This window comes from Labeo rohita, chromosome 20, assembly GCF_022985175.1.
Source record: "Labeo rohita strain BAU-BD-2019 chromosome 20, IGBB_LRoh.1.0, whole genome shotgun sequence".
Taxonomy (NCBI): Eukaryota; Metazoa; Chordata; class Actinopteri; order Cypriniformes; family Cyprinidae; genus Labeo; species Labeo rohita.
This window is the reverse complement of record NC_066888.1, coordinates 24,745,213-25,301,471: the sequence shown is the minus strand read 5'-3', so window position 1 is coordinate 25,301,471 and position 556,259 is coordinate 24,745,213. Positions and strand designations below refer to the sequence as shown.

Below are 556,259 nucleotides of genomic sequence, written 5' to 3'. Positions count from 1 at the left end.
TAGTGATAGTGCGCACTATGGCTCCATTCTATAGTGCCTTGTTGATATAGATTCATGGCACTGCTTTTTTGTTCTACTGAGCATTCTTGGGCCTAATGTCCCAGCCCTTTGGGCCCCTACTGATGACATCATGAAGGCCCTGGGGAGTGTCCGGCCAGGGTCAGTATGACGTTAATAGAGCTGTATAAAGACTGGGAGAACTTTCCCAGCTGCACAGAAAGATCAAAAGCATAGGCACAGACCAGTGACCTTTCCAAACCCACCAGAACAGATGCATCTACGTTTATCATTCTGGGAATATATGAGAGAGAGAGAGAGAGACAGAGAGAGAGAGAGAGAGAGAGAGAGAGAAAGAGATGGAGTAACAGAGAAAAGGAGAGATGAAGGTTCTATTTTTAATCCTCTTGTGCTGTTTGTTTATTTTTAACTGAACAATTTTGTTTTTGTTTTTTAAAAAAGGTTTACTTTATCGCAAGGATATGGAACTTGGTTTTGGCACTTATGTGAACACACATAATAAAATAAAATATCAAGGACATGATTCAAAAAGGTTAAATTGTCACAATTGCACTGCTCACGGTCAAAAATGATCACACTGAAAACGAATGGAAAACGAATCTCTTCTAGGGGAAATGTTTGGAATTGCACCCAAATAAAATCTTACTAAAAGCTCTTTTTTTGAGTTATCAACTTTAATTTGGAACACAGCTTGTTTAGATTTATGGCTTGGATTTTCACACAGTTTCAGAGTAAAACATGTTATGAAAAACATTTATTTCATATCAAATTTTAAAATAGTATTTGTGTGCATTTTTCATAACAATGAACTATTTTTATACCTTTTTTGTCTTTGTTTTTTAAGCCTATGCTCAAAAAGTGGTAAAAAGGTAATAAATGAATCACAATTATTTCATAAATATAATTTAGTACCATAAAATCACCTCAAAATCCAAAATATTAAATTATCAAACTAAAATATAGTACATTAATTTCATAAAAAAATGAAATCATAACTTTTCCATAGATATAATTTAGTACCATAAAATCCTCTAAAAATCTAAAATATTAAATTAATTAAAATAAAAATATTCCATCATTTTTGACCACAGCAGGAGCAGCATAATAGTACTTTTTTATTATTTTATTAAGTTAATAATAATAAAACAAAGAAGGAAAAGAAAAATAATAAAATAAATAATGAATAAATTAATTAAAGCCAAATGAAGTATTTAAACAAATATAAAAATACATATAAAATTCATTCTCCAATATGCATATAAACTTGTGGGTGTGGATTTTTTATTTAATTTTTTATAAAGTGGTTAAAAAGTAATAAATGGTTATAAATGGATCATAACTCTACCATAAATATAATTTAGTACCATAAAATCCCCTAAAAATCCAAAATATTAATTATCGAATCAAAATATAGTACATTAATTTCATTAAAATAAAAAAAATCCATAATCCATAAATCCATAAAGTCTATGCTTAAAAGTGGTTAAAAAGTAATAAATTGATCATAACTCTACCATAAATATAATTTACTACCTTAAAATCCGCTAAAAATCCAAAATATTAAATTATCGAATTAAAATATAGTACATTAATTTCATTGAAATAAAAAAAAACTCCCAAGTGAGCAGCACCAGAGGATTTATAATCATTTTTATCATAAGAATGATAAAACATATAAAATAAATAAATTAAAGAAAAAAAAAGGATTATTTGAACAAATATAAAAATGCATATGCATATAAACAAACATATTTTTTAGTGTGGATTTTTCTTTTTTAGTTTTTTTTTTTAAGTCTATGCTTAAAAGTGGTTAAAAAGTAATAAATGGATCATAACTATTCCAAAAATATATAATGTGCTACCATAAAACTCTCTAAAAAAATTTTTGACCGCTATGTGAGCAGCACTAGGTTGTTAATAAATTTTATAATAAAAGATAAACATTTATGTAAATAAATAATAATAAATTAATTAAAACTAAAATTATTTGAAGATATACTTTAATAAATATATATAAATATATGAATAATTTCAAATGGCATTGAAATATTCAATCCATGCCTACAAACTTCCTGCATTAAATGTTACGTTGTCATGAGGCGGCTTTGTAATGATTACTCAGTCTCGTATAGATCTCTTAGCTGGACGCTGCTATAAATTAGTACACAGAGTGTGGCAAACCCACGTATTTCATTTTGCCTCACTCAGTCTGATTTGCTTTTGATCATTTTAGGAGATTGGCTACTTGCGTCACCAACACAGTGCCCCTGAATGAGTCATGGCCCTCAAGGTTATTTGGGCTGATTATTTCAAGAAACATGACTTGCATCTCTCGCCCTCCCTTTATTGCCTCCCATTATTCCTTTCTACGTTTCACCCAGGAACCGTCTTGTTCTTCATGCCTTAATTCTTTCAGTTCGATTCACCTGATATTCCTCCTCCTCCCCCATCCGCCTCCAAACAAGGCCACTGTGGCTATGAATGCACCTGGAATTTGAACGCAAAACAAAGCCGTTCATTCACATTTTGCTTTTCCACCTGCAATTTCAATCAGAGTTTCCCAGTGTTCGGCAGCACTCGAGGGAGGGTGCAATGACAGCTAGACAGCATGCAATATTCCATCAGAATACTAATACACGGTGCTATTCAAGCCGTCTTGTGAAGTGATAAGCACTTCAGTATGATGACTTTGAACATTTTCTTAATGAGAAAGAGGACACGACAAAGAAAGTGACAGTAAGAAGCACTTGTTGTTTATTGCGTCAACAGGTGGTACGCCGTTATGGAATTGCATATGTTTGTGGCCCTCATCCTCTACAAGTTTGACTTCACCCCGCTGGACCCAGTACCCAAACCGGTAAGTGGCCTGAGAAAGAGTAACGTTCAATGGAGAATAGTAAATAAGCCTTGAAAGAGATGGCTTCAAAGTAGGCATTAGGTTAATCATTTCCAGATGTGTTCCTATGGCAGTATTTACCCAACAACGGCCAAATCTAATGCTTAAGCAGCGTCCTGCTCTTTACCCTTGCAATTCTCAGGCCTGACCAAAAATAGCTTCGTAAGTTTCGCCCACCAACGACTAAGCTCAAACGAGGAACGTGGATCTAGATATGAATCATGCGTTCATGTGTTTTATGGGTCATAAATGTATACTTTTGGAAGGGAACAAGATTTCTGTTTTTATGATATGCAATATGATAAATGCTTTAAAAATTGATAAATAATTTGATACCTTTTATTATTATTATTATTAAACCAAAATAAAAAACAAAACCAACCCAAAAATAAAGAAATAGGAAAAGAAACAGTACTGTTTAAAATTTAGAGTCAGTAAGTTTTTTTTTTCTTTTTTTTCCTTTTTAAAGAAATTAATGTTTATTTAGTAAGTAACTTGATAAATGCTTAACAAATTGATAATTTTATACTGTAAAAATTTTATACTGTATTTATTATCATAAATAAATAAATACGAATAGATTTTTATTAATTAAGTAACTTGATAAATGCTTAATAAACTGATAAATACTTTATACTAATGATATTTATACTAATGACCGATAATAATACTTTTTTCTTTTTATTTTCAAACCAAGGCAAAACAAAACCAACCCATAAATAAATAAATAAATAATTACACCACTGTTTAAAAGTTTGAAGTCAGTTAGGGTTTTTTTTTTTTAAAGAAATTAATACTTTTATTATGCATTGCATTGATCAAAAAAACTTTAATATAAATGCTGTTCTTTTGAACATTATATTCATCACAGAATCCTGAAAAAGAGTATTATGGTTTCAATAGTGATAATAATAATAATAATAAATGTTTCTTGATTAGCAAATCATCATATTAAAATAATTTCTGAAGGATCATGTGACTGAGACTGGAGTAATGATGCTGAAAGTTCAGCTTTGCATCACAGGAATAAATTAAAATATATTAAAATAAACACCAGCTATTTTAATTAGCAATAATATTTCACAATCTTACTGTTTTAGTGTATTTTTGATCAAATAAATGCAAGAGATGTCTTTCCAAAACATTTAAAATATCTCACAACCCCATACTTTTGAACAGTATTGAATTAGATGTATAGATACTTGGATGAAACCAAAAATGAATTAAAAAGTTGAATCATATGTTTTTGCAGATGGAATCTAATTTTATATTTTGCATGCAATGCAAATAAATGTGTACATATACAGAGTGTCTGAACACTGCGTTGTATATTTTATTTACGTGGTCACTGCACTTGATAAATATATGTATCTGGTTCTTGCAGAGCCCTCTGCATTTGTTGGGAACCCAGCAGCCAGACGGCCCCTGTACAGTGAGATACAAGCACAGATAGAGCGCTCATGTTTAGACGGCTGTGCTACTGCTTTAGAGCTTTGTTGACAGCCTTGACATAAGAGTTGCAGAGATCAACCGCATATCCTGGGCTGAGCTTCAGAGGTTTGAAGCATCATGGTGAATATTAAACAGTGACTTGGACGTAGGAAAATACTATATCCCTCTAAAGGAAACCAGAAAATCACACAGAGCTAAAAGTAATTTAAGATATTAGCTTTTAAATATTTTTGTTTTGTTGGGGCCATCCTCTATATAACTGATGGCATAATAGAGATAATATATATCAGAAAGCATGACGTTGTGGAAATTCCTCAAGAGAGACTTTGTCATTTTGAGGATGTATGAAATAAACAAAATGTATTGCCGCATGTGACCGCAGTCATATATTACAGCTGTGCATGAAATGGACGGAGTAAAGACGACGTTTTTAGACAATATAACTAAGTAAAGATTCTCTTTTGTGAAGCAGAAATATGTAAACACATTATTACGTGTATAAACACCATGCTTCTTTTTCTGCAGTGGTGAAAAGGGTTGTTTCTATAAACACATCTGTCTTGTAGTATGTCATTTCTTTACTACATCTGTGTACACTCATTTTTGGATAATATTAAATAATTTCACTTGGCATAAGTCACATGGAGTAATTTAATGTGCTTGGATGCGAGCATCTTTAATTTGTAAGTCAAATAGAATGTTTACATGAATTTAATATGAAGATGTACTTGATTGAATCAATCACTGGTACTGTATACGTTTGGAAGATTAAAACTCTACAGTGTGTATTTCAATAAATAACAAGTTTAATTGTGTTTTAATAAAGAACATGTTTTGCTGCAGACGTTTCTTCTTTATATTTCATTTGACTTAACAACCATGTGATTTTGCTCAGCAGACATAATCTTTTGTTGGTCTTAGAACAACATTCCTGTCAAACAAACATAGCTTAAACTTAAAATCTGATTGGATAGGAATGTTTTTGGAGGACCATCCAGGATGTTTGATCCACGAGTATGGCCTACTTTGCGGAATCAAAGACTCCTCAAGCACAACATTCCAGACATGTTTAGCAGAATGCCAATGTTAAACATGGATACTCGACTTAAAAGTGGTGTGACGTAACAGAGTGAAACATTAGTGCAATTTACATAAATAATAATACGCAAAAATCTCAGAAATTTCTGTTGTCCTGTGAATCCTTATATTTTTACACAGAGAGGGCCATACATACAAAGTTGGGTAGGAACAGATTACATGTAATGTGGATTATGTAATCAGGTTCCAAAAATTAAGTACTTGTAATTAGAATAAATTACATTTTAAAAGGGGTCATCGGATGCCCATTTTCCACAAGTTGATATGATTCTTTAGGGGTTTAATGAAAAGTCTATAATATACTTTGGTTAAACATTCTCAATGGTTGTATAAAACAACACCCTTTTACCTTGTCAAAATGAGCTCTGCAAAAATCATCCTGTTCTGGTCAAGGCTGCTTTAAATGTTAATGAGCTCTGCTTGCCCCGCCCCTCTCTTCTCTCTGTGGAGTGACGAGCCTGTTTACTTTAGCCGCGTTTAGCTGCTAAACTTGCTAACTAGCACATTATTAGGAAAGGTGATTGCAGAGATTCATAAAAAAAAAAAAAAACCTTATACTCATTTCTGCTGTAGGTGAAGCTGAATCACGAATGATTCGCGCGAACATAGATTATTTATTATTATTTTTACAGATTAATTAAAAAACACTGCATGGATTTTTATCCTTATAGGGTAGATGTGTACATACACTGCCAACACACATTAATGTTCAAACAACATTAAAAAGTGAACTTTGCATCCTATGACCCCTTTAAAATACTTGTAATCAGACTACAGTTACTTTTGTAATGATTACATGATTGTTCACACAACAGCAATAAATTATTCATAATTTATTGATTCTTTCTAATTCCTCTTTTTCATCTTTAAATTTTCCTTTCTAAAATAGCCTACTGCTTATATACACTCAGAAAGTCCAGTTTTTGGACATTTACACATTATTATTACATTATTATTACATCATTAGTCATTACACAGCATTTGGCCACTGGATTTTCAAAAATCATTTCAGGTTTAAGAAGTGTTTCAACATTGCATCAACTACTGATGAACACAATTTTTATTTGAGTTATCACTTATATGTTAATATGTATTACTGAAAGGCTTTTGTCTTTCAAACTCAACAGCAAAATGTTATTTCTTATTTACATGTATTGCAAACATTCCCAAATGTTTTGTCATCTGAATCTCTTTGACCTAATGTATTTACTTTAAGTATCCCTGAGATTTTAAAATAAATAAAACTTTTTGAATGCATAAAAATAAAAACTATCACATTTGCACGTGCACGATTCTCTGACATTGATTAATGGTCATATGGCATGCATGGAAACATAAAATATTTTATCTTTTTTAGTGTTTTATTTAGATTGTTATTTTAAAATGATTTATTTCAATTTTACATTTTCATGATTTAATTGTTAGCTTTTAATTAACTCAAACCCCTTGCAGTTCCTTTACGAATGCACGTCATATTTTTACATGATTATGGTACAAGATTATCATATTTAAATCAATGTGATAAGTGATTTATGTCAAAAGTAATCTAAAAGTAATCAAAAAGTTGTCTATATTACCTAAAATGTGTAATGTAATGGATTATGTTTCTGACCAGTGTTGTGAGTAACGCATTACAAGTAACATGAGTTACATAATCAGATTACGTTTTTCAGGTAACTAGTAAAGTAACACATTACTTTTGAATTTATAAGAAAATATCTGAGCTACTTTTTCAAATAAGTAATGCCAGTTACTTTCTTTCCCATTTATTGGCTGACAAATCTGGAGTAAGTGCAGAGGCTTTGTGTGTGCTGTGTAAACATGATTTATCTATTTAATCCCATTTTATTAACCAATGTCTTTGCTGCTGACCTTCAATGATCCATTTCAACCATACGAAAAAGATAAACTAAGATTTGTGCTTTATTATTATTATTATTTTTTATTGCTGAAGAGTGTTCTTTTCCTGCGCGAATTTACTTTTCTTTCAGCCTGAGGTGTATTCATTTCACTTTTGGTGTTAAAGGGATTTAGCCTGACTGACTGACGCAAATCGTAACATTACTTTCACATTACTTTCCACAAAAAGTAACTAAGTAATGTAATTAGTTACTTTTTTAGGGAGTAGCGCAAAATTGTAATGCATTACTTTTAAAAGTAACTTTCCCCAACACTGATACTGACTACAAATTTTGTCATGTAATTTGGAATCGGTAACAGATTACAATTTGTAAGTATTCTACCTAGCTCTGCATATGAAGAGTTTATTTGCAAAAACAGATAACTCTGTTTTTTTAATGTTCAAAAATCATGTATTTATTGGGTCTGGTTAGCTGTATTTTTTAAATTATTTTCACTTAATCAAAAATAACCCAACTGCAGTTTGATTGAGATTAAATGGAATGCACAGTGAAAAAACATGATTTTTGAAAATTGTTACAAATGGAGTTTTCTGTTTTTGCAAATGAACTCTTCATATGTATTAAGTAACACAGGTATATTTGTAGCAATAGCCAACAATAAGTTGTATGGGTCGAAATTATCGATTTTTCTTTTATTCCAAAAATCATTAGGATATTAAGTAACGATCATCAATATATCTGCAAATTTTTCTACCGTAAATATATCAAAACTTAATTTTTGATTAGTAATATGCATTGCTAAAAACTTCACTTGGACAACTTTAAAGGCGATTTTCTCAAAATTTAGATTTTTTTGCACCCTCATTTTTCAGATTTTCAAACAGTTGTATCTCAGGCAGATATTGTAATAATTTAAAACAAATGACCCTTATGACTGGTTTTGTTCTTCAGGGTCACATATGTGATTTATCTCTTTACGTAGATTATAATGAGGTAAACTCACCTTGTTTAAATGCCCAGAGCATACGATATATAAAATAACATAATATACATAATACATTTAGTCACATAATTGAGCTTTCACAGATTTTAAGAATTATGTAACGATTTGACTGCTAAATAATGTTACTATATTTAATACAATGTTTGCAAAAAAAGCTGGTTTCCTAGCCTGACCAAGACCTGTCTTCAGCTTAAAAGTACCCAGAGCAGCCTGATTAGACTGTGAGACCGGCGTAGACCAGCAAACCAGTTTAGACTCGTTTCTTCCAGAATTTCCTTTTATTCTACGCTTTAATATCCATGAACACTACCTCACCCAAGGTGATTTATCGCATTCATGTGCTTTAAATCAACTCACCGCACTATTGAACTCGTACTGCAAGTGCTTTCGAGTCTGACAGACATCACTTCGAGAAATCTCTGCTTTGCCCTGCACCACATTTACTAAAAACAACCTGCTGAACGTGTCACAGCACCGCAACATCCAACTGCTCGCGAAACCTCTGACGTAACTCCGCGGATTTGCATAGTCGCTCTTAGGAGAACGTGATTGGACACTGAATCCCCCCCGCGCTTGGCGCGCTGCATTTCATTAGTGGGCTGAGCAAACATCATTTGAATGCCGGGAGGCGGTCATTGGTGAATCAAGCTGTCTGCAGTAACGTCAGGAGATTAGTGAATCGCAGCTGGAATGCGAGCTTGATTCACAAAGGCAAGAGAGGGAGACAAAGCCACCGCGCAGAAGATACGCACACCGGACTGCCACATCCCGCACAGGTACCGAAAACCGCGTCGACTTACTCTATTAGATCATCCTGCATTTGTACAGCACTGCTTTGACAGGTGTTGCTGCTTTGTTAGTGCATAGAGATAAGGAGAGCGAGAGAGTCAAATGAAGGCAGAAGTGATGAATATTCTATACTGCATACTATTCTATATATAGTAGGTGAAGTAGCATTAGTACTGAATATATTCAGCATTGCTTTGATCCTTTTAAACAAACCACTTTTGCACAAGTTTAAGCAGACGTAGAACTTGGAAAGCGTGTAGCCTACTGGTTGACAGATGTGCTATAATAACCATTCGCACTAGACTAAAAAAAGTAAGCAAGCCTTTTGATGACGCTATTGGATTTGTAATAGTAGCCTAGTTTTTGAAGTGCACTCCTTGACCTTGACAGACGCTGCCAGTAGTGCGCTGTATTGACAGTTGCTCAAACAGGTTGATGTGGGATGTTTACCAGGAGGGTTTATCATGTTAGTCATCAGACTGAGAGAACTGACGAATATAAACCTTTATAGCAAAGCGAAGGAAAGTGAATGTCAGGTGATGACGACAGAGGGACCGCTCCTCCGGTGATGACTCAAAGGAGGATGCAGCAAACAGGTTGCAGTAGACTGTGATTGACATTTACCCTTTTCATTTTGCCCTTTATGCACTGAAAGAGAGTAAAATACAATGTGTTATGCAATACAGAATAATTTAGCTTTAAATAGCCCTTATTTGTACCCAATGGCATTTGAAATCTCTTGCTTGCAACAAATAAGGTCATGTACACTAATATAAACTGTAAGAGCATTTCCTTTATAAATCATTTTTAAAAGCAATAAATATAATAACTGGAGTGGTTTGTAACCCTCGTGATCTGTTCGAGTCCTCAGGGCCATTTTAATACAAATAAAAAGTTAAAAATAAAAGTTTAATAAACAGTGTTTTCTGATTAATGTGCACACTAGCAGCCAATTGTGTGTTTATATTTGTTTATTGCATTTTTCTAGAATGTAATTTTTGCTGGGGCTCAGGGGCTTTGCTCTGACCCCATACAGAAGCAACAGTCAAATTTCTAAAAACAACAGTCGTTAGGCGTTTTCCCTATTATATATATCGCTATGATATAATATATATGTATATGTATGTATATATATATATATATATGTATATATATATATGTATGTATGAAGAGTTTATTTGCAAAAACAAATAACTCAATTTTTTACATTTTAAAAAAATCACGTTTTTATTGTTTTATATATACATACACATTTTTATAACTACATGTGGTGACTGATACTGATTATTCTTCTAGTGAATTAAGATCCATTTATTTGCCTTGTTTAGTGACCTTGTTAATGCCAGCAAGCAAACATGTCAATGACCTCTCTGTAGCTTTACATAAACTGTATGCTTTTTGGCTTTTCCGACCATTTCCAAAATGAAAGGCACTGTAAATCACTGTAAATAAAGCTGAGCACTTATAGCATGTCTATGCTCATGTATAGTTTATGCACATCCTTATCTCATAACAGGGTCATTGTGATACTGTAAATGAAATAGATCCTTGTCTGGAAGTCTTCATTTGAATCAAGTGCCTCACAATCTCTGCATTTCATTAGTCCTCATTCTATTTTTAGCCACGTTTACACAGGGCAAGACTGAACCAGACAGTTCCAGCCTCTATCTATAGCCTTGAGTGAAAGTGAGAGCATGCGTGTGTGTTGGAGAGCGTGTATGTGTGGCTGGTGATGGGCTATTGATCCCAAAATAGCTGCGGGAGATTTAACAGTGCGTGTGACACCGACAGTGCTGGCTTTGCCCGCGGACCGAGCTTGTCAGGGTGGATCACTGGAAGAAAGGGCATGTGGAAAAGCTCTATGGAAATGGGTGCAAGCTGTTCCCCACTTGGCATCGTTGTTTGTGTGGGCTGACAAGAGACCGGCTCTGCTATAAGCCCATAACCTAATCTTTTGGCGGAGCATTAGTTACCAGGGCCAGGGCTAACATCTGCTCGCTGGGGTTCTGGAAGGTAACTGTTCCAGTTCGGTGTCACCTGTCGTGAGGACGAGCCTTCGCTGTGTTTTCTATGCTATCTGGGTGTACAGTGAAAATACCCCAAACAGCTCTGGCCTCTCATAAGGTCATAAATGTCTTGTTTGTGATACAACGTGTATAATATACACACATACACAAACACACACATGTATACTAAGAGTATACTACTTACATGCTTATATACTATTATATATTGACTGTATTTGTCTGTGTTTAATGTTACTGCATTCATCCTTTGGTTTGTATAACTACAAAGAAGATCTGGTGAATGACATTCATTATTCGTTTTGTGAATTAGAATCATTTTCTGTGTTCCAGTTTCCAATGCTGTCTGGGTGTACAACAGGGAATGACTAAATTGGATCTGTTCATCATATAAAACAATGTATCTCTCCACCAGACTTGAACTAAAGCACTTGATTCACATGGATTTGTTTGATGATGTCTTTATGGCTTTTAAGTTTTGGATACCTGATAATTTATTCACCCCCCCACGTCATCCAAGATGTTCATGTCTGTCTTTCTTCAGTCAAAAAGAAACGAAGGTTTTTGAGGAAAAATTTCCAGGATTTTTCTCCATATAGTGGACTTCAATGGGAGCCAGTGGGTTGAAGGTCCAAATTGTAAATTTCAGTGCAGCTTGAAAGGTCTCTACATGATCCCAGCTGAGAAATAAGCGTCTTACGTAGTGAAACGTTTGGTTATTTTCTAGAAAAAAAAACTATACATTTCAACCACAAATGCTTATCTAGTCACGTTGGTAAGGTCATGTGTGACATAAGCAGAAGTACCATCCAAAGAAAGTCAAACACACTTTACAATAAGGGTGTAAAAACGATGTTGGACGATTTTGAATTTGGAAGAGACAATGAAATGAAAAAATATGAATGGAAATATGTTTTTCCCACAGACAAAGAACTAACCACATGTTTCCAGCGTGATTACGTAATGCGTGAAGTCGTGGACACGCATCACAGAGCTAGTGCAAGATGAGCATTTGTGGTTAAGAAGCATATCAATTTTTATTTTTTTAGAAAATGACCAATCGACCCTTATTCCTCGGCTAAGATCGTGTAGAGGCCTTTAAAGCTGCAGTAAAACTGCAATTTGGACCTTTAACCTGTTAACTCCCATTGAAGTCCACTATATGGAGAAAAATCCTGGAATGTATTCCTCAAAAACCTTAATTTCACCTCAACTGAAGAAAGAAAGATATGAACATCTTGGAAGTGCAAGTGAACTAATCCTTTAATTTCTGTGGCAAAGATTAACCAAAGTCTTATGGGTTTGGAACAACATAAATGATGACAATTTTTATTTGTGGGTGAGCTATCCCTTTAAATGCTGTTAAAAGAATTGTTTACCCAAGAATGAAAATTCTGCCATTTTTCACCCTGGTATGTTTGATTATCAGTCAGCAAGGGCTTACAGTATCCACCTTATTTTTCCCATAAGAGCGGGTGCTGGCATTTGTAAATTTTTTGTGTCTGGCTTTCGGTCTCATCCACTTCCAGCTATTTTTAGCTGCACAAAAAGGTTGTTTTGCTGCTTGATATTGCAAACTGGTGTGTCTTACCATATTATTTTTATGTATTATCTTAGTTATGAACACACTGGTTTTGTAGTGCAAACTGTTTTACCGTTTACTGCACTTCGATATTCTTCTCGTTATTTCCCTACGGTGGATTATGAACCGGACGTCTGACACATTACCAGTAAACAGCTTACTTCTGCATTGAAAAATAAGGTGGATACTTTGGTCTAAAGAGGTCTTGTGGCTTCATAATACTTAAAATACAATGCACAAAGTCATATGGAAATACATTTTTGATACTTAACAGTGCTCTTTCATGGCATTTTTGGAGCTTGACAAACAGTTATGATTGTGAACTGCAAATGTGTTGAATGAAGCCTGAAAGCAATTGCTGATATTAGAAAACATCTCCTCTTTTGATGTTGTGTACCTTTATAGCCATGAAGGGAGAGCATTTATTTGCCAACATGAGAAGCGCTCCATTCCTCCAGCGGGTTTACCTCCTAGGAGGGGAAGAGCTGGTAGTCCTGCAGTCCACCATGGGAGAGTCCTCACTGGGAGACAGTTTTCAACAAATCACCGACTTTAATGATCTCCCCACATCCCTCTTCGCCTGCAACGTGGACCAATCAGTATTTGAAGACCATGAGGGCAAGGTAAGGTTAACTGAAATTACTCGCATATTGTTCAATCTCACCAACATTTAGTTTGAAAATCACTTTTTAAAATAGTGTGTTGGAACTTTAGCACCACTAGTGGCACCAAATGGAATCGCAAAATGATTCTAAAAATATTTCAACCATTATTTCCGCCATTATTCAGCTTACAAATTCACATCATTGGTTGAGTTTAAGAATCAAAAAGCCAGAAAAGAAAGGAGAAAAAAAATGAAAAGTATTTACACCTTATAAACATTTTAAATGATTTCAGCACAGTACAAGTGTCAAGAACACATAGAAACAAAAGCAGTTTGACTGGTAGGTATGCTAGACTGCTTTAGTGGAAAAGCAATTCCCTAGACCTGCTTTACATGATTGTGAATTAGGCCTCTCCAACCCAATTATCCATGTAGGCCACTTCAGGTGTGAAATTTGGCTTGTGGGCTCTCGTCAACTGCTTTCTCCTCATTTGAAAACACTCTAAGGAGCGAGTTTACACCTAGAGGCAAGGGAGTATCTTTCACTTCCTTGATGTGAAAGTCTATTTGTGGTTTTGTTATGGCAACATATTGACAAAATGTAGATGAAACTATTCAAAATATTTTATTTATTCCCATAGTTTCAGTTCAGCATCTTAATTTCTCAAAGAACCACAGGGCTGCGTGAATGATAATGATGTAATGTGAAGCTGTTAAAGAAGTTATTATGAGTTGCTTTCGGATTTAGCACCTTAAGTGATAAAACATTGGAAAAAATGTAAAAAATTTAAATTCTGTCATTATTTCATCTTTCCAAATCCACATGATTTTCTTCTGTGAAACACAAAATGAAATGTTAGGCTGAATGCTACACTTTTCCATGGAATAAAAGTAAATGAGAATGGTCCAAAAATATTACCATTTCCAAAGTAGTCTATACAATATTTTGAGAGCACTTAAGGTTATTTTATGAAAAAGTGTTCGCATTCTGACTAACATCTCATTTTGCGTTTCACGGCGGACAGAAAGATAAATGTTTTGAAATGACACGGTGACAGAATTTTCTTTTTTTTGGTGAAGATTTATCCATCAAGCATTTAGCTAGTCTTTACAGTGGCAATGTAACGGAAGTAGTGACAGATACTGTCTCTAATGTTATGATGTACATTCAAGAAACAGATTGTTGAAAAAAAAATATTGGGTTAGGACTTGGTTCTATTGATTGTTTAATTTTTTAAAATAAAAAAATTCAAGGTCAATGCATGAGTTAATTGTTCAACAACATCAATATCCATTTACAAAACAGATTAATTTCCATTGCATGCTGACTTTAAGCTTATGTCTCCTGAATGTTACATCACTAGGAGCAAGGAATGCAGCAGTTACTGAATATTTGACCTCCAGTTGAAAATTTAGCCCAGGCCTTTTTGAACAGTTTTAAGAACACCGATCATGTGATATTCTGAGCTCTGCCAGGTCTGTCTGCCCCTGTGACCTGCACTGGACTGCATCACACACACATAGAAAAAGAAATCTGAACACACAGGCACACACACACAGTTCTTACACTGATCTGTCCTGACAGCTACTCTCAGACAAACTAGATCATCTGATAGAAGGTCTGTGTAAAAGGTGGTCCATGACTCGCTCCATTGAGTCACAGGCTCCAGAAGGGTTCCTCGTGAAACAGAACAAGTGCTCAGTCTTTTACTCATGAATGACTCCACTAATGCGAACACGTACGCAGTAATTCTTGAAAGGTATCCTCTTGCTTCCCATTAACTTCAACCTGACTTGGCATGACTCATGTGGTTAATTTCCTTACATAACAAGTAACAGTGTTGAAAGTTATTATCTAAGGTGAATTCAGTGATCCATAATGAGGGACTTTGTTGTACCACACTGTTAGTTTGGTTTGGGGCAAGGTTGTGTGGCGTCAGTGTTTTGCTAAAACTTAGATTACACTGTTGCCCGAATAGAGTTTTAGTAACACTATGACACTCTGGGTGTCATGCAGCTATTTATTTTGATTATGTACCAGAAATTCAAATTCAAAATTAAATTTAAGTATCAAAACAGTTCAACAAGCAAGGAGTTAATACTGAGTAAGTGAACTTCCGGCAAAGAAAATAATTTCAAACAAAGCCACTGCAACGATGCTTGAATGATTCACTCAGAAGACTAGTCATCTGTAACCTTCCTGAATGTATTAATGCTTTAAATAATTGTTTGAGTAAATGACTCTCCTATATAAACTCATCTACTGGCATATTGATGTAACCTGAAAAAAAAAATCACTGAAAAGAAAAAAAACATGAACTGTTATATGAATTAAACAGGGTTCGTACAAGGTGCTTAATGTACTTGAATTTAACTTTTTGACATTTAGGGCCTGGAAAACCCTTGAAAATAGCAATATTTCTGAAGAGGTACTTGTAAAGTGCTTGAATTATTGAAAGACAGTGTATCTATGAAATAAGTATAATAATTTTGTCAATAAGCATCTGTCTTTTCACACAAAATTCACTCAATTAAAAAAACATTTACAAAAAAAACAACTTTTTTTGCTTATTTCAGTTAATGTCAGAAAACAATCAAGCAGTAGTAGTACAGACAGCGTTGTGTAAACATAACTGAAGACGCGAAAAGAGGAACAGATGAACCAAATCAATTCAGTCATTTACACTGGAACCACTCCGATTGGTTCAAACTTCATTTCAAGTGACTCACTAGCAAAAATCAGATCAAATTAAAAGAGCCATTCACTTTCGAACTTCAACACAGCTTGTAACGATTTTAAAAAGCATGTAGTGATGGGTGAAATGGAGCATTTCGAAACTCTGAATCAGTTAAACCATTGTGTTGCAAAAATTCACTGTTTCAAATCATTATTCACTTTAATTCAATTCATGTATCGTGAATCATTTGTTTTAGATCGGAATGGGTTTGTGAATCATTTCACGAATTGAATGATAGTCTGAAATGATGGTTCGCGAATTCAGGACTTCAGAGCGTGGATGGAGAATCATTTGATTTAAGTCGGAACTTTGGAGCGCGTTCGCAAATCTTTTGCTTTAGATCGGATCTCCGTAGCGCGGATCGCGAATCATTTGATTTAGATCGGGACTTCTGTGCGGGTTCGTGAATCATTTGTTTCATATCTGGATTTCGGAGTGATTTTGCAAATCTTTTTTTTTTCTTCTTTTTTCTTAAACAGTAGAATCATAGATCATTAAGGCAGTAGAATTATAAAAACAAAAAGAAGAAAGAAAGACAAATACAAATTCCCTAAAAAAAATTAACCATGGTTTTACTATAGTAAAGGCGTAGTATACTTTGTAATGATTTAGTAGTAATACTTCACATTTGCGTGGTTCACTTTAATTTTGCCATTTTTATTAGTATATTTTTATTCATCTGTTTCTCTTTTTTTTTTAGAATTTGAAATAGAAGACATAAGTGAGATCTCTGATTTAAGTACTTGAAAATTAAAAACGTAGTGCTTGAAAAGCCCTTGAAAGTCCTATAATTTGATTTTACAGTATCTGTACGAACCCTGATTAAATTATATTAAATATTGTGTATAATACGCATGTCACATGGTCCAGCATAGTTTCTTTTTTATTTAAAATGTAAAAAAATGTATAATATATATTTATTAATAAAATTGATCAAATAATATCATAGCAGTCCACAAATGTAGGACAACAATTTTGCTGCAAGTCAAATACATGTTTGAGCAAAGCTGTGAGCCAAACAGTTATTTAGCCACATAGCAAGAATTCAAAGAATAATTACTTTGTGAACATCAACTAAAAGCTGAATCCCAGTGTCTATTACAGAACTAAACCCCTATCATAAAAGAGGGAACATATGCTTAATTAGGCAGCTAATTGTGCTGATAATACTGCTCTGAATGTTTGACTATTTCCCCTACAAATGCCATGAAATATTAACCGATTAACAGAGCATGATTGCATCTCCTGTACTGGCCAACTTGCATTAATGGCTTTTTGCTGAACTGTTTACTCTTGATAAAGATCTTCTCTCCTTCCTCTTGAATTGATTACAGAGCACATGTTCGTGGGATGCAGAAGCTGTCTGATACTTACTCAACTGATTGCTGTTTAATGAATCTGTCTCTGATTGGAAGGGGACAGTTTTACACTAATGGGTGTAATGGGACCCGCTGGCCCATTTATGTATAAGTTATGTTGACAGAGCCACGAAAGCTGGCAATGCTACAATACAGTCAGTTGCTATAAGCTAACTTTAATCATATTTTTTTTCTTAACCAGACTATTGTAGGCATGCTTCCCGGTTCATGTAGAATCGGATATAACCAAGAAATCACTTGCGGTTTAGTGAGGGAGTCTTTTCAACTCTAAATGATTCACTAACTGAGAGAGTGTGATTCAAACGGCTTCCTCAGCAGTGAATCTTTTTTACTGTGTCATTATAAACTCATATAAACATAGACAAATCTCAAGCTTTCTCGACCGTTGCCAATTTCAAATTATTGAGGTGCTTTTTTGTCATGTTTGTGACCATTTTAGTGCAAGTTTGGAGACAGAAATGTAAGGAGAATCTTGGTTTGATAAACAAACATGTTCTGTATTGAGTTAAAAGGATCCTTCTGGATAAATACATGAATCAGCACATTAAATACAACAAGTATGCCTTGTTTATCAAGCATTAACAGCGTGATATCACACATTGCATATATATAAACCTTCTGTGAAAGCTACATTCTGTGTGTGTCCATCTTAAAAAATGGCAAGCTACTGCTTTAAACGTACAAAGAATCAGAGAGAGGTTGGAAAATTATGAAAACTAAGCTCCTGAAACCACAAGGACTTGCTGAAAAAGCACGGATGCTATTATAGTGGGATGCCATAATGTCATCTGCATCATCTTAGCAGGAATTATTATATTTCTAACCTTATATTTCACTCATGTGTATGAGATGATTGCGTTTTAAACATTCTCCCCCATAGCCTGCTGTTGCTTGGCCGTAGCCCCCTGTGACCCTGCAATCCCTTCAGCGCAAAGTATTCAGCATCTCTGATTGGATTTGGCAAACATCCGGAGAGCAATGGAATGCTCCAGATTCATGAAGCTTAATGACAGATGACAGCGAGACAGAATAGACTGTTGCTATTCTCGTTTCTCCCCTCTCGCCCGGATGCGGACCGCTGTCGACTGCCCCCACTTTGCCGATTGATCAAGGGAGGTCAAATTGTTCCAAAGGAGCATCAGCACCGTGCCGCTGCCTTCAGGCGTGATTCGCAGCGCTGTCAAAATGTTTGATTGTGTTTGGCACCTCTGGAAGAGGCGCTGCTTGTGCATCTGAGCCGCTGAATCAATTTAGAAGGCTGTGATTATATTAACCCCATGAAAGGCCCAGGTGATGCATAGGGTCTATTTAAAGACATATGGCGTTATTAGCTCCCTAAGAATAGGAAAGCAATCTTACAGATTTTACAAAATTAGGCAGTCTGGAGCCCACGCGGAGAGCTGATGAAATGTGAATCTTGTGGCATAACTCTTATGTCAAGACTAGAACCGACTGTCTTCCTTTCTAATTATGTTGTTTTGACAGCCACATTTTCAGACTTTAAGCTATTTCCTTGTCTAGTTTACCCAAAAATGAAAATTCTGTCATCATTTACTCCCCCTCATCCCGTTCTTAACCTGTATGACTTTCTCTCCTCTGCAGAATACAAAGGAAGTTATTTTAAAGATTGTTGCCAACCAAAATGTTTCAGTTCTTACTGACCTCAATGTACAATGAAACCAAACGAACGGAAGTCAAAAGGAAATGAAAATGTTTGGTTACCAACATTTTTTAAAGGGGTCATCTTTTTTATGTTGTTTGAACATTAATTTGTGTTGGTAGTGTATGTACAAATCTACCCTATAATGATAAAAATCTATGCAGTGGTTTTTAATTAATCTGTAAAAATAATATCCCCTTTTTCAAATCGAGCCGAGGCGTCATACCAACAGAGGCTGCTCCCACGATAGTTGATTGACATGAGCTCTTACCTCAGACCAGCTGTCACAGTCCAGTAACTTTCCTTTGTTTCGATGCCGAAGCAGGGATGTAAGTTAGACAAGAATATCTCAGATTGAGATGTTTTGTTGCTGGATGTAATAATGAACGTAGTTGTCATCATTTATTCCCGACATCTGAGCCGCTAAAGATGCAGTACATTACATTTGTTTGTAAATGGAATTGTAAATTCCATTTTTGGGTGAACTCTCCATTTTGGGAAGTCAATGGGAACCAAAACTGTTTGTTTACCATAACTTTTACAATATATTCTTTTGTCATTTTGTCACAACATGAGAGTGAGTAAATGACTACAATGTTCACTTTTGGGTGGGCGAAAACCTGTTTCGCTTCTCATTGACTTCCTCTGTAGAACTGTATGTAGAACATACAGTTGAGGTCAAACGTTTACATACACCTTGCAGAATCTGCAAAATGTTAATTATTTTACCAAAATAAGAGGGATCATACAAAATGCATGTTATTTTTTATTTAGTACTGACCTGAATGGGATATTTCACATAAAAGATGTTTAAATATAGTCCACAGGAAAATTACCGTGTTCAAAAGTTTACATACACTTGATTCTTAATACTGTGTTGTTACCTGAATAATCCACAGCTGTGTTTTTTGCCCTTGTTTAGTGATAGTTGTTCATATTTATCCTGAACAGTTAAACTGCCTGCTGTTCTTCAGACAAATCCTGCAGGTCCCACAAATTCTTTGGTTTTTCAGCATTTTTGTATTTGAACTCTTTCCAAAAATGACTGTATAATTTTGAGATCCTTCTTTTCACACTGAGTACAACTGAAGGACTATCACAGAAGGTCCAAATGCTCACTGATGCTCCAGAAGGAAACACAATGCATTAAGACGGGGGTGAAAACTTTTTGAATCTGAAGAAAATGGTAAATCTAACTTATTTTGTCTTCTGGGAAACATGTAAGTCACTTCTGGAGCTTCTGAAGGGCAGCGCTAAATGACAAAAAATATTATATTTAGGCAAAATAAGAAAAATGTACACATCTTCATTCTGTTCAAAAGTCTTAATGCATCGTGTTTCCTTCTGAAGCATCAGTGAGCATTTGAACCTTCTGAAATATTTGCATATGAGTCCCTCAGTTGACCTCAGTGTGAAAAGATGGATCTCAAAATCATGCAGACATTGCTGGAAAGGGTTCAAATACACAAAAATGCTGAAAAAACAACTATCTTGTAATTTTTCATGACAAGGATGAGTAAATGTTTTTGGGTGAACTATCCCTTTAACTACCCCTTTTATTTTATCTGGCATTTGTCTTCTCATGTACTACATACTAAGAGCTCTTGTTCGGTTTTCATATTGCTACTGCGGTGGCATTTACTGACAGAATTACCCACGTCAGTCGGCGGTACGTCATGACTATCCGTCACAGACGTTTTTTGCGTCTCTCCCTTGAGCTCACCCTGCATCAATACAATTGATCTCCACTTTGGAAATGTCACACACGCAAACCTAGACATGATTCACATAGTGTCTCACTTATGAGCTGCCACTTGAGTTGTTAGCATGGCAAACATGAAGAAATGTTCTCTGCGACAGGGGAGTGATACCCAGCCTGAAGAGAGAAAGACAGATTTATCCTTCAGATGTGGTGTTTGCAGTGCCTTCAGTGTTTGAATTGCAAGAGGTGGGTAAAAAGGCCCCCACTAAAGCCACATTTGATTTTATTTAATAATTTATTTTTCAAGGATTAGTTCACTTCCAGAATAAAAATTTCCTGATAATTTACTCATCCACATGTCATCCAAGATGTTCATGTCTTTCTTCCGTCAGTCGAAAAGAAATGAAGGCTTTTGAGGAAAACATTTCAGGATTTTTTTTCTATATAGTGGACTTCAATGGCAGCCAATGGGTTGAAGGTCCAAATTGCAGTTTCAATGCAGCTTCAAAGGGCTCTACATGATCCCAGCCAAGGAATAAGGGTCTTATCTACTGAAACAATCTGTCATTTTCCAAAAAATAAAAAATAAAAATAATAAAAACAAACAAACAAACAAACAACATTATATACTTTTTAACCACAGATTCTCGTCTTGCACTAGCTTGACTTTTTATGCACTATGTAATCATGTTGGAAAGGTCATTCGTGACGCAGGCAGATGTACCAACGTAGTGTTTACAAAGTGAATGTGCAAAGAAAGTCAAATGCGCTTTACAAAAAAAAAGAGTTTTTTTTACCCTACCCTACCTTTTTGAACCGAAGTACACAGACGAAAGACTAACCACGTGTTACTTTTCCAGCGTGATTAGTGAAAGATGAGCATTTGTGGTTAAAAATTATATACACATTTTTTTTTTTATATAGAAAATGACTAGACACTTAAAAAGTATATAAATTGCTTTATGAAAATAACCAATCGCTGTGCTAGATAAGACCCTTCTTTCTTGGCTGGGATCATTTACAACCACATTTGGGATCGGTTGAAGCCGCATTTAAACTGCATTTTGGAAGTTCAAAATCGGGGCACCATAGAAGTCCATTATATGAAGAAAGATGCTGAAATGTTTTCCTCAAAAAACATAATTTCTTTACGACTGAAGAAAGAAAGACATGAACATCTTGGATGACAAGGGGGTGAGTACATTATACATGAATCTTTGTTTTGGAAGTGGACTTCTCCTTTAAGTACATTCAACAATACTAACTACAGTTAAAACAGTGCTCAGTAAACACAATTTATATTTAGTTGACTCTACCATATATAAACTCATCATATACTGAAGGTGAAAAAAAATCTTGACTCTGAATTTATGTTTATTTAAATTTAATATTAAAATGAAATGATAAATTATTATAAAATGTTTTAAATTAAGTTCTTTAAGCAGAAAAGATACATTATATAATTATTATAAAATGTATTAAACTTAAATGCGTTAAACAATGGTAAACCGAATGGAATTTTAAATGATTTTATATGTCTATGCACTAACTAACTACAAGGCTATGGGTGGCAACATTTTAAATTATTTTTAGAATGTCTGTCTGTTACCTTAATTCAAATTCAGGAATTCAAGTGGAACCGCATCCTTGAATAAACCGAAACGACCCAACTTCATGGAGGCACCAGCACAAAATCCTACTCTCGACCAGAGACAATATACTGAACCGAAATACAGAGTTTGAATGTACAGTATCACCTGTGGAATATGCACAAAAACTCCTCACTGTACAGTTTCCTGTATGATGTCACTAAGGACCCTTGACAAAAGACAGAGGAATCTAGAAGAGTTTAGAGGAGCTCTGGTTTCACGGGGTTATGTAATCAAGCTCACTGGTCATGAGTTCTGCTTTATATGGTCATATCAGTTTTAAGTGGAGTTACAAGTATGGCCTTTTGTTCTGCGTGAATTCCTTTCCCCAGGCCCAAGTACTATAGCTGTTCCAGCGCGTGTGTGCGCTTGACTACTAACCCCAACCTCCCGCTCGCGTGGCTAAAGTTCACCGAACGGTTGAAACTGTAGCCCAGTAATGTAACACTGCAGAAATATCAGACGTCTGCCCTCTTGAATGACGTTTATAGAGTGCATGGACAGCGAGAAAAAAAAACAGGCTAATGCTATCCTCAAGTGAGCCATTAACATTCCAGTGTCACTCTTTTATTGTGCTGGCTAGCGCTGATACGTGATGCTGTGGCTCTTGTTTTGCAGACTGTCAAGGTTAAATACTTGAATGGGGATCTATTAGCATTAATGTCGCTCACCCATGCGGAACTGTGCGTGACGTGTGCATGACCTCTCCGCTGTACCTGTTCCCAGTGCTGCGCTCAATGTTTTTGCCACAGGGGCTTAAAACCTAACACTCACTACACATGCTTATGTCATCGTAGCGTTCCTCTCTCCCCGCATTCTCCCAATCAGTCGCATTACATAACGCTCATACCTCCCATCCATCGTCTCTAAGCATTTCTAAGTGTAAACGGCAGTCCATAACAATCCTGTGGCCATGGAATACGTAAACTCTTCCAAAACCTAGTGGCTTGTTTGCCTAGACAACACATTAATACATCATACACTAAGGCTGTTCCAAAAGGTAGACTGTGTAATCATAATACGTAATTTTGGCCAGCATCACATATGCAGGTAATCCCAGAATGCATTGCATTCAGCTAAGTGAAAAAGTAAACTGAGGATGACAAACGAGGCTTGCTTAATGTAACTTATTTACACATGATTAATCATATTTTAATATTAACAATATTTAATATTATTAATTATAACATTTCATCTAACACCAAAAATAATTATTTACTGTTTTATCCAGTATTTATGTTATCCAGTATTTTTAGTCTTACATTTTTGTTTAATGTTGTAAAAAGATGCTTTGTATGCTTTTATTTGAATAAAAATACAGCAAAAACAGTAATATTATGAGATATTATTGGAATTTAAAATATCTATGTTCAATGTTAATACATTTTAAAATGAAATATATTCTTTCTATGGCACGTCTGAATTTTCAGCATCATTACTTCAGTCTTCAGTGTCACATGATCAGTCAGATATCATTTGAATATGCTAATTTGGTGCTCAAGATACATATTATTATAAATGTTTAAAAAATTGTTCTGCCTTATATTTTTGTAGAAACTCATTTTTGTAGATGCATTTTTAAAGATTATTTGACGAATGGACAGTTCAAAAGAACAGCATTTATTTCAAATCAAAATGTTTTTGCAATGTTATAAATGTCTTTACTGTTCATTCTGACCAATTTAATGCATCTTTGCTGAACAAAGTATTTCTGTTAAAAATGAAATTAAAATGTATAATATAAAATAATATAAAAATGTATATATTAAAACTCTGATGCATTTTTTAAGATTATTTGATGAATAGAAAGTTCAAAACAACAGCATTTATTTCAAATGTTTTTGCAATGTTATAAATGTCTTTACTGTTCATTTTGATCAATTGAATGCATCATTGCTAAAAGTATTAATTTCTGTTAAAAATAAAATAAAAATTTGTATATATATATATATATATAAAGCATATACTAAGTATACCTTTCTTAACATAAGTCACTTTGCATAACAGTGTTTGCCAAGTTTATGTAAACGTATATGCATTTGCTTATGTTGCATTCACTGACATGCCACAGCTGCCTACTATTGAACTTTTGTAAGCAAGGCCAATGACGTCGCTCTCTGTTCAAAACCGCAAATCAAACCCTGTTGGAAAGACAGCCAAAAAGCTCTGGGCTCTGATTTATTGTAATCAAAGGCTAGAGAGTGTTTATTAGGATGCAGCTGCTACATGGATTAGCACCACAATGAATATAAAAGTGCTCTAATAGACTATGGTACATTGGTGCCATCATAGTCTCATCCTTAGAGATGAGTAACACCTAATATTTACATAGATAAGAGCACAATACCCGCACTATAAAACTTTAAAGCTGACATATGGACTTTTTTTCCGGTGTACTTCAATACTGCATGTAGAAAGGTTTTTGAAAATGAACACTGCATAAACAGCAGTGGTTTTCCTACAAAATACATTTTTTATAGTTTAAAAAATTAAGACAATATTATAATTCTTCAGTAGTAAAGTAAATAAAATGATTTACAATAAGTATTACAATAACAGCACAACAGTAGTAACAGCAATAATAGTAATAATAATAATTATTGTAGTTGTTGTTTTAATACTTTTTTTTTTCATTTTACAATGAAATATTACAAAAAATATTTTTTGTTTTTAATATTTTGAATATTTAGATTAGTAGTAGTAATATTAATATTAATAGTAATAATGAGTAAATATTATGTCACAAGTGCATTAAAATAAGCAAATATAAAAATATCATCAATATTTGCATAATATAATATTCCCACCCTACACTACCAGTAAGATTTGTAATGTTTTAAAAAAAGTCTCTTCTGCTCACCAACCTGCATTTATTTGATAACAAAGCAAAAACAATACAATTTTGAAATATTTTTACTATTTAAAATAACTGCTTTCTATTTGAATATTTTTAAAAATATAATTATTCCTGTGATTTCAATATAAAAATATAAATATTCCTGTGATTTCAAAACTGAATTTTTAGCATCATTACTCATGTCACATGGTCCTTCAGAAATTATTCTAATATTTTTCTTTTGAAAACAACAGAGTATATATTTTTTTTAGGTTTCTTTGATGAATAGAAAGTTCATAAGAACAGCATTTATCTGAAATAGATAACATTATAACATTGTAACATTATAAATGTCTTTATCAACACTTTTGATCATTTTAAAGCATCCTTGCTAATAAAAGTATTCATTTCTATAATTTCTTTGCCAAAAAAAAAAGTACTCAGCATATTAGAAGGAAATTCTGAAGGATCATGTGACAATGAAGACTGGAGTAATGATGCTGAAAATGTAGCTTTGATTACAGGAATAATTTATTTTAAAATATATTCAAATAAATTCAGGCTTGGTGAGCAGAAAATCTCCTTTAAAAAAACATTAAAAATCTTATTGTCCAAAAACTTTTGACTGGTAGTGTATTTGGAAATGTCGTTTTTCCTGCAACTCTGCCTGCTGCGTTTAAGTACGCAGAGGTCAGCCAGAGGATACTGATACAGTAAAGGTCTAAAAGCTAAAACAGAAAAAAACAGCCTGTTTAATACTAAATGTTGTGAAAATGATGTCTATTTACTTTACACTAATTATTTTATTTATTTTAGCCTACAAAAATGTTTTTAAATCAGTAGCTTTGGTTTTCGTTATATATAGAGTAACCTTGCAAGTAACCTTGACAAATATTTTAAGTGAAGCAAGAGACCCACTGAAAATGTGAACTGTTGCTTGGATGTTTCCTCATCGTTGTGAAGTGTTAAAGTGTATTACTGTGAGACCGCTATAGAGGGAATATCTGAGGACATTTTTTGTGAGCTATAATGCTGGTAAAATATTAATGTCCTCCTAAAGTATGCACGGTGAGTCAGGGTGAGGTTTTACTGCACCGAGCGCTGGAAATAGCTCACTCAATCCACATTACTCACAGCAAGGCTCTTTTTAAGAATCCTGCGCAGAGATTAGTGCCATTGTGACTTCCAACCCTGACGATTTCCACACACATTATCAAAGTGTGTGCTGTGAGTAATGACTGTAGAACTGGGACAGGACCCATTCGTTCCAAGAATCCTCTTTTAAGATATAGGCTAAATTTATGCACAGCTAATGTTAACAGATATATTTATAGCAAATTAATGGAACATATATTTGCTCACAATGGACCCAAGGACTTGCTGTTCTTCCCTGGCTATACTGTTTTAAGAATGAAGGATATTATTTTTCATGTTAAAATGAAAATTCTGTCATTATTTGCCCACTCTCATGTTATTTTGGAATCCTCGACTTGCTCAAATCCTTCCGAAGAAAAGATTTAAATGACATTTAAATGAGAATGAGAAAAATAACAACAGAATTTTGGGTGAACAATTAAAATCGTAGCAAAGAATCCATGAGGACATGATCTTCTGATCATTGAGCCGCTACTCTGTAAGCAGAAACTGGCTCTAAAAGCAGTCCACCCCCGCCACTGTCACATGACCACTTGCAAAACAGGGGTTTTACTCCAGTTTGTCAAATTGATTTCAAGAAAAGCCACAGTAAAGCTTACAGAATCATATTTTTGTTTATTTTCTGACGTATAAAAGCCACAGATTTAACACTGCCGTAACATTAGTTGGAGTGATGTTACTTAAACATAATATTCTGGTCATAATGATGGAAAAAACTAAGAAAACAAAAATGTTCTCTCTTGCTATTTTTAACCACAACGCAACTTGGAATACACAACTCCCAAAATAAAATGCTGATACAATGCCACATTGTGTGGCTTTTGGTTGTAATTTTCAGTCAAAGGGCTACATGGGAAGCGATGTAAGTCTGCTTCCCTAGTGATAAGAAGTAGGGATGGGCGATATCTTATCGTTTGCGATATACCGGTAACAAATTTCCCCACGATAATAATTAGTCTTCCCGTGATAATAACGATAAAGTTTAGTTGTTGACGTATTTCTGTGTGCAACAGTGCGAACTGACATGCTGAAAGGCGCACGTGAAACTAGTATGTGGCTAAATTAGGAGTTCCATCTGGAACTGGTTTGGTCAAAACTGTGCAGTGCGACAAAAATCGGTCTGAGCCTTGCATAACGTTACCTGTACTAGTAGCAAGTGTGCAATGCAGTTTTGCATGTGTATGACCCTGTTTACAAACCTGTTGTCCAACAAAGATATCATTTATTGGCATGCTTTTTCTCCAAATTTACGTCATAACATGGTCAAGTGTTCATGACCAGCTGTGGTTTCATATCACAGAATGCCGCTAAAATCATACTATTTTATAGTATTATAAAGGCTATGTCGATTAGCATTGCATTATAAATATGCATTGCATTATAAATATACTTAATCCTTATAAAAATACCCAAGATTGCTTGAAGAACACAGACAAACCATATATTGTAGCAACTGTATGTTTATTGTCTTCAAGTTTCCTCAGTTAATATTTTTCTATCTGCAATTTATTCAGCTACAGCGATAACTGGATTAGAGATTCCTGAAGCGTCGTCAGTACTATTACTTCTGCTATGAAGCATATGTGAAGTTTCTGTGCAAGGGCGCCTTCCGGCTTCCAGATCAGAAATTGCTTTATTGCCAAGTGTGTTTCACACACAAGGAATTTGTTTTAATGTTAGGAGCTTCCAGTAAAGAAAGTACAAACAATTTAATTCACATGCCAGTGAATTAAACAGTCATTACATTACATGTGTACTCAGTAATGCTCACAACACCCTATTTTGGGTAAAAATCGGAAAGAAAATACTTTTCTCTAAAGAAACAGGATTTCCCTGAATTATCGCCATTGATATCGTTATCGCAATAAATATCAGAAATTATCGTGATAATTTTTTAAGCCCATATTGCCCATCCCTAATAATAAGAGGAGAAAAGAATGGGAAGATGCCTGTGGACGGATAAAACTTTTTAAAGACCCGAGTCTTTGTTCTCTCCACCTTAGCCCTGGTGCCTTCGAGGCTTTTAGTAGACCACAGCTACTGAAAGAGCTTACAAACAGCAGAGAGAAGAAATGATAGATGCCATCTTGGAAGGATGTAAACATGCTAACGCTTGTCATGACTTCGTGGCCACTGAAGGAGTTTCTCAGCATGGATTTTACTCAATATCCAGGGGCGTTTAGACTCTTTGTGGGGAAAAAAATTGATGGTATGGCATTTGGTTTAAGCCTACACTTATATCCATCACCACCTTTAAGCTCTTTCAGTAGCAGTGGTCATCATATCATTAATTTAGTTGATATGTTGTGTTGCGGTAAAAATAACAATAGGTAGTGGCAGTAGCTCACATTTTACATCACCGAAATAATGGCACCCCTCATAGTCCAAAATATGTATAAAACAGTGTGGATTATTTTAATGTAAATCTTTCATTGGTTTTCTACTACATGTTTCAGTAAGAGACATAATTTATGTATATAAAGCCATACAAGTCTTAACACTCAGGGTTCCCTTTAATCAAAAACACAGATTCATTCAGGAACTAAACAAGTTGCTGCATTTATGAGTGAGTCATTGAATCAAAAAGTCATCCCATTTGTTCAAAAACGCTTATTCTTTCAGGAACGATACAGTTGACACTCATTATGAAAAGTGACTGAATAATTACCACCACCTACTCTGTGATGCTTAATGATTTTTTTCAATTGTATATTTGTTTGGATTTTTTTTTTTGCAATTAGCATGTCAATATTGTGTCTAAAACATACAGCTGTCAAAAGCTTAAAAACACCTTGCAGAATCTGCAAAAAGTTAATTATTTTACCAAAATAAGAGGGATCATACAAAATGCATGTTATTTTTTATTTAGCACTGACCTAAATAATATATTTCACATAAAAGATGTTTACATATAGTTCACAAGAGAAAATATTAGTTGAAATTATAAAATGATTTACACACACTTGATTCTTAATACTGTGTTCTTACCTGAATGATCCACAGTGTTTTTTGTTGTTTAGTGATAGTTGTTCATGAGTCCCTTGTTTGTCCTAAACAGTAAAACTGCCCATTGTTTTTCAGAAAAATCCTTCAGGTCGCATACATTCTTTGTTTTTTCAGCATTTTGTGTATTTGAACTGATGCTCCAGAAGGAAACACAATGCATCAAGAGAAAACTTTGAAAACTTTCTGAATTTGAAGATTAGGGTAAATTTAACTTATTTTGTCTTCTGGAAAACAAGTATCTTCTATAGCTTTTGAAGAGCAGTACTAAATGAAAAAATACTATATTTAGGCAAAATAAGAAGAATGTCCACATCTTTACTCTGTTCAAAAGTTTTCATCCCCGGCTCTTAATGCATCATTTTCCATACACAGCTGTGGATCATTCAGGTAACAACACAGTATTAAGAATCAAGCATATGTAAACTTTTGAACAGGGTTATTTTTATAAATGATTAATATTTTGTCTTGTGGACTATATGTAAACATCTTTTATGTGAAATATCTTATTAAGGTCAGTACTAAATACAAAAAACATGCATTTTGTATGATCCCTCTTAATTTGGTAAAATGATGAACATTTTGTAGATTATGTAAGGTATAGGTAAACTTTTGATCTCAACTGTAAGTTAATGTACATTAACTTCTTGTTTACTGAATTGATAAATGCAATATCACAATTGCAGAATTGTATTCTGAACAACAGAGATCTTCCGATACTGATGCTTCAATATATAATATCAAAACCCAAGTTCCTTTGGCTGTTTGGAACACCTTTTATTAATAATTGAATAAAATCCAGAGCTCATGCCATTCTTTTGGGAACTGCATATTTCCCAGAGCTGCTATCGACTGTTGTTTACACAACTGTCCCGGCGAGCCAGAGGTGAAAATGAATTCGTTTTTCTCTTGTCTGGGACCTGCGCCACATTGTTCATGACTTTGTCATTTTTCGAAATAACATTCTGATTTCTCTAAAGACTTTTGTAATCTAAGCTCTTAGTCAGAAATAAGAATAAACAAATGTCGCGAGTGTTTTTTAATCAGCGGTTTCTCTCTAGCCTTGCGTTAAGATCAACATTTCCAATATGACGCTTAATTACACATCGCCTAATGACTTATTTGCTTTAATGGTGTTCCTCTGTTGCTTTTGTCATTGCGTAATGAGAAAAAGGCCACTGTGAGGAATGTAATATTAGGTGTAATCTTGCCATGTTGAAGTAGCTTACCCCTTCTTTATTCACCTGTCAGAGAGATGTGGAATTTATTTATCAGCTGCTCTCAGCAGACGCTTTTGAACAAACTTCTTACCCCTATCAGATAAATAAAGAGTAAAACAGCACGGAAATGCCATCAAACAAAGCCTATTAATGCTAGCAGATTAGAAGCATGTCTTTAGTTAAGACATGGTATTTAGCGCTCGTGGGAAGGAGATTAAATGAGATCCAGCCCGTTTCTTTGCCGAGTGATAAATGAATCACATTAAGAAATAATATTTCAATTCCCCTGATGTATCTGCAAAGTGAATTGTTTGTGAAGATATTTATCATCCCAAAACAATGTTTTAATTTTTTTTCTTTTAAGTGTCAGACCGGCAGCTTTATCTCCAGCGGTTGTTTATGTTCAGTTGTTATCTATGTTGTAGTGTTGCTGCTGCTGGCCAATATTGTCTGGTTTGCTTGTCAGATCTCTGGATCTCAGCTTTGCTGTTGTCAGTTGTTATAAGTATTTAAATGCCCAGGGAGGATCTCTGCAGAATAAGACTGTATCATTTCCATCACTTCTTCTGGCAAATCACCAGTGAATTTTAGCTAACGCGTCGTTCTTATTCCACCTTGTAAATTTGATGCAAATAGCCAGCTCAAGCCTCATTGAGATATTTTTCTAGTGCCAAGGGCATATGTGAATATCATTATTCAGCTTCCAGCACCAGGATACAGCATTGCAGCAACCTTTTCTTGCAACCATCCACACCTTGGTAAATAAAATAAAGAAGAAATAACATTACATTTTAGATAAAAAAATTAAATGCTAATTAGAAATGTTGCCTTTGCAACTAATTGTAATAAGTATGCTTAAGTTGAAGTACTAAAATTACTAAAAATAAAACTTAAATAAATGTATATTAAAGAGACAGTCCACCCAAAATTTAAATTCTATCATCAAACCTGTATAATTTTCTTTTGTCTGTGGAACCTAAAGAAGATATGTAGTCAAACAAACAGTTTTGGTTTCCACTGACTTCTAATGTGTGGACAAACAATATAACGGAAGTCAATGGGAACCGAAACTGTTTGGTCACCAACATGTTTCTTAAAGGGACAGTTCACCCAAAAGTGAAAATTTATGATTTACTCACCCTCAGGCCATCCTAGGTGTATATGACTTTCTTCTTTCAGACGAATACAGTCAGAGTTAAATAAAAAAATGTTCTGACTCTTCTAGGCTTTATAATGGCAGTGAATGGGTGTTGAAACATTGAAGTCCAATAAAGTGCATCCATCCATCATAAAAAAGTACTCCACATGGCTTCGGGGGTTTACGCTATGCCTACATCATGTGTACATGCATACGACAGTTAGCAGAAGCTATAAAGCTTTATAAAGTTTTAAATATACTGTATATAATTTTCTTACACAAACGCATTGATTCACTTCAGGTGGCCTTTTTTTAACCCCCTGGGAGCTGTGTAGAGCACTTTTTATGATGGATGGATGCACTTTATTGGACTTTGAAATCTCAACACCCATTCACTGCCATTGTAAGGCTTGAAAGAGCCAGGAAATGTTAAAATATAACTCAGATTGTATTTGTCTGAAAGAACAAATTCATATACACCTAGGATGACATGAGGGTGAGTAAATCACAGGATAATTTTCATTTTTGGGTGAACTTTCCCTTTACCGTTGGCAAAACAAAAGTAATATTAAAAAAAAAAAAAAGACAAAAATCACATGAAATCAGTAAAGTTTTATTTAATTTAATTTATTATTAAAAATAATAATAAATAACATAACATAACCACGGCTCTAACACAGCATTAAACCTTTGCACTTGTTCAGTAGCAGCCTGGTTGTACACAAATAAATTTGCTTTTGCTCGTAGTACGATGTATTATGTTGATAATGTACTTCTGTGGCCAGTCAGTGGTGCAGATTGCCATGTGGTAACAGTTGGGAGATTCCTGGATAAAATCTCTTCTTCCGGCGATCAGAGAAAGCTTAAGGCTTGAAATGTGAAACAAAACTCTCAAGTGCCCTGTTGCAGTCTGACATGTAGCTTATATGACAACTAGTCGTTCTATTTCTCCAAATCTGTGTTGTAATTGAGGTGTTTAACTCGACTGCTCTGATGATAAATTGATATTTAGGTTGTTTACCAGTAGTAAGTGAGTTTACATGTATATATGTGGGAGATAAGGACAGGTCAGTCAGGGGGAGTAGTTATCTGGAAGTGAATTTGTGTGTATGTTTGTGCATGTGTGTGCGTGTATATATTGGCAGGGGAAAATGTGGGCTGGTTTTTTCCTGCCTTGTTGCTTTGGAGTGGAAAGTTGATGGAAATATCCAGAGTGTGTCCCGGTTGCCCAGGGCTGCTGTGTGTGCCATAATCACCTCAACTCAGGAGGTATATGTGTGTGTGTGTGGGCCGGGGGGAGTCAGTGGTCACACCTGCCTCAGGGAGCTCTCCGAGGTCCTGAACGTCTGCAAGTTTGACAGACACACACACACACAGGTTTGTTTTTGTGAATTGTGGGGACATTCTATAGGAGTAATGTTTTTTATATTGTACAAACTGTAATTTCTATTGCCATACACCAGTGGTTTTCAAACTGGTCCTGCGAGTACCCCCAACACTTCATATTTTCTGTGTCTCCCTCATCTATCACACCTGATTCAACTCATGAGCTCATTAGTAGCGACAGCATGACCTGAAATGGGTGTGTCAAATATTAGAACAATTTCGATATTAAGAATTATACATTCATATACTGTATCTTGCATTGAAGTGAATTATTTATCAAGAGTAGTTTTTTTTTTTTTAACTTGTTTATATATGTGACCTGGACCACAAAACCAGTCATAAGTAGCATGTGTGTATTTGTAGCAAGAAGTTACTGATTTTTCTTTTATACCAAAAATCATTAGGATATTGAGTAAAGATCATGTTCCATGAAGATATTTTGTACATTTTCTACCGTATATATATCAAAACTTAATTTTTGATTAGTAATATGCATTACTAAGAACTTCATTTGGACAACTTTAAAGGCGATTTTCTCATTATTTTGATTTCTTTTCACCCTCAGATTGCAGATTTTCAAATAGTTGTGTCTCGGCTAAATATTGTCCTATCCTAACAAGACAAAATGCACTATTTAAAGATACATCAGTACGTAATATGTAGTAGTAACAATGGATAGCATTTTATCCCACAAGTTCACAGTATTATCTTTGCTTTAAATTCAGAATAAAAGGTCATTATATTTCTACAATGACTTTTACTGACAGTTGCTTCAGTTTCCTGGTTTGTGTTTCCTTTATAAATGAAAAGCAGTTCTGAGGTTTGAATAGGGCACTATTCAAGATGTGACAGCTCCTTTTTAAAGCTCATGGATGTTCACTGAAAAAAATGCTGAACAATTTTATTCTTCTGTTGTCATCTCTTGCGTATATAATTACCAGTCTTTTGTGGCTTAGATAAAAGCTATTTTTCCGTGGCTGCATTGCTTTTAAATTTTCACATTATATTCTTTAAATGTTAATATTTTGAAGCTTTTAGAGCTGCATGATGAATTATCAATTTAGTCCACCTGACATCACTCATATATATGTATAAGCCAGGGTTGGGGCCATTCATGAATTGAATTGAGAATAAATGGTAAATTCCAATTCACTTCCTGGAATGGAATTGGAATTGGAATTGCATGCAGCTGACAGGAAATGGAATTGGAATTGAATTGGAATGTCAGGAAACAGAATTGAAATCAAATAAATTCCACTAAATTCCACTTGAGATATTTAGGCCTTAGAGATGCAATCTTAGCGATGCCAAATTTCAGGAAATGATGATAATTCGATGCAATAAAAAGTGAATGAAATACATGAATGAACATGACTCATTTTTTTTGTGAGTTGAGACATATATTATGTGGTAATCATATATTGAATGTATAGTACATCCAGAAACTTATCACCACTGTCATTCAATTATTAATTCATAATGTACAGTTTTCATTTTTATTTACTTGTGTTTGATCAACTCTATTTCATACATTACTTGGTATTTGTAAAGCATCATAAATAAAGTTCAAATGTATGTCTCTAAATGCAATCACAAATAAATGCTCAGAAACAGCAATAAACAGAATTCAGTGGAATTTCCCTGAATTGAATTCCACTTCCTGTAATTCCAATTCAATTCCAACTCTGTTTCCTGTAATTGTTGTTGAATTCCAATTCCATTTTCTTCTTTGAATTGGAATTGTTGAGTTCATTCCTGAATTGACCCCAACCCTGGTATAAGCCTGTATCCGCCATGCATGTATACATCAGTGTGTGTGTGTGTGTATATATATATATATATATATATATATATATGCTATTGTTATTCATTTTTTAATACATGTAAACCTTTAAAAAATATTTTTTATAAATGCATTATTTAAAACAACTCACTGACAACTAGTCCCAACCTGACATTATTTAACCTGAATTTTTAAATACATTTTGAACTAGAAACCAGCTTAACCACTTATAGAGAAAACAAGGACAACTGCACTATTTCCTTCCAAGCTGCATTTCGTGTGACCTACACCCTGGCGCTCTCATCGAAACACAGCTGCTTCTTGGGTTGCCCAAAGCGCTAACTGATCTCAGATCTGCTGCAGGTGTTGCTCTTTCAGCTAGCAGTCACTAATGTCCACCAGCGTGCTGATCCCTGACATTCACACTCACATTCGGAAGCCATGCAGAGAAAGAGATGGGCTCAGGGAGCAGGAGAGCCTCAGGGAGGCTTCAGACGCTGTGCCATATGCTGGCAGTGAGAGCGCTGTGCTGGTGGCCATGCAGCGGGTGAGCAGAGCACAGGGTTGCCAGACAGCGGGAATCAGGCACAGGGGTTTCTGAAGCAACATGATATTATTACACATTACACTCTGTGTCTGTAGTAAACAGTATTCACTGTTTCAGTTTTGTTCACTTTTGCCTAAAAACAATCGAAGGCTGCATGTATAGTATTGTATTTTAGATGTCTGAAAGGAAAATGCAGTCTGAGTGCCATTTAGAAGCGTGTCGTTTTTCCTTGCTAAAATAATTTCGAATTACTCAACATGTATGATAATTCCCCTGATTTTTATTATTATTATTATTTTATTATATGTTTTATTAATGAATTAATATTTTATTCAGCATGGAGGAAATAAATTGAACAAAAGCGACATTAAAGATATTAATAATGTTCCAAAAAAAATCATGAAAAAATGTATCATGTTTTTCACAAATATATTAAGATACACAACGTTTCCAACATTAATAATAAGAAATGTTTCTTAAGCACCAAATCAGCATATAAAATTGATTTCTAAAAATTCATGTGACACTGAAGACTGGAGTAATGATGCTGAAAATTACAATTTTATATGACACACTCTCAGAAAAAAAGGTACAGCAGCTGTCACTGGAGTGGTATCTTTTCAAAAGGCACACTTTTGTACCTAATTTACCCTAAAGAGTGCATATAAGTACCTTAAAAGTACATACTAGTACTGAAGGTGTACATGACAGCTTTTGTACCCTTTTTTCTAAATGCAGGAACAAATTACATTTTAAAATATGTTAAAAAAAAAAAAAAAAAAAGTTACACTGTTATAATATTTCACATTATAACTGTTCTACAGGGTTCTACAAGGTGCTTGAAATGCTTCAAGTACTTGAATTTGACTTCTTGAAATTTAAGGCCTGGAAAACCCTTGAAAACAGCAATATTTCTGAAGAGATACTTGAAAAGTGCTTGAATTATTGAAAGATTATGTATCTATGAAATAAGCATTTAATTTTGTCATTAAGCATCTTTTCATGCAAAATTTACTCAGTTCAAAAAAACATTACTTTTTTGCTTATTTTAGTTAATGTCAGAAAACAATCGAGCAGTAGTAGTACAGACAGTGTTGAGTAAACAGATAAACCAAATCAGTTGAGTCATTTACGCTGGAACTGCTCCAGTTGAGTCAAACTCGTGACTTCGATCATTCACTTCAAGCGATTCACTAGCAAAAAAAGATCAAATTAAAAGAGCCATTCATTTTTGAATTTCAGCATCGCTTTCATGGGTGAAATGGACCTTTTTGAAACTCCGAATCAGTTAAACCATTGCGTCACAAAATGATTCACTGTTTTGAAGCACTCAAATCGGACTGCGTACCGCGAATCATTTGATTTAGATTGGAATGGGTTCATGAATCATTTTGCAAATTGAATGATTCAAATCGTATGATTCACAATATGCGATTCGAAGTCCTGATCTGAAATGATGGTTCGTGAATCATTATTCAGATCGAGACTTCCGAGCATGGATGGAGAATCATTTGATTTAGATCGGAACTTCGGAGCGGATTCGCAAATCTTTTGCTTTAGATCTAATCTTCATAGTGAGGATCGCGAATCACTGAATTTAGATCGGAACTTCGAGCAAATTATTTGTTTCATATCAGGATTTTGGAGCAATTTCGCAAATCTTTTTTCCTAAACAGCAGAAAACATCAAACCATTAAGGCAGTACAGTTATAAAAACAAGACAGTATACACAAATACAAATCCATTAAAAAATGAACCGTGGTTTTACTATAGTAAAAGTGTAGTATATTTTGTAATAACTTAGTAGTAATACTTATAGTAGTAATATAGTAATACACATGTGCATGCTTCACTTTAATTTTGCTATGTTTTATTAGTATATTTTGATCTATTTCTCTTTTTTTAGAATTTGAAATAGAAGACATAAGTGTGATCTCTGATTGAAGTCCTTGAAAATCAAAAAAGTAGTGCTTGAAAAGTCCTGGAATAATGGACAATATCTGTACGAACCCTGGTTCTATTTTTATATATGCATAAAATAAATGCAGCTTTGGTGAACACTAGAGATTTCTTTAAAAACATAAACAATTTACTAATTTTGAATGTTGCTTTTTTTTTTTTTTTTCAACCAGCCCAACACAGCAGCATTAAAACTGCCAATGGCATGAGTTTGGGGCAGAGCTATGTGCAGCCAACCAATCACAGATAGAGGGAGTGTTTGGAGGGAAACCTGCTTGAAAACAGTCATTTTTTTCCAGTTCTTTTTTTATGTGGCCTAGAAATTACACACTTGCCATTTGTGTTCATTTATTTTAAATGTTAGTTAGTGGTGTCAAATTGCTACTTTCTGCTGAAAAAGTAAGCAACTGAAAGTTTTTTTTGCACTAAAATGTTACACAACAACATTAGATGCTTTCTTTGAAGCAGCACTAGATGGCAGACTTGTTTGAAATGACATTGACATTTTTTTTTCCAGATAATTCTCTGTTGTGCATTCTTTCTGAAGGAATTCTTCCTCAACATTATTATACATTCTTCACTTGCATGGATTTCTAAACAATGTCTGCAAGCAAAGATATGAAGCTATGTCCCTCAGGTAGCATGACTTATCAGACAGATTACAGGATGAAACAAGTAATATTTGGTGGATAAAAAGCTCGCCCTTCTAAACTTTCCTTATATGCAGTAAGGCTCAGACAGGAAGAAATATCACACTCCTGTAAAGTGAACATGGAACTCTTGTGTTCAGTGCTAGTACAGAATAGTCTCTTACTCCCTTGGGAAAATATGCTAGCAGTGTTCTGTAATGTTGAACATTTGGACATGTGTGTAATGTTTTACTGAACTACTCTGGCAAGACCTTCCTCCTGGTTAAACAAAATTTCTCAGTCTTGATTGAGTTCTTAAAGGAACAGTTATTCCAAAAATAGGGTTGGAATTGAGAACTGGTTCTCATTTAGATCTGGTTCTATGAACGTCTGATTTATGCTTATTAAGACACTCTTGCAATGCCTTAGAGAATAAAAATGATGCTTTAGACTTGCAAGCAGTCTGCATATAAAAAAATGACGAGAGAGAAAGACTGTAGATGAAATAAACTACAGTCAACATTATTTTGATGGACTGTTGTCTAAATTGTAGCAAAATATAGACTCTGATATGATTTTGACCCTTTTGAATTATGTTTGAATTAGCCTGACAGCTCACTAGCTCACATACTAACTGAAACACAGTCTTATTTGCAGATTTGTTTTTTTTTTTTAAAGCCTTGTTGAACAAAAGTAATAAGTTGGCTTCATCTCAGTTGAATTTGCCAGCCTTATATGGTGATTTTAATGGTAAAACAGACAGCTACATCTTTCTCATACTCTTCTCTGATGTCCAAGAGTTCATTTTTAGCTTGTTTTCCCAGTTCCCGGGTGTTGTTTCTCTCTACTTCAGTTGCATATTTACAATATATCGCAATAACCCATTAAAGTGCACTTTTAACAGGATGGAGAGAGGACAGCATTATGTAACCCCTCTTCTCGCTCATTGTACAAGGCTCTTTCCTCTCTGTAATTGGCAAATTCATGGCAAACAGCCCCAGACAGCAGAGGTTAATTGTGTTTTAAGAACGGACACGATGACAAATTATAAATCAGAGTCTTTGTGACCCTTGTGTATTGGAGCCCGTCTCTCTTTAGTAATCTCTTCTCGCACGCGCTCGTCTGAAAGCTCTCAAGACGAGCAAACAATCGTACATGCAAACACGCGTTTCAACATATTTGTTCTGAGCCATCACGTGTTTCCTCTATGGTTTATATAGAGTTCTGAGCAGGTGTGTTTGTTGTTCTCAGGTGGTTTATGCATTCATTCCTTAGGTTAAGCAGCTCGAACAGCCCTGGAGCCAAAGACATCAGACTGTCAGCTTCAAATGCAATTGAACAAGTCAAATGGAACTGAAAATGTCTTTTGCTAAATTGCCAGTAGTGGAATATGTGCACCGCATATAAAGTGGAGAAAACTTTCAGGAGCTTAGTTGACTCTAGAAATAACTGTATATGCTACATACTATTTCTTCTTCTTCTTCTTCTTCTTCTTCTGACACTAAATTTTAAAGTGTATCCTAGAGCTTTTAAGCTACAACCACCAAACTCGGCCCAGGACCTTCAGACTGGTTTGAACTGGGTTACTTTTCTAATTGATCTGGCTTATGGTTTTCATAAACCAGACTATGAAAACCACCAAAAATCCCATAGACTTCCATTGAGGGGGTGAAAACTTTTGTACAATGATTCTTACGGTGTACTTAAACTGTTCATTGCTATAGCCAAGTTTAACAACTCCCTACCTAAAAAAACACAAAACCACCCTAAGCTGACTGGCTGCTTTGGCTGATCTTCCAGGCTTAAACCAGCTATTTTCATCTTAAACCAGCTAAGACCAGACAGCTGGTTTTTAGCTGAATCAACTGGTTTTAGCTAGTTTAAACATGCTAATCATGCTAATAACATGCTGATAACATGTTATTCATGCTAGCAACAGACTAGCAATCATGTTAGAAACATGCTAATCATGTTAGTAACTAGCTAATCATGTTAGCAACATGCTAGTAACATGCTAATTATGCTAGAAACAAGCTAGTAACTTGTTAATTATGATAGAAACATGCTAGTAAATACCTAATCATGCTAGAAACATGCTAGCAACATTCTAGTAACTTGTTAATCATGCTAGAAACATGTTAGCAACATGTTAGTAACTAGCTAATCATGTTAGCAACATGCTAGTAACATGCTAATTATGCTAGAAACAAGCTAGTAACTTGTTAATTAAGATAGAAACATGCTAGTAAATAGCTAATCATGCTAGAAACATGCTAGCAACATTCTAGTAACTAACTAATCATGCTAATTATATGCTAGTAACATGCTTATCATGCTAATAACATGTTAATCGTACTAGAAACAGGGTAGCATCATGCTAGTAACTTGCTAATCATGTTAGAAACAGGTTAACAACATGCTTGTAACTTGCTAATTATGCTTGCAACATGCTAGTAACATTCTAATTGTGCTAGAAACAGGCTAGTAACTTGCTCATTATACTAACAACATGCTAGTAACTTGTTGATCATGCTAAAAACATGCTATTGAATAGCTAACCATGTTAGAAACATGCTAGCAACATGCTAGTAACTTGTTAATCATGTTAGAAAAATGCTAGCAACATGTTAGTAACTAGCTAATCATGCTAACAACATGCTAGTAACATGCTTATGCTAAAAACATGCCAATAACATGCTAATCGTGCTAGAATCATGCTAACAACATGCTTCTAATTTGCTAATAATGCTAGCAACATGGTAGTAACATGCTAATTGTGTTAGAAACATGCTAATCATTCTAGAAACATGATAACAACATCCTAGTAACCAGCTAATCATGCTAGCAACATGTTAGTAACTTGTTAATGATGCTACCATGTTAGTAACACCTTAGCAACCAGCCTGAGTACCACCAAGAGTACCCTAACAACTTAAACTATTTATTTATCTTTTAAACTTAAAGCTTTTACAACTGCCCTGGTGAAAAAAACAGCATATGCTGGTAGGTATGTTTTGATGTTGGTTTGTGCTGGTCCTTTGCTGGTTTATCCTGGTCCTTGACCAGCAACATGACCAGCATAAACCAGCAAAGAACCAGCTTAAACCAGCTAAGGACCAGCTTAAACCAGCATCAAAACATACCTACCAGCATATTTTGTTTTTTTTTTTTACCAGGGTGGCTTTCTTAAGCCAACCTTAAAGTTTGTCTACAAACTTTATGGTTGGTTGTTTGTTAATTATTTTACCAAAATAAGAGGGATCATACAGAAAGCAAGTTATTTTTATTTAGTACTGACCTGAATGAGATATTTCACATAAAAGACGTTTACGTATAGTCCACAAGAGAAAATGTTCAAAACCCTGTTCAAAAGTTTACATACACTTGATTCTTAATACTGTGTTGTTACCTGAATGATCCACAGCTGTGTTTTCAATTAAATAAAATGTATATTTTGATTTCTTCTACAGAATTTGACAATCACTTTTACCTACAATAACTGTTCAACTTTTCAACTTGATGCTTAAATCTAAATCCAGTTTAAATGGGCAAGACTTTTCTGCTGTCATTATTACATAAATATATTTCTATCGCAAACAAGATTTTGATATCAAGCCCCCTGCAGTTCAGAAACAAGAATGCAATCAAAATCGAATCAATAATGCCCAGACAAATGTGACTGTATTATATTTCCTGGCATCCAAAGTTATTTTGTTAAATTGACCAATATAAACTATGTTGTCTGCAAGCTAGACTCGAAGTCACCACAAAACATTTGATATTGACAGCACTGTGGCGTACAGCTTTGTCCTTCCTGGGTTTTTCTTTAGCAGTCAAACAAATCAAATGTGCAGATGAAGTCATATAAAACAGCAAACTTCACAAAAGTGGCACGGAAACACTCAAAATTGCATCATTTGCATCTTTTTAACTAACCACTCGCAATTCAGTTTAACAAAGCACCATCTACACGGACTAAGTTATATTGCCTTTCTTTGTCAGTGCGAACGCACCACCTTTTTTCTCAAACAGGTAAATTATTAGGCTTTACATTCTTAGTCAATCCAAGTTTATCCCAGAACATCTCACCTTTCACAGAAAGTCTAAATATACTCCTCTAATCCACTGATAACACAATCAATCAGATTTGTTAATACCAGTCCTGTCGGCCCAAGTCCTCTGGTATTACAGGTATCTAAATATAACTCAGTCGACTGGAATGAAATGGAAGAACTTTTTCAAACAATAACACGGCAGAGAGCCTGGGCTCAGGGGTGGAGGATTATCTTCTGATAATGACGTATGGGCTTTGCTAATCTCTATCTGTGTACGGAGCATGTTCGGATCCCAGATCGCAGCTGTGACTTTATAATGATGTAGCATGCATGTCTTGAGCAACTGCCAGTAATGGGCCACACCAACCTCTGAACCCTTTTGAGATGAGGTGTTTTTGTCTTGGCACTAAATCCTAATTATAAGGTGAAGCTTGCATCTACTTTTTGAAAGCCTTTGATTAGACGCATAAAAAAAGACTGACCTGTCCAGCTCTTTTTCCGTATATCGCAATCTTCCAAACGTTCCATATTTAACTTTTGAGATAGACATGGAGACCACTCTGTTTTCCCAGGGAGTCTGGGACTCAGAACTGGAACTGGTTTATTTGACAGTGCTCAATGCTCATTTTCTCTTCAAATAAGCAGAAGTGATGAGTTGTCTCCATGCAGTTAAAATAGCTCTGATGAGATTGAATTCTCGGTCACGGGCCCAGACAAATAAACACGCGGCAGCGCAGGACTGCCAGATCTTCCTTCTCATTTCAATGCAAATGCAACAAGTGCATTCGGTTTCCACTGGTGTGAATGGGGACCAAATATACTGTAGCTGACAGGAACTTGGCTGAACGGGAAGTTTAGTGATGTGATGACAGAAGTCAAATCTATTTTCAGACTATTGTTGATAATAAATTGCTTTTATTCTGTTCTTGCTGACATCCAATTATATATTTACTCTTTCAACATTTAGTAACTATGGATTTGTTCTTTAAAACATGGGCAGAACAAATTTTTGTAGTATGTGTTGTATTGTAAAAATAATTTACGTATATTGTTGCACTCAGTTCAGTTTGAAAAAATATGTAAGGATGGATTTATGAATGATTTACACTGAAATTCATTCTGCTCATATTTCATCAATGAAGCAAAACAAACTTTTAAGTTGGCTCGAGAAAGCCTAGACTGAAAGTTTGAAGCAGTTGTAAAAAGCTTGAGGTTTGAAAGTTTAGATGTTGATAGCATGTTGCTAGCATGATTAAGCACATTCGTAACATGATTTCCCTGTTGAAAAAAACAGCATATTCTGGTTAGGTATGTTTTGATGCTGGTTTAAGATGGTCCTTTGCTGGTTTATGCTGGTCTTTTGCTGGTTTATGCTGGTCATGTTACTGGTCAAGGACCAGCATAAACCAGCTAAGGACCACCATAAACCAGCAAAGGACCATCTTAAACCAGCATCAAAACATACCTACCAGCATATGCTGTTTTTTTCACCAGGGTTAACATGTTGTTAGCATGTTTTAGCATAATTAGGATGTTGGTAGCATGTTTCTAACATACAGTATTAGCATGTTGTCAGCATGTTGTTAACAAGCTTCTAACAAGATTAGCAAATTACTAACATGTTGCTAGCACGTTTTTAGTGTGATTAGGATGTTGTTAGCATGTTTCTGACATATTGCTAACGTTTCTAGCAAGATTAGCATGTTATTAACATGTTGCTAGCACGTTTTTAGTGTGATTATCATATTGTTAGCAAGTTTCTAACATGATTGACATGTTCCTACCATGTTAATATAATTAACATGTTTATAGCATGATTGACATTTTTAACATGTTGCTAACAAGTTTCTAACATGACTAATATGTTGCTAGCATGTTTTAGCATGATTAGCATGTTTTTAACATGATACACGTTTTTAGCAAGACTAGCATATTAACATGTTTCTAGCATGATTAACATGTTTTAGCATGATTAGCATGCTGTTAACCTGCTAACGTTTCTAGCATTATTACCAGCATGTGGTTAGCATGACTGATGTCGCTACCGTGTTTAACATGATTAGCATGTTGATAGCTTGTTTCATCATGAATAAAATGTTTTTAACATGATTTACATGTTTTTAGCATTTTTTCTATTTGATTAACATGTTTCTATTATGTTTTTAACATGATTGGCATGTTACTACCATGTTTTTAACATGATTACCATGTTGATAGCATGGTTTTAACATGATTCACATGTTTTTAGCAAGATTAGCATATTGGTAGCACATTTCTAGCATGAGTAGCATGGTATCATGTTTCTAACATGATTAACATGTTTGTTAGCCTGTTGTTAACATGTTTCACGATTATTAGCATGTTGTTAACATGATTACCATGTTGCTAGCATGTTTATAGCATGATTACCATGTTTTTAACATTATTAGCATGTTGATGCCATGATTATTATGTTGTTTAACATCTTGCTAACATGTTTCTAACATGACTAACATGTTGCTAGCATGTTTTAGCAAGCTTTTAACATGATTTGCGTTTTTAGCAAGATTACCATATTACTAACATGTTGCTAGCATGTTTTTAGTGCGATTAGGAAGTTGTTAGCATGTTTCTAACATTACTGGCATGTTAGCATGTTTTTAACATGATAAGCATATTTTAGCATGTTGTTAACCTGTTGCTAACATGTTTCTAACATTATTACCATGTTGCTAGCATGTTTCTAACATGATTGACGTGTGGCTACCATGTTTAACATGATTAGCATATTTTTAACATGTTTCTAGCATGATAAGCATGTTTTTAACACGCTGTTACCATGTTTCTAGCAAGATTAGCATGTTTTAACATGATTAACATGTTGCTAACATGTTTTAGTATGTTGCTGAAATGATTTAGCATGTTGTTCTAACATAGTCATTAAGCTTTTGCTTGTGATTGTCCAAAGTTCTAACCCCCTTAATGAAGGGCAAAGTGATTTATGGTGAGTTTGATAGTCTGGTTTACGAAAACTGTAAGCCAGATCAGTTAGAAAAGAAAAAGAAAAAAAAAAAAAAAAAAATATATATATATATATATATATATGGATGGTGGATGTAGCTTGAAAGCTGTAGAAGAAGATACATTTTAAAATTTCATCTAAGAAGAAGCCAACTTAATAATAACAAAAAAAGGTACAATACTGCATTTTATAGCTATAACAAACAAGAAGGTCATATTGAGTAACTTAGATTTCACACATAAAGCTGCCAGTTACTGTCACTGTGCTTTTAACTGTTGTAAAGATTATATTAATTATTAAACAGATATAATTTTAGCTGTAAAGCAGCTCTCATAGTGTCATTATTCAGCTGTATTTAGTTCAGTGTTGATTCAGTTTAGCTGAATAACAGTAAACTGTACAGAAGGGATTTTATGATGTTTAAATCTAGTGTAATATAAAAACACTGATCACTATTATCCAGTGATAAATAAAAAGTGAACTAGCCTCAGTAGTATTTGAAATGGAATAAATCTCATAAACGCTGACATTCAGACAAAATGTCACAATTAAGATTTAAAAATCAAAACATCTTGTTAATTCCTTAAGCATTCAAAGCATGTTATTATTTCCACATTTCCAAATCATGTCACTGCTCATTTGCATTAAGATTAACTTTTTTCAGCTTTGTTGCATTGCTGTACATGTCCAAATGTTGGCAGAAACAGGCAACTCTCATTGCACCTACATTTACATTTATGCATTTGGCATTTGAATCTGTTTCCAGAAATAGCTGAGAGCGCAACATCACTGTGAAAGGCTCAGTAGCTTTCCTATGATTGAGATGCTTCTGGAACTGTGCTGTACAGGAGAGCTTTAAGCCCCACATCAGGCCTGCAAGGCTGTGATGCTCCTGATTGGCAGCAGCACACTGGCTGTCTCATGCTTGACTGGTGTTGTATGGCCCGGCTGCCATGTTCAGCGCTCACGCCGCAGAGCTCGGATCAGAGCCAGCGTGACTCATGCGCAAGCAGGCGTCACTGCACCACGTTAGTCCTTCAGTGTCACCGCTCGGCCGCCAAGTGGTTAATGCAGTTCTACTGCCTGTCACCGCTTCAGAGACACTGAGAGAGTGCATTTGAGAGCATGCATGAGTGTGTTTATGGAAGTCAGCTGTTGGTTGTGCAGCTGTTGTGTTTTACTTAGAGATAGGAATCGTTTGTGTAAATAGGCCTTTTCCTGGCTTTATCAGAAGTGTGTGTGCACGACTGTGTGCTGTTGTACGTGCCAAGCAATGTGTAACACTACTGCGGATGGCCTTTGGGGGGAAACAGCACTTTAGAGCACAGATCCACTCCCTCCTGTTAAACTACAGGCACCTGCATGAATTTAAACCTCCTGTGCATCAGCAAACTGCACTGACCACATCAGCTCCAGATTTGTTTATGGGCGTTTCTTCAACTATGGGCACATTTGGCCACATGAATTTTTAGAAAATAAACGCTCGTAAAACACATTTGTAACACGCTCAGTTGTTTATTGCATTTGTCCACTAACAAAGTCCAACTGTGTTTATACATATATCACAGGAGAATTTTTGACATTTTCTGAAAGGTCATGAACGTTTCACCATTTCAAAATAGTGATAAAATGATATTTCTAACAAAGTTAGGATTAAAAAAAAAAAACACACTGTCTTGCCAAGGCTAATATATATGAACAAAAATAATATTTTAAAACTTTTGGAATATTTAAAACAATTACAGTTTGAATAAAAATTGCATAAATATACACTATAGGCCTAACATTCAAATATTTTGGCTTGGTTTTAATGTGTTTAAAATACAGTACATTTTTAAAAAATACCTGTACCTATCATGTTTTTTTAGGATTCTCACAGTTTCGCAGTTAATCACGGTTCTTCCCCTTTGATTGTGTTTATATGAATCAGAATGCATGAAACAGTTGCAGAGCAGTTTTTGATGTAAATTAGATCATATAATTTCAGAATTTAAAGCAAAAACAAAATGGTCTTACCATAACTTTGTAAAATTATGCTGTATAAACCATATCTGCACAAAACAGAAACAGCAGACAGGCTGAATGAAAATGCATATTCACTCTCTGACAGCAGGTGGCACTTATGGAACAGCTGCAATTTAGCATTTCCTCGGTACTGCTGTAAACAAAGCAACGCTATGCTTTTAAATGCTATTAACATTAATTATATGAAGGTAAGATGATGACAAAATGACATGTAAACTTTTCTATAGACAGTCAGTTCCCCTCAGAGATAAACTCAAATAACCTCCCAATTCAGTGTTTAGGATTTTCTTCAAAAAATGTGCTCATCATGTACAGTGATCTTGCTCTGACCGCTACAGTATTTTCTCCTCTTTGCGTTCATCTTCAGCCTCTCGAGCTTCTGTTAACGGCAGTTTACAGTAGACTTTTTTTTCCCAGTTGAATAGTTAGTTGTTATTAATAGTTCTCTAACCACTAGTCAGAAGTGTAGTTAACAGGGATTTCATGACGCTGTCTATATTGCTTAACCACTTTTTGTTTTTTAAAAATTCACACTGTGTGCAGAATTCAAACTGGTTTATCATTTGAATCAGGATATGGCAACGCACTAACGTTAATGTATTTTTAATATGTAATTTATTCCTATAAGATGCATTTTTAGCATCATTACTCCAGTCTTCAGTGTCACATGATCCTTCAGAAATCATTCTAATATGCTGATTTGGTGCTCAAGAAACATTTCTTATTGTTATCAATGTTAAAAACAGTTGTGCTGTGCTGCCTAATATTTTTGTGTAAACAATGAAACATTTTTTCAGGATTTCTGATGAATAGAAAGTTCAAAGGAATTTAATTTATTTGTAAATAAACATTTTAACTGTAATATTGTAAATGCCTATATTGTCATTTTTCTTAGATCAATTTCAATGTATAGAAATTAAAAAAGTCTTAAAAGGTCTTAAATCAGAGCAGCAAGTCTTAAATTCATATGATCGTGGCATAAATTTTCATAAGGGCTTGTTTCCTCATGTGTTTCATTTTAAAGTGAAGTGAAAGCATAATTTCTGTGCTACATGGCTTAGGTTGCTCAATATTCATTAAACAATACACGGTAGATAGCAGTATTGCTGCTTTATCTGTTAGTCTCCCGAAAAAGAACTTGTCGTTTTGATTTTTTTATAGTAATAAAAGTAATTTTAATACTATTACTAAAAGTAATACTTTTTTATAGTAATAAAAATCATGTTTCTTATTTATTTGGTTATATAGTGTTAACTTATTTTCATGGCGGAGTAAGCATTAGGACAAGATCACTAAGATAGTGCCCTGCTCTTTCTCTATTCAGCATTTGTTTAAAGAAGATCCAAGTTAAAGGCTTGCAATGCTTTCCCTGCCTCTGGGGTCTTCTGATTGGTCCACTGAACAGTATTAATGGTATCTGATGATCAGCACTACATGTAAAATGTAAATTCTTTTAATGCGCCATTCATGTGCAAGACGCTGCAAAGGACGCAAGTGCAACTGTCACGTCCGTATAGTGCCTACTACGTTAGTATGTTTTTAGGGGGAAAGTATTAATAGGATTAAAACAACGAAATAACCGACATGGCAAAATTAGGTCAGTTAGAGGTTCTGAATTTCCTTTTCGATTAATCGACCAGCCCTACTTTTGATCTTTAAAATCTGGGTTGGCCTGCATTAAAATTTCTATTTTTGGCAAACGTAAAGCCCTTTCACAGCAAAAGTAAAATGAATAAGCCTCATGCTGAAGGAAATGTGAATTCACATCTGTACAGTAGAACGCAGGAGAAGTACAGAGAAGCACAAATGTTAATTTAAAATGTTAGTGTAAAATGTTAGTTTAATGTTAGTCATTTTTGCTTACTGGTGTGGTTGAATTGGAAGGTCAGCAACAAAAACATTAGCTACTACAATGGGATTATATACATGAAGGATATGTGTTATTTAACAAATTTAATTATTGCAGGTTTGTGGCATATGAGTCCCCTGCACTTATTTCCGATTTCCCTCAACATGGGAACAGGAGAGCTGTCAATCAGTCAGTGGTAAAAACAAAGTAACTGTATTACTTAATTGAAAAAGTAACTCAGATATTTTTTTGCAATTAAAAAAATAATGCAATACTTTACTAGTTCCTTGAAAAAAAGTAATCTGATTACGTAATTTGCGTTACTTGTAATGCGTTACCCCCAACACTGTTCATTTCTAAAAAAAACAATAAAATAAATTTTAAAAAACTCACTGACCCCAAACTTTTCAATGGTAGTGTCTACATATATTTTAATTTGTTTGATATTTTAATGTATTACATACAGCTTTCTAATAAAAATAAAAAAGATAATTGGTTTACAAAATAGAAACTCACAATTATGAAAAAAAAGTCAGAATTGTGAGAAAAAAATGTAGGAATTGTGAGATATAAACTCACCACTGTGAGAAAAGGTCAAAGCGCAAAGTTTACAATCACGCAATTCAGAGAAAAAAAGTAAAAATTATGACTTTATATCTCTCAATTCTGACTACATACCTCGCAATTCTGACTTTATAACACGCAAATGAAAGTTTATATCTCACAATTTTGAGAAAAAAGTCAGAATTGCAAAATGTAAACTTGCGATTGCAAGAAAAGTCAGAATTGTGAGATAAAGAGTTGCAATTACCTTTTTTTAATTTTTATAAACGGTTTCCATAGCTTTCACCTATCATTCTAAAATTCAGACTGTCATGCTCAAGTATCTCATAGCTAGGCTTTCTCAATCTCTCCAGGTTTTCTTAAGTTGAACACATCTGGCTGCTTTTTTGGAGTCTGCTCTCAACCTAATTTTATCTCTGTTTAATCCCCGTCATAAATTGTTCTTTGGGTCAACTAAAATCCAATATGAAATGTACTAAATCCCATCGAAATTGTCCCTAATCTCTTTGAAATTGGCCCTGATCCCATAGAGACAGATCTATCAGACATGACATTCTTTAAGCAGGCAGTATCCGCAGCATCCCTGCCCCCCTCCTTCTCTGCTGGTACTCTGATGTCACCAAGGTAACCGGCTGGCTCTGCTGCCCACGACAGGCCACATGAGACAGCGCTTTGACCTTGAGCATGTGTTTGGAGCAAAGATTAAGGTCATGTCAGGAGAATGAGAATATTACTAGCAGAAATGATGACCAAGGTTAAACACCGCACCACAGCTCTAGATGACAAGACTGAGGTTATGACTCTCGAATAGGTCATTTTGCAGAAAATATATTGTATTTATATCCTAATCCTAAGAAAAATGCATCATGGCTTCCACAAAAATGCTAAAAAGCACAACTGTTTTCAACACTTATAATAACAAGCAGCAAATCAGCATATTAGAATGATTTCTGAAGGATCATGTGACACTGAAGACTGAAGTAATGATGCTGAAAATTCAGCTTTGCATCACAGAAATAAATTACATTTTAAAATGTATTCAAATAGAAAACAGTTATTTTAAACTGTAACAATATTACTGTATTTTTAATCAATGCATGCATCCTTGTTGAACAGAAGAGACTTGAGAAGGAATCTGAGATATAAATGGTCAGTCTGTTATCATTGTGCTCATAAGCAAGATACAAGGCTTATATTTGGCACCATCACTTTTAAATAGTGTAGTTAGTGATATATTAGCTGTACTAGCATCGTAGCTCAGTGTGTTGGAGCTGCTAGGCTACGGCTCTGAGCGAAGTAGCAATTTATAAAGTTCTATTATTCACAATTCAGTCTTATAAAGCTAATTCAGGATGAAAAGGATCTTGTAGAGTGCTCATCAAAGGGAAATTCATTCTGCTTTAAAACTGTCCTGAGTGTGAGAGAATGTAACATTGTCTACTTGAATGAAATTATGTGTCCATATATTCCACGAATATGGTGTGTGTGCGAGCTACAGAGTGAAAGGCTTTCTCCCTCGCTCTCTCTCACTTTCTTCTCCGTCTATTGTGTGTCTGACGTCAATACTAGCCTTTCATCAGCAGTGCCATTAATCAGCTCGCTGCTGTCCTCTCTTCTTCCTTTCCTCATCCCCCTCTCATTCTCATTGTGTGTTTGTCTCCTTGTTTCACTGCTCTTTCATTTCAAACACTCTTGTCTTTTTGTTCCCCATTTTTCTTTTCTGTGGCTATATTTGGAATGGAATACTAGCATGCTGTACAGTATATAATGTATTGTACACCAATCATTTTGTATTGTTTGAATTTACATGTCTGTAGTTTTAGCCTGTTTGGTGAAAAATACAATAAAAAAAAACAGTACTACTGTGAATTATTGTTACAATTTAAAGTAAAGTAGCTTTTTTAATAATAGTTTTATATTTTAATAGATTTTAAAGTGTAATTTATTCTTGTGATGGCAAATCTGAATTTTCAGCATCTGATACTCCAGTTTTCAGTGTCAAATGGTCGATTAGAAATCATTTAAATATGCTTATTTTTAAAAAATTTATTTGAAACAGTTTTTTGTAACATTATAAATGTCTTCATTATCACTTTTTAAAAAAAATATGATGCATCCTTGCTGAATAAAAGTATTAATTTATTAGAAAAGATACATTATATTATATTATATTATATTATATTACATTATATTATATTAATTTGACATGCAAAACATATTTTATATGTTTAGAAATCTCATTTTTAAATTTTATGTAAAATAGTATGTAGCGATTAATATATATATGTGGTACCCAGAAATTATGAAGAACCAAACCTGCAGAAATTAAAAATAAATGCATAAATAAATTATAGATAAACAAATACACTACCAGTGAAAAGTTTTTGAACAGTAAGATTTTTAAATGGTTTTTAAAGATTTATTTTCCGCTCATCAAGCCTGTATTTATTTGATCCAAAATACAGCAAAATCAATAATATTGTGAAATATTTTTACTGTATTTTAAATAACTGCTTTCTATTTACACATTTTAAAATGTAGTTTAATTCTGTGATCAAAGCTAAATTTTCAGCATCATTTAAAAAAATCAGCTTTAAAATCACAGGAATAAATTACATTTTAAAATATATTTAAATAGAAAAGCTATTTTAAGTAGTAAAAATATTGTAAAATTTTACAGATTTTGCTTTGGATCAAATAAATGCAGGCTTGGTTAGCAAAAGACACTTATTTAAAAACAATAAAATTCTTACTGTTCAAAAACTTTTCACTGGTAGTGTGAATGAATGTGATAATAGGAAAAAAAAAAAAGTATAAATGATTTGATAAAACAAATATAATTCATTTGTATTTATATTTAATCCTGAATACATTTTTTATTTTGTTTTTCTTTATTAATTATTTTCTGTATTTATTTTTACATTTGACTAATTTATTCATATAAATTATCTAAATTATTATTTTTTTTTTTCGGCAGGATTGGTCTTCCATAAGAAAGTAATACCACGTGTGCTTTGGTTGTACCCTACAGAAAATTTCCAAAAAATTCAAGCATATGGAAAGTAAATAATGCATACTGCAGAAAAAGTGATAGCATACTAGTACGCAATTGCAAACATATCCTTAGTCTTTACGTATCCCTGACACACATGCTCAGTTTCTCCTATCTTGTTCTCAACCCCCTTTTTTTCACCTCAACATTACCCCGGAAGGTCAGTGTAAGTCGGATCATCATTCCAGACAGGCCCTTCACACGCACTCTTCATCTCCCTTCATCTTCATCTATTGCTGCAGATCACTGGTGGTTCAACATTTGAACACACACAGGAGTCTGCTGTGCAGTATATTCAGGTGGTTTCAGTTTGAGCTAATAATCTCCTCTCTCCGGCCGCTCCCTGCAGACGCAGGAACACTATCTGCTTCATCAAATTAAACATGTCCAGAGAGGAAATAAAGGACATCTGGCCACCTGAATCTCCTTTAGGTATATCTAATGATAACAGTGCTCAAGAGAGTGTGAATGTGTGAGTGCATGTGATTTTGTCTGTTAGCACATAAAAATAATCATTTATGTGTCTAAAACCTAGTGATCATTTTATCTAGTATTACTAATACTGAGAATGTTCCAAAGCGCATCTCGTGCTTCACTTTTACAAAAAAATTCACATGCTTAAGTCTCATAAATTTGCTGATAACATTAAACATAAATTTGATTATAACATTATTGTATATTGGCCTGTAGATGTGTTCAGGCAAGAGCTCTTATCGAATGAGTGAGGTTTGGGGCAGACCAGACATTGTATGGCTGAGTTATAACAACTTCCTCTAACATGGTGAAACATCAAAATTTGTCAGGCCGCCACGGACACGCCCTTCATCGAAAACTCAAGATCTTTGTAATTTAACATCACAAAGGGCGTTAGATTACACTGACCAAATTTGGTGTTGATCTGTTTAAATCTGTAGGAATCTGTATAAATCCCTGATATAAATGAATAAATGCCTGAAAATGGGAAAAACACCACAAAACTTGCAGAGAAAATTCAAAATAACAGACTTCCTGTTGGGTTTCGGACTTCGTACCAAGGGACTTTTTGGTAGGTATAGGTGTGTTACATGTGTCTACCGAATTTCATACATGTATGTGAAACACAGCTCGAGAGGCACTTCATTAAAATTTATAGATGGCGCTATCGACCCATATTGACACACCCACTTCTGAAACCCATATAAGATGTAAATCTGCACCACTTTTGGTGCGTGTGCCAAGTTTCAGGAGTTTTTGAGCATGTTTAGGCCCTCAAAAATGTGATTCATTTTATAGAAACTGAGCAATTCCAACAGGGCCTTGTACCATCAGTCCTCAGGCTTCAATCAGCTAATCAACATAACATGTAATGAATACAGTAACATGTTATGAATTTGCTGATCTTCTGTGTAACTATTTGCAGTGTTTCGCTCATATAGGTGATACTTCAGACCTTTTATTTTGCAAAAACAGAGGCATCTGTTTTGTTTATGTCTGTGGAAAGCGATGAACGCGATCAGCGCTTGTTTTTTTGTTCCTGCATAATGCATGTATTCAGATGCCATTCCTTACCAGATGACTCTTACGACCCTCCTCATGTATGTGACCTGTGCTAATGTACCCACTTGCACTAGCACTTACCTACACTGAGGTATAAATACTATGAAGCTGAACCCTGTATTACTTGCATGTATTTTTTCCACTAAATCTGCTGTCATTTGCTATGCACAGCAATATTTTATATCTTTTCATACATGCATTTATTCATTAAGCATATATATATATACACAGACACACACACAAGCACACACACAGCTATTGAAATTTTCTGCACTCCATCCATCCATCATCATCTTCTTTAAGTCAACTTTTACCACTGCATAGCTTTTCTCTGCCAATCTGACTTTTTTTTGCATAATGTTTACGTGTCTGAGCGCTGAGTCTGTGTATGTGAATTTATTGCAGACTGTGTTCAGCGCTGTGCTGGAGGAACCTGGGGATTACAACATTTCCATAACAAAGCCCAGATAGATTGGTTTAGAGTCTCCGGAATACTGCCACTGCTATTGCTATTCCGCACCTGTAGAGTGTGACCAACCCCTGAGACACATACAGGGAGAGAGAGAAAGAGAGCGAGAGAGAGAGAATGAAAGTAATGAATGACTAAGGGAGGACTGCATCATTGTCAGTCAGACTGCTTATTTATTATGTCACATGGTTTCCTGCCCTGTCTGACATTACCTGATGCTCGAGCATGAGCTAAATTGAATGTGAAGATAGAGCAGGAATAACATGATTTCTATAATGATTTATTGTAGAATGAGTGGAAAAGTGCCTGCTGGTCAGTATGAGAACCTGTTTACTCAGCAAATGATTAGTTCATGTGTAAGTGAGCAAAGTAGTGATGTTCTGAACAAAAAAAAACCCACTGTTGATTTAGTGTGTGCTTAACACAGTGTCTTTGCCAGGTACAGCACAACAAAGCCCCAAATGATAAATCCCATCTTGTAGTGTTAATCATCTAAAGCTGCCAACATCGTGGCACAGCAGCACAGTTAGCTATTTAGGTTGTGTCACATCACGCCGTTTAGTCCTGTTCACAATATGCCATTGGTCTAAAATCTATGCTTTTAATCAGTGTTCCATATACTTTTTTTAAAATATATATAAAAAAACATCTTTGTTAACTGAAATAAAGCTGAAATACAATAAAAATTGACATATTAGGTGAAAAACATTAAAAATGTTAAATATTAAAAAAAAAAAAAAAAATGTTGACTAACTAAACTGAAATAAGGTAAAATTACCAAAACTAAAACTGAAATAAATTAAAGCTAAATAGAAATTTTAAGAAAAACAAAAACTATGAAAAATGACAAAAGCACATAACAAAATTACTAAAATTAAATACTGAAAACAAAAAAGCTAGCTGAAAATATTGCTAAACACTAAAATAGTACATAAATAATGGTAAAATAACAAAACTTTTAATGCAAGCAGGTATAACACCAGATTTACCAGCCCAGTTTAACCCGATATTTGCATATTAAACACACACAAAAAAAATCTAATTTGGATGGGACTGGGTGCAAGTGCCAACTGCTCTGTCGTGCTTTCCCACACTATCTGCTACTTCCTTTTGAACTCCTACATCCTCCTTGGCATGAAATGAATTTCACAATGTGTTTACAACTCTTGTAAAGTGCAAAGACTTTGCAAAGTTTTTAACCTTTTAAATTGAATTTCCTCCAATTCAGAACATGTAGTTCAGCCAAATATTATTTTTGGTTTACACATTGAACTTCGTCCAACAAAGTCACAACCCCATTCTTTTGTTCATTTTATAATGACTTTCATTAATAATGTTAACAAATATTATTGCACTTTAGTCAGTTATCATTAATAATTGTAGATTTAAAAGTCATGAATCTATGTACAGATGCAGGTGTGATAACATGCTTTACGTATGCAAAATTCATCACATTTTTCTAATAAGGAATCAAAGTGCAAATTACATGATCCTTTTAGTGTGTACAGACAGCAAATTGTTACACTACAATAATTGAATAGACCAACAACCCCTGAACTGTCCAGAAACAATGGCCTGACCTAGTTCAAGAAAGCATTGAAAAGCATTTAAAAAAATTGCAAACTGAGACTGGAAGAAACATATCACAACTGACTAGGCTCACAGACTAGCCATAGCGGCATTTCCATGACATGCATGGAGAAAAACAGTGGGGAAAGATTAGCATTCAGAATAGTTACACAAGTCACAATCTCCTTGTCTGGAATGAATGCTCTTGCCATATAATATAAAAATATTGAAAGAAGCCATAGTGACAAATTCAATTCAATTCAATCCAATTCAATTCATTTCAGTAAAGCTCAACCGTGACAACTCACATTTTCAGAAGTATTTTTCCCCGTTCATTTTCTCCACAGATGCTCCATATTCCATATGGACATTCCAGGAAAATTATTTATTTAATAAAGTATTTTTCCCAATATGAATCACAAAATTTCACCCTTTAATTTGAAGCGAAAAAACATTTAGAAGTCAAAAAAGGTACTGTTGTAATATATGCTTAAGGCTTGCTGTTTACACTTAGGATAGAAACTATAAAGATACAATTGAGGTCAAAAGTTTACATACACATTGCAGAATCTGCAAAATGTTAATTATTTCACCTAAATAAGTGGGATCATACAAAATGTACTGACCTAAATAGGATATTTAGAAGACATTTACATAATAGTCCACAAGAGAAAATAATAGTTAAATTTATAAAAATGACCCTGTTCAAAAGCTAGCATACACTTGATTCTTAATACTGCTGTTGTGTTGTTACCTAAATGATCTACAGCTCTGTTTTTTTTTTTTTTTTTGTTTAGTGATAGTTGTTCATGAGTCCCTTGTTTGTCCTGAACAATTAAACTGCCTGCTGTTCTTCAGAAAAATCCTTCAGGTCGCACAAATTCTTAGCATTTTTGTAACCCTTTCCAACAATGACAATATAATTTTAACATCCAGCTTTTCCCACTGAGGACAACTAAGGGACTCATATGCAACTACTACAGAAGGTTCTTCAGAAGAAACTATCTTCTGTAGCTTCTGAAGGACAGTAGTAAATGAAAAAAAAAAGTGATATATAGGCAAAATAGGAAAAATGTACACATCTTCATTCTGTTCAAAAGATTTCACCCCTGGCTCTTAATGCATCGTTTTTCCTTCTGGAGCATCAGTGAGCATTTGAACCTTCTGTAATAGTTGCATACGAGTCCCTCAGCTGTCCTCAGTGTTAAAAGATGCATCTCAAAGTCATACAGTCATTGTTGGAAAGGGTTTACATACACAAAAATGCAGAAAAACCAAAGAATTCATGGAACCTGAATTGTTCTGAAGAACAGCAGGCAGTTTAACTGTTCAGGACAAACAAGGGAACTATCACAACAGCTATCACTAATCAAAAAAGACAGTTGTTGAACATTCAGGTAACAACACAATATTAAGAATCATGTATGAAAACTTTTGAATGGGGTCATTTTAATAAATTTAACCATTATATTTTTCTTGTGGACTATATGTAAATATTTTATTCAGGTCAGTACTAAATAAAAAAAATAACATGCATTTTGTTTGATCCCTCTTATTTTGGTAAAATAATTAACATTTTGCAGATTCTGCAAGGTGTGTGTAAACTTTTCACCCCAACGGTAACTATAACCATATTAGTGTTCACACCATCAGGCGATAGCATTAATTTCCATCCAAATAGTCAAAGAGAACAAAATTCTCATTTCCTGATAAACTGGCATTAAATATCATAAAGTAAAGTGGGGGAAGCCACTGCATATAATAATTTTTTATATATAATGGTTCTAGAATTAGAACCATTATCACTGGTAAATTTTGGAATCTTTCATGAATTTTTGGAAAGTTTCTAGAAATTTACAGGAAATTATCCACCCCTTTGCAACCCTAAAACGTAATAGTTATTTTTAGTGCGTCTTATGCAAATTATGTAACTGAATTATCAGTACAATGATTGACCTTACGTAAAACTGACTATAAGCCATTGATTACAAGTATAAAATACCTTTTATTTGAGGTTTATTGCTAAGTATTCAAACACAAACATAAAAAAAATAAATTAGTACATGACATAGCATCCAATTTATCTAACAGTGTTTTTGTGTGTACGTGTTACTGATGGTGTTGTCATGGCTATCCTCTCCTCCTAATTAAAAAAGTCTCATGGCATCTCAGGAAGTATTACTCTGTTCTAGCCTTGTCATCCTCAAGGACCCTCATGCCATTTGCACAGTCACTATCATCTCGCCCAATTGGCGTGTATACCAGGAGCCTCATATCCATCCATTATTGTCAAGCCTGCTTAGATTAGCAGCTTCCATCTGGGCTTTTCTGCACCAGGTGTTATGTAGTGAGGCCATTTCCCCTCTCAAGGTTGCCTTGGTGCCAGAGTCATTTAAGCTGTTCATTTATTGACTCGCTCCGATAAAACCAGTGCTTCCATCGAGAAGGGACAACGTAACATACTCGCACAGGTCCATTCTATCAGTGCCGTCGGAGTGCTGGAAAAGTAAACATGATCTTCTGGGGACGCAGTGCAGACAATGTGATGACTCAACTGTCTGGAGTCTTTTAGCATGCTTCATTTAGGACAGCTACTGACCTTTCCGATTGTATCTCACATGCTCTATATCTGTTTTTGTCCCCATTCTATTGCTGTTTTTCCATTCTGACCCTGATTTATATTCCTCTGTTACCTGGATTCTAATTCTCATTGGACAGTTGTGACATTTAGCGGTCAGATTTGTTTGTATAATCTATAAATGTTCCAGGCAACCGATTTCCTACATAGGCTGTGAGAGTTTCATGTAGATTGTATCAATAATCTAAAATCTTATTTGATGTCACATCCATGCATTTGTTTATATAATAACTAATACTGCTAACTAGAGGTGGGCGATAAACCGGTACACAAGATTAACCACTAGAAATCTGTCAACTGGTAGAGATTTTGGATTATTGTCTTTATCAAGATTACACGCTCATCTGACGCTGTGCTACTTGGTCATGAAAACGTATCGTTTGCATGCGTTTTTAAGCATTGTTGTTTAAAAGCAAGAGATTTAAAGCCATCGAAAAGCAATCAGCAGTGAAAGACCACTAATTTCGCTATACACACGCACTGTCTGAGTTCTGAGTGCTGTCAGAGGCATGCGCACGTGAAGACGGTGTTCATACAGTGTGGGAGTTTTGAACAAAGTTGCTGCTTTATAGGCCTTGAACAGCTAAATGCACACACTTGTATGTGTCAAAATGCTGTAAACAGAGTAATTTAGGTCATCTGAGAAAGAAAACACACTTTTAACAGTATATTGGATCCGGGTAGCTCTTAAAGTGACAGCAGTCTAATATTTCTGCTCTCTGTCATTCATGTTACTCAAACAACAAAGAAGAAAATCTCTTACTGCTTTTGACTAAATTACTTTTGCAACTTTAATAAGACGAAATATATACCAGTCAAAAGTCTTTTCTGCTCAGCAAGCCCGCATTTATTTGATCCACCTGATTTGCTGCTCAAAAAACATTTATTATTATTATTATTATTATTATCGTGTTGAAAAGAGCTGAGTAGAATTTTTTCCTTTCTGTTCCTTTGATGAATAGTAAGTTCAGAAGAACACCATTTTTTTGAAAAAGAAATGCTGTGTAACATTATGTCTTTATCATCACTTTTAATCAATTTAAAGCATCCTTGCTAAATAAAAGTATTTATTTCTATAATTAAAAAAATGTTGATCTTTGGTCTTTCTATTCATCAAAGAATTCAGGTAAAAAATGACACAACTGTTTTAAAAAGTTACTTAAAATGTTTTTTTCTTTAACATTTTAATATAAAATATACAGTATATGTATATGTTATTGAAACATTTCTATCTTAGCACTTTCATATACACATATTCATATCAATACTAATATTGTAGGGCTGTCAACGATTAATCGCGATTAATCGCATACAAAATAAAAGTTTAAGTTTGCCTAATATATGTGTGTGTACTGTGTGCAATTATTATGTATATATAAATACACACAAATTAATGTGTATATATATGAGAAATATGTTATTAATATACAAAATGATTTTATTTATATATAATATAAATTATATAAAAATCATAATAAATAAATATCCTTGTAAATATTTATTAAATATATACATGAATGTGTTTGTATTTATATATACACAAAAATTATACACAGTACACACACATATATTAGGCAAACTTAAACTTTTATTTTGTATGCGATTAATCGCGATTAATCGTTGACAGCCCTATAATATTGTTTATCATAGTATTTAGAAAACCTAATGGCTGAATAAAAAGCACTTTAAATTAATCACTATATTACTTTATTGTCAATAAAATGATTACAGAATTACTGTAAATATTCAAAATAAAAATAATGTCCCCTTTTTCAAATCGAGTCATTTTTAGATGCCTGTGATGTCACACCACGACACCACTATGTTCACGCGAATCATTCATGATCCAGCTTCACTTACAGCAGAAGTGAGTTATAAGGGTTTTTTTTAATGAATCTTTGCGATAACCTTTCCTAATAACATGCTAATTAGTAAGTTTAGTGGCTAAACGCAACTAAAGTAAACAGGCTCATCACTCCACAGAGAGAAGAGAGGGGCGAGCAGAGCTCATTAACATTTAAAGCAACCTCGACCAGAACAGGATGAATTTTTCAGAGCTGATTTTGACAAGGTAAAAAGGGTGTTGTTTTACACTACCATTGAGAATTTGTAACCAAAGTATATTATAGACTTTTCATTAAGACCCTAAAGAATCATATCCAAAAACTGAATAAGTCCATTTCAGCCTACTGTAGGTGGCAACTAAACATAAGTGTTTTGTACTACTTTTTTTTTTTTTTTTTTTTTTTTTTTTTTTTTTAGATTTTATATAATCATCAATACAGTGTGACGTCAAGCTGCAGAAACAAAAATAGCTACCTATACTTAGAAACCTCCCCCTTGAATGCCTTTTTGTTGCATGCTGAATGATGTCACGTAAATGACTGAGATATTAATAATATATCCGTCTTGCCGGGATCCACAGACCTCATCTTTCTCTCTCTCTCTTGCCATCCTTCTTGTTCTAGAGCTCTTTTTTCCACCGGCTTACTAGTGTTTCTGTGATGCGACTCTATATTAATCTGCAGTGCTGAGTCACTCTCCTGTCTTCCTTTGCCCTATCAGAGTGATAATGGAATAAACTGACAAAAATAAAAAGTGGAAGGGTGTTGAAATACAAAATATCTTATTGTATTTCACACTCAAGCCACATAAAATAGTTTTTGGACCCAGCTACAGGAGGCAAAATAGGAGGGAAAAGACTTAGCGTATGAATAATAAAACAGCTCAGCTGTGTACAAGTGCAAGCGAGCATTCATAAAGAGAGGCAGTGATGTCACTGCACGGAGTGAGAGAGAGAGAGAGAGGAGGGTGGGGGCTTTTGCGTACACACACACACACGTCTGAGAGTTACAGGAGGCTCTTCAGAGCAGGAAAGCAGCACATCCAAACACTCACACACAGCCTCGCGTGCATTCAGACGCGCTCCTCACACATACTCTGTCAGGGGCCAGTCATCCCTTCAATCTGAGTGAGCCCAGCATGCCCTCCAGGAGCGTGGACTGTAATATCTCCACCCTCATCGCCTGCGCGGTGGACGTGGAGGTGTTCACCAGTCGGGAGGTCAAGGTAGGGCAGGAACTTCCAACTTGTTTAGGGTACGTACGGCATAGCTGATTTTGAGAGATATTAAGCCTGTCACATTGACATCCTTCATTCTGAGGTACAAATAAACAGGGTTATTATGTTTAGAAAATGTTAGTATGTCAATATAGTAACAGACTAAAGTGCCTCATTATGGATATCTACAGAAAAAGACAGATTACAGTAGTTTCACAAACCACTTTTGTCCTGAATTGCTCATTGATTCAAATTTGACCACTTTATCTTGTCTTTCAGGTGATTGTGTTTATAAATGCACCTATTTAAATGATTTTCTGTCTAATGATTTTACCTGGTGGTTAGTTTGATTGTCTGCGAAGAGGTTTGCCTCATAGACTTGTTTTGACAGCTCTCTCCATTCACACCGCACACCATTCATTACCAAAAAATACACTTAATCTCAGTGCATCATGCCTTTGCTTGACTGACCATCATTCTTTGAAGTCTGACACGCTCATTTTTTACATCACACATTCTGTCAGACCTACAAGGTCATCATTGATTCCACATCCTTCATTTGGATGGGTGTTTGTAATGCTTCATCGCACCCTTTGGAATCAGTGGAATCTGTTCTAATTGAACTACATTATAGTGCATTTGGTAATTTAGTAAATGTTAGAGTTTGGCAACCAGGACCACAAGGATCTTTGGCATATATCTCTCTGTCCTGACAGCACTTGCTGACAATTTTTATGTTTTGTGTCCTTGTCATGCATGAATGTCAGTAGCTAAGGAGTTTATTTTGTTAAATGGCTAGAAGCCCTGTGTATCCAAAAATAGATTGGAATTTTTATTGTCTAACATCATGGAAGCATCTACAAAGGCAAGTTACATTGTACAGTTGGCTTTTTTGAGTGAAACCTACACTATAATAAAGCAGGAAATAATGTTTGATGTGGATTTAGTTTATTTGAGTGGATTCTGACAAGTAAAATGTGACCCTGGACCACAAAACCAGTCATATTGTAGCATGGGTATATTCGTAGCAATAGCCAACAATACATTATATGGGTCAAAATGATCAATTTTTCTTTTATACCAAAAATCATTAGGTTATTAAATAAAGATCATGTTCCATGAAGATATTTTGTAAATTTCCCATCGTAAGTATATAAAAAAACGTAATTTGTTAAGAATTTCATTTGGACAACTTTAAAGGCGATTTTCCCATTATTTTGATTTTTTTGCACCCTCAGATTCCAGATTTTCAAATAGTTGTATTTCAGCCAAATATTGTCCTATCCTAACAAACCATAGATCAATGGATAGCTTATTTATTTGCTTTCAGATGATGTGTAATTCTCAATTTCAAAAAATGGACCCTTATGACTGGTTTTGTGGTCCTGGGTCACAAATCAAATCAAATCAAATCAAATCAAATCACCTTTATTTATATACCGCCTTTAACAATACCGAATTGTGACAAGGCGGCTGTACAGTATTAAATAGGAAATAGTACATCAACAATGCAAAGGGCAACAGTAAACACTCAATTTTCAGGTAAAGGTAGTTAATCAAATACAACAAAATTAAATACAATATTGTGTGAAGATAAAGTGTCCCCAACTAAGCAAGGCAGAGGCGACAGCGACAAGGAACCAAAACTCCATCGGTGACAAATGGAGAAAAAAACCTTGGGAGAAACCAGGCTCAGTCGGGGGGGCCAGTTCTCCTCTGGCCAGACACAAATGCTTAAGGTGTGTTCACACAGATGAATGTTCAGTTGTGAGATGTTTTTTCCGATTTTAATTTGAACAAACAGCTTTTCAAACCTACACCAACATTCATATGCCATCAATGTAACAGATTATTTACTTATTATTATTAATTAATTAATTTATTTATTTATTTATTTTTTAAGAGAAATGCAAAGAAAACTGCCTGACCAATGATATATTTATACTTTAGTTTAAGCACACAAAGTGCTTGTTGTTATGTAAGAACTTATGAGCAGAGCTTCGAAACAATCTGCTTTGAAACTGTCTATATTGTATGAAACGCTATAGAAATTAAGGTGACTTGAAAGATATTTTCAGTGAGTATTTTGCTAAATGACAGTGCTCTGTTCTCTTGTATTTGGTGTTGTCTCATAAAAAATTTGAATAGCTGTTTAAAAACTTGAGTACTGTTTGACTTTCTTTATTCTCTGTGACAAATTGGTGTCAGAAATGGAAAATTATGCATAATCTTGTGTACTGGAGTAACTGAGGTATTTCTGCTTTTCCATAAGAACCACATACTGTCAGAGAGTGAGACCTATTGTTTCATATCATCATGTGGCCAGAATAATATTGACACAATTTTGCTATGGTGATATCAAGATAATGATAATATCATTACATCCCTAATTTTCATGTTCACCTGCCTTTTTTTTTGTTTGTTTTTTTTTTCGGTCTGATATCCAAATTATTTAATTTTGTAAATACAGTACTGCAAGAGAACAGGCTGTACTCTCGTTGGTAAATTCAAAGTTCTGTCATTAAACTCTAGATGGCGCAGGCTGATGTGTTGTCAACGCAAACTGATGTTAGCGTTAGACTACTTGGCACAAGCTGATTGGTTCATGTTGCATTTGCAAGCAAAGAGCTTGCTGCTTTACATTTAAATGGCTGGTTAGCATTCACTAGAGCATTTTGTAGCGTGCTTTCAGAGTGAGTCCCTCCACATCCTCAGCTCCACCTGTATAGATCTGCTATGGGTTATTTTATATGCTACTTGGGCTGCAGCAGTATGTCTTAAACACTCAGAGCACCATATATGACCCTGGACTACAAAACCAGTCATAAGGCGTCAATTTTTTGAAACTGAGATTTGTACATAGTCTGAAAGATGAACTGATTGTATGGTTTTCTAGGACAGGACAATATTTGGCCAAGATACAACTATTTGAATATCTGGAATCTGAGGGTGAAAAAAAAAAAATCAAAATATTGAGAAAATCGCCTTTAAAGTTGTCCAAATGAAGTTCTTAGCAATGCATATTACTAATCAAAAATAAAGTTTTAATTTATTTAGGGTAGGAAATTTACAAAATATTTCCATGGAACATGATCTTTACTTAATATCCTAATGATTTTTGGCATAAAAGAAAATTGATCATTTTGATCCATACAATGTATTGTTGGCTATTGCTACAAATATACCCGTGCTACTTATGAATGGTTTTGTTGTCCAGGGTCATATCCGCATATGTATTACAGTAGCAAGTTCCTGTAAGTACTTTGCAGCAGCAGCAATAATCTACAACAACAGCAATAACCAACAGCAGCAACATAGCAAATCTAATTCACCAAGACCAAATACATTAACATTGTTATGTCAATTTCCATGCTAAAATCTTCAGAGAGTTAGAAATATTATGTTTGTATTTTGAATAAATTATACACTGCACTTGCCATACAACAACTACTCATAGTAGTCTATAAAACTCATAGTACTCCACAAAAAAGTCCATATGCACTATATACTGCAAGTCTTCTGAATCCATATGTTGGCTTTGTTTAAGAAACAAACAAAAATATCCACTTCCAGATTAAATGATAAAATTGCTTTGAATACTGTGCATCACACAAGCTACCATATGGCTTTGGAAAACTTACTGAACAAGTTTCCATGTTGTCAGGAATATAGACTGATACGTTAACATTTTCCAGTCTCATATAATACCTCTTTATCTTTCCCATATGCATCCCTTCTATTCACCATTATAAGATCATGCAGTGTTTCAGAACCCCTGTGTCGGTCTCTTCCTGCCTCATGAGTTTCTTGTGACATCTTTCACATTGCCTGTGCTGTGAGTGGGCTGAGTTTCATCTGGGCCATAATGCTGAGTAATAGCAGGAAGAGCAGCGGGTCTTCTGGGCTTTCCACATTTATTTGCTCCTTGCTGGGAACACTGCAAGTCAAGAGGTCACATTTATTTTCTCTGGGTACCATGGAGGTGACCTGCTTCCTCTAATAACAGTAAGAATATCTCAGGCACTGCAGCACGACTCCATTTCCTGTCATATCAGTTCACCAAATAGACATCCAAATATTAGATCTGCTCCTTCCCTGTTCTCAGGTTTTGTACGCTATTTGATAGTCCTTTACCTGATTGTGCTATAAGACTCTTAAGATAGATTGCATTTTCAACTTGGGGCCTCTTTATACGACATCATTATTATAAGAACTCTACCTTATGTTTGAAAACAAAGTCAATCTCTTTTTCCATCTACATATGCACAAATCTTTTTAGATTCCTAGATTTCGCAAAGCTAGATCTTTAACATCACGTGGTTTGAAGTGTCTAACCACATTTTATTTTATTTTATTTTTTATGCCATTTAGGATGGGTTCATCTGAAATACATGAAAAATACAAAGCAGACTAGTGCCAAACAGTGTTATTTTAAGTATTTTTTCAAAAAAAATATTATAGTACTTATTAGTATTTTAAATTAGCTTATATATATATATTTATTTATTTATTTATTTATTTATTTTTGCTTTTAATATTTCTATGTGTTTCATCTTATATTTATTTTATATCAGCATTATTTCAGTTACAAAGAACTATTTTTGTAGTGCTGTCAAATGATTAATCACGATTAATCGCATCAAAAATAAAAGTTGTTTTGTTTACTAATATGTGTGTATACTGTTTATTTATGTATATATAAACACACACATACAGTATATATTTTGAAAATATTTACATGTATATATTTAAAGTCATATAATTGATATTATATATAAATATTAATAAACAACATTTTTCTTAAATATATACATGCATGTGTGTTTTTATTTGTATACATAATGAATATACACACATATATTTAGCAAAGAAAAAATCTTTTATTTTAGATGCAATTAATTGACAGTAGTATGACAAAAATGAATTCAAATCATGGTGTTACAGTCTATGTAAACAAGTGGAGAAGAAAGGGAAGATTGTAGAAAAGGTGATCAGAATTTCCACCTGGTTCAAAAGCAATAAATACAAAACTATTTACTACTTGGAAAACAAAGCAGAAAATACAGTGCGCATCTAAATCTAGTTTCTTCCTCGAAAGCACTTTCAAGGTTTTTCAAGTGGATCGATAAAAAACCTGTGAGCCCTCACTTTAGGAAGTTACATAAAGCCAGCCAATCAGATTAGAGATTTCCAGATCAAACATAAAATTGTGCAAAATTTACAGCAGAAGGCCACTGAACAGGTCTGAGGCCTCTGTTTACTTTAGCGTATTATACGCAGTATTCATGTAAAATTTACACCTGAATTCCAAGAAAAGCATGTAACCAAGGTCAAAGTTGAGCCCAAAAAAATTAGAGCTTGAGAGATCTGGCCTGGATCCGTTTAAGATGAATTGTGTCTCTCCATGCAAAGAAAAGCTCACCTTTTTCTCCTCCCCATCTGACGCTAATTCATCTCCCAGCAAGGAGAGGATCTGGTCTTGATTAAAAGCAGGGGACTGTTAAATTTGACATTCATTTCAGGATTAATGTTAAGGTTAGGCTCAGTTTGCGTTTTCCCCTTCTTCCACCCCCTATTAAGAACGTGTTTAAGCCACAACGCGAACAGTAAACACACAGCTTGGCTGAAAAACAGCTGTAATTGCTTAAATGCCTGCATACCTACCACACCATCCTCAAAGAAGAGTGGAAAAGCATAGCACCTCCGCTTTTTCTGTTTTGCCCGGATGGGAAGGCCAATCATTCCATTCGAATGGCGTCTCCAGCCATATCTACTGTTTACATTTTAGTATTGTCATCTGACGCAGTTTGTACTCGCTTCGGTTTGTCTTGGCAGGAAAGCAACTATCTATGTGAAGTTAAGTGAGGTGTCACTAGGCTAATGCGTGTTATTTTTAGCGTCTCTCTTATCCTTGATGGACTTTTTATCTGTCAAGCAAAAAGCTGGTAACGGAGTGTGTCATGGTGCAGTAATTTCATGCTTTAGTGGGTTGAGATCATACAGCAGCCCAGACGTCACCAAAGGCTGTTTATAAACTAACATGGCTGCTTGGCTGCTTCCAAAACAAATGAGTTTTCCCTCTCTTTCTAATATAATTCACCCTGATTGGTCCTTTAACGCTCCACTCGCACCTAAAATGGACATGTTCTTGAGAAGGTCAGGTAAAATTGTGTTTCACTGACGTACTTTGTGATTTTTATCCCATCTGAATCAAGCATGTCTGTTTTTCTTGCACAGCTTCTGTTAAAACCTACAGTACACAGCAATTTACCTACTGTTTTTTGGCTACCTTATGAATTGCGAATAAAAAATATATTAAAACACACGATTAATGTAACCATTTTAAAGAAAAAAGGATGTTTTATTATAGCAAGGACACAACCATCTTGCAGTAGCACAGCGTGTGGCGTCACCAGGGTGGATTGCTTCATTTGCCTGTGAAGTAATATAAGCATTTCTTCACTTTTTGAACACAAACTTGTTTTGAAATGGAGGAAGGTGAATTTAAAAGGACTGCTGAGTCCATAGTAAGTCCAGCTGCTTATGCATTTGAGCTGATACGGCGGACTAGCAGTACTACTGTTACGGGTGATAGAATTCACGAACCTGCTAGTTTGAGGTGAAGAATGGGTTGGATAAAACATGTTTACGTGGATACTCATCAAAACAGCCGTTCCGACACAATTTTGTACGCATCTGCTCAAGAAAATGCAATAGAGAACTAAATTTGGTACTCACGTACATTTGCACAGCAAGTATGATATTGAATCTCTTTCACGTTGTATTGCACTTGAATGGCTTAAAACACTTTAATGTTAAACTGACCAGGCTTAAAACACATAAGAATGATAAACGTTCTTGAGGAAGCAGCATTAGACTGACTGTTCAGATGTAAGGTGATTAGTTTTAGCGTCCTGTTAACAGCAGGCAAACTAATTGTATTCGCAGGTGAACATTAAATGTTACATACCTCTACTGGGGAACAAGCCTGTGTAATGCAAATATGTCTGAAAAGTCTGAGATGCAACATGAACAATATTATATGAAGCATTGTTTGTTTACATCACATTGCATCTCGAATTATGAAAGTGTCTGGGATACCATTAAAATTTCATGATGTAGACTGTTTGATGTTGGATATTCATCCAAAACATTTGTGTGCTAAAATATCATGTGTGTGTTCAAAAAGCAAAGAAATGCTTATATTACTTCACTGGCTAATGGAGAAAACCTATCCATTTTTTTATTGCAAGATAGCCCTGGCCTTGGTTCAAAGGCTGTTCCAAAACATTTTTTTTTTCTTAAAAATCGTTACATTCATCAAGTTTTTAATTAAAGAGGAAATCAGTTTAGTAAATAACGTAAACTTGACTGACAGGTTTACTTCAATTAAAAAAAAAAAAAAAAACATCTCAAAATGGCACTTTATTCAGAGCAGACACCATCTAAAACTAGACTGGATAGAAGTACAGTCATTCAATATATGTGACCACAAAACCAGTCAAAACCCTGGACCACAAAACCAGTCATAAGGGTCCATTTTTGAGATTTATACATCAAATAAATAAGCTTTCCATTGATATATGGTTTGTTAGGATTGGACAATATTTGGTTGAGATATAACTATTTGAAAATCTGGAATTGTGCAGAAAAAATAAAAATATTGAGAAAATCGCCTTTAAAGTTGTTCAAATAAAGTTCTTAGCAATGCATATTACTAATCAAAAATTAAGCTTTGATACATTTACGGTAGGAAATTTACAAAATATCTCCATGGAACATGATCTTTATATCCTAATGATTTTTAGCATAATGAAAAATCACTAATTTGCTACAAATATACCCGTGCTACTTATGACTGGTTTTGTGGTCTAGAGTCACATACATTTATATATATAAATATAGTTTCTATTTTGACTAAATATGGTGTCTGTTCTGACCATTTTGTTCATTTTGATCCAAAAATCCACAAAACTTTACAAAACAGATTTACTAAACGGCAAATTAGCGTTAAAGCAAAATTCCAAGCACCAATGGGAGGGGAAAATTCTCCGTGTGAGTTACAAACAATGTGCACGTTAACGAACACAGATGCAGCCAGATCATTTCCACAATGACCAGCACAATCTACCGAAAGCAGTGCAAATTACAGCCTGAGACATGCTTTTTTGGGCGTTAATTAATGGCGCTAATACCAGTAATTTGACGAGTACAAACATTAGTAAATCACATTGCGTGATAGATTTTAATACTTTGTGAATAAAAGGGAAACTCCTACAAATGCATATTCAGTAAAAGTCAAGCACAAAATGTAACTGTCTACGCCTTTTCAGCGCTAATTCTTTACTGCATGTCTTTAGTAAATCCTGACAGTACTATTTTAACGCCAAAACACGGTTTGCACTGGCACAAGCTGTTGGAAAATCTAGCCCTAAGTTGGAAAAAAACACTATTCATTGATTTCTCACTGTCGTTAGATGTTAAATAGGATATGTACTGTAGTCTGAGTTTCATAGCGATCATGACTTTCTCTTACAACATTATTCTCATGACATTTATACCAGCAAGTACCAGATGGTATCAATGTTCATTTCCACCACTTTAAATGAGGGCACTTAAAACCAACTGCTGTTGCTGTTTTTAAATGATGTGTTTCAAGGTGGTGGTAAATGAAGAGCAGACCTGTCGATTTGCTAATGTCTCAATTTTATAGGCTCCATATATGTGTATGCGTGTGTGATTAATCTACTGTGGCTGGAGAAACTACTATGCATTAAAGTTCTCATGTTAATAGTTTTTTAGGAAAAAATTGTAAATACATCATTCCACAGATCCTTTTATGATTAGATAAAGTAATATTTTTAGAAAGCCAGTGGTAAAATATTCCACTGCACATAACCCTTCATCCTCCTCCCTTCATCTTAGTATCCATATTTGTAAAGGAATGTGATTTATTTCCACTACAAATACTTAGCTTTGAAATATCAGCTGAAGGCTCTCAAAAAAGAACATAACACCACGTAACCCATAGCAATAAAATACAATAATATTAATAATAATAAAATCTAGTTCACATTAGGACTATTTGAATGTTTTATTAAAAGATACTTGGAGAAATAAACCTAGTCTGAATTGTGAAAGAACTGAATGCCCTTTACACTGCACCACTGAAAATTCAGCTCATATATGCAAAGCCATTTCTCACAATAGAAATTGGGAAATGTCTGACTGCCTTGCTAAAAAGGCCAGCATGATGCTGGATGACCGAGGGAGGCTAATTAAGCTAGTTAAGATGCCTGATAGGGACACCGGCATCCAAAACTCGACATATGCTGGTGACCAGCAGTGCTGTGACGGTAGTAAATGATCTCATTTCAAGGTGCAGTGGATCAGACGAATGTGCTTTGATCTGCATTTCACACGCCATCAAGTTCTTGTTCTATAATTAGCTCTGTACGCACTTGACATCTTGTAAAACTTCAGGGAAGTGCTGAGTCAGAAACCTGGAGTATAAAAAAGGTGCACATATGCACTGCAAGTCTCTCATGGACTCATCTGGTGTCACCTGTCAATGCCGAGCCATTCAGAATGAGCCCAGCTGTCGGTGCCGATACACCTCACGTCCTGACGCGCGGTGGACACGACATATCCACAGCTGTCATCTCTAGGGACGCTCACTCTTGGCTTTGAGATGAAGGAATATGCTGGAGGTTTCTCACAGATTGTGACAGGATACAAGGTGTTTGGCGAATTGACGCCGTGGAAGAAAACTGGCTCGGCTATCCATCTGTCTCTGCTGGAGAGTACCAGCGAGCGCCTCTAATCTTTCATCTTTCCTCATCTCTGGACATTTTTATTGAGCACATTCACTATTTCCTGATGCTGAAAGTGACAACTTTAGATTCTGTGTGTTGTGAAGCATTGAGCAAAATCTCTGGTGACTGACAGTAACGAGTAATTTATAGAAGATGTCTTTATCAAAAGCAACAAATTGTACACTTACCAGAAGATGCTTCCCCTAAAGCGGCAGTCTTGAACTCAAGTAAACTGGGACTAGTTGCAAAGCTTTTTGTGGTACTTTATCAGGTATTGTCATGAACGTGCGTCAAAGACATTGAATAAAGTCGTTATTTTTGTATTCTTTGCACACAAAACGTATTTTCATGGACATCTTATCATAAACTATTTTAACAATGTTCTTACTACAATGTTCTGATACAAACAAAGCATGTCTCTTAGACCCCATAATTTTAATATCTACCATCCTGTGTTAGGTTTTTCACATTTTAAATTTTTTAACATCACACTGAAGTGTTTCACCAGCAGTTGGCTAGAATTTAAGGGCATATTTGAGGGTTTCATGTTGAATACCTATTTTTGGTGTACACATTGGCCTCACTTCCAAGTGCTTATGTGCTATGCCTTTAAAAGGCAAAGCAAACCCACCACTGAGACGTTAGCCTTTTTAACAGGTCTCTAAAAAATAAAGCAATTAAATACCTCACTAAGTCGAACAATCAAATCTGGAATGTGATAGCCTACGCACATTTGATGACGTTTTTTTTTGGAAAATACTAATCAGTCTAAGGTGTTTCTATTCCAGCAATCCTGTTTTAGATGCTACTCTGGAGTTTTTCATAACAGTGTGTTTTTACTTAATAAGCTATTTAACAGTTTTAAAGCTTTTGTTAAAGCACTGTTTCCAGTCCCAGTTCAAGTCATTCATTAAGATGGAAGGGGTTTGCGAAACCTGCTTTAAACCACAAGCACAACCACTCTTTTGTGTTCTATAAAGCAAAAAAGAAATGCAGATTTGAATAAACATGAGGGAGAGTAAATTTACATTTATGCATTTAGCAGACATGTTTATCCAAAGCAAAATATATTGCATTCAAGGTATGTATTTAATTAGTTCTTACTTTTCTTAAGAGTCAAGACCATACTCTACAGTTTGAGCTACAAGAAATCCATAATTATTAATTAAATTATGACTAAATTTTAATTTGGGGGTGAACTATTCCTTGAAATTGTCATGGTGAAGGTTAGAATGCAGGTAAAAACATATGATTTGGGAAAATCCTCTCTTTAACAGATAAGGCTGAAAGTGTTAAGGGTTCCCCAGGTCCAGCAGGACTGACTACTGAATTGAGAGACATGAGAGACATGAGAGACAAACTGCAGATATAATTGCTTTCATCAGGTCCTCTCCTGCACAGGAAATGAACATTAAGTGTCATAACAGACTCAGCCTATCTGTCTCTCCAAAAGGATCCAGTCCTGGCTGAGCTGATTGGATGTTCTGTGAGGCATGCCTAGTTCAAAGACTGCTTTGTCCCATAAAGAATACAATGACGTTCATCCTGTCAACGATATGCTGACAATAATGTCATTCTCTCATGGCCCTGATAAGACTGATATTGGTGGAACAGGTCTTGCTTGTAAAGTAAAAAAAAAGCATGCTTGACTTTCTTTGTCCTCTATGAGGGCATATGAATTATTCATGCTTTGACATTTGCCAGTGGACAGAATTAAAACATTTATCCCTTGTTAATCTACCTTGTTTATTTTTTGTCTTTCAGGAAATGTTCGAGGCGCTCTTCCTCGCATACGATGAGGGTGTGACGTTCCAGCAGTTTAAGAGCTTCCGACGTGTACGAATCAATTTCAGTAACCCCAAAGCAGCGGCCAGCGCTAGAATAGAGCTGCACGAGACACCTTTCAGAGGAAAGAAACTTAAACTCTACTTTGCCCAGGTGAGTTTGTGTAATTTCTTTGCCACCAAATGGAATCGCAAATTACTAGAAAAGATATATATATATTATATATATATAAAAAAAAACAACTTATAGTACCATGCCTGAACATAGATAGACAGATAGATAGATAGATAGATAGATAGATAGACAGACAGATAGACAGACAGATAGCCACTATCAATATACAAGGTACTGAAATGACTTTTGAATGAGCGCTGACTGCTCACTTTCGATTTCAATTTCGCAATCACGCATACTCTGTGTAAGGAAGCAAATTTCAATATTTGAAATATTTGTCAATAAGTTCAGGATCTGGTGAACAGAAAATCCTCCACCATGGTCCTGTCAGTCATCTCTCCTAACTCTTGACCAATGATTAGTGAAATCTGACTCCTGCACCTCAGGTATCAAGCAAAGCAGATGCTACAGTTTAAAAATTGTAGCATATGTTTTCCAACTGAACAAAATGGGTTTTATTTCAATAAAAAAGCAAAAATGACAGTGGGGTGGTGCTGTGGTGGGCAAGTAATGTAATCATGTACAACCAAACACCATGTAACATCAACTACCCAGGGGAGTGTAACCCCTCCAGTTCTGCTCACCTCACTCACTCTGAGCTGGATTCTAACTAGCATATGGAAGGCATGTGTGCCAAGAAGAACGTTAAAGGCCGCAGCCCCTAGCGTTAGTTGCTAGTGTGTCTCTTGTTAAGTGAGGTTCACCTGCACACTTACAAGCTGGCCTCCGTTACACTCACCCCTCTAAACCTCACTCCCATCCGGGTCACAGCACCAATGTAACCCCTCCGGTTCTACCTGCTCCAAACAGGATTCAAACAAGCATTTCTGACATGGGAGGCAGACGCACTAACAACAGTCTTTAGTGTCAGTTGCTAGTGCGCCTGTTGTGATCAGGGGAGCGAGGTTTACCACACAGCACTTACAAGCTGGCATCCTTTACACTCATCCTCGGAAACTTCACTCCAATCTGGGTCACGGCACCAATGTAAACCCTCCGGTACTACTCACCTTGCCTGCTCCAAGTGGGATTCGAACTGGCATTTCCAGTATTGGAGGCATGCGCGCCAACAAGGATGCTAAAGACCGCAGCCTTTAGTGTCAGTTGCTAGTGCGCCTGTTGAGATCAGGGGAGTGGGGTTTACCATACAGCACTTACCAGCTGGCCTTCATTACCTCACTCCCACCAGGGTCATGGCACCAATAGAGGCTTTCGCACTGCGTAGTTCTAAAACAAGCCAGCATGATGGTTCCTAGACAACCAACTTCTCCCTCGAGCCCGTTTCCTTTTTGCATTCAAGCCGGTAGCAGGAACTCTCAAGCAGCCAACAGCGGCGTCTTTATTCCTGGCATTTACAAACGTCAACTGGCGAATGGAGGACGCTGTGATCAGAGCTGTTTTTGTTGTGTCTCATAGGTGTCATGATATCAGAGACAGAATGTAAAAGCACATTTTACACAATTAACATCTGACTAAATCTCCTATTACAACTTGGTGTGTTTTACATATCATCAAGGCTGAGGAAAGAAAACAACGCTGCAGACAACAGGTAGCTAAATGCTGTTATCGCTGTTTTCTATGTACGTGGAGTAAATATTTTTACACAGTTTTTTAAAAATGCCAGGTAGCCGGCGTTTTGTATGAGTTTCGCCAATCAGTGTACACTTACGTCACTGTTAGGCTGTCGATACACAAGGCAACTTTTTGATCAAATTTGCCAATTTTGAGCAATGTTGCTTGGTACCAATTTTCTATCTGGATAATTTAGATCAGTCTTGGGCTCTGTGTCTCCAAAGATACCCGCCAACATTGCTCATTGTGCCCCGTGTATCATTAACCTTAGTTCCTATAGAACTGTTTTAGACCCTACTCTGAAGTGGAAGCTAATTTAGTTCCCCCAAACGGAGTTCCTAGAACCAAATATGCTCCCAGTTCCTGCAGTGCGAACACACCAAAATAACTAATAGTTCTTGGAACTATGAAAAGTTTCCTGCTATGCGAAAGCCCCTAATGAAACCCCTCCAGTTGTACTCACCTGAGCGGGTTCAAACCAGGATTTCCAGCATGGGACGCAGGTCCGCGAACAAGGATGCTAAAAAAATGCAGACTCTAGCATCAGTCTCTTGTGCGTCTCTTGAGATCAGAGGATTGAGGTTTACCCACACAGCAATGGCCTCCGTTACACATGCCTAGTGTTTATGTAACTCCATCTTTCCTATTATGTGCCACATCAAGGGATGTGGCAGGACCACTCCCACCTGCAGCAAAGGTAAAACCGCCTGCTCCCGCAAGATTTGCGCAGGATCCCAATCCCAAGGCAATTTATCCAGAGAATGACAGACAGAATGACAGAACGATAATAGATAGATAGAAGGTTAATGTAGAATGTTCAAAAACAAAGTCCTCAGATTTTGAACATGTAGCACACATTTGCTGTGACTACTTGTGAAACATCTGGATTAATCCCAGCATCAAGTGTTTCAGTCAGGCCTTTTTTTGACTGTATCCTGAACTAAAACACTCTTTGGCTCTTAGGTGCAGAACCCAGCATCCGAAGGAGACAATTTGCACCTGGCTCCTCCCCAGCCTTCCAAACAGTTCCTCATCTCTCCTCCTGGCTCACCTCCAGTTGGCTGGCAACAGATTGACGAGGCCACACCAGTCATTAACTACGACCTGCTTTATGCAGTTGCCAAGCTTGGCCCAGGTCAGTTACAACTCACCAGTCTTTTCTCTAAACCTTTGTCTTTTGGCATCATCATCCTGGTCCATCATGAACGGTCTTACCTAAAGTTCAGGCTTGCTAGGATGTCACGTAGCGTACTACAAATCCTTATCCTCTCAAATCAAGCACAGCCATTACTTACTCGGTTAGCCATTGTCTTGAATTGTCCTCTTCACTGCAGTGTAGGTGATTACGTCCACCATCCTGCTCCTAATCAATGCACACTCTTCTTTGGCTGACCTTCAGGGGTGTGTATGTGTGTGTGTGTGTGTGTGTGTGTGTGACTCCCACTGTGTCCTGATGAGCGGTTACTGTAGTCAGTGCTTGCGGAGCTGTAATGTGTTTTGATTAAAGCTGCCGTGTAGATGCTTATCTTGGTGTTTGACAGTGCAGATGGGGGGCTATGTTTGGTATGGACCACACACACTTTCATACAGTGGGCCTGTGAGTGCCCTGGCCCTTACAGGACCAGCTCAGCCATCTTGGAGTAAATAAGCACATTACAAAGCACCGCTGGGTGACCTTTTCAGTGATTCTGGGCATCTCTAGTTCCTAATTAACGGGCTACCGTGAATTTTCTGTACAGGTTTTTTATAGCATCATGTATTAAATTACAGATGATGACAGTTCTTCCATAAGGTTATGTAACTCTGCAGTTAGGTTAGCCATAAATCATCTTTGATCTTGTCTTTCCATTGTCCACCGCTACTGTAGATGATAATTTTATGACCATCATGGAATCCAATAAGCCAGGTTATACTGGAAACACTTTGCAATGCGCTTCTGTATTTTAACATTATGCAACAGTTAACATGAACTAAAAGCAAATATTTTTAAATAATTTATTAATCTTAGAAAATGTTAATTTTCACATATACATTTTAATATTTCAGGCTGTATAAATTAATCTATCCACTGATTGTTGATTGGATGAGCGTAGATCTGAATGAAAGGTTTGTAGTCGATTGTAAGCAGACTAAGTAATCGGAAACATCTGCCATATGTCACCAGAGCAGTGTTTTTGTTTGACTGGATGATTATGGTATTTTAATAAAAAAAAAAAAAAAAAAACAAGGTTTAAATAAATAAATAAATACAAAATATGCATGGATGAGTCATTCACCAAACGTGACCCCAGAACACAAAACCAGTCATAAGGGTCAATTTTTTTAACAATATTTGGCTGAGATACAACTGTTTGAAAAACAGGAATATGAGGGTGCCAATAAATTAAAATCCGGAGAAAATCGCCTTCAAAGTTGTCCAAATGAAGGTCTTAGCAATGCATATTGATAATCAAAAATTAAGTTTTGATATATTTACGGTAGGAAATCTACAAAATATCTTCATGGAACATGATCTTTATTTAATATCCTAATGATTTTTGGCGTAAAAGAAAAATAAATAATTTTGACCCAAACAATGTATTGTTGGCTATTGCTACAAATATACCCATGCTACTTAAGACTCGTTTTGTGGTCCAGAGTCACATATAATGAATAACATGCATTCAAAAAAACTGGTGAATTTTCATTTCATGCTCACACAAGACAGTTTTTCATATCTTGAATATAAGACCAATTTGTCTTACTGGACTGGCATATTTTTCCATGATTTAAACTGCTTTATACCTGCCAGTGCAATAAGACAAAATCATCTACACTCATATTACAAAATATAAAATCTTAATAATATCTTGTGTTGCTTCTCAAGTAAATGTATCTAATTTCTAGGACATTTTATAACTAGAAAATAAGACAAAATTAGTTCCGAATAGGATTTCTCTGTGTAGAAAAAGCAAAAAGATGCTAGAGAGCTCTGCAGACTTGCTCTTACCATATCAGTCATGTATAATGCATCAGCACAGCCAGATCTGCCATCATTGACTCATGCCTCATGAATATCATTCTTCTCCATCAAAGCTGTATCAACAGGCCCATGCCAATGACCTTGTATAAACGACACAGACTGAATATCTACCCTCTGACAATTTCCAATAATGCTAGACAATCCCAGCCATCAGCTCAGAACTGCTCTGAATCCATCAGCCTTTATCTGCAGACTCTATTTTTCCAAATTCAAGTCAAACACATTGTTATTGTCAGTTACTTTCCCAGCTGGTTTAGACTAAACAATCTATCCGAGAGACTTTTTTACCCATAAGAGTGCCATGCGGTTTCTCGTAATGCGTCTAAATTTGTCAGCATTATATCACTCAGCCTGATCCATCTGCTGCCCTGGCAAACGCATCATCGTCTTGTGTTCCCATCTAAACAGCTGCTCGGCACATTCAGTCCTTCTCGCCTCATTTTGCAATCGAGCAGCTTTAAAACATGTTGAGCACGTGAGTATATGACAGTACTCAGCCACAGGGAAACCAGGCCTAAAAGCTCCAGTTGGCAGTGCATCACTTATGGAACCAGGTCAATATTGAATGTCACCCTCTGTTTGTTTGGTCTATTTTTAGCTGACAGTGTAAAAGGCGTTCGGGGATTATGGAGTAGGAACATTTGAATTATGCAACAGGGCTTGGCATTATGGACTCTCAGCCATCAAACCCCCAGGGGATCAATTTCAAAAATCCTGTGAAAACATCCTGCTGAATTCTAAATCGCCCTCTGTCTGGCTCTCGCTAACTAAGTACGAAGAATGTTTAAGCATAACTATGATGGTTTAACCTATATTACTTATGTAATGGAGTTAAGTGACATACAAATAAATGAGTCATAGCTCATCAGAGTGTTACATCGCTTACTTTGTTGTTCAGACTAATACTTAACATAGTTAAAAGCCTTTACAGCTGTGATAATATGAGTCATTGTGAGACGCAAGGCTAACATGCAGATGGTACAACCAGATCTAGGATAATGAGAATCACATCTAAGATACTCATTGTAGTAGGATCAAGTCACATATGGACCAATGCAGCTCATAAAAATTCCCTTATTAACATATTAACAGCATCAGCAAAATAATTTTCACTTGTCCCTTAGTAAAAAAAATGTGCACCCAAAATACAATTATGGATTTTTATGAAGCATATGAATGAATTTAAATAATTAATTAAATAATTTAGAATGTACATTTTATTTAAAATAATTACAATTTCGTAATTTAATTTTTTAGTAATTTAATTCATTTTTTAATAATTTAATGATTAATTTTTTAAATGAATTCAATCACCAATCAAAAAGTAACTTCATTTAATTATTATTTAATTATTGTTTATATCAATTCATATGTCTGACAACACTGATAGCGCCATAAAAACATGCAGAGCTTCAAGCCGTTCACCAACAACCTTCCTGAACTTTGACATGAAAGCAACTAACAAGAAAATGAAAAACATAAGTGTTGAAATAATTTCTCTTTTACATAATTATATCTGTCAATAAAGATAGATGGCTTTTGCAGGAACTGACTGTTCATGCAAACCAGCAAAGCCTTAAAGGAAAATTCTGTCATTAACTATTCACCCTCAAGTAAGACTTTTGTTCAAATTAAGATTAAACCACAGCTGTCACATGGACTATTTCAATGATGTTCCTACTAACTTTCTAGGCCTTGAACGAGTTGCATCGCTGTCTATGCAGGGTCAGAAAGCTGTGAGATTTCATAAAAAATATCTTAATTTGTGTTCTGAAGATGAATGAAGGTCTTACAGGTTTGAAACGACATGCAGGTGAGTAATTAATGACAGAATTTAAATTTTTGGGTGAACTGTCCCTTTAAAAGCTAGATTTAGCTCACTTCAACATGCTTGATGGAAAAATGCAGCCTAGCTTGCATATCACGCTGTTTTACATCACAGTGACACATACAACACTTACTACTACACACAGATATATAAACATACACAGCAGTGCTAGATTTGTATCAAGTGGCCATATCCCCTCAATGGCTGCTGGGAGGTTGTGTAAGAGAGCCATTCAGAGTTGCATAATCCCAGAGCGGGACATTGAAACCACTTCACTTCTGGTGGTTTCACAGCCTGCTCTGAGGTCAGCCAACCAGGAGTATTTACACATGTTTAGGGTGAGATGAGAAGCCACAGGCTGGCAATAGATAGAATGGTTTTCAATTTGTTTATTTGTTATTTTCTGCTTATTGCATAATGCTGATAAAATGGTTGTGTTTGTGACTAATTCTGTGCTAATGGAAACCACCTCTTTCATTTGATGAGTAGGAATGGGTTTTTAGAACAGAGTACCAAAAAATTATAAGAAATTCGAATTTGTTGACTTTTTGACTAATAACAACACTTAATTTGTTACATTAGATTGAGTCACATTTGTAAAATTAAATCAGTGCCACACATAAATTGTCTGAGGATAAAAAGTCACATTGAGTGTATGTATGATTGCATAAAATCAATTTGAACTGAATTACAGGATGGGAGATCACACTTCAGAGATCAAGCTGGCATCTTGAGACACATTTAACAATTAATCCTCTGCTTTAAGTCTTTAAGCTACTAAATTTAATGTCAATTAAGCATGAATTTAGAGAACAGTACATTATTGTTATTGATTACCACTTAATTGTCTGACAGAGGAATTTAAATGAAGAAAGAGCAGCACTGAACCAAGTTAAACAAGGCCTTATTTCACTACAGGACACACAGTGGGAAAGGACAGATATATGTTATAATGTTTTGTTATAAAATAGAGAGGAAACTATTCAACTTAATGAAAAAGTTTAATGAAAAGTATTTTTTAAAGGTTCATAATAGTCAACAATATAAAAACACTTGAGACATGAAAAACATTGTTGCTACATTTAGGGCTCTATGAAACTATTTTATTCACTTATTTTTTTCTCTTTTTTCTATTTTATTTCTCTTTTTTCTTTTCATTTTTCTGGATTCTATTTTTTTTCCCCCAATTTACATTTTTCTGTTTAATTGTTCAATTAAAAAATTATAATCAAAAAGCATATCTAATTAATTGAAATCATGAAATATACACAATTTAATAGCAATTTATTAAAAGTAAAAATAAATAAATAAATAAATTTTTAAGGCCTTATGAAATACCTTTTTTTTTTCAAATTTAGTTTTATTTTTATCAAATTCTGTGTTTTTTATACATTTTCTGGATTAAATTTTAATGGCTTCATGAAATTGTAATAATCAAAACATCTAATTAATTGTTTTTATTTGAAAAAAAAAATATATATATATATTATATTTATTTATATTTATATATTTACATATATATATATATATTTTTTTTTTTTTTTTTTTTTTTTTTTTTTTTTTTTTTCCCAGAAATACCATGTTGAGTATTTACACTTTTCAGGTAAATAATTTTCCTGGTAAATATTCCTTAAAAAATAATGTTTTAATAATGGTCATATTATTAATAGTAGTGCTATCATTACAATAAGTAATATTTCTGTTACATTTTCTGCAAGCTAAACCAGACTTTCTGATGGGTTGCTATGAAGACCTTCATAATGATAGTGTTTCTCAAAAGAAACAGTAAAATGCTTATGAAGTAACTTCAAGAGCAGAATGTGTTCATGTTCTTTGTATATTGAGACGGCGGAGGCAGAAAACACACTACTTTAAATGAGTGCCGTCATACACGGCCCTCCAAAAGTTTGGAAACACCCCTGGCAAAGTGTGGTTTTGGACGATATTAGCATAAATCCTTATCATTTTTTGGTGCAAACACATTAAAGTAACTTGACATTATCATTGAAGCCCAGCAATTATAATTTTCATTTTGATTACATAATAATGGCAATATAAACATGTCAAAGTCAGACATGCCCCTTTGCCAGCTGTGATGCCTGGTTACTGGTTTAAACTTGGCCCAGGTTTCTAAAAGATTTTTGGGTCAGTACACCTTAATAGCCTCAACAACTGATTGCCAATTAAGTTTAGAACACAATGAATTTAGGCCCAGATTATGCAGAGCTGTAATAGCTGCTAATGGTGGATATTTTGATAAATCGAAATGGGTTTTTTCTATGTATAAACTGTTTATGTAATAAAATATGTTTTCGTAGTTTGTGTTGTCCCTTATCAGTGCAAAATTATCACAAATTAAAAAGGATTCATGCCAATATTGTCCAAAACCCCACTTTTCTAGGGCGTTTCCAAACTTTTGGAGGGCAGTGTATATTGCCAAACTGAATTGTGGCTCCATTGCGTCACGCCACTGGCACTGATCGCAGCAGAAGTTAAAAAACTTTAAACTTTTTAAACGCCAATGCAGGTGTCAGCCAATCAGATCGCCTTATGCAAATACCCTAGGACAGACATTCATGCATCACCAAAAAAGTAATGTTATTGGCTGTTGACGGTCGCGTTGACCTTGTCTGCCCATGACGGCCTTCAGTCACAAAGCCGGCGCATGTTAATCACAATTGAAGGCAATTAGGGAACAGAGGAGACGGTACAAACTAGTGAGCAATCAACAGCACTCAAGTGGAACCATGTGGCAAACTAAACAAACAGCCCATTCAGCCCAGGCACCTCAACTGCGTTAGACTGCTGTCGGATGGCAATAATGATTGTGGTGGTTGTGGAAGGAAGCTTTTTTTTTTTCCATTGTTAGGCATGTGTTTCCATACACACGTTTGTGTCGGAGAGGCTGCGTTTCCACACGGCTCACACTGAAATTGTACAGTACGACAATACACGTATACACTCCAGCTCATTAAAGCAAAGCGCTTTTGTTGTTCCCTGCTCTGTTTACAAGGCGCATACCCAGCCGCTTCACCCTGAGAAAGCAAAAGCACTTAATGAAATATTCCTGCTGCATCTGTGGACGCTTAGATAACAGACCTGGAGCCAAGCATGTGTGCTGTGCAGGGCCCAGAGAGGGTTCTTATAGATACACAAAGCACAACAGCTATGGGAAGGAACACCTGTGAACCTGATCTGGGACATAAAAAGAGCTTACGCTTTATACTTGTGCTTATTTCAGAGCTCAAACCATGTGCTATAGCCATTTTTTTGCATAAATGTGAGAACTATGTCAAGCACAATAGATTCTACAATCACCTAAAAATACTTAAACCCAAAAATACACAAATTAAAATATGTGCGTTTCAGTTCTGATGTACATTTTTGAGACAATCACCTGTGCTAAATGCCATGTGACTGATGACTCTGGAAGTGCACGAAAATTATGTCAGCACACTGACTGCACATAATAAATGGCTCTTTGGGAACACAAACTGTTTCAAACCCTTCACTACAGACTATCCTGAGCTAACAAGCAGCAGAAATTAATTCACAAATATTAATTTTATGCTTTCAAGAATACTCCAGATATAATAATAATAATAATAATAATAATAGTAATAATTTAATGAATATATAAAAATGCAGTAAGTATGATTAACTTTTTTGACAGTATTTAATTAATTTTGGTTAATTTTACTACACTACTGTTTGCAAGTTTGAGTTTTTGGGGGTTTTTTAAAGAAAGAAAGTATTACTTTCATTCAGTAAGGATGCAATAATTTGATCAAAATTGACAGTAAAGATATATACAATGTTATGAGATGTGAGAAATAAATGCTTATCTTTTGATCTTTCTATTTATCAACAAATCTTGAGGGGAAAAAAAAAATTAACAAGAATTCATTCATTACCATTTTAAATATTTTATCTAAAAATCTAACTGTTTTGAAGTATTTTCAAAAGTTTGGGGTCAGCTGGGTTTTTTATTTTTGAAAGTTTGATCAAATAAATTTTCTTTTAAACTTTCTATTTATAAAAAAAATCCTGAAAAAAAATAATTCACAGGAATGTATTCATTTTTAAATATTTACAAATGTGAAAAAAAAAGTTATTTTAAATCAATAATTTACAATGTAATATATAGTATTTTTCATTAAATAAATGCATAAGAGACATCTTTTAAAAACATAAAAATCTTACCGACCTCAAACTTTTAAATGGTACTGCATGTTTATTGTTAAATTATGTTTGTTCATAATCATTAAATGGTGCAAATATATAACTTAAAAATGTTAAAGGGTTAGTTCACCCAAAAATGAAAATTCTGTAATTAATTCCTTTGTCAGCTGCACTGCACATGGAAGTGAAGAAATTGTTGAATAAAGTCGTTATTTTTGTTTTCTTTGCAGACAAAAAATATTCCCGTAGCTTCATAACGTTACAGTTGAACCACTGATGTCACATGTCCTTACTACCTTTCTTGAACATGTCAGTTGTGTTGCTGTCTATGCAGGGTCAGAAAGCTCTCGGATTTGATCAAAAATCTTAATTTGTGTTCTGAAGATGATCGAAAGAACGGTTTTAGAACAACATGAGGGTAATTAATGACATAATTTTTGGGTGAACTATCCCTTTAAAAGTGATTATATGTAGAAAGTAACATTAAACAGCATTAATAAATGCTGTAAAACTACCGTTCATGTTAGCAAGTGCAACTAGTATTCATGCTTCATGGATAAATATGGTACAAATTTTTCTCACTCATCACTGTGCTCATCAACGTGTGGAAACCCAGACTCTATGAAAGATTATAGTACCACTGTAGCGATTTCAAACTTGTATAATATCAATGGATCAAAGTACTGTACAGCATAGCTCCTTACTTTTTACTATTTATTTGGGAGTATTTTCAATCACGGTGGCAGATGGCTGACACCAAATACACGGCAATTTGCGTGAGTCATTATCCATTCACTGGCTGTTATTCAGTCTGCAGCTGTGCTTGGATCTGTTCCCTCGTACGCTCCTGCTTATATGGCGTTCTTGCCATAAAGGGTTAAATTTTTTTCAATCAGAAGAGGGGGGTTATTTTTGGGACGGTTGCTATGGAATGCAGAAATTGTCATTTGTGTTTTTGGAGAGGAGGACTTTAAAAGGATGAAGGGAAGTGAAGTGTTTTGCCCCTTTTTCAAAGGAATGCTCTAAAAATACCCCACACCGTTTCCCTGCGCCGGCCCACTGAACCTACACTAACCGGACGAAATCCATCTGGCCTTTCGGTGGCCGCACACGCTCGCTACCTCTCCCCTTCTCAGCTAGTGGGTCTTCAGTGATGCACAGCTGTCATGCAAACACGCACTGCTCTGGATGAGCGGCGCCCATGAATTGGAGGATAGAGATGGAAAGCTGTGCTCTGCATGCCAATGAGATCACTGCCGTTTTAATAATGACACGCTTTTGCTGCTTTATTAAGGATAGCCTTCCAACATTACCACAAACACCACACAACTGTATATTTTTATCCTTTTGTTACGGTCTAGGAAGACTTTAAGGTTTCATCTCTGCGTTAATGAGCTTGATTGCTCGCTCTTTCTCTCCTCGGCTGTCTGACCCTTGACGTCAGTATGCAGCATTGACGTCATGCCCAGGTTTCGGCATGGAGAGGCTGAGCCCTCAGGAGGCTATGCAGGAGAAGAGGAATGCGAGGGATTGTAAATTTGTAGGAACAAAGCTGAGGAATTGTTTGAACGTGTGCGTTTTGCATGAATAAAACATAAGATGCGTAACCGATAGAGGAATTAGGTCAAAACACTGAGAAGATAAAAAGTTTGGATGTGCGTTTTTGCTTGTGTGCGAGAAAATATGAGCACACAGGATAAAAACATAAGGAAAAAGAAAGACTGTGAAAGCCAAAGACTTCCAGAAAAAAACAAGATAAGAGGGTCTTTAGAGTGTGCTGGATCCTCTGGGTGACCACAATGCACTGCACACTCATGCCACCCAAAGGCACAGTGGTAAACTTTGATTCAGCTTCCTGTTCTGTTATATCCTCCACACATACACACAGTGTATTCGTCCAGCACATTTCAAATATTTACTCATCCAGCCCTCGTGCATCAGGGATGGAGAAATGTAGAAAAGCAGCTTATCTCTTGTGATTGTGTGCAGTTCTAGTTTTAATTACCTGAAATGTGGAAACCCCTCCAGACTGCTCTGACTGACATTTTTATGTTTCCATTCTGCTAGTGTTACAAGGATTTTTAGCACTGGATATAGAGCAGCATTCCCTAAAGGATTCTGTATATAAGTTTAATGCTGGTAATGCTATGGATCACTGCAGGTTTTCTCTGGCAAAACCGCAATTATAGCCAGCCTAAAATAGCCTTACTCTTCTCCCTCTGGAGAGAGAGCGCCCTCTAGGCCTGATTGTTAGTATTGCAGTAGAAATTATTGTAAAAGTGTTTTCTCCTGCAATACTAACAATCAGACAGTTATATAGTGATTCAAAGTCTCAAGTTGGAAAATCCATGCTTAATATCGCAGAGTGAAAGTTAGATATCTAAACAAAATGACACTGCTAACATTTAGTTTTCAGATGACCAATTAAAAATGCAAAAAAATTATACATATATTGTTTTTAATAATGCAGTGGAAAGTTGATGATCTTATTTTATTCAACGTTGGACGTTGAATACAGTGCAGTACAAAACAACAGTACAAGCCAATTAGAATAAAAGAAATTTTAATGCAAAAATACTGCAAAAATGCACTTTTTCTAGCTATATTCAAAACTTTAAGATTTATATTATAATATAATTTAAAAAAAAAACAGTAGTTTTTAAATTGGATGATAATAAGAAAGATAATAATTAGAGTAATAGCTGCTAAAAAAATTCAGCTTTGCTATCACAGCAATAAATTACATTTAAAGATATATTAAAATAGAAAGCATTAATTTTACATTCTAATAATATTTCACAATATTACTATTCTTACTGTATTTCCAAAAAAAGAAAAAGAAAAAAAAAACCCTGATGAACATAAGAGTCTTCTTTTAAAAATCGTACCAACTTACTAAAAATTTAATTTATAAAATTTTAATTTTAATAATATTAAATATTATATATTTACACTACCAGTCAAAAGATTTGGAACAGTAAGATTGGTAATGTTTTTTTGATCTTCTGCTCACCAATCCAGCATTTATTTGATCCAAAGTACAGCAAAATCTGTAAAAATTTTGAAATATTTTTACTATTTAAAATAACTGTTTTCTATTTAAATATATTTTAAAATGTAATTTACTCCTGTGATTTCAAAGCTGATTTTTTTTTGCATTATTACTCCAGTCACATGATCAATTAATTATAGAAATAAATACTTTTATTTAGCAAGGATGCTTCAAATTGATCAAAAGTGATGATAAAGACATTTCTAATATTACAAAAGATTTCTATTTCAGATAAATGCTGTTCTTCTGAATTTTCCATTCATCAAAGAAGCCTGAAAAAAATCTACTCAGCTGTTTTCCACATAATAAAAATAATAATAATAACAATAATAATAATAATAAATGGTTGAGCAACCAATCAGAATATTAGAATGATTTCTGAAAGATTATGTGACTGGAGTAATGATGCTAAAATTTCAGCTTTGAAATCACAGGAATAAATTACATTTTAAAATATATTAATAGAAAACAGTTATTTTAAATAGTAAAAATATTTCCAAATTTGCTGTACTTTGAATCAAATAAAATGCAGGCTTGGTGGTAGTCTATATTAAGTATTTGTGAACAAATATTATCAGTATTCGATATACTAGCCAGAAACTCCAAAGAGCTGACAGATTCTTCTCTTCTGCACATACAGGTGAGAAGTTTGAGCTACATGCAGGCACAGAGTCTACACCCAGCGTGGTGGTCCACGTGTGCGACAGCGACACGGATGAAGAGGAGGAACCAAAGAACAACCCTAAACCAAAAATCATCCAGACCCGACGCCCAGACCTGCCAGTCTCACACTGAACTCTACAGCTCCACAGAGTCAGGAGGATTTATTCCCTCCACCATCTCGCTCACAGGACCTCTGCCACCCTCCTTCAGAACCTTATCAAACACACAACCAGGGTCTGAGGGACTCTGATCTGTGTTTCTCATTCAGCACACACATGTATACAATACTCAATGTGCTGTCACACAATTTTTTTTTTTATGTTGCAATACTCTGTGTTAAATATGGCCGCTCTGTGTAACTCTTTCCCAATCTGACTCTGTTGTAATGTCATCTGATCACCAGTTAGAGGCAGCATGTACCCGTCCCAGCTCTCACCTACATTTCTGATTGGCTCCTGGGCCGCGGCACATGATAGTGTCAGATGTGCCTACTGGCTGATTGCTCTTGCACCACAACTATGTACTATTTGTACCCAGCAAGCCATTAATAATATTACGTTTCTCATAAGGGCATGCTAGCCACTAAATGTGGCTAAACACCAGCGCTGCATGTGGCACCCTTACAAATATACCTTGCCTAACAAATTTCTGTCAGATAACCCTAGTATGGCAAACGGTTCAGCAAAAAGTGCAGACCACAAGAATCGTTCCTTTCAGGCCAGTGCATGTTTTGATAGCAAACTGTACGTTCCCGCTGTGTATAATTGTCTACGTGTCTCGCCGACAGTGTTCTTACAGAAAAACGATGCTTTTCCCGAACGATAAGCTGATTTTGATCGCACCTTTTGATGGAACCTATGAGTTGCTTCCTCAATGTGAATATTTTTTTGTCGTGCTTGTGCCCTTTTCAAGAACTTTTTTTTCTGTAAGCTCCCATTACAGATTAGATGACATCAATGGGTAATCAGATGTCATTTAAAGAAGTCTGTATTATGCATGGTTACTCGTTTCTAGAATTTAATGTAGTTGTCCAAATCCATAGCTCTCCTTGTAGTCTGTGAGACTTCATTCAGTTCATTTCTAATCATGTCAAAGTAAACACCTGAGACAGATCTTCCAAGTGCTATTACACAGTGGGTAACAAAAAGCAAATGTTACGAAGGTGATGTCGACCTTTCTTAATCAGGCAGTATCTTTTTGGTGTGCCTAAAAAATATCAATGCATAACATCCAGGCATGCACAAACCATATCCGTACATTTGAGTCGCAAAGGCACTATACAACCCGAGTAGTCGGCAAACACACCACGTGGAAGCATTAGTTATGGTATAAAGGTTATATTATTTCTTCCAAGATATATATATATATATATATATATATGGCACCCATCCCGGACAGTTGCATCAACACTGTGATGTGTCATTACTGTGATACTTGACTAACGCCCTATGTTGAAGTATTATTGTACGAGTATGTTGTAAAAATAAGGAGGTTATCAGGCTTAAACGTCTTTTCTTCAGTGTTCACGACTTACCACAGATTTTATAATCTATATATACCATGTTTCCTCAAATCCCTGTTGAATTGGATTGTTCCTTGGTCCAAATGCTGTCGGTTTGCCAGTCGTCCGCCTGTGTCCATTAGCCTGAAAGAATGTAGAAATAATACACCCCATCCCACTGAACCAGTGACTCTTGCACTGTTCTGGAAACAGGGTACTTACTGCTCTCGTTTGACATCACCGTCTGCATTGTGACACACAGATGTTTCCTTATGCTACCGCAGCCTCAAGCCTTATTTGATTTAGCGCTCGCAAGGTTAGCAGTGCACACTCTGGTCCGCTTTTCTGAAACAAAAAAGAGACATAGGATCAGTACACATCAATAGGATAAATGAGGAAACGAATGGGACGAGAGCAATATAAAACAACCGATACCAACCGACCGTCCACTGCCTTGGACTTTCCCTTCCAATTCATTATTGCCTGCTAGGCCAATCAGCTCTTCCCATATTCTCTCGTCACGACGACAAAAATCTATCGCAGTCTCACACGCTGCCAGCCTTCCTTATCGTCATGTAATTTAAGATTTTTGTATTGTTCTGTATTGCACTTTCTTATTCACATGGCTGTACACAGTATCATTCAGTAACTGTATTTCCTTTTATTTTTCATGTATTCCTGAAGACATGATATTATCTCTGTTCTTAAAAGTCTTTGATCTGGAGTTAGTGTCACTGATGTTGGGAAACAATATCTGTATTGTGTATACTCGTGCAAGACCATTGGTGTTCTTGTCATCTACATGTGCGTCCTGCCTGCCGACACTAAGGAGACATATCTGTATATATTAATCAATAATATTTTTACTGCATTTTTGTACAAATATTCATGGTAGCCATGTACAAGTAGTTGAGATGATTCTTTGTTAGTATTAAAAAAAAAGTTTGGTTTTAAACGTCTGGTGTGGTCTGATGACTCGTGAACAGTGTTGGGGGTAACGCATTACAAGTAACGCGAGTTACGTAATATTATTACTTTTTTCAAGTAACTAGTAAAGTAATGCATTACTTTTGAATTTCTAAGAAAACATCTGAGTTACTTTTTTCCCCCCATTTATTGATTGACAAAACCCCTGTCAGGAAATTGGGAGTAAACGTGATGTTACTGTATTCTAGACTAAATGTGAACATACATTAATTCATCTCACTCACAAAAAACAGATTCAGTATTCCTCAAAATGAATAAAAACTGTGAAATGCAAACTCAGAATATGACGCAACCCTGCAATAATTAAATATGGTAAATAAAACAAATATCCTTTATGTATTTAATCCCATTTTATTAACCAGTGTCTTTGCTGCTGACCTTTGATGATGCAATTGAACCATACTAATAAGCAAAAATTACTTTAGATAAACTAACATTTGTGCTTAATTTTTTTTTTTTTTTTAACTGAAGAGTGATATCCTGCATAAATGCACTTTTCTTTTAGCCTGAGATGAATTCATTTTACTTTTGGTGTAAAAGGGCTTTTACATTAGAATTGTTTTATATTAAAAACAAAGAAGCAAGCCCTGCCCAGATTTAAAAAGTAACGCAAAAGTAATGTAACGCATTACCTTCCATAAAAAGTAACTTAGCAACGTAATTAGTTACTTTTTCATGGAGTAACGCAAAATTGTAATGCATTACTTTTTTAAAAGTATCTCTCCCCAACACTGCTTGTTTAGATTATAGAGGGTTTGAAGCCATATTGGAGGTACTCGGATGTAAACCACAGCATGTATTGCACGGTTAATATACTACTGAATATGTCATCCTGCTAATTTATGCTGTGTAAACCATGTAAAAAACATGTGGAAGCTGCTAAATCATATAAAGAAGGTTACAAACTAAAGTTAATAGGTGGTAAATATACATACAAACAGTACTGATTAAGATATTAGCCTAAAATTTTACCTACCTGAACAGAAATGATAAGAACAAATGCTTTTTGTTCTCTTCTCCTTGATTTGTTATAACTTTTGGCAGTCTATAGTACTCCAAATGTTTTTGTCCCAGTCCAACAGATTAGTACAGCCCAAAACATGACAATAATTGATCATTTTCATCAGCAATAATCAGCAAAATATGCGAGTTTAGTTCGGTTCAGTGGTATTGTTTACATTCAGTGCCGCCAATATGGCCGATTGATGACGAGTAGTGAAAAAAGTCTCTCTCTATATATATTATACACGATGAATTGCAAACAATTTCAAGTACAGTAGGTTGTACAGTGTAGTCTATATTTTAAAAACGGACTCATTGGTCCAATGTAGATGTTTATTGAGGAAACAAAGAACAGAATTTTCACCATTAATTGCCACAAACTACCTATTTTGCCGTGGTCTCGGCTTGTTTCTGGGGCGATGCTGGGGTAACGGTACTGTTACCTCAGCGGCTTTGTGGACAATATCGTTTATCGCTGGGTAACAATATAAAGATTTAAGATAATCCAGAGAAATGAAAACTTGACAATATGTCACGATAAATAGCGATATCCGATTCATTAATGAATCGTTCATTCGAGTCGAGTCTTTCCTGTGAATCGCGTGGACCATTCCAGGTGATTCTCGAGTCAACAACTCACTCACTCAACCAACGACAACACTTATTAAACAGCTTAATACGAAATACATATGAAATACCTGTCAAGGTGGATTTCACTGGAACGTTCAAACTATTAAATACGCCATGCTGTGAAATTTGGAACCACATGATGCTAAAATTACACCGTACAGTTTTTAAATCGGTTCTTTGAAACAAAAGATTCCATTGGCATCACTAGTTATACGTTTTAATAGTCTGCCCTCTGATGGTGTGGCAGCGAAGGTACAGGCTAAACAGCAATTTCATAAGCATTATTTTTAAAGTACATTAATTTGAACAATTTCTCATTTCCTGACACTGCAGGTCACAGGGATCAGTATAAGCAGACACTTAAGAGGATAACATGACAATGATAATGACATTATAATGTATTTTAATTAAGTAACAGTCACTACCAATGATCAAATATGCCTTTACAGTTGACATTCACTATCTTAAAACAAATAACCAACATATGTAGATTTGTTTCATGTACAAACATGCATAAAGCACAACACATACTTATGTCCTAATTTATTTTTAAGGATATCCAGTGGTGTTTATTGTCTCACTTATGGTGAAACAATTATTATTTTTGAAGAGCAAGAAGTGAACCTTTAACATCAGCTCAATAATATAATCTCCACTACTAACCATTTCATGCAATTTGACCCATTTTGTAAAAGCTGTCAGCAAATGCAGTTTTTACTAATTACCAGAAGATGGCAGTCTTACCATCTGTTACTGCCAACCACTTAAACCTAAGAGGAAAGATACTGCTAAATGAACATTTTAAAACGTCCCAGGTTACGTATGTAACCATGGTTCCCCGAGGGAACGAGACGCTGCGTCAAACGCTTGGGGAACGCCTCCAGCGTGAGCACGCTCTGAATCACATGTGTAATCAGTCCAATAGAGAAGCGAGACGTCATAGGCGGGTGACGTCACGGACCAGGAAGCTTAAAAGCACGTGCGCCGGAGCCGGCATTCAGCTTAAATAAGAAGCGAAGTGCTAGCAGGGATGCAGGAAGTAGGGCCTGAGACGCAGCGTCTCGTTCCCTCGGGGAACCATGGTTACATACGTAACCTGGGACGTTCCCCTTCAGGAACTCGAGCTGCGTCAAACGCTTGGGGAACGCTATACCCACGCCGCCCTAGTTACAAGTCCCTGCCTAGTGTGTGTGCTAGGACAGGAGAACAGAGGAGCCAGGAGTGACTCGCAGGTCTAGATCATAAAATCTGACAAAGGTAAGGGGCGAGGACCATCCCGCAGCGTTGCAGATGTCCTGCATAGGGACACCAGAAATAAAGGCTTTAGAGGCAGAAATGCCTCGAGTAGAGTGGGCCTTAACCCCCAATGGAGAGGGAAGGCCCGAAGACTCATAAGAAAGAGTGATGGCATCCACGATCCAGCGGCTAAGGGTTTGCTTAGAAGCAGGGAGGCCCCTTTTAGGGGGGGCCGAAACAGACGAACAATTGTTCTGAATTTCTCCACAGGGCAGATCTGTGAACGTATGTGTCCAGTGCTCGAACTGGACACATACAGTTAAGCTTTTGCTGGTCCGAATCCCGAAAAGGGGGAGGACAAAAGGCCTGAAGCACAACGGGCCGTGGTGGTACAGAGGGAACCTTCGGTACGTACCCTGGTCTAGGGTACAGAAAAACTTTGGCCATGCCAGGGGCAAAGTCCAAATGTGAAGGGGCCACAGAAAGGGCCTGAAGATCTCCTACTCTCTTTAGCGAAGATAAAGCTAAAAGAAGAACTGTCTTAATTGACAATAAATGGTCAGAGGACTCTTCGATAGGCTCAAAGGGGGGGCCCACAAAGAGCCTCTAGCACCACGGCGAGGTCCCAAGTAGGGACCCGAGGTTGTACAGGAGGCCTCAGCCTCAGCGCACCGCGGAGGAAACGTACGACAAGGGGATCCTTGCCCACTGAAGTGCCACCGAGAGGGGCGTGGTAGGCCGCAATAGCCGCCACGTAAACCTTTAGGGTGGAGTGGGCTAATCCTGTGGAGAACCGATCCTGCAAAAATTCCAGCACTGTACCGACTGGGCAGTTAACTGGGTCTTGCTGGTGGTCTCCACACCATGAAGTGAAAAGTTTCCACTTCAGGGCGTACAATTTCCTCGTGGAGGGAGCTCTGGATTGGAGGATGGTCTCAACAACCTCAGTTGAGAGACCGGAAGCTATGAGGCGTGCCCCCTCAGGGGCCACACCCATAACTTCCACAACTCCGGGCGAGGGTGGAAGATGGTGCCTCCCGCTTGCGAGAGGAGATCCCTCCTGACGGGAATCTCCCATGGAGAGCCGTCGAGGAGGGAAATTAGGTCCGAGAACCATGCTCGGGCCGGCCAGTACGGGGCTACTAATAGAAGACGGACCCCGTCCCCGGCGCACCCTCTCCAGAACTCCTGGGAGCAGAGCGATCGGGGAAAAGCGTACAGACGAAGCCTCGGCCACGTCTGTACCATGGCATCCAGCCCCAGTGGAGCTGGATGAGACAGAGAGAACCAGTGGGGACATTGCGCATTCTGCTGAGTCGCGAAGAGGTCCACCTGAGCCTGGCCAAAAACTCTCCAAATCTGCTTCACCACCTCGGGGTGAAGCATCCATTCCCGGGCCTCGGCCCCTGCCTCGACAGGATGTCTGCTCCCGTATTGAGATGCCCAGGAATGTAAACTGCTTTCAGTGAGAGGAGTTTGTCCTGGGACCACACAAGGATCTGGTGCGCCAGCTTGTACAAGGGGCGCGAACGCAGACCTCCCTGGTGGTTGATATAATAGACCACCGCTATGTTGTCGGTGCGCACCAACACATGGCGGCCTATTAGGTCTGGGAGAAAGTGTTTCAGAGCTCGAAACACGGCCAGCATCTCCAGGCAGTTGATGTGCCAGGAGAGATGCCGACCGCTCCACAGACCGCGGGCTGGGTGGCCACTCATGACCGCACCCCAACCGGTGAGAGATGCATCCGTCGCTAGCGTTACGCGGCGACCAGGAGCTCCTAACACCGGGCCCTGAGACAGGAACCAAGGTTTCTTCCACATATCTAAAGCACGTAGGGCTCGCCGCGTGACTTTGATCATGCGGAACGGGTTTCCCCTCGGGAGAACCCCTTGGTCCTGAGCCACCACTGTAGGGGTCTCATGTACAGCAGGCCAAAAGGTATCACGTTGGACGCAGCTGCCATCAGACCCAGCAGTCGCTGGAACTGCTTTACAGTGAGTGACCGGCCTTCTTTCACTCTCTTGACTGTCGTGAGGATCGACTCGATCCGAGCAGGTGACAAACGTGCCTGCATCGTGGTCGAATCCCACACCACGCCCAGATAAGTGGTCCTCTGTAATGGAGACAGCACACTTTTCTTGGCGTTCAGTCTCAACCCCAGCTCTTTCATATGGGCGAGAACAACATCTCGATGTTGAACCGCCATGTGCTCTGATTGAGCCATAATCAACCAATCGTCGATGTAATTGAGTATGCGGATGCCCCGGAGTCGCAGCGGAGCCAGAGCAGCATCCACACACTTCGTAAAAGTGCGGGGGGAGAGTGCTAGGCCGAACGGAAGAACCCGATATTGGTATGCTTCGCCCCTGAAAGCAAACCTTAGGAACTTCCTGTGTTGAGGAAGGATGGAGACATGAAAATAAGCGTCTTTCAGATCTATTGTCACAAACCAGTCCTCGGACCTGATTTGTGACACAACTTGACTGACTGTCAACATTTTGAACTTCAGCCGCATGACTGAGCGGTTCAAATGTCTTAGATCTAAAATAGGACGCAGACCCCCATCCTTCTTCGGAACGATGAAGTATCGGCTGTAGAACCCGGATTCTCTGTCCTGAGGAGGAACCACCTCGATGGCCTCCTTCCTGAGGAGAGATACTACTTCTTGTTCCATTACCAGACCCTGCTCGGGGCCCACCACAGTAGGGAAGACCCCGTTGAAAGGAGGAGGCGGAGCACCGAACTGAATGCGATAACCCCGCTCTACAGTATGCAGGACCCATGCAGATACATTTGGCAGTAGTTTCCACGCTGCCAGATAATCTACTAAGGGAACCAGCCTCTCGAGACTGGTCTCTGGATGTTTCTGAACTGCTAGATCGGTGCCCTGTAGCGGCGCACCGGCAGGAACTAACCGAACTAACTGTTCTAGAGACCCCCGCAGGGGTGGCGAGCCCCCCAGCTCCGCTACGTTGCCGGGCGGAAGAGACTGGGGGAGCTCGTCGGAGACATTGGTCTCCTGAGGGCACTGAGGAGAGACGGACACCGTGGAATGCGGTGCTACCCGCCTCTCCCCAGCAGGGGCTGCCCTCAGCGGTCCTGCACGAATGTCAGGACCGCTTCGCCGAGGACCTCTTCGCCTGAAGCACAACCCTCAGGTCGGGCTTCGGCTTAGAAGTCCCCGGCTTAGAGCGTCGCTGATCTCGGTCCCGCTGCGGAGGAGCACGAGAGGCGACGCTCTGCTTCTGACTCGCCCTGTGCGAGGAGCTGGCACTCGGCTGGGGCTGCTCCCGCCCAGCAACCCCAAGAGCTAGAACGCGACGAGGGAGGAACCGCTGAAACGCCTCCGCTTGTTTACGGGCCTCCTGGTATCTGTCGACGACGGAATTGACGGCGTCGCCGAACAGGCCAGAAGGCGCAAGCGGGGCGTCTAGAAGGAAGACCCTGTCCTTCTCCTTCATGTCAGACAGGGTCAACCATAGATGTCTCTCCGCCGCCACCATAGCTGCCATGGACCTGCCGATGGCACGGGCGGTCTCTTTGGTGGCGCGGAGAGACAAGTCAGCGGCTCTCCTTAGCTCAGAGATGTTATCCTTGCTAATTTCGTCGCACTCATCTAGCTCTTTTAGCAGATCAGCCTGGTATGCCTGCAACACCGCCATGGTGTGCAGACAAGAACCAGCCTGACCTGCTGCCGAGTACCCCTTACCCACTAGCACTGATGTTGTACGCAGCGGCTTAGTGGGTAAGACCGGAGCCTTTAGAGACGAAGACGCCTCGGGAGACAGATAGCTTGCAAGCGTCTGTTCTACCCGAGGGATCGCTCTATAAACCGCGCTCTGTTGTCCCCGCCACACTCCCATAGTAATCAGAGGCGGGGACAAAGAGACGGGCCGAGAATGGTTTAACCCACGATCTCGACACCTCGGTGTGGAGATCGGGGAAAAACGGCAGGCTCCGGTGTGAAGGAGGCGGCCGATTACGCAGGAAGCGTTCATCTAACTTACTTCGCTGCGGTTCGGCTTGTTTCTCGGCGGGCCAATCGATATTTAATTTAGCTACCGCACGAGTAACCACCTCCAAAAGCTCCTCGTATTGGGGCGAGTGTGGGGCCACCGCAACGCTTTCATGTTCAACCTCCTCAGAGGAAGAAATGAGAAGCGTTGAGGCTGTTCCCTGGGTGGAAGGAACCGCAGAACGGGCTTCCGATCCCTGAGAACGGGCCCCGGATCTACTAGGTGAGGAGGGAGATATAGGGGTTCACCCGTCTCCATTCCCTCTAGTAGATCCAGCTGCGAACCCCACGAGTGCAGCTGCCGCTCCGCCTCGGCGGAAAGCGGGGCCAGACCCGCGAGGAACGCTGGTGAAGGCTCCCTCCGCAAAGAGAGCCTTCCGGGAGCGGAGAGCACGCAGGGGAAGCCGCTCGCAATGCGGGCAGTCGGCCCCCTCGAGAGCCGACTCTGCGTGATCCGCTCCCAAGCAAACCACGCACAAGCTGTGTGTATCCCCGCTCGGAATAAAACGCGAGCAGGGAGGAACACACGGCTTGTAACTTGGATTGCTCTTATGTTTTATTTTCCTACACACTTTGGACATCGTGTCTCAAATAAAAGTGGTACACTGGCACCAAAAACAGACACGTGAAAACACACACCATACACAGAGCGCTTCGCTGAATAAATTAAGCTGAATGCCGGCTCCGGCGCACGTGCTTTTAAGCTTCCTGGTCCGTGACGTCACCCGCCTATGACGTCTCGCTTCTCTATTGGACTGATTACACATGTGATTCAGAGCGTGCTCACGCTGGAGGCGTTCCCCAAGCGTTTGACGCAGCTCGAGTTCCTGAAGGGGAACTACATTTTTGAAACATTTTCACATTTATTTCTGTAGCATTGAGACTAGGCTGCAATACAGGGGAGATCTCATTGAAATATTATGTCATTTGTATGTGCATTATGCATTATGTAAGTAAGACTCCAAATGCTTGCCTTTTAAACTTTTCAAGTCCAATGCTACTCCTGATAAAGCAGGTGCATATGAATAATAGAAGCTATATATATATATATATATATATACATTTTTGGCCATGTGACCTTCATTAAAGTTGAGGGAAAAAAATTATTTGTGACCCAAGCCACTAACTGGGCTAGTCCAAGTAAACAGAGTACGTGTGTTCCAGTCCCAAGATCCAGGGCCAAAGTGCGTGCGTCACCGAGTGTCCTTGTTTCACAGCATTGCAGAAAGCAGCCTGTTAGAAGCTATGCCAGGCCAGGTTCCTGAGCACCAGTGCCAGCCTTGCCCAGAGAGGCCCTCTCCAAGTGTGGCACAGGAATAGGTGCATGGAGCGGTAGCCACCTGCTCAGAGGATTAGCCAAAACCACACATGCCCGCAGCCCCACCAGAGACCCTCCATAAGCACCAATTGCTTTCCCAAATACCTATTTTTGCTGTGAACACTGAAGCATTTGTGTCTTTGACTTACTCTTTGGAAGATATCACACTGACTGTGAATTTTGAGTTTTGGTTTCTTTCATTTTTATATGTAATCTGCATCACGCTTTTATATTTTCATGAAACCTATTATTGGTTCTGTGTCTCAAAACTAATATTATTTGAGTTTTTTAAGTATATATTGCACTAAGATATCAAAATATTTTCTTAATAGTTTTGCTTGGAAATACAGGTGACAAGAATACTAATTTCTGGGTTTGGGCCTCCAAAAATATCATCCCTTCAGCACTCTATGCAATGCATAAATTAAAAAGCAGATAAAAACCTGCAAAACATCAGTTCAGAAAATTCCTTCATATGAACATATAACGTATTTCTACAGAATTTTCTTAGTGTGACTAAATAAATGTTGCACAGACTGATTGTTTCACTTCTAAAGACCTGAATGTATCCTTAGCCACCATGACTATTAATTTTGTTTCCTGTTTTGCTTTTTTGACTCTCAAAGTGACGGCACCCATTGACTTGCATTTTATGAATCACCATGTACCACGGATCCAGCTATGAATCATCTTTAATGTGCTACTGAAGCAAAAAGTCATCTACATGGCCTGAGGGTGAGTAAATTAATAGCAAATGTTCATTTTTGGGTGAACTATTTCTTTAACAATACTACAGATTTTTTCATTAGGAATGCTAATTGGTTTTTTAATGCGCAATTGTTTGTGCATCGACAAAGGGCGTTGTTTTTCGCAGCGTTCCTTGTATAGCATACACAGATTCTGCTGTGTGAATGCAAAAGGCTGTGTTTGTTTGTGTGGGACTGCAGTCAAGTCTTTAATTGAGGAGATGAAATATGCGCTGACACTTTTAGAAAGGGACGAGAGCGCTTGTTTGCGCGGCTGGGATGGAAGGAAACACATAGGTAGCGGACAGATGGAGGGATGAATAGATATGTATGCGAATTGAATAGACAGATGGATGTACAGCAAGTACACAAATGTGAACCCAAAATCATGCCTGCCATAGACAAGAATGTGTCTACTTTTATTTAAATTTTAAATGCACAGTGCACCAAAATGTATATAGACACTTAAGATGTGTTCTTAAAGGAGAAGTCCACTTCCAGAACAACAGTTTACAAATAATGTACTCACCCCCTTGTCATCCAAGATGTTAATGTCTTTCTGTCTTCAGTCGTGAAGAAATTATGGTTTTTGAGGAAAGCATTTCAGGATTTTTCTCCATATAATGGACTATATTTGTGCCCCGATTTTGAACTTCCCAAATGTAGTTTAAATGCAGCTTCACAGGGCTCTAAACCCAGCCAAGGAAGAAGGGTCTTATCTAGCGAAACGATCGGTCATTTTTTTCGGAAAAAAAAAATTGTATACTTTTTAAGCACAAAAGCTTGTGTAGCACAGGCTCTGGGATGTGCATTCACAATGCTACTTACTATTGAATCACGTCGAAAGCTAACACCAAACGTAGGCGAAACTACAGACCCAGTGTTTAGAAAGCGAATGCGCAAAGACTAAGAAAGCATAAGTAAGTCAAACGCTGTTTACAAACAAAAGGTACAACGATGTCTGAAGGAGAAAATAAGATGAAGTTTTTTGCCATATTCTGCCTTTTTGAGCCAAAGTACACAGACGATGAACTTACACGTGATTCGTAGTAGTGACAGGAAGTTTGGATCATTTTACCGACTCGGTCCTTTGAATCTCGTTCAGCAAAATAAACAAATCTTTTCATTCATTTCAGCAAAATATAATTAAAATGTTACATCTACTGCTTACACAAACATTGATCACACTGCAAACAAGACAAAACTATAATGCTATAAGAAAGAGAAAAGATTAATTCATTGTTTACCTGGGTCTTTAGTCTATGATTTGCTCACCTCACCTCTTATCTGACAAGTTTTCGGGTTTGAGCCGTTTGTTCATCTTATGGGACTGTCACGTGATGAGGTGAGCTAATCATAGACCAAAAACCCAGGTAAACAATGAAAAACCCAAAAACTCAAAACAGGTGAACTAATTCCAGTACAGAACCTAATAGGATGTTGCGTGACTAAACAAATCACTCCCCAAGACGACTTGTTCTTCCCGAGTCACATTAAAGATTCGTTCAAAATGAATTAATCGTTCAAGAACGACTCATTACTAATTCGTAGCATAGTGAATGTGCAACCTAGAGCCTGAGCTACACCAGCTTTTGTGCTTAAAAAGTATACTAATTTTTATTTTTCGAAAAAAATGACAGATCGTTTCGCTAGATAAGACCCTTCTTCCTTGGCTGGGATCGTTTAGAGCCCTTTGAAGCCGCATTTAAACTACATTTTGAAAGTTCTAAATCGGGGCACCAATGTAGTCCATTATATGGAGAAAAATACTGAAATGCTTTTCTCAAAAACCATAATTTCTTTACGACTGAAGACTGAAAGACATGAACATCTTGGATGACAAGGGGGTGAGTAAACTATTTGTATTTGTAATTCTGGAAGTGGAGTTCTTTTCTGTGTAAATCATTGCATTACACAGAAAATGTTGAATTTGTCATCAAATGCAATGATAACCAAAACACACATACAAAAAGCGTTATAAAGCAGTTATACAATTTTTATTTATATCCAACCATTTGGGTATTGCAGTGGTGATTCCTTCAGTTAAGATAATATATATTTGTTCAATCACAGAATAGTACAGGCATGTTAATTTTTATTCTTCAGCCCTATTGGGCAGGAGACCCCGGTGCCGCCTAGTCCACAGTAGCCGTTGGGGTTCTTGCTAAGGTACTGCTGGTGATAGTCTTCTGCATAGTAGAACTCCTTATTCATTGCTATTTCTGTGGTGATGGCTCCAAAACCCTCTTTAGTCAGCACCTGACGAAAGAAGGCCATTTATGATCAATATACAGTGACATTTAGTGTATTTGAGCACATTTAACCTGCTGAGATCAGTGTACTTTTGTTGTAGCCTTAAATGAAGTTCCTATATTAGAACAAAATGGTAGAATGAAATTTAAACAAATCAAGCTCTCTTTTACAAAAAAAAAAAATGTTTTATTATATATATTACATTACTGTTCAAAAGTATTTTTTTTTATTCAAAAGTTTAATTCAGCGTAGATGCATTAAACTGATAACTGATCAAAAGTCACGGTAAATATATTTATAATAATACAAAAAAAAATCTATTTCAAATAAATGCTGTTCTTTTGAACTTTTTATTCATCAACAAAACGTAAAAAAATCAAACCATGGTTTCTTCAAAAATACACGTGACACTGAAGGCTGGAGTAATGATGCTGAAAATTCAGCTTTGCCATCACAGGAATAAATTACAATTTAAAATTAGCGCTGTCAAAACCATTCATCACGATTAATCGCATCCAAAATAGAAATTTGTGTTTGCATAATGTGTGTGTGTGTACTGTGTATTTTTAAAAAGCGTCTATTAAATATTAAAAATTATATTAAAAGTCTGTATGTTAAAAGTGTTTGCTAAATGCGACTAAATGTAATATACACATGTAAATATTTCCTAAATATATACATGTATGTGTGTATTTTTATATATTCATATAAATATACACAGTACACACACATTATGTAAACAAAAACTTTAATTTTCGATGCGATTAATCACAATTAAAAATCGATTAATCGCGATTAATCAGATTCAAAGTCTGTTTACATAATATATGTGTGCACTGTGTATATTTATATGTATTTATTAATATACACACATAGATGGATTTAAGAAATATATGTAATATATATTTATGTATATAAATATAAATCACATAAATATGAAAAACATGTATATACATGCACAATGTATATACATGTAAACATTTCTTTAATACATAAGAGTATGTTTATATATACATATAAACAGTACAGACACATATTGTGTTAAAAATATATATTTTCGATGCGATTAATCACAATTATAAAAATCCAAAATAAAAGTTTGTTTACACAATATACTGTGTATATAATATAATGTGTGTACTTTGTGTTTTTATATATAATTTTATATATATAAAAATCACATAAATATAAAAATATATACATATATACATGTAAATATGTACACACATTATATAAACAAAACATTTATTTTTGACGCGATAAATTGCAATTAATCGATTTGACTGCACTTTTATAAAATAGAAAACAATTGTTTTAAGTTGTAAAAAATATTTTGCAATATTGTTTTTTTTTTTTATTTTTGATCAAATAAAAGCAGCCTTAGTGAAGAAAAGAAACCTTACAGGAATGAACCTTTTTAACTTTAGTGTATGTAAATTAATAACTCTTAGGATTCATGATATTCCTTTTTGATATTTAACATCCAGACTCATGGTAGATTCTTTGTAAGGCAGTACAGCATTCATTTAGTGAGAGACAGAAAAATGGAGTAATGGGGATTTCTAAATTGAGAGGGAAGGGCAGATGTTCACTTCTCGTTCCAGATGTTCAAAGTAGTCCGTTAGGAGGATTATGGGAAGGATGAGTACCCTGCACTCCTAATGCCCGAGGCCAAGCACACACTCCCAATGATCCCTGCAGCATCCACGGCATCCTCATAGCCGTGGTGTGGAGTCTATATTGATCTGCCCTATTTGTCTTTCTCTCTCAGTCAGAGTTTGATCGTTTAGGGTCGATGAGAGACGGCAGTGGGACTGTGGCTTTCGTGAAACTAAGAGATCACTGCACCTGTTTATCTATCCACAATCCACCTTCACCTGTGGACAGTTTGACCCGAAGACATTGGAACTTAATAAAACATATTGTTCTTATCCTGAAATCAGATTACAAATCTGAAATCAGCCACATTAAATGTTGAAGATCTAAGTGTAGCTGTGTATCAATTCTACATTAACACTTTAAAAAAAGTCTGTAAAAATGGGCACAAAAAAAAGGGGCACAATGTATTGTGGTATTATAAAGGAATCTTCACACATTTTACACACAGTGTTTTGAATTACACATATTTTGAATTACACATTGCCTAGTGCAGATCATACCTTTTCATTTTTTGTTATTTTAGTATACCATACGATTTTTTTTATATACTGTGATCACTATAACTGTTAAAGGTCATTATTTAATAAAAGTATTAATAATTAACTGTATAAAAATAATATAGAATATGCATTTGTAATTACAGACATGCATATACATATACATACATATATATGCATGTATATATGTATTATATTCTGATTACATGAACAAAAATAATAATTATAATTAGCAATATTATTAATGTATATATATATATATATATATATATATATATATATTATACACACACATATTCACATACTGATAGTGACAATATATATTAAATATTATACAAATATTAACATTAATGTATTAACATTTATGTATTAATTGCATTAATTTATTTATTTTAAAAATAAATTGTTTACTTTTAATTGAATGAAAATAATATAATTTTAATATAATTAGCAATGTTATTAATATAATTATAATAGACACAATATATTTTTTATATATTTTATATTATAAAATATATAATATATATTATATTACAAATATATTATAAATATGATATAAATAAATATTAATTTTAATGTATTGAAATTAGTGCTGTCAAACGATTAATTATGATTAACTGCATCCAAAATAAACGTTTTTGTTTACGTCATATATGTGTATACTGTGTATATTTATGTAAAGATAAACACATAAATACAATATATATTTTGAAAATATTTCCATGTATTTATATGTAAATATTTATATTAATTTAATATATAAATATTTTTTTCCTAAATATATACATGCATGTGTGTGTATTTATATATGCATAATAAATATACACAGTATACATACCTATACAATACTATGTAAACAATAACTTATTTTGGATGTGATTAATCACAATTAATCGATTTGATAGCACTAATCAAAACGTATGTATTAATTGTATTAATGTATTTCTATTAATTAATTATATATTATTTATTTAGATGAATAAAAATAATATAATTATAATATAATTAGCAATGATAATTAGCTATCTTTTTTACACAACTGCCATACAGGACATTTTTATTTACATACAATATACAGTATAATATTATATTAATTCGATATATAAGTAATTCAAAACACTGGCAATTTGGGTATTTTGTTATTTTTTCTCATATATTAATAAAATACAAACATTTTATTGGCATCGTTTATAAGAACTCCACTTTGTATTGTGCCCAACAACATCCTTTAACCTTGGTAAATGACTGTAACACACTGCCACAGTTGGCTTATTGTCTGAGACCTCTGCTTTTCCCATCTTTGTTGGAAAAGAGTGTGCACAACAGCTTTCTCAGTTTTTGACAGTGTGACATCTGACATGCTTTAGTGCAGAATTACACAGTAAAAAAAAGCACCATTTCTGCACCTAGTTTTAAAACAAGTAAAAGGTTTTGAAAAATGAGTTTTGCTTGCAGCAGCGCTTAGCAACTTTTTCTGTCACCAACCTTTCCCATTCTCTAACCCTTTCTCTCCATCGCTGCGTCTCAGTGCCTGTGTGAGAGGGAGGGTTGATTCTGTGAAGGAACCTGCCAACTACCACATTTTGCTGACCATCTGGCAAGAAGCAGTTATGCACCTGTTAGGAGCAGCTGCAGGAGACAGGAGCTAGGTACAGACATATCATCTCTCTCTCTGTCTCGCTGTCTTTTTAAAGTTCTAGCAAACCCTGTACATCCATCCATCCATCAGGTGCCCTAAGGGGCCACAGGGAGCTCCGCCAGTGAAGACAAATTAATACAGGTTCAACTGCAAGGCATGTGGGCAAAATGTGCCTGCTTTCACCAGATGAAAAATTTCATCCTGTGCAGAAAATTGAGGTTGCCACAATGTCATGGAATTTGAAGAAAGTGCTTAAACCACAATGTCACAGGAATTTGAAGGAAATGCTTAAAATTGAAAAAATTGAGACCTGCTGACAAGACCAGCATGCATTTCCATGCTGGCCCAGACTGACTTGTTAGAGTCAGAAAAAATGATTTGGTTATGGTCTATCTGGTGGCTAACTAACTTACAGTAGCGGTCTTTTCTGAAGTGTGGACACTTCTGAAAATAATACAAGAAATGTTTCTTTTATAGATGCACAGGTTGTTGTAACTAAAATAAGACAAAAAAAATTGTGAGAATATAAAAATATAAATCTATTCAAGAAAATAACTATCTATACAGTTGAGGTCAAAAGTTTACATACACCTTGTAGGATCTGCAAAATGTTAATTATTTGACCAAAATAAGAGAAATCATACAAAGTGTGTGTTATTTTTTATTCAGTACTGGCCTGAATATGATATTTCACATAAAAGATGTTTTTTTATATAGTCCACAAGAGAAAATAATAAATGAATTTATAAAAATGACACAAATTCTTTGGTTTTTCATCATTTTTGTGTATTTGAACCCTTCCCAGCAATGATTGTATGATTTTGAGACCAACCTTTTCACACCAAGGACAACTGAGGGACTAACATGCAGCTACTACAGAAGGTTCAAACACTCAATGATGCTTCAGAAGGAAAAACGATGCATTAAAAACTGGGGTGAAAACTTTTGAAGAGAATGAAGATGTTTACATTTTTCTTATTTTGCCTAAATATCATATATCATTTTTCATTTAGTACTGCCCTTCAGAAGCTTCAGAAGATACTTACATGTTTCCCAGAAGGCAAAATAAGTTAAATTTACCCTGATCTTCAAAGTCAAAAGTTTTCACCCCCCAGCTCTTAATGCATTGTGTTTCCTTTTGAAGCATCAGTGAGCGTTTGAACCTACTGTAATAGTTGCTCAGTTGTGAAAAGATGGATCTCAAAATCATACAGTCAATGTTGGAAAGGGTTCAAATACACAATACTGCTGAAAAACCAAATTTGTGGGACCTGAAGGATTTTTCTAAAGAACAGTAGGTAGTTTAACTTTAGTTATTAATCAGTCAGCTCAATCAATCAGCTGTTTGCTTTTACTTAATACCTAAATTACTGTGTTTACGAGGATACTTGCAATGACGGGCAAGTATTTAACCGTATTTAACCGTTCAAGGTCTATAAAGTGGCAAAAATAACTTCCAATACTTCCCTGCTCTATGACCAATCATCATGTGGCAAATGAGTTCTCTTTGGCTGCTGAGTATGTATCAATGCCTGAAAATCATGTTTTTAAACCGCAAAGCTTAAAAATGGTATATCGCCCACCCCTATTAGTATCTTTTGAAAGGTTTTTGCCCCAGCGTAGATTTTGCTAGGGAAATAGTTCTCTCCTGTTCTTTAATCTTTCTGTTTTGAGTCAGTAAACCCATCTGACGTGGCCTAGCAATGCCTTCACACTGGCTAAATAACATAGCACGAGTACTCCAGGTCTGTACCATCAACCGCCGCTCTCAGCGGGCGAGTGCCAACCGGCAGCTGGCCAAGCTGGCATGGGCCGAATGCAGCAAATCCCAGCATTCTGATGCCGGTCTGGCTCCACCCATCAACATACCATCACCAGCTCCCACTCCAACACATGTGCAGCTATTAGCAGGAACAGTCACCAAGGAGACGTGCTGTTGGCCAGCGTGGCACGGTTTTGCGCTATCAGAGAGAAGGGGGATATGACCAATTTACTGATAATGGCATATCAAGTTGTCAATTTCCATTTCTACCTTTTGGATCAGAGATAGGAACAGCTGAACCAAGAACCTTCCTGAAAACAGACCAGAGCTGTGAGCCAAGAGCCTGTAATTATGGAGAACGTTAGGATGAGTTTAATTTATCAGGTTCATTTTGGAAACAGGAAGTGTTCGTACACTTGCTCTGGAATGCTTGATTTTGATTGGTCTATTGGGGAAGTGAGCAGTCAAACATTGTATGATGACTGCTATATTGTATATTCAGAGCTGGGTAGATTACTTGAAAATTGTAGCCCGCTACTGATTCCAAATTACATGGCAAAAATTGTAGTTAGTAACGTAATCCATCACATTTTAGCTAATATAACCAAATTACTGTTTGATTACTTTTAGATTACTTTTGTCCTGTTTATCACATTTATTTTAAATAGGATAATCTTGTACCATAATGGCATAAAGTGCAAAGAAAAAGAAAATATATATGGTAATAAATTATAATTTTATGGTTTAAAACGTTAAAAGAATCTGACAATAAATTTCTAAATGCATAACATAATTTCACACGCACGGTATTGTACAGATAGAAAGTGAATTAGAATGCAGCTACTGTAAGATCTCAGGTTTATTTGTACTATTGTTTACCTCTTTCCTTTCTCTGTGGAGAATTTATTGAGCTTTATGTGGCTTTGATGTGGAGAACAACATTCAAATTAGCTCACAGAATGCAATTATTTAATTCCTTGAAGAGGATTCATTTTTATAGCTGCTGAGCACAAGGAATGTAAACAATGTCCGGTTCTTTGATTTGAAACTGCTGGGATGGCGAATGAAAAAACAGTGAAGAGGTGTTGGCAGTTTATTCTCTTCATCCTTTTGTTTTAGCCTGACTCTTGCATACAACTGAACTCCAGTCCTCAGTCTGGCTCAGGGTCTCTGGTCTGTCATTATTGTTCACCTCATCCTTTTGTCCTTGAGCTCCTTGAGTGGCCTTGATGTCAAGATGGCCATTCAAAACCAGCAAATTGTTTCATTCTCTGAGGAAGAGTTGCTTTTATTTGAATCAAACACGGAAGAAGTTGTAGGTAGAAAACACTGAATGCTTTGACATGAAATCAGTGGGAATCATATAGTGAGGTGAAGAGTTATTTAACCATGTCAATTTAGTTTAATTCCTGTTTTTGTGTATTAATAAAACGCAGTACTAAATCGGTCTCATTTAATGCAGCTGTCTAGACTGGAAGCATTCATTGAAGCAGTTTTAATTGACAGTCATCTTCTTTACTTCCCCCATCTGTCTGAAAAATCATACATTTTATATATTAAATAGAATGATATATATAATTATGGAACAATGATAAATAGAACAATAGAATGATAGATCAATAGAACAGAAAAAACAATGTATCGTCAGATAGAATGATAAATAGACAAAGACAGACAGATAGAAAGAAAGAATTTTGATTTTGAAGAATTTTGTAGAATTTTGAAGAATTTAAAATTTTCAAGCATCTTTATTTATCAAAAAAAAAAATACAAAGGAGTGCAAAATTAGGTTCATTACACCATATTTTCTCAAAAATATTTAAAGAATCCATAGCTTTGTAAAAACAGAAATCAATTAAAAGCCTTGATTTGATCAGGAAGTAAGAAAGACTGGATGGATAGAAAAGAAAGAAAGAAAGAAAGAAAGATAGATAGATAGATAGATAGATAGATAGATAGATAGATAGATAGATAGATAGACAGAAACAAAGACCAATGGATGGCTGGATAGACGCCAGTACATGCATGGATGCATGGATGGAAAGAAAGAAAGAAAAAAGAAAGACAGACTGATGGATGGACAGAAAAGAAAGAAAGAAAGACTGATGGATGGATGGACGGACGGACGGACAGACGGATTGATAGAAAAACAATAGAATGAACGAAAGAAAGAAAGAAAGAAAGAAAAGAAAGAAAAAGAAAGACAGACTGATGGATGGACAGAAAAGAAAGAAAGATTGATGGATGGATGGATGGATGGATGGATGGACTGACAGAAAAACAATAGATGGCTGGAAAAACGGATGGATGATAGAAAAACGATGAATAGAAAGAAAGAAAGACCAATGGATGGATGGATGGAAAAGAAAGAAAGAAACAAACAAACAAACAAACATGTATGGCTGGACGGACAGACGGATGATAGAAAAACAATAAATAGAAAGAAAGAAAGAAAGACCAATACATGCATGGATGGAAAAGAAAGAAAGAAAGATGTAAGGCTGGATGGACGGATGGATAAAAAACGATGAATAGAAGGAAAAAAGAAAGAAAGACGGACAGATGGATGGATGGATGGATGGATGGATAGAAAAGAAAGAAAGACTGATGAATGGATAGAAAAGAAAAAAAAAGATTAATGGATGGATAGACGGACAAACGGATTGAAAGAAAGAAAGAAAGAAATATGGATGGATGGATGGATGGATGGATGGATGGATGGTCTCCAAGCCACTAATGCATAATTTTTTTTAAGTTTATAACTGATTGGTCTTTTTTATGAATATTTGCAGACGACATGCAGCTTTGATGCCTCCATTGTAGACAGACTGAAAACCGTTGTGATGCGTCGTGTCTGGTGTGGACAATATACGCTTATGTTTTTTAGTGGGGCCCGTCTGTATCTAGATCTACTTCAATCAGCAGACACAAAGAGAGAAAGCCACACTGGCTGGATGAGAGTTTCTCTCCGCATGTCAGTTCTATCTTTTATTCATTTGTCCACTTATTCAATCAGATCTTCATTATGCCACATGCCTCCCGTGGTCAGGGGTCACTCTGCCTCCAGGGAGCATGCGGTTCACCCCACCCATGAGTGATGCTCGAGTCATGCGGCGTCAGAAAGGGGGTCGTCAGCCTACAGGGACCTAGAGTCCTCCAGAACAAAGAGGCTAGACAAACACGATCCGCAGACAAACGCACAGGGCCTGATTCCACTGACCTCACGCACAGGCTGTTTAGTTCAAAGAATGAAGACAAAGACCTTTAGCATCACTCTGAGGGACACCGTGATGGATGATGTCAACGCTGACCACATGCGACACGTCAGTTCGTTTGACTGGAAAGACAATCGGAGATAAAATGCAAATGAGCGTTATTTGGGTTCTGCATGAACTCAACTGATGTTTTATCTTAGAATTCATATAGGATTTAGAAAAGAATAGATTTACATTGTAATTAACCAAAAAATTAGGAAGGTGCTATTAAAAAAAGACATGAGGCCTTGGATTCGGATGCCGAAATATCTCAGAATCCCTCCAAATGTCAGGAGTGAAATGATTTCGGAGTCATCTCTGAAACATGCGGTGGAGTAGGTGGCGTGGTGCTGAGCTGTTTGGTGACATGTTCCTGTGTTTTGTTTGCACGCTGCTAAATGCATAAAATTCAGACTAATTAATTTGCGTGTCAGACAGAGCAGTCATTTGGTATGCAAATACCTGCATGTCCTGGTTAAGCAAAAAAAGAAAAAATGTGAGAGTCAGAGATAAGGAGCCTTATTTTTTGGCGAAGCAATTTCAGAAGAAGAGTAACTGTAAAATTAGAGGGCAGGAAAAAGCTAGGTGTCATAAAGCTAGCATGAAAGGAATATTAGAGGCAAAGACTAAACATTTAAAATGTAATATATAGGCCTAAATAAAATTCTAAATAAATTGTATGTATGCAAATTGTATAACATTCAAGGTACACATTTCTAATAATTGTGCAGTTAATTCTCATATTGTATTTTCATAAAGTTTTGGAATATTTGTCACGACTCACTACCGAAACACAGTGATAATAAATTTAATAAGAAGGGTTATACTGAACTATTAAGATTTTGCTTACATCTACATTGTAAATAGATTTTTTGATATTTTATTCATTTATTTTCAGAGGTAAATCAATAACAATTACATCACTTAACTAGACAAAGAGGTGTGTTAAGAAACAACACAGGTGTGTATTTTGCAAAAAACTGATCATACTGATTTCAAAGTTACCAAAAAATATCATAGCATCTTAGTTGAAAATTCAGTATACTTTATCTTTGACAAAACATCCCATGTTTCAGTAGTGACTGCACATTTTCGGGAGTGACAGTAGCAACCACATCACATTACAGACTTTAACTTGCAAACACTACTAAAACATACTAAAATACAAAAAACTGTACTGAAAACTGTATTTTCCCCAAATATGAAGACTATGTGTTCCCTTTTGCCACTAATGAAACAATGATGACATGTTTCAGACGTGACTGTTTCGTGACAAGTTTAAGTATTTTTGAACCTAGTTCAAAAATGCTAATCAGCACATGGTTAGCTAGCACACTTCTGAACAGTGGTAAACATATAAAAATTAAATGTAATGAAATAAATCCCAAAAAAGTGTTTAATTATAGAAAAATGGTGTTTAGTAGTGACATTCTTTAAAGTTACACACAGATGTAATGTTCATACTTTTGAACACATTTACCTCAAAATGATGGGACCTATCTACTCACACCTTGTAGCTATGAGAGAGAGTGACATAAATATTTCCTGATCATAAATGTAGGTGTGTAGTTAAAAACGAAAAACGCTGGACGTTTTTTTACATTCATTTTCCTAAAAAATAAAACATAAAAAATATATAATTGTTGAACTTCACTTTTTAAAAGAATCAAAAAGATATTTTTAAAAAACAACAATGGAATAAAATGCAAAAATGATTTAAATATCATTTTCAGAAGTTGAAATTTAGGGGTTAGGGTTTGGGACAACCACCTCCCAATTGAAAGTACCCAATAAATAATTACTTTGAAAATATTTTACGCTTGCTAATATTTAAAATATTACTGTGGGTTTCAACAGATATAAAAAAAGGATTTTAGTAAACATCTAAGATAGGAGTGCTTAAATGCTTTTTAATGGTTTTATGGTTGTGGGACAGCAGTTTGCACCAATTCTGTGGAATGGTTCACATACTCCAAATTATGTCTTTAAAGGAAAAGTTCACTTAAATCTTTTGGCCATTATCTACTCAAACAAAGCTGATATGGTTCTTTGGGGTCTTCATTTAATGTCTGCAACATACTTTCTTAAAAGTTCTCAATGGACGTGTAAAACAACAACTTTTTTACCTTTTTAAAAACAGCTCTGTTCACACCGAGGGTGCACGAAACGGTCTCAGTTCCGGTGCATGTTTCTTTAAAAGTTAATGAGTGCTCACTGCTACTGCTCACCCTGCCCCTCTCTTCCATTTCTGGTGTATTCAGTGGCACGTTACAACCAAAAACAAAACAAATCCACTGTGTCCTTAATGCCTCTGATTACATCCAACTACAAAACACCTGCATTGCTTACGAGACATTGTCGCTACAGCTACTCGAGCGTGGAGAAAATGGCAGAAATATGTAAATACGGGACTGTCCCTCAGCAGTTGTGGGCAGGACCTAAGCAGTATGACTTCATACTGCTCAGAAAATTAAAACGGCTTGATAATTGAGGTTTTTGGGGATTAAAAAGAAAGGAGTGAATGGATTTTTATAGGGTGGTTGTGCCAATACACTGCTAAGACACATTTATATCCAAACACCATGTAGAAGTGAATTTTGCAATTGCAATCCAATGTCCCCTTTAACCAGGGTTGCCAGGTTTTTACAACAAAACCCACCCAATTGCTACTCAAAACTAACCCAAATGTGTTTTGAGGGGGGTCCCGTGGTAAAAAAAATCATGTTCCGGGGGGTAAAATACAATTTTTTTGGAAGGTTTTTCCTGGTAAAATTTGCATTCCAGGGGCTAAATATCACATATTGGGGTCATTTAAACCCGCGAGCATGAAAAGCAACCCACAGGAAAACGAACTAATTTTTAACTAATTCTTTAACAATGGAACAACATAAGGTTGAAGCAAAATGTATCAAATAAACCATTTCTTGTTTTGTTTAGCATTGTTATAGACTACACGCCTGAATTCTTAGAGTGGAAGTACCTATGGGTTAATCGCAGTTTGCTTGAGAGTACACGCACGTGTTTTGGTGTGATTTTGTTGGGTTTGCCCTTGAGATCAGGGTCTGTGTCTTTGAGAACGCATCCGCTGGCACTGAGACTGGCATAGCTGCTGAGGAAGGTGGCACTGTTCATTTTCTGGCAGTGCTGTGCTTCTGTCCATAATGATGTTTAGGGCTATGTGCTCGCCTGTGCCAAAAATCTGTTCTATAGCATTTGTTGAGGTCTCTTGAGGGTATCTTCATGAAGGAAAATGAAACCTGGATTGTCTGCAGCCGCTCGAAGTACAAAGAGGGGAGGGAATGGGATGGGAGGATCAGTGGTCAGATGGTAAACAGGGAAGACAAACCCATAAAGACTGCCAGCCATCTGATCTGGAAACAGTAGTTCTGTTCATGCTCGACTGTGGGTATAAATGTTCTCTGAAGCTTTGGGTTTGTGGGGGTTTAATTATCCTTCAGATGAAACAGGCGTAAATAATCATACCGTTTCTCTGGACGTGTTAGAGAATTTCTTTATAAGATGCAATATGTCAAACTATGAGGTGTAAATATTTTGTCATGCCAGTTTAACTGCAAATTGACTACACTGACAACTAATTTTAGTGATGAAAATAATATATAATTGATGAGAAAAACATTAAACCAACTATATTTTATATTGTATTATTAATATAAACATTTTCTTTCTATTTCTATTTCTTTCTATTGTTTCTATGTATTTTTTATATTTCTTTTTTCTTTTTTATCTATATATTTCTTTTTTAAATGTTACAAGTTTAATTCAAGACTGATATTAACACTGGATTAGACGAGAAAACAGATAACAATGGTATTTTTAAAATATATATATATATATATATATATATATTTTTTTTTTAACAGAAATATCCTTCAAATTTGATCAATAATTTGTCATTTGTTTTAGCTATTTTTTACTACAGTTAAAATAGCATCTAATTTTAAACATCGAAAATTAAAAATCTAAAAAGATAAAGAGTTTTTGTCTTATTTATTATTCTTCAAATGTGTATCCTCCAAAATTGATGCATTTTATAATTATATTAATTCAAACACAGTTTCAGACTTTGGACATGTTAAAAATTTAAATAGAGAAGAGTTTTCGTATTTTGACAAAAATTTCCTCAAAATGTAGTATTCTTCAAATTTATATGCTCGAAAAATGCATGCATTTTTAAAAAATATATTAATTTAAACATTTTTAGAGATTTTGTTTAAACGTTATAAATTTAAAAAGAGAAGAGTTTTTGTCTTTTGACGAAAATTTCCTCTAAATGTATTATTTTTCAAACTTATAGCCTCAAAAAAATCATGCATTTTATATCTAATATAAATGTAAACACATTTTTAGATTTTGTTTGGACATGTTAAAAAATTTAAAAAGAGAAGAAATTTTGTCTGTCCTCTAAATATATTCAATTTTTTATGCTCGAAAAATGCAGGCATTTTATAAATAACATATTAATTTAAACACATTTTCAGATGTTAAAAATTTATAAAGAGAAGAATTTTTGTATTTTGACAAATTTCCTTGAAATGTATTATTCTTCAAATGTATATGCTTTAAAAAATTAATGCATTTTATATTTCATATATAAATGTAAACACATTTTCAGATTTTGTTTGGATATATATAAAACTTTAAAAAGAGAAGAATTTTTGTCTTTCGACAAAAAATTCCTTGATGTATTATTCTTCAATTTTTTATGCTCGAAAAATGCAGGCATTTTATAAATAACATATTAATTTAAACACATTTTCAGATGTTAAAAATTTATAAAGAGAAGAGTTTTTGTATTGTGACGAAAATTTCCTTGAAACGTATTATTCTTCAAATGTATATGCTTAAAAAAATTAATGCATTTTATATTTCATATATAAATTTAAACACATTTTCAGATTTTGTTTGCATATGTAAAAAATTTAAAAAGAGAATAATTTTATTTTGATTTTGAAAATTTCCTCAAAATGTATTATTCTTCAAATTTATATGCTTGAAAAATTCATGCATAAACAATTTATATATTAATTTGAACACATTTTTAGATTTTGTTTGGATATATATAAAAATTAAAAAAGAGAAGAGTTTTTGTCTTGACAAAAATTTCCTGCGTTTAGTCAATTTTACAATTTGATAAAAATGGCATTTTAAATGGCATAAAAAATATACCAGGTGATACCAGACAGAATAAAAGAGATTCAAGGATACACACTGAGAAGCCAATAAATGGCAATTGTTAGAGACAAGAAAATGTGAGATAAGACAAGAGGAGAAAATGACAACGGTTATCCGCGAGGAGCAGGAGAGAGGGCCGGGTTGAGGAGCAGAGAGCGGCACACTGAGGAAGGCAGGATGCAGGAAGCGAGAGCAGCACTGAGCAAAGAAAGTTCAGTTTGTTACTAAAGCAATTTGAAGACAGATTTGGCCGGCAGATGGTTGGCAGTGCTGTGTTTGTTAAACCAACTGGTCGGGTACATTAGGATGTCGGGGAGCAGCATGCATTGAGTCTCCATTTAGAACAGCCACACATGGGGGAGGGGAAGAGGGGGTGCCGGCCTGGCAAGCTGGTCAGGAAATAACGGGAGCGGTCGCAGAGCGGCCGGGGGAAAAGCTAATTAGCCCACGCATGGCCCGCAGTCACACACACACAGACACACGCTCTATAATGAGACTCAGGTATGTTTGACACATCACACGGATGGAGAGACCTACAAAATACTCCTTCCTCATTCGATTTACTCTTATCAGTCTACTGCAGTCTGATCCGGCCTGTCATTTCTCTCGCTCGATGTGTTTCTTTCGCTTTCTCAGTCTGTCTGTTCTTGTAGTTGTCAAAAACATTGGCATGGGCCCCGGATGGCGAAATATACTGCCACTGGCAAACCAGGGTTTTTATCATTAACTACAACTAAAACTAGTAAACACAGTTTTGTTAATTGAAATAAAGCTGAAATTAAATCAAATATAAACTAAATGAAATACATTTACATCATTTATACATTTATAATTTAAAAATGTTTTAGTCTGATTTGTGAATGAATCATTCAGACTGGTTTCATTGATTCAGATAATGGTATTTTATAACAACATTTTGTTAACAAAAATATCCTTTGAATTTGCTCAATAGATTGATATTCATTAATTTTAGCTATTTTACTACAGTTTGACTAAAATAGCATCTAATTTTAAACAGGAAATAAATGAAAAAAAAAATCAATTTATGAAAAAGTGCAAAATTCAACCAAATATTCAAACATAATTATTATATTAATTTAAATACATTTTCAGATTTTGTTTGAACATGCTAAAAATTTTGAAAGAGAAGAGATTTTGTCTTTTGCCGAAAATGTGTTACTCTTCAAATTTCTATTCTCAAAAGTCAAAATCATGCATTTAATCAGTTTTACAATTTGACAAAAATGGCATCTAAAATGGCATCAAATTGGCAAAAAGACAAAATTAATGTAGAAATGTAAAAAAATAATAATAAATCACTAGATTAACGTTGTAAGGGAAAATGAGAAAAGAAGAGACCAACACAATAAAAAAGATAAAAAACTAAAACAAAAAAAGGCTGAAAAAAACTAACCTAACCTAAAAAAATATAATATTTGACACAAGCAACAAAAATAATGCTACCATAAACAAACAATGATTCATGTCAAAAACATTTTTGAAAATACTTTTACCATTTTTCAAAGGATTATTTGACTCAAATATAAAAATTCTCCCATCATTTCACCAGAAATATAATGTATTATTTATAAACTTATAATTTTACAAATTTAGTCTGATTTGTGAAATAATAATTTCATTTATTCATTTCATTTATAGTTTCATTTATTCAGATACGGTATGGTATTTTATAACAATTTTTTAAACAAAAATATCCTTCAAATTTGCTCAATTTTTACTCATATTCATTCATTTTAGCTATTTTTAGTTTGACTAAAATAGCATCTTATTTGAAACATCGAAGAAAATTTAAGAATCAGTTCATGAAAAAGTGTAAAATTAAACCAAATATTCAATATATGAATTTAAACACATTTTCAGATTTTGTTTGGACATGTTAAAATTTTGGAAGAGAAGAGTTTTTGTCTTTTGACAAAATATGTATTATTCTTCAAATTTATATCCTCAAAAGTCAAATGTATGCATTTCAGACAGTTTTACAATTTCACAAAAATCTAAAAATCTAAAAAAAAAAAATAATTGGCAAAAAAAAAAAAAAAGAGAGATAAAAAAGTGGCTAAAAAAATAACCTAAATGAAAATTACACTGTAAATAATACTAAAATAAACTGCAGCAAACTAATGAATTGTGTCAAATTCTACAGCACAGTTGTATGTGTATGCCTTAAATATTTTTCACATTTGACACAAGCAATAAAATAATGCTACCATAAACAACAATTGTTCATGTCATGAACATTTTTGAAAATACTTTTACCAGTTTTTAAAGGATTATTTGACTCAAATATAAAAATTCACCCATCATTTAACAAGAAAAATAATATAATGTTTATAAATTTATAATTTTACATTTATCTGATTTGTGAATGAATCATTCAGACTGGTTTCATTGATTCATTAAAAAATCTGACTCAAAAGAATGATTCATTGATTCATTTATGAATCAGACTGACATTTTCTGAAAGCAAATCATGGATTTTAGTCTTTTCCTCACACAAAACTATCATATTAGTCATATTGGGATCACTTTTTAATGATTCCTTTGTCGTGGGTTTTTTTGACATTTAATCTTAATTTGCTAACATGATATTGATCGTGTGGTTGGGATATTCTTCAAAAATTCACATTTTTTTGTTCCCTGTAATAAATAAAGCCACACAAGTACTGACATGAGGGTGAGTAGATAATAGCAGAATTTTCATTTTTTGGTGAACTGTTTCTTTAAAAGTCAATTAGCCGTCATCGGAAGACCACACAGTGAAAGTAAAAAAGCCACAAACACCCACTTCCGATACACCTCCTCCCTCGTAATTACAGCCCACGTTATCCATGGGAGACTGGTGGCGAAGGTGCGACTGGGCTTTTACTGCGCTAGCGTGTAATAGAGTGAGGCTGCAGTCGCTAATTAAGGCCATTGTGATTTCTTGCAGACATTGATGGGGAGGTGTAATTGGTGGAGTGCAGTCAATCTCCTGGATTTCGCTCAGGGCGCACGGAGACTAGGTAAACCGCACACGTGGAGGCCTCGGAGGGGAAAAACCTGTCTTTTGTTAGCCCTTAATTGAGATGCTAATAGATGGGAACATGCCACACCAAGTTCTTGAGACGTGAGGACAGAGAGAAGGAGAGAAAGTGAGAGAGAGTAAATGAGCACAAAGGCAGGGGGGCGGACGGATGGAGCGCTGCCCCCCCTGTGGATAGGACAGACTGCCCCCTTGTGGTTACTTTTACCACCAATATGATGCTAAGCAGAACGATGCTACCATCTCCGCCAATTAACGGCCCATAAACGAAACAGAAAGAGTATGAACAGGATATTGAATATCGAACAGTCTCGCAGAGGTCGATAAGAGCAAATCTCCTTCATTTAAACCCTGAGTGATCGGCACTCTCTGCACTAATATGGTCTGCTCTGGAGCACAGCGCTACTAGCTTATGACATGCACGCTTTGCTTTGAAAATAAGCCGGAAGGTGATCTGAACGAGGACGTTAGGGCAGGTCATTGGTGTAAATGTGTGCAGATATCGGCTAAAATGCACTGTAAAAAAAATGCACATTTTGAGTCTCAAATACTAAAAAATGCTATTTTCTTCAAACGACATTAAAACCTTTGTCAGACCAACAAAATTACCCCAAATGTTGTCCCAACTAGTCAAACACAGTTGTCTGAAAAAAGAATTTCACAATGTTGAAATGTTAAGGCTTTGTGAGTTCCCAGCATGCATTGCAGCATGAATAAATTATGCAGTTACTGTTATAGGATTATTGTTTTGCTGTTTGCTGACCACATTGAAACTTTTTGTTGTTGTTGTGTCATTATTGTTAGTTATTTGTTTCACTGTGATGTATAGAGCTTATTTTTTTAACACTTGTTGATTGCAACCGTTCTTGAGGTTTGTGTGTTTAGAGTATGTTCAACCATTTTGTTTGCTGGATATCTTAGTTTTTTAAGACATTTTACAAACAAAGACAATGTTGTCTACATATTAGATTATCCATTATGGTTTCTATAACAATTCACTGTGTGCCCTTTGCAAATAAAAAAAAAAATGTACACACAAAAAAAAAAAATTACTTCAACGACAGCAATTGTTGTTTCAGTTGTTGCTACATGACTTTTTCTATTAGCAAAATAAGACAATCCGCAAACAACCAAGTATCTTTACTGAGGAAAAACTAAAAAAAACTATTGTTGAAAGAACTCAAAGTCTTACTGCGTCAAGTTGCCTTATTTTATATTGATTTTTTACAGTGTGAGGGCAGAATTTGGTGGTGCGCTGCAACTATGTTAATCATGGTTATTATCGGTAATTAAAATGATTAAACATTTTTGTAAATTGAATGAAGCTGAAACAAAAAAATATAACTATCAGATGGAAAACTGTAAAATAAGTCACTTTAAAATGACTGGAAATAAAAACTGAAGGAATAAAAATTAAAGCTAAATTAAAAATGTTAATAAAACTATCAGTATGCAAATAAGTAACACTAGTGTCTATATGCATGTGTGAGAAATATGACAGAAGAAGCCAGATTTTTAGATCTGCTAAGAGTAGGAAAAAAAAAACTCTTGCTCTCATTTTAGCACTGGTCTATTATTAATATTCTTCGCTTTGAACTTTTTATCCCTATGGTGAAACTCAATGAACTTTGCATGCGTGAAGGGTCTGTGGCTAATTGCATTTTGCGTAATTATGGGATGGATGGAATGGATGGTTGCCAAGCAACTAGCTGGTTAAATTCACAATATTCTAAAACATCAGCCCCATTCCTCCGTTCGAGCTAAAGACTTTAAATATCACACAGCAGTCACACTCTTTTCATGGGGAACAAATCTGCCCCAAGGAGCCATACATTTTTGCATGAAATTTGCTGTTAGTGCTGTATATTTTAAAATCTTATAAAGCACTCATTATTTTTGGAACATGTGATATATGTAAAACTGTGAATGCAACTCAAAAGCCTTCCAGAAAACAAGGCTTGTCTACTCAGCTTAAAGGGACAGTTCACCCAAAAATGAAAATTCTGTCATTAATTACTCACCCTCAAGTCGTTCTGAACCCGTAGGACCTTCGTTCATCTTCAGAAAACGAATGAAGATATATGGGTTCAGAACGACATGAGCGTGAGTAATTAATGACAGAATTTTCATTTTTGGGTGCACTAACCCTTTAAGCTAACTTAGCTTAGAATTTTCAGTGTTATTTAGCATTACATACATTTTTTTCCACAATTCTTTTGTCAGTAAGATTTCATACAGCCTACTTCTATAGCAGTTTCTTACACCTGCACGATTCTTGCAACTGTACTTGATTGTTTTTGGTGGAATCCAAAATGGTTGTTGATTCAAGACTAAAAATACCAACTTAATGTGTAAAATTGTACACTGTGCCAAGTCTATTTCTGCACACTAGGACATTCGTATTGGAGTGATGGAAAAGATTCACTGAAGAATGGCAATTTTACTCCTCAGGGTAATGGGTCACTTTATGAAATGACTGCCTTTTCCAGTTAGTACGGATATTTTTACATTTTTGCAAGATTTTAAACATTCTCTCAGTGTTCAAGTGAAATTAACACATTTTAAGATATGCTGAGATGTAATTATGCCTACAGAAAGGTAACAGGGTTAACACTTTTACAGTTTAATTTCACATTACAACCCTTGTGCAACAACATGCTTCTTAGAAATAGAATTCTAATTATTATTATATAATATCCACTTTTCACATATAAAATGTAAGATAATGTGCATGCACTGCTGTTAAAAAGCTTTAATTTTTATTTTTTTTTAAAGAATTCTGTTCTTCAAGGCCCATCAAGGCTGCATTTACTTGATCAAAAATACAGAAATAATACAGTTTAAAATAATGGTTTTCTATTTTTAAATATTTTAAAATATAATTTATTCCCGTGATGCAAAGCTAATTTTTCATCAGCCATTACGCCAGTCTTCAGTGTCACATGATCCTTCAGAAATCATTCAAATATGCTAATTTATTATCAGTGTTGAAAACAAACAAAAAAAAAATGCTGGCTGCTTAATATTTTGTTGTAACCTGTGATATATTTTTTCAGGATTTTTAAATAAATAAAAAAAATTAAAAAGAACAGCATTTATTTAAAATATAAATCTTTTTTAAAAATAAAAACTACCATTTAAAAGTTTGTGCTCAGTAAATTTGTATTCTTTCTTTGTTTGAAAGAAATGAACGCTTTTATTCAGCAAGGATGTGTTTAAATGATAAAAAGTGATTAGAAAAGATTTCTATTTTGAATAAATGCTGTTCTTTTTAAGTTTTTATTCAAAGAATCCTAAAAAAAATAATTACAACATTGATAATAAAAGTAATAAATCAGTAATAAATCAGCATATTAGACTGGAGTAATCACAGGAATAAATGTTAAAATATATTAACAGAAAACAGTTATTTTACACGGAAATAATATTACTGTGCATAAGAAATGAGCATAAGAAATGTCCTTAAAAAAACGTGTGTGTGTATATATATATATATATATAACTTTAAAACTTTTAACGGTAGTACTAACGCACAGTAAAAGCTGGCGTTATATATACCTTGTTAAAGTCATTTAATTTTACACCAAGTTTAATCATATCCAGTGCTGTTGCTCCACCACAGCTACAGTAGCCCTCCAAATTCCCAACAACCCCCACACTAACACCAGGCCCTATAATCCTAAAAACGCCACCCACAGCTTTCATTCCACCCTTGTAGACAAGAATTATGGTGACATCAAATCTTCCCTTATGCAACACAGACGGGCCCCCAACCCAAGATCGGAGTCCCTCATCTCCAGCATCCTCCAACCCCCCCTGCTCAGCGGTCTCCCTCTCCTGTCCCTCACTCATAATGGACCCAGCTGCCAGTCAGACCAGGCTTTATTAACCCCTTGCCTTCTGACACTCATTTCATTGTGGCTAGGGGTCAACAGCTGATTAGAACACCGGTGAGGCGGCACTCTACAGACGACCTTCGACCCCCGGCAGCCTCTTCGTATGGGCAGCGGGCCAATAGGAGGCAGCGCGGCCTCCCTTGTTGCCATGGAGACAGGGCCTGCCGAAGCGCAGATGGCTCGGCAGGGGGTGGAGTGGGTGGAGAGAGAGAGAGAGACAGCAGACAATGGAGGATGGAGCGACTAAGTGAGAAAGAGGAAGGGGAAACTGTTAAAAAGATGGCCAGTAGAGGGAGTATGTCTGCAGGCGTTTCGGAATAGACACAATGAGAAATGCAGAGCCTTGTGCAGCTAAAAGCTTCTTTGACAGCATGCAGCATTCATAAACTCCTGTCTTATTCATCTGAGCAGCTAGAAGATAGTGCTGCAAGACATATTTTAAAATAAATAAGCTTTCAATTGATGTATGGTTTGTTAGGATAGGACAATATTTGGCTGAGATACAACTATTTGAAAATTTGGAATCTGAGAGTGCAAAAAAATCAAAACACAGAAAAAAGCCTTTAAAGCTGTAAATAAAGTTCTTAGCAATGCATATTACTAATCAAAATTGAGTTTTGATATATTTATGGTAGGAAATTTACAAAAAAACTTTCATGGAACATGGTCTTTACTTAATATCCTAATGATTTTAGGCATAAAAGAAAAACTGTTACTGTATTGTTGGCTATTGCTACAAATATACCCATGCTACTTATGACTGGTTTTGTGGTCCAGGGTCACATTGGATTTAACCCTCATGCATGTCCTTTTGAAATTTTCATCTGATGGCTACATGATTGGACTCCCGGATACCCCACATCTAAAAAAAGGCCTAATAGTATTTGAAATTAACCTCTTCAACCCAAATTCTTTTAAAAATTTCCTCTGACCTAATCAAGCCAAGCTGTATCACCAAATAATGTGATCCATTGACTATATTGACTACAAAATGTCACTGTTGTCCAATATAGTCAATGTTGTTTCTGTCTGACCAAAGGAAAACTACTTTCCAAGAAACTACAATAAAACATGCCCACACTGCTGCAAAATCCCACTGTACTATGAGCACGAATTCAATCGTGCAACATGCCAAACTGAAAATTATCCATTTTCCAAGGGGAAAAAAACCCATCCCTTCATGGCCTATTTTTATGAAACAGAACTATTTTAGAAAGCCATAGAGTGGCTCTCAATTCCAGTCATTAACAGAACTTTTGTCCATGAAATTTTAGGGCAAGAAAACAAAGCAATTAACATTAGAAGATTATCTGAGCCAAAAGCTGCTCTGCCAAAACAATAAGAAACAAAAGGCTTTTACAAAACAGATTAAAAATATTAAGGGCATCATTATTTTATTATTCAAATTCATAAAGCAGAATCCATCTGCTAGATAGTCCATATCAGCATTCACTTCTAAATATAATCTTAAAAAGCGTCTGATTTTGGAAGTAGGAAACTGATCAGAAAGTCAGAGGCCGATGGTGCAGACCACTGGGAGTCATCATCAGCTGGAGCCAGTGCTGCATGAAAAAACAAATCGCACCCATATGCTTTTCCCCTTTTGAGGCCTGTGTCCCCTTTTCTTATCCCCAGAGTCTCAACAGTCCAGCGTGTGCCTGTAAGAATGAGTCAGGGGCATTTCCTCCAAGGAAGCAAGGGAGGCAGTGTCTCCTCAAATTATTAAATGAGAAAAAAAAATTAAAACAACGCCAATATTACAAAATTACAACATTACAAAGTGTATAAATCACTTGATTTTCTAAAGAAACATGGTCCAACAGCGACACGGGCAGGTAAAGTTACAGCAGGAGTTCACGTCTCTCTCACCTTCCCTGAGCCCATTGAGTTTTAACAGACCCCCTAAAGCTGTGAGTTTGGTGGGGAGTAACTGAGAATGAATGGGGGAAAGTCATGTGAGAGGAGGCAATGCCTCCATCCCGATATGATTGGATATGACTGGTTATGATGGGCTGTGATTGGTTCATGCATTAAATCCCGCCTCTCGTGTTCATGCACGTTCACGAATCAGTCTGAATAAACAATATAATGGCATTAATGGGAAGACTAATTTTAAAAAAGTAAACAACTCACACACTTAGATATAACCACTTTGTTGTGCCAAAATAAGACATAAATGGCATGAAAACATGATCTGTGGAAGTTTTTAGTGAGTAATCAGCAATATTTGTGTCTGTGACCAATATTTACCGAGCTTTGATGACTGATGATCTGAAAAAATTAAAAAATAGCGTAGGGCCGCCCCCTAATAGTTGACTAACCGTTAGTCGACGAGAAGAGGCTTTGTCGACCTAAATTTTATTAGTCACTTAGTCACAGAAAAAAAATTCCACAGGAAGTGGCAAAGTCACACAGTCCGTGACTGACAGATCATTAACAGCTGGTCTATGTGGTAATACAATACTTTGGGCAGGACATCCAAACGCTCACCTATCATTTATCGAAATCAAAAATGCTTTTCAACGGAAATATGTAAGTATTAGCAACTAGAAAATGTTATTGAAGTGTCTGTGTGGAGTGTGGAAGCTGAACAGTAGCGCACTTACAGCATGACAGATGGAGGTGCTGGTGCGGTCACTAGTTCTTAAAATACTTCGTCATTTTTGGTCATACAGATAAAAGTAACACAACTTTCAAATCTGCAAATCGTGTGCACTTAGAATAAGAACAAAACGTTGCGCTTTTGTAAAATAATGAAAGCAAACAGTGCTTTCTGGCGTCTCTGTCTCTGTGAACTTGAGCGCGAAACTTCAAAACTCCATGTATACTTGTCTTACAGACATGAAAAATATATCTACAGAGAGTGAAATGTCTACTTTTAAATGAACCAATATAAAAATAAAACAAGAATATATAATCCGTATGAAACATGCATACAGGCACTTCATACTTGGCTTTAATAAATGGAATATTGATTACATTGTTAATGTAAAAATATAAAATATATTATTAAGTAATGTTTATTTAATCAAGAAAATGTGAGTGGGATATGAATTTAGATTTGATTAAAAAAAATAAAATTCAGCATTTTGCGTCATTTCAGAACACCACCGCACACCACTGAAATAAGTGTGTGTTAGAAAAGTGTTTGAGTTTTGAGCCACATTTATAGAAAAACAGAATGAATAATATATGTTTATTAGCCTTAAGTTTCTAAAAAAATGTTTCCTGTATTTTCCTATCTCAGCAAGTGATTCTGACAACAATAACCACTAAAATAATAAAAAATATTTAGTGATACCACTAAAATAATTATTAATTATTATAATAATTAAATTTATATAAAATTATATAATAATTACACAGTGTGTGTGTGTATATATATATATATTATTTTTTTTTATAATTACATTTATAATATATTTTTTTCTAAATTTACATAGTGTCCAGTGAACGTAAACTGGACACGTAAAATTATTCTGCAAGAAAACTTAATATGCTAACTTAAAGATAACAAATGATAATAAAAAAGATAACTTAATATGCCTCTAAAATGAGCATTTGGATTGTGAAGAGTGAGGACTTCATTTGTGAGCATGTGTGAGTGCGTCTGTAAACATCGGTGTCCAGTGAGATCCATCCCTTCTTCAAGAATCAGTTGCTGAGATACCAAATGCACCATATCACAGGAAAAGATATTGGATATTGTGTTCAGCATTTGTTCAAAATGGAGGGCTCAGGCGAGAGCGAAGAGTGACTGCGCCGTTCATTTGGGCTCTTTTGATGCAGAAAGAGAGGCTTCAGAAACCCTTGGTATCAGCACAAAAGCAGCCCGAGATCTGATGTGAGGTGCAAAGAAAGCAAGAGAGGACATCGGGACGATGAGACAGTCAAGGTTATCTCACCAATAGTCAAATGTGTCTGATGCGACACCGTCCATAATACTGTCTGCTAGCGCAACAGCGAGGTACGAAACACATAGCTGCTAATTTCATCTCAGATTGTGGACTGATCTGAGGGAATGAGAAAAGAAACGGCCCAAAAAACCAAGTATGATCATACACAAGGGGAAGAGGGAGGGAGAAGGGTTTTGAAGGAAGAAAATGAGACTACAGGGGTACGGTAGGGAAGATTAGTGCCTGTAAGAACCACAGTCAGTTCCTCTGCTTCTATTGTTCTAACAGGCTTCGCTTCGACGGAAAGGGTGGGGTTGTTAGCGTGAACCGCATGCAGGTTTGTAATGCATTGCACCAGAGAGACCAAGAAACCTCAATTTTCGACTCGACAACAGAGCCGTTCAGCAATTAGAGAAAAATATATGCATAATGCAGATGGCAGCATTCGCACTCTACGCCGAAAGGCTTTGAACCTCCTCGTGCACGGATTTGAAGTCTCCCTTCTCCAAGCTGTCTACGAGACAAACAGAATTACTATTTCATGTGTAAGATTATATTTCCCTGCTTTGCAGAAAACCTGTTTCATCTGGCATGGATTCGCAGGTTATCAAACAGAGCAAGAACCGTTGAGGGCTGTAATCCTCAACACCTGTCCCTTCTTACTGTCCGCTTGGGGACCAAAGGTGTGAGCATACCATTATACGAGGATAGCGTCGATACAAGCAGCTTTTTGTTTTCTAAAGCTGTGGTTGTCAACTGGTGGATTGCAGGTCTGTTTTGATAAGGACAGGAGGGAAAACACAATGCTAAGCCTGCTGCCTTAAAACGCCTTGTGGAAGTGAAGAAAACTAAAAAGATAATTCACCCAAAAATGAACATTTTGTCATTAATTACTCACCCTCATGTCATTTCAAACCTGTAAGTTCTTCGTTCCTCTTTGAAACACAAATTACAATATTTTTTATTAAATCCGAGAGCTTTCTGATTCTGCAAAGACAGCAACTGACACGTTCAAGGCCCAGAAAGGTAGTAAGGACATTGTTAAAATAGTCCATGTGATTCAACCAATATGTTATGAAGAATACTTTTTAAGAATACAAGAATATTTTTTTTTTATTGATGTCCTTCCTACCTTTCTGGGCCTTAAACATTAAGGTAGCTGCATTGCTGTTTATGCATTGTCAGAAAGCTCTCGGATTGAATAAAAAATATCTTAATGTGTTTTCTGAAGATGGCCGAAGGTCTTACGGGTTTGGAACAACACGAGGGTGAGTAATTAATGACAGCATTTTCATTTTTGAGTGAACTATCCCTTTAACACTATCACATTAATATTCCAATACTCGACGACAATAACTCAGTAGTAAAAATACCACTAAAATAATATCAAAATATTATTAAAATAATGACAATTATATAAAATTATATAATAATTACACAGTATATATATATATTGGCGTGTGTGTGCGTGTATGTGTGTACATACACATAATAAATGAATACATAAATAAATTATCATAAATATCACAAATATTCCAATTATTCTCATTAAAAATGGCTTTAATAAAAATTATTTTTAATATTATAATTATTATTTTATTTTTATATTTTGTAGTCCATTTTATTATTAGTTTTCATACATTATATTTTTGTATAATTCATACAATTATTAAATAATATCTGAAAATGAACGAAGGTCTTGCGGGTTCATTTTTCATTTTTGGGTGAACTGTCCCACATTAATACTATCACATTAATATTCCAATACTCAACAACAATAACTCAACAAAATAAAATAATATAAAATAATATTAAAATAACTGAAATTATATACAATTATTTATATAATTTTATACATGTTTATTTTATCATTTTGGAGCTTGATGTCTAATGTAAAATCTGAATCCTGGAGCCAAAATAGTTTTGAACCACTGATCCACAAACTGATCACCTGAGGTTGCTTATATATGGAGGGGAGAGATATGAAATGGCAGTAGAGGGATACCTTCTGATATTCGTCCTTGGAGTGCTTTGCCTGGTCAAGCTGTTCCTGCGTGTACACGTAGATGGTTGATCGATAGGTCGTTCCAACATCATTGCCCTGGCGCATTCCTATCAAAGAAAATGCAGTGATATGTCAATGCTATAAAATGGGGTGTTTGAGGATAAATTTTCACTTTTGGGTGAACTAGTCTTTTATATTCTAAACAGACATCTGAGAAGTAAAGTAAGTCATGTAACCCTGACGTAATGCACTCAGTGCATCTTCTGTGGGTCCAAAATTAGCATCTATTAGTACTTTAGTCTCTTGGGAAACAAACTCCCAATCAACCAGATATGAAATCTTGGGAAGAGTGCAATTTTAATTAAAGCTCTGTTCTTGATCCAGATATGACTTCATAGATTCTGCATAGATATTTTTGTTGGATGGGAAGAGGGCATTAACTATGCCTAAGAAGCCGTACTGTGCTGGATAGGACTGGAGTCTTTACCTCATGCGAATTTACATTATTTTATACATTTCTGAGCTTTAAAACTTTTCTTTAAATTACCTAAGCCAAACCATAATGATTTCATGTGAACATATAAGAATGAGGCGAGTGTTAGTCATCACCACAGACACAATCAGGGCACTGTACAGGCCATCTCCATCAGTCTGAATGTGATTGGATGGTCGAGACACTTTAATCTCCGATCTGAATCCTCTGGTCATGATTGCAGCCACTCAAACTGTTGCCTCTCCTCTTTGTGAATTCATGATGGGCCTCTTAAACCTCTCAAACTACTGGAACTTAAGACTGTATTAAGTTTAAGAGCTGCTCTTTTTTTTACAGGCTTTTAATGACTTTTTTCTTTAATTGACACTGCGCTAAACAAAACTTACTGTGTACTGTATTGGGTTTCAACTAATAATGAACTATACATTTTTGTCATTTACTCAGAATCTGTATGACTTACTTTCTTCTGTGAAACATAAAAGAAGACACTGAAAATAATTTCTTGGCTGTTCAATCCCATGCAATAAAAGTGAATAGAGACTGCTGAGCTCCAAAACACCTAAATAAATAATGTATTGAAAAATGTACGATGCTATAAAACTGCGAAATTGTGAGGAACAAACTACAGTTTGTTTATTTAAAGGGATAGTTCACCCAAAAATGCTAATTCTGTCATTAATTACTCACATTTGTGTTGTGTCAGTCTTTGACGCACATTCAAGAAATTGTTGAATAAAGTATTTGTTTACAACAAGTATTCTCGTAGCTTCATAAATTAAGGTTAAACCACTGATGTCATGGACTATTTTAACAATGTCCTTATCACCTTTCTGGACCATGAGCATGTCAGTTGTGTTGCTGTCTATGCAGGGTCAGAAAGCTCTTGAATTTCATCAAAAATATCTGCATTTGTGTTGCGAAGATGAACAAAGGTCTTATGGGTTTGGAACGACATAAGAGTGAGTAATTAAAGACAGAATTTTCATTTTTAGGTGAACACATACTCATGCACCATCCTATATAGCAAAATAAAAATATTTTCAGAAATATAAATATTTTTAAAAATATTTTTAAATATATTATTATAAATAAATATTTTTAGGTTTAATAGTTTAATTTATATTCCCTCATATTTTTGGCCATCATATGCAAATTTATTTTTTCCAAAATACATTAAAAAAACATCTCTGAATTTTTTTGTAAGTTTTGAAATTTCCTATAGTGTTTTCTTGACCCTTGAAGTACATTTTGTAACCGATTCTGACATTTCAAGTTTTAATATAAATATATTTTTTAATTTAATTTTTTATATATATATATATATATATATCATGCTGTTTCTAAATATTAAAAATACTTTTTGGGAATTTATACTTTCTTATGTATCAGATATTTGGATGAATGAACACTAATGGGATTTCACATCTAATACTTTGGTATGTTCCTCATCATAAGACTTGAAATATACCAGGGCTGCAAATTAACAAGGGCTTGTGGCCAAAATGGCATCAAAATGAACAAAAATGCCCCATAAATTCAAGAAAAATTAAACAATATATTACGGCTGTCGCGATTAAAATGAAATGTGAACATGAATGAAAAGTGTCAATTTGTAGAATTACATTCAGATCCACTCACACTGCATCAGATTGCTGGGATGCGCGCCACGGGTTTTTCGAGTCGTTCGTTCATCTTATTGGGCTGTCACGTGACGAATGTCACATAGCATTATAGTTTTGTCTTGTTTGTAGTGTGATCAACATTTGTGTAAGCTGTAGATGTGTTAGGGAAGTAACATATAACATTTTAATTATATTTTGCTAAAATGAACGAAATGACTCGAAAAAAGATTAGTTCATTTTGCTACACGAGACTCAAAGGTCCGATTCAGTAAAATGATCCGATCTTCCCATCACTACTATGAATCACTTGTAAGTTCATCGTCTGTGTACTGAGTATGGTGAAAAACTCCATCTTATTTTCTCCTACAACTTGAGAGGAGGACATCGTTGTACCTTTTTGGTTACTTACTTGCACTTTCTTAGTCTTTGCGTGTTCACTTTGTAAACACTGGGTCTGTAGTTCTGCCTACGTTCCCCGTGACCTTTCGATGTGACTCAATAGTACATTTAGAGCCCTTTGAAGCTGCATTTAAACTACATTTTGGAAGTTCAAAATCGGGGCACCAATGAAGCCCATTATATGGAGAAAACTCCTGAAATGCTTTTCTCAAAAACCAATTTCTTCACGACTGAAGACAGAAAGACATGAACATCTTGGATGAAAAGGGGGTGAGTAAATTATTTGTGAATTGCTGTTCTGGAAGTGGAGTTCACCTTTAAAGTAATTTGGTAAATTTAAATATTTGACATTAAAGACAACATAGTATGGTGATTATAAACAATGCCCTCACAAACGTAAAAAATGCCTCTGGAAATCAATTCCATGGGGCAAATATTTGCCCCTTAATGGAAAAATGTATTTCTGACCCTGAAATACACCTCACAAAGTCATGGCCTACTTTTATGATGCTTTTCAGAGCTCGACATTTCCTTATTTACATTCAATGCATAGGAAAAAAAACATTCTTTGTGTTCTACAGAGGAAAGAATGTTATACAGGTTTGGAAAGACAAAAGAATGAGTAAATGATGACAGAATTTTCATTTTTTAAAAACCCTTTAAAATTCTGTATGTGTGATAGAATGAAATGTTACCTTGTGTAGGATCGTGGCTTTCCCAAAATACTTTGAGCAACCGCGCAAAGTTGATTTTCTCAGGCTCATAGACCACGCGAACCACCTCTGCATGTCCTGTTTTACCTGTGTGAGGAAGAGGAGCAAAGGTGACTGTGTAAACATCATCGGCAAAAGAGTCACAATGCACGCACACACCCTCGGGTTAAACACAGGTGGCCTGCGGTCCCAATTGAGTGAGGTCATCAAGGGGCACTGATTTTGGCTTGACTGGCCACGTCTCCAGCGATAGGGTCAGTCCTCCATATTGATTACCTTTATGTGTCTTTTGACCCTGTCATAAAAGCACAAGGGCAGTCGATATACCTGTGTGTCACAGCATCGGCTGGGTGCTTTTCTATAAGCTGAAAAGAACTGCAACCTGAAGAAGGAAACTGTGCTTCTCTTAGACGGACTCATAAAAACAAGAAATTACTTTGAAATGACTCATTGCGGGTTAGCGAGCATGGAGGAAGAAGCATAGAGGAGTATCAAATAAATACAAGCACAATACATAACGTACTCAGCCTGATGATTATGCTCTCTTTAAGGCTGGATTCAAACAACAACGCAGCCATTAGTAGCAATCAAAAATGAAGACATGAAGCGGGTCAGACAGAGATTAAAGTGAGAATTGCTGATGCCTTTTCTTTAGTCTTTAAAACAAGCACTGAACAAAACTGCAAGGTTTTTTTGGTCTTGTCCTACAGAAACCATTGAAGTTTCATCAAAGTATTAAGACAATTACTTTCACTTGCAATGAGGCCTGTTGAAGAAGTTAAAAACACAATTCACTACACAAGTTGATAGTGTTGTTGATTTCCACTCACTGTCTGCATTGTTTTAGGACCCAGTTCACTAATAATGCTGTAAAAGTATGTGCAAAACACAATAGCACGGTCTTGCAGACTGATTCGTAATGTTAGGTTGTGTTTACACTTTAAAAATGATATTGTAAAGGCTATTTTAGAACATTTCGCATGTTTGAGGGTTTGCAATTATATCAATAACATCAATTTTTAAAGAAACAGATTTTTATTCACAATAAATTGATAAAAAGCAACAGTAAAAACTTCTTCATTGTTACAAAAAAATATATATTTCAAATAAATGTTGTTCTTTTAAACTTTCTATTCATCAAAGAATCCTGAAAAAGTAACATTGATTTCGATTAAAATATTAAGCCACTCAAGTGTTTTCAACATTAATAATAATAATGAGAGGAAATAAATAGAAATAATATTGTAATAATATAATAATACTTTTGATGCAAACTTCACTTTTACATGTTGTTCGAACATTAATGTGTGTTGGCAGTGTATGTACACATCTACTCTGTAATGATGAAAATCCATGCAGTGGTTTTTAATTAATCTGTAAAAATAATATCCTCTTTTTCAAATCGAGCCATTCTCAGATGCCTGTTGGTGTGGTGTCACACCGACAAAGGCCGCTCACACGACAGTTGATTGACATGAGTGTTTTACCTCAGATCAGCTGTAACAGTCCGACCTCCATTGTTTTAATGCCGGAGCAGGGATGTAAGTTAGACAAGAATATCTCCGATTGAGCAATTGAGGTGTTGTGTTGCTGGATGCAATAATGAACGTAGTGGTCTTCATTTACTCCTGACATCTGAGCCAGTGAAGATGCAGTGAATCACATTTGTTTGTGAAGGGAATGCGCCTCCTGATCTACATAAATGTTCGCGCAAATCATTCATGATTAACCTTCACTTACAGCAAAAGTGAGTATTAGTTTTTTTCTTTTATGAATCTCTGCAATCACCTTTCTTAGTAACATGCTAGTTAGCAAGTTTTGCGGCTAAACGCGCTAAATACGGCTAAGTAAACAATCTCTCAGAGCAGCTTGTCACTCCACAGAGAGAAGAAAGGGGCGGGGCGAGCAGAGCTCATTTGCATTTAAAGAAACAACCCCTCAAAATGGGATGATTTTTGCAGAGCTCATTTTAACAAGGCAAAAAGGTGTTGTTTTACACAACCATTGAGAATTTTTAACCAAAGTATATTATAGACTTTTCATTAAGACCCTAAAGAATCATATCAACTTGTGGAAAATGGGCATCCGATGACCCCTTTAAAATCATTCTAATATTTCACAATATCTCTATTAATACACAACATATATATGTTTTTTTTATCAAATAAATGTAGTCTTGGTGAACATACGAGATTTTGGTAACACTTTACAATAAGGTGTCATTTGTTAACATTAGTTAATGCATTAACTAACATGAATGAACAATGAACAATACATTTATTACACTAATCTTTGTTAATGTTAGTTAATAAAAAATACAGTCGTTCATTGTTTTGTTCATGTTAGTTAACAGTGCATTAAGCAATGTTAACAAACAACTTTATTATTCACAATTTTATTGCATTAGTAAATGCTGAAATTAACATTAAGATTAATAAATGCAGTAGAAGTATTTTTATTCTTAGTTCATCTTAACTAATGTAGTTAACTAATGTTAATTAATGAACCTTATTGTAAAATGTTACCAACATTACAAAGGCTAACAGGCTCCAAATTTGTAAATGGTGCAATATATTTTTTAAATCACACATTTTTGTGAAAATTACTCAAATTAAATTCAGCAGTTTTGTGTGTGTGTGTGTGTGTGAGAGAGAGAGAGAGAGTGATTGTGTGTGTTTCTGTGTGTTTACATTGATGTGAATCCAGAAAACTGGATTCACAGTATTGTCTAGCGTTTTGTAACTTTATCTGTAGTCTATATTTGGGCTGTGTGCAGCGTGTTGCAAATGAATCACAGAACAGGAACCAGCTGTGACTAGAACCCCAAAACTGAAAAACAGAGGTCCTAATTCCATATCTCCCATCATTAATTTATTACCAAAGAAGTCTGCCTAATAATCTCTGCTTCAGTCTTATGGGGGGCCGTCCTCTACGTTATCTCCAGTAAATCTATATTGCTTTGATATTAAAAAAGTAATAAAGGACTAACCTGTGGGGTTATTTTCATTACTAGGCAAGACGGCAGAGGGGTAGTAACATTATCAGAGCTCAGATATGGAAAACCAAAGCCGTGCCATTGCCCGTACACCCAGGGCTGTCGCTTCAATTCACACCTATACACTCAGCACTGTAAAAATGCATTTAGTGGCCCACTTGTCACAATGTTCCCAAGAGTCCCTGACTGATGACAGCCCTGCATACACCCGAAATTAAACATAGGACCAAGTTGAAAGGTATTATAAGACTTTTGTTGTCTGTGAACTACATAAACGTAAAGAAAAAGAATGGCATGGATTAGTTTACAAACACAACATAAAACCAAATATAACCTATCTATAACCTAACCAATTAACTAAAGACAATAAAAATATATATATAATACAATTAAAAGTTAAAATAAACAAATTAAATAATATTGTTTTTTATATCATTTTTTAAAAATTATATATGTTGTCCCTATCACAATATGATTACATTGTAGATGGCAGTGTTATTATAGTTCCTAAAGCTAAAACGAAAACCATACAAAACATTTGTTACTTAATATAAAATAAACATTAACTGAAATTAAATGTGGATTCTTGTTTATTTATCCTTACTTTACCTATAGTTTAACTTGATGTACAAAAATAATTAAAATTAAGAATGAAATAAAAATGTATAAACAAGTACATAAACATAAAAATCAACTACTAAAAAAGACAAAAAAACACAACAAATGTACTAACATTTTAACTAAAATTAAAATGAAAATGGAAAATACTAAAATATAAAATTATACGCACACACACGTACTTACATATTTATATAAATACACACACACATATATATATATACTTTTTGAACAGTAAAATCTTTATTGTTTTTTTAAAAAGACTCTTCTGCTCACCAAGCTTGCATTTATTTGATCCTATTTTAAATATTGATAAGAAGAAGAAGAAGAAGAAGAAGAAAAATGTTTCCTAAATAGCAAATCAGCATATTAGAATAATTTCTGAAGGATCATGACTCAGGACTGAAGTAATGATGGAATAAATTGCATTTTAAAATATATTTAAATAGAAAACAGTTATTTTAAATAGTAAAAATATTTCTAAATTTTACTGTTTTTGCTGTATTTTGGATCAAATAAATTCAGGCTTGGTGAACAAAAGAGACTTCTTTAAAAAAAAAAAAACATTAAAAATCTTACTGTTCAAAAACTTTTGACTGGTAGTGTATATACTGAAACAACACTGACAGATGGTGAGTTTGGAGGAAAATTTTGTTAAAGGATGTGTGTGAGTTTCTTTAGCATGTATGTCTTTGAATTACATAAGTCGAAGTCAAATGCTAAATGTAAGAATTTGATCTAAACCATGCAATTCTGTATAAAATTTAATTTTTTTTTTATTTACTCACCAAAATTGGAATTGGTACTTGGATATTGCATATTCCATGTGCATCTATCACTAATAATTTGTTAGAGAACAGATTCAGAAACTCACATGCGCAGTATAAAATGACTGCCACAGCAAAAGAAAGCAAAAACGTACATTTTCTGCACTTGTTGTAACCTTTTGTAAGTATTTTATGCAAATGTTCATACATGCAGCGATAAGACAATGGTGTTCTAATGGAGGCATAAGAGCCCACAGCATTATCCTCCAACTGCGTTATGCATGTTGGCTTATGGAAGAGTAATGAACCCATTGAACCTGTTCCTACACTTCCCACTCCTCTCTTTACATTCATCCATTTCTCCCTCCCTCTCGATTTCTCTTCCTCTCGCTCTGCTTGTATTTCTTCCCTTCTTCATTTCCTCTTTGAAGCATCTCGCCTCTTTTTCTCCCCATCTCCCAGCTCAAATGCTTTTCCTCAACCCCCCATTTTTTTGGTGTAATCCCCTCACCCACCCCCTCGCCAGGCTGTGCCGTTCTAGACGAGTTGAAGGTCGACCACGGGCGGCCATATTTGCTGCAGCTTGAGACCGGCGTGCTATCTAAGCGAAGGTACAGATGTGATGCAAGTAGGTGTCAAGGGAAGTGCCTTTTACAGACCATCAATACAAGTGGGAGCAGTGAAAACTACAATCCACTGAAATTCAGAGATAATGGTTATGTGAGACACTGCAAAGGCACAAGCGCGCCATCCTCTCATGCTCTCTCTTTGTGCAGCTCTGATTCTGCATTGCAAAATGGGTAAAAAGATGCCTTTTCTAGCCTATAAGGTGAATTTTAAAGTATTTTTGTAAGATTTTAAAATGCAGTGTTCTCAAGCTGAATTAATATATTTGAATATATATTAGGATATAATTATGCCTTCAAATGGGTTGACAAGTCTTTTGAAAAAAGAAAATAGGTACTATATACATAAGCGGACATCACTGTTCAAAAGGGGTCAGTACGTTTTTTTTTTTTTAAGTAATTAATGCTTAATCTTAAGCAAGGATGCATTAAATTAATCAAAAGTCGCAGCAAAGACATTTGTGACCCTGAACTACAAAACCAGTCATAAGTAGCATGGGTATATTTGTAGCAATAGCCAAAAATACACTTTATGGGTCAAATATTAGGATATTATCATTTTTGATTAGTAATATGCATTGCTAAGAACTTCATCTGATTTTTTTGCACCCTCAGATTCCAGATTTTCAAATAGTTGTATCTCGAACAAATATTGTCCTTCCTAACAAACCATACATCAATGAAAAAACATTTATTTAGCTTTCAATTTATGTATAAATCTCAATTTCAAAAAATCGACCCAGGATGGTTTTGTGGTCCAGGGTCACATTTATTAATTAATATATACATTTCAAGAAATGCTGTTCTTTTGAACTTTCTATTCATCAAAGAATCCTGAAAAAAACACAATAAGAAGAATATTAATAAGAGATGTTTCTTAAGCATCAAATCAGCATATTAGTATGTTTTGTGAAGGATCATGTGCCACTGAGGACTGGAGTAATGATGCTGAAAATTCAGTATCGCCATCACATGAATAAAATACATTTTAAAATAGAGCTGTCAAACGATTAATTGCGAATAATCGCATACAAAATAAAAGTTTTGCCTAATATATGTGTGTGTACTGTGTGTAATTATTATGTATATTTATAAATACAAACACATTCATGTATATATTTAAGAAATATTTACAAGTATATGTATTTATTAGAATTTTTATATAATTACATATTTTATACATAACATATTTCTCTTAAATATATACATTAATTTGTGTGTGTGTGTGTGTATATCACGATTAATCGCATACAAAGTAAAAGTGTGTGTGTGTGATGTGTGTAATTATTTATATATATATAAATAATTACACACATCACACACACACACTTTTACTTTGTATGCTTGACAGCCCTAATTTTAAAATATAGTAAAACAGACAACAATACTTACTTTATTTACTTTTATTGTATTTCTGATTAAATAAATGCAGTTGTCTCTCAAAAACATTAAAAAAGAATATAATACTAAATATTAAGAAAAATTACTTTGACACACTAATCTCTGGTTGATCACAGAATCCTTCCTAATCAAAACAAGCACTTTCTGTATAGTTGCTTTGAAGCGAAATGTACTGTGAAAAGCGCTTTAAAAAATGACGCACATACCGCCGTTTTGGAGAATGACCCATAAGATGCTATTTTCTATGATTATTTGCACTGGTGGCTTTATTTTTAGTGCACATTTCTGCTTGGCGGACATGTCTGTACCCTTTAATCCCCTTGTTGACACAAGCTCTTGTGCAGACAGGACTGAGATTAACACAGAAAGAGAGAGAGAGAGAGTGAATGAGTGCATAGACAAAGCGAGAGAGCATTTAAGGATCATAGCGCATCCCCTCCCCCTCACACACATGAGTAAAACCCTGCGTATGATTCTATCGCTCTCTTCCCAAACCTAGTATGCAGCCTAGATTTTAAGACATCATTGACCTGAACGCACTGCAAAAATAATTACAAAAATCCTATTATGCACTATGAAAACACTAAAGTTGGCACATAAAGTAAAAAGACTGGAGACATAAATATCTCATTCAGCATAAAGAAGTGTAGATAAAATGTTTAAAATTACTAAATGAGAAAAGCTTTTTGTATCATATTTGTATGAGGCTCAGTGTTTCTGCCTATTTAGTGTGTTTAGTCACTAAAACTACATAGGTAGCTGCCTATGTAGAAAGCAATGCAGCTCAAAATGAAGCACATTTGCAGATCATATCTAGGAGCACGCCACTCCTATCTTCCATTTCTTTTAAAATCCTGTTACTTGTTTCAGAAGGATGTCAGCATTTAAATCCTATATGGAGCACAGAGTGTTGCCAACCATTTCAGCACCAGCATTCATTTCAGCACCAACCAATGGACAGCTCCCTCTGAGTTTTCAGCACCCCACGCCGTATATATATACCAGTTCTGCTCAAGCGACGGACCACCTGCTGAATCATCACACCCGGCTATACAACAGCTTTGATTCTGAAAACGTACGATTTCTAAGAAAAAGAAGGAATTTAAATAAGAATGCCCTGCAGTGAGATGTATGTTTGCGTGTCTTCCAAACTTTGTAGTAAGGAATGGCTAAGTATACTCTGCGAGAGGCCATTAACGCAAATTTATTTGATGGGAAACCGTTGTGACTGAACTTGCACTAAAGTAGCATGCAGGGAAAGCTTGGGAGATCAAAGCCCAGGCCTGTCATGCTCTTCTAGGCTGAGGAAAACTTGAGAGCAAGTTTGAGCTGAGAAAAAACTTCTTTTGCTAGACTAAACACATCAGGATGTAGAATTATTTTACCGATTTTACTTTCTTCAAAAACAATGATTTGTGCATTTTTAGGAAACTAATTGCAAAAAAACTGTTTGATCAAAAACACAATAATACTTGGAAATATAATTAATATTTAAAATAACTGTTTTCTATTTACATATAATTTACATGTTTTATTCCTGTAATGCAAAGCTGAATTTAAATTTAAATATGCTATTTATAATATCTATTTGTGACCCTGGACCACAAAACCAGTCATAAGTAGCACGGGTATATTTGTAGCAATAGCCAAAAATACACTGTAAGGGGCAAAATTATTGATTTTTCTTTTATGCCAAAATCGATTAGGATATTAAGTAAAGATCATGTTCCATAAAGATTTTTTGTAAATTTTCTACCTTAAATAAAGTAAAACTTAATTTTTGATTAGTAATATGAATCGCTAAAAACTTCATTTGGTCAACTGTAAAGGCAATTTTCTTAATATTTTGATTTTTTTGTTGTATCTCGTCCAAATATTGTCTTGTCCTAACAAACCATACATTAATGGAAGACTTATTTATTCAGCTTTCAGATAATGTATAAATCTCAATTTTGAAAAAATGACCCTTATGACTGGTTTTGTGGTCCAGGGTCATGTTTGGTGTTCAAGAAATATTTAATATTATTATTATTATTATCATCAATGTTGAAAATAGTTGTTCTGCTTAATATTTTTGTGGAAACCATCATTCATATTTTTTAGGATTCTTTGATGAATAGAACAAATGAAAATGAATAAAAATAGAATTTTTTTATTTTTTTTATTTTTAGGTATTTTTGTAACAATGTAAAAGTCTTTTTTTACTGTCTTTTTACTTTGATCAATTTAATGCAACCTTGCTGAATAAAATCTTAAAAAAAAAAAAAAAAAAGTTCTGAACAGCAGCTTATATGTTCTGGCCACCATTTTGTATTACTGCACTCATGTTCTGTTTTCCTCCCTTGTTTTTTTGAAGGAAAAGCCTAATATTTTAAATCCCAAATCCAGGATAAGGAAGAAGAGACTCGGATCTAAAAAAAAAAAACAGGCCAACATCTGACACAGCTAAGGCAAATCCACATCATGTCAAAAACGCCCATCTCGATTATTTCATTTGGGTAGAAGCCTCATGGTGATTTTTGGATGGGCAAACCTCGACAGTATGAGCATGTGTTATTTTGTATTGCTATATTAGCCAGTTACCAGATTATTGCTGTATGAGCAAGATGTGTTAGCGTTTTAGATATAAGCATGTATGAATGCCATCTGGATGCCTGCAGATGTTACAAAAAGAACAAGACTGTAATTACCATATGAATTCTGTACAGAATTAAATGAAAGCATTAATTAAAGCATTTCTATTACACAGATAGATAGACAGACAGACATTGTTCTCTCTGCCAGTGGTCTCAAAGCATGAGAATTCAGCTCAGTATCTTCTTACGATGCTTGTAATTACTCTCTTCTGGATAGAGATCTCTGCCGCTTTTCCTGTTAAGTCTCACTTTCTTCCAGCTTAAGTGTCAATGTCCCAAGAGCCTCCTATCACCACTGGGTTTACCCTGGCTTTAACATGCCTCCTTCTTTCTTATTCCTTCTTCACTTCTTGATATTTCTCAAGCATCCCAGTTTTCTTTCTATCTAGCATTGTTTCAGACTGCCACATCAGCCACCATTTTTGTGTCTGTCCTACTAAATCTATTATGAGGCCTTCTGATAGTTGTACCGCACCGCTTGTTAATTTGCTGCTATGCATTTATATTTTACATTTCAACTTGATCAACACCAGTACAGTCGTCAGTATGTGCATAATTTATGATGCTCAAATTATGTACATATTCTTTATGTGCCTCGAGCTCCACAGACACAGACAATAAGTTACTGAAAGCTTGGAAATGGTATTCAGTCAGTCAGTTTCACCGCAACACATACAGTTGCAATTTTGGTGAAGGTGCATCACATACCTGTGCACACCTCTTCATAGGTGGGGTTTGGGGTGTAACCACCAGAGTAGCCTACTTGGGTGGAATAGACCCCTTTTTCCTTCCAAAACTTCCTCTCCGCTCCCCAGAAACAGCCCATACCTGTTTTAAAAAAATGAAAATAATAAAGAAATGCTTCTTATATATAGCCACAGATCAAAACTGATCCATAGTTGAGACAGAAAAACATCTTATTTCTAGTATTGGCAGAAATGACAAAGACAGCATTGATTCTGAGAACATTTACAGTACATGTACGCTTTTGATGGGCACTTTTACACTGCAAATGTATACTTTGAATGCAAAGTGCATATACATTTCTTTCAGTTGCTAGCACTATGTTCTGCTTTTTGAACACAAACAGCATCTTATTCAGCTGCTGTTAATCAGATGAGATATGTTAAAGGAAAATTCATTTCTGTCACTACTTATCCACATATGTGACCATGGACCACAAAACCAGTCATAAGGGTCAATTTTTTAAATTGCTTTCCATTGATGTATGGCTGTGATACAGCTATTAGAGAATCTGGAATCTGAGGTTGCAAAAAAAATCTAAATGAGAAAATCACATTTAAAGTTCTCCAAATGAAGCTCTTAGCAATGCATATTACTAATTATAATAACAAACATTAAGTTTTTATATATTTACAGTAGAAAATGTACAAAATATCTTCATTGAACATGATCTTTACTTAACATCCTAATGATTTTTGCCATAAAAGAAAAATCTTTGAGCCATAAAATAGATTTTTGGCTATTGCTACAAATATACCCATGCTACTTAAGAAGGTTTTGTGGTCTACGGTTACATAAATGCTGTTTTTTGTTGTTTTCCAAGAACTGTTTTGCAGTGCCATAGCACAGGCTGTCAAGCTCCAAATGACAAAAGTACCACCATGAAGGAACACAGAAGTGGTCCATATGACTTCCCGTTCCTCAAAAAAGCTATTGTATGGCTTTAGAAGCCTTGGAATTTAGTGCATGAGTCATAGTTTAGGCTGGTTTTTGATAGTTTTATGCTTTGGAGTTTCACAGAAAAAACAGACACATTCTAAACATGAAAAAAATAACAGTATATACAGTCAAACCAAAAAATATTCAGACACCAGATATAATTTTTGATATATTTTTTTTACTAGTGGGTGCAGGACACTACAGTTCATTTATGTAAGTGAGGATAGCAAAATTGACATATTACACCCAAAAATTCTTTATACAGTGGACTACCAGTAAAACTGATAAAATTTCGGGACCAAAAATTATTCAGACACTTTACCCTGACCATGTTTTGCTTTAAGTGTTTTTTTCTTGAATTGCTAATGCAACTTTTTTACACCACAGACTGAACAAAATTGAGCACTGCTTGATAATTGGTCAACAAAGTATTGTGCCCTTGCAGCCTTGGTGAGGATAAGAGAAAACATTAAAAATCTTACCAACCCCAAACTTTTGAATCCTAGTGTTTAAATGTTTATCCTCACTAAAGTCTCTTTGCCTTGTGTTTTTGTGTGTTCTGCTGGGACCGAGTCTCCTCTAGCACCTTCCCACTGGTGTTAAATCAACCCTTAAAATTCGAAGCTCCGTATTTTAGCTATGAATTTACAATCCCATAAAAATAAAGACTACTCCATCACGCATTTACTCAGGGCCAATAAAAACATACCAACCACCATAAAACTAACACCCGCTGTAAGCATTTATTACCAAATAATACTTTACCCTCTATAACAGTAAAAATAAATTAGAGGGTAACTAGTATATCGTTATCTACCACAATGTCCCATGGGCGGAAAGTAATTCAATTGTTAAAAAAAAATACATACACGACTGTCGGCTTGACCAGATTTTTCTGATTTACAAGCTGCTGTGGAAAAGTGAGCATAAGGCGCATAATGGAGAATGTAGAATCTGGAGCTCAATTACGGCGGCCCACTGGGACGCTCAAACGCCAAGACTATAAGATGACGCTTTCGCACAGGGGACGTCAATGTTCAGTAAATGAGGGTGAGCGCTGTGCGTACCGACTAGCAGGCACATTTTCAGAGTCAAAGGTACGAGTTACCTTTCATCACTCTCAGCAGGGTGGTTGTGATTTGCAAGGCAGCATACATATTTAGATATTATTTTATTGGTATACAAGGCCCTCTGATAAAACAGCTATTTAATTCCAATATGCCATGATGAATTACACAGTTTCAGGCCTAAATAAAGCAAAAAGGAAGCTGAACAAATGCATTTATTAAAGAGATCCTAATCAGCAATCTGCAATTAATCGCACACCCCTCCTCTTTATTTCCCTCGTCCTTTTGCAGTTTTGGTTTTGCACTACTTCGAGGGGAAGAAGGGGTGCATGAGGGGGGACTAATTACCTTCCACCGTCGGTCGTCTTAGCTGGATCTACCCCCACGCCGATGACACACACAGACACACACACACACACATCTTTCGGCTCGGATCACTTACCGAATAAGACCATCTGCAATCCCTCTGGGAATGGTGGCACTGTCCTGTTACCATTCACGTCATGCTTAGCTGCAGGACACAGGGGAAACAATGGAGAGAATGCCCTTATAAATCAACACAATGTCAACAGGATTTCATAATGTGCTCTTCTCAACACAACTCACTGTAGGGAAGAAACTCCCAGGAGGACAGTGGCTCTATTCCTACGCAGCTCATTAAGTTCAACCCTTAAGTTTTGGGCTGATTCCTTTATCTTTCACTTTAGGAGCGGCAGGAAGACAGGAAAGGGTCATTTTAACAAGGAAGGTCGAATGATGGTCATTCGTTCCAATGCGTTGTGGATTTTTTTCGGAGGGGAGGGGAACGACACCTGGCCGGATTAATGTATGTCAATGCGACGTTTTAACATGTGACAGCGATACAGATGGGCTGAGGCATGGAAGAACGTTGCGTGGATTAGAATAAATGGAGGTCACCGAGTTCAACATCTGGGCGCAGCCATGCCGGAGCTTCTGCATGCACGTACTGTATGAGTATGTTGCCATGGCAGCAGGGCATGCCAATACAGCCAGACGGATGGCAGACCTATATGCCATGCAGCAGTTCACTGTATCGCTCGTGGCCATGCTCTCTTTGCAAACGGGTGGTTTGAATTATAGGAAAAGCTTCAAATGCAGTTAATTATGTTCCACAGGATTCAAGTTCTCAATATAAATGGCGATACTGTTAAGTAAATAAATAAATATTCAACCAATTATTGACTATTTTCTTGTTAAATTAACAAACACTCAGTCCATTATTGACTCTTTTTCCAGTTAAATTAATAAATGTTCAGTCCATTACTGACTTTTTTCTGTTAATTAAATAAAAAATGCATACATAAATTGTTAAATGAATAAACAAATAAATAAATAAATGTTCCATCCATTGACCTTTTTTGTTAAATTAATGCATACACAAATAAATAAATAAATGTTTGGTTCAATGCCAACACTATTTTCTTTCATGTCATAGTCATAGTGTAGTGTATCTATAAAACGTGTTTAAATTCAGTGTCTGTGGTGTTTCACTAAAGGCTTATTGAAACGTGGCTGTGATAAATAAAAATTAAAAATAAAAACTAAAATCCTGGGTGAAACGAAATGGAAATCTTCCTTTGGCACAGTAAACCTTTCCATTTTAGAATTAAAATGGCACTTGAACAATACAGTGAAAGAGAGGCTTTCTGCCGAGGCCACAGCTCTAATCTAATCTATGTAAGTGGACTGAAGAAAAGCATTAGAACAGACTTCATTAAATCACTTTAACATTCAGACTGTCGGTGCTGATCTGTTTCAACCGCTCAACACTCTCTTACACTGTACAGTACATTGGGCAAAAATTCCATGTAGTATTCAATATCAATCAACATAAAGAGACAAAATATTGAGTTATAGTAATAATTCTAAATGAATTGGAATGATGTTTTCAAAAGATATTTTATCCAAACAAAAAGTCTATAATCATTTACTTACCCTCATGACATATAAAACCTGTATAACTACAGGGTTTGCATTTACGTCACGATTTGGTCAGTTACCCAGATACACGGCCATACTGGCAATACTCAGATGTAAACAACAGCATGAACTGCACTGTTAATGTACTACTGAGACCCTGTTTATACTAGTGCATTTTCGTTTTAAAACAGCGTTTTAAAATGAAAACGATCCTCGTCTACACTAGCGTTTCAGAAACGATCTCCGTTTACACTACACAACCGAAAACGCATGTCACATGACCATTCACACAGATACAACCATAGATTTCTATAGGTAGATTCCCAATGGCGGACATGTATACGTTCTTGGAGCGGTCGAATGATGCATCTACCTGCACAAATCTGTGGGTACAACAATAAGCATGATGTTATTATTTACACGGTCATCAAGGATACGCAGAGAGAATGTGGGCAGCCACACCATCATTTTAAAGGGGTCATCGGATGCCCATTTTCCACAAGTTGATATGATTCTTCAGGGTCTTAATGAAAAGTCTATAATATACTTTGGTTAAAAATTCTCTATGGTTGTGTAAAACAACACCCTTTTTACCTTGCCAAAATAACCTCTGCAAAAATCATCTTATTCTGGTCGAGGTTGCTTTAAACGCAAATGAGCTCTGCTTGCCCCGCCCCTCTCTTCTCTCTGTGGAGTGACGAGCCTGTTTACTTTAGCTGCATTTAGCCACTAAACTTGCTAACTAGCACATTATTAGGAAAGGCGATCACAAAGATTCATAAAAACAAACCCTTATACTCACTTCTGCTGTAAGTGAAGCTGAATCATGAATGATTCGTGCGAACATAGACTGATATATGTAGATCGGGAGGTGCATTCCCTTCACAAACAAACGTAATCTACTTCATCTTCAGCTGCTCAGATGTTGGGAGTAAATGACGACCACTACGTTTATTATTACATCCACCAACACAACACCTCAATCGCTCGGTTGGAGATATTCTTGTCTAACTTACATCCCTGCTCCGGCATGGAAACAAAGAGGACAGACTGATCTGAGGTAAAACGCTCATGTCAATCAACTATCGAGGGAGTGGCCTCTGTCGGTGTGATGTCAGAGAATGGCTCGATTTGAAAAAGGGAATATTATTTTTACAGCTTAATTAAAAACCACTGCATGGATTTTATCACTATAGGGTAAATTTGTACATACACTGCCAACACACATTAATGTTCAAACAACTTGTAAAAGTGAACTTAGCATCCGATGACCCCTTTAAAAAGTCTCCGTTTGGTATGTTTACACTGAAACGCAGCCCTGGAGTTTTCCAACTAAAACGGGGTCTGCAGTGTTTTCAAAAGTCTCCGTTTTCGAGGGTTAAAAACGCGGGAGTAGTGTAAACGACAGCCGTAACCGTAGCAAAAGTTATGCGTTTTAAAACGAAAACCCACTAGTGTAAACGCAGCCTGAATATGTTGTTCTGCTAATTTATGCTGTCTAAACCACAAAAAACATGTGGAAGCTGCTAAATCATATAGAGAAGGACTTAGTAAGCAGGAAAGTGCCCAAACTAAGTTTAATAGGTGGTGAAGATATGTATGAGCAGTATTAGTTAAGACATTAGCCTAATATTTCACCTACCTGACCGGAAATGATAAGAACAAACGTGAATGTTGTCCAGATTCTTGCCCTGGAAATCTTGGTTCAGTTTGGCCAATCACAAACCACAGTTTTTTTGCACTCTTCTTGATTTGTTATAACTTTTGGCAGTCTATAGTACTTCAAATGTTTTTCCCACTCTGACCGATTAGTACAGCCCAAAACATGACAATAATTGACCATTTTCAGCAGCAATAATCAGCAAAATATTTGAGTTTCTTTCGTTTTAGTGGCATTGTTCACACTCAGTGTCGCCAATATGGCCGATTGATTACGGTTGTGAAAACTCTTGTTCAGTGCTCTTTTTTTGTTAATTTTGAGCTTGAAAACATAGGATATTCTTTAAAAATTCATTTTGTCTTCCACTGAAAAAAAACTTTTGTTATCGATATCAGACCAGTAACTGAAACAACCCATGTTTCCATTGACTATATGCTAAAAATAGACTGTAAAAAATACCTTGCAGTACAATAAATGCTCTAAACACCATTCTTTTTACATAATTATTACTTTTGTTAATTCAAGCAATTGTATGTACGTTTTCCCCTTTGAAATATCAGTTTCAAACATCATACTGTTGGTACTGTATCCACCTTATTTTTTTAACGTGGAAGTAAGCCGTTTTCTGTGAATGTGCAAAACTTCTGGTTCATTAGCCTCTGCAGGGAAATAACCAGACGATAACAGTGCAGTAAACGATAAAACTCTTTGCACTACAAACCAGTGTGTTCATAATTAAGAAAATACATTAAAATAATGTGGTAAGACACACCAGTTGAAGGTGTGAAGATGATGAATGAGCTGTTTTGTACAGCTAAAAATACCTAGAAGCCAATGACACCGGAAACCAGACAAATTAAATTTACAAATGGCCGCGCCACTCTTTTAGCGAAAATAAGGCGAATACTCACTTCTAATAACGCGAATGGCTTCTGTTTCTTTCTCACGCTTCCCTCAAAATGTATGAGCATGTAGGAAATTCTGCTAAAAGGGAGTACTGCTTTGCGGCAGCAACAAATTCACGTATACAGCTCTCCACTGTAATTACGACAATGAATTCCACTCCCTCAACTGGTAGGGGGTGCCAAAACCATAAAAATACACAAAACTACAAACTAGTGACTAACTAGTCCAATCAAATTATAAGTGAAAAAGTTTTAAAAGAGAACCAGTTTATTTGTCACACTTTAAAATGGACAGGTCACGCACATTGCATTATGGGATACAGTATGTCTGCATACTGCATAAGGTCATCCAGGTGTTCTGTATGCATTTGGAAAATCTGCAAACTATTCACAGCACACACTCTACAGTCTATTAAAAACAGTTAAAAGCAAGCTGTTTAGAACAGCCACCTTATGTTTCTCAGGTCCGGTCTGCAGTGCGTACGCATAGAGTGGAATAGTGTTATTGATCTGCAGTGCGTCATTCTGGAAAAAAAGTAGCTTGCTTTACAATAAGGACTGGCAAGAGTTGAGGGTTGGGTCGGTGGCTGCACTTTTGCCTTTCAGTGTGAGAGGAGTGACCAGACCACTGCCCACGCTGAGCTACAGAGCTTTCTATTACCCTCTCACCACGCTCCTGCTCTCTAATGGCCAGCACTCACCTTAGCAGTATTTCAATGCCTTAGTGTATGGTTACACCTCAATCCATTCCATCATGTCGAATCCAAAGCACTCAGCTCTCTCAGTGTGACCTCAGAACACAGACCCTGAGATTGACAGGCGCTTGTAGGCAGTCATATTGTGAAAAAAAAAAATCACGAAAATGAACTTACATGGCCTTTCCAGTTGTATGTAATTACTTGATAAGGATTTAAAAAAGGAATTCAAATTCAGACTGATTCACTAATGAATCACTCAGACGTATTTGATTTAAATGATTCACTGACAAGAGTGAAAAAAATCTTGTATACTTTTGGCATGTGAACAAGAACTGTAGAGGCTTCACAATATGGTCTATTAGCAATTTTTACTGTACAAAAGAACAGCATTTATATATAAGCATATATATATATATATATATTATATTTATTTTACTTATTATATATATGTGTGTATGTGTGTGTGTGTATATATATATTTACATTATTTAACAATATAATATTTATTAAAGTACATATTTTAAGTTATTTATTCATACTATACGCACACACATATACATACATATATATGCATACAATTATATATATATATATATATATATATATATATATATATGTATATACACACATACATACATACATATATATATCCAAAGCACTCAGCTCTCTCAGTTTGACCTCAGAACACAGGCAGTCATATATATATATATATATATATATATATATATTAATCGTGATTAATCGCATACAAAATAAAAGTTTAAGTTTGCCTAATATATGTGTGTGTACTGTGTGCAATTATTATGTATATATAAATACACACAAATTAATGTGTATATATATGAGAAATATGTTATTAATATACAAAATGATTTTATTTATATATAATATAAATTATATAAAAATTATAATAAATACATATGCTTGTAAATCTTTCTTAAATATATACATGAATGTGTTTGTATTTATATATACATAATAATTATACACAGTACACACATATATATTAGGCAAACTTAAACTTTTATTTTGTATGCGATTAATCGCGATTAATCGTTGACAGCCCTAATATATATATATATATATATATATATATATATATGTATGTATGTGTGTGTGTGCGTATAGTATGAATAAATAACTTAAAATATGTGTATATATATATACACACACACACACACACACACACACATATATATATATATATATATATATATACACACATTAAAAATAATATATTTAACAATATTATATTTAATAAAGTACATATTTTAAGTTATTTATTCTTAATACACACACACACGTATATACACATACATAAATATAAATAAACAAACAAAAAAAGAAATAAAAATGAAAATACTGAGAATTTGTGATTAAATAATTAAAATAAATTATTTACTATTTAATTTTTTTCCCAGCAAGAGTTTTTTTCCTAATGCTGACAGAAAAGTGTTGACAGTGAGGCCTTAAACCTGCATTACAGAGAGGCGCATCCGAGGAAAGCGGCAAGCCAGCATGCGTGTTTATGCCTGAACCCCTCATTATATCTAACCAAGAGACCGGGAGAGATCTGCCTGCAGAATGACAGGGAAACCGGCACAGAGTCCTCCGTGTTCCTCCAGTTCATCCCTCGCTGCAGCGTGTAAAAAAGCACAGCCGCACCAAGGCCTTTTCTCCGCCGTGGCTAATGCCCACCTACCACATCTCTCTACTTTCATTATCTTAACGCAGAGCCGGTAATTGCCGCCTTTCTGGAACAACAGAAGCATATTCATTAATGGTCGGACACCCCCCACAGTCAGATAAACAATCTAAATGTAAATGTCAGCAGGCAAAGACAATGAGTCGAGACAGAATATTAATGGCTCAAATCTAAGCGTGGCACGCTTTCCTCTCAGCCGAAGAGGTTGGGGGGAGAAAGACACAAACGGAGGGGGAGGGGGAGGGGGGTATTGTGAAGCATTCTCTCCATCCATCCATCCCTCCCTCTCCGCATCTTCCCTAAAACCCCCCTTGTTAATCCAGTGCCATGTGCCAGAGTATTCCCTGCCACCCCGGTCCTTTGAATCGCCCCTCCCACAACACTGAGATTCATTTATATGTATAGCGCTTTACATTTTATTAATCATTACTGATCACAAGCTCTTTGGGCTTTTCTAAAAGAATCAGGCCTTCATTAATGGATCAAGCAAGAAAAATAACATCTATTGGCTCTCGAAATTAATTTTTCAAGTTCAAGTATGAATACAGAGTCGCGCTTGGATAATTTATTCATCAAAACCGAGAAAATTATTAGCACAAAAACATCTTTTTGGCGCTGCCTAATTATCTTGTTCTTGACAAACAGAGAAAAGAAATTATTCTCGCTCAAGCTTTTTGGTGAGGTGGATTTCATCTAATAATTAACACCTGCAGAAGAAACACTAGCATGAATTTGTTAATTAAATTTTCTTTGCATATGCACACCTCAAGCGTTCCACCGGCCAAAAGTTTGTGCGGAGAAAACTTGGTACGAACGTCTCGTTTCTGCTCGGTAGGTTTTTTGACAATCATTTCTCCACAAAACCGTTTTCATGAATAACCAAACTTCACTGACACGTAAATCTAACATTTATAAGGATGGAGAACGGTAGAGCGCATGGGGTCTAATAAGCAAGACAGCGCCATGACAGTCCCACCCCTGAAGCAAACATTTCCGCTCTCTTAGACTGTTCTGTCCGGGTTTTGGATGAATAACTAGGCTGCCTAGGAGCCCTTTTCGTAAAGCCGAAAAATCTGTCGGAATAATGAGGCTAATCACAGGAAAGTCTTTATCCGTGCTGGCATTTGCACTCTCTGCCAGCCAATGCCATTCCTCCGCAGCGCTCTTCGAGTTAGTGCTGCTCTATTTCAGCTCCGTACACCATAGCTATAAATATTCTATTAAATATGTAGAGCTCCTTAAAGAAAAGCCAACTTGGACTGTCAGACAAATATTAAGCGGTATTTAAGTCACCATAATTTATGATCACCAGTATCATTTGGTACTGTGACTTTAAGCTCATTTCGCCACACGGTTGGGATAAACAAAGGAAAGGAAAATCCTCATAGTTACAAATTAACATATTTTATATAACATATTATATATATTCTTTAAGATGCAGATTTGGCTAATTTTTTTATAAAATGTAAATTATTTAAACTACATTAAAAAAAATGTATGCATAAAAAGTATCGTATGTGTATGTGTATGTGTATATTATACACACATACATATATACATATATATATATAAATTTATACACATTTATTATTTTACTTTGTGTATTTTATATTAAATTGTCCTTTTTATTAATAGAATTTATATAATTTGTACTAAAATTAACACATTTTTTATTTTTATCAATAAAAAGTAAAGTCAAACTAAAACACACACACACACATATATACATTTATAGATATGTGTATATATATATATGTGTGTGTGTGTGTGTGTGTGTGTGTGTGTTATTTTACATAATTATTATTTTACAGTGTGTGTGTGCAGAATTAATAAAATATAAAATGTCCTTTTAATATTTTGTTTTATGAATAAAAAGTAAAGTATTTAAACTAAAACACACACACACACATACATACGTATATATGTGTATGTATATATGTGTGTATATATATATATATATATATACACACACACACATGTATATACATACACACAAACACACATTTATAGATATATGTAGATACATAGTATTTATATTTAGTGTGTATATATTGTATTTATTATTTTACAGAATTATTATTTTACAGTGTGTGTGTAGTAATAATGAAATGTCCCTTTTATTAATAAAATGTATATAAAATGATATATAATATTAATAAAATGTAATATCAATAAAATGTATATAATATTACCAATTTTTTTTATTTAGTAATTAAACTAAAACACACACACACACATACATATATGTATATATGTATGTATATAAATATATGTATATAATTTATGAAGCTTTTTATTAAGCTCCCAATGCCCTTTTTAAGATGCAAATACTTTTTCAAACTTCAAATAAATAAATTCTAAGCGTAATCCAACAGGGGCTCAATTATTTTAAATATCATCTTTCAAAACCCCCATGATCTAAGACACGGCACAAAATCCATCAGTGTGCAGGGATCAATCCGGGGTCTGATTCTGTGATATAATGAATGATCTTTTTAGGCCAGTGTTGACTGAATCTGCTCTCATCTGGACAGATTGTTAGATACGGCGGTGCGATGCCGTATTAATCTATAATAGATAGAGTATTGAGTGATCCACTGGCTGAAAATTCAAACTAGCAGCATAATATTCCCTCCCTCTTGCTTTGATGATCCTGCAGGCATGGCTACACTCATTTACAACCATGTTCATAGCTCTCGGTTTCCTTCTTCAGGTCTCCATTGATCTATCCCAGCCCTACCCCCAACAGCATATACGGCTGAAGACTACGCCAGTCGCATTAGTACTCTCTATCAAGTGGCGCAGCTGACTAGAAGTGCTAACTTACCAACATTTCTTATAACGTAACAATAGTTCAGTTGAATCATTTGAATCAGTTCCTTCTGATTCATTCTAACAAATCTGTTCATTTGATTCAAGTGTCCAGATTATTAAGCGATTCAAATGCATGCCAAGTTGTCAGCGTGATGCTCTTCTGAGAGGCAAGAGCTAGTGACAAGAAACTGCCAGGACAAATGTTTCCGGGCTGAGACTCATTGATTACTCTGCGGTGACTTTAATGAAGGAGGAAGATGTGGTCAAACACCCAATAACATTTTGGGCAGTGTCCCAGCAGTGGAACTAGCCTGCCAGAAAGGACTGCCAGTAATATGTCAATAGTATTCCCCTATGAATAGCAAACAAACAAAAACACTCTTCTTTGATCGCTATTGCGATCAGATGCTTGACATGTGAGAGTTAAACCCTAAGCCTCAAGCTAAGCGTACACTACATGACAGAAGCTCACTGGTCTTTCGTGTTTTAAAATCTGTGACAAGAAGTTCTTGATCATAACCAGGTCACTGATGCTCTTCTACTGTGAACAAAAAAATTCCCACTCTTTAGTCAGAATACACAACTAATATGAATCATTAATGGAAAAGAATGTTTTTTAGAACAACACGGCGTAGTTAAACATAGTTGTCTTCTTATGTTGGTTCTTCATAATATGTCAGAAATTATCATGTAAATGACTGGCCTCAGATTGTAAATATTATGTGCATATCTACTGTATATACACACACTCTACCAATCAAACGTTTGGGGTTTCATGAAAGAATTTAACATATTTGTAATTAGAAAGGATGCATTAAACTGATCAAAAGTGACAGTAAAGACATTTACAATGTTACAAAAGATTTATGCCGTTCTTTTAAACTTTCTGTTTTTCAAAGAAAAGTGAAAAAATATATGATGCGTTCAACAAAGGTATTAAGCAGCACAAATGTTTTCAACACTGATAATAATTTTTCTTGAGCATCATATCATCAGCATATCAGAATGATTTCTGAAGGATCATGTGACACTAAAGACTGGTGTAATGATGGTGAAAATTCAGTTTTGCATTACAGAAATAAATTACATTTTAAAATATATTCAAATATATATATATATATATATATATATTTTAAAATGTTACTTAAAATTGTAATATTTCACTATGCTGCTGTTTTATATAGAAACCCATTTCTGCCACTGAATAAAAAATAAAAAAGTAATTGTGACTTTTTATCCTACAATTCACACTTTTTCCTCAGAATTTTGAGATATGACTTGTAATTGCAAGTCTGCATTTCACAATTTTGAGAAAAAAGTCAGAATTGCATAGTTTTTAGTTTATATCTCAGAATTCAGACTATTTTTCTCAGAATTGAGAGATATAAACTCGCAATTACGAGTTATGAAAATATAAACTCGCAATTCTGACTTTTTTCTCACAATTGGGGGATATAAATTCACAAATCCAAGAAATAAGGTCAGAAAAGTCACAATTGCGAGCAGAAAAAGACTGAGTTAAATCCTAAGTTTATATCTCACAATTCTGACTTAAAAACTTGCAATTGTGTGTTATAAAGTAAGAATTGCGAGGTATAAACTTACAATTTTGAGAAAAAGTCAAAATTGTCAGTTTATATCTTTTTACATTTTTTTTGTTCTGTGGCAGAAAACAGGCTTCCATAGTTTTATTACATTTCTGATTAAATGACTTCTTATGAAAGACTTTTTTCAAAAACATTTTTAAAAATCCCATCTTTTGTTTATATTTTTCATGAATATTTGATTTAGCACTGTCCATGTCTGGACACACATTTACATCAACTAAATTCGTAATTACGAGTTATAAAAATATAAACTCGCAATTCTGACTAATTTTCTCAGAATCGTGAGATATAAATTTGCATTTACGAGTTACAAAAATATAAACTCGCAATTCCGACTTTTTTTCTCAGAATTGCGGGATATAAACTCGCAATTGCGAGTTATAGTGTCCAATTCTGATGGGGACAAAAAGACTGATATTTTCAAAAAGACTGACTTAATAACTCGCAATTGTGTGCTATAAAGTAAGAATTGTGAGGTATAAACTTCTAATTTTAAGAAAAAAGTCTGAATTATCAGTTTATATCTCGCAATTCAATTTTTTTTCTTTTTTTTCTTGCCAATTGCTAATTTTTTTCACAATTCTAAAAAAAAAAATTCAAAATTGCAAGATAAATAGTCACAATTAACTTTTTTTTTTAAAAAATCTTATTCCGTGGTGGAATCAGGCTTTCATAGTTTAATTGCATTTCTGATTAACTCAAGACTTTTTTTAAAAACATGTTTTTGAATCCTATCTTTTGTTTATATTTTTCATGAGTATTTGATTTTAGGACTGGCAAAGTCTGGACACAAATTTTCATCAACTAAAATTCTATTTCACCATAAAATACACTAAAAGTATTTAATATGACATGACTTCACAAGACAAAAACTTTGGCAAAATAAGAAAAACGGTACAATTAACACAGGGATGAAGGATGGATTTGAAATACTGAATAATGCTTGCTCAAGCAACTTCAAAGATCACTCCAGCAGAGACGTGTGTGTGGAATGGAGAATGTAAAAACGGACCAGCCACAGTGCAGCTCTCAGCGCTTTTGTTTTCCCCCATTCTGTGGTGAAGAGAGCCTGTGAAAAGCGATTGGAAATGGTTTTGCAGAGGGGATCAGGCTATAGCGAGTGCTGTGTGTGCAAGGCGATATGCTATCTCAGCCGCGCACCTCTCCTCCCCCTTCCAATGGCTTCCTCGGTGCCCGCAGATTAGCAGGCCCATGAGGCCTGGGAGTCAGAGTGCACACGCAGCCAGACGACAGCCCCGCGACTTGGGCAGCGCGTGCCTGGCCTCGCCCCTCCCCCGCCTCCAGAGACTCTCTCCATCCCCTTCCACCCCCATCCTGACTGCCTCTATTCAGAGTGACAGTGATGAATGGGCATGCTAGGCTAATGGCGGTCTGCGGCTGATTGGAGCAGCCTCCTTTCTTTTTAATAACAGACCCAGTGGCCGTCATCAGCTGCATCATTTCTTCACAACGACCGTTAGCACCATTACGGCTATTGTGAGCCATAATAGCAATTATCTTAGCCGAGTGAGAGCGCCTTGATGCAGGGAACAGCCATTACGATCTGAGAGTGCTACGCCGGAGACTTGTGAGTGGCAAACACAAACAGCAGGTAAACGCTAAGAGAAATTAGGTGAAATTAGCTTGGCTACCACTCTTCTTCAGCCAGGCTTCTGTAAACAGTTTAGCGAAGAAGCCGGGAGGATCTCAAGAAGACACTAAATGAGTTGTGAGCAGACAAACAAGATAAAACTTTAACACATTCCTGCGGTGCTTCAGAAAGCATTGAAGATGTTCCTTGTAATAGCACGAGAGCCTTGATTTCATTCACTCGTGTTGAAATAAGGCAGTCACTCGATCCTCTTCCAACTCAATTCTGTGTGGGTTTGATAGCTTTTAGATGCAATTCACACTTATACACACACATCTTTTAAACTATCATCTAGACTCTTGATATACAGTTTTTATTAGCAACAGGTTTTGAATAAAATAGTTCCTTATCACTTGTTTCCTTCTGCAGTTTTGTATCTTATCTTATATCTTCTGGTTTCATCCTATGAAAAGAGCTTCAAAGTGGCTTGCTGCAGGAGGTTAATTACTTGATTTTGATTAAAAAAAGAGACTCTGCTGGAAAGCCAGTCACCTTCAGTCCTTGCACTTGTGCCCTTGCACACATGCTCTGATATATGCACACGCATGTTCCACTGTTTTAACCCCCATATGGTTTGAATTATGTTCTAACTAATTTCTATTTTTGACATACCATAAGTCCAATAAAAATGCAATTGGGAAAAAAAGGAAAAATGTTGGAAACATTGCTCTGTAACTGTACTACAACATAATAAAAAAAAATTTAATAAATAAATAAAAACACTAAAAAGTTGAATAATTGCAGTAATATGTGACCCTGGACCACAAAATCAGCCACAAGTGTCACCTTTTTTAAACTGAGATTTATACATCCTCTGAAAGGGTTAAGTTTATTAGAATAGGACAATATTTGGCTGAGATACAACTATCTGAAAATCTGGAATCTGAGGGTGCAAAAAAAGCTAAATATTGAGAAAATCACCTTTAAAGTTGTCCAAATGAAGTCCAAATATGACCCCTTTAATATAAAAAGCTGATCTGTGAACAAAAACATCTGTTTAACCTATCAATGATTCAACACAAAATGTAGAGAAAGTAGAAATGTGTTTAAATGCATAATTCTAGTATAAATTTCTTGTGAGTCTTTTCTATATGGACTATCCCAGTCAAAATTAAATGCCATGTGGCTTAAAAACAGCATATTATTGGTTTCCTTAAAGGCTGATGTTTTAATTCAAACAATACAATTTGTTGTAATAAAGCAGGAAAGTGAATTAAAATGATATGTTGCCATACGGCAACACTACACCATAGAAGGAAAAACTAATGAACTGCTAATGGAGATGACAAACTATGTGTCGAGCCACAATTATCCTTTCTCATGCAAAGTGACATCAATTAATAAACAAAACATGCACACTTACTCTATACATAAATGTATTCGGCCCAACAGCTAATTACAAATTTCAAAATACGTCATCAAGATGGCCAACTTGTCGGCATCAAGCATCTAAACAGATGAGGCTCTGTGGGAATGTTCTGCATTGATTCCTCAGCAGGGGCCATGATAGGAAATGAGAATGCGGTCAAACACCACAAAACATTCGGGCAGGGACCGAGCACTCAGGAGAGTCATCAGGGCTTGTCTTAATTCAAAATAGACAAATGCTAGATTGATCTCCACTGATGGGCCTCAGAGTATTAGAACCGATATGGAGCTTTTGCAAGGACGCTTACATTAAAATGACTACTTTCTCATTTATTCACATATCCATGGTTCTGAAACTGATTGATGAATGCCATGGCTGACCAATCAGAATTCAGTATTCCTAAGAGCCATGTGATTGAAATAAACAAAAGTTAAATATAAAAAATAATGTTACAAGAATATCACTACACCATATTAACTCCCTATGCTTGCACAGATGGATTTCTAATGATTAGAAAGATAAAGTTAATTCTAAAGGCATCAATGGTGGTAAATAAAAAAAGACCCCATAAGAAATAATATCAAACAACTTCAAGTCAACACTATAGCACTGCCATTTCTGGCGGAATTATTGGTCTGTGCTTGATTTATTGCTCTCTATATGTCTCTAAACTATACACAATTTCCAAGCAGTGGCAATATCTTATACACAGGAGGGTTCAAAAACATATTACAGAAGTCAAGTTCTCTCAGAAAATATAGAGTTTTAAAACTCACGGAATAGATGATGTGCTTATTGAATGCGATGAGAAGTCACACAACCTTGAACCTGCAAGACCACCCAATCTTTGTATTTTTCCTTAAAAGTGTCATTTTAAACTTCAACAAGAGCTTAACAGCCTCCTCACAAACAATCTTTCTATCAAGGTCATGAGTCTCCAGGAACAGGCACTGTGGGTTTGTTTGCTTTAACAGGACCATAAATGCAGTCCACTCATTAAAGCGCTGCTTCAGCTGCACAGGTGGTTAAACTCAATTGTTCAATTATAACAAATGAATACTGCGTTCTGGTTGAGATAGAAGAGAGCTTGCTCAAATTAATCTGACCCTGAACATGCCTGGTAATTTTGAAAGCAAACCAAGATTGGTATTTTGGGTGACTTTCTTTTCTTGGGTAGAATTCAACATTCTATATATATATATATATATATATATATATGCACACAAATGTTGACTACTGTATATTATGTTATTAAATAATATGTGTAAATGTGATATTTATGATTGGACATTTAAAATGATACATTTTAATTAATTAATTAATTAATTAATAAATGTCTTATATTGGCTCAGATATCTATAATTACAATAACATATTTTTAAAAAATATTTAAAGAAACATCTGTGAAAACATGAAAAATATAAAATATATTATTTATTATTATTATTATTGGGCTCAAATATCTATAATGTATAATAACTGTATAAATGTATAATTAAAAAAAATAATTGTAAATATTATAGTAAAATAAATATCTGTGATAACACGAAACATATAAACGTATATGATTATTATTATTATTATTATTATTATTATTATTATTATTAATGATGATGATTATTACTGCTACTACTACTACTACTACTACTACTACTACTATTTAATAACAATAAATAAATAAATAAATAAATAAATAAAGGCCCAAATATCTATAATGTATAATAATAATAACATATTTTAAACAAATTTTTAAATAAATATCTGTGAAAACATGAAAAATATAAATTATTATTATTATTATTATTATTATTATTATTATTATTGATAAGGAGGAGGATTATTCATACTACTACTAATATTTAATAACAAACAATCAAACAATAATTAATTAAACAAATGTCTTAAAATTAGGGCTCAAATATCTATAATGTATAATAACACTAAAAAAATATTTAAAGAAATGTCTGTGAAGACATGAAAAATATAAAATATTAATTATTATAATTATTATTATTAAGGATGATAATAATTATTACTACTTCTACTAATAATAATATTTAATAACAATAATAGTAACAAACAAATACAAAAATACATAAAGGCTTAAATATATGTATAATAACATATTTTAAACAAATATTTAAATAAATATCCTGAAAACATGAGAAATATAAATTATTATTATTATTGATGAAGATGATTATTACTACTACTAATATTTAATAACAAACAATCAAACAAAAAATAAATAAATGTCTTAAAATTAGAGCTCAAATATCTATAATGAATAATAACATTTAAAAATATTTAAAGAAATATCTGTGAAGACATGAAAAATATAAAATAATATATTATTATTATTAATGATGGTTATTACTACTACTGCTACTACTAATAATAATTAATAATAACAATAATAGTAACAAACACATAAATAAAGTCTTCAAATTAAGGCTCAAATGTCTATAATGTGTAATAACATAATATTTAAAGAAATATCTGTGAGAACATTACAATATAAAATAATATAGTATTACTATTATTATTATTATTATTATTATTATTATTATTATTAATATTATTATTAAACAAACAAACAAACAATAAATAAATAAATAACTTTGTTAAAAGGGCAGTCAGAACTGTTCTGGTCTGAACTTCTGGCCTAAACAAGCAAGCAGGAAAACAGTATTCACTATTATATTGACCATGAGTAACGTATATTTAAGATGCATCTCTGTCAGACTCTGTCCTTCCTATTGTCATTTAAATCGAGCACAATTTCTGTGGTTGGGTCTGGAGTGATTTGATTTTTCATGCAGTCATGACAAATTATTTATCAAATGGCGCTTGGTCTGACTGATGTCCGGTCAGCGGCTATTATTCTGGATGTTTTTGATTGACAAGCCCTTGAGATAGGCGAGATGCAGCACTGATGATGCCACATGAGTTCAGACTGTTACTGCTGTGCATCTTGTTAAGGGTCCCTCCGGCTCCCTCAGGCCTTGCCCTTTGGTCCCTCTGTGGTCTAGCAGCCTCCCTGTGGACTTGACTCCGATCAATGCATGGGGAAACCCATTAAGAGCCACGACACCAAGAGTGGACGGGGGCCAAATGCACCCTTAACAAAAGCGATAGTGGCCAACATGAGTTGAGTTAAGGGTTTGTGAAAAATGAGGTGTGTGTGTGTGTGTGTGTGTGCTGTGAGGGAAAAGGGACTGGGGGGTCTTGCTCTCTTGTTTAGAAGGAACCTCACAATAATGTGGCCCCGCGGAGCTCGTTTTGTCAATGGCTGCAAAGAAAAGGCTTTGAAAGGACTCAGTGCACTGGTGCAATTAGCCATCTATGGAGCCAAATATATCTCTCAGATTTTATCAAGACAACTTGCATCCTATTCAGTTTGTGCTACCTACAAACAAGCTTTTGTGCCGCCTTGAGGTAGATGGTTTGTGAATAGGTGGTTTATCGCATTTGTCCAAGGTCTTAACTTGACCTCTTCAAAAAGGTACATAAAGTAAAAGCTGATTGGTTTGTAGCCAAATAAACTACTATTCAAAAGCCTGGGGTTGTGGGATTTTCTTTAAACATCCTATGCTCATCAAAGCTGCATTTATTAGATAAAAAAAATACAATAAAAACAGCAAAACTATAAAATATTATTACATTTTAAAATAACAGTTTTCTATTTGAATAGATTTTAAAATGTAATTTATTTTTGTGATGCAAAGCTGAATTTTCAGAAGCCATTTCTCCAGTCTTCACTGTTACATGATCCTTCAGAAATCATTGTAATATGCTGATTCGCTGCCCAAAAACATTCATTATATTATATTATATTATATAAGTTATTAACTCTTTTTTTTAATTTATTAAAGAAATGTTTTTGAGCGCAACCACAAAATAAAGATTTTTTTCATAAGGAAGGCATAATTTAATTGGCTGCTCTGAATCACTACTGCTTTCCATACCTGTATCCTAAACCACAGGAAGAACAAGTACTGAATGTTTACAGCTCTTGTCATTGGTTAAAACACCAGCCAAGCAGTATGTGGGAATGCTAACAGCTAGCTAAAACTTAATTTATCGCGCATCAGTATGTACTTTAAACCACGTTTTATGTTAAAGGCCATATTTGCATACAAATATCTCACAAAAAGTAGATTCACAGTACAGTCAATGTAATACATGCCTCAGAAACATGCTAAATGTTATGTAGCCAAGCGAGAAGGCTAATGCTAGCTGGTTAGGCTGTTGATTCTTTGCTTGCTTTGGGTTAAGTTTTCTCCAATTATTATAAACCTTTGGTTTGTATATAGTACACAATTGATCAAGTGTATATATGGTTTTACAACACAGGTCAATTTTTTTAGCAATTAGCAAAGCAACAGTCTATGTAATATATGCCTCAGAAATGCTAAATGTTATGTAGCATGCTTAAAAAAAAAAAATACATAAATAATAGTAATAAAAAATGTAGCATGCTAGATGGCTAATGCTAGCTGGCTATAGGCTGTTGATTCTTTGCATGGGTTGCGAAATTCCTCATAAATAGACATTACTAGATAGAAAAATCATCATGTCATTCATGTTTTACTAAAAATACTAGGGATGGGACAATAAATCGATTCGTGGATCGATTCTGAGATCTTCCGAATGCATCGTCATTTTCTTTGGAATCGAGTCTGAGCTTATATTTTAACAGCAGATGGACCTCTAATCTAGTTTTTATCCGTACACTCAAATGCTCATAAAGAAGAGTGCTGAAGAGAATTTGTGCGTTCAGCTGAGTCATGTAATTTCACCTCAGCTCAGAATGCTTTTATGATACGAGATCATTGTAAACACAGCACACTGTGAACACCCTTGTAATTCGCTTCAAACTTTTCAAATTGTATAAATGATTATTTTAGGTTCAAGTGCGTGTAAGGATTTGGAAACAAGCAGAGCACGGATGTTTCTAAAGCAAGCAGTGCCATGCTGTTCAAAACTAAGCTCAGAATCGATTTGAGAAAGAACCGCGATGTGTTCGGAAAATCTCGAATTGATGCTGAATTACTTCTCGATTTGCGTTGCAATTTATTGATTTATCGTCCCATCCCTAACAAAAACCATGGTTAAACTATGGTTAGTGTTGCAATACCATGATTAATTTGTACTAAGCATGGTTTTACTACAAAAACCAAGGTTTTATGGTTTGTACTAAAACCATGGTTAATTAAAAGCGCAGTCCTTTCAGGTTTAAACATTTTAACTTGTTAGTAGCACCACAAGCCTGTTTAGCAAGTGGCAAGATGACAAAGAAAGAAAATGTTCCATAACGTCTGTTGCCACAGTTTCACGGCTAACATTAAACACATTCCAACAACAGATAAGGAGAAAGTCGGTTTACTTTGGGCCCGTGCTGTTCAAGTGCTAATAAATGGGTGCTAGTCTCTGCCCAGCAATCAGGAGCTCAATAAGTAATAACCATTCACCTTGGCTAGTTCCACACCATTACACCAGCACTGCTGATGACTCAGGAGACACTGCAGACGCGGCAATCACTGACAGATTGCGGGAGGGGGAGGGAGGGATGGAAGAGGGGTTGAAAGGAAAGGAGGATGAGGAGGAAAGGAGGAGAGTAGGCACAGCATGAGAAAGAAGAACGACGACCTGGGAAAGAATACAAAAACGAAGGAAACCGAGAATGTTAGGCTAATGGAGGACTGACAGTAAAATGATGAGACTCCATTACGACACTTCGGGTTGAAGCTTTTCAAAGAGGAAAACTGCTGCGTCTTCTCACAGCTGCAGTGCAATTGCATTGCTAGTCAACTTGAAAAAGGCCTTATATTATGGTTTCTTCATCCTGCATATGCATTTAGATACAGTCCTATGCCTATGTGCATCCATCCATCTCCTCCTCTATCACTGTATCCGCCAGTAGAGTCTAGTAAACATACAAAGCATTTTAAAGCAGATCAGTCCAACTGGCGAACATCTTGCTCTCCCTTGGGCATCTTTTGCAGTTATTTGAGCACAGCCCCAGTCTGCTTGAATGGGGAAGGACTGAAATCTCCAAAACAGTTAATAATAATTTTGCTTCTCAGACCATGTTTTTTCAGGCTGGTCCAGCTAATACTTGACAGCTAACACAGACAAATCGTCCCTTTGCACATACCTAAATATCTCATAAAAAGGTTTGACTAGCACAGCTTTATTTCCTGTTTTGACATATTTTTGATGTTTCAGTGGAAAAATACTGTAGGAAAAAAAATAGACGATATGCTTAAAGGGATAGTTCACCCAAAAATAAAAATTAACCTATTATTTACTCACCCTCCATGCATCCTAGGTGTATATGACTTTTTTCTTTCAGACTAATCCAATCGGAGTTATATTAAAAATTATCCTGGCACTTCCAAGCTTTAGAATGGAATGGGCGGGTGTTTCTTTTCATCAGTCCAAAACAAATCCAATACAAGTGCATCCATCCATAAAAAAGTGGCTCACACAGCTTCAGGGGGTGAATAAAGGCCTCCTTTAGCAAATCAATGCATCGTTGTAAAAAATAAAATCCATATTTAAAAAGTAATAATCTCTTTAATCTAGCTTGTGCCAACTTTGTACACAAAAGCCCTTCTGGGCAGATGACGTAGGATGTCGGCATTGTACATGCGCCAGTCTCGCACAAACCAACGTTTGTTTACAGGAGCAAAGGAAGCAAAGTTTCCTTACTTTAGCAAAAGAAAACCAGTCTGCTCTTAGCTTATATCGAAATCCTCTGACATTTCTCTTTATAAATACTCGTTTTGTACTTCTAATTCATGACCGATGCCGTGTTTACCTCTGTCCACGGCACATTCACGTTCGTCACTTCGGAGCGGCGCATGCACACCGCCGTCATCCTACGTCATCTGCCTGGAATGGCTTCCGTGTACAACCAGTTGCCGCAAACTTGATTAAAGCTATTATTACGTTTTAAATATGAATATTTTTCTTACAAAAATACATCGATTTACTACAGGAGGCCCTTATTCACCCCCCGAAGTAATGTAAGGCACAATTATGGATGGATGCACTTTATTGGACTTGTTTTGGACTGATGAAGAGAAACACCCACCCCTGCCATTCTAAAGCTTGGATGTGCCAGGATAATTTGTTATATATCTCAGATTGGATTCGTCTGAAAGAAGGAAGTCAACTAGAATGTCTGTAGGGTGAGTAAATAATGGGCTAATTTTTATTTTTGGGTGAACTAACCCTTTAAGTTACTAAATTTCACAGCCAGGAAACATGATTTCCATTCCGTTTTGCGAGGAAGGGGAAATCATGTAAATGAAAAATGACTACAAAAATCTGGGGTTGTTACAGAGTGACTGAGAGAGACAAGCTTTATTCAGAGACATGGTCATAAAACAGGCATAGGTCAACAACAACAACAGGTATCGTTCAGGCAAGACAAAAGACGGTGAACGTAATCCAGAGGGCAAGGGTAATCCACGAGACAGGCGATAAATCCAGGGCAGGCAGAGAAACAGACAGGATGAGATAAACCAGGCTGGGATCAAGACACCGATGAAACAGACTTGACTAGCAAACTAGGACAGGAATAAACAGAACTAGACTTAGAACTCAAGAAACACAGAAAAGCTCCGTAATGTTGTTATCGTTAGAGGAGCAATAACTGCAAACAATACTCTGCGATCTGAGAAGATCTGAGTGGGTGTTAAATAGTGTGTGTGATTGGTTGCAGCTTTGTGTGTAATCAGTGCAATGGATGATGGGAAATGTAGTCCGGGGTGACATGAAAGTCTGTGTAGTGAGAGAGTCAATTTAATGAAAGAGCAACCTCTGATGGCAACTAAACCGGAATCATGACAGGGGTCATGAAGATTTTTATTTCAAAGAAATTTAATTTTTAAATAGTACATACGTGTTAAAAGTGAATTTTGGCAATAATTAGGAGTGCACTAGCATATAAACTACCTTAAAGCTAGGAAATATGAACTTAATGCCACAAATTATTAATTTTATTTTCTTAAACATGCATTCTTGCCATACCTGTAGTTACAACTTACCTCAACGCTCGTGGGCAACAGAATTGCCTTTAAATATGTGTGGTTGCTAGCTATAAAAATGTAATTTAATAGATAGTTCAAATTGTTCAGCAACATTCTCTTCAAACTTTTGCTTTGCCATGATGACAGTTGACCTGAAAGCAAAACGGGCAGTAGAAAACCATTTACATATGCCTGCCTACTTGCATGTGCATTTCGGAGCACAGTAATGTGTGAAGTCAAGCTTGAGCAGCTAGAAGCATTTGCTTGTATAAATGGTGAACAACATTTATGACCATACATTAGCCTTTATCAAAGTACCAAAATGTATGCCTCTTATGTATGGTCCGGTCATATAGGGGATAGAGAATACATCACCGGTCAACCAGACACTCTCGTCATTGACCATCAAAACAGACCACAAGTGCTGCTGATAGCCTCCATACATCTACACCTCAATAAACTTTCCGAGCACGACGTCCTCATTTACCGCAAAAACACAGCCTGTTCGATAGCTCTCTGCGATCAGGCATGCACTTTGATCCACGCCTGTGTCGTCTAGCGTTAGCGACACAGCGTCTGTGTTTATAATGAGAGCTGATGAGAGGAGCGGCTACGCTCTCAGCTATTACGGCCCATTGTTTTAGCTGATTATACCGGCTGCGTGTCTGCAGTGCTGCCAACACATCATAATCAGACAAAAAAGGCAAGACAAAACGGGCAAACCTACGCATGAGAAGAAATCAGCGACAACTCGCACTGTATTCTAACACCGTCTGGCCCTTAACTATCTGCTGTCATGCAGAAATAGATGGGATGGGTAGAATTCCTCCCGTGCTAGATTGCATCACCGTGATGCACGGAGAAGGCCTATATGGACCTTAAGAGCACTTTGTCTGGAGGTGAGTCTAGTCTCTTTGTGCAAGGAGGAAATAGTAGGCAATCATATTGCTGACATGAGACTCTGGCCAAGCTCTTATCCATTACAGGGCTTAAAGGGGAGACAAGGCACTTGTGTGTTGGAGAGGCCATGTCATCCAGGATGCTTTTAATGTGCTGCCATTAAGCTGGTCAATAGGTTCCCAGATGTCCACCTCCACAAGAATGAGATCCGTTGCTCTTTTGAAAAGTCCAGCAGTTGATTGCAGCCGAACATATAGCTGGTGATGATGACGGGGTGAACGATTGAGATTGCGTGAACTCAACACTGAGGTAATGTGCTTGTTAGCATAATCAGATGAGAAAAACACGCTTGGACTTGTGGAACATCTTCGTATGCAGCTCTGTCTGAGAAAACAGCATTCGTAAGGGAGAAAAATCGATCCATAACACTTTCAGAACACTTTAGCTTCTTATGTTACGCTGTGAATTGCATCCATTTAATAAAGTAGGGGCATCCGACGCCTGATACAGACACTCAGTCACATACAGACTCACATGGTTTGGCTTTACCATACAAACATGTCAGTGGGATTGCAACGGCAGCTCAATACTACCTAGCAAAAACATGCTACATCTGGGAATGACGTGTTAATTACTGTAAATATTACATTACGTGATGCCTGTAAGTGATAGCTAATAAAATCATAGGTGTTGGTAGACGCTATTAAGCGGCTCCAGTAGGGCTGCACGATTAATCGAAATAAAACTGAACGGTGTGGTTTAAATGGGTTATGGCTTTAAATAAATATACGTGCTGCATTTGTCAGAGGGAGGCACGGCACTGTGTTCATTTACACGCAAGCAGCTCATGATTTAGTGTCTTCAGTGTCTCAGGACGTAATGACAAACAAAGCTTTAAACGTGCAGTTCCTCACTAAAATAAAGCTTGATGAAAATGAAGAAATTAAGGCATACAGTTGAGGTCAAAAGTTTACATACACCTTGCAGAATCTGCAAAATGTAAAATAAGAGGGAGCACGTTATTTTTCACATAAAAGACATTTACATATAGTCCAGAAGAAAAAATAATAGTTGAATTTATAAAAATTACCTGTTCAAAAGTTTACATACACGTGATTCTTAATACTGTGTTGCTACCTGAAAGATCCACTTGAATGAATTTTTGTTTAGAGATCTGAAGGATTTTTCTGCAGAACAGTGGGCAGTTTAACTGTTCTGGACAAACAAGGGACTCAAGAACAACTACCACTAAACTCATGAACAACTATCACTTTTGAACTGGGTCATTTTTATAAATTCAACAGTCTTTTGTGGACTATTATGTAAATGTCTTTTATGTGAAATATCTTATTCAGGTCAGTACTAAATAAAAAATAACATGCATTTTGTATGATCCCTTTTATTTTGGTAAAATAATTAACATTCTGCAAGGTGTATGTAAACTTTTGACCTCAACTGTAAATGTTACTACCATATTTTTTTGTTGTACTGTGAAATAATAAAACATAACTGTTATTTTGCTTAAAACCTTTTTTTTTCTTTTTCATTTTTTTACAGTGAAATATTACAATAGTAATATTTCATTTTTTTTATTTAGAAATAATTATTGTAATTTAATTATTACTATATTGATATATTATCAATAAAGATGTTTTACCAGATTTTCTAGTCCTAGAAACAAGCACAGCTTGGAGCTTAAATAAATAAATAAATAAATAAATAAATAAATAAATAAATAAATAAATAAATAAATATCACAATCACAATTATTTTTTCCCCTCTCTCCTACTGAAAATAAACTGATGGTAAACAGCCTTGTATCATCACTGCACCTGCATTAAAAAGCATCCATAAACTAACTATACAAATCAAACTAACAATGAGCAACGTTATGCATTCAGAGGAAGAGAGCGAAAGCATGAGAAAATAAAAATGTGCCAAAATGCATGTTTACTTATTTAAGCTTAGTTTAATACAAGGAATTCTTTTCATGGCGCGTGTTTGCGCAGGAACGCTTTCCACTAAATTGTGCACGAGTGTGTTTGTCGGCGGCATGCGGGAATGCTTGCTATTCAGGACCCTCTCTCGTGACACTGTAAAAGCTTTGGACTGCCTCAAAGAGAGAGAAAAGCCTTATTCACTAGCAGAGAAAAGGACAAAGCATTTCAGCATGTCCCACAGGGACGGGCCGAAGCGACAGTTTGTTAATAACACAGCTTAGTAGTGCAATAAAACCCACTCAGCTAAAGAATCATTAGAAAATAGCCCAAGTCCCTTTAATTGTAAATCACCTTTAAGAAGTGCCAAGAGAGTCATCGCTCAGCACGTCCAATGAATAAAGGAAAAATCCATTAGCTGGCAACTATTTTATAGGAAATAGAAAATTCCTCAACAAAAGGCTGCGCAGAGGAGGAGGCCGGTCAGGCCGAGCAGGCGAGCGGATGATGAGGGCGTGAGAGCTGTGTGTGGGGAGGGATGGTATTCCCAGCAGGCAGCCTGGCATGTGCCAACCACTCATGTGTCAGCCCTGCGTGCATCCTTCTCCCGGTCAGGGGGCCTGATTTGGGACAGGACCTCCAGGGACAGCCCGGCCTGTGTGGAATGGCCACAGAAAGCTTATTAGAAGTAAACAGACTGTTCTCTAACATGCCAGCCTGGGGATGTAAACAAACACATATAAATACCCTCACTAAGGCTGTGGTGGACTGAATGCTTATTATTTAATGACTACGCAAAGCGTGGGATCTAAATATTGAGCTTTTACTGACGTAAAGCTATCTAACTATTGTCATATGACAAGTCAACAACTACACTGATTTAAGTCTCACAGTTAGAATTACTGGTTGTGTCTAATTCACTTAGTAGAAACAGTTAATAAGACTCATTGTTAAAGAGACAAACTATACTGGTTATGCTGACTCACTATAAAGAACCGACTCACAAGAGTTATTTGTTTGGTACTAAAAGTTACTATAAAGAATTGACTCATAGAGTCATGTTTGTTTGGCAGCCGTTGGTTGCGCTGTTATGTTTTTGACTCACTAAGAAGAAACACCTCATAAGAGTCTACACTGTTTGGACTACACTGGCTGTGCTCTATGTTTCTGACTCATGAAAAATAACTAATTCTTTAGAATCATAAGAATCAGTTTGGCAGTCAGACAACACTGGTTGCACTGTATGTTTTTGACTCACTAAAAATAACTGACTCATATTTGCTTGGCATATAAAAAAAAAAAAATTACCAAAACGAATCATGTTTTTGACTCATTAAAAAGAGACGATTCCTAAGAATAATTTCTATTTGTTATGTTTGTTAGACAGTTGGACTACACTAGTTGTGCTGCCTGATTTTGACTCACTAAAAAGAAATGATTCTAAAGAATGAGTTTTTCTTAAGAATCTTAAGGATCAGTTCGGCAGTTGGACAAAATAACCAACTCACAAGAGTCAATTATTTGGCACTAAAGTCACTAAAAAAGAATCATGTTTTTGAGTCACTAAAAAGAGACAATTCTTAAGAATAATTTCCATTTGTCATGTTTGTTTGGCTGTTTGACTCACTAAAAGAACTAATTCTTAACAATGATTTTTTTTCCCTTAAGAATCTTAAGAATTAGTTCGGCAGTTGGACAACACTGGTTGCGCTGTATGTTTCTGACTCACTAAAAAGAACTGATTCACAAGAGTCATTCGTTTAGCACTAAAAAGTCACTAAAAGGAATCAACTCAGAGTCACGTTTGTTCGGCAGTTGGGCTACACTAGTTGTGCTGCATGTTTTTGACTCACTAAAAATAACTGATTCTAAAGAGTTATTTTTTCTAAAGAATCTTAAGAATCAGTTCGGCAGTTGGACAACACTGGTATGTTTTTGACTCACTAAAAAGAACTGATTCTAAAGAATTATTTTTTCTAAAGAATCTTAAGGATCAGTTTAGCAGTTGGACAAAATAACCGATTCACAAGTGTCATTCGTTTGGCACTAAAAAAGAATCATGTTTTTGAGTCACTAAAAGGAGCCAATTCTTAAGAATAATTTCCATATGGCATGTTTGTTTGGCTGTTTGACTCACTAAAAGAACTAATTCTTAACAATGATTTTTTTTTTCTTTACGAATCTTAAAAATTAGTTCAGCAGTTGGACAACACTGGTTGCGCTGTATGTTTTTGACTCACTTAAAAAGAACTGATTCACAAGAGTCATTCGTTTGGCACTAAAAAGTCACTAAAAGGAATCAACTCAGAGTCACGTTTGTTCGGCAGTTGGACTACGCTAGTTGTGCTGCATGCTTTTGACTCACTAAAAAGAACTGATTCTAAAGAATTATTTTTTCTAAAGAATCTTAAGAATCTTTCGGCAGCTGGACAGCACTGGTTGCGCTGTATGTTTTTGCCTCACTAAAAAGAACCAACTCACAAGAGTCATTTGTTTGGCACTTAAAAGAATCATGTTTTTGACTCACTAAAAAAAGCAGATTCTCAAGAATAATTTCCATTTGGCAGACTCATAGATTCATGTTTGTTTGGCAGTTGGACTACACTGGTTGCACTCTGTGTTCTTGACTCACTAAAAAGAATCAATTCTTAAGAATAATTTACATTGGGCAGTCTGACTACACTGGTTGCACGCTATGTTTTTGACTAAAAAGAACAGATTCTTAGAAATAATTCACAGTAGGCAACTGGATGTTTTTCACTATGTTTTTGACTCACTAAAAAGAACCAACTTATATGAGTCATTAGTTTGACAGAACAATGCGCATGCAAACATCATTAGGTCTTTGGAAATAAATAAATAAAAAGACCTCATTTAGCCTCCATAATAAAAGATCAAATTACATGAAATCCTCAGAAGTTAACAAGGATAAAAATCAGAAGCCACAAATACATAATCTAAAAACAACTGGTAAAGAAAGCCACCACTTTTCTGTGATCTGTTTGGTGCAAATGTTAGTGCAGCAAGACAAATGCGCATTTGAAGTCAAGAGGAAGATTGTTTCAGTTTGTGGCTATGTCATTACTGTAAGCTAAAGATGAAAGAATCAGATTTGATTTTTTGTTCTTGCCTTCTCTCATCCTCCTACTTGCCATTGTGTGGCGCAGCTGAAACCGTGAATAAAAGATGTGTGCACGTAGCAGTCAGCTGCTTTCCTCTGCCAAAATAATGGGCAGCTCAGCGCCGGCTGTTTTACCTGCAATTAAGGGAGCTAAAAAGATAATTGTCTTAAAAGCATAAGTCAGTTACATAAGGTGGTGCTGCTCCTTCGTTGTGGTGAGCTGAAGACGCCACATTCCATTATCTCCTTGATATATGACTCTCTCATCTGCCAAAAGGATACCCAGCAAACTGAGCTGTCAGAGATGTAGTAAATATCATAAAACCTGTGGTATAATATTACATTTACTGTACTGGACCACAGTATTACACCAAATACCTCATAAGCAATGTCATACCTGCTGATCCAAATACACTTGTCTGTTTATTTTCCTTAATATGTGTAAAAGTGCTATTAGGGTTTTTTTAAAGGGCGGAAATGGGTCATATCATATAATATAAGGGAGCCAGAATCTGTGGGGTCTGTATCTATCACTGTATCTATCAACAAAAGTTGATCTGAAAAAACCTAAAATTTGAATACAATTTTTACCATAAAAAATGGTCAGCAACAGCATCACCATCCACTACATCAGCCCATAAAAATAAAAACTCACACAATAAATTATGCTTATGCACAAATACATTTTAGCTGCAGGTGTATAGAAGAATAATACATTACCAGTTTGGAATAATTCCTTTTTTCTTTCTTTTTTTTGTAAGAAGTCTCGATTTTAAAAAATGGCTCTTATTATCAACGTTGAAAACAGATTTTGCTGCTCAATATTTTTGTGGAAGATTTTCCAAGATTCTTTGATGAATATAAAGTGCAAAAGAAAAGTATTTATTTGAAATAGAATTCTTTTGTAACATGTCTTTATTGTCACTTTTGATCAATTTAATGCATTCTTGTTGAATAAAAGTATGATTCATTTGTTTGTTTTTTTAACTTATTTACCTCAAACGTATTTCCACAAAAATATTACAAAGCAAAAACTATTTTCAAGATTTATAATAATAAATGTTTCTTGAACAAATCAGCATATTAGAATGATTTCTAAAGCATCATTTGACACTGAAGACAGTAATGGCGCAATGCCTGCTGAAAAATCAGTTTGCATCACAAGAATAAATTACACTTTAAAATATATTAAAATGGAAAATGGTTGTTTTAAATTGTAATAATATTTCATATTTTTTTCTGTATTTTTGATGAAGTAAATGCATACTAGGTAAGCATAAGAGACTTCTTAATCTTAATTATTCCAAACTTTTGACCAGTAGTGCATAAATTCTAATAAATTATAATTTATAAATAATAATACATCAATTATATAACCCACTACTAGCTAATGCAACAATAACTAAATAAAGAACTTAAATGCATATTAACAATTCTAAAGTTTTTTCACTGCCCATCATTGCCCCCAAAAAGTGTCAATTAAAAAAAAAAACAAGAGTTTGCTTGAAGTGAAAAGAACATGCACTGGTGTGAGAACATGCACGTACTGTTCCAAAGGTGCTGGCATTCTCCACCCCCTCCCTCAGCCAGCTAAGCACTTTCTCACACAGTAATATCCTGCAAGAAGGTCCAGCTGTGCTTTCATCTGCTGATTTCATTAGGCAGAGTAGGTAGATATCAAGGATTGCATTATGCTTTCCTGTAATTCAATTCCCAGTGTTCCCAGCCGACACGTTCTTTGCATTTGCAAAGACACTTCAGCCTCCCCCTCCTACGTAACTTACCTATACGCCAGCACATTTAAAGCAATTTCCATCTAGGGGGGGGGCTCAAGTCTGATTGGAAAGCTATTTATAGCGCTCATGAACAACGATGCAGTTTGACACCAATGCTCCAGGTGGGCAACTTCCACAAGGTTTGATTGCCAGCATGGGAGCATCATCCCACATTTAAACGCCTCGGCCACAGGGCCGTGATGACGCTGACGATCTGCAGGGCTGGGCCTTTGAAATAGCCGATATTCAAAAGGAGGGAGAACATCTAAAGGCAAGGCCCATGAAAAATTAATGCGAAGGTGCCAAGTCATTTCCATGCGGCCACGCTGTAGAAGCCCACTCGTGTGACTAGAACATTTTTGACAGGTCAGCCAGGCGGAACAGAGCAGTGCAGGCATGTGGTCCACTAAGGACGTGGAGGGAGCGCAGGACACGCCGATTCCTCTGCCTGTCAGACTGTCCAGAGGTGGCCTGCCACTTTCAGAAGACGTCCAGGAGTGAAGAACAGAGATCAACGCAAGAGCAAGAGCAAGAGCAGACAAAATATCACTATTACCCTCATTTAAATGGTTAACTCACCCAGAAATGAAATTCTGTCATCATTTACTAAGCCTTATGTCATTCCAGTACGGGTTATATGACTTACTTTCTTCCCTGGAACACAAAAGGAGATGTTAGGCAGAATATTCCTGCTGTTTTTCCCACCCTTACAAATGAAAGCTCCAAAAAATGACAAGAAAGGATAATGAAAGTGCTATAAAAGCGGTCTATATGACTTGCTAAGCCATTTAGCGTTATATGAGATACAGACCGAAATTTAAAGGAATAGCTCACTTAAAAATGAAAATTCTGTCATTAATTATTCAGAAGTAAGACCTTCGTTCATCTTCGGAACACAAATTAAGATATTTTTGATGAAATGCGAGAGCTTTCTGACCCTTCATAGACAGCAAGACAACTATCATGTTTAAGGCTCAGAAAGGTAGTAAAGACATTGTTAAAATAGTCAATATGACATCAGTGGTTCAACCTTAATTTTATGAAGCTATGAGAATACTTTCTGTTCGCAAAGAAAACAAAAATAATGACTTTATTCAGCAATTTCTTCTTTGATGTCAGTCACAAGTATGCATTGTGGTAATCTCATGAGTGCACGTCAAAATTGTTAAATAAAGTTGCACACAAAAAACCACTGATGTCGCATCATCGCATGGACTATTTTAACATTGTCCTTACTATCTTTCTGGGCCTTGAACACCTTGAACGTTGCTGTCTATGCAGGGTCAGAAAGCTCTCGGATTTCATTAAAAATATCTTAATTTGTGTTCCGAAGATGAATGAAGACCTTACATGTTTGGAACAACATGACGGTGAGTAATTCATGACAGAATTTTCATTTTTGGATGAACTATCCCTTTAAATGGTTCTAATTTGCTACACTTGGATGTATATCACAATAGGACACAACTTTTGACACCACTTTAAGTCCTTAGTAGTGGTGGGACATCATCTGGCACATTTAACTACACTAGAAACGTTATGAGCTAGAGCAATCTGTGCTATTAGAATGCTATCATATGTGACCCTGGACCACAAAACCAGTCATAAGGGTTTTGAAAGTTTCCATTGATGTATGGTTTGTTAGGACAGGACAACATTTGTTTGAGATACAACTATTTGAAAATCTGGAAAAAATATTGAGAAAATTGCCTTTAAAGTTGTCCAAATGAAGTTCTTAGCAATGCATATTACTAATTAATAATAAAGCTTTGATATACTTATTTTAGGAAATGTACAAAATATCTTCATGGAACATGATCTGTACTTAATATCCTAATGATTTTTGGCATAAAAGAAAAATCAATCATTTTGACCCATACAATATATTGCTGGCTATTGCTACAAATATACCCGTGTTACTTACAACTAGTTTTGTGGTCCAGGGTCACAACATTGTGTTACACAGCAGAAAGAAACTTAAACAGGTTTGAAAAAACGTGATACTTGAGACAGGATTTTTGCATTGAATTATCACTTTAACAACCGTAGTAGAGCGGTGGTCATTATGCAGTGACCACTATACAGTGCAGTCTATCATCTGCCAGTCTATCATGTTTACATGTGGGTTTGTGATATAGGAACGTGACAGCCAGGGTAAAAAAATTTTAAAAGGGAAATTTGAAAACACTGAGGATGGAGGATGGAGAGAGAAAGAGAGAGAGAGAGAGAGAGATCCGCATTGGATCAAAAGTAATTATTCACAACAGGAGGCTGCAGAGTTAATTCGACCAATCAGAAGGAGGGTGGGGGGAAGGCTGGAGAGAACGAGAACGACAGAGATTGTTGAGAATGGAAGAGGCAAAATCAGAAAGAGAAACCACATCAAATACAAAGATATATTTACATGGATAATGTGCTCCTCATACTTTATGTTCAGCTGTGGAATGAAAGTGTTCAGTTCATTCCAGTTCATTTGATATTGTCACCATTGGCAACAGCATGTAGTCAACCACAAACACAAGGACTGCCAAGAGACTATCATTTTGTAAAATGCCCAACACTTAATCACTTCCTTTGTCATGGTGATTAAACAAGGCTGTTCGCTTGTGGCATACTGCGCAGTATATACTATATACCGCCCACTATTTTGAAATGAATGTGAAATGGTACAGTATGCCATGACAAACACTGCATATAGTAGTATGTCATATGGCTTAACTATACACTGCATGTTTAGCAGAGTGAATTAGGTGCACTTTGAATCTTTGAATCATAATGTGCAGTGAGCATACCTTTGCATACTGCAAAAACAGTGTGAGTTGTATGATAGTACGCCATTTTAAACACATCCAGAGACTTCATGGCTTGTTATCAGCAGCACATATTTATGTTGCATACTGTGCCAAGTGCACATTGTTTTACATACTGCAAAAAAAAAACAGTATTAGCAGTGTAGTACTATGCAATTTTGAATGCCTCCAAAGCCTTATGAATCAGCTCAAGACTGTGGCGATTCTTATTGAATCTTCGAGACTTCTCAATAATACTAATTAATGTTGCATACTGTACGCAGTAAACATACCTTTGTATACTGCAAAAACATTGTGAGTTGTATGGTAGTAAGCCATTTCAAACACATCCAGAGACTTATCAATCAGCTGCAATTTTAATCTTTAACCCTTTATGCCATACATATCTCCACAACACAAATTAATGTTGACAGTGCATATTGTTTTACACACTGCAAAAAAAAAAACAAACAAACAAAAAAACAGTATTAGTAGTGTTGTAATTTGCAATATTGAATGCCTCCAGAGCCTTATGAATGAGCTCAAGAGTGTGTGGAAACTTTTTATTGAATCTTCAAGACTTTATTATTACATATCTCATTAACACTAATTAATGTTGCATACTGTGTACATACATTTACATACTGCAAAAGCAGTAGTGAGTCAGTTCAGTTTGAATCTTCAAGTCTTTATGCTATTTTTCAAACACATCCAGAGACTTAGTCTTTAACTTTTTATGCCATGTTAAATATCTCAACAACACAAAATAATGTTGCCACAGTGCACACTGTTTTACATACTGCAAAAAACAGTATTACTATGTACTATGCAATTTTGAATGCCTCCAGAGCCTCATGAATCAGCTTAAGATGATTCTTGTGTGGTGATACTTATTGAATCTTCAAAACTTCTCATTAACACTAATGCTGCATACGGTCCACAAACATTTACATACTGCAAAAGCAGTAGCATGGTAGTATGCCATTTCAAACACATCCAGAGATTTATTTATTAATCAGCTGCATTCTGAATCTTTAACACTTTGTGCCATGTTGTACATTTCATCAGCACTAATCAATGCTGCAGTGCATACTGCACATTGTGCATACTTTTAAATACCATAAAAATAGTGTTAGAAATAGTGTAGTACTATGCAATTTTGAACACATCCAGAGCCTTATGAATCCGCTCAATAATGTTGATGACTTAAATTGAATCTTCAAGACTTTATGCCAATTTTCGCATCTCATCAACACATAGATTCACATACTGCAAAAAAGTATTGATAGTGTAGTACTATGCCATTTTAAAATGCATCTAGAGCCTAATGAATCAGCTTATTAACATGTGACAATTCATATTGAATCTTCAAGACCCTTTTTTATGCATCTCATCAACACTAATGATGCATACTGTGCGCAGTGAACATACCTTTGCATGCTGCAAAAACAATATTGTAGTAACCCATTTTGAACACATCCAGATACTTATTATCAATCAGCTGCAATATGTATCTCTAACCCTTTATGCCACATTACATATTTCATTAACATGTATTAACGTTGCATACTGTGCCCAGCACATACTGCAAACAATAACATAAAAAACAGTATTAGTAGTGTAGTACTATGCAATTTTGAATGCTTCCAGAGCCTTATGAACCAGCTTAAGAGTGTGAGGTGATTATTACTGAATCTTTAAGACTTTATTTTCACATATCTCATTAACACTAATTAATGTTGCATACTGTGCACATATGTTTACATACTGCAAAAGGTGCAGTATGTACACCATTTCAAAAACATCCAGAGCCAGTTCGATTTGTATCTTCAAGTCTTTTTTATATTTTTCAAACACATCCAGAGACTTATCAATCAGCTGCATTCTGAATCTTTAACCTTTTATGGCATGTTGAATATCTCAACAACTCAAATTAATGTTGATACAGTGCACATTGTTTTACATACTGCAAAAAAAACAGTATTAGTAGTGTACTACAGTGCAACTTTGAATGCCTCCAGAGCCTTATAAATTAGCTCAGAAGTGTGTGGTGATTATTATAGAATCTTCAAGACTTCTCATTAACATTAATTATTGCTGCATACTGTGCACACAAATGTATATACTGCAAAAGCATTAATATGTTAGTACGCCATTTCAAACACATCCAGGGCGAGTTCAATTTAAATCTTCAAGTCTTTATGCTCTTTTTCAAACATGTCCAGAGACTTATCAATCAGCTGCAATTTGAATCTTTATCCTTTTATGCCCTGTTACATATCTCAACAACACAAATTAATACTGCATACTGTGCCCAGTGCATTACATATGGCAAAAAACAGCATTAGTAGTGTAGTACTACACAATTTTGAATGCCTCGAGAGCTTTATGAATGAAATCAAGACTGTGTGGAGATTCTTACTGAATCTTCAGGACCTCATTTTTACATATCTCATATATTTACATACTACAAAAAAGTAGTAGTATGGTAGTACACCATTTCAAACACATCCAACCCTAACCCTAACCCAGCTGCAATCTGAATCTTTATCCTAGAGCCTTATAAATAAGCTCAAGACTGTGTAGCGATTCTTATTGAATCTTGAAGACTTTATTTTCACATACTGCTAAAGCAGTAGTATCCAAGTACGCCATTTGAACACAGTTCATTTTGAATCTTCAAGTCTTCATGCTATTTTTACACATCTCCTCAACACTAATTAACAAGAAAGCACTTAAATCATAGCGGGTCAGTATGTTTCCGACATTATTAGCTGATTTGCTTCAACTGCAGAACATTTTATACTGGAAGTCCTCCTAAAATAGCAGCCTAGACGCGACTGTGATCAATGGAACTGACGAGTCTCGTACTGCAACACAGGGCATGTGCGACAGACAAGGTTTTACCCTCTTGCTCCTATTCTATCATTATAAAGGAAGACAGGATCACTAATGAGCCGGTAACGGGTAGACGCGTGGCCACAGAGGTGAAGGAGTGAGAGAGTTCTCTTTGTGAGTGAAAAGGCTTCCTTCTCCCTTCATCTCGCGATTATGTGTCAACATCAAACATGGCGACTAGCGCTCCACACCTGCCCGTCAGTGCAGTCCTTTGGAGCTAAGATTAAAGGGGGTTTTGCTCACCAGAGGTAAAAACAGCGAAATGAAACGCACTGTAGGACCCAGAACACATCATATCTTTAATTCCTTCAGTTCTTTGTTCAGACAAACAGGTGGACTGTTGCGTCCTCAGAGCAAAGCGAGCGAGTCTTTTTACAACCTGCATTAGGAATCCAAACACATTTTCAGAAAGAATTATTTTGATCTCTTGAAACAACCCTTCAAGCTGTGAGATCTGGAATTTATCATACGCACAGCCACGATGCCAAATCCACCAACTCAATGCGGTGATATTCATTTGCCGTCTTCTTGGACTCAACTGTTCTAAGTCATTCCAACTTCCACCATGTTGCATACAGAGAAATAATTCACAGCTTTAACAAGAAGAAGATGTTACTGGGCCTATAAAATACAAATACTAATTTTGGAACAATCCCAATCAGTTGGCGAGACAGAAATTTCAAAGGCTATTTCATGTGCCCATCAGCACCACCAAAAGTTGGCATCCCAGATCTATTTTCTAAATCCATGTAATTGATCTTAAATTAATTAATAATAATAATATGTTGAGCATCTGCCTTCCTCCAATCAACAGGCAATAGATAGAACCAAGTCCTGTTCTAATTTTCTTTTTTTGATAATTTGTCACACTTCGATATATAATCACATTATGAAAAGAAAAGCATTTATATTAATTATATACTAAAATCAGTATTATCTGAGTTGCAGGGAATGTGTTCCCTGCAACTGCATGTGTTCTTGCATGTATATATATATATATATATATATTTTTTTTTTTTTGCCAGGGACAAGAGCTAAAAATTCAATTTGCAGACAAAGTAATTCTCATATTAATGTTCTTAAAGAAATAAAATAAAAATTCTGTCATCATTTACAAACTATGGCTGGGTTTTGACACAAATTTCACTATTCGCTTTGATTCTGATTTACAAGCTTATGCTTCAATTCAATCCGATTCAGTGTTGATTATTTTGGATAAGGTACAGTTGTTGCCAAATTTTCTCAAGAAAAAAAAAAAAAAATCTCTCAACTAATGCTGTAAAATATACACGACAGTCAGTATAATACTGAACGTTAAAATTTACGACTTACACACTCAGTGAAGTTTTTAGAATAATAAAGTACATAATTAAAAAAAAAAAAACTACTCCAATTCGTTATTTGAAATATAAAAATGTAAATAATGGCTGTCATAAAAACTGGACAGATTTATTTAAACATAAATTAAACATTGAGGAACAGTAAAAAAAAAAAAAAAATGATAATAAATATGTTATATGGTATATACATTTAGCAAAATGCTCCTCTCTAGTTAATCTGACTAACGCGTTTATGGTCAAAGAATGATTTTTTTATTTTATTTATTTTTTCGGGTAAATGTGACATTATGTGACACAGTTTACAATCTGTAATACTGACGTTTTTGCTCGGTTTCATTTGTTGACTGAACGATTACATAAGACAGAATACGGATTTCAGTAAGTTGTACTCTTTCTTTTATCATACCTTTAGATGTTTATTCATGTTTATTTTGTGCTAGAACTGGTATTAAAGCGAGGGGAGATGATCAGTTCATGTGCGCCTCGTGGTGCCGCTTTTCTTGAACTGAGGCGCTACCAATGATCTGTCACTTCACATTATACAGCACCAAAACGGTACTTATTGTTTGAACATTATAATAAAATGGACAGAATTTGAAATCTGAGACTTTGTTTCATATCAAAAGTAACAAAGCACAAAGCTTATTACGATTTATTGGATGGGATGTACGCTACAATGTTTCATTTATTAACTGAAAATAGGCTAGACTAATCAATTCTTGGGATTTAAGATTCGATATCGTTTGGTAAAAATGAGAATCGATTAAAATCGAGAAATCAGTTTTTTTTTACCCAGCTCTATTACAAACCTGTGCCTCTTTTGGAGTCCACAGAATACAGAAAGTCATACAGTTTTGTAACAACATAAAGGTGAATCAATGATATCTAAATTTTGATTTTTGGGTGGACTATTTCTAGTGGTTACAGTGTATTTAACGTTTCTCTATTTGACTTGCCTATAGACTTCCATTGTAAATGCAAATTTGAATGCACAGTTTTTACTGATGGAAAAGTCTAAATAATTTTCTACTCATAGAGCTTTTGAACCCAAGACGTTCTTTAATGCTTTCTCATGCTGATAAAGTATGAGCCCATTCAAGACCCTGAAATGATTCATATTCCTTATTTAAGTCCATATCTGTCAAAAATATATTACACAATCATTAAGCCAGTACATAAGCCAACCACTATCTTTTGTAAACCAGTAACAAGACAGACAGGTTAGATGAGTCCTGAAAGCAATACAAGTCCTGTGTGTTGACAGAGGCGTTCTTGAGTAGGGCAAAGAGCACTGTGGGAGACGGAGAGAGTGTGTAACAGGCTTTTTAAACGATCTACCTAATCACATCACACTTGCAGGTCTTCCTTTTCTCTACACATTAGAGTTCGAAGGTCAGACTACATTTACATTCATGCATTTGGCAGACACTTTTATCCAAAGTGACTTACAAGGTGTACATTTATCAGTATGTGCCTTCGCTGGGAGTCGAAACTACTATCTTAGCCTTGAGTTAAACTAAAAAACATTTGTTACAGCAGATCAGCAAAGAGAAAAAAATTCTAAATAATGCTTACAGAAATATAAAGGAGGCTAGATTCTCAAGCTATTAACTGAGTTAAAGTGGGTCAACGTGCACAACGAGTCACCAAAAACTCCACACTGCTTTTCTGAACCATTAAAAGGTTTTGAAAAAACTGTATTGCTGAGAAAAGCCATGCAAACATATCAGGTTTTCTATTATCTGCAAAGGAAGTTATGAATAATTTACTGCCACTGTCTGTTACACATGCATGGTTGGAATCTTCTGCTTGTTCACTTAACCAGGAAAAAAGCTTAAGAGCTAAAAAAAAACAAAAAAAAAACAAAACAAGGAACTTGGTTTTTATCAACTGATAAAATGCTGATGTAAAAAAAAAAAAAAGTATGCAAGTTTGAATCCTGAATACATACTTTTAAAGAGATTTCTTATGCTTACCAAGACTATGTTTGTTTAATTAAAAAGACAGTAAAAAAGTAATATTGTGAAATATTATTACAACTGTTGTCTATTTTAATGTTTTAAAATGCAGTTTATTTCTGATATACTGCTCAAAATATAAAATCTTACCAAAACACTTGAAAGATTTTTCAATTTTTCAGTGTTAAGGAATTGAAGGCTCTTTGGTCTCATCAACGTTGTGGGCTCTAAATAAACATCTAAATGTTGTGTAGAGCAATTTTACAACCAATCTTTGTGAATTCTTTCCATTTGCACTTCTTCTACTTCAACTGGTTTATCTGAGGTACCTATAAATCACTCTAAATCATAAAAAATGCCTAATCTACTCTACAGATAAGCTTAAAATGAACATATTCCAAAGCTAAAACAATTAGGGTTGTTAATTTTGATTTATCCAGGTGGTATATGAATAATTGTGTTGATAATTAATAATTATTTTTTAGCGAATGGAAAGCAATGGAGAGTTTCCAACTGGCATTTTGCAGTTGCCCAAGCAGCTGTTCTGAGACGCTGGTGGCAAAAACAAAAAAATATGTTTCTACTTCATAAAACAAAATTGAGAAATGGCACACAGAACAGTGAAGATACATTCAATTAGGATCCATCTTCAAAGGTCACAAATGCTGGTGATTAAAAATTTCACCAAAGAGGGTTTAGGCCTTTGCATGTTTTTAGTATTAATGGAAAACTGAAAGGCCTTTCAGAAAAACATAATATTAAACTATAACACCAAACATCATAATGCACCTGCTCTATCAGCCATGGACACCTGTCTTGTGATGAAACACATGTGGCAAATTCATCCTGGCACAGAATCAACAAAATCTCTCTCTGTCTCTTCTCTGTTCTTGCCCTTTTCACAGTTATTAACTGGAAGCCTGCCGATGCAGCCAGAATCCTAGTGCAATACCATTAAGCAATGCCAATGTGTAGCTGTGTGAGACAGAAAACCAGTATTTTAGTATAATAGATGAAGAATCAGTAGAAAACTGTCTCTCTAGAGAAAATCATGTTCACTTCATGTACATCACGTCCTGATAAATATAATAAACCAATAACAACAACAGTGACTCATTAGCATCAAAGAAGCCACCTGAGAAAAAACTCTAAACTTAATGACTATATAAGATTATACTGCATTATTAGACGCCACTTACAGATGTTAGGAAATCAACATCCAGGCCTTCTTTGTACTCCAGACTTTTGCTGTTGACCGCAAGCTTTCGAGCACCAAAATGGCTGACCAACAATTCATCCTCTTCTCGTAGAGCATTGAATTCCCTAATAGTTAGAAGCCTGCAATATCACCTCAAAACTTCACTGATCTAAGCATGTCCAAATGCAAACAGTCTTGTTTTTTGGAGACACACCTCAGAGAAAGAACACTGTTGTTGAGGACACTTGGAAAGTCACCTAACTCGAGGACAAAAACATCCATTTCCCACTTAGGAGCGTGGCATCTTGGTTCTGGCCCTTAGTTTTAGAAGTTGTGAAAGTAAAAACAAAACTTTGTAGTCCACAGGCACAAACTTTTCTTTGGCACTTGGTGATTGTAGTTCCAGACATTCTCTTCAGTAGTGAAGAACATAAGTCAGAAGCATCTTCATTTGCGGATAAGATAACAAAGACCCCTGAAGACGCATGGTCATCTCTTGGCGCAAACAACTTCAAAAGTCGAGTCCAAAAAACGGGGAAGGCACAATTCGTCCAGAATTTTCCAAAAACGTCTCATTGATTACAATGTGCGCCCCCTTTGCCCTGGCTTCCTGCGAAATATAATGCAGTTTTCTTTTTAGATTTAGTTTTTTAGCACTGAAGCTGAGCTTCTGCACTCGGGGTATTTTTGATTTCCTTTGCGCAAAAGCTGAGCAAACAGACAAAGGGAGCTGCGATAGAACCCTGCCAAGTCTCGCCTGGGTTTTTTCTCTTCCATTCCTCTCCCTCTCCGTGCTCCCGCACTCCCGGCGTGGCAACTTTCCCGAGAAACCCTGGCGGAGCTCCAGCCTGTGTCTGCTCGTCTGGGCCCCCCTCCTCCCCCCGAAAAAAAGCGCCAATTTAGGCAAATTGATCAAAACGAATCTCAAATTAATTTCTCTTCTCTGCCATTCCCTGCCACCTTCATCCAGATTCGGTCCCCCCTCCTCCCTCGCCAGATGCACAGACGCGAGGACATTGGAATGTCTGTCATCCCAATCTCCCCAGCGTCCCCACACCTCCAACGTCCCTCCTTTAACCGCTCCATCCGTTGTTAGCCACCGGCACTCGAGAGTTGCTCTGTGTTTCACCTACTCACTTTCAAATCTGTCTTAGCAGGGAAAAATCCTGCTGCTGTTTTTCTTTTCAGCGCCGCGATCATTCTCCGCGTGCCAAAACAGCACCTCCTGTGCTGCTACTGCCATTTTTGGGGACATGGCAGCAATGCTGTGCCAAAGCGGGACGGCCCCAAGGACGCCCTCCCTAAACAAACTTCCTCACTGATACAGAAACCAAACCGTGCACTGCCACAAACTTCTTGTGATATTTAGCATGGCAAATCAACAACTAGTACCCACCTTATTTTTCCAGTAAAAGCGAGCATTTGTAAATTTAATGTGTCTGGCTTCTGGTCTCATCCGCTTCCAGCTGTTTTTAGATGTACAAACGACTTGATATTGCAAACTGGTGTGTCTTACCATATTATTTTAATGTATTATCTTATTTATGAACACAGTGGTTTGTAGTGCAAACAGTTTTACCATTTACTGCACTTTGTTTTTCTTCTCGTTATTTCTCTATGGCGGCTTATGAACCGGAAGTCTTAGGCTACGTTCACACTGCAGGCAAATGTGGCCCAAATCCGATTTTTTTTCTGTTTTTGTCCTGACAATGTGAACAGAACAAACCACATGGAATCTGATCTTTTTATTTCTAATTTGTGCCACTTCCATATGTGGTACTAAATTCGATACAAGTCAGATGTTTTGCAATGCGACGGCAGTGTGAACAGTCATGCAACTTTTATGTCACTCTAGATCGACATTCGTCCTAATTCCGCTTAATTTATGTCGTCCGTGTTTACTTCCGTATGACAGTGCGCTGCGGAAGAGTTGCCAAATCCACCGTTTCCCCGCGGAATTGGGTTACTTTTTCCACTATTGCCGCAGGTTGTTTTCCAACTTCGTGGTTTGATAAGCGACCCTATTAACGTGATATTTACTACCCTGAAGATGGTTGGGCTAGTTTTGGAATAGTTTTGAGAAGCAATCGGGCGGATTTTGTTGTAAAAACCTGAAACCCCGTTCGTATTGTTCTTTTGCCCATGCAAGCCAGTTCAGAACCATGATCTGTTCACACTGGAAATCTAATATTGGCTACATTTGAAGCAACAGTGTGAACAGCTATACAAAAAATTCGGATCTGACAAAAAACGAAAAGGCTCGTAGTGTGAACATAGCCTAACATATAACCAGAAAACAGCTTACTTCCGCATTAAAAAATAAGGTGGATAGAGACTCTGACAATCTATATTTCATGGTAAATATCATTTTAATATATAGCATATGTAATATATGCTGTTTTAGTTATAATTTATATTTAAGCAAAGACCTAATTTGGAACACCATTATTAGATATGTGCATGAGCAATCAACTAGTCAAGTTAAGTATTTATTCTGTACACTGCAAAAATATTTTTGTCTTTTTTCCAGCCAAGATATCTAAAAATTCTTAAATCAAGAAGGATTTAATAAGTCAAAACTAAGTGAGTTTTTGCTTAGAACAACCAAAATAATCTGCGAATGGGGTAAGCAAAATAATCTTATTTCAAACTGAAAAAATAAGGTTATTTTGCTTGTTTCAAGCAAAAACTCACATAATTTTGATGTATTTTTTTCTGAAAGCAAAACAATAATTTTTACTTGTCTAGAAAATCCTTCTTGAATTAATAATTTATAGATATGTGCTGGAAACAAAACTAAACAAAAAAGTAATAGCATTGTTTTGCTGTGTACTACCTAATCAACTAGTCAAAGTACGATTTGAATTTCACAAATTAATTTTACTTTGCATTTTTGCCTGGCAACATCCTACCAGATGAAAAATGTGGATTTTTTTAAAGCACATTAGTTTTTGATTGTTTGTTTGTTTTAAATGAAAATGTCTTATTTAAAGTTAAAAAGTCTATTTTATTTAAAACGTTTAAAGTACAAAGCACATAAAAGCTTTTTGCAAATGCAATAAAAGTCAATGGGGACCAAAGTTGTATCGGCCACCAGTGTTCTTGAAAAGTCATACAGGTTTGGAGCGGCATGACAATATATAAAGTCACACCTTAGTAAGCCAAAATCAAAGTAATAGCATTATTACTAAGTACAATTTTTTTAATTACTCAGTGTATTCCTATGATGGTGAAGCTATATTTTCAGCAGCCATTACTCCAATCTTCAGTGTCATATGATTCTTCAGAAATCATTTATATATGCTAAAATGGCTACTAAAAATTCAGCTTTGCCCACACAGGAATAAATTACATTTTAAAATATATTCAAATAGAAATCAGTTATTTTAAATTGTAATAATATTTCACATCATTACTGTTTTTGATCAAATAAATGGAGCCTTGGTGAGCAAAAGAGACTTCTTTCAAAATACTTAAAAAAAAAAAAAAAAATCCTAATTATTCAAGCAGTTTCAACTGGGGGACCTATTTTTTTGCATATTATAAAAAAGAAGTACAATCCCACTCCACAAGTCCACAGCAACTCCAGAACTTGAAAGAGCTGAACCAGTTCCCTCAGCACGCGAGCTAAGCGCCCACAAAAGTTTTTTTGTAAGAGCTGCTTGTGTTCAAAGAGACATCGCACTGCCCTAAGCTCTGATCTCATTCTTCCATCTGTTCTGTGGTCCGTAACCTTCAACCAGGTTCATTACATCTTCAAAGCGAGACACGTGTGTGTCAGTGTTGCAGAGTGTTACCTGGCAACCTTCCAGCTCCGCGGTGGAGTCCCGTTGCCAAGGGGAAGCCTTGAGAGGCGAGCGCTGATAATCAGTTCACTGCAGTCTGAAGGGGTGGATCCCTGCACGGGCACGCTTCATGCCATTGCACTGAACGCCAATGTGAGTTGCATGTCAAGCAGCCTGCGGATGCTCCGGAGAGCGAGCCGTTGCAAACACGTTATTTTTATACTTATTAACTTCTAAGCCCGGTTACAACAATATCTAATCTAAAGGTTCCTTTACAACTTAAGTCCACAGCTGTTCGTTTTAAAATCAATGCAAAGGCAATATCTCCAAAACTCAAAGGGACATGTCCGCTCGGACATGCTGCTGGGAGGACGGGACAATGTATATGGCTATAGCCCAAGGCTGAAAAGACAGAAAATTGCTAGTTCGACCTCCGAAAGAAACAAGCCTTGTGTTATCGCTATTGTGCCCTTGAGCAAGACAAGCGATTCGCTCCAAAAGGGATAGTTTTCTCAAAAAATGAAAATTCTGTCATTATTATGCTAACCACATGCTGGTATTTTTTTTCAGTATAACACAAAAGGATAATTGTAAAACAATGTACATGCTCATTTTTGTCCATATGAATAAAATAGCCCATACATTGCTCATGCAATTTCTCATTTTGTGTTCCAAGAAAAAAAAATAGGTTTGAAATGACATGATGTGAAAATAACAGGGGAAAAAATAATAAACTATTCTTTTTGTACCCACTTTAAATAAAAGTGTCATTGACAAAATGTTTTTACAAACTATTTTTGTTCTACAGGAGAAAAAGAAAAAACTTCTTATTATCAGTACACTTAAGAAACACAAAAGCATTTAAAATATGATTTATAATTGCTACTTATGGTTTTGTTTGTGAAAAAAAATGTAATTAATATATAACAAGATAAGTAGATAAGAAGTAACTTGTCTAGTCACATATCTAGATTTTTTTAAAAAACAATAATGTATTTTACTTTTTTACTTTTCATATATCTTTAACTCTTCAGTTAATGAAATAGTCATATGTTTATTTTTTGTTACAAGTAAACTTAGTAGAGACATAAACATAACTATACTGATAAGTATGACATTAAAACGTTTGGAATAACATATGATTGGAAGAATTATGAAAAAAAAAAAATTCTATTTGTGACCCTGGACCACAAAACCAGTCAGCAAGTAGCACGGGTATATTCGTAGTGGGTCAAAATTATCGATTTTTCTTTTATGCCAAAAGTCATTAGGATATGAATTAAAGATCATGTTTCATGAAAATATTTAGTAAATTTCCTACTGTAAATATATCAAAACTTAATTTATGATTAGTAATATGCATTCCTAAGAATTCATTTCGACAACGTTAAAGGTGATTTTCTCAGTATTTAGATTTTTTTGCACCCTTAGATTACAGATTTTCAAATAGTTGTACCATACATCAATGGAAAGCTTATTTATTCAGCTTTCATATATCTCAATTTAAAAAAAAATTGACGCTTATGACTGGTTTTGTAGTCCATGGTCACATTTATCGATAGTATAAACTATTCTTTTAATCCCAGGATGGCTGTCCCTTTAATAACTGCACCCACTTTGTTCATGTCTTTGGATAAAAGTGCTTGCTAAATAACTACTTACTATTCTAACTAGATGTTTTATTTTTTCAGTTTAAATGATGTCACTTAAACAGTGTGATTTAGAATTCGTAGCAGGCCTCCTGTTCCCATCAGAGCTCTTCACCCTACTTGAAGCAGCATTTCCATTTTTATGTAAGAGCCTGAGTCAGCTGTTCTGTTCCACTGCAAGTGTGCCTTTTATTGCCCTTTACTACCCTGTGCTCTTGCCTCTGAGGAGATAGATATTGAATATTTAATGCCAAGAGTGTTGGAGATATTACTCAGTAAAAAAAGACTTACTTTGAAAACATTTACCTTCACCTAAATGGTGCTTTAATGTAAAAAATGATGAAAATGTAAAGGGGAAAAGGGTTGAATAAGATGTAATGGTGTTACTATAAGGTGCCATGTCAAAACATATATGAGCTGATTATTGAGTAGGCAAATACGAGTAAATATCATCTGCAAATTCGCTATCTGTGCGTCTACAATCAACAAAATGATTTAGATGTATCTGCACCACTGCGCATGCGCGTCTCACACATCCAGGAAAAGCAAAACAAAGCCCCCAGTTCCTCGACCGCAGAAGACGCGAGATAGCTTTCTTTTGCACACGTAAGCTTCGGTTGCAATTCTGTAACCCATAACATTGTATCCATCTCATCGCGACTTCAAACTTTAAGCCACTGCCTTGTTTTGACAGCTCATAGCCGCGTTAGCGCTTCAGCCGAGAAAGACAAATTCACAACGTCTTACCTGACACTTTAATGCTCTGCTCCCTTCCAGGTAGCGCTTCCTCTGGATACGGCATTCGCACTTTGGAGGACATATCTCCCATTCTGTTTTGGACAAAATAACGCCAAACCAAACGCACGGAAGTCCGCGCGACCATGAACGCAAACACGCCGCACGTTGCACTTGTGTAACGATTACACAAGCGCGTGCTCGTTATCTATTTGGTTATATATTGTAAATAAGTAAGAGTGCTCTGATCAAATAGTTACGCAGCTAAAACTACTCCATAACCAGTGCTGTGTTGGAGGACATTCCTTCATCAGTGATTCAAAAAGTTTAGGTGCTTGGAATATGTTCTTAATAAAAAAAAAAGTGGTAAAGCTACTCATTTGTGTTGGCACTTTTTAAAAACATAGTTTTAAAATATTTTAATGGCTGCGTGGTGTGATAATTATTTTTTAATACCACTACTCCTAATTTGAGTTTATAAAATTCTATTTTAGATTAAATGTGCATCACATGGCACAATTTCACAACGTATTTTATGCACCACATTGTGTGTAATTTACAAAATGCTAATATTTTTGTGTTTGTGTCATTTGGAAGGTCATGATTTTTGATTATGTGGAGCATATTCTTAAAACGCAAAATGGGTGAGACTTCCGGTTGATTATCAGCTATATGGAAATAAGGAGAAGAATAATAACGTTAACAGTAAAACTGTTTGCACTACAAACCAGTGTGTTTATAATTAAGTTAGCACATTAAAATAGCACGGTAAAACACACCAATTTGTAATATCAAGCAAAACAAACATTTTGCACAGCTATAAACAGCTGTACACGGATGAGACCGGAAGCCTGACCCATAATATTTACAAATGGCCCCACCCGTTCTTACGGGAAAAAAGGTGGATGGTTTTAAGTGTGCTCATAAATATCTTGTCAGTGCATGTATTGTAAGAAATATTTGGTACACTCTTTATAAAAAGGTATGTCACTGGAGCAGTACGTACATATTGGTAATTTAAAGGTACATAGTCTATTATTACCTAAAGTATACATATAAGTACCTAAAAGATACAAAAGTGTACCTTTTGAAAAAGTACTGCCCCACAGCTTTTGTACCTTTTTCTGAGAGTATAAGTGTACAAAATTAGTTCAGGAAAATTATGTCAGTCCTTAAATCCAATTACATCACATTACACCTAATGTGAATTTGGGTTATCCACTTTATTTTTCCCGTAAGAGTGGGCGGTGCCATTTGTAAATTTTATGGGTCAGGCTTCAGGTCTCATGCCCGTCCAGCTATTATTAGCGGTATAAAACAGTTTTGCTGATTGATATTGCAAATTGGTGAATCTAACCATATTATTTTAATGTAATATCTTAATTAAAGTATACTGGTTTGTAGTGCAAACAGTTTTATCGTTTGCTGCACGTTGCTATTTTTCTCCTTATCACCCAGATAATGAACGTAAGTCCGCGTTCCACTTCCACGTTTTAGAAAAAGGTGAAAAGTGTTTAATTTTCTAATAATACCAACTGTAGCCTACAGATTCATAATAGTTTATAAGGGATATCTGCAATACATTATAAACAGACAGAAACAACACTGAGAAGCCACATCTTTGTTTAATGAGATGATATTCCCGGGCCCTTGAAGGTGTTGGCTGTCTGCGAGCACTCAGAGACAGTGTCTTTATCCATGTGTCGTCAGCATAAGGGTGGATTGAAAAGCTTTACCATCTGGAGTTCACCGCGTGTCGAATGTGTTTGTTCGAGACACGCGTGCGGCAGACGACAGTCCTCAAACTGCAACACAAGAGAGGATCAGGAGACCTCTGCTGACCTCAAAGCAAGTGCATGGACGGGTGTTAACCCACAGAATACTAAATCTATGGATAATTCATAGATAGATAGATTGCAACAGCGTCATTAAAGAGCTTTATGTTAGTATCGGTGCATAGCTACGTACAAAACATACGTATTGTAATTAATTTCAAGTTTGTCTTGTATATACAAACGTCTTCACGCTATTTTGATGTAGTTGATGTTAATCAGATATAAAGGTAATTCGGATTGCGCGAGTAAAATGATAAAATTCCCTTTAAAACAGATGAATAATTTGTACGCCAATCCAATACTCAGGCCTGCGTATTTTTAAAATCAGCCTGACGGGCTGTTGTGGGTTTACATCCCTAAACGAATGCAAACTATCAGTGATTTCGAGTCGGTGGAAACGTTTTTGTGTTCTAATAAAATGAGAAAAGGATAAAGATAAATCAGTGTTCGACAATAAATCAATGCGGCATGAGGGATGAGCGTGTGTGGGGGATGGGACTCAACGCGCAGATGACAGGCCATATGGAGTCGGCCTTCTTTTTTGGACACAATTTGATGAACTAATACTTTCTAAGGGTTTACTGCGGTGTTAACAAAATATTTATTTCACTTGAAAACGTTTACGTCGAATATTTAACAGTGAGTGGAATCATGGCGCACGATGACCTTATTTCTGTAAGGTGTTTGCGGTTTATTTGGCAATACGCATTCCATAAGAGCGTTAGATTTTTGTGTTGGGGTGTGTGAATGTAAAAATGTCCAGTTTGAAATAAAGACGTATTTTTGTTGTTCTTCAAATTTTAAAACAGTCTGAGTAGTAAATCTTGCGCACTAATTGCACATTCGTGCAAGAAATGAATAAAAAGAAAAAAAGTGCTTTATGAAATAAATCAAACGTGCGTCATGAAAAGTGCAGGAACTATTTTCCAAACGGCTAATGTTTAGTAACCCGACAGATGCCACCTCTTTCCACCAGAGTATAATCCTCTCTGAAGGGAAGGGAACAGAGGAGCAGGACGGAGAGCTTCAGTGTGTGTGATAAACTGGGCTGCTCTCCTCCTCTCTGTCAGATCGCGCTCTGCATCACACCATTTCACATGATGACCGACTCTGCTTACGAGCACCGAAACCTTCAGCTCTGGCTATTTGCTTCCAACGTGCTTTTTTTTCTGCTTTCTCTTTTTCGTTTATCTTGAAGAAATTTGAGTGATGCAACACTGTAAGCGGAAATGATTTATGTCGCATCCTACAGCATCAAGGTGCGCAAAAGCGTGCGGAACATTTGATGGTTTTGGAAGGACGCTCTTCTGCAGCGACTGCCTTGTGGACATTTCCCCACACTGGATATACGGACAGTTATTATCTCGGGGGATAAAAACCTATTGTTTATATCCTGCTTCGCAAGGTGTATTTGTGTAAGTTTTGATGAAATCGATGTGCATTGTTTTTGCAAATTGTTCATGTCAACCAACTGCGTCTGTTTTACTAAAGCATGTTTCTTTTTTCCTTCTTATAGCGCGTATAACGGCTGACTGTAAATGCACTGAGGTGCCACTGTATCAAATGATGCCAGGCTATATTAATAGGTTCTTTGATTTTCAGACTGAATGGACGTCACTGAAAGGATCGCCTAATTAAAATCCTATTTGCGGGGAATTTTCCTTTCTGTGTATGGTGCAAGGTTGGCTTTGACAAATGGTCTCCTCCACTTTTTTCCCAATATTTAGTTTGCCCCCTCCTGATGCAGGTGCTTTCAACTGCCCCCACCTTCTAACATATACCCCGCCCGACCCCCCACAAGAGGCGGCGGTGTCTCTGGTTTAGCCCCACAGTTTTCCCCCTTCTTTCTTACCTCTGCTGCATTTTGCATGAGCTATCTAGGTCATTAGCATTTTAGCGTATGCAAGACTTGACAAAGCTGGTGAGGAGCCAGATGGGCCCTCTACTATTTTTTTTATATCTCATGGGAGTTGAGCAAGGGACCAACTGCAGCAAGCCACTGAGAGAGCTTTCTTTTTATTGCCATCATTCGGGCCTTATGTTGCACCAACACATGATGGAGAGATGCGCACCGTCCTGTGGAAATAACGCATTCGAAAAAATAGGTAATGTAATAAATGGGAACGCTTGTTTGAATGATGATGTGATGCACAGATGCTTTAAGGATGCATGATGCTCTGTGCAGTGTTGGATGCTCATGCTACGCCAGTCGGAGGAGGACGTAGACATTTTGGTGCAACATCTTTGCTCTAGCTATAGTTGTGCGATTCGGAACATTGTGGTTGCAAACAGGCCTGCTTTTCTTCGTGTTCACAGCGGACCTTGATTTAAATGTCCATACAATTAAGGCACGCGGTGAATGCCAAGAGAGATGGCAAATATCATCGATGATTGATTTTAGAACTGCACAGCGCATATAGTCCGTGCTTTGCGATGCATGACAGTTCTTATTTTTCTTTCGTTCCGTTTTTGCGAGAACGCGTGTGTGTGGAGGCGAGCCGACGCATCAATGCGGCCAAACTGGTCTTTAATATTTCATTGCGTTCTTCCAAAATTTTGTGTTGCGCAAAAGAGCGTATCATGGAACATTGTGAAGTGTCATTACGCATATACGAGTTTAAAACTGATGAAACGTCTTTTTGTCATTTACTGTCTATTTAGAGGACGCTTAAAATCTAGAAATGCCATATAGTCTCATTTGCAGACTATGTGGGGACACGATGTCTTCAGGAGAAGATGAAGAATAATAAGGATAGAAAAGTTGTGAGGCCTACTTTGACTGCCAAATTAAACAGAACGCACTGATTTCTTAAATGCCTGAACATTCAAGACATTCAGGACGACAGCACTTGTCTTATGTCCTAATAAGGGCACTGAAAATATTGAGCTTGTACGTTTGTATTGTATTTATGAGTGTGTAAATAATTTTAGCCTGTCAATAAAATCACATATTCACTAAGCAGACATTACTTTCTTTTTATTTTTTCACGCAATCTCATATTTCGATTCATCAGAACATTTTTATCTATAGGACAAAATATGTTCTAAAACCTGTTTTCACACACAAAAATCGCAATCTTACATCTGTATACACTTCATTTTTACAATAGAATATGATGTTAATGATTCTCAGTGATTAAGACGCAGGCCGCGAACTTTTTAAACGTAGTTTAAGCAATATTTCATATAAAATTCGAAATGAAAATGACCTTCGCAATTCACAAAATCTACATTTTGCGTCGAAAAGATGCAAGCAAAAATGCACCACGGCCTGATTCTGTAGAATCATTTTAAGTTCTACTAAAAACTTTTTTTTATCTTCTAGTTCTAGAAAATCTTCTGTATGTATATTTTAATGAACTCAACTATAAAAAAAGAGAAGCAAAAAATAACTCAAGAACCGTGTACAGCAAACATTGTTATTTCCTTTATTTTAAAGAGTGTATAAATGAGAAATGCACGCTTTTATTCCGGTGTGAGATTAAGGAAACTGAAGCGGATTGACATTACAGGCGCCTTAAACATAGCATGAATTCCAGCTGTTGTCATAATATTTCATCTTCACTTCATTCATGTTCATTTTTAGAGATCTGTACATCCAAATCAGTGTTTCATCTTTGTATTCCTAGTTCCTACCCTATTCAGTAACCGTGAACTTATTTTTCAAGGTCATTTAATGGTTGCTTTTGGAAATGTAGGCCTGTAGGCTTTTACCAAATCGTTTTTCTAATTAAATAGGCAAATTAAACTAAATTATATTAGGTAAACGCGTAAACAGATTATATTCGCCAACCATTTAATAATTTCTGTACCTTATCAGCGTTTGTACCAAACGAATTGTAATGGTTTCCGTCCAGAAGACTACTAGGGTAACGTTATGTACTATTTGGGTTTGAGATTTATGTTATTAAAACATTATTCTGTATAGAATTTACAGGCCTTCTTCCTGTTCCAAAACTAAATGCAACGCGTAGTGCTTTTACAGATTAAGCGTTCAGGCAATTCAAGCCAATAAATGGGAACAATCAAGATGTAATTTTACAAACCAAGCTTGCATTGCTTTACTGGCTGGAGTTTTCGTTTCAAACGTTTAAGACAGAAACGCAACGGCGCAGATTGCCTGACATAAAGGGCCTCATACTACTGGAAGTGAACGATGTAACCTCGAACCAGTACACTAAAATGCCCAAAGACAAAGCAGTACAGGAAAATAATACATTATGCAGAACACAGAATTTTCCGCCTTTTAGCAACATGCCCTTTCTGAGACTCAAACCGCGTGCGGCCTTGTCGAAAATGCTATATCCTTTAAAGGGTATTTAAGGACACTGCATAATGTCAGATCAACCTCATTAGGCAGAGGTGTAGCCTACATTAGCATATTTCATCAAAGGAATATTTAGGTCGCAGATTAAATTCAGCTGCCCCTGTATTTCAATCAGCGAGTTGGTAATTTTTTGTAAATGTTGATTTTTGAAGGACGCGGGGACACGGTGGCAGTGGGAAACAAAGTAAGTAAGATTTACATGGGTGGATTTAAATGAAAAGTTACTGGATTAGAATAAAATAACAGTTAAAATTACAAATTAAAAAATAGAGTTGGAAAACATGGACTATTATGACCACATACAGAGTTAGCCTATGTTAATTGGTAATGGTCACAGAAGACTAAGCTTGTGACAAAGGTCAACATAACTTTGGTGTCTCTTCAGGGTGCAAATTACACAGTTATTTTAAATTAACTCAAGTTTTAAACAATTTTAAACATCGGCTAAAAGATTTAAATGTAAACGTACCCTGTCAGTTGAGGTACTTCAAAATGTCATTTCGCGCCACTATCAGTAAGATCAACGTCGGTCATCTAAAACACTAACGTGACATGAATAAAACATTACAGTGTGTTTGTGATATATTTGTTATGTAAATTTACAATAAATTAATGAATAGTTACATTATACGTGTAAAGCTTTATCGCCATAAAGCGTTTGAAAGCTCGAAAACGGCGTACTGTTGCTATGGTTACCTTCAGTTCGTTAGGTAAATGTTTGGCTACAGTTGAAAATACGTTAAATATGACGTTAAAAACGCGCGTATATAGAAAATAAGCATGTGTACTTTAACTGACTCCCAAACCTTTTGACTTTGATGGCTCAGGCCTCCTTTAGTAGGTCTGACCTCCATAAATCATTCCTTGTGTTAGTTCTTTATTTACTATCTTCTTATGCAACCAAAGCAACTAGGAACCATCAGTGTAATGATCCGTCTAGTTATATAATAACTAGAAATTAAAATCAAAACCACCCACAAGTCTACTAATTTCTTTGATGCTTATTTTTACATATTAAAATATTCACAGTATAACGATGCCTCATAGTTTAATGCGTTTTTATGGAACAAAACCCTGGCTTGAAATAAAAAGGAGTACTCCACATTATTATTGCATCATCATGAGAACTTAAAAATGTACCAGGCCATGAGTGTGTGTGTGTCCTCTTTAACCCCCAACACGTTATGGTCTCCACAAGGTGGCGTTGTTTGACAGGTGACTATTAATTATCATAAACCAGTTAATCATTATACATAAAAAAAATAAACTACACTAGTGAATGGCACTGAGAAATTATAGCACATAAGTTTAGAAATGTTATCCAACTTAACAGTTCAACAATAATTCTGATTTATAAAATAAGGACATGATATTTGGTTTTTATTTAACATATCCTCAAACAAATATCCATGAGAACACTGAAAATCTTTATGAAATGTTCATTTTATTTAGTGTTTAAATATCAAAATATCCAACTCATATTAACTAGAGAAATACGTATTATAGTTACAGATGCTTTCTGCATTTAAGCATATTTAACACACATTCAGGCACTGACCTTATGATACTACAGCTATAAAAAAATGGTCAGGGAATGATGACCAAGAAGTGAACATTGCCTTTAAAAGAGAATGAAAAAGGCTGATTAAATGTTTAAGCAGAACAGCTGGGAGGCAAACGTGAGGAAGTGAAGAACAGGATGACGACAGATAGAGAAATAGATATTGTGCACCTTCCCCGGTCTTAGTGGAAGGAATATCCAGCTGAAGGGAGTCCTCCGCACCACTGTGTGATAAATTTCAGCACATCCTGACATTCTGGACTGTGAGTGGTCTAATGGGTGAAACAAAAACAAGCAATCATGATCAAAGCACCGCAGGCGACCCCAGGCAGGATGGATGGGACAAACTGTGAAGTAATGTGAAAATTGCAAATGCACCCACAAGGATAAAAAAACGATGATGAAATATGTCGAAAGAGAACATTTACATTTACTTCAACAAAACACATGCTAATAAATTCAGTCCTGTGTGTTAACTTTTGATCAAGAGAACAAATTAATTATAAATCAAACGATTGCGCTGTGATTGAAGACTAACTGTGAAAGCGCAGAGGTAACAATGACTAACTTGTACCTTTGTAGCCATCAAGAATTTGTTCCAGTCATCTTTATTTGCTGCCATCCCTGGTCTTTTGAACTCGATTTTATTTCGCAGGACAGGGTAACCTGTGTTCCAAATGAAAAGAAGATAAAGAAATACTTGTGTTTTGTAATTGCACACCTAAAGAGATAGTTCAGCCAAAATGAAAATTCTGTCATTAATTACTCACCCTCATGTCGCTCCAAACCCGTAAGACCTTCGTTCAACTTCAGTGCACAAATTAAGATATTTTTGATGAAATCTGAGAGCTGTCTGACCATGAATAGACAGCAACGGAACTATTATGTTTAAGGGCCCGAAAGGTAGTAAGGACATTGTTAAAAAAGCTGATGTGACATCAGTGGTTCAACCTTAATTTTATGATGTCCCTTGCAATCTGTCTGGGCCTTGAATGTGTCAGCTGCGTAGCTGTCTATGCAGGTTCAGAAAGCTCTTGGATTTAATTAAAAATATCTTAATTTGTGTCCCGAAAATGATCAAAGGTCTCATGGTTTTGGAATGACATGAGGGTGAGTAATTAATGACAGAATTTTCATTTTTGGGTGAAATATCCCTTTAAAGGGACAGTTCACCAAAAAAAAAAAAAAAAAAAAAAAAATCACTTAAAGGAGAAAATTTGAAGAATGTACAATGAAAGTCAATGGAGTCCAAAACAACACTAGATTCCACTGACAGTCACTGCGTGGACAAAATGCAGACACACACACACACAAAAAAATCTTTTTTGTTTCACAGAAGAAATAAAGTTATACAGGTTTGAAAAAAAATCATGAGAGTGTGTAAATGACTGAATTTTCATTTTTGGGTGAACTGTCCCTTTAAAAGAGCCAGTTCACAAGCAATTTAAAGGATAGGTTTAACTTCAAGAATAAAAAATTCCTCATAATTGACTCACCCTATGTCATCAAAGATGTTAATGTCTTTATTTCTTCAGTCAAAAAGAAACTAAGGTTTTTGAGGAAAACATTTCAGGATTTTTCTCCATATAGTGGACTTCAATGGGGATCAGCAGGATGACGGTCCAAACTGCAGTTTTAATGCGGCTTCAAAGGGCTCTACATGATCCCAGCTAAGGAATAAGGGTCTTATCTACCAAAACGATCTGTCATTTTCTAAAAAATATTAAAATGCATATACTTTTTAAGCACAAATGCTCGTCTCCCACCCGTCACGTAGGCGGAAGTACCAACTAGTGTTGTCACGATACCAAAATTTTGACTTCAATACGATACCTGACTAAAATATTTCGATACTACTACTGAATGGATACTACCACAAAAAATAAGAATAACAAGAAAAGTTTTATCTTTGTTATTAATAATAAGAACAAAGATGCAAGTGACAACCTGAAGGACAAATACAATAAAACAAAGACACAAATTAAATAAATGGGCCCTATGAAGTCAGTTTTATTCCTTCCCAAATTCCGTTTTTTTCCATTTTAATTTTTCTGGATTCCATTTTTTTTCCTGTTCTGTGAAGACCTTTGCATTTTTGTTTGTATATATGACGATGGTTTTTCTAAAAAGTAACGGTATAATGCTTATGAAGTGACTCTCAGAGCAGTTCTAAAGATTATGTTTATGTATTTATGTACTCACATATTGAGGTAGCACAGTCATGAGCCACAAGCTTCATGAGCGCTTCAGTATGTGGGTAGTAAACAAAACCATGCGTCCGCGCCATTCATTCATACAGAGATGCACTGAACACACAGAATTCATGAATAGACAAATTCTGTGATATTTCTCGTTATACAGTAAATTCCGTTTTAATGACTGGATCCCACAATTCTGTCTGCTTCGCAGTAATCATAGGGCCCTAAGCAAACCGCTTTACTCAGGATTATGGCTCTTATCAAAATGCATTCTTTTTTAGAAAATGACCAAGCATTTCACTAGGTAAGACCCTTATTCCTCGGCTGGGATTGTGCAGAGCCCTTTGAAGCTGCACTGAAACTGCAATTTGGATCTTCAACCCGCTGGCTCCCACTGAAGTCCACTATATGGAGAAAAATCCTCAAAAACCTTATTTCTTTTTGACTGAGAAAAGAAGCACATGAACATTTTGGATGGTAAGGGGTTGAGCAAATTATCAGGAAATTTGTATTCTGGAAGTGAACTAATCCTTTAAAGGAAACATTGAATCAACTGTGACTATCACACCGGACAGTCTTTTGTGCATATTGCCTCACCTGTGATGACGCAAGGTAGGGACCGGATGCCTGTGCCGGCAGCCACTAGGGAAGCTTCGTACGTGCCTCTCTCATCCTTCGGAAGCACCTGCTCCACTCGCTGGTCCATGGACACAGTCAGAACCCATTCCCTAATCTCCTCCCTCTTCTCCACCTGAAACACAGCCAACGGGAAGAGTTTACTCAAGGAGTAAAAAAAAGAAAATAAATAAATAAATACACAAGCACAGGTGCAGCGTTTGTGGCAAAGGCTTACGGTGACATGTAGCTTCGAAGGCACGGGGACCTCAAATGGGATATCTGTATCCTGGAAGTCTGTGTGATCTAAAGCATCCAACGTGCCCTCATCAATGCCCTGAAAATGGAAAACAAACACTGAAATTTGTTGTTTAAAGAATGTTATTAAAAAGGTACAATAAAAATAGCATTTGAAGCATTTTAATTTCCACTCAGCAATAATTTGCAATCAGCACTAGTGTTATAAATTTCTACTTGGTTATGTTTAAAGCTCACTTAAATTTGTTTTAGATCATTAGACATGACATTTACGGTGTCTTGGAGGTTTGTCTGAAACCAGTTTCTTCGGGAGGTACAATATTGTTCAAATGTTTAATGTTTTGGAAAGAACTCTTATGCTTACCAAGGCTGCAATTATTTGATCAAAAATGCAATAAAACAGCAATATTGTGAAATATTATTATAATTTAAAACAACTGTTTTCTTTTTCAATATATTATATATTAAATCAAATTTATTCCTGTGATGCAAAGCTGAATTTCTGCAGCCATTAATATATTAGAATGATTTCTGAAGGATCATGTGACACTGAAGACTGGAATAATGATGCTGAAAATTCAGCTTTGCATCAGAGGAATAAATCATATTTTAAAATATATTTGCATTGAAAACAGTTATTTTACATTAAAATAATATTTCACAATATTATTTTTTTTCTGGATTTTTAATCAAATAAATCCAGCCTTGATAAGCAGAAACCTCTTTAAAAAAACATTAAAAATCGTACTAATCTCAAACTTTTGAACGGCAGTGTGTATATATATACAGATGCATTTATTTGAATTTTTTATTTTTTTACGATATGTTTTTAATTTCACTTTTGATCAATTTAATCCATCTTTACTAAATAAATTATTATATAACAAAAAAATCTTCCTGACTTCAAACCTTTGACTCTGTAAAGTCTGTACAGTCAATGAATAACTTGGCAGTGAGGCAGCAAGACAGCTGTCTCTGTGAGTGATCTGTAATGTTTAAGTTTGTTTCATATGAAAGATACTCATCAGACTGCGCACACACAAGCAGACATCTTTACTTACATCAGCCAAATCCAAAAAGCGGTTGAGGAAGATAAAAGCCATGTTCTCCCATTCCACCGCCTGCATGAGAAATATTCATCAGTGACACGCCGAACTGAAGAAGCACAAATTAAAAATGAAAAGTTTAAGGAATATTTAAAAAGAACTCCAGAAAGAGGACACGTCGCCGCTTCACAACGCGAGGCAACACGAACTGCTTTGCGAATCAAATTATTCACACTTGCTGTGAGCTCTTACTGAAGCAAACAGAGGAGAATTAAGCCAATTTCCCAGGGCTCTTAGCTGCCATCCTGTTCTCTGTCTCACATGAATGCTTGAAGCAGCTATGTGAGTGTGTGTGTGTTTGGAGCTGGGCTCACTGTGAGTTCACCTTGGCTGCCAGGCCGGCCTCATAAAAGGCCTTGTCAGCTGGAATGAGCTCGGTGTGCCTCAGGAGAGAGATGGAGAGCTTGGCCACCACAGAACTCTGTAGACAAGTAAACACATATGTAAAATTTCAGTGATGCAGATAACAAAGGTGAAGTAAAGTACACTCTCCTATGCTAGTTTATTATGTTAAGTCAACATTGGGTTTACCTGATGACATTGGGGCTGGACTACACTACCAGTCAAAAGTTTTTGAACAGTAAGATTTTTAATGTTTTTTAAAGAAGTACTCTACTGCTCATCAAGCCTGCACTTATTTGATCCAAAGTACAGCAAAAACAGTACAATTTTGAAATATTTTTACTATTTGAAATAACTACTTTCTGTTTGAATATATTTTAAAATGTAATTTATTCCTGTAATTTCAAAGTAAAATTTTCAGCATCATTACTCCAGTCTTCAGTATCATATGATCTTTCAGAATTAATACTTTTATTTAGGAAGGATGCTTTAAATTGATCAAAAATTATGATAAAGAAATTTATAATGTTACATAAGATTTCTATTTAAATAAATAAATGCTGTTCTTCTGAACTTTCTATTCATCAAAGAAACCTGGAAAAATTCTACTCAGCTGTTTTCAACATAATAATAATAATAATAATAATACAATTTTGAGCAGCAAATTAGAATATTAGAATGATTTCTGAAGGATCACATGACTTGAGTACTGATGCTTAAATTCAGCTTTGAAGTCACAGGAATAAATTACATTTTAAAATATATTCAAATAGAAAGCAGTTATTTTAAATAGTAAAAATATAAAAAAAAAATTGTACTGTTTTTGCTGTACTTCAGATCAAATAAATGCAGGTTTGGTGAGCAAATGAGACTTCTTTAAAAAAAAAAAAAAAAAAAAAAAAAAAATTACTGTTCAAAATAATGTAGGACAGGACTTTATTTTAACCATCTGAAAAATACCCATTGATATTTTATATTATTGGTTAATATTTTCCTTCAACTTACAGCCATTTTTACATTAGCAGAGAATTTTTAGATGCTATATTGATGAAATATTATGAAAACAAAGATTTTTTTTCTGCAGCATGTAATTTCAAACTTGTTGGATGTCATTAGGGTTTTTTTATTATTTGATCAAACATAGAGTAAAAATAGTAATACTGTGAAATAATATTACAATTATAATACAAAAAAATATAATATTTTATCATATTTTTGTAATGTAATATTTTAATATATTTTACTGTATTTTTTTTTCCTGTGATGTAAAAGCTGATGTTTTCAGCAGCAGTTCCAGCCCTCAGTGTCACATGATCCTTTAGAAATCATTGTAATATGCTTATTTGATGCTCAAGAAATTTGGTGCTGCTTAATATTCTTGTGGAAACCATGACATTTTTTCAGTTATTTTATTTATTTTATTTTATTTTGTTTTATTGATGAATAGAATGTTTTAAAAAACACCATTTATTTGAAATATAAATATTTTGTAACATTATAAATGCCACTTTTTAACTAATTAAGGCACCTTGCTGAAGAGAAATTTTCAATATATTAAAAAAAAAATCTTACTGAATCTTACTGAAGGGTTTATGTGATATCAAAATGCATATGCAATACAAATATCTGCTGTGAAGTATATACACACCAGCTGGTCAATGCCTTTGGCTGCAGAGCGGGTGGCGTAATAGTGAGCAACCAGCAGCATCTGCTCGAACTCCTCATGGGCTGGAGAATTAGCTTCTGAAGACTTGGTCAGGTTTTCACACTGCACAACACAGAGATACTGTCAGATTCACTATTTCCCACTTGAATATAAAATCAATACTGACTAAATAATGCCCCAAGTGTGAGCCGCCATAGTAACCCAGAGCTCACCAGCAGTAGAAGGACGTCCCTCAGATCGGCCCACATCCGATAAGCTTCCGCACAATCCCGGTCCCTTAAGCTCACCAGCTCCAGGAACATGCGCTTGTAGATGTTGAAGTTCTGCAATAGTGGAGGGAAGAAGAAACATGTTTCTGATTAAATTTAAAACTCCTTATGATTGAAAGAGATCATGCATCATTTGCTTTCTTACGTAAAAATAAAGAGTTTGGTTTATTATGCACACATGACTGCATGTACCTGTGAATATGCTGGCACACCATGCTGGGTGTAAAGGTTGAGTACTTTCTCTGCATCACCCTCTTTGATCAAGTGAGTGGCGTACAGAGCGATGTACTTGTGCAGGACCTTAAAATTCTGTTGGAGAAGGGAAAGGCAGATACTCTGTGAAAATGCTGCCATGTTTCCACACTGACATGTGTGGAGGGGAAGAACAGATGAATTGGCACCTGTTTTGAGGCTGTGTCAATACATTTCTCCCACTGTCCTCTCTCAGCGTACATGTCAAGGGCAGCCACCACATCTACTCCAACCAACTGAAAATAAAGGAAAACTATTAGGACAAACTGACATTTAAAACTGTTAAAACAATTACTAATAACGTTACAAATATTAATAATAGTATTTTTTTAATGTTTTTAATGCCACATCAGCACCAATGGCTATATTCAATGCAACATTAACAGTATCATTTCAAAGCATCATTTACAATAATATAACTTTTTTCTTAAGAAACAATCACTACATAAACACCTAAAAATCATGTAGAATTTTTCAGTTTAATCAATGATAAAAATTCAAAATTCCTTTCAAGAGAGACCTTTTTAAAAATGTCTTTTAATATATTTTCTAAACAAAAACGTTGTCTAATATAATTTAAAATTGGACATTCAATTAAATATGTTTTACAAACAAAAAATTCTGACATAAGTCACAAACTGGTTTCAATAAACATGAATGAGTGAGTCTTGAATGTCCAAATTAATATAATTCAGTTGTATATACAACCTGATCATGTTTATTTTAAAAACAGTATAATATTAATACTAATAATATAAAAGCAAACAACTATGCTAATAATAATAATTAATATTAATTAATATTATTATTATTATAATTAACATGATTGTTTATTTTATATTATCATTAATAATATCTTTTATCATTTAATAACAATTAATTTGATATTTTATATTATTATTATTCATTTATTTTATATTAAATGAATACTGACCAAAAATAAAAGAAAACTAACATGACAAATTAGGATTTAAATGAATTCAAACTATTCCCCAAAATATCAAAAATATAGATTATATATTATTATATAATTACAATTAAATGTATAAAATATATTAATATTAATAATATCAAAATAAACCATGTTAATTATATTTATAAATATAATAAATAACCATGACAATAATAAGATGATGAAGAATGATTGAATACTGAAAAAGGATAAAAATAAACCTGGCCATATCCATTATTATTATTATTATTATTATTATTATTACTACAACAACAACAATAATAAACATACTATAAAAACAAACAATTATGCTTATTATTATTAATATAATTGTTTATTTGATATTATCATTAATAATATATTTTTATCATTTTATAGTAATTAATTTTATATTTTATATTATTATTATTATATTCTATAATGAATGAATACTGAATGAAAAATAAAGGAAATCTAACATGACAAATTAGGATTTAAAATAATTCAAACTATTCCTAAAAATATAAATTAACTAAATATATAAAATATATTATATGAAATATAAATGATCATATAATTATAATTAAAAGTATAAAATATATTAATATTAATAATATAAAAATAAAACATGTTATTTATTTTAATAAATATAATAACCATGACAATTAATAATAAGAAAAAGATGAATGATTGAATATTGAAAAACAAAAAAAATAAAATAAAATAAAGGAAAACTATTAGGACAAATTAGGTTTTAAAATTAAAACTACTAATAACTTAAATTATTCAAATTAAATGAGTTAAGAAAAAAATAATAATTTAATAATAAAAATATAAAAAATAATAAATAATTACATTAATCATAACAATTACAATCATTTTTAGTATTAGCATCAGTATTTTTAGTAATATTAAGCCTTTAAAACAGCTTCTCATGGCTTTAACGTACAGTCAAAAAGGTTTAAAAAAAAAACTTTTCATTCACATACAATATATAGCACATTCTTGACTGGCTATATTTGATTATGTAAGTGTACATTGAACCACTTTCCTTGTTAACATTCTGTCTTTCTTTGCAATAAAAAGCCCTGACCTGCATCATTCCTTGACTGTAACCAAACAGCCAGTGAAGCACTGCAATGAGAGGCGAGCGTTCACATCAATTTGGTGACTCATATCTGTTATTCTAAATTGAATCAAGCCAATTGTCTCCATTTTTCTCTCCTCTCAACAATAACTGAAAACAATGAAGTTCCAGAGCGGAGGAGCTGCTGTCTGCGGTGTTATGTTACGCTCATTTAATGCATTCTTTAACCTCAACCTCCATTGCTAGGAAATAGATTTTATTTGTTCGAACTTAAACAGGATTCTGACAGCTAGCAGTTCCCTGACATTTTGAGCCATACTACTCAAGTGGGCGGCACGAGTTCGATTAACAATCCTGTCCCCTTTCACTCTCCCAAGGAGGTCTACAATACCTGGAGAAAGCTATCTGCTAGTATTCTCATTTATGTCAATGGCAACTATCCTGAGTTGTGATGTCAGAAGCAGCAGGCGGGGAAAAATAAGTCAATTTCATGCTTTTAGGAGTCCTCCAAAAAAAAATCAGCCATTGATAAAACATTACTACAATATAGCTATATATTCAGACTTATATGCTGCTTGCATATAAGTCATTATTTTTTGGTTTAATTAAAAAAATGTTTTTTTTTTTGTTTGTTTGTTTAATTAAAAATAAATATACAAAAATATATATTAATGCTAAAAATATAAAAATAAACCATGATAATTATATTTTTAAATATAAAAAATATCCATGACAATTAATGATAATAACAAGAAGAAGAATGATTGAATACTGAACGAAAAATGAAACAATAAAAGGAAAACTATTAGGCCAACATTAGGATTAAAAAAAAATAAAAATTACTGATAATTAAATTGATTCAAATTAAATTAAAAGTTAATTAAAATTGAATAATTTTCTAATAAACATAAAAATAATTATGTGATAAATAATTATGTTAATCATAACAATGACTGTAATTGTTATTAGTATTATCATTATTTTTATTAATAATAATAATAATAATAATAATAATATGCCTTTAAAACAGGCCTATTGCTTTAACATACAAACATTTCTACAATATAATGATATTTATATTTATATTCTGCTTGCAATACGCTAATAAATGCAAGTTACTTAAATAAAATTGTGATTCATAAAATTGTGTCTCTATTTTAGTCATTATTTTTTGGTTTAATTTAAAAAAGGTTTTTATTAAAAATAAATAAACAAAATATATATTAATATTAAAATAACATAAACCATGTTAATTATATTTATAAATATAATAAATAAGCATGACAATTAAAAATACTAATAATAATAAGAATGATTGAATACTAAAAAACAAAAAAATAAAAGAAAAACTATTAGGACAAATTAGGATAAAAAAATAAAACTACTAATAATTAAATTAAATCAATTTAAATTAACTAACTAAAATGTATGAATAATTTACTAATAAACATTAAAAATACTATAAATAATAAATATTCATGTTAATCATAACAATGACAATGGTGACAATGACAATGTAATTATTATTAGTATTATCATTATTAATAATAATAATAAGCCTTTGAAAGCTTCTCAATGATACATTTTATATGCTGATTGTAATACACAATACAGTTACTAAAATAAAATTGTGATTTAAAAAAAAGCTCTAGTTCAGTCAATAATAAAACAAGTTTTTTTTTGTTTCATTAAAAATAAATAAAATTTTAAATTTAAATTAAAAGTAAAATAATTTAAAAATAAACAAAAAATAAAAAGTTCAGTTGTGTATTATCGCTAGTGTAGCACTGTTAAAATATGATTTATTTTATTTTATTATATATCTACATTTAATGCTAAGCTTTTAATTCCATTATGGTGTAGTTCCAGCATCTACCACCAGGCTAACTGGCCACAGCTAAGCAGTCCTCTTGGTAATATCTCTATTAATAAAAGTGGAAAAAAGAGAAATTAATTTGATAAGGTGAACTTACAGAGTCAACTTTGCCTTGATTTTTCAGGTGCTCTTTGTAGCGTCTGTCCACATATTCCTCCAGCCTGTGAAGGAAGGAAATATCACAAAACCTCAATATCGGCAAACTCTTAAAGTGAATGACGTCACGGTTTTCGCAACAAGACATAAATATTTATTCTACACCAGTCAATCTTTTAAAAATACACTTCATGCACAACCGGAAAGCATTTAGACTTGATTCCTAAACCTATTTTTCCATCCGTAAATAAAAGACAGTCATAGATAAACTGCGAAGGCCATCTGCACCTCTTTGGCCTTGTGCTGTCGTGCACTTCATTTGTTGCACTGAGTGATTTTTCTGACAGCGAGAGAGTGATTTCACTGCCTGCCTCTCGCATTGTTGGCTGTAGCGTTGTTAGGGGCGACCAGTCTGCTAAGGGCTCACCTTGGATCGAGCTCCTTGGCCACTCTTTTAGCTTTGTTCCATTCTTCTCCCTCAATGAATGCATCTATGGCGTTCTTAATGAGGTCCAGGTTGAGGTAGAGCTCAGCAGCCTGAAAAAAAAACAAAAAAACATTTTGTATCTCAATAGGTCCATGGCTCGAGGACGCAGAAGAATAGATGGAAGTCTGTGAGCTTTTTGTGCGGTCACATTGCTTTTGTGTCATATACTAAATATACACTCGCACACATGGGCACAGTGAAAGCACCATTTCCTCTCGGTGTGCCGCTCTCAAAGCACAATACTTTGAAAGAATAAAAAGCTAGTATTTTGGGGGGATTTTTCAGTATTTGTGCACAAAATTGCACCTGTGAGGAAAATAAAAAACAAATGTCAATGTCAAATGGAGAGTTTTATATACTAAATGTGATTCCGCACATGAAAAAAAATTTAAGAAACATACCTCGTTGTACTTTCCGAGCTGAATCAGGCGTGGCCCGACGACCTGACTGACGTCCACAGCCTTGTCGTGAGATAAAAATTTAATGGCCAATTCTGCTGCCTGAAGGACATGAAAAGATGAGAAACCCTTTGTGAAAACTAAATGCAACAAAAATAATTACCTAGGAGCATAAAAACATTTTTCATGTTCAGATATTTCATGTCAACAGAGGACCTTTTTTCTTAAATTAATCATTCTTTAGTCTAATATAATGCTTTGCCGACTGGGCAAAAAAAGATTTTTGCAAGACCTTCAAGCTAAATAATAAACTTAAACACTCACACACACAGAAAATATTAATCAGTAAAAATTTATAAGGGATGCAGATGAAAATGCAATGTCTAGTCTTAAATTCACATGTGAACCTCTGTCAAAGAGGCGTCTTTGTTAAATAAAAACTTTAGTAAAATGCAAATAAGTATAACTTAACATATGCATTTACATTTAGTCATTTAGCAGACGCTTTTATCCAAAGCGACTTTTTTAATTATATAATAAATGAAACAAAAAAATTAGATAGAACAGAAAAACAATAGAGAAAGCTAGTGTGTTTAAAGAAATCAAGCAGTTAGAAAACTAACAGAGTTGCAGTCTAGAATCAAGTGTTTTTTAAAACAAACAAACAAAAGAAAACAAATGTATAAAATAGAATTATAATATATAGTGCTAGGGTCAAACAAAGATGGAAGAGATGTGTTTTTAGTCATTTCTTGAAGAAGGAAATCATTTAATCTATAATTTATAATTTCAAATATAATTGTTTATATAAGTCAAGCTCTCTTGGTGTAATTTTTTTAAATATATATATATATTATTACCTTTATTAATATTATTATTTTGCCTTAATAATAATAATAACTAACGTCTTAAGATATGGGCAAAAATATTTTTTTAATTATCGCGAACAAAATTTTTCAGTCAATAACAATAATTATCACAATAAATTTTAAATCTTTATATTTTCAAGGGATTTTTGGTCCTAAGTGAAAGCTGTACAAATTAAACTGTTAATTGTTTTTTAACTACTCTTTACGGTCAGAACATGACAAACACTTTACGCTTTTGAATTCTTTAAACTTTTCCAGTCATTTTTCCTTAAAGGAGTAGTTCACTTCCAGATCAAAAATTTACAGATAATTAACTCACCCCCTTGTCATCCAAGATGTTGATGTCTTTCTTTCTTCAGGATTTCTCTCGATATAGTGGACTTCTATAGTGCCAGTGAGTTTGATCTTCCAAAATGCAGTTTAAGTGCAGCTTCCAAATGATTCCAACAGAGGAATACGGGTCTTATCTAGCGAAACGATTGGTTATTTTTTTTGAAAATGTCCAATTTATATACTTTTTAACCTCAAATGCTCATCTTGTCTAGCTTTGCGTGGACTCTGTGTATTCTGGTTCATGACAGTTAGGGTATGTTGAAAAACTCCCATCTCATTTTCTTCTCCAACTTCAAAATCATCCTACATCGCTGTTTTATACTTTTTTTTGTAAAGAGCGTTTGATCTTCTTTGCATGTTCACTTTGTAAACACTGGGTCGGTACTTCTGCAGCGATACAGGATGATTTTGAAGTTGGAGGACCCATTGAGATGGGAGTTTTTCGACCTACCCTAACTGTCTTGAACCGGAATACACAGAGTTCACGCAGAGCTAGACAAGACGAGCATTTGAGGTTAAAAAATAATTCAATTGTCTTTTTTCTTTAGAAAATAACTGATCGTTTCACCAGATAAGGCCCTCCTTCCTCGACTGGGATCGTTTAGAGCCCTTTGAAGCTGCACTGAATCTGCATTTTGGACGTTCAAAATCAGGGGCACCATTAAAGTCCAGTATATGGAGAAAAATCCTGAAAAGTTTTCCTCAAAAAACATAATTTCTTTACAACTGAAGAAAGAAAGACAAGGACATCTTGGATAACAAGGGGGTGAGTACATGATCTGTAAATATTTGTTCCAGAAGTGAATTTCTCCTTTACAAACGTCCAGAAAAACTCACACACAAGCAAGACAAATATAATAGAAAAGTCGCAATGTCTCGACTTAAAAAAAAAATTCCAAGAGTCTGAGCCATTCTTATGTGTACAGGTAAGCTATTCCACAAATTAGGTGCCACCATTGAAAAAAACTCGGTCACCTTTATTTTCTTAACCTGGCTCTTGGAACATCAAGGAGCACCTGATTGGACGACCTCAGTGCTTTAACAGGAGTGTGGACATGTAAAAGCTCTGATAAATAAGCAGGCGCCAATCATTTAAAATCTTCAAAACAAACAATAAAAATTAAATCAATCCTGAAGCAGACAGGAAGCCAGTGAAGTGAAGCTAAGACTGGTTTTATCACCCGGCCCTAAGGTGCAGTAACATTAACAAAATTTTGCAGACAAAAAAAGACCAATTGTCTACTGTCAATAGTGTGGCAATGTATGAAGCACCGCTCACACAGAAGTTTTTTTCAAACCAAGTGGCTTTCTATTCATAAAGTAAAATTGCATGACCAACGGAACCCGATGCAAACTTCCCGGTGGATTTCTACTGAAATTTATTGGATTTTGGACTTGAAAATTCACTGAACTTGCTAAAACATTCCTAAAATAATAACGGATCGAAAAATTTAATAAAAAAAAATTTACTAAACAACAATATTCTTTATAAAGAGGACATTGTGACTGGTGAGTCTGGACCTTACCTTCATCCAACACTTCATCAGCAAGTCCATGTTAGACGAGTCCTTCACTTTCAGATAGCAGTCGACAGCTCTGGCATACTCGCCTGTCTGTTCCCACTCCTGAGCCTGCTCAACCATACCTTCCACACCCCTGTAAACACACACACAAATACATTTATTTCTTATGGACTTGTACAACAAAATTTACCATTTCCTGCTTTCCTTCCACCACTAGTGACGTCATACCACTCATGAGAGGAAAAAAAGGAAAAAGCAGTAAGTATTACCATTTATTAGTGCTGGCTAAATAGTTTGCAGTTCATTTTACTGTGAGAGTTTTGAATAAAGACTTAAAACCCCTATTTATTAAAGGTGTTCAGACTTGCCTACTTCAAATCTTGAGATGACCTGGTGGTTAATGACCGTGAAAGCTACATGAAAAACCTTCAGCTTTAAAAAAAAAATTAGTACCATGTTTTGTGTGCTTTAATGTTTAAAAATGAAGGTTTTAAAACTGCACAAAGTGAACTGAATTCCACAGCTGTGAATGCAAGCACTCAACCACTTCCTGCTTCATACTACTGTAAAAAGATTCAGTGCAATGGACAGGCAAAACAAAGCCACATGGCTGAAGAAATTCACATCATACACCTCTGCCTTTGGAAAGAGATAAACACCTTTGAGATCCTAAAGTGACCAGCAGAGTCAGTTATGAAGCCTACATGGCAAGAAAGTTCAGACTCTTGATTGAAAATAGGTTAATGATACAAGAAGCCTATATTACTGCTGAGTGGGCCTTGAACTGACTATGCAAAATGTTTCTCCTTTTCTTCCCAAGGAAGACAGTGAAGACGGCTTTGATGTTTTCCCACAAGTCATTAAAAATAGGAAAATTATCAGTGGAGACGGATTTGCTGCGTGTCTGCGCGTTAATGAGCTGCTCATTATGGATTTAATTTAGGATAAAAAGCTGCCATGTTCTAATAAAGGAGGGAAGCCAAGCAACGAAAAGAGGATCCGAATGTAGTTCAGAGCTGCTAGTTTTTCCGCACAACTGCAGAGCCCTAGTTTCTGAAGAACAATAAACAAGGGAGGATTTTCTGAAATAGCAAATGAGACACATATGAAAGTAAGGCGGGAAAAAAGACACAGATAGTAGAGGAGTTAAAAGAGAGTTCTTTTACCAGTTGCCCTCGCTTTCATATTCCTTTTGAAGGACGCTCAGCTTGCTGGGCAAATAGTCTTTACAGATCCGCATTGCATCAGTCCACATCCCAGCGTCCTGGATAAGAAAAATATGGTTCTTCAAAGCCTGCATAACCTTATATTCATATTTAGCTAATGAGAAGAAATCTTACAGTTGTTCATACAAAAAGTTTTATATGCAAATTAACAATTTATTAAAATATAATGGTGATCAATTTTACAGTCTTTAGCTGTTGGCTTTATTCTTGTCATGATTTAAAGTTGTAATCATTTTAAATTTTTTATTTACAATTTAACATGCTAATTCAGTTCAATTACACTAGCAGTCAAAAGTTTTTTTATGTTTTTTAAAGAAGTCTCTTTAGCTCATCAAGCCTACATTTATTTCATCCAAAGTACAGCAAAAACAGTAAAATTTTGAAATATTTTTACTATTTAAAACAACTTTTTTTATTTGAATATATTTTAAAATGTAATTTATTTCTGTGATGTCAAAGCTACATTTTTAGCATCATTACTCCAGTCACATGATCCTTCAGAAATCATTCTAATACTCTGATTTGCAGCTCAAATATGTTTATTATTATTATTATTTTGTTGAAAACAGCTTAGTAGAATTTTTTCAGGTTCCTTGGATGAATAGAAAGTTTAGAAGAACAGCATTTATCTGAAACAGAAATCTTTTGTAACGTTATAAATGTCTTTATCATCACTTGGTAAACAAAAGTATTAATTTCTATAATTTCTTCTTCTATAATTATACATACTCCAATCTTTTGAATGGTATAGTGTACAGTGTTTAAAAAGCTTTTTTATTTTAGATAAATGCTGATCTTTGGATCTTTCTATTCATCAAAGAATCCTGAAAAAATGTACTCAGCTAAATATTTATTATTTAAATATTTAAATACTGCTAATAATAGCAATAAAAAATGTTTCTTGAACAACAAATCAGCATATTAGAATGATTTCTGAAGGATCATGTGACACTGAAGGGTGGAGTAATGATGCTGAAAATTTAGCTTTGATCACATGAATAAATTATATTTTAATATTTTAATATAATAATTAAAATAGAAAACTGTTATCTTAAAAAGTAAAAATTTGCTAAAAATATTTACTTTTTTGCTGCACTTTGGATCAAATAAATGTAGGCTTGGTGAGCAGAGGAGACTTCTTTAAAAAAAAGTAAACTTTTGACTGGTAATGTATGTAAAAGTTAAAATTAATTATGCAAAAAAAATCTGGAAGGGATTTTTCTAAAAAGAAAAACAATGAAAATTGAATAATAAGAAAAAAAAAAATCAGTGATTGTGAACAGTGAGTTTGGAAGGGTTTTAAGTTTTAAGTTTAAAGTCAGATAAAATGCCATTAAAAACCTCACAAATTATTTAAAAACATCTCCTTTTGTGTTTGACCCAAATCACATGGATTTAGAACAACATGAAGCTAAAGCAAATAGGATTTTTGGGTGAACTATCCATTAAACATTTGGTAAAACTTTCATTGTCTATGTACAGATTGTGCTTTAAGGACTCTTACTTTGTAGTATTTAATAGCTAGCTCTGGCCTTTGGGCCCTGAGCAGGAAGGCCTCAGCTTTTTGGAATTCCTTCTGGTCAAAACAGAACTTGGCCTGGCTCACTAGAATATCTGCCACACTTTCCGGATCATGAGCCTCTGCCACTCTCTGGGCATTACTCCAGTCCTTGTTATGGACGTGCCTGCAATAGAAATAGTGTCACGATCACGCACATGTTAAAAATCATTTTTATAAATTCTATGATAAAATGTATATACAATGACCACATAATAAATCCTCAAATCCTCAAAACAAGATTAATTAACTTGCATGGGACAAAATTATAATAGTAGAATAGGCAAAAATTTCCGTAGGGCAATGTTTTTTAGTTCCTTTTTCTGATTTCATTGTTTTTTTTAAGCATAAGCTTTAGTAATGTTTGTTTATACTACCAAATGAAAAATAAGATCATTAACAATATGATTTCTTGGTGTCATCACATCATCTTTAGCTCACTGCCACTGTAGCAGCAAAGCGGTAGCGTACCATACCATCATGAGATCTGCAAATCAAACACGCTCAATCCCAGTGCCACCTGCTTCCAGATACTCATTGCTTTTAATGTGAGAAACTGCATGAAATCTACCAGTAATCTATGGACACAAAAAGTTCTGAAGTGCTGCAATCCCCCCTATAGAGTGGTCTCTGTATTCTGGGGTAGGAAAGTGTGATATAAAAGCTCACTCACATTAACACAGCCTCCTTGGGTTTTCCGGCTTTGATGAACTCAGTCTCAGCCTCATTGAATTTGCCCTTAAAAGTTTAAAATTACAATTATGCTGTGCACAATGCAATCATTAACAACGAGAATAATAAACTTTTAATAAGAATACGATTAAAAATCATGTAGGTCTGTCTTAGAGTAAGTGTAGTATGAGTGTAGAGTAATATGTCATAATAACAACATTTTCAAAATGTCATAGCTTTAGACTGCTTTAATTACATATTTGTGCAGTCAGAATTTTTTTTTTTGGCCCACTAGCTACATTGGCTAGAGATTGACAAATATTTTTACCAGCAAGTTTTTGCCAATATTTTTAAAATATTTTTTATTTCATAAAATTATATTGTTATATAAAATATTACATTTATTTATAATTATTATTTGTATTTATATTGATTATATTCATTCAAATAAGCCTGAAGAAAAAATACAAAAGCAGTAAATATTCACACTGGAGTCTGCATTATAAAGACCAAATCAGACATGAAGAGTGAAAAAACTCCAGTATAATTTGTATGCACAGCCCCGACCTTGAAAGTGGACCATTTTAGTTTTCTTTGTCTATTTCACATTCATACTCGCTTTTGGCTGGAGCCACAGACATTAAAAGTGTAGAAAAAAAGGAATAATTTCTCCCCAGTCAGTAATACCTGGTCCTCGAGGAACATGGCATTTTTGAGATGAATATCAGGAATCTTCTGTTTCATGGCGAGTCGGGCCAACTCAAAGGCAAAGTCGAATGCACTAAAGAAGACAAAAAAGTTTTGTTGTGAAGTAAATAAAGGCAGATTTTACTATTGCATTGGTTAATTGTTGTTTGCATGCACCAATTATACATGAAAAGAGAAGGACACTATTAAAGAGATAGCTCACCCAAAAATGTAAATTCTGTCATTAATGACTCACCTTGATGTTGCACCAAACCCGTAACACCCTCGTTCATCTTCAGAACACAAAGATATTTTTGATGAAATCTGAGAGCTTTCTGACCCTGCATAAACAGCAACGCAACTACCATGTTCAAGGCCCAGAAAAGTAGTAAAGACACCATTAAAACTGTCCATATGACATCAGTGGTTATGAACGTTATGAAGCTATGAGAATACTTTCTAGGAGCAAAAAAAACAAAAATAACGACTTTATTCAACAATCTCTTCTCTTCCATGAAAGTCTTTGACGTGTATTCATGAGAGAACCACAAGGTATACATGTATTTTATTTTAACGACATCCTTACTACCTTTTTGGGCCTTAAACGTGTCAGTTGCGTTGCTGTCTATGCAGGAAAGAAAGCTCTCGGATTTCATCAAAAATATCTTAATTTGTATTCTGAAGATGAATGAAGGTCTTGTTTGTAACAACATAAAGGTGAGTAATTAATGACAGAATTTTCATTTTTGGGTGAACTATCCCTTTAAATCCTAACACTGACTTGGCAGAAACTTACTAGTTATCAGCTGCAAAGTCAATGGCATTCTCCAGAAAGCCAAACTTGTTGAGCAGCTTAACTGCTGCCTCTCCTCCAAGACTTTTTGCCCACAGATAGGCCACTTGCTTATGGGCACTGGCTCCTCCATGAGTTTTCGCTATCTGTTGCAAAGACACGAAGAGGAACACTGAATCTTTAAAACTCTATGTTCTACATGTGACCCCAGGCCACAAAACCAGTTATAAGAGTCTATTTTTGGAAATTGAGATGTATACATTATCTGGAAGCTGAATAAATAAGCTTTTCATGGATGTATGGTTTGTTAGGATAGGACAATATTTGGTCGAGATACATTTGAAAAAAACTGGAATCTGAGGGTGCAAAAAATCTAAATATTGAGAAAATCACCTTTAGAGTTGTCCAAATGAAGTTCTTAGCAATGCATATTAATAATCAAAAATTACATTTTGATATATATATATGGTAGGAAATTTACAAAATATCTTCATAGAACTTGGTCTTTACTTAATGATTTTTAGCATAATTTTGACCCATATAATGTATTTTTGGCTATTGCTAAATATACCCGTGTGACTTAAGACTGGTTTTGTGATCCAGGGTCACAAATCATATCAATTCAAGTGTCTTATAAGACCATGTAGTGTGCACACACACCCGATAAGCTTCTTCCCACATATCACTGACTCTGTACATGTTTACGGCAGCTTTCCAGTCCTGACCCTCTAGGTAGTGATACTCCGCTTCCTGAAACCTGGATTCAGCCTCTAGCTCCTGTGATAAACACAGCACACAGCACTCAGACCATGTGAAGGATCTACTGTGCAATAACAAGACAAAACTGCACCACAGGAGATTTGGGTCAAATGTGTTTTAGAACAAAATGTGAATAGGAAGAATAAAAGAATGATACAAATGTTCTCTTGAACCTTGGCCAGGTGAATGTGCGTTTCCTGCAGCAGGTCTTTGTGATGAACAGCAACTAAACGGATCATGTCGTCGTACATTTTGTTCTTTTTGTACATGGTGATGGCCAAGTCCGGTTCATCTACTGTGGTAAAAAGCCTAAAGAGAGAGGTTGCAGAAGTTCACTTGCAGAATAAAAATTTCCTGATTATTTACTCACCCCCATGTCATCCAAGACGTTCATGTCTTTTTTTCTTCAGTCGAAAAAAATTAAGGTTTTTCAGGAAATATTCCAGGATCTTTTCTCCATATAGTGGATTTCAATGGAAGCCAATGGGTTGAAGGTCCAAATTGCAGTTCCAATGCAGCCTCAAAGGTGAGGAATAAGGGTTTTATCTAGCAAAACAATCTGTCATTTTCTAAAAAAAAAAATAAAAATGTATATACTTTTTAACCACAAATGGTCATCTTGCACTAGCTCGACTTCACGCGCTACATAGTCACATTGGAAAGGCGGAAGTACTGACCCAATGTTTACAAAAAAAAAACGTGCAAAGAAAATCAACCGGCCTTTACAAAGAAAAAAGCAAAAATAATGATGTTGGACAATTTTGAAGTTGGAAGAGAAAAGGAGATTGAGTTTGTCACACTACCCTACCTTTTTGAACCAAAGTACGTTAACTTGATTACATAATGCGTGAAGTTGCGGAAGCGCATCACAAAGGTAGTGCAAGATGAGCATTTGTGGTTAAAAAGTATAGATTTTTTTTTTTTTTGAAAATTACCAATCGTTTCACCAGGTAAAATCCTCGGCTGGGATCGTGTGGAACCCTTTGAAGCTGCACTGAAACTGCAATTTGGACCTTTAACCCGTTGGCTCCCATTGAAGTCCATTATATGAAGAAAAATACTGGAATGTTTTCCTCAAAAACCTTCATTTCTTTTTGACTGAAGGAAAAAAAGAAAGACACAAACATCTTGGATGACATGGGAGATTATCAGGATTTTTTTCTTTAGCAATTTATGGGAACTAATCCTTAAATTTTAAATGTGCTTCAAATGTGACTGAAACCTCAAACATGTTCATAACCCAGTCAAAAACAAAGGTCAGATTAGAAAAACAACAGTGTGTGTATGCGTATGTTTTCACCTTTCGGCTTCTTTGTACTTCCCCTCTTTCTCTAACTCTTGTGCTCTGCTGATGTAGAGGGCAGACACATCCTCTTGTGACATGCACTTCACAGCAAGCTGTGTAGAAGACGGACAAAGAGAACAAGAGATGGGAATGGAATGATACATAATAATTAAAATGTAAATTGTTGATGATTAGTAATAATTAAAATGTAAATTGTTCATGATTTGAATGAAGAAAAAAACAACTGCAGTTGTGTTCTCAGCTTCCATCCATCCAATTTATAATTACTACTACACACTGATTTATTAGCATGTTGCTATGCAATTGCTAGAGTGTTTTTTTGTGGTTGCTAGGCGGTTGCATATTGGCCAAATCCAAAAGTAAATCCAAAAGTAAATCTGAGAGACATACGGCATTTAATCATACACCAAAAAACTGGCACTAAACATACAGCTATTATTAATGAATGTATAATTTATCAATATCTTATGCACAATGTGACACTGACCTTATGAGCTTGCTCCCATCGCCCAGCCTGAGTGTACATATCTATAGCGTCTTTGGTATGATCACCCTTCACAAATAGGCGTTCTGCCACCTGCAGTTAAGAGAAATTACATTAGCCAACAAAGATTTAAACCCAGATCATATTTTTAGAAATGTGAGACCATTTGTTAATATTTGACAGCTGAAATGTTTTTTTTTTGTTTTTTTTCTACCTCAAACTCCTGTACAGAAGCATAGTGCTGAGCTATTTTCAGGTAATATTTGGCAGAAGTTTTGTCCTCCTGTAGCTCCAATATGTGCAATGCTTTCTTCCACTGGCGTGCTGCGATCGCTGCCTCTATGGCCTTGGTGGAACGTCTTTAACGGAGGAAATGACAAAGTCAGGTAAGGACAAATAAAACGACAAAATAAAATTAAAACATGGCATTAAAAGTATAAAAGTTTGGGGTCAGTAATATACTTTAATGCCTTTGAAAGAAGTCTCTGCATTTATTTGATCAAAAATATAGAAGCAGTAATACTGGTAAATATTACAATTTAAGATATTTTATAGACAATTTAATATACTTTATTTCTATTTGCAATTTATTTCTGCGATGGTAAAGCTGAATTTTCAGCATCATTACTCCAGTATTCAGCGTCACGTGATCATTCAGAAACCATTATAATATGCTCATTTGGTACTCAAGAAACATTTATTATAATTATCACAGTTGAAATCAGTTGTGCTGCTGCTGATTGTTTTGTGAAAAATGTGATTTTTTTGGACTCCGTTGAATAAGTTCAAAAAAATTTATATGAGATAGAAATCTTTTGTAACATTCCAAATGTTCAAAAGAACATTCAAAAGAACAGCAATCATTCTGCAACATCTTTTGTAGCATAATGAATGTTTTTACTGTCACTTTCGATCAATATAATGCATCCTCGCTGAATAAAATGAAACTTACGATCAGTGGTGTATAGGCAATGAAGTAAAAACAAAATTGAAAATGTTTTTTTTTCTATTTTCTAACTATAATAGTCCTGATCTATAGAGATTTGTTACTTTAGAAACTCACCCGGCTTCTATGTAATGGTTGATAGCAGCATCCATTTGTTTCTGCTGCACTAGGTAGTCACCCCACACTTCCTCCAGCCTTACAACTTCTGCAGGAAAGGCAACGCGAGCCAGATCCACCGCTGTGGAAGCACAATGCAATCAGCAGAGGTCAATGAAGGCAATGCATCTATAACTCTGATGCTTTGCATTACAACCACTGACTTATTGTTCCAACTGTAATGTAACACCCTATTCTGATTGATCTTGCCAGGTAGGCTCACCTTTCTTAAAAGCATTTCCTTTGCGGTAGCACTCCAAGGCTCTCTGATTATTTCTTGTCCTTTCAAACAGGTCGCCTGCCTGTTGAGTTTAATAATAGTTAAAATAATGAACAATTAGAAGTAAAACAACTTCTCTTTCAAATCTGTGAAACGATACCAGTGCGAATGGTTCTGCCAATCATTTGAAAGTTATGAATGTATGGAAGTTAACAGTTGTCATCTTGTCAAGCCACATACCGCCGTCGCAGGTCAAACTCACCCTCTCATAAAACTCTCCTTTGATGAGTGCAGCAGTAATGCGGCTGATGATGTCATGGCTTGCTAAGAGCTCGTCTCTGCTCATGGCTAGCCAGGCCGCTTTGGCAGGAAGTCCTGCTTTCAGATAGAGGTTAACAGCACCAGTGAAGTCTCCTTCGTTCTCCTTCACCTCACCGGCTTTCTCATTCTGATTGGTCTCCATTAGGTAAGAATAGTAACTGCGTCTCAAGTTGTCTAACTCTGGGTGGCCCTTCAAGGGGTAAACACATTTAATATTAGCAAAAAGCTGATTTTGCAGCCTCACAGACAGCTGCTATATGCAAATAATATAAAATGCATAACCATATCATTGTGCATATTTAAGGTAGCAACATAAAAAGGCTTATCAGCTTTTATAAGGGATGAGAAAATAGTGTGGGAACATGGTTAACATAAGTTATGTGATATGCCTTCATCCTCAAAAAAACATGAATAACACTTCACAAGTTTAATGAAAATATGACCAAGACGATGGAATCACTCAAACATGTTTTATGCAGTGAATTTTTGACTGCTGACAACATGAAACCATCAAAATTCAAGAGTCATTCAGAATCCAGATAATCGATTTTGTATACTGTTGCAGTTTATGGTATTATTGCAATGGTAGGAATGGATAATAGTAAATTGCAATATTCGATTTTTAAAGACATTTTGTTTACTTGTGTACAATAAATAGTTCTATAGTTCTGGTTCAATGTTGGATCACTACTTGAGTTCCAATGTATCTAGGCAAGACCTGTTGAGAACCCCTGTTTTAGGCTAAATAAGACAACAAAATTTGGACTGGAGGTTATGAATATTTATGATATTGTATGTAAAAACAGATATTACCTTCGCCTCTGCCACTGCAATACATTCATCCCACATGTGAATCTCCTGGTACATTTCCATCACTTCATCCACCGCATTCTGCAGAGTTATAGTAATATTTCTCACAGCAATCGAGATATAACCATGTCAGCTCTTTTGCTCCCACGTATGAACTGTCCAAATGTGATTTTTTTAAACTCAATTGCCAAATAGATTAAAAAAAAAAAAAAAAAAAAAAAAAAAAACTGTGGAAAATACTTTTTTAGAGATCAATTAATAATGATTATTTTATTAATTATTTTTTAATTTAAATTTGTAGTTTTTACTTATTTTATTGTTAAATGTAACATTTATTTAATTTTTAAACATGAATTAAATAAACAGTTTTAAAACATGTCTGTTTATTTTTTGTTCATTTATTTGAATTTGAATTTAATACACTGGTAATTGTACTTTTAAAGAGATAGTTCAGCCAAAAATAAAATTTCTGTCATTAATTGCTCACCCTCGTGTCATTCCAAACCAATAAGACACAAATTAAGATATTTTTAATGAAATACAAGAGCTTCCTGACCCTGCATAGACAGTACTACCACATACAAGGCTCAGAAATGTAGTAAGGACATAATCATGAGGGTGAGTAATTAATGACAGAATTTTCATTTTTGGGTAAACTATCCCTTTAAGTGGCACTCCTACTTGCTACCATCAGAAACTATTCTTTACCTGTTCCATGTAATACATCTCTGCAAGCTTAAAGTTCTTATCCAGCATGGCCAGTCGTGCTTTCACCTGGTAGTGGTCTGTACCATCACCACCCTACAGGACAGAATATCACATTTAAGTACAAGTACAACAATAAAAAATGTCCATTCTACAAGTGTAGACATGATATTAGAGTTGCTACAGGTTGAAGACCTGCACTACATACATATTCCTTTGAGACTGCATCTGCAATTTTGTTGGTCTCATTTAGGAATCGAGCTTTGGACACATCCCCAAGGGCTGCAAAACACCTGCAGGAAAACCCAACAGCATTTCAGAGGAGAAACAGCCAATAACATTACATGCAGTATCATTTCAAATTCAACCACAAATGCTGCAATAAGTCAGAGCATTTCGGCTGGATAGCACTGAACGGCCATGATCAGTTGTCAGAAAGAGTACCAGTCAATTCTTTCATTTGAATTCTCCTTCACGGTCAGACCACTTTTTGCTTTATGCAGATAAGCCTATATGTAACAAACCTATTCTGCATTATTAAAGCCCCTCAAATTTAAATTCCAGCTTCAACCCCTCTTAAAAATGCTTATACAGTGAAAGGAAAAATCTAAACATGCTTACTGCCTCCTACAGTGACTGGATGTCTTTTTAAGAGGACCTTTGGTGCTTAGTGCTAAAGCTTTTATCCTCCCGCACAAGCTCAGGTGAAGGGTTTTTTGCTCTTTTGCACCAGATTACACACATTTTTCTTTAGGCAGAATATTATCCGAGACACATTTCAGCATTTAAAGTGTAACACGCAGAGCAGCTGTCCAGAATAGCAGCTTTCTTTAAGGTTCATTTGACTAATGCTTTTACCATGCATTAAACGTTCACTGCTATATGCAAAACAGTGTTTCTTTCCTTAAATGGAAAAATTGCAGTTTTAAAGATAGTTTTGGGGTCTTTTCCTTTAGTACAATTCAGAATATATTAAAGAAGATTCATCATATATTTTTATTTTCATCTCCTGAGGTCAATTTTTAACTGACGGCATCCTTTTTTTTTGGGGGGGGATGAACTATTCCTTTAAGAATTCTATGAAAATGGCATTTTCACCAGTGAAATGAGTCAAATATGTTAAATATGGTTTTTAATTGTCCCAATAACAACCTTAATTTCCTTTTGACACACTGATGACATTTACATATGGGTGGTCGTGTGTTAATATATCAATTCACAGTCACTAAAGGTAGTTCTAGAAGAGGTATTTTTACAGATTAGTTTGAATAATTATTTTTGGGCAAGATATTTTGAGTACAGTGTGTCTACAGTAAACACTTTCATTTCAAATGATCAAGGATTATTACATATCCATGATATGACCCCTTTAAGAATGCATTTTTACTTTGCTGATTCAATGTGTTTATATTTAATCATGTAGTTCTTTTGTAGTGCCAATTAGATGCATATTAAGAACAAATAAAAATAAAAAGTGCAAAAAATAAATACAGCAATACTATTAATAGAATGAAAGAATCATTAAGAAAGAAATAGGATTGTGTTTATGTAATCATGTGAAAGGTGTTTTTTTCTATTGTCAGTATAAGGGCTTTAATAATATGTTTATTTGCCTGTGTCTGCACAGTCTTTGGATAGGTGTGTGTTGGTAAACAATAAAATAAAATATTCTTGAATGGGTTTCTTAAAGGAGCGGACCACTTCCACAACAAAGATTCACATATGATGTACTCACCACCTTGTCATCCAAGATGTTCATGTCTTTCTTGCTTCAGTCGTAAAGAAATTATGTTTTCTGAGGAAAACATTTCAGGATTTTTCTCCATATAATGGACTGCTATGGTGCCCCAATTTTGAACCTTCAAAATGCAATTTAAATGCGGCTTCAAACGATCCCAATGCGGTTGTAAATGATCCCAGACGAAAAAAATGGTCTTATCTAGATCGGTTATTTTCATAAAATAATGCAATTTATATCATTTTTAATGTCAAAGAAATGTTTTAATTAAAGTTTAACTGATTAGTTTTTAGCCCTTCAAATATCATAATATCAAAAAAACAAATTTAAGAATGTAAGAAATGTAAGTCATGTAAGAAATTTGTCACCTGTAATTGTAAGTATCCAAGCATTGAATGATATGACCCTATGTCAACTTTAAAACTGTCCTACTTGTATCTAAGGATGACGGCCTTTTGTAAAGTTTACAGGAGCGCTCCGCTTTTTTTGAAAATAGGCTAATTTTCCAACTCCCCTAGAGTTAAACAGTTGAGTTTTACCATTTTCAAATCCATTCTGCCGATCTCTGGGTCTGGTGGTAACATTTTTAGCATAGCTTAGCATAGATCATTGAATCAGATTAGACCGTTAGCATCTCGCTCAAAAATGTTTCAATATGTTTCCTATTTAAAACTTGACTCTTCTGTAGTTACATTGTGTACCAAGACTGATGGAAAATAAAAAGTCGCTATTTTCTAGACCAATATGTCTAGGAACTATACTCTCATTCCAGCGTAATAATCAAGGAAATTTGCTGCCGTATCATGGGTGCAACAGGTGCAATGATATTACGCAGCGCCTGAAAATAGTCTCCCTGTGCAAGTAGGTGGTCACATTGGTTATATGTTGATGGAAGTTTGCCTATTTTCAAGTGCTGTGTAATATCATTGCACCTGGAGAGACATATCGGTCTAGAAAATCGCAACTTTTCATTTTCCGTCAGTTTTAGTACACAATGTAATTACAGAAGAGTCAAGTTTTAAATAGGGAAAAGTTTAAAACTCTTTGGTCATTTTTGAGCGAGATGCTAACGGTCTAAGCATGATCTATGCTAAGCTATGCTAAAAGTGCTACCGCCAGACCCGGCGATCAGCTGAATGGTTTCAAAAACTGTAAAACTCAACTTAACTCTGGGGGAGTTGGAAAATGAGCCTATTTACAAAAAAAGTGGAGTGTTCCTTTAGTAGAGGAAGTTAAATAAAAAATGATGCTGAGATGATCTGTAAAGAAATTCAAAGAAACTACAAGACTTTTTAATTCCGTCATACTAGTTCCTAGTTGTCAAGGTTAGACACATGATTCGGTCGGCTATGCTGAAGTCATCGCAGCAGTAGCTGAGTCATAGAGGTGGGTGGACTGTCTTGCTTGTCTAACCTCTCAGCGATGTGGAGCTGCTGTGCCTCTAGGGAGAGTTTACTCAGAGTCTTCCACATGGCCTCTGTCTCTGCTGACATCTCCAGGGTCTCTAAGAATGCTGTAGCTCTGCGCACACACACATACATGTCACATACAAGTCCATCTATGAATAAGGATACTTACATAACTTAAAGGCATAGTTCACCCAAAAATTTAAATTCTGTCATCAGTTACTCACCCTCCTGTATGACTGTTTTACAGAACATAAAAGAAGATTTTTCGAAGAATGTATGTTCTATTGTATTAACAAAAACTTCTCTCTCATTTCTCAAATTATGTACTTCTTATGTTCCATGTAAATGACAGGAATTTTCATTTTTGGGTGAATTATCCTTTTAAGCAGCACAAGTATAAATGTGTGCTAATCCATGTTTATTGCAGGTGGCTGTGGTGTTTATTTTATTGTTTTATACCTGTAGTAGTCGCCATCATCAATGGCTGTGCCAAATTCAATCAGCCCTTCATCCAGAGTGTAGGAGACCGAATTAACCCCTTCAGTCACAATGACTTCAGTTTTGCCACTGGATCTCTCCAGGTCCACAATATCACCCTGTCACAACACAAACTCACAATTAAATTCACATTCGACTCAAACAAGAAACTGAAACAATAAGGAGCAAATTCATTAAAAGTATTTTAGCGAAACTTCTGCATCTTATTCACCTTCAGTCCATCATACCACATTATACCATAAGTTTTTCTATTGATGGCTGCAATAATTTGTTGAAATATGATTAAAATATGATTTCTCTCCATATAGTGGACTTCTATAGTGCCTGCGATTTTGAACTTCCAAAATGCAGTTTTAATGCAACTTCAAAGGGCTATAAATGATCCCAGCCAAGGAAGAAGGGTCTTATCTAGCGAAATGATTAGTCATTTTTGAAAAAAACTTATAATTTACATATCTTTTAACCTGAAAAATGCTTGCTTCGTCTAGCTCTGCATGAACTTTGTGTATTCCATTCAAGACAGCAAGGGTAGGTCGAAAAACTCCCATCTCATTTTCTTTTTCAACTTTACCTTTTTTGTAAAGGGCATTTGATCTTCTTTGCATGCTCACTTTGTAAACACTGGGTTGGTACTTCTGCAGCAATGTAGGATGATTTTTGAAGTTGGAGGAGAAAACGAGATGGAAGTTTTTTGACCTACACTAACTGTATTGAACCTGAATACACAGAGTCTACGCAGAGCTAAACGAGAGCTTTTGCGGTTAAAAAGGATATAAATTGTATTTTAGAAAGTAGTTTAGAACCAGTAGTTTTGCTAGATAAGACTGCTAGATAAGTTAAGAGCCCTTTAAACTGCATTTTGAAAGTTCAAACTCGGGGTCACCATAGAAGTCCACTATATGGAGAGAAATCCTGAAATGCTTTCCTTAAAAAAAAACTGAATCTCTTTTCAACTGAAGAAAGAAAGACATGAATATCTTGGATGACAAGGGGGTGAGTACATTATCTGTAAATTTTTGTTCTGGAAGTGAACTCCTGTAATTGATCAAAAGTAAAAGTAAAGACATTTGTTATGTTTCAAAGATGTTACAAGATTAAGCTTTGCTTTCACTGGAGTAAATTACATTTTAAAATACATTCAACAGAAAACAGTTATTTTAATTGTAATAGTATTTCACAATATTATCATTTTTATTACATATATGTATAAATGTAAATGTATAAATGTATTTTTAATCAAATTAATGCAGCCTGGGTGAAAATGGGTGAGACGTTCAAAAACTGTTTAAAAAAAAATCTTACCAACCTCATATTTTTGAATGGAAGTGTATATATATTAAGACATTTCCTGCATTTCAGACACTTAATTTAGATGTCTGAATCACAGTGATCCATTCTCTGCATTTCTTTTAGTGAATCAGGTGCTTAAAGGGATAATTCACCCATAAATGAAAATTCTGTCAATTACTCATCCTCATATCCTTTCAAACCCATAAGACCTTCATTTATCTTCAGAACACAAATTAAGATATTTTTGATGAAATCTGAGAGCTTTCTGACCCTGCATAGACAGCAACACTACAACTATTCAACAATTTCTTCAACAGATTTGCATTAGCAGCACCACACCCATGCAAAGAAATTGTTGAATAAAGTTGTTATTTTTGTTTTCTTTGAGCACAAAAAGTATTCTCGTAGCTTCGTAACATTACGGTTGAACCACTGATGTCATATGGACTATTTTAACAATGTCCTTACTACCTTTTTGGGCCTTGAACTTGTCAGTTGCGTTGCTGTCTATACAGGGTCAGAAAGCTCTTGGATTTCATCAAAAATATCTTAATTTGTGTTCAGAAGATGAACAAAGGGTTTGGAATGACAAATGAGTAATTAATGACAGAAATATTCATTTTTGGGTAAACTATCCCTTTAAATAGCATAGACAAGGCGCGCAAATAAAATCACTATTAATTTCAGCTCACCTTGAGGGGAAACATTGTGACCCTCTCCGGGCTGTCGATCGTGTACCAAACACACAGGTTTCCTCTATTCTGCGCCACAACTACATCACTACCCGGTACCCACTGAACATAAGGACAGAAACTCAGCATGGTGCTCTTCACACTACTCTCGATGTCATACAGGTGAAGCTGAATGTGGAGAAAGAGACAGAAGTGACAAATCATTCTCATTTTATCTGTGATTTTAGAGTTTAAATAATAACGTTCGCCCTTACCCGGAGTTTCTTGTCCCTAAAAAGCAGTTTACGGCCCGTTTCATTCAGCTCCAGCCAATCTATCTTGGAGTCATGGCTTATAGTGCCCAGATTATACCCACCCACCAGGTCCACTGAGAAAAACAGGAAGAGAAAGGGATTATGGGAGATGCATGCAGCAAATACCAGATGCAGATTCTTTTCTGTTGATCCAAGACCAGAATTAAAGCATTATGGTTAAAACTTTTAAACCGTAAGAGGCTTTTGGACAACGTTTTTTTTTAAAGAACGGATGAAGTATTTTCCATCCAAAAAATATTCTAGAACAACCAGAATGATAAAAATTTGGAGATGGTTGCCACGAACGTCACCGTACACACACTCGTACACAAAGACATGCAGCAAAAACGGAGGCACTGCCTTTCATACAGACCACGAACATCCGTGCCCTAACAAAAACAAATCAATGAGTCTTTCATGAATCACGTTCTGTGACGCTTCCCTGCATTTCTGGCTCTTTGTTCACAAATAACCATTCTGATGGGAAGCATCACTTATGGAGGAGGGCGAGGGGGGGAGAAGGAAAGGAAAAACACTTTCCAATTTGCACTTTCTGAACAGGTTTTAAGCACATGGATCAGTGAGGGGGAAAAGCACTCTGCTGTCTGTCAGAGGAAAATAAATTGGATGAAAGTTGTTTCTCATTTTCACCACCTGAAGAAGAAACAAGGCAAGCAGGACAGAGGGAGCATGCCAGGACTTAATTAGCACAGGAAGTGGTCAGAACCGTGGCAGATGGCTGGCGGTAGCTGGTGAAGGAGAGGGCCGTGACGACGACGCAGCAGGGCCGCCGTCTAATTGAAAGGTAATGTCCGAACCGGCTCAACGTCAACACACCTTCCGTATGTCCCTCAAATGATCCTCTCTCCATGGAATCATATAACAGGTCATATGGAGAAGGTGTTCCATTTAGAGCGGAAACAGATGATTATGCAATCAATACCACAGATGACGTTGTTCCATTAAGCTGTTGATCACAACAGTCTGAGACTCCTTTGTGAGCTAGTGTGATTATAATTCCATATAATTTAGTGCATTATTGCATTCAATCAATTGGCTAAATGTCTAAAACAATCTTTAAATCACCCAGGATGTGCAAAACTCAGCTATAAGAGCAGGAAGACGTGATGAATCTAAACTTTCAAAATTTTGTAAATAATAAAGAGAGAGTATCCTAGGCAATAACTCACCAATAGCAATGGTTTTTATGTCAATCAGGTAAGCCAACTTTTTGTTGTCCTCCACTCCCCTCTGCTTTCTCTCATTCAGACGCACACTGCAAACACAAACACACAAACCGAGGAATAAACACTTCCTGTGGGTGCTGAGGGACCTGTCAGTGCTCCATCAAGAGGAACCAAGCACCACGTTCTGACAGCACCTGACAGGCTTTATACATAAATGCTGATTTGTGATGACTAGGTCTGCTCACTAAGAGTCAGCCAGAATGACAGTACCAGGATAACTGGGAAATCAAAGGTAAATTACACCATCTAGTGGTCAGTGTTAGACATGACTTTTTTTAATGGGCCTTTAATGTATCCATATTTTTAATGTTTTATTAAATAGAAATTATTTATTGGAAAAGGAATATATATACACTACCAGTAAAAAGTTTTTGAACAGCAAGATTTTTAATGTTTTTTGAAGAATTCTTTTCTACTCATCAAGCCTGCATTTTTTGATCCAAAATACAGCAAAAGTAGTAATATTGTGAAATATTTTTACTATTTAAAATAACTGATTTCTATTTAAATATATTATATAACTATATTATATTATAATTTTTTCTTGTGATCAAAGCTCAATTTTCAGCATCATTACTCCAGTCTTCAGTGTCACGTGAACATTCAGAAATCATTCTAATTTACTGATTGACTGTTCAAGAAACATTTTATTATTATTATTATTATTATTATTATTATTATCAATTTTTAAGAATTTTTGGATGAATAGAAAAATCCAAAAATATTTTGTAACATTATACGCTACACCATTCAATAGCTTGCAGTCAGTATAATTTTGGGGGGTAGGGGGGATTATAGAAATATTTTATTTATTTTTTATTTTATTTTATTTTATTTAGTTTCTAAGCTTATTTAGCTTATTTAGCTTTTTTATTTCAGATAAATGCTGCTCTTCTGAACTTTCTATTCATCCAAGAAACCTGACCGAATTTTACTCAGCTGTTTTTAACAGAAAAATAATAATAAATGTTTTTCTGAGCAGCTAATCAATATACTAGAATGATTTCTGAAGGATCATGTGACTTGAGTATAATGCTAAAAATTCAGATTTGAAATCACAGGAAGAAATTATATTTGAAAATATATTCAAATAGAAAACAGTTATTTTAAATAGTAAAAATATTTCAAAATTGTAGAGCTTTTGCTGTATTTTGGATCAAATTAATGCTGGCTTGGTAAGCAATAGAGACTTCTTTAAGAAGATATTCATTTCATTTATAATAACATTTTTAATAGGAAAAGTCATTACAAAGGCAAAGAAGATTTTTTTTTTTTTTTTTTTTTTTTTTGATGAATAATTGTAAAAACAAATGTAGCTATAAAAAAAAAGTAAATCATTTTGAAGTTACTTTGCCATGGCTTTTAAAATGGCTTTTGCATTCCAAAGTAATTTCAAAATAGCAGACCTGATGAGGTGTGGGTTCATAAACTCTGTCCGAACAGATCCCAGGATTTCATTGCTTCCGTATTCCACCAGCGCCAACTCTCCAGCATTGAAAATCATGCACACCTACCCAGAAATATAGCAATTTACAATTAGACAGCAATGACTTTAATTATATCAGCCAGGTTTCATGAATCATTAAACCCAGTTGTTTTCCCTTTGCACCATTCTCATAAATGACTGAGGCATTTTAATAACACGCAATAACACAATAAAAAACACTGTACCGTTTCATTTTCAAAGAAAAACTTTTCATTTCCCCCGGACCCCTGCCACGCCACCTGTAATGGGAGAGTGATGTTGTTTACTAAAGTACAACATGGTCATCAACTTTTGCTTTCCACTACATTACACAGAAAGAAGCAGAGGCAGAGAGACACCACAGCCAAGGCCCTTCACTATTATCCTGTTTGTCACACTGAACTTTCTTCCAACTCCCATAAGAGCACTTTGGAAACTCAATTAAACATGGATTAACACAGTGAACCATGACAGCCCTTGAACTTTTAATTAGACATTTTAAACCTTGGTCCACCCGATGGAGGCACTGAATCTGTTGCAATATGAGAAAACTTGTCCAGAGACATTAAATACAGACTGTTTTATCTAAACAGAGACTTTATTATAGACTGAACGATCAAGAATTGCACAAAGAAGAAATAAAGCAACTGTAAATAATCAAACAAGTCCAAACTAGACATCCTACCTCACTTAATTTGTTGGATACAAGGTCTCCCAGCAGCAGTGTGTCAGAGGTGTGAGCCACAAGATATCGATCCTTCCCCATGACTTTCACCTCATCTATCTCATAACCATACTGAGATTTCAGCACCACTCGTGTGCCAGTGGACAGATTCTTCACAATCACCTAGGAGGATTTTAAGAAACAAAGTTTTAGAACATCCAGTTTGTAGAATGCAAACAAAATTCAGAATAAGAATCACTTCAGAAATGAATGCAAATGTGCACTGTAAATATCTATTGCTCACTTGACTGAGTCCAACGTATGTCATCTCAAATTTGTTCTTGTAAATACTCCTCCGAAGACAGCAGTCAAACAACTCGACTCCTCCACATAGTGTGCCCTGCATTTTAGAGATGCAATTAGGCATCATCTTCAGTTGCACAAAGTGGCAATGCTGCACCTCAACATCACTGACCCACTGTTTCTTTTGTTTTTGTGGTCCCACTTATATCTTTGTAATTGAAAACATCTTGCGGACAAACTTACGAGCAGAAGTGTATATGTGGGATTTTGTATATTTTCAGGATTAGTGTGCCAACAGAAAACTTTGCTTTAGTGTGCACAGGTTTCTATACATAAACAGAATAAAGACCATCTGAAAAACATTTTGAAATCTTTATGAAATTGGTCATCCAGACTGACCACAGAAAGTCGAGAGCCATCTTTCTTCCAGGACAGAGCTGTGATGGTGTACAGGTTTGGAATCTCTTTGGGAGAAGCTTCATCCCATGTGCCTTTTCGAGGACTCCAACTGAAAACTCGCAACCTGAAGAAAAACAATTTTGCATAAGAGATGCATCATGACATTGGCAAAATATTTTTGTTTTCTGTTTAATGTGTTCAGCTTTCTCACCTGTCGTAGCTTCCCACGACTATGGACTGGCCACTGGGACTAGATGCTGCAACTGTGAATTCCTTTTCGGAGCGATCTCGGCTGTAGTCGAATGTCTGAAGTATGTGGCCCTCTCTTCCATATGCCACAATCTTCTTATCGCATCCAGCCACAATAATACTGTTGGTGCCCCATGCCAGGGCATACGGTGGGCATGCATGAGTCAACAGTTTGCCCTTTAAACAATCAGAGCAAATGCACATTAAATAATCAGTCATTTAAGCACATGCAGAAAAAAAAAAAAAAAAAAATTATTTAATTATGGATGTTATGTTTTAAATACATTACCTGAGATTCTCCAGATCCTTCATCATCAAAGAAGTAGCGAACAACTGTTCCATCTGCATGACCCGAGAGGATTCCCTTCCCTGAGACACTGGGGAAATGGATCAAGGAAGATAAACAGTGTTATACCGAAATTACTAAAACTGAAATAAATTATACACTACCAGTCAAAAGTTTTTGAACAGTAATATTTTTAATGTTTTTTAAAGAATTCTCTTCTGTTTACCAAGTCTGCATTTATTTGACCTAAAATACAGCAAAAGCATATTGTGAAATAATTTTAATAGTTAAAATAACTGCCTTCTATTTAAATATATTTTAAAATGTAATTTATTTCTGTGATCAAAACTAAATTTTCAGCATCATTACTCCAGTCTTTAGTGTCACATGATCCTATTGTAATATGCTGATTTGCTGTTCAAGAAACATTTTATTATTATTATCATAGTTAAGTCATTTTTTTCAGGATTCTTTGATAAATAGAAAGATCCAAAGATCACCAATTATCTGAAATAAAAAAAACTTTTGTAACATTATATAATATAACCTTAAAAAACTTTGGAGTATAATTTATTTTATTTTTTATTTTTTTGGCAAGGATGCTTCAAATTGATCAAAAGTAATGATAAAGACATTTATAATGTTACAAAAGATTCCCATTTCACATAAATGCTGTTCTTCTCAACTTTCTATTCATCAGAGAAACTTGAAAAAATTACTGTTATTATTATGTTTTCAACATAATAATAATAGTAATAGTAATAATAAATTATATTTGAGCAACAAATCAGAACATTGGAATTATTTCAGAAGGATCATGTGACTGGAATAATGATGCTAAAAATTTAGCTTTGAAATCACAGGAATAAATTACCATTTAAAATATATTCAAATAGAAAACAGTTAGTTAAAATATTAAAAATATTTCAAAATTTTACTGTTTTTGCTGTACTTTGGATCAAATAAATGAATGCTTGGTAAGCAGAAGAGATGTTTTTAAAAACATAAAATATCTGGTCCCACTTTATATCTGGCCTTAACTACTGTGTAGTTACATTTAAATTAATTGTTTGGTACAATGGACTTATTGTGTACATACATGTTTTACATTGTACTTATATTTTTAAAAATACCTTTATGTAATTACACCTGTAATTAATTTCTGTAATTACATTTATAATCACACTGTTGACCCATCCCTTAAACCTACCCATACCACCAAACTTGTCCCTAACCTTACCCATATCCCACCTTAATAGAAGCAAAAGTGTTTTGCAATACAATATGACCACAATATGTACATTGTACATATTTTTTATGTAAGTACATAGTGGTAAAGGCCACAAAATATAAAGTGTGACCAAAAATCTTACTGTTTAAAAACTTTTGACTGGTAGTGTAGCTAATAGCTATATAAAAATACAACAATAAACCAAATACAACAAAAACAAACCAAAAAAGGGTGTTTGGACAAAGACACATGCATTATAGGGTCAAGATTTGAAATACATACTTTGTCGTTAGTGAGACAACATACGAGTCTGTTCCATAGATCGTGGAGGATTTGCTTGTTTTTGTATTGGCTTGTCGAACCTGCATTTGACATGCAACAGTCACAAAATTAGTATTTACAAAACAGGAAATTCATCTTAAAGGTGCAAAGCAGAGAAAATATGCCACACTTACTTTTCCCTCCGCTAGTCCAAATATTATTGCATGCTCTGTCAGCCAAACCAGACATGTTACAGCACTCTATAGAACAAAAATTAAGTTAATGCACAAAATATATGGAACTTCTACCTAATAACGTATCATATTTATCATCAAAATACTTACTGTTTGAACAAATTTGTTGCAGATCACCTTTTTATCTCCCCTGGGATATAAAACATTGTATTATAAATAAAAAATGATTCAGTAATACAAATTATGGTTGTATGTAAGAATTCTGAGATACTTACCACTCCTCCCCAATTTTGTAAACAAATATGATGTTGTCTGTTTGAGCAACTGCTATCTTGGTTGAATCGGGGGAAAATGCCATGGACTTGACCACATAGGTTTTCTTTCCATACTGCAACAAGTTACAAAGTCATAAGTTCATACTTAAATAGCTTTTCCTGACGTACTACGAAATCACATATAGCATTGGCAGAATACAACATTTATTTTGAATATTCAATAATTTACTGATAACTTACTTTGGGGTCTGCAGGCTTTGTAGTAAATCTGTCTCTTTTTTCTCCCTGCTCATCATACAGTATAACCACTCTGTCAATGGTGCACACTGCAAACTTTGCATTGTTAGGAGCCCAAGCCATACAGGTGACTTTAGCAGCTCCATCCTGAACAAAAGACATTACAGACAGATTAGACATGTTACATTATAAATATGTTCAATGCATATCTGAGTCGCTTGCTGAGATTTAAATAACATTCGGAATGTGATTTCTACTGTTTCTTTGCACAGCGTAAATGCATGAAATATACTCTGAAATCTGGCAAGGTAAATAAGCATCCTAGTGTCGCTAAGCGCTAAGAAGCGTTATCATGCCTACAGATAGCGGACTGCCAAGAGCTAGTTAGTGCTAGTTAGCTAGCGTCGCCAAATAACATGGAAAAAAGATTTACCTGAGGAGTTAGAAGAGTCTTCAGATACTTTAGCTGCATGCTTCACGTTTATAAAAGATTCGGCGGAGTTACACGGACGTATTTGTTGATAATGCCATGTTATGGGTTAATAGTTGTCAGGCTGCAGACATTTTGGTAAACATAGCCTTCTCCCTGGTTACCGTCACCAAGGAAAGAACGTATGACGTCGTTACGTAGAATGACACAAGGCGTGTTTGTATTGTTCAGTGCAGTTCTTTTTTCGAATATGTTTTTTTATCAAAAATACTTTATGATGACAGCGTTTAAGAAGGATATATTACGATTAAAAAAAAAATTAAAACGTTCCTGGAGATGCCGGGGATTGAACCCGGGGCCTCATACATGCAAAGCATGCGCTCTACCACTGAGCTACATCCCCTTCCTGTTTCACTATGTGTTTGGAGGAGTATTTAAACACACAGTACATGATCTAGTATCAATTTCTTCTTTTTGTATGCGTATGTGCACACACATCCCTTAAAATTAACCATGGTATTACAACTACTACAAAAAAGGTTACTGTAGTTAAAAAATGATAACAACCACAAATTAATCATGGTTTTGCTACACTTACCATGGGTTAACCGTGGAATTTGTAGTAAAACTGATGGTAAGTTAATCATCAGTCCGCCAAAAAACATGGTTCCTACACTTTTACTATAAAAAACCATGGTTGATTTTCTTAAGGGATATTAATAAAGTATCATGCAAATAACGCCATTAGTTTTAATACAGACATTTAATAGTCACATAAATGAGACCCTGGACCACAATTTTCAAAAATGTGAATATAATTTGAATTTTGAAAAGTTGAATACAAAAGCTTTCCATTGATGTATGGTTTGTTAGGACAGGACAATATTTAGATACAACTATTTGAAAATCTGGAATCTGAGGGTGCAAAATTTCAAAATATTGAGAAAATCACCTTTAAAGATGAAAAATGAAGTCCTTAGCAATGCATATTACTAATAAAAAAGTTTTGATATTTTTACGGTAGTAAATTCACAAAATATCCTCATGGAACATGATCTTATGATCCTAATGATTTTTGGCATAAAAGAAAAAAATCATTTTGGACCCACACAATGTATTTTTGGTTATTGCTAGAAATATACCCGTGCTACTTATGACTGGTTTTGTGGTCCAGGGTCACAAATAATTCCTTATAACATCATCATGACATCAAACTGTGGCCACATGCTGCAATAGCAACATCTAAAATTAACTACACTAACATAGCCTACTCTAGGTGACAGGTCAAACAAACACCATTGTGACTGGAAACTAACAGATGGGGGACTCTGACACATACAGAACCGCAAGAACAAGCTGTACCTGAGGAGACGAACCACCAAAACAGCTATGTGAAAACACACATGAAGAAGGAATAATTAGCTGCTGTGCCCTCCAGACCAGAGACATGCATAACCAAGTTACTAAAAGTTTTGATAGGGTATTGCACAGCCTCTGGTTCATAAAAGAAATTTTTGAGCTCATTCTTGGAGCCGTCTTTTACTTTTTTGAAGCCTTTGTTCGACTCTTTATTCCGCATTGCAAGAAAGATGTTGAGGGAGAGATAGTCTTAGTGACTGGAGCTGCAAATGGGATTGGAAAACTGATTGCCAAAGAACTTGGCCACCATGGAGCAACATTAGTCCTATGGGATATCAACTCGGAGGCACTGGACAAGACCGCCAAAGAATTCAAACAAATACTGGATGTGCGTGTGTATGCCTACACCTGTGACTGCAGCAGAAGAAGTGATGTCTACAAAGTTGCTGAACTGGTAAATAATTCATAATTAATAAATAAATAATTGCCAGCACTATATACAGCTCAAAATAATAAGTCGAAAGTTTACATACACCTTGCAGAATCTGCAAAATGTTAATTATTTTACCAAAATAAGAGGATCATACATGTTATTTTTTATACGCTTGATTCTTAATACTGCGTTATTACCCAAATGATCCACAGCTGTGTTTTTTCTGCAGTTTTTCAGAAAAAGTTTTTCAGCATTTTTGTGTACCTGAACCCTTTTCATCAATGACTGTATAATTTTGAGATCCATCTTTTCACACTGAGGACAATGGATGCTCCACACTGATGCTCCAGAAGGAAACATGATGCATTAAGAGCCAGGGGTGAAAACTTTTGTCATTTGAAGATCAGCGTAAATTTAACTTATTTTGTCGTCTGGTATACATTTAAGTATCTTCTGTAGCTTCTGAAGGGCAGTACTAAATGAAAAAAAATATATTTAGGCAAAAAAAGGAAAATATACACATCTTCATTCTGTCAAAAGTTTACACCCCTGGCTTTTAATGCGTCACGTTTCCTTCTGAAGCATCAGTGAGTGTTTGAACCTTCTGTATTAGCTGCATGTGAGTCCTTCAGTTGTCCTCAGTGTGAAAAGATGGATCTCAAAATCATACAGTCATTGTTGGAAAGGGTTCAAATACACTAAAATGCTGAAAATGAGTCATTTTTATAAACTCTTGTGGACTATATGTAAAAATCTTTCATGTGATATACCTTATTTAGGTCATTACTAAATAAAAAAAAATAACATGGATTTTGTATGATCCCTCTTATTTTGGTAAAGTAATTAACATTTTGCAGATTCTGCAAGGTGTATGTAAACTTTTGACTTCAACTGCATTTCATATTATATATGAAGGGGTGAATATGAAAGTGGATTTCCAGACATTTTCATGTAGCTAAAACATTTCAACAGGTAAAAAGGGAGGTTGGAGATGTGTCAGTCTTGGTGAATAATGCAGGCATGGTAACAGGCAAATACAGTTTCATTGAAGCCCCTGACAGTCTGGTGGATAGAACACTAAGGGTCAATGTTGCTGCTCATTTCTGGGTAAGGAAAAACAACACAGTGTTTTCTTCATAGCGTACATTCCTTATACCTCTGTTTTTATGTTATGGGAACAGTGAGCTTACTATTATCTCAAAAGCTTCCTGATATCTGAATTCACAGACTTACAAGGCATTCCTCCCGGCTATGTTGCAACGAAACCATGGGCATCTGGTCTGTGTGGCAAGCCATGGAGGATTGTTTGCAATGAATGGCCTTGCAGGTACAGTCATAGAGGGATTTCAGACACACTGTGTGAAACTAAATCATGAATATATAAGGATTGCTAACACGTTTTATCCACAGACTACTGTGCGAGCAAGTCTGCAGCAGTGAGCTTTGCAGAATCTATTGCGCTGGAGCTGCTTGTCCTTAAAAAGGAAGGAATCAAAACAACAATAGTGTGTCCCTATCTAATAAATACAGAAATGTTTCGGGGATGTCAAACAAAGTAAGTCAGTATGGTTTCCATATGAAACCTGAGTAGAGATTTGTGCTCTTGGTCATGCATTAACATTGAGATTCTACTTCTGCTAAGGAGACCGTCCTTTCTTCCAATCTTGGATCAGAGATATGCAGCAAAACAGATTGTGGATGCAATACTACAGGAAAAGATGTATTTGCTGTTACCCTCAAGTCTACATTTCTTGATGGCACTTAAGAGGTATTTTGGGCCTCTAAATGCTTGTGATTGTAGATTTAAATTCTGCTTTTTGATCTCAATGCCTTTGGTCAACAATTAATGATAAAATAATTGATTGTACTGAATTTAAAACTAAAATATTCCACTAAACTGATGGACAAGATCTAATTTAGCCACATCATTAACTTGACTTGTTCTTGTAGTCTTATGCCTGCCAAACTAGGCATCATCTTTATGAACTTCATTGGTGGGATGGATCTGATGGATCACTTCAGAGGGGTTCCTGTACCCATCATCAGCTACAAAAAGCCTCAGCGCCAACGAAATGACAGTGTCAGTGATCCACAAAGCACTCTTATCTATTACAACTAGCAAAAACAGTGTAAATCACCAGTGAGCTCAAACATATGAGTAATATCAGACTGTTTAAGTGTGAAATACAGAACTGTGAATAAATAATTTTTTTTTTTTTTTCTGTGGGGTTCATTTGTCTTCTCAAATTCAATAGCAAATTAAAAAAATCCATATATATGTTTCATATGTACACTACCAGTCAAAAGTTTTTGAACAGTGAGGTTAAGAAGATTAAGAAGTTTTGAACAGCAAGAAGTCTCTTCTGCTTACCAAGCCTGCATTTATTTGATCTGAAGTACAGAAAAAACAGTACAATTTTGAAATATTTTTACTATTTAAAATAACTGTTTTCTGTTTGAATTCTTTCTATTCCATTTGAATTTTAAAATTTAGAATTTTTAGCATTATTACTCCAGTCACATGATCCTTCAGAAATCATTCTAATATTCTGATTTGCTGTTCCAAAAAAACATTTATTATTATTATGTTGAAAACAGCTGAGTAGAATATTTTTCAGGTTTCTTTGATGCAGCGAAAGTTCAGAAGAAAACAGCATTTATCTGAAATAGAAATATTTGTAACATTACAAATGTCTTTATCATCACTTTTGATCAATCAAGAGCAAAATAAAAAAAATCCTTGCTAAACAAAAGTAAAAAAGAAAGAAAAAAAATATTAGAATGATTTGTGAAAGATCATGTGACACTGAAGACTGGAGTAATGATGCTGAAAATGTAGGAATAAATTATATTTTAAAATATATTCAAATATAAGCAGTTACTTTAAATAGAAAAATATTTTGCAATATTGCTGCTTTTGGTTATAAATATACAATATAATTTCTATATTTTTGGAGCATCCTATGTGAGACTTATATACAGGTAAAAATACACCAGGATATTATTTTTGTAATTTATTATTCATTTGTTAATCAAAAATGTCAAGAAAATTTAAAAAAAACACTTCATTGCGATTTTTATGAATGAAACCAAGAGCAGGCCTTCCCCCTTCCTCTCCGACGTAGTGACGCGCAGCGGTTTTGCACGCCGGTATAAAACCAGCTGAAGTTCACGCACACGGCTCCACGCTGCTGTGACTGGAGCAGAGCGTGGACTTATCTCCACTAACTAGAAGTCGTCTGGCTTTAACCCACTTAAAATATCGCAATCGGCCGATGAGCATCTTCTACAACAGGACAGGATGATATTTGGCCTAGATACCGATATCTGATATCGCACATATTTAATCCGCATCCGGGTAAACATCACCTTGAGCAGCGTGGTTTTCACGTGGGAACTTCGGCGAAAGGGAAAACATACGCGCAACGGGCCACCACTTTGGTTTATATACTTTTAAAAGCTAGATATTAGCTGAGATTCTTTCTGCGTTTAGAAACACTAACAATAATGTTGCTGAAAATGGCATCTTTAGTACTGGAGGACGGGACATCATTTAAAGGCCGTCTGTTCGGTGCTGTATCCTCAGTATCTGGTGAAGTTGGTAAGTGAAATCATAGCAAATGTCCTAGAACTCTGTGTCCATCGCAGCTCTGTTTTCTGCCACTGCTCCTTATCACACACTTGTTCTCTCTTCTAACCGGAAAGCGTGACTGTAAATGTATAACTGATGAGCAGGAAGTTACACGTGTATGATTTCCCGCTAAACGTTTAAAATGGAACACTCGCCTGACATTACAGATGTAGATGTAGGTTCATGTTAGGCTCAGTGATGCAACATATAAAAAAAAGAAAAAGTGTTAATATTGTGGTTTAACGTGGTAAACCGTCAAAAGATAATGAACTTTTGTCTTGCCATATAATTAAAAACGTGTCTCCGGTAAACATTTCTGTGGTCGATATTAATTAAAAAAAATATATAAAAAAAACAGTCAGCAAGTATTCAGAAAGTTGTTTTTTTCCCCTCTGTGGGGTTCATTTGTCTTCTCAAATTCAATGGCAAATTCCAAAAATTCATATATATATATATATGTATGACGTTTAAAAGGGAACACTCGCCAGTTGCAACTTCCCAAAGCATTTGTGACACATGCCTGACATTACAGATGTAGATGTAGGTTCATGTTAGGCTCAGTGATGCAACAAATAAAAAAAAAAAAAAGGAAAATTGTTAATATTGTGGTTTAACGTGGTAAACCGTCAAAAGATAATGAACTTTTGTCTTGCCATATAATTAAAAACGTGTCTCCGGTAAACATTTCTGTGGTCAACATTAATTAAAATTTTTTTTTAAGAAACCGCAACTATTCAGGATTTTTTTTTTTTCCCTGTGGGGTTCATTTGTCTTCTCAAATTCAATAGCAAATTCCAAAAATTCATATATATGTATGACATTTAAATGGGAACACTGGCCAGTTGCAACTTCCCAAAGCATTTGTGACACATGCCTAACATTACAGATGTAGATGTAGGTTCATGTTAGGCTCAGTGATGCAACAAATAAAAAAAAAAAAAAAAAAAAAAAAAAAAAAAAGTGATAATATTGTGGTTTAACGTGGTAAACCGTCAAAAGATAATGAACTTTTGTCTTGCCATATAATTAAAAACGTGTCTCTGGTAAACATTTCTGTGGTCAACATTAATTAAAAAAAATATTTAAAAAACAGTCAGCAAGTATTCAGAAAGTGTTTTTTTTTTTTTTTTTATGTACTGTTTTAAAAACATCCCAGTTCAGATAACTCATAAAGTTGATGCTTTTATTCTCAGAAACAGTTTTTGAATGTGTCAAAAGATTTTTTCCTCAAAAATATGACCCTGGACCACAAAACCAGTCATAAGTTGCATGAGTATATTTGTAGCAATAGCCAACAATACATTGTAATGGTCAAAATGATTGATTTTTCTTTTATGCCTAAAATTATTAGGGTATTAATTAAAGATCATGTTCCATGAATATATTTTGTAAATGTCCTACTGTAAATATACCAAAACCCGAACTTTTTTTTTTTTTGCACCCTCAGATTATAAAACTCAATTTAAAAAAAATTGACCCTTATGACTGGTTTTTCTTATGATTTCCTAGGGGAATGTACATCCATAATGTAACACTCTAGTCACTAAAAACAAAATTAGTTCTTGCCATTCTGCTGCTAAAATATGCATTAAAATAATTATGGCCCGGTTTCAGAGACAGGGCTTAACTTAAGCCAGACCTAGGCCTTTGTTAAATCAAGATATTAAAGCAGCTTTCCTAAAAATGCTTTAGAGGAAAACATTACAAGTGTGCATCTTGAGACAGAACAATGGCACTGACATGTTTAAAGATATGCCAGAGCAAGATATTTTTAGTTGAGACGGCTCAAACATGCATTTTAGTCTGGGAATAGCCTTAAGCCTTGTCTGTGAAACCAGGGGTATGTGTCCCTCATAGTCCTTCGTGTTCCCTAGATAAAATAAATATGGAAAATGTTAAAAATAAGAACAAGTAGGTGTGCCCAAAAGTTTGACGGGTATAAATGTGTTTTTTATTTATTTATTTATTTGTTTTGGAAGGCAGAGAGACATTCTATCAAATGTCAACATATATGAAGGGCCTCCCTTTCAATTTCATGCTTATTATTCATTTAGACATGGATATTTGCAGGCAATTGCATTAGGAATGACAACCTCTCTTACATCATATTGACACCAACCAGAATAGTTATGAGATATTAAATTCAGTAATGAAACCAGTAAAATTTCACTGTTCTTAATACCGACTTCTTTATTCAAAAATTAAAACAATGACATGTAGCTTTTAAATAGGTTTTCCATGTAAACATTTGAGTTGACAATCAGTAATAAAAAAAAAAAGTAACACAGTGATGTACATATATCAGTAGTTTTGACATTGCTAAGTGTATATATTGTGTGTCCTCAGTTTTCCAGACAGGAATGGTGGGTTATCCAGAGGCTCTCACAGATCCCTCTTACAAGTCTCAAATACTAACTCTGACATATCCGCTGATTGGCAATTATGGTGTTCCTGAAGATGAAGATGGAGAGTTTGGACTCAGCAAGGTGTTTTTCCTTTCTTTTATCCACACACTGTTGTCCTTTTAGTACGTCATAATTCTTCTAAAACTGATTGTTCAAATACTGCTGATATGATTTGTTCTAAATCTTTCTTTTTGTGGTCTAGTGGTTTGAATCTTCCAAAATCCATGCTGCAGCTCTCATTGTTGGGGAGCTCTCTGAGAATCCCAGTCACTGGAGCTCTGCCAAGTCTCTGGATCAGTGGCTCCGAGAACAAGGCATCCCTGGACTTGAAGGTCAGTCAGTGCAAGTTGTTCTTTATAAAAAAAAAAAAAAATAGTTTTGATTTATCCAAGGTGAAGCAAGTGATTTAGTCTAGGTTTTTCAAAAAATTGTTGTTCATGTGAAATCAGGCGTTGACACGCGGAGCTTGACCAAAAAGATCAGAGAAAAGGGAACCATGTTGGGGAAAATTGTGGTAGAAGGAACTTCAGCCAATGACATTCCGTTTGATAATCCAGACACCCGGAATCTTGTTAAAGAAGTTTCCATGAAAGTAAGTATTTTGATGTTCTCAGATTAGTTTTAATGTGATTTAAGGTTGTATAATGACAGCTTATTTCTTATGTGTGCCTGATTCAAAAGGAACCAAAAGTTTTTAATCCAGAGGGCAAGGTGAGAATCACTGCTATAGACTGTGGCATCAAGTACAACCAGATCCGTTGCCTGTGCCAGAGAGGTGCCCGGGTCACTGTTGTCCCCTGGGATCATCCTCTAGACAGCAACGGTGAGCACTATTTTTCACATATTTCTGAATGTAATATGTTGGGGTAATCTGTTGTTTTAGGGTTATAACATGTTTTACATGGCTTGAAAACCAGACTTAAAAAAGCTAATAGTAATTCTAATAATCAATAGAAAATGATATCTCTGTGTTTGTATTTTTCTAGATTTTGATGGGTTGTTCATTAGCAATGGCCCTGGCAATCCTGAGTACTGTAAGGAAACAGTAGAGAATATACAGAAGGTGGCAAGTGTAGAGAATCCCAAACCAGTCTTTGGGATTTGTCTGGGCCATCAGCTGCTTTCTTTGGTCATTGGCGCAAAGACATACAAAATGAAGTAAGCAATTTGTTCATCTTTTCCACATTCTGCTGACTTCTAAAGCACACTTCTTTAGGGTAGCTCACCTAAAAATTAGATTCTGTCCTGAACTCACCATATAGCTGAATAAAAGTAAAAATTTAATGCAGTTGCAACTACAGAAAGTTTAGTAAAATGGCTTTTAGAAAATTATTAATTTAGTGAGGTTAATATAATAGTCTTATATTCAAGATACATTCTTAATATTTTGTACCTCAAGGAAAATTTTCACTTGTTTTGTAGTTTTAAAATGTCTTCACACTAAGTGCAAATAGCCTGCCTTGTTGACAGAGGCTATGTACACTAACTCCGCCCACCAACATGTGATTGGGCTAGTCAACACACTACAAAAGACGCAAACATGACAGCTCTAGTGGCACTGTTGGTAAAGCGCATGCTGTGGTCTTTTCGACGTGATCGATCTGCTATTTCAACAGTATAAATAGACTCCAGATTTGCACTTAGTGTATATAGAACCGATTGCTATTTGCACAAAGAGTAAATAGCGTCTAAGAAAATATGCTATTTTCACTTAGTGAAAATAGCTGCTGCCTTAAAAAAATTATTTAAACAAGATGAAGATAAACAGGATTTATACTGTGTAATTGAACCAGACAGCATCACGTTATGGTTAGTGGATTAAGGGGGTTTGCAGAGGAACAAAAGGCTGGTTCCTTGGCCTTCCCATGCCATTCCAGATTTTGTGAAGGAGCAGCATGGTGTGAAATCTAATTTATGCTGAGCTCAGCAGTATCATCAGGAGCTGGGATAGTCTAGTCTGGTCCTGGGATAAGCAGTAGTGTTTTTGTAAGAGTCCTGAGATAGTTGCTTTGTTTGCTTGGGCTCAAGGCCGGGTGAGATACCAGTCTACAGGAAGCGGACAGTCAGTGGGTTCATTCAGATGTGATTTATGTGTGTGAAGGATTCTATCTTATTGTGGTTCTTAAGGGATTAGTTTCCTTCAAGAATAAAAGTCTGGTAATTTACTCACCCCCCCCATGTCATCAGAGATGTTCATGTCTTTTAGTCAGAATGAAATTTGAGGAAAATGGGTTCCAGGATTTTCCTCTTATAGTGGACTTCAGTGGTGGCCAACAGGTTGAAGGTCCAAATTGCAGTTGGCCACCACTGAATTCCACTATATGTAGAAAAATCCCCAAATGTTTTCCTCAAGCTCAATTTATTTTCGACTGAAGAAAGATATCATGGATGACATGGGGTGAGTAAATTATCAGGAAATTTTTCTTCTTTAATTAATTGTAATCCTTTAAAAGCCACAACTTCATTCATGATCCTTATGTATTTCAGATATGGTAATCGTGGCCATAACCAACCCTGCATCCATAAAGGAACAAATCGCTGTTTCATCACCTCTCAAAATCATGGGTTTGCTGTGGATCCCAAAACTCTCCCAGAAGACTGGGATGTGCTCTTCACCAACGCCAATGACCAAACCAGTGAAGGCATTGTTCATAACCACAAACCACTTTTCAGGTTGGCCTTTATTTCTCATAGATGTAGTAACAGTGGGTATAAGGTTATTATTAAATGTTGTATTAAGTTGTTGATCATTTATATCTGTGTTCTTCTCATTTTCAGTGTCCAGTTCCATCCTGAACACATGGCAGGCCCCACAGACCTTGTCGGTCTCTTTGATGTGTTTCTGGATACTGTCAAAGATGCTAAAGAGGGCAAAGCTGGAAAGTCAGGTGATCTGTTACGACATACGCCTGTTAAACAAACAGTTATTGTAGGATTGTGTATATATATATATATATATATATATATATATATATATATATATATATATATATATATATATATATAAAATAAATTATTATTATTATTTTTTTTTTTGTTCTACCTGTGTACTGTAATTACATTTATTGTGTTGTACTACTGTTGATGTGACTAATTACTCATAAACCCTTATCATTTTGCAGTTAAGCAAAGGCTAACAGAGCACCTCACTTTCCCTGGATCTCCAGACCCGGAAGCGTTTGTTCGACCTCGTAAAGTTCTAGTTCTAGGTTCAGGAGGACTATCCATTGGACAGGCTGGAGAATTTGACTATTCTGGATCTCAGGTGAGTGTCAAAGAACCTCAAGACTGTTTTGAATGCAAATTAAGGGAGGCATCTCAACTGTTTGGCTGATTATAATAGTAGTAGTGGTAGCAATAGTGATAGTTGTAGTATTTTATGGTAGTTTCCTGTATTAATTGAAACTTGCTTGTTCTTAGAGTAAATAAAGCTTATGATTGAATCTGAATTCAAACAACTGACTGGTGGAAAGACAATGTTTTGAGACAAATCTAATCATCAGTGTAAAAAGTTAACCTAGTTTAAATGTATGCAGTTTATTCCCAATGTCATTTATTTTACTTTTTGTTTTTTTTTTCCAGGCTATAAAAGCTCTGAAAGAAGAGAACATCCAAACTGTTCTCATCAACCCGAACATTGCCACAGTACAGACCTCAAAGGGCTTGGCAGACAAAGTCTACTTCCTCCCAATCACACCAGAGTATGTCACACAGGTAGGAGAAAGCTGTCCATCCAAAAGTAATTTACATGGTCTGGTTTTCTTGACAGATTTTGAACTGAAATGTGCTTTATAACAAGGGCTTTAGAGTTTAAAATGTTTTCGAGATCAAATGTTCCTCCTGCTGTCCAAATAGGTGATAAAGAACGAGCGTCCAGATGGAGTGTTGCTCACATTTGGCGGTCAGACGGCTCTGAATTGTGGTGTGGAGCTCACTAAGCAAGGAGTGCTGGAAAAATACAAAGTACGTGTGCTTGGAACCCCAGTGGCCTCCATAGAGATGACTGAAGACAGGAAGATCTTTGTGGAGAAGATGGAGGAAATCAATGAGCATGTTGCTCCAAGTGAAGCGGCCATGTCTGTTGAACAGGTCAGCTCATTACTCTATTGTACATGAGGGCATCTCAAACATTTTAGTACCAAATTAGCTTTCTGGAAAATGCCAGGTTTATATATCTGATTATTTTTAACAAAACTATTTGTATTACTGTTAAAATACTTCTACTGTTTTAATTTTCTCATTGTATTCTTGGTCCAATATTGTGTGATTTCTATAGGCAGTGGCTGCTGCTGAGAGACTCGGCTATCCCGTTCTTGTCCGGTCTGCATTTGCCCTTGGTGGACTGGGTTCAGGCTTTGCCAATAATAGAGAGGAGATGATCACATTGGTCACTCAGGCCTTTGCCCACACATCACAAGTCCTGGTTGACAAATCTCTCAAAGGCTGGAAGGAAATAGAGTATGAAGTGGTGCGGGACGCCTATGACAATTGCGTTACGGTATGAAGCTCCTAGATCTGCGGTTTCCCTTTAATACTGACATTTTTATTTATACCTATATGCCTTTACGTTTTACCAGTATGTGTTTTAACATTTGTTCTTTTCTAATTTGATTTCTTTTCATTTAGGTTTGTAACATGGAGAATGTTGATCCTCTAGGAATCCACACTGGGGAGTCCATAGTGGTTGCTCCTAGTCAGACGCTGAATGACTATGAATACAATATGCTGAGAAACACAGCCATTAAAGTTATTCGGCACTTGGGCATTGTGGGAGAGTGTAACATTCAGTATGCCCTAAATCCTGAATCTGAACAGGTAATTCAGTCATTTATATCATCCAGAAATAGTAAGTCTCAGGAAGCAGTGGTCAACCCATAATCTCATTCTTTGTGTCTTGGCAGTACTACATCATTGAAGTCAACGCTCGTCTCTCACGAAGCTCTGCGTTGGCCAGTAAGGCCACAGGTTATCCCCTAGCCTACGTGGCTGCCAAGCTTGGCTTGGGAATCCCTTTGCCCAAGCTTAAGTGAGTTCTTTCTTTGAAATGAGCTGTTATATAGAATGCAATTGTACACTTCAGTATTGTTCTTTTTAAAGTTGCTTAAAAGTGACTGTTTTCCAGGAATTCGGTGACTAATTCCACAACAGCCAACTTTGAGCCCAGTCTGGATTACTGTGTGGTGAAGGTTCCTCGTTGGGATTTGAGCAAGTTCCTCAGAGTCAGCACTACAATCGGCAGTTCCATGAAGAGCGTTGGTGAGCCTCCTATGCAAAGGAAAAAAAACTGCAGTAGAAATCTGTATATTGTAATTCTTAGGCCAATGTTATTAACTAAAACTATTAAAAAAGTCTTTCAGTAAAAAAATCTTTCAAATATTAGTATATATTTAAATATTAGATAAAATTTATATTTTTTTTTATATATATTTTTTTTATTTATTTATTTTTTTTTTATGTAATTTTTTTTTTAAATGCGCATATATATATATATATATATATATATATATATATATATATATATATATATATATATATATATATATATATATATATATATATATATATATATATATATATATATATATATATATGGGACTAAATTCTAAATGCACAGTTACTAAACAGTTACTAAAACCTACTCAAAAATATAAATATGAAAATATAAAAATACAAGATCATTTAAAATGTTAGTGAATACTATATAAATAATACTATAAATGATACTAAAATAAGTTTGGATTATTGTGTGGTGAAGGTTCCTCTTTGGTATTTGAGCAAGTTCCTCAGTTAGCAATGCAATCGGCAGTTCCATGAAGAGCAAAAAAAAACAAAAAAACAAAACTGAAATTGCGGCAGAAATCTGTATATTGTAATTCTCAAACCAATATTAACTAAAACGATTAAAAATTAGTCTTTAATTTAAATCAAATTAAATTAAATGAAATAAATGTTTGATGAAGAAATATTTAGATGAAAATAAAAAACATTAAAATGAAATAAATGCACATTAGATGGAAAAACTGAACAAAAACTTGAATTACTAAAATTAATAAACCTGAAATAAATGTGAAGTGAAGTTCAAAACCTTATTTTGTTCATTTGGTAATTGTAATGTTATTAAACCAAGTTGATGGTAATTGTAAGGACGACTGTTAACAGTTTGCATTTTACAGGGTTTTTCGTGTGTTAATAATATTCAAATTTGTGAATATTTAAAAGCATAGGTTGAACGGTTTAATTGTTAAAGCACCTGCCATTGTATTTAAAATGACTTGTTTGTGAATTTTAATATGGCAAAGTTCTGTTTGTTAAAGAAAAAGCTCCATTTTAGCCTTTTTAGTTCAGAAGGTGCTGTTTTTTTTCTAAACTCACATGTCCAATATGTTGTGATCTCATTCAGCACTCTCTTCCATTTCAGGAGAAGTGATGGCCATCGGCCGCAGCTTTGAAGAGGCCTTCCAGAAAGCTTTGAGAATGGTGGATGAGAACTGTGTTGGTTTTGACCACACCATCAAACCGGTGTCTGAAGAGGTCTGTACTGAAGTTGCACATCTTCTGTCTTATTTGCATGTCCGATTCACATTTTCACAGGTTGACAAAAACCTATATGGAAACAATTTTTTTTATTTTTTATTATTATTATTATTTTATTTTTCCCTCATATCTCAGGAGCTGCAGACACCCACAGACAAGCGCATCTTTGTTCTGGCAGCTGCCCTTCGTGCTGGCTACACTGTTGAACGCCTTTATGAGCTGACCAAGATAGACCACTGGTTTCTGCACAAGATGAAGAACATTGCAGACCACGAGAAACTTCTAGAGGCATATAATCAGGACGAGAGTGCCATGCCACCAGAGGTCATGAGGAAAGCCAAGCAGCTGGGATTCTCCGACAAACAGATTGCCCAAGCTGTGCAAAGGTACTCAGGATAAACTGCTGATGCAGAAAATCACAACTGTCAATTCTAGACTATTTATACAAGGAATAATTAAAATGGGCCTCAGTAGACAACTAAATCTGCTCTTTCCCCTGCCGCAGCACTGAGCTGGCTGTGAGGAAGATGAGACGTGACTGGAAGATCCTTCCAGTGGTCAAACAGATTGACACAGTGGCCGCCGAGTGGCCTGCCCACACCAACTATCTGTACCTGACCTATCATGGCTCAGAAAGCGACGTGGTTTTCGAGCAGCCCCATGTCATGGTGATCGGTTCTGGGGTTTACCGAATTGGAAGCAGCGTGGAGTTTGATTGGTGTGCTGTTGGGTGTATTATGGAGCTGAGGAAGGTGAGGCATCCATATTAAGGGAAAAAGGACTTGTGGCTTGAAATATAGCATAAATGTATTATTTTGTCACATTTCAGTGTGTATTTGAGAACTGTTTGTTTTGCAGATGGGATACAAAACAATTATGGTCAACTACAACCCAGAAACAGTCAGCACAGATTACGATATGTGCGACAGACTGTATTTTGATGAGATCTCATTTGAGGTAAGAAATGTTATAAATAAATGTTATGTTTTAAATGCTTTATCAAAAAATAATTGAAAAAAAAGGTATAATAAATGTGTAATATACAGTTGAAGTCAAACGTGTACATACACCTTGCAGAATCTGCAAGATGTTAATTATTATACCAAAATAAGTGAAATCATACAAAATGCATGTTGTTGAATAAGATTTCACAAAACGGACTTTTATATGTTGTCTACAAGAGAAAAACAATCATTAAATTTCTAAAAATTACCCCATTCAAAAGTTTACATGCACTTAACGATGCATTAAGAGCCGGGGGTGAAAACTTTTGAAAAGAATGAAGATGTGTAAATTTTTCTTATTTTGCCTAAATATCATTTTTTTTTCATTGAGCACGGCCCTTCAGAAGCTACAGAGGATACTTGCATGTTTCCCAGAAGACAAAATATGTTAAATTTACCTTGATCTTCAAATTTAAAAGTTTTCACACACCTCGCATTGCGTTTCCTGCTGAAGCATATTTAGGTCGGTACTAAAGGAAAAAATAACATGCGTTTTGTATGTTCCCTCTTATTTTGGTAAAATAATTAACATTTTGTAAATTCTGCAAGGTGTATGTACACTTTTGACTTACGTTACATTTTTAAAAAATACGGTTTATTAAAAAATATATATACTTTATTACTTTTTTTTTTTTTTTTTTTTTTGTGATAAAGTTAAAAAACAAAAAAACGTTTAAATAAAAATTCAATAATTATTTAATCTTTATGCTTTTAATAAATTCACCTGTTATTAATGACAGGTGGTGATGGACATATACGAGATGGAGAATCCAGAGGGAATTATTTTGTCCATGGGTGGACAGCTGCCCAACAACATTGCAATGTCCTTGCATAGACAGCAGTGCAGGATCCTGGGCACCTCACCTGAGTTCATTGACTCTGCAGAGAACCGCTTCAAATTCTCCAGGATGCTGGACACCATAGGAATCAGCCAGCCCCGATGGAAAGAGCTGTCTGATACTGAGGTAAGATATAAAGAGAATTCATTCAACTCCAAGGAACACTCTGGAAGTGTAGTGTGAAATGAATAACCAAAGAATGACCTAAGTTCTTCTATAATTGCTTGTAACTTCAAATACCCTCTTGACATTTCTCTTGTAGTCTGCTGTGGGTTTCTGTGAGACGGTGGGTTATCCCTGCTTAGTGAGGCCATCGTATGTTCTCAGTGGGGCTGCTATGAATGTTGCCTACTCAGACACTGACATGGAAAAGTTCCTGAGCAGTGCTGTTGCTGTGTCAAAGGAACACCCTGTTGTTATCTCCAAATTCATTCAGGAGGCCAAGGTTAGTCAATAAAAACATTTTTAAGTTGGTACGGAGCGCTCCCATCCTCAGGCAATTCCAGTTAACTGTAATATGCACGTGTGTTTATATGGGCGAGGTGAGTTAATAACTAGGTAATGCTGTCAGTTGGCACAAAATAAAAAATCGCTTGTTTGAACAGGTTTTTCACAATAAATGCCACTTGAGGTGCGGAAGTGCTAGTGTTGCTCAAATTATTGGGAGTGGATGAGAAGTTTCATGAAAACTTCTGATATGATTGTGGTTAGGCCGCCATATAATACAGATTATCAGTTAATGTTAGATCTTTTAGTTAGACCATTAGTTAACTACTTTAGTTACCATGAACTAAGAATGAACAGTACTTCTACAGCATTAATATTAATTTCAACATTTACTAATGCATTATTAAAATCAAAAGTTGTTTTTAACATTAGATATTGCACTGTGAATTAACATAAACTAGCAATGAACAATTTAATTTTCATAACTAACAGTAACAAAGATTAATAAAGTGCAATAAATGTGTAGTTCGTTGTTCATTTGTTTAATACATTAACTGATACCTTATTTTAAAGTGTTACCAATATAATGTATTTACTTGTTCAAACATTAAATCTTTCATCTAATATTTGTTTTAGTATTTAATCTTTCAGTTTTTTTTTTTTATTTTTTTTTTTTTAATAATTTTCTGATCCTTATTAGCTTTTAAGTTCTGTAGAATTGCTGTGTTGGATGTTTAAAGCTAATGTGGCAGCAGATTTTGTACTGTTTACTTATTATTATTATTATTATTATTATTATTATTATTATTATTATTATTATTATTATTATTATTATTATTTTATTATTATTATTTTTTTATTTTATTTTTGTTGTTGTTTGGCCTTCAGGAAATAGATGTGGACGCTGTGGCCTGTGATGGAGTGGTCATTGCCATAGCGGTGTCTGAGCATGTGGAGAACGCAGGCGTGCATTCTGGAGACGCAACGCTGGTGACTCCTCCACAGGACATCAACCAGAAAACCATGGAACGCATTAGGTTGATCGTTCACGCCATCGGCCAGGAGCTTCAAGTTACTGGCCCCTTCAACCTGCAGCTCATTGCCAAGGTGAGCTGTTAATTTTTTTTTTTTTTTTTTTTTTTTTTTTTAACTAGGATGAGTGCGTTTCAAAATATTTGGTGCTGAAACTAAATCATGCATGTTTGTCAACAGGATGATCAGCTGAAGGTGATAGAATGCAATGTGCGAGTCTCGCGGTCCTTCCCTTTTGTGTCCAAAACACTTGGTGTCGATCTTGTTGCCCTAGCAACAAGAGTCATTTTGGGGGAGGAAGTCGAGGCTGTTGGGCTGATGAAGGGGAATGGCACTGTAGGAGTTAAGGTACTTTCAGTGATGATTGGTTTTTGATGTGAACATATGAACTGATCTCAGTATTTTCCAAGATCTACATAAGCTTGCGTTTGACCCTCAGGTTCCTCAGTTCTCCTTCTCACGGTTGGCCGGAGCAGATGTGGTTTTAGGTGTTGAGATGACCAGCACTGGAGAAGTAGCCTGCTTTGGAGAGAACCGATATGAGGCCTATCTAAAAGCCATGCTCAGCACTGGGTTCAAAATCCCTAAAAAGAATATTCTCCTCTCTATTGGAAGTTACAAGGTAATGGCTTATTTTACAGAAAGTTGATTCATTTGAATCTGTTCCAATTAATTTCAGTCATAATCTGATTCACATTACTGAAAGCTGTGGTATGTTAATTTCACCACCAACAACATTGCTTACACCATTACATACATAAGACTATGACATTTAATGTCTGGTTTCTTAAAGGGATAGTTCACCCAAAAATGAAAATTACCCCATGATTTACTCGCCCTCAAACCATCCTAAGTGTATATGACTTTCTTTTAGACTAATACAATCGGAGTTACCTTAATCTCAACAGCCATTCAGTGCCATTATAAAGCTTGGAAGAGTCAGGACACTTAAGTCCAATAAATTACATCCATCATAAAAATACTCCACATGGCTCTGAGGGGTTAATAAAGGACTCCTGAAGTGAATTGATGTGTTTGTGTAAGAAAAATATCTATATTTAAAACTTTATAAACCGTTACCTCTAGCTTCCGCTAGCTGTCGTATGCATGTTCATGAGAGAGTGGCGTTCCAGTGGATGATATTCCAGGTGGTTGGATATTTTTCTTACACAAATGCATCAATTCACTTCAGAAGGCCTTTATTAACCCCCTAGAGCCGTGTGGAGCACTTTAAATGATTGATGGATGCACTTTATTGGACTTCAAAATCTCAACGGCCATTCACTGCCATTTTAAAGCTTTAGTATAAGCTTTTTAGTATAAAAATGTCCTTTTCCATCCTTTTCGCCTAGGATGGTAAATCATGGGGTATTCTCATTTTTGGGTGAACTATCTATTTAAATGAGAAAATTTTAAAGAATTCAATTTAAATTCTTTCAGAATAAGAGCGAGCTCCTGCAGACAGTCCGGACTTTGGAGATTTTGGGTTACAGCTTGTATGCCAGTCTAGGCACTGCTGACTTCTACACTGAACATGGAGTCAAGGTACAGTGAATAACAATCATCTTTTACAGCTAAATAAACAGACATAATTTGCATTTAAAAAAAAAAAAAAAAAACTGTCTCTTATCAGGTGATGGCAGTGGACTGGCCTTTTGAAGAGGAGGGTGACTGCCCTAATAAGGACAAACAAAGAAACATCATGGACTATCTGGAGGAGAACCATTTTGACTTGGTCATCAATCTGTCCATGAGAAACTCCGGCGGAAGACGCTTGTCTTCCTTTGTGACCAAAGGTTACCGTACACGTCGAATGGCCATTGACTACTCCGTACCACTCATTACTGACATAAAGTGCACAAAGTTGTTTGTTCAGGTAAGCTGTGACGAACTCGCATTGCTAATGACCCCACAAAATGAAAAGTTTGTTACAGATGTGGTCATTAAAAATGCGTGAAAAAGAATGCATCTCAGTCAGTCCTGGTGGCATTCATGTCATGGCATTTTTCCCATTTTGAAACATTTGTGAAATGTTTTATTCACTTTGTTCTGCAGGTGGAAAAAACGAAACCACATTCTTTATAAAGTCAGTTTAGGCAGTGATTTCTCCAATTAACAATCTGATAAAGTTAAACAGAAAAAAAAATAGAAAAATAACACTACTTTTTTCTATTTTCACTATGGAACAAATAAAATTGTTTTGTTGTGTTTCTATATCATTCTGCAATTATTCATTTTCAGTTTTTTTTTTTTTTTTTTTTTTTTTTTTTTTTTTTTAAACAATAAAAGCAACCCTCACTTTCATTAAACATTTAAAATGCACTGTTAAAATAGAAATAAACAAATATATTTCAAAACAACAACTAAAATATTCTGGCAGGTATGGCACCATAAATAGTCTAACAGAAAATAAACATGCTGTAAAAACAGTAATTTCCCACATGGTTTAAAAAAATAAAATGCGTAATGATAAAGCAATCTGCATTACAAGTGCAAAAGATAAAGATTGTTTGGATTTCATGAGAAACTTTTTTAAAACAAGCTCTTGAACGATAAACGTCCTGTTCTAAACATTTAATTCTATTGTCCAACACACCATAACTAGGTTATGATAATATTTTGTGAGATTTTATTAAAAAAAAAAAAAAAGTGTTATGGTTGTTTACAGCTACAGGTAATTTTACATTATACATGTAATTTTAATGTAACATTCCATTTTGTATTTTCTTTTTTTCCTGTGTTTCAAATACAGGTAAAATTATTATTAGTAGTAGTATTATTATTATATGTATTTTTATTTTTAAGTGTACAGCACATTGAAGAAACGTTCCAAAAGAAGTACGTGTGTGGTGTTTTTTTTTTTTTTTTTTTTTTATATTGATTTCATGTCATTTGTGTTCTTGACTCAGACTCTATTCATTGGAGTGACATTTAATGTATATGTGTGTAAAGGGAAAGCACGCTGTGTACTTCTTTTTTTTTTTTTTTTTTTTTTTTTTTTTTTTTTTTTTCCCCAGTAGCTTTGAGAAAGTGGTGAGGACAAAATTGAATCAAAGTAAGAGAGGGCGTGGTCCTTTCAATGAGTTTGGCAGTGAGGATCAAAACAAGTCTATGCACTGTCTGGTGGATGTTCTGGGTAGTGGTGTTTTTTTTTTTTTTTTTTTTTTTTTTTTTTTTTTTTTGGTCTGACTAGTCCTGTGGCGGTCGGATTGTGATCCTGCTTGGATAAACACGCATTTTTAAGTTCACATTTTGAAGATTGTAATGTTTGTGGGGTTGACAGGCGCTGAGGCAAATTGGCCAGGCTCCTCATGTAAAGACGCATATAGACAGCATGACCTCACAGAAACTCATCCGTTTACCTGGTGAGTATGGCTCTGTTATTTTTGAGGGTTGCCAGAACAAATATCACATAGAGATTGCTTTAATTTTATTCCTGTGCCTAAAGGTTTGATTGATGTCCATGTGCATCTGCGGGAGCCTGGTGCCACCCATAAAGAGGACTTCTCCTCGGGCACAGCTGCTGCCCTGGCTGGAGGAATCACTATGGTGTGCGCCATGCCCAATACCAACCCTGCCATCATCGACCCCAGCTCCTTCGCTATGGCACAGAAGGTAACATCAACAAATTACATATTCAGTTGATTGTTTACATGAAAGCAAATGAGGAAATTTATGGACTTTTTCTCTGTCATGAATATGTCTAGCTTGCTAAGGCTGGGTGCCGCTGTGATTATGCTCTTTTTGTGGGGGCGGCATCAGACAATGCCACGCTACTTCCATCCATTGCAAGCTCTACAGCTGGTTTGAAGATGTACTTGAATGACACCTACTCCACTTTGAAAATGGACAATGTTTCTCTGTGGATGGAGGTGAGGTTTATATTGATTGGATTTGAAATTGGTTTAAAACAATTTATTTTAAGATTTTTAGTAATTAAATTTTAAATAAGAGATGTTAAATTAAAAATAAATATGCAATTGATTTAAAAATAATTGTATATAAAATATAAAATTTAACATTTATTTTAAATGCATTTTATTTTAAATATTTTATTTTTTTTATGATGTAGTTTGTCATGCTTTACTGTCCTGTCACATGCTAGATTTTGATTATTTTCTTTGCATGCAGCACTTTGAAAAGTGGCCAAAGCACTTGCCCATTGTGGCACATGCAGAAAAGCAGACAGTGGCTGCAATCTTGATGGTGGCACAACTATATCAGAGACCCGTTCATATCTGTCATGTTGCCAAGAAAGAAGAGGTAAGAATTCTTGTTGTATGTGTTGCAGAAGTTGCGTCAGACTTTAACATTGTTCGTCATTTTGACGGATGGGGTCGTAAAAATCCGTCATAATCTGTTATTACTCTGCATTTTAATATTAATATTTTAATTACAATAACACACTTAATTGCTTTTATTTTTGTTTAAATTTTCATTCATAATTATGAACCTAAAAGACCATATAGGCTTAAGCATTTATTTTGAAGGGAACAGATCATGAGACTGTGTAACTATAGTTCATTTTTTATGAACCAGTATCGATTCGTAAATCCCAATCGACCTTTTGGTTTGTGCCGTTTTCAGTTGATAACATTAGTGACAACAGTACGTGGTGTGCTGTGTGCCTTCCATCCAATAAATTGCAGTAGACTAAGCTTTGTGTTACTTTTAACATTAGTCTCACATTTCAAATTCTGACCATTTCATTAGGAAATTCAAGCAATAAATACCGTTTTGGTGCTCTTTAATGTGGTGTGAGAGATCGATGTAGCTTCCGGGTACTGGTCTGTGCGTAATCAAACGCATTGCAAAACATTTGTGAGGGTTTCATTTTTGTTCTGGATCCAGTGCTCTGATGCTACACTGGAGTGCTCTCACCACCAACTGGACAGGGTGGGAATTACAGTTAGAAGTTATAATAGATCACCCTCAGTGTAATCTGTCAAAGTGGCGGACGGAATTCCGATTTTTTTTTTTTTTTTTTTTTTTTTTTTTTTTTTTTTTTTTTTTTCAAAGTCCCTTTAAGGCAAGTCATTTCACTCAGCAGCCATCTTTGAAATGCCTTCTGGGCAGGCAAGTGCAGCTCCTATCTATTTGAATTGGGTAAACATTAAATTCTCCAAAGCTGTTCACCAAGCTTACGATTAAATTTCATATTTGAAGTCACCAATGAAATCTGGCAACAAACTACCTCATAAATATTGTTCCTTATGCTCCAGTAGTGTTACATTTTCGGTTAACGCTACCTCTGATGTGGTGGTCTAATAACTGCCATTTATTTTATGTATATTGGTAAATTTTCATCCAGTTTCCTAAAATCATACATTGTTTCTCAGATTCTGATCATTCGAGCTGCTAAACAAAAGGGCATCCAGGTGACATGTGAAGTGGCACCTCACCATCTCTTCCTGTGTGACGATAACGTGGCTGCCATTGGGGACGGCAGGGCGCAAGTGCGGCCCATGCTTGGGACACGTGAGGACATGGAGGCGTTGTGGGAAAATCTAGACATCATTGACTGCTTCGCAACAGACCACGGTAATAATGGGATCAAATATCTCATCGTTTATTTTTTGTTTGCCTGACAAATAAGTGTACAAACCTGTTTTAAAAGCCCTATTGTTATCTGATATAAAAATAAAAGTAAAAGTGTTAATTAAAGAAGAATCTGAAACCCAAACCTAAATGGCCGCACCTGAGCAGTTCTTGGATGGATTTATTTACGTATTTATTTTTTATTTTAAACTTTCAGCCCCTCATTCAGTAGAGGAGAAAAACTCTGAGAAACCTCCGCCTGGTTACCCAGGTCTGGAGACGATGCTGCCTCTGCTGCTCACGGCCGTGAGCGAAGGTCGCCTTACCGTTGATGACATCATCAAGAGGCTCTATGAAAACCCCAGTAAAATATTCTCTCTTCCTGCTCAAGAGGACACTTATGTAGAGGTATTTCAGTTTGACAAAGTTCAGATAGTGATGCCTAAAAAAAACTATAAAAGTTTTCAGATTTCAAGGTGATACTTGATTTTTCCAGGTGGACTTGGAGCAAGAGTGGACTATTCCGAAGCACATGCAATTCACCAAGTCAAAGTGGACGCCATTCGAGGGCATGAAAGTGAAGGGAAAAGTCATGAGGGTGGTGCTCAGAGGAGAGGTGGCATACATTGATGGACAGGTAAAGCTAATGTTTTAATACACTACTGTTCAGAAGTTTGGGGTTGATACGGTGTAGTGTTTTTGAAAGCAGTCTTTTATGCTCACCAAGGCTGCATTTATTTGATTAAAAATAATATAACAATAATATTACTGTATTTTAAGACATTACTCCAGTCTTTAGCCTCATGTGATCCTTCAGAAATCATTCTAATATGCTGATTTGATGCTTAAACATTTATTAGTATCATAGTATTATTTTGCGGTGCTTGTTTGAAAATGTTTATGCGATTATTCCAATTTTGAACAAAAGTTACAATTGCAACTTTGGATGGAAACCCAACTATTGATTTCTGTGTTTAATTGTTCCCCTTTCTCTCAAGGTATTGGTACCTCCAGGTTATGGTCAGGATGTGAAGTCTTGGTCAACACCCCCAGCAGGAACAACCGAGGTGATAAAGGATGCTCCTAAGGTAATGTGTGAACTGACGTTTTCAAAAACCTGAACATGCATTGTTCGTGTTTTAGCTTTTGCTTTCTAATATGCACTGGCAAACAAATAACCTGTCCATCCAATCTCCAAATTGCTTATTTTCTGTAGTGTCATGGGAAGCAAATAAATGCCAAGTTCGGTCATGAAACTCTGGATGGAGCAGGCTGATGGGTCGTTAACACAAACTGATAATATTCACAGCACAAGCTGACTGGTTCATGTTGCATACAAAACCAATGTGCTTGCTGCACTATGTTTAAATTCTGGTTAACATTCCCTAGAGCAGTTTGCAGCACACTTTCAGAGTTCCTCTGAAACCCTCTACCTCCCCAGCTCCACCTGTATAGATCTGCTAAGGGTTATTATGCTGTTTGTGTAATTTATGTAAATACTCACAGAACTGTATTGGTGTATATATTAGCCATAGCAAGTTCCTGTACTTGCTTCGCAGCAGCAGTAATCTACAACAGCAGCTGCAATTCAGCAGTGTAGAAGATCTGTTCCACCAAGACCAAATACATAAGTTGTCATATCCATCACCATGCTAAAATTTTCTGAGAGTTGTCATTTATGGAGCTATGCTTGTTAATTTACAGCGTCTGAGTGAGGCAATTACTCCTGAGCGCCCCCGTCAGGCAGCACCTGTTGATGTGGTCCGTAGCCGTGCCCCGAGCCCACGCCGTTCAACTGGGGATGGGCGCTTCATTCTCCCGCCTCGTATCCACCGTGCATCCGATCCCGGCCTGCCTCCAGGTACCGTTGGCATACAAAGTATTGCCTCAGAGCTTGTGCATGAGTTTGTGTGCCAAATGAACCACTGTACTGTAAATAATTGGTTTACAGTTACAATTTGTTAAATTCTAGCAGTGGTTCAGTTGGATGTCAGCGTTTGCTAGCATCAGTTGTTTGAGTTCGCTTGTCACATGAACTTGCAAATGGTTCAGCTGAAACATTTGCTGGTCCAATATGATCATATCTCAAGCAAGATATGTTTTTATATGCAGGTTTCAAAAGATTTACCATACAGCCCCAAAAGGCATTGGGTAAAGTCCAAGTATAGTTTCATCAAATCAATATCCAAGTCTCATGATTTTGCAACTGTAAATAAAATTAATATCAATATTTTCCATCTTCCTTATTTTCATTTGATCGATCAAGGTCATTTAAACAATCTTTCCTTTTTCCCAAGCATGCAGTGCAATTGAACAGACTTAAAACCTCTAGAATATCTGTGAGATGTTGTTCTTCATCCCTTAAAATCAACTTGGAAATAAATAACAAATTATATAAATGCATGCAAAATTGATTTAAAACCAAATTTGAAGAAAAAAAAATATATATTTTTTTTAAAAAATAAATCAACAGGTTTTTTCAGGCAGCCAACTTTCAAACCCTTTTTTGGAAAACTAAACATTTCACAAAAAGTGCATCAGCAATCATAATAAACATCTTTTTAAAAAAACTGTTAAAATCATAATTGTACAGTTACTAATCCATTGTTTTTCAAACTATGTGCCTCTATGTATGAGCAGCTGAAGAGGAGGTATCATTAAGAGCACCGTATGATGCAGGTTTGATGTTTGTAGTGATGTTTACCAGAGCTTTGCCACCCTTACCTTCTGTTCTCTATGCCAATCTTTGTTCCTGGATTCATTTCATGGGCATATTTTAGTCTTCACACAAGCATAATCAAAACAAGAAATGACGGTTTCTTTCCCTGCATTGCCCATGCTTTGCTTGCATGCTGTTCCTTGTGGTTCAGGTTGATCCAAATGAGCTCTTATGCCGTGTCCAGTTATTGGCATAAAGTGAGATTTACTGAAACATGGCAGTGATGTATTGGTTGCTGATTGTGACGTTGTACTGCTTCCATTACCAGAATTGGCTCCCCCAGTGGATGCATATGCGCACCCTCCTCCCCTGGCCAGGATCCTGTCACCTCAAGCTGGGCAGCAGCAGATCCTGCCCCACCCCCAGACCTCCCCTCTGCTGCACCCGCTGGTGGGACAGCACATCCTGTCCGTGCGCCAGTTCAGCAAGGAACAGGTGACATCATGTTATCTGTTCTGTTGTCGAGTCCAGGAATATTGTATTTGTGTATTTAGTTACTCATCAATCTTTCCTGTCTGTCTTGGGCTTTCAGATGTCGCACTTGTTCAATGTGGCACATACTCTTCGTCTGATGGTGCAGAAGGAAAGACCCTTGGATATTTTGAAGGTATACAGACTATTAGTTGTCTCTTCACTCATGCTAAAAGAATTGTTAATGAAATGAAGGATCCACAATTCTTTCTTGAAAAAGTGGAATGACCAGATTGGACCTGTAGACCACAATATCTTTGGATTGCTCAGAGCCTTTCTGTCCCATAAAAGAGTAGATGTCACTGGATGATTTATAGTTTATTACAGCCCATCTTTAGCATTTATTACATAAACCATATATAAACCAGCAGGAGTATGTAACTGCTCAAGTCAGCAGCAGTCTGGAGTCAGGATGTTGTTCAATCTGGCATTGACGTGTCAGTTTGAAGTAGATCTCTTCCTTAAGGAATGGGCATCTGTGGCCTAAGGAAACAGAAGCTCTTGCTGAAGAGATAACTCCTTATTTTATTCATTCTGCTCATCTTCTTTTAGGGTAAAGTCATGGCCTCCATGTTCTACGAGGTGAGCACTCGCACCAGCAGTTCGTTCGCAGCTGCCATGCACCGTCTGGGGGGGTCGGTGGTGCATTTCAGTGAATCCACATCCTCCACGCAGAAGGGCGAGTCTCTGGCTGATTCTGTTCACACCATGAGCTGCTACTCTGATGTCATTGTTCTGCGTCACCCCATACCTGGAGCTGTAGAGGTGAATTTTAATGGAATGTACACTAGCATCTTCTGTGCTCAGCAAGGATGCATTTATTTGATCAAAAATACAGTAAAAACTGTAACATTGTAAAATATTATTAGAATTTTAATTACTGTGATATATCTTCAAATATAATTAATTCCTGTGATGCCAAAGCAGAATTTTCAGCAGCCATTACTCCAGACTCTTCAGTGTCACATGATCCTTCAGAAATCAATCTAATATGCTAATTTGGCGCTCATAATCTTAACAGTTGCACTGCTTAATATTTGGAAACTGATACATACATTTTTTTTTTTTTTTTTTTTTTTTTTTTTTTTCAGGATTTTTTTAATAGAAAGTTCAAAAGAACAGCATTTATTTGACATTGAAAATGTTGGTAATGTTATTTTATAACGTCTTTGTCACTTTTGATCAACTGAATGCATCTTTGATGAATTAAAGTATTAACTTTTCCCCTTTTGAATGGTAGACAACATGACATCAAAATGTATTTATTTTTTTTCTTCACTTCATAAATATTCCTGGCCTGACTGTTTGAGATTCATCAATGCATGTTAGGATGCAAAATTCACTTTTACATGGTGTTTGCATATAAATCTGTTTTGGTGTCTACACGCAACAATGAAAAACAATCCATTCACTACTTTTTTTTTTTTTTAACATTAGAGACCTTAGAGCCATGGAGAATGCAATGAATTGTATGTTTTTGATGGTAACACACCACCGAATACATTATAAATTGAAGAGAGGGGTGGAGTGAGCAGTAGCTCATTATCATTTAAAGAGACATGCACTGAAACAGGTTGCTGTGAACAGAGCTGTTTTTGACCAGGTAAAAAGGGTGTTTCACATGACCATTGAGGAATTTTAGCTAAAGTATGTTGTAGACATTTCATAAAGACCCTGAAGAATCATCTTAAACCCTAAACAATACCAACTTGTGGAAATGAGCATCTGATGTTCCCTTTAAAATTTATTTTATATATGTTAGTGTTGAAAATAATTTGATCTGTGCCTCAGTCTAAACAGAAAATCCTCCTTGTTTTGTAGAGCGCAGCAAGGCATTGTCGGCGGCCGGTGATCAATGCTGGTGATGGTGTTGGAGAACATCCCACTCAGGCCCTTCTGGATATCTTTACAATCAGAGAGGAGCTGGGAACAGTCAATGGCATGACTGTGAGTTCACATGGAAAAAATATTGTCGTCTTAAGCAGTTAGCTTGTTGAGATTTCCACTTGGAGCTGAAGTGTGTAGTTTCTGTGCCACTGGCATCACCAAACAGAATGCTACTGTGTTGCTCTGGTTGCAGTGCTTGAAAAGAGCAAGGTTTTGATGTTTCATTTCTAATTTGTTACATTTTAGATTACAATGGTAGGCGATCTGAAACATGGGCGCACTGTGCATTCTCTGGCTAGACTTCTCACTCAGTACAGGATCACCTTGCGCTACGTGGCCCCCAAGAACCTCAGCATGCCTGCTGAGATCATCGACTTTGTGGCCTCCAAAGGCATTAAACAGGTGTGTCACAATCAAAAGTATGAATTCTGGAGGTGGACTGTTACTTTGGTGCACTTCATTTAATTGCATTTGGGTTTTTTTTGTTTTTTTTTCCCTCCCTCAAATGTGTCTGAACTTCTCTATGTCCACAGGAGGAGTTTAACAGCATTGAAGAGGCCCTTCCAGACACTGACGTCCTGTACATGACCAGAATACAGAAGGAGCGATTCGCCTCTGAAGAGGAGTACAAAGCCGTGAGAGATTTATCTGAGGAGATTGTTGCATCTGCTTTTATGTCTTGAATATTATAAATGATTTACTCTTTCTGACAGTGTTTCGGCCAGTTTATCCTAACCCCACATATCATGACGTGCGCCAAAAGAAAGATGGTGGTGATGCATCCTCTTCCAAGAGTCAATGAAATCAGGTTTGCTACTCTTAATTTTAAAGCATCAGGATAAAATCTAATTTTAAGTAAAGCAAAGGAGGAAGTAGGAGTGCTGAATACAGAATTTTGTTTGCAGTCTTTCCTAATGCTATTTTGTTTTCAGTGTGGAAGTGGACACAGATCCTCGGGCTGCTTACTTCCGGCAGGCGGAGAACGGGATGTATATTCGGATGGCGCTGCTGGCTACTGTGCTGGGTCGGTGAAGGGATCATCATAGTCTATTCTTGGACATTTGGCAGTAAAGGGAAATATTTTGTTGGCAGCATACTGATTCTACGACTGTTGTTTTTTCTGTGTACACTCTATATATCCAGTAGGTGAAGTTAAAGTACCCAGATTTGTTCCTTTCTGTACCAATGGCAATAAAATTCCATATATTGAGCATCTGATTTAAAACACGCACAAAGCAACCACAGTGCAGAGTGGTTAAACTAGCTTCTTCCTAAATATCTGAGATGACTACATTAATGTAGCACTTAAAAATAGGGTTGCTCTCTTTCATTCACTTCAAAATAAGCAGTTAACAGTTATATAACAGTTATAATATAACAGTTATACAATAAACAATTGTACTACTACATCTCTCACTGGTATAGTATAAATGTAATTGCTGTATGTTTGTTTTTTTGTTGTGCATTTACAACAAAATAGATACATTTACATGTAATCATGTTCATTTGGACATTCTAGTAGGGGACCAGACTTTTGTAACTCGATTTACTTGCACATAGAGTACATTAGGAAGATTGTGCTTCATTACGGAGTAGAACTTTTGTATTTTTATTTTTAGACAATTTAAAAAATGCAATCTCAGATCTTTTTCTGCTTTTCCTTGTCTCTGTTATACTGTAATGTACTGGTACAGATGAATGGAGAGAATACAAATCACCTGACACTGCTGGTAAAATGGAATAAATGTACTCATTTACTTAATGTTTTCTACACTATTACTTTTTTGGGTGAAGTAGTCCTGTGCTAATTAATGCATAAGGAAAATATGCATTAAGTGCAAGTACACACAACAAATGATGTGTGTCAAATTAGGAAGAAAATTGGTATGTGTTGCTTTATAAACTGGCAGTTTACACTTTGCCTAAAAGTAAAACTGAAACAGCTGAAAATAGAATCATTTTATTGTCATCGTTTCATTTATTTGAGTAGTATTCTTGTTTTTGGTATTTATAATGTGTGTATTACAAAAGGGAAATAACCGTAGGAACGCATGGCCTACAAATTTACGTCAATACTAAACTCCGCTCTTCAGGCTTTTATTATGAAAAACTAAAACTACATAAAGCCTGAATATTTTCCCACTTGATTTTACTCGGTGTAAATCATAAATTCAACGCTTGCTTCTTATGTGTGGTGTATTTAACGTGTCGTCTTGCTTTGACTGTTGAAAATGTTATATTAACCGTTATTCATAAAAGAATCGGCTCTGGAGTCATTTGCGTAGTTCAAAAAAGTCAAAGCATCGATTACGCCCAATGGCATTCTACGATCATAATCCACAGAACGAGAGTCGACTCTGATAAGCATTCGACTCCGATGAATCATTCGTCCCTGCGCACCCACTTTCAAAGGAGTCGAACGTGTTGGAGACTCAGTTTAAAGAGTCGACTCTAATAATCAAGCGCGTCCTCAGAGCGCTGTACACTTTCAAGGGAGGACATGCGGCGATAGCAATGAGGAGCTGTACATAGGATATCTACAGAACCACTCGGCTGAGTCCTCTATGATTCAGCCACAGTTGATTATATCATATTACCACCCAGTTCAAGGTGAGTTTAAATCGACTGTGTTTAAATTTGCGACTCAAATTCTGCAGAAATCTGCTGTCGTGGCTAAGCGTGCTAATGCTAGCTGCCTAGTCAGCCGTTTGCTTCATCGATAAAAGTAATTGCGAATTATTAACGAACCCATAAACCAGACAATATCGTGTATGGATTACATACTAGGTGTTTTGTGAATGTAAATCTGTTGAAGGTTTTATACACTAAGTGGTTTTGTTGACACTAGGTGTGAATTAGCCAGTCGAGTCTTCGTGCTTTCCTTTCAGTTCTGTCCAGATTTATCAATAATCCCACATAAAGATGAATAAACTCTATGTTTACCTGTGTTAACTGAGATTTAGAGATTGTTTGTAGTTGCTCTTGTCCAGGTTAAACCAAACAGGGCATGGTTTAGCTGTAAAATTGAAGGAAAATACAGCGTCTGAAGGGTATAGTAATCTGTACTGGATTAGGATTGGATTATAGTTTCACAAGGACATACGTCCGTTACAACAGCCAACAAGTAGTGTAAATATGATGACTGTGATAATACCTCAGATGCACATCCGCGACAAGATAAAAATAAACCTTATCAATGAACACATGACGTCACAAGACGCAACCCAGATGTGTTTAGTTGCAGCGAATGGGAGTTAACGCGTGTTTTTCTTCAGGTAGTTGACAAGTGCATGAAAACTATTGATGTAGAACTGTTGTGAAAGCGAATGAAGTTGAGCAAAGGATATCACTTTCTATTTCTAATAAACAGTATTGTCCACTTCTTTTGGAACCGCTGTTTTGAGTAGTAGCATAGTTTTTGAGATATGCCATTATGTGAGTGTATTTCAAGGTTGGATAAAACACATGCCTACCTGATCTTTGAGAGGGGAGGTAATGATTTACTACTAGTACTATTTGAGTTTGACCAATCGACCATTTTTCAGGAGCCACTTTGGAGAGAATCAAGGTGGATTGAATATTAATGTCAGGCCTGCAGTGCAAAGAAATTGTGTGCAGATGAAATTCAAATAGGTCTTTATTATGTTTTGTTGTTCATGCTTCATATAAAAAAAAAATTGAGATTAAATCACCCACTGGTCAGTTATCTGAATGCTTGGCCATATTGGAGATACTCAGATGTAAACAATAGCATGGATTGCACGGTTAATGTAAGTACTGAATATGTTGTTCTGCTTAATTATGCGGTGTAAATCATATAGAGAAGGACTTAGTAAGCAGGAAAGGGCGCAATATTTTGACAACTAAAGTTAATAGGTTATAAAGATACGTACGGGCAGTATTAATTAAGATATTAGTCTTTCACCTACCTGACTGGAAATAAGAACAAACATGGAAATCCTGATTCAATTTGACCAACCACAAACACCTTTTGTTCCTCAGATAGTTTTTTTTGTTATAACTTTTGGCAGTCTATAGTACTCCAAATGTATTTCATAATCCGACCAATTAGTACAGCCCAAAACATGACAATAACTGACCGTTTTCAGCAGCAATAAATCGAGTTTCATTCATTTCAGTGGCATTGTTTGCATTCAGTGCCATCAATATGGCCGTTTAATGACGTGTCGTGAAAACACTCTATTGTAAAATATTATTACAAATTACAATAACTAATTTCTAATTGAATATATGTTAAAGTATCATTTATTTCTGTGATTTCTGTAAAGCTGAATTTTCATCAGCCTTTACTCAAGTCTTCAGTGTCACATGATCCTTCAGAAATCATTTTAATTTGCTGATTTGGTGCTTGTGGAAACCGTGATACTTTTTTTTCCATCATTCTTTGATGAATAGCAAGTTCAAAAGAATTGCATTTATTTGAAATATTATTTTTTTGGTTACATTATAAGTGTCTTTACTGCCAAATAAAAGTTATAACCTCAAAGCCACCTGTGTTTTCAAATGCCTGGCAAAATTGTGGAAATCATATTATTATATTAGCTACTTGAGCTTGGAAAGGGCTTGTTGTTTCTAACAATTTTGTGCTGCTCAGTAAACTGAGTGTTGAATTGAACTGGCATATAAAGTTCCTTCATTTAGGAGTACTGAGCCAGTTGTCATCATCTGGAAGAAAGTGACCTGTGTGATTAGTGTCGTTCTCATTAGACGTGGCACAGCCGCTAGATTCGTGTGAAATACATTGACTGTAGAGTTAAGCCAGGGATAAGCTTACAGCTTGATGAACAGAGGTTCATCTGAAGCTCATACAGCTGCAGTCTGATACGGGTGAATGTTCGGCTTTCTAGTGTGCTGCATTCTCTAATGAAGAATCTGTCTTTTGATTGTTTTAGCAGCTTGTGATACCTCTGGCTGTGTGATCATCTGTTAACTGCCTCCAACTTTTTCTCGAATGAATGATTTGAATTATTTCAAGCTTCAAAAAAAAAAAGTCATTTTGGCTTAGAGGTTTGGAACATGGAAAGATGGAATAGTGCAGCAGTAGAGTTTTTTTAATGTAAAATCTCATTATTTCTTCAATAACCATATGTAAGAATGTATAAAGAAGGTAAAAGCTGAATTTTCAGCCATGTTTAGTGTCACATGATTCTTTAGAAATCATTCTGATATGCTGATTTGCTCAAATATATATATATTTTTTTTCACGGAAGTTAAAAAAAGAACAGCATTTATTTGAAATGGAAATCTTTTGTAACATTTTAAATGTTAAAGTTTAAAGAATGTGTGCCTGTTTAAACTTGATGATAAGCATTTCACAATAGCGGTGATGTGGTTTAGCAGGGTATGTCTCATAAAGATCCACATTCTGTTGACCCTTCAGTGTTTAAACCACTTAAAATAGGCTTTCATGATCTGAGAAGGTGTCATGTGTATACAAGTGTCTAATAGCCTTTGTCAACATGGAGTTGTAATCTGTGAGATCAGCAAAACATAATCATCTTAAGCAAAGGCATTGAGAAGGGGGGAAGCTGTTGCTTTGCCCACCATTGCATCCTGTGCTAATGAACGAAACATCCTGATGGATAAGCATCTGACAACTGCGCCTGTTTTTTTTCAACATGAACACAGGATTCACCTTGGCCACACCTTGTGTTCGCACAGTGTGTTGTTAAAATAAAGCTGAGTGCTTTCCGCTTGCTTTGGCTGTGTACATTGTTCTATATGTCAATAATGTGAAGCTGAGTTCTTTAGAAAGCAGCTTCTATTGGCCACGATTTTTTAACATGCAAATGTGTAATTCTGTCTCTTTCTTCCTGTTCTCCAGCAGTAAATCATGGCAGACGCCAAGCCGCCCTCTGACAGGCCTCAGAGGAAGATGTCTACTACAGGGGACAGTTTATACAAGGTGCTGGGACTGGAGAAAGGGGCCACAGCAGAGGATATTAAAAGAGCCTACAGGTACACTCAAATATTTTTAACCTGTTTGTAAAGATTCGAGGCTGCTATCAAACTGCCAATTATTGCACTATAATCTCTAAATTTACCATTTATTTTAGCATATTAATATTTTATTCATTTTTATTCAATATTTATTCCAGTTTTATACAAGTGATTTAAAAATAATATTTACTAGTAATAAATAGAAAATGTTTCCTTTTAATTATTTTTTATTATTTTAATTTAAAATTAAACAAAAATGAATTGTAATTACATTTGGCAAAAATTGTTTACAAATATTTATTAATAAATTATTCTAATGTTTTATGTTCAGCATTGTATCATTTATTATTTCTAAATCCAAACAAAAGATGTCTCTTTACTTTAATGCGATAACTGTTTGCCTTGATTCTGACAAAACTTCTTTCATTATATGTATATAATGAGGTGATTAATCAAATTTTGATTTAGTACACTACCAGTCAAAAGTTTTTTTTTTTTGAACAGTAAGATTTTTTAATTTCTTTTTTTTTTTTTTTTTTTTTTTTTTTAAAGAAATTCTGCTCACTAAGCCATATATTTGATCCAAAATACAAAAAAAGCATTAATATTGTGAAATATTTTTACTATTTAAAATAACTGCTTTCTATTTGAATATATTTTAAAATGTAATTTATTCTTGTAATCAAAGCTAAATTTTCACCATCATTACTCCAGTCTACAGTGTCACAAGATCCTTTAGAAATCATTTCAGTATGCATATTTTGCTGTTCAAGAAACATTTTTTATTAGTATTATCAATATTCAAAACAGTGGAGCACTTTTTTTTTCAGGATTTTTTTTTGATTAATAGAAATATCCAGAGATCAGCATTTATCTGAAATAAAAAGCTTTTGTAACATTATACACTATACCATTCAAAAGCGTGGAGTCAGTATAATTACTATTTTATTTATTTATTTATTTTGGAAAAGAAATTATAGAAATTAATACTTTTATTTAGCAAGGCTGCTTTAAATTGATCAAAAGTGATATTAAAGACATTAATGATGTTACGGAAGATTTCTATTTCAGATAAATTCTGTTCTTCTGAACTTTCCATTCATCAAATAAACCTGAAAAAATCTACTCAGCTGTTTTCAACATAATAATAATAATAATAATAATAATAATCATAATAATAATAAATGCTTTTTGAGCAGAATATTAGAATGATTTCTGATGGATCATGTGACTGGAGTAATGATGCTAAAAATTCAGCTTTGAAATCACAGGAATAAATTACATTTTATTTGACTTTATTTTACAATTTATTTTATTTTAAAACATATTCAAATAGAAAACCTTTATTTTTAATAGTAAAAATATTTCACAATTTTGCTGTTTTTGCTGTACTTTGAATGAAATAAATGCAGCCTTGGTGAGCAGAAGAGACTTTAAAAAAAAACATTAAAAAAAAAGATCTTGCTTTTCAAAAACTTTTGACTGGTAGTGTATACCATAGTTCTGCAAAATACAAAAATTAAAAACAAAAGAAAAGTGTATTGTTTTTTTCCTTCCAATTTTTATGTATTTTGCATACACATGATATACAAAATCAAAATTTGATTAATTGTTTCATTCATCATTTCAACAGTTGTATGTTCTGCAAAAATTGTTTCTGCAAGAGATTCTGGACTCACAAAGTTTTTTTTTTTTTTTTTTTTTTTTTTACAGAAAACTGGCTCTGAAATACCATCCAGACAAGAATCCAGACAACCCTGAAGCTGCCGAAAAGTTCAAAGAAATCAACAATGCCAACTCAATCCTCACTGATGAGACCAAGCGCAAGATCTACGATGAGTATGGTTCAATGGGGCTCTACGTGTCCGAGCAGTTCGGAGAAGAGAGTGTCAAATACTACTTCCTCATGTCAAAGTGGTGGTTCAAGGTGAGAGCTTGTTTACCTATAAACAGCTTTTTCATACATCAGTAAATAAAGGGTCTATGTTACCGATTGTCTTTACTGTAAACTCAGTGTGCTGGCCTAAAGTGACTTTCTGAAATTGTTTACTTACACTCAGATGCCATTTTCTTTTTTGAAAATCTGTTTTCTAAAAGAAAATTTGTGAAATATTATTGGAACGATGATGATCAAAAATAAACAACGTTTAGCACTGTCAGTACTTGGCGGAGCAGAATGATTGGAAATTGGAATCTGCTCCCATAATCTGAACAGAACGGACATTACTTAGAAAGCTTTGTTCTCTTTGAGATGCTACATTCTGAATTAACTTTATAGATGATGAGTTTTGATCCACATGTGATAATTTTCTCTAATAGTCTCAATGCGGAAAGCAAGACAGCTGAGCCTGATTAAAATGCACCAGCCTGTTTTGATCTACAAAGCTATAAATAAACGCTGATGTGCTTTGTTTTTTGCCAATCATTTCCCTTGTGTTTCTTCTTAGGAGCTTTCAAAAAGCTCCTTAAACTTCCTAGCATGACAAATATAGTGACTGACCAACTAGAACTGACTTGTAGCTGGTTGCAGCATCTTGCAAACTTCTCCCATCACTGTGGCATTAAACATGTTCCTTTCCAAGAGAGATGTCTCTGATCTGAGGTCTGTGTCTTTGTTCCAGGCTATGGTCATGTGCTGTGCCGTTTCCTCCTGTTGCTGCTGCTGTTGCTGCTGCTGTTTCTGCTGTGGAAAGTGCAAACCACCAGAGGAGGATGAGAACTACCAGTATGTGGACCCAGAAGACCTGGAGGCCCAGATCAAAGCAGAGCAGGATGGAGGAGGTGAGCCTAGAGTTGGTTGGAAGGGGACGTATGTGTTTTGGTCTGACTCTGGTAACCATCTTTTTTTGATAGTTGAATTGTTCAAATGACTTAGAATTCAGGAATTACCAGTTTAAATCACTCTGATAAATACTTTACTGAATGAACTCAATGAACCTGTCAGTACTTTGTGTTTATACAGTTGAGGTCAAAAGTTTGCAATCCTCCTTTCAGAAACATTAAACGTTAATTATTGTACCAAAATAAGAGGGATCATACAAAATGCATGTTATTTATTTGGTACTGACCTAAATAAGACATTTCCTGTAAAAGAGGTTTACATATAGTCCACAAGAGAAAATAATTGTTGAATTTATAAAATGACCCAGCTCAAAAGTTTACATCCCCTTGATTCTTAATACTGTGTTGATACCTAAATGATGCACAGCTGTGTTTTTTGTTTAGTGATAGTTGTTCATGAGTCCCTTGTTTGTCCTGAACAGTTAAACTGCCTGCTGTTCATCAGGAAAATCCTTCAGTTCCCACAAATTCTTAGATTTTTCCAGCATTTTTGTGTATTTGAACCCTTTCCAACAATCACTGTATGATTTTGAGATCCATCTTTTCAGGGGAGGGCAACTGAGGGACTCGTATGCAACTATTACAGAAGGTTCAAATGCTCTCTGATGCGCCAGAAGGGAAAAAACATGCATTAAAAGCCAGGGGTGAAAACCTTTGAACAGAATGAAGATGTGTACATTTTTTCTTATTTAGCCTAAATATCATATTTTTTCATTTAGTACTGCCCTTCAGAATCTACAGAAGATAGTTGCATGTTTCCAAGAAGACTAAATAAGTTACATTTACCTTGATCTTCAAATTCAAAAAGTTTTAACCCCCCAGCTTTTAATGCATTATGTTTCCTTCTGGAGCATCAGTGAGTGTTTGAACCTTCTGTAATAGTTGCATATGAATCCCTCAGTTGTCCTCCGTGTGAAAAGATGGATTTCCAAATCATACATTCATTGTTGGAAAGGGTTCAAATACACAAAAATGCTGAAAAATCAAAGAATTTGTGGGAACACCATGCAGTTGAACTGTTCAGGACAATCAAGGGACTCATTAACAACTATCACTAAACGAAAAAACACAGCTGTGGATCATTCCGGTAACGACACATTAAACTTCTGAACAGTCATTTTAATAAATTTAACTATTATTTTCTCTTGTGGACTACATGTAAACATCTTCTGTGTGAAATATCTTACTCAGGTCAGTACTAAATAAAAAATAACATGCATGTTGTATGATCCCTCTTATTTTGGTCAAATAATTAACATTTTTAATGATTCTGAAAGGGGGACGCAAACTCTTGACCTCAGCTGTATTTATGTACACTACCGTTCAAGTTTTTTTGTTTGTTTGTTTTTGTTTTGTTTTTTGAAAGAAAGTCCCATAATTGAAAGTAATAACTTGCATTTATGTAGTAAAATATGCACTGAATTGATTTATTGATATCTATCACTGCTGTCTATATAATGTCTCTCTACAAGGGAAGACTAGCTAGGCTTTGCTAAAAACAATGCTGAAGCCTCAGCCACGGTTGAGGAGGTGTCTGATAATCTCTGCTGTCTCAGTAGAGCCACGTGATGTTGCTCAGGTGGCATGAACAGCAGGAACAAATTTAACAGATCAAGCAAAAACACACAACATGCAGCTATTTATAACTCTGATTTTGTATATATAAATGTCAGTGCTTTTGTTGGGGTGCTCTCTGGGATTGTTTATTTATTATAATTGCTCAGACTTACGTTAGAGATTTCAGCATAAGAATTTAAAAAATCAAGTTGTGATGGTAAAAAATGTGCTCATAAATGTTCTCTTACTTTCTAGTCCTTTAAATGTGAGAGAAATATCACTGAGGATGTTGCATAGTCTAGAAGATGATGGATTGCCTTAGATCATATCAAATTGAATAGTCAGAATCACCCATCAACTTCCAATGTTGCACAGCATTTTATATTAATAGTCCAGATCTGTATTCTGGTCTAATCTAGTGTTTGAAATGACTTGAAGGTGCATGCAGTTTATCTTCACGTTTAATACTGAAATGAATGAAGTGTCAGATGAGACGGGACACATTTCACTTGTCTGTCCTTGGTCGTTTCCCTGATAGACATTTTGAGCGTTCAGGAGATGTATGTATCAGTCATCTAGGACGTTGGGTATTGAGCACCTCTTGTCTTCCTGATGCTAATATAGCTTTTATATTATTTATGGAGTGCAGGCAGAAAGTGTTTGGTCAATTACGTTGTGTCTAAATTTAGCACTGGCAAATGTATGACAGTCAAGCTGAGTAGACAAGAGATACTGGCACGTTACAGGTTTTGAGCCTGTATAATTCACAAAAGTTTTTGTGTTTAGAGTTTTATGTACATATCCTGTTGTTCTAAATAAATTAGTTTACTCCAGAATTACAATTTCCTGATAATTTACTCACCCCATGTCATCCAAGATGTTCATTTCTCTCTTTCTTTAGTCGAAAAGAAATTAAGGTTTGTGAGGTAAACATTCCAGGATTTTTCTCCGTATAGTGGACTTCAATGTGATGAAAAGGTCCAAATTGCAGTTTCAGTGCCTCTTCAAAAGGCTCTGCACAATCCCAGCTGGGAAATAAGAGTCTTATTTAATAAGAGCCAAACAATTGGTCATTTTTCTGGAAACAAAACAAACAAAAAAAAAAATTCAACCACAAATGCTCATCTTGCACTAGCTTGACTTTACACATTACGTAGTCTCATTGGAAAGGTCACATGTGATGTAGGCAAAAGTACCGACCTAGTGTTTACGAAGCGAACGTGCAAAGACAAACACTCTTTACTAGAACTAACCAAGCGTGACCTTTCCAAAGTTGTAGACGCACATTGCAACGCTAGTGAAAGACGAGCATTTGGGGTTAAAAAGTATGCAATTTTTTTTAATTTTTAATGACAAATCGTTTTGCTACATAAGACCCTTATACCTCAGCTGGGATTGTGTAGAGCCCTTTGAAACTGCGTTGAAACTGCAATTTGGACCTTCAACCCCCCTGATCCCCATTGAAGTCCACTATATGGAGAAAAATCCTGCAGTGTTTCCTCAAAAACTTAATTTCTTTTCTACTGAAGAAAGAAACACATAAATTTGGATGACATGGGGGTGACTAAAATATGAGCAATTTTTAATTCTGGAGTGAAGTAATCCTTTAAAAATGCCTACTTAAGTATTTAAAAGTGATTTCTTTTATATTTATGAATATATTACAAAAGCTCAATTTTAAGGATATAAAGATTGGGTCATCCTAACAACTGGGATGAATACATTACAATGAAACCCTTCATGTGACCTGTAATTTAAGATAATGGTTTCCTTTTTACTCGACAGGTGAAACAATAATTATTGTCCAGCCTGTACCTAGTCCTGGTCTAGAAATCTGCAGTGAAACTATACCGGATTCAAAATGACTTGTAAGACTCTGAATGTTCATTGACAGCATGAGTCACTCCATTGTGATTGTCTACATACACAACCTTGTGTTTGTCCGTGATTCACAGCACTGTCTTTCACTAACATTTGGATTAATGCACAGCATTTGCTATTTGTGTTTGCTCTAATGAAGACTTTGAGGTAGTCATTGGACCTGGTTTTCAGACCTTTAATATGACCCAGCCTCTTGGTAACCTCACTGAGGCTTAAGTCTCATTAAATTGACCAAATGTTTTCCTTATTAAGCAACTTGATGCACTGAAAGACTATGCATTGAACTGAAAACCAAAGCCAGTGACCTGCATTACAGATCTTGAGATCTCGAGTTGTGTTTGCTTTACTAGGCCCATGCATGAACCTAATGCTTTGCATGTGCGTGCTGTGGATATCCTTGTTTTGCATGTTGTCAGGCCAAGCCTTTTTCTGCCAAGTACTTTGAGCCTCCTGTAGGTTTGGAGTTTATTGACCAGGAGGTGGAAGGACACCATCTGACCCTTTAGTTTATGATAGAGCCAAAACACACAGCTGAGAAATGAATGACTGTATATGTAATATATCAGTAATAATAACAGAATAATTGTCAAAAAATATTTGTTATTAATAATATGATTATAAAAAGTGGCTTTAGAAATATAAATATTATTATCCAGCCATATTAGAGGATGTTAGAAGGCCAGTGAGGGTGAGTCAGCAGGAAAAGGGATTTCTGTTGAGAAGGTTGCATCAGGATGAAGCAAAGCTGTCAAAGCAGGTGGATCTCATCGATAGAAACGCAATCAGCATGAGCCGTCTCGTACAGATGCACTGCTGGCCTGTCACACGGCCATCTGTTCAGCAGTCAATTTCATCTCACCTCACACTTCTGTTTTACCATCCCACTACTGTTTTATGTCACAATTTTTCTTTTGCCTCTCTGTTTAAACAAGGAATATATAAAAAAAAATTTTTTTGTGTGTATAGCTAGGATATACAGTTGAGGTCAAAAGTTCACATACACCTTGCAGAATCTGCTAAATGTTAATTATTTTACCAAAATAAGAGGCATCATACAAAATGCATGCATTTTTATTTAGTACAGACCTAAATAAGATATTTCACATAAAAGATGTTTACATGTAGTCCACAGAGAAAATAATAGTTGAATTTATAAAAATTACCCCGTTCAAACGTTTACATATACTTGATTCTTAATACTGTGTTGTTACCTGAATGATGCACAGCTGTTTTTCTTTTTGTTTTGTTTTTTGTTTTTTGTTTAGTTATTAGGAAAAATTATGCATTAAGAGCCAAGGGTGTACAATTTTGAACATGAAGATGTGCATTTTTCTTATTTTGCCTAAATATCTATAAGCTACAAAGGTACTTGCATGTTTCACAGGAGAGAAAATAAGTTAAATTTACCCTGATCTTCAAATTCAAAAAGTATTCACCCCCCAGCTCTTAATGCATTGTGTTTCCTTCTGAAGCATCAGTGAGCGTTTAAACCTTCTGTAATAGTTGCATATGAATCCAAAGATGGATCTCAAATCATAGTCATTGTTGGAAAGGGTTCAAATACACAAAAATGCAGAAAAAAAAATGCTGAAGAACAGCAGGCAGTTTAACTGTTCAAAACAAACAAGGGACTTGTGAACAACTATCACTAAACAAAAAAAAAAAAATTCTGTGGATCATTAAGGTATCGATACAGTGTAGTGTATGTAAACTTTTAAATGGGGTCATTTTATAATAATTTAACTCTTATTTTCTCTTGTGGACTATATTTAAACATATTTTACACGCATATATTAAAACACGCATTTTGTATGATCCCTTTTATTGTGGTAAAATAATTAATATTCTGCAATGTTTATATAAACTTTTGAATCCAACTATATATATCAAAAGTTAATAAGAGGTAATATAATTAATAAATTAAGAAATCCTCTTTTTATTCTTTGCTACACCTGGATGCTGTCCGTTAGTGGGGCGGTGATTGGGAAGAGCTGCATCAGGGAAGGGAGGTATGTTTCTTAGAGCAGAGCTGTGACCACCTCAGGCCATATTCCCAGGAAACAACATCTGATCTGCTTCACTATAGAGAACAGTGTAGGCCTAGTGTGCATATTTCCTGCTAGGACATCCCATATATCCCTCATACCATAAAACCTACTGGTAATGTGTCTCCAGTAACCTTTGGCTATCTAATCCTCAAAAGTAATGGCTTCATGCAAACCTTAGGCAAAGACTATGCGTTTATCTGCATGAACGCATGCTGCACGTAATTTACTTTAACTTGTACCGGTAGACCGATATGTTGGCTGATATTTTGGCCATTTTAAGTTTGTTGTTCACTTGGATATTGAACAGAAGTGGAAGTTCTCTCTTGTGATTTTAAAAATGACCAACAATCATGCCAATAGATAATGCAAATTTTCTTTTCTTGTTTATAATATTCAAGTATAAAAAAATATATAAATATACAGTGGTGGCCAAAATTATTAGAACACTAGTATTTTCACTGGCTAAAAATGGTTTTAAGTCAGTTATTTCTATCTTTTTCTGTAGTGTGTCAGTAGAAGATATCAGTTTACATTTCCAAACATTCATTTTGCCTTTAATTGTAATAATCCAATGAGATTTTGGTTTGCACAAGTAATCTGACAACAACCAGTGCTTCACACAGAGATCTGATCTCATCATCATCCAGTCTGTCTGGAATGATATGGAGAACCAGAACAAACTGTGAAAACATCTCCAAGATTCTTCAAGAAACCTACCTGCAAAGCTACAGTACTGTTAAAAGTTTAAGGCACATAAAATGAGGATACTGTCAAAAATAGTTATCATAAATATATTTTCTTATCCCAATATATCACTTTGTTTACAGTATCGCAGTGTATCGCAATATATTGTATCGCAACCCCTGTATTGTGATACATATCGTATCGCCAGATTCTTGGCAATACACAGCCCTACTTGAAACCATTTTTTAGCTGGTGAAAATGCTAGTGTTCTAATCATTTTGGCCACCACTGTATATAGCTACTTACTTTTAAAAATAATATATATTACTTTTTATATATTTACTATAATTATATTTATTATAATTAAATTATATGATAATATCTATATTTTATCGACTACTCTGATCTTGATATTGTCCAAAACCCGTATTGGTCGAGCACTGCTTTGTAGTTTTGCTAAAGTATTTGAAGGGTTAGTTCACCCAAAAATACAATTCTGTCATTAATTACTCACCCTCACGTCGTTCCAAACCCGTAAGGCCTTCGTTCATCTTCGGAACACAACGAAGATATATTTGATGACATCCAAGAGCTTTCTGACCCTGTATAGACAGCAATACAACTATAACATTCAGGGTGGTTCAGTGGTTCAATCGTAATTTTATGAAGCTACGAGAATACTTTTTGACACGGAAGAGAAGAAACTGTTGAATAAAGTCATTATTTTTGTTTCCGTTGCACACAAAAATATTCTTGTAGCATTGATGTCACATGGACTATTTTAATAATGTCCTTACTACCTTTCTGGGCTTTAAACTTTTCTATGCAGGGTCAGAAAGCTCTTTGATTTCATTTAAAATATCTTGATTTGTATTCCGAAGATGAACAAAGGTCTTACAGGTTTGCAGCAACAAAACGGTGAGTAATTTAATGACAAAATTTTCATTTTTGGGTGAAATATACCTTTTAAAGGCGTGATATTCAGATCTTAATCCTGTCCCTTTATTTACTTATTTTATTTTATTTTTTTTGTAGACTCAAATGTCCCTATTTTGATCCAGCCCAGTTCCACCGTCAACACCTCAGAGTCCATGCATTTCGCAGCCAGCCAGTCCACGTACAACACCCAGAAATGAGCCACCTGCCCGGTCCTGGTCCCGGTCATTACAGAGGGGGTCCTGCTGATGGACTCTAAGTGCCCCTGATGTAGTGTGCTGACCGCAGGGCATCTCGGCACCAGGACTAAACTGTGCCACTGCGCCATACCCTGACTCTGACCCACTGGAAACGAGTGGCATTTTGCCAAAAGACAAGGAAGCCTCTGCCAATCTCACTTCATCCGTGTCTCCATTGGTGTGTATGTCTGTCTGTTTGTATACATCTACGCATTCGTTTCAAAATAATATAGCTACGAGACTGGTGCTGTTGGTGGGCAGTGCTCCAGGTGGGAAGTGGGTCTTACATTTGGGGTGTTTCTTTTTGGTTCTGGCTATTTATTTAATTTTTAAACTTTTTTTTTTTTATGTGTACGAAGCATGGACGTGAGTGGAATGATCATGTGAGTGCATGCAAAGCAATAACAGCATGCCACTAATATACAGCATAGGAACATGTGCTAAAACCCCTCCCACTTATCTTCATCCAAATATGGAGCCGCCACATGGCACTTTTAGTTTGCTTCTTTAGACAGCAGTGTTTTCCGTTCTCAAGTTTGCAGTCATCTGTTACATTTGCATTATATTGCACGATCGAATTGGTCAAGCGTACGCAAATGACATAGACTTTTTCTGACCAAAGCCAAGGCACAGACCTCAAATGACAGCTGACGTGCCGTGTGCAATGGTCGTACGTTTCCCTAAAATCAGAACACTTGAATATGCTGGTGAAAGTTGTTTTTTCTATGCACTTTTTTCCACTACCTTCATAGGAGGCTTCTAATGCAAATCTAACGGCTTCAGCCCTTACAGCTACTTCTCTCGAAGCGAGAATATCTGTAAATGTGGAGTTTTAATTTGTTTAAAGGGGCTGAAATGGGATCAACCCTATTTTTGGTGAACGCTATGCCAAATCATCAAGCAAATGCTTTCTTTGTGCTCTTAGGACATATGATGACAAAGCGCAAATATTTTTAATGATCTTATTTATTTTTAATATATCAGAATCGAGATTAATGTGTATGACATGTTCTGAGTGAAACGATGCACTGTGTAAACTTGATTTCAAAATTTGGATCTTGCAAGAGCCTCATGATTTCAGCAATAAGGAAATGCCCGTCGTGTTAAATGTGAAGGACTCGACATAGTCAGGTTACTGTTAGAAACATTACATTAGAGTCGGTCATTAGATGCCAAATGTTTTCCCTGTGAATTGTTGTTCTGAATGCAATAGTATATACTTTTGTTTCAGTGTGCAAATAGAAATGTAAAAATTTCAAGTAGTGTATGGTCATCTGTCTGTTTTGGGGGGCATTTTCTTATAGCCAAGTTGTTTTCTTTTAGTCCGTTAAAAACTGGAAAACTGCTTTCAGAGAATAAACTTGCCAAAAGAAAAAAGAAGGTGGCAGACATTCATTAGAACGCATTGGGGTATGATCTGCTTCCAAACCAACTGTTACTTTATTTCAGAATATTTTTCTGGTACGTTTCTGTGCTCACTGAATGACTTAATTTCAATGCACACAGCCCATTTCTGCAGTCAACTTTTTTGGCACCTGTTTGTGGTGCAAATGATAATTATGATTTTAAAGCATTTGAGAGGCCATTTTTGGCCTCTTCACCGGTGCACATATTGAGTTTTATGTTGCTGTGTGTAATAACCTGTTTGATGAGGGGGGAAAAGCCAAGTCTGGCCAAAAAACGAGCTATGAACCACAGCGCTACATTGCTACTTTCCTCCTGTTTTTATTCAACATGGTTCGTAATGCATCACATATTTCATTGTCTGTTTATATTATTGAATCTGAATTAAATAAATGGGGATTTGTAAAAATTTGCATTTGAGTGATTCTTATTGTTTACTTCTATTGCATGAATATTATATTTTCATTTAATTAGGACTATTTGTGTTCGAAAATGAATGGTAGCTCAGCCCTGCTATCGTTAACCTCACACTCCAGCTTCCTGTGCTATAGTTGTACCCATAAGCTTGTAATCAGCTTAGTGTACAACTCCATATGCTCATTAACAGTCTTGTCAACATAGTTAATAGGAAGTGTGCAGTCAGATTTAACCATGGTGATGGTCATGTGGAAAAGTGTGATTTCGGTGTGTGACGACATGACAGCTGCAGTCTAATTTTAATGCTTTGCCAGAAGTGGGTCAAAAATTGTTTGGCAAATATCCTGAATGTTCGAAGGAAGGTCTGCTTTTTTAAGCAACAAAGTGTAAGAGCTTGTGCTAATTTGTGAATACAGTCTGCATGCAACTCCGTTATCAAATTCTATATTCACAATATAGCATGACCTGGAGTGTGCTTTTTCTTCCCATAATAGTGGGCACGACCATTTGTAAATTTTATGGGTCTGGCTTCCGGTCTCATCCGGGTCCAGCTATTTTTATCTGTACAAAACAGCTTGTTTTGCTGCTTAATATTGCAAATTGATGTCTTACCATATTATTTTAATGTATTATCATAAGTATGAGCACACTGCTTTGTAGTGCAGTTTTACCATTTACTGCACAATGTTATTCTTCTCGTTATTTCCCTATAGCGGAAACTGTATGTCTCACCCATTTGCTTGCTTCTCCATTGAAAAAAAACGATGGGTAAGCCATAATAACAATATTTAAGGGATAGTTAACAACCCCCTAAAAAGTATTGTTTACTCATCTTCTTTTAATTCCAAACCTTCATACATTTTCTCTCTTCTGTGGAACACAAAAGAAGACAATTTTAGGTTGCAAACATTCTTCAAAAAAATTCTTTTTTTTTTTTTATGCAGATCAGCATCCAGGACATGAACTGTGATGTTTTTAATATTAAAAATTGTTAGTCTAATATATAGTTATATCAATAGTTACATGTGTGTATATATAGTCACTGTAAACAGTGATAAGGTTTTTAGTGGGAGAAGCTTATCTGGTGGCAGAAAATGAGTTTTCAAGTAGCGGTCTATGTCATGGCATAAAAGGTAAATTTGAGATTAAAAAAGTAAATGAGATTGTATTTTGAAATTTTGATTTTATTCTTGCTGATAATCATGAGTTCATATCCCACGCTTCTGGAGTTTTTTCCTCAGAACTGACAAACTTTCTATTGTTAAATTGAGTTATAAAGTCCGAACTAGGAGATGATAACTTGTTTTGTGAGGAAAAAGTCTGAATTGTGAGATAAACAAGGTAAACGTTATGTAATATGTTACAGGTTTACATAGTATTTCATGCTGGAACTGTAGGGCTAATGTAATATCTCCCCTATGAACTGCATATGTGAATATTATGTAGACAAATTGTTTAAATCAAATTTATGCTTTATAAGCAGTGTTGGGCATGTTACTTTAAAAAAGTAATTAGTTATAGTTACTTGTTACTTCTTACAAATAGTAACTGAGTTACATCATCATAAAAGTAGCTAATTACCAGGGAAAGTAACTACTGTATTACTTTTATATCATGTTATTGGGGTCACCTCAACCTGCAGACGTGGAAAAACATCACGTGGCAACAGCCCTCTAGGGTGTGGTCTGTCTTGTTTTTTCTGGATGACTAAAAACTAAAAATACTCTGTCATTTTTAATCGTACAGATAAGAATAAGGTATCGTTTGAAACTGCAAAGGGTCTGTTATAGTCTATAATAACAACAAAACAATGTACTTTTGTAAAATAAAGTAAATAAATGGGGTGCAAATGTCTACTTTTAAATGAAGTAAGTCATGTTGAAAACAAATATTCTCCGATAAAGTAATCCATATGATACCAATGCGAGCTCCAGTTTTTCCCATCTAAACACGTTATCTCTAATGTAATCAAACCCGGCTCCGCTTTTCAAATGTCAAACATCCACATGAGACGTGCGGACATGTAGATAAACGTGAACATTAATTAAGTTCATCTACTTTTTGTTTGTGGAAGAAGACACGCTGAGAGGAACAAGCCAGAATTTACATCAGAAGAAGAATGCAATGCAATGCGATGAGCAGTTTTGCAGGTCCTATGGCTAAGAGAGAGCCTGCTCGGATGAAAACCGCTTCAGTGAGCTCAATTATAGTAACGCCGCATTTTATTGTCAGTACGGGAACAGCATTTTAATGGGGGAGTAAACTTATGAACGAGACTTCCGGTTCATTAGCCGCTATAGGGAAATAATGAGAAGAAGAACAATGTGCAGTAAACAGTAAAACTGTTTGAACTACAAACCAGTGTATTCATAATTAAGATAATACATTAAAAGAATATGGTAAGACACATCAATTTGCAGTATCAAGCAGCAAAACAAGCTGTTTTTGTACAGCTAAAAATAGCTGAACCAGAAGTCAGACCCATAAAATGTTCAAATGGACGTGCAAAAATAAGGTTGATACAAGACAGTTAACCCTAGAACAATTTAGATAAACTCATTAACTACACAAAAACTTGTTTACGTAATGTGTACACACTTTGTAAACCAGGTCCTGTTTTATGGGGGTGATTACATTTAAAGTAAGAAGCTGCATTAATACTCTTTTAGAAAGATGCATTATCATAAAATGATTAAAAAAGACTTTTTGGTCAAAAAAGGTTTTTGACCCCTGATTTAGTATATGGAATATGTTAACATTTGGTTTGCAGGTATCCATGTAATTTTCACGTCATCCAGTGACAGAACTCAGGGCGTGTGTTCAGTGCACTAAGATTTTGTTTTAGGTGTCTTATGTCATCGGCGCCAGCTCAGGCTCATGGGCCGGTTGCTTTGCTAGCTTTTGAGCCACACACACCAGCTGCTCTGTCTCCTCCTGCCAGTCCATCCCACTTTCTGCTCAAGTTACCAGAGATAACACAACACAGAGGAATCTGTGCTCCTACCCTTCTCTCACTTGGCCCTGGGCCCCTGTGATAGAGCCTGGGGACATTTAGTGATACCAGGGGGTGTGCAGTTTGGACAGTAACCCAAGCCAGTACAAACACAGCCCAAATATATCCACAGCCACTCTGTGGTTGGGGATTGAGCAGGCATCTGGATGAAGACTGGCGCTAGAGTAAAGACCAAAGAATAACAGACGGAAAGAAAGTTTAGGATCTTTGTTTTATAAACTGACAGGTGTCCAAAACTCAGTTTGGGATGAACTTCAGTTTGGGCTTCAAACCAGCGATGGGAGACTCAAGTTCAGTGGAGAACTTAGAGAAGCAGCTCATTTGTCCCATCTGTCTGGAGATATTCACCAAGCCTGTGGTCATCTTACCCTGCCAGCATAATCTCTGCAGGAAGTGTGCCAATGATGTTTACCAGGTATTGCTTTATTCCTTATATAGTGTGGTAGTGTCCTGTTTTTCAGGTTGAAGTGTTATTCTCCTGTTGCATCCAGAAACTTCATTAACAGAACTTTTGGGTTTATAGTCCTAAAACCTGGAAGATATTCAACATTTTCAAGCCATCCATTCCCTCTGGAATTCCTAATGAGTTTTTGGAATAGTGGTTTTGAATTAACATAAAAGTCTGTTTTCGCAACTGAAAAAGACAAAAAACGTAAAGGTTATTGCGACTTTCTAATTCTGACAATTCTGACTGTTTTTTTTCCCTCAGAATTGCATGATACAAACTCAGTTCTGACTTTAGAATTGTGAGATATAAACTTGTAATTCTAAAAAAATAAAATCAGAATTGCATGATTAAACTTGCAATTGTGAATTATAAAGTCGGAATTGTGAGATACAAACTTTTTTCTCAATTGCATGATATAAACTTTGTATCTTGCAATTCTGACCTTTGTCTCATAATTGTGTTTGAATTTTGCAATTCAGACTTTTTTCTTAAAATGTATTTGTACCTCACAATTCTGACTTTTTGTCATGAAATTCTGACCCTTTTTTCAGAATCATGAGATAAACTTGCAACTGCAAGTTATAAAGTCAGAATTCTGAGATATAAACTCCCAGTTCTGAAAAATGAAGTCAGAATTGTGTGATTAAACTCGCAATTGTGAGTTAAGTCAGAATTGCGAGATACAAAGTCACAATTATGACTTTTTTCTCAGAACTGCGTGATATAAACTCAGTTGTGAGAAATAAACTCTGTATTTCACCAGTCAGACTTTTCTTGCAATTCTGACTCTTTTTTTCTCGCAATTGTGGGTTTGTATCTTGTAATTCTGCCTTTTTTTGTATCTTGCAATTCTATTTTCATGGAATTCTGACCTTTTTTTTCAGAATTGTGAGATATAACCTCGCAATTGCGAGTTATAAAGTCAAATTTTTGGGGGAAAAGACTGTTCTTAGAATTGCAAGTTTATATCTCACAATTCTGAAAGTAACTTACAATTGTGTTATAAATTCAGAACTGTGAGATACAAACCCCACAATTATGACTTTTTTTCTTAGTAATGCATGATATAAACTCACAATTGAGAGATATAGTTTTTATCTTGCAATTTCTACTTTTTTTTGCAAATGCGAGTTTGTATCTCGCAATTCAGACTTTTTTTCTCGCAACTGAGTTTGTATATCACAATTCTGACTTTTTTCCACAGAATTCTGACCTTTTTTTCAGAATTGTGAGATACAGTTCGCAATTGCGAGTTATAAAGTCCAATTATGTGGGGAAAAGGCTTAAAATTGTTCTTAGAAATGCAAGTTTATATCTCACAATTCTGACAAAAACTTTTATGTTATAAAGTCAGAGTTGCAAGATTTTGAGAAATTTTGAGAAACATTTTGAGAAAAAAAAAGTCTCAATTTTATATCGAGTTTATATCTTTCAATTATGAGGAAAAAAAGTCAGAATTGCCAGATGTAAACGAGGAAAAAAAGGTCAGAATTGTGAGATAGATAGTCACAATGGCCTTTTTTATTTTTTATTCAGTGGCGAAAATAGGCTTCCATAGATTTATGAGTAAAAACATTTTGTGGTTAAAATAGCTTGAAGAGAATATAACATTTTGTCCTACAATATATATGACCTTAGATCAGCCTAAATTTAAATAGGTTATAACAAATACAGCTACCATAACAAACTACAGCTTCCAAGGATGTTAGTGTAAGTTGTTATGAATTAGGCAACTGCTGTAGTCCTCATAACTTATTAGCATCTCATTCTAAAGTGATAAGACTAAAATTACAGCCGTGATGATATTGAGAACATAGGGACTGCAAGTTAATAATAATATAACCTACATTTAGACTGACCTTGTCTATTTTCGCTCCGCTGAGTAAATACTTACAAAAAAATCAACCACACATCCGAGCAAAAGCGCCGTTTCAAATAAAGGAATCAGCTCGGTGAATAATGATTCAACAATGACTCATAAAGAGTGTCGTTCCTGAATGAATCTTTGCTTCTGAGAATGAAACAAGACCTTTGAGGCCCACAGCAACTGTCAAATAGAGATTAATGATCCATTTAGCCTTTCTTATTCGTGCCAAATCTCGTTTACCTTTCTCCTCAGAGGTATTAAGTCTAGTCATCTCATTATCAAGTAGTTCAGCTTTCAGGGAGCCATTAGTGTTCCTTCTGAGCGGAGTGGGTGCCGTTGGGCCAGACTTTAACATGATTGACTGCTGCTATCCATCCATAGTAAATCTCATCTTTTACTTTGAACAATTACCCAAAGATAACTGACAGACAAATTACAGATTGCTGGGCAAAGTTGTCCATTCATTCTCCTATTAATTGACCACAAGTATGTGCTTTTAATAGCAGGTCTGCTCTTTTCTCAAGTCCTGGTTTCTTTTTTTACATAAAATGTAAGTTTATGAAACCGTTTTGAAGTTTTGTTCTATGAAAAAATGTTGATTAACTAACACAACTATTCATCTTTTATCCTTCATTGGTTCAGGCCTCCAACCCTCTTTGGCAAAACCGGGGTCCTGTTTCTACAGGGGGACGTTTCCGCTGCCCATCTTGTCGTCATGAGGTGATATTGGACCGGCACGGTGTATATGGACTTCAGAGGAACCTGCTAGTGGAAAACATCATCGATATCTACAAATCAGAGACTACCAGGTTAGTTTCAAGTTGGATGCAACTCCATAGTGCTGTTTTTCTGGATCTGTTTCACACACCAACACCAAGCATTTCTGTTCTGGAAGAACTGATATGAATGAAAGCTATTTGTTGTACATACTTCAAAGCAGTCTTCTCCATATAGAGATCCAGCAAAGCCCCAAGCGGTGTGGCAAAAATACACTGTATGCCAACAAATTTTAATTGTGTTTCAGAAGTCTTGTGACACACCAGTACCCGACACTTGTTCTGTTTCATCAATGAGGCTTAAACCCTGTGTAGTGACACAAATATGCGATTTACCCGCGTGTGGGAGACTTTCTGCCACGTCACGTAAACGCAACAGAGACATGGGACCTGAGGCTCTGGTGACTGCTCCAATCCATTGCCAAAACACTAAATATAACTAGGACGCTTTATCCCTTTGGCAATAAACAATGTGTCATGAGACCTCCTGTGAAAAATATGCATAATTGGGTATAATAAGATAAGATAGACTTTGAGGTCTTTTGTAACAAACGCTCAGGTGATTATCATGAATATGTAATGTAACATGCTATTAGTGTCTTTGAAAAAAAGCAGGTCACCTGAATGTAGAGGTTGTTTCAAAGACAAAAGATCAAGTGTCTGCGTAAAATTTAAAAATGATTTAATTAACCGTGGCTATATTTCTTAATACACCTTCTGCTGTACTTCTTTTTTTTTTAAGAAAAACAGTTTGTCTTTGCAATCTTTAATTTAAAGAAGTTAAACAACCCTTTCTTTCTTTTTTTCTTTCTTTCTTTAATTTTTGATTTGAGTCAGATTTTGTCTTGTTTTAAGTATGATTCTTATCAAATTTATGTTAATAGAGTTTTATGTTTTAAAAAAGAGTAAAAAAATACCAGTGGATATAAAAAATAAATCTTATGCTATTTTAAGTAAATGGTTTTGTTTTATAATCATGATTAATTAAAAACAAGACAAAAATGCTAATTTCACAAATATTATTGTAATCTGGCTGCATTCTAGTATCAAAATTTCCATGTTTTTTGTGTCCAGCTAATAAATTCCCTTCATTAATTCATTTCTTTATTTATTTAATATCTAATATTTAATATTTATTGTAGGATGAAGAATTCTAATTCAAATTTATATTTAGGTAACTAAGAAATATAACTGTAGTATTATGTGTAGTTTTATGTATTTACAGTATGTAATTTTATACATTTACGTTAAAATATTGTGCTGGATATTTTGTGGTGGTGTATCATTAAAACCACACTGTGATTGTTTTAAAAATTGTTTTATGGTGTTTTCATATTTTTAGGGAAATACACTACCAGTCAAAAGTTTTTCAATGTTTCAATGTTGTTTATTTTTTATAGGGTATTTCAAGGAGATTTCTCCATTTGTAGACATAATCTTATTAAAATATGACCTATAGTTTGAACATTTATGTTTTGTGGTCACTTGCAAAATGACGAATGTAAAGGCAAAACTAGATTTGTAACCTATATTTAGGATCACTAACCACCTTAATACCCTTTTATATATAACGGTCCTATCAGCAGACATCCACTGGATGGCAGTCTTTCATAAACTTTGTCTTTGTTTTGAACCGGCCTGCTGCCTGCACACTGCACATACAAACCATCTCTCTCCTTTCCACTTGACAAGACAGATCAAGACAGATGCTTGTTGAAAAGGTCTGTGTGAGTAATGTGCTCATTTTAGGACAGAATATCATATTAGTTGCATCAATCACTTTTAAAAGCAGCACCTGCTGCAAATGCCTTTAACATCAAATTTTCGCATCAGCTCCTATTATAGTAATTCACCTCAGGGGAAGTGATATTGTACCTCTTCTGTCACAAAGAAAGAATGCTTGTTGTATGTAGTTTATCACTGCATACACATTTAGACAGGTATAAGAATCAATGTCATTCGCTGTTCTGAACTGAATTTAGAATGTCTTTTAAGAATTTGAATTTATGTAGCAAACAGGATGCAGAATTCCAATTCAAATTTAGGTAACTAAAATATAACTGTAGTTTTATGTGTAGTTTTAGAAGAGACCCTTATTTATTTTTATAAAGGTATGTTAAAATACTCCGCTGGACATTTTGTGGTGGTGTAAAATTAAAACCACATTTTGGTTGCTTCAGAAAAATGTTATGGTATTGAGCTTTTCAAATGTTTAGGAAACACGACCAGTCAAAAGTTTTTTAATTAAGATTTTTAATGTTTCTTTTGCTCACCAAGTCTGCATTGTACAGCAAAAACAGGAATTTTTTTTAAATATTTTTACTATTTAAAATAACTGTTTTCTATCTGAATATATTATAAAATGTAATTTAAATCTAATCTGTAATCTAAATGTAATCTAAAATTCTAAAGATTTGCTGTTCAAGAAACATTTATTGTTATTATTATTATTATTGTTATTATTAATATTTAAAAAGGTGGGTTTTTTTTTTTTTTTGTAAAGAAATTATAGAAATTAATACTTTTATTTAGCAGGGATGCTTCAGATTGATCAAAAGTGATTGTAAAGACATTTATTATGTTACAAAAGATTTCTATTTTAGATAAATGCTGCTCTTCTGTACTTTCTATTCATCAAAGAAACCTGAAAGAATTCTTCTCTTCTTCTGAAGAATCATGTGACTGGAGTAATGATGCTAAAAATTCAGCTTTGAAATCAGGAATAAAATACATTTTAAAATATATTCAAATAGAAAACAGCTATTTTAAATAGTAAAAATATTTCACAATGTTACTGTTTTTGCTGTACTTTGGATCAAATAAATGCAGGCTTGGTAGTGTGTACTGTATCAGTAAAGAAAAGTTTTTTTTGTTTATACTGTGTATTTAAAAGTCAGTCTCAGCTGCAAAAAAGGTTTTGTTTGAAGCTGTAATTGCTCAGAAAAAAAAACAGACAATTAGGTTTTCACACATTATGTTTTTATTATTATAATTGCTATTTCCTCTGGAGAAACTTCTTGTCAGAGCCTTGCTAAAGGGCACAGTTATGATAGTTCACATTTGCAACGTTTAATTTACCAATGCATCACTCTACAGGCCACTCCTGCCCAAAACAGAGCAACAGCAGCTGATGTGTGACCAGCACGAAGAGGAGAAGATCAACATCTACTGCCTCACCTGTGAGACACCAACATGCTCCATGTGCAAAGTGTTCGGGGCTCACAAGGACTGTGATGTGGCCCCGCTGCCAGACATCTACAAGAGACAGAAGGTAGAGGATTTGTATACAGTTTCTCCATCAAACAGCTAATCTTTTTTTGTTGTTCAGCTTTGTTTGTTGTGTTGTAAATGACCTCAAAAAAATCACAGGCTGCTCTGATGCTGTGAACCAGACAGATGTGTGTACAACACGCTGCCCAGCAGGTTTCACACATTGCAAGAGGCTCGATCTCACCTTACTTCTCTAGCATCAACACCCACCCACATGTGAACACATACACAGACCACCAGCAGTCCTGGCTCCTGCCTCAGCCAACAGCTGCCTTATCTAGACTGTCAAAACTTTTTCCATTTTTCCTGCCTCTACAGCAATTTGTCTAACAAACAAGCTTTTTCCATTTTCGAAAGAGATTAATCATGTAAATTAATCAAAGTCAAGTTTAGAGAAATAGTTTATCCAGAAATGAAAATGTACTCATCCTCCAGCCATCCAGTATGTAAATGAGATTGTTTCTTCATCAGAACAGATTTAGAGCAATTTAGCATTATTATTTGCTCACCAATGCATCCTCTGCAGTGAATGGGTGCCATCAGAATGAGAGTCCAGACAGCTGATAAACGCATCACAAGTAATCCACACGACTCCAGTCCATCAATAACTTGTAAAACTGCGTGTTTGTAAGGAACAAGTCCATTATTAAGATATTTTTATCTTAAAACCATTGCTTCTGGCTAAATATGAATCTTCTCTCCGTAATATTGCTTTTTCCAGTGAAAAACGAATCGCATCTGAATCAGGCAAGAAATATACATGTCTGAGCGTCTAAAACGTTTCTAAACAAATATATCAGTGGATTTTGATTTAAGAAGATGGCAGGGGATGAATTTTTTAACTGGAGGATGCATTATTGCATTATTTTGGATTATAAACTGGTATTTGGTAAAGCAGGGATGGTTAAAAATTGAAACGCCTTGATGTATTTGTTTCATACAAAGATGCAGCTTTTTGCTTTAGAAGACTTTAACTAATAGACTGGAGTCGTGTTTTTATCAGCTGTTTAAACTCTCATTCTGACGGCACCCATTCACTATAGAGGATCCATTGGTGAGTAAGTTTTATAATGCAAAATTTTCCAAACCTGTTCTGATGAGGAAGCAAAATGATTTACATCTTGGATAGCCCAAGGTTGAGTAAATTGTTTGCAAATTTGTATTTTGGGTGAACAACACAACCAATTTTTAAATAGTAGGATTTTTAATGTTTTTTAAAGAAGTCTCTTCTGCTCACCAAGCCTGCATTTATTTAATCCAAAGTACAGCAAAAACAGTCAAATTGTAAAATATTTTAACCATTTAAAATAACTTATTTCTATTTGAATATATTTTAAAATGTTATTCATTCTTGTGATCAAATTTTAAATTTAAAATGTAATTTTTGATGCTTTAAATTGATCAAAAATGATGAAAAAGACATTTGTAATGTCACAAAAGATATCTATTTCAAATAACTGCTGTTCTTCTGAACTTTTTATTCATCAATGGAACCTAAAAAAGCTTTTAAAGAGTTAACTTAGCTTTTAACATTAACATAATAATAATAATAGTTATAATAAATGTTTTTTTGAGCAGCAAATCAGAAAATTAGAATGATTTCTAAAGGATCATGTGACTGGAGTAATGATGCTAAAAATTCCGCTTTGAAATGACAGGAATGAATTATATTTTCAAATATTTTCAAATAGAAAACAGTTATTTTAAATAGTAAACATATTTCCTATTTATGAAATCCAATGCAATCACTTTGAAAACTATAGTAATAACACACTTATCAACAAACTACACAATTTGAGGTGTCATTCATATTTGTGGCACAAATGATCCAGTGCTACAAAAAGGTTTCGTTCACATCACTAACTCTACGTGTAAGCAATTGCAGTGAGGTTTAGCAAGCACCAATAATTGCACGTCACAGAACAGACAATGTGTCTTAAAATAGATACTTACACTGAAGAATACAGACCAATTGAAATTAACAGGACAAATGTGTTTCTTGACGCACACAAACATGCAGCATCACAGCAATTTCTTTCCACTTTCCTATGCATTCTTGACCTGCATGGTATTGAGGTCTTGACCTACTGCACCTCTTGTGGTATGCCTAGTAATGAAGGTCTTCGTACCAGGGTGCAACTGGCCCTGAGAAATGAGTCACTCCTCCCTGTTGTGTTTGAGTCATAGCAGCTTCTTCTGGTCTTGACTTTTTTTGTCTCTCATTTTTGTCCTCCGTAAGTGCATGTTCTCAGCTCGATCGCTCCCTTCAGCAGCTACCAGATGAACAATGACTAAACCTACCAGCCTTTCCCAATAGAAAACCATGTGCATGGTGGACACCATATGTTGATATGTTATTTGCAATGTTCCTATGCTAAAGGTCCGTTCTCATAGGTTCTTACAGTTCTGTGGCTCTTGGTTTTAAGGTACTGTAACTGATTAATGTAACGCTTCAGGGTCGTAGGGTGTTTAATGCCCAAACCGGCTTTCGAAGTGCCATAATTTCTGCCAGGTGGCTATGATGACATTTTCTCTTTTAGTCATGGCCCACTATAAACAGTGAATCACTCATTTCAAATGCAAATTGGCAAAGTTTGATCAGTCATGACTGGTAACATTCTTACAATCTCAGCCTTTAGTTCACATGCTGTTCTCTTGTTTGTAAGTGTGGTTCTCACAAGCTGCATAGCCAAGTCTGACATGGCTTTCTTGTGAAAGATGACACGTTGAGCGCATTGGTCATGTGTTTTCTTTCTTTTCTTTTTTATGAGGTCCTGTCACAATTAGTTATATTCTGCTCTGTTTTGTCTCAGACAGAGCTAAGTGATGCCATAGCCATCTTGGTGGCCGGAAATGACAGGACACAGGCCCTGATATCACAGATGGAGGATATTTGTAGGACTGTCAAGGTGAGAAATGTTACAGTAAACCACAACAATTATGATATTGTGTGAAAGGACTGGGTGATATATTGAATATTTATAATATATACATTATGATTTACTTACAGCATTAAACATTTTGAATCTTACTGTCTGCAATAGCTGTCAGGTTACAACGATGGATCCTTTGATTCACAATTTTTAGCCATTTCAGATCAAATACATAGACTAAATCAAAATTTATATCAAATATTATGCAGAGTCAAGTCAAGACATGCTTTATTTTAATTTTTGCGCAGCTGTAGTTGATCTAGAGTGCTTTACAGTATAAAATAGAATCAGAAGAATACAAGTATCAAATCAATCAAAGTAAATATACATACAATACATTAATACATACATCTAAAACACAACTAGAGGATAAGTTTTTTCCTAAGAAATAAAACTTTTATTCAGCAAGGTTACAACTGATCAAATGTGAAAGTAAAGACATTTATAATTTTACCCAGACTCTGCCAGTGTTGAAAAACTATTATATTTAGATATTGTAAATATTTTAAATAGTTAAAAGGATAGTTCACCCAAAAATGAAAATTCTGTCATTAATTACTCACCCTCATGTTGTACGACCTTCATTCATCTTCAGGACACAAATTAAGATATTTTTGATGACATCCAAGAGCTTTTTGACCACAAAATGCACATTTATGTGACACTGAAGGGAAAAAATTGTTGAATGAAGTTGTAATTTTTCTTTTCTTTGTGCACAAAAAGTATTTTTGTAGCTTCAAAGCACTGTGGTTCAACCACTGATGTCACATAGACTATTTTAGCGTAGGTCTTACAGGTTTGCGACGACATGAGGGTAAGTAATTAATGACAGAATTTTCATCTCTTTAAAAATATTGAAATATTAAAATTTCAATATTTATATTTAATATATTTAGAAACTAGTGATGGTTTAAATGTTATTTGTAATTCAATCTTTGCTTGTAATCTTTTGTAGGAAAATAGTCACCGTCAGATGCAGTACATCTCTGATAAGTTTGATGAACTTTACGCCATCCTAGAAGAGCGTAAAAGGGACCTAATAGAGACTGTCGGCCGTGAGCAGGACCAAAAACTGGGCCATGTACGCTCCCTCATCCGTCAACACGGAGACCACTTAGAGATGTCAGTCAAACTTGTGGAGACAGCCATACAGTCCATGGAAGAACCTCAGATGGCTGTATTCCTGCAGGTACTGCAAGTACCATAGTTGATTTTTCTGATTTATTTTTTGCTAGGGTGGTTACTACACTTTTAAAAATAAAGATTCCAAAATGTTTTTTGGACCAGTGCCATAGAATAAGCTTTTTAATAATCTAAAGAAGCTTTTCCTTCTATAAAGAACATTTTGTCCAATGTACACTACCAGTCAAAAGTTTTTGAACAGTGAGATTTTTAATGTTTTATTTAAAGAATTCTCTTCTGATCACCGAGACTGCATTTATTTGACTCAAAATAGAGCAAAAGCAGTAATATGGTGAAATATTTTTGCTATTTAAAATAACTGTTTTCTATTTGAATATATTTTAAAATGTAATTTATTCCTATGATCAAAGCTAAATTTTCAGCATCATTACTCCAGTCTTCAGTGTCACATGATCTTTCAGAAATCATTATTATTATTATCAATATTTAAAACAGTTAAGCACTTTTTTTCAGGATTCTCTGTTGAGTAGAAAGATCCAAAGATTCTACTCAGCTGTTTTCAACAAAATAATAATAATAATAACAATAAATGTTTTTTGAGCAGCAAATCAGAATATTAGAAAGATTTCTGAAGGATCATGTGACTAAGGTAATGATGGTAAAAATTCAGCTTTGAAATGACAGGAATTTAAAATATATTTTAAAATTACATTTTTAAATTACATTTTAAAATATATTCAAATAGAAAACTTTTGACTTGTTACAGTAGTTTATGAAGCCTCTATAATATTCTGATCTTTAAATATGTTTTGGCACCCCATTTTTTTAAAAAAATACTGTTTTATAAAAAGCCAAGCAAAAACCCCAGTCCAATCACTAAATACCTTTCCTTAAAGGAATAGTTCACCCAAAAATGAAAATTCTGCCATTAATTAGTCACCCTCATGTTGTTCCAAACCCGTAAGACATTCTTCTTCGAAACACAAATAAAGATTTTTTTGATGAAATCTGAGAGCTTTCTGACCCTGCATAGACAGCAACACAACTGACACGTTCCAGGCCCAGAAAGGTAGTAAGGACATTGTTAAAATAGTCCATGTGACATCAGTGGTTCAAAACAAAAATGACGATTTTATTCAACAACTTCTTCACTTCCATGGTCAGAAGGCTCTCAGATTTCATCAAAAATATCTTAATTTGTGTTCCAAGGATGAATAAATGTCTTACAGGTTTGGAATGATATGAGGGTGAGTAATTGATGACAGAATTTTCATTTTTGGGTGAACTATCCCAACAGATTTGAGGTGTAGTTAATTTCTGAATAGTACACCAAAGTAGCATCGAAGTAGTTTGGAAAGCTAAAGACACTATTACCGTGTCTCAAATGGTCACTTTGTATGCCTAACTCTGGCATCAATGATCAATGGCGGTACAGGTGCTTGTGAACATCTGACGTGGTCTTATTGAGCTGTGTGGACCTAATGCTGCAACACCTCACCGGGGATGCTGGCGGCAAAGCTGGTTGCTTTTAGAGCTCCCCAGAGATGCTTGATGCAAATGATCCAGCCTTTGCATATGCTGTTTGCTGATTGACACTGTGCCTGTTGCTACATTTCAAGCATTCTTTAATGACAAGGCCCAGGGGGGGCTGACATTGATTAGCAGAACCTAACACAGCTGGAGACCCCTGTCCTTTAACTGGTGGCTCAAACGGTCAATACTTCACCACGGCTGAGATCCGTGGTTCACGGAAAGAGACTTTAAACGAAGGTGATGGAGAGGTGTAATTGTTTTTTGAAATAGCTTTCACTATAAAGTGGCAGCCTCAGGTGCAGCACTGCTCTTTTTTAACTAGCACTTCTCAGTGTCAAAGTAGACTGCATAACAAGTGCCTGTGATTTAGTATGTGCTCGTTGTGTACGCAGTGATGAAGAGGATTGCAGGTTTTATGTTTTAATCTTCTGCTGTACCCTCTAGTCCTAAAACGAGCGTTCTTTGCTGTGTTCACAGAGCGCAAAGGAAGTGTTCAAGAAGTAAGTCAGCTGTGAGTGATGTGTTCAGGAGTGTCTTAAAGGGATAGTTCACCAAAAATCATTTTCTCACCCTCATGTTATTCCAAGCCCGTGTGGTTTTCTTACTTTCTTTCTTAATGACAGAATTTTTTCTTTGTAGGTGAACTGTCCCTTTAAACTAACCATATTCAGCATGTGTGCTTCATCAATAACTGATGCCTCCTTAAGACTAACAATCATGATTAACAACCTCACAGGCAATGACTCAACCAGCCTCCCACCCCAACAACCCACTGTATAATGCATTGGTTTGTAACTTTCATCTGCCTCAATATTGTGGGAGAGATTCTGTACTGTATGTTTTGAAATCGCTTATATTTCTATTTGTGACCCTGGACCACAAAATCAGTCTTAAGTAGCATGGGTGTATTTGTAGCCAAAAAAAACATTGTATGGTTCAAAAATATCGATTTTTCTTTTATGCCAAAAATCATTAGGATATTAAATACAGATCATGTTCCATACAGATATTTTGTACATTTCCTACCATAAATATATCAAAACTTAATTTTTTATTAGTAAAATGCTTTGCTAAGAACTTAATAATTTTCTCAATATTGTACTTTTTTTGCACCCTCAGATTCCAGATTTTCAAATTGTTGTATTTTGGTCAAATATTGTTGTATCCTAACAAACCATACATCAACAGCTTTCAGATGGGTAAAAAAATTAAATTCTAGCATCACATTAATTTATTTTTTGTTGACTTTTAAATTTAATTGAGCTCCAAGTGCTTAATATGTAGATTCATTGAACATGTTTTGTGAATATTTTCATAATTTCCATTCAAAAGTTTGGGGTCGTAAGATATTTTTAAAAGACTTTTCTTCATCTAATTTGTCCTCGCTGAATAAAAGTATTAATTTCTTTAAAAAAATCTAATAAACAAAATAAAATAAAATATATAAAATAAAATAAAAAAAATATATAAAATAAAATAAAATAAAATAAAAAATATACAAGCTATATACTTAAGCAAATGCAAGTTTTCCACTGAAGTTGCTAGACAAACATGTTGCCTCCAAGAAGTTACACTTTCCTGTTTGTAGAATGAAACTTTATGCAGTGTGTGCACTAACGTATGCATCAGCATTCATCACGTTTTTCCCCAAAACCTCTAACTGTTTAGAAAAATGCTTACGCTCACAACACTGTCTAGCTGTGTCTTATGTTTCATGCTTCCCTCCACCTGCGGAGACGTCGCGTGGTTTCTCGAGCACCTGCGTCACGAGCAGCCGCGGGGAGACGGAGGAACGGGACCTAACGCTATCCGTCACTTTTATATTTGTCCGAGTTCCGCCGTGACTTCACCGCTCTGTCCTTGACAGGATCACAGACACTGCCAAGGCTTCCAACATTGAGCGGATGGAGGCAGGCTACGAGAGCATGGCCCACTTCATCATCAACACGGAGGATGTGGCCGACATGCTGAGAGGCATCGACTTCCAAACAGGTAATGGCTTCACAGCTATGACGACATCATCTTTGTCACATATACAGTGATGTCTATTTGTGTCTGCAAGTTAAAGTTGCATTGTGATATATTTAGAAAATGAAGCTTTTGTTGCAGGTGAAGATGGGGAAGACAGCGGTGATGAAGCCCCTGAAGACCTGACCACCTCACCTGGTCAGACTGGTGATTCAGAAAGACACTTATAACTTATTTTTAAACCCAAGGTTAGTTTCAAAGATGAAATCATGTGGCCTTAAAGGAACAGTTCACCCAAAAATGACTATTCATTTACTCACCCTAATGTTTCAATCTGTGTGACGTTTTTTTTCTTGTTGGGTTTCAAACAACAACCAAAAAAATGTATATCTATCTATCCATCTATCTATGTATATATATATATATATATATATGTATATATATACACACACTGTATACTCCTTCAGGTCCCAGAAATTCTAAGGTTCAAACACCAAACACTCACTGATGCTCCAGAAGGAAACTCAGTGCATTAAGAGCCAGCGGGTAAAAACTTTGAATTCGAAGATCAGGGTAAATTTACTTAATTTGCCTTCTAGGAAACTTTTGAACAATGTACATATCTTCATTCTGTTCAAAAGTTTTCACCCCCAGCTCTTAATGCATTGTTTTTCCTTCCGGAGCATCAGTGACTGTTTGAACCTTCTGTAATAGTTGCATATGAGTCCCTCAGTTGTTCTCAGTGTAAAAAGAATATTATTTTGTCTTGTGGACTATATGTAAACATCTTTTATGTGAAACATCTTATTCAGGTCAGTACTAAATAAGAAATACCATTCATTTTGTATTACACCTCTTATTTTGTTAAAATAATTAACATTTTGCAGATTCTGAAAGGTGTATGTAAACGTTTGACCTTAACTGTACGATGCATAAAAGCCTGATGTATCAAATACGATACTTAACAAAACTCAGAATGCATTAAAATACTGTTTAATTTCAAAAAGTTAGATTATTTTGTATTTTAGGCTTTAGAGGGTTAAAGTGTTTCTCTCCTCTATTGGTGTGACTCTGCCAGATCATGCAGACGCCCCATCCTGATGACAAGATGATTCTTGGCAACATTGACACTCATTGTGTTGAGTACACTCGTCATCCCCCGACAAACCCTATTAAATATTCGCTGACTAAAGCCTCTGTAAGGCCGCCATGAACACTTGGATTTAGTTTATTCTCTTTTATAGACATAAAATACTGCATGGGGACACTTAAAGGAGAAGTTCAATTCCAAAATCAAAATTTACAGATAATGTACTTTCCCCTTGCCATCCAACATGTTCATGTCTTTCTTTCTTCAGTCGTAAAGAAATTATGTCTTTTGAGGAAAACATTTCAGCATTTTTCTTCATATAATGGACTTCTATGGTGCCTCGAGTTTGAACTTTCAAAAGGCAGTTTAAATATGGCTTCAAATGATCCCAAATGCGGTTATAAACGATCCCAGCTGAGAAAGAAGGGTCTTATCTAGCAAAATGAAATCATAAAAAAATACAATTTAAATACTTTTTAAACTCAAACGCTCGTTTTGTCTTGCTCTGCCTGAACTCTGTGTATTCTGACTCAAGACAGTTAGGGTATGTTGAAAAACTCCCATCATATTTTCTCCCTCAACTTCAAAAATCATTTCAAAATCATCCTACATCACTGCAGAAGTACCGACCCAGTCTTTGCAAAGTGAACATGCAAAGAAGATCAAACACCCTTAACAAAAAAGGTAAAACAGCGATATAGGACAATTTTGAAGTTGAGGGAGAACATGAGATGGGAGTTTTTCGACATACCAGAAAAAGTTCAGGCAAAGCAAGACAAGACGAGTGTTTGACATTAAAAAGTATATAAATTGTATTTTTTAAATAAAAATAACCAATCGTTTCTCTATATACTGTAAGACCCTTCTTCCTCGGCTGGGATCATTTACAACCACATTTGGGATTGTTTGAAGCCGCATTTAAACTGCATTTTGGAAGTTCAAACTTGGGGCACCATTAAGGTCCACTATATGAAGAAAAATGCTGAAATGTTTTCCTCAAAAAACATAGTTCCTTTATGACTGAAGAAAGAAAGACATAAATATCTTTGATGACAAGGGGGTGAATACATTATCTGTAATTTGTTGTTCTGGAAGTGGACTTCTCCTAAAAGTCACACCTAAAAATGTAAATACAGTGTATGCCTTTGCTGTATATAACAAAAAATCAAGCCAGTAAGACATTATTTTAAATAAATATAGCTAAATATACTTTTCAAGTAAAAGATTTCACGAAAGTTTATTTTAAAGTATAAAACAATATGTGGTGGATAGTTCAAAACTAAATGTATTTAAGTGATAGTTCACCCAAAAGTGAAATTTTAGTTATTAATTACTCACCCTCATGTCGTTCCAAACCTGTAAGACCTTTGTTCATCTTCAGAACAAAAATTAAGATATTTTTGATGAAATCCAAGAGTTTTCTGACCCTGCATAGACAGCAGTGCAACTGACACAGAAGAAATAGTTAAATAAAGATGTTGTTTTTGTTTTCTTTGTGCACAAAAAGTATTTTCATAGCTTAATAAAATTAAAGGTTAAACCACTGATGGCACATGGACTATTTTAATGATGTCCTTACTACCTTTCTGGGCCTTGAACATGTCAGTTGCATTGATGTCAGTGCAGGGTCAGAAAGGTCTCGGATTTCATCAAAAATGAATTTTAACCTTTGAAAACAGCATTTGTTCAAAAGACATTTCCTTCTCTTTGAACAGTGGGTATCCTGTCTTGCAGGGGCATCCCCACCTATGAATGTTTTCTTTAAATAACCATTCCTTTTACTTCAGTTTAAAGGTCAGACAGCTCAGTTAATCAGGGCAGCGTGGGCCAGGACAGCATGCAGCTTTCTCTCTGGTCCTTTACTGATCTAATAGGACCTTGTGTCCGTACAGTAAGAGCAGCGTTGAGAACAGGGCTAAATCGCAGTGGCAGGCACTCGGTTTCCGACGGTCCGTCCGCCCCCACCTGCGCTCGAGCCAAGAGTCTACATCCACCCATTACTTAATAAGCGCTTGTCTCTGTGCCACCAGCTAGGATATATGGCAGTGCAGATATATGAGTGCATGCATGTGCTCACAGACGCTGACCTTGTCACTCGTGCTGTCAGCCCACTGATCAATTCATGGAGGGAAAGAGAGCGAGAGAGTCATTTGGTGAAGCAGCATTCGCTCTGGGTATGTGCTCAACAACTCCACACATGGAGTCTGTCCGCTCGCAATGAGGATGGATCTTATTTTGAGGACGCGGTGCGTCACAAGCTGACGTACCGGCCTTCGCGTAATTTAAAGCTATAATTCTTCCTAGAATAAGAGGATTTTTTTAAGGTGTCAGAAGCAGGATGGAGAGCCAATCTGCGGTTTGCGACTTGTTTAACAGTTACTTGAGTTTAATATATCATTTAGAGTTTTCTTTCTTTTTTTATGCTTAAATGCTTTAGATATGAAAAACAAACAGTTTATGTAACATGCAGTTTTACACAATGGCAGTGTTTAGTCAACATATATTCTTGCCAATGCAAAGCACACACTGTCCACTCCCACTTGCCCCATTTATGACTAAAATAGACTCCGTGTAAGATTATGGATGACTTAACTCATATATTTTATTTTTCATTTCTAGGGTATTTCCTGTGCTGACTTAAGAGGGACTATAAGGAGGAGGTTTTCTTTAATCCTTTAAACATGGCAAGCGCTTCTTTCATCTGGTGTTTTGTGGTCCTAAAACTCTGAGCTGTAGTTCAGTAAGAGGAATTACAAATTTCTTTGTAGCTTCTACATCCTGGATGTTTAAATTTATTATGCTGTTTTTGGTCTTTTTTGATCTTAAAATGAGCTGAGAATATTGGAAAGCAGAAAACATTTGTGGTTTGTCCACTCCAAATACACGCTACCAGTCAAAAGTTTTTGAACAGTAAGATTTTTAATGTTTTTAAAGACGTCTCTTCTGCTCACCAAGCCTGCATTTATTTGATCCAAGTACAGCAAAAACAGTAAAATTTTGAAATATTTTTACTATTTAAAAGAACTACTTTCTACTTGAATATATTTTAAATTATAATTTATTCCTGCGATTTCAAAGCTGAATTTTTAGCTCCAGTCACGTGATCCTTCAGAAATCATTCTAATATTCTGATTTTGTGCTCAAAAAACATTTATTATTATTATTATTGTATAGAAAACAGTTGAGTAGAATTTTTTCAAGCTTCTTTAATGAATAGAAGGTTCAAAAGAGCAGCATTTAACTGAAATAGTAATCTTTTGTAACATTATAAATGTCTTTATTATCACTTTTGATCAATTTAAATCATCCTTGTTAATTAAAAGTATTAATTTCTATAATCCCAAAAAAACAAAACAAATATATATAAATAGTATATTTTTTTATATATAGTATATAAAAAGTATAGTGTATAATGTTACAAAAACTTTTTATTTTTTATTTCAGATAAATGCTGATCTTTGGATCTTTCTATTCATCAAATATTCCTGAAAAAATGTACTCAACTGTTTTAAATATTGATAATAGTAAAAAATGTTTCTTAAACAGAAAATCAGCATATTAGAATGATTTCTGAAGGATTATGTGACACTAAAGACTGGAGTAATGATGCTAAAAATTTTGCTTTGATCACAGGAATAAATTACATTTTAAAATATATTCAAATGGAAAGCAGTTATTTCATATAGTAAAAATATTTCACAAAATTACTGCTTTTGCTGTATTTTGGATCAAATAAATGCAGGCTTGGTGAGCAGAATTTCAAATCTTACTGTTCAAAATCTCTATATGTGCAAATTACCATTCAAAGGTGTCTGTATTATTTTTAAATAGTGCAGACTGCAATTATTTGATTAAATTTGCAGTAAAATAGTAATATTCCAATTTAAAATAATTGTTTTCTATTTTAATATATTTCAAAACAATTTAAATAGCTGTATATGAGTATATAAACAGAAATAGATTCCAAAAGCTTAAACTTTGAATATATATATATATTCCCTTTGGACAACCCAAATTATTTTTTGTCATTTGTTTATTTGTAGGTTTGTACTGTTTTGTTTTTTTTTTCATTTCAAATAAAGATGCTTCGTACAATATTTTCATTAAAAGTGGTAAATGATTTATATGACACAGACTGGCTAATAATTTAAATTAATCTAAAAAAATACACTCAACCTTAAGTTGCCTTATTTAAAAATAATGATAATAATAAATCACTACCTAGTTCAGCTAGTAGTATCACATGTAAAAAAGCTTTTTTTCATTTAACATTTCAAAAGAATGTACAGCAATTTCTTGGCAATTGGCATCTCACCTGTTACTCTCGACTTGTGTTTTCATGTTCTGTGTTACGTTAACGCCTGTGTAAATGTCAGTGCTGCTGGCTTCCTTTAAACCTGTGTCTGCTGTGATTTGAATGGGTGATAATAAGGTTTACATGTTTGCAGTTACTTGTAAAAGGCATGTAGTCTCATTTATTTCTGCAGATCCATGTTCAAAATACAAAGTCATGTTTATGCATTTAGGTGCAATATAATATGTAATTTACATAATGATAAGCAATATACAATGTACAGTATATCTCAAGCACTTTGTAATATTGTCCAACATTATTGTCACAAAATGTGGGTAAGCCTCTTGGTTGAAGTGCTACAGATCATCGTTTCCCACCATGTAAGGAGAACATACTTTTGCACTTAGTATACAGTGAGCATCTGGTAAATATTGGCATTATTACCAAAGTATAGCATGGGAACACTCTCGTCGGCAAAGCAAGAGGGTGCAACCAAACCAGCAGAACAAAAATGACTCTTTACGATGGCCTTCATTGAGAACAACTCTCATTCAAGTGAGCGATACTGATGCGAACTCTATTATTATACTATTGAACTGGTTGCTCAATAATAATTAGCAGGACTTGTAATAGTTTAGTAATACTTCTTAATGTTTTAAGAAAAATAAAGAGGGTTTTCAACAGCAATTCACAGCAATTTCGGTTCCCCGAAGAACCTTTTAGTCAAACCATTTCGTTCATAGTGTGAGGAACATTTTATTAATCTATAGAACCACTATAAATGTTAGAGATTCTTTATACCATAGATGCCAATTAAGGAGTTTAATTAGGAGGCCAATAACTGTAAACACTCAAAGGGCACCAGTCAATTGTAGGTTGATTCGATTCTTGATTTGGTTACATGCGAACCACCCTGCCATGGGCAGTGATTCAAGGTCCCGGTAGGTCTGTTGTGGCTTTTGTGGTTCCTGGTTTCGAAATGGTCCAGAGGTGATGGAGACAGCAGCAGGTCACCAGAAACTCTTCTGGTGAACAGATAGATGTCACTCTTAAAAATAAAGGTTCCACATAACCCTGATGCCACAAGTGTTGTTCATGTTGGAACCCAGAAACCAATAGCCTGATCTGAAGAACTCCAAAGAACCTCAAGAAGGAGAAGGAGGTTCTTTGCAGTGGCAAGGAACCACTGAAGAACCTTTATTTCTAAGAGTGTGGGTCGAGCAGGAGGCATCGGTGAATGTCATATGCTTTAGCGAGAGTTGGGGGATGTGAAAGAGTGCATTGAGCTTGTTCTTTACTCGCCGATTGAAAGCATCATCATTGAGCTACAGCTACTTCCCAACCTCATCTAGATATTTGCGGTTCAGTTCCGCCTGTTCCCTTTGATTCTCGATCCGCGCCATTTCGATCATGTTTCTCAGCAGGTGGAAGGTGAGGTCGATGGAGATCGGAGGGTCGTCGTTCCGTTTGGAAAACTCCGTGAGCTCCTCTAAGCTGTTGTCCTCGTGTGGTGATCGCAGCTGCGCCGTGGGGAAGTGCGGGAGGTGCAGGACACCGCTTGCTTTCTGCGCTCCGAGGTTTCTTTGCAGGTATTGAAGGAGTTTTTCGCCCACGAGGTAGGACACGGCGTCGTCTCCAGCCCTGTTTAAGAGCACGTCGTCTAGCTGGTTGTTCATGAGGCTCACATCGCGGGGTCGACAGGTGCTCAGCGGGACGTGGGTGGTCAGTAAGACTGAAGTAATGAGCAGGACCAAAGGGACGGGCTTCATGCTGGACACAGCCGAGCGCTTCCTGAGGAAAACAGCCAGGTGTGTTACTACAGCGGAGCGCATTCGATTCAAAACAAAAGTTTAGTGCACAACAACACGGCAAAAGTTTAAAATATAAAAATGAGATTACGAAACGAGTTATTTGTGACCCTGAACCACAAAATCAGTCATAAGGGTCAATTTTTAAAAATTTAGATTTATACATAATATATGGTTTCTTAGGATAGGACATTTTTTGGAATCTGAGAGTGCAAAAAAAAAAAAAATTCTAAATATTGAGAAAATCGCCTTTAAAGTTGTCCAGATGAAGTTCTTAGCAATGCATATTACTTATCCGAAATTAAGTTTTGATATATTTACGTTAGAAAATTTACAGAATATCTTCACAGAACATGATCTGCATTTAATATCCTAATGTTTTGGCATAAAAGAAACATCGATACGATGTATTTTTGGCTATTGCTACAAATATACCAGGTCCAGGGTCACATTTTTGTGATTTGTAAAATCAAGATTAATCTAAAAAGTTTTAGTAAATTATTAACTATTTTAGTAAATATTCATAGTGCTTAAATAAATTACAAAATTCAAAACGAGTTATTTTTTATACTTCTTATACTTAAATATATTTAATATGTTAGAATATTTTGTATTTATTTAATAAGTATAATTATAAAAGTGCAAATAAAAATGACAAAATTATGAAATAACTTGTTTCGTATGTTTTTGTAAAATCAAGTAAATAAAGTAAAAGTGTATTGACTGTGTATTGTTTTTTTTAATCGTGTATATAAAAAGTTTATTTTTAGTAAATATTACGTAAAAGTGCTAATATAAATTACAAAATCGAGATTATGAAATTAGATGTTTTTTATTTTTATATCAAGTATATACATTTTAAAATATTTTAGTAAATATAAAAGTGCCAATATAAATTAATATTAATATATATATTTAAAATCAGTATTATAAATAATATAAAGATTTTAAAATGTTATTATTTATATGAGTAAAAAAATAAAGAGTTCGTTTTGTAGTAAAAATACTAGTATGAATTATAAAATTAACAAATACTAATAAAGTAAATAAACTAATAAAATACTATTAATATTAGTTACCAAAGCAAGAGTTGGTTATTTGTCGTTAAAGATTAGAAAAATTGACTTTGACTTTAATATATAAAAATATAAATCGTTTCTTTAGGTAATATCGGTGAAGAGTTATAAAAATCGCATCTGAACTCGTTTATAAAGCAAATAAATATCAAAACACACACAAAAAAAATACTGAATAAAAGCAAAGCACAAACATAGTCACTGTTCGGTTAAATAACTATGATGGTCATACCACTATCGTAATAAATAATTGTTTTAAAAAATGCGTAAAAACCATCAACTAAATTAAAACTTTATCTACTCTAATAGCTGCATAAACCGAATCTTGAAATCAGACGTCACATACTCACTGAATGAACAGTAACGACAGTCCTGTATAACATCAACACTAACATCTAAGCTTGAATGGCCTCAATCAAGAAGTTGAAAGCAAGTCAGATAAGGTAACTTACTCGGTCGTCTTCTGTTGCTTCAAAAGTACTTGTAAGGAAGAGTGTTTGCAGACAGACTGGAGTGGAGCTCCTGGAGCTCAATGGTTATATACATCACACACCGCTCCATTGACGTCAGTCGAGCTGCATAAACTGCTTGTAAATGAGGCAATTCTGAAGTGAAACGAAGAGTGGAGTAAAGGAGCTGTAGATCCGAAGGACGAAGTGAGACGTTTGTTTGTCTCTCCAAAGTTTTCCATCACAAACGATCATCCTAATGCTGTTGCAAAGTCATTAACTTGGTATCAAAGACAATCCGAAGTTGTAACAAACATGTGATCGGTTAATGGTTCTACTGGTCCTTTGACTTTAAAATCACTTGTTTTCAAATGCACCTGAGCAAAGTGAGCTAAGGAACTGCTGTCGTGATGGATTTCTGCATGGCTGCTCATTTGTGGTCAGGAGGAGAGCAGAAGCGCGCAACGGGGACGCGAAGCCTCCGTCTCTGTCCAAGGTGCTGAAATTCTTCAAGGCGCAGCCATACTTCATTCATTGGCTCATATAGATAGATAGATAGATAGATATGACCCATTCACAGTATTAGAAGTACATTTGAAAACCTCAAGTTATTATAATACTGACATTAATCCTATGTGTAAACATACACCATGATTTCAAATGCTTTCTGACTGTAAAATAACATGTTTTAAAGCGTGGCTGAGAACAGCCAGATGCAGAGGTTTAGTCACTGTTGACTATTGTTTCTGGCTAGCCGTCAATTCCCTTGAGTGACGAAGCATTAGCTGGACATGCTGAGATATTTATATAAGCCTGACACGCTGTCGAAGGAAAATCCTAAACATGGCTTTACCTTCCTGCAGAGACAAATATAGACAGAGCCAATATATTTCTTAATAACAGTAGGTGTGATTTGATGTTTTTGGAGGGATGACAGTTAGCAGATACATTAGTTATCCAGTGACAGCTTTGTCTTCTCAAAAAGCTGATCTGCAGGCTGAAGCTGTGAATTGCAGTCAAGCTGAGGAACAGCCGCCCTACATCCTATTGGCATGGGCAGCAAAGAAAACAGGGTCTATTGGTTCAACATTGTGCTAGATAAACTGTAAATTCAGGGCAAGTTTTCAACATCAGCTGTTTGTTTTGAAATACAGACTATGCAACAATTTGCTAAAGTACATGATGTGAAGATGAGTCTATAATGGGTTAACAAGATTCAGACACAGAAATGCAAAAATAAGACGTAATTGATAGGGCTGGGTTTTGGCAAATTTGACGATTCGATTCTGATTCAAGCTTGCGATTTGATTCGATTTCCAACTCGTTTTGATTCAACATCGATGCTTTAGGATATATAAGGTACAGTACACGTCAAATTTTATCAAGGAAAAAATATTCTCTTAACTAATGCTGCAAAATATACACGACAGTCAGTTGGTACTACATTACTATAATACTTAAGATTAAAATTACCTCATTTGTATACAAATGCTTAAATTACACTTATTTTATAATAATAAAGTTACAGTTATATATTTGTACACTGTAAAAAATAAAAAACACAATTTGTTGAGTCAGCTTAAAATAATTTGTTACCCTGCTGCCTTAAAATTTTAAGTTCAGTCAACTAAAATAAGTTTAGTCAACTTGAAATGTTAAGTTGTACTAAGTAACAACTTAGATATTTGTGTTTGCTAAACTTAACAGATGGGTAAGTAACCCAGCTGCCTTAAAATTTTAAGTTGATTCAAGTCAAATATCCAAGTTGTCACTTAGTATAATTTAACATTTCAAGTTGAATAAACTGTTTTTGAGTTGACTGAACTTAAAATTTTAAGGCAGCCAGGTTACAAATTATTTTAAGTTGACTTAGCAAATTGTTTTTTACAGTGTACTCTAGTTGTTTTTGAAATATAAACATTTAAATGGTGTCATAAAAACTTAAATATTGAAGAACAGAACGATGAATGAAGCACATTTTAACGAAATGCTCTTCTCTAGAGTTGAGTTCATTTTTCTGTCTGACTAACCATTTTATGCTCACCTAGTATGTGTTTTCTGAAGTAAATATTACATGACGTGACATTGTTTACAAGCTGTTTTATTCACGTCTTTGTGCCGTGAAACACTGATTGAGCGATTACATGAGACAGGATACGGGTTTCGGTAAGTTGTACTTTCTTTGAACATACCTTCTGATGTTTATTCATGTTTATTTCATGCTGAAATTGGTATTAAAGCGGAGGAGACGATCAGGTGTGACGCTTCACTTGAACTGAGGCGCTACAAGCGATCCGTCACTCCACATGAAACAGCGCCATAACAGTATTTATTGTTTGAATACAGTAATAAAATGCACATAATTTGAAATCTAAGACTTTGTTTCATATCAAAAGAAACAAACCACAAACTTCAAATTGTGATTTATTGGAATAGTCCAAATATAAAAACTTATTTTAGGTGTACCGTAGTGATGTCAAAAACAGGGTTTGGAAAATGGATTCATACAGTACTTGCTTATTATATACACTTTTTTGTAAATTTTGAACACACAAAAAAGTTATGGACTGCAGCTTTAAGAATTGGTACTGTTTCGTAAAAATGAGACTCGATTAAAATTGAGAAATCAATATTTTTTACCCAACCCTAATATGATTTACTGTCTTAGTCATGTGTTTTACACAGATATGTGACCCTGGACCACAAAACCAGTCATAAGGGACAATTTGTTTATAAAAAAAAATGAGATTTATACATCTGAAAGCAGAATAAATAAGCTTTCCATTGATGTACAGTTTGTTATGATAGGACAATATTTGGACAACTGTTTGAAATACAGAATCTGAGGGTGCAAAAAAATCGAAATAATGAGAAAATCACCTTTAAAATCGTCCGAATGACATTCTTAGCAATGCATATTACAAATTTAAAAAATAATTTTTTATATATTTATGATAGGAAATTTACAAAATATCTTAATGGAACATCTTTACTTAATATCCTATTATTTGGCATAAAAAAAAAAAATCTATAATTTTGTATTTTTGGCTGTTGCTACAAATATACCCGTGCTTACTTAAGGCTGGTTTTGTGGAGCCAGGGTCACATATATTTCCAGGAGATTTAGGTATGAGTGATATTTTTATGAAGAATGTAGGGTCTAGATTATGGAATGGCTTGCCTATTGAAACTAGAATCACTACTAATCAGTCTAATTTTAAAGACGTTTTGTATTCATTTGTATTCTTTGGCTTATAATTTAGGGTGATGTGTTATGTGGTGTTTAAATGTAATGCATTATTTTTATGTTCTTGAATTTTTCATGATTTTTCAGCACTTTGAGTTATAAAGTAGTTGTAAAATACATTAGAAATAAAGGAAATCATATTCTGGCTTTTGTGAAATATTTATTTTATACACAGTACTGTATTGTGATACTCAATGCAATGACCTAGTAGAAGACATAAGATCCACAACTCCACTTCTGTCAATCACATGTTCCTTAATTTAATCACTGTGACCACAGAAGACAAAAAATGACTCAAAATGGAGTCACATCCTGTAACAGGCCTGCTGTTCTTAGTTATTGACCATAATACACCATCTAAACACTGGTAAAAAATAGACATCAAAATCAAATGTACAGAATTAATATAAATTCTTTTCAGAATCTATAATCACAAATGGCATTAATTTCAGAGGTTAATAAAATGTCAGAAATCTAAATTACTTTCAGCTTTGACTTGGTTGTGCAAACTTTATCTGTTAGTTTTGTGCACGTGTGTGTGTTAATACATTTGCTAAAGATCAACTGTTAAAAAACTACAAACAAAAATGTTCCTGTGTGTGAGGTAGTGGTCAGTCTCATTAAATCTTATTGGCTTTCCATGAGAGGTAAGAGTTCCAGGCTACAGCCACAACCTGAACAACAGCCAATCTGAAAAACACAAGCAATATCACATTTATGTCTTAAAATATAAATACAAAAAAACAATACAAATCCAGATGATTTTCAGGTGTGTGTATATACACAGCATATATATAGAGAGATATAGATAGACAGTTAATCCCACTGTGAAAGTTAAGGTGCCAGAAAGCAGTAACATCAAACAACACACAAATCCCAATAGTCGAAATGAAAATGAGTGCCTAATTAAATGCCTAATTAAAAAGTATTTCAAAAATTTCTCAGCTTCCCCCTTTTTAATAAGCTTTCATAATGCTGCCGTGTCGCAGACTGTGTTGCTGAGGCACGTCCTGTACGTTCTTTACTCAGTGACGCCCTTAAATCTCCAGCACTGCTGGATTAGTGCCCTGCTGCAATGGATGCATTATCATTATCAATGATCACTTGACTTTTCAGGCTAAAAAGCGTGGTTTTTCAAATCAGAGCCTTACCTGTGGTGGAGAGGGATGAAATAAAAATTGGCGATCTGCACCGGCGGCCAAAGCTGAAGAAATAAATAGACGTTGCATTAAATAGAACATTACTGAATGAACTGAAAAAAAGAAAGAAAGAGGGGAAAAGCACAGCAGGAAAACACTTACATAGTAATTGGAGATCAAGGCATCCATGTAGTCCTATTGGGATATGAAAAATGCAAGCACATTATTTAAAAAAATATATTATTTTATCATTATTTTTATTACTCATAAATGCACAGTCTGACTGAAGGAATATACACACATTTTATTCAGAAACGGTATAAAAAAAAGCTTAGTTCTAATTAATTATTTTTAGGAAAATTTCGTAACTCTTAAGTAAAAATGTAATGAAATATTATAAGCGTTTCTGACCCTGCTGCTTGCTCCTATCTAATGTTCCTTGTAATATTTTGAGCAAATTGACATTTCTTCAAGCATAAGCTGAAGGACTATGTGAGCACCTTAATACCAAATTATGATTCATGCAATTAAAATGAATCATTCTGTTGCAAAGACCCAAATTAGGACCATGAGAGCCAACAATACCAAAAATGCCTTGTATTATTTACTTTTCTATTCATCAAAGAATCCTTTATATGTATATGGTTTTCAGAAAAGTAGCTGAAAATTCTGACTTCACAGAAATAAATTACACTTTAATTTTTTTTAAATATATAAAATATATACCCTCCATGCCCCCAGACCTGTATGTCATCTTACATTTCACAGTTGACTGTTGACAAACATGATGCAGGGCAACAATAAATGCAGTTATATGACCCTAAAATTTAGGATATCAGGCCAAAGAAATGCTGCTGTATGAGTTTTGGTCGAATATTTATTGAGAGCAATATCACACAAGTGCTGTTTTTGTCCCGAATAGCACGAGTGCAAATATAATCTTATACAACAGTTCAGTAGCCTAAATAAGAAGTTAATATTGTGTTATATTTTAAACACAATATTGCCTGTTTTTGCTGTTTTGCCAATGCAAATATTAGCTATTAAAGCCACAGCAGAAGTGTTGTGCATCTGCAAACAACACACAATTTCACAATTTACTTAATTCCTGAATGAATTAGCAGCTTGAACAAATCAAATGAATGAATGACTCAATGACTTATTTATTAAGACTTTTACTGCCATCTCCTGGCAGTTTTAGTTTTTTATTTAGAATATAATTTCATTAAAAATATTTCCTAATATTTACTAGATATTAATAAAAAAATCTATATAAATAAAATAATGGCTTTAAATTATTTTTTGTGGAAAATTTCTTGTCCAAATTTGATGTGCGATTAATATGTGAATAATTAGATTACTTAATTGCCACACTGTGTAATTAATTCGATGTTAGATTTGAATTTTAATCAAAGAACAGACCATAGATAGATAGATAGATAGATAGATAGATAAGTCTAAAATCTAAAATAACTCAAAAGTTTTGAATCAGTAAGGTTTGTAATGTTTTTTGTTTTTTTTATAGAAGTCTCTTCTGCTCATCAAGGCTGCATTTATTTGATCCAAAATACAGAAAAAAACAGTATTATTGTGAAATATTATTGGAATTTAAAATACTGGTTTCTATTTTAATATACTTTAAAATATAATTTATTTCTGTGATGCAAAGATGACTTTTTAGCATCATTACTACAGTCTTCAGTGCCATTCTAGAATTCTTTGATGAATAAAAAGTTAAAAAGAACAGCATTTATTTACATTGTAATAATATACACTACTGTTCAAAATTATTGGGGTCAGTAATTTTTTTCTTTCCTTTTTTAAAAGAAGTAAATACTTTTATTCATAAAGGGTGTGTTAAACTGATAGTGATAGTAAAGACTTATATTGTTAGAAAAGATTTCTATTTTGAATAAATGCTGTTCTTTTTAACTGTTTATTCACCAAAAAAAATCGTATAAAATTATCACAGTTTCCAAAAAATATTAAGCAGCACAACTGTTTCCAACACTGATAATAAATCAGCATATTAAAGTGATTTCTGAATGATCATATGACACTAAAAACTGGAGTAATATTGCTGAAAAAAATTCAGCTTTGAATCAGAGGAATAAATTATATTTGAAAGTATATTAAATAATATTCCACAATACTACTGTTTTTTTTCTTTATTTTTGCTCAAATAAATGCAATCTTGATGAGCAAATCTTTCAAAAACGTTAATTAAAAAAACAAAAAAAAAAAACATATATATATATATATATCTCGAGTGATTTAACTAATTGGATTGAAATATCTGAAGTAAAAACTTCCCTCTAAGTGGTTATAATTCCTTTTTATCCTCATCATTTGAAGCTTCTGTTATCCAGACACAAAAGAGCTCGTTACATGTTCATTCGTGCTTTCATCATGTCATGACTAATGTTGCTGGTACCTAAACCCAGCCTAAAGGGCTCCACTCAGGCAGCGAGAGCTCACGGTTCCCTTAAAGCGCTGTAAAAGCTCAGTCCCACCGCATCAAGCGCAAGCCAACACCTCCTTTCCCTTTGCCATATAAAAATCAAGTCATCTGGAACACGAGGGCCCTTTCCCTGCTAGTGCCATCTTTTGAAAGGTCAACTTAGTGAGATTGTGTGTGTAAAAGAAGCCAGTATTAGAAACTTGTGTTCTTTCTGTTTGTACTCTTTGCCTTAACAGTTTCTAATTAAGAACGAACAAGGCACCGGCCACCTGGGGTGAAACTACCGCGGGGCTGAGACGTCATTATATTATTTTTCCTGAGCTTGACGTCACAGGAGTTTAGCCCCTCAGGAACAGAGCGGGTTTTTTTTTCATTTTTTGGACTGTTTTGAATACACAAAGACACAGAACACAACAGGGATGCTAATATGCTATATCTTTAGAAGTGAGCAACATCAAAGAACAGCCAAATCCTGTATGCCCTGGAAACTGGCCACTGGTAGAAAAGCTGCAGGCAGTTGTTCAGAACAACCCTGGAGACACAAATGCACTGCATTCTTGTCACTTCATTATGACAGTGATCTCTCTGTTATAGTCGCAGGTTATAAAGCGTCAAATGGCTCATGATGAGAACAATAATTTGCGGATGAGGTGTTGGTTCTAATCTTAGATTTTCTGCGAGCTAATGCGCACTTAACCTTTCAATCCAATATCAACAGTTAGTTGACTCTCTAGACTAACACCTGATGATGATGTTGCTGCACTTGGTGTTATTTGTTAAAGTAGGATAAAGTAGTAAGTGGGGAGATGGCATTTAACCTCACTCCACAGACTATGCAGGCAACACAAATGGTTTTAGTGATTTCTTGGCCAGTTGCACACACTTCTATAAAGTGTGGGTAAAGTTTTGTTGAATTACTGCAGACTTCTTGTGTATTTTTATGAAATATAATGTGTTATATTAAGGTATTGTGTATGTATTATATAAATTAAAAATAATTGAACAATTATATTAAATGACTAACATTTAATTTTCTTTCCTTAAGGATGTGTGTATTTTGGTTGTTGTTGTTTTTAATTAATTTATTTTTTTATTTTAATTGGAAAACTTCTGGCTACTGGCACAGAAATTGTACACTTTAAACTGAACTGAAAAAAAATTTACATTCAATTATTTGTTTCTGATCAATTAATAAAAATACAGTATGTATGGAAAGGACACAAATCCAGTTCATAGAAAGGAAGGAAGGAAGGAAGGAAGGAAGATAAATGTGAACAAAGAAATAGAAGTAAAAACAGAAAAAGGAAAGAAAGAATCAGAAACAAAAAAAAATAAGAAAAAGAAAGAAAAGAAAAACAAAGGAAAAAAGAAAAGCAAACAAAATAAAAGGAAAAGAAAAAGAAAAAAGAAAGAAAAAGAAAGAAAGAAAGAAAGAAAGAAAGAAAACACTAAAAAAACAAAGAAAAGAAAACGAGAAAAGAAAAGAAAGAAGCAAACAAAAGAACATGAAGAAAAAGAAGAGAGATGTAAAAAGGAAAGAAAGAAACAAAAAAATCTGGAAAATTCTAAGAAAAAGAAAGAAAGAAAGAAAGAAAGAAAGAAAGAAAGAAAGAAAGAAAGAAAAGAATGTGAACAAAATGTGAACAAAGAAGTAAAAGGAAAGAAAAAGGAAAGAAAGAATCTGAAATAAAAGAATCAGAAATAAAGAAAAAAAGAATAAAAAGAAATTACAAAAAATCTGAGATTTAAAATTTAAAAAAAAGAAAGAAACAGAAATAAACAAAGAAAAAAACAAGAAAAGAAAAGAAGCAAACAAAAGAACATGAAAAAAAAGAAAAGACGTAAAAGGAAAGAAAGAATAAGAAAGATTCTAAAAAAGAAAGAAAGAAAAAGAAAGAGAAAGAAAGAAAGAAAGAAAGAAAGAAAGAAAAGTGAACAAAGGAAGGAAAGAATTGAGAAAAAGAAAAGAAAAGAGAAAAACAAAGAAGAAAATAAATAAGCAAACAGAAGAACATGAAATAAGAAAAAGAAAAGATGTAAAAAAAAATAGAACAAAAAAGTGGTACTGTAAAAAGTACAGAAAAAGGAAAGAAAGAAAGAATCAGAAGGAAAAAAATACAAAGAAAAAGAAAGGAAAAAAGAAAGAAAAAAGATTTAGAAAGAAAGAAAGAAAGAAAGAAAGAAAGAAAAAAACAGACAAGAACAGAAAGGAAGCAAACAAAAATGTGAAAGAAGAAAAGATGCAAACAGAAAAAAGAATCTAAGAAAAAGAAAAAAATGTGAACAAAAAGAAAAAGGAAAGAAAGAATTAGAGAAAAAAAGGAAAAGAGAAAAACAAAAAGAAGCAAACAAGAACAAGAAATAAGAAAAAGAAAAGATGTAAAAAGAAAAAGAAAGAAAGAAAGAAAGAAAGAAAAAAAAAAAAAAAAAGAAAAACAAAACAACAAGAACAGAAAAGAAAGAAGCAAACAAAAATGTGAATAAAGAAAAGATGCAAAAAGGAAAAAAGAACGAAAGAATCAAAAATAAAAAATAAAAATATATAAGAAAAAAATAAGAAAAAGAGAAAGAGAAAAACAAAGAAAGAAGCAAACAAGAATATGAAATAACAAAAAGAAATGTAAAAAGAAAAGAAAGACAAAGAAAGAAAGAAAGAAAGAAAGAAAACACTAAAAAAAACAAAGAAAAGAAAACGAGAAAAGAAAAGAAAGAAGCAAACAAAAGAACATGAAGAAAAAGAAGAGAGATGTAAAAAGGAAAGAAAGAAACAAAAAAATCTGGAAAATTCTAAGAAAAAGAAAAAAAGAAAGAAAGAAAAAGAAAGAAAGAAAGAAAAGAATGTGAACAAAATGTGAACAAAGAAGTAAAAGGAAAGAAAAAGGAAAGAAAGAATCTGAAATAAAAGAATCAGAAATAAAGAAAAAAAGAATAAAAAGAAATTACAAAAAATCTGAGATTTAAAATTTAAAAAAAAGAAAGAAACAGAAATAAACAAAGAAAAAAACAAGAAAAGAAAAGAAGCAAACAAAAGAACATGAAAAAAAAGAAAAGACGTAAAAGGAAAGAAAGAATAAGAAAGATTCTAAAAAAGAAAGAAAGAAAAAGAAAGAGAAAGAAAGAAAGAAAGAAAGAAAGAAAGAGAAAGAAAGAAAGAAAGAAAGAAAGAAAGAAAGAAAGAAAGAAAGAAAGAAAAGTGAACAAAGGAAGGAAAGAATCTGAGAAAAAGAAAAGAAAAGAGAAAAACAAAGAAGAAAATAAATAAGCAAACAGAAGAACATGAAATAAGAAAAAGAAAAGATGTAAAAAAAAATAGAACAAAAAAGTGGTACTGTAAAAAGTACAGAAAAAGGAAAGAAAGAAAGAATCAGAAGGAAAAAAATACAAAGAAAAAGAAAGGAAAAAAGAAAGAAAAAAGATTTAGAAAGAAAGAAAGAAAGAAAGAAAGAAAAAAACAGACAAGAACAGAAAGGAAGCAAACAAAAATGTGAAAGAAGAAAAGATGCAAACAGAAAAAAGAATCTAAGAAAAAGAAAAAAATGTGAACAAAAAGAAAAAGGAAAGAAAGAATTAGAGAAAAAAAGGAAAAGAGAAAAACAAAAAGAAGCAAACAAGAACAAGAAATAAGAAAAAGAAAAGATGTAAAAAGAAAAAGAAAGAAAGAAAGAAAGAAAGAAAAAAGAAAAAAAGAAAAACAAAACAACAAGAACAGAAAAGAAAGAAGCAAACAAAAATGTGAAAGAAGAAAAGATGCAAAAAGGAAAAAAGAACGAAAGAATCAAAAATAAAAAATAAAAATATATAAGAAAAAAATAAGAAAAAGAGAAAGAGAAAAACAAAGAAAGAAGCAAACAAGAATATGAAATAACAAAAAGAAATGTAAAAAGAAAAGAAAGACAAAGAAAGAAAGAAAGAAAGAAAAAAAGAAAGAATCAGAAATAAAAAAACAAAAAAAGAAAAACAAGGAAACAGAAAAAAAAATAAAAGGGAAGAGAAGAAAAAAAAAAAAAATCAAAAACAAATAAACAATCACCAAAAAAAAAAAAAAAAAAAAAAAAAAAAAAAAAAAACAGAAAAGAAAAAGACATTATATTGATGGTTGGATAATGGCATCATCCATTGAAAAATCCAGATGAGGTCAAGGTTTTTTTTCATTTAGCAGCAGGTGCATCTGATCTAAAGCGACATTCAGTTCACTAAGCGAAGCCCAGTTTCCCTGGAGACACCCTCTGGGTTAAGTGCCTTAGACACAATCAGAACACCGGTTCACACGTGAACTGTCCAATTCACAGGCCATTCCAACCTGAGATCAAACCCATGACCTTTCCATTACTCCAGCAGAGCCCGAACCACTAAGCTACCGCCTAATGAGCGTCAAAAAGCTGCCATTCCAGCAGCAGAGTGTCGTTTAGTTCTGTTTTAAAGGGCACTACTGCGAGGAGCATCCGAACTGTGATCTGTCACTCTTGTCTGACCTATAGTCATTATAAAGGTGGAGTTTGTTTAGAATGTTTTGATCAGTTTTAATCAGCACCACAGGACCCGTTTAAACCGAAAACAGCGCTGCTAATAACCAACAGGTACAAAACATGTTTCAATGGATCAGGTATTCTTTAAGTCGAGCCGCTGAGGAGCATCACTAAAGGTGTTTTTTAGTGATTGGCTTTCAGCTCGCATTTCTTCCGTTTGGGTTAATGAGCGCATTTATCATTAGCTTTCTGTCTTTTCTGACATTTAGGTGACTGACCTTTCAGTCTCATTTTAACTCGGACACCTTTCCTACATAAATAATTGATGGCAGGACTCAGAGACAATGCTGCGTCAACCGTTGTTCCTACAAGCCCATGAGTCACTCCTTGCAGCCCTCCGTCCCTCCGTCCCTTCATCCCTCCATCAGCGGAAATACCCTCTAATTATGGCGTGCCAATATAAGGGATGGTGTGAGAGTGGACTTTCAGGACTACTGATGAAGTTTCAATATGTACATTGGCAGCAAGGGCACTTTGGGATAAAAAACATGCCAGTCTTTTCATGCCAGTCTGTTTATGTAACTTAAATGACTTTGGGTGTTTAATAGTGATTTTACATTAACAGCAATTATTGTTATTTTATAAAACGGTAACAATAATTAATATTAAAAAATATTTAATATATTTTATCTTTAATATATTGTATTTTCTATTTTTATTAACTCATTATTAAATTGACTATTCTGTATATAATAGCGATTTTAAAAATTGTTATGATATCAATTCTGGAGGAAGAAATAAATAATAATTAATATAATAAAATTAACATGAATGTAATCCAAAAAGTATTCCAATATAAGGCTAAATTAGCATTTTCATTTTAGGTTCTTTGAAAAATTCAAGCTCTTTTTGTAACTTAAATGACTACAAAACTTAAATATTAGATTTTATATATTTAATATTTTTTAAATTATTTATTATATTGATTATTCAGAATTTACTAGGGATTTTAATTATTTTATATTAATTATTTAATAATTTATATATTGTTTTATATTTATATATTTATTATTTTGTATTTTTTCTTATATCAATGCCAAATTAAGAAAAAAAATAAAATAATTAATATAATAAAATGAATTTATATAGTAATATTACTATAATTGTAGTTATTCCAATACAAGGCTAAATTAGCATTTTCATTTTAGGTTATGTGAAAAATGCTCATTTCATGATTAAAAAAAAAAAAAAAAAAAAAAACACCTTTACGTCTGATTTTACATTAATAAGAATTTTTGTTATTTTATAAGACAATAATAATAATAATAATTAATATTACAAAATATTTAATATTTTTTATTTTTCATATATTATTTTATATATTTTATTAATTTATTTTTTTATATTATTCGGAATTTAACAACGATTTTAATTATTTTAAAATTAGTTTTGTGAAGAATGCTTACTTGATGATGAAAAACACCTTTACGCATAAAATTATAAGATTTTTTTCATTAATATAATTGTGCTGGTGTTAATACAACAATAAATAATATCACAAACTGTTTCATATATTTTATTTTTGATATATTTTATATTTTTATAAATTAATAATTATATTGATTATTCTGTATTTAATAGTGATTTTTATTATTTTAATTATTTTATATTATATTTGCATTTCTTTATAATATCAATGCCAGAGGAAGAAAAAAACAATAATTAATTTAATAAAAAAAAAATACAAGGCTAAATTAAAATTTTCATTTTAGCTTCTGTGAAAAACACTCATTTTGTTGCATTTTAATACTAGTCTTTCATATTGTCACAATACTTTAATTCAGGTTTGTGCTGAAAACTGACCCTCTTGAGTTTGGCTGCATTCTCTTCCACAGTCAGTCCATTGAGCGCTCCAGATATTCCCAGAAAAGCACCCAAGAAACACGGAGCAAAGCCCACCTGTGGATATACAAAGATCAGATTAGAACACTTATCTACTTTACAGAAACCTTCTCATTCATTTTTAGACAACATATAAATGTACAAGGCTAATCAAGATCAATGTTCATAATAAATACCATTATACATCTAATCCAGCCTAATTGTTAATTTATAGACTGCTGCGGCACATTCTCACATCTGATGAAATATGCATAGCACATGTTGAAAGCTATCAAGGACACGATGAGAGACTGATGCATCGACTAGATCATTGCAATTCCTTCCTGTGTAGTTTTCCAAAGGACATCCCAAATAGATGTATTACAGAAAGCAATCAAACAAACTAAAACCAGCCTATGTGCTTTACTTTTGACTTTTAGGTACAAAGCTCACAATGTTAAACATATAGTTTCATTTGCATGGGAAAAGATTATGGTTTAGTTTAGTTTTTTTCAGTGTCTTTGTTATATATTTATATAGTACTGTATAAGGAGTAATATTAATTAATTACATGTACTTCCTCTATAGTTAGGGTTAGGATGAGGGTGTGATTTATGGTTAGTTGCATGTAATTATGCATTATTTATTGTTATTACTATAGTAAGCACATGCAACAGTATTACTGCATTTATTTTTATTTTATGTAGACATTTTGTTTTGTAAAAAAGAAGAGACAGTGGAAGATATTAAGCAAAACCTTGAGAATGCATGCAAAAAGGTATAAAAAGTTAAATAAAACTACTTGACTGTGGGAATCTTTTTGTTAAATATTATAAATCAATCACGCCTAATAGCTAATTGAAATATCCACTGACTCAATAACATCTGAAGACCTCTTTAAGGTTTAACAGCCACTGTAAGCCTCTCAACAAAACCAAATTAAATTTCCACAGATGAAAGCAACCACACACAACTTCTCGCTGGCCGCACAGGCTTTTAGAAATTTAGAAAGTGGGTCTCTAAAAATAGCCCTTGAATCTCTTTTCTGAATAAATGTGGGAGAGCAGGCTGGCGTTGTAAGCGCTGTTGTTTGGGTGTAATCCGGTGATGGGGAGAGGGCCTGTCTTGCGTGCCTTTGTCCGCTTCATCCTGTACATTCATTCCACCAATCATGTAAACAATGACTTATGCAAACACTCATTTGTTTGACTGCCTATCAGGGGATGGATTACTTGACATGCATGAAGGGAGAGCTCAGATGGGATCCCCAAAAGGGATAAAGCACGTAGCAACAGCAATAAATAGAAGCTCCTAAGCACTTTACATGTGTCTGCATACTCCCAACAAAGACACGACAGTCAGCTTTAAGAACAACTTTCCACGCATGTATTTATAACATTTATAACTCAAGATATTTTGCAACTGAATGTTGAGGTCCGACTTTATTGTTGGTGTTTTGTGTAAGTTTTATTAATACTGTAGAACAGGTAAAACAATGGCAATATCAGAAAATATAACATTACATAGTGTATAAATCACTGGTTTTTCATTGTCCAACAGCGACACCAGCAGGTAAAGTTACAGCGGGAGTACACACCTCTCTCGCCTCTCCTGAGACCATTGAGTTTTAACAGACTCCATAAAAAGCGTGCGGTGAGTTTGGTGGGGGGTAACTGAGAATGAATGGGGGAAAGTCATGTGAGAGGAGGCAATGCCTCTATTAGGATATGATTGGATGATTGGATATGACTGGTTATGTTCTGCTGTGATTGGTTCATTTGATAAACCCCGCTTCTTGTGTTTGTGTGCTTAATGGGAAGACTAATTAAAAACGGTAAACAACTTCCACACTTAGATGTAACCAATTTGTTACATCAAAATAAGACTTAAGACTTAAAATGGCATGATCTGTGGGAGTTTCTAGTGAGCAATCAGCTTGGTGAAATTTAGAGTAAATCTCCATGTCTGTGACCAGTATTTACTGTGCTTTGATGACTGATGATCCGAAAAATCAAAAATAGTTAAAAGTTAACTATTAAAAAGAAAAGCTGAACATAGGTTCACAAATAAAATGTGTTTGTAAAAACTCTAACTTGATAAGATTCATACTTGGCTTTAATAAACAGAATATTGATTACATTGTTAATGTAAAAATATAAAACAGTTTTTTTTCCCTTTTTTGATAGTGTATGTAATGTTTATTTAACCAGGAAAATATGTCTGGAGCATGAATTTTCATGTGATTAAAAAAAAAAAAAAAAAAAAAAAACTTTGAGCACTTTGCCTCCTCATTTCAGAATATACATATATTTGGGGATTGTGTATGTATAAAATATAATAAATATAATAAATCTAAAAGTGATGGTGATCTCAATGTTTTGTCTTGTAATACACAAATACAGTTGAGGTCAAAATTTTACATACACCTTGCAGAATCTGCAAAATGTTAATTATTTTACCAAAATAAGAGGGATCATACAAAATGCATTTTATTTTTTATGTAGTACTGACCTGAACAAGATATTTCACATAAAAGATGTTTACACATAGTCCACAAGAGAAAATAATAGTTGAATTTATAAAAATGATCCGGTTCAAAAGTTTAGATACACTTGATTCTTAATACTGTGTTGTTTACCTGAATGATCTACTGTTTGTTTTTGTTTTTTTGTTTAGTGATAGTTGTTCATGAGTCCCTTGTTTGTCCTGAACAGTTAAACTGCCTTTCAGGTCCCACAATTTCTTTGGTTCTTTCAGGATTTTTGTGTATTTGAACCCTTTCCAACAATGACTGTATGATTCTGAGATCCATCTTTTCACACTGAGGACAACTGAGGGACTCATATGCAACTATTACAGAAGATTCAAATGCTCACTGATGCTCCAGAAGGAAAAACAATGCATTAAGAGCTGGGGGTGAAAACTTTTGAACAGAATGAAGATGTGTACATTTTTCCTAAAAAACATATTTGTTTCATTTCGTACTGCTCTTCAGAAGCTAAAGGAAGATACTTACTTGTTTCCCAGAAGACAAAAGTTAAATTTACCCCTATCTTCAAATTTAAAAAGTTTTCACCTTGGCTCTTAATGCATTGTGTTTCCTTCTGAAGCATCACTGCACATTTTAACCTTTTGTAATAGTTGCATACGAGTCCCTCAGTTGTCCTCAGTGTGAAAAGATGAATCTCAAAATCATACAGTCGTTGCAGGAAAGGATTCAAATACACAAAAATGCAAACAAAAACAAAAAAACAAATTGGTGTGACCTGAAGACTTTTCTGAAGAACAGTGAACAGTTTAATTGTTCAGGACAAACAAGTGACTCATGAACAACTATCACTAAAAAACACAAAAAAAACACAGGTGTGGATCATTCAGGTAAAAACACGGTATTAAGAATCAAGCGTATATGTACACTTTTGAACAGGGTCATTTTTATAAATTCAACCATTATTTTCTTGTGTGGACTGTATGTACATGTCTTTTTTGTGAAATATCTTATTAAGGTCAGTACTAAACAAAAAAATAGCTTACATTTTGTATGATCCCTCTTATTTTGGTAAAATAATTAATTTAGCAGATTCTGCAAGGTATATGTAAACTTATTTAAAAAAAAAAAAAAAATGTATACCATGCAGTTCTCACATACACCCAAAGAACAATGACTGCAGTACATTGCACATGGCTCACCTGGTCAACCAGCATTTTCTTCAGAGCTGCACTTTTAGTACCACCAGTAACAAGCTTGTCCAGCACCTTGTACCATCCGCCGACCACTGGACCCTTCAAAACACAGAAAACTTTACTAAAGTCATCTCACATACGTGCAGCATTTTAAACACTTCAGTAAACAATCATAAACACGAGCTCAGAATCTTGAGGCCGTGCCAGTTGTTTCATTTGTTCATGACGTGATTATGAAAACAGCGGGCTGTAATTAGCTCCAATCCTCTGTGAATTAATGAGCTTCTTTTTGTTTCCCAGTGTGGTTTCAGTCTGGGCCTGATTAGCAAACTGATCAATAAAAGTGTCAAACAGTGTCTCCTGGGGGTGTTTCAGTCAACAATGACAACTGAATTCGTCGCTAAATCTCTCTTTTAATGCAATTATAATTTGCGGTTTAGCAGCACCAGTGTAAAATCACCCACCAAAGGCAAATTATGCATATGGGCGTCTTAAACAAACAGCTGCGCACTTGTTTGAGAAGACACTTGTCATTTTTCTGTGTACAGTAAATATATAGCAGCTCTATATTGTCTTTCTGCATTCCCTCCCGTCCTTTTAGCAAAACAAAGCATGCCATATGACACATAAAATGATTAATACTGAGCTTCTGCTTAATTCGATTGATCGGGCAGGAAGAACAGTGTATAACACTACACCGCCAACAGAATACAGGCACGTCAGAAATGCAGTATAATTATAGCTCAATGGACAGCAAATCTTTCACAGATTTTATTTCAGGAGATGCAGGACAAATTTCACTTTAAGTTCTGACCTGTGGTTCGGTCTTTTGTTCTAACAGCAGTGAAACAGATTTTACTGCACTAATAATAATGACTAAGGTCCGATGTTTAAAAGGCTGAATCGAGTGTGCTCAGGCTTGTAAAAGCTTTGAATCATACAGGCCATTTGCAGATTAGACCTCAAGTCATTTGGACAGAACTAGTGCATTAGTGCTTTGTGTGTGTGTAAGGGAGGGAGGAAGGGAAGAGAAGGATGCTCAATATATCAATCACTGTGTGCACGTCAATCACTGTGCAACTTCATTACCTGTTCCAACAAATGACACCCTACACACATGATCTGTAATGGTCATAACACAACAGACCTGTAAACATTTGAATTCACTGGCATTTTGTAACAAATGTTTTTTTTTTTTTTTTTAAGTTATATTATTATCTAATTTAAAGCAAGAGCCAAGGGTTTGCTGGTTAACATGGGGAGTTGGTACAACTTAATCTAATTTATTAATCTGAAATAGCAAGCTCTTTGGGGAACAAAAAATAAGTCGCAGGATTTGCCAAAGTTTGCAAGGCTTTTGTGACTTTAAATTTTGAAATGTTTTTTAAAAAAGGAATTTATTCCTGTGATTTCAAAGCTTAATTTTTAGCATCATTACTCCAGTCACATGATCCTTCAGAAATCATTCTAATATTCTGATTTGCTGCTCAAAACACATTTTTCAGGTTTCTTTGATGAATAGAAAGTTCAGAAGAACAGCATTTATCTGAAATAGAAATCTTTTGTAAGATTACAAAATGTCTTTATCATCACTTTTAATCAATTTAAAGCATCCTTGCTAAATACAAGTACTAATTTCTATAATTTCTTTAAAAAAAAAAAAACTCCAAGCTTTTGAATGGTATAGTTTATAATCTAACAAAAGCTCAACTGAAAAAAAAGAACAGCAATTCAGCATATTAGAATGATCTCTGAAGGATAATGTGACACTAAAAACTGGAGTAATGATGCTGAAAATTTAGTTTGATCACAGGAATAAATTACATTTGAAAATATAATTAAATAGAAAGCAGTTATTTTAAATAGCAAAAATATTTCACAACATTACTGCAGTATTTTGGATCAAATAAATGCAAGCTTAGTGAGCAGAAGAGACTTCTTAAAAAAAACATTAAAAATCTTACTGTTAAAAAAAACGTTAAATAAAAAAATAAATAAAAAAATAAACAATTGATAAACGTACAAATTCAGGATGCAAGTGATAAAATGACAGAAAAGACACTTACAATTTAAAAAAGATTTATATTTTAAATAAATGCTGTTCTTTTGAGCTTTCTTTTCATCACTATAGAAAATGTATTCAAAATTTCATAGTAATAAGATAATGTTCTTGAGCACAAAATCAGCTTATTAGATCACAGAAAAAAAAATGTACCTTTTAAAATATATTAAAATATAAAGACGTTATTTTAAATTATAATATTGTTTTGCAATATTTACTGTATTTTGTATCAAATAAATGCAGCTTTACAAGTACAAGAGGCTTCTCTAAAAAACATACAAAAAAAGCCTTACACTTTTAAACAATTGTGTATGTCTGATCTTGCAAGAGCATTAAAAAATACAAAACATAACTACAACTTCATAACAAATAATGACATTTTTAGTCTGTCAGAATATTTAAAATCTTAATTTTACTTTCACAGAATGAAACCCATGGACAGTTTCACAGCTCTGTTTTTACTCTCTTGGTCCATCAGTACAAAGTAAAAGAGCTGGAGGATCTCAAGAGAAACTCATATGCAAATGGAACAGTATCACAGGAGACTTACGACAAAGAAGAAGCCAATGCTCATCATCTTGGCTGTGCGTCTCACGCTGTGATTGGCCAGTCCACGGCGTTCAATCAGCTGCTGAGAGATGACATCACCCACACCCACCAGAGAGCCTGGAAGAGAGGGAGTAAAAATTAAGGCGGGAGGGCGCCAGTCAGGCATCTGCTTGCCCCCACAGCCCAGCGTGAAGACCCGCACTCAGGTAACCATGCCAAGGACAAGTGACAGGAAACACTCATTCAGATTTTTGCTGCCCCATTCACTACCTACTTGATTGAGAGATGAAATGTGCCATATGAGGTCTTGAGTTGATCTACTAAGTTGTAAAAGATAACAAAAGTTGACTTTGTGACCTTTAAACTACCATTTACACTACCTTCCCAAAGTCTGGAGGTTTGAAAGATATTGGTACTACTCTTCAGCAAGAACTGCAAGTGAGCAAATTACATTTTGAAATATATTAAACATTTTAATTTTTACAATATTACTACAGCCTTACATAATCTTTAGTTCATTAAATGTTTATTTATTTATTTATTTTTAATTTACCAGTTCACGAATTACATGTATGGACCACAAATAACCACAATTATTCTTCTACAATGTTTCAAACACTTATTTATTAGTAAATGTATAAAAATAATGGCAGAGGACTCAAAACAAGATCATAATTATAGTAAAACCGCATCGCAAAAACTTTAAGAAATCCATCTAGTCACCCCACAATGACCTTTAAATGTCACATTGTAAATTTCACATTGCTTTGAGACCCCCTTTTGAACACCACAGGGGGCTGTTTCCTAATTGCAGGGACAGATGTTATCCTGTAAAACACGATTAGTCAGACAAGCCATGCAACATTTTCACACTGGAAACATTTTAAGCCATTGGAGAGGTTGAAAATAAAAGTAAACTCTTATTTATGAATCAAAACCAATTTCAAAAGTTGCACAATGTGCCCTGACAAAGACGCAAGGTACATTTTAAAATAAAATTGCATTATATAAAGCACATTTGAAGCAGAAAGGAACAGCTTAATTGTTTTATTTACACTTCTCATAAGTTCAGTTCTATTTTAAGAATTTAGTATGAGACTGCAGTGAAAAGAAAAAGTTATATATACACATGCAGTTTTGCCTCACTGAAACCAAATGCTCCCTTACGTACTTGCATATATAAATTTATCTAAAAGTGTTTAAGCATCTAAACCAAGAGAGACCTGCCAACACCCTAGAGTTTGAATGTGCGTGTGTGTTCATCCATTCATCCTTGAGGAAACACTGAATGAACAGAAACTGTTGAATATGAGTGATGGAAAGCTTTAGATAGACTGCACCTCATCACTTGTGAGCACACACACACACACACACACACACACACACACACACACTGTGTGCCAATCAAATTGACAGAGCTGTTTCCTCCCAACTGCTGGAAATGTCACAGGTCTCCTTTCTCTTCACACACATTTCGATCGTCTGCAGTCAAAGCCGTGAGGGCAGCAAATAGAGCCATGCATTATGCATGTGTGCATAAACAGAGAGCTCACTGGATATTGACATGTATCGGAAACCCAAAATGAATACAAACATCAAAAAAAGAAACCAAAACCAATGGAACCCATCACAAAGTATATTTCTTTTCCTTTTTTCCCTCCATTTACTGTCCTAGGAGGACCCTTTTTACATTTACATTTTTTTACATTTACATTTGTTTTCGCCTTTCAAGCCAAAAACCATGAAAAACAGGCATGTTAAAGATATATTCTAGGTCCCGGATTTCAATGATCAAGAAAACAGCATGTTCAGAGGAAATATTGTCAATTTATCTATATTTACAAAAAGGAGATGATAATAAAGAAACCATAAACACCAATCGTTCAAATATTATGGAATTTCAAAAACAATAACAACCTGAAATAAGAGTGAAATAATAATAAACAGTTTTAATATTTGTTAATAAAATACACATATCAAATTTTAACACAAAATACATCCCACTAGGTAGTAAAATAATAGTTTTAAAAGTTCAAACATTACTTAATCTCATTAAAAATTATTAAAATTATGGGGATGGCAAATTTAATTATACTACAATTATATACTATTGGCATATTATACTGAAATGTATGAAAGCTTATTTCCGCCACTGAATAAAAAGTGAAAGTGCTAATTGTGAGTTTTTAATCTCGCAATTCGGACTTTTTTTCTCAAAATTGTAAGTTTATATCTCGCAATTCTGACTTTGTAACTCAGAATTCCATGTTATAAAGTCAGAATGGTGAGATATAAACACAGTTGTAAGAAAATAGTCTCAGAATTGGACTTTATAACTTGCAATTGCAAGTTTATATCATGCAATTCTGAGAAAGAAAGAGATTTAAACTCAAAATTGCAAAAAAGTTAGAACTGCAAGTTTGTTTTCTTGCTATTCTAACTTTATAACTCACAATTGTGAGCTTATATCACACATTTGTGAAAAAAAACGTCAGAATTGTGAATGTAAACTCGCAGTTGTAAGAAAAAAAGTCAAATTGTGAGATGCAAACGTGCAATTGTGAGAAAAAGTCAAACTGTGAGATTTAAACTCGCAATGGTGAGAAAAAAGTCAGAACTGCAAGATGTGAGAAAAAAAAGTCAAACAGTGAGATGCAAATGTGCAATTGTGAGAAAAAAGAATAATGAGATGTAAACTTGCAATTGTGAGAAAAAATTCAGAATTGTGAGATGCAAACTCGCGATTGTGAGGAAAAAGGTCAAATTGCGAGACGTAAACTCGCAAATGTCAGAAAAAGTCAAATCGTGGGATGTAAACTCACAATGGTGAAAAAAAAGTTTGAATTGGGAGATATAAACTCACAATTGTGAGAAAAAAAAAGTCTGAATTGTGAGATGTAAACTCGCTTGTAAACTTGCGAGAATTTTTTTTATCGTATGATGTAAACTCACAATTGTGAGGAAAAAAGTCAGAAGATAAAAGTGAGATAAGTCAGAATTATCTTTTCTTATTTTTTATTTCTGTGGCGGGAACAGGCTTCCATAGGGAAATGGCATATTTTAGTACCAAAATAAATACAGTAAAGTATATAAAAGTTTATAAAATATAAAATGGAAGTTCATAAAATGGAAAAAAACAGCATGGCTGCTGGTTTGAGCTGGTCTTTAAATAGTATAAGCTGGTCATGTCAACTAGCAGGAGCTAGTTGCTTAGGACCAGCTTAGAACCAGCACATGACCAGCTTAAACCAGCTCAAACCAGCACCCATGCTTTAAAACATAACTAACCAGCATATGCTGTTAGTAACAGGGAAAAGAACAAGAAAACAAAAGAAGGGAGCAATGTAAAGACCTAACCTAAACTAAAAACACATGTATTGTGCATCAACAGGCACTCTGATAAATTACGTTAAAAAAAAAAAAAAAAAAAAAAAAAAAAGCATACATATCTTTAACTATTCTGATGCACTATAACCTCAGTCAGGTAGTTCAATTTTCTGATATGTACGGTCATTGTTCAAAACACATGGCGAGCTGGACAGAAGCCGCTATCGTACACAGCATGCCATAGCAGGAGGGCAGTGTGAGATGAAATGCCTCAGAGAAGAGGATGCTGGGAGCTCTGGTCTCTCTCCAGCAGGTTGTTAACGGGCACAGCGGGGTGATCCACCAACAGAAAGACTGTGTCATGCTCTCACTCAACCCCACACAAACAGAGTGGGTGAAGTCTTTTCTGATCTGTGAGAGAAACGCACTGCAGGACTCTCCGATCGCATTTTACAAACTACGATAACTTATGAGTGTCGTCCGTGTGCTCCACCACAAACACTGACACAGTGACTCAGTGTTATGACATGACTAAGTGTACACAGGCACTGGACTGATGGTACCAGCAGTGGGTTTGTGAGACTAACACTGCTTCTAGATTATTAGAAATACCATTGAGTTCACAGGAAGCCCTCAGTAAGCCACATGTTTGCAAACCGTTGAAGTTAAGATGAGATAATTAAGATGTTCTGCATTTCACTGAGGCACAACAGAATGAAAATTAAGGATGAACACATTGGTATCAGACAATACTTACAGGGTTTTAATTAGTGAGTGAGAGCTGTTGGAGGCTTCTGGAAGCTGCTAATATTTTATCAACATTTTCCCCAATTTAAACAGCATTTTCAAAAATAAAATAAAATAAAAAATAAATAAATAAATAAATAAATATACACACAGACACACACACACACATACATATATATGACAAATGATTATCATCATATTATCGGTATCAGTATTAGACTGCTATTGAAGGAAAACTATATGCCACTTTTTATTTAATAATAATCATAATTTATTATTATTATTATTATTATTATTATTGTCATCTTGACATATCACAATATAAATGTTAAAATAAATAAATAAATAAATAAATAAATAATAGTAATAAACAAATGCATCTGAAGTGAAATTTCAGTTGTACAATAAAATAAAATGGACTTTATATGATTTATGTTATTTTCATATATATATATATATAAATAAATATTTGTTCATTTATAATAGTAATCATCTTTTAAAATGATTATTATATTATTATAGCCATACTGACATGTAATGGCAATATAAAAATTGAAAAAAAAAAAAAAATAATAATAACAAATAATTGCATTTCAAGTAAAATTTGCAATTTTTATCAGAAAAATCTAATTTTGCTAAGGTTATGACCAATATAGGTTTTGTGTGTGTATATATTTCTCCATTTTTTATTATGAACCATCATATTAATTATCAGCTGTATCATAAATATTGTTAATTTAAGAATTACTGCCTAACAGTACACTATAAAACTAATGACAACTATATAAAGTAGAGCTGTTTATGGTGACAACAGTGTTTCTACATCAATACCCCCTGACTACTAAACACAGGAAGTGTGTGTCACTCATTACGCTTCACCTTGACTGCCTAAATTGCAGGATCCTTAAAAAAATTCTTCTGCAGCCAAATACGGAACTGGCGGGGAGAAGAAATGGAGCCACACATAAAAAAAAATGCAACTGCCTTTAAATTTAGAGGACAGCTGCTTCCTCGCACTTGCCCAAATATCATGGTTTACAAAGGACATTCTGCCTTAACGACACAGCCCGGCGAGGCAACGTAGCCCCTTTTAAGTGACCTAACCTTTTCATAAAATGTCAAGGAAAGACTAATAATCCAGTATAGCAGACTGGAAAAAGCCAGGAACCTTTGCCATGCTTTTACTGGGTCATCTCATCAAAACAGCACCAGCTTATTGATCTTGGTAGGCAGAACCAGGCAGACAGGAGGGCAAAGGCTGAGTGAGAGCTAACAGCATGTTGTGAGGTGATAATAAACACTTATGTTTTCCACTTCTTGGTTCAACTTGACGTTAACAGGTTGAGAAGCATCGAAGAGTAAACTCTTAAAACAGACCCGTCCTAAGAAGACCCTTTTACATTTGCTTTCATCTTTAGATAAAAAACTATGAAAACAGATGGTTAAAAGTTATATTTCAGGTCTCTGATTACAATAAACAAGAAAACTGCAGTTTCAGAGAAAAAAAAAAAAAAGTCAATTCATCTATATTAACAACACAGACGACCCCATCCAACCATAAACATGGTTGTTTGTCATTACGCTGTGCCAAATAAAATGCAATTTACCACACACTCAGGTGCAATCTGCCCCGTACCTCGTGCCAACTGGAGTATTAAACTCATCTATGCTAAATGCATCTTGAAATATGCTGATGTCAGCACAACGCTTCCCGTCGTCTGTCCTTGAGGGAGAGTCTCCGGGGAAGAAGAGCCCTGATTGACGCATCTTGTGCTTAGTGAAATTATCTGTGATCAATTTTGGCAGCGATCTATCTGCAGCCAGCACGTTCACCTCGGGGACCAGCGGCGGGCTCTGGCAACCCTACCCATTTAGCTGATGAGACCCGTGTGACATGGCTTACCTGCGTTACAGTAAACACATTCAAGCCTCATTCGTTCAGATTCGCCCTCTCTGGATGACATTGATTTTTTCGCTTCTACATTTAGCACAGATTATGGGGTTAATGCATCGCTAATGACTTGAAAACGGAAATGTAGCGCCTTCATCCCCTCCATTCATTCATTTATTCATTCGCTCATTAATCTCTTCCTCTTCACATCTGTACCTGTTATAAATAAATCCATTTATCACTTCAACCAAGTGCACCGCTTAAAGCGGAAGGCTGTAATTTCTGTGCCACTAGTGGCAAAAAATAGGAATTGCAAAAAGTATAGGAATTCTTATCACCCTGATTAATCAAAAATAACAGTGAAGACATTCATTATAAAATATTCTAAATATTTTAAATGCTGCTCGTTTGAACTTCCTATTCACGCTTTTCATAAAATTCATAACTCTTCAAAACTGATGATAATAGAAATGCTTCTTAAGCACCAAATCAGCATATTAAAATAATTTCTGAAGGATAATGTGACACTGAAGACTTGAGTAATGATGCTGAAAATTCATCTTTGCCATCACAAATTCATTTCAAATGTATTAAAGCAGAAAACAATTGTTTTAAAATGCAATGTTTCACAATATTAGAGTTACATTTACTGCATTTTTGATTAAATCAAAGCATAAGAGATTTATTTCCAAAACACAAAAAAAATTACCAAACTAATATAACAAAATCAGATTTATTTTCATACTAAATTTAGCACTCAATTTAGGCCTTTTGAGTTTTACAGTTTATATTAATTAAATGTTTTGTATTATTTAAATATACATTACCAGTCAAAAGTTTTTGAACAGTAAGTTTTTTTAATGTTTTGTAAAGAAGTCACTTCTGCTCACTAACCTGCATTTATTAGATCCAAAGTACAAAAGTAGCAAAAACAGTAAAATTCTGAAATATTTTTACTATTTAAAATAACTGTTTTCTATTCAAATATATATTTTAAAATCTAATTTACTCCGGTGATCAAAGCTACATTTTCAGCATGATTACTCCAGTCTTTAGTATCACATGGCCCTTCAGAAATCATTCTAATATGCTGATTTTCTGTTTATTATTATTATTATTATTATTATTATCAATATTTAAAACAGTTGAGTAAATTTTTTCAGGATTATCTGATGAATAGAAAAATTCAAAGATCAGCATTTATCTGAAATAAAAAGCTTTATACATTACTCCATTCAAAAGCTTGGAGTCAGTATATTTTATTTTGAAAAGAAATTATAGACATTAAAACTTTTATTTAGCAAGGATGCTTGAAATTCATCAAATGTAATGATAAAGACATTTATAATGTTACAAAAGATTTCTATTTCAGAAAAATGCTGTCCTTCTGAACTTTCTATTCATCAAAGAAACCTAAAAAGAATTCTACTCAGCTGTTTTCAACATAATAATAAAAGGTTTTTTGAGCAGCAAATCAACATATTAGAATGATTTCTGAAGGATCATGTGACTGGAGTAATGATGCTACAAATTCAGCTTTGAAATCACAGGAATAAATGACATTTTAAAATATATTCAAACAGAAAACAGTTTCTTTTAAACAGTAAATATATTTCACATTTTTACTATTTTTGCTGTACTTTGGATCAAATAAATGCAGACTTATTTTTTAAAAAAAACTGTTCGAAAACCTTTGACTGGTAGTGTATAATAATAAATGATTCTATAATTAAAACAGACAACTCCCCTGTCCACCATTGGTTCGACACACAGATAGCCCCACCCTAAACTCACACTATTGGTTGGTCTGATTAGGGCCTGAAACTGGCATATAAAAGAAGTAGACCCAGTTTAACATTGAAAGGAAAAAAAAATCTCACTTAACCTTGAACCTTCAATTCACTGAAGTTTTTCCACCTTGCCCGAGAATGCCAAGTTTTATTGCATTTAATTTATTTGAAGGTAAGATCACGTCCCTTGCTGTGCGAATAAGCGCTGGGCCACATCACTAAGAAAACATCCAGTTATTATTTAATTTTGAAATAACCCCGCTTCCCTCTCGTTTAAACCATCTAGCTGTCTAGTATTAAACCTATACCCATAGGGCTAAAGTTTCTATAAATATTCACGTCCTCTCCCTCATGTGGAAAACAAAGGCGATGAATCATAGCTCATGTCTGTAATCTTGATTACATAAACTTGCATTCTCAACCGTTCAGCGACACGAGGCCACTGGTGATTTTAAGCACTTTGGCCAAGTTGTCAGTGCCAGTCTAGCCAAGTACTAATTAATCCAAATGCTACAGTTTGAATGACTCACAATACATTCAGTAGCTTGTTTAAGCGGGCCCATTGATTAACAGTAAAGTGCACTCTCATTCACTCATTTTGTTAAACAAGGCGAAACGACTCCCATTAAACGGGACTGATTAGTTAACGCATAGTAATCACACATGAAATTAGGGAGAAAGTGTGTAATTTCAGGCCCACTGGCGTCACCAAACGGAATTGTAAATTTAGTGAATGTTTTCAAATAGACTTCACACTCCCTGCATCTGCGGTTGTTCAGAAAAAAACTGTTAAATCTCAGTTAGCAAAATTAGAATGTTAAATTATTTGGAACAAAACATTCTAAAAGATTCAGTATATTTCCATAGTACATTGAACTGTGACCTCAAAGGTAAAGGACATTTTGATTTCTCATAATATGAACAATTTAAGCCAGACATTATCATCTGTGTTCAGACAAAAAAGAAAGTCTTCAGCAGGACAATTTGACAAGACTTTCATTAATGTTGTTTTGTGCTTCCATCTTCTGGTAGAATGGTGTAATTGCAGTAAAAACTAATTTTATTTTCCAAATAAAAACTAAATGTCTTAAGGTGATTCATTATGTGAGCATTCCTGGTTCACTTCAAGTTGAAATTTACATTTAATAACATTTACATTTAGAACAAAACTATTAAAATAACCAAAAAAAAACAAGATCTTGAAATAGACTTTCCTCCCACCCTGTAAAACCCACAGTGACAAAGTTCAAGCAAACAGCTAAGCTGATCGTTGCTGAGAAGGGCTTTCTGATATTTATATGGCTGATCTATTATTGACGCTCAGAAACAATCTTGCTGTTTAGAAGGGATTGTGCTAACAGGAAAGATAAATATTTAATCGATAGCGTCTGAGATTGAGTTGACCTCAAGGGAATTGGGAACATCAACTACAGGGCTAAAAAAAAGTGGTGGAGTCGAGGGTGGAGAGTTTGTAGCTCTTACCAGCAGTTATAATCTGCACTGTCCATGGATGTTTGGCCATCAGCACCTGATAAGATCTCCAAAGGCCCGCCATGTGACAAAGTCTAACGCACAAAAAACACAAGATTACTGAAATGCATTGCAATAAAAACTGCTATGGAAACTGAAAAAATAGCTGACACCTTATTAAGTATGTGGCAAGAATAATATCAATGCAATATCATCATGGGACTTAGATAAATGAGCAAACAAATCTCTTTTTAATTTATGCAACGTCATTTTATCAAAAACTCAAACTTTTATCAAAAACTTAACCACATTTTAACCAAAAATTGTTTATATACACTACCAGTCAAAAGTTGTTGAACAGTAGGTTTTTAATTGTTTTTTAAAGAAGTCTTTTTTGCTCTCCAAGCCTGCATTTATTTGATCCAAATTACAGCAAAAACAGAAAATCTTTAAACCATTTTTACTATTTAAAATATCTGTTTTCTATTTTAATATATTTTAAAATGTAATTTATTTCTGTGATTTCAAAGCTAATTTTTTAGCATCATTACTCCAGTCACATGATTCTTCAGAAATCATTCTAAGTAAAAATGTATTATTATTTTTTTATTTTAAAACAGCGGAGTAGATTATTTTCAGGTTTTTTTAGATGAAAAAAAAAAGTTCAGAAGAACAGCATTTATCTGAAATAGACATTTTTTGTAACATTACAAATGTCTTTATCACTTTTGATCAATTTAAAGCATCCTTGCTAAATAAAAGTATTAATTTCTATAATTACACTGACTCCAAGCTATCAAATGGTATAGTGTATAATATTACAAAAGCTTTTTATAGCTTTTTATTTTGTACTCAACTGTTCTAAATAGAATAAAATTAAATTAAATTAAATGTGACACTGAAGACTAGAGTAATGATGCTGAAAATTTTAATTTTCATCATAGGAATAAACTGCATTTTAAAATATATTCAAACAGAAAGGAGTTATTTTAAATAGCTATTTTTTATCATAAAAATATTTCACAGTGTTACTGCTTTTGCTGTATTTTGGATTAAATAAATGCAGGCTTGGTGAGCAGAAGAGACTTCTTTAAAAAAAAAAAAATGTTAAAAATACTGTTGTTCAAAGACTTTTGACTGGTAGTGTACTTACATATGATTCACTAAATACTATTCAAAAGAACCGCTCGTTCAGGAACCGATTACACTGGCGACGGCGTATGATTCACTAAAAAGAATCGGTTCAAACGATTCATTCATTTGGGAATCAGACTACACTGATTGTGCTGTTCGTTTTCGATTCGTGTTTTAGTTTAAGGTGGTTTGGTGGCTTGACAAATATTTTTACATTCCTGTTGTCAAAGCATTCTGCATCCAGTTATAGCAGTGAAAAAAATGACAAAAAAGAAAATTAGAAAGAGCTTTATTGCCAAACATGTTTACATGCCTAATAATTTGTCTTGGCGACATGAACTTACAGTGAAAAAGTAGTAGATTGCATTAAAAATACAATACATTTCCAAGTAAAAAAGATAAAACTAATCACAAACAATAAAACACGAAATGGAAATATTCTGATTTGAAAAACAACGGGCTCATAAGAGTCATTCATTTGGAAACTCAAACTAAACTCTTCATTAGTTAAGACAAACAGGATTTAGTTAGTTATTGTTAATATCAGCATTTACTAATGCGTTATTACAATCACAAGTTGCTTTTGTTAACAGTACTTAATGCACTGTAAACTGTGAACAAACAATGAACAACTTTATTTTTATTAACTAACATTAACAAAGATGAAATAGTGTGATTAATAGTGTTCACTATTTATTCATGTTAGTTAATACATTAACTAATGTTGGCACCTTATTGTAAAGCTTTACCAACTATACTTTGGACATTTGTGATTCGCTAAAAAGAATCGGTTCATAAGATTAATTAATTTGGATACTGGACTACACTGATCGCATTGTACATTTTTGATTCATTCGAGGAATCGGTTCATAAGAGTCATTTATTCGGGAACCGGACTACACAGCAGCGTTGCACTGTATATTTTTAGTGTTGGTGGCACAGCTGAGTAGTAGAGACCTGAGTCAAATTTAAATGTTAAAAACAAGCTCAAGACCTGTCAACGGAACCGGTTTCTAAACTTAATAATGCCTACTGAGCATTCCTGATTTTATAAGGTTCAGTTGCACTCGTACAGTGATGAGAGTCTCGCGCTTTAGCTCAAAGGCGCGTGCGAGTGCGCGTGCCGTAAATCATGATTAATTTCCAAACTTAAAAACAAAACTTTTTTTTTTTAACAAAGCTGGCTAAGGGCAATTCTGTTTCTCACAACGCTGACATACAAAATTAAGAATGTGTCATCCAGTGTACATATTTATTTTCCTTTAATTAATACAGTTTGTCCTGCTGACCCCTCTCAAGTGCTTATAACAAAGCTTATGCAACGCGCATTAAAACTACTTTATTTTAAAACTCTTGCACAGTAAGTTTTAACCTGTAAGGAGACTTAAATTAGACAGAATGTAGTCCTACCTTACCTTGTCACGCAACAGAAGATACAGTGTGTGTTAAAGAGATGTCGGCGTTGCTGAAATAAAAGCGGTACGAGTGCGCTGCTTTCCAAAGTCAAAAGAGGAAGGGAAGTGACTTCCAAAGACGTGACCGAAGCTTAAACTCATTCAGTTTAGTTTGTACATATATCAGAACAACCTGAGAGATGCCGTGACATAATTCATTTTACCCCAAAGTCAATACTATAACGTGATGCTTGCGGTGGTGTGAAGCAACACGCAAACGTTTCAAAGCCAAACAGGATGTTTCAAAATAAAAGTCTCACTCGATAAATTTAACTATTGGAAAATGGTTTTAGTGCCGATTTAAAACAGCTAAAACCCCTCTTAAATTAAAATAATTTGATTAATTATAATTACCCCAATAAATCATTATGTGTACCTGGAAGTGGTTTTGAAAAATGAAGGGAAAACTCTTATGGGTAAAACCGATAAAACTTTCGTAACACTTTACAATAAGGCGTCATTTGTCAACATTAGTTAACGTATTAACTAACGTGAACAAACAACTAACAATACATTATACCGTTTATTAATCTTTGTTAACGTTAGTTAATAAAAGTACAGTCGTTTATTGTTCATGTTAGTTCACAGTGCATTAACTAATGTTAACAAACCCAACTTGTTATTTTAATAATGCATTAGTAAATGCTGAAGTTACATTGACTAAGATTAATAAATGCTGTAGAAGTATTGTTTTTTTTTTCTTAGTTCATGTTAACTAATGTCAATTAATTAACCTTATTGTAAAGCATTACTAAACTTGTTACAATTACATTTTTGCGATGTTTGAAGAAAAAAAAAAAGAAAGAAATAAGAGAGACTTAAGCACAAAATATTTTATTGCGCTATTTATACAGACAGAAAAAAAAAAATGTTCCAGCAGAAGTGGAATGGCTTACAGCACTGGAGGTCAGTTTGAAGCTCGTAAACAGATAACCCAGGGAAATTTTACATGTACAAAATCATTACAGTACACATCTCTGGAAAGAAAAAAAACTTAAATAAGAAAGAGAAACATTTTTCCTCTTTATGATAATGTAGTTTGAAGTCTTAAGTCCATTACTGAGATTTGATTTAGAATAATGTATAACCAAGTCAAAATATCACTGTACAAAAAATAAAAACAATTCAAAACGGCAGTTCCAATTAGACAAACATTCAACGAAAAACAAGACAAAGATGTCATTTTCAGTATGACATTTTGTCAAGTGGGACCAAATAGACATTTTTAATTAAATGCCACTGAAATAATGTGCAACACTCTGCTTTAGGTGAGAATATAATCAAATGTTTGCTTACATAAATTTAAGTGCATCTCGGGTTGCTGTATGTGTATTTCAGCACTATTACTTCAATCAGGTTAATTTAAAATAAATGCATTAGATAACACGTAACAGTGAAAGTTCAGGAGAAGCTCATGTTTTGATCTCTCTTCGGGTTTAATTTTTGCTAAAAGACCTCCAAAATGTTCTTCAATAATTATTACTCAACTTTTGTCACTGCAAATTATTCTGTCGTTGGCTCTCATCGCTCAGGCATGGCAAATAATCCAATGAAAATAAATATACATTATCTACACTTTAAAATTCAAGTATTTAACAGAAAACTATAAACCTGATTTTGTTCCCCTCGGTGGCACTATAGTGCTAAACACTAAAACCAATGATGAGAGCAAAATTATTCCTTTGGACTTAAAATTGAATTTTCTATTAACAAAAGTCCCTTTTCAATATTTCAAGAATTTTTACACACACACAAATACTATCAAGTAGACTGATGCATTGATTGGCACATCACATCTGTATCACCTTCAAGACACCAATCAATTGGAGAAAAATAAAAAAATAAAAAAAGGAAATGTAGATTAAACAACAGATGTAATGTTTATGAGTAGAATACAAAGCAACATTGTAGTTAAACCGTGATGTCTGACCCAAATCATATTTGTGCTTAGGCTACAAATTAAGGTAGTAACAATTATGAACATTTTCAGCAAAGCTGCAATATTAAAGGCAGGTTAAATTGAAGCAGGCATACAGAAATGTTTCTTTCAATTAGTGTAAGACGTCAGCTCTATGCTATACAAATGAAATTAAGTCAAGACCACATAAAATCAGCAAACAAATATCAAGTATGTACTGTGTTTGCAGTCAATTATATATACTGTGTTTTACACAGTACAGTTGAGGTCAAAAGTTGCAGAATCTGCAACGTGTTAATTATTATAGCAAAATAAAAGGGATCATACAAAATGCATGTTATTTTTTTTTTTTTTTTTTTATTTAGTACTGACCTAAATCAGATGTTTCACATAACATACGTTTACATATAGTCATAAATTATTTGATTTTTCAGCATTTTTATGCATTTGAAAGGGTTCCTGTGGGAATTTGTGGGACCTGAAGTATTTTTTTTGAAGAACAGCAGGCAATTTAACTTTTCAGGACAAACAAGGGACTCATGAACAACTATCCAAAAAGACATTAAGAATAAAGTGCATGTAAACTTTTGAATGGGGTCATTATTATAAATTCAACTATTATTTTCTCTTGTGGACTATATGTAAACGACTTATGTGAAATATCTTCAGGTCAGTACTAAAAATAAATAACATGCATTTTGTCTCTCTTATTTTGGTAAAATAATTAACATTTTGCAGATTCTGCAAGATGTATGTAAACTTTTGACCTCAACTGTATATACGGTATACTTATACTATTGAAAAATAGTACAAGGTCGTTTGGTACAAGTTTGGTAGTACGCCGTTTTAAACACACCTATGAAGTAACTATATTGTGCCCTTATTATTCCACTCAATCATTTCTTACTTCAAGTATTAATGAACAAATCTCAAATTGTGATGGTCATGTGGGCACTGCAAGGAAAACTAATGAGCAGTAATCTCCCATGTTTGCGGGTCTGCTTTGACCTGTATTGAGCATGGGCTCATGTGTAGCATGTAGTATTGCAAGAATTGGCAGCAAGAGACGGCTAAGGCTTATGCATATAAAGGGCAGGGCAATGAGTCCACAATCATAAGATTAAGTGCTTAAATGTTCCCTTCTGCGATGCATGCAGATAGAGTCGCTCACATACTGTACACATCTTGATGAAATTCAGTAGTCCATCCCATCATCACTTTCATACCAGTCTGAAGGAGCATCAGTCCCAAAGTAACGGTCCCCAAAATTACCTGCAAAAAAATTGCTTTTGATTATGACATATTGTGCATCCCATTTTTACTGTTTTTGTTAAAGGAACCCACATGTAGACAAGTTTATTTCTTCATCGGAACGGATTTGAAGAAATTTAGCATTACATCACTTGCTCATCATTGGATCCTCTGCAGTGAATGGGTGCCATCAGAATGAGAGCCAAACAGCTGATAAAAGCATCACAATAATCCACAAATAATCCACATGACTTCAGTCCATCTTGTGAAGTGAAAAGCAGAATGTTTGTAATTAACAAACCTATCATTTTAACTTTAAACCAGGGGTGGGGAACATTGATCCTCCAGTGAAAGGCCCATACCCTGTTGTCCCCTCATATCAAAATCCATGAACATATTTGTTCAGAACTGTTTTTACTTCTAAACAGTGCTTGATCTGTGCATTTCTGACAAATTGATGAACTGAAGTCATCTATCAGCTGTTTGAACTGTTTGGTCATTCTGATGGCACCCATTCACTGCAGATCCATTGGTGAGCAAGTGATGTAGTGCCGAATTTCTCCAAATTTGTTCAAATGAAGAAACAAACTCATCTAGGTCTTTGATGGCCTGAGGGTGAGTACATTTTCAGCAGATGTTCATTGTCATATGAATGATAGTAAAACTGTGCTTACCAATCCCTGGAATGATGTGAAACTCATCGTTGACCCTCTTGTCCACGGCAGTGGTAATGATGCGTACTTTGGGAAAGGCGTAGGCCACTGAGTGAACGCCCATTTCCGCCATGAGCAGAGAGAGCAGGAAGATCTTATCCTCCTGAACATCATGATCCTGGAACAGATGAGTTTGTGAATCGCCCTCATTTAAACCTTACTGTACCAATATAATGTATAAAATTAAATATCACTGAATGGCTTGAATAGTGTCTGTTATGCAATGATACATTTTTGGAATAATATAACATAATATAATATAATACAATATATGTGACCCTGGACCACAAAACCAGTCATAAGAGTCAATTTGATAAAACATCAGATTTATACATCATCTGAAAGCTGAATAAATAAGCTTTCCATTGATGTATGGTTTGTTAGAACAGGACAATACAGTATTTGGCCGTGATACAAGTATTTAAAAATCTGGAATCTGACTAAAAGAATAATCGATAATTTTTACCTATACAAATATACTGTTGGATATTGCTACAAATATACCCATGCTAAATTTTTAAAACACCTGAAGGAACCATGAAGTGGAACAAATCTATATTTTTCCAAGTAGCTGTGTTGTTAGATATAAATATTGAACCAAGGCTAGACAGACCTTTTAAACACCCATATTAAATATGAACTTTGCTCCCAAAAAAGGGAGCAATTTGGTTAGGATTGTTTGTTTTTTATGCAAGAGAGGTCCAAGATCATGTAGAAATGTGATTGTCCATTGAAATAGATTAGACCTAACAAGACAATCTCAGTTCTAGGGCTCATATCTCCTATCACTTGCATAACAGATTCAGCATACTGAGATGTTGACATTTATCTTACACATCTTAAAAAGAACCCAGACCTACTCCCCAATGCCCAGGAAGTGTAAAAAATATCTGTGCACATTTGGGAAATTTATTTCAAATTAAACAAATATGAACTGTCTTCTGAGGTGACTTACAAGTAAGACTCTGACAGCCATGAGAGCTGCCGCTCCTGTAGACACAGTGCTGTCCATCAGGATGACGTAGTCCTCACTGATGTCCTTGGGCAGACGAAGGTAATGGAGCTGAGGAGGAAATTAGGCCGTAATAAGACAAATTTATAAACTAAGCAATGATTTATATGGCATTACGTAAAACATTAAACTTCTAAAGCTGAAACAGACATAAGCAATAGATGGTACTGCACTGAGATTTCACCCTAAATTAAATAAGGACATTTAAGGTACTTTGAGATCAAAGAAATGCAAATGGAACACTGCAGTAGCAAGGATGAGTGATAAAAAAATATATATATATTTAGATTTAATTTCAGCCTTTGATTATGAGAAAATGTATTTTGGAATATATTTGAAAAAATAATATTTGAAAAAATTCCTTTTAAATAATTATTATATATTTGATTTAATGAAACAGACAGTCTGATCTACTTTCTGTAAATAAAACTGATCAAACTTGTGTCATTTTATATCGCCATTTAAATGGTACAAATACATATTAGGAACATTTATCATAACGGCACGTCATAAAAGTGTGTTGTTATTTTTTGCTGAAATACATGACTAAGAAACTAAAGCAAAATTGAAATATTAGAAAAACAAATCAATGATAAGCACACACAAAATCACTAAAACTTACAACTGAAAATAGAAAACTAAAAGCTAATTTAAAATATGAATATATTACAGTAGTATATAAATAATACTAAAACAACACTGTTCATAAGCAGTGCAACAGTAGACTGTACTTTCAGAACAACAATTTACAGATAATGTTGTTCATGTCTTTCTTTCTTCGGTTGTAAAGATATTTGAGTTTGAACTTCCAAAATGCCGTTTAAATGCGGCTTCAAACAATCCCAAATGCGGTTGTAAACGATCCCAGCCGAGGAAGAAGGGTCTTATCTAGGAGATTTTTGACATACCCTGTCATGAACCGGAAAAAACAGGTCGGGAAGAACAACACGACGAGCGTTTGACATTAAAAATTATATAAAATGTATTATTTTTAAGAAAATAACTGATCGTTTTGCTAGATAAGACCCTTCTTGCTCGGCTGGGATCGTTTACAACCGCATTTGGGATCCTTTGAAGCCGCATTTAAACTGCATTTTGGAAGTTCAAACTCGGGGCACCATACCAGTCCATTATATGGAGAAAAATGCTAAAAATGTTTTCCTCAAAAAACAATTTCTTTACGACTGAAGAAAGACAGACATGCAAATCTTGGATGACAAGGGGGTGAGTACATTATCAGTAAACTGTTGTTCTGGAAGTGGACTTCTCCTTTAATGCACAGTGAACATACATCTAGAGGGAGCTATATGCAATACTCTAACAAAAAAACCTGCAAACTGACATCCATCACAACAGAGCTGTCAAGTTTATCATGTACATCAAGACACATGCCATATGTCAGGTAAGCAGAGGCATAGATATCAAATCTGACAAACCACAGCAGTGAAACAGACCATGACCTGACTAGTAGGCTACGAGTAAATCATACGTGCCATCTCACCAAGGCTGAGAACACAAGGACACATGATAACACGGGCAACTTTTTGATCAGAGCTTGTTTATAGACGGGTCTGTCAGTTGGATGGGTGAAGACGTGATACCTCAGGCTCTCCTGTGTCATGATTGGTCTGAATGAGGATCTTTCCGAGTCGAATGTCCTTACAAACAGCCATCAAGGCCTGTTCCATGGTCTCTCCTGCCCGCAGAATGGACACACCAGTTATCTGCCAAACGAACAAACAAAAGGCACAGATATAAAGTCTTGCCATATAATAGCGCTATATATAATATACTAGATAATAGCAATGCCTATGGAAATGCGTTTCTGCCATTGAATTAAAAAAAAAAAAGCTAATTGTGATGTTTTCTCTCACAATTTAGACTTTTTTTCCCCTCACAATTCTCAAAATTCAAACGTTCATTCTCTGAAAAAGGGGGGAAAAAGTCAAAACTGAGAGATAAAAGTTGCAGCTACCTTTTTTATTTGTGGCGGAAACCAAAAATCTGAATTGTGAGATATAAACTCAATTGCAAGATATTTTCAAAAATGAATTCTGAGTTTATATTTTGCAATTCCTTCTTTTTCTTTTAACTGCAACAAAAGTGTGAATGATAAGATATAAACTTAGTTGTGAGAAAAAAAGTCTGAAAGTGAGCTATAAACTCAAAGTTTGAAGAAAAAAGTCTGAAATGTAAGATGCAAATGCAGAATTGTAAGAAACAAAAAGTCTAACGTGATGAAAGTTTGCAATTACTTTTTTTTACATTTTTTTTTATTCTGTGGTAAAAACAGGCTTTCATATAAACCAACTAATTTGAGAAATTAATAGCCAAGATAACTAATTTAACCCAGCAATTTTTCACAAAAGTATGTAACACATTTTAATCTTCCAATAAACAAACCCGTTTCCCGCTCAGCCTCTTCCCATCATATATAGTTCCTTGTGGAGTTTCAACAGACACCGGCTAAAAAGAGAAGATGAAATAAGGATCAGTGATCTTTTTTTTTTTTTTTTTTTTACTAAAATTATATAAAACAAGTGCTATAATCTTGAATGAAGACCTGCTTCACTTCACACCATAAAAATTTAATTTGTCTATGGGGGTGCTGCCTGACACTCGTATGTATCACTGTATTATGACCAATATCCAGAGCTCGTAATATGAAGTTTAAAAGTTCGTAGTTGGTCATTAAAGCCGGTCCACTCACCTTCAGCGGCAGGAAGGACAGAGCGTGCTCTATGAGAAGCCTCATTAATCTCTTTGAATAGAAAATAAATTCATCCCGACTGGTTTCTTTGTTCCTGGGGGCACAGGGGACACAGTCAATAATACATAACTGAGATTACGTGTGTTTTGGAAGAGCGTGATACTGTATACATGAACCGCTGGTCTGAGAGGTTAGATAAAGTGAGAAAACAAGCCCTATTTTATTTGAATTACCCAATTACTTAGTAGTGAACAAAACACACAAACATAACTCAAGCTACTGCCAGCCTACTGAAGCAAAACTCATTTTAACAGGCAATGGAATAACCCAAGGTATACATCTAAAGTGTACAATGCTAAAAAAAAAAAAAAAAATTATATATATAATAATTTTTTTGTTTCAGCTGAGGGTTAGTTTGCTAACATGCTAAGATACATACTGTGAAATAATGCCAACGTTTTTGTATTATGCTGTCTTTAAACATGAACAGCAGTTATTTTTTAGTAAATCCTGAAATTAAATTGTTTTGTCAAAACTTGAATCACTATCATTTGTGACCAGATAGTTATTAATATATTACATTACATCATTATATTACATCATATAAACAAAGAAACATACAAACAAATATATAAAGAATGATTTTCCATTTTAAAATGTACCTAATTCTTTTGTTTGCAAAACATTGCATATTACCAATGTCGAAAACAGTTTTCAGGATTCTTTGATGAATAGAAAGTTTAAAAAACAGCATTTACCTGAAAGAAATCTTTTGTAATATGAATGTTTTTACTATCACTTCTGATGATTTTAATGCATCCTTGCTAAATAACTTTTATTTATAATATATATTAATAATTTATTTAAAACGAAATTTTGAATGGCAAATAAATTAATAAAATGTTACAATAAAAATATCAATAGTGTGTATGTGTAAGTTACATAAGTATTTTTAATAGCAGTGAGGTCATACCTGATAATAGTGTGCATTCCTCTGACCTGTGGGGTGCTTTCCATGACACTCAGGGTCTTGGGTAGAGGTTGACCCTGATGGGCAGATGCCAGGGCTGATCTATATAGCACATGGATATGAGAAGTAAACATCCCACAAGTTGCACACAAGCAAACAAAAAACCATTAGCAGACTTTTTGTTAATGGAAAAGAGACAAATATAACAATATTTGACTTTTTCCCAGTGCGAATATGGTTTGAAGAGTTGATGCGAGTTTAAAGTGTTATGGTAGAAAGTCAAGGCCCATTCACTTCAAGTCAGGATTTTCATTTTGGATACATTTTAAAATAAAACAACTGCAAAATCTGCACAAATCAATCACTTTCATTTCAAAAAGAAACCTCACCGAGCAATAAAATATTGACTTTGGCTATGTGTTGACTACCTGTTAATATCATAGGTTTCAATGTACAAGTGTGTGCATCCTCAGACTTGGTGTGAACAGGCCTTTAAATTAGAAGTAGACAGAAGTGAGGGTTTCGCAACCAAAGATACGATGCACAAGCATTAAAGAAACAGTTCACCTAAAAATAACAATCGTCATCATTTACTCCATTTCATTCCAAACACATATCACTGACTTTCTTTCATAGACCATATTAAAAAGAAAATAAAAAAATGCTGCTTTTTAATATTGTAAAAACCTCTTTTGGTATACTGCAGAAGAAAGAATAAAAAGTCATACTTGAGGTAGAGTAAATGACCATTTTAGTTTTAGGGTAAACCATTTCTTTAAAAAGTGAAAATGTGATATTAAAGAAATAGTTCACTTTGAGAATCAACATTTTCATCATAATTTACTCACCCCTGGTGTGATTGAAGATGGTCATGTCTGTCTTTCTTCAGTCAAAAAGAAATTAAGGTGTTTGAGGAAAACATTCCAGGACTTTTCTCCGTATAGTGTACTTCAATGGGGACCAATGGGTTGAAGGACCAAATCCCAAATCTACACAATCCCAGCCGAGGAATAAGAGTCTTATGTAGTAATTTTCTTAAAAAAAAAAAAAAAAAAAAAGTATATACTTTTTAACCACAAATGCTCATATTTGCACTAGCTCTGCGATTCGCATTTCGTAATCACCCTAGAAAAAGATACGCATGGTTAGTTCTTCATCTGTGTACTCTGGTTCAAATAGGTAAGGTAGAGAAAAAAAATCTAATTTTCTCATCCAACTTCAAAATCGTCCGACATCGTTGTTTTACCTTTTTTGTAAAGGGCGTTTGACTTCCTTTGCACATTCGCTTTGTAAACACTGGGTCGGTGTTTCCGCCTACGCCACGCGTGACCTTTCCAACGTGATTACGTAAAGCGAAGTCGAGCTAGTGCAAGATGAGCATTTATGGTTAAAAAGTATATGCATTTTCATATTTTTAGAATAGATAAGACCATTATTCCTCATCTGGGATTGTGTAGAGCCCTTTAAATCTGTACTAAAACTGCAATTTGGACCTTCAACCCATTGGCTTTATGGAGAAAATCCAGGAATGTTTTCCTTAAAAACCTTCATTTCTTTTTGACTGAAGAAAGACAGACATTTACATCTTGGATGACATGGGATGAGTAAATTACCAGGAATTTTTTATTCTGGAAGTGAACTAATCATTTCAATAAAACCAACAAGATTGGACTGAACTGCTCATTTAAATACAATATCGTAAATCTAAGCAAGAAGAGCAGCACTGCCCTCCACAGTGTACAACAACCTACATTAATGACTAATTTGAGATATTTAATTTCCTTCATTGTGACTGCCGGTTTGACCAAACCTCAGCCCACAATGCCATACAAAAAAAAAAAAAAAAAAAAAAAAAAAAACACGTTCTAACCAGCGCGATGCGACAAGTACTTTGTCCACACTGAACGCAAACCTACTCCTTGGCATAACACTATGACAACCAGTCAGAAGATATGTACAGAGATTTTGGACCAATCAGATTTCTACCTATGCGATCCCAAAAAACAGACCAAGTGATGGACAAAATGTCTTGTCGCTTTTTCACAGTCGATGCTGGTTAGGACTCTGGATGACAGTGTGAATGTTATTAGCTCACTCTAAAAAGCTGATGCTAAGTTAAACATACACAAGCTTTAGTAAAATTCAAACATAATAGTAAAAAAAAAAATAATAATAAAAAAACACTAAAAAAGCAGAACGTGTTTTGTGAGGAAGGATCGCAGAGGATGAATCTAAGAAAAAACAAAAAACAGAACAGAACAGAACAGAAAAAAAGGAAAGGCGAGAGGATGCAAGAATTTATCCTCACATATCCCAGCGGAGTTTCCTCTGAAGAAGGGAATAAATGTTCATTGGGAGACAATGATGACGAGACAGAGAAAAGAGAGAGGGAGGGGGAGAAAAGAACACGAACTGATTAAAGTCTATACAGAACAGACAGACACATCACAGCCAAGACGAGCTCAGGTTTGGGTAGTATATCAGTGGTTTTCAGCTGAGGTGCTGCAATAAAATAGTAAAATGACAACAGATGTCTCAATACAGAGACCATGTGCATTATAGATGGATTTCACAAGGTGCACAGTATCTAAAGAAAGCAAAACCACTGAAATAGGCCCATCCCTGTGTTAGCAACAGCATCAAAATAAAACAGTGGAGGTGGAGACAAAAGGTACACAGCGCAGCTATGGCATTTTTTGGCTCGGAAAGCTTCTTTACAAATATATTCTTTGTCTTCATATCAGTTTTGTGCATCATTCAGGTCTTTTTACATATATGATTTCAGACAAATGAGATTTTAATATGGGTGAGGCTGTGTGTCCATTTATAACTCCACAGCCAGAGCTACGCTTTTCCTTTTGACTCCATTTGCAGCTCTGCAGGTTTGAGGAAAAGAAAGGAGAGATGAAGCACAGGTTTAAAGAATGAAGGACAGAGAGATGGAAGGGAATGAGGGGAAAAGCAGCCATACCTCACTGTGATTTCACGCTGGGATGGTTAGAGCAATCGGTTGAGGGTTTAGCAAGTATTTCATTACAAACACGCACAGGGAGGAGAAGAATAAAAAAAGAAAAGAAAAAAAAGACACACTCATGAAATGAGATATTCACTCAGAAAAGCCATTCCAAACAGTCAGCCCTCACCCTCTCCATGGTATACTGGGAAAATATTTTATGGCACTATCAGCTACTGTTATGCTCTATATTTAACCTGATACAATCACATTCTTGAGGGTTGCACAATATACATTTATGCTTTTAATATTTCCATCACTAAAAAGAAAATGTTTCAGGCTGATTTAACAGTCTTTATCAGTGTAACTGTATCACTGTGGTATCATGGGGTTGCTTGGATAGCACATATATAGACGCTAAATTTTCCTGCTTTAGTTACACCAGGTGTTTTTTATTTATTTTTTTTTTTTTAGGACAAGGATGATTCTTCAATGAAACAAGAATGAAAATTGAAAGTTTGAATTAGGGAAATTCTATTTTAAATACATAAATAATATATGAAACTAAGTATAAAATCAATATGTTTATCAAATTATATATTAATAATTTGTTATAATAGTAATGTGCATGTGTCTGCATAAATTATATATACACAATACATACCATTTAAAAATATTAAGTGAATAAATAAATACATAACAGCTTTATACACTGGTCAGTATCAATGTAATTAATTTAATCATTATTAATATGAAGTAGGTAGCTTAATTGGCCGCTACCTACCTCATGTTAGCAAGTCCAATGTTATTATTTTTAATGACAAAAAAAAAAGTTAAAAAAAAAAAAAAGACAGTTTTATAAACTGCTCAGTATTTATAATTTCAATTAATTTAATAAAAATCTTTAAAATTAATTAAAATTAAAACATTTCATTTTAATTATTTTAAATGAATAAATAAATAAGGTAGACAGCATTTCAATTCATTTTAATTTAATCAATTTCTTTAAAATTAATAAATTACATTTAATTTAAATGAATAAATAATAAGGAAGATAGCTTTATACACTGGTCAGTATTTTTTAATTTTAATTAATTTAATCAATTTCAAACTTAATTGGCTGCTACTTAACTTATGTTAGCAAAGTTAATATTTTGGATGAATAAATAAATGTAGACAGTTTTATACACTGGTCAGTATTTATAATTTCAATTAATTTAATATAATTCTTTAAAATTAATTAAATTAAAACATTTCATTTTAATAAATTTTAAATGAGTAATAAATAAATAAGTTAGACTGTTTTATACAATAGTCAGTTTTTATCATTTCAATTAATTTAATCAATTTCTTTACAATGAATTAATTAAATTAATAATTAATTTCTTTTAAATTAAATAATACATTTAATTTTAATTAATTAAAATAAATAAATAAATAAATAAATAAATAAAGTAGACATCATTATACACTGTTCAGTATTTATCATTTCAATTAATTTAATCAATTTCTTTCTATAATTACAAACTTAACTGGCTGTTACCTACCTCATGTTAGCAATACCAATGTTAAATTTTTTGTTCCTCTCATAAAGCAAAAAATGTCAATATCATCACACATAATATTAAAAACCCACACGTCACACATTATACAAAACAAAACGTCAAAAGTGCCCCTAAATGAGTAACCATTTAAAAAAAAAAAAAACTTTTGCAGTGTCTCTAAAAACATTACTTTTCACTCAAAGTACTCACTGGGCCTAACACAGAAAATCTTTCAAATCTGACCCCTATGCGATGAGAAACCCAATGCTGCTGTGGCTTTAGAGCATGATATCTTCTGCACAAAAGCACATGGTTCATTAGTCCTAAAGATCATTCCTCACTGTAACTGATCTAGTACAGAAGGGAAAAGCATTTTCCACCTCAGGATAATTCATGACTTTATTCAGCCTGCCAGGCACAGAAAATGATTACATTTCAAAGAGGCCCTAAACCCTTTCTGTGGAATACATCCGTCATCAATACATGCACATGAACGTCACTCAGCAAACGTTCATTAGTGTTAACATCTTTGTCTTTCTAATAATTACCTTGGTAGGCACCAGAAGTCAACATGAAATCAAAACTGACTACACGTTTGCTTGTCTCTTGGTTTTTCAGCATATTGTCTGAATTATCAATGCATGTTATTCCAAAGAAAAAAATGGATAATGTTAACCAACAGACAAAAGGCTTTCAGTCACAGTTTTAGCAAATTCACAATTGGACTGGACTATATTACGGTATGAAATGCCCACTTTTTACTTAATTTTTTAATGAATACTGTGCCAGAAATTACATTTGCAAATTAATTTTGTAATACTATAAAGGGGTGTAAAATTGAGAACAAGATTACTGGCCTTGTCTTTTCTTGTTTTAACCAATGCACATAATGATTAGAACAAAATATCTAGTGTCAGAGGTACAGTATGACCACCAGAGGGCAAACTATACTCATACCATGAGTAAACTACACTTATACCATGGCATGGGCTTTGTATGCACACGCATGCAACATCTGTGTGTGTATTAAGAGCATGTGGATCATCTAGCAGGAATAATAGCATGCACAGACCAACTAATCATTCTCACTCAGTGTCAAACAGATGAGAATGAAGAGGTATTTTTATTACATACCTTTTCCAGCTGACTGTGAACATGCTGAACAATCAGATCCAGGGCTACAAAGTTTTCCCCACCTGGAGAAACAATAGAAAGGGACTGTTATAATCTACATTATGCTTTCACAAAATTCACATAATTTGAGCTGAAAAAGGCTGAATAAACTAGGGAGGTTTAACAGTAATTATTTCTTTTCATACAAGCATCAAAGGCTATTACAAATGTATAGGTCTTTTAGTTTGATACTTATACAGAAACATTTTTAAATCATCTATTAATTAAGTTTCTTAAAGGGGTCCTATTATGCTCTTTTACAAAATCTTGATTTTGTTTTGGGGGTGCACTAAAACATGCTTTTAAGCTTCGTGGTTCGAAAAACGCATTATTTGTAACATAATTTACATTACTACAATACATTTCTCCCACCCTGGCACAAATGGCTCAATTAGTTCCGGGTTTAATGAAGGCCCGCCTTCTGAAAAAGGAAATGTGTTGTGATTGGTTAGCTGTCCCCCTGCGTTGCGACTGGCAAACAGCTTAGACGGTGTTTCAGTACTGCCATGCCCCTTGTCAAAGAAGCAAGTTCCGTGTACAACTGTTTGCGCAAGCTAGATTAAAGTGATTCTTGCACTTTAAATATGAATATTTTTCTTACAAAAACGCATCGATTCACTACAGGAGGCCTTTATTAACCCCCTGGAGCTGTGTGAGGCACTTTTTATTATGGATGGATGCATATTATTGGACTTATTTTGGACTGATGAGAAGAAACACCCATCTATGCCATTCTAAAGCTTGGGAGTGCCAAGATAAATATTAATATAACTCCGATTGCATTCGTCTGAAAGGAAGTCATATACACCTAGGATGCAGTGAGTAAATAATACGCTACAGTAGTGTTGGGTCCTGTCGTCAGCCTGCGAGATCGCCAATACATGATACTATCGTGCTAATGTATTTAATTTTACATACTTAGTTTCATTGCCCGAAACCAGCTCCAGCATAAGGCTAAAAGCAGCCTAACATTATCAAAGAACATCATCACTGATTAGAGTAGCCTATTCTAGTGCAAGTTTATGCATTTTAAAAAACACTCACGTTATAAGTGAAGCTAACATTATCTATACTGTATGATGAATAAATGTCTTACCACACACTGTGGCGCGTTACGGCTCCGACCTGGCAACCGGCAATATTACATGCCCCCCACAACAATTTGAATTTCCGTGGACGGGATTTAATTTAATGAAATTCAAATGGACCGCGTTGTGACATCATTGCATGCGTAAAAAAAACGTTGTAGTCCAAAGTAGCCGTTCGTTGTAGTTCTTGAAAAGGGATTTTTTAACAACAACATATCTCCTTTTGGAGTGGACTTTGAGATTTGTAACTTGGTAGATTTTATTTTATGCCCAAAGACACACACCACAAACTGACTAAAATTCCAAAAGTGAAAAAGCATAACCTTTAATATAAACATTGCCTAGCGACATTACAAGCGAGACAGTATATGCTTAATAGTTTACTATATCTTTCTGCAATTTTGACATTTTCTAACTTCACATACCTCTTGGGACCACAATATCAGCCACCTGCACAGTGGGTTCGATGTACTGCTCAAACGCTGGCTTGACATATTTGTTGTACTGTTTAATGACGCCTGCAATGTCACGCCCTCTATCCGTGATGTCCCTCTTTAGGCGTCTGACTAGCCGGATGTCAGAATCTGTGTCTACAAACACCTTCATGTCTAGAAGCTGAAGGACAAAAAGAAACAGAAATACAACAAAACATCAAAAAACTGACAACCTGTGATAGACATACAGAAACAGTGTACATTAGGGCTGGCAAATTCAACCAGCGATTTTTTTTTTTTAATGATTTTTAACTAACTTGAAAATGTAACTACAACATGATTCAAATAACTTTATTAACTTTAAATATCACTTTAAATATCCTCGCAGAAAAGATGCATGAACTACAACTACATCTTGTACAAACCTGTGTTTTACATATTATATGTTCAAAAATAATAAGGAAAATGCTTTAAAATAATAAAAAAAAGGCAAGGCAATTTAAATTCAAAATGACTGAAGGAATAAAACCAGTAGACTATTATTAACTACAAATGTTTTGTAAAAATAATGAACAGCAACCTTCAGCCTGTCATTATGATGCAAACATGAATATCAGACATACAGTAGTAGTAGTAGTAGCAGCTTTTCCATTTTTTTTTTTTCTATGTAAACATGGACGTGTTTGACTGTTGTGCTCATGTCTCATGCATGAAACGGCATTCTAAAAACGTGGCACCCAAGTTAAATGAAGTTCAACTCCCATCTTCTGGCCTTTTGTACTGTTCCACTGCCCACGTCGCATCTTTGTCAACACAAAAGCGTATTCGGTGTAAAAGGCACCGTAGCGATATATTCTACTTATGGTTCTTCACAAAGCGCATGCCGACATGCAGTTTGATCATTCTTTTCTCTTCACTGTTATCATGGCTTATTTAGTGTCTAATTCTAACTAGTGCTGTCAAACAATTAATTGCGATTAATCACATCCAAAATAAGTTTTTGTTTACATAATATATGTGTGTGTGTACTGTGCATATGCACACACATTCACATAAATACACACACATACAGTATATACAGTATATATTGAAAATAAATATAAAACGCACAAACATAACTCAAGCTGTTGCCAGCCTACTGAAGCAACACTCATTTTAACAGCCAATGGAATAACCCAAGGTATACATCTAAAGTGTACAATGCTTAAAAAAAAAACAAAAAAAAAAAAAACATTAAATAAATAAATAAATAAATATAAATAAATATAAATAAATAAATATAAATAAATAAATATAAATAAATAAAAATAAATAAATAAAAATAAATAAATAAATAAAATAAATAAATAAATAAATAAATAAATAAATAAATAAATAAATAAATAAATAAATAAATAAATATATATATATATATATATATATATATATATATATATATATATATATATTTAATCGTTTGACAGCACTAATTGTAACTTTTAGTAATATTTATATTTAAAATTGCAATACCTTGATTTCTGAATAATAACAGTGTGGAAAAACATTAAATCTGAATTAATCAACAAAATCAGGGAAAAAAAATACAAATAAAATAAAATAAAAATCGCCCAGCTCTAGCTGCACAAAATATTGAAACCATAGTGCTAATGTGAAATTTTTTTTTTTTTTTACCACAAAAACTCATTACTCGATTAATCATCTGAATATTCGACCGATTACTCGTTTACCAAACTAATCGTTGGTGACAGGCCTATTTAAAAGTTTGACATCACTAAGATTTCGATTAGCTAATTAAAATAATTGATACTTATATTTAGCTTAGGATGCATTAAATTGTTTAAAAGTGACAGTGAAGACATTTGTGATATTTATGTTACAAAAATATTAGTATTTAAAATAAATGCTCTTAAACTTTCTATTCATTCAAAAATGAAACCAAGAGTTTCCACAAAAATAAAGCAGCACAACTGTTTTCAACAATGATAATATTAAGAAATGTTTCTTAAGCAGCAAATGAGCATATCAGAATAATTTCTGAATGATCATGTGACACTGAAGACTGGAAAAAAAATGCAGCTTTGCCATTAAGAATAAGTTATTTTCAAATATATTTAACTTGAAAACATTTATTTTAAATTATAATAATATTCACAATTTAGTGTTTATTGTATTTTTGATCAAATGAATAGAGTCCTAATGAGTACTTAAAACAAACAAACAAAAAAACTCTTTGAGTAGTATTAGTTTCATTTACTGTTTAATGATGATTTTTCAAACAAACAACTTCAACAGTTGCATATACCATTGATTAATAACCCTCATCATTTTCCAACCCAAACTGATAAAATCTTGCAAGGCAGACACAATCTATCCATGATCTACTACCGCCTCTCTGAGAACGCGAATCAGATCTTTCAACGGAGTGAACGGATAGGAAATTTTAAAAAAGCTGCTCAGCAAGGGGGAAGTCAGGATCAATCAAAGCAATGTAGTGCAACGTGACGCCAACTAGCCAAGATGTACCGCTGGTGCTGACACTGATGCTGAAAATGGATATCATTCAGTGAGCCGACACGATATGGCAAAGGCATTAAATTTCAGGGTAACGACAAACAATCCAACACCCTTAAACAGCAGTGCCAGCAGCCCTGCCAACACGACGAGGCATAACTTATAAGACTTTGTGTGCAGGCGTGCAAGAAACAAACATGAATGGGGTGAAAGGTCAAGTGTATATCAAGTTTTAAAGGACAGGAAGTCATTGCTCATCCATTCTGAATGGAAATCTCTCAAATGGAGGTGAGCTGTCACTGTATTCACAAAGACCTGCAATGAGAAGAGTTAAACTGAAAACCCTGATCCATTTGTTAGCTGAATGACGTCTACCGTTTGTTGAGTTTCATTGGTTCTGCGGCACATCTGCTGCACGGTGCTCATAAATCACGTCAGGATGAACTGCTTTGCCAATGCGTACACAATAACTCCCATTTTAATTTGTATAGATTTCCGGACACCACGCGCAAAGGAGAATCGAAACCCGGCAATGGGAACCGCCAAAGCAGGCGTAGATAAACACCACCTATTCACTTCCTGTGGCCGCTCTTCACCTTCACCATTAGGGAGAGAAGAATCAGTCATCTTCATTGTGTGAGGAAAACAACAGGATGCAGGAGGAAGGAAAAAACACAAGGGGAGGACAGAGCTCCAGTGCAGCTTCAGTAAGACAAGGCTTTAGGAACAAGATTTTATATATCTATTCTTCATCCAGAGATGCAGCTGATACAGAAGATACAACTTGAACTTATTATCTAGCTAACCATTAACTAGTATTCATGTATATGCAGGGCTGCAGTGAGAGAAAGAGATGGTATAGTAGAGAGGGAATTTCATCTTCCCAGTCGGGTTGTGGAAATGAGATCCATTACTCAGCAGCTCAGTGAAATTTCCAGGATCATTTCACCCCAAATTCAAAAAGAAAAAATAAGAACTTACAACTTGCATAATGATAATGAAGCCTACTTTAAAAGCAAAAATTTTTTTTAGCATTACAATATTATTTTTATGACAATAAGGGGGAAAAATGGAGTTTATAAAGAAATTAATACTTCCATTCGGAAAGAATTCTTCAAAAAAGCCTTTATTAATGTTGGAAGATTTCTAGTTTCCAAAATCACCATATTAGAATTATTTCTGAAGGCTTATGTGACACGGAAGAAATGAATAAAAAAAAAATTCAGCTTTGCCATCAAAATAATAAAATATCTTGTTAAATACACTACTAGTCAAAAGTTTTTGAACAGTAAGATGTGTAATGTTTTTTTTTAAAGATTCTCTGCCTCAAAAGCAGTAATATGGTGTAATATTTTTTACAGTTATCTAAAATAACTGTTCTCTATTTGAATATATTTTAAAATGTAATTTAATCCTGTGATCAAATCTAAATTTTCAACATCATTACTCCAGTCTTCAGTGTCATATGATCCTTCCAATGTGCAATTTTAATATTATTATTAATATTTCAAACAGTTGAGTAAAACATTCATGAAATTATAGAAATTAATCATTTTATTTAGCAAGGATGCTTTAAATCAAAAGTGATGATTAAGACATTTATAATGTTACAAAAGATTTCTATTTCAGATAAATGCTGTTCTGCTCAATTTTTTATTTAAAGAAACCTGAAAAAAATTCCACTCTACCAATAGTCTATTAAAATTCTACTACTAGCTGTTTTCAATATACTACTATTAAATATAGTATGTTGCTATTACATTTTAAAATATATTCAAATAGAAAACAGTTATTTTAAATAGTAAAACTATTTTAAAATTTAACTTTTTTTGCTGTACTACTTATCAAATAAATGCAGGCTTGGTGAGCAAAAGAGACTTCTTTAAAAAAAAAAAAAAAAAAAAAAAAAAATTTACATTTTTACTGTTCAAAAACTTTTGACAGGTAGTGTAAGTGAAAATAGAAAACACTAATTTTAATAAATTGTAATAAAAATTCACAATATTACCAGCCTTGGTAAGCATAAGAGACCGCCCCCCTCAAAAAAAAAAAACAAATCAATACCAAACAGTATATAAAAATCACAATATAAAAATCAATATCATGACTGAAATATTAAAAAAATAAAAATAATAATAAAAAAAAATCAGAATAAAGGCAACATCAAACACCATCATAAATACACTCAATTTCACTTTTTAATTTTAATCCCTATTTTTTTGACATCTGCCTTAATATAGGCTACTGCGATCTTATCTTTTTACACTTTTCTTCAGTCTAGACACAGAACACCACAGCCATCTGGATTCCAGTAATGCATTTCTTCTTTATCTTACAGCTCAAGTTTATCAGACTGTACCTCTCACCTTATTGTCATTCAGCATCCATAACTAATCTGTGGGAATATAATATACACAATATTCCATCCCTTCTCTTCCTATCATTACACAGCTATCTTTCTTTTCATTTGACCTTATCTTTTACACCTCCATTCTTCCCTCTCTGCTTTATGACTCCCATGATGCTCTTTTACAATATATTTCAGGCTATGAAGCTTGCCATTACTCTTCCTCTCTTTCTATCTTTTACTGAAAGCCCTTTGTGATATCACAAACCACAGTTAAAGGTGATAGCTGAGACTTTTATGTAATGTCAAGTGTGACAAGTTTAATATGAGGCTTACCTTTAAAAGCTCCTTGTTGGCAAAAGCCAAGATTCCCTCAAATATCACAACATTGGCACCGTAGACGGTTTTCTGCATAGAGAAACATAAACAGAGAAAATTAAAGGACCAGAAAGAACCGATGCCGATAACGATTATTACAGATTAAGTAGACCAATAACCGATACTTTGAACCGATATATATGTCTGGTGTAAAAATAAAAATGAATGTCAAAATTAACAATAACAAGGGCTCTGACAAAAACATTTAAAATGCTTTAAATTATTTTTTACCACATATCAGTTTTGAAATTGACTAACCATAAACATGCCTAATATCGGCGCCGATAATTGATCGACCTCTAAATCTAACATAATCTAATCTGATATGATAAATTACCAGAAAAAGTGAAAATGTTTGATGAAAGTCAATAAATTAATTATAGCATAAAATTAAATTAATTGAAAAACACCTGGTTTATACCTTAAAGGCGTCATCGGATGTCCATTTTCCACAAGTTGACATGATTCTTTAGGGTCTTAATGAAAAGTCTATAATATACTTTAATTAAAAATTCTCAGTGGTAGTGTAAAACAACACCCTTTTTACCTTGCCAAAATCAACTCTGCAAAAATCATCCCATTCTGGTCGAGGCTGCTTTAAATGCAAATGAGCTCAGCTTGCCCCGCCCCTCTCCTCTCTCTGTGGAGTGACAAGCCTGTTTACTTTAGCCGCGTTTAGCCGCCAAACTCGCTGACTAGCGCTTTATTAGGAAAGGCGATCGCAAAGATTCATAAAAAACTCTTATACTCACTTCTGCTGTAAGTGAAGCTGGATCACGAATGATTTGCGTGAACATAGATGGATATATGTAGATCGGGAGGCGTATTCCCTTCACAAACAAACGTAATCCACTGCATCTTCAGCAGCTCAGATGTCGGGAGTAAATGACGACCACTACATTCATTGTTACATCCAGCAACACAACACCTAAATCGCTCAATTCTTATTTACATCTAACTTACATCCCTGCTCCGGCATCAAAACATGGAGGTTGGACTTTTACAACTGATCTGAGGTAAGACGCTCATGTCAATCAACTATCGTGAGCGGCCTCTGTCGGTGTAATGCCACAACGACAGGCATCTGAGAATGGCTCGATTTAAAAAAGGGGATATTATTTTTACAGATTAGTTAAAAACCACTGCATGGATTTTTATCATTACAGGGTAGATTTGTACATACACTGCCAACAAACATTAATGTTCAAACAACATGTAAAAGTGAACTTAGCATCCGATGATCCCTTTAACTTATCATATTACACAAACTAGTGCCCATAAAATGCTTTAAACAATTTTCCACTTCAAATATGGTATTAATAAACTGAGGTAGTGTAGTGAGAGACTGTAGAAGTGTGCGGTGATGCATTTCCTCCATGCTCCCCTGCTTCTGAATGAGGGGAACCCTGATGGTGTCATGATCCCATTAAGACAGATGCTCTACCATGAGGGTTCCCGTCAATGGCCACTCATTCAGTATTGATCAGCAGCACAAGCGGCCTGTATAAGCCACAGAGCCAGAGATCTCCCTTTATCACTTATTATCATTACAACCCATTTAAATACAGAGGAAAAACCTTATGAACCTTAAATTTTCAGAAGATAATAAAAGCAGCTCCTAAGGAATCATAAATACCACATCTAAAGTATTTGTAGATACTGCTATTGCTTTATCTCTATCAGCCTTGAAATTGCAAATTGCCTATAAAGGATTAAAGCAACCATAAACATTGTTCTCAGTTAATAATGCAATTTGACAGCTTTATAAGAGTCGTTGGTTTTGGAGTTAAATCTATAAAGAGCTAATATCTGTATAATAATCTGGTTTAGAAAGTAAATTAATTTAAATTAACATTTCAATTTCAATTTTTTTTTTTTGCTTACCCACTCTTTGCGACGACTGTGATTGGTAAAGTCGTACACTGGCACTTTGATGCTTTTGCCCTTTTTCAGTTTTCTCAACACAGTTACCAGCAATTCAAAATCAAAGGCATCAGGATGATCAAAGTTGTACTCATTTCTTGCCGCCAACTCCTGCTCCTCTTTACTCAAAACCTGCAAGAAAAGAAAGTTGAAACAAGATAACTATATAAGTTATATATCAGTATAAATGACATTTTTTCAGTGGTGCAGAACTGTTGAGGTTGACAATAACAAAAATGGGTACTATTCAATGAAAGTGCCCTGTAGACTCCCCACCATGGAGAGTAACAGATTGACTGATTGAACCACTTAATTAGACCACTAATAAGCTGGAGGATATGCCATTAAACCAAATAAGGATTGATGAGTACATCTTACAGGGTTTCGGCACATCCAACAGGGGCAAGAGCAAATGATATTAATGCTTCAATGGTTTCAACACATGAAGAAGTTTCATTTGAAGCACTTTAATGGCACAGTGGTCTGCAAATGCAACTAGGAGCAATAACAGCACTGATGAAACATGTCATTGGATTTAGAGTGAAATTCCTCACTTAAAAGGAAAAGGGAGTTCAAAGCAGATGTATTCTGGCTGTGTTTTGTAGTGAAGTACCTTGTAGAAAGAGTCCATAGAGAGCAGAACAACCCAAGGAACATCAAGAGCCTCTATGATCTTATTGGCCACAGTGGTTTTCCCAGAAGCACTTCCTCCACACAGACCTGCAGGATGCAACAGAAGCTGCAGCTTGTTCAAATGCACAAAAAGTCAATATTTGCAAAAATATTTGTCACAACAATCATGACATAAACATGAATTTTGCTGCTATGTTAAGGTAAGTTTTGAAAGCAAATAAAGAGCATGTTTTAGAAATTTACACCAATACAAAACCCATTATTAAGGTTTAAAAAACCTTAACCTTTCACAAAACTACTTCAGAACCACTGACTAATATAATATAATATAACATAATATAATATAATATAATATATGTTTATAAAAATCCCACTGATTAAATATTTAATGCATTAATGATGCTAGATAAATAGATAGTCAAAAGTTTACATACACCTTGCAAAATCTGCAAAATGTTAATTATTTTATCAAAATGAGAGGGATTATACAAAATGAATGTTATTCTTCATTCTGTTCAAAAGTTTTCACCCCCAAGCTCTTAATGCATTGTGTTTCCTTCTGAAGCATCAGTAAGTGTTTGAGCCTTCTGTAATAGTTGCATATGAGTCCCTCAGTTGCCCTCAGTGTGAAAAGATGGATCTCAAAATCATACAGTCAGTGTTGGAAAGCATTCAAATACACAGAAATGCTGAAAAACCAAAGAATTCGTGTGGCAGTTTAACTGTTCAGGACAAACAAGGGACTCATGAACAACTATCACTACACCAAAAAAAAACACAGCTGTGGATCATTCAGGTAACAACACAGTATGAAGAATCAAGTGTATGTAAACTTTTGAACAAGGTCATTTTTTATAAATTCAACTATTGTGGACTATATGTAAATGTCTTTTATGTGAAATATCTTATTCAAGTCAGTACTAAATAAAAAAATAACATGCAATTTGTATGGTTCCTCGTATTTTGTTAAAAAAAAAGTAACATTTTGCAGATTCTTTAAGGTGTATGTAAACTTTTGACTTCAGCTGTAGATAGACAGATAGATCCAACAATAAAAAGTCTGCTCATCAGACAAGAAAAACATTATACAACTCACCTAACTGTACATTATCCATTACTTCAAAAGCCAGTCGTGTGAGACATTGCGGTGACCACTACATTTTCAGACACTAAAGTTTTAAGTATCAGATAGATCTCCCAGAATAAAAGGCCATAAAGAAAACACTACATAAAATAAGATACACCACCAGTGGGAATAACAAAAGGCTTTGTGTTGCTATATGGACTAAAGTTACTTAAAACTGCTTCAGTGTTCTTACGTCCTCTCTCGCCTCCCTGTTCATCTGACCTTTGTTAAGGGAAGATCATTCCACTTGGGTGGATTTATTAGTTTCTCTCTGACTGAGCGAGCCAGGACGACAGCCACACCACACTTTTTTTTTTTACAGGAATAATTGACTGGAGCACATCCAAGTGTGAAATTGTAACCCGTACGACAGGCTCTTTGCGAGTAATGGATTGCATACTAATGCCCTCACAGCTCAAACCTGACAGAGCTCACGTTTTCACACACGACAAGTGTAAACGATTTAAACCTTGCTTTAAGATATATAAACTACCACTCTCAGATTTCATCAAAATATCTTAATATGTGTTACGCTGAACAAAGGTCCTATGGGTTTGGAATGACATAAGGGTGAGTAATTAATGACAGAATTTTCAGTTTTGGATGAGATATCTCTTTAAAAAAGTGTTCAAAAATAAACATTTCATTAGTTTTTATTAATGTAATAATTAATTGCATCTAACTTAAGACCGATCTGAAATGATCAAATAGAAGGCATGCATGTCTGTCGTACCTATGACGAAGGCTTCTTTAAAGGTGGTCCCAGTAACATTGTACCAGGGTGGACGCCCTGCGGTGTAGATTGTCCTCTTATCCGTCCTTAGAAGAGGAGGCTCTGTTTTGCTTTGGCTGGTGGTCCGTTTTCGTGGGGACAGCGAAGGGGTCAGGGGACATCTGTGTCTTGTGAGGCCATCCAGAGAATCCTCACCACTGCCATAAAAAAATAAATAAATAAAATGCACATTAAACACAATGGGATTTGCTTACAGAATTTATCACACAAAATTAACACTCATCAGTACTAATCAATTATCAATTAACAGAGCGAAAGATAAAAGTGAGCGTCCACACTGCCATCAGACATGCCTTTGAAATCATGAACAGCCCCATCTGACCTGAGCATACAGTAGCTATTAAACACTGTTTCACAGAGAGCTTGAGGGAATCATGGTCTTTAGGATGCCCTCAGAAAGAGCTGCTCACATGATAATTTCTGTTGGTGTGGTAGAGGGACTAAGACTTTTCTTCACATCCTGTCCAGGAAACCACACATCTGCTCAGTCAAACCTGAAGCCTCATTTGAGTAAGGCTCTCATCACATGGACAGACACTGGACACTCACTGACACTAATGAATTACCAATGTGAAGTACAGTCCATTACACAATGGCAGTGCTGAAAAGGTCAGGATGTTTGCTTTGACTCACAGACTAGGCTTCCATGGATTAAGCGTACATGAAATTCTATTGTCTGGGTGTGACGTGTTGTACGCATTTAGCTGATTCTTTAATTTTTTTTGAAAGGAATACAAGGAATATGATAAATGTTTGGAAAAAGGTAATGGAAATATGCATTATTCCTCATTAATAACAAGTTTGGAATAATTATATTATTTGAAAGATGTCTCTAATGCTTATTAAGGCTGGATTCATTTGATCAAAAATTCAGTAAAATAGTAATATTGTGAAATAATATTGTTACATTTTTAAATAACGGTTTTCTATTTAATATATTTTAAAGTCCCCCTGCAGTCAAAAACTGTATCCATTAAAACTGATATTTGATCATCAAAATAGCATATTTAAATGTTTTTCTTGTGAAAATAATTTTATAAAACAGGTTGCTGTAACTCTACCCCCCTGCCTCATTTACTATACGTGGATCTATGCATATGCAAATTAGCCACACCCCCACACAGTCACACCAGCCAGAGTCCCCTGATCCACTAACTGAACTGTACTAAATGCGATATAATGGCGAAACACGGATAATGACTGAAAAACTGTTTTTACTAGTGGACAACTACAGTGGATACTGTAACATTTGTTAAAGTTACTTACTTGATGATGTTGTGCCCTCAAAACGCCTTGCAGGCTCGAATACAGCCTAGTTTGTGTTTTCAGTTCATGCCCATGTGAGTAAAGTGCAGACGGCAATGCAGGAGAGGTGCGTCTGACTCCGGGCTACTTTTTAGCGCCTAGTGGTTTTGCTCTATTTAATGCTCTATTTAATATTTGGTTTTGTGCTGATAATCCTATTGGTATATTTTGCATGCTAATGATAGGAATCTATCCTTTGACATGACTGGTTACTGAAGTTTGTGACGTAGCAAAAAAAGGGCTGTTTCAAACCGCATTTCTGGGACAGCCTTTGGGAAACTACAGTTTTAAGTAGAAAATACTCAGCAATGGTGTTACTTAATGGACTGGCACATGGTTTGTCTAAAAGCATTTTAAAGACCACATAGACAAATAAACAACATAAAAATCTTGATTTTCACTACAGGGGGGCTCTAAAATATATATTTTTTCCTGTGATGGCAAAGTTAAATTTTCAGCAGCCATTACTCCAGTCTTCAATGTCACATGATCCTTCAAAAATCATTCTAACAGAGCGTTTTCACGACGCACTATCAATCGGCGCACTGAAAATAAACAACGACACTGAACCGAACAAAATTTGCATATTTGGCTGATTATTGCTGCTGAAAATCATCAATTATTGTCATGTTTTGGGCTGTACTAATCGGTTGGATCGGAAAAAACATTTGGTGTACTATAGACTGCCAAAAGTTATAACAAATCAAGGAGAAGAGTACAAAAAACTGTCTTAGGATCAAAAGGCATTTGTGGTTGGCCAAACTGAACCAGGATTTCCAGGGCAATTCGTATTGTCCTAATAACTTTAGTTTGTCAAAATATTGCACCCTTTCCTGCTTACCAAGTCCTTCTCCATATGATTTAGCAGCTTCCACATGTTTTTTCCATGGTTTAGACAGCATAAATTAGCACAACAACATATTCAGTAGTACATTATATTTCTATATTTTTTGTTTGGCCATGCACAAATGCCTTTTGTTCCTCAGACAGTTTTTTGCACTTTTCTCCTTGATTTGTTATACCTTCTGGCAGTCCACAGCACCGCAGATGTTTTTTTCGGTCCGACCGATTAGTACAGCTCAATACATGACAATAATTGACCATTTTCAGCAATAATAATCAGCAAAGTATGCGAGTTTCATTCGGTTCAGTGGTGTTGTTTACGTTCAGTGCCACCAATCTGGCCGATTAATGACGTGTCCTAAAAAACTCTATATAAATCACAGTGCACATATATAATAAAATGATAATAACTGAGCACCAAGTCAGCATTCTGAAGATATCTGAAGAATCACATAACACTTTGCTATTACAGGAATAAATCACATTTTTAAATATATTCTAATAGAAGCAGTTACTTTAGGTTGTATTAATATTTTACAATATTACTGTTTTACAGTATTTTTGATTAAATGCAACCTTTTGTGTGCACACAACAAACATACTTAAACTTTCTTAAACGTAAACACAGCAAATAGAGCTGTTATATTTTTGCCTTCTGCCAACCAAACCAAAGTGGGCAAAATCAACTAACTAGCATGTATCATTCTCGTTTGTCTATCTTAGATCTGCAAACTGCTTTAAATGTAACTGCAATACCCTCTTCATATATCTCCTTTTCCATTGACGTGAGCTGCACACGTGCCACGCCAGCAGCTCCAGAAACACCAACACATCTGTTCTGCTCATTATCCATATTTTAGACATTAACCAGCCAAAATAAGACCAAAAGAATCAGATACATTATGTAAATACTCTCGTCGATTGCTGAACTGTTGCCACTGATCAACACAGCACTGCCCTTTATTTGTCAGACGGATCAGGTATTGGTCACATTAGCACGTTAGCTGAGCTCGACAGACACTTAATCTACTCACCTGTCAGATCTAGACATCGATTGATCATCCTCCTCTCCTTCTTCTTTCTGCTGCACCTGAACATCATTTTGGCTCATTGTCATCGCCATGTTGGTGCCGCTAATGTGCGCAGACGCATGTCCGGAAGTGCGTTTGCGTCATGCTCGCGGTGGCGTCTGGCGCGTAGTAAAAAAAACCTAACAATCTATGCTTCTTTTTTATTTGATCTTATGTTATTACTTAATATATGATGATATTAGTGATATTAATAGTGCTATATATTACTATTATATTTTTCCGTTGTTTGTTATTTTGTACATTTCAATTACACGTTTATTTAAAATATATTTACTGCGTATTTTCGAAAAAAATAATTTAAACTTATTTCCATTTATAGGTAGGTCTACAGGTGTGTAGATGGATTTATTTATTTATTTTTCAGCTTAACCGCTTAAAACATGCCTATGTGAGACGGTTTGTGTGCACTGGTTGCGTGACAACATGACGTCTTTTCTACATTTTTGTAGGACAAAAGTAGGACTTTTGTAGGACTTTCTATTATACAAACACACCCATTTGCACTGCAGCCAAATGATTTGTTCTAAACCCCAGGCACACTCATTCATTCCCAACAGACGCAGACTTCATTCACGTAAAACATGCGCGGCCGCCTTTTGCCAAGCTTACTACAGCAAAGGCTTAAGCTCATAATTATTAATTACGTCCCGGTGACGTTGCTCAGTAGCTCTTCAATGGCGAACGGCTGACGTTTGAATATTACATATGTAATGAGGACGTCGTCTTCATAGGCCTACCGTTAGCTCATGAATATTAATTCGCCTTACCTTCGCCATAGTACGATTCGTAAATGAGTTAACTGGACTGCTGAATCTTCTGCACCAGATCCATCCGATCTCACCCACAGCCAAGTTTGCCGACTCCGCATACAGCATCGGAATTACTGACTGCTTGTTTCACCTTTTTTGTGGATCTGATGCAATGAGTGCTTTTACTCATTTCTTAAATCCTTCGAAGATGGCTTGGAAGAATTATTATTTTGCCGTCTAATTAAAAACGTACATTTTAATATTCGGTACGGTTTTTATTCATTCGTTTTTTTGTCACTGAAGCTGCACAGGACCATGGATCCTCCACCGACTTCAGAGAAATCGCATCTCATCAACGAAAGAAATGCCAAAATATACTCCTTAAAAATTAACAGGTAAAATATGTATTTATCTATTTAATTTATGTACCAATAATTATTATTTTATTATTTTAGTATAATTTTGGATAAATTGTGTGATTCGAAAATGCATGGTCTGGAAATATGTGCACAATTAATGGTCTGAATTATAAAATTGATCTGTATGTTGTTCAGATTTTTTTTTTTAAGAATATAACATTTCATAATAATAATAAAATGCCTGAAATCATTTGGTATTTTCATAATAACTCTCGAAATCCTCTCAACCTGTCACAGCCAACAGATGGAGTCTGATATTTCCACATTGTGACACTAATTTAAAAGCCATATGCGCCAATCTTAGTTACCTCACGAATCCATGTTTATTCTGACAACAGCACGTAATTTAAATGTATATTTTGTAAGCATGCAATGCGCGAGATGCTTTGTTTTAATTAAAACATTTATTTCTATGCTTGAGTTTGCATTTTGGACAGTAGCCTTTTTTGAGCAATGGCCTCAGGGAAGTTTAGTGAGTAGAAGAATAGTATGGCTTCCATATGGGCTAATCTTTTCATTGCTTCTTACAGTAATAAAAATCAAATTAAATAATTATCAAACTCTTCATAGCCCCTTTCTTTTCCTCTGCACGCCCAGTCAAATTATCCTAAAGCAAAGAGGTGATAGAGCAGTTTCAGCACCATGGACAGATTCACTTCAGTTGTTAATATTAAAAAAGATGAAAATCAAATTACGCTCCTAATTATAAGCAGAAGGTGGAAAGACATTTTTGATTTTCGTCAGGCGAAGAAATATTTTACTCAGAATTTATTAGGCATAAATAACAGATAAATTAGGGCACTGGTACGTAACGAAAATTCATCAGCGTTTATCATGAATAATACGAAAATATGACAAATTGCGCCGGATACAAAACTACACAATGTGTTTTAAATAGAAGGTGAAACTATGTTTTAGATATTTAAATGCAAACGCAAATGGATGTAAATACTCAATACACACAATTTTCACAAGCACACTTTTAAACCCAAAGCTACATTTTTTGTGGCATTTAGGATGATGTCGAGGAACAAGTACGATTATATTCTATTTAAAATGCGTATAAAACTGTCTATGCGATAAAATGAGTAAAATTCAGACAATAGATACAACAGGCAATCGTGCAAGTTATGTTGCCTCGGAAGTCATTTTCAAGTTGTGTGCAGTTAATCGCAATTAACAGGCTGCTGTTTGCATTAGCTGGATTGTGGTCTTAAGTGAGAAATGATTTTCATGATGATCTCATGAAAAGAATGAATTTAGATGGATGTTGCAGATGCGTTTTCTAAAGCCTGCTGAAACAAAGCATCACTTATCAATTTAGATTGGTGACATATTACGTCAACAAAAAGGTAATTTAAAAAAAAATAGCACATTGGTAATGGTACATCAACAGGTCACTTGAACAAATGTAGAAGTACCTGAAACAAGGGAACAATCTACAAGAAGTACGTGCTGTATCTACCCAGGTAGTTACACTGCAATGTTTTCTCAAAATGAAAATTTACCGGGCTTAATCTTTCTTTAAGAGAGAAGAAGGAAGAAATTCATATTTTTGACTATTATTATTAGCGTATACATTTTTTTTAATTCATCAACCCTCCAAGTAAAATGTTAAAAACATGTATTTAAATAAAGGTTTCGAACGTTATTTTAAAGAAAAAAATGCGTTATTTTCATAAACATCAAAATTAAATTCAAGTCTTAAAATACTGTTACATCAAATACAGAAAATCACAGCAACACTTTGCAGTCTTGATTCAGTGCTCAAAAGCAGGGCCCTGATGTAATGCTCAATGCTCTAAAATCTTCTGCTGCACTGTAAACATCTCCATATGCACCTTACTGTACAAAAGAGCATTTTATGCATTTAATAAATTGAGGAAATAGCGTTAGGTTACAGGAGGGACGTTCACTGTCTTATCAAAGCATATCATAAATGCTGTTAAACCTGCCAGCTGTGGTTATCAGAAATTCATTGTAAATAAATAAATACGCTCCTTCAACCATTAGGAGCCATTGGTGCCAGGTTGTACCGATAAGATGTTAAAAGCAACTAATCTACTTTAAAAATATCGAAAATACCGACAACAACTGGTTTTCCAAAATCATAATAGTAAAATAAAAACAGCGTCCAGGAATTCATGTGTAACCTATTGATAAAGTAAACCCAAAACACCACAACGGTGAAACTAAAAACACATAAAATAAATAAAAAACAAATAAATAAACATAAACTAATGCATATTCGATTACAAAATAATAAGAAACGTAACTTAATGCGTAGGCTAATGAATGTGATGATTATAGAAACCGTAAAATATAAGGTGCCTTCTGGTTTTACGTACAAAAACCCGAATGTTTTTTATTTACAAAACCCACATTTCTAGAGTAGGCCTATGTTATTTCGAAAAAACTGTTATAGTCAAGCTGACTGATTTTCTAAGATGTCTTTTCTCAGTTGGAAACAATAAAATCGATTTGCATTTGTCACGCAAATAAAACTGAGACACACTTTCTAATTTGAGCGCAATTATAACAGGCATACCGATATATTTTAATAGGGTAATACTCAAAGCTGCAAATGAATTCTGATTATGAATAATAAACACATCAATAGATAGAGTACATGCCCAATTTCATACTGTTAGGGGATCAGAAAAAAAATATGTGCTGTATGTACGTATGCTTGCTGGTCTGTGTGTGCACAAAAAACTCATCCAGTGTATCATGTCTGTGTCCCGGTGGGGTGATTAAACAGACGCCGTGTTCCACTCGACTGCCTCCTTTCAGCAGCAGCAGCGCTCTTGCGCGCCTGATGCAGTACTCTGGTTATCTCATGCGCACCGAGATTGCGCTTTCCGCCCCATTAGCCCCATCATAGCGTCTCTCTCATCAACACACAAGACAGAAGGGCCAAAAACGACCATGTCAGCAGATTTCGACTTGGGTCCTCATGGCATGGCATGAGCTGTGTATTTGCATACATTATTTACATTTACATACATGTACATATTTTCCCTCTACAAAGCACTTTTACATATGCACTTTTCATTTCCATAATTCAAGAGCAACCAAGAACAGGTATTATCTTAGTAATTAGTATCTTTGTGATGGCTGATTTACTTATGGTGTCACTGCATGCATTGTTCTTACAGTGAATTCTCAGGTTCCAAAGAAAGTTGTCCAAACTTGCCTTTGGGAAATGGCGATATGGCTGGTGCTATCGAGCTGAAGAGGCCCGTTGGATCTCATTGCCATGGAAAAAAAGCAGCTTTCGATGAGAGCCATGAGAAACTCATAGCAAAGAAGAAACTGTACATCGCCTCCATAGTCTGTCTGGTTTTCATGATTGGAGAAGTTATAGGTAAGAACACAGTGACAGTATAGTTCTTTTTAGGGGAAATTTTGAAGAATTTGCATAAATGTAACATTACTGCTCATAAATATAATAGACTACATTAAAAGCACATCAAAGTTAAAGCAATGCTTTACCACAGAGTAGTTCGCACAAAAATGAAAAGTTGCTGAAAATGTACATACCCTCAGGCCATCCAAAATGTAGATGACTTTGTTTCTTTATCGGAACAGATGGATCCTCTGCAGTGAATAGGTGCCGTCAGAATGAGTCCAATCAGCTAGTAAAAAAAAGTTACAATAATCCAAACAATGCCAGTAATAAACATCATTAAGATCCACTGTACGTAATATTGCTTTCTCCAGTGAAAAAGTCATCTTGCCTGTATCAGGAGAGAAATATGCACAGATCAACCACTATTTACAAGCGAAAACAGTCCAAAACTGTTTTAAACAGATATGTGGACTTTTTCACCAGAGGAATGATTATTATTATGGATTACAGACCCATTTTGGACAAAAGCAATGTTTTAAAGTTTAAAGTGGATTAGCTGTGGAAAATTGTGATGTTTTTATTAACTGTTTGGACTGCACCCATTCGATGCAGAGGATCCACTGGTGAGCAAGTGACACAATGCTGTATTTTTACAAATTTGTTCCGCTGAAGAAATAAACTTATGTACATCTTGGAAGATCTGACAATGAAATAAATTTCTAGCCAATTTTCTTTTTTTTAAATACTGTATATAAAAAAATGTCAATGCAAGCCATTTATTTTGCTTCGTCCTTGAGTGCCAAAGTTGTTCTCTTCACAATAAATGCTCTGATTGCATTTCACAACCAAGTAAATGATGGATTAAGCAATATGTCATTGTAACACAAAATTATTTGAAAAATGCTGGATCAAAACCAGTCCTTGACTCATTTATAAAATGTGATAACAGGCTTTTTTTCTTTGTTTTGTTCAGCCTGTACTGCACTTTTTTTGTTCAAGTCAGCATTCACAACCCAAGCACACTTTAAAATAATTATGAGTCATTCTTTCTTTTAAACTTGAAACGATTTATGCTGTGCAAGCTTTCTCCAAAACCATTTGTGCCTCACTACACAAAGTAACTTTCTGTAATGTTTTCAGAGCATAATATAATAAATGTTATTCAGAATGAATAACACTTACGGCGAATGCTTTATAGTGAATTATAAATGCAAATACACCCTTAAAAATAGACTCTTTATTGGCATTGATGGTTTCAAGAAGAACCTTTATTGCACAAACACTTCTTTATAGTGTAAAAAGGTTTACATGTTTAATATGTTCTTTACAATAAGAAAAAAAGGTTCTTTGGGGAACCAAAAGTGGTTGTGGCGGCATCTCTGTGATTCATTTGAAACCTTTATTTTTAAGAGTGTACCTCTCTAATAGATGCTTATTTCTTATTCTCTGCTGTACTTGTGATGCAGGTGGTTATCTAGCGCACAGTCTAGCCATTATGACTGATGCAGCCCACCTTCTGACTGATTTTGGCAGTATGATGGTCAGTCTTTTCTCCTTGTGGATCTCCTCAAGACCACCAACCAAGATAATGAACTTTGGCTGGCACAGATCAGGTAAGTCCATCCCAGAGTTTCCATCTCAGTCCTATCAAATAAATTTTACATTTTTATTTTATATTTACATGTTAAATCTAAATCATGCATATCAATTAAAGTAACATTTCATCTAAAAATAAAAACAAAACTGAGACAATATTTGCTTACCTTTATGATGTTCCAAATGCTGTTTTTTTCATGCTTTTTTTTCCATACAACAGTAGCTCATAGTGAACACATTTGTCTGTCAAGCCCCAAAAATCAACATAAAAATATCACAAAAGAAATCAGTACATTATTGTTGTGCTAATTTCTACATCTATAACTTTGGATGAGAAGCAGACTGCAAGTCATTTTTTATGTAAACTATTCCTTTAAAGGACAAATTCACTTCCAGAGCAAAAATTTACAGATAATGTACTCACCCCCTTGTCATCCAAGATGTTCATGTCTTCTTTCTTCAGTCGTAAAGAAATTATGTTTTTTGAGGAAAACATTCCAGGATTTTTCTCTATATAGTGGACTTCTATGGTGCCCTGAGTTTGAATTTCTAAAATGCAATTTAAATGCAGATCCCAGCCGAGGAAGAAGAGTCTTATGTAGCAAAACGATCGGTTATTCTCATTAAAAAAAAACAAACAATTTAAATACTTTTTAATCTCAAAACGCTCATCTTGTCTGGCTCTGTCTGAACTCTGTGTATTCTGGTTCAAGATAGTTAGGGTATGTCGAAAAACTCCTCATCCTACATCGTTGCAAAAGTACTGATCCAGTCTTTCCAAAGTGGACATGCAAAGAAGATCAACACCCTTAACAAAAAAGGTAAAACAGTGATATAGGATGATTTTGAAGTTGAGGGAGAACATGAGATGAGTGTTTTTCAACATGTCATGAACTGAAAAGAAAACAGTTCAGAACAGAGTTCAACTGGTAGAGCAAGACAAGATGAGCATTTGACATTAAAAAGTATATAAATTGTATTATTTTTATGAAAATAATCGATAATATTGGTAGATAAGACCCTTCTTCCTCGGCTGAGATTGTTTACAACAGCATTTGGGATCGTTTGAAGCTGCATTTAAACTGCATTTTGGAAGTTCAAACTTGGGGCACCATAGAAGTCCACTATATGGAGAAAAATCCTGAAATGTTTTCTTCAAAAAAAATAATTTCTTTACGACTGAAGAAAGAAAGATACGAACATCTTGGATGACAAGGGGGTGAGTAAATTATTTGTAAATTTTTGTTCTGGAAGTGGACTTCTCCTTTAAGTCTTTGCTACATCCAGCTGTGATGCTAAACAATATCTGTCTCAAATGAACATCTTACAGAGATTCTGGGAGCTCTGATATCTGTGATGTCCATCTGGATCGTGACTGGGGTGTTGGTGTACCTTGCCATTGAGAGGATAGTAAGAAATGATTATGAAATTGAAGGCCATGTGATGCTCATCACCTCAGGTTGTGCAGTTGTGGTTAACATCATGTGAGTAGACAAATCTACTATTAGCAACACACTAAAACATGCTAGCAATATGCCAAATCATGCTAGAAACATGCTAGCAATATGCTAAAACCTTCAAATCTGAAGCTGAAGTCACAGACAAGGCTTTGTCAAGCCAGCATCAAAATTTGGCAATAAACTTTAGTTATTATATAAAATCTTAGCAATTGTAGAAGTACAGAAACAACAAAACTAGGATTTTGTTAAATTCATATGCTTTTGTGTGCATTATTGTTTTTTATTTCAGAATGGCCTATATTCTACACCATTCCACGACCTTTCACGGTCACGGTTCAGGCTACCACAAGATTGATGAGAATGGGATGAGCCCTGTGGGCCATGGCCACTCCCATAGCCTCCTGGGTAATCATGGGAACACCAGTGTCAGAGCAGCATTTATTCATGTTTTGGGGGATCTCTTACAGAGCTTCGGAGTGATGGTGGCCGCCATTATAATCTACTTCAGGGTAAATGAACACTAACATAAAGAATCAACCTAAACATGTGCCTTACCTCATTCAACTCATTAAAGCCGAATTAGAAGTAAATTAGAATGATTTCTGAATATTGAGCATCACAGGAATTCCATTATAAAACGGATAGTTCCAGTCCTTGATTCTGATTGGTTGAAATTACTTTACAAACATACACCTTTGTTTACGTTTGTGTGTTGCTCAGCAATCACTTTGTTGCAACCACAACCGTTTCTGAGAAACTATTGTTTGGTTGAAGAATAATGTTTTTAATAATATAATTTACTCTGTTTTACATTAAACCTTACTACGTATATGGAATAACCGTTTTATAAAAGCAATAAACCCCAGGAAGCTGTGGCTTCACGTCGTGCCTAACAATGCCCCTTAGCTGTTATAAATTCGCTGTAAACCACAGCTTCTTAAACATATTAAACCATATTCAAATAAATTGTAATAATATTTTACAATATTACTTTTTACTGGTTTATTTTATATCAAATAAATGTAGCCTTATTGAACATAAAAGCCTTAAAAATCTTACTGACCCCCAATTTTTGAACAGTAGTGTTTTTTTTTTAGATAATCAAATTAAATTACCTTGAAAAGGAAGAGGACACTGAATTCTTTCCATGACTTTAGAAAGCATTTGAGTGGAGAATGTTTCTTCTGACATTTGTAGTCTAATTAAATTTGACACTTTGCAAAGAACCATCTGATTTTGTTCTTTAATGCATCAGTACCCTCTATTCTCTCTCCACCTTCTAACGCAGCCAGAATACAAAGTAGCCGATCCCATTTGCACTTTCCTCTTCTCTGTGTTCGTCCTGGGCACCACCATTACCATCCTGAGAGATGTCTTCCGCATTCTCATGGAGGGTAAATTTTCACATTTAATAATTACATTACATTTGTGATATTCTCAATCACTTGATATATGCATGCAATGTCGGTATATTTTCTGTTGCATAATACACATGGTTTAATATTCAAAAAAATGTAAAAGAAAATGACACACTTCACCTTTAAATGCAAACTATGAATTTCTCAGCCAGGTTTGCCTCTATCCTTGTAAACCCAGTGTCATGTGTCTGTGTTCAGGGGCACCCAAAGGAATAGAGTTTAATTCAGTAAAGGAGGTGCTGCTGTCTCTGAAAGCAGTGAAGGCCATGCATAGCCTACATCTATGGGCTCTCACCATTGGCCAGAGTATGGTGTCTGTTCACATAGCTATTGGTAAGTTTATTAGATAATGCTTGCTTCACAGCACAGTTATACTGTTATTCTTATACTGTTCATTTGTATTCTTCTTTATGCCTATTACTCATGTGACCAGACCAGTCTTAAGTAGCAGGGGTATATTTGTAGCAATAGCCAAATATACATTTTATGGGGCAAAATTACTGATTTTTCTTTTATGCCAAAAATGATTAGGATATTAAGTAAAGATCATGTTCCATGAAGATATTTTGTAAATTTCCTACCATAAATATATCAAAACTTCATTTTTGATTAGTAATATGCATTGCTAAGTACTTAATTTAACACTTTAATAAAACTTTAAAGGTGATTTTCTCAATATTTGATTTTTTTTTTGCACCCTCAGATTCCATATATTCAAATAGCTGTATCTCTGCCAAATATTGTCTAAACATCAATGGAAAGCTTATTTATTCAACTTTCAGATGATGTATAAATCTTAATTTCAAAAGATTGACCCTTATATGACTGGTTTTGTGGTCCAGGGTTCTTAATCTATTGATTGTTTTTAAAAAGGTGTCTTGTTTGTGCCTCATTTGTGTCCCCAAGGACACAAATGAAATTTTTATTTTATTTTATTTTATTGTGGAACAAAATATTTCAAATAAAATATTACAGATTTTTAAATTATATTTTACATTTATTTATTAATATTAAAATGTGAAATGTTTGTTTTCTGTGAATATTATCACAATTTGCATGCCCCAATTTATTGTACTTTTGTTGTACTTTTACTGTAATATTTAAGTAGAATATAAATTTTAAGGTCTTTTCGACCCTGTGGTTCAAATGAAATTTATTATTTATCTGTTTTTTTTTAATTATTATTTGTGGTTATAGTTACACTACCAGTAAGATTTTTAATGTTTTTTTTTTTTAAGAAGTCTCTTCTGCTCACCAAGCCTGCATTTATTTGAGCCAAAGTACAGCAAAAACAGTAAAATATTTTTACTCTTTAAAATAACTTTTTTCTAATTGAATATATTCAGTCTTGAGTGCCACATGATCCTTCAGAAATCATATGATAATAATATGCTGCATAATATGCTGATTGGCTGTTTCAGAAACTTTTTTTTTTAATTATTATTATTATTATTATTATTGTCAATATTTAAAACAGCTGAATACATTTCTTTCAGGATTCTTTGATGAATAGAAAGATCCAAAAATCAGCATTTATCTGAAATAGAATATTTTATAACATTCTAAATGTCTTTATCATCACTTTTGATCAATTTAAAGGATTCAGTTTTATTTCCGATAAATGCTGATCTTAGGATCTTTCTATTAATCAAAGAAACATGAATAAATATACTCAACTGTTTTAAATATTGGTAATACTAATACTACTACTACTAATAACAATAAATGTTTCTTGAACAGCAAATCAGCATATTAAAATGATTTCTGAAGGATCATGCGACACTGAAGACTGGAGAAATAATGCTAAAAATTTTACTTTGATCAGAGGAATTAATTACATTTTAAAATATATTAAAATAGAAAGTGGTTATTTTAAATAGTAAAAATATTCACAATATTACTGCGTTTGCTGTACTTTGGATCAAATAAATGCAGGCTTGGTGAGCAGAAGAGATTTCTTTAAAAAACATTAGCAATCTTACTGTCCAAAAACTGTAGACTGATAGTGTATATTTACCTCAAGATCAGTGCTTCAAAATACAAAAATGAGTTTACACGTGTTATGGAATATGATAGAAATATATGAACATTCAAGCACAGCATCATCTATGTATGTTTAACCTACCCTTTTTTTCTTTCCCCTCAAGAGGAGAACGCTGACCCTCATAGTGTCTTAAAGGAAGCCACTGAACTCCTTCAGACCAAATTTGGCTTTTACAACACAACCATTCAAGTGGAGCCTTATTGCGAGGACATGATCCACTGCACCCAATGCCAGGACCCTATGGACTAAGTTCCCCAAGCGCACCGGTGAGAGGCTGCCTGTATAAAACGTATGCACACATATTAAGCTTCATTGAGGGTCCAAGCCAGAAATGGAAACACTGTGCAAATGTATCATCTACATATCATTACGAATATGTACATGCCAAATCCATCTCTAGGAAATAAAAAAAGAGATTCCACACTGTGCCATCTTAAAAGTGCATCTTCAGCATAGGAGAAATAGCTTTAAAATGAAGTGGTGATGTTTAGCTTTACATACTGTATGCAAAGATAAACTGATCATAAATATCAGGCCTGGAGGCATCACTGTGAGCCTTTTTATTGTGACTTTGCAAGGTTTTGCTTGGCCGGCTGGCATCGTACATTACAGGAGAAGTGTACTATAATTGCCTGTCTGTGGTCTTGGGAGGGTAAAAGATGTGTATTGATGTGACTTCCTTAAAAACAATTAGAATAGGGTTTATTATGCCCTAGCCAGCCTTGTGTCCGCTGTCAGCGTGGTTTTCTAATCAATGTGAATGTCCGCCAAACTGCGGCATGATGTTGTAGGGCTTAAAAAGAGATTCTGCTCAAGTGTAATTATGGATTTTGTTGGCGATCTCTCACTAATGTCTTGTCTCACGGTACAATACTATTTGCAAAGGCAAGCGGGTGATTAACTCTGTTCTTTCTCACTGGCTGCAGTAGTGAAGGTGCTGTTGTGGTTTCGTGCGGCTTTGAAAGAACAGTGGAGACAAAATGGCTGATGAATGAAACAGATAAGTGGGATATTACAGGTGAAGTGTGTAATTTGAAATACTTTATCTCAGATTCATGTGCAGAAATTAGTGCAAGTAAAACATTTGTAGGCTAATATCACAGCAAATTCATTTGAGTGGTCTTTTCAATTAAGCAATGAAGATAGTCTCGGTCGGGACTATCTGTGATAGGCTGTTTAGCAGGACAAATATGACTACGTACTAGGGGTGTAATGATACATGTCACGGTACGGGCATCTCGGTTCGGTGCATGAGGCCTTACAACGAATACAGGCAATTCTCCCTCAATCCAAAAGGGGCACCCGCAGCAACGCACTCTGTTTGATAACCGACGGCAGGAGAACAGCGAATTGCGCACTTGAAAACAAAGCCCACTAAACAGTGATTATGTGCTGATTCTGAACGCGTCTCTCACTGACAAAGGAGTATAACGTTATTTTAAAGGCTTGCGCACTCAACGGTCTCCGAAATGGAGCTTTGTGCTTTTGTATCCTACCTCTCTCATTCGGCACAAATCCAAATATTACAAAATATTTCCATTATTGCGATGCATCCAAATGCTAAACTATTATTTATCATGTAACTTACAGACTTCAGTACTTCAGTCGTGTTCTAACAGCGACACAGTGAGGCTAGAGCGCTGATGTTTGGTTCACTGTGTTTTATTTTGATAAAGTACCAACTGCGCTGTCAAGTTAGCAATGCTAGAAGCCTGGAACTGATGTTTTGTGTTAGTGTGCATCGGTGCGATTACTTTTCTCATACTAGCAAAATCAACTTAAACCAAAAACAAAAAGAATGTTGCTTTCTGCCATTTGAGTTTAATTTCCGTCACAAAACTGAACTGAAACTCAGCAAATATAGGCTGTTATGTGTCACACAGTTTTTTCCTCGTCTGTCTATTAACTAAATTAAATATATGTCAATTATTTATTCCTTGTATATATACACATGTACTGCAGATTTTATAGCCTATATATGACATTAATTTGATAAAATATTTTCACATGTAGGTGGAAAAAATTGTCTCTTTAAAATAAATGAATAGAAACCTAGCATAGTAGATTTGTTTTTTTTTTTTCTGTTGTACCAAAATCGTATCGAACTGTGACCCTCAAACCGAGGTACGTACCGAACCATGACATCTGTGTACTATTACACCCCTACTTACGTACGCTACTCTTACTATTACTGTGGTATGTGCACTACCATTCAAAAGTTTGTGGTTGCTACATTTTTTGTTTTTTTTTTTTACTAAAAAATCTACGTTTATTCAGCATGGATGCATTTCCAGACTTTCACATTCTTACTATTTTTCTATCCTGATAGATAGTTCTAGCTATGGAAGCCCATTTCCACTATAAAAAATAAAATAAGGTAATTGCAACTTTTTATCTCACAATTCTGTCTTTTTTCTCAAAATTGTGAGATATAAACTTGCAGTTGCGAGTTATAAAGTCAGAATCGCATTATACAAACTCACAATTGCGAATTATAGACCAATTTGGAGTAGACGTCACGTCGCAGTTACGTCACTGGCAGCTGCGCATTGTGGTGGCAGAAAAACACCGGTAACAAGTTAAGAAAAACTGGTAAAAAAAAAAAAAAAAAGATTGTTGTGCCTTTGGATGTCAGAATTGGAATGCAGATCATTTTTATAAAATACTGTCATCAAAGACGCCATTTGAAGTTAAATGCAGATGTTTAAATGGTCAGATTATGGATGAAACCTTCTATAATTACAACATTTTTAAAACATAAATTTGATTTAAATAATAGATTCTGACAATTTTCTCGCAAATGCAAGCTTATATCTCCTAGTTCGGACTTTATAAGTGAGTTTGTCAATTCTGAGAAAAATAAGCCACAAATGAGGGATATAAACTCATGATTCTGAGCTGAGGGGAAAAGAGAGAATGACAAGTCGTTTTTCCTTAACAGAACTGAGAGATGTAATCTCAGAATTGTCAGAATTTTGAAGTATTAAAACTAAAGTATTTTATTGTATTATTCCATGGCTTCCACAGACTGCTACTTGAAAATGGTCATTTTCTGCCACCACAAAAAGGTCATCACTGTTTGCAAACACCGATTTGGTCTATAAAGTCAAAAATATTGGGATATAAACTCGCAATTGTGATAAATAAAAATCAGAATTGCGAGATAAAAACTTGTATCTCTCAATTCTGATTTTGCGAGTTATAAAGTCCAGTTTGGAGGAGAAAAAAGACTGATATGTTCTCAGAATTGTGAGTTATATTTTCACAATTGCATGTCAAATTTATGAGATATAAACTCGAAATTCTGAGAAAAAGTCACTATTGTGAGTTTATATCTCATAATTCGTGACTTCATTTCTCAGAGACCATGTAACACCGAAGCCCGGAGTAATGATGCTGAAAATGCAGCTTTACTGTCAAAGGAATAAATTACATTTTAAAATATTAATACATTTCATAATTAAAATACAAAAACATTTTTACTGTATTTTACTGTAAAATGTAAGCTCTGGTGAACATAAGAGACATTTTTCAAAATATTACAAAATCCTACCAACCACAAACTTGCTATACACAGTATAAAAATATCCGTTTACAGTATGGCTGACAATATGTGCATTATACAGCAGTCAACATTTAAAGGGGATCAAAAAAGTTAATGAACGTTGTCCTAAGACAAGAGTGGGAGGACAACTCTGATGAAAGGTATTGATCCACTTCAAATGTTGACTACTGTATACCACAGCAGAAATTTTGTTGGGTACTTTATATAATTTTTAACATTTCCCTAACTCATTACTTGATCAGACTGTCAAAGGTTACAAAAAATGCTATTTTACACCAAATTTTGCTAATTCAACACTGATTTATACATGCAATGTAATACTAACATACTAACAAATTTCTGTATGTATAGAATATCTTAAATGTACTACATTTGCAAAATGTGCAGTACACAACAGAGCACTATACTGTTTTCCAGCATGAATGCAATTATAGCTTTTCCATCCAATGTGATGAACTAACTGGTAGCAATATTACCTATGATTTTAATAATTCCTTTTTGACTCCTTTTGAACAAATTGCTGAAAGTGAAGACATGTTTACACCAATTGATTAGAACTCTAGAACATACAGTGCATACTGCACAGTAGTATTAAAGTTCACCCAAAAATTAAAATTCTGTCATTAATTACTTACCCTCATGTCGTTCCAAACCCATAAGACCTTCATCTTTAGAACACAAATTAAGATATTTTTGATGAAATCCAAGAGCTTTCTGACCCTGCATAGACAACAACGCAACTGACATGTTCAAGGTAATAAGGACATTGTTAAAATAGTCCATGTGACATCAGTTGTTCAACCGTAATTTTACGAAACTACAAGAATATGTTTTGTGCACAAAAAACAAACAACAAAAAATAAAATAATGACTTTATTCAACCCTTTCTGGGCCTTGAATGTGGCAGTTCCATTACTGTCTATGCAGGGTCAGAAAGCTCTTGGATGAACAAAGAGGAACAAAAGTCTTACAGGTTTGGAATGACATGAGGGCGAGTAATTAACGACACAAATTTAATTTTTGGATAAACTATCCCTTTAAATATTCCATTCTAAACAAAGCCACAACTGTGTCAACAACAGAAAAGGAGTGGAAGAAGAAACCTGTTTAGAATCAATCATTAATTTTGCAGTTGCATTAGGTTGCGCTAGTAGTGGCACAGAAATTACATACTTCACCTTGCTAGGATGCTGTTGTGGGTCACTCTACCTTGCCAAAGTCCTGCATGCTACAGACAGCACATCCTCCATACACTCACATCTTCAGGCTCTGTCCAGCTGTGGTCTGCGATGAGGTAAAGGAAAATAGATAAGCCTCTGGACACATAAACACATACAGACGTTTTGCACAGGATTTCCATCTCTGATCTCGGTGCCGCCACACTGCCGCAATGACTCTATGACATTCCAGCAAGTGGTGCAACACGTCTCTCACGTCTCTGCAGTTCAACACTGAGGTCATGGCAGTAACATAATAACGAAGCACATGATTTCTGAATGTCTTTTAAAAAAAGTTTCCATTTACACTGCAGTTTTCGTTCAATTCTCATTTTGGTGACAAATTTCAGAGCCCCTAAATGTGCACTAACGTTCATTTACATTATATGTGAAGATTTTATAAAAGACACACTTGACAGATAATTATTGTGTTTTAAAGCTTGCGTGTACTGACAAAATGTAACGTTAGCCATTGTGATCTGTTGTGGCGTTGTGAAAGAGTTTTAAAGGTTTGCTTGCATGGTTGCTTTGTTTGTTTGTTTTTTAAGTGACTGAGATTTAGACAGCCAGTCATCATTAATGATCAACCCAAGGACCTCGCAATCTCGCTGAAATTTCATTAAATTCTATATTTTGTCTATTTGTTTTGATAAAATGAATATATATATTTTAAATGTGAATATCACAGTCATTTATAAAACAGAGAGAGCGAACAAAATGATACTATGAAAGGACCAATGCATAAGCAGTATATTTTTTATAATGTTGGGGTTGCTGTGCCAAAGCTCTGCATTAAAAATTGTATTTCTAGAGGGACCACAGTGAAAATTTACTGTGATAAGGATGGTCATTCCTGTTATGCTGAACATTTAACTATTTCTATTAAAGGGATTAAAAGCTAATATATATATATATATAAGCCATGGATTAAGAGTTATCTTACATTAAGGAACAGGTAACATTAACAAAATTTCTCCGCTCTTACGGCAAAAATACGGTGGACACATTATTTTTAAACTATCTTCTCAAATGCTTATTATTTTTTAGATCTATTCTGTATTTTTTGGAAGAGCAGATTAATATTTGAGAGAGAGACAACCACAAAACATCACAGATTTCATAAAATCATAAATACTTACCGCATTCGCCGTTTCCCCTCCAGAAACATGTCACTTCCTGCATGATGTCATAAGGAACTGACTTTAATTAAAGTCTCTGGTTAAAGGGAAAACCTATAAATTGATTATTAAAATAATATAGGACACAATAAAACTAATCTGATTCACATTGTAACAAATTGTGAGTATATTTAATTTAATATCATTAAAACACATGAACTGAAAATGTACCGCATAACAGGAATAACCTGCATGTGTTCATATGCCTCTGATTTTAAGGGTTTTTAATGGAAATGTTGTTCCAACAAAAGATTTTGATCCAGGAACCTGTCTTCCTACTTGTATTTTTAAACACCTAAGGTTGTATAGCTTATGTACCCTTACATCTCTGGGAAACAATCAATAATCAAATATATTTAAATTAAAATACATATGATTCACAGTCACACAACAAGAGAGTGGAAAACCCTTCTAGTATTATTTGCTAGAATCTGTTAGAGGCTTAGTCTGAATATTGTACACACAGCGTCATATGATTAATCCAGAATCAATTTCAGATGCAGGTGCACTCAACCTAATGAAAGCTTCAAAACTGATAGCAGAGTGTGAGATGGTACATCACCGGTCATGTTTTTGACATTGCATTTTGTGTCATGAAGTGAAAGACATTAATGTTGTTCTGTGGAAACTGTAAATAATCGACATGATTATTTTCGTCGTGCCTCAGATTTGTGTAAGTGTACAGTATATAAATTTGCTTCTTGTATAAACTTATCCGTCTATAAAAGTCTGTGTGTAAATGTTTTATCCTTTATGTGACCACATAAAGCCACTATATAACCAGAAATTAATGATTTTACATGCTTTTAATTTTATATCTGTTACATAATGTGTATGATTTTTGTAATCTGTAATAAAATCATGCAAATCAAATGTTTGCAGTGTCTCTCACAAGAATAACTACACCATGTTCTAATGAGTGATAAATATGCAGTTTATCTAAAATGATGACGAAGAAACAAAATTACACTTTTCTGTAGCTGTAAACAATCTAGTAAACAGTACAAAAGAAATATAATTTACAAAACATGAATATTTACTAATAAAAGAGCCAAAAACTACTAAACACATCCCAAGCCTCACAGTGAGAATGAAAACACACTGAATTGAAATCCATTATAATAAGCTTCCTTATTTAATCTAATCTGACAGACCACAGCAGCATTAATCTGACTGGCACCTCTCCAGATTCTCATCACCGGAGTCAATTATATTCACTCAGACAAAATTGAGGTCATGAATTATGAGGCGGATATCAAGGCGCATCTGATCTTAACGTCAGAGTGCTATTGGTTCAGGGACAACATTAACTCACATGCAGGCTGCAATTATCAGCAGAGTCCACGATGCCCTTACAACTCTGGCTAGACCTGAGTAAGAAGAACGTACAAGGCGGAAAAGAGGTAATAACTTGAAATGGGTAGGAATAATAACAAAAATGGACAACATTTTGTCTACATACCCTCATGTTTTTCCATACCTGTATGACTTTATTCCTTCTGTGGAGCACAAAAGGAGACGTGTTCATGAATGTAACAGACTCTCCTTTCCATATAAAGAAAGTGAATAGGAATCTGGCCTCTAAAGCTTCAAAATGACCAAAATTTTAGAAAATAACTTACATAAACAAGAAAATCCACAGAATGCAAATATTTCACTATAGTACTTGCTCCATATGAACAGAAACAGGCCCAAATTAAGGTTAATAATAATCTTCTCATCTTATTCGCAATGCCGCACTGTGATTGGATATGTAGTCGTCAATGATTGGTCAGTTGCAATGACATCAGAACTAACATACTATATTCAAAGGCCCAATATTTGAATATATGTAGATGAGGCCACAAACTTATACATTTAGAGAATCTGTAACCACAGAAGAAATAAAGTCATAAGGATTTGGAATGACATCATGATGACGTTTAATTTATGTGTTACTGTTCCTTTAAAATTAAGATTCAGAATAAGAAAGCTAGCACTAAAGGGAAAAACAGATCTTGATATGATAACTAAGAGAACAGGCTAGCAAATAGCAAATACAAAATTCAAATAAAAACATGTTATTGACTTTTTATCTCACAATTCTGACGGTTTTTCTCAAGTGAGTGATTTAAACTCGCAAATGCGAGTTATAAAATCAGAACTGCGGAATATAAACTTGCAATTGTGAGTTATAAAGTAATAACTGCGAGATAGAAAAGTCAAAATTCTGACTTTTTCTCACAATTGCAAGTTCGTATCTCACAATTCTAAAAAATAAATAAATAAATAAATAATTGTGAGATATAAACTTGCAATTGCAAGTTATAAAGTCCAGTTTTAAGGGGAAATAAAAGACTGATATGTTCTCACAATCGCAAGTTTATATCTCGCAATTCTGACTTAACTCACGACTGTGTTGTAAAGTTAGAATTGCGAGATATAAATTCACAATTCGTAAAAAATAGTCACAATTGCAAGATATAAACTCACAATTCTTAGAAAAAGTCAACTGCAAGGCGTAAACTTTCAATTCTGAGAAAAAAACTAGTCAATTTCAAGATATAATCTCGCAATTCTGAGAAAAAGTGTCACAATTGTGAGATATAAACTCAATTCTGAGGAAAAAAAAAAGTCACATTTGTGAGATATAAACTTGCAATTCTGAGAAAAAGTGTCACAATTGCGAGATATAAAGTCACATTTGTGAGGTATAAACTCGCATTTCTAAGAATAAAGTCAAAATTGTGAGTTTATATCTGAATTTCTCTGAATTGCTCATTTAAGTCTCACAATTCAGACTTTATAACTCGCAATTGCAAGTTTATATCATGCAATTCTGACTTTTTGCTTGCAATTACGAGTTAATATCTCACAATACTTAAGAAAAAAAAAGTCTGAATTGTGAGATGTAAACTCGCATTTGCAAGAAAAGTCAGAATTGTGAGGTAAAAAGTCGCAGTTACCTATTTTAATTTCATATTCAGTTGACGAAACGGGCCTCTATGCAATAAAGCACTGAACTGGAACAGGAGGAAACAGAGGATAACACTTCCTGTAAATGACACGGGTACTACACAAGTGCTGATGATTTCATTCTCCGCACATACCTTGGAAAAAGGACAACGTATTGAGATTAAACTATTGATATTAAACTAAAACCAACACAAACAGACTTTCTGTCTGACCCTCACAATGGTGCAAAGAAGTTCAAAAGTTTTCCCTCTGTACAGCACTAAAAACAAAACAACACAAAAATATAAAAACAGCAATATACAGAGGCTTGTATCAAAATAGTTTTCCTTCTTTCAAAATAAGTTAAGGATAAAAAGTGTGTCATCAGTCTTCTAAAAATAAAAGTCTCTCAGCCTTTTATGACAGCACAGTTCATTTCAGGATAGAGCTGAGAAGGTGTGGGTAGAAACTAGTGCACTTGTACTGTATCCGCTGTGCTGTGACGGACAGCTGTTGCAGAGTCATCGAGCTCCTGAGACTGGAACATGGCACCGAACTGGGCTTGAGCTTCACGCAGCTGCTTGAGCATCACAGTGCAGCTCAGTCCACGTGCACAGTTCACACGCACCAAACCCGACTGCCCGCCCGACAGGATCCAATTATACGCATCCATGTTTGGGTTAAAACGGACCTGAGAGAATAAAAACACAATTTGTTTTTTTTTAATCACAGAAGATAGTCTGAATGTCATTGTTTTGACTCTTAAAGTGGTGAGTAGCCGTATTTGGCACTTGATTAGAGTTCATTTTGGCCCCTGGGTATATATATTTATGGTGTGAACCTCTACTCAGATTAATTAGTAATTACAAAGGTCTGTTTAACCTTCTGTTCCTGCATGTCCTCTGTGGGTCGCTGGAATATACTGCCAATAAAGCATTTCAGCAGAGCTCTAATCACTCTGAGCATGTGGCTCTACTCAACAATAAACAATTCTGTGGCTGGAAGACATCCAGTTCTGCCTGTAATTTCCTCCTAGGCCACAATTCTTGTTTCTATAATGATGTTTGGGATTAAAAGGAGCACCTTCAAACTTTAAAATGTATTTTACACAACACAACAAAATAAAGAATAATTAAAAAACAACAGCAAGATAATTACGAGACCTCATGTTGTTCCAAACCCGTAAGACCTTTTTTTTTGCTTCAGAACACCGTGTCAGTGTGTTTACAAGAGTGTAAGAAAGCTCTTGGATTTCATCAAAATTTTCTTAATTTGTGTTCTGAAGATGAACAAAGGTCTTACGGGTTTGAAACAACATGAGGGTGAGTAATTAATGACAGAATTTTCATTTTGGGGTGAACTATCCCTTTAAATGTAGAGCAATAACAAATCATCATCAGTGTTGGGTATGTTACTTTAAAAAAGTAATTAGTTATAGTTACTTCTCACAAACAGTAACTGAGTTACATCATAAAAGTAACTAATTACCAAGGAAAGTAACTATTGTGTTTGTAAAAAAAAAAAAAAAAAGTTCAAATATGCCAAATAACTTGGATGCCCCCAATACTAAATACGTTAAATGAATAAAACATTGTACACTCATCTACATTATTTTAATGTTGCTGCGGGACAATGTGAGAGACACCTTTCAGGGGCTAAATATCACTTTATTGTGATCGCTTCAACCCATGGACATGGAAAAACATCCCACAGATAAGACTAAGGTATCGTTTGAATTCTACAAAGCGTAGTTAGTCATAATAACAACAAGACAATGAACTTTTGTAAAATAAAGAAAATAAACAGGGTGCGCTCTCTACCGTCTCGGTCTCCGTCACCTCTTTTCACAGACACGTAAATAAAACAACCTGAATCTCAGCAAATATCTATTTTACTAACATGAGAAATATATGTATAGAAAGCTTGAAATGTTTTCTTTTAAATTGAAGAAAACAAATGAAGAGTTCAGATGCAAAAGCCTCTAAATCCATCTGACATATTTCTTTAAAATTAGCATTTCTTTCTGGCCACTTTGTATAGGTTTCTATCTAAGTACTGATACTTCTGTTTGGGCTGAGGCTGGAATTTAGAAGTAAAAGTATTTGATGGACATATACTACGTGTCAGAAGCATTCACTCAGTATGATCTATCTCATTTTTGACAGAGATGGCTTTTAGCTGGTTTTGCATCTGAACTCTTTAAATATTCTCTGATAAAGTAATCCATATGATATCAACGTAAGCTCCAGTTTTTCCCCGTCTAAACTCATTTTTCTCTAATGTAATCACACCCACGAGTGTTTTTTTTAAATGTTAAACATCCATGTGAACCTCCGTAAACAAATGTGAACTTCAACATGTTCATCTTGGCTACTTTTCGTTTCTGGAAGAAGATGCGCTGAAAGGAATAAGCCAGAATTTACCTCAGAAGAAGAAAGCAACGCGATGCACAGCTTTGCAGGTCCTATGGCTGAGAGAGAGCCTACTCAGATGAAAACCGCTTCAGTGAGCTAAATTATAGTAACGCCGCATTTTATTCAGGAACAGTAACGGGGGAAGCAGTAATTCATTTGATTACTCGTTACTTAAAAAAAGTAATGCCGTTAGTAACGTTATTTATTTATAACGCCGTTATTCCCATCTCTGATCATCATATCAATAATATGCAACCAGACATTTCTTACAATCCTTCTAACTATTCCTTATCATGCAGTGTCTTATTTAGAAAAACTCACCTTCTCAATCTACACAGGCTGCTTTCCTGCTCTCCTCCCATCATCCACTCTAGATCCAGAGTGACATTTTCCTAATTTTACAGGCCATTAGTTTCCGTCCATCTTCTTGCTTAACTCTTAGCAAACCACCCGCTCTTTCTCTCTCTCTTTCACTGTGCAAATACAGCAGTGCACTGACACTGCTACACACAACCATAGCTTATCTAAAGCAAGCAACAATACAGGTTCAGTCTACACAAGGTGATTATTGATGGGTCACCTTATGTGGAATATATTCAGAACCGAAGTCAAAATCTTATATTACATGGTGAAAGTATCCATCTTTTTTCTAAACGTAAGGGCGGGCGCAGTCATTTATACGTTTTATGGGTTTGGCTTCTGGTCCCATCGACACAGAGCTATTTTTAGCTGTACAAAAGAGATTGTTTTGCTGCTTTATATTGCAAATTGGTGTGTCTTACCATATTATTGTATTGTATTATCTTAATTATGAACACACTTGTTTGTAGTGCAAACAATTTTACCGTTTACTGCACATTATTATTCTTCTCGTTAGTTTCCTATAGCGACTAATGAACTGGAAGTCTCACCCATTAGCTTACTTCCGAGTTGAAGAAAAAGGTGGATACATCATATCTCTCTTGAATACATTATTTTGATTTGTCTGCAGCAGCCTCCCGTGGTCTAATAGGTGATTAACTACTACTAAAAATTCTTTTTGGAGTTCAGATGGTTATCATGGCATAAAACAAGCATCATATACAGATTTTCAGGTTATTTCACAGCTCTGCACTCACAGGGTGGTGCGGGTGTCAGTGAGGGCCTCGGCTGGGCTTGTGTGCTGTTGTACAGATAAATGCAATCTCACCTTGTAGAGTGCGCTCAGTGGCATCTGGTCCACTTTTGCAACACCTTTGACCTCATGCTGCTGCAGGTGCTTCATCATGGGCCGATTTTCACACTTAGCAAAGTTCCCCTGAGAGAAAAAAAACAAGGTGTGAACATCCACTCCAGAGTTAAAAGAGCACTAGATAAGCAAGAGTAGCTTTATTGTTACCACCTCTTCTTATAGTGGGTATCATCGACTACTTCTCATTACAATCCATGTCACGTTCAAAACGTCGCAATATCATAATTAGATCAATACTGAAACCCAGCGAGTCTAGTTTCAATCTCGCAGTTTGATTTACTTTTGTACATTACAGTGCATCATTGGCTATGTTTACAAAGCAGCAGAAAAAAGACTGTCATTCCAGTTTGGAGTGAAATATTGCTGTTTGTACACCTTTTGTGAAAACCTTTCTTTTTATTAAACAGAGTAATAAGGGCATTCTAGAAATTGAGTTACTGTAGCTATGTTTATAATCACCCGGTTTTTATTTGTATTTTATCACATCAGAAATGAGTGATGGAAATGCCAAATAAAAAAAAAGACTGTCACAAAAGATTGTCAGGTTGTCACAACAAAACCCGTCCAACTGCTACTCAAAACTAGCCCAATCACGTTTCGAGGAGGGTCCCCTGTTAAAAATCGCATTCCGAGGTGTAAAATACATGCTTTTTATTGGGGTTCCCCCGGTAAATGTGCTTTCCAGTGGCTAAATATGACGTTATTGGGGTCACTTCAACCTGCGATATCAAAAATAACCAGAGACTTGGCAACACCGATGGTAGCTTGCTCAAGTACTCCTCTCTGTCCCAATCACAACAGGCTTGGCCAGCTGACCAATCAGAGCAGAGAAGGCTTATGGAAGGGAGGGGTTTACAGACATTTCGCTCAGTATTGCTTGAATGAAGCGTTTCGAAATCATTGACAAATGACTATGCATGAATGTTATGAAAGCATAGAGACGATGCATGAAAATTATAGTATTTTCTGACCCTAGATGCATTTAAACCTGTTGTAGGGGACTCCAACACAATATTAGGACACTTTAAAAAAACCATATGATCTGCTCTTTAAAGAATAGATAAAAATTTGAGAACACTTACAGATACCTCCAAGTTATTGGTGTTAATCTGGCACCTGGTGCTAATTTCCTAAATTATATGACAAACCCTAATTAACTGGCAGCATTCCTCCATTTTTACTGAGATTGCAAGATGTCGGGCCGCTCTAAGGTGACTGAAACACTGCGTCAGAAGTCCAGATTGTCCAGATTGTCCAGATGAAGGACAAAGGGATGACGCTGTCATCCACTGCAAAAGGTCATTCCAAATCTGTGATTTCTCAAATATTGCAGTTTTACAATGACACCAATTCATTCAACCCCCCCAAAAAGGCTGATCGTCCATGTAAGACAAATGCACGAGAAGACAGGAAAATGCAGAGGCTCTCATTAGGGAATGGGTTCAACCCTAAACTGGCAAGCAATTCCAGCTGCAGTGTTGAACCCATTCCCCAATGAGAGGAACAGGGAAGGATCTTTCTTGGCATGTTTAAGAAAAGTCGGACTAAAAGCGCACTCTGAAGCGACCAAGCCTCTCATCAGCAGACAGAATCAAGGTAATCAAACCTATGACCTTGGTGTTGCATTTTACTCTACTATTAATGCATTAACTTTTTTGTCCCACCTACTACACAGTGGTCACAGAGCAGTGGTATCATTCAGACCACTGTTCTTTTGCTCTTCTGCTTTTCATTCAGAATTGTTCTTCAGACCATTGTTCCTTTGTTCAGTTAGCCTAATTCAAACTCAAACAAGCTCTGGTCTGCTCCAGACTGCGGCCTCACAGTGGACATGTGCAGTGCACCGTGGATGGACGAACGGATGGGGGTGAAGCAATGAAGCGTGAGACGGTAGAACAGATGGAGCATCTCTGCGATGGGGGGGTAGGCCTCCAGGCGGGCATGACTTTAAATTAATGAAGGGTGCAGAACTTAATCAACATATAACACATGAGATGCAGGATGAGTCTCATAGGGATATGAGAGAGAGGGGTGCCACTACGCGAACATGCACACAGCACTCCTCGGCTCTCCTGCACTCGCTCAGGTGTGCTGGGAAAATAACTAAGCCAATAAATCCAATCCAGCCACGGCACCTGCACAGTCCGCGTGTAATGATCTGTGGAATAGGCTGCAGTACACAGTCGCTATCACGCAAAGCTCATACACACACAGCGGCTATCGCATTCACACATTAATGAGGCCACTAATGGATTTTAACATACAAACACACACCTACTAGTCAATGTTGTATACAGAAAAACATACAGAAAATCAGGGGCGTATCAACTATTATAAATGGGGTGGACATATCCCTCCCACTTCTAGCAATATACACTCACTGTTTTTCAAATTTAAAGGTATAGTTCACCCCAGAATGAAAATTTTGTCATTACTCACCCTCATGTTGTCCCAAACCCATGAGACTTTGGTTATTAACACAAATTAAGATATTTTTAACAAAACCTAAGAGGTTTCTGTCCCTCCACTGAAAGTGTAAGTAAACGATACTAAAATACCCCAAAAAGACCCAAAAAGGTCATAAAGGCATCATAAAACTAATCTATATGAATCAAATGGATTAATCCAAAACTTGTGAAGAAATACATGCACTTTATACGATGAACAGATTTATTTTAGGCTTTTATTTACATCTAAACAATGATTGACACAAATACATGTACATGTTGTAAACATGGAAGCTTGTATTTACAAACCTCATTATTTCTTGTGCATCCCATTCCAGATGAACTCCATGTGTGTTTATATGTTAATAAAAGCATAAATCATATAAAGCAATAATTTCAGAAGACTAATAGTATTAAACAGCATGATTCATATGGATTTGTTTTACAATGACTTTATGAAATTTTTGGATCTTTTAAGATTTAGTTACCTGTTTTTTAGGTGGATGAACAGAAACCTCCCCGGTTTCATAAAAAGTATCTTAATTTGTGGTTTGAAAATTAACCAAAGACTATGGGTTTGGGATGGCATAAAGGTGAGTAAATGATGACAGAATTAAAATTTTTGAACTATCCCTTCAAGTGCAAAGACACAAATGTAGCCAGGCACTATAGATCGGTAGACAAAATTAACCGGTCGAAATTTGTCAGCTGGTAGAAATCTTGGACTATTGTCTCTATCACGGTTACAGGCTCACGTGGCGTTGTTGTGCTACATGGTCATGAAAACATAACAATTACACATGTTTTTAAGCATTGCGGTTTAAAAACAAGTGATTTTAAGCATTGAAATGCAATCAGCAGTGAAAGTGAACTCATTTCACTATATGCGCAAAGACGAAGCATAGAGACGATGCTAAAAGAGTACTAAATGGAGTCGCTGCTTCATAGGCCTTGAACGGTTAAATACACACATCTGTATGTGTCAAAATGCCTGTCAAATTTCCTCATAAACAGTAATTTAGGTCTTTAAGTGAAAGCAAACTGCTGAGAAAGAAAACACATGTGTGACAGCCTGCTTTTCAACAAATCAGTTATGAATATTAACATTAAATCACCTTATTTTCTGAAGCTCAAACTTTAGAGCAAGGCAATAGCATGGGTTTAATCTCCAGGGAAAGCAAGAACTGATAAAATGTAAATGTGTGCTTTGAATGCAATGTAATTGGCTTTGGATAAAAGTGTCTGCCAAATAATTTCATTAATATTCATGAGCCTGCCTGATAAGGTTTGTAGTGCAGCCCCACTGTTTGTTTTGTTTTGTTTTTTAAGAAATATTTTGTGCAAAGCTCTGGATAAAAATAAAAAAAGTTGATGATGTGACAACAAAAGATCAATACTCTCAAAATCTGATTTCCTACATCATTTCCCAAGCACGGAGACCTTGTCAAACTTCTTGTTTTGTTGAAAACTGCTCAACTGCCAGACGATGACGGAATTAAACAGTGATTGCACAAAAGTGATTTAAAAGTTTCTCACCAGGTCCAAGTCATGAAAGTGGAGATAGTACTTTCTGATCGCTCCTTTGTAGCTCAGCGGCTCCTTCCTAGGATTACTTGCATTATTTTCCACTTCCTCCTCCTCCTCCTGTTCCTCATTTCCAGGCCTGTGACTGGGTTCAAACTGGACCATGTCCGTCCTATACACCGACTGAGTGGATTAAGCAAAACAATCAATGTTAATTCAAGGTTTGCATATGTGGGAATTTAATTAATGAGAAACGTACATATTTCCGTCGTCTGATAGTGTTGGGGTCGATATCCATTTCAGGAAGCAAACTAAATAAACAATCTCCTCCATTGTCCGCAACGGCAAAAGCATTCATCCAATCAGACATAGAAAGGCTCTGAAAGTTAAAAGTTGTCATTATTAAATCATTTTGTCAATACCAAACCACGTAGAGATGTCGTGAAACGTCTACATACCCAAATAGTGGCTTTTCTAGGACACACGAAGTAAGGCTTGATTCCAAGGTATCCTGAATCAAAATAGTGAACTCCATGTTGTCCAAACCTACACATAGTAAAGGAAAAAGATGACTTATTAAAAACATGCAATTCAAAACATCATATATTCAAGAGAGCAAAATGTTCGTAGACTAACGTGGCAAAGCAACACTCTTGAGCCATCAGGATGCCGCTCCAAAACTGAGGCCAGTAAACTTCAGGGGACAAGCAGCGCTTTACAGCCAAAAGAGGCACGTAGGTTTTTCTCACGTCCCACATTTTAGCCATGCGGTCATCTCCGACTGTCACCAACAAGTTGCTGCAAACAACAGTAGATAAAAACATTATATATTTCATGCTTTTTTCAATGTGTTGTGGTACTCTCGTGAAGAAATCATTAAATAAAGTCGTTATTTTACAGAAAAAGTATTCTCTTAGCTTCATAATATTACGGTTGAACCACAGATGTCACAAGGACTATTTTAACGATATTCTTACTACCTTTCTGGGCCTGGAAACTTTTCAGTTGCGTTGCTGTCTATGCAGGGTCTTAATTTGTGTTCTGAAGATTAACGACAGGGTGAGTTATTAAATGACATAATTTTCATTTTTGGGTGAACTATCTCTTTAAGTGCTTGCAATGTGCAATGATCAAACTAGTAAGCTTCTAATTACCAGCCTTAACCACTACGTCACACCATTCCCAAAAAAATGCAATCTGTAATTGTTTTGGAGAAGGCCCCCCTTCTCACCACAGACATGTGCAGTGTAAATAAGGGGTAAGAAATGTATTCATCGTACAGAGATGTAACTGTTGTATTTACTTCTGGGACCGGGCGTGTTTTGTAAAATGCATAAATTCACGCTAGGCAAGTCAGTGATGATGTTCTTTGATAATGTAAATGTTCTTTGCTCGTTTTCTGTAGCTGCTTTTTGAATAACTAAGGAAATGTTAGCATTAGTAACTTACAATGTTTCTATTAAATTGTTATCATGTTAAACACAAATTAAGTCATATTGAAAACATTAGACTGCTTTTAGCCTTATGCTGGTGTTGGTTCATTTGCCGGCAATGAAACCAATTAGGTAAATAATTAAATGAATTAGCACAATAATATCGTGTATCAGCGATCTCACAGGCTGACGATAGGACGATATGAAAACTGAGCATATCGCCCAACACTAAATGTAAGTTATGTAAGTTCACTGTGTATTTCTCCTCTATGCATCTGGACAGTAAAAGGGCAGAAGAGACAGCTGATCCCCCCCCTTCAACTCTCTTGCTTGAATGCTTCAAATTTGGTGCATGCATACAAATTGCAACCCTTCACAGCAATGACAGAGACTTCTCTGCTTTTTCTGAGGTTGAGGTACATCTGAATTCTACACAAGCAGTCACATCGTGAGAGTATAAAGAACAAGAAAAATATATATCAACATAAGAAATCTTGATTTCACTAGCCCCCTGTGGTGAGTGGGATAGGGTGTCATTTTCCAAATGAACTTCTCTAATGCCACTTACAGGAGTCTCTTCTAAGGTCACAATGTTTTAAATGTAAGTGCTAAGAGCAGGCTACCGAAACTGCTGATGCTGAAACAATACATGATTGGAATGGTAATGTATTTGATCTAGACTGCTTCTCTGATACTAAATGAGAAAACTCCACGGGTGGGTTGTATCATAGCACGAATATCATACAGCTAATGTCAAACATGAAGATTTAAATACACTACGAATACCAATGAAGTAAATGATGCTTGATGCTACAATCAAATTTATCAGGCATAACAAAAAGCATAAAAATTTTTCACAGGTTATATTCTGGTAAGATCAAGAATCTTCTTTTTAAACAAACTTACAGTACTGTTTAAAGTTTAGAATAACTAAGATTTTTAACTATTTTTTAAATGTCTCTGCATTCATTTGATAAAAACAGTAATATTATCAAAATTTGCTTTTCTATTTGAATATCATTTTAATATGTAATTTACAGTTGAGGTCAAAAGTTTACATACACCTTGCAGAATCTGCAAAATGTAAATTATTTTACCAAAATAAGAGGGATCATACAAAATGCTTGTTATTTTTCATTTAGTACTGACCCGAATAAGATATTTCACACATAAGAGATGTTTACATATAGTCCACGAGAGAAGGTTCAAACGCTCACTGATGCTTCAGAAGGAAAAATGATGCATTAGGGCAGGGGTGTAAACTTTTGAACAGAACGAAGATGTGTACATTTTTCTTATTTTGCTTAAATATCATATTTTTTTCCATTTAGTACTGCCCTTCAGAAGCTACAGAAGCTACTTACATGTTTCCCATAATTCAAAGTAAGTTAAATTTACCCTGATCTTCAAATTCAAAAGGTTTTCACCCCTCGGCTCTTAATGCATCACGTTTCCTTCTGAAGCATCAGTGAGCATTTGAACCTTCAGTAATAGTTGCATATGAGTCCCTCAGTTGTCCTCAGAGTGAAAAGATGGATCTCAAAATCATACAGTCATTGTTGGAAAGGGTTCAAATACACAAAAATGCTGAAAAACCAAAGAATCTGTGGGACCTGAAGGCAGGCAGTTTAACTGTTCAGGACAAACAAAAAAAAAAAAAAAAAAAAAAAAAACACAGCTGTGGATCATTCAGGTAACACCGTATTAAGAATTAAATGTATGTAATATATTTGAACAAGGTATTTTTTAATAAATTTAACTATTATTTTCTCTTGTGGACTAAATGTAAACTTAATTTATGTGAAATATCTTATTCAGGTCAGTACTAAATAAAAAATGATCCCTCTTATTTTGCTAAAATAATTTAATTTTGCAGATTCTGCAAGGTGTATGTAAACTTTTGACCACAACTGTATTCCTGTGATAGCAAAGCTGAATTTTCAGCATCATTACTCCAGCCTTAAGTGACATATGATCCTTCAGAAATCATTCTAATATGGTGATTTGGTGCTCAAGAAATCTTAGTTATTCTGCTTAATATTTTTATGAAAACCACTATATTCCAGGATGCTTCTATAATCAGAAAGTTCAAAGGAAGAGCATATAATTTAATACAAATAAAAAAATAAAAAAAAACTCAAAGCCTGTCTAATCTGACATATGATGCCAGACTGATGATTCTCACCTTGAGGCTCTGCACCAGCACAGTGTCCGGATGTTTTCATCATGAGCATGGAAACAGTGGTAAGGGTAGAGAGACACAACTCCATCTGGAGACCTGACTTTGAGTAGCGTAGATTTACTAGCAAGATCCCACAAACCAACCAGACCTAGAAAAGAGAAAGTGAAGGGAAACAAATCACAGACATAAAATATAAACCAACCAATTAGCACTTCTATTGAGATGAACAAATAGACAAAACATATGAAATCACCATCGTAGAAGCCAGCAGCCAAGATGTTATGTGGTTTGACATGGAGCCAATCCATAGCAAAGCACAAACCACTTTGACCTTTATGATCTGCCTGGTTAGAGCCCATCTTCAAAGTCAGAACCTTTTTCACCTGCAAAAACACCACACAATAAAACAGATCATATAACATTGATCATCCATCTGTAAAAAGTAAAGAATTAAAGGAGTAGTTAACTTCCAGAACAAAAGTGTACAGATAATGTATTCACCCTGTTGCCATCTAAGATGTTCATGTCTTTCTTTCTTCAGTCGTACAGAAATTATGTTTTTGAGGAAAACATTTCAGGATTTCTCTCCATATAATGGACTTCTATGGTGCCCCGAGTTTGAACATCCAAAATGCAGTTTAAATGCAGCTTCAAATGGCTCTAAACAATCCTAGCAGAGAAAGAAGGGTCTTAAAAATATACATACTTTGTAACCTCAAATGCTCGTCTTGCCATGCCCATGAACGGTTATGTCCCATGGGTATGTCAAAAAACTCCCATTTCATTTTCTCCTCCAACTTCAAAATCATCCTACATCGCTGCAGAAGTACTGACCCAGTGTTTACAAATTTTACATGCAAAGATCAAACTCCCTTTACAAAAAAAGGTAAAACAACAATGTAGGACGATTTTAAATTAGGAGGAGAAAATGAGATGACAGTTTTTCGACATACCCTAACTGTATTCGCCCGGATTACACAAAATACGCATGTGCATCGCAGAGCTAGACAAGACGAGCAACTGAGGTTAAAAAGTCTATAAATTGTACTTTTTTTTAAAAATAACGCATCGTTTCACTAGATAAAACCCTTATTCCTCGGCTGGGATCGTTTAGAGCCCTTTGAAGCCGCATTTAAACTGCATTTTAGACGTTCAAAATCACAGGCACCATAGAAGTCCACTATATGGTGAAAATTCCTGAGATGTTTCCCTCAAAAAGCATAATATCTTTACGACTGCAGGCATGAACATCTTGGGTGACAATGGGGTGAAATTATCTGTACATTTTTGTTCTGGAAGTGAACTTCTCCTTTAAAGGGATAGTTCACCCGAAAATGAAAATTCTGTCATTAATTACTCACCACATGTAATTCCAAAAACAAAGACCTTTAATTTCAAAAGACCTTCATTTATCATTAGAACACAAATTAAGATATTTTTTGATTAAATCCGAGCAATTTCTGACCCTGCATAAACAGCAACACAACTACCACGTTCAAGGCCCAAAAAGGTAGTAAGGACATCGATAAAATAGTCCATGTGACATCAGTGGCTCAACCTTAATTTTACGAAGCTACGAGAATACTTTTTGTGCGCAAATAAAACAAAAATACCACTAAAAACAATAAGCACTGATGTCACATGGAACATTTTAACAATGTCCTTACTACCTTTTTGGGCCTTGAATGTAGCAGTTGATGTTTATGCAGGCTCAAAAAGCTCTCAGATTCCACCAAAAATATCTTAATTTGGTTTTATAGGTTTGGAATGACATGAGGATGAGTAATTAATGACAGAATTTTATGTTTGGGTGACCTAACCCGTTATTGGTGTACAACAGTTATATATAAAATATAAAGTATATATGTAAAAATACACAATTTCTTTACATCTATATGCACTATTTATAATCAATAATTAATATTAATGAATAAAGTAATTAAATTAATAAAGGATTTCATGATAATCACAATTTAACATTTGCTCAATAGTCAACTCAATAGCTATTTCTTTCTGCCATTATCCAAAAAAGTCTGCATTAATTCTCCTCTCTGCACTCAACATTTCGTTTGAGGAGCCTCTTCTACCATGACAGCTAATTTTCAGAAGATCATCTCTTGGATGTGTGAAAATGTTACGTAGACAGCCCATAAAACGGCCCAGAGGAGCCATACCGAGAACAGTTTTAGTGAAAAGTCACTTCAACTGTGAAATTGAGCTACAGTGAAAATTACACGTCAGATTTAAGAAAACATTCCAGTGATCTCTTGCTATTCAAGTCAGATGCTTTAGGTCTAACGCAATGAATGTGTAATACGTCACTTAACGTGTGGAATGAAACAAAGATTGAGGCCTTATCTGTGAGAAAACGAGGCATGCTGGGAGAGTGGATATTGACCTACCCGGCATATCAGCGGTGCTTGGCTGCTTTCTCCTATTGGAAAACACATAAATGCGTTCAATGCGGTGCACTTACAGATTGGAGCATTACGAGTCAACACATGACTGCATTTATCAGGAAAAACAATCAAAGGAACAAGGATCAAATGACATGTGCTTATTTGAAATAAAGTAAAGTGTAAACAAGCAGTAGTTCAGCGTAATGTCATTTCATCCTTAGGATTTTTGCTTATGATAATTTTCCACTCTCTCTTCGACCATTAGAATTAATTGGAAACAAAAAGTACTAAAGAACTGCAAAATCTGGAAGTTTAAAATCAATGTTTTTTGGAAGAAAAAAAAAAAAGACAAAGAATTTCCATATTTTTGGATTAAACTGACTCAATAAACTGACAATATAAAACAAAAGTGCTAGAGGTGGTGAATAGAGTCACGTGTATGAAAGTGTGTGAGACTGTGGACAGACATTGTGTGTAGAAATAGGGTACGTATGAAGTGCAGAAGTGATATATAGCCGCACTGCTTTAGTTCGGAGCCGTACAGAGGGGTGACGGGTCGATTAGGTCGATAAAGCGTCGCACCTCTGATCCACTCATTCTGGCAGCGTGGCAGACAGCCCTGACCAGGGGCCCTTTCTCTGGGCTGACTAAGGTCTTTTTGATTGACAGGCCCGGAGGAAACGGGTGTCAGGTATTCGGCTGAAATTCATGGCCTCAAACACTAACAACTGTGTAGCGATGCATCTTTTTTGTCATTTCAATTATAGATCCTTGTCTGATGAAAACAAGCCAGTAAATTATCTCCATTGAGAAGGGAGGAGTCTGCGTCTCTCTCGTCACCTTTTTTTTACGGGACACCCTTTCACTTCGGAGAAAACCTATTTATAATTATCTACCATAAAACCTCCAGACCCGAGAACATAATGGGAAATGGGAATGTGGTTAACTGTTTTATCACTAGCCTTTTGAAATGTGTCCTATAATTGCTACTGTGGGTCTTTTTCAATCAATAAACAAACCAATAATCAATCTACAGTACAAAAATGTTCAAATGAACGCACATGTGCTTTATATAATACAGTGATTTGCATGAAATTAGAAGAAAATATAAATAAACAAAAAAATAAATAAATAAATAAATAAATAAAGACAAAAAACAAAAACTAAACCAAAACAAAAAAGCAATAAAAAACAAACAAAAATATCACATAAAAATTAAAGATCAAAACAAAAACAAAAATAAAACAAACATTAAGTTAAAAAAACAATACAGAATAAACAAAAATAAAAAACGTTCATTTACATTTATATGCACAATAAATGTCAACAAAACATTAATAAATAAAACTAAACAAAAACTAAATAAGCATTAAAAAAAACATAAAAATACATTAAAAACCCATTCCAAATAAAATATACTAAACAAAACAAAAACCAAAAGAACCCCACAAAACTAAATTAAAGACAACTAAACAATAAAAAAATATTAAAAACAAACAAAAACATCAAATAAAAACAAAATAAATTATAAAAAACTACAGTAAAACAAACAAAAAGCTAAAAAACAAAAATCAAACAAAAATAAAAAAAATGTTCCTTTACATTTATATACATAATAAATATTAACAATAAAATAAATTTAATAAATAAAAGCCTAAACAAAACAAAATGAAAACTAATAAAAAATAAATAAAAAATGAAAATACATGTATAAACAAAAAACTATTTCCAATAAAACAAAATTAAATTAGATAAAACAACTAAAAAGACTATACAAAACTAAAAAGACAATCAAACAAAAAATATTAAAAAAAAAACAACAAAAGATCAAATAAATACTAAACAAAACAAATGTAAAACAATCAATAAACTTAAAAAAAAAACAATAAAAAATTAACCAAAAATGAAAACATGTTCTTTACATATATATACACAATGAACATAAACAAAACATTAATAAATAAAAACCTAAACAAAAACAAAAATAAAAATACATAAAAACTAATTACAATGAAACTAAACTGAATTATACAAAACAAAACAAAATTTTAAAAAGCAATAAACAACTAAATCAAAGACAACAAAACAATAAAATAATATTACAAAAAACAAACAAAAACATCAAATAATAGCAAAATAAATGATAAAAAAATGAAAGTAAAACAAACAAAAAGCTAAAAAAACAATAAAAATGAAACAAAAATAGTTTCTTTACAATTATTTACACAATAAATATGACCAAAATATTAATAAATAAAAGCCTAAACAAAAACAAAATGAGAACTAAATAAAAAAGCAATAAAACAAAAAAAAAAAATACATAAACAACAACAACAAAATAATTCCAGTAAAACTAAATTAAATTAGATAAAACAACAACTAATAGGCTACACAAAACTAAATCAAAGACAACCAAACAACAAAAATAATATTAAAAACAAACAAAAAGATCAAATAAAAGCAAAATAAATGCTAAAAATAAAACAAATGTAAAACGCTAAAAAAAACAATAAACAAAAATAAAAACATGTTCCTTTACATTTATAGGCACAATAAATATTAACAAAATGTTAATAAATAAAAACCTAAACAAATTACAAACTAAAGAAAATCAATAAACAAAAACCAAAAAACAAATTACATAAACAAAAAACTAATACCAATAAAACAACATGTAATTAAATAAAGTAAAATTTAAAAAAACAAAACAAGCAAAGCAACTGCAACAACCAAACATTTTGAAAGGATAAATAAGTGTGTATATATATATATATATATATATATATACACACACACACACACACATATATAAAAGAGGATATAGATAAAAGAAACAAATGAATAAAAACAACAAAAAAAAAGCTTTTATATGCACAATGTCTCTCTAACACACTCTCTGCAACACACACATGCTATAAAAGCCAAAGAGCAGGTCTAAGATCAGTGAGAAGGATTGTACACTAGGTAATGAAGGTTAGTTCCCTGAGGGTGGAGAGAGTTCTTGGCCAGAGCTCATTGCTGGGTCACTGACCAAAGACTTCAGGAGAGTCAGTCCAGCAAAGAACCACAAACAGTCTGTCAACAGGAAATAGTTTCTGAGCCCATCCCAGGGCCAGTGTGGAGATGTTAAACTGGTGGAGTGTAAGAAGCAATTTCTGTGGTAATATCAGGAGAATACAGGGGGAATACAAAGAGCAGCGAGAGAAAGAATAGCGTTTGAAAGGTCAGACTGCACTTTTTAGTTGGACAAAATCCATTCCATCCATGCACATTCAACCTCCAACCTCATGCACATTCAACCAGGAATTCTCTCTCTTAAATTCCCTTTTTAAGACTCCACTAAGAATTGACACTAACAGCTTCAGTCCGTTCACAGAAAGAGATTTTTAAAGAAAGCATTTGTTACAACCAAACAGCTCCTTCTGGGCTCAGGAAAGTGTAATTAGGAAAACATTAAAGCTTAGAGTAAGATCAATTAATTAGAAGTGCACAAACAGAGAGAATAAGGCACTGGCAGCACTGAAGAAACAGAGATGGTTCATTAATGAACGTGGACAGTTGGTTTCTTATCTCTAGTGGAGCAGGGCCTAAGTCTACCACACAGAGGGCCCCAGAGGGACCAGAAGGATGGACCGTATCACGACTCAGTAACTAGAGAAATCTAGTACAAAAGCTGAATGTCTGAATGATAAATAGTGAGGACGAAAATAAAATGGCCCTTGTTTACTAGTATATTAAGGGTAACAGAAAGTTTGTTACTCATACGGATGAGGATGTGCATAACAGTGTATTTAAAAGCATGTTAAAAAGTATTTTACATAATAACAAAAAGCAAAATAAATAAATAAAAAAATAATAAAAATATTAATAAATAAATGCCTAAGCAAAAACAAAATAAAAACACATTAAAACTCATTCCAATAAAACAAAATTAAATTAAATAAAACAACAAAAACTTATTTTTAAAAAGGCAATAGAAAACAAAATTAAGGAAAATTAAATAATAAAAATAATAATAAAAGGTCAAATAAAAGCAACATAAATTATTAAAATAAAACAAAACATACAAAAAGCTAAAAAACAAAAAGGATAAGAATAAGTAAAATGTAAAAAAAGAAAAAAAAACATTTATATGCACAATAAATATTAACAAAATATTAATAAATAAAAGCCTAAACAAAAACAAAATACAAAGCAATAAAAAACAAAAAAATACATAAACAAAAAACTAATTCCAACAAACAAAATTAAATGAAATAAAACAACAAACATTTTTAAAAAGCAAAAAAAAGTAAATTAAAGAAAACTTAACAAAAAGAAAAAGACAAACAAAAATATTAAATAAATCCAAATAAATGCTAAAAATAAAACAAACAAAAATCTAAAAAAAAAAAAAAAAACTAAACTAAAACTAAAAACGTGTTTCTTTGCATTTTTGCACAATAAATATTAAATAAATATTAATAAATAAATACCTAAGCAAAAACTAAATAAAAACACATAAAAACTCATTCCAATAAAACAAAATGAAAATAAATAAAACAAAAGCTTCCTTTTAAAAAGCTATAGGATACTAAATTAAGGACAACTAAATAATTAAAAAAATAATATTAAAAACAAACGAAACAAAGTCAAATAAAAGCAAAATAAATGATTAAATTAAATCAAAAGTAAAACAAAAAGCTACAAAAACAATAAATAAGAATAAATAAAATGGGGAAAAAATGCACATAAAATATTAACAAAATATTAATTAACATAAAGACAACTAAACAATAAAAATATATGCATAATAAAAGATGAGGACGGCAAAGTTTATTACTCAAATGGATGAACGTGCATGTGCATATTTTATATAATATATATTATTATATATTATAATATTCTATATTCTTGTTAAAACATATTTAATAAGATTATTTTTATTTAAATGACACCATATTTAATTATTATTAAGTTATTATTCAATTTTACTTAAAATATTAAATATTTATTGAAATTGTAAGTTTTTGTTAATTAAATTATATTTATTCAATATTTAAATAACATTTCATTTTTTGTTTTCTTTTTCATTTAAATAATATTAGATTTCAATTTTATAAATCAATGAAACCACCTGTGTTTGTGTTTTTTTTTTTTGGTGAAAACTGATACTTTGTCAGGAACAGGAAGTTTAATGCTATATAAAAGTATTAATTTCTTTCAAAAAAAAAAACAACAACAAAAAAAAAAAAACTACCTTAAACATTTGAACAGATATTGTGTAATAAATATGATTATTTGCATTTTTATAAAACTACATTTTATTCAAATATTAATTAATGCTCTGCACATATTCAATATATTTCAAAATATACAAGAACATAGCAAACACAATTTTGCATTACTGTATCGTAACACAATGTATTAGATTAATAAACAATGATTTTACTGCAGGTAAAGTGTGCTGTTAGGCACAACATAAAGGAGAAATGTTTCCATAATGTTTAAACAAGACTGCTACACGAGTTACAAATGAGGTCTCATTGCTATAATGGAAATAGTTAATGGCCAGCTTCTTACCAGGTTCAACCTGCAACCTTTCAATTGGCAGCTTTGATCTTTAACCAGCAGACTACATCACTCAGTATAAATATATTATCTGCTCTTGAGATATGATGGATTGGTAGGCTGTATGCTCGTTCAATTAAATTATGATGTGCATTCATCATGTTAACCCAAGGCTGGCATCTGGACACAGTCAGTAAACATACACACACTAGTCTTTCTCTTTCTCAATGTCTCGTTATTTGTTGCCATCATTCATAATTGTCAATTGGCTGTATATCATACTTGTAGAAAAGCTATTCATTAACATTCACATTTAATGCATGTAATTTGAATTCTGCAACATTAAAAAGCTGCATCATCCATTAAAGTGCTTGCTATATACACGTTTCTTCCCAAGAATTTCGTTCAGTCGGAATACATTGATATGGTTCCATGGTCATTGGAAAAATATGCTTTTTGCTTGCAAAACGGTCAATAGCTTATAAAGCAGACTCAGCTGGGAGGAGAGATCAGTATAACTGTAGATAAGCGGCATTTCACTGCTGTGCAAAGGGCTGCTAATCAAACGGGCTGAAGGCAGTGAAACTCAAATAGGCACTAGACCCTCCCTGCTTTTTTCTGGCTCTCTTTCTGTGACCGTGATAAATGAGAAGCCCTGGGAGGATAATCTTTTGCAAACACACACACACAAACAGTACAGATAATGTGTGTTTAAGAGAATGAAAGAAAAGAGGAAAACAGAGAATGATGCGGCGGATGGCAGGTCATCAGTCTGTTCCCAGCACTCCCTGAGGAGAGGCCATTATGAGCTCCCGTGGGACAATCAGCCTACGCTGGCCATTTTATCAGAGCATGAGGCCTTGAGATGTGCAATGAAATAAATTAAAATCCCCTCATCCACATTTATGTGCCTGAATAGCTTCAAAACAATATTTGTTTGAAATACTGTTGTAAAATACTAAAGTTTGACTTATATTGTAAGTAGACTTAAAGGGTAAAATAATATAATATAATATAATATAATATAATATAATATAATATTATAGAAATAATAAATATTATTGTTATCTAATAATTATTATTTTTATTATTATTTATTTATATAATAACAATAATATTTATCTATTTATTTATTATTTGCATAATAATCCACGTTTATGTGCCTAAAAAGCTTAAAAAATATTTGTCTGACACCCTGTTTTAAAGTATTAAAGCTTGGCTTATACTGTAAGTAGACCTAAAGGGTAATATAATATAATATAATATAATATAATATAATATAATATAATATAATATAATATGTATTTATATTTATGCATTTATTATTATATAAATAATACATAATAATAATTATTATTATTATATAATAATCATCATTCATTATATAATAATAATAATAATATTTATGTATTTATTATTTGCAGAATAATCCAAATTTCTGTGCCTGAATAGCTTAAAAAAAAATTTGTTCAAAATCCTGATGTAAAATACTAAAGCTTGACTTATACCATGAGTAGACTTAAAGGGTGAAATACTAATATTAATACTACTAATAATGATGATTATTATAATAATAATAATTATTTATAATAATATAATAATTATTAGTATATAAATATTAAATAAATACCATCATATTATTATTAAATAATAATAATAATAATAATTATCATTATTATTATCGTTACTATTATAAACATATATTCTTATTATTTGTATTAAATTAATTAATTAATTAATTAATTATAATGGTTCTTGGTCTTGTTATAATAATTTGATTTCACTGATTCATATTTTCATTCATTCAATAATAATAATAAAAGCTTGACTTATATCTTAAGTAGACTTAAGAGTAAAATAAGAACAACAAAAACAACAACAAAAATATATTTAATAATTATATTTATAATATTTATCATTTATAATAATAATAGTAATAATTATTGGTCTTACATTCATTTAATTTGATTATAACTATTCATTCAATAATAATAATAAAAGCTTGACTTATATTGTAAGTCGACAAAAAACAACAACAACAACAATAATAATCTTAATCATAATAATATTTTTTAATAATAATAATTTTTCATATTATATAAATAATAATATTTATTGTATTACTAATTATTTGTAATAATCATTACATATTACTAATCATTATTTGTAATTATTATTATTGGCCATTAATGATTAATAATTATTGTTCTTTGTTGATTTGACCAGTTCATCTATTCATTCCATCATAATAATAATAATAAATATTAAAAGTTAATCATTATTATTAATAACAATTATATAATATGTATTATTATTAGTTTTAGTATTCTTAAAGAAAGAAAGACAAAAAGAAGAAAGCAGTTAATCAATTAATCTTCCAAACAATTTCAGGAAATTCAGTGTTCTGTTTCCAATATTTGTGAAAATTAAACAAAGACATCATACAAGATAGATTAGTGTGTGTTTAGTAGTAATGGGAAAATGCATTATAGCACTTGACTTAAGGCTCTTCTGTCTTGTGCTGCCCTCTTCTGGAAACACCAACACATTGCACATGAATGCACTGGGAGTTTCTAAATTAGGAGTCAGTACATTCCAGCAGAGCAGGAATCTCCAACCCTGCTCCTGCAGAGCTACCATCCTGCACGCTTCTGGTGCTGCCCTGCTCTGACACACCTGCTTTAATTATCAAGTAACCCTGAACACCTGGGGATGGAGCTCAGTTCTGCAGGAAGGTGGCTTTCTAGGAGCAAGACTGGACATCTCTGTTATAAAAAACAGTCTTTAGAGACAGAGAGAGTGAAAATGTAAAACTAAATGTTGACTGCCTTTGGAACAACCATTTCAAGTGGACCTGAATGCTAAAAAAAAGTAAAATGCACAGGCTATGCAGTTCACCATTTACTCACCTTTACTCTGATGGTGTGCTGCAAGGGCTTCTGGGTGTGGAAGACTGTAGACACCAATGGTTCCATTAGAAAAAGCTGCTGCTAGAACCCCTAATCTAGGCATTTGTGGAGCCTAGGAAAAATGAAAAACACATTGTTTTGCATAATTTTAATGCATTTGTTTAATAAAAACTTAGCCTTTTCTCTTTATAAATAAATAATCTTAGACTTTTTTGGTTTAATGTCATTTCGTACCTTTCTGCTGGTAGAGGGCAGCTCCCAGGCTCCCGCAGGACACCACCTTATATTCCAGATGCATCCATCATCTAACGCCAAAGCATATGCTAGATGAGGAACAGTTGAGGGCCTGAAGTGGGGGGAAAGTCCAAAGTCCAAAATTACTATTTTATTGTAAAACCCAACATTTCCTCTTAAACAATTAGTTCACTCCAGAATTAAAATTCCTGATAATTTCCTCATCCCCATCTTATCCAAGATGTTCATGTCTTTCTTTCTTCAGTCGAAAAGAAAGGTTTTTGAGGAAAACTATGCAGGATTTTTCTCCATATAGTGAACTTCAACAGGGATCAACGGGCTGAAGGTTCAAATTGCAGTTTCAGTGCAGCTTCAAAGGGGCTCGACACGATTCCAGACGAGCATTTGTGGTTAAAGCGTATACATTTGTATTTTTTTTTTTTTTAGAAAATGACAGAATGTTTTACTACACAAGACCCTTCTTCCTCATGTCGGGCTCTTTGAAGCTGCATTGAAACTGCAATCTGGACCTTCAACCCACTGATCCCTATTGAAGTCCACTATATAGAGAAAAATCCTGCTGTATTTTTTTTCTTAAAAACCTTAATTTTTTTTTTTTTTGACTGAGGAAAGAAAGACATGAACATCTTTAATTACACAGGGGTGAGAAAATGATCAGGAAATTTTAATTCTGGAGTGAACTAATCCTTTAAAGCCCATCTGTACGTGTCTTATCACCTGCTTTTGCACTGAAGGTTTCCGATGTCCCACAGCTGCAGTAAGGCAGGACCTGTGTGTAGCTTATTGATTTTGTGTTCGTCGTCCATGCCCTTGTGGCAGTAGATGGCGGCATACTGTCTCTTTGCCGCCCCGTCAGGACATGGGCACCACTCCAAGGACCGCACAGGACCCCCCACAAAGAACAGAGCATCCCAGCGCTCAGAATGATGTGGCAATGATTCAAACCTGCAGATTCGCATACAACATTATATATACAAGTACACATATACAGTACTGTTCAAAATTTTTTAAATGCTGCTCTTTTGAAATGCAAGAAACATGCTAGCAATGTGCTAGTAACTTGTTAATCATGCTAACAACATGCTAGCAACATGCTAATCGTGGTAGAAATATGCCATCAACACGTTAGTAACATGCTAATCATGCTAGCAATATGCTAGCAACATGTAAGTAACATGCTAATTATTATAATAACATGCTAACAAAGTGCTAATCATGGTAGAAACATGCTAGCAACGTGCTAGTAACTTGGTAACCATGCTTATAACATACTAGTAACTTGCTAATCTTGATAACAACATGCTAGTAACATGCTAATCATGATAGAATAATGCTAGTAACATGCTAATTGTGGTAGAAATATACTAACAACATGTTAGTAACATGCTAATCATGTTAGAAACGAGCTAGCAACATGTAAGTAACATGCTATTCACGGTAATAACATACTAGCAATGTGCTAATCATGCTAGAAACATGCTAGCAATGTGTTAATAACTTGGTAACCATGTTAGTAACTTGCTATTCATGCTAACAACATGTTAGTAACATGCTAATCATGCTAGCAATATGTTAGCAACATGTAAGTAACATGCTAATCATTATAATAACATGCTAGCAAAGTGTTAATCATGGTAGAAACATGCTAGCAATGTGTTAATAACTTGGTAACCATGTTAGTAACTTGCTATTCATGCTAACAACATGTTAGTAACATGCTAATCATGCTAGCAATATGTTAGCAACATGTAAGTAAAATGCTAATCATTATAATAACATGCTAGCAAAGTGCTAATCATGGTAGTAACATGCTAGCAACATGCTAGTAACTTGGTAACCATGCTTATAACATACTAGTAACTTGCTAATCATGGTAACAACATGCTAGTAACATGCTAATCATGATATAATAATGCTAGTAACATGCTAATTGTGGTAGAAATATACTAACAACATGTTAGTAACATGCTAATCATGTTAGAAACATGCTAGCAACATGTAAGTAACATGCTATTCACAGTAATAACATGTTAGCAATGTGCTAATCATGCTAGAAACATGCTAGCAATGTGTTAGTAACTTGGTAACCATGTTAGTAACTTGCTATTCATGCTAACAACATGTTAGTAACATGCTAATCATGCTAGCAATATGCTAGCAACATGTAAGTAACATGCTAATCATTATAACAACATGCTAGCAAAGTGCTAATCATGGTAGAAACATGCTAGCAATGTGCTAGTAACTTGGTAACCATGCTTATAACATGCTAGTAACTTGCTAATCATGGTAATAACATGCTAGCAATGTGCTAATCATGCCAGAAACATGCTAGCAATCTGCCAGTAACTTGTTAACCATGCTAGTAACATGCTAGTAACTTGTTAATCATGCTAACAACATGCTAATAACATGCTAATCATGATAGAATAATGCTAGTAACATGCTAATCGTGGTAAAAATATGCCAACATGTTAGTAACATGCTAATCATGCTAGCAATATGCTAGCAACATGTAAATAACATGCTAATTATTATAATGACATGCTAGCAACGTGCTAATCATGGTAGAAACATGCTAGCAATGTGCTAATAACTTGGTAACCATGCTTATAGCATGCTAGTAACTTGCTAATCATGCTAACAACATGCTAGTAACTTGCTAATCATGCTAGAAATATGCTAGCAACCTCCTAATTATGCCAGAAACATGCTAGCAATCTGCCAGTAACTTGTTAACCATGCTAGTAACATGCTAGTAACTTGTTAATCATGCTAACAACATGCTAGTAACATGCTAATCATGATAGAATAATGCTAGTAACATGGTAATCGTGGTAGAAATATGCCAACAACATGTTAGTAACATGCTAATCATGCTAGCAATATGCTAGCAACATGCAAGTAACATGCTAATTATTATAATGACATGCTAGCAACGTGCTAATCATGGTAGAAACATGCTAGCAATGTGCTAATATCTTGGTAACCATGCTTATAACATGCCAGTAACATGTTAATCGTGATAGAATAATGCTGGTAACACACTAAGCATGCTAGCAACATGCTAGTCATGCTAGCAAAATGCTAGTAACATGCTAATCATGTTATAAACATCCTAGTAACATATTAATCATGCTAGAAACATGGTAGCAAAATGCTATTAGCGTACTAATCATGCTAGATACATGTTAACAACGTACTAATCATGCTAACAACATTGTAATCAGCCTGTAAAAATGCAGACAACATGGTAATCATGCTAAAACATGCTAACAACATGTTAAATTATGTAAACAATGTATTAAATCATGCCAGAATGAACATGAACATGTTATCAGCATCAACTTTCATACTTTAACAACTGCTTCAAAGTTTCAGGCTAGGCTTTCTCAAGCCAACTTAAAGTTTGTTCTCAAACTTTACCCATATAGCTATTAATTGCTATCAACGGCTCAAGCATTGTTACTCGGTCTAAAATGACGTTTTGGAATTAGCAGTTGATGAAAAGCCAATAATTACAAATAATTATTTATTAAAAAATAAATTATTTTAAGGTTAAAAAAAGAACAATATATTTATAAATACGTATTTGTTGAAAAAGGCAACTATAAACTGTAGAGAACCATGAATTTTATTATTAAACATGCAAATGTGCTGATAAATTATTCAAATATTAACTCTTGGTGGGTACCTCAAGTAAACATTTTAGGTCAAAGGGGTTAAAATGACAAAAAAAGATATGGTACAAATTAATTGTAACCTATCATATAATAATAATGGCAACAATCGTTTGCACAGAAGAGACAATGACAGCAACTGTCAGTGTCATTCATTTCCCTACTAGAAACCAACTGAATGATTTAATCATCACTGTCAGTGTAAATGAGATTAGTGGAAACCGTACGATATCTTTAATGATAGCTTACCTCTTCACTGTTTGCAGATTGATCTGTCCCTTGATGTTTTCCCGCGTAAAGGTAAAAGAAGCAGATTCTTTCTCTTGGGGTAAATATTTTTCAGCCTCACTGTTAATTGAAACAAGACAATGTTGAAATGAAGATTTCTTGGATTCCATTAATATCATATGGTATTAGCTACACTAATACCTGTTAGACAGAAAATGCCAATCTTTGGCAGAAGGAATCCACTCCGGAAATACCCAGGGGGAAAGGTTTTCATCCCGGCTAGCAAGAGCATTTGGTGAAGGAAAGACAAGCATTATTAAGATACAAGTGATACAGATAATATGAATTGTTACTTTTTACATCATCTTGTGAAAAAAGGATGGCTTACAATTTTTTGGTCCTACTAAAACAGTTCCAAACAGGCTCCATGACATTGTTAGCCAGTCCGTTTGGAAGCAGACAATGCTATTGAGCATAACACAATTGCTAAATTAGACAATGCATATATGGAAATCAATGTCAAAATCATCCAACAGTGCAAAAGGTTTATTAAGTATCAGATTATAAACTTACATAATTTCCTCTGGGTGGTCTGCTGGATGGTCTACTGGATGGTCTGCTGGATGGTTTGGATGGTCTGGATAATCTGCGCTCCACGGTCAAGCTGAAGTCTGGCTCAGAATCTTCTTCGTCGTCTTCCTCCTCTTCGTCGTTTCCTGGAGAAAAGTCCTCATCGTCATCCAAGTCGCTTTCATCAGCCGGAGTTTTTCTTTTCGTCCCTCTTGGCGTTTTCTTTTTCTGGTCAGCGCCATCCGCTTCACCCGACTTGGACGTATTTTTCGTGGAGGATTCTGATGGAGCACCAAGATCCTTGGCAAGGTTGTGGAGATAATCTAAAGCACTAATCAAGATGGAAAAGAGCTGATTATTAACAACATCATGGCAAAACTTGCAGATGATCACAACAAATCACATCCTAATTCAATATGTCAAGATGCAGGTTTTTGTGTTGAAATGCTGTGTGAATGTGCCAAAACCGTTTAGTTAAAATTCAATTTTCTGTTTCTATCTACGTTTTTGTTTTTCTATCTATGTTTTTGTATCCAAAAAAAGACACTTTGTGGGTAGCTCAATGGTAAGATTGTTGCCTGATGTGTGGAATAACCTGAGTTCAATTCCTGATCAGAATGTTTAATTTGTCTATTGATTATTCTGGAGAAACATGACTTGCTCTGCTGCAGAATTGCAATGCATTGCTTTCAGGAGAAATATTATATGTTGTAATCTACAAACTGAACACAGTAGTAATGTCTCCTAAATATATGTTGTGATTGTTATTGTGTGTGTGTGTGTGTTTATGTGACTGCTGTTTAATGACCAGTTTTAATGCAAGCAGTTGTACATTTTGCATACAGCATGCTGTATGGATTTTTGGAAACTGCATACAACTAAAAAGCATACACTTTAGCAGCTCTCCTCTTGGGCCGGCCACTAGAAGTGAGTTCAGAAGTATCAGAGACTGCTGAATTGTCATGTTGTGGTGGAGTTTGTGGAACGATTTCCTTTCTTCTCCTTTTGGCGGGCGTCTTTGCCTTAGATTCTTGCTTCTTTTGGGTTCCCTCTGTATTAAGCGGGTTTTTCTGATCCACACCTGGGGGAACCTCAGAGCTAGGTGTTTGTCCTAAGAAAGCCAGTCACAATAAAAAATGTTTCAAAGAATGATGTAGGAATAGATGCATTTCCTATTAGATATTAAAAAAAAGAATTATATAAATGAAAAAATACACTACTAGTCGAAAGTTTTTGAACAGTAAGATTTTAATGTTTTTTTTTTTTTAAGAATTCTCTTCTGCTCAACACCAAGCCTGCATTTATTTCATCCAAAATACAGCAAAAATATTTTTACCATTTAAAATAACTGCTTTCTGTTTGAATATATTTTAAAATGTAATTTATTCCTGTGATCAAAGCTAAATTTTCAACATCATTACTCCAGTCTTCAGTGTCACATCTTTCAGAAATCATTCTAATATGCTGATATGCTGTTCAAGAAACATTTATTATTATTTTTATTATTATTATCATCAATATTTAAAACAGCTGAGTACATTGTTTCAGGATTTTTTGATGAATAGAAATCTAAAAAAGTAAAAAGTGTTTTTAACATTATACACTGACTATCCCATTCAAAAACTTTGAGTCAGTACTATTTTTTTTCTTTTTGGGAAAGAAATGATAGAAATGAATACTTTCATTTATCAAGGATGCTTTAAATTGATCAAAAGTGATGATAAAGACATTTATAATGTTAAAAAAATTTCTATTTCAGATAAATGCTGTTATTCTGAACATTCTATTCATAAAAAAACTGAAAAATATGTTTCTTATTAAGAGTCTTATTAAGTTTTCAACATATATGTGACCCTGGATCACAAAACCAGTCATAAGAGTCAATTTTTCAAAATTGAGATTTATACATCATCTGAAAGCTGAATAAATAAATTGTTAGGATAGGACAATATTTGGTCGAGATACAACTATTTTAAAACCTGAAATCTGAGGGTGCAAACAAATCAAAATATTGAGAAAATTGCCTTTAAAGTTGTCCAAATAAAGTTCTTAACAATGTGTATTACTAATCAAAAATTAAGTTTTCATATATTTACAGTAGGAATTTTACAAAATATCTTCATGGAACATGATCTTTACTTAATTTCCTAATGATTTTTGCCATAAAAGAAAACTCAATAATTTTGACCCATACAATGTACTTTTGGCTATTGCAACAAATACACCCCAGCAACTTAAGACTGGTTTTGTTGTCCAGGGTCACATATAATAATAATAAAAATAATAAATGTTTTTTTGGGCAGCAAATCAGAATATTAGAATGATTTCTGAAGGATCATGTGATTGGAAAAGCTTTGAAATCACTGGAATAAATTACATTTCAAAATATATTCAAACAGAAAACAGTTATTTTAAATAGTAAAAATATTTCAAAACTGTACGGTTTTTGCTGTACTCTGGATCAAATAAATGCATACTTGGTGAACTAAAAATCTCTGACTGGTAGTGTATATCAAAAGCTGATTCAAAACTATAATAATATCTTAATGATACTATTGTAGCAATTTATGTAACAATGTTTAGCAGCCATTTGCATCTCTGACTCCATCTTCTGCGACTCTAAAGAGTCAAGAACTTCACCTGAATCCTGAGTTGCTCCTTCACCCTCATGGTTAATCTGTGCTGGTTTGTCATCTGTATCCTTTTCACATGGCAACCCCATTTTTTCGCCTTTCTGCTCGCCCAGCTTCAGGGCAGCAGCTGCCATTAATACCTCTTCTTCCACAGAAACTGCTGCCAGCACAGTCTAGAAGTAAAGAAAAAAGCAGATTTTTTATACAAAATGTATTCTCCTCAAATATTACAATATATTCCTCTAAATAACAGTGTTTTCAAACAATTTCCATGGTATTACAAAGTCATAAACCATGGTATTATCACAGTTTTGTTAGTGTGATAACAGAATAACTCAGTAGTAAAGTACAGTAGTAAATCCACGCATGCGCAAAGTAGCGATGACAGGCGACTTGTTTATAGCACATTAAGCTTTGCTAAACATCTCCTAGTTAAATCTCCTGCTGCAAAATAAAGAAATAAATACGTTTCACGCTGTAGAAAGCTTCCACTCAGCATCAAACGGTTTGTAAAATAAATAAATACTGCCTTGAGTGATGTTCCTTCTGAAGACCAGTAATGTTACCTTCTACAATACAACTTTATAATAGTCTCAAAAGACTTGCTACCAGACTAGGACAGCACAGGAAAGACATGGGCTTTTTCTCCAGACTGACGGGTTTTAACAGTGGCTCAGCCTGATCGTCCACTCTTTCCTTCAACCACACAGTAGATGATTCACGCGGGTTCGAATCCAACGCTCTCGACACAATGAAACACTCACCACAGTCAGATTCCAGCAAGATACAACGTGTTCCGATCCCGATTTACTATAAAACGTTAGTGTTCAGTTGCGCTGTACCTAAATTTGCTGATTTCCACGCCACTCTTCTGCTATAGCATTTTGACACATCAGCTTGCCGTCGCCGCCATGTTGTAACGCTCGCCTTATGACCTTGCTTGCTCACTACCGCCCTCTATCCAACACTGCCGCCAAGGAGGTTTTTAAATCTGTGCGTGATCCCGCCTGACCACGAGGTGGTATCAATGTGGTCAAGCAGAGTAGAGTACTTTATAATCATATGTACAAGTAAATAGAGACCAGCACTGTCAGTTTTTCTGTTTGACTATAATTCTAACGCTTTGACTTTGATGGGCATAAAAAACAAAAAATTAATCAAAAGTCAAAATGGCTTTCAGTGTTTAACCTTGTGTAATTTTCCCCCTCTGGTTTACCTTAATTATTTAGTTATTCGTTTTTGAGTTTATATTTATTTTACTTTCTATCTTGTATTATTGTTATTATTATTATTATTATTATTATTATTTTATTTTATTTTTATTTTTATTTTTTTGCATTTTGCCCTTTATTTTTTTGAGGCTGTTGTGGTTTTGTACTTGTGAAATGTTATGGCATTAATAAAAAAATAAAATAAAATAATAAAACCCGAATAATAGCAGGGCATAAAGTGTCGCGCACTGGAATACTGCGGCTTTGTTTAGAATTATTATAATATAATAATAGAATTTTTATAATACTTCTACAAAAATAATTTTTGTTATATCTATCTATATATATATATATATATACACTACCGTTCAAAAGTTTGGGGTCAGTACATTTTTATTGTTTTTTTAAGAAATTAATACTTTTATTCACCAAGGATGTATTAAGTTAATAATTAAAAGTTTATTAAAAGTTAATAATAAATAATTTACATTGTTATAAAATATTTATATTTTGAATAAACACTGTACTTTTTAAACTTGTTATTCATGAAGAATGATTTCTGAAGGATCATGTGACACTTAAGACTGGAGTAACAGCTGATATAAATTCAGCTTTTCATCACAGGAATAAATTCTATTTTAAAGTATTTTAAAATAAAAAACATTATTTTATATTGTAAAAACATTTTGCAATATTACTGTTTTTTTCTATATTTTTAATCAAATAAATGCAGCCTTGATGAGCATAAGAGACTTCTTTAAAGACTATTACAAGTCTTACTGACCCCAAACTTTTGAACGGTAGTGTATATATATATAAAATGTACAATAATAATAATAATAAAGTATTAATAGTTTTAAAATTATTAATAATTATTATTAATATAATTTCAATGTTTTTATTTATAGCATTATTGTATATACTATATAATGTTATACTATACTATATTATATATACTATATAATGAAGAAAGACCTCAAAAGACAAACACATTTCATGGATTTTAATTCAAATCAAGACAACTGCTTTTAAATGCAACAAACTTTAACAAACTCATTTTCTTTCCCTGACATGCAGGGACATTTATTTTAAAACACTATGTACTGTACCTTCAAACTAAAGGTCAATACAGCATAAATCGCCGTCACAAATTCAGCTTGTACAGAGCATAATTTCTGTGGTGTCAGAGTCACACTTGATATCACAAAAAAATACCAGCATTCATGAACATTGTTACATGCAACTGCTTTAATAAAGTCGGACACAGGTCCACTGTGAAACTACAGGTACTGAGCATGAGCTTACAGAAAAATAAACGTAAATGCTCTACTACATTCCATATACATGGCTCACATTTTATTCCTAAAATGAAATAAATAAAGTCAAATTGTGATATTACTTTCAAAGACATTTTACATTGTTTGCATGTGGCCTTTTAATATATGCAGTCCTTCTGGTCAATAAAAAAGGGAAGCACAATTCTGCAAATTCTACAAATATACATTACATACAAGTGAATGATAATGTATTACTTTAATCTTTGGAGGTGAACACTGGAGTAACCCCATATTCAGAAAAGAAGCAGGACTGGTTTATGGATCACTCCCAGGTTGCTGGCTAGCCACTTGCTTTGTAAGGGGCCTGCTGAGGGCCCATTTGTCATGTGTGTGTGTTGCTGAGTCCTCGGCCTCTGACTCGCTGCTGGAGCTCTCACTACTGCTGCTACTGCTGGGACTGTCACTGCCGCTGAACTCATAGCAGTCTTTCTCCTGTCTGCTTTCCTTCTCCTTCTGTTTGTTTTGCCCCTCCTTCCTCTTTGTTTCCACTCTTCCCGGGGTTGCTGTTCCACTTGACATGGGCACCGCTGACGTCTGTCTATCCTGCCAGGTGCTGGGTACCTGGGGAAAACTGAGGTCTGGACACCTCACGGAATCTTCCTTTGGCAGAGTTTTATTAAGTTTATCTAGCTTTGAACTCTTAGACTTGGATCGAACGACAAACCAATCCTGTGTAAAATAATAACAGTGAGAATATTTATTATTAAAAAAGATATTTTTATGATCTATAAAGAGCATAGAATACAAGAAAATTAAGTATTGTGTTACCTGAGAATGAATGGAATTAATGTGGTACTTGACTCCACTTTCAGAGTTGAATTCTTTCTTACATATCAAGCATTTATATTTCCCAGTTTCAAATTCTCCCTGCAGGGAAAATAAAAAAAGGTTTACCATCTTTATAACTGTATCTTGTTCCAGAGCAAATCCAAACATGAGCATTAAACAAGAAAAATCAATATCTGAGAACCTTAGAAACCTATTTATTTAGGGAGCAATAACAAGGCAATAGTTTAGTTGCAGTATAAATACTGTACTTCTGAAAGGTTGGATTAACCCTTTAACTCTCACCATCTCTCCAGTGGGACGCCTAAGTTAACTTCACCATATTACAAACAAATCCTAATCTAATCATGACAAACTATACATCGTTGGAAAGGTCTAAGACTTCTAAATAGATGTTTTACCATATTTTTGTGTTAGAAATTATGTCGGAAAAGTAATAGATTAATATATGTCAAGAGTGCAACTTAAAAAATCTACATCATAACATGAGTTCTGACCTTTGTCACAAAAGCCTTTTTCCCTATCACGCTTTAGATATCATAAGAAATGATATATCAGGTCAAAACTTAAAATCTCAAAATTCATCCTTTGAAAGGCATTTAAAAATCAGACATTGCATTACCACGGAAAATATACATCAGAATCATATTACAAAATGTTTTCATTCATGAATTCTAAAAAAAATATGTGGATAATGCATTTTTATGTCTGTGTTCAAAAATGGGAGTGACAGTTAAAGGGTTAAATTGATCAAAAGCGACATCCAGTCATTCATAGTCGTACAAAGGTTTCTACTTCAAATAAATAATATAATTTTAAAATGTATATTTATTACGGAATCTTTAAAAAGTGTTCGTTTCTATATTAAGCTGACAATTTTGTTCAGTGTTTAAAATAAAAAATAATTCTTGAGCACCAAATCAGCATAATTTCTGAAGGGTCATGTGACACTAAAGACTGGAATAATGGCTGCTGAAAATTCAGCTTTGCCATCACTGGAATAATTTATTATTTTAAATATTTAAATTGTAATAATATACTACCAGCCAAAAGTTATTTTATTTATTGTTTAAAGATTTTTATTTTTTTAATAATTTTTTTTAAATTAGTCTTTTCTGCTCACCAAACCTGCATTTATTTGATCCAAATACAGCAAAAACAGTCAAATTTTTAAATATTTTTACAATTTAAAATAACTGTTTTCTATTTGAATATATTTTAAAATGTAATTTATTCCTGTGATTTCAAAGCTGAATTTTTAGCATCATAACTCCAGTCACATGATCCTTCAGAAATCATTCTAATATTCTGATTTGCTGCTCAAAAAATTTATTATTATTATGTTGAAAACAGCTGAGTAGATTTTTTTCAGGTTTCTTTGATGAATAGAAAGTTCAGAAGAACAGCATTTATCTGAAATAGAAATCTTTTGTAACATTATAAATGTCTTTATCATCACTTTTGATCAATTTAAAGAATGCTTGCTAAATAAAAATAATTACAAATTCTATAATCCCCCCACCCCTTTATTTCAGATAAATGCTGATCTTTAGATCCTTCTATTCACCAAAGAATCCACTGAAGACTGGAGTAATGATGCTGAAAATTTAGCTTTCATCACAGGAATAAATTATATTTACATTAATGTATTCAAACAGAAAGCAGTTATTTTAAACAATAAAAATATTTCACCATATTACTGCTTTTGCCGTATTTTGGATCAAATAAATGCAGGCTTGGTGGGCAGAAGAGACTTCTTTAAAAAACATTAAAATTGTCCAAAAACCTTTGACTGGTAGTGTAACTCACAATATTACTGTTTTTATTGTATTTTGTGTGTTACATGTCTTAAAATGAAAGGTAAATTATTCCTTACCAAGGTACATAGCCCAAGATGAGCCTTCAGGCCAGATACGCTGGTATAGAAGCAATTACATCCCTAATTTGACAACAAAGACGGTCATTACACATTTAGTTCAGCAAACCATTAACTCGCTGAAAAAAAAAAACAATACAGAAAATATTAATGAATGGCACCTTGTTTGGACACTGCACTTTTTTATGCAGTTTGACTTCATTCTTCCACTTCCGTAGAGTCTCCTGGCTAAAGGCTGGCAACCCTGGACGAGAATACTTCAGCTATGCGGACACAAAAACACCATAAATGGGTATAAAACTCATAAAACATTGATGATTCATTCACAGTTCTCAAAAAGTGAATCTAAAACCTTTTAGTGAATCCATGAAATTTGAAGATTCCAACCATCATCAATATATATAATAAAAATCTAAGTTTGCAAAACAAAGGTGATGCAGCCTTACCAAAAATAGCCACACACAGGTTCTGACTTCTTCACAGCCCTGCAATTACAACATGTTGACATAGTTTGACATTTGCAAGTTTTGCAGCACCTTCCTGTCGTCTGGTACCAGGTCTCGCTGCACTTTCCTTTTGGGCCATTCCTTCAGCAGCTCCTCACTGGCGATCTCCCTCAGGTGGAACACGGCCACCTGCGCCGACACGCGCTTGGCCCGTCCGCTCTGTGTCCGCTCTGGGATGGGCTCTTTCTGTGTCTTCACCTCTTCTACTTCACTTTCTTGTGTCATCTAAAACAACAGATTGCAGAATTGTAACCGTTCATTCATGAAAACAACACAGCCTGAATCTGTTATATCAGAGCATTAGGTAAATGTTTACTGAATCATGAAGAGGAGGACTCACTGGACTGTGTTCGTTCTTGAGGTGGTACTCCAGGCCCGCTCTGGAACGATATGCTTTTCCACAGTGCTTGCAGTTCATTAAGAGCTTCTCCAGCTCTGATGCCTCTTTGCCGCATTTCTTCATGTGGTACACATAACCCATTATACTAGTGAAACTTCCAGTGCAACCCTAAACACAAACCATTCAGCAACTTTTAAAAGAATAGTTCACCCAAAAATGAAAAAAATGAAATATTTGTCATTAATTACTCACCTTCATGTCGTTCCGAACCTGTAAGACCTTCGTTCCTCTTCGGAACACAAATTAAGATATTTTGATGAAATCTTTCAAAAGCTTTCTGGCCCTGTATAGACAGCAATGCACCTACCACATTCAAGGCCCAGAAAGGTACCAAGGACATGATTAAAACAGTCCATGTGACATAAATGGTTCAAATTTAATTTTATGAAGCTACTAGAATATTTGTACTGTGTAAAGAAAACAAAAATAACGACTTTATTCAACAATTTCTCAACAATCTCTTTCAGTCTTTGTGGCGCGCTAAAGTTGTTATTTTTGTTTTCTTTGCAGTGTCAGAAAGCTCTCGGATTTCATCAAAAATATCTACATTTGTGTTTCGAAGATGAACGAAGGCCAACGAAGGGTGAGTATTTAATGACATAACTTTCATTTTTGGGTGAACTATTCTTTTAAGGTAATTTAAGTTATAACAGAAGTAATTCTAAACATTTATGATGCAATACAGTCGTTGTTTAAAATTTTACTTTTATTATTTTTATTTATCTTCCATAAATCTTCCTTTTTATATTTTGCACTTTCACACTACTGTTCAAAAGTTTGAGGTCTATAACATTTTTAAAATATTTAGTAAGAAGTCAAATGCTTACAAAATCTGAATTTATTTGATCAAAATACAGTAAAATCAGTAATATAGTAAAATATTATTACAATTAAAAATAAAAATCACATGATGCTTCTGAAATGATTTTAATATGCTAACTTGGTGCTTCTTCTCATTATAATAATTATTACAAATATCGAAAACAGTTCTTCTGCTTAATATATTTGTGAAAACTGTGATACAATTTGTTTTAGAATTATTTGATGTAATTTTTTATCAATTTAATGCATCTTTGCTGAATAAAATATTTTTAGAAAATCTAACTGACTCCAAACTTTTGAACAGTAGTGTTTTTATTTTCTTGTTTAGTACTAATATTTCTTTTTTTTGTTTGTTTTTTTAAGTACTAATTTTAAGCTTTATTTAATGCTATATAGATAAACAACCACACCTCTTTTGAACATTTTAATTTGCCCATCCTCTTCAATACTTTTCGTAATTTCTCCTTCACTGCTTGGTCAACTAGGTCATTCCCAGTATCTGGGATGGGCTGAAAAAACAATCAAGAAAATAATCTTTGCATCAATACCATAATTTTCACTGTCAATATCACTAGAAAAGGAAAAACCTAACCAAGTTGTTATGGTCAGCCATGAGGTGGTACTTCATTCCCGTTGAAGTTTTCAATTGTTTCCCACAGTGTGGACATGTAAAAGGATTCTACCCAAAGAACAAAAACAAAATCAGGTCCAGAGCTCAAACAACTGCTAAAAAAAAATAATGCTACATTTCTACGAAATGCCATGCACACATACCAGTTTGCAGGTTTCCAAGTGTTTCTTTAACCCATCCACTGTCTTTCTTCCAACACTTTTGCATTTTGGACAGCTTACTCTACCCTTTGCCAATATCTGAAGCTGCCATTTTTCCTCCTGACTTCCTGTAAAAAAAACACAATATATAAATTATGAATACTTAATGCTCGTGCAGTTTTCATTTAGTCTCCATGACTGTCTCGTTTACCTGGTGGATAAACAGGTGACTCCTTCTTGGCGTGCTGAGATGATTTCTGCTCCTGTGTGCTGTCCATTATCTGATTTCTCTGAGTGAACTGAGCAACAGGAACTATAACAGGTACTGTTAAAAGAAAAAAGATGCAGTCTGTACTTTTCATGTTGTATCATTTGGATTATTGAAGAAAATGATAAGAATTGCATACCTGTTTGTTTTACTTCCTCAATGTACTTTTTTAAAGAGGGCTGATCAGTTTCCTCCATCTTGTGCTTCTTCTTCATCTTAAAATCTGTAGCATAAAAATGTCCAAAAGTTGCACAAGTTATCTAAAATGTCATATATCAATTTATTCTACTTAAAATACATTTCAGTCTGTACTTACCTGTCTCTATTAACTTGTCCGAACTGGATCCACCGGCTTTTTCCATCACTCTGCTGGTGTGGTCAGTGTGCATATACTGGCTTTCCGAACCATTGACCAGAGTAGATGTTATAACTGAACTGCAAGATGACCCATGGTCTGAATCCTCCGTGGGTCTCATAATAACAGGCTGGAGATCATGGTACCTCAAGACATGATGTTTTGACACCATAATTAATTCGGTATACTGTGCAATACCGTACTTAAGAAAATATTTTTCAAATGTTTCTGAGGTTAAACAAAATTATTAAAATTTGTTAAATGCAGTTTACATTTTGTAACTAAAAGACACTGCCACACAAACACAAAACTCACTTTTTTCTGGTGTAAGTCCTCTTTATTTTCTGAGAGCTTGTCCCCTCGTTCTTAAACTCAGTAACAAAAACACAGTAACACAATTAGTTCTGCTGGTCTCATGTTTACATTTATTAAATACCTAAATATATTCTATATACAGTTAAAGTCAAAAGTTTACATACACCTTAAATCTGCAAACTTTACCAAAATAAGAGGGATCATACAAAATGCATGTTATTTTTTATTTAATACTGACCTGAAAAAGATATTTCACATAAAAGATGTTTACATATAGTCCACTAGATAAAATAATAGTTGAATTTATAAAAAATTACCCTGTTTAAAAGTTTACATACACTTGATTCTTAATACTGTGTTGTTACCTGAATCATCCACAGCTGTTTTTTGGTTTTTCAGCATTCTTGTGTATTTGAACCCTTTCCAACAATGACTGTATGATTTTGAGATCCATCTGAGAACAACTGAGAGACTCATATGCAACTATTACAGAAGGTTCAAATGCTCACTGATGCTCCAGAAGGAAAAACAATGGATTAAGAGCCAGAGGTGTAAACTTTTGAACGTAATGAGTGTGTACATTTCTCTTATTTTGCTTAAATATCATATTTTTCATTTAGTACTGCCCTTCAGAAGCTACAGAAGATACTACAAATACACAAAAGAATTTATGGGACCTGAAGGATTTTTATGTTGAACAGCAGTTTAACTGTTCAGGACAACAAGGGACTCATGAACAACTATTACTAAACAAAAACAGCTGTGGATCATTCAGGTAACAACACAGTATTAAGAACCAAGTGTATGTAAACTTTTAAATAGGGTCATTCTTATAAATTCGACTATTATTTTCTCTGTGGACTATATGTAAATGTCTTTTACATTAAATATCTTATTCATTTCATTTGCAGATTCTGCAAGGCGTATGTAAACTTTTGACTTAACTGTATATACACTGGCATATTTATGCATAAATCATGGTGACAATGCTTGGTCTTACTTTGGATGGTTTTAGTCCACTACCTTCAGCCTCTCTACCCAAATCTTTCATGGCATCTGTTGAAAATGACATATTCAATAAATAATAACATACATTTAATTCATTTCAGATATGATCATGTGATCATGATATGGGAATGCAACCACTTTTGCCATTTAGGGTTTATAAAGTAAATGTATAATTCTTACATTAATAAAGGTTACCTGATGTTTGGGGGTTTAGTTTTGATTTTGGCATTTTTCTCTTGCTGGGTACACATGTGGCAGACATGTTATCCTGGGTCTGATCCATGATCCTATCCCACACAAATCAGTGATAGATACAAAGAAGCATAGATAGGCATCCAGTATCTATATTTCACTATTTCCTCATAATCAAAAGCAGTCACATATAGGTAAGCTCCTGTGTGGAACTGAAGTATTTTATTAATCCAATGTCCCTCAAACAGATGCTGTTGCACTAAGGTTAAGCATTTGAAATTAAAACACATGCAAACCACTGCACTTGCACACACATAAGCTGCATGCAGCCCTACATGCACCTTTATTGCAATGCATAACTGTAGTCTTCAAGACCACTGCCACCATCACTGCCCACTAACACTGCCAGCAAAAAATAAGGCATGACGGCACTACGTTAAATAAACCCTCAGCGGATAAATCCGACCGTCAAACAATCCGTATGACATCGACACACTTTAAATTTAGAAAAGCATATTTAACACTCCATGCTCACAAAACAATCAAGAGCAGTTATAACGTTACCGTCCTCTCGGTGAAACCACTTCATACATAAGACGCCCCCTTTTCTCACCAGCCAATGAAAAACGCTCTTCCCACAATACACAAAAAGGGGCGGGTCTTCAGGCCAAAACAACCTATCGCTGGAGACTGCAGGTCCTGGATCAGATTCTGACACGCCTCTGTTGTAACGCCTTGCTGTGGTTAATACGCCTTGACTGATCTGGAGTCAGTCTATATACAGAATTTAAGCAATTTAGTTTTATCTCCATCGACTTTCGGTTTCAATACGCCAGAAATGAACAGCGCAGGGTCTTCTTGGTTTCCCAGATTCTCGTTTACATGGGGGTCCACAAAGGAAAAGGTACAATTAACAAACATTTAAATTAAAATAGTTTTTTACTTACTCATATTAATAATACAAAATACACTACGGAAGCCTCAAATGTTATGGAAATGTGCTAGCAAGGAAGTCTGTAATAACGAGTGAATGTGTCAGTGGTAAAATTTAACTATCGTCTTTATTTCTATATTTCCAAGAAGGGAAGAGATCTTCGACAACAAATCCATGCAATCTCTCAGTCTAATGTCCTAGATGGTATGTAGGCCTGTGTCACCTGACAATACTGTTTCTAATGCCATTTATTTTATCACATCCTCAAGACAAATGTAAAAGTAAATGTATTAAACTATACCCCTGCAGTGTGACATGCTATATTATGTCCATCTGTTTGTAGAGGCAAACATTGATGATGCTCAAATCCTTACTTTGACAAGAGAGGATCTGAATGAGCTTTTTCCAGGTATTGGGAACTTTCAGCTCAGAAGGACGATTATGATGCTTATCACAGAAGCAGTGAAGGTAATGTCTTTGGTCAAGATGCTGGTGGAAATTAATTTCAGTGGCTTTTCAAAAATATTTGCACACTCAAACTCCTAAAAGAGTAAGAATTTAGTGGTACATGCAAACAAATAATGCTAGACCTTTTCTCAGAATTTTTTTTCCATTACTTCTAATCACCATATTGGATAGATGTTTGAGGCCATTTGCACTAAAGTTCACACAGGTGTGTTTTCAGAACAACCACAGGTGTACTTCATTACATTAACGATGAACATGTTTCACTAACATTTGACAACCATAAGATGTGGAAATATTTCATATTAATATATTTAATTTTTTGGGGTCACTGTATGTTTAACAGTAAACGGTCATGTTACAGAAACCAAATGCAATGTCAATTGAGCAAATTTCATGCATACATAACACTGTATTTGTTTATGTTTTAGATAATTGAGTATTCATCTGTAATTATTTGTTATTTGATTCCTAAAAGGATTCACTTCAACCTGGCCCGGAAACATTTGGCAGAGCGCTGAAGCATTTAATGCAAAACAACAAAAGCAGTGAGTTACTTATGACCTACAAATTTATCATTTTCAGTTCTAGCAGAGAACCAAGGGAGTTCTCTTTGTAAAAAAAAAAAAAAAAAAATCATTTCATAGCAGTCTTATGACTTTTCCCTAGGTGATGCCGCTGCACATGATGTTTTGAAGGAGTCACTTCGAGCTTTTCAAGAAGTGGAGAATCAGCTCAAAGCAGCACAGGCAGTTTTAAAACCATACATTGAGGTATTGAACAGTCTCATTGAGGTATCAGCTAGAAAAGAGGACAAGGATGCTGAGGGATCACCAAGCAGGAGAAAACTCCCAAACTCATTCCAAACAGATATGCACTCTCCAACCATGCCGACTCCTCCTGGTGAGTAAAAGTAACAATTCAGATCTCTTGGAGTGGATGCACAAAACCATGTAGAGGGTTTGCACTTACATGACGGTTTGATCAGTTACCTGGATGCATGGCCATATTGATACTCAGATGTAAACAGCATGGATTGCATGTTAATGTACTACTGAATATGTTGTTCTGCTAATTTATGCTGTCTAAACCACAGAAAAAATGTGTGGAATCTGCTAAAACATTTAGAGAAGGACTTGGTAAGCAGGAAAGGATGCAATATTTTAACAAAACTAAAGTTAATAGGTGGTAAAGATGCATACAAGCAGTATTAAGACATTAGCCTTTTTTTCACCTACCTGACCGGAAATAAATAACAAACACGAATGTTGTCCGGATTCTTTTTCTGGAAATCCTGGTTCAGTTTGGCCAACCACAAACGTGTTGTTTTTGCCAAGTTATTATTTCCGCGGAATTGGGCTACTTTAACACTGTTGCCGCAGGTTGAAGTGACCCCAATAACGTAATATTTACCCCCCAAAACCGGGGGATCCCACTAAAAACGTTATTGGGCTACTTTTTAGTAACAATTGGGCGTGTTTTGTTGTGAAAACCTGGCAACCCAGTCCTTGATTTAATTCCAATGTTTTTTCCGGTCCGACCGATTACTATTACAGCCCAAAACATGGCAATAATTGACCATCATCAGCAGCAATAATCAGCAAAATATGTGAGTTCTGTTCGGTTTAGTGGCATTGTTTACATGCTGCCAATGTGACCAATTGATGACGTGTCGTTAAAACACTCTATTAACTAGTAGTCAGCGTTATTACAGTGGGATCCTGAAATCTGCTTCAGTGTAGCATTATTACAAAGTATGTTTTTAGCATAACAATTAGAGTAAAACGTTGAATCGAACTGTTAGGACTCCAGAAGTATGTTTGACAATGATCTAAAGAACATCTTGAGCTTCACTGGAAGCAAGAACATCTACAAATTTAATCACTGACATCTTAAAAATCTTAAATATTTAAATTAATAATTCATTTATGTCACCCTGATACTATATCTACCAAAATGCTACAAAAAATTCCAGGTTAAATTAAATGAAATATCCATGGGGTCTCACATTTTTGGGCTCATACTTTTTATTCCCACCCTTTCTGTTTTGCAGAGCCTAAAGTCAGAGTGCATCTGCTTGTGTGTGGTCGAACCTTGGAAGCTCACAAGCAAATTTTTGGACAGCTCAGGGGAGTTCAAGAGAGTCATATGTCTGACTGTCAGTTGATACTGGCCTTCTGTCCTGTGGTGTCACGAGCCGGAACTGACATTGAAGAGGCACTAAGGAAAATTCCAGGTAATTATTCATTACAACAATGTTTAGCTAGTTCTAACATTACATCTTAATATTATTTTGGAGGAATGTAGCTAATTTATTCCAAGGTCAATATAGCCCAAACGTAATGTATAATACAAGTTTCATTGAAACATCTAATGGTTAAAGAACTAGTCTTTTTGCACTATCTTGGACAATTTGAATTCTAATGCTGAGTTATTCTTTAGAAACAAAAATCATTTTGTTCTTCTCTACACAGCTAATAAACCAGCAGTCCTGGTGACGATGCACCATACCTTCAATGCTAACTTCCCGTGTCCCAGCTTCAATCCTGCATCTTCTCAAGGGAACCTTGTGGAACATGTTAATGTGCTCTTCCATGACACACATAACGGTGTTTTTAGTTGTCCAACAAATGACGAAGCATTTAACAAACTTCAGTCTGTCATAAACCGCTACAAGTTCTTTCCTCAAACTGTCAATCGTTGAAAATTATGATTCAATATATGCACTCATGGTATATGGTTATATGAATGAAAAAACAAAAACAAAAAAACAAGCCTACTAACATTCATTTAAGCCTGGTGTGTTGTTTCCAAAAATGTAATGCTTTAACTGTCAATCGTTGATACTGACAACTCAATGTACGTATGCATGCATATGTGACCCTTGACCACAAAACCAGTCACAAGCAGCATGGGTAAATTTGTAGCAATAGCCAACAATACATTGTATGGGTCAAAACTATCAATTTTTCTTTTATGCCAAAAATCATTAGGATATTAAGTTTCCTATTGTAGATATATCAAAACGTAGTTTCTCATTAATAATATGCATTGCTAAGAACTTCATTTGGACAACTTTAATGGAGATTTTCTCAGTATTTAGTTTTTTGCACCTTCAGATTCCAGATTTTCAGATAGTTGCATCTCAGCCAAATCCTAACAAATCATTATTTATTTAGCTTTCAGATGATGGGTAAATATCAATAATAATAAAAAAGACGCTTATAACTGGTTTTGTGGTCCAGGGTCACATATAGTCATATGAATTAACAAAAGCAACAAGCCTGCTAATAAACATTTAAGCCTGGAGTGTTGATTCCAAAAATTTAATATATTCAGACAATTTTATCACAATTTTTAGTAAGAAAGCCAATAGCAGGAACATTAGAAAAACGCCTTTTCCATCAATGCTCTGATATCAAACCATAATGCTTTCAAGTTCTCACCTTCATGTAGGCACATTTAAATTCATGTACATCTCACACATCAGAGAAGTGATACCTCATCCCATTATTAATATCCTAGCTTTTTAAAATGCATTATGACAAAAATAGTTGTGGTGGTTTTACAAGCTAATACAAGCAAGCTTGTAGCCAACCTACACAAACAACACGTGACTGTAGCAGGTATAACATCAAAACCTGCGCTGATTTCTGATCTTTTCTTTCAGGAACTTCCCTTTATCATACTTTGGCCAATATTGTGCGCAATATTCACAAATCACAGACTGAAAAAAAATAATAAACATTGTAATGCTTTCTCAAACAATATACGTAGAGTTAATATACTGATTTAGGGAGACGGTCCTCACAAATGTAGTCCGGCAGCATACCTGGAAAAAAAAAAAAAACTGTTGGCTTGGTTATGAACTCTTCTATAGCCAATTGCCTCGCCAGACGAGTAACTTTCCCGGTTTTAGGAATTTCCTTAGGCACATAGATACATCCGTTTGAACAGCAATCTTTGCACCACACGACCATGGATAAATCATGGATATTATTTCCCATTAACACACTCAAAAAGGAAAAACGAAAGCCAAAAACAAACAAACGTATGATGATGGTACGGTTGGGTCAGTTGAGACAAAAGTGCCATTGGTTTACATTCGAGTGATTGGCCAGAGCATTTTGTGCTTATCCAAGTTTCTCTCGTTTGAAAAGCCCTCTCTGTCACTGGCTTGGTCCTTTCTTCTTGCTCCAGTAATTCCTGTAGGCCTCGTTAAACATGTTTTTGCAACATAGCTTAGCGTTCAGGCGGGAGCAGATGAGGAAGGAGCCGCCCATCTTGCGGTGCAGGGAGTAGGTTTCTTCTGGTGGAGGGATGAGGCGCTGTTTCAGCATGACGGGGATGAGGTTGTGGATGCGCTCCGTGGTGCTCTGTGCCCCGAAATCAAACGGCTTCTCAGAGGCAAAAGCCTCGCCCAGGATCATCACCGCATCTACGTGGGCGTTTTCCATAGCCTGGATGAGTAGATGTTGTGTTAACTTCTTGTATGTGCAGCTTAAAAGTAAAATATCTGGTTTATTATTACCTTAGACTCATAACCAGTCAAGAACTTCATGTCTATGGATCGCTTCAGCACTCCTTCTCGATCACCATCTGCTGCAGCCTTGATGATCTGTTGTAAAGAGGAAGAAACAATCAGTTCAGGAAAAAAAAAATATATATTTTTTAAATAAACTTTTAATTTTATGTTTTACCTCAATATAAAGATCAGTGAAATTCTCATCAAACCCTCTTGTTGCACCAAAGTCCAGCAAAGCAACCTGTGGATTGAAGAACAGCTTAATTATTAAAAATAAATATAAATAAAATTAATTACTTTTGATTTACTGTACAAAATACATACACACTGCAGTTCAAAAGTTTGGGGTTGGTAAGGGCAAGCAAGACATGCAAAATCACATTTAAAGTTCTTAGCAATGCGTATTACTAATTAAAAATTAAGTTTTGATATATTTACGGTAGGGTACATGATCTTTACTTAATATCCTAGTGATTTGGGCATAATATTTTTTGGCACAATAATTTTGACCCATACAATGTATTTTTGCCTATTGCTGCAAATATACTTGTGCTACTTAAGGCTGGTTCTGTGCTTCAGGGTCACACACACATACACACACACACACACATATACATACACATATACATACACATACACATATATATATATATATATATATACACACATATACATACATATACATACATACACATATACATACATATACACATATATATACATATATATATATATACACATATATATAATTTGGATAATTTATAGAAGAAAAAATGAGTTAATATTTTAAATTTGCTACACATATATATATATATATATATATATATATATATATATATATATATATATATATATATATATATATATATATATATATATATATATATATATATATATATATATATATATATATATATATATATATATATATATATATATATACACACATATACACATATATATACACTTTTTTTTTTTTTTTAATTATTTTAAGAATAAACCCCACTTAATTTGGATAATTTATCAGAAGAAAAAATGAGTTAATTTTGTCATTTTAAATTTGCTAAAAATATCCCGTGCTACTAAAGACTGGTTTTGTGGTTCAGGGTCACATATTAAAAATGGAATAAATGTAAAGTTTAAAAGATTTTTTTTCAAAATAAAAGTAACAATAATAAATTTAGTTAAATATTAATATCATTTTAAAAATTTGCTTTGTACTTGAATACATTTTATTATGTAATATTAAAGCTGAATTTTCAGGAGCATTGCTCCAGTCTTCAGTGTCACATGATCCTTCAGAAATCATTCTAATTTGCTGTTAAAAAATAACAAATAAAAATAATAATAATAGAAAAAAAATTGACATAACACTATTTGTATGAAATAGAAATATATTGTAACATTATAATGGTCTTTGTTGCCAGTTTCGATCAATTTAATGCATCTTTGATGAATAAAATGAGCAATTTCTTAAATAATAAATAAATGAACCAACAAAAAAACATCTACTTTTTAATAGTAGTGAACATATTGGCAACACCAGTCAAAAGTTAGGAAACGCCAACTCGTTCTTTATGCCTATTTTCTACATTTTAGTATAATAGTAATGTCAAAATAAAAATAAAGTATATTTTATAATGAACTACGATGTTAACATATTGTTTTGTTCAATGGATATTCAAACTAATGAATCCTTAACTTTGAAACCAGTATGATTAAAATGTATGCCTTTTACAAAGAAAGATTGGATTCAAAATACAACAAATCTCATAAATCACACATTAAATATTGTTAAAATTGTAATTGTTATAGATCTGCCTCTGAAAATTTTTAAATAGTGATAGTGACACTCTTTCTTACCCTGTGGGTTTGAGGATCATAAAAGAAATTGGACCAGTTGGGATCCGTCTGCATGTATCTGAACTCGAACAGCTCCCTCAGACACAAAATCAATATGTTCTCACAGATCTGTGCAAAAATAAAAAGTATGGTTACTACACCTGGACTAAACACCTTTAAATCCACAGTATTTATGCTTTAATCCATATGTGGTACTTAGTATAAAGTCATAAATTAGTCTGAACTCCAAACAAAAGACTGTTTTATTGCGATGTTTACAAACTATATAACTGATGAGCATTTAAATCATAGTTGTATGGTTCGTTTAAAAATTTCAGTCACATTTATTGCCTTCAAATTATGAATAGAGGAAATTATGCACACTAACATAAACGGTCAACAGAGTTTATGCATTATAAACATCATTCCTTAACTTTCTTTGGTACGGACATGACCTTGTTTACACTTTGCCCTACTAATGCAATAAAACACTTCCACCATCAGGTGGCGATAATGCTTCACAGAAAGTTCACTGGCTTCAACGCTGGCCACGTTTGAGACCATGTGATCATGTGGCATCACAGAATATAACGTGGCCTGATACAACACCCAAATTCTAATGTGCTTACATAACTTGCTAAACGTGACAATGCGAATTTACTGTAAATAATGGTAGGTGAACTGAAAGTACTAGAAAAGTAAGCTAAAATGTTTTTAAACACAACAGCAACTAATTCAATTACAAATGTTTTGAATGTTTGTTGATGGCCTACATTTTAAACCTAGTGGTCAGAATGACATATAAGGTTTGTGCGAGTCCTTAAGTCTTAAATCTAAGGGTATAAAAAGTCTTAAATGCCTTAAAGTCTAAATTATAATTTTTAAAGTTCTTAACTTTCTGTTTGGGCACAGAAAGACCCATATAGAAATAAACTGAATAAATATGAGTTCTGCACTATTTAAAGTTTCAAAAAGCGGCACTGGCACTTTGTTTTTGTGAAAACCTGTATCTGAACTGTAAATCAGATGCATGTTTTTATATTTAGTCAATTTACAGTTTAATGTTACCATAGACACTGCCCTACCACACTCATATGGTATTCATTTTATTTGTAAAGGTCGTAAAAGCCTTAAATTTGATTTTAAAAATCCTGCAGATATCCCAGATGATGTACTAGTCTGGTTTCACGTCATTTCATCCACTGCAAAAAGTGTTTTACCAGCACTGGTGAATACCTCATTTTTCAGTTCTTGTGAAAGTCCATCAGCCTGATCTAAGGGAAATCCAGGAACCAGTTCGGTGGTGAGGACGTGCTGGCTGCTGAGTTCGTCGATTACCTCTGGCACGTAGAAGAAGGGGTGATCTTTCAGAAGTTCCCTGCCAAAAACCACAAAGCTTCTGAGTCACTGAGCATAAGTCAGCATCCACGTAAAAGCATGCCACCCGGCACGTGCACCACAGACAGGACGTGATGATGAACACACACACACGTCTGCTTCTAAGGGATGTGGGAAAACCAATGATGCTATTCTCTGGGTGTGAGGAAATCCACAATGACGCCTGAAATTTGGGTACGTCAGCTTTAAATTACAGCTTGCCAAGCAATAATGGGTATGTCAGCTTTGTAATACAGTCAAGGTAGCGATTTGAAAATGTATCTTAACTACAGGAAAAGTTAATACTGGAGTGCCTATACTAACTATACTGATGCTATGTAACAAAGCTGTGTCTTTTCTATAGATCTAAATCAAAGGTGACAACATTCTCTGAATACAGATTTACTGAATCCACTGGCAGTAAATGTGTAATAACTAAAGATGATGCTGCACACTTCAGCACTGTAAAGTCATTCTCTTTCCCAATACCTTTTTCTACTACAGTATTCTTCAAATCAGCATATTCTATTACTCACAATTCTGACTTCTTTCTCACAATTACAAGGTTACATCTCGCAATTCTGACTTTTTTCCTGGGAACTGCATGATATAAACAATTCTGAATTTTTTTCTCACAAATGCAAGTTTGTGTCTAGCAATTTTGACTGTTTTCTCAGAATTGCAAGATATAAACTCACAACTGCATTATAAAGTCAGAAATGCAATATAAACTTGCAATTCTGAGTTTACATCTCACAATCCTGACTTTTTTTTTCCCCAGAATTGCAACTTTATTTCTTGGAATTGCTCATTTAAATCTCACAATTACAGGTTTATATCACAATTCTGAGAAAAAAGTCAGAACTGTGAGTTTATATTATGCAATTCTGACTTCGTAACTTGCAATTGTAAGTTTCTCTTACAATTTTGAGAAAAAAAACAAAAAAAAAAAAAAAAAAAAAAACAATTGCGAATCACGCAATTGCAAGAAAAAAAAGTTGTAATTAATTTAAAATAAATTAATAAATTAAGTGAGGTTTATTCTTAAAATAAGAAGAAAAAAAAACAAAAACAAAATATATTTATATTATATTATATTATATTATATTATATTATATTATATTATTATATTATATTATATTATATTATATTATATTATATTATATTATATTATATGACATGACCCTGGACCACAAAACCTCTTAAGATAGCACGGGAATATTTTGTAGCAGTAGCCAAAAATACATTGTAAGGGTCAATATTCTTGATTTTTCTTTTATGTCAAAAATCATTAGGATATTACGTAAAGATCATGTACCATTCAGATATTTTGTAAATATCCTACAGTAAATATCTCAAAACTTAATTTTTGCATTTTAATATGGATTGCTAAGAACTTAATTAGGACGAATTTAATAGCCATTTTCTAAGCATTTAAAAAATTTTTTTGCACCCTTAGATTCCAGATTTTCAAATTGTTGTATTTTGGCCAAATATTATCCTATCCTGACAATTTATTTATTTATTATTTTTTTCTTTTTTTTAAATGACCCTTATGAATGGTTTTGTGGTCCAGGGTCACATTCAAATAGGGTATGAAAAATAAACTTAATTCAAAAGGAAATCAAGTTTATTTTTCTTACTAATAGCAATTTTTTCTTGTTTTAAACAAACCACAATTCATTCAGAGAAATTTCTCCAAAAACAAAACTTAACATTTCACTTGATTTAAGAACATTTAGATATTTGTACTGGAAACAAGACTAAAATACTGAAAAAGAAAGTGACTTTCTGCTGTGTGTAAACACTAGAGAGTGATGACTCAAATGAAACTGCTTTTTTTTTACCCATTTACTTTATTATATTACATTCATGTTTTTTTACAACTACAACGGAAACTGTTTTAATAAAGCTTTACTTAAAAACATACTGATCAAATAGCAACTGTTTTCAGACAATCTTTTCTAATCCGATTCCATGGAGGACTGATGAGAAATATAGATTCTTTGAGTTTAGCAACAGTAACCGCAGTTCATCTAAAGGTCAGCTGTCCAAATAAACAAATTCAATAAAATCGATTGGACTACCTGACAAAGAGAAGATATTCTAGAAGAATGTGTTTGATTCTTTCCTCAGCTGTAAGGCAGTGTGTGCAACGTGTTTAAACGAAGTCAATACTTGCAGGAAACGAAAGTGTTACATCATTTTGAAAAGAGCTTATCCGCTCAACACTGACTCTTTCATTAGTTTGCTCAAAAGTAAAAGACACACATCTCACCCTAAGGGCACGTACGTAACTAAATCTGTCTCTTGGACAGTGAGTTTCATTCTTCACCCTCCCTGTGAAGTCAGGGTCCCAAGTAGAGGACAGGACACAGGGTACGGGCTTGTTGTCAATGTTTATTATTTCCATTTGTGCTATATTTAAATATGTCAGCACGCAAAATGTTCCTTAAGATCAAATCATTCACTCCCTGGCCTACAAGCTAAGCGGCTATTTTTAGCCCTGTGCTGAGGCCACAACGCTCCAGAGAAGCTGTTATACGAGGATACAGAAGTGCACAATCATTCTGAGCCGTTGTAGTGTTTATTTTCATGTGTGCAAACCTTCCTTTCAAAGACATTATGGCACAGGATAGATTTAGCTTGGATATGAGACACATGGCAGTCTGAAATATCCTGTGGGCTGCCTATGAGCCCACAGCCTGCCTGTGATTTTATAGTGGGATATATTAACAAATACAATGAGGGGGATGCTCTGAATTAGCAGTGAGAAAAATGTCGCCTGGTTGTTTTGTCAACTCACTTGAATTTCCGAGCACACTTGGCTTCCCTTATGTAATCACACTCCAGCGCCAGCTCACGTCGCATCACATCTATCAAATGCTCCGGGAACAGACCTGCATATTCACAGACAGTCAGACATGAGTCAGTAGGTTAGTTCATATTAAAAAAAATAATGATTTGAGTCACCAAGAGGTGGCACTCACAATTCTTCAGAGTTTGTGGAAAAAGAAGTGCACTTAAACATATTAAAGTGCACGCTTTAGGGTAAATCAGATCTTAAAAGTATATTTAAAATAAATTGTACTTGCAGATAATATATTATAATTGAAAAATAAAGAGCCACTTAAAGGGATAGTTCACCCAAAAATAAAAATTGTCATTACCAACGTTCAAAACCTGTAAGACCTTCGTTCATCTTCAGAATACAAATTAAGATATTTTTGATCAAATCCGCAAACTGCCACATTCAAGACCCAGAAAGTTAGTGCAGGGTCAGAAAGATCTTGGATTTAAAAAATATCTTAATTTGTGTTCCAAAGATTTTTGGGGGGAACTATTCCTTTAAGTGAAAAAAGCACTCATAAGTTAAAATATTTGCATTTAATATAAATGTAAACTACATTTAATAAAACTACAATTAAGTGCCTGAAAACAAGTTTGCATTTAAACATATAATTTCTTTTTAAAAGTATGGTAAAGTGTACTTGTTTTTTTTACAAGGGTTGTCAAGATATAAAAATATCTTTGTATCTGCTTCGTGTCATTCTCCTCTTCTGGCAAAATCGAGGATCAACAACATTGTGGTGGCATTTACAAGCTCAAATGAAAGTCTATGTTTGGAGGATTAGGCTTCTCTGACAGCTGAACATTTAACTGGCATTGATCGTGCAGCAGTGGACGCTGCTGTAACATGACGCAGCTCGTGTGCGTGGCTCTAGGGCTCGGATTGGTCAGCATGCAGTCTAAGATCCATTAGCCCACTGAGACCCAACATATGCCCTGAGCTCCCAGTTCTCAGTTTGAAACACACTAAACATAGATCTGAGTGCACTGACACTAAGTTCTTGGAAAGAATGGGGTCACTGAAAGAGTTTCAAAATCAGTGCAGTTTCATAAGTTTAAATGCTCCTAATCAAAATATTATAGAGCAAAAATGCACACTATTGTACCTTTTCAAAATTTGGGCTTTGTACAATTTTTTTTGAAGAAATTATAACTGCAATGAAAAATAAATAAATAAAAAAATAAAATCACAAGTGACAGTAAAGAAATGCATTTCAACTAAACGCTCTTATAAAATTTAAATTCATCAAAGATGCGTACCACAAAAAAAATATTAAGCAGCATAACCATTTTCAACAGTGATACAAATAACAAATGTTTTTAGAGCTCCAAATCAGCATGTTAAAATCATTTTTGAAGGATAATGTGACACTGGCTGCTGAAAATTCAGTTGTGTCATCATAGGAATAAACAACACTTCGATATTATATTAAAATAGAAAAAAAAAAGAAATGGTGAGCATATGAGACTTCTTTAAAAGAAAAGTAACTTATTTTTCTGTAAACATGAATTTAAGACTTTCACAGTTGCAATCAAAATTATTTAATCCCTTTGACCTACAAGACAAAAGTAAAATTTGGTCCATCAATAAATGCTGCTTGGAAGTGATTAGAGGCTTCTGTCATCTCTCTATTCTCTACAAGCTAATTCCGTTTTTTTTTTTTTTTTTTTTTTTTTTTTAAATACAGTTTCTAAAGGCTTAACTGTGTTTTAAGACCATTTTGTTCCCTACCATGACAATAGGTGACTTAAAATCACAATGTTGAATAGGGGTTGAATAATTGTGACAATTATTCAAGCTTGTGACAAGCTGCATTATGAAAAACTCACAAACATTATATACATATATACATAGATAATACCTAAAAATTCCTAAATCAAGAAGCTAAGTAAGAGAAGCATTTTTTTTCCTGCAATGTCTTTTATAGCTTTTCACACCAATTACGCGAATGTCTAGCTTGAACTATAAAATTACTAATTGAGCATTTGCAATTAAATGACACAGGAAACATGCAGCGGCACTTTCTTTTTTTTTGTAGTATCGCCATTCTACCACTAGATTCTCTGCGTAAGCACGCTCAGAGTTGTGCTTGTACTTATACGTAGGAATTTATGTAAATATAAGTTAGTAGATCCCACACTTTGCGTGAAACTGTTCTTACGCACACATCTGTGCGTACGCACTGTTGATAAATGAGGGCACTGTATCTTCAAAAAAGCTTGTATTAGTAAAGTACTGCAGTCTCTGGGGGGTTGAATAATTTTCTTTAAAATAAATAGAACACTGGCATAATGGCTACTAAAATTCAGTAAAATTCAGTTGTGTCATCATAAGAATAAATGACACTTAAAAAAAAAAAAAATAATAATAATAATAATATATATAAATATATATAAAATTACATTAATAATATTTCACAATAGTGCTGTTTTTACTGTATTTTTGATCAAATAAATGCAGCCTTGGTGAGCATACGAGACTTCTTTAAAAACATTAAAATCATACCGAACTAAAACTTTTGTACACTAGTGTAACAAAATAAATATTTTCAGGGTGACCATGGGAACTTTGACAGGAGATAATGTGCAACCTGCTTATCCATGTCTGCTTCATATAAGATTGTATTAGACTACATCAGGTGACAGCAATTGACCTTTTTATTTGATTTATGTGCTTTCATGTTTGTAGTTATAGACAGAAACCAGATAGGAAGTAAATGAATTGGTGAGATTGGGAAATAACCTGAGGCGTCCACATTGCAACGTGTGCATCATCCATGTGCATCCAATAATTTATTTACCTACAATCCTAAAAACGAATGTATTTGAATTCAGATCATTAAACATGAGAGAAAAGGTCATCACCTTCAGGAAGGGCGTTGCTCATGCTCAGGACTGTCATTAGGTTATTCACATCACTGTTGATGCTCTGTGCGACTCCGGGGTACTGCAGGGAAAATAAAAAAGAGAGTATGTTACACTGGGGTCAGGAAATATTACGCAGTAGCAGTTCATTTCGTAAACCAAAACAAGTTCAAACCAGTAAGAGCATCAGGTGAAAGAACAGCACTGGACCACTGACAAACAAACGTAACAAAACTTCTCTAGCAAAACAGCCTTGACCGTGTTGAGTGCATTTTGGGGGCTAATTTCAGAACATTTCTAAACTGTTTGTTTTACTAAAAAAAAAAAAAGCTGAGAGGGGAAACATCCAAATTTAGGTTATCTAATCATTCAGGTCGATATCGTTTGCAAAAGCAGTTAGTGGTAATTGCTCTTTGAACTTCAAGCAGTCTGTGCTCTAAATTAACCTATTAGAAGTAAAACCGTAAAAAAAGGGCATTTTATGTGGTACATAATAGGAGGAAAGCTTTGATTGTGATGTTAGTGCGGAATGCGCTAACACAAGCAATACAATACACTTATGCTGCTTCAGCTTAAAGGGCCAGTTCACCCAAAAATGAAAACTTTGTTATCAAATTACTCACACTCATGTCTTTACTACCTTAACAATGTCCTTACTACCGTTTGGGCCTTGAATGTGGTAGTTGCGTTGCTGTCTATGCAAGGTCAGAAAGCTCTGAAATTTCATTAAAAATATCTTAATTTGTGTTCTGAAGATGAATGTTGGTCTTACATGATGGGAATGACATGACGGTGAGTAATGGACAGAATTTTTATTTTTGGGTCAACTTTCCCTTTAACACTAAAGAAACTGTTCTTCTCTTCATGTTGTGATTAATTTAAATATGTTTATGTTGTTCATTTAAATAAGCATTATTTCTGTGGTGTCCCTTTGAAAATTAACTTTAAACTCATTTTTATTGGCCTTAAAGCATTATTGAGTTGCAGGAAGTTTAAAATAGTACTTTCTGTCTGAAACCAACCTGGATTTTCATGGCGACCTCTCGACCGTCCTTCATCCTGGCCAGGTGGACCTGACCAATAGAGGCAGCAGCAAAGGGTCTTTCCTCAAACATTTCTAGTTTATCCCTCCAGTTTGGGCCCAGGTCATTATTCAATGCTTTCTGCATGGATCAAACCACAACAAACATGTGTAATATTTTAATAAAGAATTTTTTTTTTTTTTAAATGTAAGACATTGAAATTTTGTAGTTGAAGTAGATGGTACCATCATCTGTTTGATGGGCATGAAGTCAGCACTCTGACGCACGCGTTCGAAGATCTTGGCCAGCTGCGGGTTGATGAATGCATCATCTGAAACATTTTTAAAAACATATCCAATGTTGGTATAGAACAATGCTACTCTTCAACAAATGCCATATGAAAATGATGGCCCTGTTTATAACAGGCATTAACAACCTTCCTAAGTGATCAGATCACAAGTGCTCTGCAGAAAGACTGCCAATTACATTACATCAGATGTGTTTCCTCTGACAATACATTTTAACTATTCAACTGCTACACTGCATTTAGTATAAAAAGTGTAGATTGGGCATTTGCCCAATATGCTGATATGTCTTGCCGACGTGAGGAATAACTCACATATGCTCAGGGTGTGCTAGCGATTAGATCACATCAGCAGTATGGCTCATTCTTGAAGTTTTGCCTGAATGATGACTAGACTAGACTAGACTGTTTTGGAACACTGCATTTAATCTGAGAATGCACGTACAGAATGACGCATTCGATGTGTGATAGAGTAAATAGTAATAGTATGTGCAGTGGCAGCCTCCCCTGGGTCCTAATGCCCGTTCGGTAAGGAGTTTTAATTTTACAGGGGATGCTATTGGCCTACTTCTAATAAATTGAAAGTAAAATACAAAAATAACATTCAGACTATTTTTCTGATTAAATGTAGTAAATGATGTCATAAAATTATGAGTATGTTTTGATTTAAAAGTCGAAAGCTATTGCTTACATAAATAAAAAATAAAAAAATTAATAAATCACAAACATGACACTTGTAAATAATCTTATATATACTAATTTATTCATTCATGTGTAATATGTTACATTTTTTTAAAACAAATTATGAGCTCTAAAACATTTTCATAATTTTTACAACTGGTTTAGACCATCTACAAATGTTAAATTTAAAATTAAAATGTTAAGTTTACCACTGTAGTTTTCTGAAAGAAAAAAAAAAGCAGCAATTGATATATAGTTTTGATAAGTTTTAATGTTTTTGAAAAAAAGTCTCTTATGCTCACCATTGCTGCATTTATTTGATCACAAACACAGATTGTGCAATATTACAATTTAAAATTTAATATGCGTTCAATATGCTTTAAAGTGTGATTTATTCTGGCGATGACAAAGCGTATTCTTCAATGCAATATGATCGTTAAAAAAAATTTGAAACTCTGCTTAAACTGATATATAAACATAGTAAATATAATATATGTAAACATGGTAAAAATCACTGAAAAGAATGACCTCTCATGGCTTGCTCTATTTTTGCGCAAAGGTTCACTGATAGGTGAGTAGTTGTTAGTTGTGTTTTGGAACACATTAATATTTACACAACAAATGTGATGTGGTCAAATGCTTTCCTGACCTTTGATTGTGGTTAGAATGATTGGATCACTTAGCATTTCATGCTGCCCACTTATGATTGGATCACTCAAGGCAGATGATGTTAATTCCAGCTATAACAATGCTTTTATTTTCTACTTTAAAACATTAAAGAGAGTTTGAAAATGCCCTACAATACAAAATAATCTTGCATTTCATGTTGCTTGATCTTTAATAAATCTGTTGTCATATTACAGGTTTACTTGGTTGCAGTACAGAGTCAAACCATATGTGTAAACACGTTTCACGAGAAGGAACTGTGTGACAGATGTACGCCACTGTAAACACTCAAGTCTTAAGGAGCCAGAGTGTGTATGTGAGAAAGAGAGAGAGAGAGTTAGAGAACGTGCTAATTAATTGCTTGATCCAAACCCAGTGGAATCCAGAACTGCTATGCAACTCTTACACTAAACTCCTACCCTCTTAAACTAAAGTTTATCTTCTAGTTTACCTGTTTGACCCAGATTAGTCTGATGACCTTACATTTTCTCTGCTGATACTGTCGCTGAGAAATGTGGGCTACTAAAACACTATTCGAGAAGGGACTAGTTATCAGAACTAGTTTTCCTAAGGGAGGTTTAAGAAATCAAGTGTCAGTAAATCATATCTGTTCAATAATCAACATTAGAATAACCCTTGTCTTGTCTTGATGAGCTACTGGGTGTGCGATATCACTGTTTTTGATCGTGGATGATTAAAATGTCTCCACAATCTGCTTTTGGAGAAATATTGTAGTATTGCTAGTATTGTAGTGCTATATTTTAGGTCTAAAAGGTTTTAAGGATTTAAAACAACTTGAGAGCAAAGCTGCAAAATGATTAGTTGCGATTAATCGATTCAAAATAAAAGTTTGTTTACATACTATACATGCGAGTACTGTGAATATTTGTCATGTACATAAATACACACACATACATTTATATATTAAGGAAAAATACGTTAGATTTATATGTAAAATATTTATATTTACATATAATGCAAATTATATACAAGTGTTTACATACAAATACTTTTAAATTTTTTACAAATATTTAAATATATAAATATATACACGAGAGTATTTATATACAAAATAAATATACACAGTACACACACAGTATGTAAACAAACTTATTTTAAATCGATTAATTGCAACTAATCGTTTTGCAGCTCTACTTAAGAGTGAGTAAATGACTATAGAATATGTATTTTTGTTTGAACTATCCCTTCAAATCTCAAAACAAAACACACACAAAAAAAAAAATAAAATCACTCAGTGCTCTTGACTGAAGAACTTTAACAGTTGCTTTAATAAGAATCACTGTACAATTTATATTGCGTTTTATTTTTATATTTGCTCATTCAATTTCTTGAATGCTACTGCTAAATACATCTACTGTACCTGAAACATAAAGCACTGTTTGTTTTATTTGTATATTATGTGTATTTGTAGTGTGTATTAAAAATAACAAAGATAAAATAAAGATTTCTATCTTATCTCACTTTGGCTGCTATGTCTGCTATGCTCTTTTATTAATATTTTGTTACCTTGTAAGGCTTTGCTTTTAAAAAAGGGAAATTAGTTTGGCTGTACTGCTCAGACAACTTGCACAATACTAATAACCAGCATGACAAAGATTCCAAATAAAATCATGAAACGTGATTTTCCTGAAAAAAAAAAAAAAAAAACATCATAGTATGATGTTTGTCAAATCACCCACCCCTAGTGCCTATCAAAACTTCCTGAGGCGTAGACTAAAGGTCACGTTTCTGGCATAGCCATGGGCTTATTTTGAGCCTGGTCGATGCCAGCGCTGTCGCTGTCCTTCACTGCCAGTCGCAGGGATGTGCAGCTTACAAAATACTGCTTGATCTATCTTGATGAGAGTGACGTGGTGCATGAGTCGAGTGCATGTGCGGCGGCCAAGGTTTGGAAATGTCATGCAGGGAGGCCGTGCTACAATAATCTATGTGCTGCATTCTTGATCGGGTGACACAGATGCTTTCGTTCTCACTTTCAAATACACACTCATGCACACAGAGCGGGGGAGAATGACCTCACATGCCTACCAGAAATAATCAACATATTTGCACAGAGAAGGGGCCATTTGTGTCACAGAAAAAGTCAGACAATGTTTGAGTTCCTGGTCAAGGCAGACAGAAGTAGATCCAAGGATGTGAGGCAAGCAAATCATTTCTGTTATTTACAGTACTAGTTCCTACTTACACTATCATTGAAAAGTTTGGGGTCAGTCAAATTTTTGTGTTTTTGAAATAAATGTCTTATGCACAACCAGTGATGCATTAACTTCTCATCTGGTTAGATGATGATGTAAGCCTTTAGATAAGAAGAACTTTAAAGGATTAAATCACTTCCAGAATAAAAACTCCCTGATAATTTACTCCTATGTTATCCAAGATGTTCATATTTTTCTATCTTCAGTTCAAAAGAAATTAAGGTTTTTGAGGAAATCATTCCAGGATTTTTTTTTCTCCATATAGTGGACTTCAATTGTGGTCAAAGGACTGAAGGACCAAATTGCAGTTTCAATGCAGCTTCAAAGGCCTCTACACGATCCCAGAGGAGGAATAAGGGTGTTATCTAGCAAAACGTAATTTTCTAAAAAAATAAACATTTATAGACTTTTTAAACCACAAATGCTCATCTTGCACTAGCTTTGTGATGTGCATGCATGACTTCACGCATTACACAATCGCGCTGGAAAGGTTCATGAACTATGGATGATACTATGCAAGGGTAATGGTTAATTAAAAATAAATAAATCAATAAAATAAAAACAGTCAGAATAATTAAATTTCACTATATTAAAAATTAGGTTGCTACAATTTGTACAGATATTTCTGATTTTTGACAATGAACATAAATCTACATCTGCATCCTAACTCAAGCTACTATCTATCAAATGTGTATTTCTAAAAGACAAAAAAAAAAATGTAATATTATTATTAATATTATCAGGCAACACAAATCTGCTTCTTTCTTAAAACATGCAGAACTAAGAAATTATTTTTATTTGATTTTAAAAATGACTGGAAAAAGTGTAAAGAATATAAAAACTAAAATGTTTGTCATGGTCTGACCATAGAGAATAGTTTAAAGCCACAATTAACATCTGGTTTTTACAACTTTCACACTGTAGCAAAAATCTTCCTTTAAACTTGAAATAAATAAAAAAAATTTGACCTTTATCATGATAATTAATATCGACTGATATGGAAAAAATTATTGTGATAATTTTTGGCCATAACACCTAGCCCTAGTTCTTCGTCTGTGTACTTCTGTTCAAATAGGTAGGGTAGGGCGAAAAACTCCATTATTTTTGCTTTACCTTTCCAATGTGACTATTTAATGCGTGAAGTCGAGCTAGTGCAAGATGAGTATTTGTGGTTAAAAAATATATACTTTTTTTTCTAGAAAATGACATTGTTTCGCTATATAATACCCTTTTTCCTCAGCTGGGATCATGTAGAGCCCTTTGAAGCTGCATTTAAACTGCAATTTGGACCTTCAACCCATTAGCTACCACTGAAGTCCACTATATGGAGAAAAATCCTGGAATGTTTTCCTCAAAAACCTTAATTTCTTTTCGACTGAAGAAAGAAAGACATGGAAATCTTGGATGACATGGGAGTGAGCAAATTATCAGAAAATTGTTATTCTGGAAGTGAACTAATCCTTTAAGATAATGAAAATGAACTAATTCAAGAGTGTCCAGAGTGGTAGTGATTGAAGACCCTGAACAGTCAGCAAGAAAAATTAGCATCCATTTTCCACTGCTGTGTGGAAAATAATGTAGGAAGGACATGAGGTTATTTTATCTTTAGACGTTTGCATATCAGAGAGGAAATAAACTGCATCTCCAATTTCTCTGCACCTTTCTATAAGAGGATTATAGTCACTCATATCATCAGACCGTAAAATCAAAACGGGCCTCAAACACGCACCAGTCTAATTTGAGAGTGGCCATGACTTACAACCATCCCAACACTGGAAGCAGCCACGGGCTATGAATCCTATCAGTCATGGAGGACGTCTCAATGGCCCCAATAAATCCTTGAGGAGTGACCTGGACTAACATTTGTCGCTTTGTAGCTTGTTATGTACAGTACAAACAGCATTCTCTTACCCTGTATACTGAGCATCTGGCCAAGCTTGAGGGCCGCCCCACGCACTTTACATAATGTCCTGACGATACGCTCTGCGTTGGCCTCCGAAAGGAAGGGGCTGTTGTCCAGGACTGCCTTCTTGTCACCTGTGTGAAATTATAGAGTCTGTCAACATTTTGGACTGAAATACATCCTAAAGGAATAGTTCACCAAAAAAAAAAAAACCCCTCAGACCATCAAAGATGTAGATGAGTTTGTTTGTTCATCAGAACCAATTTGGAAAAATTTATCATTACGTCACTTGCTCACCAACAGATACTCCACAGTGAATGGGTGCCGTCAGAATAAGAGTCCATACATGTTGATTAGTCCATCAATTATTATCTTGTAAAGCAAAAAGCTTTGTTTGTAAGAAACAAATCTATCATTAAGGTGTTTTAACTTTAAATCTACCAATATATATTTTTTCAATATATTATTTAACTTGATTTGCTTGATTTGTGCCTATTTCTCACCTGATTAAGACAAGACAACTTTATTGGACAAAAGCAATATTACGAATATAAGATATTTTTAGCCCAAAATATTTATTTATTTTTAATGATAAACATGCAGGACTGGAGTCTTGATGATTACTGTTTGGATTATTTTGATGTTTTCATCTGATGTTTAGATTCTGACGGCACCCATTAACTGCAGAGACCGAGCAAGTGATGTAATGCAAAATTTCTCAAAATATTCTCCAAATAAGAAGAACGAAAAAAACTCATTTACATCTTGGACAGCCTGAGGGCGAGTAATGTTTCAGCAACTTTTCTTTTTTTTGGGTGAATTATTTCTTTAAAAAAAAAAAACAAGAATGTTCAGCATAGTAATGCCTAATGAGACAAATTGACTCATGTTTTTTTATACACAGGTCCAAAAACTCAAACAGCTGCTTTATGTGCCATTTAAAACTATAAAGAGAATATGTACCGCTGAGAACCATTTGTCCACGTAAACAATACCCCATAAACCATTGGATCAGGGTCTTTATTATCTTTGTGAGGACATTAGTACTATTCCTGGATGTGATAATGAGGTCAAAAGTAATCATTATCCAGCACGTTGGGTGTCTACATAGATAAGATCTAGTTACAGGCCGCTGTCCTCAGAACACATTTGCACCGAGTTCCCATGCAGTCAGACTGACATAATGCAACTAAGTAGAGAGCTAAACCATGACATTTCTGCAAATAACCGGTGTAACAGGAATCTAGTATTCTCTTGATGTGATGAACAAAGCCTTTAGTTGCAAGCAAGATATTTTTTTTTTTTTTTAGCATTTTTCAATGACACATTGAGCTGTCAATGCCTACAGGCACAGAAGATGAGGGCGTAGATCCAAACACCAAAATAAGCTAGTAAAACAAAACGTTTGCAACTCAATATGAGACTAGCAACAATTCTGCTATGGCTTCAAAGGTAATAAGTTCTCAGTAAAATTGAACAAAAACAAATATTGTATTTACAATATAACGCAATAGGGTCATTCCGTGTCAACTCAACCATAGGTCCCCGGCTCAAATTTTTGATTTTGCTAATATTTATTCTGAAGAAAGATAGACATGTATAGTGATAAAAGCCAAAATATTAAATGTCATGGACAAATATTTACTGAGTAATCCACTATTTTGTAATCCACTATTTTTTGTGACAAGGAATGACCCAATATCAACTTATTTACTGAACTGTTGTATAAAATCACATTTGAGCTTGTGATAGATTGGGACAAAATAAACACTCGTGTGATATGTGATATATATAAATATGAGACAAAAGACAAATGGGGCAATGTTTTGCACCAATATCTTGAATTTTAGGGCATAACTGCATTTGTGGAGTTGCTGCTCTGCATCATATTTGTCAACAGTTCACTATATGAAATATTAGATAACCTATAGATATGGGGGCAGGGCCAACACGTTAACTGCATTAAAATATTAATCACGTTATTTTTTCTTAACTAATTAATTCGTTAAACTAACAGCCCTAATTTAAAGACAACATATATAAATCAACCCTAAATATTTAAAATAAGTTAATTAAAAAAAATCTAATCAAATCAAAATTAAACTATACTAAATAAAACGAAAATAAATTAAATAAAGAAAATGTTCATAATGCTTCATCCAAATTTAAAAGCTTACCTCTGCAATGCAAAATAATAATAATAAAAAAAGTGTGCTTATAACCCTCAATTAAAATGTAATAACTTTATACACCTTCACAACGATAGCATGCTACAAATGCTGTTTCACATCGCATTTAACAACAGCTGCAGTGTGTATGTCCAACTAAAGCTCTCTCTGTGCCATAAGAAGATTTGAAGTTGAGCTGAGAGATCCTGGATGATGGGAGGGGTGCACATATTTACGTGCACAAGTGGTGAACGAGGTTAAACATTTCAAGAATGAGGAACAAACTTTTAGTAAGAGTACATTTCAATAATGTATCGGCATTTTTTCATACCAGTTACACAGATGCATATAAATATTTTATGATATGTGCTGCAAAAATGGCACATCTCTACATTAAAACTGCCTCTCAGCCTTGACAGCAGCCTAATTTAAGTGCACTTTAGATGAGGAAACGCTGTAAATGTTACTGTTGTATATTATCATACATACAGTCCAATTTAAGCAAACACAGACAGTCAGTCAGACAGTCAATGGTGCTCTCCTGTCTAAGAGTAAATAATACCGTACGCACACTAGACTTTCAGTACTGCTTGTACTAAAAGAAAGGAAGAAAGAAATAGGAAAGATCTTTTCATTTCTGCAAATGATACACACAGGTTAAGAACAGGGTTGTTGTGGGTTCTGTTAGGTAGCGCACATGTTTATGTGTGGGTAATGTGAGTTTAAACACCCACAATCTGTTCTGTTAAATAAATGGTTTAAAGTCCAAAAATACTAACTGCATACAATTCATCACTTGTAATTATACTATGCCTGATAGCATGTACATAATCAATAAAATGTTCTAATAAATTGTTAGCAACATACTGATCCAAACTAACTATAAAGTTCAATTCTAGTAGATAATGCAAATGTCTTACCATTTTTCTCCTCTGATCTTAGGCTTTTCTTTGCCACTTCTGCCAAAGCTCCAATACCCAAACCCACAGCAAGACCTGCAAGGGATTAAAATATAAAAAAAGGAAATGGTCCATAAATTAACAGAAGTTAAATACTGAAACATTATCAAGTCATTATTTCACACCTCAAATCAACACTTACACCATGCAAACAAAACTTTTTTTAAAAAAATGGGTTGCATTTACATCTGTCTCTTGGGCTGGTTCGTGAAAAACACCCACAACAACACTGAAGCTGTATAAATGCTTGACAAAGGGAAACACCAAAATAGCATTTCCAAACCTCTGTGGTCAGCACATTTGCTGTGGCAGAGCTGCGAATCAATAACAAGTTTTGATGCAGTCTTCAATAGTTATGTAATTTTGTGATTATGCAACATACCCGGCTTTTGAGAAAATTAGGAGGGGTTCCAAGTCGGGTGTAAATCAAGCTGTGAAACTAAACCTCAGTGTACACTGGCAAGAAATGGGGCCAACATGTTTTCACCCTGCTGTTTTTTTTCCAGAAGTCTTGACACACCTTACAGAAACACGTGTTTTTGACGCTGGCTCTTACCCGGTAAAGTTTTTCATTAAGACTGCAGGGGAAGTTCTAGGTCAGTTGTGGTTGATGATTAAACAGGTTCCTGTTTTCATGTCCTATGCAGGAGTTTAAGGACTTGAGGAAAACACAAGGGGCCATGCCAGGACGCTCAACCACTGCAACATCTAAAGCACTGTATTGCATTTCCTCTTTTTAAACATACTTAACATTTGCGTTCCATTACGCGCAGATAGACTAATCCAATATAAATATAATGTATTTACCCAATCCAGGAAGAAAAACGTACCAATCAAAAATAAATAATGGGTAAAATTATTAAAGTCTGGAGTCAGTAAGATTGTTTTTGAAAGAAAAGCATTAAATTTGTCAAATGTGACAATAAAGGCATTTATAAATGTTACAAAAGATTTCTATTTAAAACAAATGCTGTTATTTTGAGCTTTCTCAAGAATCCTGACATAAAGTATCATGGATCCCGATTATTACAGATGAAGTAGACCAATAACCGATATTTTGAACCGCTATACATGTCTGGTGTAAAAATGAAAACACCAGACAGGAACCTGCCAAAAAACTCTTTGAATGCTTTTAAATTATTGAATTATTTAAATTATTTGAATGCTTTTAAATCGGTTTTGAAAATGACCGATAACCATCAAAATGCTTAATATCGGCAATAATATAATAAGCAACACAACTGTTTTCATCATTAATAAATGTTTCACCAAATAAAATAACAAAAAATTATCATTGATGCTGATACAGATTACAGATCAAGTAGACCGATAACCGATATTTTGAACCTATATATTTGTCTGGTGTAAAAATGAACATTAATGTCAAAATTAAGAGTAACAAGGGCTCTGACAAAAACTATTTGAATGCTTTTAAATTACTTTAGCGGCAAACCGGTTTTGAAAATGACCGATACTGAATAACCATAAAAATACTGAATATCGGCTCTGATGGTCATTCCCTAGTTTACACACACACACGTACGTACACACGTTTAGCAGCACAAATGTTTTTAGCATTTATAATAAGAACTGTTTCACCAAATCAGAATGATTTTTGAAAAAAGTATCATAAGTAGACTGATAACCAATATTTTGAACAAATATGTATGTCTGGTAAAAAAAAAAAAAAAAAAAAGAAAATGTCAAAAATTAATTAATTTTGACATTTAATGAATTTAATTTCTTTAAATGCTTTTAAATTATTTCAAGGGTCAATCGGTTTTGAAAATGGACAATAACCATAAAAATGTTTAATATCAGCACTTATAATAAGTCGACTCCTAGTTTCACACAAAAATATTACGCAGCACAACAATTTATCATTTCTGAAAAAAGAAAGAAATGATGTCACGGATGTCAAAATGTCAAAATTAAAAGTAACAAGAGCTCTGACAAAAACTCCTTAAATGCTTTTATCGGCAAATCGGTTTTGAAGATGACCATAAAAATACTTAATACTGGCACTGATAATCAGTCGACCCTAGTTTCCACAACAATATTAAGCAGTACAACTGTTTTTATCATTAATAAGAAATGTTTTACCAAATCAAAATGATTTGTGAAGGACCATGTGACAGTGAAATAGCTCATTTAACCTGCAATAATATTTCACGGTATTACTGTTTTTACTGTACTTGATGAAATAAATGCAGCTTTAATGAGCATACAACACTTCTCAAAACCTTACCACCCCCAAACTTTTTGAACTATTACTACATATACTACTTATAGCTACTCATTTCAAATTCAGAAACATCAGCTTAATAATTGCACACTTTCTCAAAGCAGGGCTCTTCTTTTTCACGCTGGCACATGGCGGTTAAGATGGCTTTCAGATTGCCCGATAGCATTACCAAGGACACTACGGGCCCAAGTCTCATGTTACGAAAACAGAGAGGTATGCTTATGAACATAAACACAAGGTAAACAAAATGAACATGCTACCTAAAAACAGTTGTTAGGGCACTGATTTAAGGGCTATCTACAGTCACTAAAATTGAGATGATGAACGCAGCCACATGAAAGCCTGCCAAAGTGATGGGTACTATTCTCAGACGCAATTAATCACTATATTTAACTATCCAACGAGAGCTAGAGGAGTGGAGCCAGAGAACAGTTGAATTGGATAGCTCATATCCAGGAGTAAGAGTCAAGGTGAGGACAAAGGTCAGATACACCTATCACATAAAACCACTTTAAAATGCAACACAATATTCAAACACACATAATGTTTCCTCAAAGTTGTCTACTGTTAGTATAAGTCACAAAATACTTTTGATTCTGTAACGTGACATTTCTATGTCAAACGACGACTGAAAAATTAATATTCTGTCATCATTTCTTCACCCTAAAGTTGTTCCAAACTTCTGTGAATTTCTTTCTTCTGTCAATCACAAAATAAGACATTTTGAAGAATGTGGGTAACCTTACAGTTTCTGGATTTCCATAGTATTTTTTTCCCCATATGGATGTCAATGGGGACCAGCAGCTGACTGGTTACCCATGCTCTTCAAAATACCTTCTGAAACAACTTGAGGGTTAATAAATGATGACAGGATTTTCATATTTAGGTGAACTATAACTTTAAAACCTTTTTACATTTTATAAGATATAATTATTAAATGACAATAATAACAATACAACAAAGCAAATTCTACAAATGTAAACATTATTAATTTTTAATTTGTTAAATATTAAACCAATATTGAATTATTAATTAATATTGATACTTTAAACTTTATATAATTTAGTATTTTTTTTGCTGTTGTTAATAATAATAATAATAATAATAATACTTAATTTAATTTCATATTTAACAAAATGTGTTTTAATGTTTGTGGCTGCTGAATTTGCTTAGACACTATGTAATATTAACGCACACTTGCAAACTGGATGCGACATAAAAAAGTCATCTGGAACAGACTCAGTATCTTTGATCCCTAGAACACACAAACACTTGTCAACACATTCCCCTTATACACAATCCCATAATGCTTCATTGGTTTAGAGAATGCTGACTGCAAGTACCCTGTCATATGTACAGGTCACTGCAAATATACACATATGGGCTTGTGGTAAACAGGTGTCCAAACATGTTTTCTTGTAACAGTTATGGATAAGAGTTCATCTGATAACACAAGGACTCCAACATATCACCCAACACACACACACACACACACACACACCAACAGCACATGAGAGCAGACACTAAATATGTTTAACGTCTCAACTGGTGTACGTCAGTGAAAAACAAGTGCTGTGACTACCCTGAGAGCTACTGTGGTCACCAGTGTTTAATTTTCCCATGTGAGAGCACTTTTCACTCCAAACCCTCAGCTATAGCCATCCATTCACTAACTGTAACTGTATTCAGCACTAGTCCTTTGAGAAATAACTGATAGACTGCCATTTGAAGAACAAAAGCGGGTAAAGTTACACAGCAGAATGGGACGCTCTATCTCAGGGGAAACAGGTGATGCACATTCCCAGACCAGTTAAGCTCTGTCCCATAATCTAAAGCAGGGGCAGCCGCAGTCTACGATATTACTGGTTAAAATGCAGATTAACCTTGAGCCCTCAATCTGGCTCTGACATGCTGTATGAGGAAAGAAACGCAACTCTCTTGAACCAGCCTTAGATCAGAGCATGAAACACAATGATGGCACCAACCTGGAAAGCCAAATATACCCATCCAAAAAAAATGGCTTTCAGAATTAGACAACATACACTAAGTCTTTATTTGCTGTATTTGGCAACACAGACTCTGTGCTAATTTTGAAGTGGACTTGTGGCCTTCGCATGTTGGTTTGAATGCACCTTGAAAACGCAAAGGTTTTTAGTTACCAATAGTATTGTAAAAATTGCCCTAATTACTGCAATCCATGCTTAATTTATTCCTCCAATTAAGTCGAGTCCAGTAACAGGAGAGTTAGTAAGTGTAAAATATTCAGCTAGCCATTTGATCTTAATATGTCGGCTTACTTGAGGGTTAGTAAAAGTGTTTTAAAATTAAGAGGACAGTTTATCCAAAAATGAAAATTGTCATCATTTACTCACTCTAAAACTGCCAAACAGTTGGCAATTGCAAGTTATAAAGTCAGAATTGCAAGATATAAACTCACGGCTCTGACTTTTTCTCAGAATTGCTTGATATGAACTTGCAGTTGCGAGTTATAAAGTCAGTTATAAAGCAAGTTTTTCATCTCGCAATTATGACTTAATTTTTTTTTTTCGCAATTGCGAGTTTATATCTCGCTATTCTGAAAAAAAAAAAAAAAAAAAAAAAAAAAGTCAATTGCAAGATAAAAACTCTACCATTTTTATTCAGTAACTGCCTAGTTACTATCATTCTTCAAAATATTTTTTGTGTTCAATACTTGAATGAAATTCATACAGGTTAGAACAATTTAAGGGTGAGTAAATGTTGACAATTTTCATATTTGCGTTAACTATACATTTAATACTTTTATTCAGTACATTTAATACTTTTATTCAGCAAGGATTGCATTAAATTGACCAAAAGTGACAACAGTAAATAGATTTATAATGTTAAAAATTTTATTTCAAATAAATGCTGTTCTTTTGAACTTTGTATTCATCAAAAATCCAGTTTTCACAAAAATATTAAGCTGCACGACTGTTTTTAACATTGATACTAATAAGAAAATTTTCAAACACCAAATTAGCATATTAGAACGAATTTAATGAACTTAAATTAAATTTATATTTTTAAATTAATACATTTAATATTTTTAAAAATAATAAATAAAAAAATATTTTAAATTGTAAAAATATTAAATCACAATATTCATTTTACTGTATTTTTGATCAGATAAATGCTGCCTTGGTGAGCACTGAATCACTGTTTTATGAGTTCTTTCAAAAACATTTTAAAAATAATCTTACCAGCACCAAATGCTGAAACAGTACTCTACATACATATACATAAACATAAAAATTTCAGCAACCTTACCTCCAAAGTTAGCTAGTCTCCCAAGCCGTGTGACCGGTACTTTCCGCTCTCTTGCTCGTTCACTAAGCTACAGCAAGAAAGAACAAACACACTGTGGATGGTGGGAAACAAGATGCATTTACAGTTCTTTTTTACATTCAAATAGAAAGCAGTTATTTTAAACAGTAAAAATATTTTACAATATTACAGCTTTTTCTGTATTTCTGCTATTTCTGGATCAAATAAATGCAGGCCTGGTGAGCAGAAGAGAATTCTTTACAAAACATTAAAAATCCTACTGATCAAAAACTTTTGAATGGTAGTGTAGACATATAAACAGACTCTTTTCTGACCTAAAATACTTATCCTGTACCACAAAATGTTTTGTTTAATAACTCTACACTGAGATTGTCCTCTGTCTCTACATTACAAATACCATCCATTTCCAAGCAGAAACAGCAAGAAGCTAATCATGTACTCTTAAGTTGACAGTAATATTTAAAGTAAGAATGAAAGAAGGGATAACTGCACTTCGATGTCCTAACAAAATTTTCTATTTGTTTTTTTGTGTTTGTTTTTTCCTTTGCAGCAGCAGCAAACTGCACTCATCAAAACATTTCATCAGGTCTTCAACAAACTCCAAAGTTATTTATTCTTCAGCCTAGGTGTCTATATCTGCAATCACCAACTTTAGGGGTAACAAGCAAGTTGCATAGGAACTATTATTATCCTCTGTAATGCATGACAGATATAGGTGGAACAAATGTCTAGTTACTCATGGGTGATGAAGGATTGGAAAAGGTTGCCTGTACCATTTGTTTATGTGGTTTGGAGCCATTTCGCTTCGCCTCCCTGGCTTTTTCAATGTCCTCAGCTGTGATTCCTCCCACGGAAGAGTGGTCCTGGTGATAGGACCGCGTTTGTCCGGTAAACTGGCTCGTAGGGTCCTTGTAACCTTCGAACAGCTTTGACTTTCCCGAGGCCTGGCCGTATGTGTGCGTAGCACCTGTGTTAGCGTCCCTGAAAACTGAATCACTGTTCAAACCTCCCTGTGCTTTGCTCTCAAAGTCCTCCTCTGAAGCTGTGAAGTCATACTTGGAGTCCATGTCTGCGTTGAAATCAGAAACACTCTGCTGACCGCCTGTGAACTCCTAATACAAAAAAAAAAAAAATACATGGAACATCTTTTAGTTATTTCATGTGCTTTCCCACAGCTATAATAGATGAATGCTAGAATCAATGCTATATTGCAAATATAAGCATCATTAAAGGGTGCTGTTAGACACAATGCAATACATTTTCATAGCAAGCGATGAGGATATGCATTTCTGATGCCTGATAAGGAAATATCAAAACACTCTGAAATGCACAATCAGTTCCAGAGGCTTTGATAACACAAATAGCTTGGCAGCACACAGCGTGCTCCTATGCTCTGAAGGCAGTAATCCAATCTCCAGGTAGGCCTAAATTTCATTTGCATAATCGTATTGTTGGAGTTATAATACCTTAGATGTGTTGTGGAGAAAAACAACAAGAGGTGCAACCCAACACCATTATAGTGCACGATGGATTAGACAAAACCATACTGGTGATTAATTAGGGAATAACAGATGCATGTAACTGTAATACACTAAAGCAATGAGTCACGAAAGGCCTTGGTGAAAACAAAATATAACAGCTTTAGGTGGCTTATTTCAGCTTATGGTGTTTTCCAGGGCTGTGACGGTGGCAGATTTTTTCCACCACGGTGTTAATGGACCAACTACCATCAGTGGCGTGGTGTTGAGATATATATATAAAATTTTGAAACATAAAAAAGATGAGGCTGTTTTATTATTAACAAATGTGTGCGTTTATTTCAGCCTACAAAACACTAAAGTAAATATCAAAGAAATTATACAGTTAAATAAGAAAGTAGCCAAAATAAGAACGGTAAATATTAAACAAACATTTGTTGCATAAACTCATAACAACCTCGCCCAACCCTTGTCCGACAACTCATCAAAATTACCGGCCCGAGTCCGACTGGAGCCCGAGCCTTTTCTCTCTCTTTCCCATTACACTGTTGCATCCATTAAAATAGCTCAGTTTTGTTTTTAATAGGAAAAGTTATTCCTGCCAGCGCAATCACTTGCAAAAAAATGTAAATACGCCATAATCTTTGCTCATAAAGGCAAGCGTAACATATCATCCGGAACTGTAAAGGGTCTAATTTTATTTGCGTGCACTCACAATATCAACAAAATGTTGTGCTTTTGTAAAAATAAAGAAGATGCGCTTTCTGATGTCACGGTGTTGAACAGGAGCGCTGCACAAAAATGAAACGAAACTTAGCTAATACTTGCCTTACAGTCAGGAAAAATATATCTATAGGAAGCTTGAAATTATTACTTTACTACTTAAAAAAAAAAATTCAAATCGAAAACAAAAACTCCTTCATTATAAAATCCGTAGAGATGCATTTCTCTCTAAAGGTGCATCCAATGAGCAGATGACGAGTCAGGATTGTCATCTTTGCGACAATGGCTCAGAAAACACTAGTTTATTAATAATTTATTCAAGTATCTCCTTATTCCCCTTATTGTTTTCTAAAAGCAACATGTTAGACTACCAAGGCTACCAATGTTCAGTATATAATTATAATAGTAATAATATTTATTATTAATAGTATAGCAAATAAATATAATTATTTTTGTTATTGTTATAATAAATTATGTGTGATACCATTTAAGATATTGGGGTTGTTTATTTTTTAAAAATATTTTGGGGGAAAAAAAAAAAAACGCATTATGCATTTCATTGATTTAAAAATAAAGTGATATTGTGAAATGTTATAACAATTTAATATAACTGTTTTCTATTTTAATACATTTTAAAATGTAATTTATTTCTGTGAATTTTCTGCAGCCATTATGCCAGTCTTCAGTGTCACATGATCCTTCAGATATCAATCTAACATGCTAATTTAATGCTTAAGAAACATTGTTATTTATATTCAAAACAGTTTTGCTGCTTAATATTTTTGGGAAAACTGTGATTCATGTTTTTGAAGCCTTTTTAACGTAAGTTTTTTAAAAAGAGGCATTTTTATTGTTTTTTATTTATTATTAAAAATTACATAAAATGGTTTTGTAACATAATACATTTCTTAATGTATTACTGCATCCTTATTTATAATCTATTTACTAAATACAATTAATATTACTCTGTTAATTATTAGATTATTTTAATTATAAAAAAAAAAAAAACTGATAACAATGGGCTGTTTACAGCAATGGTTTGTAGCAACTTGTCTCTTTACCACAGAACTAAACTGATGCATTGTCACAGGTACAGTGCCTATTTCACAACGCCATCGAACAATTCTCATCCATTTTTAATTTATAGCCAGAACTATTTATTCCCTAATGTAAACTGATATCATTTATAGAGGTACCCACCTGGATCTTCTGCATGGCCACGCTCATGCCCTGTTCAGCCGTCATTTGCATGCTCTGGCTCACAACTTGGAACCCACTACCACGCAGAGAGCCGGCCTGGGTCTCAATCACAGCCTGGCTGAGCTTGGCTAAGCCTCTCATCAGCAACAACATGTCGCCTGCCATGATGGTTCCTCTTTACACCTACTGTACAGGAGAAAAGGAAGTGATTCAATAGCCTCAACTTCAACCGTTTTTAACCAACAATGAGGGTGGAAAACAGTCACACTAATTTCATGCAGTTCAAAAAGAATAAAAAAATAAAATCAGACATATAACATTTACTGTTACCATGGTACAATCAGTTAGTAATACCATGGTACTTTAATATATACCATTGTTCTGAATGATTACCATAATGACATACAATGACATGATATACTGGTACTCTGAGGTATTTCAATACCTATTTGTTTATTTAATTTAGTTTATTTAATTCAATTAGTCTGAAGTCTATTATTTTTGCTAGCATATTACAAGTATAAATGTACCATATATATATATATATATATATATATATATATATATATATAATATATAAGTAAACAATGACCAATGACAGTTGAATTCTACCATACATACATAGAAAACATAAGAATGAAAGAAACAAAAGTACTACAGCCACATTACTGAATGATGAACAAATATACATGAACATTATAGTCACATTGAATTGCCACAATAAATTTTTGTTATATTTAAAGATGCAATAGAAGATCGTGGAAAATGCTAACTTTAGCCTGATAGCACTGAAATCGAATGTCCCACCCTCCCGCAAATCGCCATCCAAAGCCACGACTCCCAAATACATGAACGCACACAGACTAGATGACCAAAGCTCGGTTCGAGCGTTCTGATTGGATGAACATTTCTTGGTCCTACGCCTTCCACAGAATATAAATACATATAAAAACATTTAGACCGCTTAACTTAGTAATTGCTATTGGGATGTGAAGAGACTTTCAACCAGCATAACAAAAAATGTTTCTGAAGACAATCACCTATTGCACCTTTAATATACACCAATGTTCAAAAGAAATTCATACTTTTATTTTTCATTCGTTTGAACTTTCTATTAATCAAAAAATATTGAAAAACAATTTAAGCAGCACAAAAAGCTTTGAAATCCCAGGAACAGAGTACATTTTAAAATATATTAAAATAGAAAGAGTTATTTAAAAAAAAAAAAAAAAACCCAAACATTCAAACACAAGAACGTATATGTATGTGTGATCCTGGACCACAAAACTAGTCATAAGGTTAAATTTTTTTAATTAAAATTTATGCATCAACTGAAATAAGCTTACCATTGCATGAATATATAAGCTTTACATTGATGTATGGTTTGTTAGGACAATGTTTGGCTAAGATGCAACTATTTAAAAATCAGGAATTTGAGGGTACCAAATAAATAAATAAATAAATAAATTAATAAATAAATAAAGTAAAACAACACATTTTGAGAAAATTTCGGCTTTAGAAACACATTTTGGCGTTAAAGCTGTCCAAATGAAGTTCTTAGCAATGCATGTTACTAATCAAAAATTAGGAAATGACTTACGGTAGGAAATTATAGGAAAATATCCTAATAGAACATGATCTTAATACCCTAATGATTTTTGGCATAAAAGAAAAATTGACAGTTTTGACCCATACACTGTATTTTTGGCTATTGCTACAAATATACCTGTGCTACTTAAAACTGGTTTTGTGGTCCAGGGTCACATTTTTGTAGGTGCAGAGATGCCAAAGCAATGTATGAAGGAGTGTAATATAAAACCAAAAACATGAATGATACAAGTATAATAATACGCTGTACATGTATATATATATATATTAGACTGTGACTTATGTCGTCTTTGAGACCAACACCAGAGTGTCATCAGCCATCAAAACAGCTGTTATCACAGCTCTTGGCAGCTCTATCAAAGGTTAAACGTTTTCATGATGAGACAACTGTCAAAGCTTTTCACCATTGACTAACTGTCTTACAAAGTGGCTGCAGACACTGAGTCAATCACAAGAAGCATATGAGGAGTTATGAACTTGAGATTCAGTCTAAACACTACTGTAAAACTTTACAATGAATTTTGTATTCTGCCAGCTCCCCACTATAAAACTCTTTACTTACACAGTAAGGTGGAAAACGCAAGCCGTTCTGCACCGGTAAACTCCTAGGCTTCGGAGCGCAGACACAAATAAGCTTAACCGAGGGGAGGGGTTGGATGAGAGCATGACTCTCTTGTAAATAAAGGGCTTTAAAGTTGGCCTCATTCCTGAGGTAAAGGTTTGCCTACAAGGAAAAGGCTCTTAAAAAGACCTTGAGCAACTTGGCAAGATATAAACACACCTCACGTGTGAAAACAGCTCAAAATTCAATGTTTTGTAACACTGTCACATACTTAATCCTGCAACGTGATCATTCCTGAATAACCAACAGGATATGATATGATATTAGAAAACAAGGAAGTATTGTGTTTTCATTTCAAATACAGTCTGGATATCCACAATAAACCACACAGACTGACTAGATGTCTTTCTACAACACTTGAAGATTGACATTAGCATCGTACATTGAAATTCATAATAAAAAATGCATTCCAAGTGAACAACTTTTCATTTGCTTACTATTACAATTACCGATGTTGGCCCTGGGTGTAAATAATCACGTGTTAACACACTTCCATTGTTCAAATATGATTAAAATCATGTTGTACACCTTAATCTAGTAAACTAGGTGTAGTCTAGCAATACACAAGCCTTCAGTAGTGGTACACCTCAGAGAGGTCGCACATGCCTAGACATATCTGCATATTTGCAGCTGAGACATTTAGCATGTCAAACAGACAATGCTTACTGCAAACACTAAACGCTCTGTTGGTTAACAATGGAACACATTGCCTAATCTTCAGTGACCGACAACTGCAACACATTTGAAGCTATGAAAAATACAGATATCTATTCAATATGGATCAAACTACAATAGTATAAAATAAATAAATAAATAAAAACATCTGTGTTTTCGAAAGAAGTGTTATGCTTAAAGATTTATTTTATTTAAAAAAACAACAGTAAAGACAGTAATATTGTAAAATATTATAATTTAAAATAAGTGTATTTAAATAACTTACAATTTCATTTAAATATTTAAATACATTTTCTATTTTAATATATTTAAAAATATAATTTATTCCTGTGATTGCAAAGCTGAACATTTGAAAGAACTGCATTTATGTGAAATAGAAATCTTTTGTAACATTATAAATATCAAGGGAATGATCGACAATTATGATTATTATTATGAGTTTTGTCATAATCGTGCAGCCCTAGAGCTTATTCACATTCAGATAATTATTTTCAGCTTAGTCTACTGAATCTAATAAGGCATCAGAGGACTCTGGAATGAACATACTCAGATTTCAGCCTTTTAACTTACTGGAAGGTTACATCTATGTGTGTATTTTCATTAACACTATGGTGGGGGGGGGGCACTTTATAGAATTTAAGATGCATATTTTGGACATATCCAAAACACAGTCTGATATTGCAATATGCAAAATATAAATAAACACTGTGATTTCTATAATCACTGGTTACCTAAACAATGTTTGATTAAAATCAATGCTTGGGTTAGTCAAACACACATTAAATGCAAAACTTTTGCAAAGTTATTACATCTGTAATGTTTCAAACCAACAAATAAAATGTCTGAATATGATATTAATGCCTATGAATAAAGTGCGTCAGACAATCATAGCCCATCTGTCAACTGTCAACGCCCTCTCATTTCCTTCACGGTCAAAACAATGGCTGCGCCTCCCCGAAACAGGACAGGCCTCTTAATACATCACACGCTGAGGTTTCAGACAGATAACCGTAAAACAAGCAACAAATGTCAGCCATTTTAAGACACCTTCTACTACGGCAAGGCGATCACAGATGTTATGTCATTTAGAAGCGGAAAATGAGTGATGACAGGCTGAAATCTGCTTTGAGATACAGGCCTTGTGGCAGGAAATCACTAAGAGACCACGCTAGTATAAGTAACCCAAACAACGCATGAAAATCACAGCCAATCAGACAGTTAGTTAGAGGAAACACCCCCTTTCTATCCGTTTGTATGGTTGTGGTAAGGTTGTCAAAAAAACCACGGCACGTGGTTCTTAGTTAATAATATGCTAACAGGACTGTTGACACAATAAAAGTTGACAGTCACAGGTAAATGTATGAATGGACTGTTATATCTATAGTCATACCAATAATCATATTAAAATATAATTGTGAATATATATGCTAAACTTGCACCAGTAAGCATGTAAAAAACACTGCATTCATACACTCTAAAATAAATAATTTTAAAATAAATAAATGTTTAAACTACCTAAACATATCTAAAGTAAAAATATTTTTTTTTAGTATTCATTAGTATTAGTTGCATTTGCGGTCAAGCAATAATCAAAACAAGCCACAACAATTGTGTCCTTCAGTCAGGTCCTTTAAGTTAAAGTCTAGCCCGGTGCTGACATTTAGTATCCAAGCAGCTCTGCAAAAAAAGATTATAAACGAAGATTTGGCTTAAGGCTTACAGGTTTTGCAAAGAGGTGATCTCCACAACAGCTGCCTTTATTTCATTTAGTTAACACATTAACACACCTCTGAGTTTGCATTGTGAATTAACTGCACATAATGTCCTACAAAAGTCATTTTAGTCAGTATTGTAGTTTTGTTTTCCTTAAAAAAAAAATATCTAAACATCCTTGATATTAGAGAATCATTCAATCAAAAAATAGCGAATTATGCTTATCCTCTACTTTATTTGCATATAGTTTAGATGTTTAGATATGTTTGGATAGATATGTTTGGATATCTTTTCTGGAAAGCAAGACAAAACACTGATTACGTTTTTGTTTTTTTTTTTTTTCAAAAAAAAAAAAACAAAAAAAAAACATGCATGCCATCTCAACATGTTCGTGCCAAGGCTTTCTGTTTTGCAAGATTTCTTGCACAAAATATCACCTGCAATCCTAGAGCATTTAAAGAGGAAGGGAAAATGTGTGGTGTAAACAGGCCTTGTGGTTTAACAGAGTTTTTACATACCAATGAACAGCGTAATGAACAGATCGTACTAGATTACTGTAGACGTATTTGGTTAAAGGAATACATCTATGCTGCTACATAATGTTCCCATAACCACGAGGACAGAATCAAAACACATGCACAATACACGTGTATCTTCACCAATCTATATACATTGAAATATTATAGAAGTATACAACAATATCTGCATTCATATCAAAGTAGGGTTGAAAACACGCAACAAACGACACGTGTGTTGTGCACGTCTGTTAGCCAGCGACCTAAAGTACACGTTACTTAAAAAGAACACGCGTTTTTTTAAATTACAGATTATCAAAATATTACTTAAACGAATTAACATGACGTTAGACATCCTAAGAAATGAGCTTTAAGGTACTTACCCCCACAATCGGCAAATATGTGGCTGTATTCACCGTCCAGCTCTCTTTTCGCGCTGGATCTGCGTCCATGAGGTGAGAGCTGTTTACCCTTCTCAAGTGTGCCTGACAGAGCTGTTTGGCTCCTCCCCCAGTCGCCTGCTATTGGTTACTCAGTAGCCTCGTGGCCATAAGAAGGCGGTGCTTAGAAACTTTATCTGCGATTTTATTGGTTCTTTTCATATTCACTCAACGAAAGTTGACCCTATATATGCTGACGAAGGACAAACGTTTTATATAATACACTTAAACAAAGGACATTTTAACGGTTATGTTATGCGATAGTAAATTAGTGCATGATGCGCCTCAATAGAAATGTTTTAGGAACAAAATTGATTAATTAATTTGGTCTGTCTAGTACGGTCACTGTTTTGATTGTTTATTATTAGTTATTCATGAGCAGTTGCATCACGAGTATTTAACCGCTTCCTATTGCAGTTTCTAACAAAATATACTACTGAAAGTACGCGTAATTCATTTTCAAAACAACGTAATGCTTATACTTGATCTTTTACTGCCATCTAGTGGTTGAAAATCCCTTCGGTTGGCCCAAAGCCATTAAAAACATAGGTGATTGATTATTGCCCTAACACAATTTACAGAACTAAAAAGCCTTAGTCTGAAATATACGAATCAATAAATAAATATTGGCCTGTTTATACTACCTGACAGGAGACTATATAACTGATCCTTTAATGTAAGGTATTCTTGTAGAAATTAAAAAAGTGACTCTAAGACATATAGAACTAAATTATATTATATTATATTATATCATATTATAGTATAGTATAGTATGGTACATATCAGTCAATTTATTTAAAAAAATAGATTTTTTTAGAATTTTTTTCTGCTCACCAAGCCTGCATTTGTGACCCTGGACCACAAAACCAGTCATAAGGGTTAATTTTTCGAAACTGAGCTGTATACATCACCTGAAAGCTGAATAAATAAGCTTTCCATTGATGCATGCTTTGTTAGGATAGGACAATATTTGGCCGAGATACAACTATTTGAATATGTGGAATCTGAGGGTGCAAAAAAAATCAAACTATTGAGAAAAGCACCTTTAAAGTTGTCCAAATGAAGCTCTTACTAATGCATATTACTAACCAAAAATTAAGTTTTTATATATTTACGGTAGGAATTTTACAAATAATCTTAATGAAACATGATCTTTACTTAATATCTTAATGATTTTTGGCATAAAAGAAAAATCAATAATTTTGACCCATACAATGTATTTTTGGCTATTGCTGCAAATATACCCCAGCGACTTAAGACCAGGATCACATTTATTTGATCAAAAGTAGAGCAATAATAGTAACATTTTGAATTATTTTTAATATTTAAAATAACTGTTTTCTATTTGAATATATTTAAAAATATAATTTATTCCTGTGATCAAAGCTAAATTCTCAGCATCATTACTCCAGTCTTCATTGTCAAATGATCCTTCATAAATCATTTTAATATGCTGATTTGCTGTTCAAGAAACATTTTCAGGATTCTTTGATGATTAGAAAGATCCAAAGATCAGCCTTTATCTGAAATAAAAAGTTTTACCATTCAAAAGCTTGGAGTCAGTATAATTCTTTTTTATTTAGCAAGGATGTTTTCAAGTTGATCAAAATGATGATAAACACATTTGTTACAAAGGATTTCTATTTTAGATAAATGCTGTTCTTCTGAACTCTATCCATTAAAGAAATCAGAACACAGCTGTTCAGCTAATCGTTTTATGCAGCTGTTTTCAACATAATAATAATAATAAATGTTTTTTGAGCAGCAAATCAGAATATTAGAATGATTTCTGAAGAATCTTGTGACTGAAGTAATGATGCTAAACATTAAACTTTAAAATCACAGGAATAAATTACACTTTAAAACATATTCAAATAGAAAGCAGTTATTTTAAATAGTAAAAATATTGCACAATTTTACTGTTTTTGCTGTACTTTGGATCAAAAAGCAGGTTTGGTGAGCAGAAGAGACTTCTTTAAAAAAACATATTATATTATATTATATTATATTACATTACATTACATTATATTATAAAAATATAGTTGTATTTGCTGTGTTTTACCACTAGGTGTCACACATATCACATATTGTGATTCTGTGATGAGTACTGACCTCAAATATTAGATAACAATTATGAATTTTACTTCTAAGTTTGTTTATTTAAATGAATGAAGACATTTTAATTTACAATCAATAACATGTTAAAACTTAACATGAGTTAAAGCTGAGTTTTATCCATAGTTTAGTCTACTCTTTCATATTGCCTATATTGTTGTTGTCCGGCCTGCATGTTAAAGAAGTTGTGCTTCACTGGATGAATATGGACTCATAAAAAAGAAACATAAACTTATCAAACATGCTGTACATAATGTTTAAATACACAAATTACAAAATGTGTGGGAAAATAAGCATTTGCAATAGTCCACCAGCATAATAAGTTTATAAAGCAAAGCTTTATAGAGACAATTTCTCACACTTCTGCTTCTGCAAGGCTGAATCATCAACGAATGCAATAGTCCAATATTCTCAAGTAATTTTAACAAACATGTTTTAATGCAAGACCATCATTGTGCAACTTCTCAGTCTTAATGCTTATTTAGTTTAATTCGGGTATAGCTGATTTCTTCCTAACTCATTTGAAATTCATATATATGACCTCTACGATTGCACGGGCATGACTTTACAGCCGCTGCAGTTGATAGGGAAATGTTGGTGGAAATGAATTATGTTGGCTTGAGGGCTCACATGTTGCCCATATCCTGAAACTTCGAAAGATCTCAGAGGCAGCTCTATACTTTGAAGAAAGGAATCTTGTTATTGAACATGGTCATGCAACCCTGTCTCAATCATAGAGGATGGAAAATTAATTTTCATACCACCTATCTGCAAGCCCGTCTCATTCAAATCAGAGTGGCCACTGAAGCATTATATTTTCCATCCACTTTACTCGTGCATATGACACACTTTCCTTTGTTCGGTGGGGCTGGTCATCAGTGCATCAGAGAGAAAATCAGACCTATGTTATCAAACTGTACATCGGGAGCAGTAATAGGAATTGTTGTGGTAGGTGAACTATATATTAGAAGGTCAGTCCGTGTTACAGATCTGGCTTCATATCTTCCTTTCTAAACTCTGACGGAGTCTAGGCCTGTTTTTATGGTTTTCATGAGCATACATCAGAGAGGACATTCCCACTGAGCTTCTAAGACCCTTCATCTGCTTAGTTGGTGAGTCATTCTACAAACACAGGTTGTTAAAAGAATTTATGGGTAACACTTAACAACTTTCATTATGAATCTCAGCACATACGACTGCATTATATAACGCTTAACAGCGAGGATATTTTCTGGATTGAGAACGACTAAACATTAAATTAAGAATTAAATGTATACTCATATATGATATAATTAATATGTTTGTATATTAATATTAAATATTTTAAAGTGGATATAGAAGTAAATAATTCATATACCCACTTTAAAATATACCCACTTTAAAATATTTAGTATTAATTTAAATATATATACATAAATGTTTATTTTATAAAGAAAAACACATACATATACAAAATAAAAATAAATTAATATATTATCCATACAATAATTATATAAATTCAGTAGTTTTATTTTTAATTAATATTTATTAAAACATCTATACACATATTTATTAATAAATAAAAACATATATATATAAAATACATATATGAACAGAATATATTATAATACAATAATTACATAAATATAGTATTTATACAGTATACAGAAGTTCTATATTATATATATTTTTAATATAGTTATACATTATATTATTTAATATATTATCATGTAATAATTATATAAATTCAGTAGTTTTATTTTTAATTAATATTTGCATTTTTAATTAAATATATTAAGTGGGTACAGAAGTTATATAAATAACTTATATAACCACTTTAAAATATATTTTTTAATTTAAAAAAATATATACACATAAATGTTTATTTTATAAATAAAAACTCATAAATATACAAAATAAAAATACATTAATATATTATAATACTGTAACTGTATAAATTCAGTATTCTTTTTTAAATTAATATTTGCATTTTTAATAAAAAAAATATTTATTTTATAAATAAAAACATAATTATACAAAATAAAATACATATATTGTATGAACAGAATATATTTATACCATATAAATTATTTTATATGATATATTTTTATATAGTTATACATATATATTTATATTATATTTTCTATTATATTATTTTTAATATATTATAATACAATAAGTATATAAATTCTATATTTTTATTTTTAATTAATATTTGCATTTTTAATTGTAAAAAATCTATACACATTTATTTTATAAATAAAAACATAAATATACAAATAATATACAAATATACAATAATTATATAAATACAGTATTTATACAGTATACAATAATTATTTTATTTTAATTTAACTATATGTATATATATATATATATATTATATTTATATTATTATTTTAGATTACATTATTTAGATATATTTATTAGTTATATTTTATATATTATATACATACGAACATATATATGAATATAACTATAATACAATAATTAAATATTAATTAAACTGATATTTGCATTATATATGTTTCACTATATATAGCCTCAAAATAAAAACATATATTCAGTCAAGTGGGTGCAAACCACCTTTGATTGATACATTTGTAAAATACGTGTAAACAGAACAAGAAACCAAACAAACATCCATCTATTCCGCAGTCTAGTAAATAAAGCAATAAATCAAATAGAGCTGTTTTCTTCTGGCTCAAGTCTTAGACATCAAGGCTTGCTCTTCCCCTTGTGCTCAACGAGCGAAAGAGCTCAGGGAGGCTCTGCCTGTTCCGTTGAATTCAGACTCACTGTCATTTTAACTTCCTTCCTGCCTTTTGTACATTAAACAAACATACGGCTCTGGCGCGAGGTGTCGAGCAGCTCGTGTGATACACTGTAACACAGTTACATTGATTTAAATTGTCGAAAGAACTTCTGGAATGTAACAGCAGCGGAGCAACTCAAGTTATTATTCTACTACGTGTCCCGAATTCGCGAATCCGCGCTTCAGCGACAGTTTAAACAACGGCGTCTGCAACAAGGAGACTTGTAGGTAAGCATCCGACTCTGGTGTGACACGCTGTAAAAGTTTACTTTTTAGACACATTTACATGAAGGAGCAAACCTAAAACGGTCATACTCAGCTGTTTGACTTCACAAAGTTTGTTGAGAGAGTAGCACTAGAGATATGTTTAGTGTATAGCACTGTAATAATATAAGCGTTTTCTATTCGGGGTTCACTATTAAGCGGTTGTCGATGACAATAGAGAGGGTATGTTTTGATTCCCGCTTTTCTGAAAACTGGTTAAAATACTATGTAACTGCATAGTATGCACTAAATGTAATATGTGAATGTATATGAATGCGTTCTGCCTCTGCAAGAACTGTTATGAAGTTTCATTTGTATCCCAGAAGAAACTTCACCATCTATTTATGTTCTTTTACTGATTATACAATAGTTACCAAGTGATAATCCCAATGGAATATAGTTTTTCTTAGAATAAGAATGTGACAAATGCTTCTACTGAGTTCATAAGAGAGTCACCACGTGTTTTCCAGCTCATTCAAATTCAGTGAATGCCAAAGAGTGGGCAGTTCAGTGAAGGGCTTTTATTGAGATGCTTTAAACCCTCACGAGGGTCATTTTCTTGAGTCATATTAGTTTGTATTGGCCCTCCGCTGCTTTTAGACATCACAGCTTTTAGACATCACACTTGGTGTGACACACAAACAGTGTGACGTAGGATGCCTCAAGATGCATTTGAATTGTCAGAGCAATAATGGACCGTTAAAAATCACTTAGGGGTGGTGGTTGGGTTAAGAGAGAGGAGGTGCATTTAAAACTTGACCTCTCCCTCTTGAGTTAAAATGCAGGGCACAATGTGTCAATCCCACCTGACTTCTTAGTCAAAGCATGTGATGTTTATCTTAAACTCTAAGAAAGGCATCGCTATTTAATCGAAAACAACCAAATACATCCTGAATTCTTCGCATATGGTTGCTGCAAGGTGAGCATTTTGACATAGTGTTTAGGAAAATTGTATATTTGCAACTAAACAGTTTCTATACAGATGTGTTTTACTGCTTCTTTGGGTGCGCTGATCCACGGATCATTTGCCTCAACTGCAAAAATAATTAGTCCCACTTGGAAAACTTGCAGGAAATTGTTCTGGTTCATAATGAAGTAATTTGCCTCGGCCTTTGAGTTAATCAAATTTCAATGCACCAGTTAAACTAAACTTCTTCCCATGCTTTTGCTATAAATGGAAGCAGCTAATAGATCAGACATTTCACAATACAGAAGAGTTAAGGTCTCACAACCATTGCTGTTAGACGCAGGTAGTTTTTTGGTATTTGAGAACTGATGTGCACCATTATCTTTTCGTTTATGGACTGGCAGGACAAACTAAATGTGATATAAGTGTTATGGTATTTTGAATATTTTTGCATGAAGTTGTATTGTATTACACCCTCAGTCATTCTCTTTTCCAGGCGAAGACATAAAAGGTTATGTTGTGTTGAAAGGTTATATTTGAGCAGCTTTGTGTACGTTTCTGCAAATGGAAAAAGGTATTTTGTCTGACGCAGTTAAACTGTGGGTTTATAATATGCAGACTCCCCTGACTGAACAAGCAGAGTGATTTAGTGAAGATTATTCAGACAAAAAGAGTCTTAGACAGAAGGACAAGCAAAACTTGCTAAAACAGTTGGCAGTGTCTCACAGAAGGCCAACGGAAACATTGTGATAGCAATCAAACCCAACACAATTATAAAAATCTTTGGTGATCGGCAGAAGGCGTTTGCATGAGACGTTTATTGTCTGTATTTCAGCAGAATTGTTTAATGCAAATGATTATGACGAGAGTGACCACAATAATCAGCATGCACTTTTGCATTTCTGGAAATGCAAAATTCAGTCGTTTATTGAATTTACTCAGAAAGTCTTGTTTGTTAACATATCCATCACATTCAGTGTTTTGCACTAGCCATTAAAACTTGATATTCACTGTTTAAACCATCTCTTGTGCTTTGTTTCAGCACTCTGCTAATGGATGAATCAGTAGTGGATATAATATGTGAATGAGGAAAGTAGTCTGGGATTGTATTTTATTCCACGTGTCAGCTTTCCTTGGTTCCTCCTAACAATGGTTGGCTCCAAAGCCCAGTGGACTTTGGATGAGTAGACCTAAATGGGAGCAAAAGCGGACAGAGTCAGCCTGCCACTATGGCAGCTTATGCTCTAAACAGCCTAATAATGATGAACCCCAACAACCTGACCAATAAGAGCAGCCCTCGGACAGGAAGGCCTGTGCTCCCAGTGCCCAGTCGCTCTACATATAGCCCGGTGCTGGGGGGAAGCGGAGGTCCCTATAGCCCGGGCAGCCTGAGCCCTGGGTCAGCAGGAAAATCCTTCGTCTTCCCAACAGTTAGTCCCCAAAGGGCACTTTCACCATGTCGACGGCCGGAATCACTGGGCGTGCATGTGGGAAGCCGCGTGCGAAGACTGAGTGGGTCCGGCCTAGAGGAAGAACAGGAGAATGAAGAACGGCGTGTCGCTCAGCAACTTGAGCGCCACAAGGAATTGCAGAACGTGGAGGTGAACAAGAAAGTGGACCTGTTTGAGGCCCAAATATCGGCTCGGGCTCACAGCCGAGAGACTCCAAGGAGCCCGCGGATTTCCAGGAAGATGGCTCCGAACTTTATCCCTGTCCAGAATCTTTCAAACCCAGAGGAAACACTTGTGACACAGATCAAGGATCACTCAACGGGGATCCCCAAAGAACTGCAAAATGGAAAGCGCTTCTCCGGCATGGAGGAGGGGCTGCAGGTCAGCGGTGAGGAGAAGAACGGGGCTGACCCAAATACAGAAGAGGGCGGCCCGCTTGGAACTAAGAGCGAAGCTGACAGCCCTACCGACAATCACTCCAGGACTTCATTAGAGGCCAACAAGTGCTCAGCATCTTGGACTGAGACATGTTTGACAAAGGCGGGAGCTGAGCCAAAAGGAACCCAGGCAGAGGCCGACGGGGTCAGTCCAGAATTGGGCTCCATCCCCGCTGTCATTATTACGGACCACGGCATGGAGGTCAGTGGGGAGGGCAAGGAGCCCCAGGTTAGTCCTCAACCGTACAGAGCCTTGAGGAAGCTCTCCTCTTCTTCTGCATCATCAACGGGATTCTCCTCTTCCTGGGAGGAATCGGAGGACGATATTTCTAGCGACACAGAGCGGTCCCCAGCCTTCCTGCAGACACAACAAAAAGCGGTAAGACTACATGTAATACGCTGTTCACTGTTCGGCTTTTGCAGACAGGATAGTGGATAATTGACAAATTTTGCACGTTTAAGGGTACAACAGCTTGTCATAGGGGCAGTATGCTTAAGGGAAAACTTTGTATCTTTCTGACCCCAAAAAGTGCATCTTAGCACTTTAGAGTAGTAATATATACCCTAAAAGTGCTACTGTGGTCCTTCAAGGGGGGAAATAAGGTGACAGTAGTCCTTTAAAGGATACTTCCTCAGTGACAAGGTATTGTACCCTTAAAGGTACAATTTGTGCACATTTTTTTCTGGGAGTGTACAGGAAGCCAGACAAGATCAGGACTTGAACTAGGTTCCACATGATGTCTGATTTATATGTCTGGCTCAAAACATTACCTTCTGTGCCACATCTCTGACTCCAACAACCTGCCCTTCTTGTAATTCAATCACTCTGATTCTGTAAGACACAGTGGTTTAATGAGCTTCCATCTATTTTTATCAGTTCATCCATTCCTTGGGAATTGAACCCATGACCTTGGTGTTGGTAGTACCATGCTTTATCATGCTGTTCGAGCTACGGGAAATGCTTACGAAATGTTGCATGCATGCTTTTTAGATGTCTACAGTTTCTGTCCTTGGCAGGATCACTTTCAGGGGCATAGATTTTACCTTCGAAGTGCTTATACATGCACTGGTCAGTCCCACACGTTGTGTATTCTCGACTTCCTTCATTGCATTCACGCTGTCCTTGCGCTTTCCTGCTCAGGGCTCGTCTGTATTCACCCTGAGTAACTGTTGACATTCTCAGATACAAAGGTACTTCTGTGTCCTGCTGTCAGATGGACTTTTTTCTCTGACTTTAGTTGGCCGCCCTTTAAACAAAGTACAAAAGCAGACTGAGGAACAAATAGCGGTGCGGTAGCAAGTGTTCCATAGGTTCATGCTCTAAATTTTATTCATGACTTGTCATTAAATAAAGTGGTTACATGGAAATAAACACTTTACTTGTATGCTATGTATTTGTCAAACAGAAACATTCATTATAAATAAATGAAACATAGAAAGCTGATTAGCATCTATAAAGAACTCAGGTTATACTGCAAAAGTGACATGTGTGACGCACTTTCAAGGGGGTTGCGTTTGTCTCTGCGACAAATTTGCCCTCATGAGAATGTGTGGGCCCGCCTATTTAGGCATGTCGCACTTGCAGTCGCATCAAGAGACCCTGCGGCTAGCATGCTGTTACAGAGGAGCTTATTGTTTAGACATAGATGTCACACAGTCCTCCGGCCTCACACTATGCTGTAGAATAATGTGGCTCTGCTTGCCACACAGGCTCTATGCCGCAGGTCCCTTGATGTGACGTCTATTCCTTATAAACACTGAGGAGGAGAGCAAACGTCCTATTGTACCATCTGGAGGAATGATAGCACTCATAAAAGATTGTTTAACTATTCACAGTGATCACAAGGGCGAGATTACTTGATAGCCTTGAACTTCTGCGATGGAATCTTTGCTGTTCCCGGACATGTGCATTTACAATGGAATGGCATTGGTTTTGGAGGGCAGGCGTACTGTGAATGCCGCATGTGGCTGGGATTCAGGGAAGAGTAAATTGTGCTCTCTAATGCTTAATTTCTCTGGTTTGAATCATCTAGTTATTCACCTTTTTTAGCTTTATTTCGCCTACATTAGACTGCATTATTGACTAGTCACTAAGCATGCTGTCAGCATTGCTGGTAAAAAGAATTTGTAGTAGTTTTTTTTTTTGACATTTTTAATGGCAAAGCCACTTTAATTTGTATGGTCGGAACAGCACCAAGAAAAGCCAGGACTTTTTGGCTCTTTTAAGACAGTCTGTAAGGTTAAAAATCAAGGATCATTCCAGTCCTTGATTGTGATCGGTTGAGCCGCATTCTAAGCTGTTGTAAATTACTCTATAAACATACACCTTTGTTTAAATCTGTGTGTTGCTCGGCAACCACAGCTGTTTCTGAGGTATTACATTGTTTGGCGGAAGAATGATGTTTTTAGTAATATCATTACACTTTATTTGCTCTGTTTTATTTTGTCAAACCTTACTACATATATGGAATAACCGCTTTATAAAAGCAAATAAGCCCAGTGAAGCCGTGGTTTACAGTGAATTTATAACGCTTCGCGTTGTGCCTAATGTAGCCTCTTAGCTGTTATAAATTCACTGTAAACCACTGCTTCTTGGGGCTTTTTTTTAAAAATAAGTCTTGAAAACGTTGCACTCTCAGTTCTATTCTGCTTTGTGTAGCCGTTTGTATGTAAAATGCGTCTGATCGTGACAGTTGAACTTGAAACCAGGACAATAAGGATAATAATACAGGTGGGTTTCCTTACAAAAGATTAGCTGACTGTGTCGTGACAGACAGATCCGGGTTTAAGACGGTTCAAGGTCACATACTAGTACTGTCTGTGGTCTCCCTGTACTTTCCTGTTGCTTCTAAACTGTCCTGTGTAATAAAGTCATAAAGTGAGTAAATAAATAAAATAAGTTGTCTTGCACATCCCTAGCTTGTGTTCACAGACAAATATATTTTATACATAAATATATTATATACAGTGTAGGGGAATTAAATTGTAATTAAATTACAAAATAAATGTAACTGTAATCTGTTAACTGTAATTAAATTACAGTTACTTATGAAAATGTTAGTGATTACAAAGATACATACAGATTTGATTGATTTCTTTCCAAAACTGCATTGAATGCACTAAATATGAGACACCAATGTTGAAGTCAAAAGTTTACATACACCTTGCAGAATCTGCAAAATGTTAATTATTTTACAAAAAAGAGAGGAATCATACAAAATGTGTTATTTTTTATTTAGTACTGACCTGAATAAGATATTTTACATAAAAGATGTTTACATGTAGTCCACAAGAGAAAATAATAGTTGAATTTATAAAAATGACCCCGTTCAAAAGTTTACATACACTTGATTCTTAATACTGTGTTGTTACCTGAATGATCCACAACTGTTTTTTTTGTTTAGCAATAGCGGTTCATGAGTCCCTTGTTTGTTAAACTGCCCGCTGTTCTTCAGAAAACTCCTTTAGGTCCCACAAATTGTTTGGTTTTCAGTATTTTTGTGTATTTGAAGTCTTTCCAGCAATCACTGTATGATTTTGAGATCCATCTTTTCACACTAAGAAAAACTGAGGGACTTATTTGCAACTGTTAGAGAAGGTTCAAACGCTCACTGATGCTCCGGAAGAAAACATGATGCATATGAGCCGGGGGTTGAAAACGTTTGAACAGAAAAATAAGAAAAATAAGAAGAATGTACACATCTTCATTCTGTTCAAAAGTTTTCACCCCCTGGCTCTTAATTCTGCACTGGTTATATATTCTTGTGCTTTTCTATATATGTATAAAGAACAAGACATATCATCATTTTAAGAACAAGACATATCATAATTTTTCTTAAGATAGCCTGGTAGGAAAGCCCTTTGACTTTTTGTTCTTAGACTGTAGTAATATTCTGTGGTTATTTAAGTTGTATTCACTCTGTTGTTTCCAGGCTCTGAGATATCACAAATGTATCACAAGGAAGTTTTTTTAATGGGTTATCACTAAAAAAAAAATCACTCATGCTCGTGATCTCATTCTTTCTTCCAAAACAGGTTTATCTCACATTTCATGTTTTCACGGAGCCTCTCTGCACTCACAGTAACACGGTCTGGGCTAAAATTCATGAGCAATAAACATATCTGTGTTCATTTTACCCCACAAACACTTTCAACATGGTTTCTGTTTTGTGGGCTGCACCGGCTCTTCGGAAAAATTGAATGGTGATAAAAACCACAAACTTGTTATCAGTGCTTTCGGTCAAACAAGCGACCCAGAAAAGTTTCCAGTGGGCTTGCCTTTTAAGCGCTAATGGCGGTGTGTTGTGGTTTAGTACTGCTAATTACGTCCCATGTGCTTAGCAGAGGGGATCCCTCAAGCACGGTTCCTTTGACAGCTGTTGCACATTTCTCTTCACTGAGACTGCAAACTCATAATTTTTTTGGATCTCCAAATGTTTTCGAATAGCACAGAAAGCGAAACTATACCACAGATGAGTTTCTCAAGATGAAATTTTCCATTCGCTGCACTTCCTCCTTGCGACCCAGGTTAAAGGTGTGTCACCTGGATGTGTTTGGGGAATGCACCTGGACTGGTTGTTGTAACCTGGTGGTGTGTAAAAATGCACTGTTTGCTGTGCTTTGCCCCTACTATTAAGATTAATTGTCGTTGTGTATCTTTAAATATGTTCTTTCGGCTCACATTTGCGACGCACTGTTGTTGTTTATGCAGAAAGTTCTATTAATAAGGAAGATCAGATACGCAAGATAGCACTGTCCCAGTGTAAGCTAGAGGTGTGGTTCACTTTTCTGCATGCTCAGTAACTCCCCTGATCTGGTGTCTCCTTTTCCTGTGTCAATCAGATGAGGGAAGAACCCTTGTGTGTGTGTGTGTGTGTTTGTCAGTCTGTCTCTGCACAGAGGCTTGTGGTTACTTGCTCTAGCAAACCCAACAGCAAGTGTAGCCTAACCGAGCCTGCTGTGAGCAAGGCTGTGAGCATTATATTGCAAGTCTTTGCCACTTTTTGTTTACTTGCCGCAGTGCCAAGCTGCATTATATTGCATGATTCCAAGTGATGACAAGTTTACTCATCTAGTGCATCACATGTCTGTAATAAGGACAGAAGGTAAACAACTGTAAATAATAAAATGCAATTAACCATATAATTATGTATAATTAGTATAGCAAAATAAATAAGCTTAATTAACTTCTAAAAGAGAAAAAGAAAATACAATAATCTATTGCCCACACAATATAATATATAAAATAGAATTAAAATAATAAAAATAAAAGATTAATAACAGTAATAAAATATTATTTCAGTGTCTGACCAACTGGGTCTTTTCGTTTTAATAACCACAACTTTATTGTAAAAACATGAATATAGAGTATTTCATTTATTTGCACTATACTTCTCCGGTATGTAAAGCTACAAAAATAATGCTCAAGTTGTTCTGCTTATGTAGGCCTTGATGTTGACTGTATTATGTCAATATTGAAATGTTGCTGCGCTACATTAAAATGATTGGCAGTTTAATAAATCCTGGCATATTAATCATTGTTCAAACCCTAATATAAGCCCAACAGGTTTTAAAGTTTATGTGAGAATTTGAATAAGGTATGATGAAACATGTCTAGGCGTGTGGATTGCTGTAGGCTGCAGGCTACAGCAAGTGGGCGGACAGCTTTCTAGAGATAGTGTGTGTAGCACACGTTCATTTCAAAAAATGTTGTGCAAAATGAATGAAGACACGCACACGCTGTTTATTGTTGGGAAACATTGTCTTTCTTGAAGCAATATCATAGACAGAATGAAATTACCTAATTATACCAAACAAGTCACCACTTTAGAGATCATGAATTGACTAGTGAAAAGTGAGTGTTATAAACCAAAAGGGAACCAGAATGAATTTGAGTTTGCAGTGAATGGGTGCCGTCAGAATGAGAGTCCAAACAGCAAATAAAAACATCAAAATAATCCACACGACTTCAGTCCATCAATTAATGTTTTGTGAAAAAGCTGTGTGTTTGTTAAAACAACTCTATCAAGATTGCTGCTTAAAGATAAAATACTATATGAGTCCTCTATCCATAACATTGCTTTCTCCAGTGAAAAAGTCACCAAGTCTTAATCAGGAGAGAAATATGCATATCTCAAGCACTGTTTACAAGCAAAACAATCCAAAATAATAAGACCCTTCTTCCTCGGTTGGGATCGAGAGGCCTTTGAAGCTGCATTTAAACTACTTTTTGAAAGTTCAAATGCAGGGGCATCATAGATATCCATTATATGTAGAGAAATCCTGAAATATTTTCCACAAAAAACATTATTTTTTATGACTGAAGTAAGAAGACATGAACATCTTGGATGTTATCTTGGAGTAAATTATCTGTAATTTTTTGTTCTGGAAGTAAACTTCTCCTTTAACATTAATAGACATTAATTTACGGACTGCAGTTGTGTGGATTACTTGTTGATTATTGTGATGTTTTTATCAGCTGTTTGGACTCATTTTGACCCATTCACTGCAGAGGATCCAATTATGAGCAAGTGATGTAACGCTAAATTTCTCCAAATCTACCTAAACAAACAACCTAAACTAAACTAATGTCTGCACTACTAGTGGCACCAAACGGAACTGCGAAAAATAAGAGTCGTTTAAAATAGGTTTTAACAACGCCCCCATCTTCCTTCCCAGAAAAAGTCTTTTAAAGCCCAATACTAAATGTACTAAAAGTATGTGCTGTTCAAATAAAGTATAAATGGTTCGGCAACCAGATATAGACTGACAAAACAAGCCCTGTGTATTTGTTCAGCCTTAGCGTGGCTTTATTCTGAACTCTTACACTCCTGCAGCGGCGTGCGAGCCAACCCAGCACAAACATTTTTTGTGTGAGGTTGATTCTGTCACCCCAACTGTGAGCATACAAGTGCTGTAGCATGATACACTGGAGGATCTGAAGGCTACGAGCAATGGAAAATGTAACACCCCTGTGGTTGACGGTTGCCTGGCGACCAGCTGACGTCAAGGCATGCCTGGTTCAAACAGCTGGGGTTCTTTGCTGCAGCAGAGCTGCTGGAGGGAGCCGTTTTATATGCAACAGACAGGAAGTGCACCGGCCCTTTTTTTTTTTTTTTTTTGGTTGCGCCGGCCACTTTTTTAAAAACAGGCTTCACTTGTATGCATCGTAGAACACTTAGACAAGGGGAAACCACCCTACTACTACTAATGTGTGGTTGTTTACACTTAATATGGAAGGAACGAGCTCTAGTGTTTTTTTTAATTGCAGTTGTTTTACATTTTTTTCCATTTACCAACTACTAATTTCGCAAAAGAACAAGAGCCGCAGAATGACTTAAGACATTCTTAGCACAGCTGGCTGTGATAAGGAATGTAATTGTGACTGTCTTTCTGAGAAACAGATGAGTGTAATGGTTTACTCCTGGAAATGAGCAGTGAGCTACTTCTTTGATGCCCCCTGCACATCGCAATACTCTCTTGAAGTGGTGGCTTTGATGCACAGGCGTAACCCACGGCCTGCAACTAAAACCTGCATGCCTATACTTATTACATGGCTTGCTGGAATACTTGATTCCGTTTGGTCAGTCACGGCAATTCACGCCACTAAACTGACCGCTGATTCATGGAACTGATTTGATGTTCTTTTTCTTCTGTCTGAATATAATGGATTCAAATCAAGCCAATATTTCATGCAGTTGTATAATGTGCAATTAGTAGTCATTTGCTCTAATTCAAAACCATGTGAGCTGCCTAAAAAGCATGAAACTTAATTATGCCAAGATATCTTGTTCTAAGAAATCTGTATTTTAATGCAACAATGCATGCATAATTTTTGGTGTCCATAACCGGATATACAGACATTTAGTTTCAGTATAACAGAACAGAGTTGGGCTAAATTAAAGTGTGCAAAAATAAATAAAAAATAAATAAATAAATAATGCATACATTTAATTGCATATTTTTAAATAAAATGTAAAATAAAAAAATAATTACAAATATATACACATTTATATACAAGTAAATTATTTATTTATACATATGGGTTAAATGGGTGAAATATGGTCAAACCCAGGATCTGAGTTGTTTTGACCCACCTAATTTTGGGTAGTTTAATTTAACTCAGCTATTTTTAAATATTACTATATGGCTGGCTTAAAATGAACCCAAAATAGGTTGTAAATTAAAAATCAGAGACATAATTACTAGAGGTATCAGTAGTAATCAAAAGGTAAACATTTATTAATAAGCAAATCAAAAAATGTTTATTAATTATTATTTATAACTTACTAATAAATGTTCATTTATTGAACATATGAATAAATATGGACCACAAAACCAGTCAATAAGTAGCATGGGTTTATTTGTAGCAATAGCCAACAATACACTGTATGGGTAAAAATGATAGATTTTTCTTTTATGCCAAAAATCATTAGGATATTACAGTAAGTAAAGATCATGTTCCATAAAAATATTCTGTACATTTTCTACTGTAAATATATCAAAACTTAATTTTTGATTAGTAATATGCATGGCTAAGAACTTCATTTGGACAACTTTAAAGGCTCAATATTTAAGTTTTTTAGCACCCACATATTCCGGATTTTCCAATAGTTGTATCTCGGCCAAATATTGTCCTATTCTAACAAACCATACATCAATGGAAAGCTTATTTATTCAGTTATAGTTACACTAGGATACCTTGTTTACAGTATATAGTATGTAGTATATAGTATACCTTGTATATATTTAGCCATATTGTAAGGTATTGCATGCATTAGTGAAGTCACTTTGTAAAAAAACAGTCAGGTTGTGCGAGAAATGTTGGTTATACATAAACATATTAAATTTAATTTAATAAAAAGTATAAATATAGTAATGTATTATATAAAAAATATAACATTTGTATAATCAAATATAGATTGTCTCTTATATTAAAACAGTAGAAATTATTTTTATTTGCATTATTGACAATATTTTCCTAACACTGTAAAGCTGTTTTGACACAATCTGTATTGTATAAAGCACTATATAAATAAAGGTAAAGTCCAGTGTGATTAAAAATGTATTATTTTTAACCAAAAGTATGTGTGCTTTTATGGTTTTTGGAGAATCACAGCATTAGCTTAGCAACATACTAACATGTCGAGTCTCTTGTGCTGTTATTTATGTAGTTGCTGCATTTGTAGAGTGTTTCAAATCGGCAACATGTGAGGTTCTGTCCATGTAAGCGGCTCCCTATGTATACAGTAGACAGCTCACTATGCTCTGAAGCAGAGCTATTGTATTGTGTACATTATCCCTTACATAAAACAGACCCACCCCTTCACAACTCTAATGTACGTCATCTTCAAACAAGGAAATATGTGAAGAGGGTGTATTTTATTTCAACAAATCCCATAAGGAGCAAGTGATACTGCTTTCTGCTTAGCGTCTTATAGCAGCTTTACTCCTTTGTATACATTAGGGTGCAGTAAAACGGCAGTTTAATGGGAGGTCTTGCTTCTGTGAAAGAGCTTTCCTGTCACTGATGGGAAAAGACCGGTTTCAGGACAAGCAGGAACAGCTATGAAATGCTTTGAAAGGGCAGGAGTGTCAAGAAACATGACAATCTAGTTCTCAACTGTCAAAGGGGAATTGATGCTAAATAATACTCGAATACTTGATTTCTGACGTGTTACGCTGAGCTGTATGTCCTCCTACTGTATATCCTCTAGAGTCTAGGTAAACATAATTTCTTGACTCTACTTCATGCACATTTTTTTTCTGAACAGACATGGTCTGTTGCAATTTAGACATGTACCTGACTTGCTGTCGGAAACTTGTACCTCAGGATTTTCAAGATACAGATGCTGATCTGAAACTTCTTACCTTTTCCCATAAGAAAGAACTACGCTTTAGCATACACACAAAAACTGAAGTGCCATTTACTCAAAGAGAATGAACAATATGTACAAATACACGCTTGAAGATCAACTTTCTAGCCTAAAGCAAAACAACCAGCCCCGACCTCATGTCTTTGTCAGGCTCAGGTCACAATACTAGTTGTATCCTGATCTACACCTCTCTGATATTGTTTTTTAATTGAGAACTTAAAATAAAATATGGAATAGTACAATATGCAATATAATTGTACACTCAAAAAACAAATATACAAATCTTGAACATTGTTACACATTATTTTATAAAGTGTACTTAAGTGTACTTTGCATTATATGCTAATAATTTGGGCATAACCAAATATATACAAATATATTGGCATTTAAGTTCACAAAAGTACATATATATATATTTCTGAGTGAAATTTTTTCTGCTCCAATTTAAATATATATTTTTATATGATTATTGTGGCCTCAAAAATTCACAGTTACGATATATTGTGATATTTATAGAAATCTTGAAAAATTTAAATAATAATTATAATAATAATAAATAAATAAATAAATAAATCACACTATTAATCAAATTAATATTTTTTTGACCAATGAATACCATTGCATACAAAGGAAGTTACACTAAACAGAAGAGACTAAATTGCTAACCATTTTTAGTTTAGCACAGTGTCAAAGACAAACTATTTATGAGAATAACTACATATTTTTACTCCAAACTTGTGTTATAGCGTTGATCGAGTGTTTGAAATAACATCTTTCTGTGAACTGATTCTTATGTTGATTAGCATTGCAATATAAATGTATATTATCTATATGAAAATACCTGAGATGGCATAAAGAACAGAGATAAACCAGATACTGTAGTGATGGTATGCTGATTCTCATCTCATTCTCATTTTCATCATACAAAACATTTCTTTCCGCATTTTATTCAGTGATAGCTGGATGCCTTTTCTATATAAGATATCAGAGATTGCTTTGATAAGGGATTTCCTGGAAAGTAATTTGTGCTATTACTCCTATGAGTGTCGCTTGTGGACTTTCTGCGTGAGGGCGCCCTCCGGTATCGAGTATAAATGAAACAAATCACACGGGAGAGTTTAATTCTACATAATATTACAGTATGTGTCATATTATCATATGTGTACTATTCATTTTCAAATATTGCCAATACCATTATTGCGACACCCCTAATTAACATGATAATGATATTTAATTACTTAAAGGTCCACTGAAGTGCTTTGAAACACGCTCGTTATTCTGTGTTGACATAATTTCAACTGAAACAGGAAGACAGGGCAGGAGATAGCGTTTTGTTTATATCACAGCTTAGGCCAGAGCTGTTGAGCTTGGTAAAGCTGCATTTGACAGCATATGACAGTCACAATCTCATCCATATCACTATATAATATACCATTCTGTGTAGAATTCAAATGGGTCCGATACTTTTTACAGTCTGCGCTGACCCGCGCATATGATCTCCGTGCTAATGTCTGAATCATTCCCTATCCCCTATTTAGTGCTATTCACTGTAAAGAAAATGCTAATTCTGTGAACATGTGATCAATTTCAGCCACAGCTTTAGCATGTATTTATAGTGTAGGGGGCGGGACGCTTCAGATTTTAGACAGAATTTGATTGGGCAGAAAGTTTGATGAGAAGCTGAAGTGCAGGGTGATGTCATCAAAATTGTTAGTTGATTTTGGTGGAAGTTAGACTGTAAGTTTTATATGCTTCTATTTTGTAAATGTGAAGTTTGTCAATGTTTTGAAACACATTAGCTTGCAGACAACCTTAAGGCTAACATATTCATAATTCATACTAAAAGCCAAAAAACTACAAGTTTGATTTAATGGGGACTTTAAATATCACGATTATCGTCAATATCTGTATATCGCGACACCCCTATATATATATATATATATATATATATAATATATATATAAATAAAATTTGGAGTAGTAAGTTTTCATTCAGAAATGCCTAGTAAATTTACAAACAAACTGCAAGTAACACTGAGTTACTTGAAAATCTTGAAATTTTGAAGCAGAAATACTGAAATGGTACAGTATCTATAAAGCATTTGTAATATATGGATTTTTATTTTTCTGAGAATTTTACATTATTTACTTTTTAAGATAATATATATGTGTGTGTGTGTATTGTATATGTATAAAATGATTCTCAGAAAAACATATATATACAGTTGAGGTCAAAAGTTGACATACACCTTGCAGAATCTGCAAAATGTTAATTATTTTACCAAAATAAGAGGGATCACACAAAATGCATGTTGTTTTTTTTTTATTTAATACTGACCTAAATAGGATATTTCAAATAAAAGACATTTACATATAGTCCACAAGAGGAAATAATAGTTCAAAAGTTCAAAAGTTTCCTTTCAAAAGAGTCCCTTGTTTGTCCTGAACAGTTAAACTGCCTGCTGTTTTTGTGTATCTGAACCCTTTCCAACAATGACTTTATGATTTTGAGATCTATCTTTTTACACTGAGGACAAAGGTTCAAACGCTCACTGAGAAAACTTTTTGAATTTGAAGATCAGGGTAAATTTTACTTATTTTGTCTTTTTTGAAACATGTAAGTATCTTCTGTAGCTTCTGAAGGGCAGTACTAAATGGAACCATAAAAAAAAAAAAAAGATATTTATGCAAAATAAGAAAAATGTACTGTACACATCTTTATTCTGTTTAAAAGTTTACACCCCTGGCTCTTAATGCATCAGTGAGCATTTGAACCTTCTGTAATAGTTGGAATATACAAAACAATATACACATAAACATAAATATACGCATATACATTATTTACTGTGTGTATATGCTTTTTTTTTAATTTAAGCCTCATTATTATGTAACTGAACTGAAAGGGTTTTTTATTCTTGATCCATCTTACAATACAGAGCAAAGGTCACAGCTTTGCATCTTCGATAATTCAACAGTAGTTTGTCTTATTTTGGTCGTTCCCCGGTGAAAACATGTCAGTGCATGTGGTAAGGCTGTCTGCACTGACTGCGGGTGCATTTTGGTTCTTGAGGGGCTAATAGTGGCTATCTAGCTTTCAGAAAATAACACCTAGTCTTTGGCCATGTTGCTGAGTATTGCTTGCAGATGTGGAAAATACTGTCTCAGAGCCCTCTGCACTTTCCTGTCTCGCAGAGTGGTTCCTCTGGAGGGGTTAAAAGCCACTTCCTCCCTCAGTGCTCAGTGGAAACTTTAACAACACCCGTGAGGTCAAGGAGACGCTGTAAAGAGCGGCATCCCTTTCCTTGCGCTCGATATAGCTCACACTGCCCTTATCAGAACAATGGCACGACCCAGCGCCGCGGAGTGCTCCCCTCGCGATACGGCGCTGCTGCTTCCGCTCCCCAAATTAACCAAACCCTTAGCTATTGATAGTAACTTTATACAATAGCAAAGAAAGAGGAGTTTGAGAAGGGAAGGAGGACTAAATGAGTAATAGAGAGCTGCGGTTGCATTTACGTCCTTTACGGGATGGTTTATTTTTCTGGCATTCCAAAGGGATGGCAGCTGTCAACATCTTGTAATTGGACCATTTTGCATGAATCACACAGGATTAAGTCTCCTTTGTGTCGAGGCTTTGCTTTGATTGTTATTGTGGGCTGATGTTTACAAAGTAACAGTCTGTGGTCTTCAGCAAAATAAGCAACACTTGATAGTCTAAGTCTTCTGGCGCTGCATGCAAACATCTACTCAAACTCATAGGTGTCTGGTGTTTCCCAGAGTGCACTGCTGTCGGAAACTTTTGTGGTTTTGAGATGATGTTGCACTTATCATAAGAGGGGAGGTCGCTCACCTTTAGTTCTCCTTTTGACCCTGTTGTGCATGCATCAGATACTATTAAAGATCTCAATTCTCACCGTACAAACTTAAAAGAGTTTTTTTGTTCTAAATATTCAGGGTTTTATTTTGCATGCTTGTGATTAAACGACCAAAGCCAATTCAGGAAATGATCTGCAGTACATTCTGATAGAGTTGCATTTGCAAAATAGAGTTGCAATTTACTTGTGGAACTGGGAAAATTAAAAACAGCATTGTGTAAAAGAAGTTTGTTCATTTAAATACTTTCCTTCTGAAAAACACATAATGAGTAATGCTCTAAAGAAAGTAATATGAGTAGACTTTTAACCTCTCTCATCCTGTCATTAATTTCACATCTGTTTGTTACAATCTGGATTTGATTTTTAATGTTTCAAATTGTATGACTTTCTTTCTGTAGATAGTAGTTGGTTGTACTTACATGTAAATGTTTTCTATTCTATGCAAATGCAAAGAATGGAGAGATTTTATGCTTCAGAAACACTGCAAAAGCACCATAAAATCATAAAAGCATCATAAAAGTAGTGCAATATAATCCAAATCTTCTAAAGCTATATGATAGCTTTGTCTGAAATTTAATTCATTGTTCAATGAAAATTGGTGCATCTAGTTCATTGCACTCATGAGAATTTATTTGAGAAGTAGTTGTCAAATTTGTGAATGAATCATTCTTTTGACATTCGGTTCATTTCAGTGAATCTGCTGGGTCACAAAACTACACTCTAATAAATGCTGGGTTATTTGGCAACCCAGCGCTAAGTAAATATTGGACAGAACACATGCTGGTTTATTTTGATGTAGCTGGTTGGGTTAAATGTTTTTAACCAAACATGCTGGGTTATTTTATTAAATATATTTTAAAATATTTATTTATAAATTATTTATAAAATATTTATATATAAATATATTTATTTAAAAATTATTATATTCGCTCGTAGCTGAAAGGTGCCATGACTGACTCCAAAACCTGCCCATAAACAAACAGTACTGACATTAGAGAACATATTTTAACATCAAATTAAATTAAACTCCATTTAAAATCCATTTATTTTATGCAAGGCAAAAGGCGTTTCCATCATGCTAAGTGACTGGCATCTCGTCCTTATATTGCATTGTGTAAAATAATTCTATTTACAACACAGTAAAGACTTTATAAATTAAATAAAATGTATACAAACCTTTATTTTGCTGAAGAAGTGCGCCAAATCGGCAGGGCTGAGAACTGCTCTCTCCTGTAGATGACTCAAAAAGTCCCTACTCTAACTGTAACTCAGCAGCTGGGTTGTTTTGTCGGAGACAGGCTCAACCCAGCGTTAATGTACAAAAAATAACCCACTGTTAAAAATGAGAATAGTTAGAGAAAAACTATCCAGCATTTGGGTTAAAAAAGAAATAACCCAGCACCTAGGTAAAAATATTAAAAATAACCCAATAAAATGACCCAACGGGCTGGACTCAGCATTTGGGTTAAAAAAAAAAAAAACAGCATTTTTTTTGTGTAGTTTGAAAGATTCATTCAGGGATTAAAGCTGATTCAGAAATTACAAGCAACTTATTCACTGCTCACGTCTCAAAAAGAAATTGAATGCGACACACACGTCATAGGGACTGCATTTATGATACTTTCAATGTGTTCGCTGTGCTCTGCATCCTTTTTGATGCTTAAAAAGTTCTGGTCGTCATTTATTGTAATTGTATGGAAAGAGTGACCAAAGGGGATCAGTAAATGACAGAATTTTCATTTTTGGGGTGAACTAACCCTCTAAGTCTTTCTCCAACCACAAACCAAGTCATGCAAATGCATTTCTAAATGCAAATATGGGACCCTGACTAATCTGAATGCAAGCTACCCTACTAGAGAGGCTTGTTTACCAGCAGTGATTTCATATTTTGCGTCAAATTCACAATTCATGATTTCAGAATAAATTTACAGCCTAGCAGTGAAATGATTGACTGAAATGATTATGAACTGCTTTTAAATCCTGAAATACGAAACTTGCTTTTAAGATCAAAAATGTGTAATTATGTCTTTTTTTTTTTCAAACCTGAAGTTATGTGTTCAGTGGAACACAAAAAGAGAATTTTAGCTTATATTTTTGCATTTTTGCAGTGTTTACAGTGTTGCATTTAAAATGGCATGAAGGTTTTTTTTTATTTATGTTTTTATTTTAATTTTATTTTGGTTGTCGTTCCAAACTTCAAGAGGTTATTTGTTCTGTGGAACAAAAAAAGAGACTTTAAGCATTTTTATTTATTAATTTTTTTGGCTTAGATTTTTGGAGTGTTTACAGTGTTGCATTTAAAACGACATGGGTTTTTTCTATTTTTATTTTTCTGTTTTCATTTTCATTTTAGTTTAAAAATGAAAATGTTGTGATCATTTACTCACCCTCATGCCATTCCAAACTTGTACGAGTTTCTTTCTCATAGTAAACATAAAAGAAGATATTTTGAAAAATGCTTGTAATCAAACAGTTGACAGTAGTAATTCTTTCCCTATGGAAGTCAATAGGGACCAACAACTGTTTGGTTCTTTAAAATATCCGCTTTTGTGTTCAACACAAAAAAGAAACTTATACAGGTGTGGAATGACATGAGGGTGAACTATTCCTTTAAGGTTTAGTGTTTTTTATTGTCTATAAAGTTTTATGGTTTTAGTTTTATTTAACAGCTCTGGTGTGGTCTAACTATTCCTTTAAAATTATAAATAGATGTTGTTTCCTGTAAAACTCGAATACCTGTAATGACAGACACGCTTTGAAAATTTTTCTCATCTTCGGTCTGCAACAGTCAGAGAAATATTTCATTCATCATCACGTTTCGGGAAAAGGAAGTCAGTTTCTCACAAATCAACTTGGTGATGTCAAAACAAGGTGCTGACCTCATCTCAGTCTGAAAACATTGGTGACACCGTCCTTTAGTTATTTAAACATTTAGATGGCTGACCCTCTTGAATAACAGACCGCAGACCCGTTATAGACACCTACGCATGAAACACATTTAGTCACACAAAGATAACAAGCAGTTACTGCAACAAGCTTGTTTGCCACAAAACATTTATTTCAAAACAAAGGGGGCTACTTAATTATGTTAAGTGCTTTTTTGAACACTGCAGATGTGACTTTGAAGGTTTCAGATGTAATCTGTGGGCCAAAATCATGAGCAGGTGTTATATAAGCTGTTCGTTTTACTATTTCAAACTCTCAGAATTACAGGTGAGTTTGAAGAACACTGAACATTTGCATTGCTCGTGGCCCTTGCAGGCTTGCCAAAGAGTTTTACTGTGGTCTCTGCACATTGAGCTTGGCCTACCAGCATATTTGCATGGGCCAATTGTGCTTTTGAATGCTTTGTATGGAAACAAATGAGAAATTCACATTGCCCTGCACTTTCCTTCACTCAAATTCCAGCTTACGTTGTGATTGCACGCAGCGCATGATCTTAGCGATTTTTACCATGTCATTCATTACGCACATCTGGAATTTCATCGCCCCCGTGTTGGTTTTTTTCACCACACCAATCATCTTGATGGTCAAAGATTTACAGGTAATAGATTCTGGTTTGCTTTGGTTTCTCAGTAGTTGGACTGTAAAATCGAATTACCGACCTTTGCGTGTTTGGTTATGAAATATTTCTGCCGAATCTGATTATGCTTTAAGCTGCCAATGAGGGTGTAGTACTCTTAGCTCAGTTTAACACTTTCTAGCATGTTTTCCACATGAATCAGTGGATAAATGAAAAACATAAAAAGGTTTGTCGGCTGTACGGCTGGGTGTTTTTACACAGAAATCTCACCATTTTTCATGGGAGGAAATAAGATGTGAGAGTAAACAACCGTATCAGAAACAAATGATCTAGAGCTGTTATTTTACACAGTGGACAACAGTCAATTTTGACCTGACCGTGGCTCTCTGTAAAAAGTCTACAACTCCCATCTCTTCCTGCGAGTTTTCCACTTGTTTTGTTTTCCCACATCCTGAATGTTTCCCTTGCTGTAGAAACTTCTCTCGGATCCGATTTGTCTTTCCACTAAACCTTAATTCGTGTAGTCATCGGGAGGTGGGATCCTGTGGTCTCCTGATCTCAATGTCTGGCGAACACTACCTGTCTATCAATTCTAATGTTTTTAAGTGCTTTCTAAAGTGGCCCAAACCACAGCACACGGACAGCATCTGTTTCACGTCAAATGCTTGAATATTAACCAGAACCTCTGAATACTGAAGGTATTTTGTTTAATTTAACCAATCAGACCTCTCCGTCACGTTCTATCAGCTATCTTGCTAAAATAAGTGCTTTACACTTGTTTTTAAGTTTTGTAACTGTATCACTTACCTTTTTTGTAGCACCATTTTTATGTATTCATTTTTGAACTGTACCTCAAATACAAAAGCATAAAAGTCGACTTATGTTGGATGCAACTGTATATATATATATATATATATATATATAAAATTTCAAATGAATTACAGTCAAAACCAAATTTATTTACACACCTTCAAAATTTCTCACATTATCACAGTTTATTTACTGTAGTTTAGAAAATACTAATAAAATATGAAAAGAAATCAAGAGTTAAACTGTGTCAGAACAAATTCATCTTAGTAATATCAGATAACATTGATATAAAGGTATGTAAAAAAAAAAAAACATGGTCAAAAGTGTCAAATCTACTTTTTGGTTCCAAATGTTTTATTAATTTTACTGGTAGTCCACTGTATGAAGAATTTTTGGGTATAATATGTCACAGTTTATTTTGTGCGGTGATCCTCGCTTACATAAATGAAGTGGGTGTCCTGCACCCACTAGTAAAAAAAGTTTTTTGGTTTGACTGTATATATATATATATATATATATATATATATATATATATATGTGTGTGTGTGTGTATATATATATACATATATGTGTGTGTGTGTGTGTATATATATATATATATATATATATATATATATATATATCAGTGGCGTGTGGTGTTCTTAAATTGTGAAATGAGGAGGCAAAGTCTTCAAAGTTTTATTTATATTTGGTTTGACTGTATATATATATATATATTTATATACATACTGTGTGTATATATATATATATATATCAGTGGCATGTGGTGGTGTTCTTGAATTCTGAAATGAGGTGGCAAAGTCCTCAAAGTTTTATTTATGTTTTTTAAAATCAAATGTAAATTCATATCCCAGTCACATTTTCTTGGTTGAATAAACATTACTTACACTATCAGAAAAATAACAAATATATATATTTTATAATTTTACATTAACAATGAAATCAATATTCTATTTATTAAAGCCAAGTATGAATCTCACCAAGTATTTTTAAGCATTTTACATTTATTCCAAAATAACTCAAGCCAGTAACAATTTAAACTTTTCATTAATTTAATATAAATTTAATTAAATTAAATTACATTTAAATTGTATATTTAATTTGTGAACTTAAGTTCAGTTATTCTTTTTAATAGTTAACTTTTAACCATTTTTTTTATTTTTTGGATCATCAAGTTATTAAAGCTTAGTAAATACTGGTCACACTGTGATTTACTTTAAAACCACACTAGCCTTGTGGTTCATGCGCCGACATACAGCACAACTGTGCTTGCGGCGACCCGAGTTCGAATCCCGTCTCAAGGTCCTTTGCCGTTCCCACTTCCTTCTCCAGTACTTTCCTGTCATCTCTATACTGTCCTGTCTGTTAAAAATCACAAAAAATAATAATAATAATAAAAAAAAAAAAAATCTCACACAGATCATGTTTTCAGGCCATTTCAAGTCTTATTTTGACATAAAGTGGTTATATCTAAGAGTTGTTTACTTTTTACTTTTAAAAATTAGTTTTCCCATTAACGCCATTATATTGTTTATTCAGACTGATTCACGAACACGGAATGCGCATGAACACAAGAGGCTGGATTTATCACATGAACCAATCACAACCAGTCATATCCAGTCATATCGCGATGGAGGTTTTACCTCGTCTCATATGACTTTCCCCTATTCATTCTCAGTTACCCCCCCCCCACAAAACTCACAGCATGCTTTATGCGGTCTGTTAAAACTCAATGGGCTCAGGGGAGGCGAGAGTGATGCAGACTTCTGGTGAAATTATTCGCTGTTCGACAATGTTTCTTTAAAATAAAAAAAGTGATTTATACACTTTTTAATGTTATATTTTGTAATATTGTTATTGTTTTATTTTTGTACTATGAATTGTTTCCTCATCCAATATTTTGAGGAGGCATGCCTCCCTTGCCTCCTCAGAGGAGACGCCCCTGATACTGTAGATATACTCTTTAGGGCTAGCCTTTACATTCTCAAGCAACGGTGGCGACCTCTGGATCACTGAGTTTCCACAATGTGCCTCTAGGGGTGACCAAAGGAGACGGAGGATAGGGGGACATGGAGGGGAAACAGGAAATAAAGCAGCGCTGACAGACACGCTACTGCTCCCAGCCCCCTTTTAACTGCATCTTAAGGGCGAGATGAACTGTTTTCCTCCACTGGAGCAGAACAGGACAACCTTCATGTGACAGATAAAACTCATGCTGCTCTCAGATGATGGTTCATACCTTTTATGGGCTTCTTTCTAGACTAAATTAAATCAGACCTTTTTGTGAGGGATGCTGCAGGGAGTAATGTCCAGCTTACAGAAATAGTTTATCCAAAAATGAAAATCCTACCATCATTTATTCTCCCTCATGTTGTTCCAAACCTGTATTAGTTTTTCCTGTGAAACCCAATAGGTGAATTTTGTCATTCTCTTTTGTTAAATGTGGCTCCAAAATGACAAAAAAAACAAAAAAAAAAAACACAAAAAATATCATAAAAGAGGTTGATGTAACTCACACTTGCTCCTGAAGCCATATGATAGCTTTGCATGTGGAACAGACTGAAATGTATTCACTGAAAATCTTCACATCCACTCTAGTTCTTCTTTGCATGAGAGAAGAAATGCCATCCAGCCTGTGAACAAATCATTTAACATTCATTTAGTCAAATCTTTTTAGTTTAAAGTTTAACTCACTGATCTGCTCACAGCAGTTTACCATAGAGAAGGATTTTCAGTGAATAATGACTTGCATTTTAGACACAAAGCAAACATATGGCTTCAAAAAACTTAAAATATAATGTACAAGTCATAAAGACTACTTTTATAACTTTAAAGTGCAGTTTTTGTCATTTTGAAGTCTGTCAACACCAGTGTGCATTTACTTTTACATGAAAAAGAAATGCTTGGATATTCTTCAAAAGTTCTTGTTCTGTGAAAGCAAAACAAAAAGTCAAACAGATTTGAAAGCACATGAAGATAAATATATAATAGCTAAAGGGAAAAAATAGCATAGCTGTCATTTAATTCTAACTTGAATGTGTTTTATAACCTTCTGTACTTTGAGTCTATTGACAATTTATTATTGTTTAATCAAAATGCATGACAAAAAGCGTCTCTGGCCAGATCTTGAATACGCTTTGTGGCTTGTGTTTATTGGCTGGACGAGTTCTCTAGATTTGGAAAGGGGGCTGATTTGTGGTCATAGTGTGCCCGGGGATGAACCGCTGTTCCTGGGAGAGCTGGCTCAAAATGTACTGGGGGGGGAGTGAGGCTTTCCCTGGTCACCCGAGGAAACCCCCCATCTATCACTGAGAGCACAGTAAAGAATGTGTTTACCATGCCAACATGGAGAGCTAAAAGATCTCACTCAAGGACATCTAGTGAAGTGGAATAACAGTGTAATGGCTCAACAGAGCAGCTCCTCTCAAACTGGAAAACAGCCTGTTTTCTGCATGCTCTCAGTATGTCCAAATAGAGCGAGAACATTTTGAGGTGGTTCCAGGTGAAAAAGGTTCACCTTGGCAGGAAAACAAGCTTAAGCACTGGCCAGATTTCCTACTCATTCGCAAGGTTTATGCATTGTAATGAATCTGATTGTATGTTTGTGCATAAATTCTGCACATAAGGCACTTTACTGTGCTGTGTAAACGATGATATCAGCACTGACTGCTGTGGGAGCGCCAGCAAACGTATGTAAAAACATGCAAAAGACCTGTTTGTTTATTCTCCCGCATATTGTGTGCTGGTTTGGTTTTTGTTGTAGGGAAATGAACCCCACCTGCCAAATCTCATTATATAAGTAATTACTCATCTTCCTCCAGGCGTGTTTTTTTTCCCAAAATAACATGGACAAGAATGAAGTATAATTACAATTTAAAATAAATGTTTTCAATTGTATTATATTTAAAATGTAATTTGTTCCTGTGAAGGCAAAGCTGAATTTTAGCAACTATTACTCCAGTCTTCATTGTCACATGCTGCTTATTTTTGTATAAAAACCATGACATATTTTTTCAGGTCTCCTTGATGAAGTTGAAAATCTTTTGTAATAGAAGGTCATAAAAACTGCATGCATAATAGAAATTTGAAAATGCTGTTTAAAATACACTGCTGTCACTGTTACATAGCACTTTCATTTGAATGGGGACTCATCTTGCTCACTTTTTGTTATTGAACAGCATAAACAATGGAAGAAGATCAAGAACATGGTGCAATGGTCACCATTTGTGATGTCCTTCAAGAAGAAGTACCCTTGGATCCAGCTGGCTGGTCATGCAGGTAGGCCTCAAAAAGGAGGTGCAGATGTTTCATAACTTTTCATAAATCAAAGATAGTTAATACACAAACAGTGCATTGTGCAAAAATTAAAACAAATTTAATGAAAGCTGCAAGTAGCATTGAAAGGGCCCTCGGTATTAGGAAAACAGCAAACAGTGAGCAATATGTCAAAGTTATTTATATGTGCCAAACTTCCTGCTGCCAACTGCTGGTGCTATGACTATAACTCATTATTGGCATGTAGATATCTTCAGGACATGCTCTTTAACGAAAACTCAAGATCTTCACAATTTAACATTGCAAAGGCCTTTAGAGTAGACTGGCCAAATATAATGTTGATATCATTAAATCTGTAGGAGGAGTTTGTTAGAGCATAAAACTGTTTCCAGGAGGTGGCGCTATGACTGTAACTGAATATGGGCACAGGCATGTGTTCAGGACAGGACTCTTATTAAACATGAATTTTGATGCAGATCGGACACTGTATGCCTGAATTATAACAACTTCCTGTTTCATGGCGAAACAAAGTTTGTCAGGCTGCAACAGACACGCCCCTTAACAAAAACTCAAGATCTTTGCAATTTAACGTCAATTTAACGTTAAAGGGCTTTAGATTACACTGACCAAATTTGGTGTTGGTCTGTTTAAATTTCTAGGAGGAGTTTGTTTAAATACAACGCCTGAAAATTGCAAAAACGGCACAAAACTTTTTTGTAGGTATTAATGTGTCACATGTGTCTACCGAATTTTGCACATGTATGTGAAATGTAGCTCGAGGGACAATTCTTAGAAATTTTATAGGTGGCACTATCAAGCCAATTTGACATAGCCACTTCTGAAAACCATATCAGATGTAAATTTTCACCACTTCTGGCACGTGTGCAAAGTTTTATGAGTTTTCGAGCATGATTAGGCCCTCATAAATGCGATTCATCTTGGAGAAGAAGAAGAAGTAACTGAGCATTTCCGAGCACCACTGGGCCCTAATAATAGAAAAAAGCTTATGTTAATGCTCACTATAACACTTCTTGTGGTAATGCTAAGAAAGCAATTCTATGCTATTTGTCTCTGTCTGCTCTTCACAGGCAATTTCAAGGCAGGAGCCAATGGTCGTATCCTAAAGAAACACTGTGAGTGTGAGCAGCAATGTCTTGATAGGCTAATGAGAGACGTGCTAAAGCCCTACGTTCCTGCTTACCACGGAGATGTAGAGAAGGATGGAGAGAGGTACAATCAGATGGAGGACTTGCTGGCAGACTTTGACCTACCATGTGTCATGGACTGCAAGATGGGCGTGAGGTCAGTTGCTACGCTGCATCACCTGATCTTTTACTTTACAAACGTCTATACAGCATATCATCCTGAAAACCCTGGAAAACTCAAGAGCCTAATTAAAACACCATAGAAAGGACCCAGAACAGCATAGATACTATATGTGACTCTGGACCACAAAACCAGTCTTAAGTGGCACAGGCATGATTGTAGCAATAGCCAAAAATACATTGTATGGGTCAAAATTATCGATTTTTCTTTTATGCCAAAAACTTAATGATGTTAAGTAAAGATCATGTTCCATTAAGATATTATTTCCTACTGTAAATATATCTAAACTTAATTTCTGATTAGTAATATGCATTGTTAAGAGCTTTATTTGGACAACTTTAAAGGCGATTTTCTCAATATTTTGATTTTTTGCACCCTCAGATTCAAGGTTTTCAAATAGTTGTATCTGGGCCAAATACTGTCCTACCTAACAAACCATACATTAATGGAAAGCTTATTTATTTAAAAATAACTGACGCTCATGACTGGTTTTGTGGTCTAGGGTCATATATAGCAACATTTTTCAAATCGAGAAGCAACCAACACCCACAATACCTTAGCAAATGCTTAGTAATGACCTAAAACGCCTTAGCAAGAGCCTTGCAACATATTAGCACTAATGGTCAGTGACTGTATATGCTAGTAACTTCAGAGTTTTAAAAAAATAATTGTGTTTTAACTTTAAAGCTGCGGTATGTAATATCAACAGCTAGTGGCTGAAATCGGTACTGAAGTTCAAATGTAAAATATTGTTTCTCCCGCCCCTTCTCCTCCTCAGACTCAACACTCACATGGGTTACAGTTTGCTACGTTTGGGTTCACTGCAAAGACTACAGAAATACAAAGACAGTTCACTCCTATACTTATGAATGGGAGAAACTGCAACACACAATATGGTGGAATAGTCCCGCCTTCTAAATGAAAGAGCCAATCACGGATTGGTAAAGTCATTGCGTCACTGCAGTGGCTGTTAGAAGCGCGTGGCTGCACATGCACGTTGGCTGGTCTAGCTTGAAAAATAAGCTTTTTAAATGCTTATTTGAGCATAAGAAACAACATTCATGGGGAAGTTCATTTCAGATTTTGTTGCTGATTTGAAATATGTAATTTAATTGTGAGTTCAGCGAGCAGTTTTTGAGAATTCAGGATTCCCCCATTCATTTAGATAGGACTTGGTCTTAGGTGAGCTGCCCGGAGGTGTTGCAAATATGGCCGCCGAGTGAACAGACTTTCCTTGAAAGGGACTTTGATTCTCTGGCAACCCGGGGTGTCAAAATGCTATTGGTTAAATCTGGCTGTGGGTGGAGTCACACAGACCAAAACAAAAACATTTTCAAATTAGAATAACTGGATATAGCATTTTAGCTTAGATACTCTATTAGAATTATACTGTACACTGTAAACTATAAAGAGAACTACACAACTTAACCTAAACCTAGAAATGTTACCTTAGCAAATAACTGAAATAAAATACGTTTCATTACTAAAATTACTCAAATGAAAACTGTAATAAAATAATTAAAGCTAAATAGAAATATTACCAAAAAAAACATAAAAATTTCTAAAACAAACTAAATATAACATGTAAACCGACAATATAAATAATACTGGTGCTTAGAAGCCAATCTGTAATGTCACATATCTTATTTCCTGTTTAACGAGTTCCAGTTGAAAACAGTTTCTTGCCCCTTGTGTATAATAAAAAAAATACAAAGAAAAGAGAGAGGTTTATCTATAAATCATTAATAAAAATAGAAGATAAAAGATGAAGTACACCAGAAATCCCCTCCCTGCTTAGACAGTATCTTCATCTTTTCTTATCTTACACTTATGCAACATCACATCCACTGCTGAAAATCTAGTATGTTATTTTAAAATTAATAGTTCCATTGACCCATTATTTGCACAGATGTTATACATTCCAAGCAGCACACAGACCATGAAGCAGGACCTCCCTCCCTAGAGACTCAGCTCTGTGTCCTGTAATCGGCTGAAAGATAGCTAGTGGTTGTTTGCGGCTGGTGCAGCAAGACCTTGATACACATCGGCCACCGCTCATCACTTCTTCCCCCCATTCTCACGGCTCGACTTTCTCATCTCTTTTGTTCCTGAAACTGCTCTGTTTGCTGTTGCAAGCCTGACCGAATCACATCAGTGGCCGTGAACAAATATAGAGATAACCAGATGGTCAGGATATTAACAGAACCTCTGCTGACCTGTCCAAACCAAACAATGCAACACTTTCAGATTCAGGCACATTCAGTGCACTTTTCAGTTTCTGCGGCGGTGTTTTCCAAGACAAATTAAGTTGGAGAATAAAAGAAGAATAAATATTTAGATTTAGTTTTCATGCCTTAGCTAATAAGATAAACTGCATTTTATTGCACACTACGAATTTCAACAGACTTTGATGGTGCAACACATGCAACAAGTTAAATTGAGAGAAACTAAGCCTTTGGGTCATTTTTCTCCTGTCCTGCAGGACGTATCTGGAAGAGGAGCTGACGAAAGCCAGGAAGAAGCCTAGTTTGAGAGCCGACATGTACCAAAAGATGATCGAGGTGGACCCCGATGCACCCACGGCACAGGAGCACGAACAGAAAGCAGTCACTAAGCCACGCTACATGCAATGGAGGGAAACCATCAGCTCCACCGCCACGCTAGGCTTCAGGATCGAGGGTATCAAGGTGAGACGTTCGTTTTCGAAACCTTTAAGCAACATTTTACAATTTCTCTTAAGGTCAAACTACAAAAAAAGAAAACTTCAACATTTGAAAGGCGTTATTTCAGCTGAATTTCTCAACTACACTAATTTCACTGTCAAATTCACTGAAATTTTGAAATAAATTGTGATTGAGATTTCAGGTTTTACATATTTCATATAAAGGATAAGTTCACTTCCAGAACAAAAATTTCCTGATAATTTATTCACCCCATGTCATTCAAAATGTTCACATCTTTCTTTCTTCATTTAAAAAAAGGGTTTTAAGCAAAACATTCCAGGATTTTTCTCCATACAGTGGACTTCAATTGTGCCCAATAGGTTGAAGGTTGAAGAGGAATAAGGGTTTTTTTCTAGTGAAATCATCGGCCATTTTCTCAGAAAAATAAAAATGTAAATACTTTACAGCCACACATGCTGATCTTGCACTAGCTCTGCCCTAAAACTGCAGTTTGGACCGAACCTAGAACCCAAATGGCACCACTGAAGTCCTGGAATGTTTTTCTCAAAAACCTTAATGGAAATTTGTATTCTGGAAATGAACTAATCCTTTAATTCAAAGTATTTGGGTTTTAAGGAATATTCTGGATGTAAAACAATTTTCAGATTAAAAAGAGATTCTAAATTACCACAAAAATGAATTTCTTTAAAAAAAAACCCTGAAATCTGGGTTAAAAAAACCTGGGTTATATAGTAAGACAACTGCAAAGAAAGTGAATGGGGACAAATTTTAAATGTTATAAAACCCACTGTTTTAAAACTATAACCACGAAACATTAAAAATATGCGTGTTAACATGATTTTGGTGATAAAAAAATGCTTACTAACCTTTTCTGTATAATGCAATATTCAATTTTACTTAATTGGCATGACAATGAAACACCATAAAACAAACAACAAAAAAAAAACTTTTTACAATTTTAGTCTAAATATTGTTTACTTACCTTTTCACTGGCAAGACAATAAAACACAGTAAACCCTAAAACAACTCTAAAAATTTGAATTAAAAAAACTTCACAGCTCAAAAAATTTGCCATGCTTTCACACAAGAATTAAAACTGTTTACTAACCTTTTCTGTGTCATGTTATATTCAATGTTAATTGACAACATGACAACAAAATATATCCCTAAAATAACTGTATAAATAATTTAAACAACTTTACAGCTCAAATAACAGACAAGCTTTCACACATGAATTAATATACAGTACTGTAAAGACTAACATTGCAAGCTGCACATTTCTGCTTTCAAATCTTTATTATCTGGGGAATCACGGCATGTTTTTTAATCAGATCCTGGATTTCAGACTAAGGTGAAGGGGCAGGATTGGCCTTTTTCAAGAGCTCGATTGTGTCTGAATGTTCCTGTCATACACACAGCCTGTTTGTGGCACGTCCTTTGAGCTCGACATCAGTCAGTGACAGGACACGGCTCTCACAACATGATTTCAGTTCTGTAATTCCGGCCTACCGCACACAGCCCTAACAACGTAAATACACCCTCATGGAAAATGTCAAAAAGACTTAAGAGAAGCTTGAAAAACCTTGGCTAATTAAGCCAAACCAGGCAGCCGCGATTCCATTAACACACGGAAGAGGAGATTAGAAAGCTTATGTTTGGTCTCTGTCATGGGTTTCCAAAATAAATCTTTGTTAACAAGAGCTCTGCAGATGTCCTGCATGAATAGGGGAAGATTGGTTCTTCTTTGCACTTTCCATTAGCACAAAGGCCAGGTTCTCTCCGTCTTTCCCTTTTTTTTTTTTTTTTTTCCACAGATGGGGGATGCCCTGGGCGGCTCTTAATAAAGTCTTTACTGTATAACAGGCAGACTTTTGTTATGTCTGTAGCTGAGCTGCCTGTTGTTTGTTATTATTACGTCTTTGCCTGTTGTGACTATTGTCTTAACTTAGAAGTGCATCATTCGCCCACAGTCCATCAATATCATGTTCCCTTGGAGATGTTTACTAAGGCATACATCACTGTTACTATTGCTCATACTCAGGGGTTATTTCAACAAGTACTTACAGTGTCATTATACAAATATAAAAGCAACTATAGCAGCTACATGCCCAGCAAACTACAAGAGTATTCTAGGAACCACATAGCAATGCATGATGAAAAACAGTGGTAATTTCATTGACGAGTAATTTTCGAAAATGAGTCGATAACGAAACAAAAACTCCTTTTCCTGACAAAAAAATTATGGCGAAAATTTATTTACATTTTCATCAACAAATAAAAACGAGATGAAAATGTTAGGGAGGGACGATTTGGGAAGAGATTCATTCAGAACAAATCTGCTGCTTGCTTAGGAGGTTGGATGTGTACATTGGAACGGTATCATAGCCTATTGATAAATCCGCATATATACGCATAATATAGCATATATTTGCTGCACATCTCATAAAACATTCAAAAATGTCAATATCTGGGAGAAAGAGACGAACAGACATATAAACTATAGACACGGGATAAATTTGACGCAAAAAAGAACTCAATTCGGTCTGGTTTTCGGTCCAGCGCAGACACTGAAGTAGCGCTTCTCACACAACACACGAGTATTCTTTCAAGAAATACACACAACATGATGACGAATTGTCCATTCTGACGAGTATTCACGTAAACACACTCGGTTAGGTCTTATGTGAGCGTAAACAGTTGGGAGAATATTGGACGTGTTTCAGAACCTTGCATCCGTGTGTTCAGTTTTAAAGGGACAGCAGCCTAATTTAGTTGCTATTGTCTATGGCAATGATGTTAATCAAGAAACAAAAAAAAGAAAACCACTCATTGCTCTTGACTGATTTACTTTATATGTCTGCTTGAAAGAATGAAGAATGTGGTAAACAAGTTGTTATAAAGAATAATTATAATTAGCCTACATAACCATTGGTATTTCATTGAAAAGAAGACCATGTTTTTGTTTCTTTATGAGAAGTGGTTTAATTTCATTTTAATATAAAGGCATGCTGCATGTCACAGCAGTTTCTGTGTCTTATTATGATAAAACTTTAATATCAAACCTATACAATGAGTTTGGTAATTTTAGAGAAATGCTTAATAAATGCATTGCACTGTAACTAAACCCATTAGACTCTACTGTAGGATTTAGTTGACTAAAATCTTATGATATTTAGTCGACTAAAACTAAAACAATTCAGATGACTAAAATATGACTAAAACTAAATGGCATTTTAGTCAAAAGACTATGATTAAGACTAAATCAAAATTGGCTGTCAAAATCAACACTGATGAAAAACTACTTAGGGTAACTGCATTGCTCTAGAAATCACCCAAACACCCTAAAACTAGGGTTGGAACCATGAACTTGGCAACAATGGTTTTCACGCACAATTGGGCTACTTCAACACTGTTGCCATGAGTTGTTTTTTTTTATGTCCGCATGTTGAAGCGACCCCAATAACATGATATTTAGCCCCTGGAATGCTTATTTTACCAGGGCGACCCCGTTTTTTTTAACCACCGGAACCCAGATATTAGGTTTTGCTTTGAAAAACTGGCAACCCTGGTTGGGCTGATAGACAGACATCATGATGTTGAGCCGGCGTCGTTGTTCCTCAGTAATACCGTGTTGAGAAAGGAAATGACGTGTACTACGGAACTCCTTAAGGGAATAAATATGATTTGAGATGAAAAAATATACATTTCAGTACTTTATCTCACAATATCGTTGGGTAATTATACTGTATATAAATTGCGGGCATCAAGGAGCCACTATTAATATGAGGCGCACTGAAATCACTTTTAAATGCGCGATCGCTTTTTACTTTCACTTTCGAGATTTGCAATCACACGTACTGCGTTTACAATGGAGCGGAAGTACTTACCACACATTTTACAAGATTAGATTGTTAGTGGTGCTCAGGATCTGCAAAAAATTCGCTATTGTCCTATCAGTCATCTCTTCTTACTCTGTTTATGTGTTAAATGGAATTTTATGTAGGTTACTGTAATGTAAGAGGCTACTGCTAGCAAGCAGCTAACCATGTTCCTTTAGGGACTCCGTAGAATGCGTTATTCGTTTTCGCTGCCTTCCCGAACATGGGTTCACGGCATTTTTTTTTTTCCTCAGAATTGTGAGTTTATACTTTTTAACTCACAATTGCTTGTGATCTGTGAGATATAATCTTGCAATTCTGAGAACTGTGGGAAAAAAGTCACAATTGCCAGTTAATATCTTGCAATTCTCAGTTGTGAAATATTCTGATTTTACACAACTCTGACTTTATAACTCGCAATTCTGAGAAAAAAGTCAGAATTGTAAGATGTAAAAGATGTACCTTTTTATTCAGTGGCTGAAATGGGCTTCCATAGTCACCCCCCATGTACAGACCACAACATGAAAACATGATTTATGAAAACCTCATGACTTAACAAGGCTCTTTTTTTGCAACAAAAACATTTTGTCTGTTTTGGCACAAATGTATCAAGCATGCCCTGATGTAGAAATAGCATTAGCTTTGTGTTTCTGATCTTTTTTTGACCCTTTCCCTTCTACAGAAAGAGGACGGAACAGTAAACAGGGATTTTAAAAAGACTAAGACCCGAGAACAAGTGACTGATGCCTTCCAAGACTTTGTGAAAGGAAACACAAACATCCTGGTAAGTCTGTGCTTGTGTTTATGTGCTTTAGGGCCTTCTGTCGATTATAAAGTCTCCTGTGGCACACGAAGGGGGAAGCGAGTGACAGGTGGAGCTGCACCCTCTCATTTACCCCCCAGGGCGGTTTGTGAAACTAAGGGTTTCCTTTGTGCGGTGCAGCCCCTTCGGGGTTATACTGTTTGAAACCAGCAAAAGCTCACCTGCTGGCAGAGAAACCGCTCTTTGAGTTGCTCACAAACTTGATTATATTACAGAAAAATACACACATGCAAACAGAAAGCACTTTGCATAATGCTGTGTTTGACACGACTGTCAGGTTTAAATACTAATCAGATGTTTGCATCTAACACAAAGAAATTATACTCATGGCAGGAATCCCATGTTGTAACAGGGGTGTTTCCTTTAAAGTTCAGCCTTATAGACAAACAGTTCCACAGAACCTGTCCTTGACTTCTCGTGGAGCATTTATTTAACCCTATGTTTGTCCACAGTGTGTCATGGAATTTGATGTGCATCCTGATTCCCTGAAACACTCTGTGATTCTTCTGATAAATGTGCTTTAGATTTTACAGATAAACTTGACTTTATTTTCACACTAAATGTATTATTAACAACCACCGATTGCAGAAAGTAATGTAAATATTGTGGCATACATTAGAATAAAGCATGGTACATTATGATATGATAGGACACTAATAATTGATGACTCACCTACAGGTGACATTGAAATGTTGGTTTAAATCTCTGTTTAGTATCCAAATCTACACTTCACAAACTCAGTGATTCACAAAAAAGTTTTTTTACTTGATGTACACTACCAGTCAGAAGTTTTTGAACAGTACAATTTTTAATGTTTTTTAAAGAAGTCTCTTCTGCTCACCAAGCCTGCATTTATTTGATCCAAAATACAGCAAAAGCAGAAAAAAATGAAATATTTTTACTAATTAAAATAACGGTTTTCTATTTGAATATATTTTAAAATGTAATTTCTTCCTGTGATCAAAGCTAAATTTTCAGCATCATTACTCCAGTCTTCAGTGTCACATAATTCTTCAGAAATCATATTAATATGCTGACTTGCTTGTCAAGAAACAATTTATTATTATTATTATTATTATTATTATTATTATTATCATCATAAAAAAAAAAACATAAAAAATCTAACTGTTCAAAAACTTTTGACTGGTAGTGTATATAAACATTTTTTGAACAACAGCTTTTTGATCTGTTTATTTTAATTATTAAATATTGCTTATATTTTACATACCTTAATTTAACATACATAAGATGTCATTTTAAAATATTCTAAATATTAAAATATATTACAACGTACAAATTACCATTAATCAAGATTAATAAATGTAAAGTGTAAACTGTGCCCTGTTATTTATTTTTACATAAATATACAATATTTTAGATAATAAAATATAAATTATTATTATTATTATTTTTTTTTTTTAGAAAAATAAACACTTTTTTCAAAAATAAAAAATCTTGGCATATTTAGGACAAAAATCATCACAGTGCATCCCTCAAAAACAAAAATGAATTGTGATTTTAAATCTTTACCAGTTGTCACTATCCTTTACACAATTAGACTAAGTTTTAAATATAAAAATATATTTATATACATTTTAATAAGTACAGGTCAGAATAAGTATGTTGTTTCATTTTTACATAAATATATCTGTTACACCAAATAACGCTATTTTTACAAAAATTATTTGAATATTTATATCAAAGTTGTCACTTTGCGTTTAATATGCATTCTATGTGTATACAATTAGTTTTGATTTTTATGTAGATTTAATGAAAAAGTCTTATTTTCTCATTACATTATATCTTTTTATAACATGCATACAATATTATTCTGAATAAATAAACGTTACACTACAGTTGTGGGGATTTTTATAGTTTTATACTTATTTACCCTTTGCTTTTGTTTTTTTCCCACAGCATTCCTATCTGAACCGACTAAAAGAGATCAGGGACATTTTGGAAATTTCACCTTTTTTCAAAACACACGAGGTAAACAGTCACTCTTTTGTTTATTATCTTAAGACACATTAGCTACACTTACGACCATGGAGGAATAAATAAAAGCAACCTTTTACCCACCCATGTGATAGGAGCATGTGAAAATGTGGAAAACTAATAATACACAATAGCATCTATGCAAAGAACAGCTCTGAACGAATGATCTGATTACACCGGATGCTCAAAGCCAGAAAAGCAACGTGGTTGTATGCAAAGCATTACACAACCTCTTTTAATGGAGTTTAAAGACAAATATGTTAGATACACCTCATGCAGCACTGGCGTCAGAACTTTGTTTTAATACAAGGAGGCAGAACAGCCTATGCAAACACAGAGCCTTGTTTAGTCACATTAATAGATAACAAAACCAAACTGTATGGTGGAAAAACTGGGCAGTGTTAGTGTCTGTTTAATAAGTGAGTATGTTTGCTGCACAAATACAATAGAAACAGGATCTTTGTGTCTATTGTGTCATGTTTACACACGTATTTGTGATGAGTCTTTTCAAGTCTTCTGAAGATGCGACACGCAAGGAAAAGGCTTATTTCCGTGTCGCGTGTGTGTAACTCTTTGCATTTCTCGTGTTCAGGTGATTGGCAGTTCTCTACTATTCGTCCATGACAAACGGGAGCAGGCAAAAGTGTGGATGATAGACTTTGGGAAGACGACTCCATTGCCGGAGGGGCAGGAGCTGAGCCACAGGGCCACCTGGGTGGAGGGTAACAGAGAAGACGGCTACCTCTACGGCCTAGACCACCTCATAGACATTATTTCCAATATGCTAACTCCTAAACCTCCACTAGAGTAAGAGGATTCCATCTTCTCTCCCGCCTGCACTACAGTTCACGACCTCGCTGGCTTCCCCTAAAGATGTCCTAACCGATCGGCCGTCAAAAAAGAAAACTGTAAAACTTAAAACAAAAACGCCAGCCGCAATGGCCTTTAAAACGAGTGTGTATGTTTGTAAACTTGTAGATGCTGTATATATAGTGTAAATGCCAGTGTTTTAGATCATGTGTGAATAGGTTTTTTGCAGCTATAGCGCTTTAACAAACAGGTGAATCTTAAAGCCACACTCCCTTAATGTGCATTCCTTTTAACATGCTAGTGTTACGGAAAAAAAGTGTAAATCACTTACAGCTATGTTTTGCTCGATGTGATCGTTTTAATATTTTGTTTTTAGATGCTGCAGATTTTGTTTTATTTTACGCCTAAACCATTCAAACAAAAAACTAAAATTTAAAACCTACAACAATCAAATCGACCACTAGATGTTTGAGACATTTATATTTGCAGGATTCTAACAATATTTGTTGGTTTTATAGTTTTTTACCCTGTTAAGACAATGTAAGTAGTGTTAAAATACATCATTTATACTGAGTGTCTATAGTAGAACAAATGATCCCATGTGGTGGATGGTCTTATGTTTATATTTATATATTTAAATTGTTTATATTGGCATTCCATAAATTCAAACGCCATTTTTGTGCCTAAGCAGGGCTGGGTATCACAGATTTTCTAACTAATTATGATGCAGAAGTTTTCGATTCCGTTCAGACTATAATTTGATTCATTCCGATTCCGATTCATTTGAATATACTCTAATTTCGGTTATCTCTCTCTGCTAATGCTGTAAAATATTCAAGGGAATGTTTTAGACTAATTTAAACTAGTAGCTCATCTTTTGAAGAAGAAGTAGTTTGTTTCAGGAATCTCTCTACACTAGGTGCACCACATGTTTTTGATTTACTAAAAAGAATTGACTCAGTGTCATTCAAGCTAGAAGTTTGCGAGGTTGTTTTTTGAGTTCTACTCCCACAAAATTCTGCCTGCTAAAAATAAGACCTGGCCCTACCAGTTGCATGTGTTTTTGCTAAGATTCACTAATAAGATTAAAGGTCTTTGCAGTCTGAAACTCTCGACCGAAATGTTTGCACGTTAAAAAAAAAATACGATCTCACGTTGTGTCAATCACATTTACACACATATGAATAAGATTCTGATTTACGGCTCATAAGATCCATTTCTTTGCGAATCGCACTATGCTGTGTGACATTGTTGCATGCAGCCAGACGAGAACAACTCAATAGAAAGACAAATTTTGTGGTTCACGGTCAATTGTATTACATCATATTCAAAACAGACTTTAAATGCTCTGTAGTTTGATGCTTTTATTCTGCAGTTTTACGGATGCTTTAAAGGGATAGTTCACCCAAAAATGAAAATTCTGTCATTAATTACTCTCCCTCAGGACGTTTCAAAACTGTAAGATCTTCAGTAATCTTCAGGACACAAATTAAGATATTGTTGATGAAATCCCAGAGCCTTCTGACCCTAAGATTCACTAAAAAGATTATGATTCATGGAGAACATTCTGATTGATTTCTTTGCAAATCGCACTACACTGTGTAACATTGCTACATGCATCTCAACTCTATCTACAACTCGATAGAAAGACATTTCTTGCCATCATTTTGTGGTGCATGGTCAATTGTATTGCATCATATTCAAAACAGACTGCAAACTCACTTTCTGTGATGCATTGATAACTGATATTAAATAGATTATTACTTTTACGATATTACTAAGATTCAGCAGCAGGGAGTAAAACTGGAGTAAAGGCCTGTACACGCCAAGAACGATAACTATAACTATATAGAACTATAACTAACTTTTAAGCATGTTCTGTTTTGATGCAGTTTTACTAGTGCTTTAAAGGGATAGTTCATCCAAAAATGAAAATTTTGTCATTAATTACTCAATCTGAGAGCTTTCTGATCCTGTATAGACAGCAACGCAACTGACACGTTCAAGGCCCAAAAAGGTAGTAAGGACATGGTTGAAATAGTCCATGTGCCATCAACAGTTCAACCTTAATTTTATGAAGCTATGAGAGTACTTTTTGTGCGCAGAGGAAACAAAAATAATGACTTTCATTTAAGAATTTCTTCTCTTCCGTGTCAGTAAGCTCGGACTTTATCAAAAATATCTTAATTTGCAAGTAACTAATGACAGAATTTACATTTGTGGGAGAACTATCCCTTTAAATGCTCAAGCTCAGGATGAATTCTGATTGGCTCTTAATTGTTTTATCGTTCAGCTGGCTGAAAAAGTAGTTTTGAAAGTGATTCCAATGATATTTTTCCGCTGTGTCATTATCATTATAGTTTTTCTGTAGACTCAGATTTTGAAGACTGTATCTTTATCGTTATTCTTATAGTCCTTGGTGTGACTTTAGTAATTTCAGCAGAAAACAGTGCTGTCTTGTAGGACGGGAAGTGTGGTGCACTTTTAATAACTGAAATTGTAACTGTTCAAATGAAGATCCGTATTAACGGGAAAATCTGTATTTATACCCAGCTCTATGCCCAAGTGCCTAAACTAGTGCCAAGGCTTTTCTCAGTAAGTGGCTCTCATTCAAGACAACTATATATCTGTGACTTGTGGTATGTTTTTAAGTTCCCTGTCAACACAAAACACAGTCTCGACTAATTTTTGTCTTTTGTGCAAGAGCAGCAGTGCCAGCTAACCTTGGAGTCACTATGGTGACCTATGGTGAACTTCTGTATGAGGCAAAATAACTTTTTTTTTTAAACACAGACAGACTGTCACCTCAACCTGCCCATCTGTTGACCAAAAATTTCAACCATTCCACGCAAGTACAAACATTGCGAATAGTCACGAGAGCCTTAAGTAATGTCGTTCTTCCTTTGAAAAGTGCCTGAAGGCGCCGCTCGACGCAGTGCCTCCGAATGCTGACTCGTCACTCTATAGAGCGCATCATGTTTGAGTGAGGTGATTGTTGTTTGCATGACTATTTGCCATGCAAATGCTCCATCCCTGCATACCCCCAAACAATGAGATAATGCTCCAAGCAAAATATCGCTGGAGATAAAAACTAATTTGTTGGTCAGTATGGAAACCATGTGCTGACACCAGCATAAACGCAATCAGTGATTAATCGTTGTTGATTTAGCCCAGGGCGAGGAACACCTAGGGTAGACCTACACGTCGGGACGTCAACGCGACGCACTCCAGTCACTCAGTCAAGGCAGAGGGGTTATCGAGAGGCCTCCAACCAAATGTCAACACGTGTTTTAACCATCATTTATTTATGACGAGATTTTGAAGTTGTTAAATGACCTTTATGAACACAAAAGGAACAGAGAGGACAAAAGGTTAATGGGTGGTGTGGAAACATTTTTCAAATCCCTGTCCCACAACCACAGTTCCCTAAACATGCTTAAAAAAGGGTAGGAAAAATGAAATGGGTCAATCAGAGCTGCTGTATGTGATTTTTCTAATAGGCTTAACACACAAAAACTGACTACGGGAGAAATAATACTTCTTCTCTGGTTGTGTAATCAGCCACAAAATTGCTGTTAGTTAGCCAAGAGAGAGAAAAATATCTAATTATTAAAAAAATAAGAGCCCTAAAAATGAGACACACATAAAACATACATAATAATACAAAGAAACACTTGCGAAGAGAAATAACACTTTTCTCGTCTGGCAGTGTAAACAGCCAAAAAATTGCTGTTTGTTAGCCAAGAGAGAGAAATAATATCTCTAATATTTTTTTTTAACACTTTAGAGAAACATACTTCTTGCCGTAATATTAGTGTAGTAACGACTTCTACCACAAGATGCGTCACAAACCTGAAAAATATTTCAAAAATATTTTTGCTTTTAGAGGCATCAGTAAAATTGCTTACAGCAGCTTTAATCAAGTCTAAGAGGTTTTGGGTTCATTCACTCTGCTGAAATGTCTTTTTTCAAATCTAAATCTTAAAACCAGATGTACTTTCTCCCTACGCAAGCTTAAAAATGGAAGTAGGGCTTCCCCTGCTGTTTATGGTGCTGTATTACAGAGAACAAACAAAACTGACCAAGTCCTTCTTCTTGCCCTTGATGTTTTACATTAAATGCCATATTTGTGAGGTCAAAAACTGTGGGGATTTCTAGTGGTGTCATACGCATACTTATATTTATATTTTGTTACTTTTTGCACAAGAACACTAAATGTAGCTGCATTGTTTATTTTCTCCTCTTGTTTGTTTGGCTTTACATCCCGTATCTTGGTGACATAGCGGTTCACTGTAATGTAAGCTAAGCTCACTGCTGTGTAAAAAATGTGCAAACGTCTTCAGAGTGTGCTCTGTCTCTTTAAGAAAATAAATCTCTGAAACCAGTGACATTTGACCCTGTTGCATTATGTTGGTCAAGGCCTTGCAGAACAAGAAACATTTACACAGTTCAACCCTGCCGTACAAATTATTATGCTTGGTTGTACAATTTTAACAGAACAATTAGTCAAAATACACATGGTTTGGCTTTTTCTTAAGAGATGTTTGTTTATCTGGTGATTTTACAGATTAATTAATTACAGATTAGCAAAATAATTAATAAAACATTTTCACAAATTTTGAAATGAACACCAATTTCTCATATGTGACCCTGGACCACAAAACCAGTCTTAGGTAGCACGGGTATATTTGTAGCAATCGCTAAAAATACATTGTATGGGTCAAAATGATAGATTTTTCTTTTATTCCAAAAATCATTAGGATATTAAGTTAAGATCATTTATTTCCTACCATAAATATATCAAAACTTAATTTTTGATTAGTAATGTGCATTGCTATTAACTTAATTTGGACAACTTTAAAGGTGATTTTCTCAATATTTAGATTTTTTTGCACCCTTAAATTCCAAATTTTCAAATAGCTGTATCTCGGGCAACTGTTGTCCTGTCATAACAAACCACACATAAATGGATAGCTTTTTTATTCAGATTTCAGATGATGTATAAATGTCAATTTCAAAAATTTGACCCTTATGACCGGTTTTGTGATCCAGAGTCACATACTGTACATGATTCCAAAATTTTAGTTTTTTATTTTATTTAATTGTATTTATTTTTAGACAAATTAGTATACAAATACACTATTGATTTATTGGTTTTAAGCGATAAGATAAAAAAGAAGTATCGACTTATTGGTATTTTCAGGATTTTAATATTACTGCAAGTTCACTATCATTAAAAGTTTTTGAACATTAAGATTTTTAATGTTTTTTTAAAGAAGTCATATTACAAATGTGTTCTTCTGAACTTTCCATACATCAAAGAAATCTGAAAAAAAAAAATCTACTCAGCTGTTTTCAACATAATAATAAAAAATGTGAATATTAGAATGATTTCTGAAGGATCATGTGACTGAAGTGATGCTAAAAATTCATTTTAAAATATATTCAAATAGAAAACAGTTATTTTAAATAGTAAAAAAAAAAATCAAAATTGTACTGTTTTTGCTGTACTTTGGATCAAATAAATACAGTCTTGGTGAGCAGAAGACATTTACTGTTCAAATACTTTTGACTGGTAATGTACATAAATGGTCACTTAATGGATGGTCAAAGACATCTAAATACCAGCACTGACATAAATACCAAAAAGTAAGTTACATGATAATTTACAAACACCTCAAACTGGTATGCTTGCAAGTTCTGTTCTTTCAAAATGAATAGTTGCCACCTAGTGTCTCTCTTGTTTACTGCACTGACTTTTAGTTACTACTAGTTACTACTTAAGCTTATCCAAAACATTTTTCCAAATTATTTCCTCTTGACATTGATGACACTTAATTTAGATAAAGGCTCAGTCAGTAATTCAGATCAGCAGTCTGTGTAGTGGTTATATATTTTTGGCATCCGCCTATTCTGACCTGATCAGATGCAGGCTATTAGCCTGTGGTGCGGCAGAGGGGGAACAAATAAAACTATTTTTATCTGTAGGCATAAATAGTGGAGGTTAAGCAGCTTATTTTTCATTTTCTGCTCTTGAATAAACTGCACTTCCTTTTTTAGTCATACTTGGACTGAGTCACACCGCTGGCGAAGAGCCTCAGATATATTAGCCTGGGGAGCAGGGAGCTTGGAGCGAGGCCATGCTCAAGAGTCAGGAAGCCAACCGCCCACCAGCCTCACACACACAACTACACTAATAAAAAGAGCCATACAGCAAAAACATTCAAAAATGTATGAAGCCCTTGACCCACAGCAATACTCTACCCACAAAGCGCTGGAATCAGAAAGCACAGTGCTAAAAAATACATTCAGTCATAGCAGCAGCTCAGAGGAATAGGCAGAGCTCAGGAGGGACAAAGATGATAAGACACCAGAATTTTGGCAAATCTTTAGTCATGATTTAGAAAGAGTATCGCCTGTTCTCTAAGGAAGAAGTGAATACTGTCTTACTGATAAGACCTTTAGGTTTAACTGGTGTTAATTAGCATTTAATCTATAGATCAAATTTGCATTTATCTTGCATCTAATCATCTGAGGCAAATCAACAAAGAGCTTTCATTAATTCTACACCTTGTACTAATAAACAGAATGTGACACACACAGGCCTAACAATATAATATTTAAATGAATACATATTTAAAAATGGTCTACATGTACACTACCAGTCAAAAATTGTTTATGTTTTTTAAGGAAGTCTCTTTTGCTTACCAAGCCTGCATTTATTTGATCCAAAATACGGCAAAAGCAGTAATTTTATGATTTCTACTGTTTAAAGTAACTGCTTTCTATTTGAATATATTTTAAAATGTAATTTATTCCTATGATCAAAGCAAAACTTTTAGCATCATTATTCCAGTCTTTAATGTTACATGATTTGATGTTCAAAAAACATGATTATTATTATCATCAATATTTAAGACAGTTGAGTACATTTTTTCAGGATTATTTGATGAACAGAAATATCCAAAGATCAGCATTTATCTGAAATAAAAACTTTTGTAACATTATACACTATACCATTCAAAAGTCAGTATATATATATATATATATATATATTTTTTTTTTTTTTTGCAAAAGAAATTATAGAAATTATTTATTATATTTAGCAAGGATGCTTTAAATTGATCAAAAGTGATTATAAAGATATTTATAACTTTAATAAAGATTTCTATTTCAGATAAATTCTGTTCTGAACTTTCTATTCATCAAAGAAAACGTGAGAAAAAATTCTACACAGCTGTTCTCAACAAAATAATAATGATAATAATAATAATAGTTATTATTATTATTATTAATAATAATAATAATAATAATAATACATTTTTTTGAGCAGCAAATTTAGAATTTTATAATCATTTTTGAAGGATCATGTGACTGGAGTAATGATGCTAAAAAGTCGGCTTTAAAATCACAGGTAAAAATTGGTTTTAAAATATATTCAATAGAAAATTTAAAAAAATTAAAATAGAAAGTTATTTTAAATAGTAAAAATATTTCAAAATTCTCAGAAGAGATATTTAAAAAACATTAAAAATCTTACTGTTCAAAAACTTTTGACTGGTAGTGTAATGAATTATAGCCTAAGAGATAAATTATAATAAGCTATAGCTAAATATAGTCCTATACAAAGCCCAACAATCGGTTTGGCCACAAGACGAATGCTGGCACAACTGTGGACAATATCACAGTGTTAAATATTGTATTATTGATATGCAGTATAAGTTACATCCCATTCTGTTAACTTTGTCATCCAGCTATCTGTTTGTCTTACCTGTACTTTGTTTATTCGACGTCTTCGTTGTCTTGGGAGTCCGAGACAGAGTTCAGCAATCAATGATCACGTTTCCATAACAAGCCGAGGCCATGTTTAATCCAGTCTGTTACCGCTTGAGCCAACAGATGGCGCCATATATTAATTTCGTTGTTGTAATTTCCGTTGATATTAAAAAAGACAGCACTAGATCGCGGAGTGACGTGAGAAACACGAACAGCGGTCAGTGTTTTACCCGGATGAGCGGGAACTATCCGCTGAATACGGCTATTGACAAATCAGAAGCGAGTATTCCAGCGGGCCGTGATGATTATTTTAATTTATGCTGCATTCACGCCATCTCATAATTCCGAGATGAAAACACGTGACATTCTACTCTATCTGAATTATGTGTTTCTATGGCAACACTATTAACGCCAAAGCCCTCACGTGCTCCTGAACTCGTAATTAGAACTTGTAAACTCGGAATATTCTGAGAGTTACAACTTAGACCAGTGACAAATGTACCACGTGAATGCACTCATTTTGGCGCTACTTAGGCTCTACCTTTGAGTCCGACAACGTGGAAAGCTATGAGTGTTGTCATCTCGGAATTACGGTAATTACGACATGACGTGAAGGCAGCATTATTATCCACCTTATTTTTACCGTTCGAGCTGGCGCGGCCATTTGTAAATGTTATGGGTGGGGCATCCGTTCTCATCCGCCTCCAGCTGTTTTTAGGGGTACAAAACTCTTTTTGCTACAATATTGCAAATTGGTGTGTCTTTATTTTAATGTATTATCTTAATTATGAGCACACTGGTTTGTAGTGCAAACAGTTTTACTGTTTACTGCACCTTGTTATTCTTCTCATTTCCACGGCTAATGAACCGGAAGTCTCGCCCATAGGCTTACTTCCGCGTTGAAGTAAAAAAAAAGTGTTACATTTAGATATTTTGTTTAATCACAGTGTATGTCTATTTTAATTCTATTTAAGTTTAGTTGTGTTCTTAGTGCAATGTATAATGTATATTTATTTTAGTTTAGTTCCATCTGGACCTGTGGAATGAGAAGCATATGCTTCCATTTGCTTATGTTTGTGATCTCATAGATACAGACATTAGTGGGAACTGCATCTCCTGCATTCCTCAGCAGCCAAGACAGTCTGGGAATGGGAGAGAGATTTTGGTCATTTCTGCAAACATGCATCCAGACCATGATGTCCCTATGATGTCATCTGTTTTTATTACAAAAGCCTAACATCATAAGCATATGGAAATGCTTACGAAAACATAAATACGTAAACATTTATTTATAAACGTTGGCATTTAGAAATTTGTGTGGGTGTATCCTGTGGACAGTCAGAAACTAAGGGAATGATCACTATTACCTACATATATAATATAATAATATAAATTAATATTACAACTGTTTTAAGTTTATATATATATTTAAACTTTTATTGTATTGTATTTCTATGTAATGAGCATCTGTAGAATAAGTGCTATTACTTATACTATATGAGTGCGCCATCTGCTGGTTCTTCAAAGAATAACACAATTTCTTTCAAGAATACTGGGAAGATACACAGCAATATAACACAATAGGTTCATTAAACGTGTAACAGTTTTATAATTTTGTGCAAATATGAATGTAAATCAGCAAACAGTGGCTTTCAGACTAGCAGCACAAAAATTGCTCACTTCAGCTTACGTTGCACTGTAATGCTGCATGCACTTCTGACAGGCAATAGGGGTAAAATAATTTATGCGATTGTCTTGACTTTTTCTGGCAATGAGAAATGTTTAGAAAGGGTAATTGAGCAGTGACGTATTCAGCCCCATTTGTTTGGATGATGCAGGAAGTATTCCTCCCCCTGACTGGATCCACCCACTCTTGTCTACTACATGAGGATCTTGAAATCTAACATGAGTCTTATTGCAACTGGTTGCTTCTTCAGGCTTGACACCTTTTTTGGGGGGCACGGTGGCACCACAGTGGTGTTCTCGGAAGGGTGGATGTACAGGGAGTGATTAAAAGATGTCTATATAGATAGGGGCCAGTCGTGCGGTATATGCTCAGAATCTCTTTATTTACACATCTCACCTCAGCTGTAAACCAGCTCAGTATGGTTCATGAGAGACTAAATGGTACAGAGCAGTTTGTTTGTCATGTAGATCATGAAAGTGTTTGGTTTTACAAGCACGGCTGTACATGTAACATTAAATTGTTTACTGAAACTATTCACTGTGCCTTTGGTTGGTTTTATCACAAGAGATGAGAAAAACCAGCAAGATAGAGGAATGCAGGGAAAAGCCTATGATGATAGAATACATGCCCAACTGCACGAGGAACAGCCTTATTTGGAGACAAAGATAACCCTAGAGCCAGAAACACCGAAAGAGGGAGAAAAACCGCAGAAAAAATGATGGTAGATTTTTAGGGAACTGATTTTATGTGCTCTGTAATGTACTACAATTGCACAAAGGCAAAACTAAACTCTAACTATTGTTGACATCCAAATTGTGTCACTTACATCACAAAAAATAAGTATTATAAGTAAATATAAATAATTCACAATATTACTGTATATTTACTGTATTTTTAATCCAATACATAAAGCCTTGGTAAGACTTGTTTCAAAAACATTTAAAAAACCCAACAAATTTACACAAATATATAGATTATTTTAAAATCTGTATATTTTGTACAGTGTTGCTTTTAAGTAAATATATATTGTTTCAATCGAAAATAATGCAAAAGTAAGTATAAGAATGGTTGCAGTGTAGAATATTATCTGATTTTGTTTCAGCTACACTCAGATTTAGATGTCAAATCAGAAAACTGATGCCAAATCAGTCCCCAGTTCACAAGTTCAAAGTATTTCGGACAGAAGTCTTTCACTGCTGTCATTAAAATCATCCCTAAAGCCAGGAAGTAATTGTGAATTCCATCATATGCACTTGAAACCCAATGCAAAGCAGGAATTAAGCTACGCAAAACACATATTGGGGAAAAGCATCACAGCTTTGTTTTGATGGTTATCATGCCTCACACTTTTCAGTACAATTATTAGACTCAATACCAATACAGTTGAATTTTTTTGATTATTGATTGATAATTTAAATTTTATGATACCATAGAAAAAACATAATATATGCATAAAGAAATTTAAACCCCACATTTACGTTCATGCAGTACATTCATGAGTAAACTGTTTAAGTATCAGTTTGGTATCAAAGCACATCCATATTTGTTTCGTGAAACATCGTCATCTTTTCCCAAGAGAGGAAGTCTCTCATTTCCTTTTAATGGTGTTAATTTGAGTAGGTTGGGTAAATGCATTCAAGTCATGTCTTTACACTCATTTGTGAGCTGCTGTGACCAAGGGACAGCTTCATTAGAGCACTGTTGTTCCTGTTGTCATTAGATAGCCTGATTCAGTTAATTACATTTGCATTCAATCATTTAGCAGATGATTTTATCCAAAGCGACTCACAAATGAGGACAATAGAAGCAATCAAACCAACAAAAGAGCAACAATATATCAGTGGTGTGACATGTCCCGGTTAGTCTAACGCAGTGTAGGATAAACAGTAGATAAAAAGAAATAGAATAGATAGAGCAAGTGTATTTTTGTTATTAAATAAAAAAAGAAATAAAAAGAAAAAAGTTGATAGAATAGAAACGTAATAGAGAATGCTAGTATTAGAGGGTCAAGGTTTTTTTAATAAAAATAAAACAGGTAGACAGAATAGAAATAGAATAGAGAACACTAGTGTTAGAAGGTCAAGCTTGTTTTATAATAAATAAAAAACAATTGGATAGAATAGAAATAGAATAGAGAGTGCTAGTGTTAGAGGGTTGATTTTTGTAATAAGTAAAAGAAAAGTAGAATAGAAATAGAATAGGGAGTGCATGCGTTAGAGGATCAATTTTTATATAAAAAAACAAGTAGAATAGAACTAGAATAGAGTCCTAGTGTTAGAGAGTCGATTTTTATGATAAATAAAAGAATAAAAGTAGAATAGAAATAGAATAGAGAGTGCAAGCATTAGAGGGTCGACGTCTTTTTATAAATAAAAAGAAAACAAGTAGATATAGAATAGAGAGTGCAAGTGTTAGAGGGTCACATTTTTTTATAAATAAGAAGAAAACAAGCAGATAAAATAGAAATAGAATAGAGACTGATAGTGTTAGAGGTTCAAGTTGTTTATAATGAATAAAAGAAAACAAGTAGAATAGAGACTGATAGTGTTAGAGGGTCAATTTCTTATAATAAATTAAAGAAAACTAGTAGAATAGAAATAGAATAGAGTCCTGTAGAATAGAGACTGATAGTGTTAGAGGGTCAATTTTGTATAATAAATGAAAGACAACTAGTACAATAGAAACAGAATAGAGAGTGCTAGCATTAGAGGGTCGAGGTTTTATTAATAAATAAATAGAAAACAACCAGATAGAATAGAAATAGAACAGAGACTGATAGTGTTAGAGGTTCAATTTGTTTATAATAAATAAAAGAAAACAAGTAGAATAGAAACAGAATGGAGAGTGCACGTGTTAAAGATACTCAAGGTTTTTTTAAAAATAAAAAGAAAACAAGTAGATAATATAGAAATAGAATAAAACTGCTAGTGTTAGATGGTCAAGTTTTTTAGAGATAAAAATAAAACAAGTAGATAGAATAGAAATAGAATAGAGAGTGCTAGTGTTAGAGGGTCATTTTTTTGTAATAGAATAGAAGTAGAATAGAAATAGAGTAGAGAGTGCAAGTGTTAGAGGTTTTATTTTTATTAATAAATAAAGGAAAACAAGTAGAATAGAAATAGAATAAAGAGAGCAAGTTTTAGAGGTTTTATTTTTATTCATAAATAAAGGAATACAAGTAGAATAGAAATAGAATAGAGTGCAAGTGTTAAAGAGAGTCAAGGTTTTTTAGAAATAAAAAAACAAGTAGATAGAATAGAAATAGAATACGGAGTGCTAGTGTTAGAGGGTCAAATTTTTGTAATAAGAAAATAAGTAGAATAGAAATAGAATAGAGAGTGCAAGTGTTAGAGGTTTTATTTTTATTAATAAATGAAGGAAAACAAGTAGAGTAGAAATAGAATAAAGAGTGCAAGTGTTAGAGGGTCAATTTTTAAAAATAAAAGAAAACAAGTAGAATAGAATTTTACAAAATAATTTAGTTTAAAACTCAATGTATTGAAATAAGTAAAATTAAAACTGAAATAAAAAAATAATTAAAACCCTACAAACATACACAGTTGGAAACATTGCTTCATGTTTTGATCATGACAGATTATTTTTGAGTTGTAGAAAACAACAAAACACAAATGTCACTTTTTAAAGGCAGAATTTATTAGATATGGTATCTCTGACATTTCTGGAGATGTGACAGCATCATTGTGTAAGTCTGCTTAGTAACATATGTTTGGCTGTACTATAATTATGCCTTTGGACTTAGCACTGGATTATGTGGTTTGTATTTAAAAGGCAGCACTAAACACAACAGCACACAACTTTACACAACTAATTCACTTTCTGTCCATATTTACAACACATTTACATCACACACTCACACCAGAGACCAGCTAATATCTATTAATAACATCCAAAAAGAGACTCAACAAAATCTGAGACTCTTCCGTGTGAGTAAAACATTAGAAACCAGTTCAGAGTACCTCATATTTGGGGCTTGAATTTTTCCAAACATAATCGCACACGCAGCAAAAGCACAAAATCTGCTTGCTCAGTTGCTGCAGCCATTAGCAATTGGTGGTTAATTTTTCAATGTCAGTCTTAAATCATAGTGTTTTGACTATTTCAATTTACGCCGTGCCTTTCTCTTATGTCGGTCACATAAAAATAACTTACACTTAATTACATTATTTCATACCCTACGCATGGGTTGATTAAAGTGGCCAGTCGCTATGGCAACTGGCCTAGCGTGATTCACCAATACTTGGCTGTTTTACTCAACAACAGATAATTACTGGACAAAAAGGTTATGTTTTTGGCTGGCGGTCTCTGGGTATTTAAGACTAATAAAGATGAACAATAACAGGTGATGTATTTGTGCAGAATACATGTGTTATAAAATCACATGAATACACACTTTCTGGTTTATAAGGCTTAATCTGAGTAATAAAAACACAGCACACTGTAAAGAAATACTGGAGACACTGTAATGCACATGACATATAAATATTCAGTGTAATATGTATTCATAGTGCTCTGTGGGAAGCAAAATATTAAAGGGATAGTTCACCCAAAAATCATTTACATTTTATTTTACATGAACAGACATAGAGGGTGAGTAAATAATGACAGATTTTCATTTTTGGGTGAACTGTTCCTTTAAGATTCTTTCAGCTACTTTAACAAATATATTTATTTTACAAACTGCAAATGTCCGTAGTGTATATTGGTCAATTTAATACATATATTAAGACTACAGACTAGAGTATGATTAATCTTGGTTTTCCCTGACAGGTATAGGATGTGTTCGGCACATAGACGGTTGCACGTTTGCACAATTTTTAGAGATATTCACAGAATGTTCATGTTCTTCTGCTGTCCCTCATCAGTCAGGTGCCTTTAATGCAGTACCTGACAGGAAGTAGCAGGAGTTGGGCTGAGAATCTTCATGTGATCAACCCCTGGATCTCCCAGCCACGTGGGGGCCGTCTCAAAGCTCCCATACGTGTTGGCCGGACAGCACAGGAGAAAGGTGCACATTCAAGATTAGGTTTGGAGGACAGCAATCAGAGCTGCTGTGGGACAGCCTGCTCCCTGTAGCCTGAAAGTACAAGAGCATCAGAGTTCACAAGACGGCTAATACTTACTGTATGTATACACTACTTGGGTCGGTAAGAATTTAATTTAATTTAATTTAATTATTTAATTTAATTCATACATTTTAATTTTTGTGAACTATTATTTTATTAATGTTTTTCATACAAAAATATCAGATGAATAAAAAATTAGAACTGAAATAAAACAAGTCAAGGTGAAGTAAAAAAACAACCTAAAACTGAAGTAATAATTAATTTATTTTTATTTATTATCATTTATTTTTAATTCATTTCATTAATTTATTTTATTAAAAAAAAAACTATTAAAAATTATAAAAACATGATAAAACTGCTGAAACTTTAACTAAAATGAAAACTGAAAATATAAAAATAAAATTAATTCAAAATAATAATAAAATTACTATTAATTACTTGATTACAGTATGTTTATGATTATTATGCAACTTGATATTTTGGTCATATTTTTTTTTCCAAGGACATTTGACCAATTCCAAACCTACAATGGTGTTTTAGTGCCAAGTCATAGCAACACAAGAATAAAGTCCAAATATTCTGAGAATAAAGTCATAACATTTTGAGAATAAAGTCGAAATTACGACAATAAAGGCGAAATATTTTGAGAATAAAGTCAAAATTACGACAATAAAGTTGAAATACTTTAAGAATAAAGTAAAAATTACGAGAATTAGGTGGAAATATTTTGAGAATAAAGTCCAAATATTTTTAAAAAAGTAAAAATTATGAGAATGAAGTTAAAATAAAATGAAGTTAGAATAAAACCTAAATATTTTGAGAATAAAGTCAAAATTACAAGAATAAAGTAAAAATAATTTAAGAATGAAGTCAAAATTATGAGAATAAAGCCTAAATATTTTGAAAATAAAATCAAAATTACAAGAATAAAATGTAAATATTTTAAGAAAGTCAAAATTATGAGAATAAAGTTGAAATTATGAGAGTAAAGTTAAAATATTTTGAGAATAAAGTCGGAATTACGAGAAAAAGTCTAAATATTTTGAAAATAGGGTAAAAATTACAAGAATAAATTAAAAATAGTTTGAGAATGAGGTCAAAATTATGAGAATTACTTTCAAGATTTTTTAGTTTTTCAACGTTGCACTAAAACGCTGTTGTACAAACCACATCAATCTTAATAACTACTACTAATTTTGTATTAAGCAGGGGTTTTATTACTTATAAAATGTGCCAAAATGAGATTTAAGATTTAACTCACACTGAACAGTCAAAAATGATTAAATGCACATGAGAAATATTCAAAAGTATTTCGCTGTCAAGTGGTCATGATTTCATTTTGCAGTTTCTTTATTGCTTTGTTTTCTTTATTTTGACTTTTCATTGTGAGTTCAATCTCTTTTTTGGCGCATTTTACCTGTAATAGAAAACTTGCTTAATAAACACGCACAACTGAGTATAAGGCATTTTTCACTTCTAGCCCTTATTAACAATCATATATCACTTACAAATAAATACAAAATTAATAGTAATTATTAAGATTGATGTGGTTTGGAATTAGTAAAATGTGCTTGAAAAAAAAAATGTCCACAATATCAACTTGCATAATAATTATGCATGCACTATATTTATTTTATTATTGTTAATTCTTTTTGTGATGTTAAAGTATATGAACCAAACGACCAAACAGTTTAATTTCTTACAGAAAGCCTAAAGAAGGCATCCCCAGCATACCTAAATATTAAAAAAAAAGAAAAACAAAAAACAGCTCTAACAATACTGAATGCTACCACCTGATGCGAGTGCCACTTGACACATCAAAAGGCCGTCTGGAGGGGTGACTCAGTTTGGTTTTCATATATATCACCTTGAAAATGCCTCAGTGGGGTTTGCATTTTACTGCACTGGTTCAGCTTATCTGTGCTACTGAAATATTACAGGCTTTGGCTTTACCTTGCAGTACTTATAATGAGATGTAAATGTAGAATGGGAATAGATTAATGACTCATAACCTTCTTAAAGCAGTGCATTATAACGCAGATGACTCAATGCATTAAAGCTTTCAAAATATCAAGACCAAAGCTTCAAATAACAAGCTAACTCTTTTTTGCATGCAAGCCATATAGTAAAATGCTCGGCACACTTTAAAGCAAATGTAGTTAAAGAGATAGTTCACCAACATAATATAAATGATTTAAAAAAAAAAAATTAAATAAAATTCAGATCCAGTCTGAATGATTTGTTCACAAATTCGATTCTCACTGACTCAATGATTCAGGCTATTAACAGCCCACAAAGCTACTGTATAATTTTAGATGATATTATAATAGTCATATGGACTACTTTTTTATATTTTCATTGTGCTTTTAAATATTTTATGATGTTTTCTGAAGCTTTGCAGCCATATTCCTTATTTAATTTCATTATATTAGCCTCATTCTTCATTATATCAAACATTGTTCAAAATTTCACCTTTTGTATTTCTCAAAAGAAAGAAAATCATGCATGATTTCTGAGGTGAACTATTACTTTGAACTGTCTTCCGAGGCTGCTGAGCCACAAAGGCAAGGCTGCTGAAAGATCCTGTCAAAGGGCTCAGCGTGTGTCTGAAGGAGTTAGTGGTGCATCGTAGCAGTCTCTGTATGAAGTTGCACTTTCGCAATGCTTCTTTTCTAATGAGCACTATGGTTCTACTGGCATTTAATGGACAAAAAGTGGATCAAACAGACTGAGAGGAGACTGGCAGATGGCAGGTGGTGGGAGGCACATTATCCGAGATGCATTAGAATAAACAGAATGGGAGAAGACGAGCTTGCAGCATGGGTAGTGATAATGGGTGAGATGAGTGACCAAACTGTGAGGACAGCAGACCAGTATCAAATATATTATTGTGTTATGCTGTTTAGGATATTGCCATGTTTTTATTGCATTTGGAATGGTTTTCAAAAGTAATATTCATTACTTTCATTAGTATTATTTTATAAGGGTTACATACACACTGCAGATTTGACAATTATTTATCAATCAGCATTTAAACGCAGGAATGAATGCCCTGAATTATTATTTTGTTAAAAAATGCCAGTTTGGCACAATGATAACAACAGAGAGGTTAGAAGTTTACATACACCTTGCTGAATCTTCAGGTCCCATAAATTGTTTGCTTTTCCAGCATTTTTGTGTATTTGAACCCTTTCCAGCAATAACTGTATGATTTTGAGATCCATCTCTTCACACTGAGGACAACTGAGGGACTCATATGCAACTATTACAGAAGGTTCAAACACTCACTGATGCTTCAGAAGGAAACACAATGCATTAAGAGCCAGGGGGTGAAAATTTTCGGAATTTGAAGATCAGGTAAATTAAACTTGTTTTGTCTTCTGGGAAACATGTAAGTATCTTCTGTAGCTTCTGGGGCAGTAAATGAAAAAGAAAGATATTTAGGTAAAATAAGAAAAATGTACTCATTTTCAGTCTGATCTAAAGTTTTCAGCCTCGGCTGTTAATACATCCCAAACAAGGGAATCATGAACAACTGTCACTAAACAAAAAAAAACACAGCTGTGGATCATTCAGGTAACAACGCAGTATTAAGAATCAAGCACATGTAAATTTTTGAACTTTTGTAAACTTTATTATTTTCTCTTTTGGACTATATGTAAACATCTTTTGTGTGAAACATCTTATTCAGGTCAGAACTAAATAAAAATAACATGCATTTTGTATGATCCCTCTTATTTTGGTAAAATAATCAACATTTGGCAGGTGTATGTAAACTTTTGCCCTTAACTTTATTTTGCTGTCACGTGTCTATTAATAGATATATGCACATATCATTAAATGTATATAAAAGTATGAAACTTAATTATGCCAACATACTTTGTTCTAGCCATATTTCAAGGCAATATTGCATGCATTAGTGGAAAAGACAATTGGATAATGCATTGCAACAAGTTCAGTAAAAGAAATAAATCCAGGATGTAAGAGATCGTTTTTAGTTCTATTTAATTCAAATGAGCTAATGCAATACAACTCTTGAACATTTAGTCACAATTTAATTTCATTCAGTTTCATCTTGTAAAATTGAAGTGCATCCATTTGCGTTGTATATGAATAATTTTCTGTGGCCAAAACCAGATATACAGAAATTTAGATACAGAATAAGGAGATGATTCAGATGAGTCAGGATAACTAAATAAATTTAAGTTTGCACAAAAAGATTTTAAAATGTATTAAAACAGTTACTTTAATATGTAACAATATGCTGCATTTTTCTGCAGTCTGTTTATAAAAAAAATATTTTATTAGGTTAAAAATGGGATTGTTGATGCGTCTCATGTCTGTGAACAAGAAACTAATATTAACATTTATATGTTAGATTATATATAGCATTTGCTGCCTCCAAACGCTCATATTTTTAATATTTAATGAAAAAGCCCTTACCTTCATAGTAATTGAGGTTGCAGAATTTGCAAACAAAGAAACATTACGTTTATAACAAAACGCTAACTTTTTGCAGTGTAGCTGCAGTATGTATGTTGCCAATGCTTACAGGCTATGTTTTATAATATTTGAGACAGGTCCGAGTATGAGTTGTGACAAGACAAACGTCAAATATTAGGTTCACCTACCTTCAGAAACTTTCAATCCAAAGGGTTGTCGAATAACAAAATACATAAATAATAGATTAGAATTTTGAATCATACGTTTAAATGTTCAATGACAGTACGAACGTTCCACAGGAAAAACATGTGACAAAGTTCTGAGTTGCCTCGACCGCCTACACAGAACAATTACTGCAGAGCTTTCAATTCACTCCTACCACCAGACCGCTCTAATAGTCATTGTTCAAAGGATTCTGGCACCTTCTACAGCCCTGGAAGGCGGAGATGATATCAGAAGGAGCGAGAAAGATGTGAGGTTGAACATGAACGGAGCCGACCATGGCCCACAGCAGGGTGACTGCTGAAATCCTGTTATCTTTTACACTTACTACGCATGTGAAAGGGATAGTTCACCCAAAAATGAAAATTCTGTCATCATTTACTCACCCTCATGTCGTTCCAAACCTGTTTGACTTTCTGTCTTCTGCAGAACACAAAAGAAGTATTCTGAAGGATGTTTCAACTGTTTTTGTCTATATAATGAAAGTCCAAAACAACACTTGATGCTATTGGCTTTCATTGCATGAACAAAAACAAGCCAAAAAAAGTGATACAAGTTTTGGAACGACATGAGGGTGAGTAAGTAATGACAGAATATTAATTTTGGGTGAAATATCCCTTTAAATGTACAGTTTTTCTGGAGATCATTAAAAACAGACCTCTGAAATCATTAGCACCTTTTTCAAAAAGTGCATATAGTGCGGTTTAAATTACTTTATAATTTCAGAAAATAATTAGTGCTGTGAAATCAATTAATCGTGATTAATCGCATCCAAAAAAAAAGTTTGTTAAATATATACATATATGTGTTGTATTTACATATACATATAAATATACAAAGTAAACACACATATATTATGTAAACACAGACTATTATATTGGATGCGATTAATCGATTTCACAGCACTAAAAGTAATTAATACATTTTATTTTTAATTATTTACTTTTTTATATATTACAGATTAATCACAATTAATCGGATCCAAAATAAAAGTTTGAGTTTGCCTAATATATGTGTGTGTACTGTGTGTAATTATTATGTATATATAAACACATTAATGTATATATTTAAGAAATATTTACAAGTATATGTATTTATCAAAATTGTATAATTTATATTATATATAAGTAAAAATATTTTGTACATAACATTTTACATTAAATATATACTAATATATTTTAATTTGTGTGTATTTATATATACATAATTACACACAGTACACACACATATATTAGGCAAACTCAAACTTTTATTTTGGATCCGATTAATCACGATTAATCATTTGAAAGCCCTGATACACACACACACACACACAACCAACCAACTAAAAATATTAAATAAATGAAAAAAATGCTCGTAGTGGTATAATAGAGAAATACTCACTTGCGAGAATGACCATGTCCATTCCCCAAAATATGCTCATGATCCAGCCCACCATGACAATAGCGGTCACGATCTGGATGAAGGCGGCTGCGATGTTTAGCCAGAAAACGCAGCACATGTGCCTGTCGGGAAGATCTGTCCTCGCTCCACACAGAACCGTGAAGGCTGAGATGAATGTACCTGTCGCAAAAATACAGTAAGATTCTGTCAACATAGGATGATGTGATTCCCTTCTGTGGTTAAAATGGTTAACACATGCAATACGATCTCAGTCTTGATCTCAGCTTAAAACCGCACACTGTAATGATATCATTCATCATGGTATGAATTATACTGAACATTACAGTAACGTCGGAGACATAATTATGGCATAAAATATTAACAGAGGAGCTTGAATATAAATTAACATGGTGATTGTAATAGCCGCCAGTGTCAGACATGCCTGTAGATTTTATTACATCTGTGGTCTGGGCTGAAATGAATGTTTGCACTGTGCTTAAAAGATTATTGTCGAATGACAACTTACATTTCGATCTAGCGCCACACTTCTGATAAAGTCTGATAAGTTATATAAAGAGTTTTGCGACATACCCTTGAACCGGAAAAAAATGAGTTCAGGCAGACCTAGACAAGACAAGTGTTTTTGATTAAAAAGTAGGGGTGTGACGAGACACTTATCCCACGAGACGAGACGAGATTTTTTAACTTTTTTAAAGAAATCCTTAGTAATAAAATATATAGGGAAAATAGTCTTTTATTCAACTGAAAAAGTCAAAATGCAAAAAAAGGTAGGTGCATTTTGAACTTTATGAAATTAAACTTCCATTTTAATGAATTATATGCAGGAATAAACAACATTTTAAACAAGAGCTTCACGCCTCTGGATAAATTGAGAATCCCAGTTGTTTTTAATAAATTGGAAACCATGATTCTCAATGATTCCAGAGAAAAAAGATAAACCAAACAAAATAACATAATTTACTAGTGGTTCTGACAAAATGTTCATTGCTTAAGTCTTTTAAAAACATATATTTATTTAAGCAAAATTAAAAGCGTTACTATACACAGAAGTGTTAAGATACTTTTGTTTTGATTGCTAGACAAGAAGTGTTTATACCCAAACTATAAACTTTTATCCCACTACTTCTGTTATTTCAATGTCTGTGACACAGAAATAGTGATTTTAATGTGAATCTAAAAAAACTGTTCGTGTTGTTCTTTCTGGATCAGCAAGAATATGACTGATTTGATTGTCTTTAAAGGTTCATGAAACCCCAGACTACTTTTTTGAGATTTTAGCAGAGGTGTTTGTGTTGCACATCATAGATGACAATGTTAGCATCCGTTGATTTTAATTGTTGGAGAAAACTGATTAATTTTGAGCTTTTTGCGCTATTTTCTTCTTCCAGGTTTAAAATCTACACTGTGTGACGTCAGAGTTTGTGATGTGGCAACGGACATCGATGACGCATCAGTGTCTCATAATTATTCATGAGGCCGCGTGTTCTTATCCTATGAGAAGACGTTTCGCCTAATTATTCACCACAGCGTGTGTTGATTTGCTATGACAGACGCTTCAGACTGTGAGATTGTGTATATTAACTGAGAGAAACGTTAATGGATCGAAGGAGAGTGTTTGTTTTTGTTTGCTTTGTAAGAGTTCAGCACAATGCGATTCATTCATAAAATGAGTGTAATAGCGGTTTTTATAACTCGAGGCAACCCCTCAAAAGGATTAAAACGTGGCAAAATAAGCCTTAAAAGTTAACAGAGGTGCAACAGCGCGTTCATATATATGTTTTCGATGCAGAGTGCAAATGGCTGTGCGTTTATTTGTGTCGTTAACTCAATAGGAGCGAAATTAAACTGTCTGATCCGTCTGAACCGGAAGTTGACTCTCTTCCCCCTCCACACCGCAGCGCACCACGCCCACTTTTGAAGCATTTTTTAAAACTGTGGTGAGAACTAACCAGTGCTGAAACAGGGGGGTTTCATGACCCTTTAACACCTGTTTCACATCGTTAGCATCAGTAGAGCGTGAGTAGCACATGTTTTGTCCAAGCGGCAACCTCCCGGTCTCCCTCTTAAAGCCAACACGGAAGTGACTAAAACTGTAATTCATCGACTGGCCGCTAGAGACTGGCTGCAAAAGGGAGTAAATCCCATAGATTTCCCATGTTAAAATGCCCAACTTTACAGCAGAAAAAAATATGTTTACAGCCTGGTACAAAAAATGGTTTTGGTCTATGCCCTTCATATCAACTGTGAGGGGGGTGAATTTTTTTATAACTCATCCGTTTAAATTATTTTAAGCCTTAAAGTTCTGCATAATTTAGCGCGTGGCCACTGGAGTGACTGGTGTATTGCCGCTGCTGTGATCACCATCGCGCTAGGTGGGTGTGGTTTCAGCAACCAGCTCCACCCACATCCCGCCTCTTCGCCCATTTTCAATTATCTGGGAGTGACGTGCAGTGACGCGAAGATGGCGACGGCCGACTCCCACCCACTAAGAGCTTCAAATATGCTTTTCAGAGACCTACGGGTGACATCACGGACACTACGTCCATATTTTTTACAGTCTATGGTTTTGTCGCTGCCCATATCAGTGAATGACAGCGTTCACATCAGAAGTGTAATAATGGCTGACCCTCTGATTCGTTAACATGGGCAGCGACAAAACGTGCTCCCTCACGTTCCACTGACACTGGCAATGTAAAACAGTTGTAATAGAGCCCTTTGAAGCTGCATTTAAACTGCATTTTTGTAATTTCAACTCGGGGGCACCATAGAAGTCCACTATATGGTAAAAAATGCTGAAATGTTTTCCTCAAAAAACATAATTTCTTTACGACTGAAGAAAGAAAGACATGAACATCTTGGACAACAAGGGGGTGAGTACATTATTTGTACATTTTTGCTCTGGAAGTGAGCTTCTCATTTAAATCTAGGCACAGAGCAATTCCAAGGAGACATTTTCAGTATTTTAGTATATGTTATGCCCTGATCTTTCCACAGATCTGCAGGACTAGTCTGAAGAAGAGTATCATTTGGGAACTCTCGGGAACTTTAACCAACGTGGTACTGTAACTCGCCATGACATCTCTTGTCAGATAAATTTTTTTCTATCCCGCTCAATCCAGGGCAATTAGGTTATGAATAGCTTTCCATATTTGCAAGGCCGATAAGCATAATTCACACTGAAGGAGTCTGAGCGAGCAGGCAGCACTATGCTGCCAAGCGCAGTTTAGCATCTCATTAGTGTTATCACAATAATAGATTCTAATGGGGAGGACAGTGGCTGAATATTAGCATAGCCCACAAAACTGATGAGTCTCCTTATTATGCGAAATGTACTTTATTCACCCCGGATACAGCCTGTTCTTTAGTTGACAGTACGGTCTGCCGCTATGAAATGTTTGCCTGTTATTGAGAAGAACTGGGACCGAACCTCATAAGTTTATCTTTTGGAAGGGGCTTTCCAAGTAGAGAAGGGAAAAAAGCACTTTTCACTTTTTTATTCCCACGGCTGTTATACAAACAATACACTTGCAGTACTGCCCCCAAAAGCAGACAGCTTACAATACACACCGAGGAATTAAAAAAGTAATGCAGGAAGTGGAAAATAACATCCTTTTCTCTTAGTGCCTTTGACTCGAGGAGGAGATTTGTGTAAGTGTTCTCATTCATCTAAAAAGCAGTCGCTTGACTGGCGCAAGCAGCCCTAGAAGTACATTGCATAACCTCCTCACTGCCATCTTTGTTTCTTGAGACATTTGAATCATTCAGCTGAACCATAAATTTCATGTGAATGATCACATATTAGAACTCTTTGCACCAGACACTGAAAAACGTCTGGTAAATCTGTTAGGAAAAAAAAATCTGACTTTGGTGAAACATTCTACTACAATATATTTGCAGTTTTTTGGTTAAACGGATAATTCACCCAAAAATGAAAATTCTGTCATTAATTACTCACCCTCATGTCGTTCCAAATCCGTAAGACCTTCGTTCATCTTCAGAACACAAATTAAGATATTTTTGATGAAATGTAGAAGTTTTCTGACCCTGCATAAACAGCAATGCAACTGACACATTCAAGGCCCAGAATGGTAGTAAAGTTATCGGACACTGTTGTGAATGTGCATCGAAGACTAATTATTATACAAGTCATTATTTTTGTTTTGTTTGCACACAAAAAGTAATCTTGTAGCTTCATACAATTAAGGTTCAACCACTGATGTCACATGGACTATTTTATTGATGTCTTTACTACCTTTCTGGGCCTTGAATATGGTAGACGCATTGCTGTCTATGCAGGGTCAGAATTTTCTCGCATTTTATCAAAAATATTTTAATTTGTGTTCCAAAGATGGATGAAGGTCTTTCAGGTTTGGAATGACATGAGGGTAAGCAATTAATGACAGAATTTTTATTTCTTGGTGAACTATCCCATTAATATGTTTAAAATACTACTAATTTTGTATAAAATTTTAAATATTATGATAAAACGTTAATGTTTTAAATATAATGTAATACAACATTCATTTGAATTTTATTTAAAAATGTGATTAAAATATTTAAAATAGATTTAATTGATGTAAAATATTGTGAAATACTATGTCTAAAAATGTAATTTATTCCTGTGAATACTTAAGATGAATTTTCGGCACCAATAAATAATTAAATAAATACATAAATGGTCACATTCTCACCATTAACCTACTATTAACTATGACTTTGCATCAATAAACTCCTAATTTGCTGCTTAATAATAGTTAGTAAAGTACTTTTTAAGTTTAGGTATGGTGTATAGGAATCTAAAATATGATCATGAGGAAAAAGGCATTAATGTGTGCTTTATTAGTACTAATATACAGCCAATATGCTAGTAATATTCATGCTAATAAGCAACTAGTTAATAGTGAGAATTGGTCCCTAAGCAAATGTGTTACCAAATAAATAAATACATAATTATGCCAGTCTTCAGTGTCACATGATCATTAAGAAATCATTCTAATATGTGACCCAGGACCACAAAACCAGTCATAAGGGTCAATTTTCTGAAATTAAGATTTATACATCATCTGAAAGCTGAATAAATATTTGGCCGATATTAAAAATATATTTAAAAATCTGGAATCTGAGGGTGCAAAAAAAATCAAAATATTGAGAAAATCGCCTTTAAAGTTGTTCAAATGAAGTTCTTAGCAATGCATATTACTAATCAAAAATTAAGTTTTGATATATTTACAGTAGAAAATTCACAGAATGTCTCCATGAAACATGATCTTTACTTGGCATAAAAGAAAAATGTATAATTTTGACCGATACTATGTATTTTTGGCTATTGCGACAAATATACCCGTGCTATTTATAACTGGTTTTGTGGTCCAGGGTCACAAATATGCTAATTTGGTGCTTAAGAATCATATATTATCATCATCGAAGTTAAAAAAAATGTGTCGCTTAATATTTTTGTGGAAACTGTGATGCTCAGAATTCAAAACTCAGAATTCTTTGATTTATAGAAAGTTTAAAAAAACAGCAATTATTGAAACAGAAATCTTTTTTAACATAAAACATAACATAAATATCTTTTTTGTCACTTATCAATTTAATGTATCTTTGCTGAATAAAAATATTATTTTTTTACTAAATCTTAGTGACACCAAACTTTCGAATGGTAGTATACATATATATAAATTTAAATTAAATTTCATCATATTTAATAAATCAACTGTGGACCAGGATGAAATAACAATTTACCATATGCAGTACATGTGTTATGTTCAGTATTCATTTAAATTCCAATTCTGCATACTCTAAAGTGGCCAATTCGATTCACTAATTCACAATGAATTAAAGCAGAGCCAGTTCTTCAGTCCGGGTCTAAGTGCCAAACAGAGCCTTGGGTGTTTGTAGCACCCTAATTAAAGTGAATGACGTGAGGACCCCCACTCCACCATATTATCACACACTCACATGACAAGTCAACTGCGTGATCTCTCATCAGGCTGTCAACAATGTTTCTGCCTGTCAAACTGCATTAAGCACTGGATTCCCAGGCAAATGTCTGCTTACATATGCCACACATATAATTTAGAGACGTCATAATGGTTCAACAGAGACATGCACACATTCACACTTGTTTTCTCTATGAAGAAAGGATGCCTGAAGATAAGATACAGTAGGCTTGTGAGGGGTCCTAGTCCCTGCACATTAGGCTCACAATCACTATAATTTTCCTCAGCCTTCCTCACATGCACCCCATTGCCAGTGTGGGAGGTTAATTATCCTGTTCAGTTCCTTGTCTTCTGTGAGAGACGAATGTTGCTAGGAGAGTGTGTGTGGAGGTTCTCAGGTGCCAATGTTTTTTTTTAAGCGTTTGAGGATGTTTTAAACATACGTACTGTAAGCACGTTTTGGTATAAATAGATGCGGTGACCCTTTTAGCTGCCAGGAATGAAAATCAGTTATCTTCTCTCACATCGTTCACCCTCTTCAGATTGGAAGCTAGTGGATGCACCATTCAGTATTTTTTAGGTAGTCATTCACAAGACTCCTCTCTTGTTGACTGCACACATTGAGTTTCTTTAAGTCAAAGAGCATGATTGGTCAAACCACTGAATGTAGCAGGAGAGACAAAGAATGACCTTAAGCCACAAAAGTCACATTTCAACACGCTCTCGCCCTCTTCAGATTTAAATAGAGCACAATAGTAGGTTCTAGAGGTTATAACACTATTCAGAATCTCCATAGAGATATTGATTTTTTGCAATACGCTTTTAAAAATAAAGGTTCCAAAAGGGTATTTTTGCAGTGATGCCATAGAAGAACCAATTTTGGTTCCCCAAACAACATTTCAGTAAACAGTTCCTAAAAGAACCATTTGAAGAACATTTTAAAAATCTAAACAATCTTTTTTGACTATAAAGAATGTTTTCTGCATTTGAAAGGTTCCATGGACGTTCAAGGTTTTTCACAAAACCATTGATGCCAATAAAGAACCTTTCTTTTTAAGAGTGTATGGAATAAACATTTCATAAAACCATCAAGGCCAATAAAAATGCTTTATTTTAAGAGTGCACTATGAGCTTCAAGCATAGTAAACAATAGAATATGCTTCTGCCGAGGCGGGGTGATTTAAAAATGTTTAACTGTAAAATAAAGCTGACATCACTTCATAATTCAACCTTAAAGGCTAATTTGTTGCTTTGAATTTCTATTTTACAATAGGAGTTTTTGATTTATGAGTAAAATCAGGTCTGTGGTTATTATCAAGTTACTTAGTGAGATTTTTTTAAAAACAAATTAATACTTATATAAAGCAAGGACCCATTGATCCAAACGACAGGAAAAACATTTATAATGAAAGATTAATATTTCAAACAAATGCAGTTTTTTTTTTTAATTTTATAATAATAAAAGAATTCTTAATATCTCATGGTGTCCACTAAAAGCAATTAAGCAGCACAACTGTTTTCAACATTATTAATCAAAAGAAATGTTTCTTGAGAAACAAATCAGCATATTAGAATGATTTCTAAAAGGATCATGTGACACTGAAAACATCTATTGAAAATTCAGCTTTGCATGTATTTATATGTATTTAAATGCATTAAAATAGAAAATAATTTTGGTTGTATTCTATTTTACAAAATAATACATATTAAATTTGTAATATATTAAAAAAAATACTATTTTAATGTATTTTTGAGTAAATAAGCCATTAAGCATATGATTGTGTGTAAAATTCTCAAGGGGAATGCATGGCTCGAAAATGTTAAAGTCTGTGTAAATCAATATTAAATAGCCAGCAGCACTTTAAGTGAAAATAACATAGCGATTGATGCTATTTACACTAAGTGCAAATAGCGATATGTTCCATTTACATTAAGAAAAATGGCAGAATTTTCTGCTGTTTATACTAGTTAATGCAATTTTTTTTATTATTATTAATATTACTAAATGGATGTCACCATATTCGGACAATAAAGCCCTTCCTACACCTACCCCTAACCTTACCCGAACTTTATTTTGAACTTTTTGATTCTTTCTTTAATTTTTATTGAAAACAAATGCCTTTCTGATGGGATATGAGATGTGGAAAAGGAGAAAAATTAGTTTTCGGCAAAAGGCGAATCACGTCAAAAAATGTGTTATTAACCACCCAGCCAAATTTGAGTAATAAAAATGGCAAGTAAATAAAATAAGTTATCAAAATCTTAAAAAAAAAAACAAGCAGTATTCTCTGCACTCAAATGCTGGTGGGCGTGTCCACTGGCTGCACTAAAGCCACGCCCACTCGCATGAAAGTTGCTGCCTCTCTTAATTAAATAAATTCATTTAAATATGAAGACCGAACTGATTTGTAAATTACAGCAACCAGGTAATATGCATTTAAGTGACAAAGGCATAGCTAGCTAGCAGACTGTAGGCTGTAGTAACTAATGGTAATGACAGTAACTCGCAATTGATGCTAAAAAATCCTGAACTCAAAAATGTTGAAAAACTGTTTAACAGACTCCACAATTCAGCACTACACAGTCTTTGTAATGTGTTGTCTGCAATATATTTCTAACATTACAAAAACAAGTTTTTGTAAGCTAGTTTTTGTAAGCTTTTATTGTCTTACTTCTTTAAAATGCACATGGAGAAAATTAAACAGTGTACATACAGGACCTCTCTAGGATTTAACTTTATGCATTCTGTGTTCGGTCCACAAGTGGCGACTAAACTAGGCCCAAGAGCTTGATGTATAACAGAGTCATTTGGACAGCAAGGTGAAGGATTAGCCTCAAGGTAGGCCTACAAAACATGCACATACCGGAAATTGAAAATTCCACAACAGCTCTGCAGCCTCTATTTATAACAGCTCAAGGATGAGAGCCAAGACAGCTTGAGAGGAGACGCGACAAAGTCAGCCTGACTGCCTGCAGCCATCGCAGTTTTCAGCCATTCTGTGAGGAGCTGATTACTCATCAGTCATTTACTGGCTGTTCAATCTTTTCCAAAGAGAGAGTCATTTGGGTTAACACTGTCTTTTATGAGGCTCACAGCACCAATACTGCTCATTTAATACAGGACGGTTTCACTTCGAGTGACTGGGCCTTGAGAAGATCAGGAATGATTATAAAGCATGCTAGACCATTTTGTATTACAGTATGAAAACCCCATAAGGGCAACAATAAGTTACATTTTGAGATGAACTTGTGCTTTATTGCCAAATCTTACAATCAAATTTTTCTGTTCACTGAGTTCGATGTTTATTGCTAATATAGACTCGGTCATTAATCACACTGCAAATCGTATGTAATCTGAAGCAAGAGCATCAGCGTAATTTGTTATCGGGTGTCTCAGCTGTATTAAAAATGAGACCAATAACAGTCTCTGAATGATGTTATCCCATTCATCTCATTTTGTGAGTGAAGAGACCGTCTGTGTAAAATTAGCGCTCAGTCGTCTTCTGCTGTGGGATCTGCTGCCAAAAACATTGCGCTGAAAGTCATTTTTCTGCTCTCAAAGCTAACTATTGTCACCAACTGTGCCCTCATTCCAGTAATCATGTATAATATTGTAACTGAACTGAATCTATCAGCTGCAATTTAATAAATCGCAAATTTTGGTCTGAGATGCCCTGTGGTTTCTTTCACAGATTAGTTTCCTATTTGCTTTTCTTCCTTTCCTTTCATCCTTTTTTTTTGTTGGGATCAGCCTTATAAGGCATGTCCACCCACTGCCTACAGTCCGTTCACTGGCTGTCTGATGCATAATTTACACAAAACTGAGAAGGGGTTTTTAAGTCTGGCTGTTTTAGCTAATTCTAACACTGTCCAAATTTGCATATACTTCCATAATGTAATACATGCAAACAGCAATATGTCAAATAAGCAATATATTAACATATGCAGTATCATGATAATAAAGTCTGGGGTTGGTCACATTTTTTAATGTATTTGAAAGAATCTCTTATGCTTATCAAGAAAAAAAAGGAAAGGAAATACAGTAATACAATGAAATATTATTACAATTTAAAATTATTTTCTATTTTTAATATATTAAATATTATAAATGTAATAAAATGTAATTTATCCAAGTGATGTTAAAACTGAATTTTTAACATCCCCCCCCACCTCCCCAAAGATCAGCATTTATTTAAAATATATATTGTTTTTGAATTTATTATTAATGTCTTCACTGCACCCAATGCATCCTTGCTGAATAAAAGTATACAATAAAAAACATCTTACTGACTCTAAAAATTAAAACAATAATGTAACGCAAGAAAGTTGTTCTCCTTGTGTTTAAATTAAACACTTAGGCCCGGTTTCACAGACATGGCTTAGCCTAAGCCAGGATTAGGCCATAGATCAGTTAGGACATTTAAGTAATTTTTATAAACGTGCTTAGAAAGAAAAAATACTGGTGTGCATCTTGAGACAAAACAAAGGCACTGATATATTTTAAGATCAGTCAATGCAAGTTTCTTTCAGTTGAAACAGCTTAGAAATACATTTTAGTTTAGGATTAGGCTTAAGCCTTGTCTCTGAAATGACGGTCAAGGTAGAATGCTAAGATAGTGAATATAGCATATCTGCAACCTGATCTCATGACAAAAACGTACCTGTGGGAACTTTTTCACGAGATGCGAAATGTGCATTTCGTGACATAATCTGATGTGAAATGTCCACTGAGTGGCACTAAAAGTGTTTGTTTTTTCCGTACATGTTACGTACATATGCTACATTTTATGGGATGTTGGTTTTGTACGTGTCACCGCAGTTCTGACTTGAAATGTCCCTTAAGTGGCGTTATAACTCTATTGCTCCGTGACGCTTTTAAATACATGTAAACCTACCCTATAGTATTCACAAAAGTGAATGTGATGTAAAAAAGCAATCACAAGCATGTCGTTTTAGCTTGTTTTTCGATTTCATGAGTCATGTTTTTCATGGGATTCGTACCCAAAGATTCCGAAAGTCCAATTTTGTGCCGGCAGTTACCGAGCAAGCTTGTTATGTCCGGAAAGCGAAACATATGAAGCTGTAATTATAACAGTGTACGAAAATGATGTTCATTTCTGTTGGAAACTGCAGTGATATGTACTTATTGGTACGTATTTTGCATCTTGTGAAAAAAGTTCCCACAGGTATGTTTTCGTCACGAGATCAGGTAGCATTTCTGGGAATATTTCATACTTCACACCTGCATACCCATGTTACATACTTCATCAAAAGCTGAGAGGAAAATTCTTCAATGAATTTCGTACACACTTGAAAGTATTTGATTTCAGACTCGTCTTAAATTTGCATGGCAAAGCTTTGAATATGTTAACACAATGAAAAAAGTAAAGTAAAAACACCAAATTAGAGCACCACTACATTGTTGACCTCTGCAGTCAGTTTATTTTTAGCTTGAATCCACAAGAGAGTTGAGTTAAGGTCGCATACAAGAGTCCTCTACCTGACAGTCACGGGCTCCTCTGCATGTCTGTCTTTTCTCTGTAATTCTGTTTGCTTTACGAAAGTCTTACAAGAAGCTTTTAACATATTATTAAAGGTCTAAAAGAAGTAATGAAATCTAAAACGATAACCATACTTAATTTCTTTGCCCATTTAAGTGCACTTTAAAGGACCCCCTCGGAATGAATTCATTTGCTGGCTTATCTACCTCCTTCAATCTTAGCGGAGACAGGCAGGCAGGCTTCTGCTAGCATCTGCTGTCATGGAAACTAGAAGAGCACCAGGGCTAGAGCGATAGGTTCAGTTCAAAGAGTGTTGGGATAGCATCGGCATGAGCAACACAAATCTCTGAAATTGCCCTGCTGAGAAAATAGTTTAAACCAGCCTAAGGTGGTCTACACCTACTGTACACCAGCTGGCCGACCAGCTAAACCAGTATAAGAGCAGGAAACCAATGTAAAATGGTTTACACTGAAAAGACCTCTGTCATTTTCAGATCTCTGCTTCACATGATTTACTGTACATTCCTGGCTTGGTAAAAATATCTTGTGGAAAATGGAAAATGAAAGCAAAAAATTATTCAGGACATTTATATCAGTTTTAGTATTTTCAGAAAACAGCACTTCTGAACATTTTTAAGCTAAATGCATCTGAAGTGGTCGACCTTTGTCTTTCAGTGCACTTCATAGTAATTTTAGGCTTACAGTACAGTCTATTTCCAATAAAGGGTTTTGTGTGATATTCACTATATATTTCCCTCTATTTGTGAACTGGAAAGCTTAGTAGAATATTTTAGCACTTTATTATCCTTCTTTTGGATGTGCTAAATGCCAGAAATCTGCACGCTCCCTACAAAAATTCATTTTTTCCCATGTGGAAAGGCTTCCCATTTAGATTCAGATCAGGTCAAGATAAAAAATGTCAGCAGTTCTCCACTTTTAGACCTTGAGAAACTCCTTTCTTAGGATGAAATTCCATCCATATCCGATTACATCTAAACCAAATAGATTTTTTAAAAATGTTTTGGCCCACACAAAGCCTGAATTAAAATCAAGATTCTTCTAGTATGCCTGAACAAATGGTGCAAATGCAAGCCTAAAATTAAACAGCTGTGAATCCAACTGTCAAAATAATTCTGATGCCACAGATTTTCAGAATGGCTGACCACAAAGATGCCATTCAGGAGGTTTGGGTCCAGCGTCACAATTTAATTTAATCTATTGTTGGGTAGGAAAAACTGTTTAGAACCAGAGGGATTGACCAAATTGCAGTTCACAAAGATTCAACACAGGTAATGCATTCTGGGAAATGAAGTGCTCTTGAAGTGGTCCACAAATGTCATTTATTAAATAAGATAAAACACCCTTCCATCCATCCATCCAAGAGCAAAATCCTGACAAATTCCAATTTCTAAATGCAATTCATTTAAAGGGATAGTTCACCCAAAAATAAACCCTCATGTTGTTTCAAACTCGTAAGACCTTCGTACATCTTCAGAACACAAATTAAGATATTTTTGATGAAATCTGAGAACTTTTTGACTCTGCATAGACAGCAACGCAACTGACACATTCAAGGCCCAGAAAGGTAGCAAGGACATCGTTAAAATAGTCCATGTGACATCAGTGGTTCAACCATAATTATATGAAGCTACGACAATACTTTTTGTGCACAAAGAAAATAATGCATGCGCATACTTAGTACTGTTGTGAATGCACGTCCAACACTGAGAATAGAAGAAATTGTTGAACGAAGTCATTATTTTTTTTTTCTTTGTGTGCAAAAAGTATTTTCATATCTTAATAAAGTTAAGTTTGAACCACTGATGTCACATGGACTACTTTATCGATGTCTTTACTACCTTTCTGGGCCTTGAACATGGTAGTTGCTCTCGGATATCGTCAAAAATATCTTAATTTGTGTTCTGAAGATGAACAAAGGTCGTACAGGTTTGGAATGGGTGAGTAATTAATGACAGAATTTTCATTTTTGGGTGAACTATCCCTTTAAAAGTATACTTATTGCATTAGTGTCAAAGACCCATTTCATGCAACAGAGCTGGGCATCTGGGTGCTTGCTTATGCACCAAGCATAAGCAAGCACCCAGATGCCCAGCTCTGTCATAGTTTGGACATGAAATCTATTAATAAGACTCTCAATTTGTGCACATGCAAATTAGCATGATTTGATGATTTGAACCTCATTGGGCACCCAACACATGCCCTGCAAAGTATCTGCAATTAAAGGTGAGGAGAGCAGGTTGTCAAGCATGACTCACTAACTAGAGTGGTAAATGGTCTCTGACAACCCGAGTGCAGACTGCGTGTTCAAGAGAGCCCCATTTGGCTCTTGGCATTTTCCCTTGTATCATCGTCATCCAAACATGGGCTCTCTTGTCATAATATTCCGCTCTAGTTTATGTATGAGCAACTGTGCAGCAGACAGGCACTCAGTAAACCATGCCCGCATACAGAGATGATACGAGACAGGCACACTACTGCCTGTAGAAAGCATGTTCGTTCTGTAAGTATTTATACAGCATGTACACTAATTCATACTGAATGCCTGCGTCCTCCAAAAGCACTCTATGTACTCCAGACTCCAGAGGGACTGGCCGAAACTTGAGGAGGACTGCAAGATTAGATGACTTGAAGCACGAGTCCAGAGGGGGTATCCTGATGGATGAAACCAATATTGACATAAACACCAGTGAGCCACAAGTGGTGGAGTGATGCGGTCACCGGGTTGATTACTGTATGTTCAATCTAACTGCAACTGTCAGAGATGGATTCCAAGCTTTGCAAACGTCCCGGATGCATAAATATGGCCAACGATGCCATAGAGGAGCCACATATTTCCCACGCCCTGGGAAACAAAAATCGGCACAAAAAATAGGGTTGGGTTGACAATATCAATTGCTAGACTTTAAAAACACTGTTGTTATTTGAAGTCACCAAAACAGACATGCTCCCACCTAAAAGGATCATTTTTGTCCTGATAGGTCGACCCCAAATTCACAAACTGGTAATTGGTGTGTTTTGGTGCTTGGTCCAATTCACTTTCAACAGCTTTTTTCAGAAATGGCTTACTGTGGCTTTAATTAGTTCTCATTTTGAAGAACCAATATCAATTTAATGTGACGTGACAGCACAGAGATGTACCAGTCATCTTTTTCATTTTACTACTGGTTATAGTATGAAATAAACATAAGTGAACATCAGAAGGTACAGTGCCCTCCAAAAGTATTCATACCCCTTTATTTTTTTTTTCATATTTTGTTATGTTGCTGCCTTATGTTAAACTGCTTTAAATTACTTTTTTTTCCACATCAATCTACACTTCATACACCATAATGGCAAAGCCAAAAAACAGGTTTTAACATCTTTGCACATTTATTTAAAAAAAACTGAAATTATTCCATTGCGTAAGTATTCATACCCTTATCTGGGACAATTAAAATTTAGCTCAGGAGGAATATCTTCATATTGCTTGTAGATGTTACTACACTTTGTGAGAAGTTAACATGTGGCAAATTCAATAAAATGGGTATGATTTGGAAAGGTATAACAGCTGAAAGCAAAGTACTGAGTTAAGGGTATAAATACTTATGCAATGTACTTATTTCAGTTTTTTATTTTTAATACATTTATGAAGTTATGACAATTCTGTTTTGACTTTGTCAATATAGTGTATGGAGTGTAGATTGATGTGGAGAAAAGTAATTTAAAGCAGTTTAACATAAGGCAGCAACATAAAATGTGGAAAAAAATGGAGTATGAATACATTCAAGGCACTGTATATTAAAAAACAGTAACTTTGTATCATGTCTCATATATAATAACCTAATGAGTTTAAAATGCAAAAAGATCATTTAAACAGTTTGTAAACAATGTGTCACGTAACATTTCATTTACCTCAGAAAAGACACTCAATAACTAACGTTCATCTCACTTATTGAATGTGTCAATTAATTTGTCACGACAACCACAGTTTAAATGTTCATATTTTAACAACAAAAATATCCAAAATAACTAAATATATTAAACTAATTAAACTCTGAATCAAAAAGAGAGCTTGTGAATTCGAATCAAATCGATGTGTAAAATCTATGTCAGTTTCTGTTAACAAATAGGGTAAGTATCCATAACTGTGAGGCTAAAAAGAAGAGATATCTGATGTACTGCATGATCCATAAAAGACGAGGGAGACAAAAAGTATCAGCTCACCTATCAAGACAATCCACTTGGCACTGATTAGAAGTGCTCAGGGTAAAGTTTCAGCACAATGCTTTTGTATTGAAAGGCTTTAGTGCAAAATATCCAGTATGAGTATGATTCTTTTGTTACTATTTCTAGCATATTTCAAAGACATTCCCTGAGGTCATTCTTCCCAGCCTTATTAGACATAAGTGAGATCAATATTCGTCTGCCATGTCTGCTTTTATACTTTGAAAATTGCAAGCTACAAAGTGATGCTTTAAATGTGTCTAATGCAATGGAACAAGAATCCTTAAAGAGAAATAAAACAATCCATTTGGTCTGACATCACGGGACAATCTAATGCCAATTAACAAAAGAGGCGTATTGGATGAAAGAAGACGGTTGCACAAGCTGATCACACACATGACCAAACACCAAAGATTAACAATTACATAGACTGAACTAACATGATTGAGAAGCAAGTTGGAAATGACAACACTGAGATGGATGAATGGATCAGCTAGGAAGGAGAAAAGGTCAAGTTATCAATCAGGGTAATGGAGTGGATGCAATTATTTATGATCGTCTTGATTATCGGTTCTGGTATGCTCTCAGATGCACGTGATGGATCTGTTACCACACTTCAAAAATCGGACATGAGCTGAAATAAAAAACAGCTCGCGCTGAATCTTGACCTAAATGTCAGCGAGAAATACAATCTGATCCTGTTCGCATCCAAATGTGCTTTGGTGCTTTATGGCTCGATAACAAATAAGGTTGTTCATGATCATAAAAACATCTATTTTAAAACACATGTGGCTGGGTGTTAGAAATCTTTAAATTCATATTGATTGTATTTATTTTTGAAAAATAATTTCTAACAAAAACATACACTCTGACTACAGTGTAAGCATATTAATAATTATTTTTCACAAATATCATGCATTTTTAAATCACAGGCCAAAATGTTACAGCATTTTCTTCGGGTTTTACCATTTGACAACTTTAACTAATCATGATATCATTTCCTGTTTATGGTTTTCTTGTCACATGACAACAAAATGGCTTTCTGCATGTTGCTTGGACCACTTTTACACAAACAAAACTGGTTCAATATCTATTTTCCTAAGCAATAATAACACAAGGTTAGCCATCCTACTCAAGGGTCATCTTGTTGAGATTTTCAGTCGTTTGATGAGACTTTTTCTTCATTGTACCACCCACATGTTTGACTTCATGCCCCACAAACACATAAAAATAGATTTTAATTCAGAAATTGAGTGCATGTTCATTGTAGGTGGATCCATTTGTCTGTATGAACTGCATGCTGATGTTTTGTTGTATTAAGTAGACACGTACAAAAAAAAAAAAAAAAAAAAAAAAAAAATAACGTCACGTCAATGACCCATATACAAAAATATCACCAAAAACATAATAAAAACACATTAGGGAATACATGAATGAATTAAAAACAAATACAGTTAAGTATTTAGGCATTCCATTTGTAATTGCAAAGTATAAACAATAAGTACAACCAACATCTTATGTAGTATAACGTTACTTAAACTGTATAAGTATGTGATTCAAAACAATTTTAAATGACTTAAAGCGCGCACTAAAAGAACTTGTTGATGGAATGCTGTTTATTCCGGCTGTAAATACGTTACAGTTTTATATCTCGCAGGTGGTTGTGTGTAAATAAGCGAATCGTCTTCTCGTACTCACCCAGTCCGGGCACAAATGTGTTGAGAAACAGGCAGATGACAGCTACTGGGAAAGGCATATAGGGGATGGCAGCGCGTAAAGCTCCTTTCTTCTCCCTGACTTGAACAACAACTCCGCTGGTAGAAGAAGAAACTCCTTTTTCGTTCATTTCTGTGTCTTTCTGGTCCATTTCCTAAATTTTAAAACTAATTACAAAGCTTGAAATCCTTGTTTTGGTGTGTACTAGACACTATCAGGCGCAGCTCCAGCGCGACCGTAAGCTTTATGTTGAAATGAGTGCGGGCAGTGAACGGTAGGCGTCACACTTACTACTGTGTCAGTGAGCGATAGTAGATAGTTACACAATAGATTTAAAGTCACAGTGGTGACTTTAACGGATTTAATCGACAGATTATAAATGGATTATCCAGATTGTGTAAAATATTAGTGATATCCAGTAAATGTTTATGCTCAGTGTTTGCAAAGGCGGTAAAAGGGAATTTACAAAGCATATTCGTCCAGGCAAAAATGAAAATTCAGTCAACCCATATAACTTTCTTTAACGGAGACAGTTTCATTTGAATTGCTTGATATATTTAATTTTATACGGACTTTCGAATGTACAGTATACAGTATACTGGCGATACTCAGATGTAAACAACAGCATGGACTGCATTTTTAATGTACTAGTGAATTTGTTCTGGTAATTTATGCTGTCTAAACTAAAAGAAAAAATGTGTGGAAGCTGCTAAATCATATGGAGGACTTAGTAAGCAGGAAAGGGTGCAATATTTTGACAAACTAAAGTTAATAGGTGGTAAAGATATGTACAAGCAGTATTAAGATATTAGCCTAATATTTCCTACCTGACTGAAAATGACAAGAACAAACATGTTCTTGACAAAATGTCAAGATTCTTTCCCTGGAAATCCTGGTTTAGTCCAACTACAAACGCCTTTTGTTCCTCAAACCGTTTTTTTGCATTCTTCTTGATTTGTTATAACTTTTGGCGGTCTATAGACCATTTCGCTAGATGTAAACAACACCGGTCCAGAAGCACTTCCTGTTTTTTTTGTTTTTTATTTTTTATTTTATTTCACATATACAAATACATCTTATAGGTGCTAATGTAACATTTTCATCCAGTCAAATGTTATGTTGGTTGTATTTTTTTGTGATGTTTGTGTAAAGTTAAAAAAAAAAGAAACAGGAAGCGTATCGGGACCAGTATGTTTACATCTGACGAAATGGTCTATAGTACTCCTAATGGTTTTTCTGGTCCAAACGATTAGTACAGCCCAAAACATGTCAATAACTGACCATTTTCAGCAGAAATAATCAGCAAGATATGCAAGTTTTGTTCAGTTTAGTGGCATTGTTTATGTTCAGTGCCGACAATATGGCCAAATGATGACGTGTCGTGAAAACACTCTTTTAGATATTTTAATTATTAGATCATTTTAGTCCTGTTGATTTTATTTTCCCTTTGCCTTCTCTGGGAAAATTCACCTGCTGTTTATCCAGAAGGATGCTCTTTGGTGAGCCATGGCCTGTCACTGACAGTCTTTGAAAATGCTGATGTGTTGCACCTTGACTCAAAAGGACGTCCAAAGCCAGAGCCGTTACAATGAACCAAGCAGCAAATCAAAACCATCTGGGCCTGTTGTGTCAACAGCTGTGGGTCTGAAGCCATGGCACATACTCAGAAAAACACTTGCCATTTCCCAGCCTACAGACCGACAGCAGTCTGCATAATATACATTATTACAGTGGATTTTTTTCTCTAGTGCCATTATTTGAACATGCACATACTTAATCATTTACCATGGAAAAAGTGAGAAAATTATCAAACAATATAACTGATATGTGACCCTGGACCACAAAACCAGTCTTAAGTAGCACATGTATATTTGCAGCAATAGCCAAAAATACATTGTATGGGTCAAAATTATTGATTTTTTTTTTTAATGCCAAAAATCATTAGGATATTGACTAATGTTCCATGAAAATATTTTGTAAATTTCCTACAGTAAATATATCAAAACTTAATTTTTGATTAGTAATATGCATTGCACTTAATTTGGGCAACTTTAAAGGCGATTTTCTCAATATTTAGATTTTTTGCACCCTCAGATTCCAGATTTTCAAATAGCTGTATCACGGCCAAATATTGTCCTATCCTAACAAACCATACATCAATGGAACAATGGAAAGCTAGCTTATTTATTCATATTAAAAAAAAACTGACTGATTTATATATGACTGACTGATATATATATATAAAATACAAAATCAGTCAGTTTTTTTGACCATGGAGGTCAAAAATTACAATTTTTTAAATAAAATGACTGTACTATATTTTAGTTTATTTAATTCTCTGTGGTTTCTGCATATTAAAAACACACATACAAAAATTGCATACTCAGTGTCCAAGGACCCTTAAACTGTTGTAAATCTTGAATGCTTTGAAGCACCGATTAGTTTGGTCTTGGTAGATCATTGTTAAAGTGAAAAAAGTTAAATAAAAAGTTATAGAAAAATGCGTAAAAATACTACTTTCATGTTTTATTCTAAAACTGTGAGAAAAGCAAAGCCATAAATATAAAATAAAAATTGTGTTCCAAATTTGAAGTTGATATCTCAAAAAATTAGGTTTTAGTAAGATTTTGTTTGGGCGCTGTACCAAACGTTTTCACTAGATGAAATCTTTCCCATTCAATTCCAGTGCATTCAATTTATTTCTGACCATGAGAAGTGTGACTACATTTTTAGGAAAATTTAACCTTTACACATTATGTCCATGATTTTGTGTACATGTGTGTTTTTGTGTTTTCCATTCTGATGAAGTAAAAAATGTATTTGTCAATCAAAGAGCCCCTTGAGGGTTCCATATGCAGTATTAATATTACCATTGGTACACTCTGAAAAGTAAAGGTTCCAAAAAGGAACCTGCAGTGATTCCATAGAAGAACCTTTCAATGGACAGTTCTAGTTTTCTAAAACTCTTAATTATGAAATCATATTCTCTAGATTTCATTTCTAAATCACTCCATATACTGTATAGACCTCTTCTGTATATGCTTCTCCAAAATGAAAGGACTGTCGTTGTTTTTTTACCCTGAAGGAATCCATTTAAATGTGCTGCTAAGACTCTTTTATTTGCAGTATAATTATATCAGGGTGTTCATGACAACCCAACCGTTGAAGTATAAAGAAGGCTGAAGGGTTGTGAGGTGCATGAGCTAATGTATAGCCTGCACTGCAGATATGTGTTCCTGCTTTATTTCCTTGCCCTTGGGAAAAAACAGCCAAATGAAAACAGACAATCGATTTCAGTTCAGGCTGTTTTGACATTTTAAGTACACACATGCTCTCTTCGCGTAATGCTATCATGTCAGTCTTTGGAGGCTGAAGTAATTCCACTAGTGAGATTTAGATGCTCCATTCTTAAGCTTAACAAACAGGAACCAGTCGTCAGACATTTCGCTATAAATATTCATGAAGGTGACCCCCCCCACCATCCCAAAGTCAGTCATTTTATTGTCAGGTCACCTAGCAACAGGGTATTCTAGGTGGATGTGGTTAATATAAAATCTTTCTTCTATGACGTCAGCTGTAAAAGTATAACGTGAAATGCTAAAAAGTCATTCAGGCCTTTCTTCATCCAGCATGCATTTTGCATTCCACATGGTTTTAGAAATCAGGACACCAAAGAAATATCAAATGCATTGTAATAATAGGACAACACATTATAGTCTTCCATCTGGAGGGACAAGAGTGGCTGTCGGCTTAATATTAATGATTACTTCATATCTCGATTTTAATATTTCTTTGGCCCTTCAGGCGAAAGAGGAGGGGGGGAGTGAAGATGCATGCACAAAATATATTGCGGCTAGCTTTCGTCCACCAAAAGCTGCATAAACAACTGCTTATGTATTTAGAATATGACAGTCAGTCATTTTGTTATGATGTAATATATGTTTTTAAAGCCAGCTGAACAACTATTCACCAATTTTATCGCCATAATGCAGATATCTTGGATGGAGAATAGGCAGGACAATTAATCCTGGAGTCGTTTTTGCATTTTGATTGTCAAGTCTGAATACAACACATTTCAAATCCATTTGTTCACAATCTGTGATAGAAAAAACACTGGTTGGCATCAGTGCTTGCCACCACCTGTCTGGTCTCATGTCTTATCTGCTACATCAAAGCTGTCTGGTTCAGTTGGAAGCTTGCTTGCAGTCTTCTGCTCTGCTCAGCTCAGCTCTTGGCTGCTGATTATTTTGGAATGAAATATTCAATTTGCAGCCCTGTGTCAGACAAATAAAAAAGCACATGTCTCATTTCAGTTGCTCTGCAAAAAAAAAAAAAGTGATGCTTATAGGCCAAAACTGCATGAACTAACATGCCAAAACAACCTATATATTACTTATAAATAAACATATAAATAAGTGCACATATGATTAAACCTTAATATATATTGAGAGGCTGATAACGGCGATAGTTAAGACATGAAACTGCATTAGACTTGTTGTATAATAGCGGCCACTAGTGGTCAGAAAGGTAACTGACCGGCTCCAATGAAATTTTAGGACGTGAAGACAGCCTGAATGAGCAGAAAACGTCATAGTGTTGACGAGAGAAAAGAAATATTTTAGGAATCTCTGGAATAAGTTCTTTATGAGGACTGAAGGGAATACAGGAATCCAAGAGCTTCAACTACTAGACAAAAAAAAAGTCAATGGAGCGTGCAGTTCTCCAGCAGAGGGGGCAAATAAACAGCATCACATCACTTTGTACACTACAGTATTTGCACGGCCTTGTTTGTGCTTAAGTGTTTTTTGTTTTGTTACATTATAAGCACTTATAAAGTTAGGAAGGAGCATATTCATATGACGGTATTTTAAAAAGATGCTTACCTCACTTCTGTCTGTGATAATCCTTCAACCAGCCTGTTGTTTATATTCACCTCTATTAGCGTTCTTTAAAACAAAATAAAAGCCATTAAAATAGTCCATGGCGTACGACTATGTTTTTGTGACATGACTTGTTTTTAAAAAATAAGAGACACCGATTTGCTGTGAGAAAAATGAACTAAGTTAGCATTAAACGTAGTATGTTTTAAACGCACCAAATGTCTGCGAATGTGTGTGTAGTTATTATATAAGTATGTAATTATTAAAAAATAAATTTAATGATCACTTGCGAAGGTTAAGCGCGTCGTTTTACTGACCGCTGAATAAAAATATAAGACTTTTATTTTGTACCCTGTTTATTGCTTGAGTTCAGTTTTGGGTTCGAGTTGTCCATCAACAGCAAGTTTTATATTACACAAGGATTAAACTCATGAACTAAAGCAAAAATGAACGCTAAAATAGCCTGTACATTTTGTAACATATCCCAGTGTTATTAACAAACATTGCTTTCCAGCCTTACTTAGCCCTCTAAGAAAATTTAAAATAGCCTACAATTTAATAAAAATAAAAAATATACATATTTTTTAGTAATGTTAAATGACATCCACGTATAATCTATTTCCCATGTGCTTATATAAAATAAATTAAAAAAATTAAAAAGTCCTTTGACATTTTTAATGCATATTTTATACAAAAAAAAAAAAAAAAAAAATCAGTGCATCATGAATAAATGAAAGTCCTGTTAAGGATATATATTGTGTAGCTGGCACTACTGACCAGCAGTTTAATAGCCTTTATGCATGTGTTTTGGGTTGATGTTTATACTGTTTTTGGAAGACAGGCAGTAAAATCACATTTGAATTTGTGTCTAATTTTAGGCATTTTCACATCCCAAATCAAATACAGCAGCACATGAAGAAATGGAATGTTTATAAAAATTTGTAATGGATTTTTTATTTATTCATTTATTTTTTTTGAAACAGTAAGACCTGCTCGCTTTTTTCTGATAGTAAAAATGCATTTGAATGTATTTGCAGTTTCAGACAATTTGCCAAAAATTATTTACCTTAATGGGACAAAGTTCCAGTTATGGAACTCTAAAACGTAAGGTTTTAGTCAGATGCAGAAATCAAATTTTGGAAAATGATTTTTGACCTAAATAAGTTGTTTTGATGTCTGAGTTCAGGGGCTTTGAAATCTGTACTTTGTATCGTGGTGTCCTACAGCTTGGAATATGTTGTGTGTGTTTACAGGACAAGTGCTCTCAGACGTCGCTAACACTTCAATTAAAATTTAACTGAACCAACAATGATTTGGTAAACTAAACTAAACTAAATTATTATTGTTATTGTTATTATTATTATTATTATTTATTAATTAATTTGACATTTAAATTATATTGAATATTTTTTTACATAATTTTAATGGCCTATTAAACAACACACACAAGTTGTTATGATATTAGAATGTTATTATTCAAAAGTAACAGGTCAGGCTTTAGTGCCCTGTAACGAAGCAATTAGAACGTGTTACGTGGTCGTATATAAAGGCTTAGAACGCTCAAGCTCATTTTGTGGGTTAAAGTTTAGGAGTAGTTTGTTTTCTGGTAGTCTGAAAAAACTGTATTATAACTGCGTTATAATGGTGCTGTTTTCACGACCAAAGAAAGTGCTTAAAGTGGAGCGTGCACACGAACCCCAACCCTGTGTGCTGCTCAAACACACGCCCATCACGGCAGAAAAACATCCTCATCAGCTCGATGAGACGCCTGGTGGTGCTGCTGTAATAAGTGAAGTGAGAAAGGAGGCAGGGAGACAAGAGAAAAACAAGAGGTTTTGGGGATGTCGCCTTCTGCACTTTTTTCGCCGAAGAGCTGGAACATACAACGTGGCCAAGGCAGAGAAAGTGAACCACAGTGCGGCGGGATCGTTTCTGAGACTTGATGATAAAAACACATGATGAAAAAGTTTAGATGAAAATGTAATTTTTTTGATTAGAGAAACTTATGTTGTTCTTGTGTACAACACAAATCAATGGCCCAGCTATCACTGTCACACCAAACATTTTAGAGTGAGAGTTTAAAGTCACAAATGAAGTAAATGTGAATGTTTTAGCCTATTAGTACTTTTCGTTACTTTAAATAAAATAAGAAATTAAACAAAATTTACTTTTAAGAAGTACATTTCAGCTAGTTGCCAAAGAAACTCTTACCGTTTTCACCACAAAACCATTCATAAGGTTTTTGAAATTGAGATTTATACATCATCTGAAAGCTTTCCATTATTGTATGGTTTGTTATGATAGAACAATATTTGGTTGAGATGCAACAATTTGAAATCTGAGGGTGCAAAAAAATCAAAATATTGAGAAAATCACCTTTGAAGTTGAAGTTGCAATGCATATTACTAATCAAATATTAGGTAATGATATATTTATGGTAGGAAATTTACAAAATATCTATATGGAACATAATCTTAACATTCTAATGATTTCTGGCATAAAATAACAATTGATAATTTTGACTCATACAATGTATTTTTGGCTTTTGCTACAATTAAATTAAAACAATTAAAACAAAAACACTTAAAATTACTAAGACTTTAAAATTCAAATGAAAACTAAACAAATAATAATAATTTTCTCAATGATAATAAACTTCTGATTTTTAAGATAGCTTTTAGGTATCATTACTAAAACAAGACTATATTTGTGGATGTTAAATGAAAAGTTTCAATATTTTTACTCATGTTTTTTATTTGACTTATGTTATTGATATTCCTTATTTAGATCTGACCTCTCTACAAGACATCCATCCTATTGTAGCGCTCCATGATCATCAAGAACCTCCCGCCTCTGAAGTCCTCCCTGCTGTAGAAGAACAGCTGGAGCAGGACGTCCTCCAACATCAGGACGTCCAAACTCCAGTTAGTTTGACTGAAGAGGACAAAGTGGACGAGCTGGACGAGGGTAAATTTACTGCCATAATCCTTTTCTCACTTTCCCAGTAAAATGAATCGATTTACATTGTTTGGAGATGTTTATTTTGTGCCCTTAAATGATAAATTACTGTTGAGCATGTAATTTTTAATTCCCCAATATAGATCAGGCTTCTCTACAACACATCCCTATTGTAGAGATCCTTGATCTTCCTGAAGCTCCAGCCTCTGAAGTCCTGTTTGCATTAGAGGAATAGCTGGAGCAGGACGTCCTCCAACATCAGGACGTCCACATTCCAATTAATTCCTCTAACAATGACAAAGTGGAAGAGCTGGACAAGGGTAAGATTACTGCCATGCTTTAAAACAATACACACGTTCCCACATTTTTCAAAAGTTCCCCTAAATGAAGAACCACTCTAATTTGAGTATGCAAAATTTCATTTATATTACTTATGTCATTTGATATTACTGGTATTCCCTTCTTAAGATCAGACTTCTCTTCTGCAAAACGTAGAGATTCCTGATCTTGGAGAAGCTCTAGTCTCTGAGGTCCTCCCCGCTCCTGAGGAACAGCTGGAGCAGGACGTCCTCCAACCTAAGGACGTCTACAATCCAGTTAACTCCAATGAAGACAAAGAAGTGGCGGAGCCAGATAACAGTAAGTATAATAAATATAAGAATCAGAAAATGCAATTCTGATCTGAATTCTAAAATGCATTATAAAATCATGCTCAACAGTTGTGTATCTTTTAATATGCCACATTTTCTGGCGATACGAATTCGGCCAGAAGCTGGGTCAAGGAGGCTACGGCTGTGTGCATGCAGGAACTCGATGCATGGATGGCCTGAAGGTTACATTTTTTACTTATTTTTTACTTATAAACTTAATATACCTGTTAAGTATTCATGACTGGAATGATCTCTATGCACATGCTAATTGTTACTTCTTTGTTTTGTTGCTCAGGTGGCTGTGAAAATTGTTGACAAGACACCAGATAGGCCATATATCATAGTTGTGAGTAACCTGCGCTCTCTACTATATATTATCGCTTCTCAGTCAGTTTTCAGTTTCTAAAATATTTGTGAAAGCATCTCCAATTAATTATCACATGTTCTTTCTTTTAGCCCGGTCATCCCAAACGCCTCCCCATAGAGATTGGCCTGACACTTATGGCCAATGTGGGCTCCAGCATCCCGCAGATAATCAAACTCCTAGAATGGCAGGATGACCCGTACCACTACATCATGGTCTTAGAGCGACCCATGCCTAGCATGAGCATGTTTAATTTCATGAAGCTCCGACGAAGGCTCGATGAGAAGATGGCACGACATGTTATGAGTCAGGTCATTCATGCAGGTAACATCTGGTGCGAGCGTGGCGTCTTCCATCGTGATATTAAATTGGAGAACCTCCTGGTGAACCCGGACACTTGACACCTCCAGTTGATCGACTTCGGATGCGGCATGCTCATGAAGGACTCCGCCTATGTGACCTTCGATGGTATGTTTGATGATTTGCTAGTGGGTTGCTTAGCTTACTAAAAGCACATCCTGCTGTAAATGCCTTAGAAATGGATTCAACATCAAAATTTCTTCACTTTAGGCAAAGAGATGTTCTGTCCACCAGAGTTCAGTGTCGACAGCAGGTACCATGCAAAGCCGGCGACAGTTTGGTCGTTAGGGATCCTGCTGTTTGTGATGGTCTGTGGATATTATCCAGAAGACGAAGACCTGAACAGGATCAAAAATAACGACTGGTCCAATTCCTGAACTGTCACAAGGTGAGATCTTCTGCAAGGAACAAAGATGGACAATTTGAATTCTAAATATGAACGTACGCCATTTGAAATCTAAATGCAAGGTGTAACATACAAGTTCATAACAAAACATTTCTCTCATTGTTTTTAAACAGAATGCTGTCAGATGATCCACGATTGTCTGCAGCCTGATCCACAGTGGAGATAAATGGTTGTGCAGTTAGAGCCATTTTTATGTTTTTTTCCTCTGATAGCGCCTCCAAGTGGCCAAGCTCTGCAATGTTTTTCCTGTGACCTCAGATTGAGCTCTTGAGAACATAATTGTTCTGAGTTTGGTGAAGATACCTCATTCCATTCAGGAGTTATAGGCATTTTAGAACCATTTTAGAACCATTCAATTACAATAGGGTTTCAGTGCAACACACTTGAACCCCTGATAAAATAAGAACGTGCAGTTGAATGTAAA

General features: G+C 34.7%; 18 protein-coding genes, 2 long non-coding RNA genes and 1 other non-coding gene across 38 annotated transcripts in view; 10 read left to right on the top strand and 11 right to left on the bottom strand.

Moving 5' to 3' along the window:
* Positions 1 to 5,210, top strand: part of LOC127182730 (24-hydroxycholesterol 7-alpha-hydroxylase) — a 21,509-nt gene extending 16,299 nt beyond the window's left edge. The window contains exons 11-12 of the mRNA XM_051138269.1: positions 2,788 to 2,875; positions 4,299 to 5,210. Of these exons, the coding sequence (XP_050994226.1) occupies positions 2,788 to 2,875; positions 4,299 to 4,367 (157 nt within the window). The 3' untranslated portion in view covers positions 4,368 to 5,210. The remainder of the gene's footprint in view (positions 1 to 2,787; positions 2,876 to 4,298) is intronic.
* A 3,728-nt stretch (positions 5,211 to 8,938) lies between these two features.
* On the top strand, positions 8,939 to 90,479 carry rcan2 (regulator of calcineurin 2). Of its 2 annotated transcripts, XM_051138270.1 has the most exons (5): positions 8,939 to 9,105; positions 13,130 to 13,347; positions 73,510 to 73,683; positions 76,240 to 76,411; positions 88,001 to 90,479. In XM_051138270.1, exons 2-5 carry the CDS (start codon positions 13,132 to 13,134, stop codon positions 88,153 to 88,155), a joined length of 717 nt encoding a protein of 238 aa, XP_050994227.1. In that variant the 5' UTR covers positions 8,939 to 9,105; positions 13,130 to 13,131; the 3' UTR covers positions 88,156 to 90,479. The 2 variants fall into 2 exon arrangements, with proteins under 2 accessions (XP_050994227.1, XP_050994228.1); XM_051138271.1 differs by lacking the exons at positions 8,939 to 9,105; positions 13,130 to 13,347 and adding an exon at positions 61,713 to 61,939.
* A 10,957-nt stretch (positions 90,480 to 101,436) lies between these two features.
* On the bottom strand, positions 101,437 to 190,234 carry msraa (methionine sulfoxide reductase Aa). 3 transcript variants are annotated; one of them, XM_051138328.1, is made up of 7 exons: positions 190,068 to 190,234; positions 144,021 to 144,089; positions 141,537 to 141,656; positions 131,768 to 131,872; positions 128,559 to 128,665; positions 110,534 to 110,608; positions 101,437 to 101,720 (listed from the first exon to the last, which is right to left on the bottom strand). In XM_051138328.1, exons 1-7 carry the CDS (start codon positions 190,201 to 190,203, stop codon positions 101,550 to 101,552), a joined length of 783 nt encoding a protein of 260 aa, XP_050994285.1. In that variant the 5' UTR covers positions 190,204 to 190,234; the 3' UTR covers positions 101,437 to 101,549. The 3 variants fall into 3 exon arrangements, with proteins under 3 accessions (XP_050994285.1, XP_050994287.1, XP_050994286.1); XM_051138330.1 differs by lacking the exon at positions 190,068 to 190,234 and adding an exon at positions 183,888 to 184,622; XM_051138329.1 differs by lacking the exon at positions 110,534 to 110,608.
* A 2,568-nt stretch (positions 190,235 to 192,802) lies between these two features.
* On the top strand, positions 192,803 to 194,849 carry LOC127183048 (uncharacterized). Its single transcript, XR_007829990.1, has 2 exons — positions 192,803 to 193,305; positions 193,407 to 194,849. It is a non-coding gene; the product is annotated as an uncharacterized LOC127183048 (long non-coding RNA).
* Positions 194,850 to 197,642: 2,793 nt separating this feature from the next.
* ift172 (intraflagellar transport 172) lies at positions 197,643 to 236,068 on the bottom strand. Its single transcript, XM_051138846.1, has 48 exons — positions 235,892 to 236,068; positions 235,462 to 235,605; positions 235,222 to 235,334; positions 235,097 to 235,136; positions 234,947 to 235,012; positions 234,774 to 234,853; positions 233,264 to 233,351; positions 232,937 to 233,151; positions 232,726 to 232,849; positions 232,328 to 232,423; positions 232,045 to 232,206; positions 231,566 to 231,619; positions 231,301 to 231,404; positions 229,838 to 229,923; positions 228,609 to 228,721; positions 228,355 to 228,522; positions 226,334 to 226,470; positions 225,879 to 225,986; positions 222,936 to 223,020; positions 222,731 to 222,823; positions 222,026 to 222,103; positions 221,154 to 221,402; positions 220,895 to 220,973; positions 220,633 to 220,753; positions 219,784 to 219,928; positions 219,573 to 219,662; positions 219,080 to 219,177; positions 217,953 to 218,088; positions 217,681 to 217,797; positions 217,024 to 217,166; positions 216,228 to 216,321; positions 215,542 to 215,606; positions 214,815 to 214,995; positions 213,251 to 213,348; positions 212,088 to 212,217; positions 209,363 to 209,461; positions 208,902 to 209,011; positions 208,476 to 208,539; positions 204,634 to 204,720; positions 204,425 to 204,541; positions 204,176 to 204,286; positions 203,946 to 204,065; positions 202,281 to 202,376; positions 201,911 to 201,970; positions 200,830 to 200,928; positions 200,574 to 200,727; positions 198,353 to 198,444; positions 197,643 to 198,050 (listed from the first exon to the last, which is right to left on the bottom strand). Exons 1-48 carry the CDS (start codon positions 235,928 to 235,930, stop codon positions 197,961 to 197,963), a joined length of 5,238 nt encoding a protein of 1,745 aa, XP_050994803.1. The 5' UTR covers positions 235,931 to 236,068; the 3' UTR covers positions 197,643 to 197,960.
* Positions 236,069 to 236,219: 151 nt separating this feature from the next.
* Positions 236,220 to 236,291, bottom strand: trnaa-ugc (transfer RNA alanine (anticodon UGC)). The gene has a single exon. It is a non-coding gene; the product is annotated as a tRNA-Ala (tRNA).
* An 885-nt stretch (positions 236,292 to 237,176) lies between these two features.
* si:dkey-221h15.4 (uncharacterized protein LOC563950 homolog) lies at positions 237,177 to 239,888 on the top strand. The gene is made up of 6 exons (XM_051139162.1): positions 237,177 to 237,701; positions 238,653 to 238,787; positions 238,908 to 239,007; positions 239,091 to 239,235; positions 239,323 to 239,448; positions 239,631 to 239,888. The coding sequence occupies exons 1-6, from the start codon at positions 237,336 to 237,338 to the stop codon at positions 239,797 to 239,799; spliced, it is 1,041 nt and encodes a 346-aa protein (XP_050995119.1). The 5' UTR covers positions 237,177 to 237,335; the 3' UTR covers positions 239,800 to 239,888.
* Positions 239,889 to 240,850: 962 nt separating this feature from the next.
* cad (carbamoyl-phosphate synthetase 2, aspartate transcarbamylase, and dihydroorotase) lies at positions 240,851 to 265,949 on the top strand. 3 transcript variants are annotated; one of them, XM_051137759.1, is made up of 45 exons: positions 240,851 to 241,281; positions 243,658 to 243,797; positions 243,919 to 244,048; positions 244,166 to 244,308; positions 244,398 to 244,539; positions 244,703 to 244,874; positions 246,204 to 246,389; positions 246,495 to 246,604; positions 246,839 to 246,981; positions 247,299 to 247,430; positions 247,572 to 247,805; positions 247,993 to 248,214; positions 248,343 to 248,531; positions 248,618 to 248,742; positions 248,839 to 248,972; positions 250,135 to 250,247; positions 250,386 to 250,636; positions 250,756 to 251,002; positions 251,109 to 251,207; positions 251,995 to 252,219; positions 252,356 to 252,538; positions 253,429 to 253,647; positions 253,753 to 253,920; positions 254,012 to 254,194; positions 255,013 to 255,117; positions 255,206 to 255,448; positions 256,856 to 256,937; positions 257,021 to 257,187; positions 257,280 to 257,444; positions 257,704 to 257,835; positions 258,912 to 259,113; positions 259,328 to 259,518; positions 259,607 to 259,747; positions 260,109 to 260,198; positions 260,815 to 260,971; positions 261,223 to 261,261; positions 261,751 to 261,789; positions 262,098 to 262,264; positions 262,362 to 262,436; positions 262,853 to 263,065; positions 264,122 to 264,247; positions 264,434 to 264,589; positions 264,721 to 264,822; positions 264,901 to 264,995; positions 265,120 to 265,949. In XM_051137759.1, exons 1-45 carry the CDS (start codon positions 241,188 to 241,190, stop codon positions 265,217 to 265,219), a joined length of 6,771 nt encoding a protein of 2,256 aa, XP_050993716.1. In that variant the 5' UTR covers positions 240,851 to 241,187; the 3' UTR covers positions 265,220 to 265,949. The 3 variants fall into 3 exon arrangements, with proteins under 3 accessions (XP_050993716.1, XP_050993717.1, XP_050993718.1); XM_051137760.1 differs by lacking the exon at positions 261,223 to 261,261 and having other exon boundaries at positions 240,852 to 241,281; XM_051137761.1 differs by lacking the exons at positions 261,223 to 261,261; positions 261,751 to 261,789 and having other exon boundaries at positions 240,852 to 241,281.
* A 687-nt stretch (positions 265,950 to 266,636) lies between these two features.
* dnajc5ga (DnaJ (Hsp40) homolog, subfamily C, member 5 gamma a) lies at positions 266,637 to 280,840 on the top strand. 5 transcript variants are annotated; one of them, XM_051137767.1, is made up of 7 exons: positions 266,639 to 266,797; positions 270,033 to 270,166; positions 271,862 to 272,075; positions 272,770 to 272,929; positions 276,332 to 276,414; positions 278,398 to 278,436; positions 280,195 to 280,840. In XM_051137767.1, exons 2-5 carry the CDS (start codon positions 270,042 to 270,044, stop codon positions 276,409 to 276,411), a joined length of 579 nt encoding a protein of 192 aa, XP_050993724.1. In that variant the 5' UTR covers positions 266,639 to 266,797; positions 270,033 to 270,041; the 3' UTR covers positions 276,412 to 276,414; positions 278,398 to 278,436; positions 280,195 to 280,840. The 5 variants fall into 5 exon arrangements, with proteins under 5 accessions (XP_050993721.1, XP_050993724.1, XP_050993725.1 ...); XM_051137768.1 differs by lacking the exon at positions 276,332 to 276,414; XM_051137766.1 differs by lacking the exon at positions 278,398 to 278,436.
* Positions 280,841 to 285,181: 4,341 nt separating this feature from the next.
* trim54 (tripartite motif containing 54) lies at positions 285,182 to 304,136 on the top strand. The gene is made up of 9 exons (XM_051137762.1): positions 285,182 to 285,583; positions 288,126 to 288,292; positions 291,356 to 291,530; positions 294,343 to 294,438; positions 295,418 to 295,651; positions 297,616 to 297,638; positions 299,006 to 299,130; positions 299,248 to 299,354; positions 302,816 to 304,136. Exons 1-8 carry the CDS (start codon positions 285,416 to 285,418, stop codon positions 299,334 to 299,336), a joined length of 1,077 nt encoding a protein of 358 aa, XP_050993719.1. The 5' UTR covers positions 285,182 to 285,415; the 3' UTR covers positions 299,337 to 299,354; positions 302,816 to 304,136.
* A 498-nt stretch (positions 304,137 to 304,634) lies between these two features.
* On the bottom strand, positions 304,635 to 308,212 carry uts1 (urotensin 1). Its single transcript, XM_051137769.1, has 2 exons — positions 307,827 to 308,212; positions 304,635 to 306,281 (listed from the first exon to the last, which is right to left on the bottom strand). The coding sequence occupies exon 2, from the start codon at positions 306,257 to 306,259 to the stop codon at positions 305,822 to 305,824; it is 438 nt and encodes a 145-aa protein (XP_050993726.1). The 5' UTR covers positions 306,260 to 306,281; positions 307,827 to 308,212; the 3' UTR covers positions 304,635 to 305,821.
* Positions 308,213 to 311,210: 2,998 nt separating this feature from the next.
* mpv17 (mitochondrial inner membrane protein MPV17) lies at positions 311,211 to 339,360 on the bottom strand. The gene is made up of 8 exons (XM_051137891.1): positions 339,087 to 339,360; positions 336,550 to 336,632; positions 327,314 to 327,429; positions 324,708 to 324,800; positions 321,000 to 321,095; positions 312,372 to 312,404; positions 312,222 to 312,274; positions 311,211 to 311,760 (listed from the first exon to the last, which is right to left on the bottom strand). The coding sequence occupies exons 2-8, from the start codon at positions 336,620 to 336,622 to the stop codon at positions 311,691 to 311,693; spliced, it is 534 nt and encodes a 177-aa protein (XP_050993848.1). The 5' UTR covers positions 336,623 to 336,632; positions 339,087 to 339,360; the 3' UTR covers positions 311,211 to 311,690.
* A 583-nt stretch (positions 339,361 to 339,943) lies between these two features.
* si:ch211-243j20.2 (uridine-cytidine kinase-like 1) lies at positions 339,944 to 367,897 on the bottom strand. Of its 2 annotated transcripts, none has more exons than XM_051139029.1 (15): positions 367,785 to 367,897; positions 364,543 to 364,739; positions 362,664 to 362,770; positions 362,012 to 362,182; positions 360,086 to 360,157; positions 354,883 to 355,072; positions 353,331 to 353,392; positions 350,671 to 350,687; positions 347,703 to 347,801; positions 346,730 to 346,823; positions 346,423 to 346,485; positions 345,621 to 345,743; positions 343,963 to 344,070; positions 342,969 to 343,125; positions 339,944 to 342,315 (listed from the first exon to the last, which is right to left on the bottom strand). In XM_051139029.1, exons 1-15 carry the CDS (start codon positions 367,871 to 367,873, stop codon positions 342,239 to 342,241), a joined length of 1,626 nt encoding a protein of 541 aa, XP_050994986.1. In that variant the 5' UTR covers positions 367,874 to 367,897; the 3' UTR covers positions 339,944 to 342,238. The 2 variants fall into 2 exon arrangements, with proteins under 2 accessions (XP_050994986.1, XP_050994985.1); XM_051139028.1 differs by lacking the exon at positions 350,671 to 350,687 and adding an exon at positions 350,008 to 350,027.
* An 807-nt stretch (positions 367,898 to 368,704) lies between these two features.
* slc30a2 (solute carrier family 30 member 2) lies at positions 368,705 to 379,128 on the top strand. Its single transcript, XM_051139211.1, has 8 exons — positions 368,705 to 368,985; positions 372,168 to 372,376; positions 373,828 to 373,974; positions 375,288 to 375,441; positions 375,707 to 375,926; positions 376,706 to 376,811; positions 377,034 to 377,168; positions 378,983 to 379,128. Exons 1-8 carry the CDS (start codon positions 368,906 to 368,908, stop codon positions 379,126 to 379,128), a joined length of 1,197 nt encoding a protein of 398 aa, XP_050995168.1. The 5' UTR covers positions 368,705 to 368,905.
* On the bottom strand, positions 373,678 to 375,352 carry LOC127183276 (uncharacterized). Its single transcript, XR_007830019.1, has 3 exons — positions 375,286 to 375,352; positions 374,125 to 374,200; positions 373,678 to 374,005 (listed from the first exon to the last, which is right to left on the bottom strand). It is a non-coding gene; the product is annotated as an uncharacterized LOC127183276 (long non-coding RNA).
* Positions 379,129 to 385,261: 6,133 nt separating the features above from the next.
* Positions 385,262 to 418,168, bottom strand: gtf3c2 (general transcription factor IIIC, polypeptide 2, beta). 2 transcript variants are annotated; one of them, XM_051139210.1, is made up of 19 exons: positions 418,071 to 418,168; positions 417,236 to 417,401; positions 415,487 to 415,706; positions 414,599 to 414,926; positions 414,414 to 414,490; positions 414,227 to 414,304; positions 414,047 to 414,145; positions 410,835 to 411,062; positions 410,097 to 410,208; positions 409,863 to 409,974; positions 401,407 to 401,438; positions 399,258 to 399,387; positions 399,008 to 399,152; positions 396,026 to 396,187; positions 395,848 to 395,935; positions 395,649 to 395,768; positions 395,402 to 395,572; positions 391,377 to 391,484; positions 385,262 to 388,464 (listed from the first exon to the last, which is right to left on the bottom strand). In XM_051139210.1, the coding sequence occupies exons 2-19, from the start codon at positions 417,360 to 417,362 to the stop codon at positions 388,243 to 388,245; spliced, it is 2,559 nt and encodes an 852-aa protein (XP_050995167.1). In that variant the 5' UTR covers positions 417,363 to 417,401; positions 418,071 to 418,168; the 3' UTR covers positions 385,262 to 388,242. The 2 variants fall into 2 exon arrangements, with proteins under 2 accessions (XP_050995167.1, XP_050995166.1); XM_051139209.1 differs by having other exon boundaries at positions 417,993 to 418,135.
* A 1,500-nt stretch (positions 418,169 to 419,668) lies between these two features.
* Positions 419,669 to 427,672, bottom strand: znf512 (zinc finger protein 512). Its single transcript, XM_051137864.1, has 16 exons — positions 427,640 to 427,672; positions 427,079 to 427,170; positions 426,876 to 426,931; positions 425,876 to 425,931; positions 425,522 to 425,706; positions 425,345 to 425,428; positions 425,149 to 425,262; positions 424,941 to 425,065; positions 424,759 to 424,845; positions 424,577 to 424,675; positions 423,285 to 423,452; positions 422,975 to 423,169; positions 422,600 to 422,701; positions 422,439 to 422,501; positions 420,545 to 420,643; positions 419,669 to 420,445 (listed from the first exon to the last, which is right to left on the bottom strand). Exons 1-16 carry the CDS (start codon positions 427,666 to 427,668, stop codon positions 420,032 to 420,034), a joined length of 1,968 nt encoding a protein of 655 aa, XP_050993821.1. The 5' UTR covers positions 427,669 to 427,672; the 3' UTR covers positions 419,669 to 420,031.
* A 145-nt stretch (positions 427,673 to 427,817) lies between these two features.
* On the top strand, positions 427,818 to 431,263 carry si:ch211-245h14.1 (uncharacterized protein LOC563420 homolog). Of its 2 annotated transcripts, none has more exons than XM_051138298.1 (7): positions 427,818 to 427,979; positions 428,156 to 428,213; positions 428,353 to 428,477; positions 428,953 to 429,022; positions 429,144 to 429,377; positions 430,528 to 430,710; positions 430,949 to 431,263. In XM_051138298.1, the coding sequence occupies exons 1-7, from the start codon at positions 427,914 to 427,916 to the stop codon at positions 431,176 to 431,178; spliced, it is 966 nt and encodes a 321-aa protein (XP_050994255.1). In that variant the 5' UTR covers positions 427,818 to 427,913; the 3' UTR covers positions 431,179 to 431,263. The 2 variants fall into 2 exon arrangements, with proteins under 2 accessions (XP_050994255.1, XP_050994256.1); XM_051138299.1 differs by having other exon boundaries at positions 427,866 to 427,979; positions 428,159 to 428,213.
* A 521-nt stretch (positions 431,264 to 431,784) lies between these two features.
* On the bottom strand, positions 431,785 to 466,438 carry coq8aa (coenzyme Q8A, genome duplicate a). 2 transcript variants are annotated; one of them, XM_051138296.1, is made up of 15 exons: positions 466,321 to 466,438; positions 460,805 to 460,990; positions 458,177 to 458,515; positions 457,386 to 457,452; positions 451,814 to 451,888; positions 448,734 to 448,859; positions 443,201 to 443,286; positions 442,956 to 443,096; positions 441,934 to 442,015; positions 439,025 to 439,118; positions 436,078 to 436,219; positions 434,863 to 434,970; positions 433,175 to 433,240; positions 433,006 to 433,092; positions 431,785 to 432,934 (listed from the first exon to the last, which is right to left on the bottom strand). In XM_051138296.1, the coding sequence occupies exons 2-15, from the start codon at positions 460,967 to 460,969 to the stop codon at positions 432,644 to 432,646; spliced, it is 1,869 nt and encodes a 622-aa protein (XP_050994253.1). In that variant the 5' UTR covers positions 460,970 to 460,990; positions 466,321 to 466,438; the 3' UTR covers positions 431,785 to 432,643. The 2 variants fall into 2 exon arrangements, with proteins under 2 accessions (XP_050994253.1, XP_050994252.1); XM_051138295.1 differs by having other exon boundaries at positions 460,805 to 460,987; positions 466,321 to 466,428.
* Positions 466,439 to 469,386: 2,948 nt separating this feature from the next.
* itpkb (inositol-trisphosphate 3-kinase B) lies at positions 469,387 to 512,606 on the top strand. 4 transcript variants are annotated; one of them, XM_051138721.1, is made up of 9 exons: positions 469,387 to 469,440; positions 469,524 to 469,604; positions 473,500 to 474,724; positions 496,606 to 496,705; positions 497,791 to 498,004; positions 500,511 to 500,715; positions 505,273 to 505,374; positions 507,331 to 507,402; positions 508,001 to 512,606. In XM_051138721.1, exons 3-9 carry the CDS (start codon positions 473,687 to 473,689, stop codon positions 508,217 to 508,219), a joined length of 1,950 nt encoding a protein of 649 aa, XP_050994678.1. In that variant the 5' UTR covers positions 469,387 to 469,440; positions 469,524 to 469,604; positions 473,500 to 473,686; the 3' UTR covers positions 508,220 to 512,606. The 4 variants fall into 4 exon arrangements, with proteins under 4 accessions (XP_050994678.1, XP_050994677.1, XP_050994676.1 ...); XM_051138720.1 differs by having other exon boundaries at positions 469,436 to 469,604; XM_051138719.1 differs by lacking the exons at positions 469,387 to 469,440; positions 469,524 to 469,604 and adding an exon at positions 471,237 to 471,514.
* An 8,707-nt stretch (positions 512,607 to 521,313) lies between these two features.
* stum (stum, mechanosensory transduction mediator homolog) lies at positions 521,314 to 546,492 on the bottom strand. 2 transcript variants are annotated; one of them, XM_051139531.1, is made up of 4 exons: positions 546,200 to 546,492; positions 528,814 to 528,993; positions 527,397 to 527,405; positions 521,314 to 522,776 (listed from the first exon to the last, which is right to left on the bottom strand). In XM_051139531.1, the coding sequence occupies exons 1-4, from the start codon at positions 546,366 to 546,368 to the stop codon at positions 522,742 to 522,744; spliced, it is 393 nt and encodes a 130-aa protein (XP_050995488.1). In that variant the 5' UTR covers positions 546,369 to 546,492; the 3' UTR covers positions 521,314 to 522,741. The 2 variants fall into 2 exon arrangements, with proteins under 2 accessions (XP_050995488.1, XP_050995489.1); XM_051139532.1 differs by lacking the exon at positions 527,397 to 527,405.
* Between the last annotated feature and the right edge of the window lie 9,767 nt (positions 546,493 to 556,259).

Bases quoted from the DNA above. Each gene is read 5' to 3' on its own strand.
- si:dkey-221h15.4 (XM_051139162.1), top strand. From the start codon at position 237,336: ATGCATAACCAAGTTACTAAAAGTTTTGATAGGGTATTGCACAGCCTC. The intron at 238,788-238,907 runs GTAAGGAAAAAC...CTGAATTCACAG, and splicing joins ATGTTGCTGCTCATTTCTGG to ACTTACAAGGCATTCCTCCC. The intron at 239,236-239,322 runs GTAAGTCAGTAT...ACTTCTGCTAAG, and splicing joins TTTCGGGGATGTCAAACAAA to GAGACCGTCCTTTCTTCCAA.
- msraa (XM_051138328.1), bottom strand. From the start codon at position 190,203: ATGGTCGCGCGGACTTCCGTGCGTTTGGTTTGGCGTTATTTTGTCCAA. The intron at 141,657-144,020 runs GTAAGTGATCCG...TTTTTAAAACAG, and splicing joins ATTGCAGATGGTCTTATTCG to GTATGGGCTGTTTCTGGGGA. The intron at 128,666-131,767 runs GTAACATTTCAT...TTTCTTTGATAG, and splicing joins AAGCCACGATCCTACACAAG to GAATGCGCCAGGGCAATGAT.
- dnajc5ga (XM_051137764.1), top strand. From the start codon at position 270,042: ATGGCAGACGCCAAGCCGCCCTCTGACAGGCCTCAGAGGAAGATGTCT. The intron at 272,076-272,769 runs GTGAGAGCTTGT...TCTTTGTTCCAG, and splicing joins TGTCAAAGTGGTGGTTCAAG to GCTATGGTCATGTGCTGTGC. The intron at 272,930-280,194 runs GTGAGCCTAGAG...TTTTTTTTGTAG, and splicing joins AGCAGAGCAGGATGGAGGAG to ACTCAAATGTCCCTATTTTG.
- uts1 (XM_051137769.1), bottom strand. From the start codon at position 306,259: ATGAAGCCCGTCCCTTTGGTCCTGCTCATTACTTCAGTCTTACTGACC.
- mpv17 (XM_051137891.1), bottom strand. From the start codon at position 336,622: ATGGCGGGCCTTTGGAGATCTTATCAGGTGCTGATGGCCAAACATCCA. The intron at 327,430-336,549 runs GTAAGAGCTACA...CCTCTCTTCCAG, and splicing joins AGTGCAGATTATAACTGCTG to GCTCTCTGGTGGGTGTGGGT. The intron at 312,275-312,371 runs GTAAGTGTTTTC...TTATTTCTTCAG, and splicing joins CCTTGATCTCCAATTACTAT to CTTTGGCCGCCGGTGCAGAT.
- cad (XM_051137759.1), top strand. From the start codon at position 241,188: ATGTTGCTGAAAATGGCATCTTTAGTACTGGAGGACGGGACATCATTT. The intron at 248,532-248,617 runs GTAATTCAGTCA...GTGTCTTGGCAG, and splicing joins TAAATCCTGAATCTGAACAG to TACTACATCATTGAAGTCAA. The intron at 251,003-251,108 runs GTGAGGCATCCA...TTTGTTTTGCAG, and splicing joins GTATTATGGAGCTGAGGAAG to ATGGGATACAAAACAATTAT.
- ift172 (XM_051138846.1), bottom strand. From the start codon at position 235,930: ATGCAGCTAAAGTATCTGAAGACTCTTCTAACTCCTCAG. The intron at 231,620-232,044 runs GTAGGATGTCTA...CTCCCATTACAG, and splicing joins TATCCAACAAATTAAGTGAG to GTGGCGTGGCAGGGGTCCGG. The intron at 200,728-200,829 runs GTAAGCCTTTGC...GCTGTGTTTCAG, and splicing joins CTTCGAAGCTACATGTCACC to GTGGAGAAGAGGGAGGAGAT.
- si:ch211-245h14.1 (XM_051138298.1), top strand. From the start codon at position 427,914: ATGAACAGCGCAGGGTCTTCTTGGTTTCCCAGATTCTCGTTTACATGG. The intron at 428,214-428,352 runs GTATGTAGGCCT...ATCTGTTTGTAG, and splicing joins TCAGTCTAATGTCCTAGATG to AGGCAAACATTGATGATGCT. The intron at 430,711-430,948 runs GTAATTATTCAT...TTCTCTACACAG, and splicing joins GGCACTAAGGAAAATTCCAG to CTAATAAACCAGCAGTCCTG.
- trim54 (XM_051137762.1), top strand. From the start codon at position 285,416: ATGAACTTCAGTTTGGGCTTCAAACCAGCGATGGGAGACTCAAGTTCA. The intron at 294,439-295,417 runs GTGAGAAATGTT...AATCTTTTGTAG, and splicing joins ATATTTGTAGGACTGTCAAG to GAAAATAGTCACCGTCAGAT. The intron at 299,131-299,247 runs GTAATGGCTTCA...CTTTTGTTGCAG, and splicing joins AGGCATCGACTTCCAAACAG to GTGAAGATGGGGAAGACAGC.
- coq8aa (XM_051138296.1), bottom strand. From the start codon at position 460,969: ATGGCAGGCGACATGTTGTTGCTGATGAGAGGCTTAGCCAAGCTCAGC. The intron at 457,453-458,176 runs GTACAGGCAACC...TTCTTGCTGTAG, and splicing joins CCAAACCACATAAACAAATG to CTTAGTGAACGAGCAAGAGA. The intron at 442,016-442,955 runs GTTGGTTTCAGA...TTTTCCCTGCAG, and splicing joins AGGTCGCCATGAAAATCCAG to TACCCCGGAGTCGCACAGAG.
- gtf3c2 (XM_051139210.1), bottom strand. From the start codon at position 417,362: ATGGCAGCTGCTGCCCTGAAGCTGGGCGAGCAGAAAGGCGAAAAAATG. The intron at 396,188-399,007 runs GTGAGAATCATC...TGTTGTTTGCAG, and splicing joins TGCTGGTGCAGAGCCTCAAG to CAACTTGTTGGTGACAGTCG. The intron at 388,465-391,376 runs GTGAGATTGCAT...TTATTCTCTCAG, and splicing joins CACTGAGCGCACTCTACAAG to GTCCGTTTTAACCCAAACAT.
- si:ch211-243j20.2 (XM_051139028.1), bottom strand. From the start codon at position 367,873: ATGGCGATGACAATGAGCCAAAATGATGTTCAGGTGCAGCAGAAAGAA. The intron at 362,771-364,542 runs GTACGACAGACA...TGCATCCTGCAG, and splicing joins TAAAGAAGCCTTCGTCATAG to GTCTGTGTGGAGGAAGTGCT. The intron at 346,824-347,702 runs GTATGACCTCAC...CTGTGCCCCCAG, and splicing joins GGAATGCACACTATTATCAG to GAACAAAGAAACCAGTCGGG.
- slc30a2 (XM_051139211.1), top strand. From the start codon at position 368,906: ATGGATCCTCCACCGACTTCAGAGAAATCGCATCTCATCAACGAAAGA. The intron at 368,986-372,167 runs GTAAAATATGTA...TTGTTCTTACAG, and splicing joins TACTCCTTAAAAATTAACAG to TGAATTCTCAGGTTCCAAAG. The intron at 372,377-373,827 runs GTAAGAACACAG...CTTGTGATGCAG, and splicing joins CATGATTGGAGAAGTTATAG to GTGGTTATCTAGCGCACAGT.
- znf512 (XM_051137864.1), bottom strand. From the start codon at position 427,668: ATGTATGAAGTGGTTTCACCGAGAGGACG. The intron at 425,707-425,875 runs GTGAGTTTTGTG...TCATGTCTTGAG, and splicing joins AGGACTTACACCAGAAAAAA to GTACCATGATCTCCAGCCTG. The intron at 422,502-422,599 runs GTGCCATTCATT...TTGTCAAATTAG, and splicing joins AAGTGCAGTGTCCAAACAAG to GGATGTAATTGCTTCTATAC.
- rcan2 (XM_051138270.1), top strand. From the start codon at position 13,132: ATGAAGGGAGAGCATTTATTTGCCAACATGAGAAGCGCTCCATTCCTC. The intron at 13,348-73,509 runs GTAAGGTTAACT...TTTGTCTTTCAG, and splicing joins TTGAAGACCATGAGGGCAAG to GAAATGTTCGAGGCGCTCTT. The intron at 76,412-88,000 runs GTCAGTTACAAC...CTGCACATACAG, and splicing joins AGTTGCCAAGCTTGGCCCAG to GTGAGAAGTTTGAGCTACAT.
- stum (XM_051139531.1), bottom strand. From the start codon at position 546,368: ATGGACCAGAAAGACACAGAAATGAACGAAAAAGGAGTTTCTTCTTCT. The intron at 528,994-546,199 runs GTGAGTACGAGA...TTTTTGCGACAG, and splicing joins CACATTTGTGCCCGGACTGG to GTACATTCATCTCAGCCTTC.
- itpkb (XM_051138721.1), top strand. From the start codon at position 473,687: ATGGCAGCTTATGCTCTAAACAGCCTAATAATGATGAACCCCAACAAC. The intron at 498,005-500,510 runs GTCAGTTGCTAC...CCTGTCCTGCAG, and splicing joins GACTGCAAGATGGGCGTGAG to GACGTATCTGGAAGAGGAGC. The intron at 500,716-505,272 runs GTGAGACGTTCG...TCCCTTCTACAG, and splicing joins TCAGGATCGAGGGTATCAAG to AAAGAGGACGGAACAGTAAA.